This window comes from Narcine bancroftii, chromosome 6 (genome assembly GCF_036971445.1).
Source record: "Narcine bancroftii isolate sNarBan1 chromosome 6, sNarBan1.hap1, whole genome shotgun sequence".
In the NCBI taxonomy this organism is placed as follows: Eukaryota; Metazoa; Chordata; class Chondrichthyes; order Torpediniformes; family Narcinidae; genus Narcine; species Narcine bancroftii.
The window spans coordinates 63,746,109-64,246,741 of NC_091474.1; the positions used below are offsets into that span (position 1 = coordinate 63,746,109).

The 500,633-nt window shown below is 43.3% G+C and overlaps 5 protein-coding genes, 2 long non-coding RNA genes and 2 other non-coding genes across 24 annotated transcripts; 3 read left to right on the top strand and 6 right to left on the bottom strand.

Moving 5' to 3' along the window:
- Positions 1-7,000: 7,000 nt before the first annotated feature.
- On the bottom strand, positions 7,001-9,320 carry LOC138736145 (interferon regulatory factor 2-binding protein 2-A-like). The gene is made up of 2 exons (XM_069885129.1): positions 8,465-9,320; positions 7,001-8,093 (listed from the first exon to the last, which is right to left on the bottom strand). The coding sequence occupies exons 1-2, from the start codon at positions 9,234-9,236 to the stop codon at positions 7,393-7,395; spliced, it is 1,473 nt and encodes a 490-aa protein (XP_069741230.1). The 5' UTR covers positions 9,237-9,320; the 3' UTR covers positions 7,001-7,392.
- A 10,758-nt stretch (positions 9,321-20,078) lies between these two features.
- On the top strand, positions 20,079-30,769 carry LOC138736144 (uncharacterized). Its single transcript, XR_011340110.1, has 2 exons — positions 20,079-24,690; positions 28,973-30,769. It is a non-coding gene; the product is annotated as an uncharacterized lncRNA (long non-coding RNA).
- Positions 30,770-81,692: 50,923 nt separating this feature from the next.
- On the top strand, positions 81,693-85,234 carry LOC138736147 (uncharacterized). The gene is made up of 2 exons (XR_011340111.1): positions 81,693-81,802; positions 84,686-85,234. It is a non-coding gene; the product is annotated as an uncharacterized lncRNA (long non-coding RNA).
- A 22,061-nt stretch (positions 85,235-107,295) lies between these two features.
- LOC138736146 (mitochondrial import receptor subunit TOM20 homolog) lies at positions 107,296-118,162 on the bottom strand. Its single transcript, XM_069885130.1, has 5 exons — positions 117,961-118,162; positions 115,832-115,878; positions 114,398-114,479; positions 110,687-110,829; positions 107,296-107,702 (listed from the first exon to the last, which is right to left on the bottom strand). Exons 1-5 carry the CDS (start codon positions 118,079-118,081, stop codon positions 107,658-107,660), a joined length of 438 nt encoding a protein of 145 aa, XP_069741231.1. The 5' UTR covers positions 118,082-118,162; the 3' UTR covers positions 107,296-107,657.
- On the bottom strand, positions 108,669-108,802 carry LOC138737840 (small nucleolar RNA SNORA14). Its single transcript, XR_011341271.1, has one exon. It is a non-coding gene; the product is annotated as a small nucleolar RNA SNORA14 (small nucleolar RNA).
- On the bottom strand, positions 117,502-117,639 carry LOC138737841 (small nucleolar RNA SNORA14). The gene has a single exon (XR_011341272.1). It is a non-coding gene; the product is annotated as a small nucleolar RNA SNORA14 (small nucleolar RNA).
- A 12,872-nt stretch (positions 118,163-131,034) lies between the features above and the next one.
- On the bottom strand, positions 131,035-151,562 carry rbm34 (RNA binding motif protein 34). The gene is made up of 11 exons (XM_069888058.1): positions 151,360-151,562; positions 149,298-149,463; positions 147,056-147,189; positions 145,496-145,718; positions 144,457-144,516; positions 142,546-142,589; positions 137,075-137,158; positions 136,654-136,717; positions 136,528-136,570; positions 135,129-135,247; positions 131,035-131,657 (listed from the first exon to the last, which is right to left on the bottom strand). The coding sequence occupies exons 1-11, from the start codon at positions 151,560-151,562 to the stop codon at positions 131,391-131,393; spliced, it is 1,407 nt and encodes a 468-aa protein (XP_069744159.1). The 3' UTR covers positions 131,035-131,390.
- A 2,675-nt stretch (positions 151,563-154,237) lies between these two features.
- On the bottom strand, positions 154,238-393,347 carry arid4b (AT-rich interaction domain 4B). 10 transcript variants are annotated; one of them, XM_069885133.1, is made up of 25 exons: positions 393,249-393,347; positions 391,933-391,996; positions 345,439-345,549; positions 284,089-284,154; positions 267,369-267,459; positions 251,342-251,421; positions 251,161-251,252; positions 245,527-245,580; positions 235,783-235,921; positions 231,968-232,047; positions 226,778-226,854; positions 225,219-225,349; positions 221,930-222,002; positions 221,387-221,481; positions 217,286-217,383; positions 212,701-212,950; positions 209,518-209,690; positions 202,900-203,130; positions 199,825-199,909; positions 192,218-192,425; positions 187,256-188,431; positions 167,795-167,905; positions 161,490-161,717; positions 157,857-158,003; positions 154,239-156,251 (listed from the first exon to the last, which is right to left on the bottom strand). In XM_069885133.1, the coding sequence occupies exons 2-25, from the start codon at positions 391,936-391,938 to the stop codon at positions 156,115-156,117; spliced, it is 3,939 nt and encodes a 1,312-aa protein (XP_069741234.1). In that variant the 5' UTR covers positions 391,939-391,996; positions 393,249-393,347; the 3' UTR covers positions 154,239-156,114. The 10 variants fall into 10 exon arrangements, with proteins under 10 accessions (XP_069741236.1, XP_069741240.1, XP_069741234.1 ...); XM_069885132.1 differs by lacking the exon at positions 393,249-393,347 and adding an exon at positions 392,944-393,196; XM_069885134.1 differs by lacking the exon at positions 393,249-393,347 and adding an exon at positions 392,198-392,216.
- ggps1 (geranylgeranyl diphosphate synthase 1) lies at positions 393,308-469,764 on the top strand. 7 transcript variants are annotated; one of them, XM_069885143.1, is made up of 5 exons: positions 393,310-393,548; positions 411,029-411,082; positions 423,566-423,664; positions 429,800-429,870; positions 467,722-469,764. In XM_069885143.1, the coding sequence occupies exons 3-5, from the start codon at positions 423,595-423,597 to the stop codon at positions 468,475-468,477; spliced, it is 897 nt and encodes a 298-aa protein (XP_069741244.1). In that variant the 5' UTR covers positions 393,310-393,548; positions 411,029-411,082; positions 423,566-423,594; the 3' UTR covers positions 468,478-469,764. The 7 variants fall into 7 exon arrangements, with proteins under 7 accessions (XP_069741247.1, XP_069741244.1, XP_069741243.1 ...); XM_069885144.1 differs by lacking the exon at positions 393,310-393,548 and adding an exon at positions 393,753-393,781; XM_069885146.1 differs by lacking the exon at positions 429,800-429,870 and having other exon boundaries at positions 393,308-393,548.
- The last annotated feature ends 30,869 nt before the right edge of the window (positions 469,765-500,633 follow it).

The window sequence follows — 500,633 nt, forward strand, 5'->3', positions numbered from 1 at the left end:
TGGGGATGAGGAGGGCAGTGGGGATGAGGAGGGCAGTGGGGATGAGGATGAGAGGGCAGTGGGGATGAGAGGGCAGTGGGGATGAGAGGGCAGTGGGGATGAGGAGGACAGTGGGGATGAGGAGGGCAGTGGGGATGAGAGGGCAGTGGGGATGAGGAGGGCAGTGGGGATGAGGAGGGCAGTGGGGATGAGGAGGGCAGTGGGGATGAGAGGGCAGTGGGGATGAGGAGGGCAGTGGGGATGAGGAGGGCAGTGGGGATGAGAGGGCAGTGGGGATGAGAGGGCAGTGGGGATGAGGAGGGCAGTGGGGATGAGAGGGCAGTGGGGATGAGGAGGGCAGTGGGGATGAGGAGGGCAGTGGGGATGAGGAGGGCAGTGGGGATGAGGAGGGCAGTGGGGATGAGGAGGGCAGTGGGGATGAGGAGGGCAGTGGGGATGAGGAGGGCAGTGGGGATGAGGAGGGCAGTGGGGATGAGGAGGGCAGTGGGGATGAGGAGGGCAGTGGGGATGAGGAGGGCAGTGGGGATGAGGAGGGCAGTGGGGATGAGGAGGGCAGTGGGGATGAGGATGAGAGGGCAGTGGGGATGAGAGGGCAGTGGGGATGAGGAGGACAGTGGGGATGAGGAGGGCAGTGGGGATGAGAGGGCAGTGGGGATGAGAGGGCAGTGGGGATGAGAGGGCAGTGGGGATGAGGAGGGCAGTGGGGATGAGGAGGGCAGTGGGGATGAGGAGGGCAGTGGGGATGAGAGGGCAGTGGGGATGAGGAGGGCAGTGGGGATGAGGAGGGCAGTGGGGATGAGAGGGCAGTGGGGATGAGAGGGCAGTGGGGATGAGGAGGGCAGTGGGGATGAGAGGGCAGTGGGGATGAGGAGGGCAGTGGGGATGAGGAGGGCAGTGGGGATGAGGAGGGCAGTGGGGATGAGGAGGGCAGTGGGGATGAGGAGGGCAGTGGGGATGAGGAGGGCAGTGGGGATGAGAGGGCAGTGGGGATGAGGAGGGCAGTGGGGATGAGGAGGGCAGTGGGGATGAGGAGGGCAGTGGGGATGAGGAGGGCAGTGGGGATGAGGGGGGAGAGGGGATGATGAGGGAGAAGTGGGGATAGGGAGTAGGAGTTCGGATGGGGAGATAGAGGTGGTAACTCAAAGCCCAGGGAGAGCCCCGAGTTCAAGCGGAGAACGTGTTCCGCGAGCACGAGGGGCGGTAGGATTTTTAGGTCATTTGGGGAAAATAACTGGAGGCAACTTGTTGTGTTTGCCGCGAGTTAGTCTTCGCCGAGGAATGAATGCTCTGCCTGGAAGGGCGGCTGGGCGCCGATTCAAAAATAACTTTCGAGCGCATTGTTTGGAAATGCCACAGGCTTCAAAGGGCGCGACCATGTGACTCTTCCAAGGCTACTCCACGGGCAGATGGAACCCGGATTCATTCCTCTCGTGTATTTTGTACTTTAAAGGCGGAATGCGGCGACTTGTGTGGCCGGGCCAGGTTGGGAGGCGCCGCTCGGTGAATGGAACTGGCGAAGTGGTCCCGCACTCGGACGTCAAATTGTGTGGGTGAACATGCGGGGAAGGGGTTTAAAAAGCCCCTGCTGTGCGTTGGGGTAGCGCCTTCCACCAATGGGCGGCATTTTTAAAAATAAAGTCCGAAAAAAATGCGCAGCCAGATGTGGGAGATGGTGCGGGGTCTGGCCGAGCTGCCAGAGGCCATTCGCCTTGTCGAGCAACCAACTCCTCCCAACACGGCCCGCACACCTTGGCAATCAGCAGCTGGCTTCCAAATTCCTCTCTTTCATGCGGCAACTTGCTCGCTTCCTCATGCTGGGTGAAATAGATGATGGGTGGCTGTCATATACACCTCGCCCCGGGGCACCGACGTTTTGTGTCTCTCGCTTCCCCATTCAAGCTTCAAGGAAGGCATTTGACTCGTAGCAGCTTAAGACAAAGGTGACAACATTGGACCCAAAACAAAATGGGAACCCGATTCCACCCCCCACCCCCCTCCCATTCACTCGACAGCAGGCTCAACATGCCCCCAACCTCAGAAATTCCCCTTATTGGAAAGTTTTCTTGCAAAACAAACCCCAAAAAAAGCCGGCCAGGACTTGCCAGTGTTTTACAATGCAGGCTGGCCTTTCCTCACCTGTAATCACATCTGTCATATTCGCTTTTAAAACTGTAAGTGCCTGTCTGAGTTCTGTAAAATTGCGTTGCATCGATTTTTTTTTTAAGAGCCTTTTCTGGGCGTCCGGCATTGTGGCTTGGAATAAAACACACGCTCCGCGGTTAAACCTGCCCTGCTTTCTGCTGGGGGGGTTGATCATTTCTGCACCCACTTTCCTTCGCACTGGGAATGTTTCCACCTGGCTACACAAACAGAGAGGGTCCGGGGAGGGAGGGGGGAGAGGGAGCCTAAGGCATCCTTCGCCTAAATATCATTTCTATAAATCTATACCCCTCCCCCCCTTCCAAAAAAAGGGAAGGAATAGGGTGTGGGTGGGTTTAACCTCGCGGCTGCTAACTTCAGGGGGATGGCGCGTTGGATTTCAGTGAGACTTTGGGGGCCCGGGGGAGATTCTCAATAAACCAACCGGCGCTTCTTCCACGTTCGTTCCAGATTATCATTATTTTGTGTCCAAAAAGGCTTGGGACTCGAAGGGCCAGGGAAATGTGGAGCGGAATGAAATGGAGAAGGGGGCGGGGGGGGGGAGAGGCAAGGGGCGTAAAGAATGTGAAGGAAAACGTGAGGCGGGGGGGGGGGGGGACCTGTCCGTGAGCTTGGCTGGAATGGGGAAGAACGGCCTCGTGGTAATATTCTTCCTTAAGGGAGAAGTTGCCCCGTCAGTTCCATGAGTATCTTTATTCGCTGGTTGATGACACTGTTGTTTGGCTCCAGGAATATCACATTTGCCATCAGTATTCGGTGACGACAGCGAGCTGCTGGCTGCCACGTTGACGTCACCTCGCCTTTTGAAATGGGAGCAGAGGCTGCAGTGCGCGACTGAGACCCCGCGTTCGGATCAGTCATTGTTCGGGCTTGGTCGCTCAGCCAGCGGGGGCGGGTTTGCCGCCGTCCAAGGCTGTTGACAATTCACCGATCAGACCGCACCGCCCAAGGCTATTCGGTCCGTCGCCTACGTGCTTGCACTAAAGAGTGGGTTTCAAACGTTGTCTTTCCACCCACTTGAAGTGACCCCTGAGCTCTGTTGTGAGGGGGGTGTCTTAAGGTGGGATTTGGGTGGGAAGGGGAGACCCACTGCTCTGGACCCAATGGTTACTGAAATATTTTGCTTGAGAAAAATTGCCATTGGCCCATTTACTAATCACAGAGCACCTATGGCATAGGGGTTACTCAAGGTGGGATGTGAGTGAGAAGAAAACCACTGATCGTTATTACACAGTTTACAGGCTCTTCGGCCCACTTGGTCTGACCTGTCCCCTTTGTGCTTCTTCCTCGTGCAGTGTCTGAGTGGGTTTCAGGCCCAATGCCCCCTTAGGCCAAAATTGAATGCTCCTTCATGCGGCCCAGGAAGGGCTCCGAGCCACAGGGCCGTCATGGCGCGCGTCCTCGTCACGCGCGAGAAAATGGAAGGCCAGCCCGGGGTACGGACTGTGGCTGTAAGTGGTGACCGTGGACACCAGATGGTCCTTAACCCTGCGCCCTTGTTCCTCCTTTATGCTAATCTAGATTTCCAAGCAGGGACACTGGGGTTTCAGCTCAGTCCGTGCAGCCCCGTTTGCCTCCCGTCTAAATCATTCCTTACCCTGTCTAAAAGGCTTTTAAACATTGCAATTGCACCGGCTTCTGCCCACTTCCTCTGGCAGCACCTTCCACACCCCAACACTTTTAACCTATGCCCTCTGGCTTTAGGGTTCTCTCATCCTACCTATGGCCTCCATGTTTACGTTCCCATCTTTGCTCCCTGCGCTCCAGGGAGAAAAGTCCCACTTTCTCCCAACAGTTCAGCACCCCCCACCTCCCTGGGTGACGTGCTGGTGAATGGTTTCACGCTCAAACCCTTTTTCACGCGATATATTCCGGAGTGGTAGTATTTTTTTAGGTAAGGGGCGTAATTGGGCAGTTATAAAATGGTGATGTGGCCTTCCTTGCCGACTTGGTAACGACAATAGTTGATGTAACAATATCCCGGTGGAGCCCACACAGTCTGGGGTCCTTCCCAGACTGAAAGGCCGGAGACCAGTGGGGGAGCCTGTAACACACAAAGGGCATCTCACCCCAGGGTAGTAGTGGCAATCGTGCTAATGGAGTGCGGTACATGACAATATACAGAATCTGAATGCAGACTAAATTGCAATGTGAATACATTCAGCACATGACACTAAGAATGTAAAAAGCCTTTGCAATGTTTTCCTTTATATGTTTATTCTGAATAAAGTTTAACCTTAAAATAAAAAAAAATCCCAGTATTCCTACTCAATGAAATAAATATCTGCTTGTAAACGGTTTGCATACATCATATCAAATTGTTCTTAAAATGCCCCAACTCCTTTCACTGATGCCACACAGACATTTGAAGGGCCTTGTGACAAACTCCCAGTTGTTCTGGATATCAGAAAAATAAAGAGGGTGATAGGATCTTGAATAAACATATATTCCAGTAATGACATGGAGTCTTCCACTGAAATAAGCAACTGCATTAAACATCACAGCTCACTGGTGCAAGAAATACCCTCCCTCCCCCAGGAGGCTGAATTTGCACTGGAAACCTGCAACATCTGTCCCGGCCTTGCTTAAAATGGAGAGACGGGCGTCCCATTGTTCCACTACCATGCCTGGAGGGGGTGGTAAGATCTGTTGTCCCTTCTGGGGGAAGAAGGTCTCTTTGATTTTTTTTGGCCACCGGTTGCAGCGAACGTGAGAGCAACGTGTTCGGGAAGCCACCTTAAACAACAGTCAGTCCCACACAAACAGAGCGGCAGGGACATTACTGTGCGGAAGTGATGAGGAGCAGAAGTGGTGGGACGTTAATATACCGACGCACACATTACAAGTCCCTGCATGGAAAAGCATTGATACATTTAACGGGGGGTGGGGGGGGGACCTCAGCTGCGTTAATGCAATACAACAGTTTATGCTTTAGAATTGGTGTCCTGATATTCAGTATATTCTGAGACAGAAGCTTACAAAACATATTAAGATACTAATAATGATTTAAATTTTAACATTTAATTCAGTTAAACCCAACAAACATTGGATTGGGATTCGCAGTTACTGTGCGGTTGCAATGGATTGAATTTTTTATCTAGAATTGTGGGACAGACGCATTCCCTTTCACCACCGAAATCTCATTGTCATCGCAGAACCCTTCAACTAATGTTAATCCTGGTAGGACTCTAATTAATTCTTTTGGTTCCTCGGAACTGACGCTGTGCGACTGTGTGACAGGGAGGCATGCTAACTCCACATTGTATCAGAACAAAAGGTGACTCAGAGATTCCAAGTGGTGTTATCTCTTAAAACTGCTTTTTAAAAAAATGTTTGAATGATCTCATATCTTCAAATGAGAATCAGGCAGATATTAATGCAAAAACAGGTAGAGTTTAATTTGGCCAAATAAACATTAACTCCAGTTTTTTTTTAAATAAAAATGATCAATTTTCTTCCTATGCGTTCAGAAAAAAATAAAATTAAACCTTTTGTTCAAACTTTAAAAAAAGCAAATTAAATGTACCCCCTGCATCGTTCCTTTTTTTTAAAAAAATGGAGTGCAGCATGTTTGGGTTCATTCCACGATTCTTTTTGCAGGGGAGAGAGACTCCTTCCTACGTTTTAACCTTGCATTTAAACTCCACGTCAACAAAAGATACAATCCTTGAACGTGGAGGTAACTGAATGAAGGGGGTAACAAAATAGGGATGGTTAAAATATTTGGTAACATTCTTCCTATTGCAACAGTTACCGTGTGCTCCTCCCTCGTGTCTCTCGCATTGAAACTTGCAGACGCGGATTATGAATGTACATCTGAGATCAGTCTTTTGTGTCAGGGGAAATCACATGATCTGCCCCATTGCTGATGCTGCAGTTTCCCTCCCCTGAAGTACAGTGATGCAGCAAAACAAAGTGCACCATTCTCACGGCTCCTCAGCCACCCCCATCGTCCTGATTTAAAGGTGGGCGGGGGGGGGGGGGGGGAAATAACACAAATCAATGCTTTATTTTATGCTGGAGGAAAGGTTCACAATAGTCGGGAATGAAAAGCCAGTCGTGTACAAAAGTCGACTTGTGCGTCTATATTGTTGACTGAGATTTTCATTCCTATAGCATCACATCCTCCTTTGTATCCCCATCCTTGTTTGTCAATAATCACCAAAAATATTAACATAAAAGTCCCTCTATTCTGTTTTCTGTCTGGCAAGTGCAAATTGCTCAAAGTCCCTCTCAGCTGGGCTTTGGCACGGCGCTAAATAGGAGCTTTGTTGAAGATTTCTATTGCTTGCCAAAAGCTAAACTGAATTATGCCAGCAAAGCGTAAAGGTTTGGGTGGGGTGGGGGGAGTGAATTTAAAGATTTATCCCACACAATTCTATGTGTGTGTTTTAGAGAGAGAGAGGTGAATTTAAAGATTTATCCCATACAACTCTGTGCCTTTGATTTAGAGAGAAAAAGGGTGAATTTAAAGATTTATTCCACACAAGTCTGTGTTTATGTGCGTTTGAGAGAGAGAGAGAGAGAGCACGAACGAGCGCATGAATCCTGGCCCCTCCTGAGTTGCCATCAGCCTTATCAAAATCAATACTCTTTCCACCTGCTCAAGAATAAGAATAAAAGTCTTGCGACTAAAGTCAAAGTACACGCATGTTCGGTTCACTAAAGCAGAAAGGTCTGCAGTTTTCAAGGTCAAAGAATGGCAGGCCTCCTGTACATGTAGAACTACCTCACGTCCCACTGTACACAGTGACATCACCAGCACCCTCAATGTACATACAGTCCCTCTGCACCACCCGTCTAATCAATCACAAGGAAGAAGTAGTCAGACACTAAAAGGTATTAATAAAATGCCAGAAAACTGTATTTGGCAATTTTAACAAGTGCATACAAGTACAGCTAGAAGCATTCAGGGACTTTTTTTTGCGAAGTGCTCTGAGACCAATGTTAGTCACAGTCTACATTTAACAGTTAATGTCACCAAGAAAATGCCAGTACAGAAAGATTTTGCCAATAAGGTATAATAACGATTTACATCAGAGAGAAAATATAGGGAACGGTCATTATGAGAACATACCTTGATAATCTTCAAAAAATATAGAAAGACAATGTATTGGAAATCAAAATTTTACAGCCATGTTTACTTGTTGAATATATACAATTAATCAGTTTTTTTTGAGGGGGAGGCTTCAAAACAGCGTCTTTTTTTAAAAAAACAAACACACAAAGGAATCATGGGTCTCTCTCCTTTTTTACTTTGACGTCTCCAGCAAGGATGGTGGCGATTTCACCTTGCATGAAGGCCCATGGCACGTTGGAGCCGACCAACGGGCACTTCTCACCGCTGGGGCAATACACCTCACCGGTGGCTCCTTGCTGCTTGATGCTCTCCCGGGAGCAAGGGAAGCAGAACTTGTGCGAAGGCACCGACGGGCACTGCACGAAGTGGGTGTCCTCCAAACGTTCGTGGCAGATTGTACAGCAGAGCGGCACACTGCTGGCCACCGAGGAGTCTGGAATGTTTGGCGGGTGCACCGGCTCCATGCCTGGATGAGGGGTGCCCACCTGCGCCGGCACGTCGCGGTGACCCAGTCGCCTCTGGCTCAACGATGATGGCGACAGGGGGCTGCTGCTGTTGCGGCGGGTGGTCGAGTGCACCTGGCCGGCTTCCTTGGGCGAGTGCACACTGCCCGCGTTGTCCGCCACCAGGATCAGCGCCGCCATGGGCGACTGTCCGTTCTGGCCGGCCTCCGGCGGCGTCGAGTGTGGAGAAGGGGACGGGGCGTACGATACAGGGGTCATCTTCAACCCGTCGGCCGTCAACGACAGCCACGACTGCTGTCCCTCGCCGTTGACCTTATTGCTGAGAGGTGGACCCCCACCTTCCGACTCAGGCTCGGGGGAGGCTTTCCTCTTGCGGCCTCCTCGGGTACCTGATTTTTTTTGGGGGGGGGAGGGGAGAGGGAAAGAGGGGAGGGAGGTCGGGACGTTATATCAAAAAGTTCTCTAACCAACACAGGGATTGCAAGCCGATACAGCCCACACCACTTCCTGCAAGGGGCTCGCTGCTGCTAGCACGGCCACTCAGGACGAAATGGCCTACTAAAGTACCGAACCCACCCGCCCAACCTTGGCTCTGGTTATGGAAACCACAATGCAACCAGCCCGAAAGGGGGGAGGGGGGGAAGCCTCCTTTTGCATGCAATGCACTCTCTGCCAGCCTAGCAGCGCGTTTGCATAGACATTTGCAGAACGGGTGGAAGGGGGAAGCCCGAGGAACGCCACTTTCATTCACATTGCTCACCTGATTTGGCCGATGATGTGGCATCGAAGGCGAGCACCCGGCCGTGCTGCAAGGCGTGCTCCTTCTTGAAGCGGACATCGAAGGGCGGGTGGCCGGGCAGACTCACTGTCTTGGCTTTGGCGGCCCAGTCGTCCGGCCGACTCTTCAGGCCGTCGGGCAGCTCGTCGGCCCGCGGCTTGCCGTCCTTGGCGTCGTGTTCGGCCCGCTTGTTGGCATCGCCGAGCCGCCCGTTGACGCTGTGGGGAGGCGGCGGCGGCGCCAGAGGGTGCGAGCTGCCGTTCACCATGGGCACCAAGTTGGGCGGAGGAGGCGCGCCGTGGGTCCGTCTCGAGTTCGGACTCTGGCGGTTCAACTCGGGTGGCTCGTCGGCTTTCGAGTATCCGTTCAGCGCGTTGCCGTTCTGCCTGGATGGGGGGAATTCGAGGCGAGGAGGAGGCCGGTCAGAAGCCAAGGGGTAACGGTCCAAAGGCTGGGGCGGCCGCGACGAGCAGCCGTCCACCGAGTGCGCCAGCTGAGCCGCCGCCTCCTTGGTCAGCGTGGCTTTGGCCGGCGTCGGAATGGCCCCGGGCGAACGGCCGTCCTGGAACCCGTGTGCCCTCTTCAGCTGGCGGGCGGTGTCGATCACGAATTCGATGCGGTCGGCTCCTTCGTAGTTGACGCACCCTCTGCAGACGGGCTCCGTGAAGTCCCAGATCATCGCCCACGGCATGCGGGGTAAGTCGCACAGGTAGCAAGACTGTCTCCTGGTCGACGCGACCGCCGCGGACGACATGGCGCCCGCTCTGTATTTAGTGTGTGTGTGTGTATCCAAGGGGGGGCTTCTCCAAGTGCGCGCTGGCAAGTGTGTGTCTGGGTGTGTGTCTCACTATCTGTCTAGGGGAGGGGGGGTGGGGGGGGGAAGGTTGTGTGTTTCTCAATGTGCACAGGATTCCCCCGTCTCCGCCCCTTCTGCTGACTTTGCAACAATCTCGGTGCAAAAAAATAAAAATACAAAACAGAATGGAAACAAAGTATCTACATGAAATGGTTACTAACTTGCAACTTCATGGCAGTGCCTGTGCCCAGAGCGCGCGCCCCAGCCTCGCTCGCTCCTTCTTTCTCTTCCCCTCTCTCTCTCGCGCTGCTACTCGCTCACCCCCGGCCTGACGTCACCCGTCAATCACTCCCTCCCCTCCTTCTCCCTACACGGTCGGCTCCTTTGATCAACGCCGGCCGATTCTTCGACAGTCCCTCGGCGCGCACGCGCACTTGCCGCCTCTCTCCCTCTGGTGTGTGTATATGTGTGAAAGCGCGCGGGGCCTCTCGTGACGTACTCAATTGTTCTCGGCCCTCCCCTTCTGCGGATCGAATACACGAGAGGTTGTGGCTGGAGCCGCGCCTGCGCCCTGATCCTCACATATATATTATATAAAATATATACACACACACACAGAGCGTGAATAAGAGTCCCAGGCGCTTGCTGTGCAGATTTGCAGGAAGGCAAATTGTATTACAATCGGTGGGAGGGAGCACAGCCGGCGGAAACGTGAGGTCAAGCAAGGCGGGCACTCTTGCAGAAAACATGCATGTACCCAGCGGGCTTTAAAAGGGGATTCTGAACACTAAAACTTTAATGATTCAACTGCTCTAAAATTAGAAGCCCGCTGCCATGAATGGGATTTTGATGATTTTTTTTAAACAAAAAATGCAGACAAGCAGACTCTTGCACACGAAAGTGGACTCCACCTCCCCCCCCCCCCCCCCCCAATCTGAGTTCGCCCAGACCTTGGCTGCATTGCTCATTACAAAATTGCATTAACCCTTTCCGAGCACTCACTCCAGACAGATCCTTTCCGTGAAACATTATGCGCAATTGCAACTTTAAAAAAAAACAGGCCCATGCATAAGGTATTTTAGCGGGCAAGCTGAGCTTTTGCAACAGCAATAACATTTCGCAAAATCCATTACCAACTCATCTTCCTCCATCTCGGCAGTGCCGTTTTGGATAACGTCAGGGCTTGGAGATTGTGCCCTCTTGTTGATAGTGGAAATGTCACAGGAACCTGCAGCCAAGAAATGGGGCGAGCGTTTAGGTCTCTCGGGAATTTTATTTTGCACCACAAGCGGAGGCGTCTAACAGTGCATTATTTTACCATTAAAAACGAAACTGGAGGTTATTTTTTACCCAAACCTTTGCCGCCTGCATGGAAACCTCTTGCATATTTTTTAATAGTTTCACTTTTGAGTACGTAGGGGATTTAAGGTGCTGTTGTCCAACGTTAATACGCTACACATTTTTTTTTAATTCCTCGGAGTTCACTTGTCAATGGTAGCGTGTTTACAACTTAAAGGTGCTTGTGTCGGCTTCCCTTAGAATGATCTCATTCCAAAATGTGTCATCAAAAGATACTCTAGCAAGGATGGATTGGAGAATTGTACCAGAACGTAGGAAATGCGTTAATTAAAACAAAAATGGCAAGATGTTCTGTTTTTAAAGTTTCTTAAGATTCGTGGTTGAAAATATATTTTTTAAACATGTTAAAATTTAACATTAGGAGACTGGAGTTTTTGATACAAGTTTGCCTGACTGGGCAGTGACGAGCTAAAACGTAATCGCATTTTAAAACTAGTATTTAAAAATATGAATTGAAATAAAGTTTGCAATGTAGCAAAACTGTGTTCTATTTTAATAGACGTCACGTAAACAAATGGCAAAAACTAGTTATAACAAGATGAGGAAAAGACACTTGGATCTAAAAATAAGAGTTTAGATGAACCGAGTGTCTGGTTTATCGGTGAGTTGTAATTGCCTTTATGTACGGGCGGGCAGCAGAGATAAAGCCCATGCGCTTTGTTTTTCCTGCTTCCTCGTCGCCCTGCGAGCGGCTGACGCGAGCAGTGTGAAATGTGCAGCACAACAAGAACTGAGGCCGGTGGGAGGTGCCGCCGTGTGCGTGTGTTGACTGCTTTTATGAAAGAGGTTGTTGGACAGCTCGGTCACGTACTCTTCTCGCTTAAAGAGTCCGCCCCCCCACCCTCGCAAGCTCTCGCTGAGCTCGGCACTGGAGCCAATATCCCAGCGCGCCGGCGCGGCCCCTCTCCTGCCAAGGAAGAGCTCAGCAAGCCTTGGAAACGAGCCAGAATCAAACTGCAGTGTTGAATAACTCAGCAGCCACGACACCATTGCCGTGGCTCACATATTTACATCGATGGCTTTAAAATGCACCCTTCGTTTGCATGCATTTGAATGAAAAGTCTCTAGGAGAAACACGCGCATTTTAAAATCCAGAAGCTTGTTAGCATGCCTGCTCTCAAATCCTTAAAATACCTTTTACGGTGTGTATGGACAAGAACCCTCGCTCATTCCATCATTACCCTCGCCTTTAGTCAAAGAATGAACGAGGGGAAATACATGTCAACACACAGTCCGGAAATGCTGTGGCAAGAAACACTTCTCACAACTGCGTTAAAAATAAATGGGCTTCCAAGACTTTTTCTTTTGGCAGATTGGAAACGGACGGAGAGAGAGGTGGTGGTGGTGGGGGTGGTGGTGGTGGGGGTGGTGGTGGTGGGGGTGGTGGTGGGGGTGGTGGTGGGGGTGGTGGTGGGGGTGGTGGTGGTGGTGGTACCTTTACAGACGTTTGTTTTTAATTTTCATGTGCGGCGAGATAGATTTTCCGCTCAACGTGTTCTCTGTCCCGCGGCCGCAGACAGTGAGCTGGAAAGATGCGTGTTTTTAAACAAATGGTCCAAACTCTCCCCTTTTTGTATTTAAATTCCTACACTTAAATATTAGCTGCCAGGTTCCTATAAGGAGAAAAGACCCCTCGTGGAATGTGGATTTCGACGGGAGAAATGGCAGGCTCATTGTATGCTTTGTTTAAATATCCACTCCAATATGGGCGGGGGGCGAACGGACAGGGGGGAAAAACAACCCGCTTCGGTCTCCAGCATTTGCAGAGTTTGACGTTGCTCCACCAAAATCCAGCGGAGTGAATTTCGAGGTCAGAAGCAACACGTGGTCTGGCGCGGACAGCAGTCTGGAGCATGATAGAGAATCTTTTACAAAGAAACCCTTGTAACCCTTTCAGTTCTGCCTCGTCGAGTGAGGTTTTTAAGGAAGGTTTACAGTATCACCTGCTTCGTTGAAGTATTAAAGCTCTCTGGACAATCCTGCATCGCCTCATCAAACAAAAGGCAAAAGAGGGCCCTCCCTTTCATCAGGAAACTCGATGAACAACTCCCCCCCCCCCCCCACCACCACGTTGGACAATATGTCGACTGAAGAGAAGGATTCGCGTTTCACTCCAAACCAACGTTCAACGTTCACACCCAGCAGCTCCATCTACAGAAGTGCACTTTCAATTAGTCCAGAAAACAAGAGACTGGTGGGCCAAGTTGTAGGAAACTTCCTGTGGCCAGTCAAGTAATTTCTGGGGTGAAATTACATAAATAATGAACAGTCACTGTACACCGCCAGCTAAATAATGAGCTCCCAGTCCACAGATTTGAAACCTTTGCGATTTATTGTCAAGAATACATGCATGACATCAGATACAACCCTGAGATTCTTTTTCCTGTGGGCGAGGCAGAATTACCACTTATTGGTAGTGCCAAAAAAACTGTACTCAAAGTTCAGATGTAAACAAATAAAGAACTGTAAACAGATAACACATATAAACAAACTGTGCAATACAGAGAGAATTTTTTAAAAATCAATAAAGTGCACAAGAGTCCTTAAATGAGTCCCTGATTGAGTTTGTCCTTGAGGACTCGGATGGTGGACAGCTGTTCCTGAACCTGGTGGTGAGAGTCTTGTGGCACCGATACCTCTTTCCTGACGGCAGCAGTGAGAACAACCCTTACATTCAACCCTTCTACAAAGGGACATAGTTCCTAAGTCAGAGGAATGCATCTTACAAAACCATTAAACCTGGAGTCATTCACACCTTGTAGGGTATCAATTTAAGCAATGACGTTGAACAGGAAGCTTGGATTCCAAGGATTGAAAAGACTCCCTGAAGTTGGCTTCTGCTCACATCACTCCATCATCAAGCCTGTCTCCCACACCGAACCCCCTCCCTCAGGATCCGCTACTGAAATCCTCACCCTTCCAGACCACTCACCTGGCTGGCCTCCCTCTCTCTTTACAAATCAGCCCATCCTAATCCCTACAATACAAGTCCTAATGTAGGAGCAACACGGACAAAATGGTGAATGGCCTTTTATCTCTTAAAATTTCTACAAAGGCCAAGCCCCATTCCCTCAGTGCTTCAGTCCGACAGTACCCTGGTTTGAAAGTTTTCAAAGACTTCCATGACACCACTGTAGCCATTTCCAAACCTGTAATCATCCATCATCTCTGTATTAATCTAATTCTATGCTTTTACTTACCTACACAGGTTGCTGGCTGCTGGTGATGTGGTCAAAGGACTCACACACCAGGCTGCGAGCCGGAATCAGAACTGGAATTTGAGAGGATGCTGAAGTTAAGAAGGGTTCCTGAAGGGCCTCGGGCTCTGAAGGCTTCCTGACCACGTTGGAGGTGTGGAGCTGGAGCTCAGGTGCCAATGGATTGAACAGGAGTCTATGTGGCTGCAAAGGCTGTGGGACTCTGGAAGTGAATCTACTCAGTATCTCTGAAATTACTCTCTTTTGCTTCTCTTTCTCTTATTGGGGGCAGTGGGCAATGCTGACAGTGACTCTCTGTTTCAATTAAGTTTATTGACATTTAATTCTGCAAGTACAACCTGACAAAACAGCATTCTCCGGTCCTCGGTGCAAAACATGCAGACACACAACCAGACGTAACACACATACAAACAATACATATGCAGGACAAGTATTCACGTATACAAATACATAAATAAACATTGTTTCATAAAAATTAGAGTCTTGGATGTTTAGTCCTGTTGGTCGTTCATCATTCTCACTACTCGTGAGAAGAAGCTGTTCCCCAGCCTGGTGGTGCTGGCTCTGATACTCCTGCCTGACAGGAGCAGCTGAAAGATGCTGTGTGTGAGGTGGAAGGGATGCTCAATGATTTTACGTGCTCTCTTCAACAATCCTACTAGATCACGTTTTTGGGGAGGAGAGGGAGACTCCAGTGATCCCTTCTGCCGTTCTTATGGTCCTACGGATTGACCTCGATCCACTTCTCTGCCGCCACCATTCTTAAAGATATGGTTGTCTCAACAAATAATCATTCGTCTAATCTAAAAATACATCAACATTTTAATTTCTCCTCAAAGTCCTCAATGATTTTGCGCGCCCTCTTCAGAAAATGATCCCTGTAGATCACGTTGATGGTGGTAGGGAGACTTCAGTGATTCTCTTCACCACCTCTATGGTCCTGTGGATTGACATCCGATCCATTTGCCTGCAGCAACCAGTGCACACTGTGATACAGCCGGCCAGGACGCTCTTGATAGAGCTCCTGTTGAAGGTTGACATAATGGTGGCTGGTAGCTGTGCCCTCTTCAGTCTTCTCAGGAAGTGCAATTGCACTTGTGCCTTCCTGACAAGTGAGGAGATGTTGAGGGTCTGCAGTAGGTGGGCAAAAGTTGAAGATAATCATGTATCCAGTAATACATTTTTAAGGAACCTTGAATCTTACTTACAGGTATAACATGTTGCAGCTTGGAGTATTGTGTACAGTTATGATCTCCACAAACAGTTAGTGTAGAAGGGTGGCATGGTTAGCAGAGCGGGTCGGCACGATTCGTGTAAAGATAAAGTTGGAGGTTCCATTATTGTCATGTAATACTACATTTAAAATGTAACATACATGAAATTCTTTAACTTTGTCTACCATAAGGAAGCAAGAGAGTCACCACTTTGTCCAGCGCCCCTCATATGATGCCCCAGCAAGGAACAAACTCGCGAGCCCTTGTTTACAAGACCAGTGCTCCAACCACTGAGCTATCAGAGAGGGGTGGCACTGTTACAGCACCGGCGATCAAGACCAGGGTTCAAATCCTGTGCTGTCTGAAAGGAGTTTGTATGTTCTCCCCATGTGTGTGTGGTTTTCCCCAGGGGCTCCAGTTTGCACCCACTGTTCGAAATGTACCTGGGGTGTAGGTTAATTGGATGTAAATTGGGCGGCACGGGCTCGTGGGCGAAAGTGCCTGTTACCGTGCTGTACGTCTACATTCTAAAACTACAGGAAAGATGTGGGAGCAATAGAGAGTGCAGACAAAATTCACCAGGCTGTGGATATATGGAGAGATTGGATGGGCCATGCTTATTCTCACTGGGATGTAGGATGTTTGAGGGAAGAATCTTTTCCCCAGGGCAGGGAAGTCTAAAAATTGAAGGCACTGCTTTAAGGTTAGAGGGGAGGAATGTAAAGATCTGAGGGGAAGTTTTCTCCCACAGAGAATGGTGAATATCTGAAACATGCTTTCTGACGAGGAGGCGGAGCCAGATACAATTGCAAAAGGCATTTGGACAGGAAGGGAGCAGAGGGACACAAGCTTAATGTGGGCAAATGGGAATACTATGAATAGGCATGGACGATGTGGGATGTAGGGGCCTGTTTCCGAGCTGCTTGCCTCTACAATTCCATAACTCTCCCATCTTAATCTTTTCCCACCCTCTTTCCTCCTTCAGGGATCCTCTCACTTGTCCACCTGCCACCCTATTTCTCTTCATGCTCAGCATCAGTGTGCTTGGTAATAGTCCTCTGAAGTGCCTTGTTCCTCTTACTATATGATAAGTTGATTCAGCTGCATGCAGTTTGTAGTATGGATTGTGGAGGGTCATGTAACCCCTTTGAATGGAACCTAGTGGGAATGTGGATGGTGGAGGGTCACGTGAACTCTCCTCCTGGAACCCGGTGGGTATGTGGATTGTGGAGAGTCATGTGACCTCTCCGTCTGGAACCTGTTGGGAATGTGAATGGCAGAGGGTTATGTGACCTCTCCATCTGGAACCTGGTGGGTTTGTGGAGAGTCATGTGACCTCTCTGTCTGGAACCTGATTGGAAGTCACCCCACCTGCCAAACAAAGTCAAGCTTTGTCCACAGGTCAGAGCACACCTGGTTATTGGCTCCTTTAATTGCCTCATCATACCTGGGCTGGACTCTCTAGCTGATGACACTATAAAGCCATCTTCCTCTTTCTTTTCTGGGACGAACCCGAGCACCACTCCAGGTTGGGAACCGTGGGCAATACTGGAAGATCGTTGGTAAGGTGTGTGCAGACAAAATTAGGGAGCTGTAGTATTGTGTGCCTAGTGTCCCTAGTTTAGTCAGACAAGAGCTGTGCCTGTCAGGGATATCAAGGGGTGGTGGGTATTGTATGTGGTAACATGATTGTAAAGCCTACTACCTGTGAATGGTTGTGAGTGTATCATTTAATCTGGTGGGTGTGTGTAAGAGTGTGTCTTTTACCCCTGTTACAACTCCCCTACACGTTTAAATAAAACACGACTTTTCAGACTCATTACCCTTGGGACCCTAGGTCTCAACACACATAACACAGTTGCATTGAAAAAATGTTTCAGATTATCTTTGAGAATGATATTGTTGGGGGAAAAGTAACACTTGGGCACTAAACTCACAACCTGACAACAACTAATCCATCATGGATGGTCGACAGACTATCCTGTTTAATTTTGTGCATTGCATTATGGACTCTCTGTGGGGGGTTTTTTGCATTAGTCTTTAGAAGACTGAGGCATGCAATCATTCTAACAGTTTTATACCCGAGTTCCCTGTAATGCCACATAGTTTTTTTTAAACCTGTTAAATGTATGCAAGTAGAAAGGATAGTTTGCCTTAATTGATCAAGGCATTGATGGAACTCTATTCGACCTGCTGAGCTTCTCCAGCATTTGGTGTTTTTACTTCAACCACCGTGACTACAGAATTCTGTGATTTACTTAAAACAAAGCCTCATTCACCCTTTCTGGGTGAATAAAAGACACCATACCACTATCAATCACCAAAAAAAAAGGCCCAAAGCAAATTTACAGATAATTTCTTTGCTTGAATTATCTGCCAACCATTGAAACAATAACTACACTCCAAATGTATATTGACAGTCATAAACACGAGAAGTGTGTCACATCCAGCTTTAATCAGGTGCACAAACCCTCATCCAACCTCATTTTCAACTTGTAGTTTTCAAAACTCAGGCTAGCCGTCTCATACACACCACACGTGCCCTCTCCTCCCATCACCTGTGTGCTGTGCCCTTCTCATTTTCCCCTGCTTCGATAACAGCGCCTCATTTTGAGAAACGTTGGTCCGGTGTTAGCCACTCAGCACTTTCCACTTGGGGAAATTCAGTTTGGCGTTGACTTCTCAAGCTATCCCTTGGGGTTTTGGGTGGGGGGGGGGGTTAAGGGTAACCTTTTGCAGGTGGTGAACAACCCACCAATCACCGACACTTCTAGTGGCATCCCTGGAGAGACTGTAGCTGGAACAACTCTGCTGGAGGAAATCAACGTCAGTGGGAGAGAAAGAATGGTTCATCAGGACTGAGAGTTTGGAGTTTGGAGAAGCTGGGGTGGGAGGGCTAGGACTCGGGCCGGTGGGCAATTGGCGGAGCAGGGAGAGGTGAAGGATGATGGACAGAGGCAGATGCCAGATAGAGGAAGAGAGAAGCAGAGGGGTGAGGTGGAGGAAAATGGGCCATGCAGGGTAGGGCAGGAGATCCTGAGGGTCACTGGGTGATTGTCTGTCCTATGGCGGGTCCCCAAAATAGCAGACCACCTCAATCCTCATTATAAATTTCAATTTTAAGTTAAATGTAGGCATACATGCAGCACGGTAAAAGGCCCATTTTGGCACACGAGTCTGTGCCGCCTAATTGGACCCAATTGTCCTACACCCCGGTATGTGGGAGGAAACATTCTCGGGGAAAGCCCACGCAGATACGGAGAGAACGTACAAACTCCTTACAGATAGCGCGGGATGTGAACACACGCAGAGTTCCTCTTTTGCTTTATTCTTCCACAAGACAGTGAAAGCACCATCTTGTTCTCTGAGCTAACCATTTCCTGCTTTGTTGATGTCACTGCCAGATCCCCATATGCCCTCCTTCCTTACACCAACGTGCAGCATCAGCTTCAGTTTGGGGGAGGGAGGACTGCAGGATGGTATCAGCCTTGTATGAGAGGTCTTCTCGCATCAGTCCTGAAAACTCTCCCTATAATCATTGCTCTCCTTGTAATAGGCTCCTATCCATCTCCAAAACCAGGGCAATCTTGGAAGGCATGTCCATACGTCCAGGAGGGCAGCGAGTCAGGGATGGCGTAGTGGCACAGCTGGGAGAGCTGCTGCCTCACAGCTCCACTGACACGGGATCCCTCCCAACTCTCAGTGTCACCTGTGTGGAATGTGCACCTTCAGACTCAACAGTTTAACTCTTGGGTAAAGCCACAACAACGGAGCTGGTACACAGCCTGTTGGTGACGTGATGAATGGGAAACGAAACCATTGTGTCACCAAGAGATCTCTGTCTGACCCAGACAAGAGCCACTGTTGTTCCTCATCTTGTTGAGACAGGTGGCTATTGTCTAGAATTCCATAAGACCACAAGACGTAGGACATGGAGCAATACAGGCCCTTCGGCCCTCAATGTTGTGCCGACCCATATATTCCCTGGCATCCCCAAAAAGTACTAAACCCTCCCTACCCCATAACTCTCCATTTTTCTTTCTTAAATGAATCATAGGATCAGAAATAGGCCATTCAGCCCATCGAGTTTTCCCTACCATTCGATCATGAGCTGATCCATTTACTCACTCACCCCCACTGCCCGGCCTTTCTCCCATAACCTTCAGTGCCCTGGCTAAACAAGAATCTCTGTCTAAAATACACCCAATGACCTGGCCTCCACAACCCACCTGTGGCAACAAATTCCACAGATTGACCACCCTCTGGCTGAAGCAATTCCTACCCCTCTCATCAAAGTTTACCTTTGATCCTGAAGTTGTCCCCTCTTGTCCTAGACTCTCTCACCATGGGAAACAACCTTCCTACATACACTCTGTCCATGCATTTCAACATTTAAAATGCTTCGATGAGATCCCATCTCAGTCTCCTAAATGCCAAAGAGCCGTCAAACACTCCTCATGCGTTCATCCTTGTGAACCTTCTTTGAACTATCTTGAATATCAGCACATCCTTTCTTAAACGAGGAGCCCCAAACTGCTTATAATACTCTTTGAGGTCTCATTAGTGCCTTATAAAGATCCATCATCACATCCCTGCTCTTATATTCTATTCCTCTCGAAATGAATGCATTTGTCTTCTTCGCCCCTGACTCAGCTTACAAGTTTACCTTCAGAGAGGAGTAAAAACACATGCTGGAGAAACTCAGCAGATCAAACAGCTAAGATGTAGCTGAAATAAAGATAAATCACCATGCAGATGGAGCGAAGGTGCTTAGCGAAGCCATCTCCCAGTCTGCACCCAGTCTCTCTGACGAAGACAAGGCCACAATAGGAGTACCGGATGCTGCAGATGACCCCGTGAATACATAAGCAAGGTGCTGTTTCACTGAAAGGACTGTTTGGGGCCCCAAATGGTGATGGTGGGGTGGGGGGGGGGGGTGGTGTGGGCACAAATGTGGCACTCCTGTGGCCACAGGGGAAGGTACCAAAGAGTGGGGGGGGGGAGAATATCTGCCTATTACCTCCTGCCTGTGGGACTGTGGTCCCTCCCCTGGCCCTCCCCTTACCATTTTGTTCAGGCACTTGTCTCTCTTTGTCAAACCTTGATGAAGGGCTCAAGCCGGATACATCAGGTTATGTACTTTATCTCTGCTATGTAAAGGACACTGTTTGACCTGCTGAGTTTATCCAGCATTGTATTTTTACACTTTTAGCTTACCTTCAGACTATCCTGCACGTGGACTCCCAGGTCCCTTCGCATCTGGGTATTTTCAATTTTCTCCCCATTTAAAAAAATTGTCCGCCCGCTAACTTTTTCTCCAAAGTGCATGACCGTACACTTTCCGACATTATGTTTCATTTGCCACTTCTCTGTCTGTTCTCCTAATCCAAGTCCACAGCCATTCATTCCATCATCCAAATCATTAATAAACAACAGAAAAAGAAACGGCCCCAACTCTGACCCCCCTGGAACACCACCAGCAACTGGCAGCCCATCAGAATATGACCCCTCTATTCCGACTCTCTGCTTCCTGCCAATCTACCCATGCCTGTACGTTATCTTGTTAAGTCGCCTCATGTGTGGCACCTTGAAATCCAATTACACCACATCCACTGCATCTCTTATATCCAGCCAGCTTGTCACCTCCTCAAAGATTTCCAATAGGTTTGTAAAGCAAGGATTTTCCCTTGAGGAATCACGCTGGCTTTGGCCTACCTTGTCATGTGTTTCCAAGTATTCTCATCCTTTAAAATTGCCTCCAACATCTTCCCACCCACTGATGTCCAGCTGACCAGTCTATAATTTCCTTTCTGCTGCCTCTGTCCCTTCTCAATAATGAGGTGGTATTTGCAATTTTCTAGTCTTCTATGTATCAATTCCAGAAAGATCCTCCCACCATCTCTACTGCTACTTCTTTTAGGGCCCGAGGGTGCAACCCATCTGGTCCAAGAGACTTATCCACCGTTGGACCATTCAGCTTTCTGAGCACCTTCTCCCTTGAAATGGTAACTGCACTCACTTCCCTGAAAGTCTCCCCATCCAAAGCAATGCAAATAATATGTCACTGAGTCACCCAGCACAGAAGAGACCCTTCAGCCCAACTTGTCCATGCAGACCTGATTGGCATTCATGGCTAATCCCATTGCCTAGATTTAGCTCATATCCTAAACCCTTTCTATTCTTATATCTGTCCCAATGCCTTTTGAACACTATAATTGTGCCCTGGTTTGTAGTTTCCTCTGACAGGGACTACCTTCAGAGTGCAGAGCCTCTCAAGCTCCTCTTGAATCTCTCCTTCTCACCTTTAAACCGGTGTGCTCAAGTTCCAGAATCACCTACCTTGGGAAAAAGACTGTGAACCTCCACTTGATCCATGCCCCTCACATCTACCTTTGGGAAATAAAATCCCAGCCTAGCCAACTTCTCCCTCTGACTCAGGCCGTCCAATCCCGGCGACATTCTCTTCTGCACCCCATCTGACTAATTTGTGTCCTTCCTACAGATGGGGGACCTTTGCAGATCCAACCTCTTTGCGATTCAAGGATCCATCAATTCCACGCAATGGGAGCTTTCAACTCCCTCCAGTGAATCCTCTCCCTGTGTTAACAGGGATGAAGGAAAGGGTGAGAGGGGTTAGCTTAGGTAGGCAAGTTGGCTGGCATGGACAAGTTGGGCTTTAGGGTCCTTTTGTGTGATTCAATGCAAGTTAATATTTAAACTGATGTAAAAAGCCTTGCTCCTACTACTTCTAATATTCAGACTGGTGTTAAAATTGAATCAATGAGATTATATAACTCCATCATTGATATATCTACCCACAATTATCATGCAGTCTTGATGCATCTGAATAATTTTGTAGGAGAAGGTTAAACCACCCACAAAAGGTATTGACATGCCACGCATGAAGATCCAGGTTATTGATCTGCACTTCAGTGGGAAAATCAATATCCGTCAAGGTCCACTTGTGATTTTCCCTCTGTGGGGAAACCAAAGGAGGGAGACTTGCTTCTTCCAGCAGACTGATTCCTGTGTTTCAGGAAGCTGGAAATGTCCAAGTGACCAAGGATGAGGGGTGACCTGATTCAGGTATTCAAGATGATGAGAGCCATTGATTGCACAGGTGGCCAGAGACTTTTTCCCTGAGGCTGTAATGGCTAACACCAGGGGGCATGATTTTAAGGTGCCTGGGTGTAAGTACGGTGGGGGTAGTGGTGTAAGAAGTACATTTATCACACAGAGAGTAGTGGGTGCATGGAATGCACAGCCAGCAATGGTGGTGGAGGCAGGTACCATGGGATCTTATTACAGACTATTGGACAGGTATATGGAACGGAGGGAAATGGAGGGTTATGCAGTCAGGAAATTCCAGGCAGAGTATAGGTCTGCTCCACATAATGGCCCAAAGGGCATGTACTGTGCTGTAGATTTCTATGTTCTATGGTCTAGGTTGCCACAGCCAGAACTCTTGTGAAGAAAACTTCTCCAACACTTGCCAGGACTGTTCATTAGCAAGATGCAGTGGTTATTTTTGGACAGATCAATTTTCCACATTCAATCATGTGAGGAGGGACAGGGAGCCTGTCTTTGTGATGTGGGTTGAGATGTAAATATCAAATAGGAACCTGAACGAGGTTCCCTGGATCTGAAGAATTGAGTGGGACTTCATACAACCAAGGCCAGACAGTGCCTAGGTTTAACATTGAAGTAAAACATGAAAGACACCGTGCTTGAAGTAAAAACACAGTGCTAGAGAAGCTCAGTTGGTCAAACAATGTCCTTTATGTAGCAAAGGTAAAAATACAGAACCGACGGTTTGGGCTAGAACCCTTCATCAAGTTATGGGAAAAATGTCGGCAGGTGTCAGAACAAAAGAGTGGGGGGTGCGGGGTAGTCGCAAAGGCAGGTGGTGATAGGTCCGCGCCAGCGCTGCCGCTGCTCCCCCTTTTCTTACACCCTTTAAAAACCACGCCCCTTGGCATTAGCCATTACACCCCCGGGGGATAGAGCCTCTGGCCACCCATGTAATCAATGCCTCTCATCATCTTGCAGACCTCTGTCAGGTCACCCTTGGTCACTCCAAGACCCAGTTCACTCAACCAATCCGCACAAGGTGTGCTCTCCAATCCAGGCAGCGCCTTTATGAATCTCCTCTGCACCTTCCTATAACATCCACATTTTTCCCATCGTGAGGTGAGCAGAACCAGCAACTCAGCTATTGTTGAGGTTGCTCCACTGCCAGAACATATCTTTTTGTGCCACTGGTCAATTGTGTATAATTCTTGTTTCTTTTCCTTTTATACTTGAAATCTGTTTTTTTTCCACTTCGTGGCAATTTAATTTTACTTAATTTGCTTTGGTTTGCTTTATATAACTAGGAGGCTGAAGCAGGTAAGACATTCATTGCACCTGTACCTAATGTATTCATGTGTATGACCATAAACCCTTGTGAGAGATGAGTAAAACTAATATGAAAATATGAGAGATGAAGAAAGCTAGTATGGCTATCTTCTTCTTTGGCTTGGCTTCGCAGACGAAGATTTATGGAGGGGTAAATGTCCACGTCAGCTGCAGGCTCGTTTGTGGCTGGGAAGTCCAATGCAGGACAGGCAGACACGGTTGCAGCGGTTGCAGGGGAAAATTGGTTGGTTGGGGTTGGGTGTTGGGTTTTTTCCTCATTTGCTTGTCAGTGAAGTGGGCTCTGCAGTCTTCAAAGGAGGTTGCTGCCCGCCGAACTGTGAGGCGCCAAGATGCACGGTTTGAGGCGATATCAGCCCACTGGAGGTGGTCAATGTGGCAGGCACCAAGAGATTTCTTTAGGCAGTCCTTGTACCTCTTCTTTGGTGCACCTCTGACACGATGGCCAGTGGAGAGCTCGCCATATAACACGATCTTGGGGAGGCGATGGTCCTCCATTCTGGAGACGTGACCTACCCAGCGCAGTTTGGATATATGTGTAACGAATAAAGCCAGTATGAATAGGATAAGGGTAGATAATAGAATGTAGGAAGTTCCGCATATGTAATTAGTAAGCCTTAGACAGAATGAGCAAGTTCTGCATATAAGAGTTAGTAAGCCCTGAGGGTTGAGAAGGTGTGAATAAGGACAAAGGCAGGTTTGTCAATAAGGACAATGACGTGATGGGACACAGACAGGATACCCCCTGGTCCTCCAAGTTCACAGAAACAGCACGTAGGCAGACAGGATTGCCTAATGCCAAACTTATCCAGGAGGCAGAAGAATGTAAGGGGGAGGGTACTTCTTTCTGAAATTGGTATAAAAATTGGGTGAGCCCCAGTGTGTGTGTGTATTCCCAGGGTAATGGGAAAGCACCCAACTTTGCATTGTTGTATAATAAATGTTCTTTGTTCTCAATTTTTGTCTCGAGCAATTTCTGTGAAGGTACTTCTGTTTCTCACAAATGGGGGCTCGTCCGGGATCCCACTCCCTCCACTGACAGAGTGCCCGACGACGAGGGTAGGTGCACCCCGGCTGATTCAGCTGGACTCACGGACGACGGGTGACTGGTCAGTGGATGAAGCGAGTGATATCCGAGAAGAGGCATTGAGAATAAACGACGGGAGGACGTTAAGGAAGTGCGCTAGGAATAGCTACTGGATCCCGGTAAGAGGAATTTTACTTACCTGTTAGTATGGGAGGTGTGAGTAGCAATGGAAATAGTCCTAAGGAGGACGGGACGATCAGATAACTAAGCAAAGTCTGTTAGGATTAATGCTATCTGATTGGGTTGCGGGGAAAACAAACAGACCATGGTCAGGTATTGCTGTCTGGAATGGGTTAAAAACCCAATAAAAGGGAATTCGGTATATTGGCCAAAGTTTGGATCCGATTAGGACTGGATGTGTCAGGCATTGAACATCTGGCTCTATCAAAATCAAAGAGATAATATTGAGAGCAGAGAATATGCAGCCTGCTGGCTCAGTGGATCGGTTGATCAACTGGTTTTGAATGAAAAGGAATGTAAGGACAAGAAGGATGAGGAACCTTTTGTCCCTGAAACACAAGGATTCCCTTCCTCCACCTTATGTTCCTCCTATGCCAGCTCCTATCTTTCCCCTCTCTCCTATGCTCTACCCTTCTTCACCTTCCCCTCTTCCCCCACAGCTAAAGAAAGGAGAAGAAAGTAGGGGTGGTATGATGACCCGTTCACATAGTACTAGATTACCACCTCAATTGACAAGAGAGGGAGGTGACTTTGATTCAGAACAGTGTGAGACCCTCCAGGAGGGAAGGGCAGAACCCTTTGATTCATTTCCCGGAGAGCAGGAACCTAGACATTATAACGGAGAGGATAATCCAGAAATTAACTGGATGAGACCTTTACGGGAAGTTCCCGTGGGAGGGAGTCTCGATTTCGTAAATGTGCCCCTGACTAGTATGGTGCGTAACTTTAAGAGAGAAATGACCTCCCTGATAGAGGATCCTCAGGGATGTGCCGAACAATTAGATCAATTTTTGGGACCAAATATATATACATGGGATGAGTTAACATCGATCTTTAGGGCTCTGTTCACTTTGGATGAACGTGGAATGATTCGCCAGGCAGGGATTAGAGTCTGGGATAGGGAACACCAAGGGGGACCAGAGGCGATACCTGTGGAACTTAAATTCCCCCTGGCAAAACCAAATTGGGATAAGAATACTAATGATGGTCGCACATTAATGGAGGAATATAGGGTTAATCTGATAAAAGGAATCAAGGAATCTGTTCCAAAGGGACAGAATTTTAAGAAAGCATTTGAGGTTCCCCAAGGTCCCGAGGAGACCCCCTCTGTATTTCTGAATAGATTGCATACAGCCATACAGCAATATGGGGGTCTGGATATAGAATCCCCAGCGGGTGAACAATTGGTATTAACGGGCTTCGTTACAAATTCAGCCCCAGACATTAGAAGGAAATTGCAGAAGACTGAGAATTGGCATGAACAGGGAATAACACAGCTTTTACAGATCGCACAAAGGGCATACGTCCAGAGGTCTGAGGATAAACAGAAAGGAAAGGCTAAGATTTTGATGCAGGCAGTCAAGGAAGTCGTGGAGGGACAGCAAGGAAAGGGTAGGGGCTGTGTGCCAGCTCCTGGACATTGGAAGGAGCTCCGGGAGTGGGAGAGTAGAGACCAGAGCAGGGGCAAGGATAGAGGGGAATTCTGGGTTCGACGACCATTCCCAGGACCTCGTGGTAATCCCGGTAGGTATTGGGAAACAGGAGCATTGGTTTGCTACCATTCTAAAAAGGAGGGACATTTTAAGAGAGAATGGCCAATGCGAGCCAGGGAGACGCAATCTTACACACTGATGGAAGCAGATTATGAATAGGGGGGTCACGGTTCTCAGTCAATACACACCACGGGGCTGCACGGAGAACCATTGGTAAATTTAAGCATAGGACCCCACAGTGACAAGATGACCTTTTAGTAGATTCTGGGACAGCCCAGTCTAGTATTTTACAACCACCCGAGGGTGTTAAGATAGAGGGGACAGTGATGATTTCGGGAGTAGGAGGAAGAGATTTTACGGTCCCTGTATTAAGGGATGTAAGAATACAAATGGGAGAGAAGATAGTAACGGAGGACATTCTACTAATTCCCCAAGCTGGAGTTTGTTTGTTAGGACGAGATTTACAGGACCAATTGGCTATCGGCACCAGACCACAGGAATCAGGTATCGGGGTTCAATTGTATGTATTAACCGAGGAGGATCGGGAACTAATAAATCCTGGAGTATGGGCAGAAAGAGGCAATAGAGGAGTGGTAGATATTCCTCCCTTGCAAGTTACTTTAAAAGATCCTGAGCAAGTAATTAGACAAAAGCAGTATCCAATTCCGATGGCTGGCCAAAAGGAGCTGCAGCCAGTAATTGACCAGTTGGTGAAAAATGGTATACTCGAACCTTGTATGTCACCTTTTAATACCCCAATTTTGCCTGTCCAGAAACCAGACAGTGTGGCCACGGAGTACTAACACAAGAGAGGGCAGGCTATAGACAGCCAGTTGCTTTTCTGTCAAAAGTTTTAGACCCTGTTTGTCGTGGTTGGCCAGAATGTGTGCAAGCCATCGCAGCCACTGCTATTTTAGTTGAGGAAGGACGAAAGATTACGTTTGGTGCCCCGATGATAGTTCACACCCCTCATACAGTCCGCAATATTCTCTTACAACGTGTGGAAGGTGGCTTACAGACTCTAGAATTTTAAAATATGAAGCGATCCTCATGGATAGGGATGATTTGACCCTGATTACGAATAAAGAACAGAATCCAGCAGCTTTCTTGGTTTCTCCAAATTCTGACAATACCATAAATGATATAGGGCATGTATGTTTAGAGGTAATTGATTTACAGACCAAAATTAGAGAGGATTTAAGCGATGAGCCTTTACAGGAGGGTGAAAGGTGGTTTATTGATGGATCTTCCTGTTGCATTGATGGCACTCGTTATAGCGGGTATAGTGTAGTGGATGGGAAGGAAGGAGTAGTGATTGAAGCCGGTCACCTTCCCGGTCATTGGTCAGCACAATCTTGTGAATTGTATGCCCTCTGTAGAGCTCTCCAGGGTCTAGAGAACAAGGTGGGCATGATCTACACAGACTCAAAGTACACTTTTGGTGTAGTGCACACCTTTGGGAAGATCTGGAAAGAGTGGGGAATGATAACTGGGAAAGGACAAAAGTTGATCCATGAAAACTTAATTGTCCAATCTCTAGATGCTCTTACATTACCTGAGGAGATAGCTGTAGTTCATGTACAGGGCCATCAAAGTGGTGACAGTCCTGAAGCACAGGGGAACAGACAGGCAGATGCAGCTGCCAAACAGGCTGCGCTCACGGAGAAAATAGGCATGCAGCTGTTACTGCCCACCCCATATGAGGGTCAAAAAGCTCCCATCTTTTCACGGGAAGAGGAGGTTTACATGAAGGACCAGGGAATGCGTCAAACTGCTGATGGGTTGTGGTGGACGGCAGAAGGACGCCAAGTGCTGAACAAAGCCTTGGCTCGGCAAATTATTGATCAGCTCCACCAGCAGACACACTGGGGAACACAGGCACTTGTGGATACTTTTGTACGGTATTTTCATTGCTCAGGAACATACACTGTAGCCAAGCAAAGTACTCGGGGTTGTCCAATCTGTCAGAGAGTAAATAAAAGTTATGCGCCAGGTAATGCCTGGTGGTCATGATATAGCTGTACGCCCGTTTCAACGGATACAAATTGACTTTACGGAATTACCTAAGATAGGGGTTTACAAATACCTCCTGGTGATGGTAGATCATTTCACACGATGGGTTGAGGCTTTCCCGACCCCAAATGATAGTGCCAGCACCATTATCAGGATACTACTGGAGTCTGTGATTCCACGATATGGTATGATTCAAACCATTGACTCGGATCGAGGTACACGTTTTACCTCTCAGGTACTCCAGGGTGTGTGTAAAATACTGGGAATAGATTGGCAGCTATATACCCCATGGCACCCCCAGAGCTCAGGCTGTGTTGAACGAATGAATCAGACCTTGAAAAATCAGCTCATTCGACTTCATGAGGAAACTGGTCTTTCCTGGATTAAATGCTTACCCTTAGCTTTAATCAGGACTCACACAGCCCCTCGTAAGGATCTTGCTGTCTCAGCATATGAGATGTTTGGTCTTCCTTACATGGGATTCCACATTAATACCCCTACCCCTGAGGCTAACGACCAGTACATATCAAAATATTTAAAGGGACTTTCTGCCTCCCTATACAAATTAAAACGAAGGGTTTATTAGCTCAAAACCCACCCCTGAAGTATCCTATTCATTCTATTAAACCTGGTGATTGGGTATATGTAAAAGCATGGCAAGATCACCAACTAAAACCTGTCTGGGATGGCTCCTATTGTGTACTTTTGATTACAGACACTGCCGTGTGAACGAAAGAAAAGGGATGGAGCCACATACAATGAATTAAACGAGCTGTTGATCCACGGACTAACGACATTGATAATCTACCCTCCACCTGGCGTGCGGTCCCTCATCCTTCTGATCTAAAAGTTACACTACGCAGGGAAAAAGTGCTGTAATGCTGTTTTTACGATTTGTTGTTATGTTTACTTGTTGGTTCCCAATTTTTGGGAAATCATCAAATTGCTCATGATGTATTAAGTCCTCCTGGAACAGGGGCAGCAGAGGTGACAATTATTTACATTTAGAATGTAGACAGGGCGCAGGTATAGAGTATAGTAATAATGGGGTATGGTTTAATATAGGATCCCACCATGGACCAGGGGAACAGAACGGCCCTAGGGGAGTAGATTTGATTTGTATTTTGGCCTCTACAGGTATTAAAAAGAGGAGTTTTAAAGAGATAGCACAAAGAAGATGGTGGGACAATGACAGACAGAATGTTAGTCAGGATTGTACATGTAGCAGAGATAGGGTGAATACTTATGCTAATGTTCACAGACAGGCTGCAACTCACAGGTTAAGTGACAAGAAACACCCCTCCCCAACTTGGTCTCGTGTAAATCATCCTTTGGGTCACACAGACATTCGGAATGTTAAGAGCCACCACTGTAAGGGGAGTTCCAGTTGTAAACGACGTAAGCTGCTCCAGAACACCACAGCTGCTTGGCATTTAAATCGTTTAATCAGACTCCAGGCAGCCTTGGAGATCATCACTGAACAGACAGCGATGGCCCTGAATTTAGGGGCTGAAGAAAGACGACAGATACGAGCCACAGTTCAACAAAACCGCCTGGCTCTCGATTACTCGTTGGCTGCTGAAGGCAGCGTTTGTGAAAGACTGGTTAAGGACAATGCTCACAACGGTCAGGCGGATAAAGACACTTCTTCAGGAGTTCGAAAATCTTCCCATGCCCAGGTTCAGACTTGGCAACCTTGGTCCGGTGTGGGATGGACTAGAGTTTTTATTGGTAACTGGAGTCTGATACCCACAGCCCTTATGGCAGCTGGATTCGCTATTCTGGCCATTATGGTGCTCCCCTGACTAAAGACTTGTGTGCAGTATTTAATTCAACGGACCCCTCGTCAGATCACTAGAACCCAAAGGATGTATGTTTCCCAAATTCTGTCTGATGATGGTGAGACTGCAGTTCGTTTACTGACTCGCTGGGAAAAAGACCAAGTTTACAAGTAATACATTCCAGTTGAGAATTCACAAAGCGTAGCTAAAAGAAAAGTGAGGATTGTGAGAGATGAGTAAAACTAATATGAAAATATGAGAGATGAAGAAAGCTAGTATGGATATATGTGTAATGAATAAAGCCAGTATGAATAGGATAAGGGTAGATAATAGAACATAGGAAGTAAAGTTAGTCTGAATAAGATAAGGGTCTTCTAGCCTATATGTAATTAGTAAGCCTTAGCAAGAATTGGCAAGATATAAGAGTTAAGCCCTGAGGGTTGGGAAGGTGTGAATAAGGACAAAGGCAGTTTTATCAATAAGGACAATGACATGATAGGACAGACAGGATATCCCCTGGTTCTCCAAGTTCACAGAAACAGCACGTAGGCAGACAGGATTGCCTAATGCCAAACTCATCTAGGAGGCAGAAGATTGTAAGGGGGAGGGTACTTCTATACTGAAATAAACTGTATAAAAGTTGGGTGAGCCCCAGTGTGTGTGTGTGTATTCCCAGGGTAAGGGGAAAGCACCCAACTTTGCATTGTATAATAAATGTTCTTTGTTCTCAATTTTTGTCTCGAGCAATTTCTGTGAAGGTACTTCTGTTTCTCACACCCTCCTTTGTTATTTCTCATTTAATTGGATTAGATTGAACAATTCTCCCGTCAGCCTTGCCTGGGATCGATTAATAAATTATACCTCCACTCACTGAACTGGGCTGTTGAAGTCAGCCTTCTCCTAGCAGGACAGGAGGCTGCAGTCTGATAAACAAAATGGACTGCAGACTGTTTTCTCACATCTGTTGAAACATAGACTTTGTCTATTAGGTAAAGGACATTGTTTACTGAGTAAACAGACTTTATTGGCGAGAAGATTGCTTGTGCATTGCAAATTCCCCAGAATAGAGTTGCCTTTCCAACACAGTGGTGTCAAGGAAATCTGCTCTTTCCTCCCAATTGAATGATATTTTCCCTTCTACAATATGATTTTGTTTTACAAGAAAGGAGATAAATCTCTAATTTCCTGAAGTCTCCTGGGAAGTCCGGGAGAGATGGAACAACTATCATTTCAATGCACAATTGACTTTACTCACCTTTGAATCTGGCTGGGCCATATTCTTGGACAATCGGGGATGAATATTCAAGTGGGTTTCTGAGCAAAACTTGCATCCTGGGATCAGATTTGGGAAAAGGAACTTGCGCCTTGATGTTAGCGCTCGGTGGCACAGCAGGTAGTGCTGGTGTCTCCCAGCTTCAAAGACCTGGGATCGATGTTGACGTCCAGCACTGCCTGTGCGCAGTTTGCATGCTCTGGCCGTGACTGGGAAGGTTTTCTCCCACATCCCAAAGGCATGCTTTCTGTATCAGCAGCTATTAATTGCCCCTAATGTGAGGGAGGGGTAGAATTTGCAGAGTGTGGGGGGTACATTGAGGGGAATGTGAGAGACTGCAATGGGATTGGTGTAACATTACTCTGGACAATGAAGATTTTGCTTCCTGATCACTTCTGGGATGGTTGGTGTAGAAGTTCGCTGTTACACCACCAGCAATTGGGACCAGGGTTCGAATCCCATGCTGACTTGTAAGAAGTTTGCACGTCTCCCCATGTCTGCGTGGGTTTTCCCCAGGGGCTCCAGTTTCATCCCATCGTTCAAAACATATTGGGGGTGTAGGTTAATGGGGTGTAAATTGGGCGGCACGGACTCGTGGACTGAAATGGCCTGTTACCGAGCTGTGTGTCTACCTTTAATTTAAAATTTTTAAATATTGTATGTATTTTGGGTTGCTGATCACGAAAATCACTGTAGAAATTTATTTTCATGAACCATTTTTTAGATAGAACTTATTTTTGTGATTTCCTGTCATATTTTTAACATGCTTCAAGCAGTAATTTTCTGCATTCGCATCTTCCCTGCTGATCCTGGTGCAGTCAGTGAGGAATGTGGTGAAAGGTTTCACCAGGACATTGCCACCATGGAAAAGCGGTATCGGAGCAACTGGAATCCATTGAAGCTGGCTGACTATTGTTGGATGTTGACACAAGAGGCATCAGATGCCGAGTACAAATGAAAATCAGCAGCAAAACATTTTTAGGTCAGTTGAACTAACGTCATGTGTCAGCGTCGTTGTGCGATTAAACAGGCTCAATTCAATCAAAGTTAATTCATCATCCCCCACTGCCCACATACCATGGCGCCAGTGTATTCTATTCACAGGATGGCCCCCACACATTCACCAGGCCATAGAACATAGACCAACACTGCACAGTATGTTTTTTAAAACATACAAACTTTATTTAAAACTATAAGACTCAAATCACAGACTGAGCTACAACTAAAAACCACCATAACCTGTGGCAAAAAACTGTGAGAAGCAGTAATCACGACCGCCTCTCTATTACACAATATTACACATCAAATTAAAACACGATTTTCATCATCAACCACACCCCAGGGGGCAACTGTTCCCAGAACTCGGCCACTGTCCCCTCGGACCTGCATGCTCTTGCTCCAACACTGCATGAGCCCAGACGTAATGCTGAGAGAGGGGCAGGCAGTCAGTTCACCCCATACCCTCGACCGCCCACCACCTTGACCTGGCCCAACAAGGAGATCTTCCGAGCTCCCGACCTTCCCCCCACCTCTGCACCAATGAACTGTAGGTCAGGAATGTGGGGCTGATGTGCACCCAGAACTTGAAGAGCAGCCCCTTCACCGTCTCCTCCTGGTCGCAGAAGTGACAGACAGCTGGGGTGTCGGTGAATAGACTCAGGACTCACGGCACTGCTTAATGCAGCACTCTCCACCCCAGGTCCTTGAAAGGGAGAGGACTCCTGTGTACAGGGACCTCCACTGGGGAACCCCCCACCTCATCTGTGGACCACCACGACATGTCCGGACAACCGACGAGGGTGAGGAAGTGAAAAATGTGCAGGAGCAGCCCATGCAGGAACCACCTCGACGCATAATGGTACGGCACAGCGAGAATCACAGCAAGGCCACGTGTTGTGCTGGACTGGTTCCCACAAAACCTGTCAGGCTTTGGGTCCGACGAATACCCCTGGCTGATCAGGGCTCAACACAGGACTGCTCCAACCCCTGGAGCCCCTCCTGAAACCCATTGCTGCGGGACAGGGACCAGCCTCATTCTGACCAGTGACTAGGGATGGGCTATAAATGCCGAGCTTGCCTGTAACCCTCGGATGGCAAATTTTAGACGAAGGCCATGCATGCGCTGAGTGTAAATTAAGGCCCTGGTCACATGTATACTCATTGCTCAGAAAGAGGCTATTTGACTTCATACCTATTGCAACTTTAAATGCCACCACTAGGTTCAAAGTGAGCCTCTCCTCCTCTTCCACCCCTCACTCTATCAGACTCCCCTCCCTTTAGTCTGTGAGAATGCTAAACACCCCACTTAATCATTTGCTCCTTGATCACTGGGGTAACTGGAGACAATATCAAGCATTCTGTATGCAGCTCAATTGTTGAACCAAGAGCACAGCCAGTTCTAACCTTGTACCTCGCCCCAACAAAGCAAGCTAAATTACTTCATAGGTGGTTTCAAAACAGGCAATGGTAAATTGTGGCCACGGTCATTTGTTTCCATGGAAACAAAGACACTCAATCATTCTTTTTGGAATCTGTGTTTATTTTTTATATAATAAAGGGACAGATTTTAACAAAAGACCTTGTGTGGGGGGGGGGGGGGGTCTTTTATGATGACAGATCCCTTCATGATAGTCTGTCACTTCAGACCTAAGGAATATCCAGCAACAGTCTACACTCTCATTGGTGATCTTTCCGCAAGCTTCTACCTTCTCATTGGTTGTTTTCTATTTTTGGTTATGTACCTTTCATCTCATGTAAAAACTATTATGCCTTTCCTGCCAATAAATGTCCCAACGACTCAAATGACACTTGCAAAATATCCACAGATTCAAAGCAAGGGAATTTTCAAGTTATGTCAAGTTTATTGTCATCCGATTGTTCAAGTACAACCTGATGAAACATCATCCTCTGGTCCTCAGTACCACACAACCAGACGTAACACAATACATATGCAGGACAAGTATTCATGTATACAAATAAATCAATATTGTTCCGTGAATGTTACAGTCTCGGTTGGTCAGTGTGAGCAGTTCCTTTGGTCGTTCAGCATCCTCACTGCCCGTGGGAAGAAGCTACTCTCCAGCCTGGTGGTGCTGGCTCTGATCCTCCTGTATCTCTTCCCCGACGGGAGCAGCTGAAAGATGCTGTGTGTGGGGTGGAAAGGATGTTCAATAATTTTACGTGCCCTCTTCAGACAACAATCCCGCTAGATCACATTTTTGGTGGGGGAGAGGGAGACTCCAGTGATCCTCTTTGCCATTCTTACGGTCCTATGGATTGACCTCCATCCATTTCTCTGCAGCCACCATTCTTAAAGATATGATCGTCTCAACAAATAATCATTCGTCTAATGTAAAAATACATTGACATTTTAATTTCCCCTCAAAAGTTCCCAATGATAAATTGCAGTGTATGTTATGAATGGGGAAGGTGGAAGCATTACATCCTGTGCTCCCCGGCCAGGAACAGATATCTAGCTGAATTTTTTGAGGAGGTGACTAGGAAGGTTGATGAGGGTAGACTAGTAGATGTAGTACATATGGATTTCAGTAAGGCCTTCGATAAGGTTCCACATGGAAGGTTAGTAAGGAAGGTTCAGGCGCAAGGTATTAATGTTGAGATAGTCACATGGGTTCAGCGGTGGCTAGAAGGTAGATGCCAGGATGGAGACTGGTGATGAGTGGTGTGCCTCAGGGATCGGTGTTGGGTCCCTTGTTTGTCATTTACATTAATGATTTGGATGATGGAGTGGCAAATTGGGTTAGTAAATATGCGGACAATACAAAAATAGAGGGAGTTGTGGATAGTGAAGATGGTTTTCAGGGACTGCAGAAGGATTTGGACTGATTAGAAGAGTGGGCAGGAAGGTGGCGGATGGCATTTAATACCGATAAGTGTGAAGTGCTCCATTTTGGGAAGAATAATCAAAATAGGATGTATGAAGTGAAGGGGAGGGCATTGAGGAATGCAGAGAACAGAGAGATCTTGGAATAATGGTTCATCGTCTTTGAAAGTGTTTTTTCATGTGGATAGAGTGCTGAAGCAGGCTTTGGGTATGCTGGGCTTTATAAATCAAAGCATAGAATATATGAGCTGGGAGGTGATGTTGAGACTGTTCAAGGCATTGGTGAGGCCATATTTGGAATGTTGTGTGCAGTTATTGTCTCCAAATTATAGGAAGGAAATCAATAAGGTAGAGAGGGTGCAGAGAAGATTTACTAAAATGTTGCCTGGATTGCAGTCTCTAGATATGGAGAAAGATTGAGTAGACTGGGTCTTTATTCATTAGAGCGTAGAAAGTTGAGGGGGGATTTGATAGAGGTATTTAAAATTATGTGGTGGATAGGTAGAGCAGATGTGAATAGGCTCTTCCCCTTGAGAGTAGGTGAGATTGGAACGAGGGGTCATAAGTTAAGGGTTGGGGGGGAAAAGTTTAGAAGTAACATGAGAGGGAGCTTCTTCACTCAGAGAGTGGTGGCTGAGTGGAATGACCTTCCGGAAGAGGTGGTTGCAGCAGGGTCAATTTTATCGTTTAAGAGAAGGTTGGATGTGAGGGGATTGGAGAGTTATGGGCAGGGAGCAGATAGGTGGGACTAGAGGAGATCACTTAAATCGGTGGGGACTAGAGGGGGGCGAGATGGCCTGTTTCTGTACTGTAATGGTTATTTGGTTAAATGGTAAGAAGGAGTGTTCTGAAGCATCAGGGAGAGATGTCTGCATAAAGAGAGGAAATACAGTCACTGGAGGTATGCAGGGAAACAGGCCCTTTGGACTGCCGACTCCTCGCTCACCCCTTAAACGCCATTCACGCAGATCCTGCATTAATCCTATTTTATTCAACACAATTTCCCAGCGGGTGGGAGTTGGAGTGAGAGAATGCAAAAGTGGGAACGTTTAAGTAGGTGAGCACTGTGCGGGTAAGTTTCTTTTCTAGCAAAACAGGGGTTGGAATGAGAAAATGGCTCGGAGACAATAAATCCTGATTCTGATTGTAACCTTCTGTAGCTTCCTGCATTCCTGGGCAGTCCAATTACCAAACCAGACTGTGATTCAATCAGTCTGTATACTTTGCACAGTGCCCTGTAGAGGTTTATGAAGTATTTGACAACATGCCAAATCTCCTCAGACTTCTTAGATAGTAGCGTCATTGGTGGGACGTTTTCACTGTTGCCTCGGATACAGATAGGTCAACAAGCAAACTCGTCAGAATACCCCAGAGCTGCTTTGGGGATATCACACACTAACCAGTGTCTGAGAGGTAGATCTCACATTTGGTTTGTGCTTCCCAATGAGAGTTCTCTATAAGTGACACAGCCCATACTAGTTGGCATATTGAGGGCCTAAACTTTTCAACAGCAATGCTCAGACAGTTTTTTATTCTCCATTGTTGAGTGCAGCTTGGGTCTGACCACCCTGGGAAGGGGTCAATATGCAAACACTTAATTAACCAGAAATGGATACCCGCAGCAAAAAGAAGAGCAGATCATCTGCATCCCAGTGAGGGCGGCAAGGAATCCACGGATCAATTTGATCACCAACTCATCCCTTGCATTTGATGACTTGAGCCTCTCATATCCAGATGGAAAACGAAGGACAATCCGGTCATGGAGTTGGATGGTGATTGTTTGCATGTGGTAGAGCAATAAATAGATGAATTTCCTTCTGAAAAAAGTTCCATTCATTCAAAACCTCATCTCTGTTTGCTAACATTAATTCCAGCAAAAAGCATAACACTATCCAAAACAGCACACTTCCTCAGTACTGTCCAATACTGTACACTCCCTCCATATTATCCAACACTGTACACTCCTTCCATACAGTCCAACACAGCAAACTCCATACAGTTCAACACTGTAAACTCTCTCCGTACCGTCCAACACTGTGCACTCTCTCCGTACCATCCAACACTGTGCACTCTCTCCGTACCGTCCAACACTGTACACTCCCTCCGTACCATCCAACACTGTACACTCCCTCTGTACCGTCCAACACTGTATACTCCTTCCATACAGTCCAACACAGCAAACTCCCTCCATACAGTTCAACACTGTAAACTGCCTCCGTACTGTCCAACACTGTAAACTCCCTCCGTACCGTCAAACACTGTGCACTCCCTCTGTACTGTCCAACACTGTGCACTCTCTCTGTACCATCCAACATTGTACACTCCCTCTGTTCCATCCAACACTGTACACTCCTTCCATACAGTCCAGCACAGCAAACTCCCTCCGTACCGTTCAACACTGTAAACTCCCTCCGTACCGTCCAACACTGTGCACTCCCTCCGTACCGTCCAACACTGTACACTCCCTCCGTACCGTCCAACACTGTACACTCCCTCCGTACTGTCCAACACTGTACACTCCCTCCATACCGTCCAACACTGTGCACTCCCTCCATACCGTCCAACACTGTGCACTCCCTCCGTACCGTCCAACACTGTAAACTCCCTCCGTACTGTCCAACACTGTGCACTCCCTCCGTACCGTCCAACACTGAACACTCCCTCCATACTGTCCAACACTGAACACTCCCTCCGTACTGTCCAACACTCCACACTCCCTCACTTCTACACCATTAATGTCACTGGGGATCTGACCTATAATGCCAGGACCATGCCCTTCTCCTGACCATACACCCCCACCCGGCCTGCAATGCTGGTGCTCCTTTTTTTGATATTTCTTTAGACTGGAATTGATTCCTGTGGCTGGCTTGCTTTGTCTTTACGGAGATGAAGTGGTCTGCTGCTCACCGTCCAGCTCTATCACTGTTGCTGCAGCCCCCTGGTTAATGACAAGCTTTACTCTGGCTACTCTCCAAACTCCTTGTTTATGAACGAGTCACAGGCCTTGGAGATGGAGCCACATTCCAGCAAGGAGTTCACAGGATCACTGCGGCTGACAAGCCTGTGATATCATGGCACAACACGCCATTTCTGTTAGGAAGCTGTGTTCAGCTGTATTTGTACAAATGGATATCTGGAACAGCCAAACCCCTCATTTCTGGTCTTCTCTCACTGATCAACTTCAATAAAAAAAGTAAATAGGTATGTTCTCTGATGCAAAGGAGCGCAAAATTAAGAATATAGCAACTGAAGAATTTATTTTCTGAAAGGGGTGGATATTTGAATGAACCTACTAGGCTAGACCTTCTTTCACTCGGTCGTATTAGGTCTTCATCAACCAAGGCATCATGGAGAAGGCCCAATCAAATGGGGTTGGTGTTCAATGCCCCACAAAGCTCTGTTCATGAGCAGGAAGCATCTGCTCCAATACCAAGGTCCATCCTGTATACCTTTCCCTTAAAGTTGGAATCACAGGAATGCTCCACAGGAATATGAAATGATGTGACTGTTTATTGCCATATGCATAATTACAACCGTAATTCTGACTTACTGCAGGCACACTGCTACTTAAGATTCACAAACGACGACAGTATATTTTCGTACAGCCTGAGATTATCTGATCTCGGAAGCTAAGCCGGCTCAGGACTGGTCAGTACTTGGAGGGGAGACTGCCGAGGAAAACCAGGTGCTGTGGGTTTCTGAGAGGGGGGCTGGACAAAGTGTCGAATTCCATGTATTTACATTCTACACGAGGTATTACCTGATAATAATGGAATCTTTACTTTAATGAGAGATAGAGATAATAGCTATAAAAGATAATTAAATATTGACAGTGGCATTTTGCATAAGTGAATTTTTCGTAGCACAGACTGATCTTCTGGTGGTCATAACGTGGTTTATGGTTGGGATTAGAGTATTACGGGGAGGTTCAACAGCCTGAGAGCTGTTAGTAAAAAACTATTCTTGAATCTAGAGGTTTTGCCTCAGGCTTCTGTACCTTCTGCCTGAATAGTAACAGTGAGAGGTGGTTGTGACCAAGGTGATGGGGGGGGGGGGGGGGGTGGTCCCTTATGACATTGTTGCCTCCTTGAGGGAGTGTTATAAAGGATTAGGGCTGCAATATAATACTGCAGGAAAACAGGAGCAGGGGAAGGCCACTCAGCCTCTCCACACTGCCCCACTGCTTGTGGATTTTCTACCCCAGGCCTCAACTCCGATTCCCCATCGCCTTCAATGCCCCCATCTTCCAACAATGTATCCAGTGCCTCTTCAGCACTGCTGGCGCTGGTGCGGGCATTCCCCCCCCAAATTATCTGTAAGGATGGCGGCACTGACGGAACAGAGCGGAGATGCTCCCACAGGGTCCAGCCGCCCAGTCAACTGCCGTCAGCTCAACTCGGCCTTTAACAGCCCGTTGAGGGAGATGACGGTGGTTTTAGTTGAAATCCCGTGAGCGCGGGGTCTGCGCCCAAGATGGCGGCACCTATTCATCGGCAGCAGCCACGAGGGGCTGCAGACTCCGGGGAAGCGGAGGACTGGAGCAGGGCACCAGAGGTCAGGAAAATCACCCACCCCCCCTCCTCTTCTGAGAAGGAGAAATGGAAGAGATGACCTACGGCACTGTGACCATGGAGGTGGACTAGTGAGGGGGCTCAACGGCTGAGGGGCCAGTGCATGTGGTGGGCTGCTGGCGACTGGCTTAAATTAGCCAGAGGGGTACCAGGTATCGGAACCGGATGCAAGGAGGTGCCGAGGGCGCCAAAGGGTCTCTGACCGTGTCGGAGGTTCGGATCTGGAACTCGGGTGGCCATTGGTTTGAACTGGACTCTGTATGGCTGGAGAGGCTGCGGAAGCAAATCTACGGACTCTTGGTGACTCAGGGGGGACTTTTTTTTTGCCCCTCTCTCTAACTATGCCTGACTGTAAGAGGTGCTTAGGCAAATCCTGCCAGTGGTGAATCTGTCTGCCTTGCAGCAGACAAAAAGGAACTTCATCTAATATGTCACTTACTAAGACAATAAATTGAATCTTGAAATGAGTTACTGTGCCCCCAACCCGCAGCAGTAGCATCCATTTGATATAAGCTCATCTGTTATGTTGGAGGGAGGGAGGGAGGGGGAAGTGTGAGGGCGGTGCACAGATGAGGATCATGGCAGGTAGGGCACTCGCCTCCCCCCCCACCCACCTAAGTAAGTTTTCAAATGTTAATTTATGCCACCCACCCCCACAGTTACCCTAATGCCCCCTGATTAAACTTGTTCTGAAGCGTGATCCTGAATCCCGATTCTATCAGTTAGAGAACTCCAGATAACCACCCCCTTATCTTGCATCCGTGTCCCCTCCTGCATGATGCCTCAACCAGGAATTTGAAGTTTCTCACTCCATAGTTGCTGCTGGTTCACCCAAATATTTCCGACATTTCCGTTTTATTTCAGATTTCTGGAATTTTACTTCGAGAGAACCCTCCAATGATGGGAGGCATTGACATGAGCACAAAGGAAGATGGCTATGGTCATTGGAGGACAATCCATCCAGCCCTAGGACATCAGTGCAGTAGCTCCTCCAGCCCAACCATCTTCCATCATCTTCCTTCTTTCATCTGTTCTGTTTGTCACTGGAATCCTTGGTAAACTTCTACGGATATGTGGTGGAAAGTGTGATGACCGGCTGCATCCAGGCCTGGTACGGGTCACCGATACATCTGAGTAAAAGGTAGCGGTTACAGCCCAAGACATCACAGGCAAAACCCTCCCCATCCTCGAGAACATCTGCGGGGAACGTTGCCATTGGGGAGCAGCAGTGGTCATCAAAGATCCACATTGCCCAGGACCTGCTTCGTTCTTGCTGCTGCCATCAGGAAGAGGGTGCAGATGCCACAGGACTCATACCACCAGGTTTAGGAAAAGTTGCTACCCAGAAAAGTTGCTCAACCATCAGAGCCCTAGACAACAGACTCATTCAGAGACTCTCAGTCCATCTCGGGAGACAAGCTTCCCATCAACATATATTACAAACCCATCAACTCCCACACCTACACTTCCTCACACCCTGTCCCCTGCAAGTTTCTATTCCCTTCTCTCAATTGCTCTATCTCCACCGCATCTGTTCCCAAGATGAGGTCTTCCAGTCCAGATCTTCTGAAATGTCTGCCTTCTTCCACAAATGTGGCTTCCCCTCCACCTCTATTAACTTAGCCCTCACCCGCATCTCCTCCATTTCCCACTCATTTGTCCCGGTCCCCTCCGCCCCCAGAAGCAACAAACACCGGTTCCCCCTTGTACGTACCTACCACCCTACCAGCCTCCGCATTGAACACATTATCCTCTGGAATTTCCGGCACTTACTACAGGATCCCACCACCAGACACATCTTCCCCTCCTCCCTCTCTCCCTTCTGTAGGGACTGCTCCCTCGTGACTCCCTCGTGCACTCATCCCTCCCCACCAATCACCCCTCCCCCCACAACAGCACCTTCCCCTGTGGCTGCATGTGCCCACACCTCCTTCCTCACCATGGACCAGGGCCCCAAATAGGCCTTTTCACGTGAAACAACACTTCCCTTGTGTATCTGCATCCAGTGCTCCCTTTGTGGCCTTCTCTAATCAGAGAGACTGGGCACAGACTGGGCGATCACTTCGCTCAGCATCTTTGCTCTGCCCATACCAGAGACAGGGACCAACCATTTCAGTTCTGTGTCCCACTCCCATATTCACACGTCTGTCCATGGCATCATGTATTATCCCAACAAGACCAACCATAAATTGAAGGAACAACACCTGATTTTTCCATCTGGGCTCTCTCCACCCGGATGCCATTAACATCAACTTCTCCGATTTCTGCTAACTTGCTCTCCTTTCCCCATCCCGCCCCTTCCCTTCCCCCCCCTCAGCTCTGCAACCCCTCCCCTCCCTATTCACCCAGTCACCCCTCCTCCCTCTGCTTACTGCTGTTCCCTCCCTCCCTCCCTTCACCTATTTTTCTCTGCCTTTAGGATCACACTCCTCTCCCCCCCCCAACCCTTTTATCCAGATACCTGCTGGCATTTTCCCACACCTTGATGAAGGGCTCAAGCCCAAAACGTCGGTTCTGTATCTTTACCTTTGCTACATAATGGACACAGTTTGACCAACTGAGTCTCTCCAGCTTTGTGTGTTTTTACTTCATTCAGAATCATTTGACTCTTACTTTGCTCATTATTTATTACTGAATATTTTCTGTACTTGCACAGTCAGTTTGTTTACATTTCTTTCTTCTTGAGTAGTTTACAGTTCCCAGTAATTAGAGATTCTGCCTGGCCCACAGGAGGAAGAATCTCAGGGCTGTATGTGATGTCATGTATGTACTCTGACAATAAATCTGATATTTGAATCAGTTAGAAGTGAAGACATTCATTGACGACTGAACAACGCTCTATCCCATTTGTAACTCCTCAGGAAAAGAGGCAGCCCATAGCACAACATTTGGGCATGGGCTGATGAGCCACAAAATGTCAGGCAATGAGTATTTCCCCCTAGCCTTGACATTCTACTTTGACACCAAGCCAGTTTCAAGTTTATTTATCATCAAGATACAGCGTTCTCCGGTCCTCGGTGCAAAAACATGCAAACACACAGCCAGACACAACACATGCAGACAAGCCATACACATGCAGATCAAATATACAAATAAATGCCAACTGTGTTGTTGTGTGATAAATAGTAGAGTCTCAGAGGGTTGTTGTGAGTCGTTCAGCAAGCCCCACATCATCAACCTTCTGGAGATGTTAGTGTTGACTAGACAGCCTGTGACACTATCAGGGCTCCCATAAGTAGGGGATCCTGCACTGAATGGCCCACTCCCAGCACTCCAAGGCACAAGTCAGGAGGGTGATGTCAATGAAGACATCGGTGTAAGGCTTTGCCTCAAGAAGGCAGCCAATATCACCCTTTTCACCGCTACCTTCGGGAAGAAAGTGCAGAAGGTCAGCACCCTCTAGATTTAAGAATAGTTTTTTTTTCCCCCAGCAGTTATTAGTCTCTTGAACCTGCCTGTACTACCCAAACCAGAAACTACTCCGGAACGACCAAAGATTTGCCTGTTCTACTGACATAGCACATTTTTGTGCAATGCAATTTACTTAAAATTTATCGTGATTCATTTATTTATTTCTTTATTTAAATCTAAACTTTAATTTAAAAAAAAAATTTAGACATACAGCTGAGTAACAGGGCCATTTTGGCCACGAGTCTGTGTCTCCCAATTAACCTCCACCCCTGGTACGTTTCGAATGGTGGGAGGAAACTGAAGCCCCCGGGAAAAACCCACACAGATACGGGGAGAACACACAAACTCCTTACAGAGAGCGCAGGATTCGAACCCTGGTCCCAATCGCTGGCGCTGTAAAGGTGTTGCACTAACCGCTAGGCCGACCGTGTTGTTATGTGTTGTGTGTTTTATGGGAAGCTGCAGCAAGTAACATTTTTGTTGCATCTGTGCATTCTACTTCTGATATGACAATGAACACCTGGCACCTGCAAGTTCCCCACCAAATTATACACCTTCCCGATCTGTAAATACATCTCTGATCTTTCATTGTTATTGGGTCTGAACCATGGAATTGCCGCTCCAGCAGCAGCATGGGAATATCTTCACCAGAAGGACTTGAAATGGTTCAAACATGTTTCTCAGGGTAAATTCAGGATGGGCACCAGATGATGGCTTTGCTGCAACACTCAGAATCGACTGCAACAAAAGTCTGCTCCCACCACTTCATACAGAATGAATAGCCACAGGGTGAAAAGGTGATCCAGCCTCACCTCGGGACTAAACTTGTGGTTGAGGAATTGGGGTAAACATTACCTGACCATAAAGGGTTTAGAGCTATTTCTGTTCAATAAAATTATATGGGAAGGTCACCAAAAACACCTCCAAGACAAAATGAACTCAGACCCAAGACTTTAAACACAAGATTCTGGAGACTTGGCATCCAACATTTGGAAGACCGCTATGATAAAGGACTTTTCATGTCATTTGCACAATTAAAGAGGAAATACGACTTGTCCAGTAAGGCCTTCTTCTGCTTTCTTCAGTTAAAATCTTTTCTTAAAACCAACCTGGGCCCTGAAATTACTTTACCTGGACTTATTGAAGTGGAGAAACTGTTTCATCAGGGAAATGTATGCAAATTGATTTCTAGAATGTATTCCTTACTACTGAATGAGGGCCCAAAGCCAGGTTTGCAAAAATGCAGAGCGAGAGGGGAATCAGATTTGAACATAACAATTGATGAATAGCTCTGCTCAGATTTAATCAAGGCAGTTTGTCAGCTACCATTACTGCCCGGTACAGATTAGTTCACTATAATTTCCTCCATCACCAATACTTCACCCCACAGAAATACAACCCTGAGATGTCAGAAGTGTGCTTCATATAGAGGTCGCTCCTTCCTGGCTTTGTACAAAGGTGAGGAGGCCCTTTTGGTACGACCTCTGTGACACCTTGACTAAGATCACACGAGTCACTTTCCCAGTAGATCCCGAGCTTGGTTCACTGGGGAATTTCACAAGTAGATGGCTAACTAATTTCCAATTTAAATTGACAACAATTGCTTTATGTGTGGCCAGGAAATGCATAGCAGTGACACGGAAATCTGACTCCCCTCTCCTCATTGATAGATGGTCTTCGGAAATGAACGGCTGTATTCCTCTTGAAAAGATCGCATATAGACTTAGGAAAGGATACAACACCTTGCTGAGCATTTGGCAGCCTTACCCAGAATATAAAAGCAGTTCACTGATGCCACCATAGGGATGTGATCATTTCTGGTTAGCCAGAAGGCCTCATTAAAGGATACAACACTGTGGTAATACCTTGTCTCTGTGTGTTTCACTGTACACACTGGCAATGGAGTTTTACTTTCTCTTTTCTTTACTTAATTGGGTTTATTTAGGAAGGGCAGGGAAGTGGTGTTTTGTGTTCTGTATAATCATAAAATAAGTTTGAAAATAAAAATATAATAAAAATAAAAGTTAATATAATCTGACACCACAGAACTGAGCAGCTGCCTATGCTTTGAAGGCTCTGAACAATATTTCCCCGTGTCCAGAACCCTGTTTGTTTTCCTTCCGGAGTATTTATGCAATGCATCGGACAAGTTGTTGCTGAATCTGCTTCCGTCACCCTCTCAGCGGAGTGTCAGCCTTGATTAAGTGCACAAGCCTCTGGAGTAGGTTTGAACCCACAACCTTCTGACTCAGAGGCAAGTTTGCTAAATTTAGTCAGGGGTGACGCCACGTCATGCACTGCCAATGCAGAATTCACTCCTTCAGCTGCATATTTGAATTGCCCAGGGAGCGTTTGGATGAGTCAAAGTGTACAAAGCAAATTAATGCGAACTGGAAACTAGAAAGTGGATTTGGATGTTCAGTATCTGATGTTTATCCAAACTCCAAGAGAATTTCAAATTGAGGAATCAACAATAAGAAGGATAAAATCTCTGGTTTAAATCTACCCCAGTCACCAAAATACTGGTTGAGACAGTCCAGGTACAGTCGCACTATCCCAGATAGACACTCAAACATATTTACACAAAACGACACACTCAATCACACACATGTATTTGCACACACTTATAGTTTTTAAACAGACCCACTGTGTAACAGGAAATTTTTGCATAATTCCTGCAATGCCGGCTGTGTAAAAAGTTTGGAACGGAAATGAGTGACTCATTCCCGTTCTGAAATATTCCCTGTGGCAGGCTTAAACAATTTTGTGGACTGCCTGTAGTCCAAACTGAATAGCAGGCGGTCCACAACAATGGGCTGATGAGTAAGTATGATGTACATGATGATGCGTCCAGCTCGCGACATTGCAACGCGGGAGATTAAGGTGACATCTACTTATCAGCAGCAGGCAACCACGATATGTGGATCTAGAGCCATTTTGCTCTTCTGCCTGGGGATTTTTTTTGGACGCAGGTGAATGATGTCCCCGATGCCGTGGACACAGTGACGCTGTGCATCGCACGTACATCATACGTCACGGGCGACGTCAACTCACATTCAGCCTGCCTTACTGCCGTACCTCCAGTACTTGGTTTAAACAAGTGGCGATATCCGTACACAGGTCATTCTGTGTGAATGGCCACTCCAGGCGGAAAGTGTGAAAATTGACCACACAAGAATTACGTTCTTTATGTGTAAAAACCATATCAGATACACACTCACACACAAATGTAGTTAAACACTATCATGTACACATTTACAAATAAATGTGAAATAAAAATTGGGTGGTGTTTATGGGTGAGTTGACTGTGGATAGACAATGGAAAGCATTCACAGATCTAATGGAGAAATTGCAAAAATCGTTTATACCGGTTTGGCATAAAAATAAACCAAAAAAGGTGACTCAACCGTGGATCACAAGGGAAATTAGAGACAGCATTGGGTCCAAAGAGAGAGCATATCAATTGGCCAAAAAAAGTACCGCAACCGAAGACTGGGAACAGTTCAAGATGCAGCAAAGGAGGACAAAGGGATTAATCAAGAGGGTAAAAATAAATTACGAAAATAAGCTTGCGGCAAATATAAAAACCGACTGCAAAAGCTTTTATAAATATGTCAAGAGGAAAAGATTGGTGAAATCCAGAGTAGGTCCTTTGCAGTCGGAATCAGGGGAATATATAATGGGGAATAAGGAAATGGCAGACCAATTAAATTCTTAGTTTAGTTCTGTTTTTACAAGAGAGGATACAAATAACCTCCCAAGGATGTTGGGGAACATAGAGACTAATGCAAGGGAGGAACTGAAAGAAATCAGTATCTCTAAGGACATGGTCTTGGGGAAATTGATGGGATTGAAGGCAGATAAATCCCAAGGGCCTGATAATCTACATCCTAGGGTACTCAAGGAAGTGGCCATTCAGATAGCAGATGCTTTAAGAATTATTTTCCAGAACTCGATAGACTCAGGATCAGTACCCGTGGATTGGAAGGTAGCTAATGTTACCCCACTATTTAAAAAGGGGGTAGAGAAAAAGCGGGGAATTATCGGCCGGTGAGCCTTACATCAGTAGTGGGCAAAATGATGGAATCCATTATTAAGGATGTAATAGCGGAGCATATGACTAGCAGAGAAGGGATCGGATGGAGTCAACATGGATTTACAAAAGGTAAATCGTGCTTGACAAATCTATTGGAATTCTTTGAGATGGTGACAGGTAAAATAGATGGGGGAGAGCCAGTAGATGTGGTGTACCTGGACTTCCAAAAGGCCTTCGATAAGGTCCCGCATAAACGACTGGCTTCCAAAATCAAGGCTCATGGGATTGGGGGCAAAGTATTGATGTGGATTGAGAACTGGCTGGCAGGTAGAAGACAGAGAGTTGGGATAAATGGCTCGTTTTCTGAGTGGCAGGCGGTGACCAGTGGGGTGCCACAGGGATCTGTACTGGGACCCCAGCTGTTCACAATTTACATTAATGATCTGGATGAGGGGATTGGATGTAATATCTCCAAATTTGCAGATGACACTAAGATAGGAGGGGTTGTGTGTACGGAAGAGGGGGTCAGGAAGCTCCAGTGTGATTTGGATAAATTGAGGGACTGGGCAGATACATGGCAAATGCACTACAATCTGGATAAATGTGAGGTTATCCACTTTGGTAATACAAACCGGAGGGCAGATTACTATTTGAATGGCAATAGATTAAGAGATGGGGAAGTGCAGAGAGACCTAGGGGTACTTGTACATCAGTCTCTGAAGGCGAGCATGCAGGTATAGCAGGCGTTTAAAAAGGCAATTGGTATGTTGGCCTTCATATCAAGAGGGTTTGAGTACAGGAACAAGGATACCTTACTGCAGCTGTACAGGGCCTTGGTGAGACCACACCTGGAGTATTGTGTGCAGTTTTGGTCACCTTATCTAAGGAAGGATGTTCTTGCAATGGAGGGAGTGCATAGGCGATTCACCAGGCTGATACCTGGAATGGCAGGAATGACTTATGAGGAAAGATTGCGCAAATTGGGATTGTACTCGCTGGAGTTTAGAAGATTGAGAGGGGATCTCATAGAGACATATAAAATTCTGGCAGGACTGGACAGAGTGGATGCAGATGGGATGTTTCCAATGATGGGAAAATCCAGAACCCGGGGCCATGGTTGGAGGATAATAGGCAAACCATTTAGGACCAAGATGAGGAGGAATTTCTTTACCCAGAGGGTCATGAATCTGTGGAATTCATTGCCACAGAGGGCAGTAGAGGCAGGTTCATTAAATATATTTAAGAGGGAATTAGATATATTTTTTCAGTATAAGGGTATTAAAGGTTACGGAGAGAAGGCGGGGATGGGGTACTGAACTTTAAGATCAGCCATGATCTCGTTGAATGGCGGAGCAGGCTCGAAGGGTTGAATGACCTACTCCTGCTCCTATCTTCTATGTTTCTATGTAATCTAATTTAACTATACATAAACATATACTCACTCATACACAGAGAAATACAAATAAGTGGTTCATTTTGGGAGGAATAACCAAAACAGGACGTATGCAGTGAAGGGGAGGGCATTGAGGAATGCAGAGGAACAGAGGGATCTTGGAATAACGGTTCATTGCTCCTTGAAGGTGGATTCCCGTATAGATAGGCTGATGAAGAAGGCTTTTGGTATGCTGGCCTTTATAACTCATAGCATAGAATATAGGAGCTGGGAGGTGATGTTGAGACTGTTTAAGGCCTTGGTGAATCTAAGTTTGGAATATTCTGTGCAGTTCTGGTCTCCAAATTATAGGAAGGAAATCAATAAGGTAGAGAGGGTGCAAGGAAGGTTTACAAAATTGCTGCCTAGATTGCAGCGTCTAGAATACGGAGAAAGACTGAGTAGACTGGGTCTTTATTAATTGGAATGTAAAAGGTTGAGAGGGAATTTGATAGAGGAATTTAAAATTAAGAAGGGAATAGAGTAGATGTGAATAGGCTCTTTCCCCTGAGGGTAAGGGAGATTGAAACAAGGAGTCATAAGTTAAGGGTTAGGGGCAAAACTTTAGGAGAGATGCTTCTTCCCTCAGAGAGTGGTGGCTGAGTAGAATGAGGTAGTTATGGCAGGGTCAATTCTGTCATTTAAGAGGAGGTTGAATGAGTACATGGATGTGAGGGGGTTGGAGGATTGTGGGCAAGGGAGTGGGTAGGTGGAACTAGTGGAGTTTCACGTAAATCGGTGAGGACTAGAAGGGCCGATATGGCTTGTTTCTGTACTGTAAATTGTTATCTGGTTATATACAGATACACACACCTACTTTCCCAACATACATGTATAGAGAAGGTATTTAAGCTTAGATATAGATTGCACAGATCTATAGATTCCAATACTCACCAGCTACCAGCATTAACATTCAGACAAAACAATCACATCAGATATATGGACACCAGTCAAAAGATACACACTTCTACAAGCACAAAATTGCTGAAGTGAACAACCACACACAAATGCATCAGTGCACACTGCATGGCCAAGAGATGTGAGATGGCTGCAAAGTCTTAAAATGTCTCATAATTGCTGCTGCCTTCCTCTTGGGTGTTATTTATGGTTCCAGACAAGAACATATACTTTTGAGTGGAATTTGTGTCCCGGGATCATTCACTCAACTATGCTTCAGCGGTTCAAAAAAACCTTGAGCGTGAATGAACAGATTTCAGCAGTTGTTGGTCTTGGGGATGAGAGTGAGTTGCAGACACCTCTCCACTGCTGGAGGAGGGTTGGCAATTAAAGTGACCTGTAGACTCACACTCACACTGTTCCAGCTCGCTCTGTAGCAGAGACAAGCTCCGTCTGCAGTTCCTGTGAAATGTTCTCCCTCTGAGACAACAGAACACCAAAAACAAGGATGGAGTCGAGTTAGCAAAATGCTAAGAGTTCTGCTGATTTGGGCAAGTGCGTTGGTTTAAGGAAAAGCAAACAGACTTCACCTTGTTCTCTGCGTGCTGGGAATGGAGAGCGTATTTATCCCAAGTTTCTACTTGCATATCTTCTGTTGGGGATTGAGTTTTTTTAAAATCATAAACACAACCCGCTGAAGGAATTCAGCAGGTCGAGCTGCATCTGTGGAGTGGGAGGGGAATTTTCAATGTTTCCATCGTGACCTGGCATCATTCCTCTCCCTGCACAAATGCCACCTGGCGCTCTGAGTTCAGCATTGCCCTTTTGTTCCAGCTCGCAGCATCGACTGCCATCTGCCATCATACTCTGAAGAAGGGTTTGCTTTGGACCACGGCACCAGGAAGGTGCTGGGATCGTGCTGGACACTCTGACCAATCCGGCAGAAGTGATTCAGACAGATTTCCACATGGACAATGCATACAACGAGGGAAAGACCAACCTCACAGCAGTTCCCCTGACACTCATTCATTGACCATTCTTGGATGACACTTCATCCAGAACCTGGACTTGATCGCATATTTAAGTGCAAAGAATGGATTTCAATTCACTTCTCTTAGTATCTGATGAATTAGGCTTTAACACATGATTCTGTGTCACTTTCTCCATCTCCTGGCTAAAGAACACGGTGACCTAGTTTGAAAAGCCTACTGTTCCTGATTAGCCTTTCAAGGCCTTTGCCCTAAGTGCTCAGTATTCAGTGTAATTCATTGACATAACGTGAACACAGCAATTTCCCACAAACTTCATCAAGTTAACAACTAGATAACCAGGGTTGAATTTGCCAGGGGTCAATCCCCAATGTTCAAAAGGAGGTCAATATGTCCCTGGGTATAGTTTCTCAACAGGAAGGGATGTATGGCATTGCTGCACTCCATAACAACTGGCATGTCCATTTATTGTGCACAGATGTTTTAAACTCACTGTGGTGGAGACAGCAGAGTGGATGCTATGGGAAAGGGTGGGGATCCAATGGGAATGTGGACAGTGGGGGTGAATGGGAAGGGGCGGGGTCCACTGGGAATGTGGACAGTGGGGGTAAATGGGAAGGGGTGGGGTCCAGTGGGAGTGAATGGGAAGGGGTGGGTGGAATGGGAAGGGATGGGTTCTATTGGGGAAGTAGACAGTGGGAGTGAATGGGATGTGGTGCAGTCTATTGGGGGACTGGACAAGGAGAATTTGTTGAACTGTCAGATGAATTTGAAGCAGACTTTGACTGGATTGTTGGCTTGGGATTGGAGGGAACAGGGATTGTGAGGTTACAGCGAGCAGTGGCACTTACCAGCAAATGGCACCAGGGGAGATGAGGTTGCGAAGGTGTAGTACATGTCGAAAGAACCAAAGACTTGTTGATCCAAACCAAGGCTTTTATTAACTAAAAGACTGGAGCATATCACAAGTAGATCGACCAGTCCAGAATGACCTGGTCTGGCGAGGAGCAATCCTTTAAGAGCTGCCAGTAGGTGTAGCTACACTCTCAGCCAATCACAGTCATCCTACACTACCATGTGTACATATGTACATGTACACATTGGTGATAGAATCTGTACTATCACAGAGGGCGAAGAGAAGACAAGCCTTCCCAGGGCTAATTCTGCTTGGGTGCCATGGAGGGAGAGGCAAGTAGCCAAGAGGTGCTGGAAATGGGGAGGGGGTGGGAGACAGGGAGTGGTGGGGTGGAACGTGTGGGGCAACTGAGCAGGAAGACAAGCCAATAGCCTCCAGCACTAAGTGCTGGAGTCTGGCAGATGGCCAGTTCTCCATATCTCATGATGCCACTACCTACTTTCCCCATCCTGAGGAGGATCAACCACCCCTTCCTCTTCTCCCTGCTCTTCTCCACTGCTGTTCACCGTAGTAGGCAGTGGGGTGGGAGGGGGGGGGGGGTACCTCTGGCAAAGGGGAGTTCTGGGAGAAAGAACAGAGCCCCAGAGTTCATGGCTGCAGGAGAAGGAGGGGGCAGGGATGGGGGTGGGACAAGCTCACGTCCAGATGTGCCAGATGCAGAGATGGTGAGAGCCAGGACAAAAGGCCCAGCAGGGAATGGTCTCTCCTGCCAGGGAAGGTTTGCTGCAATGAACAGAGCAGTTCCTTTCAGGATTTCTCAAGACGCGGGGGAGGGCGGGAAGGGGAGAGGGGAATGTTACATAACACATTCTAGAGAATCTAATTTCCCTCCCAGTGGAAACACACGCAGTTTGTCCGGTAGGATTTGAATCGTTGCCAAGGTAGTTTCCTGTGTTGCCCAGTGGCTGTGCATATGTTGTGTTCCATTTAAAAGGCATGTTTTAACCCCTTCTGGTCCAGGTTGCTTGCATTTATTGCTCCTCATCTCCCTCTTACAGAACATAAACATAAGAAATAGGAGCAGGAGGAGGCCATCCGGCCCATCGAGTCTGTACTAATGATAGGCTCATCTCCATCCACCTGCCTTTTCCCATATCCCTTAATGTGTGGAAATCTATCCAACTGGTCTTAAATATATTCACTGAGATCGCCTCCACTGTTTCCATGGGCAGCGAATTCCACAGATTCACCACCCTCTGGGAAAAGTAGTTCCTCCTTATCTCCGTCCTAAATCTACTACCCTGAATCTTGAGCCTATGCCCCCTAGTTCTAGTTCTAGTCTCCCCCACCAATGGAAACAACTTACCTACCTCAATCTTATCTATGCCTTTCATAATTTCATCTGTTTCTATAAGATCCCTGTAAGGCTTACATTGGTCTGGGGGAGGGAGGGAGGGAGAGAGAGAATGGAAACAAAGCCATCGGTCCATGCCAACTACTGGGCAGCCATTTTAACACTAATCTTCCCCAAACTCACTTCATTCTTCCCACGTTCCCCTCAACTCCTACCATGTTTCAACTTCTACCACATTCCACCCCACACCCTGAGGAGCAATTTGCAATGCACAATTAATGAACCTCCGACCAGCCCATCATTGGGATGTGGAAGGAGACCTACACAGTTACAGGGGGAGTATGCCAACTCCACACAGACAGCGCCTGAGGTCAGGATCCAACTTGGGTCTCTGGAGTGGCGAGGCAACAGCTCCATCTGAGGCGCCAACTTGCCACCTAAGTGGTTCATCGAGAGCGACCACAAGGAGGAACTTGCATTTGAATAGCAGCCTTCAGAAGCTCACTATGTCCCAGAGGAATTCACTGTTTAGAGTGGGCAAAGGTCACCCTCTCGTTAAACCTATGAACTGGTGAATCTTGCATCATACCAATACAAGGTAGAGAAGGAGGTGACTACAGCTCAGAACATCAAGCCTTCCCTCCCCTCCACAGAATCCATCGCCATCTCCCGCTGCCAAGGAGCGATTTCACGAAGGACCCATCACACCCCGGACACATCTCCTCTCCCTCCTCCCATCGGAGTGTGTGAAATCGTGTATGAGCAGGTTTCTTCCCCACAGCCATCAGGCTACTGAATGAATCCCACAACAGTGCTGCTGCCCTTGCTTGATCTTTTGATTGATATTTTCTATATTTTAACTCTTCATTCTGTCATTGTGCTCTCACTATTCTACTTTAAATGACTGTATGGTTAGACTGCTTGCAGAAGAACCCTTAAAGTGAACCAGACAATAAACTTAAACCCAAACCACACAATGCAAGTCGTTGACATCGGCAAGGGATGGACTACCCTCGAACTGGACATCCCAATACTGCCATGGAAGACCAAGAAGCTGGTTACATGGACTGGGAATGTTGATCCTGCTGGGGAGTGGGAACCCAAGGTTGTCATATAGCACTGGGCTATTGCCCGCCTCCTCAGGTGGTTAGATCATCCACTTGCCACTGTGCTGGCCCTGAACATACCACAACAGCACGACTAACAGGGCTGGCACATTTGAACACAGCTACACTGCACCCAGAGTGCCCAGGTATGGGGGGAGGTGGGTGGGTGGTATTTGATGGTTCTGGGTCGTCAAACATTGCAGATGAAAGGAGATCTCACCGAAACATGCTGAACATTGAAAGGGCTACATAAAGTGGGCGTGGAGAAAATGCTTCCAGTGGTGGGAGAGTCTAGGACCAGAGGGCATAGCTTCAGAATAAAAAGGACGTCCCTTGAGAACAGAGATGAGGAGGAATTTCTTTAGCTGGGGAGGGGGGTGAATCTGTGGAATTCATTGCGACAGAAGGTTGTGGAGGCCATCACTGGGTAGAATTAAAGCAGAGGTTGATAGGTTCTTGATTAGTAAAGGTCTCAAAGGTTGTGGGGAGAAGACAGGAGAATGGGGGTAAGAGGAAAAATACATCAGCCATGATCAAACAGTGGTGCAGACTCAATGGCCTAATTCCAGTGGTTTAATGGACCATGACCCCAGGAGGTTCAGTCAATCCTGGAGTGTGGCTGCCGAAACCAGGCATGACAGGGCCCAATTCTTGAGTTTCAGCTTTCCATCAAATTGATATCAAAAACGTTCGGTCTTCACACCCGGGATAATTCAGGCCAGGCCATTTCTTCTTGAGCCTGGCTTCCCGACCTGATCCCCCAGGACCTAGTGAGTCACACCACATACATACTGAATATACACACATGCGTGCACACACACACACACACACACACACACACACACACACACACACACACACACACACACACACGCACACACAGACACACACACACACAGACACACACACACACACAAACTTGCACACATACACTCAACACACAGATACACAAACACATGTACGCACACACACACGCACACTCGCTCATGCATACATACACACACACACACACACAAACTTGCACACATACACTCAACACACAGATACACAAACACATGCACGCACACACACACGCATACTCGCACATGAATAGACACACACATCTACATGTGGTCACATGTACAGGCAACACAAAAATATGAACACATATGTAGACATACAAACATGAAGAGAAACATATGCACAGCCATACAAACACAAATATGCACACAAGCATCGTCACACAAATACAGACGCACACAGGCATGCACGCAGAAACACATAAATACATGCAAACACTACACACATTCACACAAATTCATAATCTTGCACACTCACACAGAGTAACATGCCAGCCCCCACAAGCCTCAGACACGTTGTCAATCATGCTCTCAAGTGGAAAAACAAATACATCCACTCTCTCACTACCTTACACTGATGTACCTAATCTCACACACAAATTCAGTCACAGACAGGTTGAAACTGTAACTGGAAGTAGCTCTACAAGGCGCAGACACATCAGTTATTGTTGTCCAAACATGTTCCATTCTCATTCCAGTTCCATACAAACACATCAAATGGCACAGGCATGGGAGATCTTATCAACCTCTCAACAAATGCACCCTGTCGTAAATTTATTTTGCCTGTGCCGTCTGCAGTTTTTTTTTAATTTTAGAAAATAATTCTTGTGGTGCCTGTGTGTTTCTGCTGAAGACTGAAAATGTGAACAGAACCCAGCAGAATGTGGGTGCTTCAGCGAGCGTCTGTGAGCGACCTTGGCAACACACCCCTGGAGTTCACACCATACCTGTTACTGTCACGTTGCGTGATGCAACATGTATAGTATGGCACATTGCTCCATGAGCGTACGCTTGCAGTCTGTGACAGAGTTTTGGGGGGAGGTGGTGGTGGGGTGTCATCCTTCCAAAAGCCCTGAGGGCAAGCCCCACACTGCAGCTCTCCTGAACTGTGCTGGCCACCACCCCTCACCCCAAAGCAAGCCCTGGCCTCTTGAGCATGTGGAAGTCGCCACGGGATTCCCTTGGGAATCTGCCGGTGGAGCCAGGACTCTCCACGGACTCATGGAGTTTTACAGCACAGAAACCGAGCCTTCACCCCCAACTCATCCTTGCCAACCGAGTTGTCTACCTGAGCTAGCCCCATTTGCTTGCATTTGGCCCATATCCTTCTCCACCTTGCTATCCATGTTCCCGTCTAAGTTATCCTTAAATGCTGCTCTTCTAGCCACCTCCACAACTTCCTCTGGCAGTTCATTCCAAATGACCACTGTCTTTGTGCGAAGGAGGTGACCCTTCTGAATCTTTCCCCCCTCACCTTCAACCTATGCCCTCTGGCTTTAGATTCCTCCACCCTGAGACAAAGACTGTGTGGTGAACTGCTGATCTGTTGTATTCCTGATTCACAGGTTCCACCCCAACCTGTGACTGTAACTGTAGCCCCTCCCTCTTGACCTTAAGAAAGCCTCCAGCCCCCTGATCCTTCCCCAGAAAGTCTGGGTCACGGCACAGGATGAGGTCCCGATCCATTGTAAATCAGTGACTCCGTCTCAGCCTCTCGAGTTATTCACTGCACGTCAGACTGTAACTATTCACATTGTCAACGTGCCTCATGATCTTATGTGTCTCTTCTCCCATCGGCCTCAAACACTCCTGAGAGAAGAGACCCAGCCTATCTTCAAACTCGCCAGTCCTAGTAACCTTCTCCTGAATCTTTTCTGCACCCTCTCCAGCCTAATGATCTTTCCTGTAGCTGGGTGACCAGAACTGTGCACAGATTCCGTGTGGTCTCACCAGTGTTATGCTGGGAAAGTGGTGATCAGCCATGGATTACAAGGGCTTCACAGATCACAGGGGTGGGAGCTATATAATTAGAGCTTGTGTTACTGTGTTTTAATTTCTATTCTAAATTAATCAGCTCTTTTTCATTATTCCCATTTTTGGAATAATTTTGCAGTTTTGGTCACCGACTACAGGAAAGATATCAGTAAGATAGAAAGAGTGCAGAGAAGATTTACTAGGATGTTGCCCGGTCTTCAGTATTTGAGTTGCAGGGAAAGGTTAAACAGGTTTATTCCCTGGAGTGTAGAAGAATGAGGGGAGATTTGATCGAGGTATTTAAAATGATGAGGGGGATAGACAAGAGTAAATGTAGATAGGCTTTTAACACTGAGGGTAGATGAGATACAAACCAGAGGCCATGGGTTAAGGGTGAAAGGGGAAAAGTTTAGGGGGAACTTCTTCACACAGAGAGTGGTGGGAATGAGCTGCCAGCTGAAGTGGTGAGTGATTCAAATTTCAGATCTATTGGCAGAGAACATACATGACATCACATACAGCCCTGAGATTCTTTTTCCTATGGGTGTGGCAGGATTACCACTAATTGATAGTACAAATAAATAAGATGTTGGCCTAACTGGCCTATCAAGGAAAGCGGATTGAAAATGTACCAATCAACGCTGAGGGGGCTTTGACCACGCCTTTCAGCTTGAGAATAAAAGCAGGGCTGTGAGCCCAATAAAGCTCAGTGTTCACTACACCCAAACAGGGTTCAAGTCATTCATTCTGGGAACAGTGTGTTCTTTCTGAGCTAACCTGCATTCAGCTATAACCTCTCCTGCGCGATAAGCTCTGTAGAGCCATAACTTGCAGCAGCTAGCTAGACTGTGCACAGTGTGAACATGTAAACAAATTAAGAGCTGTAAACAGATAACAAATGTAAAGAAACTGACTGTATAATACAGAGAAAACAAAAAGAAAAGTGCAGGCTCAATTTTAACATTTAAGAAGAATTTGGACAGGTATATGGATGGGAGGGATATGGAGAGCTATGGACTGGGTGCAGGGCAGTGGGGCTAGGCATAAAAGGCTGAAGGGGCCTGTTTCTGTGCTGTTATATTCTATGGTTCAACAGTTGCTCAGTTTCCTTGAATGTCAAAGACAGTGAAGTACATCTCGGTGACTCTGGTTCCCAATCTGGCAAGGAAATACTCCTGGACTGACTGCTGTCTGGTGGATGTAATGATAGAGCTCATGGTTGCAATGCCTTACTGTTTGATTAGACTTGGCTGGCAGCAGGGTGCTGACACACAGTGTATAGATCTGTAATGGAGACCTGCAGACTCATGGTACTGTTTACAACTTTAATGAACCTTTTCTTTCATCCATGTGTTGCCTAAGAACTCACCCACACGAATACAAGATGAAACATGGTGTCAGAAGTGAGATGAAGGAAAGACTTTAAAGGGTAAAATGTAAAGTCAGCAACTGATCAGTGAAGAGAAGCTAACACAGTGAAAAATGGAAGGATTATATCCACCAGCAAAACTTCAGCTGACAGGTAATGTGGTTGAAAATTGGAACAGATTTAAACAGCATTTTGGATTGTATTTAGTGGCAGTCAGTGCTGACTAGAAAAGTGATAAAGTGAAATTGTCAGTTTTCTTACATGTCATGGGTGATGAAGCCCTGAACGTGTATAATAGCTTCAGATTTGCTGCTGAAGGAAACAAAATGAAATTGGAAAAAATAATAGAACAGTTTGAGGCATACTGCATACCTAAATGGAATGTTTCATTTGAGAGGCACAGATTTTTCACGTGTATACAGAAAGTATTGATCAGTATGTGACTGAATTGAGAAACAGAAACAAAATGTGTGAATTTGGTGGACTAACTGACTCGCTGATAAAAGAGACTTGTGTGTGATATTCCAGATAATTGTCTAATGGAAAGACTGCTAAGAGAGCAAAATCTAGACCTGAAAAAGCCATAGCACTCTGTAGAACTACAAAAACTGTAAAAACGCAGGCAAAAGAGCTGTTCAGCTGCAATGTGGAGGCAGTGAGCAAGAACAGACATCAACCATTTAACAAAATAAAAATGCCAAAGTAGAAAGAGGTGTGGCCAGTGAACAAAAATGAAAGGGACAATCAAAAGCCATGTCGTCGATGCGGTACACAACACCTACCAAAAAAAATGTCCAGCATATGGTAAAACATGCTATATGTGCAACAAAAACAACCATTATGCCTGTTGCTATTGGAAACAAGTGCAACAAAGCAAGATTCATGCAGTTGATGAAAGGGAGATAGAGGAATTCTATGTAGATGTTGTTACTGAAAACAAGAAAGAAAACAGAGGCTGGATGTTGAGATTAAAAGTGAATGACATATACATTTCAGTTAAATTGGATGCTGGAGCACAAATGCATGTAATTTCAGAGACTGATTTTAAAAAGATTAGACCCAGACCAAAAATGAAAAGTGAAGGTGACAGGATATTCAGGTACCGATATACCAGTGCAAGGAGAATGCATGGTCAAAGTTAAATACAAGGACAAAGAGCATATGCTAGCATTCATCGTGGTACCAAAGGATCTACAAGCCATACTAGGCTTAACATCCTGTGAGAAATGAACCTAGTAAAAAGAGTCCTCATGGTGGAAAGCGAGGAAGAAACAGTCTTTGATGTACTCATGAAAGAGTACAATGACCTATTTCAGGGTCTAGGCTGCCTTCTTGGAGAACACACAATCAGAGTGGATAAACGTGTGCCACCGATAATACATCCATGCAGAAAAGTTCCATTTGCACTTCAAAAGCAACTAAAGGCAGAGTTGGACAGGATGGAAAGACTGAACGTGATTCAGAAGATAGATGAGCCAATGGAGTGGGTGAGTTCACTCGTCGTTGTGGACAAAAAGAATGGAAAGCTTAGAATTTGCCTGGATCCAAGAGATCTAAACAGAGCAATAAAGGGAGAACACTTTAAGTTTCTGACGCATGAAGAAATCATGTCACAGTTTGCAAATGCAAAATTTTTCAGCAAGTTAGATGCATCATTAGGATTTTGGCAGTTGAAATTGAATGAAGCAGGTTCAAGACTGTGCATGTTCAATAGTCCATTTGGCAGATACAGATTCCTCAGGTGACCATTCGGAATTGCCTCAGCTCCTGAAGTGTATCATAAAACTGTCCATATGGTCTATGAGCACCTGGACGGAGTTGATACTTCAGTGGATGATATTATAGTATGGGGAACCACGAGAATGGAGCATGAGAGGAGACTAAGGAAAGTGCTGGAAGCAACAAGGAAAGTAACCCTGAAGCTGAATCGAGAGAAATGCCAGCTTGGGGTGACAGAACTAACATTTGTAGGAGATATTATTGGCAGTGAGGGCATCAGACCAGATCCCAGAAAGGTGTCCGCCATTGGGAACATGCCAAGACCACAATGCAAAAAGGACGTACAGAGGTTTAATGAAATGGTCAACTATATGGGTAAATTCATATCCAACCTCTCAGAAAAGACGGCTCCATTGAGGAGACGAACAGAAAAGAACATTGAATGGAGGTGGAATCACGATCATGAAAAGTCATGGAGGGAACTAAAGAAACTGCTCACAGAGGAACCAGTTCTGAGGTTTTACGACTCAGCGAGACATCACATAGTGGGCTCGGTGCAGTTCTTCTGCAAATATATGATGACTGGCAACCCATTGGGTATGCATCACACTCAATGACAGACGCGGAGACGCGATATGCTCAAATTGGAAAGGAGTTGCTCAGCATCACATACACCTGTGAAATCTCTCATCAGTTTGTGTCAGGGCAAGTAATCAGTGGAGAGACTGACCATAAGCCCTTGATTGCATTGTTCCAAAAGCCATTAAATAAATGTCCACTTAAATACAAAGAATGACGATTAGGCTGCAACGCTATACACAATGTGGCGTGCACTCCGGGTAAGGTAATGTAGACAGCGGACACATTGTCTAGAGCTGTTGACATGAGAGAGCTCGCAAACACCAAAATGGATGAAGACGTGAATGCCTTCTTGGACATTATCATAAGTTCACTGCCCACATCAGATGGAGAAATGGAGTTCATAAAGTCAGAGACAAACAAAGATTAAACACTGAGACAAGTGAGAAAAAACATCTTGGATGGATGGCCTAACATGAAGCAGGACTGCTCACCTGACGTTTCAGAGTTCTGGAACTGCAGGGCAGAACTATCAATGGTTGAAAACATCATCTACAAAGGAAGCAAAATCCTTATCCCAAAGAGTCTGAGAAAAGAGATGCTAAAAAGGATCCATGGAGGACATCTCGGAATCAAAAGTGTAAGAAAAGAGCACGAGAGGTGATGTACTGGCCAAGAATCAACAATGATATAACAAATGAAATGTCCAACTGTACAATATGCCGGAAATATCAAGCAAACAATCCTGCAGAACTACTAAAGCCACACCCAGCACCAAACCAGACCTTACTAGAAGGCAGGCGCTGGCCTATTCGAATTCAAGGTAAGGACTATCTTGTAATCACAGACTATTACTCCCTGTATCCAGAGGTGTGTAAACTGAACACTACCACTACAGATGCTGTAATAACAGGCATGAAAGCCATGTTCTGCAGACATGGCGTGGCAAGCGAGGTCTTCATAGACAATGGACCCCAATTTTGCAATTTAAAGTTCTGACAGTTTGCCAAAGAGTGGGACTTTGTACACACCATGTTAAATCCTCATTTTCCACAGTCCAATGTTCTTGTGGAAAAATTGGTTCAAACAGTGAAAAGATTGATGAACAAGGCAAAAGACTGTGGAACAGACTTCTACCAGAGCATGTTAGTATACTGCACAACGCTGCTCGACTATGGTATGTCACCAGCACAACTCCTTATGGGACTTAGGCTAAGATCAAACCTACCCATTCAGGAGAACCTCCTAAAAACAAAAGAGGGGGAGAAAGTGAGGAAGTTCAAAGAACAACAGAAGGAAAAGCCAAAGTATTACTTTGACAGAAGAACAAAGAACCTATTGGAACTCTACACTGGTGACCAAGTATGGCTAAAAGACAAAACAAACTTAAGGGACTCAGAAGGGAACTGTCTTGAGTGAAGTCCAACCAAGATCATACGCCATTCAGACAGACGCAGGTGCAGTTCTGCGAAGAAATCATTGAGATCTTCAAATGGGACCAGCCACGGTAGGATGGAAAGACAGATACTGTTGAACAATCTGAATACACAGCTGAGAAGACACCATCTGAGGCAACAACTCAGATTCAAGGACAATCAATCAGGAGATCGTCAAGACACGTGAATCCTCCTAAGAGACTCATTGAGCAAATTTAAAGACTCCTGTTCTTGAATGAAGTGGTGCTATCTTATTCGCTCTTCAAGTTTTAGTGTATGTAAATGTGAACACACAAAACAAGTTTAAAAAATGTTGACAATGTTGATAATAATGAAAATGTAAAGTTAAAATTGCAGAGTTATAGAAAGAAAACATGTTAGTTAAAAGTAAGCTACTTTTGTTTTCAGAAAGGGAGATGTAATGATTGTGATCATGGTTGCAAGCAACTAGCAAGGCCTTACTGTTTGATTAGACTTGGCTGCCAGCAGGGGCTGACACACAATATGAAAATCTGTTATGGAGACCTTCAGCCCCATGGCCTCGTGGTGCTGTTCATATCAACTTTAAAGTAAAGAACCTTTTCCTTCGTCCATGTGTTGTCTTAAGAACTCACACACAAGAATACAAGATGAAACAGTGGAAGGAACGTTCTCATCCTCTTTCTTAAGTACCAAGTGAATCTGGTTCCCCAGAAACGCTACACATCCCTAACTCTGAAATTGCCGTGTTGAAATAAGCATGTTTTGGACTGAAAAGGCTTCAATTCTCAGTGAGAGCTGGGTAGTGCTCAGCAAAGATTAGTGTCCTGTGGCAGTACTGCAATGAATCGCCCTGCTCCAAGTGGGGGGCATTGGACTGGAGGATTGTGTTCCAAATTCCTACTCTCAAGGCCCCAAACCTCTCTTCTTGACAGATGCTCTCAGGAGGGAGAGATTGCACTGGATGTGGGCTGTTTAATCCCCAGGTTACGCTTTATGGCTAGGAGTAGAGGACCAGATGAAAAGGAGCTTATTTCACCCGGATCCTCAGCCTCCATCCAGTGTGATCTTGGCTTATCTGTGAACCAATGATACCTCCCCCCAGATCTTGGTTCACAGAGCTCCGCCACAGTCCTACGGCATGGAAACAGGCCCATGGTCCCCCGAGCCCCCAGCAACTGTTAACCATGCACTTACTTTAATTCAAAGGCAATCCCACTTTACTCTCCCCACATTCCCATCCACTGCCCTGGGATTCAGCCCCTCGCCTTCGTACTGGCAGTCATTCACGGCAGCCAGTTAATCTCCTGACCCGTTCGTCCTTGGGATGTTGGAAGAAACATTGGGACGAAATGCCTTTGCAGCACCAGCAACTGGGACTGGGGTTCGAATCCCTCGCTGTCTGTAAGGAGTTTGCACATTCTCCTTGAGTCTGCAAAGGTTTTCCCTGGGGAGGGGGCTCCAGTTTCCTCCCACTGTTCGAAATGTATCAGATGTTTAGATTAATTGGGCGCAAATTGGTGGCATGGACTCGTGGGCCAAAATGGCCTGTCACCGTGTGTATGTCTCAAGTTTTAAAAAAATAAAATTTAAATTAAAAACAAACCAGAGCACCCAAGGGAAATCCATGGGAGTGGGGAATTACAGGGAGAATGTGCAAACTCCACACAGACAGCAGCTGAGTTCAGAGTTGAACCCCGGTCACCAGTGCTGTGGTCACCCTACCAGCTGGTCCACTCAGTTAACAAAACCTGTCAATCTCTGAATTAAAAGTAATTTAAAATCATTAAAAACTGACCAAGTGCTGTCCACACATTCCAACCATCCTCTGGGTAATGGTCCTTCAGACCTTCATTGCTAGAAGACCAGCCTCCATTTAGACCTACCTTACATCAGCCTGACCCTCATCTGTCTAACATTTCCCCCCCCCTCCTCACCCCCACCTGTCTGGTTGTCCCATCATCTGTCCAACCTGGCCCCACATCTGCCCATCAAACCCACCATGTGATCATCTCTGCTCTTGTAAGTGCGCCTTACACACACCTGTGTGGCTGCAGCAAGCAAGAATCCCATTGCTTCTGTGCATGGTGCTCCCATGTATGACAGTTAAACCCGCATCATCACCGTACCCCAGCCCTTGAGGCTGCAGCCAATCGAATTCTCTTCATCGAGGCCTGGAGTCCAGCGTAGGGACCCCAATTATCTGCAGAGTATGCACAGGAGGTGAGCTGAAGGAGGTTCCCCTGTGGGAATTTAAAGAAACTGGAGAGCAGGAGGTGTTGGCTCCAAGAAATAGTGAGGCAGGCCAGCAGGTCGTATAGATGACAGGGATTGAGAAGATGGAGGCCAGCCAGACAAATGTGTCCATTTGGGGGGGGTGAAATTGGATGGAAGGGTGGGGAGGGCCAGGAGGTCAGAAGGATGGGTGGAGTGGTCAGATATTCAATGGGCAGATGTGGGTCAGACTGGTGTGGGCTGGGTTGGGGGCCACCACGCAGGTGGGAGTGGGGGGATGGTTAACAGACACAGGTCTGGAGGATGTGCATCACTGAACAGATAAGGTTCGGACACACGGTTACAACATTAAAAGACATTTGAATAGATTCATGGATAGAAAGCACTGGAGAAGGGCATGGACCATGCACAGGCCAATAGGACACTCAGAATGGCAATTGACCAGTTGGCCAAAGTGTCTGCTCTATGTAGTATGACCCCATAATTCAGTGGGGTGTGGGATGGTTGGTCAGATAAAGGAACATGCTGCCAAATGAGAGGACATGGATTCCAGAACAGACATTCCACTGCTATAGTTCGCTCTTCAAAAGAATTCAGTCAGGTTCCCCAGAAACAACCTTTACAAAACTTTCCTCTCTCTGATCACCTGAAAATGTTCTGTGTGTGCAGTTATTCTGTCTTAATTAGAGATTAAAGTAATTTCCTTCTAACAATTTTCTTAAATAGCATTGTGACATGAACAATTTTCCAATCTAGAGGGACGGTTTCCAAACTACAATGACTTTGGAAAATTATAGGTTAAAGCCTCTGAAAAGTTCTGGAGAAGCAAAGTGCGCAGACCTGTGAATGGTCACACTTTAGAGACTGCTCATCACTTGCTTGAGGGTTGGACACCTGCCATTCTGCTCTCCTGCCAGATCCTCGTCAGGCTTTTACCACCTCAGCCGCGGCACTTGCTTGTACCTCTCCCAGTCAGCACACAAGCATTAGATTTGTTTCATTTACATCTCTTTTAGTTTATAATGTTCGTTGCTTCTTTTGCCGCCTACATCAAACAAACCTCTAAACCTCCTGCTGCCAAGAGATATAAAGTCATTCTGCATCAGGTTAAGTTCCTTTCAAACACCTTTCACTGTAATTTTACCCCCTTGCAGATCACAAAGATTAGAGTGGTCAGACTCTGTATCAAGCTGTCTGCTCATGAGCTGCTTTAGAGTTTCCATCACCTCAGAGGGTTTCAACTTGAAAGAGAGCTCATCACACTTCAGTTATTCAACCCTTGCAATCACACAGGAATGGGAGAAGGTCATTCAGCCCCTCAATCCTGTTACATGGGAAGAGAGGGCCATTCAGCCCCTCGATCCTGTTACATGGGAACGGGGGGCATTCGGCCCCTCAATCCTGTTACATGGGAACAGGGGACATTCAGCCCCTTGATCCTGTTACACGGGCACAGAGGGCCATTCAGCCACTCGATCTTGTTACATGGGCACAGAGGGCCATTCAGCCCCTCGATCCTGTTACACAGGAACAGAAGGCCATTCAGCCCCTCGATCTTGTTACATGGGAACGGGGGGGAATCCGGCCCCTTAATCCTGTTACATGGGAACAGAGGGCTATTCAGCCCCTCAATCCTGTTACATGGGAACAGAAGACATTCAGTACCTGGAGCCTGTTGCATGGGAACAGAGGGCCATTCAGCCCCTCCATCCTGTTACATGGGAACAGGGGGCCATTCAGCCCCTCAATCCTGTTACATGGGAACAGAGGGCCATTCAGCCCCTCAATCCTGTTACATGGGAACAGGGGGCCATTCAGCCCCTCAATCCTGTTACATGGGCACAGAGGGCCATTCAGCCCCTCGATCCTGTTACACAGGAACAAAACATCATTCAGCCCCTCAATCCTGTAACACGGGCACAGAGGGCCATTCAGCCCCTCGATTCTGTTACAGGGGAAACAGAAGGCCATTCAGCCCCTCAATCCTGTGACACAGGAACAGAAGACATTCAGTACCTGGAGCCTGTTGCATGGGAACAGAGGGCCATTCAGCCCCTCAATCCTGTTACATGGGCACAGAAGGCCATTCAGCCCCTTGAACTTGTTACATGGGAACAAAAGATCATTCAGCCCCTCAGTCCTGTTACACGGGCACAGAGGGCCATTCAGCCCCTTGATCCTGTTACACGGGAACAGAAGGCCATTCAGCCCCTCGATCCGGTTACATGGGAAAAATAGGCCATTCAGCTCCTCAATCCTGTTACATGGGAACAAAAGGCTATTCAGCCCCTCGATCCTGTTACATGGGAACAGAAGGCCATTCAGCCCCTCAATCCTGTTACATGGGAACAGAAGGCCATTCATTCCCTCATTCCTGTTACACATAAACAAAAGGTCATTCAGCCCCTCGATCCAGTTACACGGCAACAAAAGCCCATTCAGCCCCTCGATCCGGTTACATGGGAAAAATAGGCCATTCAGCTCCTCAATCCTGTTACATGGGAACAAAAGGCTATTCAGCCCCTCGATCCTGTTACATGGGAACAGAAGGCCATTCAGCCCCTCAATCCTGTTACATGGGAACAGAAGGCCATTCATTCCCTCATTCCTGTTACACATAAACAAAAGGTCATTCAGCCCCTCAATCCAGTTACACGGCAACAAAAGCCCATTCAGCCCCTCGATCCGGTTACATGGGAAAAATAGGCCATTCAGCTCCTCAATCCTGTTACATGGGAACAAAAGGCTATTCAGCCCCTCGATCCTGTTACATGGGAACAGAAGGCCATTCAGCCTATCAATCCTGTTGCACCCACACAGGAGGCCATTTCATCCCTCGATCCTGTTACACAGACACAAGGAGGAGGCCATTCGGCCCTTCAATCCTATTACACAGCAGCATGAGGATGTTCAGCCTATCAATCCTGTAAAAGGAACAAGCAGTCATTCAGCCCTTCGATCCTGGTACACAGCAGCAGAACACCTAGTTACTAATGCCTCCCATGGTCAATCAAAACTGCCAATGCTGGATGCTGTGAATACTCGGCTTGGTGGGCAGCATCTGTAGAGAAAGATAAACCAGGCAGTGCCTCAGGTCAGTGCACAGAGTCAACGCTTCAGGTCAGTGACTTTTCATCTGATCCCTTCACGTAACCTGTCACTGTGGTCTTGCTTCAAATGGTAAAGGTCTGCAACGTTAAGACATAGCAGCAGAAATAGGCTATTCAGCCCATCAAGTCTGCCCCACCACTTAATCATGAGCTGATCCATTCTCCCACTCAGTCCCACTCCCCAGCTTTGGCTACGGTAATCAAGAACCATAAATACACCTAATGACTTGGCCTCCACAACCACCTGTGGCAGCAAATTCCACAGATTTAACAGCCTCTGGCTGAAGACATTCTTACTCATCTATATTGTTGCCCTTCAATCCTGCATTTGTCCCCTCTTGTCCTAGACTCTCCCACCATGAGACGCAACCTTCCTATATCAACTCTGTCCATGCCTTTCAACATTCAAAATGTTTCAATGAGATCCCCTCCTCATTCTCCTAACATTCTCCTAAGAGCCTGTCACTCAAAGCTTATATCAGCACTGCTTTATTAAGTCTCCTGCCAGTTTGCCAGCAGAATACCCAGTGTCAACAGTATAAAATGGTATATTTTTAAGTAATATACAGTAAAGCGCCCAGTATCCGACACCTATGGGGATTGTTAGATGCCGGACAAGTGAATTTTCCAGTTGCTTGAGATTGCGTGTTGCGTCATTGGTGAATTAACGGCGTGATGCGCCAATTTTAAACATCCGTACTTTTTACCTATTTATTTATTGCAATTATTTTTGCTGGTTTCTTGAGGCTGACAGATGTTTGAATTCTGGGTAACAGGGGTTTTACTGTACTTGGTTCACGTTTGTTTATTAATTAGAATAAATAGCAATGGCTTGTGCATTCAAAGGCAGATCGTGTTAGGCATTAAAGGTTCAAGTATATCTTCAGCCTGAAATGGAGAAGCCAAACCCCTTCACTCCACCTTCCCAAGCGAGCTCACCTCCCGGCCGACAGCGGGCATCACAAGGCATGGGTGCAAAGTCTCAATCGGAAACGTCAACCTCCACCGATGCTCAGCTTGCTCGGTTCCTTCGGCAGTTTGATATTACAAGGAAGAATTCAATTAAAAAAGAATAGTAGCTTTGACTTCACTGATGGCCAGATGAGGGATTTTGATAAGATGGAAAGACGGCAGAGCCCCAACTCATATGCACCGGCTACAGGATCTTAGGTCTTGCTTGAGTTTGGAGAAAATTAGATCTAATGTTAAAGAGATAAAGTTGAATTTGACATGATATTGGGCCCATTCAAGGACGATGATCATAATATGGGGGCTCTCTGTCTGATGTCCAAGATCCGAGACCCGATTCTTTACAATGTATTTACTGGTGACCTTGTTTAGTGGGAGGGGTGGGGGGGGGGGTCTTCCTTTCTTTTTCTTGAGTTTCTTTCTACAACTAGAAATTGGTTTACTTAGGATCATCGCATCTCAGTATTAGAATAAGAGACATTCTCAAGGATTTTTCACTTTTTTTGAGAATTGTATGACAATTTGACTCATATTGTGCACGTGCTATAGAAAAGCTATATTGTTAATTAATATCTAAACCACACATACATGGAATATTAATAGAAATGTTTTAAAAAGGAAAAGATTTTACAAGGACTTTGTTAGAAGATCATCCCTATCCCTGGAAGCTGCTTGCAACGGAGGAATTGTTTCCATTGACCATGGGTTTGGAGAGACCAGGAGACAGGGCATTCAGATCCAAAGTGCTAAGAATGGTGTGACACCATTTATTTAAGCCAGTCATGTGCTGAGATCAGGAGAGGTGAAGGCAAATTGCAAATTCAATACCTACTGCCCGAAGGGAGGGAGCTGGCTACAAAGGGCACTTTTACAAAGAGCAAAATGGGCTGAAATGCTTCCTTCAATGCACCAGGATTCTAGGGACCCAACACTCTGCGGACAGTGGGATGTAAAAGAGAGGCAAGTGGCAGGGTGTAGCTCATTCTCAGTGTGCAGTTTGAACCAGTGTAGCAGAGTCACGGAGCAGGAGAATTATTCGGCCTTCGCAAGGTTAATTATCACCCAGCAACCACCCTGTGCCTCCTCCTGTCTCCAATGGCCTTGGAACACAGATAAGCCTCTTACTGATAGGATTACGCACTCCCAGTTACACAAGGCATCAGCTGTGACTGTAGACACAACTCTCCCAATTTTAGCCCAAAGCTAATTCATGCTTTCTGAGGACAGGGTTCTTGTGATGCTCCTGGCTCAAAGGTCTCTCATGGTTGGCTGTGGGACACTGGCCCTGGTTACCTGCATTCATGTGTCTTCTCACCTCTCCACCATCAGGGGCCTGTGGTCAACTACGGGCACTCTGCCTGTGATCAACTGGAAAGCTTTGTTAGTGCAGGCCTTGGTCCTCAGCTCCCTTCATCCTATCTCCATGCATCTGCACACCTTCCCCTGTCCCAGGGCTTGAGCCCGACATGCCCCCGTCGACACCCCTGCTGTGTGGCTTCTGAGCGGACCTTCCCACATATGAGGCAGGCAGCGCTGAGGACTTTGAGCTCCTCAAGTAATACTCCACAATTTGCATGTCTTCTTCCTTATCTATGCACACTTGTGGAGTGGGGATAGTGCATTATAAGAATTGTTTGTTTGTACACTTGGATGTTGTTCATTGGATGTGACTGAGCGTTTTGAAGGAATTGGGATCATTCGGCAGGCAAACAGAAAATATCATCGCTATTACAGCACCAGCGACCAGGGTTTGAATCCGGTGCTGTCTGTGAGGAGTTCGTATACTCCCTGTATCTGCGGGGGTTTCCTCCCGATGCTCTGCTTTCTGCCCACCCTTCAAAATTTATGGGGATTATGGATATTGGTGTATTTGGGCAGCATGGCCTTGTGGGCCAGAAGGGCCTGTTACCGTGCTGTAGGTCTAAATTTTTTTTAAATCATAAGGTGTTCGCTCATCATCTGAGTGCAGGGATTCAGCAGTGGTTTGGCTACTGTACTGGATATCCTAGTCACGGTGAGTCTACGCAGCTGCAGGTGGCAAAGGGAAGCAGATCCGCTCTGCCCCTGTCTCACTGCTGCTGATGTCTCTCCATGGAGGCCCAACCTTTCCCTGTGAAACAGATTTCAGGTTTATTGTCAGAGCACATACATCCCTGAGATTCCTTTTTCCTGCAGGCGAGGGAGAATTAAAGTGGGTAGCGCAAAAAAAATTGTACACAGCATAGAACGTGGAAACAAACAAAGAACTGTAAATGAATAACAAATGTAAACAAAATGACTGTGCAATACAGAGAGAACAAAGAAAATCAATAAAGTGCACAAGTCAATGTCCTTAAATGAGTCCCTGATTGAGTTTGTTGCTGAGGAGTCTGATGGTGGAGGGGTAGCAGCTGTTCCTGAACCTTGTGGTGAGAGTCTTGTGGTACCAATACCTCTTTCCTGATAGCAGCAGCGAGAACAGAGCGGGTGCTGGGTGGTGTGGATCCTTGATGATTGCTGCTGCTCTCCGATGGCAGCATTCCCTGTAGATGTTCTCGATAGTGGAGAGGGCTTTGACTGTGATGTTCTGGACTGTGCCCACTACATTTTGGAGGGCTTTACATTCAGGGATATTGGTGTCCCCATACCAGACCGTGATGCAGCCGGTCACCACACCTCTGTAGAAATTTGCCAAGGTTTTCATACCAAACCTCCGCAAACTCCTGAGGAAGTAGAGAGACTGACGTGCTTTCTTCATGATGCCAGTGGTGTGTTGGGTCCAGGAAAGAACCTCCGAGATAGTGACTTCCAAGAACCTAAATTTGCTCACCCTCTCCACCTCTGATCCTCCAATGTCACATGTTGCTAGAACATAGAATGTTACAGGACATACAAGCCTTTCAGCCCTCAATCTTGACCCAACCCATACATTCCTTTAAAAAGTACTAAAAGACCCAGGTGAAATTCCCAGGAAGACAGAACCTCCCAAGCTTTTTACACCATGGTCCAAATTCCCTGTAATTTCCCCTCCCCAACAATTTGGGGCGTTCCCACCCCCAGCGATGATGTAGTGAGTGTCACATTACGCACTCACAGGATGTCCTACTGGAAGTTGGCGGACAAGGCTTTTCCAAAATTCAATAAAACTAATGCCTATATGCTTCAATAAACTGAGTCATTCAATCCACCATCCTATTGCCCAAACACTTCTCCCACATACATCTTTTTCCTTTAACCGCTGGCATTCATTATTACACAGTACCTCCCTACCCCATAACCCTCTATTTTTATTCCATCCATGTGCCTGTCTAAGAGTCACTTAAATGCCCCTAATGTTTCAGCCTGCAAGGCATTGAACACACCCACAACTTTCTGCGTAAAAAAAACTTAACACTGACGTCGCCCCTAATCTTCCCTCCCTGTTATTGTGCTGCATTATGCTGAACATGGCATAATCTGCTGGGCAATGTGCCTGCCTCGTTGAAGAGCTGGCAATGTGTGCGAGCTGTGAGCCGTGGGTAAGACGTTGGTGGTGAGTGAGTGGGGATGATGGAGGTTGGTGGCAGAAGACCACTGGGATTGTTTCATGCAGGATGGTGCAACTGTTGGTATACGACAAACGGAACTGGAGGGTCTCAGCATTGGCGGAGAAAATGGCTAATCAACAATTCAGGTCAGGACCCACATACTGGGGGGGGGGGGGTGGGGGGGCAATATCAGCCCTTGTGACTTTAGTTTCAATCAAGAGTCCCACCCTGGAACCTTGGCTGCCCATTTCTCTCCAGACACTGTCAGACCCATTGAGTCCCTATAGCTTCTCGTTGTTCGATCTGCAGTCCTTGGCCCTCTCCACTAAGACAGGGCATCTGAGAGGACACTAATGTTTCCCACAGGTGTCGAGCTGCACCAAATTCAAAGGCTCACGCCTTGCATCACTGAATTCAAGCCCCATCTTCTCCCACTGCCGAGTGCCAGGATCTTTCTGAGGAAATTCTACCACCCCACCCACCCAGACCTCCAGCCCAGCATGGAAAGGCCAAAAATCCCACTCTCTCCTGCATCTCCTGGTAAGTACCTAATCATCTTCACAACAGCTCCTCAGGACACCCACCTCCCCTTTTAGGAGTGCAGGCACTAACATCCTATGGAACTGGATCTTGCTGGTGCAATAGGCCAATGGACATCAGAACGCTGCCCTCTCCCTGATCAGCAGATACTGGAGTCTACTGGCTGCACCTGAGACAGACTGGAGTGCAGGAAAAATCATTCATCGCAGTCCTCGAGGCTGATTTCAGAGCTGTACCCCCAACTCCTTGAGTTCCTCCACCAGCTTTTGATTCAGAAGTGGCAACAACTGAGGCATGTTAACACAGGCCTTATCATTCAAGTTTGGCCGAATTCTGGCTGATGTTACCATGTGACCCTCTTGCAAAGCCAGCATTATAGGCCCAGTTTAAACTCTCAACAGCAGACTGTAATCATTAACAAGAGTCAAAGGAAAGGAGGCCATATTCTTATCAGCGAAAATCTCATTTATCAGGACAAATAAATCACCCAACAGTTGCAGCAATACAGCTGGCAAAGGTTCAGATCCGAGACCGAGTTTCTGTCAGTGGGTTCAGTCACTAACACACTCTTATTTGATTTATGCAATCAGGCTACAGAGGGTTTTATTGGGCTCCTGGTTGTTAATTAACAGAAGGGTACAGCAGTTCACTTGTCAGTTTTCAGTTGGGGAAAAAGATTTCACCTTGCTGCTGGTTACTTGGTCCACATACTTTGCCAGTTCACCCCCCCCCCACCCCACCACCAGCTGCTGCACAGTTCAGTGAAGAAATCGTCACTGGTTCAATCTCAAACCGACCAAAGGTGAATCTCTGCAGGATGAAGTTCAATGACGTGTCTGCGTTGCTTGCAGAATGATTACATTTCAGCATCAAGTGCATGGGGAGTGTTTCAGAGGTCGGACTCCGAGTGCTCTTGCACACTGCCTTCCATGTCCTTAGACACAACTGTTGCAATGCAGTCTGGTGTTCTCCAGCAACCACTCTCGACCCGGTCCATAGCTGCATTAACACATGGTCCCACTAATAAGCAGTTCCAGCAACACGCGATCCCATTCATACATGGTCCTGTTTGCATACTGTCCCATTAATTCACAATACCATTCACACATAATCCCATTAACCCTCTCTCAATCTCTCTCTGTAACCCCTGCCCCAATCCTCTCTCTCAAGGCCTTTTCACACTGTGGGTGAGCGGTGACCCTTCTCGGACCCAGGTGAAATTCCCAGGAAGGCAGAACCTCCCAAGCTTGGACCCTGTAATTTGCCCTCCCCAACAATTTGGGGTGGTCCCACCCCCAGCGACGATGTAGTGAATGTCACATTACGCACTCACAGGATGTCCTACTGGAAGTCGGATCGCAAAGTAATGGCGGACGAGGCTTTTCCAAAATTCAATAAAACTAATGCCTATATGCTTCAATAAACTGAGTCATTCAATCCACCATCCTATTGCCCAAACACCTCTCCCACATACGTCTTTTTCCTTTAACCGCTGGCATTCATTATTACACAGACCTGCAGTACTCCCCCTCTCTCTGCACTAACAGTTCCCGCTGAAACAACAACACGATGATGCAGCACGCAAGCGCTGATGTGACGATGCTTCCCCGGCTCGGCCATTTTCGGATTCAGACCGGGGAAATTACCTGGGTCCGTGGCTCTACCACTTAGGTTATTTTCCCGAGCCGACATTTTCACCCCGCCAGTTCATGGGAGGGTTCCTGCAAAAATTTCCCAGGAATTTCCCATTTTACACGGCAGTGTGGAAAGGCCTACTGCAACTGCTCCCCCTAACCCTCTCTCTGCAACCCCTGCCCCAACACACCCTCTCTCTCTTACCCCCTCCAGTCTCCTTTCTGTCACCCCTTACAACCTGCTCCCTCTGCATCCTCCTGCACCCCTCCCTCTCGTTCTAACCCCATCCATCCCTAACTTCCTCCCTTTCTGTAACCCCCTTATGTCCTCAACTTAAAATGACTGTAAAATCTCCCTCTCAGCCAAGCTTTACATCATCTCTCCTATTCCTCCGTATCTGGCATCTTTATCTGTTATCTCCTTATCTGTGTCAATATAAACAATTGAAACAGCTTTCAGTTTGCACCACTGCAACTATCTATCTATCCGTTTATCTCTATTAACTTTTTTATTTCTCATGTTGCATTGTCAATTTAATTAATACTTATCGTTTGTTAGTGCCTTTTACATACCTGTACATTCTGCGCACGTTAATAGGGAAGATTGTAAGAGACAGGATTTACATGCATTTGGAAAGGGAAGGAATTCTATTTAAATGATTCGGGATAATCAGCAGGAGTGGGTTTTTTGAAGAGGTGTCCACAGACATTGGAGAGGACAAGGTGGGAAACAGTGTATGGATTTTATCAAGGCAATGGTACGCTGGACTGCAAGGGATCCAGGTATCAGGTGAACTAGACAATTGGATACCGAATTGGCGTGATGGTAGGAAGAGAGACTGTGGTGGTGGAAGGGTGTAACTCAGGTTGTCAGCCTTGATCAGTGGTGTGCCACACAGATCAATCAGAGCAGGGTCCACAGTAGTTGGGTGTAAATTGGGCGGCATGGACTCGTGGGCCAAAATGGCCTGTTACTGTGCTGTATGTCTAAATTTAAATAAATGTAGTTTGTCATGTATTGAGGTGACTATATAGTTAGCATGGTTATTAAGTTGGCAGATGACACCAGAATTGGTGGTAGAGTAGGCAGTGAAGAAGGGTATCTAACATTACAACAAGATAAAGAACACCAAGAAATATCTTTTGGAATTTAACGCAGATAAGTGCGAGGTGTTGTATTTTGGTAGGTTAAACCAGAGTAGAAAACTGACAGTGAAAGGTAGGGCCCTGGAGGGTGCTGAAGAAGAAGGTCTTGGGGATATAGCTACATGATTCCATGCAAATGGTCACATAGGTAGACAGGGTTGTGAAGAATACACTTGGCACACTTCATTAGTTGCAACATTGAGTACAGGAGCAGGGAGGCTGTGGGACAACTGTACAGCTCACTTGGAGGACTGCACATCGTTCTAATCACCCAGCTCTTGGAAAGATCAAATGAAGCTGGAGAGGGTGCAGAAAAGATTCACAAGAATGTTACCAGGACTGGTGGGCTTGAAAGGCTGGATTTTTCTCCCTGGAGCAAAGGAGATTGATGAGGACCTTACAGATAAGATAAATGACCATGGCCTTTCCCAGCGCAAGGGAATCTACAATTGGGGGACAGATTTAAGAAGAGGTAGGAAAGATTTAAAAGAGATCTGAGGGCCACCTTCTTCACACAGAGGGTGGAGAGTATATGGAGCAGGCTGTCAGAGAAAGTTCAAAGCTCAGATTTATTGCCAGAGTACATACATGACATCACATACAACCTTGAGATAGGCAGTTACCTATTGATAACTGTAAATTGTACTTAAGAAAAGATGTGTATACAGAAATAAAAACAAAAGGAATGTAAACAAACTGACTGCAATACAGAAAAAACAATTAGTAATAAAAAATGTGCACAAGTCAGAGTCCTTAAATGAGTCCCTGATTGAGTTTGTCATTTAGGAGTCTGATGGTGGAAGGGTAGCAGCTGTTCCTGAACTTGGTGGTGCCAGTCTTGCATCACCTGTACCTCTTTCCTGATGGCAGCTGTGAGAACAGAGCGTGTGGTGGGTGGTGAGGGTCTTCGATGATTGCTGCTGCCCTCCAACGGCAGCGTTCCCTGAAGATTTTCGTGATAGTGGGGAGGGTTTTGCCTGTGATGTATTGGGGTGCGTCCACTACGAACTTTCCACTCAGGGGTATTGGTGTCCCCATACCGGGCCGCCTATTTGCCAAGGTTTCTGATGTCATACCAAACCTCTACAAACTCCTAAGGAAGTAGGGGCGCCGACGTGCTTTCTTCGGCGGTAGAGGCAAGGACAATTATAACATTTAAACATGTATATGTTCAAATTATTATCATCTGACTGTACGTATACAACCAGACGAAACAGCATAGAGGGATATGGGTCAAACAGAGGCAAATAGGACAAGGTCGGTTGGCCTGGACAAGTTTTGTTTCTGTGCTGTAGAACTCTATGACTCTATGGATATGCCCATAAACTCTCATCATTGATATTTATCATTCAAAATAACATCTTAACACCAGGTTATCTAGTTATCAGGGAAAAATCAAACCTCTGGAGCAACTCAGCGGTCCAATCTTATCTGGTCATTATCTTACCGAAGGAAGGTCTACAGCACCTTTCAGGATGTCCCAGTTGATGAAGTACTTCAGTGGTCAGGGTCATCATTTTGATGTAGAAGCATTGTGTAGGGTTATTAATTACACTCCAGACTTTGAAGGCAAGTTTGATAAGTATCTGTTTGGAAAAGATAAGGATAATTGAGAGGCGCAGATAAGGAGCATTGTCCCAGAGTTGCAGAGACTGAAACTACAGGGCATTAGAGATTTCAGCTGAGAGGGTGAAGATTTAAAGAGGATGTGAGGAGGGTTGGTTTATTTTTAAATTTTAATGCGGCACGGTAACAGGCCCTTCTGACCCATGAGCCTGTACTGCCCAAATACACCCGTGCTCAATTAACACACTGAAATGTCGGCGGAACTCAGCCAGTCTTTCAGCGTCCATTGGAGACAAAGATACTAATCCTGAACATCTTTGGAATGAGCTGGTTCAAGCTTCCAGAGTAAGTGGTAGAGGTGCAAGCAACTTTTAAAAGGCATTTGGACAGGTGCAGGATTTGGAAAGGTTTAGCAGGATATGAGCAGACAAACAGCTCAAATCTGCAACCTGGCACATGGACGAGTTGATCTGAAGGGCCAATTTCCATGCTGTGTATAACAAGCTTGTGCCTCTCCTCTGTCCGGCCACCAGGTAATGTTAGCCTATAAGGAAATGATAATGATAGATCTCCAGCCTCCCCTCTTCCGTCTAAACATTAACTTGACCTCGACTCAACCCCCCCCCCACAACTCCCCGCCCGTAAATTGACCCAAAGTCTTCAAGAAGTTTCAGAAGGACATTTCTGTCAGCAACACCATAGTCCTCGATGAGCTTTTTTTTGTCAATCCCTTTTCCTCTTTCCTGGGAAGTGTGGCTGGCTGAAGGATTGGGTCAGGTTCTCCAGGAACGCAGCACCCTTGCTGTGCTTGACCAAGGCGGAGGGTCAGCTGAGCTGGACTGGGATCCCATCTATCGAAAAGCAGCAATAAAAAAACCACCGATGCTGAAAATCTACAACAGCAGCTGAAAACGGTGGAAATATTCAGCAAGTCAGGCAGCGTCCGTGGGGAGGCAAATGGAGCTAACCACTCTGCCTCACAGATGCTGCCTGACATGCTGAGCAGCAGCATCTATTGTCCAGCTGGGGTGGAGGCCTCATCTCTCAGTGCTGGGTGTCCCCCAAGAAACGTCAAGAGACAGCTGCCAGATCTGATTACACCCATTGTAAAGGCAAAGCGTGGGCTGGAAAGATTATTCATAAAATCCCACCTCCTGTTCCTTTAAAACAGTGACCTTTGACCTTGCACATGGGAGAGGAGGGAGAGAGGTTTGACGTAGAGGCAGTGCGTTCCTGGTAAACAGTCACATGCTGGAGAGAGAAATTTTATCCTCCACACATTGGCTTCAATCAGCTGCTGGAGACTGAGGGAGTGGCTGAAACCAGGGCAGCTGTTGCAAAAACAACTCATTTTTTGTACATAAATTATGGACAGGAAATGCAGGCATGAATGAAGAGATCTTTGATTGTGAGTCTGCAGAATGACACAGCTGAAGAATGTTCATAAACAAAAGCACATTTTCCTATATCCTCTCCAAATCACAAGCAGACACACATGCACACACCCCCACACATCCAGACACACGCGTGCACACACAAACACCCACACATCCAGACACACGCGCACTCACCCTCACACATCCAGACATATGTGTGCACACACAAACACTCACACATCCAGACACACATGCACACACCCCCGCACATCCAGACACACGCGTGCACACACAAACACCCACACATCCAGACACACGCGCACTCACACCCACACAACCAGACACACGCGCGCACACACAAACACCCACACATCCAGACACACGCGCACGCACACCCACACATCCAGACACACGCGCACGCACACCCACACAGCCAGACACAAGCGCGCGCACACAAACACCCACACATCCAGACACACGCGCACTCACACCCACACATCCTGACACACGCGCGCACACACAAACACCCACACACCCAGACACACGCGCACACACAAACATCCACACATCTAGACACACACACGAGCACACAAACACCCACACGTCCAGACACACGCGCGCGCACACTCACTCATCAAGACACACGCGCGCAAACACCCACACATCCAGACACGCGCGCAAACACCCACACGTCCAGACACGCGCGTGCCAGCACCCACACATCCAGACACACGCACGCACACCCCACACATCCAGACACACACGCACAAACACCCACACATCCAGATTTACCCGCGCAAATACCCACACATCCAGACACAAGCGCGCGCACACAAACACCCACACATCCAGACACACGCACGCACACCCCACACATCCAGACACACACACGCAAACACCCACACATCCAGACACACACACGCACATGCAAACACCTACACATCCAGACACACGCACGCACACACAAACATCCACACGTCCAGATACACGCACGCGCACACCCACACATCAAGACACATGCACGCAAACACTCACACATCCAAACACACACGCACCAACACCCATACATCCAGACACACGCACGCACACAACCACACATCCAGACACGCGCGCAAACACCCACACATCCAGACACGCGCAAGCAAACACCCAGACACAAACCCTCCACACATCCAGACACACGCACACACACAAACATCCAGACGCACGCAAACACCCACACATCCAGACACACGGATGCACACACCCACACATCCATACACACCCATTCACACACCTGCACATACAGACACATGCGCACAAACACCCACACATCCAGACACGCGCGCAAACACCCACACATCCAGACACACACACGCACATGCAAAAACCCACACATCCAGACACAGGCACGCACACGCCCACACATCCAGACACACACACGTACACACCCACACATCCAGACACACCCGCGCAAACACTCACACATCCAGACACACGCGCGCAAACACTCACACATCCAGACACACGCGCGCAAACACTCACACATCCAGACACACACGCACACACCCACACAACCAGACACATGCGCACAAACACCCACACATCCAGACACAGGCGTGCCAACACCCACACATCAGACACACGCACGCACCCAACCACACATCCAGACACGCGCGCAAACACCCACACATCCAGACACACACACGCACACTCCCACACATCCAGACACACCCGCGCAAACACCCACACATGCAGACGCACGCACGCACGCAAACACCCACACATCCAGACACACGCACGCACACGCAAACACCCATACATCCAGACACACACACGCACACAAACACCCACACATCTAGACACAGCCACACACACGCCCACACATCCAGACACGCGCACGCAAACACCCACACATCCAGACACACACACGCACACACCCACACATCCAGACACACCCGCGCAAACACCCACACATCCAGACACACGCACGCACACAAACACCCACACATCCAGACACAGGCATGCACACACCCACACATCCAGACACGTGCACGCAAACACCCACACATCCAGACACACGTGCACAAACACCCACACATCCAGACACACACACGCACACACCCACACATCCAGACACACCCGCGCAAACACCCACACATCCAGACACACGCATGCACACACATCCAGACACATGCGCAAACACCCATACATCCAGACACACGCACGCACACAAACACCCACACATCCAGACACAGGCACGCACACGCCCACACATCCAGACACGCGCACGCAAACACCCACACATCCAGACACACGCACGCACACACAAACACCCAGTCGCAAACACCCACACATCCAGACACACACACGCACACACCCACACATCCAGACACACCCGCGCAAACACCCACACATCCAGACACACGCACGCACACAAACACCCACACATCCAGACACAGGCATGCACACACCCACACATCCAGACACGTGCACGCAAACACCCACACATCCAGACACACGTGCACAAACACCCACACATCCAGACACACACACGCACACACCCACACATCCAGACACACCCGCGCAAACACCCACACATCCAGACACACGCATGCACACACATCCAGACACATGCGCAAACACCCATACATCCAGACACACGCACGCACACAAACACCCACACATCCAGACACAGGCACGCACACGCCTACACATCCAGACACGCGCACGCAAACACCCACACATCCAGACACACGCACGCACACACAAACACCCAGTCGCAAACACCCACACATCCAGACACACACATGCACACACATCCAGACACATGCGCGCGCACACAAACTCCCAGATACGTGCAAAAGCCCACACATCCAGACACGCACACGCAAACACCCACGCATCGAGACACATGCGCGTGCACACAAACACCCAGATACGTGCAAAAGCCCACACATCCAGACACGCACACGCAAACACCCAGACACAAACACCCACACATCCAGACACACGCATGCAAACATCCACACATCCAGACACACGCATGCACGCACAAACACCCAGACGCAAACACCCACACATCCAGACACACACACGCACACACATCCAGACACATGCACGCACGCACACACAAACACACGCACGCAAACACACTCACATCCAGACACACGCACGCACACACAAATACCCAGATACGCGTAAATGCCCACACATCCAGACACACGCATGGACACACAAACATCCAGACATACGCATGCACAAACACACACACATCCAGATACACGCACGCACACACAAACACACACACACGCGCATGCAAACACACACATATCCAGACACACGCACACACAAACACCCAGACACGTGTAAACGCAAATGCACATCCACACACACATACCGATAGAGAAACACATTCAAACATAGACACACATACACCAAAACAGAAACACACACCCAACGTCCATGATCTCTTGGAGGGCCCACATATGAGCACCCTCTCACACACAGGCACTCGCCAATGACCATATTTGGACAAATATAGTGGTGGGGGCAGTGGCACAGTGTGGGTAGCAGAGAGGCTCCCAAGCCAGGACCTTATGGGGCATTCACCATCTATGGCAAACCTAATCAGGCCTCGGTTCCAGTGGTGAGGCTCGAACCAACATTTCCATCCAAGAAAAGAGGATTCATGGACAAAATTGAGAGTTCAGATTTATTGTCAGAGTACTTACATGACATCACATACAACCCTGAGATATTATTTTTCCTGCCGGCGTGGCAGTATTACCACTAATGGGTAGTGCAACAAAAAAAACAGTACACAGCATATACACGTAAACAAATAGAGAAATGTAAACAGATAATGAAACTGGCTGTGCAATACTGAGAGAATTTTTAAAATTCAATAAAGTGCACAAGTAAGAGTCTTAAATGAGTCCCTGATTGAGTTTGTTGCTGTTGGTGGAGGGGTAGCAGCTGTTCCTGAACCTGGTGATGCGAGTCTTGTGACACCAATACCTCTTTCCTGACGGCATTAGTGAGTATAGAGCGTGAGCTGGGTGGTGAGGGTCCTGGATGATTGTTGCTGCTCTCTGACGGCAGCGTTCCCCGTAGATGTTCTCGATAGTGGGGGCTGAATAGGAAGCAGCAAACCATTGGCTCTGTGAGACTGGAGTAGGTGAATAGGAGGGGCTGGAGGCTGATGGTGGGGAGAATGTATCTGAGGCAGAGGACGTTAGGAGTGGTTAGGGGTAGAGAGGTGAAGATGGTAGAAATGGTGAGGGGTTAATGGCAGCGGTTCCACTGGTCCAGACCCACACAGAGCAGGGAACGGAGACATAGTGCTTCTAGAGGGTTCAACCACCCATTCTGACTGTCATTAGCTCCATACAGGCTTTAAACAGCCTGTTAAAGGGACTGATGGTGGATTTATTTTAAATTCCGTGACCGTGGGGTCTGCGCCCAAGATTCTGGCGCCTCTGAGCGGCAGCAGCCACAAGGAGTTGGTGCTGTTCTCCGACGACAGTGTTCCCCTTATGTGTCCTCATTAGTGGGCTGTGTCCACTGCCTTTTGGATGGCTTTACACTTAGGGGTATTGGTGTTCCCATACCAGACTGTGATGCAGCCGGTCAGCACACTTCTCACCACACCTCTGTAGAAATTTGCCAGGGTTTCCAATGACATACAAAACCTCCAGAGTTACTCTATCCAGAGACCTGTTAAAAATATGGGGGTGGGGGGGGGGTGGTGTGAGGAGATATGAAGGGACAGGGGGAGGTGCACAGGCTAACAGCCACAGGTGGATGCGGATAGAGGGCAGGAAAGAAAAGCTGGGAATTGATCGGGGGAGGTGAATGCAGAGTTGGAGGGAAGGAGACAGAGGCATAGGGAACAAGAGAGACAGTGGGGTGGGGTTGGGGTCTAACTGAAACTGGATGTCAATGCTGATGCCATCCGGTTGGAGGGGGCCCAGATGGAATATCAGGTGGTGTTCCTCCAGTATGCATGTAGTCTCAGTTGTGCAGTGCTTGACACCATGGGTAGACATGTCAGCATGGTAATGGGGCAGGGAAGGGAAATGGCTTGCTATTGGGAGGTCCCTGCCATTGCAGCAGTCAGAGCAAAGGAGCTTAATGAAGCAATCTCCCAGCCTGCGTTCAGACTCCCTGATGTAGAGAAGGCCAGAACGGGAGCACCAGCAGTGCTGCTTCACTTGGAAGGGCTGTTAGTTCACATGACCACAAACAGACATGTCAGCATGTTCATGTGACCACGGACAGATTGAGATCACCCACAAATTGGAGGAACAACTCAAATTCTGTCTGGGCACCTTCCAACCTGATGGCATTAATATCGACATCCCATTTCTGTTAGCACCCCCCCCCCCCACTCTCTCTAGCCCTAACCCTCTGTCTCCTTTCCCCCAGCTCCGTCTGCATTTACAGAGCTCCCCCCTCCTCCAATCAATTCCTAGCTTTCCTCTACTATCCATGGCCAATTAGGCCTTCAGCCTGCACTCCTCCCCCTACCCCTTCTTTACCCCTGCCCCCAGCCTTTTTATTCAGGTGGGTGCCTACTTGTTACTCACACTTTGATGAAGGGCCCAGGCCCGAATCGCTGGTGACGTACAGTATGTTTGTCTCCTGTGGACACAGCAGGACCGGCTGAGTTTCTCCGGCCTTTTGGTGCATTGATTGCGATCACGACGCCTGCAGACTTCCTTGTTATTGACTAAATACCTCGTGGTCAAAGGAGATCCTCTGCAAAAACCTTTCCATGAGGGATGGGCAGCCATGCAATGGGGGGGGGGGGTGCAGACATTTTTGCGGTCTCTTACTTGAACAGTGACATAATCCAACAGATGCTGGCTGTGGGAACAGGTGTGTTGTCACGAGCTCTTACACTTGGTGTCTTGGGTGAAACAAAAATAAACCTTTAGGAATGAGGAACAAATCACTTCCAATAAATTTTCTCATGGCCATCCCAGTAAATTGCAAAGACAGTCAATCTAATCCAATCAGCTAATGAGGAATCTGTCTGCCTTCCAACTGGGGAAGAATGAAGTGACTGACTGGTGTGCCAAGCCAATGGCCGCAGAGTTGGGGGATGGGGCAGTTGGCAGGAGGAGGTAATATTCTATCAGAGTCATTGGGCTTGGAAGGTGACTACTAGGCTTCATCCAACACAGGTGGGAATAATGAGACACTTAAAGCTGGTAGAATCCTTCTTTATAAATGTGGTGGAACAATGGGTCGGTCTAACCAATGGGGAGGACTGGGGGGCAGATGAAGGTCCCAGGTGATGCAGGCCTCAGCCAGCAGGCAGCATTTATAACCAATCCCTCAGTGACTGGAGAAGGTGTGGATGTCCATTCCCAGTGCTGCTGGGAGAAAGACCCAGACCTCCCCAACTAGTGACAGTGAAGGGACAGCAAATCAAGCAAGGCTTGCCAATGTGTTTAATTGCATGGGGCACTTATCCTGCATCGAAGGCAGATAGAAGTCCACGACTATCGGTCTGGACTCATACATTACGGAAACAGGCCCATCAGGGCCACTGAGTCTGCACCAACCATCAAACCCCCATTCTCTCTTCTCACGTACACCACAAGTCCCTCCCACATTCTCCACACTGGGAACAATTGCCAGCAGTCAATTAGGCAATCTTTGGGATGCAGGAAGAAATGGGAGCATGAGAAACCCATGCAGTTACAGGGAGAACATGCAAACTCCATAGAGACAGACCCCAGGATCAGGATCAAACTGGGCAGGGTCTCGGGTGCTGAGGCAGTAGCAGTACCTGCTGTGCCAGAGTAAGGAAATGATTCAGTCCTTCTTAAGAGAAGCAGGTTATTTTTCTTAGCAACAGTTTGGTGTTTTTGTCATACAGACTGATCACATTCCCCATTATTTTTAACAGGTCTTTGGATGGAGTAACTCTGGAGGTTGTGGAGGTTTGGTATGTCATTGGAAACCCTGGCAAATTTCTACAGAGGTGTGGTGGGAAGTGGGCTGAGCAGCTGCATCACAGTCTGGTACGGGAACACCGATACCCCTGAGTGTAAAGCCCTCCAAAAGGCAGTGGACCCAGCCCAGGGTATCACAGGCAAACCCCTCCCCACTATTGAGAACATCTATGGGGAACGCTGCCATCGAGAACAGCAGCAATCATCAAGGACCCACACCACCCAGCCCACGCTCTGTTCTCGCTGCTGTCACAAGACTCGCACCACCAAGAACAGCTGCTACCCTTCACCAGCAGACTCCTCAACAACAAACTCAATCAGGGACTCGTTTAAGGACTCTCACTTTATTGGGTTTTTCTCCTCTCTGTATTGCACAGTTGATTATATTTGTTTACATGTGTACTATCAATAAGCGTTAATTCTACCTCACAGGGAAAAGAAACTCAGGGTTGTATGTGATGTCATGTATGCACCCTGACAATAAACCTGAAATCTAATTATCAGTCTGAGTTTTGGGTTACCAATAATGTGATTTAACTGATCAACTGAAACACTGCCCAACTCAAGATATGGCAAGACCTCTGAACAGCTAGCCAGCCACAGTTCTCAGGAAGTCAGGAACAGCTAGAATTCTGAAGTTTGCTGATGTTAGCCATGGCCCACGAAATATCACCATGCACCTTTCTGAAATCCTGGGCTTGCCCTGTTGGCCTCTGCCATCCCTGACTGGGGATGAAGCCCTTCCCTAGTCCTGCCTCTTGGGTCCCTAGCCACAACCAAGTTTTGAAATCTTCCTCAAGAACTTAACATGTGGTTAAATTTTGTAAATTTAAATTTAGACATACAGCATGTTAACTGACCTTTTTGGCTCACTAGTCCATGCTGCCCAATTGTACTTGATTGACCTACAACCCCAGTACGTTTTGAATGGTGGGAGGAAACTGGAGACCCCGGGGAAAACCCACGCAGACACAGGGAAAACGTACCAACTCCTTACAGACAGCACAGGATTTGAACCCTGGTCCCGATCACTGGCGGTGTAACAGCGTTGCACTAACCGCTATGCCAACCATGCTGTTAAGTGTCAGCTTTGTCAGGGTCCTGCTCTTCACTATGCAAGGAGCTGGCGGTGGAAGAGCTAAGTGCTCAGATTCCCATGGACAGTCCTGGACTGACTGGCAGGGTGGTAACTGATCAACTGGCAGTCTGGGCCAAGTGTAGGAGCAGGTCCACTCATCTGTCCCAGCTGCAGTCCATACCCTGAAGCAGCTCCAACCAGACTTCAGGTCACAGCTCTGCTTTATGAACTCTGTCACATGATGCCTTTGGTGGGTTATTGCTGCTAGCTTAGGCTTGCCTCCACTGCAAATCAGCAGCCAGGAACCAATGGAGGCTCTTTCATCTGTAGGCCCAACCTTGGCTCCCTCATCGCACCCATGATTAAACTGGAGCAATTTCATTCCCCTGTTCTCATGTCCCCTCCTCCACTCATTTCCCCTGGAACCCAGTTGCGATCTCTTTGTCCTCCAATGTGGATGGTTAATCACCCCACCACTGGCAGCTGTCAACTCCTCCTGGGCCAACTGCACCCCTGGCATCAGCCAAGAGTGCAGAACTTGCAACAAGCCATCAATGTTAGAAGGTCAGGAAATTCCACACTGATGCACGATCTTCCCTGCATGTGGTCGTGGGGAGATTTGTCAGCATCTGCACTCTCCCAGTTGATTATCAGTGTGCTGTATTGTATTGAGGACAAGACAATGTGGAGGGTTCCTTGGTTTGCATTAGGCAATGTATAAGGCAGCACAGTTGGCCTAGTGGATAGCGCAATGCCATTAAAACACCAGCAATTGGGACTGGGGGCTTCAAATCCTGCACTGTAAGAGAGGAGTTTTTACGTTCTCCCTGTGTCTGTGTGGGTTTTCCCCAGGGGCTCTGGTTTCCTCCCACCACTCAAAATGTACTGGGGGTGTAGGTTAACTGGGTTTAAATTGGGCGTTATGGGCTCGTGGGCCGAAATGACCTGTTAATGTGTTGGATGTCTAAATTTTTGAAAAAACATTTCCCTTTGATAGTCCCTTACAAACTCTCATGTCCAGTGCAGATATAAACTTTGAATAGGGTCTTCTAACCTCCCCCCCACCACCCCCTAACCCCTTTGATCCTTCTGCTTTCCAGGCCATGCCTCATAACCCAAGGCTCAGAGATCCCTCCTCCTACCCCAGCTGCTGAGTGATGGGCAAGGCTGCACAAGCCTCCACAGGATGGGCATTTCCGCATCAGTTAGAAGTGTCCGGCAGGTCATCCCCGGGATGGCAATTAATTCTTTGAGCCAAACCATTGTTTTTTTTCCCCATCATGACTTCAGGTCCCATTTGCCTCTTGTCCCAACCTGTAAGCAGCTGGTGTGCTTGCAGTGAGGAACTGGGACAGCCCTTCTCCCCACCCCACCCTCCAACATCCACACTTCCAGGCAGTGCCAGCCAGTGAAAACATCCAACAGAGCAGACCTATCTTGGATAAAGGAATCGCGTGGGCCTCCTGCAGTGAAAGCCAATCACCAAAAGGAAAAATCTTCTTGCCAACTGCATTGACCCGATCACTGAGGGAGCTGATGCAGCGAGGAGGCCTTATGAGTGCAATCAATGGCTGCTTGCACTGGGCAAGCGAGCAATGCTGGCCAATCTCAGTGCCTGAGATGCCAACTGGATGTCAGTGAAATCAGTGTAGATAAATTAATTCCCTGGGGCTACGTGACCTCTGATGGAGTGGTGAACAAGTTGAAATGCGCTGTGGTTATTTGCAAAGATTTTGCCTGCAATGGCAAATCCATTGCAGGCAAAATCTTCGCTAGGATTCTACTAAATAGAATAATACCTAGTGTCGCTGAGAATATTCTCCCAGAATCACAGTGCGGCTTTCGCGCAAACAGAGGAACCACTGACATGGTCTTTGCCCTCAGACAGCTCCAAGAAAAGTGCAGAGAACAAAACAAAGGACTCTACATCACCTTTGTTGACCTCACCAAAGCCTTCGACACCATGAGCAGGAAAGGGCTTTGGCAAATACTAGAGCACATCGGATGTCCCCCAAAGTTCCTCAACATGATTATCCAACTGCACGAAAACCAACAAGGTCGGGTCAGATACAGCAATGAGCTCTCTGAACCCTTCTCCATTAACAATGGCGTGAAGCAAGGCTGTGTTCTCGCACCAACCCTCTTTTCAATCTTCTTCAGCATGATGCTGAACCAAGCCATGAAAGACCCCAACAATGAAGACGCTGTTTACATCCGGTACCGCACGGATGGCAGTCTCTTCAATCTGAGGCGCCTGCAAGCTCACACCAAGACACAAGAGAAACTTGTCCGTGAACTACTCTTTGCAGATGATGCCGCTTTAGTTGCCCATTCAGAGCCAGCTCTTCAGCGCTTGACGTCCTGCTTTGCGGAAACTGCCAAAATGTTTGGCCTGGAAGTCAGCCTGAAGAAAACTGAGGTCCTCCATCAGCCAGCTCCCCACCATGACTACCAGCCCCCCCACATCTCCATCGGGCACACAAAACTCAAAACGGTCAACCAGTTTACCTATCTCGGCTGCACCATTTCATCAGATGCAAGGATCGACAATGAGATAGACAACAGACTCGCCAAGGCAAATAGCGCCTTTGGAAGACTACACAAAAGAGTCTGGAAAAACAACCAACTGAAAAACCTCACAAAGATAAGCGTATACAGAGCCGTTGTCATACCCACACTCCTGTTCGGCTCCGAATCATAGGTCCTCTACCGGCACCACCTACGGCTCCTAGAACGCTTCCACCAGCGTTGTCTCCGCTCCATCCTCAACATCCATTGGAGCGCTCACACCCCTAACGTCGAGGTACTCGAGATGGCAGAGGTCGACAGCATCGAGTCCACGCTGCTGAAGATCCAGCTGCGCTGGATGGGTCACGTCTCCAGAATGGAGGATCATCGCCTTCCCAAGATCGTATTATATGGCGAGCTCTCCACTGGCCACCGTGACAGAGGTGCACCAAAGAAAAGGTACAAGGACTGCCTAAAGAAATCTCTTGGTGCCTGCCACATTGACCACCGCCAGTGGGCTGATAACGCCTCAAACCGTGCATCTTGGCGCCTCACAGTTTGGCGGGCAGCAGCCTCCTTTGAAGAAGACCGCAGAGCCCACCTCACTGACAAAAGGCAAAGGAGGAAAAACCCAACACCCAACCCCAACCAACCAATTTTCCCTTGCAACCGCTGCAATCGTGTCTGCCTGTCCCGCATCGGACTGGTCAGCCACAAACGAGCCTGCAGCTGACGTGGACTTTTTACCCCCTCCATAAATCTTCGTCCGCGAAGCCAAGCCAAAGAAAAGATTTGCAAAGATCTCATGGCAAGGATAAAGTTGATCTCAACTGGGGAGAGCAGCTCAAGCTCGAGTGCGCAGACAAAGGCCACCCTGTAGAATATCCCATATCATGGTGACAAGGGCTCGGATATACTGAGTCCGCAAATCATTAGGGCGTGGTGTCTCTGGCATCTGTGGGTGAAGAGTCCGCAGACGGGCAGGTCTCTGCGTCCTGCCCTGAGGTCCCTGACTCCTCTGTCACCCATACCCACAACTCCTGTTACAGAGTGCTGCCAGAGTGTTACCCTCTGATAGAACATCCACTGGGACAATGTCAGCAGGGAGTCCTCAAAACAGCAGTGAATGGAACAAAGAAGCACAAAGTGCTGCTCGTTCGACCGAGACTTCTCTGTGGTGGTGGTAGTAATGTGGATCTTTAGTTGCACTTTGTTGGGGACCTGTCCCCAGGGTATAGCCAAACCTCCCAAATGGGATTGGGCTGAAGCATTTCATCTAATTTTGCAACTGGAGCAATTCCACCTGTTAGTCATGTCTCGTGGGACCCGATTCATTTTGCATCACTAAAGTGCTGACAAAAAACAGCCTCCAAAATAATTCCTGAACCAATGGGTGCCAGCCAGTAATCAGGGTGGGTGGGTGTGGGTGTAGAAGTGTGTGTTTGTTTGTGTTCAACAAGGTCTGCCCCCTCTGATGGTGGAAGAGATTCCAACAAGCTACTTGAGGCAGTCTTTCTCTGACTCAGATTGACTAGCCTTGTCCCTTACGGCCCTGATTTGTTTCCGTTCTGTTGTTGGACTGGTTGCTGCTTTTGCCCGCATTTGCTTTGAAACATGCTTCAGGGCATGAGAGGCGTGGCTGCCTTCTTTCTTTCATAAGAGTCTTGCCAGCAGATGATTCATCCTGCCCGTCACAAGAAGAGTGAGAGCTGGGAGTTCAAGTGGTTGCAGGAAGAACCAGGCTAATCTTCGGCAGCCAATAGAGCTCGTCTGTGTCAGCACAATGGGCTCATTGATTTCTGCACTGCCTGCAGTCAGACCACATTCCTTCCAGTTTCAGGAGTTGGCTTGAATCCATTGCTCTATCATGGTCAAACCCAATGAAAAAAAAACATCAGAACAGGAGTAGGCAGTTTTGCTCGTCTTGACCATATAGCAGGTCCAAGCAAACCTGCATTGTTGCTGCAATTACCCAGTTAGTGCTGCACTCCCTCGCAACTAAAATTGTCCCGTTTTGATCGATTGTGAGGGGGGGGGGGGGAGTGAGTTGTAACTTCCCTCTACCTTCTGTGTCGAAGTGCTTCCCGCTCTCCCTCTTAATAACCTGGCTCTAAATTGAAGGCCATGTCCCCCTGTTCAAGAGTCTCCTCACTGGAGGAAATGGCTTCTCTGTTGAGGTCCCACCATTAACATGACCCATCCGAATCCCTTTAATTTTCTAAGTTCAAAGTAATTCAGCCTGTACTCGGACATGAATTGGTTCAGGCTCATTTTCAGGTTGGTAGTACGCTCCCTGAGGATGGGCATCCATGCTGTCACACTCAATAATGTTCACAGTCCTCCAACTCTTTTACAACAGCCACTTCATGATATTCCAGTTCTCTTCAAACAAAAGCTGATTTTTATAATCTATCCGCCTGGCAGTTTGGACGATTTCACTCCTCTGATTAAATAGCTTGGATCCACAGCTCCTTGCTTCTTGCCATCTGGAAAATACCTTTTCGATGAATCTGATCACTCAGTCCATGCCACAGGAGAAGCCTTCACACAAATCCTTGCTTCAGAGAGCAGTCCCATCAAAAGGGGGTCTCCGGTCTGGATTCAAATCGAAAGTCGCCCTCTCCCAGTGTGTGTGTGTGTGTGTGTGTGTGTGTGTGTGTGTGTGTGTGTGTGTGTGTGTGTGTGTGTGTGTGTGTGTGTGTGTGTGTGTGTGTGTGTGTGTGTGTAATGACTGAATGCCGTGGAAGCATAAAGAAAGCTTGCAATGAGCCAGTGGTTGCAGTCGGCTCACGTGAAGTGAAGCTTGCCGACCACGAGAGGTATTGGCTCCAATCCCATCTCAAGCCCTCGAGTGATCAATCCACATGTAAACCTGGGGTGAAACACAAGTCTGCGGACACTGTGGTTGAAGTAAAAACACAACACTGGAGAAGCTCAGCAGGTCAAAGTGTCCTTTGTAAACCTGAAATGTTGGTTATGTATCGTTATCTTTGCTATATAAGGACACTGACGTACTAAGTTTCTCCAGCATTTTGTTTTTACCACATGGATACCTGTTGAGGGACCTCCACTACTGAGGTACGTTCTTTCAACTGATATAGAACCCTCGATCTTGTGCCTTAAAAACAACTAAATATATTGAATACTAGATATGTTGAATGAAAGCCCCAGCTGCCCTCAACAATGAACATCAGTGACCATGCAGCATTCCTTTGAATAAGAACATGTCATCCCAACCATCCATCTGTCAAAACTACTGAAACAGGGTGGGATCTCGCTTTTATACCATGCTTCCTAAATAATCCTGCAGCCAAAAATGTGTAAAAAAGAACCTGAGGTGGCTAGAGTTTGTAAAAGTCATTATCTTCTGTCAGGTGTTTTGCACTTGATGACTTCTGCTTCTCCACCCCTCCCTGCTGTTCAATCTATCCTGCACTCTCCTGGGGTTAAAGACTAATCCACAGAAACTTCCTGCAAGCACATCAGGAGATAAATTACTGCAGGCAATAAAAACAGGTTTATTGATTCTAAAAAAAAACATCCAAGAGGAGTAAAAGGTTGACTTGACAACACGGGATCAGGTGATCAGCCTGCAGGAACCCTTGTGGAGTGATACCGAAACGTGCTGGGGAACTCGTGCACCAAAAAGGCTAATCGACGTTTCAGGCCTGGACCTTTCGGTATACCTCCTGAGTTTCTCTAGCACATTTGTGTATTGCACCCAGACTTCCTCAATGAACCCTCACTATACTGGGTTCAGCTCTTGGTTCTGGTTTTGAACATCCTGCTCTTTCTGAATTCCCATGTTGTGCTTTGCATCCTCCCACGAGCCAGTCACCCTCCCATCTCAACCCCACCACACCCTCTACCCCAACCCTTCCCTCCTTCACAGTTATAGGAGCCAAACTCCATTGCATCTCCCAGATGTCCAAACTCTTTGCCAGTCAAGCTGGTCCTCTCTTAAAGGGGCATGCCCTTTGCACAAAAGCAACTGGCAAAAAAGTTTCATCAAGTGTTTACAAAGTGGTGACATTGAATGCAATCAGAACAGGTTGCTGTATAACCCAGTTGCTTGTGGTGGTAGTTTCCCTACTCACCCTGAGTCAATTTTCCTTTGACAGGAGTAGTGTGTTATTAAGAAGTTGCTTACATCAGGGATTTACAGTGAATTCACTTTTTCCACTTACAGATACCACAGGAAACTTTTTGGGGATGACTTTACTTTCTAAACTCATATGTTTTTAATCTGAGGAAGTTCCTAAAACAAAACATGTCAGGGAGCTGAGACACCGCACTCAAAACAAAACCTCTGCTCTGTAGTCACATGCTTTCGGCAAGGTTTGCTGAGTTAAAAAAAAAGAGACTGCTCTGTGTCAAGACCTGGATCCAATCCAATAGAATAAGCCAATGGCAGATTGAAGCCACACAGCCTGCAGCTTGCTCACTCCACTGATTCAAGTTTACTTCTGAACCGATGACTCAGTCTTGTGAGCTTCAAAACCCCCCCCACCGGCCCCACACCCACTCCAAGGCTGAACTACAGCCCCAGTCACGCAAATTTCCTGCCCAGTTCCCCTGCCTGCCCGTCGCAGGTCCACAGCAATGGAGGGAATGCCAATGCCTGGGCAGCCACACTCCCCGCCATCTTATTGCTGAATGGAAAAGAGCTTTTCCCAGACTAGCGATGCGGGAACTGAAACTGTACTCAGAGTTAATGGGGAAGTCACCAAACATCAAAATGAAACCTTCCTCTGCATGACTTTGGCTGCTCAATAATTGTCTCATTCTGAGAGACACCCTGTGCTGATGGATCTTGGCATGCAACACAGCTATTATTATTAGGTCTCAATACTGAAAGCTTTACTCTAGAGTGATCCCTGTTTAACAGGAATGCCACAGCTGCTATCAGAGAGGGTGTGGATTCAAATCCCAAAAACAGACCAACAGTCCCTATGCGGTACTGAGGGACTGTGCTTCTGTGATTTGGGCTCAGTATTAATCACTTTCAGGCAATATAGATGATTTAGAATTCTACTTCTGTTGTTCACCTTGGAAACCTGGACAATATTCATCCCTCCATTAACATTGCTGAAACATCTGGCCATAATCATGAGGCTGCTTGTGGGATCTCACTATGCACCAATTGTCTGCCAAATTTCCTGCACCTCTTTGGAAGCCTCTACACATGCCTGCTCCAGCATATCACCATATTGCAATACCTCTCTTCCTTCCCCTTCTTCATTCTTGCTTCCACCTTCCCCTCATCTCCTTTGCTCAGCCTTTGCTATCTCCTCATTCCCGTCCACAGGCTTGGCCAGTAGCTGGGTAAACAGAGCTGGGGTGTGGGGCGTGGAGCTGCCATCTCCAAATTGGCAAACTGGATCTGTTCCAGGTTTTCGCTCATAACCTCGGGGTGGAGGGGGGAGAATATTTTGCTTGCAGCAAAGACCTTGGTTAGGAAACACACCTGTTTTGCCAGACATATATACGGTATATGGATGTATATATAACTGCAGCCTGTGACTGCTGAGATAATTAAACATCTGTCTGCATGGAAAAAGCTCAAGAATGATCCTTGTAGACAAAAGCTCATCTGAACTTGCGAAAGAGGGACTTTAAACAGACCAGCAGGTGTTTGGTTTTGATCTTCCGCAGGCTTGGGCTTCTGTAAGTTGGAAAGTGCGCAGCTGTAAATGTGCTTACGTTTCACACCTTGAAGTCTACTAAAGCCACGTGTGACAATGTGGTAAACTTAATCAGTGTCTCCAGACGCTACTTTTTTTTTCCGGCCAACGAGGTGGAGGCCAGGCAAGACACATGGAAGGACTTAGAGCAAGTGGTCTATTTTGTAGTGAACAAAGTCTGCACATTCAGCAGCGGCTATATAAATAGCCCACAACTACTGCACAGGGAGTCCATTTAAAGATTGTGCTCTCCACAGCAAACAGTCTATTTAGAGTATCTCTGTCCTCAACATGGGAGCCGACTTAACCATTTCACTGTCACCTTGTGGAGTGCTGATTTGAAAAGTTCATCCACTACAGGCGACACTAATGTCTCCTCACAAAACCAGGGCTTCTTATCCAGTCGGATGCAGTGATTGGAAATTTTGAGTAAATCCCAGATTTCTCCCCTCAGACCTGAAATGCAGCTCATCTGGGCAAATGGATGTTCAGCCTTTCAATGACCAGGTGGTCAGTGTGAACCCTCTCGGAGTCTTCAGTGACTAGGCTGATGGGCTTCTGCCCCTCCTTCCTCCAGAGTGACTCAGTGATGGGGCAAAGAGTGGGGAGGGTGAAGTCTGTCAATTGTGTACGAAGGAACTCCTGCTCCATGGGTTCCCAGGATGCTCAAGAGAGGCAGCTAATGAACGGATCCGACAGGCACTGCATAAAGCTTCTGAAGTGCAGACATAGACAGCACAGAGACAAGCCCTTTGGCCCATTTTATTGTCCCCACCTTCTCTTTAATTCTCCCAGCCCCAGATTCTACCACCTACCCAAACACCGCATTTAACTTCAAAACCGCACGTTTTTTGCAACGTGAGAGAAAACCAGAGGAAAGCCACTCTGAGTGGTGGTGGTAACAGAGATGCCATGTGCCCTGGAGCTTGCCCACCGGTTGGAGGTGGCCTTGGGCATCTGACAGGGGCCGGGATGAAGCTCATGGCTGGGTGCAGTCACTGCGCTGGGGCCCAGAAGCAACAGTTTTGGACTTTGTCAAGTTTATTATGATCTGATTGTACAAGTACAGCCCGACGAAACAGCGTTCTCTGGTCCTCGGTGCAAAACATGTAGGCACACAACCGGACATAAACACACATACAGACAATTAAATAAATATTGTTTTGTCCATATGAGGTTCTTGGATGGTCAGTGTGAGCAGTTCCTCTGGTCGTTCATCATTCTCACTGCCTATGGGAAGAAGCTGTTCCTCAGCCTGGTGGTGCTGGCTCTGATACTCCTGTAACTCTTCCCCGACGGGAGCAACTGAAAGATGCTCTGGGTGGGGTGGAAGGGTTTCTCAATGATTTTGTGCTCCCTCTTTAGTTCAACGATCCCAGTAGATCACATCGATGGGGGGTGGGTGGCAGGGGAGGAGACTCCAGTGACCCTCTCTTCCTCTCTTATAGAACTACAGATTGACCTCCAATCCATTTCTCTGCAGCAACCATACTACACTATGATGCAGCTGGCCAGGGCGCTCTCAATAGAGCTCCTATAGAAGGTTGACATGATGGTGTCGGTAGCGTTGCCTGCTTCAGACTTCTCAGTGCAGTCGCTGTTGCGCCTTCCTGACAAGTGAGGAGACGTTGAGTGTCCACGATAGGTCACTAGTTAAATGAACTCCAAGGAACTTGGAGTTCTCTACTCTCTCTACTGAAGGGTTGTTGATATGTAGGGGAGAGTGGTCGTTCTTGGTCCTCCTGAAGTCCACGATCATCTCCTTCGTCTTGACCACAATGAGACTCAGGTTATTATTCTCGCACTAACTCTCATGAGATTTTCCACCTTTGTAGTGCAACTCATCACGCTTACTGTTGTGTCATCCTGTAATGTTTAACTGTAATAATTTCTGACCAGAACTGGTTGGCGGAGGAATGGTGGGTCAAACCAGGAGTGCCACAGCAGAGTAAGACTATGACTGGCTGAGAGGTGTCTGCACATTAGCACTGTGTTGACATTAGTGAGTGGGTGTACAGGATGGAAGCAAAGACAGGCTGTAGGAGGGCCCAGGAAGGGGTAGTGGTGAGCTGTGGTGCAGGAGTTCCTCTGGCCATTATTGAGCAATGATCAAATCAGGGACATGCAGTCCTCAGGCTGGGAAGTCACTGGAGCACGATGCTGTGGTTACCCTTATTAAGGGGTAGATAGTTTGGAAAGAACGAGTGGGGGAAGAGGTAGATTAGCATAATCATAGTCTCCAGGGTGACGGTACGTTTTCAATATGTTCCAATGGTTGAGAAGGATACACAGAAGCCATCTTGTCCTTGTGGTCAGGATTTAAAATAGTGTTCAGAACACTGACCCTAATTGTGCTCTGGGATATTTTACCCTCAGCGAAGGGAACACTCAGGCACCAATATGGCACTAACCCATATATATATATATATGTAGATAATTTAGACATACAGCGCGATAACAGTACATTTCAGCCCAAGAGCCTGGGCCACCCAATTAACCTACAACCCCCTATACATTTTGAAGGGTGGGTGGAAACCAGAGCATCCAGAAGAAACTCACACAGAATGTACAAACTCCTCACAAACAGCATGGGATTCAAATCCTGGTCCCTGATCGCTAGCACAGTATTGGTGTTGCACTAACTGCTAATGCTAACCGTATGTACAAACATCAGAGATGGGTTTGAGATCCTGACCTCCGACTTGGTCACTGCATGGTTTAATGCTTCTGGAGTTAACCAGACATTCATTTTTTTTAACCTACTTCACCACTCCCACCTCTTCCCATCATCACAGGGAACGACTTCAATATCCATCTTCCTCCAACAGTCTCGGCACCCTGTCATGTCGAGGAAAATCCCTGGACTGGAGGTGGGAATAACAACAAAACCAACTGATCATCTTTGATGATCAACCACTACTTCTGCTCACCCAACTCAAGGACTTTCATTTAGAGACCAGGCCCAAAACTAGAGGTGGCAAGCAATAGAAAAAGGGTACGAGGCTGAGGTTACTGGAATGAGTCCAGGTCATTCAGATGGAAGTTTCCTGCTTAACTGAGTTGGCCCATGCCCTATGGGTGCAAAATTCCATGAGATGTGTGTCCTGCAGATCTGGGAAGAGGAAGAGACTGTTCAGGATCTGTTTGACCATTTAATGAGATCAGACTTGGCTGTGTTTGAAATAGAGTGGCCATTCCAAAAGGAGAACATATTATACACACACACACACACACACACACACACACACACACACACACACAGAGTACCCACTTTCAGGTTGGTCAGAATATCCAAATGTAAAGCAGCCTATTCTACCCCAATGTGGCTGTTGGGTGGCCACCTGAAAGTGGAGAACCTGGCCAGGAGGAGCACTTATCTAACCCTCCTCCTGTAGAATGCCCCGTTGTACCTAAAAGCAGCACCAGGCAAAGTGGCTAGCAGCTTTCAGGTGCCTAGCAGTCCCTACGGCCTGACAGTCCCCCGGTGCAGGACTATGGGGCTGGGGAGGACAGCACAAGGCTGTCAGGCAGCAGGGAGAGGGCTGTCAGGCAGCGGGGAGGGGGGCTATCAGACGGCTGCCCCTGCCCAGACTCAGGAGCCAACATTTGCTCCGCGGCACCTCTCCCCACTGCGGACCTTTCAGGTGGCAGAACACCGCCTTCAGCGCTGCCATCTGAACGTCCCTTCGCAGACACCTGCAGCCACTCTGGAGCACATTCTCCAGGTGATTCCATCTGAAAGCAGTTAGTGTGTATGCATATTATTTTTGCAATGCCATTTAAATCTTATAAAATATATATATTTTTTGAAATACATTATATTTAGTAACCTATGACCATGTCCTCTTTTTGAAATGGCCACTCTAGTTCTAAACTCCATCTGCCACTTCTGACCATCCACCCCCAGCTTTGCAACACCAGCTGAGCCTACCATTACTAAACCTTTACCTCTGTTGTCTTTAATTCTTATCATTCCTCCAGTCTACAACCCACTCCTCCCCCAGCTCTGATCCCTGACTCCCCACCACCCACCTCCACTTTGCCAAAGCCTTGGGTCACCTGCCCTGAACGAACCTGAGGCAGCTTGGTGACGAAATCTTGCGAGGTGCGTTAAGGAAAAACAAATCATTATTCTACCTACTTGTGTTGCTTTGATCACCACATGACTTGCAGCAGTGAGAACCTGACAAGGCTAGAATACCTGCACCACAATGAACAAATAGCAGGTGAAGACTGGGCTCTCCTGTGCATTCCTTCAATAGAAAACATGGAATATGATGGCTTACACAAGAAGTGGAGGGACAACTACACCTTGTGGAGATACCAAGGTATTTCAGCAGCATAAAATACTCTCTTGTCCCATACGGACCAGATTGCTCTTACCTCTGGCCTGGCAACCCAGAGAACATTCCCTCTCCAATGGTGGACTCCCAATGGGGTCCTGAGCTCAGGAACGGGATGCACCTGCTATCTGGATGCAGCTTTATCTTAGCTTGTAAAATGACCCAATTCAGGTGAATGGGCTCATCAGCCTTAGAGAAAGATCAGTGGTTTTGTTATTTTTTTAAAATTTCATGCTTTAATCAATATCTGATACTTTAAAAGTGTCTAATTTTTTTAAAATTTGTAAATACTCAGTACTATTTGAACTGCTAAATGTTTCTGATCCTCAGAACTAGTTCAAAGGCTGAGGAAAGCTGCAAGACCATGAGGGCGTTCTGTGGCAGAGCCTTCGGATCTGCCAACTATGGCCCGGCCACTGCTCGAAGTAGGCCCAGGCCAGCAGGACTCCTGCTTAGGGAGGTAGAGATTAATCCTATCACAATATCCCAGGAAGAATGGCTACCTGTACTACCTGTTGAAAGGACATGAATGCAAAAAATTGACCAGATGTTTAACATCCCAGAAAGTCATGAGAATAAAGGGCTCTGTAAATGTAGAAGGTAGAAAAGAGTGAGTGAGATGAATATTGCTAAATCTTTCCAATAAAATGTCTCTCCTCACCCCTTGTAATTATTCACTGTCTATAGTCATAAAAAGGCTCTGCGTACCTGAATGCTGAAAACAGCTTTTGGATATGCTAAAAGTCTGAAGACTGAGTTATAAAGAAATACAAAGAGAGACTTCAGCTATTTAAACAAATGAGATGTGCCTTAAACTACTTGTTTGTTTCCACATGATCTTTCATGTGGCATGGTTAGCGCAACACCTTTACAGTGTCAACGATTGGGACCAGGGTTCGAATCCCGCGATGTCTATAAGGAGTTTGTACATTCTCCCAGTGCCAACGTGGGTTTTCCCTGGGGGCTCTGGTTTCCTCCCACCATTCGAAATGTACCGGCTCATTGGGTGTAAATTGGGTGGCACAGACTCGTGGGCCAAAATGGCCTGTTACCGTGCAGCATGCCTAAATTTAAATGCATATGTCAAAGTGGACTGAGCTTGATTCAACAACAGGAGAAATTTTGAGGTTTGTCTTTTCTCACCTTCAATGTAACTCCATTGTGAATATGCAATTCAATTTATTCCCACTTTATTGTAACCACCTGGAATGCTCTTTAAAGTTGTGGCTTTATTCAAATTGTATTAAACAACTGACAGGGAAGAGGGGGAAGCAGCTGAAGTCCTGTTTGATTGAGCTGTGGAGAAGGGGATAGTTTTAAAGCATTAGCTTGAAGGGAAAGTTTCTCCAAACAGCATTTTACTTTAAAAGGCCTCTCAGCTGTGAAGCTTTGAGAAACGGGGAACAGTGACCTGGTCAGTTACCAGGCCCACTGAGGCAGATGGTACGGTTGGGAAAGAGACCTGGTCACCAAGGAACAATGTCATCTTCACATCCCTCTACCTCAAAGTGAAGGGATTTCACTAGAGATACCAGCATACTTTTGTTTTGACTATTTACTATACTCTTCATTGTGAAATTCGGTACAGGTCAGCTCAATTACCAGCCCATTATAAACAGAAGGGATACATGGAGATACCAGGCAGGTAGGTAGGCTCCAGGGACAGTATCCTACACCTAAATCTGGATGGCAACACAGATTACCCATTTAACCACCTCCATCACAATCGATGGAGAAGGTTGTTAAGTGTTACCCATGTGTATAGCTCTGAGACAGACAGCCACTGCATCTAATACAACACTTTTCCGCAATGCACGTGTCCCACATAAAATGCTCAACACATGCCTCTGAACTAGGCTTTATATTCATTATCATTTAACTATACATATAAACCCGACAAAACAGTGTTTCTCCAGTGCGCACACAATACACAGCACATGAAATCACATACTTTATACATAAAGATAAAATGTTTTAAAATTTTATAAATATTTTGGGCTGATTTGCTCAGGACACCATTCATCAATCTCACACCCTACAAGAAGCAGCCATTTCCCAGCCTGCAGTCCTGATTTTGATGCACCTGTACCTCGTTTCTGATGGGTGTGGGGCAAAGATCCTGTGGGCTGGATGGAAACGGTCCTCTATAATTCTTTGAGCCACCTGAAGAAACACACAAAGATCAGCATGTACAGAGCTGTTGTCATACCCATGCTCCTGTTCGGCTCCGAATCATGGGTCCTCTACCGGCATCACCTACGGCTCCTAGAACGCTTCCATCAGCGCTGTCTCCGTTCCATCCTCAACATTCATTGGAATAACTTCATCACCAACATCGAAGTACTCGAGCTGGCAGAGTCCGCAAGCATCGAATCCATGCTGCTGAAGACCCAACTGCGCTGGGTGGGTCACGTCTCCAGAATGGAGGACCATCGCCTTCCCAAGATCGTGTTCTACGGCGAGCTCTCCTCTGGCCACCAAGACAGAGGTGCACCAAAGAAGAGGTACAAGGACTGCTTAAAGAAATCTCTTGGTGCCTGCCACATTGACCACCACCAGTGGGCTGATATCGCCTCCAACCGTACATCTTGGTGCCTCACAGTTCGGCGGGCTGCAACCTCCTTTGAAGAAGACCGCAGAGCCCACCTCACTGACAAAAGGCAAAGGAGGAAAAACCCAACACCCAACCCCAACCAACCAATTTTCCCTTGCAACCGCTGCAACCGTGCCTGCCTGTCCCGCATCGGACTTGTCAGTCACCAACGAGCCTGCAGCAGATGTGGACATACCCCTCCAAAAATCTTCGACCATGAAGCCAAGCCAAAGAAAGAAGAAAGAAAAAGAAATTTAATCAATGCTCCCAGTAGATATCATCAATAAAGGAAAGGGGAACCTCAGTGATGTTGTCAGTCATTTCCTCTGTATTGACCCAGTGTGATGCTTTGCAGCTATCATATCACACAATGATGCAGCCTGACAGGTCACTCTCAACTCCTGTATAATGTTGCCAGTAGTAGGCTGTGCCTTCCTAATTCGGAGACATTATGGGTCCAGAATAGATTATCCTTTATATGCATACCAAAGAACTTTGTGCTCTCCACGATGAATCCATTGGCATGTAGAGGAGTGGCCAGCCTTTGCCCTCCTGAAGTCCACAATGACCTTATCTACATTGAGACTGATTGCTGTCCTCACACCAGTTTACCAGCTGCCTAACCTCCTCTCTGTAAGTTGACTCACTGTTGCCGATGAGGCCAACTGCTGTCGTATCATCTGTAAAACTTGATGATTCTGTTTGATTGGAATCTGGCAGAGTAATCGTGAGTCAGTAGCATGAACAGTCGCCAGCTGAGCAAACAGACATGTCAACCAGTGCTCAGAGTGATGGGTCTTGAGATTTTCCTACCAACTTGGACTGACTGCGGTCTTTCAGTCAGCATGTCCAGGATCCAGTTGCAGAGAGGGATGTTGAGTCCTAGTGGGGACAGTTTATCCACCGGCCTCTGAGGTGTGATGAACCAACAAGCTGGCACATTAGACATCATCCTCTAGGTGGGTCAGGATGGAGTGGAAAGTCAAGCCTGTAGCCTCTTCTACGAACTGGTTTGGACGTTAGGCAAATGTCATTGGAAGGTGCGATTTGATGCACTCCATTGCCAGTCACTCAAAGCGCCTCATGATTATAGAGATCAGTGCCACTGGATGGTAGTCATTTAGGCCAGTTACCATTGCTCTCTTGGGCAACAGGATGATGGTAGCCTTGAACCCCGAGGGTACAGTGGACTGTGGCAGTGATATATTGAAGATGTCCGTTATGACCTCAGCACCCGACCAGGTATGAAACCTGCTGCTGTTTGTTTGTGTGATTCACCCTGAAAAGGATGCTCCTCACCTCGGCCACACTATGGAGGGTACCTGTTTTTCAGGGTGAGATGAGGCTTTCGTTGGTGTCATGTTGTTTTGCCCATCAAAGCATGTGTCAAAGGTATTCACGCTGTCAAGAAGGGAGCTATCATTGTCACAAGGTTGATTTATGGTCAGTAGTGGTTTGAATACCCTGACTCATGCACCCATGCTTTGGCTTCCTGATTGCACAGGAGAGTTCGGCCCTTCCTGATCTTAATGCCATCTTGTCACCCAAACTGAAGGCAGCATCACAAGCTCCAGCCACGGTTCCTGATTTGCCCTGGCTGTATAGAGTTTGATCACTGCACGTCCTTGGTGCACTTGCCTCTGCAGCGAGTGACTGAGCTCATATACTCGCCAATGTTGATGGGGTGATTGTAGGTGGTTCACCTCCCCAGATCTGTTCCAGTATGCACTTTCCAAGCAGTCCTGCAGTGTAGCGGCAGCTTCCTCTGGCCAGGACCTGATCTCCCGGAAGGTGTGAGTTAAAACCCAGTTCGAGATTGGAGTGTGGAGCTCTTTGCTGATGCAGCAGTGTAGTGCTACAGAGGTAGCAGGGCATCTAACCGATGCAGATTTAAAGTGACTGATAAGAGCAACCAGAGGCAAATATTTTCACATACATTGCTATGATCTGGAACCTACTGATCCAAGATTTAACGGAAATCAACTTTATCAACCAGCTAAGGTCTTGATTGATGAAGCAGCTTAGAAAAGAGCTGGGGGAAGGGATTAATTGGATACAGTGGACAAAATTTCTGTTGCTTTGCTATTGTGATTTTATAAAGTGAGGGTCCATTTGCTTCCTATGAACATGGTCACCTTCCGACTAGTTTCAAAGTGTAACTAAATGCCCTTGGTCCATCAGTTCCATTCCTTTCAAATATTGATCATATTCTCCTCTGAAGACTGCTTTCACTAACTTTACTTGGACCACAGCAGGGCTCTCTCTTGTGTCCACACTTACCTCCCAACATCAATATTGGAGATTAGAGGAAGGTGGGGGGTGGGGGGTCACTGTGCAAAATATAACTGCTACATTCCCTAAACCAACTGCACTTACTCATTAATGAAGATCCTGATTGGCTGCAAATCCTTCATGGATATCCAGAGGTCATGAAAGATGCTACAAACAGTCCATTTTTTCTCCGTAAAACATATGCTCGAGATAATGAAGGATGAAACAAGTTGTTTGATTCAGCCTTATTGTCAGGGTACATACATGACAACGCATACAACCCCGAGATTCTTTCTCCTGCGGGCACGGCAGGAATACTATAAGTAGTACAAAGAAAAATCTGTTCACAGTGTAAACAATCAAAGAACTGTAAACTTATAACAAATGTTAACAAACTGACTTTGCAAGAGACAGAACAAAATCAATGAAGTGCACAAGAGTCCTTAAATGTGTCCCTAATTGAATTTGTTGTTGAGGAGTCTGATGGTGGAGGGATAGCAGCTGTTCTTTATCCTGGTGGTGTGTCTTGCGGCACCTGTACCTCTTTCCTCATGGTAGCAACAAGAACAATGTGTGCTGGGGGTGTGAGGGTCTTTGATGATTGCTGCTGCTCTCCGACAGCAGCGTTCTCTGTAAATGTACTCAATGTTGGGGAGGGTTTTGCCTGTGGTGTCCTGGGCTATGTCCACTACCTTATGGAGGGCTTTATGCTCAGGGGTATTGGTGTCCCCATACCAGACCACAATGCAACTGGTCAGTGCACTTCCCAACACATCGCTGCAGAAATTTGCCAGGATTTCTGATGTCATACCAAAGCTCCGCAAATTCCTAAGTAGAGGTGCTGACGTGCTTTCTTTACAATGCCATTGATGTGTTGGATCCAGAAAAGATCCTCCGAGATAGTGACTCCCAACAACCTAAATTTGCCCACCCTCTCCACCTCTGATTCCCCAATTATCACTGGATTATAAACCTCTGGCTTTCCTTTCCTGAAGTCCACAATCAGTTCCTTGGTTTTGGTGACACTGAGTGCAAAGTTGTTGTCGGTGCACCATTCAGCAATGTTTTCAATCTCCATCCTGTATACTGACTTATCTCCTTCCTTTATATGACCCACAACTGTGGTATCGTCAGTATATTTGTAGATGGTGTTATTTGTCATACAAAGCCACACAGGCATAGATGTAAAGTGAGTAGAGCGGGGTGGGGTGGGGGGGGGGGGGGGGGAGGGGTGAAGAACACAGCCCTGTGGTACTCCAGTACTGATAGATTGTAGAGTTCTTACCAGACTTCACTGATTGTGGTCTGGAGGTGAGGAAATCCATGATTCAATTACACAGTGGGGTGTTAACTCCCAGGTCCTGGGGTTTGCTGATTAGTTTTGAAGGGATGATGGTGTTAAATGCTGAACTGCAGTCGATAAACAGCATCCTGATGTATCTTTGCTGTCAGATTCCAGATTTATTGTCAGAGTACATACATGACATCACATATAACCCCGAGATTCCTTTCTCCTGTGGACCAGGCAAAATTACCACTAATTGGTAGTGCAAAAAATAAACTAGAGTAAATATGAAAACAAATAAAGAACTGAAAACAGATAACAAATACAAACAAACTGACTGTGCGATACAGAGGACAAAGGAAATCAAAATGAAGTGCACAAGAGTCCTTAGATGAGTCCCTGATTGTTTATGGTTGAAGAGTCTGATGGTGGAGGGGTAGCAGCTGTTCCTGAACCTGGTGGTGCAGGTCTTGTGGCACCAGTACCTCTTTCCTGATGGTAAGTGAGAGCAAGAGAATGTGCTGCTTGGTGTGGATCCTTGATGATGGCTGCTGCCCTCAGATGGCAGTGTTCCTTGTAGATGTTCTCGATAGTGGGGAGGATTTTGCCTGTGATGTCTTGGGCTGTGTCCATTACCATTTTGGAGGGCTTAAGTGTTCAGGGGTATTGGTGTCCCCATACTAGACCGTGATGCAGCTGGTGTGCACACTTTCCACCACATCTCTGTAGAAGTTTTGCAGGGTTTCTGGTGTCATATCAAACCTCCACAAACTTCTGAGGAAGTAGAGGCACTGTCATGCTTTCTTCACGGTGCCATTGGTGTGTTGGGTTGCTGTCCAGGTGTTCCAGGGCTTTGTGTAGTCAGTGAGATGGCATCTGTTCTTATCTTCAAGGTGGTAAAAAAATTTGAAAACCTAAATGGGAAAAACCTTGGCACAAGATTCACTCATCCATTAAATCTATTCACTGTCTGAAAAAGTGTTAAAAGGAATGTTGGAGAGGTGGGGGAAAATGGATAATTTTTATATAAATAAGGTAGTAATTGGTTGGCCAACAGCTCAAAACCAAATAATGCCCTCCATTAGCAAGATGCCATGGAAGTTGCTGAGATGTTCACTGGGTCCCATCCATAGATTGGAGGAAGGTAAAAATATATCCATATTCAAATCTCTTCAACACAGATTTAACTAGAGCCAATACCCTTCCTTACCTTAAAAAAAATCAATTATCAGGAATAAACATCCAAATGATGACAGCAATTACCATGGATTCAAGTAGGGAAGATGTTGAGATGATTGGATGGGATAGAACTTGCAACAGTAATAATGCTGGTGGGTCAGAACCCAAACAGGTACAAGTCACCAACTCATCTTTTGTGCAACAGTAACGACTGTTAAAAAGGGTAACCCAGAAAAAGAGGTTCTATTACCATCAATCTGTCCCCTCATGGAGGGGAAGTTAGAGCCACCTGACTTCTCTTGTAATTGGACAATGAGGTTCAAGGTTAAAACACGCAAGCCTGATCGAACACAGCACTGTTTACATTAGATATCACAGTAAAAGGCCCTTCTGGTGCACAAGTCCACAACCCCCAGTATCCAATTAACCCACAACTCCTGCATGTTTTTGCAGGGTGAGAGGAAACCAAAGCATCTGGAGAAAACCCACAGACACTGGGAGAATGTACTGCACCAGATTCAAATTCAGGACGCTGGTGCTGTAATAGCGGGGCACTAACCGTGCTGCCTAAGTAATCACTGACTCAAGTCTTTGGGAGGAAAAGGGCTGTACACTAGGAAACATTGGTTGAAAGTATTCAAACTAGGGGCTTGAATCTACAGCACAAGTTGCTCGGTTTTATCAGAGGTCTATTATGCCTCAAGGATAATAATTCTCACCTCTGGAATTCTTCTCCATGTTTGGAATGAGATTGTATTGAGGTCCGAGTCCTGGCAAAGCCCAGACTAAGTATCACTGAGTGGGTTATGAGAAGGCATTGTCAACACCACCTTCCTTCACTTTGCTGACAACAAAGTAGAGTGGGCAATAATCAAGCCTTTTAGATTTGTCCTTTTTGTGGACAGAACAGAACAAGACAATTTTCCACAATGCCAGTGTTAAAATGAGTGGAACAGCCGAGATGGGTCAGGCTGGTTCCTGACAACCTTGTTAGTGCCGCAGCTCTCGCCCATCACTGATTATTGTGCAATGCAATTCAAATTGGCTTCTGTGGTGGTGGAAATCTTGGAAGAAAGCAGAAATCAATGATCCACTCATCGCATTTACAAAGGTTTCAGCCTCGTCTTCGGCACCCGTGTGCTGCACCCCATATGGGATGCCCCTGTAGCTGCGGTTCAAGGAAGGAGGCAGACAGAAAGCTAGAAACAAGTCATTTAGCCTAGCATCCTGGAATTCATAGCTGACGCAGCAACAGCAGGACAGTTAGGAAAAGTTTTTTTTTAAATCAAGCAGACCTAATGCCACTTTATAAAAGTATTTAACTCATTTTCAGAGGTTTTAACAAACTAGTGGAATAAATTAGATAAAAGGGGGCTTGCAGATGAATTGTATTTGGATTTCTGGAGTCTTTCAAGAAGAATAAAAGATGACTGCAGAAGAGGAAAGTAAGTGAGGTTTTCCCGCTGCCAGGCAATCAACAACTCGAGGAATGGCAGCGATCAGCTTTGGGGCCAAAACTATTAACAATTTAAATCAATGAAGAATCAGGTCAAGAAATTCTAGGATTTGAAATCAATTCTACAGCTTCACACAAACCTACATTAAATCCTCCCCAACAAAAGGTTCTTCATTTAATAACTTTATTAAAAATCTCTTTAAGATGATCAGCATCCATTTGAAATCAGGCAGCTGTGGAGCTCTGGGTTTGAGAGGTGCAGATGTGCAAGTTTGGACAACCCCAACATTCTGTGCCAGTGCATTTCTGACACAGTAAAACTGAGAAACCTCTTCACCGTCAGCACTATAATTGCACACAAAACCCCTTAAGTTTAGTATCAAAATACATTCGGCACAAGGGCACAATAAATAAAGTGATGCTATAGGATCTTCTAGTGAAGAGGACCAACCCAGAGTCCATTTTATGTTAATATATACAATGAAGGAGAGAGGGGCATGATAGAGGGGATGCATCTATCACAGGTAGCTCACTCCACATCATCTTCAACCAGGTTCTGTGCAGTCACAATCCTCTGCAGAGAAAAAGACAGAAATTAGCAACCACCAGTTTGCCCAAACTGCGCACTGGGTAAATTTTGCATCTCTGCCTTCCCTTCTACTACATGGTCGTATTACCACACTTCCTATACTTTAGCTGACTGTCACTTCCAGCACATTAATTAAAAGCATTTGTGACCAAAGAGCAGCTGAGACTTCACATTCTAACATTTATAGCACTTCTCACACTTCTGCTCACCCAACTTAAATCTTGGAAATGCAGCAGGCGAAAGCAAAACCGCAACACTGCATAATGAGCAGAGAACAAGTGTTTCGTGATTTTGATTGCTGATACTATTTTGGACACCGGGAATAATTCTTCTGCTTTTGAACATAGCATTGTGGGATTGTTTCCACCCAGCCAAGAGGCCTCAGCTTAAAACACTGTTGGAAAGATGTCACCCTTGACAATAGACTTGATTGCACGCTAGAAATGCCTGCACTAATGATGGGTTCAAATCTCTAGAGCAAGACTTGAATCTCCAATCTTCTGCTGCAGAGGCAAGAGCTACGAGTTGCTGAATCTCAACCTGGTTTGGGAAAGGCATTTCACTTCAACTGACAAGTGGCAGCCCAAACAAAATTCTCAACTTTATCACCTTTCTTCTTCCAGCTCAAACAAAGATGCAGCATTACAGCAAGAAAGTGTATTTAACCCTTCCAGTTGGTCACAATAATCCCAGCAGGATATATTGGATAAACCAGTCCCCCCCCCCACTCCTCTGGTCCACACCACCTCTGCAACACTGAGCCCCAACGCCAACTTCCTGCTGGAAAGCTCGGACAGACATCAGAAGCCAGTACAACAGAAGATGAGCTGAATCTTGCATGATGGGGACATTGACAGATAGACACCCCCCCCCCCCATGATGCTGCTAACACTAGCAATAAAAGGAGAAACAATCTTCCTCCAATGAAAGTGTCGAATGGGGCAATGACAAAGCTGTCAGAGACGTGAAATCATGAAGAGCGCAAGCAAAGCTCTGCATTTTGGAATTCTCTGGAGTTTTATTTAGCATTTCTTTTTGCCCTGGATGTTTAGATACAAAAACAACCAAGGGGTTTGAGAATGCAGCCCTCACACCCCAAACCATTTACTTACTTAGTGCAGACATTTAATCAACTAATCACAAACAAATGAGGATCAACAAACCTCGTACCCTGGATCATGAGGGGCACATTAAGTAAAAAATATACCAAAATGCTGGAGGAACTAGGCCGGTCTTTCACTAGTCCATAGGAGACAAAGATATATTGCTGATGTTTTGGGCCCGAGCCCTTCTTCATGAGGGGCAGAGACAAGGGGAATTATTTTTCCATAGTAGGAGAGTCTAAAGCAAGAGGGTATAGGGTGAAGATGTGAGGGGAAAGATTTAAAAGGGAACTGACTTTTTCCACACACATGGAATGAGTGATGGAGATGGGTAGAATTACAATGCTCAAGAACATGTAGATAGGTCTAGGGAGAAGAAAGGATTAGAATAATATGGGCCAAGCGCAGGCAAATGGTACAAGCTCAGATAGGCAGTTTGGTCAGCTTGAAGGGCCTGTGACCCCATGACAAGAAAACTTCAACCGGTGGTGTACTGGAATACAAATCCTGATATTATTCCAGCCTCCTGCTTGCTGCCCAAAACTGTAACACATATTAATCAGCAGTCCTTCAACAAATATTTTCAGCAAAATAGTGTTTTGTCAGAGCAGATGGGGATAAACTTGTCCATTAGTCATAGAAGATGCAAATGTAGAAAACCGACAAAATTAAAACCCTGCAGTTAAAAACAAAATCATTTATGGTGACCTGCAATTCACCGTCTGTCAGGGGAATGACATCATTCGTGGTGGATAGATTAGCTGGCTAACAGGAAATAGTAGGCACAAATGGGCCTTTGGTTGACCAGATGTAATGAGTGGTGTCCCACAGGGATCTGAAACTGTAGCGATTAACAATTTATGTAACTGGAAGCTTTTTATAAGTAATACGAATGGCTTGAAAGGCTGCTGGAAGTACATTATTTAAATTGCAAGCGAGTGCAAAGCTTTGACCAGCAGAATCTGGAGTCCTCATGCAGTTCTTGAAAGGCTAGTGTGTAGTGTAGAAAGTAGAAAGTCTAACAGAGCATTCTGTTTATTGCCAGGAGAATTGAATGCTAAAGTTGGGAAGTCATACTCTAGATATTGATGAGATGACATCCTTACAGTTCCGGTCACCTTATTTAATGAAGGTGCATCGAAAACAGGTCTTAGAAGGTTTACGTAACTTTCAAGCTGGTATCCACTAAAGTTCAAGTGGATGTGCAATCTTCTAATAGGTCTTGATGTGGTGGATGTGGGGAGAATGCTGCCTCCAATAGGAGAATCTAGAACTGCAGGTCATTGTAAAAAAAACTTAAGCTGGATGAGGTGAAATGTTTACACTCCAAGGGTTGACAGCTTTTGAAAGCTGCTTTTGAATATGTTTTAAGGCAGAGATGGATTGCAAGAGAGTGAGTGGGGGGGGGGTGGGGGCGAGGGTTAGTTATCATTAGACTAACCTCAATCTGATTAAATGGCATAGCAGGATTGAAGGGCTAAGTGCTTCTAATACTTCTGTTCATGCTGAACTAACTTTCCAATTGGAAAACTGCAAGGCTATCAGGACAGAACAGAACAGGACAAAGTGAAGAGCCAATTGATTCTATAGATTGCAGCCTATCTCCCAGCATAGCTACTGAAGTTCCTGGTAGCAGGCTTCAAATATGAAGCTGCCATTACAGACAGAATAAAGAGAAAATACATGCTGTACGCTGCTATAAAACATTGGGCCATGGTCAACATTCACAACTGTACACAATTCTACCTCGTCTGCAGGAAAAAGAATCTCAGGGTCGTATGAAATGTCATGTGTGTACTCAGACAAGAAGTCTGAACTTTGACAAGTGCTGGGAATAGGAAGGTAACTATGACCAGTGCCTCTTACCTGACTAATGGTTGGCAGCTTGGTTAGCAGCATCTGAAAGACAGGTGGAGGCAAGGTCTGCTGCAGAACCTGTAAGAGCTGTTGAGGCTGTCCACAAACAGCAATAGCGTTTGTAAGATGGTCCACCCCTTTCTCGTAGTCACCTGTAGAGACAGAAATCACAGCCTTCATTCAGCAGTGGCCCGGCTGGGCCCAACATCAGATAAACATTTACATGTTTCTTTCAATCCTGCTTCCCACCGCCACCCCCCACCCCCCACCACTCCAAACCCCCACACACTTAGCCAACAGAAGGGCTTCCAGCAGCCTGTGTGGAGCAGCTCTGGAAGCACCTCCTTTTTAAAAAAAATATATATATAAAGCTGCAACATTACCTTATGGATCTTGAACTGACAAATGAAGGCAAGCATAAGCCTTAACTACCATATTAAAATGCACAAAAACCTTGAAAGATCTATGGATTTAGACCCCAAGGTCATCATCCATTCCTCTACACTGTTAGAATCCTGCAATTAACCACATACTTCACCTTTAGATTTGACCTTCTAAAATGCATCACTTCACACTTATCCAAATTGAACTTCATCTACCACTTTTCCGCCCAATACTGCATTGTCTAAATCTTCTTGTAACCTACAACTTTCTATATTATCCACCACAGCTCCATCCTTCGTATCATCTGCAAACCCTGACCCACCCCTCTGATTTTTCATCCAGGTCATTTATAACACAAAGCAGGGATCCCAGAACAGATCCCTGTGGATCTCCGCTAGTCACCGACCTCAAGCAGAATACATTCCATCTACTACTACCCTCTGCTTTCTGCAGGCAAGTCACTTCTGAGTCCACACTGCCAACGTTTCACAATTTTCTGAACGAGTCTACCAGAGGACCTTGTCTTTGACTTTACTACCGTGTCCTTTCTGCAGAATGCCTTAAATCCAGTCTTTTTCACTCTATCTTCAGCTACCTGTTCACTCTCAGTGGATCAAATTTTCCATTCCCCTATTTGAAACGAAACATACCTCCTCTCCGTCCATCTCAATATCCATCAAGCTCACGGCCACTTGCCTATGTCTTAAATGAGTAAACTCTGATGAAAGCTAAGGAGGGATGGTTAGTCAAAGAATTTTAGACCACCAGTATCTGGTCTTGCCTCTAGTGTTATGCAGCGAAAACCCCAAACCCAATAGTATCGAACCCTAATGTTATACAGTATCAGACCCACCCCCAGGACAGTACCCCAGTGTTAAGAGTCACAAACCTGTAGCCGTGAATACTATGCCAATTGTACAGCAACAGAACCCAGCCCACCAGTACTGTTGATGTTATACACAGACTGGAACCATCAATCCTATACCCATTATTGTAACAGATGCGAGCCCAACAGTACTGAACCACCATGTTGTACAGCAACAGATCTCAGCCCATCACTATACCCTAAATATAGTAAGACCTCAGTCCACCATCCACCAGTACTATTCTACCCATGTTGCAATAAACAGATGTCAGCCTACCAGCACTGCATGCTGGTGTTATACAGTAACAGCTAGAAACCAGACTTCCAATTTCCGGAACCCAAATATTCGAACAAGCCCAATGTGGTCTCTGGGTCTCAGATCCCTGACTACTGGGTCGAGTATCGCATGTATCATCGGAAGTCAAGTCCCACCCAAATACAGTCATACTATTCCCCCCCCCCCCCCCATACATGTATTTGCTGGTAAACAGAGAACACTACAGCACAATATAGGCCTTCAGCCCTCGATGTTGTTCTGATCCATATATTTTTTTTTTTTTTAAAGTACTAAACTCTCCCTACCCTGTAACCCTCTATTTTTCTTCCATCTATGTGTCTAAGAGTCTCTTAAATGCCCCCAAAGTTTCAGCCTCCACCACCATCCCCAGCAAGGCATTCCAGGCACCCACAACTCTCTGTAAAAAAAAAAACTTATCCCTGATGTCACCAGTAAACTTGCTTCCTGTCACTTTGTACACATGTTCTCTGGTGTTTGCTGATCCTGCCCTGGGAAACTGGTGCTGGCTGTCCACGCTATCTATGCCTCTCATAATCTTGTAGACCTCCATCATCCTTCTACGCTCCAAAGAGAAAAGTCCCAGCTCTGCTAACCTTGCCTCATGAGACTTGTTTCCCAATCGAGACAACATCCTGGTAAATCTCCTCTGTACCCTCTCCAGAGCTTCCACATCCTTCCTACCAGAGATTTATGATTAATGAAGCCCAGCATCCCATAGGCCTTCTTAACTATCCTATCAACCTGTGCAGTGCCTTGAGGGATGTATGGATTTGAACCCCAAGGTCCCTCTGTTCATAAGTAATCCACCATTAACCCTGTTCTCAGCCTTCTGGTTTGTCCTTCCAAAATGCATCACCTCACACTTATCCAGATTGGACTCCATCTGCCACTTTTCTGCTCAACTCTGCATCCTGTCCATATCCTTTTGTAGCCTATGACAATCTTCAGCTCCATCCACAACTCCTCCAACCTTAAGGTCATCTGCAAACTTACTGATCCATCCTTCCAACTCTTCATCACAGTAATTTAAAACTATCACAAAGAGGGATCACAGAACAGATCCCTGCAGTACTCCACTAGTCACCGACCTCCAGGCAGAATACTTTCCTTCCACCACTACTCTCTACTTTCTTCCTCGAAGCCAATTTTAAAAATCCATACAGCTAATTTTCCACTGATGCATTGACTCATGACTTTCTGAATGAGTCTCTTGTGGGGATCATGTCAAATTGCTAAAATCCACGTAGACCTCAAAAAAATTCAATTAGACTCTTGAGATACTACCTTCCCTTCACAAAGCCATCCTTGAGTAGACAGTACTTCTCCAAATGCTCATAGATCCTATCCTTAAGAATCCTCTCTAATAATTTGCACACCACTGACGTATAATTCCCAGGATTCTATTACCTTTTTTTAAACAAGAGGACTACATTTACCATTCTCCAATCCTCTGGCACCTCCCCTGCAGCCAAAGACTCAAAGAGCACAATGCCTCAGCTATCTCCTCTCACTTTCCACAGCAGTCTGGGGTATATCTCATCCAGTCCTGGGGACGTCAATCTTGATGTTTTTAAGAAGATCCAACATTTACACTTCCTTAATCTCCACATGCCTGTTCTATTTCAACCTCACCCTGATCAAGGTCCTTTTGTGAATACTGACACAAAGTATTCATTTAGGACCTCCCTAACCTCCTCAGCCTCCAGACACACATTGCCTCCTTTATCGGCCACACCTCCAATCTCATCATCCTTCTGTTCCTCATAGGCATAGAACAGCTTGGGGTTCTCCTTAATTCTACATGCCAAGGCCTAGCTCTCCCAAGTCCTTTCTTAAGCTCGACCATCCCTTTTAAGTAGTTGGGGGTGCCTTTATGGTTCTCTAAAAGCATTGGTGAGCTTACAGTTGGGGCAACAAGCATGGCGGGGCAAAGTCATTGGGTACATTTAAAGCAGAGGTTGATAATTCCTTTAAGCAGTAAGGGTGTCAATGGTTATAGTAGAAGGCACGAGAATGGGGTAGAGGGAAAAAAATTATCGGCCATAATTTTAATGGTGGAGCAGTTCGATGGGCTAAACAGCCATTTTCTGCACCTCCAGCTTCTGGCCTTTTGAGTGTTATGAGCAAAATGCCATATCTTTTATACAGCAAAAGATATTCCCGATGTACTCACCTTGTGCCAGCAACTCTTCGCCCAGTTGGATCTCTTCTAAGAAAAACTTCTGCACAGCTTCTGCATCTTTCAGATCTGGGAGCTACAGGCAAGAGAGGAAGTAGGCAGATTATTAGAGGCTTGCAAACCTTCAAAGCCAACAGACTGTAGATATTGTGGGGCAGTGCTTGTAAAACTGAAAATCTTCAGAGCTGAGAGTTTGGACCTGGCGCCACTTTGATGGGCAAAGTGGCCAACTCCAAGTACTTGCTATACATAGAATCAGATGGGCACCAAGCACAAATGACCACAGGATTTTACCTGCCTTCCCTTCCAGGACCAACACCAAAAGGTTCAATGAAACATTTGGATCACCAATAGAAGACCACCCTTGGTTCTGAGCATCCTACATGGCAGAAGAGCCTAAGAAACACCAACCGTTTAAACATGGTCCAAACCATTTATTTATGAGACAAGAGTAGTTACTTTACTAAACCAACAATGCCAGAAAGATATAGAAAAAATATGGAAATATCACTCCTGCCAAATTCCTGTCCAAGTCACTCTGACTTCATAGCATATCATCATCCTTTGGTAGTGAAAATCGTGCAACTACACAACCAATGATATTTTGGAAATCCTTTCGATACACATTCTGTTGAGACCCAAAGACAGCTCACCAACATCTTCAGTCAGAAAGGTCATTGATGCTGCCCTTATAGTGACACTCGCACTCGAAGACTAAGCTCCATAGATACACAGCACAGTTACAGACTCTTCCAGCTCAATGAGGCCACGATACCCAGCAGTAATAAAGACCAAATAGCACTTCAATGGCGAGGTCACAAACTTATCTGAGCCTTTGGCTCATTCTGTCCATGGCAATCAGCAGGTGATTATACATTCTCCCCGTGTATGGGTTACTTCTGGGTACTTCCCTTTCATAGATGTATGGGGTTAATTGGTTACATGAGTGAATTGGGGGGGGGGGGGGGGGGTGGTGGGGGTAGATTTATGGCTGGAAGAGTCTGTCACATGCTGTACCTCAAAATTAAATACCATCTACCCTAATCCCACTTACCAGCAGTTGCATAGTAGTTGGATATACCTGAGGAGGGACTCAAGCCTGTAAGGTCAACTACCGATGGCTTTCCATGGACGCTGCATGACCTCCTGCAGTTTTTGTACATTGCACTTGGGCAGAAGCCTTCGTTGCTTTGTTATTTCAAGTGCTTGACTAGATGTTGTGAGTACTGGCAACCCCCCCCCCACCCCCCCACCCTCTCTGGCTCTGAGTTTCAGGTTCAAACAACCTGCCTGAAAACATTTTTCCTTCCATCTCCTTTAAAGCCCATTACCTTTCAGTTTTTGAAACGTGTTACTATCTACCATGAGTACATCTCTTATAATTTGATAAGACCAGTTTATTCCACAGTTCCAAACATTGACACTTACCTGTGAGAGTCCAGCCTTTTGTCTGGCAAGTTTCTGCTTCTTTCTTCCTACAAGGTGCAGAGAGTTGAATATGTAAAATGCTTTATTAACGTAGGCCCACTGCACTGGTTCTCAATGCAAATGCTGCACCTCTGATGAAGCAAAGTGGCAGCACCAGTAATGTGTTACAAGGAACAAAGTCAATGGAGTCAAAACTGTCAAAGATGCTGGAGATATCAAAATAAAACTGCCCGAAATGCTCTGCACGTCAGGCCACATCTATGGGAAGGGAAACAGAGTTAATGTTTCAGGTTAAGGGCCTTTTGTCAGACTTACACTTCTGAGAAAAACCCATTGACCTGATAAATGAAGCTTTTCTTCCCATAGGTATGAGCTGAGCATTTCCAACATTCCCCTTCTATCACTAAAGGAGACATGCACCAAAAAAAACCTAAGCTTGTGCCAACTCTAAAAAGACCACTTCTATTAGACCCACTGCTCCCCGCCCATCCTTCCGCCCCCCCCCCCCCACCCCATGGATACATTCCAAGATTCCACATCCCATGAATGGCCCTCTTCACATCATGTCCCCTGTAAGGATTCCATTGCTTTCTCTCAATTCCTCCATCTCAGCTGCTCCCAGGATGGGGGTCTTCCATCCTATCATCCAAGAAGTCCTCTTTTAATAAACGTGGATTTCCTTCTACCACATTCAACTCGGCGCTCTCCCACATCTCCTCCATTACTTGCACGCCTGCCCCGCCACCCCCCAGACGCAACAAGGACTCACCTACCACCTCACCAGCCTGCACATCCAACACATCACTTCTGCCATTTCCCCATCTACTACATGACCTGACTACCAGACACATCTTCCCATTTCTGCTCCTCCCTTCCCACCAATCACCCCCTTGGTACCTGCCCTAGTGACCCCAAGAAATGCTATACTTGCACCCACACCTCCTCCCTCACCACTGTTTGGGCCCCAAACAGTCGTTCCAAGAAAAGCAACATTTCACTTATGAATCTGCAGGAATCATCTACTGCATCCAGTACAGTACTGCCGTTGTGACCTTCTCTACATCAGAGATTAGACACAGACTGGGAGATCCCTTCACTGTCTGCTGCAACACAAGGGATCAACCCATTTCAATTCCCCACCTTATCCTGTTGTTGATTTGCCTGTCCACAGTCTCATGCACTGAAAGACTGAGAACATCCACAAATTGGAGGAACAACACCTTTATTATGTTGGGAAACCTTCCATCCAGATGGCATTAACAGCAATATCTCCAGCTTCCCTAAACCCATCCCCTTTCCTCTAGCTGTCTCTTTCCTTTTCACCCCTCCTCCAATTCTACAGAGCCACATCCCTCTCTCGATCAATTCTCACCTTTCCCTCCACCATGCCCAACTATGGCCTTTCTTCTCTCCTTCCCCCAGCCTTCAACCTTGAAGAAGGGCACAGGCCCTAAACCCTGGTTCACCTCCTACGGACGCGAAGTGACCTGCGGAGTTCCTCCAGCACTTTTGTGGGTTTTTTTCTCCAACCACAGTACCTGCGGACGTTTGTGTTTCAGCACGGTTCAAGATCAATAGCTTTCTAATTTTTAAAAAACGTTTATCCAACTTCCTTTTGACAGTTATTATTGAGTCTTTGAGGCGATGCAGCATCGCCGTCTTGTACAGGTATGTCAGAGATGTGAAATAGTGAAAAGCCACGGGTGAAGCTTTGCACATTGGGATTCTCTGGAGCTTTCATTTTGCATTCTTTCTTGTCCTGGATGTCGTGACAGAATGAAAAACATCCCGGGGGTTTGTGAATGCAGAACACGGACACACACACAGAGGGAGAGGCGGAGGCTCCCCGCGCCCGACGGGAAGGCGGCCATGTGGCCCATCCACTGCAGTGCCGCTCCAGACCGGTCTCTTCCCCACTCTGCACATGGAGGGCAACGTTCACAGCACGTGCGCTGGGAAAAGGAGGTGGGGGGGGGGGGCGGTCCGGCGTCCGTGAACCCGGAGGGGAGGGAGGGGTCGGCGTGCGTGAATCCGCAGGGAAAGGTGGGGTCGGCGTGCGTGAACCCGCAGGGGAAAGGGGGTTCAGCATGGACGTGCCGGGAGGGACGGGGGCCCGGCCCGGTACTCACGTTCCCGCAGTCGGTGCTTGAAGCCCGGCTCGCTGCGCCGCTTGCGGTCGAAGTAGATGCAGTAGGCGATGAAGAGCGCTCCGCACAGCCCCGCCGCGATGGCGCTCGTCCTCCCCGCCATGGCCCCGGCCACAGGCTCACGCCGCCACCATGACCCTCAGGTTCTCCCCCTTCGCCCTGCACGGCAAAGGACCCTGCGCGTCGGCAGCTAACGCATGACGTCACCCGCCGGCGCAGGTGTCCGCGACGTTGCCTGACACCCACAGCCCTCTCACCCCTCCCCTGCATTGCCACTGTGTAGTTTAGACTTTGCACGACCAATAAGTGGTAAACATGCCTGACCTGCAGCAAAAGGACTTTCAGGGCTGTATGTGATGTCATGCATGTACTCTGACAATAAACCTGAATCTTATTCCAACACCTGAGCCTTCAGGTTGGCCCATTCTGGATCCCAGAAGTGCTACTTCCAGCAGCCCCTTCCCTTCCGTGCTTGCCCCATTAATTCCCCTTTGGGTTTTGCTCACTTCACTGGGCTGTGGCGTAACTTTGAGCCAAAACGCCCTTCTCTCTCAACTGGCATCGGTGGAAAGAGAAGGTAGAGTTGGAAGTCCTGTTTTGCGGCAATCGGCAAACACAGGTTTGGGAGCGTGGGTGCAAACTGCAGCATCTAGAGGAATCTGTCGAATCTAATAGAGTTTTTTGAGGATGTAACCAGTAGAATGGATGGGCTGGGGGGGGGGGGGGGAATCTGGATGTGGGACATCTAGACTTTAGGCATTTGATAAGGATTTGCGCAGAAGACTAGCGTACAAACTTGAAAAACATGGTATGGGAGGTATGGTATTAATGTGGATAGAGGATTGGTTGATGGACAGGAAGCAAAGAGTAGGTATAAATGGGTTCTTTTCGGAATGGCAGCCAGTGACTAGTGGGGCACAGCAGGGATCCGTGCTGGGGCCTCATTTGTTTACAATATATATCAACAATTTAGATGTGGGAAAAGATACCAATATCTCAAAATTTGCAGATGACATGAAGTTGGGTAGCAGGGTTGGCTGTGTTGAGGACTCTAGGAGGGTACAGAGTGATTTGGACAAGTTAGGTGAGTGGGCCAAGACGTGGAAGATGCAATATAATGTGGATAAATGCGAGGTTATCCACTTTGGAGGTAAGAACAGGAAAGAGGACTATTATCTAAATGGTATCTGTTTAGGAAAAGGGGAGATGCAGAGAAACTTGGGCGTTGCTGTGCATCAGTTGTTGAAAGTGGGCGTGCAGGTGCAGCAGGCGGTGAGGAGGGCGAATGGTATGTTGGCGTTCATAGCGAGAGGATTTGAGATCCTGCTGCAGCTGTACAGGGCCTTGGTGAGACCACACCTGGAGTACTGCGTGGAGTTTTGGTCCCCTTATCTGAGGAAGGATATCCTTGCCTTGGAGGGGTTGCAGGGGAGGTTCACTAGGCTGATACCAGATGGAAGGACTTGCATTTGAAGAAAGGTTAGATAGACTAGGCTTAGAAGATTAAGGGGGGGGATCTTATAGAAACATATAAAATTCTTAAGGGATTAGACAGACTAGACACAGGTAGGTTGTTTCCAATGCTGGGAAAAACTAAAACCAGGGTCACAGTATAAGGATAAGGGAGAAGTGTTTTTGGACTGAGATGAGGAAAAAATTCTTCTCTGAGGGTGGTGGATCTGTGGAATTCATTGCCACAGGAAGTAGTTGAGGCCGGTTTCTTGCTAATATTTAAGAGTAGATTAGATTTGGCCCTTGTGGCCAAGGGGATCAAGGGGTATGGGGAGAAGGCAGAAACCGGGTACTGATCAACCATGATCATGTTGATTGGTGGTGTAGGCTTGAAGGGCCAAATGGCATACTCCACCTATATTTCTATTTTTCTAACCCCACAGCTAGGGTGGGTCCACAGCCCCCAATGCTTTAAATCTACAAAGGAGATGGTGGCGTGAAACACAAAAGTTAGCAGGCTCTGTGATCATAGTAAGAGCGCAGAAATGCTGGAGGAACTCAGTAGTCTTACAGCATCCAGAGAAGGTAAAGATATATTACTGATGTTTCAGGCCTGAGCCCTTCTCACCTTGAAGGAGGGCTCAGGCCCAAAACATTGGTGATATATCTTTACCTCTTGTAGGCGCTGCATGAGTTCCTCCGGCATTTCTGTGGTTTAATGAGATGGTGAATCCTCGAGAATAGTTTCACAAGATTCAATTAATGATCATAATAATAAAACATGAAATTCCTTTTTGCCTGCTGCAAGGCAGACAGATTCGCCCCTGGCAGGAATTACCCAGACGCCTCTTACATTTCCTACATTCAGAGAGAAGCAAAAGAAAGTTGTCCACCCCCCATCCCCCCTGAGTCACCGAGCGTCTGTAAATTCGCCTCCAGGGGTTCCGCAGCCACACAGTGTCCACTGGCAACTCAAACTCCAGATCCAAACCTCCGATGCAGCCAGGGACCCTTCAGCGCCCTCGGCATCACCTTACATCCTGGTAACCCTCCAGCCAGTTCAAGCCAGTCTCCAGCAGTCCGCAGCCTGGCACGAGCCTCCCGACGGCAGATTTCACGGATTCCTCGCCTCCAGAAGCCAGCAACCCGATGCAGATCCCCCCTCGCTGGTCCGCCTCCGTGGTCAGTCCTGTGGGTCGTCTCTTCCTCTTCTCCCTCTCAGACAGTGCGTGATTTTCCCATCCTCTGATGCCCTGCTCCAGCCCTCCGCTTCCCCGGAGCCTGCAGCCCCTCATGGCTACTGCCGATTAATAGGCGCCACCATCTTGGGCGCAGACCCTGAGATCATGGGATCTCACCTAAAACCACAAACGGGCCGCTGAAAGCCCATGTGGAGCCGATGGCAGTCAATTGGGCAGCTGGACCCTGCAGGAGCATCTTCGCTCCCCACGGGCCCACACCAGTGGCAAACACTGTCGCTACAGCGGGTCTGTTAGCACCAGCATCTTTAGATCAAGCAGACCATTGGAATCCTTGTGAAGGAAACGTCATCAGCACCTGTAGACACGCACCAAGAGCTGATGCATCCCAAAGAAGTCTTCCAGCCTGAAGTGTCAGCAATTCTTTCTCTCCCACTGATGCTGCTCGACCCAGAGTTCCTCCAGCATATTCCTTGTTGCTCCAGATTCCAGCACTCTCATGCATTTCCATGCCAAGATCTTTCTTGGTTTCTAGCTAGTGGGGCTACCTTTGTCAGATCATCCATACCCAGCTGGAGACATTGCTCTTGAGATGGCTGCAGTGGAGATGGAGCTTTTTGCCAAAGTGCACGTTCGGAATCTCAACCATGAAACTGCAAGTAAAAATAAAGCTGAGAGAGGGCAGCTTTAAGGTCATCCATTCAACCCCCCCCCCCCCACCACATAGGTGGCCACCTATGCACAGATGACGAGGGGAAATGGCCAACATCAGTACCCCTGGTGGGGTGGGGGGGGGGAAGGGTCAACGCCCCTTCAACCTCAATTTCAACAGAGACCCCGTAAAGACCAAGACCATGGGGAGCAAGGAAGCCCCAAGCAACGAAGCCGGAGACCCTTCCCGATGAGCCAGAGTCAATGGAGGAGGGAGCTGCAGAGGGAAAATGGCAGACACTGAAGAAAAGAAAGCCCAAAAATCGCCAGGGAAGAAACTGGCAGCCAACACTGCAAGCAGAGGGAAGAGAAGAGCCAAGGAGCAAACAGAAGCCTCTTGTCGTCTGAGGATGAAGCCAGCTTGAGTGCTCGATGAGGGCAGAGGAAGGGCCAAGATGGAGGGAAGAGAAAGGAGGACAATGGGTTATGTGTACAGCACCCAGAGACCTCCAGCTCCAGGCAACCGGGAGCAGTGTCGAGCCATCATCACCACCCACCCACCCCCCAGCTCCAGGAGACCAGTAGCAGTATAGAGCTATCAACCTGACCGTACCTGAACCTGGAACGCACCCTAACCCTCTTGCGCCAAAGCCTCTAACTCTGCACTCCTACACTGGACCACTCACACACTGGCTGCACCAACAATGGCTGCTCTGCTTTTGCCTGAATCCTTTTATTTGTTCCTGCCAATAAATCACGATTTGATTGATCTGTAAAAGTGCCATGCACCGAGAATGCTCCTTTTTAATCTCCCCAACCTGTGTGGAACTCTCCTCGTGAATCAACTGGTCTACTGAAGTATTTACTGTTGTACGGCGACATAGCATGCAATTTGTGTGCCAGTAGCTCCCATGTTCAGTGCTGAGCAAATGATAATTAGCAACAATGATCAAGAAATAAATGTTGTACTGATCAAGTCTGATCACTTCATTGGTTGAAGATCTTAAGTCCTTCTGAGCCTGCAGACACGAGCTCAGCTTAATAACTCATCAGACAGATGGATGTTCTAAAGGTTCAACTACATCATAACGTACTGCAAACATCAGCCTGACAACCTTAACACGATGTTCCGGAGGAAGGGTCACAGCTTCTATCTGCTGGTTATGTGTAAAGATCACCAAACAATAAGTGTAACAAAGATATACCCCCTTTCTGTATCTTGCAACAAAAGCCCTCGTAAAATTAACACATTGTTTAAACCAGTGGTTCTCCTTTCCACTTACATACCTCTTTAAGTAATCCCTATGCCATCCATCAGTGCTCTGTGAATAGTAAGGGATTGCTTAAGGTGGGATGTGGGTGGGAAGGGAAGAATTGTTACTGAAATATTTTGCTTGAGAAAAATTGTCATTGGCCCATTCCCTTTGGAGTTCTGAAACCATGCACAGAACAAGTCAATGAGGGATGATTAGAACAGTGGTTTTTAAACTTTTTCTTCCCACCCACATCCCACCTTAAGCAATCCCTTACCAATGACAGAGCACTGATGGCATAGGGAAGACTTAAAGTGGGATGTGAGTGAAAAGAAAAAGGTCGAGACCCACTGGTTTAAATGCAAAGATTCCAGACATTGTAAACAGTACACCGTTTGCTAAATCCAAGGTGATACGTCATTTTTTTCCAGACAATGTCAATTAGATACTTAGTAGTCCTGTCAAAGAGTGAAAATCACCTTGTTGACATTTCCAAATCCACCTCCAGGTGGCAGGACCAAGACACTTTCGCAAATCCACTTACTAACTTACTGTGGAAGGTCATCTAGCTGACGTTAAAGTCTTAACTCAACAGCCTCTGCCAAATTTTACACTTCAGAAAGGCACTTTAGGTGGGAAAAAAAGCTTCATCAAGTACTAGCGCTGAAACGGGAGGAGTCACGTGATGGAGTAGTGGCCGGACGGTGAACTCCAGCCCTCTCCAGAAAAGTCGGGAAAAACAAGAGAAAATACAAAGGCACAGAAATACAAGTTAAAGAAAAGTGAGTATAAAGGTGGAAAGAAGATGGAGACAAAAGGAGAAAAATCAAAATCAACAGAAAGAAGAGAGGAAGAGAAGACAACGGAGGAAAAAGGTGAAGGCCTTACCTGTCCGAAGAGGCCCGCTGTGGAGAGAGGAGCCCACTACCTCAGGTCGGTAGAAAAAGAACTACAACAATGGCTCACAGAGCCGAGTAAAAGTGCACAACCGCGCATGAAAAAAAACACACCGACGGGAGGGGGGACCAGCTGGGGAGTCGATCTCCACAGCCGGCAACGACAGCTGCAGAACACCTGCAGCAAGAAGAGACCACAGAAGACAATGGAAACAAGAAAGAAGAAGAGGAAAGGGCAGCAAAAAAACAACAGATGGCCAACCTAGAGGAAGAAGAAGAGGAAGAATACAGTGAAATAGATAAAGGGAAAGGCAAGGTAAAGGATATACTTGCTCTTGTTAGAGGATACATGGAGTCATTTAAAGAATGGCAAACACAGGAATTCAATGATTTAAGAAGAAGAATAAACAACACAGAAAAGAAAATAAATAAAATGGATATGACCTTAACAGAAATGGGGAAAAAAATGGACAAGATGGAAGAACGGGCAATAGCAGCAGAAATGGAGGTAGAAGACTTAAAAAAGAAATTGGAGGAATCTAATAAAAAAACTAAAGAGACACAAGAATTACTAGCTCAAAAAATAGATATAATGGAAAATTATAACAGAAGAAATAACATAAAGATAGTGGGCCTTAAGGAAGATGAAGAAGGCAAGAATATGAGGGAGTTTATAAAAGAATGGATCCCTAAGGCCCTAGGATGTCCAGAACTACAGCAAGAAATGGAAATAGAAAGGGCACATAGAGCATTGGCCCCTAAACCACAACCACAACAAAAACCAAGATCTATTGTAGTAAAATTCCTAAGATATACTACAAGAGAAAAGGTACTGGAGAAGACAATGGAAAAAGTAAGAGAGGGCAACAAACCACTGGAGTATAAAGGGCAAAAAATCTTCATTTATCCAGATATAAGCTTTGAACTCCTAAAGAAGAGAAAAGAGTTCAATACAGCAAAAGCGATTTTATGGAAGAAAGGATATAAATTTACACTGAAGCATCCTGCGGTATTGAAAATATTTATTCCAGGACAACAAAACAGACTATTCTTGGATCCAGAAGAAGCACGAAAATTTGCAGAACAATTACAAAAATAGACTGAGGGATGAAGACGGGTAATGAGAGCAAAAATGATCACGATTGATATGTATGTGGGTAAAGACAAAAATAGACTGAGGGATGAAGACGGGTAAGGAGGGTAAAAATGACCACGATTGATATGTATGCGGGTAAAGAGGTATAAGAGTGAATAGAGACAATGGGCATATGTGAAAGTATCTGTAATTAGAGGAAAACACAGAGAGTATAGACAAGAATTAATAAGGGAAGGTAATGGAATAGAGAGAATAAGGAGGGAATTAAAAGAGTGACCTTTGTGACATATAAAAAGCGAAATCTTTTCTGGGGGGGGCTGGGTGGGGGAAAAGAGCGGTCACTGCAAAATCAGTTGACGCTTGCGAGTGGATTCGCAAATCCAAATGGAGAGGGGAGATGTGGTTGTCCGACAAGGGATAAAGGGCAACTCAGGAGGGGAAGGGGAGATTGGGGATAAAGAAGATAGAAATAGGAGAATAAGGAAAATGTTGGATGTTGTAGGAATGTTGTCTGGTAAAGAGTTGAAAATAAGAAAACAGAAATGGAAAAGGAGGAAAGGTAATGATGGAAAAATGGAAAGAGAAGATAAACAAAATATAAAATGGCTACGCTGAACTATATGACTCTAAATATTAATGGAATACATAACCAAATTAAAAGGAAGAAACTACTAAATTTACTGAAAAAGGAAAAAATAGATATAGCATTTGTCCAAGAAACACACTTAACTGAATTGGAGCACAAGAAATTAAAGAGAGATTGGGTAGGACATGTAACAGCAGCATCGTACAATTCAAAAGCAAGAGGAGTGGCTATATTAATTAGCAAAAATGTGCCATTTAAAATAGAAGAGGAAATAATAGATCCAGCAGGGAGATATGTTATGATAAAATGTCAGATATATTCAGAGCTTTGGAATCTACTTAATATATATTCACCTAACGAAGAAGATCAAAAGTTTATGCAAGATATCTTTTTGAAGGTAGCTAATACGCAAGGGAACATACTAATAGGAGGGGATTTCAATCTGAATTTGGATCCAAATATGGATAAAACGGGGAAAAAAATTAACAGGAAGAACAAAGTAACCAAATTTATAATTAAATCAATGCAAGAAATGAAACTTGTGGACATATGGAGGAAACAAAACCCAAAAGAAAAGGAATACTCATACTACTCGACTAGACATAAAACATACTCAAGGATAGACCTATTCCTGTTATCAGCCCACATTCAAGGGAGAGTTAGGAAAACGGAATATAAAGCTAGACTATTATCGGACCACTCACCCCTGTTATTGGCAATAGAGCTAGAGGACATCCCTCCAAGAATGTATAGATGGAGATTAAACCCCATGCTACTTAAAAGACAGGATTTTAGAGAATTTATTGAAAAACAATTAAAAATGTACTTTGAAGTAAATACGGAATCAGTGGAAGATAAGTTTATACTATGGGACGCAATGAAAGCATTCATTAGAGGGCAAATAATAAGTTATGCAACCAAGATGAAGAAGGACTATAATCAGGAAACAGAGCAGTTGGAAAGGGAAATAATAAACATAGAAAAAAAATTAGCAATAAAGGAAGATACAACCAAAAGAAGAGAATTGGCGGATAAAAAAATAAAATATGAAACATTACAAACATATAAGGTGGAGAAGAATATAATGAAGACAAAACAGAAATATTATGAACTAGGTGAAAAAACACACAAAATCTTAGCATGGCAGCTTAAGACAGAGCAAACTAAGAAAATGGTATTGGCAACAAGGAAAAAAGACAAACAAATTACATATAATCCAAAAGAAATTAAGGAAAACTTCAGAGAATTCTATGAACAATTATACCGAACTGAAAACGAAGGGAAAGAAGGGAAAATAGATGAATTTTTGACTAAAATTGAACTACCAAAACTACAAATAGAGGAACAAAATAAATTAACAGAACCATTTGGAACAGTAGAAATACAAGAGATAATAAAAAATTTACCAAATAATAAGACACCAGGAGAGGATGGACTCCCAATAGAATTCTACAAAACATTTAAAGACCTAATAATACCGCCCCTCCTGGATGTAATCAACCAGATTGATGAGACACAAAACTTACCAGATTCATGTAAAACAGCAATAATTACAGTGATACTAAAACAAGGGAAAGATCCACTCTCACCAGCGTCATATAGATCAATATCTCTGCTAAACACAGATTATAAGATAATAGCTAAACTATTAGCGAACAGATTAGCAGAACAGGTACCGAAAATGGTAAATTTAGACCAAACTGGATTTATCAAAAAAAGACGCACAACAGACAATATTTGTAAATTTATTAACTTAATTCATGCAGTAGAAGGAAATAAAGCACCGGCAGTAGCAGTTGCTTTAGACGCAGAGAAGGCCTTCGACAGAGTAGAATGGAATTACTTGTTCAAAGTATTGCAAAAATTCAGTTTACCGGAGAAGTTTATTAATTGGATTAAAGCATTATATGAGGGACCGTTAGCGAAAGTGACAGTAAATGGACATGTATCAAAGCAATTTAACTTAAGCAGGTCAACGCGGCAGGGATGCCCACTATCACCATTATTGTTTGCGCTAGCTATAGAACCACTAGCAGAATCGATAAGAAGAGATAATAATATAAAAGGAATAAAAATAAAAGACAGGGAATATAAAATTAGTCTGTTTGCGGATGATGTGATAGTGTACTTAACAGAACCAGAACTATCAATAAAAGAACTATATAAGAAATTGAAGGAATATGGAGAAGTGTCGGGATACAAGATAAACGTAAATAAAAGTGAAGCAATGCCTATGAATAACGCGGATTTCTCAAAATTTAAGGAGGAATCCCCATTCAGATGGCAAACGCAGGCAATAAGATACCTAGGTGTGCAAATAAACAAAAATCTAGGCCAATTATATAAACTCAATTACAATCCACTAATGAAAAAATTACAGGACGATTTAGAGCATTGGAAAGAGCTACCACTAACACTGATAGGAAGGATAAACTGTATTAAAATGAACATTTTTCCAAGGATACTATACTTATTTCAGACATTGCCAATACAACTGACAGAAAAATTCTTCAAAGAGTTAAAGAAAATAATAAGGAGATTTTTATGGAGAGGGGGGAAACCGAGGATAGCACTAGATAAATTAACAGAATGGTATAAACAAGGAGGCTTACAATTGCCAAACTTCAAAAATTATTATAGAGCCGCACAATTAAGGTACCTATCAGATTTTTATCAAACAAGGGAAAAACCAGACTGGACGAGACTAGAATTAGATAAAATAGGGGAAAAGATACCTGAACACATATTATATAAATGGGACGAAAAATTGGTACAACATAGAACTTCTCCAGTATTACACCATCTCCTCAATATATGGAAGAAGATTCATGTAGAAAGAAATAAAATAAATTACCAAATACCAAAACTAATATTGACGCAAAATAAGCTACTCCCTTTTACAATAGACAACCTTGCCTTTAGAAAATGGGAAAAAAAAGGGATTAAAAGAATAGAAAATTGTTTTTCAGGAAGTAGATTCTTATCCTTTGAACAAATGAGAGATAAGTACAATATAACTGGAGATACAGCGCTGGCATATTACCAACTGAGATCCTACTTGAAAGATAAATTAGGAAGCAACTTGAGTTTACCAGAGGGAAGTAACCTTGAATATGTGATTACAGATACAATGTTAATCAAAAGATTTATAAAAAATATGTATATTAAACTGCAAGAAAAGGAGAATGAGGAAACAAATGGTAAAACTAAACAAAAATGGGAACAAGATTTAAATATAAAGATAAAAAAGGAAACATGGGAGAAGTTATGCTCTGGAACGATGAGAAATACAATAAATACGAGGCTGCGTATGATACAATATAATTGGTTACACAGACTATACATTACACCGCAAAAGTTAAATAAATGGGACCCAACAGTATCTGATAGATGTTTTCGATGTAAAAAAGAAAGGGGAACAACAATTCATGCAATCTGGACATGTGAGAGAGTAGAAAAATTTTGGGATGATCTCAATCAGATATTAAATAAAATAACAGAAAACAATATACCAAAGAATCCAGAGATCTTTCTCCTAAGTAACATAAAAAATAAAGAATTTGGAATTGACTTGGAAGATGCACAAAAAAGATTTGTCAAGATAGCCCTAGCCGTAGCAAAAAAATGTATTATGTCAACCTGGAAATTGGAAGATAATTTGAAAATACAACAATGGTATATAGAAATGAATAAATGTATTCCATTAGAAAAAATAACATATAGTTTAAGAAATAATATTGAAATATTCGAACAAGTATGGGAGCCTTACATTAAATACAATAGCGAAAACCTACCGGGAACAAACATTACCTAAGTTGATGGAAGGAGAAGAAAAGAAAAGAATGGACTCAGTAGAATTTCTGGTGTATTTTTGTTGAATGACAACATTGTCTAACTGAATTAATGCAACCTAGATTGTCTACCTAAAATGGATGAGGGGGGGGGGGGGGGTGGGGGGGTGGCTTGGGAGGAGGGAGGGGGGAGGGAGAAAAAGTCACTGTAAATGTGTGGAAAAGAAAAAGTGTATATCATGGCTATTGTGATTTATGGTGTGAAAAAAAAAAAAAGTACTAGCGCTGAAACATTGTGCTGCGTGTAACTGGTCTATGATTTGGTGGCCACAAGATGTCTCAGAAACTCTGTGCTTATCCTCTTCTCGCAGCTGCAGTTTTGATGAAGACGTCCCTGCAACTCTTGCTCATTTCTCCACAGGTGCTGCCTGACCCTCTTTTGTCCAGTGTCCAGCTTGTCGTCCTGCCTCTTGCTGGTCAGATTGAAACAGCCAAAGTTTTTCACTTTCCAAAGGCCAATCAATGGTTGAATGTCTGAAGAGCCTTCAAGCAAATATTTGCTATCTCATAGTAAAGCTGGTTACCCTTTACTAAAACAGTGAGGTTTTGTTTAGATGACAATAATTACAATCCAATTTGTTGAGGGTGCTTGTCTGAGGAGAGATTAAACAAACAAACCCAACAAAACTTTCCTTCTCCAACAAATTTTTGAAAGACATGAAACTGGGGGTGAGGGGCAGGAATCACTAGAGTTTGGAAGAATCTTATTGAAATGTACAAGGTAGGTACTGTGACAGAGTATATAAATATGTTTTTGGGAGATAAATTGGGAAAGGTTGTTAGAGTAGGTCACATGCAAATACTTTAAAACAGATCTTACTTAAAATACTGGAGTTCTGCCCCATGCTAGACATATCAACTCTCTAAACCAACAATAACCTTCCTGAGCGGTAACCATTTACCTTTCAAGCACCAAAGCCTGGTGAACTTTACAGATGTTACATTCTGTGCACAGTATAAGAATTGCCTGCAACCAGTGAACTTGGAGGAATGAGATTGGACTGTCAAAGAACTTTTCTGAACTTACACACACAAAGTTTGATCCAGCTTTCATGTTTAAAGATAATTAAAAGCAACTTTTGTTTAAGTAACCATTTGTCTTGGTGAATATCTATTGCTGCTGGGTTTTGGGGTCCTCTGGGCTCATAACAGTACTGAGAGAAGACAAGAGCCTGCAGATGCTGGAATCCGGAGCGAGAAACAAACTAGTGGAGGAACTCAACAGGTCCATGGAGTGGAATAGACAGTTAACGTTTCAGGATAACACCCTTCATCAGGACTTCAACCTTGTGAACCTTTTCTGCACCCTTCCCAGCTGAGTCACATCCCTCCTCCAGTGTGGAGGCCAAGAGCTACTGGACCTTTGGTCTAAGCAACGTTTGGACGTGGTGACCCAATTTTGTACTCGGTGCCACTGCCAAAGGCGGCAGGCTTCACCACCACGTCTACCTGCATCACCACTTTCAATGGAACCTGTACTCGCGCCCCTATGGCTCTCAGCTTACTGAAAGGTGGAGCTGAACAGGGCCCAGATAGGCCACTGCTCCTCCTTTTGTTCATAACTGTACACTTTCTTGTTCAAGCTTGACTACAACAATTAAAATTGTATAAAAGCAGAGAATGGTGAAGTCAATGAATGACTAAAAACAAACTATATACATTTAATCATCTGCCGGTGTTCTGATATCTCTGTGGGTCCTAATGCATTATTTATTCTTCTGGACTAATCAAAACACACAGATAATCTACGTTTGAGAGTTAACCTTAACCCCAGGAACCCAAAAGCATTTCCATCTATGAACTACTTCTTGAAAAAAGTCATAAGGGGGATAGCTAGATAGGGATTTTGTGCAAGAAACCTTCTACACATTTTCCAGTGACTGAAAGCACCGTTCTCATCTAACGGAGTACAATTCCAAAGGACTGGCAAGGTGATGGTTCACATTAGAGTTTCCTGTGCTATTTACATTTTCTATTTTATTTCACAGGGTACAACATTTATCTCCTGCTGTTAATGCTGAGCTGACCATTTGCTGTTGTGTTATCTGGACAAACTTAACTCTACAAGAGGATTAAGGCTGATTCAATTGTCCAATTTTATTTACCAAGAAGTGGGGATAAGAGTGCACAGTGGCAGGGTTAACAGACACGTTAAAGATGTCTTGAATACTTGAGTTGAGCAGATTCAAGGCAACAAAACCAAACAGGCCATGTGAGGAACAAAGGTGCACTGGCAAATTTCTGAGCTCTGTGCAGCCTTCCTTAAATGGCACTGTCCAAGTCTATCCATCTGCTCTTGGCAGAAGAGGAGAGGCTTGTGGAAACAGAGGCTGACATCTTTCCATTCCACTCGGGCCCTGGACCAACCAGTGTTGTCACAGCCTGCAGCTCAGGAACGACTTCAGCTATCCTCAGACAGTGCAACCTATCATCTCTTCAGACTTGCCGACCTTCCTATGGCCTTGCTTCTTCTCTTCTTCTTTACTTGATTTTTCTTCTTGGTTTTTTTCCCCTCCACTGGTGTTACCATCAACCCGGTGAAGTCTTTGACTACTGATTTCTTCCTCTCTGCCTGGCTGTCAGCGGCTGGCTGCTGTGATTCTCGTTCCTTCTTCACTGAGCGGCTCACTCGCACCCTGCGTCCTTTCAGCTCTGAGTCATTTAGCTTAAGGGCCAGTGTTACAGCATCCGTGTTCTGCCGACAGAAACCACAGTGAGTATAAGAGTTGGGATGTTATGGTAAGGCTGTACAAGACATTGTTGGACAAGGTTGGGATGTTATGGTAAGGTTGTACATAACATTGTTGGACAAGGTTGGGATGTTATGGTAAGGTTGTACAAAACATTGTTGGACAAGGTTGGGATGTTATGGTAAGGTTGTACAAAACATTGTTCGACAAGATTGGGATGTTATGGTAAGGTTATATTAAACTTTGGTGAGGCCAAATTTGGAGTAGTTGTGCAATTCTGGTCATCAAACTACAGGAAGGATATCAGTAAGATTGAGCGAGTGCAGAGAAGATTTAACGGGATGTTGAGTGACAGGGAAAGATTGAACAATTTAGGAGTTTATTCTCGGAGCGTAGAAGAATGAGGGGAAATTTGATAGAGGTTTACAAAATTATGAGGGGTATAGACAGAGTAAACGCAAGCTGGCTCTTTCCACTTCGATTAGGAGAGATAAATATGAGAGGACATGACTTCAGGATGAAAGGGGAAAGATTTAGGGGAAACTTCATTCAGAGAGTGGTGGGAGTGTGGAACGAGCTGGCATCTGATGTGGTAAATGCAGGCTTACCCTTAAGTTTTAAGAATAAACGATAGATATATGGATGGGAGAGGTCTGGAGGGTTATAGACTGGGTCAATGGGACTAGTGGAATGATGTTTCGGCACAGACTAAAAGGGCCGAATGGCCTGTTTCCGGCCTGTAGTTTTCTATGGTTCTATGATCAGTGCTATTCTCTGAACCTTTTCCTTTGTTGATCCATCATCTCCTCCTTGCTGACCATTAATACAGGAATGTTCAGTTCCTACTCTATTCCCTCTACACCATGATTGTATAGTGAAGCTTTTTGTGGACTTTAGGAACTGGAGACTAAGGGACCACACACCTGTCTGCATTGACAAAATGGAGGTGCAGGGAGTTAGTACCTTCAAGTTCTTGGGAGCCCACATAACAGAGGACCTCTCCTGGAGCCATCACATCGAGACAACTGGGAAGAGGGCAAAACATGGGCTCTACTTTCTAAGTTGGCACATCACTTGACTAAACATCTGCAGGTATACTGTGGAAAGTCTACGGACTAGTTGCATCACAGTAAAAACACAACGCTGGCGAAACCCAACAGGTCAAACAGCATACTTTATATAGGTTTGGTTTTGAAACCAGGAGGCTGCAGCAAGTAGCAAACCTAGCCAAGTGCATCAAAGGCACTGACCTCCTGTCCACTGAAGACATCTACATGAGCTGTTGACTCAAGAAGGCAGGCAACATTATAAAGGGCCCCCATCACTCTTGTTACAACCTCTTCTCACTGCTACCTTTGGGAAGAAGGCAGAAGCTGGAACTGCAGCATCTTTGAGTTTAAGAACAGTTTTTATACAACCATCAGACTCTTGAACCTTCCCTAACTATAACACTACTCCAGAAATAAAACACTTGATGACAGGCTCAAGCCCAAAACATTGGTGATATATCTTGATCTTTGCTGTACAAAGGACACTTTTTTTTCTGCTGAGTTTCTCCAGCAGTGTGTTCTTACACTTCTCCAGGACCAGTAAAGAATTCTTTCCACTATTGTAACATCACACTTTTTGGCACTAACAAATATTTATCTATCCTTTTATATTTATTATTTTTTTTATCTTGTGGTACTTTCATTTATAATTATTGTTTGTTAGTATATTTTACGTACCCATGTGGCTGCACCAAACATCAAGTTCTCTACCCTGTACATATGTTTACATCGAGGTCAGAAGGATGATATACTAACATGGGTGGCACGGTTAACATAGCAGTCAGTGCAACACTGTTACAGTGCTAGCGACCCAGACCGTGGTTCAAATCCCGCGCTGTCTGTAAGGAGTTTGTTCCCTGTGTCTGCGTGGGTTTTCCCCGAGGGCTCCACTGTACGAAACAAACAGGTGGCTGTATGTTAATTGGGTGTAATTGGGTGGCACGGGCTCATGGGCTGGATGCTGTATGTCTAAATTTAAAAATGGGTTGAGGCCTTGTTTAAGTGACAGAGAGCAAAGGGTAGAGATGAACAGGTCCCCCTGAGGTTGGAAAGCTGAAATTAGTGGCATACAAGAGAGGTCAGCGCTACATTCTAACTGTTCACAACCTATATTAAGGATCTGGCAGAATGCACTGTTTAACGAAAAAGGGTGGTATTCACTCTCCCAGAGAAATGCAGAGGTTCCGTCACTGATGTAAGAACACACTGCTGGAGAAACGCAGCAGGTCCAACAGTGTCCTTTGTATAGCAAAGATCAAGATACAAAACTAACATTTTGGGCTTGGGCCCTTCATCAAGATATGGACAAATGTCGGCAGGTGTCCGAATTAAAAGTTATGGGGGGAGGAGCATAGTAGCAAAGACAGGAGATAATAGGTGGAGAAGGGAGGGAGGGCACAGCAGCAAGCAAGGGGAGGAAGAATGTCTGGGTGAATAGAGAGTGAAGGGAGCTGAGAGGGAGAAGAGAAGGGAGGGGAAAAAGAGAGCAGAAACCGAGAAAGTTGATGTTAATGCCCTCCGGCTGGAGAGTGCCTAGTTGGAAAATTGGGTGTTGTTCCTCCAATTTACAGGTGGTCTTGGTGGGGTAGTACGAGGCCGTGGACAGACACCTGAGTATGGGAGTGGGACACAGAACTGAAATGGTTGGTCACTGCAGACTTCTGTCACTGATTGCATTGTAAACAGAGATCAATAGATTCCTGGATATTAAAGGAATAAAGAGATGTGAGATAGTGCTGAGGATCTTGCTGAATGGTAGGACAGGCTCAAGGGTGTCAGATTGTCTACTCCCGTTTCCCATGTTCAGAAAGCAATGAAAGCTTGGTCATAAATGTCTACTGGGTCAGCAGAACTAATGCTGTGCTAAGGTGGAGTCAGCTTGAAGTACAAGTGCCAGTGACACAGGAGTGAAAATAATTTGTGGCGTGAGGGGATTTAAGCACCTCCCTCACAAAGTCCTTTGCACTCTTCCTAAAGAGAGGCCAGATGAGAGGTACAAATAGGAGAGGTGTAAAAGCAAAGGAGGGAATGTTTAATCAGAAGAAGCTTTTGGGGGAATTGAAGCATTTGGAGGGGAAAGGTTGGGGTGATGAGTTCATGGAGATACTGGAAGGAGAAGAAGCTGAGGGTTTCAAAATGTAAGCTTTAGAAATCCATGACCTGTACTGTTTCCAGGAAACAGAAATCAGGTGTTTACTGGACAACTAGTCCAATGTTGCATCTTTTATATAATCACCAAAACCAGATTGCTGAGGAAAATTTTAAAAGGTCTCTTGATTTAAAAAAAAGAGCAAAATGGAAGGCAAAAAAAATGAACAAAGTAGTAACAGGCAGGGGAATCTAAATCCTTCAGCAAGTAGTACCTGTAGAAGACTGCCTGAGAGGTGGAATTCTCCAATTTTAAGCCACCAAATCTTAATACCTTACCTGAAAAAGCAGATATCCAAATCCTTTCCCCATTCCTGATTCCTGGTCTCTCACTATCCGCACCCCCTTGATTTCTCCACATCCACAGAAGTGATCATGCACGTCGTTTTCTTGTATATCTACGGACAATCACATCATTGCTTCACTCTTCTAGGATTAAAAAAAAACTTTTACAGATGTTTAGATTTTCAGACAGATTGAAGGAGGAGGAGGAGTTGGTAGCTTTGTTGGCAATGGTCTCACAGATTGTCTATAGCAGCAAAGGAAGCTTTTCAGCCCATTGCCCTCAACCAGTCCAGTTGGCCCCTTCCCCTGCTCTCTCCTCATAGCCTTGCAATTGCCTTTTGGATGCATACCCAGCTTTTTAAACCATACAGCTGACTCTTCCTCCTTTACAACCTCTGTCGGTGCTTTCTAGATCCCCTCTTTTGTTCATTTTTGTTCTTCATTTGTAGCTTGTTGATCTTTCCACCAATATGAAGTTTCTCTCTGTCTACACCATATGCTTGAAGATTTTAAATACCTCCATCAGATTCTCTCATAACTCCCATAGAGCCTGCCATCTTCTCCACCCCACCTACACAACTAACATCACTCCTCAGCATAAATTCAGTAAATGGTTTCTGCACCCTTTCTGAATTGCACCATCAAGTGTGGTGGCCAGAACCATGCCCAAGTTAAATAAGAAAAGTTCTGGGTGTTTCTAATATCACAACTTACAAGGAAAAATGAGTTGGGATTTTCATCGCGCTTTCCACAACCTCAGATTTCAGAAGAGCTCACAATTTTTTGTTTGGAAATGCAGATACTGTAATATAGAAACCTGGCAGCCAATATGAGCTCAGCATGGTTCCAGAACACCTCGAGAGGCTTTTATTTAATATCTGATCAGAAAGAGGGCAGCAATTCCTCATGACTGGCACTGGTATGTCCAAGCTCATACCCGAGGTACCAGTTGATGAATGAACGATCGAGTCTATCACCACCATTAATGTGGCAGTCAGTATACCAAATTCACCATCCAACACAGCACTGGATGGTGTTAGAGACACTCATCTCTCTCTAATGCTGACGATCCTTTTCCTTTAAGTTCTCTTTCCAGACAGTATAAATTGGCAAAGCAAGTGGGCAGCACTCTCTGGCCTCAATCAGTGAGTGACAGGTTCAAATCCCACTCTGGAAAATCAGTGAAGCACTCCTTCTGAGCGTGATGCTAAACTAAGGCCACATCTACTCACTCAGGTGCACTCAACAGAGCCCTGCGTCACTCTTTCAAAGAGCGAGTTTGCTCCAAAGCCCTGTCAAAGTTTCTCTTGGTGAAAATAACATTCTGCTCGCTGCATTCCTGTACTGTGAGACAGCAAAATGCTGGGCTTTGTACATTACAGCAGTGCCTTACCGAATGGCAAGTTGCCCAAGAAGACGGATCTCCGATGGTCATGCTGCAAGAGACAAAACATTTGAGACACTAGCTGCAGTCAGAAAAACATAAATGATCAAACTCTACAATTCACTTCTGACTCACAACATTTGACTTGTTTGCCAAGTCCACTCGAAGATGAAACCCAGTTTGCACTTTACTTCCATTCCTTTAAAAAGAACAGAATTTGTTTAGTCTTTTTACGCATAAATTCTGGGGAACACTGTGATAAATGAATCTATAGACCGAGCACAAATTCTAATGAAAACAATGGGGAGAGAAGTCTTAATAGCCGAATGAAAGTTCTAATGCTGGTTATAACTAAAACATGGCTTGTTGTAAATAAATTTCTATAAAAGTTCTGGTTATTAATTATCTATAAACATGGAACAAAGGTTATAAAGGAGGACCATAATTCTCAAAAAAAATTGCCAACTGTTGCACGATTATATTGACTGCAATATGAGCATTTAACACAGTGTAGGGTTCATAAAGGCTGACTAAAAGTTGGAAGTGCTACTCCTACCTTGCTAAGGCTTTGACTGCATCACTCTGCTGCCGAAACACCACATAGGCATTTATGTTATTCCGCTTAGGATGAACCTTCCTCCTGAAAAGGGAGAGAAGAGATAAGTGAGGGTATGACAACAATGACCAGAGTGAGAATTCTGCTACACTACTAAACTTCACACTTGCAGGAAAATTGAGGCAAACTATTTTAAAATGGACGTGCAGATATACTGGCATGTTGAGGTTCAATGTCAACACATTCACAAGTGACCAAATTGTAGCTATATTAGATCATCATTCAGGGGCCTTGCCATTTGGCCTGGGTGATCATGTCTCTCCATCCGTCATGATCTCTGACCCTCTGAATTGTTGTCTCCATCTTAGAGCTGAGACTGTAGTTGAGGTTGAGTTCATGATTGTACAAGGGAAAAACACTGAAGTGGTTTCCCATCGCCTTCTCCAGTTGCAGTGTCCACACTGGGCGGGTAACCCTGGCCACTGATCAGCAGATCCATCTGCCCAGGGTTTTTAGTTTTACAACCATAAATTCCAATTTGTAGAATCTGCTTGTAAATTCCATCCACCAACTGCAATCCATGGCTTCACATGACCCGAATTGGGAGGCTAAATAGGTACAACACCTTGCCCAAGGGTGACCTGTAGGCTATCAGACGGAAGGAGCGGAGCGCCTTACACCTCCTTTAGCTGAGCAATTGTACAGCACTGACACCGGTTTAAATGAGATCACTGGAGGTTTTCAGAGCACTGGCTTTGAAGAATGATTCTTGTCGGGATCGCTGGACGGTAACATCACTAGCAGACAAGAGGAAGTCAGCAGAGGAATTATTAGCAGGTAAAAGGAAGACAGCAGGATGGCTTTCTTGAAAAGCATGTTACTGAACCTACAAGGGAGCACGCTATCTTGGATCTTGTCCTATGCAATGAGACAGGCAAAATTAGCAATCTTGTAGTTAGGGATCCTCTTAGAAAGAGTGATCACAGTATGACTGAGTTTCTCATACAAATGGAGGGTACAATAGTTCGGTATAAAGCAAGTCTGTTATAACTAAACAAGGGAAACTATAAGGGGATGAGAGAGGAGTTGGCCAGGGTAGATTGGGAACGCAGGCAAAATGGAGGACTTTCAAAGAGATTTTTCATGGTGCTCAATAAAAGTATATTCCAGTTAAATGCAACAATCCAGCCTTGGATAACTAATGAGATCAAAGAAGGCATCAAACTGAAAGCTCGTGTGTTCAAAGTCACCAAGAGCAGTGGGCAACTAGAAAATTGAAGCAACAGACTTGAGAAAAATTGCCACCAGCTCATTTCCTTTGGAGTTCTGACACCGGGCACATAACAAGTCAAAGAGGTACAATTAAAACAGTGGTTTTCAAACTTTTTTCTTTCCACCCATATCCCGCCTTAAGCAACCCCTTACTAATCACAGAGCATCGACGGCATAGGGATTACTTAAAGTGGGTTGTGAGTGGAAAGAAAAAGGTTGAGAACCACTGTCCTCTATCCTCCCTGCACTTCCCTGCCCCTCCCCCCACCCTTTAATGTATTGGGATTCCACTCAACAAATTGGTAATGCTGTTAGGGAATTAATTTATAAAGCCACAGAACTGCTAATAACAGGGGAAACTGCCCAGCCAATCGAGTCAATGCTGGCTTTTTATACAACCATCCAGCCAGTTCCATTCTCCCATTCTTCCCCTACAGCCCAACAATTGCTTACACCTCAAGAGCTTTTCCAATTCTATCTTTTAAAAAGCCCCCAATGTTTCTGCAAAAGCCTTTTCTCTCACACTTCTGCCCATCACTCCATCGATATTTCTTAGTCCTTGAACCACCCACTGAGGAACGGACTCCATTTATCACATCTGAAGCCATCCTTCATTTTTCAACTCTCTTTGCTCCATGTGTAGCCCTGTAACTAACATTCCTCGCCTCTGAAACCATTCTAATAAGTTTCCAGTCTTCCCATCAAATCCTTGCAAAAGCACAATGACCAGAAATTAGTGCAATATTCCAGCTGCGGCCCAAGTCTGTTCAGACAAATTCTTCCTGCCTGTGTAATCTGCCTCCATTTATGGATCTCAAATCCTTTATTGACAATTTTCCCTTTATCTCTACTTCCTTGGATATTTTTTTAGCTTCATCCTCTTCCTTGGTAAAGGGTCCATCCATGACACGTACTTCTCCAGCTGTGCTTTCGCCTCACTGTGCACAGATCAATCACTTGGTCAATAAACATCTCCTCTGGCTCCTTTTCACATGAACTGCCAACCCATTATCATGGTCTCTTTTTCTCCGGCTTGTTTTCATCTTCACTTTTTAACTCAGCTTGGTTCCCACTTGAACTATCTACTTGACAGGTAGCTCCAGCTCTGGTTACCTCACTCTGGGAATGTACCCAACCTGTACTTGGGAACATTTCTTAAGGGTTTTATTGCTCTACCACCATGCAAACAATTGCTCCTCACTATACCCCACTATTATTCTCAGCTCAATGATGCAACATTCCTCCTTCTGGCACCAAATCCATTGCCTCCCCCAAAACCAGAGCAGTTAATTCCTCGGTCCTCATTGTCCCAACAATAGCCAGCTCAGTGCAAAGGAGTTGGATAGAGTTACAGGATAGAAACAGGGCCCTTTGGCCCTTCTAGTCTGTGCTAAACCATTTATTTTGGCCTTGTTCCATTGATCTGCAACCAGTCCACAGCCCTCCATCCCTCTCCCATCTATGTACCTGTCCAAATTCTTCTTATATATTAAAATTGAGCCCGCATTCACCACTTCTGCTGGCAGCTCATTCCTCACCCCCACAAATTTCTGTGTGAAGAAGTTCCCCCTCATGTTGCACTTAAACTTTTCCCCTTTCACTCTTACCCCATGTCCTCTGGTTTGTATCTCACCTACCTTCAGCGGAAAAAGCCTATCTGCATTTACTCTCTCTATCCCCCTCATAATTTTAAATACCTCTAACAAATTTCCCCTCATATTTATACATTCCAGGGAATAAAGTCCTAATCTGTTTAACCTTTTCCTGGAACTCAGTTCCTGAAGTCTGGGCAATAACCTAGTAAATCTTCTCTGCATCTTTCTATCTTACTGATATCTTTCCTGTAGTTAGGTGACCAAAACTGCACAAAATACTCCAAATTTGGCTTCACCAATGTCTTATACAACTTGACCATAACATCCCAACTCCTGTACTCAAGACTTTGATTTATGAAGACCAATATGCCAAAAGCTCTCTTCACAACCCTATCCACCTGTGATGCCACTTTCAGGGAATTAAGTATCCTTATTTCCAGATCCCTCTGTTCTATCTCACTTCTCAATGCTCGACCATTTACCATGTCTGTCCTTTCTTGGTTTGTCCTTCCAAATCATACTTGTCTGCATTAAATTCCATCTGCCATTTCTTAGCCCATTTTTCCAGCTGGACTAGATCCCTCTGCAAGCTTTGAAAACCTTCTTCATTGTCCACTACGCCTCCAATCTTAGGGTCACCTGCAAACTTGCTGATCCAATTTACTACGTTATCAGCCAGATCATTGATATAGATTACAGACAACAATGGTCCCAGCACCAATCCCTGAGGCACACCACTAGTCACAGGCCTCCAGTCTGAGAAGCCATCTTCCACCACTACTCTCAGGCTTCTCCCACCCAGCCATTGTGGAATCCAGTTCACTACTTCTCCATGAATAGCCAGCGTCTGAACCTTCCTGACAAACCTCCTGTGCGGGACCTTGTCCAAGGCCTTACTGAGGTAGACGACATCCACGGCCTTTCCTTCGTCCCCTCCAGTTCAGATGCAAACTGTCAAGTCAGGCCCCACCTGGAAGAGAGGCCAATGATCCAGAACCTGAAGCCCTCCCTCCTGAGATGTCTCGGACCCTGCACCAGGGAGGCAACACACCACCCAGAGTACTCCATCTCTTCCACAGAACCTCTTGTCCATCCCCCTAACTATGGAATTCCCCCACCACTGCAGCTCACCTCTTCTCCTCCCTTCCCTTCTTAGCCACAGGACCAGACTCCCTGCCAGAGACCTGATCGCCGTGCCTTGTCCCTTGGAGGTTGTCCTCCTCCAACAGTATCCAAAGTGGTATACTTGTTATTGAGGGGGACAGCCACAGGGGTGCCCTGCACTGACTGTCTGCTCCATTTCCTTCTCCTGTCACCCTCCTCCTGCCTCCTAGGTGGGATAGCGTCCCTGTAACTCCATCATCCCCTCTGCCTCCTGAATGATCCAGAGTTCATCCATCTCCAGCTCCGATTCCTTAATTCGGGTTTGTCAAGAGCTGCAGCTGGATACACTTCTCACAGATGAAGTGGTTAAGGATACTGCCGCCTTCCCTGACAACCCACATTCTGCATTCCCCTGCCTTGGCTGCCATTCCCACTGTCCATGACTAGAACAAAACATATGATATTTAAAAACCTGCCCTTACCCGTGTCTACCTGTGGAAACCTTTTTGTTCTTTGAATAGGGTGACCCTTAAAGACTTCAAGTACTCTTTCTCACCTCTTACCTGTTCTCACCGAAGCCTTCCCACTCTGACAATGGCTGCTCCTTAGAGTTTGAACAAATCCTGTGCAGAAGTTTGCAGAAATCTGGTGCTGAAGGATTTTACTATCAAACGCTACAGCAATAGTTGCAGCTATTCAGGACATGATGTCTACATGGGCTCTCTGCTAAGACTTGCCCACCTCAATGTGTGCATCCACTTGCAGCAAGTAAGTCTCATCCCTGCCCATTCAGAGATACTTGGTAAAAATGCTGCATGGCACCTGCGGGCCTGATAGGATCAAATTCCAAACGGAGCAGAAATCCGGACACCAGATTCTCTAACTTCACTATAAAAACTCCAATTCCATACATGTAAAGAACTAGTCTCAAACCAGTGGATTTGCACAAGAGACGTTTAAACTAAGTGTGTGGGTGGTTTCAACCATTCTTTCCTGTAGTCTAGTTTGGCTGCAGTTTGTAGGGGGACAAATCTAGGTTCATTCCCTTGACTCACATGTACCAACTACGGTACTTGTGGAATGAACAGAGTCCAATTCTGACTCTATGACTTTGGCACAAGTGCAAAGGTATACTTGTTTGTGTATGCACCTGCGATTGTATGTGTGCAGACATGACCCCATACCCATGTCTACTGATGCAGTTGCATCTGTGCCAGAATGTACACAGGTGGGCTGTGTGCTTTTCTGCACACATGCACGCGAGCTGGCCCAGTCAAGATCAGCCAAGGGCATATTATACAGTGCACTAAGCAACAGTGATTACTTGTGAACAATGGTGAAGTGCAAAGGACTGCTAACCCCCTTCCCGAAACACCACTGGGCATCAGTGCACATTATGAAAAGCCCTGGGAGATTAAGGAACGGATGATGTGAGGCTTTAACCCACAAATCAGGGAAGTCTGTCTGTGAATACACTGGGGAACAAACAATGTGACTTACTGGATGGTGGCCAATTTCTTGGAGATGCCGTGCTCCTCAGATGCCTTTAACAGAGAAAACAAAGTGGGGGGGAAAGGATTAGACGAAGCACCTTGAACTCATTCAGTTGGAGGGAGCAGACTGAACTTCAGAACAGAGGCGAACTGGGTATCAAATTTCTGCCTTCAGTACAATTCAATGGAGAACCTCCCCCCGCCCCCCCCCCCACCCCCTACCCCCAATCATCAGCAAAGTGATAGAAACTCTCAAGGGGTACCCACTTTTCGATATGTTTCACCAGGATCACGTGATTCTCGTCCTCATTGCATCCTTGGAAAAGGCCAAGACCAAAGACCTCAGTATCGAAGGTGAAGGCAACTACCCTTGACATTGAGGTATCTCTGGTCAATGGACATCCAGGGACATTCCATGGTTGGAGTCACATCTTACTAGGGTCGGTGCCAAGGGGGGTCATCTGCAGGCATTGCCTCCCAAACGGGATGCTGTGCCCCCCTATACAGTCGTGGCCATCCCTGGCTGTCAGACCTGCCCCACTAGCGTCTAGCTTGACACACGCTAACGACTCTCCACCTGCCCCTGGCCGCCTCACTAGCAGGTGTCAATATAAAGAGCTCCCTCGTGTCCCTCGTCGGAGGGGGTGAATGGCCTTAATGATAGGTGGCGGGTCTGTCCCCACTAGCCCTCCTTCCTCCCCCGGTCGACAGGTTGGTACCCCTGCCAGCACAACCCCCCGCCGTCGACAGGTAGGTCCCTGCCCCCTTCTACTCGCTAGAATATGTTCTGGCGCCAACCCTGCATCACACAGAAGAATTGGTTGTTGATGATCAATCAGCCCCATCGCTGAAGGAGTTCCTCACAGGGGAGGCTCCACGGTTCACATCAATTGTCTACCTTCCATAATATCAGTCAAACAGAGACTGTTGTGAAGTGTTCACTTCCATACACAACACCTCTGCAAGTGACACAGTCCTTGAAGTAGGATCCATTTTTGTGGCATACCTGTCACTAACAAATAACCTTTGATATCATATGGCAGTACCATCACTAGGGCCACACCATCTCTATCCTGGGGGTCACCACTGTCCAGAAACTCAATTGGACTAACCAAATATAGTGTGGGTGTAAGAACCTGGTTTCCTTCAAGACCAAAGGCCTTTCACCATCTGCAGGAATTCTGTAGAGCTACATTGATCAGTGGAGGTCAAGGAACACCCTGGAAGCTTGATTCCATTAGAAAATTTGAAGCAGTTTGAATGACCCCCCCCCCCCCCACCCCCACCCCGAAGTATTAGCCCAAACATCTATTCCCCCCATCACTGTGGCTTGGTGGCCAGAGAGTGCGATTGTAGGAAATTCACTGGGGTTGCTTGTTCAGACGATTCTGACTATATCTCCAAAACTATCATCCCTACCAGCGAGGATAACACAACATCACTGGGTCTAATTCTTGCAAGTCCCTCCAGAACCGCACGATAGGAGTACCTTCATCAAAACTCTAGTTTCATCACCAGGGACTAATCAGGGCTGAGCAGTAAATAATGATCTTGCCAACAACATCTGCAACCCTGAATCCAATCAAATATGGCTCATTGCCTTACCCCTAAGTGCAAATCAGCTTCAGGTTTGCCTATGCTCCTATCCCCCTTGATTGTGAAGCAAGGTATATTTGCAAAGATTGGCAAATGGAAGTGGACAGAATCCCTCCCAATGCCTCATCATTTGGCTGCTCGTGCAGAGAGGGTCCTGAAGTTAAAGCTGGCCATTTTGAAGGAGTCAGATGGAAGAAGTAACCACTCACAAAACATAACCCTTCCCCACAAGCCACCAACTGCTCTCTGGCTGGTGCACCAACAAACAATTCAAACTGGCTCCCATCTTGTTCTTCAAAATATCAAGGCTCAATGAACTTACCACTGAACGCAACCGCACAGATTCTATCGGCCCAAACTCTTTAAATAATGCTGTGATCATCTGTTTAGGAAGATATAAAGAGTCAGATACTGAGAAAACTTGCCCTTCTTTCACTGCAGCAAGGAATAAAGGAAATCTTCAATGGATATGAAGAACATTCATTTTGTTTTTCTTTTACATTCTTAGCAAGCGCAAGAAAAAGATTGTCCTTATGAACCACAATCACAGTGTCTGCAGACTTTACATCATACCTTCCAAGCTGTGAACTACTTACATCCACTGAAATTCAACAATAATCAATAATAATGACCAGAGAATTGCTTTTTAGTGAGGTTGCTGAGTGTAACATAAAACCTAGATGAACATTTTTAAAAATGCAGATACAGGAAACACCCACAAGGTCAGGCAGCATCTGGAAGATGGGGGAGAGAGAGAGAGAGATATGGATAAACAGTTAATGTTTCAGGTCCAGGTCCTTTTATCAGAACAGAAATGAGAAAGCTAGGCCAAGCTGTAAAAACCTCAGAGCTATTAATGAATCGCTGATGACCTGATAGATGCTATAAACTATAAATGAAGAGCTCTGGATCCAAAGACTTTGCCTGTATACCAGCAGTGTCCACAAATTATCATTCTGCTTTGCAGTGTTAGTGCCTGCCTTGTTCTAATCAGGTACCTCATGTGTGAACGATATGCTCTCGTCACAGCTGGGAACAAAAACAGGTTCCAGCCAACCTACAATAATTAGGTGCCTGGACTTCCTGATCTATTCCACCACTGGTAGCCATGTTTACAGTTGGTGGACCCCAAGCTTGAGAAGTCTCCCAATACTTTGCCTCTCTCCTCTCCTCTAAGATTTTTGACCAAGCTCTTGATCACATCTCAATGGCTCCATTGTGAAGTGCTTGTTTGATAAAGCTCCTGTGAAGTATTTTGGAATATATTTTAAATCAGTGATGACCTGCATTTCTCCAAGCCCATCTCACTTCATGTCCAGAGCATCAGGTCATTCAGAGTCAATGAATCAGCCATCTCTCACCTGCTTTGTGTAATCAGAGGGCAAGTTCCCCACAAAGAGAGTCCTCTCATTCTTCATCTTCTCCATCTCAGGGGTCACTTGCTTCCTGAAACGTTTGGCTGCTTTCTTCATTGGTTGTTCCACTGCCAGCCATGATCCATCTTCTGCCTGTTCCTTTACCCACTTCCGCTTCATACAACGAGCCCCTTTGTCCTCCTTATCTCCTGCGCTCAGAGCACTCTCTCTGCAATGAATGCAAAGTGGTGGTTAGGCATGGGGCTAGGAAACTTCTTCTTATCCTTCATGCAGATTTCCCCACAATCTATGGTCCACAGCTCACAGGGCAAGCTACCAAACCAGAGAGAGGGCCAAGTCCAGAATGGGAACCGATTTGGACGAACTTCAAGATGCACCCAAACTTCAACGCAACCTTCAAACTCCAATCCATTCCTTGAGCACGCCCAACAAGGACCCACCCCCCCCCCCCCCCCCCCCCAATACCTCTCAGCACACAGCCCCTCAACTACTCTGGTGAATCCCATGTCCCAGCTCCAGATACATAGTGCAGTTTTTTAAAGCACTACCAATAGCGATCATTCTGCCTGGCCCACAGGAAAAGAGATCTCAGGGTTGTATGTAATGTCAGGTATGTACTCTGACAATAAATCTGAAATCTAATCTAAATCCACCTTCTTTCCTCCCTCTGTTTCAGCTGTTTACCCCGCTTCCCCCTGGAAGCGTGCATCAACCAGCCTGACAGGCAGACTCCAAATTTTGGGTACCAACATTTTTACCCAATTTCTAATCCTTCCAATACAACTTTGTCTGTACCCCAGTTATCCTCCTCTCTGCCAAGGACTTGGGGGGGGGGGGGGGTCCCTTCCTGTTCACAACTGTCCAATCCTCTGATTGGACTGTACGCCCAGAAAGAATCTCACTTTCATTGTCAGAGCTGGCAAGAGTGTCATCGCTGCCAGGGAAGATAAGTCACTCTGTTCTCCAGCACTTGCCAGGGCCCTACCATTTACTGTGCATGGATTCCACAGCTCACTAAGTTAATCAAGATCCTGCTGTAATCTTTGACAAGCTGCCTCACTGCCCACTAAACCACCATCTTTAGTGTCATCCACAAACTTAGCGACATTCTCACCTGGATTGTAATGCATTCGTTATTTCTTTATGGCAGCTTAAGTCTCTCCAGTGTGAAAAAAGATCTTAATTAAAGTCTACAAAGACAGAAAGCATCCAGCAAGTGGGGTCGTCAACTTGAACCACCACCTTGCTTCTCTTTCTGAGTGTATTCACCACTTGCAGCAATTAAGATTTTCAATTACTGTGGATTCATGTTGCCACATCTATATCCTATAGCTCTTTCTTCGGAACACCGGGTCATCCTCAAATCTTCTCCTTTCTATCCTAACAGTTGGAAGCTCACAACTTTACTATTGTACTTGTGAGCCCTTCATTTGCCGATTTTCCTGTGCCTCTATTCATTTCATTACACAACGGCCAGAACATGCCGCAGAGCGTGCTTTGTCAAATTAAGTGCACCGTAACCTTCTTCTGTCAGTGAGCACTCACCGTTGGGCTAGCTTCTGCTCAGCTGCTGTCAGCTCCTTCCTTCGGACAGGTTCCTTCTGCTCCAGGATTTGGTGCCTGGCCTTGTTTCCAATTGCAGGCTTATCATCTGCAATCTTCTGTTCCTTACCACTGACCTAAAAGACACAATCCCAAGTCAATGGATTGTGTTCCTTGGAGTAGAAAGGTTAAACATGGAAATGCTGGGCTTTCTGTGACCTCAGGATATTCCAACGTGATTTACTGGCCACCAAGGACTCTAAAGTGTAGGCACGGATGCCACTTAGATTGTTGGACTGATGAAGTGGAAAGCCTTGCTTTGCACGCTATCCATACAAGTCACTGGAGTTCCTCCCTCCCACTGCCATTGAAGTGATCTACTGGGATTGTTGTCTGAAGAGGGCGGGCAAAGTCAATGAGGACCCCTTCCACCCTGCGCACAGCATTTTTCAGCTGCTCCCATCGGGGAAGAGATACAGGATCAGAGCCAGCACCACCAGGCTGAGGATCAGCTTCTTCCCGTGAGCAGTGAGAATGCTGAACGACCAAAGGAACTGCTCTCACTGACCTTCTGAGACTCTCATTTGCACAAAACAATATTTATTTATTTTTACAGATGGAATACTTGTCCTACATATGTATTGTTTATCTGTATGTGTGTTATGTCTGCGTGATTGGCACCAAGGACCAGAGAACGCTGTTTCATCGGGTTGTACTTGTACAGTCAGATGACAATAAATTTGACCTGACTTTAGGGCGGCACGGTTGGCATAGTGGTTAGCGCAACACTGTTACAGCACCAGTGATTAGGACTGGGACTCAAATCCTGCATTGTCTGTAAGAAGTTTGTACGTTCTCCCTGTGTCTGTGTAGCTTTTCCCTGGGGGCTCCAGTTTCATCCCACCGTTCCGAACGAACCAAGGTTGCAGGTTAATTGGGCAGCACAGACTTGTGGGTTGAAAGAGCCTGTTACCATGCTGTGTCTAAACTTATATTTAAAAAGTCATCCCATACTTAACTGCAGCAGTCAGTCCAATAATTAAACAAAGGTGCATGGCGTGGTGTTTACCATAGTGCAGGGAATGAATGTGTTATAAAGACAAAGTTCAGGATATAGAGAAAAATATAGTTAAAGATAATGTATGGGCATCATCTTTTACCAATGAGAGATCCATTTAGGAATCTGGGGAAAAAAAATATCCTTGGATCTGGAGGTTCAGACATTTTGCACACAGCAAGATCCCTCAGTGCAATGGGCAATACTAACCGAGAGAACAAGTTTTGGCAGCAGTGATACAGAACAAGCAATAGTCTGCACCCTTGCTCTTCAAGGTAGAAACCTGGCATGTTTTATTAGAGTATATGGGCTTCAGTTTAACATTTCATTTGGTGAGGGGAATGTGCCATCAATTATCCAACTCCTCTTCTTGCTCCCAATGAACCTGCAATTTTCCACGTATTTATCCAAAGTTTGAAGTTTGTAAACAGAGTTTCTGAATAGGGTGGCCTCTCACAGAAGAGCTCGACATTTATAACTTGACTACACTGTCCAAGTCAGCCTGCCAACATCCAAGACTGTTTCCAGCTCAAACTGTAGTCTATTTCTCCTTGCCGTACAAGAGGCCATTGGGCCAACCCAGTCTGTGCCAGCTCCTTATCAATCCCATTTGCCTGCTGATTTGACAATAACCTATTCCCTCTCAATTCTCCAACAAGCCACCAACATGGCAACTAACCAAACAAACTATGACCTTGGCATGTGGCCTTTGCCTTGGCTGTACAGTCTACAAACGTACAGATAGCCTGGGGTCCTGACTCCAATGTATAGGATTACATTGTTAAGTTTTGGATTTGTTTTCTCCTGTCTGTGGTGGACTAGATATTTTTGATGCAACTGTTCACCAATCCACTGATTTTTGTTGCACCTTCAGTAATGTGAGTGAAAATCCAATTTTCTGGTCTGAATTCTAATGATAACAGCATGGAAAAGGCACCTTGGCCCATCTAGTGTGTGTTGATCACCAAGTACCCATTTTTAAACTCTCGAACGTTAGCAGTGATCTTTGAATCTGCCCTGTCTGAATTATCACCAGCCTCGGACTGCACTGCCCCTATTAAGTGTGCGATTCTTCTGCCAGCCTGGCTTTGACACATTGGAAGGGCAAGATCTGGGTGACACATTGAGCGAATTTGGACTGGCAAGAGTAGAAACCAGGACCACATATTGCAGAGATTTAGTCCTTACCTTATGCTCCAGGATGGGAGTGAACAACAATTGGCTAGTGGAAACTGAAGGTGTGGGGAAGAGGGTCATCAGTGGCATCGTCTTGTCCTTGGCCGTCTGATGACAGGACAGGCTGTTGGCCACCTGACCCACCACATAGCTTTCTCCGTCACTGTTTGTACTGGCACTGCACAGCAAGAGGAAGAGAAAATAGAATCTGGTGAAGTAAACCTGGGGAGATGGATTGGACAATCATCCATCATAGCATATTTTGTACACTGTTGTTCAGGAGTGCTCTCTCACTACAGGATCTCTTTCCTTCCCACACCCTAGCTCCTTCTCTCGGTCTCTTCCCAGCCTCTCTTAATCCATCCCATCCTGCTGTGCCACAGCTCTGCAAAATTGTTCAATCCAGCATTTTGTCAATTGACTGTTAAAGGTAAATGAATCCATTTCCAACAATTCAAACGGTGCATTTCAGATTCAAATCAAGTTCTGTCGACCCTCTCGCACAGCCTCTCGTCTGATGCTCACCCTTGTCAGCTATCCCTATCTCATTATCTTTCACTCAGGAATTCCAGCACTTCCAGCAGTTATGTTTTCTCATCTCTATCCTACCCTTTACCCTTCACTCTCTCTGTTCCCAGCCTCAGAGTTCCCCTCTCTCTCACCACCAACCCTCGACCGCCAGTCCTCCACCTCAGCTCTCCACATCCAATCTGGCCTCCTTCCTCCAACCTGGTCAGTTTCCAGCTCTTGAGGAGGTGGAGGAATGTGTGGGTGGGGAGAAGCCTGGGTGGCACTGTGGACAAGCTGTAGATGACATAATTTGATTGAGAAGTGAATAAGGAGAGTGAGTGAGAGAGGGAACACGAAGAACAGATTGTGAAACGGCCTAACGCAGCATTTAGACACTCCATTGTATATGGGCAGCAAGGTTGACGGAGAAGTTAGTGCACCAATGATCGGGACTGGGGTTAGAATCCTGTGCTGCCTGTAAGTAGTTTGTATATTCTCTGGGGGCTCCGGTTTCCTCCCTCTTTTTGAGGCATACCAGGGATTGTAGGTGAATTGGGCCCATGCATGCTCGTGAGAGAGGAGGTTGATACATCACTTTGTGCGGATGCAGGGGTAAAGGCGACAGAATGATCCAGGGAGGATAGATGTATCTGGGGGTGGGATCCTGTTGGAGGTGACAGAAATTGTGGTGAATATTATGCTGGGTGCAGAGGCAAAAGGGGTGGTAAGTGAGGTTGAGGGGAATCCTATCTGTTACGTTGGGGAAGGATGAAGCAGGGGCAGACACATAGTAATTGGAGTACATGCAGGTGAGCAGTGCTGGGGAAACCACATCTCAGATGTCCCGAACGAAAAGCCTTATCGTGGGTACAGATGTGGCGGAAGAAAAGTGAGAACGGGGCAGGAGGAGGTGACAGCCAGGTAACTGGGTGCTGCCAGAGGGTCGTTCATTTTCCCATCTCCCTCCCCACCTCCATTTCTCCCGCAAAACACTGAAATGCTGGAGAAACTCAGCAGGTCTCACAGAGTCCATCAGAGGCAAAGATACATTACCAATCTTTCGGGCTTGAGCCCTTCGTCAAAGTAGGGGGAAGAGGGTTAGAGAGAGATGGGGGGGATAGGGATAGAAAGAGATGGGGGATAGGGATAGAAAGAGATGGGGGGGGATAGGGATAGAGAGTGATGGGGGATAGTGATAGAGAGTGATGGGGGATAGTGATAGAGAGTGATGGGGATAGGGTTAGAGAGAGATGGGGGAAAGGACTAGAGAGAGATGGGGAAGGGGATAGAGATGGGGGAAGGGAATAGAGAGAGACGGAGAAAGGATGGGGGGATAGGGATGGAGATGGAGATAGGAATAGAGAGAGATGGGGCGGGGAACGGAAACAATGTCACCTAGGTGGAGGGAGCCCAGATGGAAGATGAGGTGTTCCTTCCTCGTGAATGAGGCATTTCTGCCGCACAAATATGTATTACACTGGGTCCAAGCGCCTGCAGATTCTCTCATCTACCCTTCCCATTTCCCTCCGCTCCTCCCCAATCCCCCCTCTCTCCATTCTGTTACCTTCCTCCGCGTCTTCTCTTCGCCATCCACTCGGCAGCTGCCTGTCCGCTCCAGAAGGGCCCGTTCCGGTCCGTCCCCCACCTCCCCCCGGGCTCGGTGACGACAAGGACGGTTCCGGCTCCCCTGGGATCCTCGATTGCGCCTCCCGTACAGCCCGCGGCAGCGCAAGAGCCTCCTTCCTCCTCACACCTGCCGCTCGTCATCTCCACAGCAGCGATCAACACCGTTTCCTCCCCCCCCCTATTCACTGGGCTTCTCCCCCCCCTCCCTATTCACTGGGCTTCTCCCCCCCCTCCCTATTCACTGGGCTTCTCCCCCCCCCTCCCTATTCACTGGGCTTCTCCCCCCCCCCTCCCTATTCACTGGGCTTCTCCCCCCCCCTCCCTATTCACTGGGCTTCTCCCCCCCCCTCCCTATTCACTGGGCTTCTCCCCCCTATTCACTGGGCTTCTCCCCCCTATTCACTGGGCTTCTCCCCCCTATTCACTGGGCTTCTCCCCCCTATTCACTGGGCTTCTCCCCCCCCCTCCCTATTCACTGGGCTTCTCCCCCCCCCCTCCCTATTCACTGGGCTTCTCCCCCCCCCTCCCTATTCACTGGGCTTCTCCCCCCCCACTAGGCTTCTCCCCCCCCCTCCCTATTCACTGGGCTTCTCCCCCCCCCCTCCCTATTCACTGGCCTTTCCTCCCCTCCCTATTCACTGGGCTTCTCCCCCCCCTCCCTATTCACTGGGCTTCTCCCCCCCCTCCCTATTCACTGGGCTTCTCCCCCCTATTCACTGGGCTTCTCCCCCCCCTCCCTATTCACTGGGCTTCTCCCCCCCCCCTCCCTATTCACTGGGCTTCTCCCCCCCCCTCCCTATTCACTGGGCTTCTCCCCCCCCCTCCCTATTCACTGGGCTTCTCCCCCCCCCTCCCTATTCACTGGCCTTTCCCCCTCCCTATTCACTGGGCTTCTCCCCCCCCTCCCTATTCACTGGGCTTCTCCCCCCCCCTCCCTATTCACTGGGCTTCTCCCCCCCCTCCCTATTCACTGGGCTTCTCCCCCCCCTCCCTATTCACTGGGCTTCTCCCCCCCCCTCCCTATTCACTGGGCTTCTCCCCCCCCTCCCTATTCACTGGGCTTCTCCCCCCCCTCCCTATTCACTGGGCTTCTCCCCCCCCTCCCTATTCACTGGGCTTCTCCCCCCCCCTATTCACTGGGCTCCCCCCCCCCACTATTCACTGGGCTCCCCCCTCTCCACGGGTCTCCACTTTATTTGGATCACTCCATTTCTAACCTCTGAAAATGTGTGCCTGTTCTTTTCTGTAACATGCTCAACGACTTCGTCTTTCCAACAATTCTGGGATCCCTTAGGGATCGATAAGCTTTTACGTTAACATACTATTATTAAAGTTTACCAAGTGCGTCCCTGGTTGAAATTTCTTCTCATCCTGAAATCACTTTTAAGATCCCTTAAGGGATCCACCTCAACATTGTCCATCCCTTTAATTTCTGTACATTTCAATGCACATTTTCCAATATATTGAATTTTGGACGTTGTTGCAAGATTTTGTTATGAATTAAGAAGGCAGTCAAGGTGGAAATCAGGGATGGGGACATTGAAGCGTGGGGATAGGCAGTGCTGGAAACATTCAGTTTTCGGATTCTGAGCAGCACCCTTGGCCTGGTTACAGTGAAGATGAACCAGTAATGAAATGTGTTATGAGAACGAGAGGCAATGGCCTCCGACTTCCCAATGTTAAGGTAGAATAATGAGTCGTCATCAAACATCACGCTAGGTAAACTGCAACATGAGAGACAACAGGATTATATGATGAATCAATGTACAAGGGCAGCAGTTTATTTACAATTTGACAGGCAAGTGCAAAATGAAGAGTCCTGGATAATGGATCAGCATCCCCTCACTTCTCTTGGAGCTCTCTCACAGGGAGAGGAGCAAGATCCTCATCTCCTGACCATGGTTCATCATTGTGCTTCTCAACCAACATCAAATAAAAACCTGATATTAAACATTTTTACTCATGGAATTTTTTGTTGATCTCCTTCTTCCCTCACCCTCGCAGTTTGAATACAGTAGGAATAATGGAAACCCGGTCTCAGCGCAGCTCCAGTGATCCAACTAGGATCATGACCTCCAGAGCTATCCATGTGAAATCTGCATATTATCCATGTAACCATGCAGGGGGTCCCCCAGGTGTTCCTGTTTCCTTCCACATCCCATGGATGAACTTGTAGGTTATTTGGCTACTGTGAAATGCATCTACTCCAGTTAGTGAGAGGAACATCAGATGGGGGTTGGTAGTTAATGGTCATGCGATAGAGAATGGGTTGGAAGGAAATAAATAGGACTGATGCAAATGAGAGGCATGGACTTAATGGGCTGAATGACTTATTTATAAGGAAATATGAGAGCTGTACACGCGGAAAATATGAGAGGTGAGCAGAAAAAAAAGGTTGAAGTGGAACCGAAAAGGTTTGCAAGGAATGAATGGTTATTTATGGGAAGAGAACGAGTTGTGAGTGGGGAATTGATGATGCTCCAGAAGTGATCGATAATTCAGAAGGAAAATTATATTTTCATTTTTCCCCCCATATTCTTTGAACACCCGTTTCATTTTTCAAATTAATCTTTTTTAAAAAGCGGAATTGTTAGAAGTGAGAAAACAGGTGAAACTTCCAGGAGTATGTTCAAATGTAGTTGAGAACCCTCTGACTTGGGAGGTGAGGTATAGCGCTCTTTTCAGAATCTCCATCTGGGCTCATTGTCAGACAGACGTGCGCAGGTTAAACTGTAACTGAAAACGGTAGTTAAACATTCAGCTAAAAACTCAAATTTGGTGTGCTAGAAAGAAAACTTCCACAAACTATGGCATTTTATTTCAAATGGAAGCCTTTAAATCTGCTTACATTTTTTACAATAAATTACATAATTTCCAATCTTTTGGAATCTAATAAATATTATATAACTTTTAATAAGTTCTTTTTAAAGTACATTGAGCTGTCAAACAAAGGTTCTACAGTCATGTACAAGGTCAAAATATTCTGAAACCATTGTCAAAAAATTCTTTTAAAGAGCACAAGCTACACAGACCAAACAAATAGGCTTTTCCTACAAAGATCGTGTTAATTCAGAGGCAAAAAAAATCCAACAGCTACAAACGTAAAACCATCTTGCAGGTCTTGCCAAAAGACACACCACCCCCCGCCCCCCACACTTTTTTGATACCTTTAAAAAAAAGATAAAAAGCAACATGCTAACTTTGAATCAAGATACACCAAAGTTATCATAAAAACAGTGAACAGTCTGTACAGAGACGTGCAGTGTATTAACAACACTGCTTTTTAACTACAATTCCAAGGGTGGGGCCAGAGTGATGGTGGGGAAGGGGTGTTTTAAATATACAAAAGGCATTATAAAAAGTAAAGAATCACTGTTAAGTACATGTGTTGGACAAAGACAAGACTTATTGTTACATACAACAAAATCCAGGCAGAGGGTATTTTTTGTTTATTCCAGGGCATGGCTGTGTATCTTGATTTCAAATCCTTTGACGCCACCTTAATAATCACAGCAGATCCCAAAGAGACCAAATAGGCAGCTGTGACACAGCCTAGACACGTACGAAGACAGGTTTTGGTCTGCTTCGCAAATGATAACGATAACATAAACATTAGAAACCAAGTATTTCATGTCTTCAGGAAAAAAAATCCCCTTTTCATTTACAAGGAAAAAAAAAACACAAAAATATAACTTGTCATCATTTCCCTAGAATAAATATATCTTTTAGGCTGGCAAGTACAATGTTCATTATACACAGTTCTTTTAAAGATTTTTTTTTACAGTTTTTGTTAGCTATTTTCTTTCATTTTTTGACGAAATGTTCTGTATCAAAATTAAAGAAAAAATATCAATGACTTTATATAAAAATGACAAAATAGGTTTCCTCTCCAACTGAACAGGTCAGGGAAAACTCACAGTAACCTTTCCCCTAAATCCAAACCTGTAAACACAAGGCAGTAATCAGGAAGGAATCTCGTATGCATTTTGGTTACACGTTGAAGGCTGATGCCAAAAGCACTATGTTCCACCACTGTCTGCCCACTGTAATCTTTGAATTACCTGTGCTTGTCTTACACAAAATAATGCAAGCAATTTTCTATTTTTGTTGTTTTAAAAACCTTTACAGTAAAATTCATTTAAGAAACAGCAAGCTTGTGCAGTAGAAGTGAATCAAATTAATACCAGAGATAGTCGCATGGCCCGGCTTCAACGGGAGTGGAGGGTTTGGTATGGGGGGAGGGGGTTGGAGCAGAGTCTGATCACACTAATACTGCCATAACTGGTTAAAGTCGGCCCTGCAAAATGCTGTGCCGCGCAGAGTCTTCAAACAAGGAACATTTAGAGGCAAAAGTCCTTCTTGCAACCCCACTCCCACCCACAAAAAAGATAATGGTCAGGCCTGTCCGTTAACAGTAACAAGATTCCCAGGCAGACTGCAAATGGTTATTGCTCCGACAGAACACTTCATTGTACTTCTCCATCTTCATGAAAGTGCACTTAAGTGCTGTTAGTTTTGTTGAGAAAAGCAGTTTTTCCTTGTGGCTACAGTGCTAGTTGAATTGTTTTTCTGGTTTGTAATTTTTTCTTTGTGCCTCTATCCAGCGTCTCTTTTTAAAAAAAAATTAATAAGAAAAAAATAAAAGTAGCCCCGGGAGCCATTTAAGTGCACTGTGCGTCGGGAGGTCCTTTCATCACCTACATTCCACTGAGAGCCCATTCTGCGACGAGTTGGACACGGAAGGGTCGGCCAGTGTTAACATGACAGCTGCCGTGAGAGAGCTGGATGACGGCGAGGAAGAGGAGGACGCCGTCGTTACAGTTGCATTTGCTGCAGGTTAGGCAGAACAAAATCTTCAATATTTTGCTGAGCTAAATTAAACATTAACCTGGAACAAACTTGCTGCATTTATACATGTGCAATACACAAAAGTACATAAAAATTTTTTTAAAACTCAATGCCCCAAGGGACTTGTAGCCAAAGATGTATTTTTAAGACACTAGTGTTGTAAGGCAGCAAAATTGAGGGCCAGATTTATTGCATAAACACCAATGTGGTAAGCCAGGTCACTGGTTTGATGGTAATTGAGAAATAAATATTAGCCATGTTTGCTCTGAAGCCATGAGATCCTGTGGGGTCTGGAGTTCAAGTTGAGGATTCCCAGGGCTACACCCTCCTGCCTGTCTGCCATTTCTGGCGGGCCTGTCCTGCAGATAAGACCTAATGTTTTGGGAAATGTTGAGGGCATATCTGGGAACCTGACTGCAAGGTTTACTTATGGGTGGCTCTGCAGGTTGTTGCTTGAGTTGTCTGTAGGACAGCACCACCCCCCCCCCCCCACCACTTAGAAACGAGACCCCAGATTAATGGGAAGACTTTGTGTGGTTCACTGTACTGGCAATGCCTTTGCTGTGACTGAATTCCATACCAAAGTCAATGCCAGTTCTGTCCTGTTTAACCCTTCCTTGGTCAACCTGTCAATACTGCAGTAATAATTGTGCATGTTTTCACAATGTTGTTTGGAGGACACTGGATCAAACTTCATGGCTTATTATCAAATGGTAGTGGAATTTAGTATCTAGAGATACAGCACACAAACAGGCCCCTTACCCACCCAGTTCACATTATCGATCACTCATTTACACTATTCCCCATTAATCCCATTTTCAGTTAGTCTCCCCAGATTCCCATCAATCCCCCAACCCCAGATGCCACCACTCACCTCCTCAAAAAAAGAAACAGTTTAGATTGGCCAATTAACCTATGTTGGGATGTGGGAGGGAATTGGAGCACGGGGTTGGTGGGGGGTGGGGGGGGGTTTGCAGTCAGCGAAAATGAGCCCGTCTTTCTGCATTGACCGCACCGGAGGGTGGGATTGAAACCCCTGTCTCTGGCACCGCGAGGCAGAGACCCTGCTAGTTTCACCATTAAGGTGCCCCATTTCCTTGGAACCATCTGCTCACTCAGGAAGGGCTGACCACACAAAACATTAGCCATTTTCACACAGAGATCCTGCAATACTGCCATAAAGAAGACCCATCATCAAGCCAGCTTTGCTTCCTTACTCTGAACCAAACAATGCCAGCAATAATGCTGCTCCAGTGTGTCATTTTACACAGCACGCTGGCATTCCAGAAGCAATAGAGGTGTAACACAACAGCGTCGGCGTCTAGTCCGACGGCTTGTCCTTTTATACTGATGTCAATTCGGCGCTGTGACTACCTCCGCTATCGACATAAAGGCAGGACTACAATGACCACCCCCCATTCCATGTTCATAACTTTTACACAGAATGCCATGGTACAATAAAGGCTTGCGCCTTCCAGAGGCTTCGTAAAAGGGGTTTATTTTATGGAAAGACAGGGAATGTCCCAATATGTTTTGCAGGACCAGATAAATTCTCTCCAAAAACATGTTGGGTACAATTGGACTTACTATCGCGGTCCTTCTTTTTCATCCGCTTTCTTCTCCTGTCAATGGAGGCTACCTCTGATTTTAGGGAGAGGTAATGTCGTCTGATCTCCTGCAGCTTCTCTTGAAGAAATGCAATGCGCTCCACACCATTCATGTTCTCAACATCAGCTGAAGGCAGTGGTGTTAAAACAATAAATAACATGCATTAGTATACTAAGGGAAAAGTGGCAAATAACATTCAGACTGGGAAGTACAGTGCCCCCCCCCCCCCGCCCACCTCTCTACGGAGGAGTTACATTCCAAGAAAAATGACCCAGCTGTGCTTTTCCATAACACAAACTCCCCCCCCCCTCCACTTTGAATCGCATCTTTAACTTGAAGCTAGCACTCCTCAGGAAGTTATCTCTGAGTAGTAATGTCTCTGTGGATGCATGGTCCAAGGGCAAAGGAATTCTGATTCTATTTTTGCAAGAAGTGGCTGTTCTTTCAATTTTAGTGGATGATTTATAAACAACTAATCACGTTATGTTTGTATCAATATATTATGTGATTTTAAATTTTAAATTGGATATTTAAAAAAATTAGTTTGATGAAGTATCACTGTACAAGCATCATTAGAAGAGATGGCTGTATCAATTTCCAAAGCCAATCTCTTGTGACCTCCAGCTGCGAACCAGCAATTTGTGATCATTGTCCTTGGAAGACCAGTTCAATTCTCTGTATATGTTTTGTATTTATTTATTCATATAAATTCTGTAAGAGCCAATTTTTATTCCTTGTATCAAATGGTTTTAATATTTGTGAATTCCATAATAGCAAATTTCCTTTACCCAAAATGCTGTAATGTGGGAGTAGACAATAATGTATTGGAGGAAGGCAGCCAAGGCTAGAGAATAAACGATGAGGTGTGAACCAGGAAAAAGAAACAGAGCAAATCTGTTCATTATAGTTACACAAAATCAGAAATTCTGAGACCATTTCCCCCCCCCCCCCCCATCATTGTCCATGCACCAAAGTAACCTGCAGGTTGGGCAGAGCCAGAAGGTTTAAAGGATGATTTGCTTTTCAGCCTGAAACATTCAAGGCAGCAAAGTCCTGTTAGAGTTGTGAGAAAGCTACTAGTATGTAGATCTGGTGGGAAGAGGATGTTGCAGAAATGTAGATTTTTAGCTGAAAGACTAATTAAAACCATATTTACTTTCTTTGGAATAAAAGGAGGCTGAGATTGATTTCATTGAAATATTTAAAATGATAAAGGGTCCAAGTTGGAGTGAATAAGTAGAATCTCAATTTCACAGTTTGTGTCAGTAACCAAGGGTAGACTTAAAATCATAGGCAGAAGTATTGGAGTGGAAGACTGGAACTTTTTCTTTCAGTCACTGGGATTTTTGACTGTTTTTCCATACCTAGAAGGTTTCAGGCCAAGATATAAAAAGTGTAACTAAGTTGGAGAGCTCTTGTTGGCCGATGAGCATGATGGGCTGAATAACCTCCTTCTGTCCTGCAATTTTCTACAGTCCATGGAACTGATTCACATTTCATCTGTGTGCAGTAATCATCTGTTTGAAATATTAGCATACTTCAGCCTGTCATCGGCAGATTTAACGTAATAAATGTTAGAGGATCGTTATCCAACAAAACTTAGCTGAGCCACATCAGATATCTGAACAGACTACTGTGATGGAATATTTGGAGATGTTTTTGGGAGATAAATTGGTAAAATTAGAGTAGGTTACATACATACACAAACTTTAAAACAGATCTTATTTAAAATACTGAAGAATTCATATTCAGTGACTTTACAGAAACTATGGAGAATGGTATGCACATTTCACAAATAGGTGATAATTGAAATGGCATAATGAATGAATGGAGTGTTGTCTTTAAAGCAACAACCAGGAGATACAATGTCTATTGATAGCTCTTTGCAAGGGTTTTGACAGAGAGCACAGAAAAGTCACTCCTGGGTTCTTGTTTCCCTAAAACAACAGATGAACTAAAAGACTGAATCGTATTGTTTGCTGGAGAAGGAGGGGGTTTTGCAAGTGAGAGAGAGAAGGACATGTGGCTGGCAGTATGAATCTCAGAGGGAGAGAGAAACAGAAAAGTTTTAACAAGCCAGGAGAAGCTTGTTGGAACTGAAACAGAAGCTCGAGAGTGGTGGATGGCTGGAAGTGCGATCTGTCTGATGTTTCTCTTGGAATAAGCGAAACAGAAAGGAACTCTGTGCTAGCCTGAAAGAAAAAGGTTATCATCTGGAGAACCCTGATGGGGCAAGTTTCATCAGCAAGACATTGAGGTGGCTAATGGTGGTACCTCTGTTGTGGAAATCCTGGAACAATACATCTCTCTCTGCAAACCTACAAGAACCTTCCTGAGCTGTAAACATTTACCTTTTGACCACTAAACCCTGGTGAACTTTATACATGTTAAATTCTGTGCACAGTATAAGAATTGCCTGCAACCAGAAAACTTGGAAGAATGAGAAGTGAGAATGAACTATGAATCAAAGAACTTGCGCTTAGTATTAGAAAGGGGTTAAGTTGGGTAGTTAAGTTAATAGTGATAAATTAAAATTTGATTCTGTTTTCATGTTTAAAGATAATTAAAAACATCTTTTGTTTAAGTAACCATTTGTCATGGTGAATATATATTGCTGCTGGGTTTTGGGGTCCTTTGGGCTCGTAACACTACCAAATGCTTTTTTGAAGAGGTAGAAGGAAAGGTGAAGTAAAGAAGTTAAGGATAGAATTCCAAAGCTTGAAGCTGGAGTAAACAATGGTGGGTTGGAATCAGAGGGGTACAGAAGGACTGAAGAGAATGCAGAGGGTTGAAGGAAATTCTTGAGATATGGAGGGATGAGGCTTGGGAGGAATTTTAAAAGAAGATGAAAATAAGTTTTATTCAAAGTTTTGTAAGGAAGGAAAGTTACCAACCAAAGGCTTTTCAGTGGATGGCTCAGGAGATGGATAGTGTACATGCTGCTCGTGATGACACATCAATACCCAAGCAAGCTTAGATGCAGAAATCAGTAACACACTGTCTAGTGAGCGTGGCATGGGTATAAGAATGATATGCAGAGTACATTACAGAGGGTATCAGCTTAGATCTCGAAAACAGTGATTACTTCATGATGTATGAGGAAATAGGGAGTTAACAAGGAAGGAAACAAATTCAAATTTTAAAACCAAGTTGAAAGTATGAATTTTATAGAACTAACGATTAACTCTAAAAACAACTGTGTACGAGATAAGCACAGGAAAAGTGCAGAGAAAGATCAAACTGGAACATACTTCCATGAGAAATACAAGGAAATTTCACCCTGAGCATTACAGATTTGAAGAGACACAATTAAAAAGTTGTACAAATTAATGCCACAAGGAGGAGACAGTTGTCTATAGATTTACATTCTACTACCTTATTGCAGCTGATGTGTAGTCTATTCAAAATACAGGGGAATTATTTGGGCATGCCACTGTAGTGGAACAGCCCATCGTGCTAGGACTTGCTATTCTCAGAAGGAAGGAAGAGTTAAAAGCTCTATTTATCTCAATGCAAGCCCCCTCCCAACACCCCCATCAGACCAAGCCTTCCAATTTCTCAATGCAAGAAAAATTTGGTCAGGTTACTTTAGTGCCAAATAACCAAACTCACCCATTTGAATACTCCATTTGTAGGTTCTGGAGGTCCTGCCACTCTGTTCCTGTGTGGTGTCCTTCTCCCCATTCAAAGGAGATTTTCCTGGGGTCAGTACTTTGGTGCCAGACGTGCTTCCAGGCAGAGAATTGATTCCTGGTGGTACTACAGAGGAGCTCTTCTTCACTTGTACAGGTTTTGTAGTGTTTTCACCCGCAGACATCTCTTCGCTATCGCTACTGTTTGCTGCAAATGGAAAACAAATGCATTCATACACTGCTGTTTGTGGCCTCAGAAATTCTCAAACAGCCAAAGAAATATAATTTTTGAAGCATAATGAATCCTGTATTACAGGAAATGTAGCAGGTAATCTGGACACAGTAAATTACTATAAAGTGACCAGAAAAAGCATCAGATGATGTTTTTCTAAATAGATGCTGACAGACCAATAAACATTTGCAACTTGCAATTCCTTGAAATAGTGCCTTTGGATTCTTTGCAAAAACCTGAGAGGGTACCAAGGGTCTGAATGTTAAGATAATTCTTCCTCAAGTGAAAGGCTTCCTCTGGGAATATTAGGCTGGATTATAAACTTGTAACCTGCATGTTACTAAGACAAAGGTACAGATATTAGAAATACACAATCAGGGTGCAGGATCAAGAAGGCATACAGCACCATCCATGTTCTCCTAGTGACATCTGCAGTTCACAGTTCAGAATGTTTCAGAATCAAACCTATCTAGATTGGGTTAGCAGTGACAAGGGAAGTCCACCGCTGGTCACAGTCAGAACAATACAGCACAAACACAGGCCTTTCAGCCCATCGCATTCCCACTAATCTTCTTTCCATCTAAACTAATTGTATCTCCCTACATTAGGACTGTATTGTTCTAATCTTTGCCTCTTCCAAGTGTCTGTGTACCTGCCTCATATCCAGAGTTTCAAAAATTTCACTTGTTTTAAAAAAAAATGTCCTTTAGGTTCCCTTTAAACTGATTCCTCTCACCTTAAGCCCACGCCGTCTTCTTTTTGAAACTTCTATTATGGGGAAAATGTCATTGAATGAGGAGACATTCTGAGCCTCATCTCTTTCCTTAGCTTAAATTTCACTTCAGTTTTACCCATCAGGGATATCCTCCCTCTCTAACCACCCTGCAGCTTCTATTGCCTCCTTCCCAGTTCTGACAAAGGACCTTTTAATTGAAACATTAGCTCTATTTCTCTTCATGGATGCAGCCTGTCCTGCTCAGTATTTCCAGTGTTTTGATTTTATTTCAGATATCCAGCATGTGCAGTTTAAAAAATTGATTAATCCAGATGTTATGTTGAACCTGCAACAAGACACACATTGATCCACAAATGTATTCTTGCCAATTCTGGACATTACAGAAAAAATGTACATGTACTCAAAAAGAATGCAACTGAGATTTGCTAGATTGGTTTCAGGAATAAGAAATTTCAGCCACATTGTTAAATTGGAGAAGACAAGGTTATGCTTGGAGTAAAGAAGGCTTGAGGTTCAATAGAAGTGTGCATAATGAGGAGTTTAGAATAAATAATAGAAAAATATGCTCCTATTGAAGAAGTTACAGATTTAAAGTGACAGTAACCTGGAAGGGTGTGATAATGGTTATCAGTTTATTGTTATACACATGGTTCCACATACGTTGCTACTGCAATGCTTAATTGCTGCAGTTCTACATGTATTCACAAGAAAAAGAAATACAACTCCAATGGTATACATTAAATTAAAAATAAGTAACAAATGCAATAAATATGTAGATAATAAAAATTGACATTATAATAGTGCCTGCAATCCTTGTTTATGATTAGTGTAACAAGGGGAAGTTCAACAACTGTTGGAAGGAAACTGTTCTCGAATCCAGAGGTGCTGAGATTCAGGCTTCTGTACCTTCTGTCCAAAGGTAGCAGGGAGAAGGTTGTGGCCAAGGTGATGGGGGACTTTTATGTTGGCAACAATTCACTGTTTCAACAACCTGTGATGCAGTTAATCAGTATATTTTTCACAGTGCCCCAACAGAAGTTGATAGAGAGTTCAACATGATGTCAAATTTCCTTGGACTTGTAGAATAGAGAAGAGTAAAGCACATTGCAGGCACTTTAGTCCATGTTATGTTGTATAAATCAGAAACAGAATCAGGATTTACTGTCATGAACAAGTCATGAAATTTGGAGTTTTGCGGCAGCATTTTAGTGGAAACATAACCATCTGTATTACTATAAAAAAATAAAACAACAATAATAATAATACACGAAAAGTGAGGTCGTGTCTTTGGTTCATTGATCATTCAGGAATCTGAGGGCAGCGGGGAAGAAGCTGTCCTTGTGCTGCTGAGTGCTTGTCTTTAGGTTTCTGGACCTTTTCCCTGATGGTAGCAGAGTGCAGAGGGCATGGCCTGGGTGGTGAGTGGTCTTTGAGGATAGAGGCTGCTTTTTTTAATACACCGTCTCAATGTAGGTGTCCTCAATGGAATGAAGTCTGGGGCCTGTGATGTCGCAGTCCGAGTTAACAACCCCCTAAAGTTTATTCTTGTCCTGAGAGTTGGCACCTCCATACCAGGCAGTGAGGCAACCAGCCAGAATGCTCTCCATAGTTCACCTGTAGTGGTTTACGAGAGTCTTTGGCGACATACTGAACCTCCTCAGACACCGCATGAAGTATAGCACTGGTGAGCCTTCTATGAGATTGCATCAACGTGGAGGCTCCAGGACAGATCATTGGAGATGTTAACACCGAGAAGTTTGAAGTTCTTGACCCTCTCCATTATTAAGCCCTCGATGAGGACTGGATCATGTCCCCCTGACTCCCTCCTGAAGTCCACAATCGTCTCCTTGGTTTTGCTGACATTGAGCGCAAGGTTGTTACACCATTCAATAAGCTGATCTATCTCCCTCCTGTACACTTTCTACTCCATGATCATTCTCAAAATCAGGTTTATTATCATGAACATACGTCATGAAATTTGTTCTTTTGCGGCAGCCATATAAACATACTCCATGATTAACCTAAACATTCCTTCTGTCACAGTTCATTACCCTCTATTTTTCTGAGAACGCTGGTGTGTCATTTTTCATGGTTGCTTTCATGTGCTGGCTCCAGGAGATGTCTTCTGAAAAATGGACTCCCAGGAACTTGAAGCAACCAATGCCCTCCACCTCCATCCCATCAATGCAAAGAGATATGTGATTCTTTGGGCACACCCTTTCCTAAAATTAACAATAATCTTATTGCTTTTGGTGATGTTGAGAGCAAGATTGTGGCTATGGCACCACCCTACTAGGTTCTCAATCTCCATCCTATATCTGACTCATCATTTCCAGTTACTCAGCCAACCGCAGTAGTGTCGCCAAGGAATTTATAGATTGCATTGGAGTCACAAGTTTTGAGGGAATAGAGCAGGGGACTAAGCACACAGCCTTGGGGTGTCCTTATGCTGATTGTCAGTGAGGAGGAAGTTATGTGGCCAATCCACATTGATAGGGGTCTGCCAATGAGAAAGTAGGGATCCAGTTGCAGAGGGACTGACTCAAGAAGGCAGCCAACATCATAGAAGTCTCAGATCCTTCAGTTTGGTCACAAGTTTTACTGGTTCTGGCTGAGCTGGATCTTCTTGTGGTCCAGGTGGTCTAACGCAGAGTGGAGGGCCAGTGAGGTGGCATCTGGTGTTGTCACAATAGGGGAGCTGAAGTGAGTCCAAGTCCTTCCTGAGACAGAAATTGACGTGCTGCATAATCAACCTATCAAAGCACTTCATCATAGTGAATGTAAATTCTACTCAATCGACAGTCATTAAGGAAGGTACATGTGCTCTTCTTGGACACTAGAATAATGGATGTCCTTCTGTTTCAGGTGGGGACCTCTGAACATTGTAGTGAGAGGTTGATATCTGCAAAACCTCCAGTCTGTAGACTAGCCCAGGTTCTAAAGTCACAGCCAGGTACACCATGTAGGCCACATGCTTTTTGAATATTCACACTCTTGAAAATATGAGGAGAAAAGTTTTAAATGCAGAGAGTGGTTATGATTTTGGATCTTGCTGCCTACATGGGTCAAATGAGACTTTCAATAGAAAAGTGGATGGCCATTTGAGGAAAAGTAATGTGAAGGACCACAGAAAACAAAGGACATAGAGCTGATTGAGTTGCTGGCACAGACTCGATGTACCAAATGGCTTCCTTCTGTGCAATTCTATGATTAGAGGTTAGCCGAATTAACTTGGTCTTCCCTAGCAATCCTGTGGCACAATTAAAGAGATGGAAAGAATGAAAGAGAATGCAGGAACCTCATGTGGAACAGGCAAGGGACTGGCATCAATTGATCAGATTTTTCAAAGAACCAGCGGTGGGGAAAATGACCTTCATGTATGGACTTATAAAACACTTCTAAGATTTAGAAAAAGATTAAATGAATCTGGTCAAAATCTCCTTCTGTCAGGTTAAAAAAAAATACAAATAGCAGAAAGCATATTTACTGAAAGAAAAGATAAGAATATTTGTTTCCAGTGGGTCTTCTTACTTAAGAATGTCCAGCCGACACCATAAATAGTGAAGACAAACAACAGATGCACAGTTTATGCAATATATTCAAATTAAGAATAGACAGATAAATAAATAAATTAAGGCTCTTCACAGAAACAAAATCTGGCAGAAAGCTAAAGAAATTATTTTTATGATCTATTCACAAAATATGCAAATTTATGTAAGGCTACTGTTTATTACATTCTGAAAGGGAATCATGATTGACAAATCTAAAGGAGTTTGAGGATGTAACTGGGGAATAGACAAGAAAAGAAAAACAGTGGATATTCATAAATCTGATTAAGTCCCAAATAAAATAAATTACAGTGTAAAATTTAAAAAGATTGTGTTGGTGTGTGGCATTGGCATGGATTGAAATGTGGTTGACAGACAGGAAGCAGAGAAGGAATAGCCAAGTTTTTTTTCTTCGAGGGACGGGCAGCAACTTGTGGGGTTGCTGCAGGGATCTGTGCTTGGGTCTCAGCTACATGCACTACATCAACCATTGGGGTGAGGGAACAGAATGTAAAACTGGGTGGGCTTAGTAGCTGCAAGGAAAAGACCAAGAGGCATTAAGGCTATTTAGACAGATTGAGCGAGTGGGCAAAAGTTTGTCAAATGCAGTGTAATGTGGATAAATGTGAAATTATCTACTTCAATAGAGTCAGGGGAGTATGGGTTAGTGTAGAGATTAGCACAACACTATTATAGCACCAACGACCCAGTTTCAAATCTGGTTCTGCCACACGTTCACCCCATGTCAGTGGGGGTTTTGTCCAGGTGCTCTGGTTTCCTCCCATATTCCAAAGATGCACGGGGCTAGTTGTTTAATTAGGCACATCAACGGTGTGGACACAAGGGCTGTAAGGATATTCCAAAGATGCACGGGGCTAGTCGTTTAATTGGGCACATGAGCAGTGTGGGCTGGAAGGGCCTGTTACTGTGCTGTATCTCCAAAAATAAACTAATAAACAGATATGTAAATAAATACATAAATAGATAAAAAAGACAGAAGATATATAAATAAATAGGCAGATACATAAATGGACTGATAAGCAAATAATAAATAGACAGAAAAATAAATAAATAGAGATAGAGCAAGGCAGTATATTCTTTAAATTGTATTACATTGATTGGAAAGGGTTGATACACAAAAACTTGGAAGTTCTTGCACACCAGTTACTGAAATCAAACATACAGGTTGCAGCAAAGAGTTAAAGCAGCAAGTGGTTACGTTACCCCTTATAACAAGAGGATTTGAGTACAGAGCATAGATGTCTTGCCCTGTAACGTTCCCAACAGGACAACCAAAAATAGAGTCCGAATTGATTTTGGGCTCATGTTTGAGTTATTTATCATTTTTTCACTGGGAAGTATGAACAGAATTCAGCCTGGGAAGAAGACAAGAGTGTATAAAAAGGAGAAAAGGAAATTATTAAGAATAAATCCAATCTCCCCTATCATAGGTATAAAACGGTCGTTTTCCTCTCCAATGAAACTGCAAAAATTTGAGTCTGAAACGAAATCGGGTGGAGAAAGAAGCAGAGTTAACATTTCAGGTCAATGAAATGACTTGAAACTTATTGACAAAACATTCATTCCCTTTCTCAGCTCACGGATGTTGTCTGAATTGATGAATATTTCCAGCATTCAATGTTGTTTCTCGGTAATTTCCTTCTGGGCTGAGAATAGCCATAGATGGAAGAAAACGTGTATTCTCACCAAGCCCACACGATCGATATAATATTCAACAAACATGAACAATAGTCATCCGATATCCTCACCGGTTCGACTCTTCTTTTTATTGTTGATTCCTGATCGCTTGTGGCTGCGTTTTTGCTTCTTGGTTGAACTTCCTCCCTGAGCATCTTTTGGCCTTTTGTGACCAGAAGCAACTGGAACGAAATGAAAACAAAAGCAAAATTATTCTCTTCATCTAAGGAACTCAAAAGTCAAACCACAATGAGTAAAACAATTCCAACCTTTAATACTTGAAAGAAAATCCTGACCTATAATTTGTCTTCTCTTCCTGTATTTCAACTTGTATAAAAAGGTTTTGCAAATGTTACAGTTTACAAAGTACAATCTGTAGTGCTCTGATCAAATCGCATTAGTCCGATAAACTATCTGCTTTCATATGTCTAACAAGTGTTCAAACATCAGAAAGCTTGACATTTCACAGGAATACTATGTAGAAGATACATTGAATCAGAGGGGGACTAGCTGTATTAGAGACTTTACACAAGAGAGCACCTTAGTCAACAAGAAGCAGTACAATCAAGCTATACGAGTCAGTGAGCTTCGACACATACCTGCTCCATTTCTTCTGTGCAGTTTCATAGAGGTTACTTTCTGCATGAGCTATCCCACTGTACACCAATTTCAACCAACAACTATGAGATTATGCAGAAAGCAGAAAGGAAGGATGAGAGTTTATGAAAGCAAAAAAAAAGTTTGAAATCGGAGAGGGAAAACAGACACTCAAGAGTGGAGAGAGAAACAAAATTGCTGCTTCAGTTCAATAATCTCTCTTCTTAACTAGCAGATGTTGTGAGATTTATGAGCTTTTAAAGAAATCATGGAACTTGAAAAATAGGAATGAACATTGGGTGTTTGACATCCTGTAAATTGGGTGGAGCACAGATCAAGAGGATGGACAATGGGACAAAGGAAACAAAAACCTGGGTACAGAAATTGTAAATGGTTACAACAAGCAATGTAAGAGTGAAGGCAAGCACAGAATTCTGGGAATTCTGCCATGCCAGACTCTTCGTGGAAAACAGCCCAATAGTCATGTGAGTTTCGCCACTCTTCCACATTCTGGGCTTTGGAAAAGGTCAGTACAATCAGTGCACGAATTGCATTTAAGTTCTCATTTTAAAATCACAAAACTTTCACCCACTTCTGCCTGCTTTTTCCCAAACCCAGGCAAGCTTGCTGTTTTGATCCAGTGTGGCAATGAGACGGAACTTGCTTTTATCATATCCTCAGGATGCCCAAAGCGATTTCTATTGACATGTTTTTTCACTGTTGTAATGTAGGAAACACAGCGAAATCCCACACACTGCAAACAAATTGAACGGTCAGATAGTCTGCTTCAGCGATGGTGCTTGAGGGATAAATATTGGCCTGTACGCTGCTCTGTTCATAGTGCTGGGGCTTTTAGTAGCCACCAGAGAGCAGGCAGGGTTCTAATTTAAAACCCCAAACAGAAGGTGCAGCACTCCCTCAGCGTTGGCAATATTCAGCCGCTTCTTGTTGACTGCAATGGGCATTGGGACATCCTGAGGTCAGGAGAGGTGTCACAGAAATGAAAGCCTTTCTTATATTGTTAATCTTATTGTGAAATGTGGATTCCACATTTATCAGAATTAATCCACAGATTTAGTTGCAATGGACCTGATAGTAACAACTGCTGCATGGGAGAGGAATGTAAAAGCCAGTATTCCTGGCATGGTTCTAATAAATAGTTCCTGTGTAACAGACAAGGATTAAGTCAGTAAATCTTTTTGGTCACACAAGAAAACTGGAGTTTCTCCATTCAAACTAGCAATTATGGACTCACAAGCCCGCTTGCTTGTACAACAATTAAACAATGATTTAGAGTATAAATTGACAGGTATTTTATGGTAAATTTTAAGGTGGCATTACTCTCACTTCCTTTTCTATACAGGGTCTCTATGTTCTTAGTATGATTTGTACAGACCACTGTTAGAATGGAAATGAACTGATAAAGTCAGAAGTTAAACAAGAAAGCCTGCAGACACTGTGATTGTAGTTTAATACATAAAGGCACTAGAGAAACTCAGCATTCTTTATGTAGCAAAGATACATAACCAATGTTTCAGGGCTGAGCACAAAGCAGGCAGGTGGCCGGAAAAAAGAGGCCGGGGGGGGGGTAGGGACATGGGGAGGAGCACGGGCCCACGGAAAAATGCCATCTCATTTAAATCATTTGGATCACATGATCCAGGCCAAGACATGTGACACAGTATGGAAGGAGTAGTCTACCAGAGGAGGTGATACTTTTCAAGCAAAATGATAACCCTCCTCAAATGGTTCAAAGATCACATGGCAATGCGTTGAAGAGTGGAAGGATTCTTTCAGATGTTTTTCACCAACATACTGTATGTGGATAAATGAATGCTGGGAGAACATTAGAGAAAATATGATCGATAGGCCATCATATTTGTGCAGTTTTACAATATGCAAAATGGCCATCACAATAGTGAATGGAGAAAAAATAAATATTTTACTGACATTAGTGATTTAGATCAACCTGAGGCAATGATTTGATACTGCAATACAGAGCTGCATTTTTATGTTTTTATGCCAGTACAGGTACTTAATCTTTTATCCAAAATTCTAAAAACCAAAAGCCGAACATTTTTTCCATGGATGTCATCTGCACACCAAAGCTTGCGTTTGGCGCATAAAATTACCCGATGCAACCCACGCTTGAATATCTCGTGTCCGTCGCTAGTGGAACCCCAGCGAATCCTTACTTCATAGGTGCCAGCAGGAAAAAAAAGAACCCAGTGCCTCCAATTCTCTGTAATACAGATGCTCAATTCATTGTAGACCCGATGCCCGTGCAATGCTGCCGCAAACACACCCCGTCCAGTGCCGGCACAACCCCCTCCATCCAGCGCCACCGCTGCCGCAACCCCCCCACCCAGTCCAGAGACCCTTCTAGTTGGCGTGTTGCGCGAATCTGAAATCGGTGCAATCACTTAATATGTCTCTTTTACTATTATTCTATTATCAAAGAAATTCCAAATTCTAAGAGGTGTCTGGTCCCAAGGGTTTTGGATAAAAGATTCTGTAAATACCAATATTGTGGTACAGGTAATCAGTAAAATACCAAGAAAGTGCAGTCCACAAACTGAAAGAAATCTATCCGATGACATTCTTATTTCAAATTTATTTCTTCCTGAGGCTGACATTTATTTCAACTACCACTCAAAAGGGCTTCAGTGATTGCAAAGATGCATGTTCTTAGGGGGGAAAGGGAAGGCACAATAAAACAATTTTTTGCTCTCATTTGGTATGAACATTTGGTATGATCCTCTCCCTTGGTATGAACAGTGACTAATTCTACTGAAATTCATATCTGCAGTAAATCATTGGACTCCTGATGCAAAATACTTCAGAGGCTGGAAACAGTTGGAAATATTCAGTGGATCTGGTAGCATCCAGATACAAAATCAGCATTTGCAGTTGATGACTTTAATTCTTGGTCTCTCTGCACATATGTTGCCTGACCTGCTGAGAATTTCCAGCAATGTTTTATATCAGTCATCTAAACCCCTCTGACCTGACATCAACACAAATAGCCTCTGATGACTGTACTGCTGGTCTACTTGGTCAGTTATGGAGCCTTATAGGGTAAACAGTTGACCAACGTTTGGCCCCAAGATATCGGCGCCAAAAATCGGCAGCAGCCACGAGGCGTTGCAGACTGGCACAGGGCACCAGAAAATGGGGAGACTGCCCCCCCCACCCCATCTGAGAAGGAGAAGCAGAGAAGATAGTGACCAACAGTGGTGGACCAGTGATGGGTTCTACAGCTGATTAACACACACAGGCAGTAGGGTGTTGGCGACAAACCCATGGAGGCTGTGGGCCGCTGGAGACTGCAGTCAAGGGACTCACACCAGGCTGCAGACTGTCTCAAAAGTGGCTGAAGGGGTATCAGGTATCGGAACTGGGATGTGAGAGGGTGCCGAGGGCGCTGAAGGGTTCCTGATCATATCAGAGGTTTGGATCTGAAACTTGGGTTGCTGATGGTTGGACTGGACTCGGTGTGGCTGCATAGACTAAGTCAGCGCTGGAAGCAAATTCATAGACTGTCAGTGACTCTGTGTGTCGGGGGGGGGATGGGGGACTCTCTTTTGCTTCTGTTTGACTGTAAGAGGCACTTCAGGCAATTTCTGCTGATGGCGAATCTGTCTGCCTTACAGCAGACAAAAGCAATTTCATGTAATGACATTGTTTTTAATTACGCGATCATTGTGGTGCACTGTGGTGCAGTAAGCAGACACAAAACACAGAAAAGACTGTACTGTAGGCTTTAATCCACTTAAACTCTGTAGTAGTTTCGGTAGCTCCACGTGTGACTGGCTGGCTCAAGTCTGCATCTAGGTCGGTGATTGACATGTCCATTTAAGGTATACAATCTAGGATACATTAAACCAGTCAGACAATGTTGTCATTCAATAAAAATACACCAGAAATTCATAAAATACATTTTAATTTGTCTTTCAATAAATTCTCTAAAATCCTGCCTTTTAAGTAACATGGGGTTTAATCTCCATCTATACATTCTTGCTGCACCATTTCATCAGATGCAAGGATCGACAATGAGATAGACAACAGACTCGCCAAGGCAAATAGCGCCTTTGGAAGACTACACAAAAGAGTCTGGAAAAACAACCAACTGAAAAACCTCACAAAGATAAGCGTATACAGAGCCGTTGTCATACCCACACTCCTGTTCGGCTCCGAATCATGGGTCCTCTACCGGCACCACCTACGGCTCCTAGAACGCTTCCACAAGCGTTGTCTCCGCTCCATCCTCAACATCCATTGGAGCGCTCACACCCCTAACGTCGAGGTACTCGAGATGGCAGAGGTCGACAGCATCGAGTCCACGCTGCTGAAGATCCAGCTGCGCTGGATGGGTCACGTCTCCAGAATGGAGGACCATCGCCTTCCCAAGATCGTATTATATGGCGAGCTCTCCACTGGCCACCGTGACAGAGGTGCACCAAAGAAAAGGTACAAGGACTGCCTAAAGAAATCTCTTGGTGCCTGCCACATTGACCACCGCCAGTGGGCTGATAACGCCTCAAACCGTGCATCTTGGCGCCTCACAGTTTGGCGGGCAGCAGCCTCCTTTGAAGAAGACCGCAGAGCCCACCTCACTGACAAAAGGCAAAGGAGGAAAAACCCAACACCCAACCCCAACCAACCAATTTTCCCTTGCAACCGCTGCAATCGTGTCTGCCTGTCCCGCATCGGACTGGTCAGCCACAAACGAGCCTGCAGCTGACGTGGACTTTTTACCCCCTCCATAAATCTTCGTCCGCGAAGCCAAGCCAAAGATACATTCTTGGAGGGATGTCCTCTAACTTTATTGTCAATATTAAGGGTGAATGGTCCGATAGTATTCTAGCTTTATATTCTGTTTTTCTTACTCTATCTTGCATACGAGCTGATAACAAAAATAGATCTATTCTTGAGTATGTTTTATGTCTAGCCGAGTAATATGAATATTCCTTTTCCTTTGGGTGTTGTTTCCAAAAGTTGCATTTCTTCCATCGATTTAATTATAAATTTGGTTACTTTGTTCTTTCTGTTAATTTTTTTCCCAGTTTTGTCCATATTTGAATCCAAATTCAGGTTGAAATCCCCTCCTATTAATATGTTCCCTTGCGTATCTGCTATCTTTAAAAAGCTATCTTGCATAAACTTTTGATCTTCTTCGTTAGGTGAATATACATTAAGTAGATTCCAAAACTCCGAATATATCTGACATTTTATCATTACATATCTCCCTGCTGGATCTATTATTTCCTCTTCTATTTTAAATGGCACATTTTTACTAATTAATATAGCTACTCCTCTTGCTTTTGAATTATACGATGCTGCTGTTACGTGTCCTACCCAATCTCTCTTTAATTTCTTGTGCTCCAATTCAGTTAAATGTGTTTCTTGCACAAATGCTATATCAATTTTTTCTTTTTTCAGTAAATTTAGCAGTTTCTTCCTTTTAATTTGGTTATGTATTCCATTAATATTTAAAGTCATATAGTTCAACGTAGCCATTTTATACTTTGTTTATCTTCCCTTTCCGTTTCTCCATCATTACCTTTCCTTCTTATCCATTTCTGTTTTCTTGTTTTGAACCCTTTATAAGACAACATTCCTAAAACATCAAACATTTTCCTTATTCTCCTATTTAAAACTTCTTTAGCCCCAATCTCCCCTTCCCCTCCTGAGTTGTCCTTTATCCCTTGTCGGACAACCACATCTCCCCTCTCCATTTGGATTTGCGAATTCACTCGCAAGCGTCAACTGATTTTGCAGTGACCGTAACTCCTCCTCACCCAGCCCCCCCCAGAAAAGATTTAACTTTTCATATGTAACAAAGGTCACTCTTTTAATTCCTTCCTCATTCCCTCTATTCCATTTCCTTCCCTTATTAATTCTTGTCTATACTCTCTATATTTTTCTCTAATACAGATACATTCATGTATGCACACTATACATATACACACATATACCTCTTTACCCACATACATATAAATCGTGGTCATTTTTACTCTTGTTACACGTCTTCATCTCTCAGTCTATTTTGTAATTGTTCTGCAAATTTTCGTGCTTCCTCTGGATCCGAGAATAGTCTGTTTTGCTGTCCTGGAATAAATATTTTCAATACCGCTGGATGCTTTAGTATAAATTTATACCCTTTCTTCCATAAAGTCGCCTTTGCTGTATTGAACTCCTTTCTCTTCTTCAGGAGTTCAAAACTTACATCTGGATAAATGAAGATTTTTCGCGCTTTGTACTCCAGTGGCTTGTTGTCCTCTCTTACTTTCTCCATTGTTTTCTCCAGTACCTTTTCTCTTGTAGTATATCTTAGGAATTTTACTAAAATAGATCTTGGCTTTTGTTGTGGTTGTGGTTTAAAGGCCAATGCTCTATGTGCCCTTTCTATTTCCATTTCTTGCTGTAGTTCTGGACATCCTAGGATCCTGGGGATCCAATCTTTTAGAAACTCTCTCATATTCTTGCCTTCTTCATCTTCCTTAAGGCCCACTATCTTTATGTTATTTCTTCTCTTATAATTTTCCATTATATCTATTTTCTGAGCTAACAGCTCTTGTGTCTCTTTAACTTTTTTATTAGATTCCTCTAATTTCTTTTTTAAGTCCTCTACCTCCATTTCTACTGCTGCTTCTCGTTCTTCCACCTTGTCCATTCTTTTTCCCATTTCTGATAAGGTCATATCTATTTTATTCATTTTCTCTTCTGTATTGTTTATTCTTCTTCTTAAATCATTAAATTCTTGCACTTGCCATTCTTTAAATGACTCCATGTATTCTTTAATAAGAGAAAGTATATCCTTTGTCTTGCCTTTCCCTTCTTCTTCTATTTCACTGTACTCTTCCTCTTCCTCTTCTTCTTCCTCTGGGTTGGCCATCTGTTGTTTCTTTGTTGTCCTTTTCTTCTCTTCTTTCTTGTTTTCATTGTCTTCTATGTTCTCCTCTTGCTGCAGCTGTTCTGCAGCTGTCATTGCCGGCTGTGGAGATCGACTCCCCAGCTGGTCACCCCTCCCGTCGGTGTGTTTTTTTGCATGCGCGGTTGCGCACTTTTACTCGGCTCAGCGAGCCATTTTTGTAGTCCACTTTCTACCGACCTGAGGGAGCGGGTTTCTCTCTCCACTGCGGGCCTCTTCGAACAGGTAAGGCCTTCTCCTTCTTCTTCCGTTGTCTTCTCTTCCTCTCTTCTTACCGTTGGTTTCGATTTTTCTTTTTTCGTCGCCATCTTCTTTCCACCTTTATACTCACTTTTCTTTAACTTGTATTTCTGTGCCTTTGTATTTTCTCTTGTTTTTCCCGACTTTTCTGGAGAGGGCTGGAGTTCACCGTCCGGCCACTACTCCATCACGTGACTCCCCCATAATAAATGAAATCTTGAAGATGATCTTCAAACAGGAGCAGGTCGTTCAGCATTAGCTGAATCCCTGATTCCTGAGCTTGTGTCTCCAAGCATTCAAATCAGAGTGGGTTTCAATTCAACTCTATTTACATACATACCTTAGTTCTACCGCACAATCCCGACTTTAATTCACAAATGAACTCCTGGCATCAATGTCTGAATGAGAGTGTTTCAGGCTTCCACTTCTTCACCTTTCTCCTGAAGAAACATCTCATCTCATGCTTCTCCTCCTTGAAAGGCCCAGCTCTAAAGATAGGGCTGCATTCCCTTTTATTGCTTCCTTCCCATCACATGACTTAATTTCTCAAACTCATCTATAGAATATCAAACACATCCATTTGTTTGCTGCTTGCAAATTCAGGAACTAAACAGATGCAATAAAGCTGACTACCACAAGGAGGACCCATTTAGAAGTGGGCAGGGACACGAGAAATTAGGCTGGTTTGGATGAGTGTTAAACCAGCTATCCCCTGGCACTCAGTCTATTGCTGACAGAATTTAAAACATCGACATCACATGACAAAACCAGCTTCATACATTCTGAACATGTCTTTAAATTAGTAATTATTATTAGTTCACACCAAAAATGGTGTCAATTCTGCCACCCCCACTACACTTCTCCACAACCCCTCCAACAACACCCCCATATACTTTCCTTGAAAGTAACTTCTACTGGTGTCTGATATTCCCCAATACCAATGTCAGTAACAATTATTCATTTGCCTCCCTACCGTCACCTCTGAGCAGCTATCCTCAGATCAGGAAAAGATAAAACTCGGGAGTCTCTTTCCATGGATACTGGCTGGCCAGTTGAATGTTTCCAACACTTAGTTTTTTATTTCAGATCTACACAATCTGCAGGTTTTTAAAAAAATTTCCATTATTAGGAATAGCAATAGCCTACGTCAACCCTGAACACTGTTTCGACGTTTACTGCATCATTATTACCCACATTCTCCCACCTTTCATTGTCTCAAATCGATTAATATCATATTTAAAATGAGCAGTGAGATTTCTGATCAGATTTCAGATTTATTGTGAGAGAACATACATGACATCACATACAACCCTGAGATTATTTTTTCTGTGGGGCAAGGCAGAGTTACCACTAATTGGTAGTGCAAAAAAAAACTACATAGTGTATACATGTAAACAAATAAAGAACAGTAAACAGATAACGAATGTAAACAAACTGGTATACAGAGAGAATTTTTTTTAAAAATCAATTAAGTGTCCTTAAATGAGCCCCTGATTGAGTTTGTCGTTGAGGAGTCTGATGATGGAGGGGTAGCAGGTGTTCCTGAACCTGGTGGTGCGAGTCTTGTGGCACTGATACCTCTTTCCTGACGGCAGCAGCGAGAACAGAGCATGAGCTGGGTGGTGATGATCCTTGATGAGTTCTGCTGCTCCCCGATGACTGTGTTCCCTGTTGATGTTCTCAACGGTGGGGAGGGTTCTGCCTGTGATCCTTGGCTGTATCCACTACCCTTCAACTGTCGTTAACTAACAATAATTGTAATTTGCAGAAAGTTTTCCAAAATTAACTCCTAAATGTGATCTGGTGCTAAGTTTTAATAACATCGCTGGTCATTCACTTACTCATAATAGAGATAATTTCCCACTGCTTCGGCTTTTGGTTCATCTTAATATCCTAAAAACAGATATACAAATCTAGCTTGTGAACTTGCACTTTAAAATTTGATCCTTACAACTCCTTAAACCTTTCTGCTTATTTTCTATATTTGTTTATGACACTGAAATGATAAAGGTACGTGGGATCCACCCTACCCATGGCCTTGGACCTTCTTTGGAAAGTATTCTGCATAGATCCACAGGAGGCCACCACTAAAATTCATTTGACACATTTACCCCCCATTCAAATTGTTCAACTCTTACTGTCTCTTTCTAAGAGTGGCAAAGTTAGTATAACGATTAGCAATGCTATTACAGGCACTGTCTGTAAGGAGTTTGTACGTTCTCTCAGTGTCTCCATGGGTTTCGTCCCATCCTCCAGCAACACATGTGGTTTGTAGGTCAATTGGTGTATTTGAGGGGCAGAAGAGTCAGTTACACAGTGCTGTAATTTTACATTTCAATCAATACTTCCATCTGCACCACTTCCAGTGCCATAAACAAACTTAGACCCTCAATCCAGGGTCCCATGCCCAAAATCCAGGCCAACAGTGCTCGGGCAATTTTGTCACAAGGTTGAATCATCCAACATCCCATTCTGTTTTGCATTCTCAGGTGGATGCAATGGATTTCAGAGCCACTGTTTTGAAGAGCTATGGGGTGTTCCTCTATATTTATGTATCAACAAACTCCATTATCGAGTTGTTATAGCTGTGGAAGTTTGCTGCAGTTTTTCTCACAACAATGAATACCCCTCAGAAGGTCCTTTTTCTGGCTGAAGCATTTTCAGGCCTGCAATTGTGAAAAGTACTACTTAAGTTCACATTTTCCTTTACCAGTAGGATAACAGCTGGAGCAAATGCCAATCATATTCTCATTAAATGCACAATTGAGCTTTCAACAGGGGCTGGCTTAATAATGAGAATGCCGGTTTCCCTTTTCCTAATTCACAGAAGAAAGATGAGGCAGAATCATTGAGGATCCCCTTCCACCCTGCACACAGCATCTTTCAGTTATTCCCATCGGGGGAGAGATACAGGAGGATCAGAGCCAGCACCACCAGGCTGAGAAACAGCTTCTTCCCACAGGCAGTGAGGATACTGAACAACCAAAGGAGCTGCTCACACTAACCAAACGAGACTCTCAGTAGTACAAAGCAGTATTTATTTATTTATTTATTTTAATAGCTATAATACTTGTCCTGCATATGTATTATTTGTCTAAACGTGTGTTATGTCTGATCGGAGAACACTGTTTCATCAGGTTGTATTTGTAAAATCAGATGACAATAAACTTAAGAATGATGCCTCAAACTCATGAGCTCTGCACAAACAATTTACACAATTCACACCTTGATCATGGGTCAATTCACTCACTCTTTGCAAAGGGTCACTCTTTCTTTGTACAGTATATTGCATTAAATAGAGAGACAGCTTCTATTTTGCACCTTACCCACAGAAACAGAAGGTGGAGAGAGATGCAAAACTGTTGCCGTCTCTATTCTGGAAGTCAAGATCACCTACTGACTGTCCCAAGAGGCTAAATAACCATGGCTGGTTCTAAGAAAACAGCCATGCACCAAGAAAAGGTGAGGCATCTGCCAAAGTGAAGCAGAATGTGGTGTGAGCACAGCGCTCCCCTGAATTGCAGGAAAGAACAAGGTGTTCTTACTGATGCCATCTGTGGGGGTGTTCCAGATCCAATACACAAGTCGCGCAAGCAGACTTCCATTTCAGCTGGAGACTGAAAGTGAGCTCTCTTTGCAGAACCATAATACATCACTCTTGAGAGAAATAGGGGAAAACTTCTCCCAATACAGCCCTGAACCCAATGTTTGCATCAAGCTGTGCATTAATCCTGGGTACACGAACAACAACTGTCACTATGCGTTGGCATCCTCGGTATTCTGAAGGAAGGATGAAGGATATCATGGAATATTCCATTCAGGTGGATCAAGCTGTGCTATCGGTCTCCAGTGGAAAGAGAAGTTGTGTAGAAAATCTCGGACCATGAGCTGATCAGGTTATGGTCTCCATAGTATGACATTATAGGAAAGGGTGATAGTGATCCTGGATGTATGGTTCCCCGAGCATAACTTTCCAAGCTCCAGAGAATTGCTGGTCAGGTGCTGAGAGGGGCTCGTTCCTAATTATTCATGCATACCGACCTTGAACAAGATACAGTAGGTGGTAAGACCATTATCCATCTTCTAGAATACATCTAGGAAAAGGATATAGTTGTCCTCGTCGAGGTTCATCTTGAGTAGCTGCAAAAACCTGGACTGTATTATCTTATGCTCTTCCTGGGACATTCACCCATTGCTGCTGAATCATTTAGTGGAGTGAAAGAAGCCCTTTGGTCAGTCTGAAATTCACAGGTCCTCCTGCATGAGGAGTGGACCACAACTGAACACTGTAGGCTGGCACAATACCAAGGGATGCCAAAGTTCAGAACAGCCAGCCCACGCTCTGCAGCAAGGGTGACAATTAAAGGCCCTCCCGGTATTATTCACCAAGGGATTGTAACCAATGCTAGAATGTATGTTCAAAAAAAAATTGATGGTTTTCCAATTGAATTGTGAGAGAATTCTAGATTCAAGATTCAATTTATTATCATGTAACAAAAAGTGTCATATTACATTAATAAATTGAATCTTGAATCTAGAATTCTCTCACAATTCGATTGGAAAACCATCACCATGCGTTGGCATCCTCGGTATTCTGAAGAAAGGATGAAGGATATCATGGAATATTCCATTCAGGTGGATCAAGCTGTGCTATTGTCTTTTGTCTGCTGTAAGGCAGACAGATTTGCCATTGACAGAAATTGCCTGAAGCACCTCTGACAGTCAGAAAAAGTGAAGCAAAAGAGAGTTCCCCCAGAGTTACCGAGAGTCCGTGAATTTGCCTTCAGTGCTCCTTCAGCCACACAGAGTCTAGTCCAAACCATGGGTAATGCGAACTCCAGATCCAAACCTCTGATACCACTAGGAACCCTTCCACTCCCACAGCACTCTCTCACATCCCGCTGCAATACCTGGTACTCCTTCACCCAGTTTCAAGCCAGTCTCCAGCAGTCCACAGCCTGGTGAGAACCCCTTGACCACATTATCCAGCAATCCGCGGCATCTGTGGGTTCCTCACCTCATGTCATCGGCAGCCCACTAAATGCATGGGTCTTTCAGCTGCAGAACTCCTCACTTGTCCGATGCCATGGTCACCAACCCATGGGTCATCTCCTCGGCTTCTCCTTCTCAGACGTGGGGATGGTGTCTCTGTTTTCTGGTACCCTGTGCCAGTCCTCCACTTCCCTGGAGTCTGCAAACCCTTGTGGCTGCTACCGATCATAGGCACCGCTATCTTGGGCACAGACCCCATGGTCACAAGGTTTTAAATAAAACTATTGTCAGCTCCTTTAATGGGCTGTTCAAAGCCTGGCAGTCGAACTGGGCGTTGAACCCCACGGGAACACTGCATCTCTGCTCCCTGGTCTCCGTGGGTCTGCACCAGAGGCTGTGCTGCTGTTTTAAAAAATATATACATGAATAGAAATAGATGCAAACCACGAGTTTGCCACAGAAATGATGGTCACATTGCAGTTTGCCAGGAAGTTTTTAAATTCTCCAGTATGCTCCATCTTCTTAATGATGTTCCAAACAGTTATTTTGGTAATCCTACAGTTTGGGCAATGTCTCTTACTGTTGTATTCTTGGTTTTCACCTTCATTGGCACAACTCTGGTCCTCATGTTGAAAAATGGCCACTACAGACTCCAAATGTGTTGAAAAGCTTAGCTCTCTAAACCAAGGTAAAGCAAATTCAAGGTTAGAATTCCAGCTGCATTTGGATCACATCACAAATATGAGGCAGAATAGCTCCTGGTAAGCATAACATTTGCAATCTCCTCCATCCTCTATTTCAATGATTCCTTCTTTCAAGCACAAGGTACAGTGATCACCTGGCCTGCATGAAGAACGGTAGTCTTTTCCACTGTACTGGGCCAACATCCCTCTCTTGTCCAACTCCATCAAACATGGGCCAACAAGCCCATAATTCAATTTGTATATTTGATCTGTTGCCCAACATAACATGGTAAATCTGATGAAGAATTTATTACAAGGTGGTCCTTGAGGGAGCAATGAGGTGCTTTGAAAATCCAGCTCGTGCATTCAAATAACAAGCTAGAACTGTAGTAAGTATGGTCCTATATTATGCAAAATGACATTTTGGATATTTGACCTTCCAGTTTTCAATGATAACACAATTTTTTAATCAAGTACCAAAAAAGGGAAATATTTTCAAAATAAAATACTGAACAAAAGGGGTTGCACGGTTAGTGCAATGCTTATACAGCGCCAGCGATTGGGAATGGGGTTTGAATCCTGTGCTATCTGTGAGGAGTTTGTACGATCTCCCCATGTCTATGTGGGTTTTACCCAGGGGCTCTGGTTTCCTCCCACTATGTAAGTTAATTGGGTATAAATTGGGCGGCACAGACTATTGGGCCGAAATGGCCTGTAACCATGCTGTATGTCTAAAAAAAAGTGTGACTGCGCACAATGGCGAACCAACCCCGCGTGTCATGGCCACGAAAGCGGGGCAGCCACATTAAGATGGCACCGTCAGGTTTTGGGAGTGCATCGTAGCCTCGGCCACAGCGTGAGTTTTTCACGCCGGCCCTTAAAGGCACGCGCAAGCATTCGAATAAAATCAGTTGAAAATGAAACTCACCCAGACCTGTTGTTGGCTTTCAATCACAGTAGCTATTGCTACATTGGTGACCCCGACAAGTTTCTGGCCTCTTAATCGTGGACACGGCAGCAGTGAACGCAGTCACTGTAAAACCGCACATGGTTCGGGAGAGTGGAAGTGCAGTTTCACCTGAGGCAGATAACCTCGGACTCAACGATGTTTTACTACGTCGTCAGCGCCCTCGACCAGTAAATGGCTGCCAGAGTGGATGACATGATTCACAACCCACCTGAGGAGGGTAAATACCCTGCGCTCAAACAGCTGCTCCTCAGCATGTTCGGCCTGTTGGGACACCAACACACTGCTAGGCTCATGCACCTGGATAGCTTAGGAGATAGGCCCCCATCCACCCTCATGGACGAGATGTTCGCCCTAGCAGAAGGACACAGACCATACCTTATGTTTGAGCAGGCATTCCTGGAGCAGATGCCAGATGATATCCAGCTTCTGTTGGTTGACAAAGACTTCTCCGACCCACGCAAGGTCGCAGCCCGAGCAGATGTCCTATGATGCACGAAGTGGGAAAACGAGGCCATCATGCGTCAGGTAATGCGCCCCGGGCCCAGCCAACAGCAAACGCGCCCCAAGAGCAAGATGGAGAGTCCGAATAACACCTGGTATTTTTACCACCAGCATTGGGGAGCCCAGGCATGCAAGTGCAGACAACCCTGCTCTTTCCAAGCCAACAGCCTCCTCCACTTGACCGACAAGTTGAGAGGCTGGCAATTTCTGATTGACACCGGCGCCAAGCTAAGCGTCATCCCACCAACTGCCCTGGAGACCCACACCCGACCACAAGGCCTCACATTACAGCCGGCTAACGGCTCTAACATCAGAACTTGCGGCACATGTAACGTGGAGATCCAGCTCAGTAGAGACAAGTTCCATTGGAGGTTCACGCTGGCCTCAGTGGGCACAGCGATCCTCGGGGCTGACTTCCTCCGAGCGCACAGCTTACTGGTCGACTTCAAAGGCAGGTGCCTGGTACACGCCCGCACATTCCAGATGGCCACAAGCGCTTGCGATCAGTGCATAGCCACAGTCAGCGCCCCCAAGGATAAATACGCCCGTGGAGTGATTCCACCGCCACCTCAAATCGACGAATTCCCAGTGATCTTATGGCCACAGATCACCTCCACGGCGTGCTGCACCACATTACAACCCAGGGCCCCCCACTTCACACCAAAGCCAGAAGGCTACCCACTGATAAATTACAGCTGGCCAAGGAGGAGTTCTCCCGCATGCAGGAGTTGGGGATTGTCCGCAGATCCAACAGCCCATTGGCATCCCCACTCCACATGGTCCCCAAAATCTCAGGCGGCTTGCGCCTTTGTGGAGACTTCCACCGCTTGAACAATGCGACTACGCCAGACTGTTACCCCATCCCCCACATCCAGGACTTCACTGCCATCCTGCATGGTGTGAGGGTCTTTTCAAAGGTCAACCTCGTACGGGGTTACCATCAGATTCCAGTAATCCTTGATGTCATCAGCAAGACAGCCATCATCACCCTATTCGGCCTGTTTGAACTCCTGAGAATGCCGTTCGGCCTCAAGAATGTGGCGCAAACATCTGAACTTTGAGTTCATATATCTCAATTACATACTTATCGCAAACCGAGATCATGGTGAGCACAGGGCCCACCATGGAAGGTCAGTGGAGACCTTTTGCGCCCCCTGGAAATCAAATATAGCGCCTTCGACAGGGAACACTTCCAGTACTTCCTGGAAGGCAGGCCATTTATGGTCTTCACAGACCACAAGCCCCTAACCCAAGCCATCGCGATGGCTAAAGACCCCTGGTTAGCGTGCCAGCAAAGGCATCTCTCCTACCTTTCCGAGTTCACTACATCCGAGATTTAGCTGGCAAGGACAATGCCGTGGCGGTTGCATTCTCGCGACCCACGATCCACACATTAGCACCCGGCCTTGACTACACTCGACTATCACAGGCACAAAAGGGGGACAGCGAGACACAAGCATTCCGCACTGCCATCACCAGCCTCCGCCTGGAGGATCTCAAGCTGCCAGATAGCTCTGACACGCTGCTATGTGACGTCTCCACCGGCATACCGCGTCAGGTAGTGCTGCAGCAGTGGAGGCAGCAAGCCTTCAAAATGGTCCACAAACTGGCGCACCCGTCCATCAAAGCCTCGTTGTGCATGGTGGCGGATCAATTCGTGTGGCATGGCCTCAAGAAACAGGTTGCTCAGATGGCGTGCAACTGCACCGGATGCCAGACCTCCAAAGTCCACCGCCAGGTAAAGATCCCGGTGCAGCATTTCGATCCCCCGGTGAAGCATTTTGAGCACATCCACATAAACATTGTGGGCCCCCTGCCAGCGTCCAGTGATGCTCGTTACCTGCTTACGGTGGTTAACTACATGATGAGGTGGCCTGAAGCCATCCCCCTCAAAGACACTTCCACCGAGTCCTGGGCCAGAGCGCTACTCGCCCATTGGATCACGAGGTTCGGAGTTCCAACACACATGACCAGCGACACAGGCGCCCAGTTTACATCTGCCCTCTGGACACAACTTGCAACCCTCCTGGGAATAAAGCTGCACCACGCCACCGCCTGCCAACCCCAGGCAAACGGGCTTGTGGAGTGATTCCACCACCACCTCAAATCTGCCCTCATGGCATGGCTGGTTGGTCCAAACTGGCGGACGAGCTCCCCTGGTATCAGGACAGCCCCCAAGGAAGATCTGCAAGCATCCTCCGCGGAGCTGGTTTACAGTGCACCCCTTTCCCTACCTACTAAGTTCCTCTGCCCAGGCACAGACTCCAACACCTGTACATGGACGCTGCTAATGGACTTGCGGGACAACTTGGCCGCATTGGCACCCCCTCCCCCACCATGGCATCCGGCCAACGTGTATCCCCAAGGACTTGGCCACCATGGACTTTGTGTTTGTGTGACGAGGCCCACGTCCAGCCCCGCTCCAACGTCCCTAGGAAGGCCCCTACAAAGTCCTGAAACAGGCGGGCAAGATATTCACCCTGGACATTGGGGGCAGAGATAAACTGTTTATGCCGGACAGGCTGAAAGCAGCACATTTAGACCCCAGCCAACCAGCGGTTATGGCTCTGCCCAAAAGACGGGGACAGCCACCCAAAGCAGTGAGATACTAAAACCAGTTCTGGGGGGTGGGGTTGTGTGGCAACACACAATGATACGCAGGCGAACCAGCCCCGCATGTCACGGCTGCAATACCGGGGCAGCCATGTTAAGATGGCACCGTCAGGTTTCAGGAATGCATCGTGGCCTCGGCCACAGTGTGTGCTTTTCAGCAGCACGGTGATGTCAATGCCGACGTGGGGTGGGGCTTGCGCCTGCCCTTAAAGGCACGCGTGGGCATTCGGATAAAGTCAGTTGAAACTGAAACTCACCCGACCTGTGGTTTGCTTTCAATCGCGGTTTATCATCAATGTGATGACCAAATTGACCGGTCATGTATGAAAGGAACCATGTGAGCATATGTTGGCAACTCAAGGTCATGCTTAGATGGAAGGGCAAATTGGTCAGCAATGATCTGATGGGCCAAAGGAGCCATGGCTGTGCTGTCCTTACACTATTTTTTCAAGTTGAGAATGAATATGGCTCTCAAGCCATCCATGTTTGGATGAAACTCATACTTCCTCCATTGAGACTGAACTGTGATAGCATAGTGAGAAGTAGATATGTATCACATCCTATCCAAACAAAACTCTTCTTCAGCAGCTTTGATGCCATCTTCACCCAATGATAGCAATTCCACCAAAATGTTATTCAACATCCTCAAACTTCAGGAAACGTGCACGCAGTGCAGCAGACAATCAAGGCTTCCTCAATAGCACTCCCCAAACCTATGATTTCTACCAACAAGAAGGACAAGAACAGAGGGCACATGGAAACACCACCACCAGTAGGTTCCCTATCAGACTGCATGTCATTCTGAATGGGAAGTGAATACTGCTGTTCCTTCATGCGCACTAGAACAAAATCTGGAATTTCCACACGAATCCTGTCACTGAGGTGATTGTTGCGGTTAAAGGCAGCTCACCACCACCTTATCAAGGAAAAGAGTTTAAGGTGCTAAATGCTGTCTCATGGACAATGCCTACATAATTTTTAAGAAAGCATTAAATTCAGTGAAATGTACAGAATGATCCTAATCGAAAAGAAGTGTAAAAATATTCCACAATACTTGGTTAACATCACTGTCATCAAACAATCACAAACTGACTTATTATCCCAGCACTTCACACTCCATTTTCATGACCTGAACATCACTAGGACAAACTCGGGGCAATGAATTCATTTGCTTCCAGTGGTGCCATGAACTACAAACATGGGTGATTTATAAGAGGGTTTTAAGCAGTAAAAGAAGAGGAGCAGGGCTGGCATGGTTAGTGCATTGCTATTTTGGCGCCGTTGACCTCGGTTCGAATCTGGTGCTGTCTGTAAGGAGTTCGCACGTTCTCTGAGTGTCTGCATAGGTTTCTTCTATGTGCTGCAGATTTCTTCCATCCTTTAACAATGTATAAGGTGTTGTAGATTAATTGGTTTACTTGGGGGGGTGGGGGGCGGCATGCGCTGGAAGGGCCTGTTACCGTGTCTTATGGCAAAAAATAAATTGGCATAGGTATACTTGCGCACATGCTCATACTCCCTTGTGCACTCAAGGGCACACACGGTCAGTATACAGAGAAGCTCAGAACTCCTGCTACATCAGTGGTTCTCAACTTTTTCTTTCCACTCACATCCTACTTTAAGTAATCCCTATGCCATCGGTACTCTGTGATTATTAAGGTGGGATGTGGGTGGGAAGGGAAGGTTGGGAACCACTACTCTCAACCCAATTGCTACTAAAATATTTTGCTTGAGAAAAATTGTCATTGGCCCATTTCCTTTGGACTTATGAAATCCTGCACATAACAAGTCAATGAGGTATGATTAAAACAGTGGTTTTCAATCTTTTTCTTTCAACCCACATATCACCTTAAGCAATTCCTTTCTAATCACAGAGCACCTATGGCATAGGGAATAGTTAAAGTGGGATGTGAGTGGAAAGAAAAATGTTGAGAACCACTGGGCTACATTCCTTGCAACAAGCTTGGTGAACAAATACCTTTGTTTTGGAGCAACTCCTTACCTTTCTCCTTATGCTCTGGCTCTGGCTGATTGCTGCTGCTTGAGCTAATGCTGGCATCAAACCCTGTTGGAGAGACATTGCCCTCAGACTGCCCCTCTTGCAGCTCCCCAGTCATACTATCAACCTCATTAGTGCTGTCAGTCTCACTTTTCACGCTCTGGACTTCCTCCTGGCTTGCAACTAGCCTTTGAGGGATCACTGTGTTTGGCGGTGGTCTGGTGGTCTCTGTCACCATCACGGAGACAGGAGACTCGGGGGTGGTGGGTGGTGTATTGAGCACGGAGTTGCTGCCACTGCTGGGCATCTCGCCCTTCTTATCCGGTTTTTCAGTTGGCTTCTCTTCACTCGACTTGACAGGTGAGATAACTAATGCAGCCGTTTCTGCTTCGCCGTGCATCAACCTCTCTTCCTCTTTAGCAGTCTCAGCCAATGACTCAGGCTTTGCCTCTTCCAGGGCCACAGGTGGAGATGATGTGGTCTCAGTATCAGAATCAGAAAAGAGCTCCTTAAGAACTTTTTTAGGCCACTGGATCTGGATGCTTGACCATACATCTTTTCGGTCCTTTATTTTTGTGTTCTGAGCCCTTAATTCAGAATTGTTTAAAAGTTTGACCCTTTTCTCAGGCACTTCTGAAAAACCAGAGTACAGCTGGGTCATGTGCAGAGGTTTCCTCTTTTCCTGCAGTCCATTATGCTTCCTTGCGGAGCCATTTTTTACCTCAGTTCTTTCATCATCTTCATCTGAGCTGCTGTTGGTGCTTGTGCTGTTGAGGGGAGATTCTTTGTCCTTTGACTTCTCACCCTTGTGGTTTGGGGATTCATTTTTAACCCAGTCTTCAGCCCCTCTCTTTCTCCTCCTGGCACGCTTCACATGCGATTTTGTCCGCCTCTCACCCAGTTCTTTCAGCAACGTTAGTTTCGTGGGCTCCTGTCCTTCCTCCTCGTCTCCCTCTTCCTCAGAACATTTGCCTCTGCTCAACCAATCGATGGAGTCTGGCAAGTTTCCCAGCTTGGCGCCGGATGGAGGTGTACTGGGCAGCCTCGTAACAGGAAAGTTCCTCTGGTCCTCAAGGGCTGACTCATTACTTCCCTGAATTGCTGCATGCTCTTCAGGGCCTTTTCTCCAAGTGGCCACCCTGTGGTCATCATCATCACTTTCCTCAGAACTCTCTGAAGCTGTTAATAAAATAAAGTCAAATAAATAAGTCTTAAAAACCAAGAGTCATTCGACTTTTCCTCTAATGAATAGTGGTCTTTAAACCCATTATATGTACCATTATATGTTATATGTACATATTATATGTAACCATGTACCATTACCATGTACCACAGATATGTATCCATGTACCATTATATTACATGTAACCATGCACCATTATGTTATATGTACCATTATATTACATGTAACCATGTACCATTATATGTACCATTATATTATATGTAACCATGTCCCATTATATGTAACCATGTCCCATTATATGTAACCATGTACCATTCACACAGAGGCTCAGATTCAAAATAGTCACAATAAATAGACCATGGGTTTTTAAGGGGTGACATAGTTGGCATCGTGGTCAGCACAGCTCCGTTACACCACTAGGGTTCCAATCTCTGTTAGTTGTTTGTACCTTCTCCCCGTGCCTGCATGGGTTTCCTCTGGGGATCCAGTTTCCTCCCACCCTTCAAAAACGTACCGGGAGTTGTATGTCAATTGGGTGTAAATTGGGCAGCATGGGCTTGTGGGCTGAAAGGGCCTTGTTATCATGCTGCAGGTCTAAATTTAATTTAATTTTTAAAAATATTAAAAGGCAACATTCGAAAGACCACAAACCCAAAAGTTCAGGTTTTCCACATTCAGCATCAGTAAATTGATCGTCACCCAAATATCATCAAAATAATCTTTTGATTCTAGAGTTTCATCAGGCAAATCCTGAAGATCCTTGGTGAAAATCATAAATGCTGGAAACCAGAAGCAAAAATTGAAAATGCTGAAAGCACTCAGCAGGACAAACAACATCTGTGGAGAGAGAAGCGGAGTTAACATTTCCGTTCTAGTGAAGTCTTCAATGTGAAATATCATCTTGGTTTTTCTTTTCACATATGATTGCTCAACTTTTCCAGCCTTTTCTTCCAGTCTTAAGTTTGGGTCTGACTTGCTCTTGCCTATGGTGTGGTGGTGAGCATCATTACATACAGGGAATTGAGACCAAAGCCCTCTATTCGAGCAGGCAAAAAATTTCATTGGTGCAAGTTGAAGCAAACCAGGTGAATTTTCAATTGTTCACATGAGATTACACACTCACTCAAATCAACGAGTCACAGATTAAAATACCAATGATGTTGGTTGGGCTTCGGATGCAGTTGCCTGGCTATTTTTTAGTGAGGACCATTGAAAAATAATTAATTGTAGGACTTTGCAGCATGTTGAGGAAATCATAAAGATGGCATAACTTCCACCACCTAAATGACAGAAGGAGAAGACGAAATGAACTGACCCAGTATGTAAAAGTAGAAGACACAAATTTCTTGTTTATTTTCATTGTGTGATGACATTGTTTAATGTATCATATATGTTGAACGTTGAGTGGGTGGGGAGGGGGGTGAAGGAGGGAGGGAAGGGAGGGGGAAAAGGGGAGAAAATGACACTGTGTATATTCAAGAGGGAAATGTTTGTGTGCATTTTGGTCAGTATGGTTCTTAGTGTGAAAAATAAAAAAAAAAAAAAAAAATAAAAAAAGATGGCACATATATTCAACCCAGTCTTTTCTTTACTGGGTGCACAAGGTGTACCTAAGTATCAGTACACAGATTGTTCTTCACCAAATTAGCAAAGGAACTAAATGTAATGAATGAGAACTTCTCAAAAATATTTTCAAGGAGTAATTTGGGAACAAAGTATCACACAAAGCCATGGAGAAAATTCCTTTAAATTAATTGAATTATTAATTTAAGTTCCTGCTCTTTTTTCCCCTTCCTCTTCTATCTAACATTCCTTCCTATTCTCCTTCTACTAGCAGTACATCTTTCTTGATGTCCCAACCCCAGCATGTCTAACTCCACCCTCCTTCTACCCACACACCCTTCATTCTTCTCATCTCCCTCCTCCTCCTCATGTGGCACAATTCATTTGGAACAAGCATTTGCCATGGGAATATTCCATCCTCTTTCATTCTAAGTATCGAGGTACTCCAGTGGTTGCAGCCTTGTATTGGGTACCATCAATGCTTTCCAAATCTGTGGATTCAAGTCTCTGATAAGCTATTCCTGCTTCTCTTGTTCAGGTTTCAGAAAGTCATGTATAGTGGGTGACAGAAAAGATTTGTATTAACAAACACCTACACAACCTCAGAATGTCCCAGAGGGCTTTCCACCTATAAGGCATCCTTGAAGTTAGACAAGCTGTAGAAAATACAATAGAAAATTGGTGCACAGGAAGATCTCACAAACATGAAGGAAATAAATGACCAAATGCATTGATTGAGTGATGCTGATCAACAGATTGACATTGTCCAGGGAAACCTCTCACTTGCTACTTCAAAATAGTAGAGTATTTGCAATCCATCACCACTGCCTATGGAGTTGCCCAGGCCTTGTTTTAATATCTCTGCCTCTTTCAAGGATGTGTTGCACTCTCTCTCGGCATTGGATGAGCTGGGGTTTCAGAATCAGAATTCATTGTCATAAACAAATTATGAATTTCGGTGTTTTGTGGCAGCATCATATTCTAACCATCTTACATGATTACTATAAAAAAAAAACAGTACATGAAAAGTAAGGCACTGTCTTTGGTTCATTGATCATTCAGGAATCTGATGGCAGCGCGGAAGAAGCTGTCCTTGTGCCATTGAGTGCTCGTCTGTAGGCTCCTGTACCTTTTCCATGGCGGTAGCAGAATGAAGAGGGCATGGTCTGGGTGGTGTGGGTCTTTGAGGATAGAGGCTGCTTTTTTAATACACCGCCGCATGTAGATGTCCTCGATGGAGTGGTCTGGTGCCTGTGATGTCACAGACCAAGATAACAACCCTCTGGAGTTTATTCTTGTCCTGAGTGTTGGCGCCTCCGTACCAGACAGTGATGCAACCAGCCAGAATGCTCTCCACAGTACACTTGTAGAGGTTTATGAGAGTCTTCAGTGATAACGAACCTCCTGAGACACCTCATGAAGTATAGCTGCTGATGAGCCTTCTTTGTGATTGCATAGAAGGTCCAGGTCAGATCCTCAGAGATGTTGACACCCAGAAATTTGAAGTTCTTGACCCTCTCCACTAGTGAGCCCTCAATGAGGACTGGGTCATGTTTCCCTAACTTCCTCCTGAAGTCCACAATCATCACCTTGGTTTTGCTGATGTTGAGCGCAAGGTTGTTGCCGTTACACCATTCAACGAGCTGATCTATCTCCCTCCAGTACACTTCCTCATAGCCATTTTGATTCTGCTGACAATTGTGGTGTCATCGGCACACTTGTAGATGGCATTGGAATTGTGCCTGGCCACACAAGTCGGGTGCTAAGTATGCATCCTTGGGGTGTACCTGTGTTAATAATCAGTGAGGAGGAGACATTGTTTCCAATTCGTACTGACTGAGGTCTTCTGACTTCTGCCAGTCTCCAGAGTGAGACCAAAATTCAAGATCTTCTCATGCGGAAACGAAAGTAAGGAATACAAACCTGAAGGCCATAATCCACACATCGCACAACCATGGCCATTTCATAGTTAATCAGAGTCGAATGTTTAGCAAGGACATCAATCTCAAGTCATTTACATATAACATTCACAGTAAAATTCATAAGAACACTTTATAGATTTTCCAAAGATCAGACAGAAACATATTGTGTTAACATTGTTTGGTAGTGGCTGAGGTAAAGTTTCAGTACATAACTTGTAGTTTTAATCAACAATTCAAGATATTTGATAGGTTTAAAACTGCACAATATTTACGTTCATCTTTTCCAAAAGTTATTACCTTGCACTCCATTGATGATGCAAGAGTTGATTGTAGAAGTGTCCTGTTCACAGACACTCACTCCAGCTCCTATTATTTTGGGGGGCATGTCTGGCGACACAGCATGTGCAGGAGTCTTTGAGAACCGGCGGACACGCACAGACTTGTTGGAAGATTTATCTTCCTTATCTTTTTTATCACTCCTTTCTTTTTCTTTATCCATCTTGCTCTGAAATACAGATGGACATTTAGATTCTCTCTTTTGCCATATTTTTCAAACCACAGCACAATATTTTAAAAATTAGTCTATATGCGGAGTTAGTTTTATGCAAAATTACCTGGATTACAGTTGCCGTAAAATTTAATTCTGAATACCGTACCTCAGGCAAGATACGAGACCAGGAAGAAAATGGTTAAGTTATGAAGACACAATATGTTAGTTGGTACCACTGAGTATGCCCCACAGCCTTATTACAAGGAACAGCTTCTTACTGTAAGCAACGTAAACCCAAAGAAGCTTCATCTGATTTTAATTGCCTCATTAGATCACCATGCCTCACTCTATCAGAAGTATTCCCTTTGACCCATGCATCGCATCCTCAACTTTCTCTGTGACTAGTTTCTCTCTTTCCCAGATCTGATGAAGGATCCCCCGTCCTGAAATATAACCTGTTTTCTCTTTTCACAGATGCTGTTTCCAGCATTTTCTGAATTTACCTCTGCCATTACACCCCCATCCCAATCTTCCCTTGAAATGATCCAGAAATCTAGTCAACTCTTTTGCTCCTTCTCCTCAGACATATCGTCAGATTGATTTCAGTAATCCAGAGAGTGAGATCTTACTCTTTAATTGGCTACTTAGCTCCCCTCGTTCAAGTAACAGCCTTCTTTTCACCCATGTCATTTGAACCAATAGGAACAAAGACTGGACTGGTTATCTTCCTCCTTTAGAATCCCCTGTAACTCCTCTCTTACTAAGGAGGCTGTACAATGTCCTGGATTCAGACCTATATATTCCCCTCACTATTGAATGGCCCACCTGACCGGTTGTTTGCCTCACCTTCCCCCCCCTCCCTACCTCTTGCAAAGCTGAGCCACCCAATGTGCTATGTCCTCTGTGCTGACTGAAGCCCCTAGAGGAACAATCACCCTCACCATGATCCAACTTGCAAAAATCATGAACGATTCCCGTGCAGAATTATGGTCTTATTGGGTTTTTGTTTTGCCATAACGATAAGTAAAGATTCACACCCAACCATGAGTCTGTCAGCATTATGGAACCCAATTTGATTTTAATTAACAATCCCTTCAAATGTAATTGAATCAGGACGTTACACGATTGATACTAAAGGAATAGAAAAGTGAAGAGCTCAATCGAGAGTTCTTGTGCATATTAAATAAACAGGCTTTACTCTTGTAGAAAGTAGCTCCCCACCTGTGCAGCTACCATTCTATAACTTTACAGCTTAGGTATTGTCAACCCAGGACATCTGTAGTGAGTCTAAAGGCTCCTCGTTCATCTCCTAACCATAAATACATGTTCAAAACTGTGTGATACGGAAAAGAACAGAACTACCTCTCAGATCCACCTGAACACATACAGAAAATAAGTTGCTGTTGCTATATTTCTTATCAATTCCATCGAAATTGGCAAAAACCTCTGATGACCATATAACCGTTTACAGCATGGAAACAGGCCATGTCGGCCCTTCAAGTCCGTACCGGTTCACTTGAACAACTCTACTAGCTCCTCCGCAAACTCCTGAGGAAGTAGAGGCTTTCTTCATGATGCCATTGGTGTGTTGGTTCCAGGAAAGATCTTCCGTGATATTTGCAGGACTTTCTGCAGTTTGCAAATTGATTCCCATTTTTCCAGATTATACATTAATAGTATTTAATTGGCAACAAAACACTTGGCCATATCAGGAGATTGTAAAAGGGCATTATACAAATTTAAGCTATAGTGTTACCTACTTCTACAACATGGAAACTTATCCCTGCTGACAAAGTCTCATCTGCCCATATTCCTCTAAACATTTTCGATCCACGTACCTGGCTTTTAAACATTACAATTGTCCCTGCTTCTACCACTACCCCTGGCAGCTTGTTCCATACATCCTCTACCCTCTGTGTGAAAATCGTGCCCCCCGGGTCTCTTTTAAGTCCCCGCCCCCAAAAATTTTAAACTTATGCCCTCTAGTTTTAGATTCATTTGCCCTGTGAAAAAGACTATGATTATTAATCTTTGTTCCTTATGACTTCTACAAGGTTTTCCCTTAGCCTCCTACACTCCAAGGAGAAAAGTCACTGCTTATCCAGCCTCTCGATGTAATTCAAACTTACCTGTTCCAGTGAATTTTTTCTGCAATCTTTCCTTCTTAATAATATATTTTCTACAGCTGGGTGACCAGAATTGTCCACAGTATTCCAAGTGCAGTCTCACCAAAGTCTTGTACGGCTGTATTATGACGATCTTGCTCCTGTAATTAATCCCCTGGCTGATAAGGCCAGGAATGCCAAACGCCTTCTTCATCACGTTGTCTATCTCGCCACTTTCATGTAACCCCATACTTGTACCTCCAAGTACCTCTGTTCAACATTACTTCCCAGACCTTGACCTGTCAAAGTGTAATACCTCACACTTATCCAAGCTAAATTCCATAAGCCGTTCCTTGGCCCACTTTCCCAGTTCATCTACATTCTGTTGTCATCTTAGGCAACTTTCTTCACCAACCAATATGCCACTATTTTGGTGTTATTAGCAAACGTACTAACCACGCTAACTACATTGTCATCCAAGTCAGTGAAATTATCTGTTCAGTCCGCCAGGAATATTTAGATGCTGAGTATTAGTTGAGCAATTGTTCAGTCCATTATCTCCATGATTAACATTGCCATGTCGAAATTTTTTGTTGTAATTCTTTATTTATCGCACTATGAACCATCTTCTTTGGCTTGGCTTCGCGGACGAAGATTTATGGAGGGGGTAAAAAGTCCACGTCAGCTGCAGGCTCGTTTGTGGCTGACAAGTCCGATGCGGGACAGGCAGACACGATTGCAGCGGTTGCAAGGGAAAATTGGTTGGTTGGGGTTGGGTGTTGGGTTTTTCCTCCTTTGCCTTTTGTCAGTGAGGTGGGCTCTGCGGTCTTCTTCAAAGGAGGTTGCTGCCCGCCAAACTGTGAGGCGCCAAGATGCACGGTTTGAGGCGTTATCAGCCCACTGGCGGTGGTCAATGTGGCAGGCACCAAGAGATTTCTTTAGGCAGTCCTTGTACCTCTTCTTTGGTGCACCTCTGTCACGGTGGCCAGTGGAGAGCTCGCCATATAACACGATCTTGGGAAGGCGATGGTCCTCCATTCTGGAGACGTGACCCATCCAGCGCAGCTGGATCTTCAGCAGCGTGGACTCGATGCTGTCGACCTCTGCCATCTCGAGTACTTCGACGTTAGGGGTGTAAGCGCTCCAATGGATGTTGAGGATGGAGCGGAGACAACGCTGGTGGAAGCGTTCTAGGAGCCGTAGGTGGTGCCGGTAGAGGACCCATGATTCGGAGCCGAACAGGAGTGTGGGTATGACAACGGCTCTGTATACGCTTATCTTTGTGAGGTTTTTCAGTTGGTTGTTTTTCCAGACTCTTTTGTGTAGTCTTCCAAAGGCGCTATTTGCCTTGGCGAGTCTGTTGTCTATCTCATTGTCGATCCTTGCATCTGATGAAATGGTGCAGCCGAGATAGGTAAACTGGTTGACCGTTTTGAGTTTTGTGTGCCCGATGGAGATGTGGGGGGGCTGGTAGTCATGGTGGGGAGCTGGCTGATGGAGGACCTCAGTTTTCTTCAGGCTGACTTCCAGGCCAAACATTTTGGCAGTTTCCGCAAAGCAGGACGTCAAGCGCTGAAGAGCTGGCTCTGAATGGGCAACTAAAGTGGCATCGTCTGCAAAGAATAGTTCACGGACAAGTTTCTCTTGTGTCTTGGTGTGAGCTTGCAGGCGCCTCAGATTGAAGAGACTGCCATCCGTGCGGTACCGGATGTAAACAGCGTCTTCATTGTTGGGGTCTTTCATGGCTTGGTTCAGCATCATGCTGAAGAAGATTGAAAAGAGGGTTGGTGCGAGAACACAGCCTTGCTTAACGCCATTGTTAATGGAGAAGGGTTCAGAGAGCTCATTGCTGTATCTGACCCGACCTTGTTGGTTTTCGTGCAGTTGGATAATCATGAACCATATCAACCAATATATTTACAGATGTATCTCTTTAAATATTCACAGTGACATTTTCTCTTTTTTTTCCCCATCCCTCCCTTCCCCCTTCCCACCCCGTCCAAAAACAGTAAATATTGGACATATAAAATACAATAAAACAATATCTTTATACAAAAGGAATACAAACAAAAAAGACCTATCATCTACTTATTCACATTAAATCTGATCGTGTTTATCTTTTTATCATTTTAGGTGGTGGTGGTCCGGGGCCTGCTCTTTCTGTTATGTTCCATATATGGTTCCCAGGTTTTTTTCAAACATTGTAACTTTGTCTTTTAAATTATATGTGATTTTTTTTCCAATGAGGATACACTTAAACTTGGTTATATATTCCATTGATGTTTATAGTCATATAGTCCAACGTGGCCATCTTATATCTTTATTTTTACTTCTTTTCCACCTCTTCACCACCTCCATCCCTTTTTTCCATTACTGTTTTCTTAATCTCAATAAATGACAACGGACTTAAGACATGGAATACCCCAACAATCCCCACATGCAATAACCCTTTAACCCCAAATAAACCTCTCCTCCTTGGATTGCCCCTTGTCCCTTGACGGCAACCACAGCTCCCCTTTCCATTCGGTTTGTGAACTTACTTGCAAACGTCAACCGATTTCGCAGTGACCCTATTCTCCCCCCCCCAGAGAACACTATTTTCCTATACTTATAACAAAGCTCTCTCTCTTTTTTTTCCTCCCTTCTTCACCTTCTCTTATCCATCTTTAAATCTTTATATATACATTATCTTTACTTTATATTTTTACATATTTTTGTATATTTTTTTTGCCGGTTATCCTTCTTGTCACTCCTCCTCCTCTTTTCTCCTGTTCTGCAAATGTTCAGCAAATTCTTGGGCTTTCTTTGGGTCCAAGAACAGTCTATTCCGTTCCCCAGGGATGAATACTTTGAGTACTGCTGGATGTGTTAATATAAAGTTATACCCTTTCTTCCATAAGATTGTTTTCGCCGTGTTGAATTCCTTCCTCTTCTTTAAAAGTTCGAAGTTTATGTCCGAGTAAAAAAATATTTTTTGTCCCTTATATTCCAATGGCTTATTGTCTTCTCTAACCTTCTTTCTTGCCTTCTCCAGTATGTTTTCTCTTGTCATATATCTTAGAAATTTTATCAATATGGATCTCGGTTTTTGATCTGGTGGCGGTTTCGGTACTAGCGCTCTATGCGTCCATTCGATTTCTATTTCTTCTTGTGAATCTGTCATTCCCTGCACCTTCGGGATCTATCCTTTTATAAATTCCTTCATATCTGACCCTTCTTTACCTTCTTTCAGGCCCACTATTTTTATGTTGTTTCGCCTACTGTAGTTTTCCAATACGTCAATATTTTGTGACAATAAATCTTGTGTCTCTTTAATTTTTTTTCCTCTCTTCCAACTTCTCTCTTAAATCATTTATCTCCATTTCCACAGCACCTTCTCATTCTTCCACATTTTCTACTCTTTTCCCTATTTCAGTCATGACCAACTCTAAGCTTTGCATTCTGTCTTCAGCTCTTTTCATTATTCTTTTGATTGAACTAAATTCTAATGATAGCCATTCTTTTAATGACCTCATTTGTTCTTCGAAAAAGACTATCTAAACTTTGTCCTTCTATTTTACCTTCTTTCCTTTGAAATTCTTGATCTTCCTCCTCTTCTTCTGTGTCTGTATCATCTTCTTCCCTTCTCTGTATCTGTGTATCTTCATCCTTCTCTGGTGAGCTGCTTCTGTATCCTTGCTGTGCCTCCAGCTGCTGTGTCTCCTGTTGCTGGGCCTCCTGCTGCAGGTCGACCCACTGCTGGGCCCCCTGCTGCAGGTCGACCCACTGCTGGGCCTCCTACCACAGGTTGTCCCCCTGTCGGTCGCCCCATTGCCGCTCACCCTCTTCCAGCCTTCATTCTCTTTCTCACCACTCTTCTTCTTTCTTGTTTACTTCCCCCAGCCAAACACCCTCGTCTCTCAGCTGGCTGCTCCGCAGCTGAGTCCCCCTCTCGCCGGCGTTTACCTTTTCTTTTTCTTGTGCACCTCTTCTTGATTCTTTTTTGAAGTCCGCCGGTCAGGAGGACACCACTCCTCTGGGTACTCACCAACACCGGAGATCAGCCGCTCCTCTCCATTCTCCACGGTGGCTCTCTGCTCCGACATGCAGGTAAGGCCTTCTTCTTTCTTGTCCAGTGATTTTCCTTCTTCCCTTTTCACTGTTATTCTTACTTTTTCTCTTTTGGGCGCCATCTTTTGTCTCTTCTCTGTTACTTTATCTTTCTCTTCCTGTATTTTATGTTTATTGAGCTCTGTTTTTTCACACTTTTGTTTTCTTTTCTCTGGAGAGGGCTGGTTCCACCCGAACAGCCACTACTCCATCACGTGACTCACCTTTCGTCATGTCCAAGTTGATGTATCATAACAAGCACCTTCAGGGATGACAACTTGCTTGGAATCTATCCTTGGAAATCAGGCATTATTACTGTACTTAATATTCATTTTTATTGGGCTCATACAATCAAAGAAATGTCACGCTAAGTGAAAAGGTTCATTCAGTTTGATGCTAAATGACTGGAAGAAATTAAAATATGGACAATATTATTAGAAACTAAGCCAAACATTAGGAGCTGGAGCAACTCAGCAGGTCTTGACAAAATATCTGACCATTTCTACCCAGGGGTACTGCCCATTTGCTGAGTTCTTCCAGCAGCTTATCATTTGCTCAAGTTTCCAGCACTTGCAGTTTCGTAAAAAAAATTGTGGCTAATTTTGTTTGAAGAGAAATGATGGTCAATGTGGGAGAAAGACACTGAAATTACGAATGAAATGGACAGGCTGGGCAGAAGGCCTGAGGGCACAGTGATGTAGATGTAAGGGAGATGGAATTTGTTTTTTTTAATTAGGCAGGAAGTTGGGAGGCTATCAAAAATGCCATGAGAGTCAAAAATTAAAGCAACAAGTTGAATGACACAGGAAAAAAGGAAGACGAAGCATAAAAACCAATAACTTTGTGGAAAATAAACACCAACATAGATTGGTTTGGTAAACTGAAGACACACAGGAAAATATAGATGTTGGATTCTGAAGCCAAAGAATTTCAGCCCGAAAGATCAACCATTTCTTTTTCTCCCCAATGATGCTGCTGAACCCACTATGTTCCTCCAGCAGGTTGGGTTTAGCCTGGCTTGGCAGATGATTGATTTTCCTATTTCAATTTTTATATTACTTTGAAATCTGGTCCACTGATCTAATTAATTTCAGTAGGGCCAGGATCACGATGTAGGAATACATCATGCTGTTATAGCCATTTTCACAGTTTGAATATATTAGTTGCTTTATTAAGAAAACTTTAAAAAAATGTCAAGTGTCTGGTATTAATAAGTTTACCTTTATTTTCTTTCTGTGTTTAATTTTGGGGACACTTTTGTCTGCAGGCCGTACTATTTTATCTGCCTTGATCCATTCATCATACCTGTAAAACAGAAACAAAGTGAGCTCACATCATGTGTTGGAAGGATCTGCTGAAGATTAGGGCACAAGCAGTACATTCAGCACTGCCAATGTGTGTATGCTTCACCCGTTGCTCCCTGCTGGAAGGGTAGTGTGGTTGATTCACCTGGCAAAGGAAAACGAGCATGATGATCAAGGCAAAGACCAATGAGAAGGCAGAATAGGAGACAAGCATAATTTAACAATGAAAGATGCTTACAGGTTGCAGATAGAAATGGATATTAAAAGTCGCTGACAAGGTGAGAGTGCAATTCGGACAAGGTTGTCACATTCAACAACAACAATATGGGAAATTGAGACAATATCATTCAAAACACCCTTGCCTTCAGGTGGCCTGTGCAAACTTAAAATGTGAGCAATACTTTGCAAAGACTCTTCCAGATCAACTGGCAAAAATAAGCCTGGGCATTGCCTTTTACAAAAGCAGTTGACATGAGCAAGCAGCCTATGCATGGTAATGAGACTGCCAAAGGAAACAAGCCAAGTTTAAGAAACAACCGCAGAGCAAAATTGCCTTTTGGAGGTTTAACAAAATAGCAAAATCATTTAATCCATAGATTTCAAATTTGTTCTAAAATTTTGTTCCATTGAACACATGTGCTTGAATTATAAAGTTAAGCAGATTTTCATTCGCGTACAACAAAACAGTTCCCATCATCTTTTTATTTGGGCAGGAATAAACTGCCTGTTAAGAGATTGGTCGCAAAATCCAGGAGAGCTGTGGTAGGGATGGATTGGGATGCAGTGGAGGGGGGGGGTTTAAACAATGGAATTAGCCATATTCTGTGAAAGTGCTGAAGGTAGATTTTTAAATGTAATCAGAAGAATTGGAAATTTTTCTCCCTCACCTGAACTCTTCCTTTAAATGTTACCTCCACATCTGCCTTTGCTGAACTACCTTTCCTCCACTATTTAGCCACATGGATACAACCCACACTTTCACCCATTCTCCATGCAGCTACATATCACATTTCATGTTATAATTAGAGCAGAGTATTTGCGCAAGAATGCTGGAGAAACTCAGGAGATCATGAAGCATCCATAGGAAGCAAAGGGATATAAGCAATGTTTCGCACCTGAGCCTTTCATCAAGGTATGAAGAAAAAACAGGCAGGCACCTGAATAAAAAAGATGTGTTGAGGAGAGAAGGGAAAGAAAGGACAGGAGGAGACGCACAGGCCAACAGGCACAAGGTAATAGGTAGATATGAGTGGGAGAGCAGCAGAATAAAAAGCTGAGGTGATGGGGGATGGAGTAGTTCACTGAATGAAGGGAACGGGGTGAGGAGCTAGAGGAAAGGACACAGGGAAAGAGAGTAATAAGTGGGAGGGGTCTACTGGAAACAAGAGGCCTGTATTAATGCTATCTGGTTGGAGAGCAATCAAACAGAATATAAGATGTTATTCCTCCAATTTGCGGGTAGCCTTGATTTGGTAGTTCACAAGGCTATATCAGTGTGAAAATGGCATGTGGAATTAAAATGGATAGCCACTGAAAGGTTCCCATTATTCCAGCAGATAGACCAAAGGAGCTCAACGAAACGATCTCCCAGTCTGCGTCCAGTCTCCCTGACAGAGAGGAGGCCAACAGAATGTTTGCACAAGAATCTTTGGCTTGCTTGGGCCTCAACAATTAGTGGTCCCTTCCCTATGCAATACTTCCGAGAAGCAAAGTACTGACTGAGCATAACCATCTCCTATGTAAACATGTGAAACACATGTTCATTCAAAGCTCTGTATTCTAGCATCCTAATTCACATTCATGCATTATTGCTCTTCATAACCTATGTTAGCTCCCGGATATTAATATTTTGATACTTATACAATCTATAGATTGAACTTGTTTTACAATCTAGAAAGCATTCTATGTGCTTTATTTTTCAGTTACAGTTAGGATAAATTAATCACTGGTTCTACCATTCGATTCCATTGGTAAAATAGATTGATGTTCATGGAAGGTTGAATGATTTGCGCCATCCTTTATTGCAGCTATTGAAAACAAGCTAACCCTCGCTGTTTTTAAACTTGAAAAGGCATCCTACCTCTGGTTATCTAACCTAAGATAGAGAGGCCAAAGTTTTGTTAGAGCATTAGTGTCAAGGATACAAATTTTTGATACAACAGACATATCACACTTAGCATTCTGCCCTCCTCTCTTTCCCCAATTTACGAGAATCAAACCTTAAAGAAACAATCTCTCAGGTCTTCCAAATCCAACTCAATGGACATTCGTAGTTTATGTCACTCCACCTTCAGCTGCCTAGGAACACTTTCTTCCACTTTGCCCTCTTTAACTCCTTGACTTTTTTTAAACTGTCCCCCATTACTTTCTTGTGTTTCATGGTTTTGTTCGAGAAGGTTTCCCTGAAATGTTTTAGGATGGTTCCCCCCCACCCCCCCATGTTAAAGATGCTGTTTTGAGTGCACCTTATTATTGGTGAATAAAATGTTTTCAGTATAGGTCAAATGAAGTACTGTAATGCTTTTATTGTGCTTTTTTCTTGCCTCCTTCTTTGAGGAACCGAAACACCCCACTGAAAGCAAGAGCCAAAGCAGCAGAGAGTGAGGGGTGAACAAAACTGAAAAATTAGGTCAATCTCTGTGGTTAATGCACTGATGCTTCAAGTATAGGAAACTAGCATGGAGCAGGGCTGACAATGTATTATATAGGAAGAAGGGAGCGTACCAAAATGCAACCACACCAGCTACTTCAAAGGATGATGAAATATTGCAGCAACAGAAGGAAAAATGCTGGGGAAAGTTCACTAGGGTCTGCAGAGAATCCAAGTCTTCCTGTCAGGTTTAAAGCACAAATGGAAAGTCTACAAGCTAGACAGAAAACATGACTATTAGGAAAGAGAGGGAAGATGAACAACTATATTAATGGAATGATTTAATTTGCATTAATTTCCCCCTTTAACAACTCTGAATGTGGTTTATACTTCTAACTCACCTCACGTTCCAGCCACAGTAGTGCACCAGGTACAGGACCATTCCACCCTCCACGTCACAATCTTTAATGGTGGCTTCATAGAGCTTCTGGTTCCTCCCTCGACCATATCTCACTTGGACTTTCATTCCTGGTGGATAGCACTCAAATTCTTCCTCTTCATCTTCCCTCTCTTCACCATCATCACCAACTTCCTCCTCTTCATCTTCCTCATCCTCTTTACTGCTTTCATCCCTAATCCCAAACAAATGAAAGACATGCATGTTTTTAAAGCAATGTTAACAGCTCCCTTTTGATCAATTAATGTGATGTGGTGATACACTGCAAAATTGTCATTCTACCTTCTCTTTCCTTCTGCAGTAACTTTGCTGTAAAAATGGAACAGAGGGAATATACTGAAAATGTGCCCAAAGTATAAACAACCTTAGACCAACCATGTGCAACTTAAAAATATAATTTTCTGAAGATGGTTTGATGCAGTATTTTGTTTTAGATACACAAGACTGTGTTTTTGAAGCAGAGTAAATAGTTTTCACTGGTGCAGCAAACTATGGGCAAAAGAAAGGTGTGGGATCATTGGAAGATCTGCCACTTCCAAAGCAGATGAGAAGAGGCTGTAAATATCCTTTCTCAACTGTTCATACCACAACAGCTACACAAGAACACGACTGTCACAAATTATTATTGCCACTGTGAGCAAACCTTTCAACACTGCAATAGAATTATAAAATGTGGGAATGTTTAAATCAAAGACAAAAGCTTGAGAATGATATTTAAGCTACTACGGTGAGAGGATCTGAGGTGATAATCCAAATCCTTGCCCATGAGTCCTGCCAATTCCTGACCAAGGTCAAGCAGTTTTGTCCCAAATTTATACCTTTTTTTTCTTGTTTGCCCAATATTCACTTTTTTTTTGGAACAGTAGTTTGGAAAATAATTTGTAGCCTAAATGGGTGAGAAAGTATGTAGCAAATTTTTGCAAAAAGTGAATTTCAATGCTAAATGTTTGACACTCCTTGATCAATAACTTATAGACAAATAATTTCCTTTATATTTTTCTGCATAGTTGTTCTAAGTCCAGATATTATCTCCTAAAGTAATAGTTTCAAAGAAGTATTCTCAATTAATTTTCTCATCGTAAGCAAGCTCAGCAGTTTGCTCCATGAAAGAAAGCATGTTCTGCTTTATTTACTGTCTCTCTTACAGTCCTGCAAACCCTCTCTAATAAACAAGGAATACTGCAGAAATCCAAACACTGTAATAGGCATTCCACGGGGAATTTAAAATGAACTTCTGATTAAAATAATCTTGCATATAATTAGAACAAACCCTTGTTTGCAATTAAATTCACGGACAGTCATGAAGTAAGTATGCTGCCTGAAGCCAAAATAAATTTGATCACAATTTTACTCACAGCTAGCTCAATGCAGTTTGAATAAATATTGCAACAAGTTTTATGCTAAGGTCAAAAAACACCCAAATGATTATTGCCTTTTTGCATTCCATCTCACTCTGCTCTCCAACTCAGTCTGAATGACCAGATAATTATCTATCCCTGCACAGAGCTACATGTCCTCAATTAGAATAGAACCCATTCTAATTTTACAAACTCTTTTGCAGGCTTTAGCTTCTTTGCATCAATTATTCTTCTCGCAGCATTCCCAACACTACTTCCCTGTTGCATATTTCACCCTTCAGACTCTAGATTCATGGACGCCATTAATGAAACATAGTTCTCTATTATTGCACCAGCACTCTGCATTTACATAAATTGCACACCCTGGAATGACTTCTTTCATAAATTGACTGAAATAGAGAGTTGAGCTAAAGACACTAGCCATCACCGTCACCGCCACCTCCCACCCCTAGCCTCACCATCTCCTTTCCCTCTCCCTCAGCACTCCTCTCATGCCTCATCATGTATTCAGTCAGGACTTCATTACATCTCTCCCTCTGCATTTCAGTTCAAGGCTCTTTCCACCTTTACTTTCCTTTTTATCCCAGGAACTCCTCTTTCTCGGTCATCCCTGCAGCCTTCATGCTGCCAAGAATGATTTCAAATGTAGAGCCAAACAAAGCAAAGGACCAGGATATTTTGTCCTCAAGCACTTCCCTGGTGTAATTTTTGATAAAAATACATCTTTCATTTTGCTGTAATGGCTGGCTTATAATGAAATCATTATGCCCAAGAGGTGAATTTTATTTTCTCCATTGGGTCAGGAAATGGAAAGAGGCACAGGCTGCTAAGAGTTAAGAAATCAGGAAGCAGGAAGTATTTGTTGGGCGGAGCTATGGGTATGGGTAAGAGTTAAGAAATCAGGAAGTATTTGTTGGATGGAGCTATGGGTATGCCCCACTTTACAAAACTAGAGTGTTCCTATCAAACCTTTTGGAAGCTGAAATGGTGTAAAACGAAGATCCATTCACTACTATTGGAGGCTATTTACGTAAAAGTGAAAACCCACTCAAATCCTTTCGTAAAAGCGAACATGGCTTTCTTCATAAAACAAATTTCCGTAATTCGAGTATTCGTAAGCGTGGTATAAACCCAACACCCAACCCCAACCCACCAATTTTCCCCTGCAACCGCTGCAATCGTGTCTGCCTGTCCCGCATCGGACTTGTCAGCCACAAACGAGCCTGCAGCTGACGTGGACTTTTTACCCCCTCCATAAATCTTCGTCCGCGAAGCCAAGCCAAAGAAGAAGATATCTGTTTTGGAAGTTTAAATAGTTAAACATATTGAAGCATCAATTATGCTTCCTTCCAATACCTGGTATCTCACTGAGTTTTTATTAAATGATAGAGAAATGAATAAACAGAAGAAATACATAAAAGAAGAAGCCATTTTACATTGAAAAGAGTTGACTTGTACAGACTTAAAGATTAAATATCAGTGTGTGGTAACAATTTGGAAGCCAGTGTACAATGTTGTGGATAAGTGAGGCAAAAGGATTAGTTATGGAAAAGATAGGGAATAGTAAAGAAGGGGTTTTAGAGCTTCTGGAGTATATAAAAGTAGATAAGTCTCCTGGTCCTGACGGGATTTTTCCCAGGACCTTAAGGGAGGTCAGGGAGGAAACAGTGGAGGGTCCGACAGTGATTTTTCAACAGTCACTGGAGGAGGGTGTGGTGTCGCAAGATTGGCGGGTTGCAAACGTGGTTCCACTGTTTAAAAAGGCCTCAAGGTGTAGGCTAAGCAATTATCGGCTAGTAAGTTTGACAGCAAGTGGCGAAAAGACATATTATCTTAGGGATAATATGTATAAATATCTGGAGAGGCAGGGATTGATCAGCGACACCCAACATGGGTTTGTGAGGGGAAAGTCATGTTTGACGAACCTTGTTGAGTTTTTTGAAGAAGTGACTCGAAAGGTTGATGAAGGTAGAGCAGTTGATGTGATCTATTTTGATTACAGGAAGGCTTTCGATAAGGTTCCACATGAAAGGTTAGCGAGGAAGGTTCAGTCACTAGGGATTAATATAAAAATAGTCAGATGGGTTCAAGGTGGCTAGAAGATTGGCACCAGAGAGGCATGGTGGATAACTGCCTGTCAGGATGAAGGCCAGTGACGACCGGTGTGCCTCAGGGCTCATTGTTGGGTCCCTTGTTGTTTGTCATTTGCAATAATGATTTGGATGATGGAGTGGTAAATTGGGTGAATAAATATGCAGACGATACAAAAATAGGAGGAGTTGTGGATAGTGAGGAGGGTTTTAAGGGACTGCAGAAGGATTTGGACTGCTAGGAAAGGTGGGCTGAAAGGTGGCAGATGGAATTTAATGTAGGTAAGTGTGAGGTGCTTCATTTTGGGAGGAATAATGGTTCATTATTCCTTGAATGTGGATTCTCATGTAGATAGGATGGTAAAGAAGGCTTTTGGTATGCTGGCCTTTATAAATCAAAGCATAGAATATAAGAGCTGGGAGGTGATGTTGAGACTGTTTACGGCATTGGTGAGGCCAAGTTTGGAAAATAGTGTGTAGTTCTGGTCTCCAAATTATAGGAAGGATATAAATAAGGTTGAGAGGGTGCAAGGAAGGTTTACTAAAATGCTGCCTGGATTGCAGTATTTAGAATACGGAGAAACATTGAGTAGACTGGGATTTTATTCATTGGAGTGTAAAAGGTTGAGAGGGCATTTGATAGAGTTATTTAAAATTATGAAGGGAATAGATAGAGTAGATGTGAATAGGCTCTTTCCCCTGAGGGTAGAAGAGATTGGAACAAGGGGTTATAAGTTAAGGGTTAGGGGGAAAATCTTTAGAAGTAATATAAGAGGATGCTTCCTCACTCAGAGAGTGGTGGCTGAGTGAAATGACCTTCCGGAAGAGGTGGTTGCAGCAGGGTCAATTCTGTCATTGAAGAGGAAGTTAGAAGTTAGGGAGTTGGAGGGTTATGGGCAGGGAGTGGGTAGGTGGAACTAGTTGGAGTTTCACGTAAATCAGTGTGGACTAGAAGAGCTGAGATGGCCTGTTTCCGTACTGTAATTGTTTTATATGGCAGTGATAGAACAAAATTATTGGCACATACAAATGAAACACTGAAATAATAGTCTTGATTTTTGGAATGGCAAAAATCCTCAGCTAAGATTCATCTTAGACTGCCATGTTTTTGTTTTGGAAAGGAAAAAAATAGAAAATCAAAATCTGAGAGAACAGAAGATGTTGGAAATCCTCAGCAGTTCAGGCAGCATCTGTGAATAGGGAAACAAAAGTAACGTTTCAGTCAATCCACTTTCTTCAGAACTGGAAGAATTTGGAGACAAGGTATGTTTTAAGTGGCAAAGAGGGTTGAGTGTGGTGAACAAAGCAACAGTAAGTGATGGCATGGGGTAGGGTAGTGGGACAGGCAACGACACAGATTGGTGTGAAGTGAGAGGGTGTGAGGAAAACTTCAATAACCAGCAACTGATCTGTCTCGAGATGTAAATATAAATCAGAGGAGAGATCAAAAATCATGCAAGAACAGTGATTTCTCAAAACCCCAAATTGAGGAAAACGCAGTGAAACCACATTTTCCATCCTAGAACTTTTACATAACAATAATTTCTGAATGACCATAGTTGGCGCTCCTCTCAACAGGTCTGTTCCCTTTCCTGCACTTCTCATCAGATTCCTTTTCCTCCCACTTGGAGCAAGGATAAGGTTTCACCCCATCGGATCTACATTCAATGGAGTATTTTCTGTCACGTTCATCCAGATGGCATGACCAAACACCCTTTCACTCCACTCCTGTGACCTTCAGTGTTCTGATGTCACATGCAGAACCCTCCCCTCTATTGAGAACACCTACAGAGAAAGCTGCCGTCGCAGAGCAGCAGCAATCGTCAAGAATCCACGCCACCCAGCACACGTTCTGTTCTCGCTGCTACCATCAGGAAAGAGGTGTAGATGCCACATGACTCACACCATCAGATTCAGGAACAGCTGCTACCCTCCACCAGCAGACTTCTCAACAACAAACTCAATCAGGGACTCATTTAAGGACTCTTACTTGGGCACTTTATTGATTCTTTTTTATTTTCTCCGCACATTATCTGTTTACATTTCTTTGTTTACATGTATAAACTGTGTAGTTTGTTTTGCACTACCAATAAATGGTAATTCTGCCTGGCCCACAGGAAAAAGAATCTCAGGGCTGTATGTGATGTCATGTATGTACTCTATGACAATAAATCTGAAGAGACTGTGACTTCTCAGTTCACTCTCAGATCTCCCCCAACGTCCACGTTTCTCACAGTGTTTCTCCCACAACCAAGAAGAAATTCAAAATTTGCACTTTTACCTCATTCCTTCCCAACATCCGGGCCTAAACAATCCTTCCAAGTGAAACAACTATCCCCTTGTATCTCTTCCAATTCCATATGGTGCTCACAATATAATCTCCTCAACAATGGAAGAACCCAACATATTGGGTGTTCCGGAGCTTCCAGTTCCCAATTTGACTGCTCTGTCTTTTTCTGTGAGTCCAGTGTAAGTGAGGAATAATATCTAGTCTTCAATCCAGGTTTGCTACAGCCTTTGGAGCTCAACCATATAGTTAATAATATCAGATAACCTGCCTTTCTAGTTTATGCCAGAACAATATAGTTGTATCTGAGAGCTGAGGATGCCCGGTGAGTCATGCAGCAATTATATGTGGAAGAAGCCCAGTGAGTCAGATAGCATCTTAATGTGGATTGGCAACCTGGGTCATTGATTCATTGATATGGTGCGTATTTTGAATGTTTTGCATTTTAATTTCATGTTTTCATTTTTATCTTTCAATTGCCTGGCTAATCATCTTTTTCTGATTGAAGAAAGACCCATAGTATAAATAACATAGCAATGTCTTTAAGGCTATCACAAAGGAGGAAAGGTTACGATGAGGGAACCTACACTTTGCTTAATCTTGCTCAGCACACAGTAACATTTTCTTCAGTGCATTAACATACCTTGAAATTCACATCACTTCCCTGAGCATGTTGCACAGGACATATTTAACACATTTAGATGATGACTTCAGATCACAGTTTAGAAGTTAGTTTGCACCAGACCTAATCGTTAGCACAGCTTCACTTATTTAAACTACTGTACTCAGTACTGTAATTTCATTCTTTTTTAACATGGAATACTGACCCGTGTTTTTCTTTATCCATCATTTTTAGAGGTTTTAATTCTTCTGCTTTACACTCAGGATCATCTTTCACATGATAGATTTGATCTGCCTCCCTTTCCTCATTTTCTTCAGTTTTCACTTTGCTGCTCTCTGGTGCCTGTGCCAAGCATTCTGGCAGCTGTCGCTTCCTTGCCTGAAAAAACAGAAAAGCTCAGTTACTATCATGAGGCCCACTCTATTTTCACGTAACCTGGTGAGCTGTGAGAGCGAGGGAACAGAGGGATGATCTGCTCTCAGCTTTCATGTCCAGATGCACTGGTGTGGGGTTGAGCAGCTTTGCTCCAATGTTCATCTTTGCAACACCTCAAACGTGATGGAAGAGACCAAGTATGATCAATGCCAAGTCATCGACTAAATGACAACTTGGTGAAACATGATACAGTACCAGAATAATTAAAGCCACCTGATAAGTATTTCTCATTCCCAGATGGTTTAAAATAGTATTCCAGTTCATCTTTCAGAAGGACTTGCTCTCTTAATCCTTTGATTGAATTTGTTGTGTTCCCACTTAAATGTATACTAGAGGTTCTCAACCTCTTTTCATCCACAAACCATGTTGAGTTACAAACCACCCCTGGATCCTACCCCAACTGGGGGGTGGAGAAGGGGAGAATACTGTGGAATTCTGGTTTTGGTTGGAATTTCTCTTGAGAATAATAATTTTCTTGTCAAATTTACAATCTCGTTTTACATACTACTCGTTTATTACATCTTTGCCTTTACATTCTCAAAGGAGCTGGCTTCTTGGCTTGGAGCTGCAATCTCAGCAGCCAGTGTTAAAGGAGCAAATGACAATATATCCAGCTGTTGTACAAAATGGTTAGTTCTTGAAAGGTTTCTGCAATGGCATGAGGTAGCAGGCAGGAGAATGATTCCTGGGGAGTCACCTGGCACGAACAACATGCTGTCCAAGAGGGCTATGGAGATCCTCCAAAGTACTGCACGGCAGGAGATTGCTAACAAGGTTCTGGAGTGCAGTCTATAAGTGCCTACACCAGTGGTTCTCAACCTTTTTCTTTCCACTCATGTACCCCTTTAAGTAATCCCTAAATAGCCATATTGTACAACAGCTGGGTATATTGTGGTGTGTCCCTAGCCTCTATTCTATTGGCACCCTGTCCGAGGAATTAATTGGGAGTTTACTGGGACAGGGTCCAGAGGAAAAGGAACACTGTTATCTTTTCACTCCTCTATACCCTACTCATATCCTCAGTGTTTTCTAACACTGGTGAGCTGATAAAACCAGTGAAAAAGGGATGGCAGAAAATCATCCATTTCCAATTGAAGGTAGAACACTCTGATCCCTGAGGATTAGTTGTGTTCAGTGGAAAAGGAATTAGTGTCCCAGTTAAGGGTGGCCCAGTGGAAACGACATAGAGCTTGCTATCTTGGAACACCTTTCAGCCACTGGGATGCCAGTGGAAAAGGGGCTCCTTTAACACTGGCTGCTGAGATTGTAGCTCCAAGCCAGCACCTTTGAGAATGTAATGGCAAAGATATTACTGATGTAATAAAGGAGTACTATATAAAATTAGGTTGTAAACAAGAGAACAACAAGAAAATTATTTGAGTTTACGGTCATCTGATTGCACAAGTACAACCCGACAAAACAGCGTTCTCCAGTCCTTGGTGCAAAACATGCAGACACACATACAGACGAATGATACATATGCACATATATAAAAATAAATAAACATTGTATAATAAATAGTAGTCGTGGAGGGATTGTATGAGCAGTTCATTTCAGTCATTCTGCAGTCTCACTGCCCATGGGAAGAAGCTGTTTTTCACCCTGGTGGTTCTGGCTCTGATAATCCTGTATATCTTTCCCGTTGGGAGTACTAAAAGATGCTGTGTGCAGGAGCCCTCCACAATGAACCAAGAAGATCACGCCAGTTGGGGGTGGGGGGGAGACATCAGTGATCCTCTCTGTTGCTCTTCTATTTCTGTGGTTTGACCTCAGATCCAATGCTCAACATCAATCATACGACACTGTGATGCAGCCGGCCAGAGATGTCACTCCTTAAGTGGACTCCGAGGTACTTGGTCCACTCTACTGTCTCCATTAATGAATTATTAACCTGTTGTGAGGTGGTTGTTCCTGGTCCCTCTGAAGTATACAATAATCTCCTTTGTCTTGTCAACATTGAGACTCAGGTTGTTATTCTCGCACCATATCGTGAGATTTTCCACCTTTTCTCTGCAGTGCGACTCGTTGTTACTGATGAGACCGACTACTGTTATGTCATTTGCCAACTTGATGACTGTTGGAGCTGGATCTGGTGATGCAGTCATAGGTCAGTAGCGTGAACAGGAACGGCCTGAGCACACAGCCCTGAGGTGGACCAGTGCTCAGTGTAAGAGTGCTTGACATTTTGCTCCTGACCTGGACAGTATGTGGTCTGTCCATTAGGAAGTCCAGAATCCAGTTATAGAGAGGAGTGTGGAGTCCAGGAAAGACAACTTCTTCACCAGCCTCTGGGGAACGATTGTATTAAAAGCTGAGCTGAAGTTGATGAACAGCCTAGCGTATAAGGTGTCGATCTCCAGGTGGGTCAGGATGGAATGGAGGGACATGGCTATAGCATCATAGGTTATAGGCGAATTGAAATGGGTCCAGTGTCTCTTCTTTGACATGTTTCATCACCAGACGCAGGCCTGAGTGACCTCTTCTCCATGGCACAGACCTCCACCATTCTGAAATGATTCAAGCTTTTCATAAAGAAATTGCGAGGCCACATCCTCTCTGCCGTGGAAATAAGTTCCCTGAACTTACTCAAATAAAATCATTTAATATTTTGAGTACCTGACAAATCTTTCCTTAGCATTCCCTGTTGTAGACAATAAACTCCAGTTTCTCCAACTAAAATGTGCAATCTGCACTTGGACATCCGCAGAAGAGATTGCACTGCAAGTCATACCAAAGTCTGACCTTTTATGTTCTTTCTACAGCTGGCGGCAGTTAACAAAGTGAGAGCAAAGTAATTGGACAACATGCATGTGATATGCTAAAAACAACAGCTAAATGCCATCCTCATCTTTGACACAAGATATTCTAAAGGTTCCAGTTATTTTTATCCTGCACCTCACAACAATCCATAAATGTCAGCCAACAAATTTTATAAAATATTTTCTGTACTTGCCCTTAGGGATTTAGGTTCGTGACCCTTCAAGTCTTCATCCTGCACAACACTTTTGCCTTCATTCTTGTTTTCGCCCACATATTCAGCGACTGGTAATGTAATGGTGGCCACCTTTTCCTCTTTGTGATCGAGGACATCATGACCCTTTTCACATTCTTTCTTCGGTTTTCCTGCTTTGAGGTCTCCTTGCAATGATGTTGAGAATTGAATATTGGCTGACTTGCAATAGTCCTCAAAACCACATAAATACCTGGGGAAAAAAATTACAGCTCTGAATTAATGGCTGGTTCCTTCAACAAGCCAGCATGGGTACAAAAGGCCAAACATTCTCCTTTCTCCACTCTTCAATTCCTCCCCCACCCCTGTTAATGCTTCATATCACGATTGTTTAAAATACTTTGAAGTGATCTAAACTGAAATGAAGACAACATCTATTAAAACTTCTGTATTTCACAGCAAAACCTCATGTCAAAATAGTCCTTTTTGTCCTTTCACATAATGAATTGTGGAGAACAGACGGGGACATTTGGTTCATTGTGGTTGAGTTGGTGCTTTGTATTTATCCAGTTAGTTGCATCTCCACCCCCACCAGTATTTTCCAGATATACAGGCAATCCCCAGGTTACAAACCAGTTCCATGACCTGGGTCTGTCCATAAGCCAAATTTATACCCAAGGCGGAACAGGTACTTACAGTTCTTATTTAGTGCTTGTGAGGTAACATTATATGCATTATACACATGCACAAATTGGCGAACAGCCTGTTGGTAAGTACAAGTTGTTTGTAACCTGGGAACTGCCTGTAACTGGAAAAAAAATCTTTTCCGAGAGCAGCACAGTTAAGGCAATGCCACTACACAGCTGGCAAAGCAGATTCAAATCCAGCACCATCTGTAAGGAGTTTGTACACTCTCCCAGTATCTGTGTGGGTTTTCCTCCGGGTACTTTTGCTTCCTCTCGCCCTCCAAAACATACAGGGGTTGTCAGTTAATTGGTGTATTTGGGGGGGCACAGGCCTGTCTAGAATCGGAGTTACCATGCTACATGTCTAAATTTAAAATATTTATTCAATTTGATGTTGAAAGGTATGAATGAATCTTCCAATTCCTTTTCATAGACTGCATTCCAGATCATCGCAACACGCTGAAAGAAAAATATTGCCCTAATTTCCCTCTGGTTCCATTGCCAATTTTCTTTAACCTGCGTCTCTGGCTACCAACTCTGCTGGCTGCAAAACAATTTCTTCTTAAATGCTAATAATAATTGTTTGCCACTTCAATACACCTGATGCTTATCTAAGGAAATGTTGCTTTTACCATGCTCGTCAGGGTGAAAGGCAAAATAATGCATAATTTCAACCTTGGACAGTAAACGTGACACAAACAACCCATGACGACAAAGATGCAAACACCAAAATATAAACTTATCTCTTATGAATGATCTTGGGACAGTGCACATCAACTTAAGAACTATAATTTTCAATTTAATACAATGTGAAGTTAAATATTTGAACTTAACTATCTCTACTTTCCTCAAGAAAATGATGGAGTTAACTTGAATAGCGAAAGGCACACATTGTCACATGGCTTAGAGATTATTGGCTTTAATGAATGTGAAAGAATATGTTTAATAAATTAGGTGAGAAAATAGATTAGTTGCCTTGTAACAAGGTGGGAATATAATTGCCTTCTAACATGACTGTGCTGTAATGAGATAGTAACCAACGTCACAAAGAATGTAGTAAAAGTAAATACGCCAAGAGTAAGGACACCCTGACATTTCCAAATTGTCTGCAAGGGAACGTGTGGTGTAAAAACAAGAATTGCCAGCTGTGTGAAACTTGTAGGGTCTCATGCAGACCCCTGCCCAAAGGTGTATAAAAGTAAGTGATCACTTTGTATGCTTTGAGTGACGCTCAGTGTAGAGAATGAGTTACTGAACTCTCTTTGTACCCCTCACTCCCGCTAGTATTATCAAGGCTGAATAAAGAAACTGTTGTATGCTTAATTGTTTCTTCTGTTTGTTTTATTACAGTGTAGGCTGACTTTCACATTGGCGAGTCAGCTCAGTTCTCAAGACAATCAGTTTTGAAGATTAAAAAAATAGAATCATGCATTTAGCTTTCTAAGCTTAATTCTGTTATTCAGTTACCACATGGCTCTTAAACTTTGCCATTTTTAGATTTTAGTTCCATAACATTACTCTTAACAACAAAATGTTATCAATCCCAATTTTGAAGTTTTAATGTCTCAACCAAAAGGTGGCACAATGACATAACAGCATTCCCAAGGTGATGGTCTATCACACATGGTGTTCAGTGGATGGGTAGTTTGAGAGGTGATGCACTCCTTCCTCCATTTATGATGGGCTTCCATCTGCCCCAATGAATGCTAGGATCAAGAGGAGTAACAGAGGGAGCTTAGCATGCAAGTTCAATAATCCCAGAAACTGGTAACTTGGGTAAATAAGGTGATGAAGGTGGCACACGGCACATTAGCCTTCATTGGCTGGAGCATAAAATATAGAACTGCATACTAATGGAAAATTCGGCCCATAATGTTGTGATGACCTATATAAATCAAAGTAATCCTTGCCAACCGCATGGCCTGTTACACTTCACTTTTCTGACATCTATGTCTTTTGAATGTCCCAACCTCCTCCACCATCTCCAGCAATGCATTCCAGGCACCCACCACTCTCTGTGTAAAATACTTAACTCTGACAGCTGCCCAAAACTTTCCTCCCCTCTCCTTAAAGAGACACCCTCTGATATTGGCCACTGTCACCCTCTCATAATCTTATACCGCTGTATTGTCACTTCCCATCCTCTGTCGCTCTAAAGAGAAAAGTCCCGGCTCAGTCAACTTTTTGTAAGACTCACTTTCTAATCATGGCAACATCCTGATCAGTCTCCTCTGCTCCATCTGTAAAGCTTCCACATCCTTCTTATATTGAAGTGATCAGAACTGAACACAGTAGTCCTAAGTATGGTCTAACCAGAGTTTTATGGAGCTGCAACATTGCCTCAACTCTTAAACTCAAAACCCCGACTAATGAAAGTCAACCCACCATCAACTTTTTAACTACCCTATCAACTTGTGCAGCAATCTTAAGAGATCTATGGATGTATCCCAAGCCCTTTTGTCTTTCCACACAGCTAAGAATCCTGCCATTAACCACAAACTCTGCCTTCTAGTTTGTTAGGTCTGCTTTGTTCATGAATGAGTGAGACAAACACCAGGCTGAGTCGAAATCAGGGTTCTTTGTTCTTTATTACCGGATTGTAACACTTGCGACCAACCATGTTAGTCGGAGAATGCATTCTGCCGTTATCAGCAAAATGGTGATTTTTTATACCCTAGGATATGCGCTTAGAACATCATCATATCATTACTTGTCCAATGACTAAAACTGTTGCTATCCTTTCCCTGCTAGCTTCCTGCCTCTCAATCCATCAATGTCTCTCTTATCTTGTAAGTACAAGGATGCATTCACATCTTGTTACTGCCCCGTACATTCCCATCTCATGATGTTTTACCTAACAGGAGTACAAGGACACCTCCCCTTCTTGTTACAGCCTTGTACAGGGTAACTCCCTACACATTCCCATCTCATGATGTTTTACCTTACAAGTTCCAGCTTCGAAAGTCCATCACTTCAGACTTTTCCAAATTGAACTCCCACTGTCACTTCTCGCCCCAAAGCTGCATCTTTGTCTCTAACCTATGACAGTCTTCTAGGCGATCTACAAAACCTCCAATCTTCGTGTTGTCTGCAAACGTATTGACTCACCCCTCTATTTCTTCTTCCAATCATTAATTTTTAAAAAAGCACAAAGAGAAGGGGGCCTAGAATACAAAAGTCGTTTAGTTATGGTGTAGCTGCATAAAACAGTGGTGAGGCCACACCCAGAGTACTGCGTGCAGTACCGGTCACAACAATATAGGGTGCTTGTGATTGTACTGAAGAGGAGGATTAACCAGGATGCTTGCTGGGGTACAGTGTTTTAGTAGAGAAGAGAGACTGGAGAACCAGAGTTTGTTTTCTTGGAATGGTGGAGGCTGTGCAGGACAGTTTGAAATATACAAAATTTTAAGGGGTATAGACAGGATAAATTGGAGGCAATTTTTCTTTGTACATGATGTGTATTAGAGGACTTTGCAAGGCCCATGACATCCACATTCCCAAGTATCAGCTGCCCACATGGCCTGTTTCCGTGCTGTTAACAGTTATATGGTTATATGGTTACTGCAACTTAATGACTGAGGCTGAGGTGATCTTGATTCTGCAGACAGCAGGGAACCTCTATAATTGTCACAGCAGATTTGACTGCTTTCTTTAAAAATTATAATGTGAAAGGCATCCAGAGGAACTGTATTTGGAGCCTTACCTGTTAAAAAAATTTGGGATTGAGGTTTGAATTCGCAACCTTGAGACTCCAAGGTGAAAACATGTACAGCCAACACTGTCAATGCATGATAGTTTATCAATTTACACAAATATAAACAAATGTTACACATTATAGCAATATAACGTCTCAATGTTTACATTGCTTATAAAATATACCTAAATAATAATACACTTACTTCCTGTAGGCACACTTGACGTTGTAACCTGCAGCAGAATTCATCACAGGGATTCCCAGGTCCTGATAGACCTGCTTCCAAACAGCACCACTTTCAATCTATGGGGAACAAAGTTGAGGAACACCAAGTATATAATGTTGTTCAAATGTTGTTCGTTCAAGATGTACTCCTGCTCACCTGATACTATACTAAGGAACAAAAATGGGAAATGTTGAAAACACTCAGCAGGTTGGGCCACATCATATGGATCAACCTTCTCCCAGTTTCAAATCAGTTACAGAGCAAGGGAAAAGGTTAGCTACGAAGGTAATACAAGAAAAGAGGGCAAGAAGGATCAAATGCCAAATGGATTATGGACAAAGTATGAGATGATGGCAGTAGTGGGACAGTTTTTAATTATGGGATCTGGAGGAAATATAAATAGTTATGGCTATAAAGCAGTCACTAAAGGCACCTCTGCTCTGGGAATAAAGAGGAATGCAGTACATGGACACCAACAGCCATGGTTCAATACTGATATCCTTTCCTATTTCCTGCCACATCACCTCCACTCCGGACACCAGTCCCTCCTGCTTGTCCACTCATCATGGCCCAGTGCAAATATTCTGTATTACCAGACTTGATGGCCAAGAAAAATGAGATTGCTGTTTATGATCAAAACATGTTGAACTCTACATGGATTTTGGAAGACAGGAAAGTGTATGAAAGATAAAATCTTTGTGCTCAGGTTTGCATGAAATATCAAAGGAATACAGTGGAAGCCAAGAATAAAGTCAGGTATCGAAGGGCTCAGACTTGATATGGTGGTTATACATCTTTGCCTCTTATGAATGCTGCAGGGCCTGCTGAGTTTCTCCATCATTTTTGTGTTTTACCAGCAATCACAGCATCTGTAGACTTTCCTCCTTTACTTCGTAAATAGCACAGTGCTTGTTTCTGTAAGCACGAAGGAGTTTTGTTTCCTCCAATTATTCCCACCTTTGAGATGCTGACTTATGATGCAGGCCTCTTCTTTCCATCCCATTTGTGAGCTAGCACCTTTTCTGAACTGAGATAATGTCTTGCATACATTGTAAACTAAAACTGTATGCACATTTGTGCCTTCCAGATTACCTGTAGCATTTTCATCATATACCCATAACTATAATTAACAATAGTTTGTAGGTCAAGGTTGCAAAGTACTAAAAAAGATTCTTTGCCAGAGAGAGTCACTCACAGAAGGAAAATGATAAGAAAGGTTGTTAAGTCAGACAACAACGGAACATTTCCAAAGGGTTTAATGGAAAATTATAATTTTGAATAAGAAGGCTAGAGTAGGGAGATGTTGGACAGCTGGGAATGAAGGAGAAAGGATTCACAGGGTATGCTGGGACCAGAGAGTTGGATTGATAATGGAGGTGGGGATTTTCCTCCCAGAGAATAGGAGACTGAGAGGTATATAAAATCATTTATAAGGTGAATGGTCGCAGTCTTTTCCACAGGCTAGAGGAGTATTAAGCAAGAGGCCTATAGAGTTGTAAATGGGGGGTATATATAAAAGGGACACGAGTCCACGCAGTAAGTACTAAGTATGTGGAACAAGCTGCTATAAGAAGTGATAGAGATGGGAACAATTATAATCTTCAAAAGACATGTCGAGAGCTACATGGATAGGAAAGGGCTCAGAGGGAAAGGGACCAAAAATAGACAAAGGGACAAGCTTAGGTATCCAATTTGATCACCTTAGTCTGTGCCAGTGTTGTAAAACTCTGACTCTAGGAGATCAATGGAGAGAGTTAGGACTAGGAGATGACAACATGATCAGGTAATTCAGCAGCTCACTTGGCCTTTTAATGGATGTCGGTAGTGCCATCATGCATACTAAACTGATTCTAACAAATGTGAAGGTTGTTGGCTTTTCCTTATCCCAGCTACCTGACATAGTGGCAGAGGCTGTCCTTTTACCTATCCAATCAGGAGAGGGAAGTCTCCATTATTCTCAGCTGATATCATTCTCAAACCTTTGTACAGAACTGCACCTTGCCTCACCAAGCCTCATGCATTTGTGGCTACAGTTTCAGCAGATAAATTAGAACCAACATAATCTCATAACCATTAGACTTTCAAAATTAGTTATCTTGATGAAGGTAGACTGACAGTTGAACCACTTTACTCAAGACAATGGAAATGCGATTCCATTATGCATGCCCTTAATCAATCAAGATGCTTGAGGTAGTTTCTGATATTCCTCCCCCTTCTTCAAAAGATCTTTCACAACTTCAATATGTATAATTTCAATGAACATTGCCCAGAGGAATAGCCAAGACATTGTAGGTATTTAGAAGGAATGAACAAATGCATAGATGTGAGCTTTAAAGAAAAAATATGACCAGATAAGGCGTTCCAGATCCTGGGGCTTAGAAAATGAAAAATATCTAACCAAGGATGGAAGGCAAAATGAACCAATGGAATCACGAATGAAGGGGTACAAAGATGGAGAAATTTGCAAAAATTGGGAGATCAAAGTATGGATTTTAAATATAGAATTTTAAAAAATTTTGGGGACCTGAAATATTGTAGTTTCTTCAAGGACATTGTGGTGATGGATTAGGAGAAACAGGTAGAAGATCAAGTTTTGGAAATTACACTCTTCTGAGGCAAATTAACAGGATTCAGATTTCAGATTTACATTTAGTGACAGAGTATATACATGGGATCACATCCAAGATTCCTTTTTCCTGCAGGCACGGCAGAATTGCCTCTAATTTATAATGCAAAAAAAAAACTGTACATAGCGTAAAACATAAACAAACAAGAACTGTAAACAACCTGACTGCAATGCAGAGAGAACAAAAAGAAAATCAATAAAGTGCAGAAGTGAGAGTGTTTAAATGAGTCTCTGATTGAGTTTGTTGTCGAGGAGTCTGATAGTGGAGGGGAAGCAGCTGTTCCTGAACCTGGTGGTGCGAGTCCTGTGGTACCAAGACCTCTTTCTTGTTTACAGCAGAGAGAACAGAGCTGGGTGGTGAGGGTCTTTGATGATCGCTGCTGCTCTCCGACCGCAGTGCTCCCTGTAGATGTGGTCAATAGTGGGGAGAGTTTTGTCTGTGACGTCCTGGGCTGGTGTTCACTACCTTTTGAAGGGCTTTATGCTCAGGGGTATTGGTGTTTCCGTACCAGACTGTGATACAGCCAGTCAGCACACTTTCTATCAGACCTCTGTAGAAATTTGCCAGAGTATCTGATGTCATACCAAACCTCCACAAACTCCTGAGAATGTAGAGGTGTTGACGTGCTTTGTTCATGATGCCATTAGTGTGTTAAGATAGTGACTCCCAAGAACTTAAATTTGCTCACCCTTTCCATTTTGATCCCCCAATGATGGCTTTCCTTTCCTGAAGAGCAGGCAACAATGTCCAATAATATATACTAAGCTGTTTGTAACATCCACATAGACCACTAGCCTATTTTTGTCAGTTATATGATCCATCCAACTTTAATTTAATAAATTTCACCCAATGTACACTTTTGCAAACAGATAGTCATTCTGATGTGGCAGTGAAATACAGCCAGTGAAAGTTCCAAGTCTCCATTTTCCTTTTTCAATTAGCATGCTACAATTACTGTTAAATTTAAAACATTTACAATGCTTGCCAACTGTGAAATTCCAAAAAGAATTATCAGACACCCAAATCTTTCTGAAGGATATAAACACCTACAGAGAGATCTCCTGAAAGTAAGGCATTCCCTTACTCTCAATGTCAGTTCCCAAAAAGGTGAATTATTTGTTCCAATGACCTCAAACCTGGCACTGGCATCTATCATTATCTGCTAATTAGAACAGCTGCAATATCTCAGACTAAAACTTCCATAAATTGTCTGACTAATAAACTCTTTCAGAAGCAACAAATCCCACAAACAACTGAATCTCTCCAAGCCAGGCAGTGAATGGCTCGTCAGCACGAGTGCAAGCTCAACAAGAACCTTTTTATTCTTTGCCAGGCCATTACAATGAGGCTTCGAAAGAAAATCTACACTTTACTTCCTCTAAAATGTATGCGTTTGCTCCCTTGTTAATGTGTTATTTAAGTAAGTTTTTTTTTTAAAATACTAAATACTCACATTATCAAATCCTCCAAGTTCATGGACAAGTCTATAGAGTTTGAACAAATTCAAATCCCTGTATCCAAGCACAGGACGTTTGTTGATTGGAGTACCTTTAAATAAAGCAAGATGAACAATACAAAATATAGCATTCAATATATTAATAAATATTGACAGAAAGTAAATGCTTGAATCTCACAATTACATGAAGCAATGGCTCATCACAATCAAGGGACAAATGGACAAGAGTACCTATTTCAAGGTGTTAGATCTTAAAAATTCATGTTTAAACTTTAGCCTGTCCTCATAATCAGAGGTGGCTGATAGGTTAACCCTCACTTTAAAAATAAAGGGGCTAAGCAGCAATAATGATTGATAGATTACAGGGATTCAACACCACCCAGACTTAATTACAGACTCTGTAATTAAACTGCAGCCACAACAGAGGTCATATCACTAATCTCATGCATCTGATATTCCGACAATATCGCTCCAATTTGCTGGGAATACATGGGACATGCTTTAAAGTGGGGAAAAAAACCACCAAGGCGATTCCCTCACCTCGATCTTCCATGAACTTGTACAGTTGCTGCAGGAAATTCTCCCTTTCCTCTGGAAAAGGCTCCACCTCTTCCTAAATATTATGTGCAATGGCAGGGAATGGAGAAAAGAGAGAAAAAATAAGAAAACAATTTTAGATTATGAAGCTATAAATTGCCACGAGGAAAAGGTACAACATTTATAAAGGGGTCTTGCTTTTTTTAAGTTTGAAGATGAAAGAATCAAAGAAGGAATATTTAAGATCCACGAGGGACCAAGATGGATGCAGAGTCACTTTGCTCTGGTTGCCAAGTCTAAATGTCTAAAACTGTAGTGTGCAGAACTCAGAAAAAGGGTCAGCCACACAAGTCTGTGATGGAGAACAGTTTTAGTCAGGAGATTTAATTATTTTTCCCAGAGGTTTATCGATGCTCAGTCAGGGAGTATCCACAAAACTGAGACTAACTAACTTGTTTTTCAGACAGTGAGGGGCATGGGGACATAGGGACAGCTGTTTCAAGTTGGTACAGCAGAGTAAAAGTGTATGATGCCCAATTACATTCGTGTGACCAGCTAACCTACCAACCCTGTACATCTTTGGAACGTGGAATGAAACTGGAGCACCTGGACAAAACCCACGTGGCAATGGGGAGAACGTACAGACTCATACACAGTGGGGGATTTGAACCTGGGTCACTGGCGTTGTATTAGCATTGCGCTAACCACTACACTACTGTGGCTACCCTCAAAATGAACAAAGTACTGAACATATTGAATGGTAAAGAGGTACAAAGGTCTACTCAGTCGACTACAGTTACTGTTTTTAATAATGTCTCCAGTGGATACAACAGATCCCCCAATTTTGAGGATGAGCAGTAGATTCATCCCAGAATCATCTGAAAATCATTCTCTGCACGATATCAATAATGGCATTTACAGTGGCTGGCTGTAATTTAACCTGTTGCTACATTTGCTACATGCTAATAAGCAAAGACTTTTGGAAAATCCCCAAGTTGTGTGCGGTGCCATAGAATTCAAATCTTCCTTCAATATTTTCATTTTAAAATTTTTAAAAATTTAGACAGGCCATTTCAGCCCCACAAGCCCATACTCCCCAATTAACCTACACCACTAGTACATTTTGAACGGTGGGAGGAAACCAGAGCCCCCGGGGAAAACCCATGCAGACACAGGGAGAACCTACAATCCCCTTACAGACAGTGTGGGATTCGAACTCCGGCCCCGATCGCTGGTGCTGTAAAGGCGTTACGCTAACTGCTATGCCAACCATCCCGATATGCAACAAAAATAAAAATGCTGAGCGATTTCATTCTTAGGTTGGCAATGTCAACAAATAATGTAGGATATAAATGATAAAAATATTGCATTATTATTAATATTGGAAATGTTCTTAAACCCTTGCACTCTAAATGAGTTCCAATAGGCAAATTGTGCAAGGATACCAGAGGGTGGGCTTGGTGGGGTAAAAAAGCATTACATCCAGGATTTAAAAAAAAATAAAAGCATCTTTCATCATAAAGCTTGAAATCACGGAGAACAGATGATAGGAAAAATGAGTGATACCTTGCAACTTTTAAAATTAGAGTGAAAAAAATGCTCTGAAAATAACAAGGTGTGCTTTCATGTGTTCTGCTTCTTTGCGAAGTAAATCCACTATCTTCAAATTCACAGCCTGCAAATTATCAGGCTCCAAAGGTCTATAAAATACTGTCCTCAGGACTGTTTTACCTTCATCCATCTCACTTTATCACGACCCCATTTACCTTTTCTTCCAATATCGTGAGGAACTCACTCTCCTGGACCAGCTACATTTTTCACCCTGCCTCAACAAGCCATTCCCACAGTCAGTTTACCACCAGTATTAGTCCATTGTTCCACACTTATCTATGCTGGTGTTATTCCTCCTACCTTCCTTTCTATGGTTGCTTTGTCACCATCATACCACCAATCCCACCTCAGGGTAATGGTATGATTCTCCCCACTTCATTCCTGCCTCAGCCTACCACTGTGTTACAGTCCCTGCCCTCTCCTCAATATGATTGTGGATCTGGAATTCAAGCAACCGGCAAAAAAAGGCGGAATAAATAAGTAAATAAGAATTGAAATAAAGAAGAATAAATAAAAAATTACCTGGTAAATAAAAGTTTAAAATAGTAAAAGTAAATATTTTCTGAAGCAACGCACAACCCCAGGGGGAAGATGGGAGCAAACATTCAGCCATCCACAGTTGTTGATTGAACAAAGTTTGAATAATTGTGCCCAGGATGAAGAGCGGACTGATCTCGCTCTGGGCCAACTCTCCCAAATTGTCGCCCTATCCTTGCCGGGTAAGAGTCTTTATCTTTATTAGTATATTAATAAGACTTTATTAGTATATTAATAAGACTTTATTTGTAAACCTGGGGGAGAGGGGGGTTAATTACTCATGGTTAGCGGAATAAATAAGTAAATAAGAATTGAAATAAAGAAGAATAAATAAAAAATTACCCGAAAGCATCGGCCACCGGGGTTCAGATTTAAATTTAAATTTTGCAGGTTATGGGAATTATCTGATTAAAGTGAACTTTACATAATTAAGGACTACAATACTGATTTTTTTTAAAAGTAAATTTACATTTATTTCAAATTGTCTTTTAAATTGTTTACTCTTAGTGCAGGTCCATTAGTTAGGCAATGTAAGAGTGTGTCTCAGGCAATCGGAAAATTTGCATATCTGGCATCTGTAATCCTCGTAGGTGCCGGATACCAGAAATTTACTGTATTACTGTAAACAAACACTAACTGATCATTTCTCTCCAATGGTTGTGCCCTGACTCACCAAGTCCCTCCAACTTCTCAGTAGGATTCCAGCAAATGCAGCAGTTTTGTGTTTTCTGTGGATGCATTACTTCTTTTTTCTTGCTATGAATGAGGCACTCACACCTCCCTCAGTCATGGCTGCATTACTTCTCCTTCCCATCTGTGGCGATGTTATTTCTCCCTCTCATTGAACAGTACCCACCCACCGCAACCTGCCAACTATTCTTGGGTTGCAGGGTTATTCTGCCCCTTTACTCCCCATCCCCAATGTATTGCCTGGATTACTTCACTCCCTGTCCTGTTTCTGTTCTGCAGTTAACTACAAATTCACTGCCAGCAAGCAGTGTGCAAGCCATTGTGAGTCCAGATTAAATTACCCAATTCATTGCCAGTCTGGAAAATGCAGTAGAAATTGAGCTGAATGTCAAAACATGAAATTGAGAAAAGTTATTCGTGTACACCCCTTCCTAGTCCGAAACAAATTACTCACCTCCTCCTCACTGCCTTCCTCTTCCTCATCATGCTCCTCTTCATCACTGCTTGAACTCTCTTCCTTCAACTCAGTCTTCCAATTGTGGGGAATAGTTCCACTCTTTAAGAATTCTAGAGCCTGGTCCAAAGCTGAAAACCCCACCCAAATAATCATGAATATGTTTTGAACATTTTTTTAATGAAAATCAATGAAGGGTGCTGGAGGGGTTTTGGTGGGGAGGCAGGGGGTAGATGGGCACAGTGGTACAGAAAATACAATCAAGATTAAACATTCACTTGAATGTTTTTTCGAATTTTAGGTCAGCTTTCAGCTTACCGAGGTTAGTGCTGGAGACTGAGCAGGCTTTTATCTCAGTAAGCATCAGCACAGAGGACTGCAGGTCAGCATAAGAACGGAACTGGCTGGTCCTGATGAAAGCTTATCAACCTATTATGTTAACACAGTTTTTCTGTCTGCAGGCATTGCCTGATTTCTTGGCTGTTCCAGTAATTTCCAGCAATAGCACTATTCTGTATCTCATGTTTTATTTCCCTTCATTCATCTCTCTCCACTTGCACTTTCCTCAGACAGATCAGCTCCAAGCCTTCACATCTCACTCTCTTCTGACACCAGCACCATCTGCATTATTCACCCCTCTTGGTCTGTATCCTAGATCATCATTCCCTTGGTTGTCTTCGGTCTTCCTCTTCTCTGCAACTTTCTCTCATGCTGACATAAACCCCGTTTATCTCACCTTGTCTGGCCCGAGGATTTCCACATTGGCTCTTGAGTCATTGTTCATGGTAACCAAGACACCCAGCAGGAGCTAATCTCACTCGCCAGGGTTTGATCCATTCCCCTTTAAACCTTTCCTATCCATGTGCCCATATTCCCAGTTTGAAAAAGTTGCCTCTCAGTTCAGCCATATTTTTGTTCTTTTCAAGTACAGAATGACACTTATAATAATCTTTAGTGCACAGTTGGAATTTTGACCAGAAAAATGAAAGGCAGCACATTTTCATGTACCCAAGATAGTTAAGTGGGAATCATTGAAGAGCTCCTTAAAAGAGATCACTTTTTGCACACTCATTAATATGTCTTTGAAAAGCTGCTGAAGCTAAAATTGCAAATGGGAACCACTCAGTCTTTTCACTGTTATTATGTAATAAAATCAGTCGAAGTTTAATTCAGAGGGAGATGCTTTATAAAGCATAAAATATTATCCCACAATGCCACTGCAAAATGGTGTCCTGCCCAAGTATTTCAATAAAACTTGATATTTCAACTCTTAGGCAAAGATATTCAAGATTATGGAGTGGATGAAAATAAGCAGGTCAACCTGGTTGAAGATTTCAGCAGGCTGAACTACCTCAAGTAATTCGATTTCACTGGGAATTCTGCACCTGTTTCCAGCTCATTTCTATTTGCAGCATTAAATGTGACTTTCCTCCCTAACAAATTACTAATGAACTAACCAAACTATATTCCACAGCACTGCAATTTGTAAATATGATCTTGCATCAAAGCATATGGAACTTGCCAAAAGGATTGACACGATAAAGCAAAATTCTTTTTACCTTCCTTCATGGCTGCATCATACTTTGAGGCCATCTCACTGTCAAATTCTGCAATGTCCTTCCTGGGCACAGCCAAACTAGACAACCAATCAGACACAGAATTAAAGTTAGAGAGCAGAAACAAAGATGGAAGTGAGGGGAGTAGGAAGAAAGGGGAGTGCGACATAAATACCCCCATGGACTGAGGAGTTTGCTTCCATGACCCATTTATGCTGATCTTTGAAACTACATTTTAAATGCTTTCTGTATTGGAGGCAACATAAAAACACACCCTCTGTGAATGGTGAATGGGAAAGCCTCCACATGAGCCAACAAGCTCCAGATTATGCCTTGGGATACATCAGCCAAAAGAGGCTGCAAGAACAATGACAAGACAGTATCAGAGAACCATGGACAATAAAGTACAGGGAACCGAAGATCAGAGACAGAATTAATGGCAGACAGATTCAGAAGACTGAAAATCAAAGAGGTTGTCAGATCAAGATCAGTGGCAACATTATCCTGGGTTGAATCAAAGTTCAAATTTATTGTCAGAGTACACAGATGACTTCACATACAATCCTGAGATTCTTTTTCCTGGAATCTGTTGTTTAGGAGTCTGATGGTGGAGGGGTAGCATCTGTTTCTGAATCTGGTGGCACGAGTTTTGTGGCATCACTTTCCTGAAGGCAGCAACAAGAACAGAGCATGTTTTACATGATTGCTGCTGTTCTCTGACCATGTAGATTTTCTCGGTGGTGCAGAGAGAGTTTATTCTGTGATGTACTGAGCTGTGCCCACTACCTTTTGCAGGGCTTTCCACTCAGAAATATTGGTGACCCCCCCATACCAAGTCATGATTTGCACATGTTCCGCTGCAAATCTGTAAACGTTTAACAAGGTTTCTGATGCCACATTGAACGTCCACAAATTCCTGAGGACGTAGAGACGCTGGCGTATTTTCTTCACTGTGACATTAGTATGTTGGGTCCAGGAAAGATCCTCTGAGATAGTGACTCCCAGGAATTTATATTTGCTCATTCTCTCCACCTCCAATGATCACAGGATTGTGCACCTCTGGTTTTCCCCTCCCAAAGTCTACAATCAGCTCCTTGGTTTTAGTGAGATTAGTGCACAGTTGTTGTTAGTACACCATTCAACCAAGTTTTCACTCACCCTCCAATATGCTGACAGCTCACTACTATGCTATTGTCAGCAAATTTGTAGATGGTGTACTGAGCCACAGTCATAGGTGTAAAGCAAGTCGAGCAGGGGCATAGAATGCAGCCCTGTGGTGCTCGAGTATTAAGATTGTGGAGATGTTCTTACCAATCCTCACTGATTATAGTTTGGAGGTGAGAAAATCCAAGATGCAATAACTATTTCTAATATTTAGCTACTTGGAGAACAGGGCTTTCTAATGATTTGAAAATGCTTCATTATTTTTAATAAACATTTTTTAAAAGAAACTTTAAAAAGAATAGTTTAAAAACCATTTCCAGCTTAGACAGGAGGCAAAGATCCTCAGCTTTGCTCCTGTCAATGACGCTCAGGATATTCAGATTTGCAATTCTATGTTAGGCACAATCAGGCTCAGAATATATGGATTTTCAAAAGACATTTGATTAGGTACCTAAACCAAAGCGACAAGTATGGGATTGTGGGTTAGGAAGTGTTTGTGTGAATGGAGGACTGGTGAAAAGGGGTCTTTTGAGGCTGACAGCTGTTGCTCATTATGTGCCAAGATATAAAAGCTACATCCTCAACTATATTCAGTACAACTCCGCTTGTCCGAAATCAGATTCTCCAAAATTCTCATTTACCTGAAATTTTTTTCGGAGCCAAACTGACCTCACAGGTTGGAAAAAAAAACACTCAACGTGAAATTAGAACGACGATTGTCTTAGCTTCATTTAACTCCCTCTCCTCTCTCTTTCCATTTCTTCTTTACCTTCCCCTATCAACTTTCCTCTCCAACTCTCCCTCTCAAACTGCATGCCACTGTCTCACAGCTGCAAGCAGTCAGAAAAATCCCGTGTCCCAGCGTTATCAAGGAGAGCGGCCTCCCAGGCTGGAGCGGGACCTTGAACTCAGTGGCGTTCCCTCCGCCTCCCCCTCCCCTCCTATTCCCTTCCCTCCCTCCTTGACACACTGGAGCTCCTGACACCAAATCTGAACCTTCCCGTGGCCTACTACCGCACACTGGACTCCCCAGTGTGTGTGCGCGTAGGCCTAAGGGAGACAGGACTTGGACGTTAGGAGCTCCAGTGACTGGGAGACAGGAGCCCGCTGACTCGCCAGTGAGCATTCCACCTGCCCGCGGCAGCGATGGGGACATGTCAGGGATTGGCAGTGGCAGCTGGGATGTCTCGGTGATAGGCAGTGGCATTGTGGTCAGCATTTTTTGGGTGAGAATTAAACATTATTTTAATGCTTAAAAAGCCTTCTCTTATTCTTTGTTGTTGTTTAAACATTGATACGAGTGATTTGCTGTTGCTACTGGGCTGTTTTTTAAAAAATTACCAGTTATCCAAAAAAAAACATTTATCTGACATAGGCCCAGTCCCAACCATTTCAATATAATCGGAGTTGTACTGTACTTTACTTCAAATGAAAAGTTGGAATTTTATATATACCTGTATATTTCAGTGTAAAAGTCGAATCATGAAACCCAAAAAGATCTCTAAGAAAAAAATGTGGGCTGACTTATGCTCCGGATATACTTTTGAGACCATAAATTCAGCTCAAAACCCAATCTCCATTGAACGGCGTATAACTCGACCCTTGAAAAACCCCAAAAAAACCCGACTGCAACAGATTTTCATTGAGATTTTTATTGAAAACAACATCAGTTAGCACCCTTCAAAAATCACTTGCTATCATTATCTGAGGCAAAGATGGCAGCAAGCACATCCATACTCTCACTGTTTAAACAGTCATCATACGGATCCTAGTCTGTATCTGATGAGGTGGTTTCAGCTTCGCCATCAGTGACCCACGATAAAGCATCTTAGGTATCCAATTGCACAAGAGACACCGCATTTAAAAAAAAAGATTTTATTACAGTCTCTACTTTAACTTTGTCCCATGCCTTGAGCACGAAGTTACACAGCATATCAAGTGATGCAGCATGCATTGCCCTGTCTTTTGTAAACAACTTTTCTGCACTTGACATTCATTCCTCACGCTTTGAATGGCCTATTCAAGCAGACATCGAGAGGTTGCAGTAGAGACATCAAAACATCCAGGGTAACCGCCATGTATTATATAGTGCTAATCTACTTTTAATGTTCTCATTAAGTGGTTACGTACCATATCCCAGACCAACAAACTCCATTCTTTGCATAAACCACCTGTTCTACACATTGTCTATCCATAGTTTTATACCATCCATCCATCCTTTTTCATGAAAATGTGCAAAAATACCTGCAGGGAATTTCATTTGTTTAATTTTGCATTTGAGGATTTCCATGGGTCTTAACTTTGTCCTGTTGGCCATGCACAATTACACCACGGTAAACCTGGTCCTTTCATGACCTGTACTTCTGGTTTGCTGTTTTAACACCATTCCATTCCACTGTTCTATTGCCTATCATTTCGAAATTCATGGGGGTTTCATCCATGTTTCCGATATTTGCCAATGCAAACTGATGTTCCTGCCAGTTCCATATAATAAAACTGGTGAAGACTTACAACTTTGTGATCAAGATCTTTTGGTAGTTTCTGTGCATTTTTTGTTTTTTTCGCATAATACCAGATTTTTCCTGTTCATGAAACGATTGCACCAGCTTACTGAGGCCACAAAAGCATCACTGAAGACTGGGTGCAACTTTGCCCACTGCAGTGCAAATATTCTTATTTTATTTCGGGTGTCTATGTAGCAATCTTGCCTCTGTTCACGTACCCATTCTGTAACATGATTTTCCAACTTTGGCCAATGAGTGATTCCTTTTCTCAAAGAACATTGCCTTTTTGGTATTTTTCTTAAAGTCTCTTCTTTCTTCCTCTAATCTCTTACCAACTTCGGATATACATCAAATTTTCTTGCAACAGTACAGTTATTCGTTTCTTGGCCATTTCTATCACTTTCAACTTAAAGTTCGCTTCATATTTTCATCGCATGCTGCATTGTGTCATTGGACCCTCACCTCCAGCTAACGCCCAGCAGATCAATCCACGCGATCCATGGGAATTGACATATATGCCAGTCAACGGCCCATCTCAGGTATCATGGCTTTGGGGGTCGACTTATAAGCCGGTCAACGGGTCACCTCAGGCAGCCAGAAAAGTGGGGTTGAATTATATGCTGAATATACCACAAAACCCTTAATATGAGGGTGAAAAAGGGAGGTTGACTTGAATGCCAGTTGACATACATTGAAATATATATGGTATTTTATAGTAAAGAAACAGTAAATATTGTACAGCAGTATCTTGCTGCACTGGTAGATGACGTGCAAGATTTGATTTTCTTGAAGTTCAGTGATGCTTGATGAATCCTATAACTCAAATCTACTTCTATGCTAGTTTTACACATTTTTTTCATTCACAGCATCTCTCAATCACAACAGCTTGCACCAACCACTTGTGATAGAATTACAATGAGTTCCAGAGTAATGAATTCCGTATGTGAATCAGTCTGCAATAGTGGACCTTTATTATTGATTATCATCCCCCTGTCTAGATTTACCAGCTAGAAAAATCAATCAGCATTTACAATATTATTTCCTTATTCTTATTCTTCTAAACACCAGGAAAAATCAACTAATCTTAACCAGTCTCTCCCTTGGTGCCAAAACCATCTCTTCACAGGAATTGATCTAGTAAATTTATGTGTACTGTTGCCAAGGAAATCCTACTCGGCAATGAGGAGAATCAAAGTATACAGGGATCAGGAGGTGCAATCCTGCCTATATTTTTGTGAACTGTGAAGTAATTTCTGAGGGATTTATGACCGACTCCTGCTCTGTTCCTTACTTTATGCACTTAAACATACAAAGGCAACAAAAGCAATGCATAGCTCTGTTTAAAATCAATCATGTGATGGCAGTGGACTTCATTCAGCGTAATTCAGGATGTGCTCTTAGAGTGTGCTGGATAATTATATACCATGTTGAGATTTCAGTCAGACTAGATGTCAGGATTAAACCAGGGTGGCAAGTCTTTTCAGTCAAATTCAGTTTTCTGCAAAATAATGATGAAAGGACTTACAATTTCCCATCCTTGAATGAGCGAACTAAAACACTGTCCTTTTTCACTGTGACTTCATCACTGCAATCTGGAGAAATAACCTTTAGAAACAAAACAAGTAATTTTGTTTTTCAGTTTCACATCGAAGAAAATAAAACAATGTGGCAGAACATCAAAAGATGTTAACTCGTGAGTATAAACAGACTGCGAGGTATGGTTTCTTCCTATATTTTTGTCCTGAAGTGAATTGCCTTCTGGTGTCAACCATTGTTTGATGACAGAAGATTCACAACAACTCTTTGATCTTGCTTTGACAACATATAGTGAATTTCACTCCTGGATTTCAAACTTCCTCAACACTTCAATTATTTGGTTCAATTATGCTGCAGCTGTTGCAGCCAGTTAGAGCTGCTGCCGTTGCAGCTCCAGGGGTTCAGTCCTCACCTTGAATGTTGCCTCTGTAGAGTTGCACATTCTCTCTTCCTCCCTGTGGTATGGTTTCCTGGCTACACAGATATACATCTCTTTACGTAAGTAAACAGCAAGGAGAGGCAAGGGTGAATTGATGGACATGTTTGAGGAAAAAGAGCGGCAAGGTGACAGGAAATTCAGGAGAGGACTTTCCAACACTGATGTTAATGTGACGGCCTTTTACACTTGTAAAAATTACAACTCAAGGAAATGAGTTATTGCGATCCCTGGCGCTCATGGATGTAGCGACTTGATGATTTACCAACACTATTAATATTAAGAAAGCCATGTATTATTTTGTATTTCCTGTATACATTTATGAATAAAGTTTATTTTTGAAATTATAAAAATATTCCATGTCAAGGTTCATCTTGAGCAGCTGCATAACAAAGGACTTTCTGATCTCTGGGTTGTTCCAGGGACACACACACAGAGAAAGGCATCAACTGCAGCCGGAAGATCATCAGCTCAGTAAATGGCCCACTTTGGCTTGTCAGAAATCTGCTGGTCTTCTTGTGCAAGGAGATGTCTGTGAGGGAATGCTGTCAACTGGCAGATTCCAGAGTACGTGCTGAGGAACACATTGAAGTTCAGTGCAGCCACCTCAAATGCTCTGGACTTGGGACTTGCTGCCACTGGACACTGAAGGGACTGGGTCCTGTACAGCAAACTTACAACTAGTTCCTGGATGCTTGTTGTGTGACTGGCCCCAGAGGACTCCAAAACCCAGCAGCAATAGAAATTCACCAAGACAAATGGTTACTTAAACAAAAAGAATTTTCTTTAAACATAAAAACAGGATCAAACTTTATCACTATTAACTTAACCCCCTTCTATTTCTAAGCGTATGTGAATGTAATGTGTGTACAAGTTCAGAAAAGTTATTTGATTCACAGTCCAATCTCAATTCTCACTCCTCCAAGTTCACTGTTATCAGGCAATTCTTATACTATGCACAGAATTTAACATTTATGAATCTTCACCAGGCTTTGGTGCTCAAAAGGTAAATGGTTACCACTCAGGAAGGTTCTTGTTGGTTTTCAGAGAGAGATTTGTTGCTCGTTGGACACACACAAACTGATTCCTTCCGATCAGCCACTTCAGTGCCTTGCCAATAAAACTTGACCCATCAGAGTTTTCCAGATGATAACCTTTTTCTTTCAGGTCACCACAGAATTCCTTTTCTGTTTTCCTTATACAGCCAGCATCTCCTCTTGTATGGAACACATGGCCTTTGAATAGGCTGAACTCAGAACTCACAACCCATCTTCAAAATGGGGTTTCAATCAAGCTTCCAAAAGCCACTGCAGACCACCAGTAATCTCTCTCTCTTTCTGTGTCACACTTAGAGAAAACCCTGCTTGACTCTCTCTGCTTGCAAAACCACACAACCTTCTTAGAACAGCAAACTGCCTTCAGAATGATTGTGGTACCGGACCCAATCTTCTGAGTCCGTTTTTCTGTTGCTTTCCAAAACAATAATCCATTACTCCACAGCATGTCTAATTGACATCTACTTGTGAAGTCCTTCAGCAAAGCAGTTTCCATCGTCTTTACAAAGGCACTGGGAGCCTAGACTGTCTGGCTTGAGCAGAGCTCTGGCATTTTAAATGAGATCTATGTTGTGACCTAACTAAAAAAAAACCCACAATTTATCTTTATCTCCTTTAAAATATATCTAGATACTAAATAAAATATAACATAATCTGTCACAGTTGTAAAGAGGAAACATGAGTGTTCATTAATGAGAATGTATTGACATAATTGAATAATGACATCATCTGGGTTTTATTTCCAATATATATCATTATACCAGTTTACCTATCTCGGCTGCACCATTTCATCAGATGCAAGGATCGACAATGAGATAGACAACAGACTCGCCAAGGCAAACAGCGCCTTTGGAAGACTACACAAAAGAGTCTGGAAAAACAACCAACTGAAAAACCTCACAAAGATAAGCGTATACAGAGCCGTTGTCATACCCACACTCCTGTTCGGCTCCGAATCATGGGTCCTCTACCGGCACCACCTACGGCTCCTAGAACGCTTCCACCAGCGTTGTCTCCGCTCCATCCTCAACATCCATTGGAGCGCTTACATCCCTAACGTCGAAGTACTCGAGATGGCAGAGGTCGACAGCATCGAGTCCACGCTGCTGAAGATCCAGCTGCGCTGGGTGGGTCACGTCTCCAGAATGGAGGACCATCGCCTTCCCAAGATCGTGTTATATGGCGAGCTCTCCTCTGGCCACCGTGACAGAGGTGCACCAAAGAAAAGGTACAAGGACTGCCTAAAGAAATCTCTTGGTGCCTGCCACATTGACCACCGCCAGTGGGCTGATAACGCCTCAAACCGTGCATCTTGGCGCCTCACAGTTTGGCGGGCAGCAACCTCCTTTGAAGAAGACCGCAGAGCCCACCTCACTGACAAAAGGCAAAGGGGGAAAAACCCAACACCCAACCCCAACCAACCAATTTTCCCCTGCAACCGCTGCAATCGTGTCTGCCTGTCCCGCATCGGACTTGTCAGCCACAAACGAGCCTGCAGCTGACGTGGACTTTTTACCCCCTCCATAAATCTTCGTCCGCGAAGCCAAGCCAAAGAAGAATATCATTATAAATAAAAGTATAGAGCTACCCAATTGAAGCAAGGTATCAGATGTATACAGGCTCGACTGTTTAGACCTCCTGCAATTTTCATCTCTTTCCATTTTCTATTCTCTCTAATCTATGTTTTATCCTATTTGTCAAGATGAAATTAATTTAATAGTGCTAACACAATTACTAGTGCACAAACAAAAATGCTGTTGTGAGCTGAGAGCAGCAACCATTAGTGTACATTTAACTTCTAATACTTATGAATCATCTTCAGCCACATGGCCTCATCTTTCTCTTGCTTCTCCCTTTGACTGACACCTGCCAATCAACTACATCTGTCCATCATCCCTACCTAGATCTCCAATCTCCCACTAATCCCTGTCCAACTCCTCCCATCCTGTTCACATGAAAGTGACTATCTCCCCTTTGCAGTCTGAGTGTTGATGAAGGTTCCGGATCGAAATATCAGCTATTCCCTTCCTCCCATTGATGCTGGTTGACTTGCTGAGTTCCTTCAGCAGGTGGTTTGTTGCTCCAGATTCCAGCACCTACAGTCTCCTGTCTATGAAATGGGACAAAAACCACTACAGTGATTTCTTAAAACTGCAATGTTCCGATTAAGTGATTTTCTGGTCACACACATTGAGCAGTAAAGAAAAGTCCAATTTAAGGTAAAGACAAAAAAGGGTTTAATTCTGAGGACTTGTCAATTACACTGGAATCTAATTTACATGCAAGTTTAAGTTTTAAAAATGAATTGCTTACCAGAGCGGGGTATGAGGATGTCTTTCTTTTATCTCCATTAGTACATTCTACACAGACAATTTTGCCAATTAATTCATCACTTAATCGTCTATCTTCATCATCTTCATCACTGGATGAAGATGAATCTTCTTCATCAGGGCTAAAATGAAACCAAACCGTAAATAACATTATTCTGCATAAATATAAATATCAGAGTCTCAAGGCACTTGAAAAAGATAGAAATCACAGAGCAATTCCAGGTTCAGTACAATTTGAAGATAATGTGTGGATGTATACGTTTGGGTCAATGTCAGAAAGCACAAGTATATTATGATACTGGATAAATAATGTGCCCTAAAACAAGGGCCTTCCTTTTTTGAAAAAAAAAGCAAAAGCAATTAAATAATATTGAATAATTTATTAGGTATGTGGTAGGCAGAAGGCAGTTCTTAACACATTCAAGAAAAGGACATCCACATAGTCAAAGTTGGGGATCAGAGAGAGTAAGATGGGGATTTTGTCATTACCTATGGATGAGAAAATAGTCAATCAGATGGAAATTCTACACAATAAGTGGCAGCCACCTTGCGCAGTTCAACCTTTTTAAAATATTTTATTTTTGTTTTTTTTCCCATAAATATACATAGTAAACTCTCCAATATCAAATTGTGTGTGTGTGTGTGTGTTGTGTCCCTTCAAATCTACACACTGTCAGGGCTCACATTTATGTTGATCATCAGGAATTCCATATGGGGAAGTCACTTGTATTTATACTGTAGCAGCATCTATTATTACCTTATTTATTACTGTATTTATAATTATAATTGGCCCCCTTTATGATCCAAACATGGCTACCATATCTTGATAAATATGTTATATTTGTTCTTTGAGTTGTATGTAATTTTTTTTTCCATCGGTATGCAACTATTCATCTCAGCATTTCATTCTGCTGTCTGTAGAGGGGAATTGGATTTCCAAGTAATTGCAATACATTTCTTAGCCACAGCTAAAACTATTTTAGCAAATCAAATTTGGAATTTAGTTAGTTTATTGCTTATTTCAATAAAGTTGTTCTAAAGATAAAGTGCCGGGTCATCCATGAAGGTCACCCCTGTATCCTTGTTAATATTTTAGTAATATCTTGCCAGAAAGGCCTCACCTTCACACACGACCACATAAGCATATAAAAATGTTCCTATTTCTGTGCCACACCTAAAAGTAGGGCTCACGTAAAATATCTGATATTTCAGGTTTTGATTTATGCAACTTCTGTGGTGTGAGATATAATTGGTGTAGAAAATTATATCATACTAATCTGTATCTTGCATTTATAATTGACGTCCAAGGTTGGAACAAGAGTTAAGGGTAAGGGTGCAACACTTTAGGAGAAATATTAGAGGTGGCTTTTTCCACTCAGCGAGTGGTGGCAAAATGGAATGATCTTCCGAATGAGATAGTTGCAGCACGGTCCTTTCTGTCATTTCAGAGAAGATTGGATGTGTACATGGAGGTGAGGGGGTTGTTGGAGGGTTATTGGCAGAGAGCGGGAGGTTTGAGCTGGTGGAATTGTTCTATTGAACCGGTGCGGACTCGAAAGGCCGACATGGCCTGTTTCCGCTCCGTGAATGGTTATATGATTATGATTGTGATAAACACCAACCAAACCAGCATCTTTCCATTATTGTAACACCTAGATCTGACTTCCATCTCTCTCTCTATCTCTGTAAACATTGTTTTGCACTTTTATTCTGGAGAGCATAGTACATCTTAGTTGTAAATTTAGGTGTATTCCCCAGCCAAATTGTTCGGTACATTTCACTAATTTCAAACTTGGTTGTCATCTTTCTCTTAGGAACGATCTTAGTTGAAGAAAACAAAAGAAAGTTCCCTTACCTAATCTGCATTTACTTCTTAATTGTTCAAAAGACATGACAGGTTCCTTCTAAGATTAAAGGAATTAAGGTGTATCAGGAAGAATATCAAATCAATTTGTTTACTGATGATGTTTTGGTTTCTGTATCTGATCCTATAAATTCTTTGTCCCAATTACAGATTGGATTGAAAGAATATGGGGAAGTTTCTGAATATAAAGTATTGGGGGAAAAGTAAGATTATGCCCTTAGCTGTGGATGATTATACAGATTGTAAAATGGCTACGAAATTTAGGTGGCCAGATGTAGGTATTAAATACTTAGGTATTAGAAGTGATATTGATTTGAAAAATTTACATAAATTGAATGACTTGTCTTTGCTTAATAGAACTGTTGCAGATTTAAAGAAGTGGAATAATTTACATATTACTTTAGTTGGTGAATTGTGTTAAAATGAATGTATTTTCTAGAGTTCAATATCTTTTTCAATCAGTCCCTATTTCAATTCCTTCAAATTTTTTTAAGGATTTAAACATGGTGATTAGGAAATTTTTATGGAAAGACAAAATGCCATGGATTTCTTTTGAAAAATTGACTTGGAAGTATGAATTGGGGGGGTTTATATTTTCCTCATTTTAAGAATTATTATAAAGCAGCTCAATCGAGATTTAGCTTAGATAATATTCCAGCTTGGGTTTTTTTAGAATTTAATGCGATAGGGGATGTGAATCCCCATGATTTTATTTATAAATGGAATTCTAAATTGTTGCTGGGAAGTAGGGAATCATCTAAGTTGAAACCTTTGAGCTGTGGAATAATATTGAAAATGAAATTAGTATGAAAGGTTTAATATCTAGGAAAATGCCTCCATGTCAAAATAGGCTTATTCCTTTTTTCAATGGATAACCAATTTTTAAGGATTTGGATAATGATGGATATTAAGAGGATTGAAGAATGTTTTGAGGATTAAAAATTTATAACATTTGAACGAATGAGGAAAAAAAATTAATGTACCTAACAAAACTTTATTTTGTTATTCTCAAAATTTTTTAAAATCTGGCAAAATAGGTCCTACTTTGACATTACCTAATCAAAGTGAATTAGAACTATTGAGTTGTGATACTACTGTAAATAAAATGATTTCAGTAATGTATAATTTAGTTCAAACTAAAGCCTCAAATATTGGGGTCCATAAATCAAGATTAAGATGGGAAGTAAATTTACATACACAAATAAATTAAAAAAAGGACTGAATGGAGTTATGTAAGAACAATACGAGCTAAAATTATAAACGTAAGATATAGGTTAGTCCAATCTAATTTTATACATCAATTATATTTGACTGCACAAAAATTAAAGATTAAACCCTGCCGTATCAGATTTATGTATGAGGTGTAGATCTGAGAATGGAACTTTTTTTGCATTCAGTTTGGCAATGTCCTAAAGTTAGACCATTTTGGTAAGGGGTAGTCATTTTTTTGGAACAAGTCATAGGGGTCAAATTCCCACAAGATCCAATGTTATTTCTAATGAGTAAGCCCAAAATTAAAATTAAATTTCTATCAAACTGAATTTGTGTTAATTACTTTAGCAGTTTATAGGAAATGTATAGCAATATCATGGGAAGCAGCAATAGATCTAGGTATGGAAAGGTGGCAGGCAGAACTTTGTAGTTGCATACCATTGGAGAAGATCACTTGTAATCTGAGAGCTGAATATCATGGCTTTTGGAAAATATAGCACCCATATTTGCAAAATGTTGGTTTGCATGTTGCACCTCTTGGTGTGACCTCCCATATATTTTATAGATCTTCTAGTTTCTTGGCATCCTCCTTTTATTTCTTTTTCTTTTTTTAGGGGTGGGGAGGGGAGGTGGGACGGTGGGGGTGAGATGATAGATACCACATGTATAATTGAATGGAATGTAACTATTATTGTGGTTCAATATTTATTTTAAAAAAATTTTAAAAACATGAGAGATTCCTCCACATAACAATCATCAATATATCTTATTCCTTTGTCATACCATGAATTCAATATTTTGTAACCCAGATTCATAGGCAACACCACATTTTTACATAATGGAGTTCTTAATGATGTACCTGCTTTTTTCCAATACATTCATTTATTTCTTGGCATATTCTAATCATATGTATTAATACAGGGTCATTCCATCTTTTTTATTATTAACTTAACATTCCACTATAAATAAAGTCCTTCACTGTCTCCTCCTCCATTGAATTCAATCTCATTTGGATCCAAGAAGGAGGACTGTCTTCTTAGGTTTCTTAAAATCTGGAAGCCTCAGTCCTCCCAGTTTATAGTCCCATGTTAGCTTTTCCAATGAAATTTTTGGTACTTTGTGATTCTATAGGAATTGCCTTCTGTAATTATTTAATAATTTAAATAAAATTTTTAGATAGTGCATTAGGCAATGATTGAAAAAGATACTGTAATCTTGGCATCGCTTTCATTTTAATACAATTCACTCTTTCCACTAAAGTAATTAGTAGGTCTTTCCATTTCTGTAAATCTTTCCCTATTTATTTCTAAAAGATGAGTTCTGTAAATTATTATCTGTGACTATTCCTAAATATTTGATTCCATCCATCTTCCATTTAAATCTGCTACCTTTTTGATATCTTTCACAATCAAAATTCTTCAATGGCATTATCTTGTCCATATTTATTTTATAACCTGATACTCTTCCATATTTGTCAAATATTGTTTGTAATTTTATGAAGGACTCAGCCAGGTCAGTCACATATAATAGCATACCATCAGCAAATAAGCTGATTTTATGTTCTTCCAGTCCAACATTGAACCCCTTAAGGGGTTCTCCTTATCATCTCCGCCAGTGGCTTGAAAGCTCAGATAAAAAGTGCCAGAGGCAGAGGACACCCCTGGCTACTCGATCTGCTCAAGGGAAAAACCACTGACATCTGATTATTAGTTATAATTTTAGCTTGTGGTTTATTAATTTATAAATTTTCTGCCTATATCAATTTTTTCCAATGTTTTAAATAAGAAAGACCATTCTAAATGATCAAATGCCTTTTCTGCATCAAGGGATATAATTATACTTGAATTCAACTTTGAATTTGGCATATGTATTAAATAGTCTACCTAGACTGAAGAATGTCTTCCTTTGACAAATCCCACCTGGTCTTTATGAATTAAATTTGGTAGATATTGTCCCAATCTATTAGCTGCTGCCTTTGCCAATATTTTATAATCAGCATTAAGGAGTGATATAGGTCTACGTGATGAAGTTTTTTTAATGAGTCTCTACTTTCCTTCAGTAGCACTGTAATTATAGCAGTTGAGAAAGATTTCAGGAGGGTCTGGGTCTCTACCACCTGGTCCAATACATCCATCATAAACTGTCTGTTGAACTCGGGTGGAAACCCATCCTCCCCCAGATATCTGTTTCCTTGTAAAGTACCCAAAATTTTCTCAATTTCTTCTCTTGCGAAAGAAGCATCTAAATAAATTTGTTCTCTATCTTCTAATTTTGGAAGTTCAACATTTGGTAAAAATTTGTCTGTTTCTGATTTATATAGGTTTATATAATATTGTCTAAAATAGTATTTATTTCTTTTTGATTATATGTATAATATAAGCCTCTGTTTTTATTGCATTTATCATTCTAGATGACTCCTCTGCCTTTACCTGCCAAGATAAAAATTTTATGTGCCTGCTATCCTAATTTATAATATTTGTTTGGTTTTTAATATAGTTTTTTCAATTCTATACTTATGTAATGTGTGATATTTCAGTTCTCTGATATTCTTTTTCCAATTTTGTTATGTTTTTTCTCTGAACCATCCAACTTTGTAGCATATTTTCTCACAAATTTTTGTTTAAGAAATAATTTGTCCTCTTAGAGAAGCTTTAAGTGTATCCCATATTAAAAAGCTATTATCAATAGAGGAAAGATTGGTTTCACAAAATAGTTCTATCTGTCTCTTAATAAACTCACAAAAGTCCTTCCTTTACAACAGTGTGGCATTGAGACGCCATCAATACACACTTTCTTGTTTTTTCCATTATTACAATAGTTAAAGTTAATGGTGAATTATCTGATAAATATTCCATTTTTACTACTATACTTTTTAACTGGGCAGACATTAAAAACAAACCAATCCTTGAATATGAATCAAGTACCATTGAGTAGAATAAATAGTCTCTTTCTCTAGGGTTAAGCTGCCTCCATATATCAATCAAATTTAAATCCTTCTTAAATTATAGTGTCATTTTTCCAGCTTTTGCCCTTGTTATTGTTCTGACTGATTTATCCAATATTGGATCTAGACAGAAATTGAAATCTCCTCCCTCTGTTTTTAAAAAAAGATATCCTTAATAAAGGCTTCATCGTCATAAGTTGGTGCATAGGTATTCATAAAAGTCCATGATTCTGCATAAATTTTACAATGTGCTGTTACAAATCTTCCAGCTTGATTAGTCAGTGTCTCTTCTATTATTATTGGTATATTTTTTATACTCCTCTTGCTTTTGAGCCAAATGAAGATGATATTACTTGTCCCATCCATCCTCTTTTTAATTTATCCTGTTTCAATTTGATAAGATGTGTTTCTTGTAGAAAATTATATCTGCCTTTAATTTTTTAGGTCTGCCAAGACCCGCCTCCTCTTCACTGTCCCGTATATCCCATTAACATTAAGACTAATAAATTTTAGCAATCTATCCATGTTGATTTTTTTAAACAAATATATTGTTTAACAATAAAACCTTACCAATTGTTTAAATAATAGCCATCTTTCCCCTTTAAAAAACACATACAATGTCCCTGCCCTGACGGTGACATAAGCAGGAAAACCCGAAAGCTCATGAAAAAAGCCCACGGAATCCTTCGAGGAAGAAGACCCCTATTTTTAGCACCATCTTTTAAGAGACACTCCTCTCCGGGTGCCATTCTCTCCTTTAGAATGGAGTCTCCATCTTGCTACTACTTTTCCCAAGTTTTTACTCTTTACTGAGCTCTCCTTGAACATGCCAATAAAGTTTACTTTGTAACGGTTTTTAAAAATTACAACTTTTACTTAGTCAGTCTTCCTCTTTGGCAGCCTCTGTGCAGGAAGTCTTCCACCTCATTCTTAGTCTTGAAAAATCATCAATAACCTTCTGCTTTTTCAACCACCAGAGTTGCGGGGTATATCATCAAATGAAAAGTTTTATGTATGTAATTGTCTTTTTACATCATCAAATCCCTTCCTTTGCTTAATCAAATCTCAGATAAATAGCACTTTTTCCATGGTCAATCTCGGGCAGACCATTATTTTGCTTAGAGTATTCTTATGCTGCTCCCAGAATTATCCCCCATTCCCAGTAACTCAAAAGTATTACCAGTCACGATCGCTGATCGTCAGCTCTCCAGATCCGAAGGTCTGGTGAGGCCTTTCAATATGTAATTTTTCTCTGAATTTGTCTTCTCCCAGCACTCACAAGATCCATGTTTTGAAGATGCTCACTGGATCTCTTCCCTCAATTCTTTCTTTCTTTCAGTCAGTCTGATAATTCAAACATTATTTTATCTGCTAAAATTCTCCATGTGGTCGACTGTAATGGAAGATTTAAACCGTGTTTTTTACTTTTGCAGCCTTTGCTTCTGCAAGGCTGAGAACCTGCTTGTTTTTTTTAGAATCAGCAGACATAATCTAATTTACACAATGGGGCCCAGGGATGCATATGAATTAGTAGATACACCTAAATTCCACCATGAGGCACAGTGATGCAGTTTTCTTTTGTTGGTCGCAGACTGTCAGGAGACCTTGAAGATAATTAAATCATTTGTTCAAAGAGATAAGCTATGAAGTAAACAACTTTTGGGTAATATAAGCCATGGTCCCACTGCTGAAGTTTGAGAGTCTCCGAGAGGTGGCAAAATTTCTCAGCAAGAAGAACTTCTAGAGTCCAGCTAACATCCTGGTCGAGGGAGGTGGAGAAGCTGCTACCGGTGCCCCGACAACCTACTACATGTGTGCAGTCATTGCCTTGCTTCGGCAGTTGGGACCAGTCCAGGCGTTGATAAGTATAGTTGGGAAGGGCTAGCATATTGTAGTTTGAAATCAGCTTTTGAATTTGTAATAAACATTTGTGTGTCTATTTTCTTTCGATAGCTCAAACACTGTGACCAATCTAAAACTAACAAAATGAGAGGTACAAGTTTACCCAGGACATCGACCTTGTCTGTCCATTTCTTTGCATCTTTTTCCAAAGCTTTTAGCTGATCTTATGTTTTTACCAAGTCTACTTTTGCTTGGTTCATTCTTTCCATTAAGTCCATCAACGATTTCTTTAATTTCAGTCATGTCTCTCATTACATTTTCAAAGCCTACAAATCAGTTGCTCAAGTTTTCCATTTTCTCCAGGATAATATTTAGTTCTTGTCTCGACTCCCCAGCTCTGCCAGGGTCCACCGGTCCCAAGACCACTCTTACATCGCTCCCCTTCGGGCTTTTCCATGAGGTTTCTGACTGAGTAGAAACTTCTTCATTTTTTGTTCTTGGCTGCCTTGGTTTCTTAGTACTTCTTTTGTCCATTTTTTAGTCAAAAGATTCTTAACTTTAAGATTTTAACCTTAAATGGAGACCTCGATCAAAGCACGTCTGTCCACATCCTTTGCATGGCCATGCCCCCCAATTCATGCTTTTTAATCATATGATTTGAAACTATTTCTTGTATCAACTGCCTTCGTTGAATATGCAATGGGAATAGATGAACAGTTGAGAATTGGTCTACTGGTGCCGATAGTGTATATAATGTGTGCAGGAAAGACAGGACTAGTGGAATCAGCACTGAAAGGGGTCATGACAGGATTATACAAAGAAAGATGCATCACTCTCCACTGCTGTGCCAGAAACCTGACATGAACTCTGCTCCCTACACAATGCTGTGCCAAGACAGTGACAAAGATGTACGTTTCCCACTCACTGCTACGCTGGAACTTTGACATGTACCCTTGTGCTCTCCACTCAGTGTTGCCACAGGACCTTGACTGGGGGCTTGGAATGGTGTTCCAAGAGCAACAAAACAGCTAAAGTGATCTCTTCATTATATGGCTCAGTGTAGAACATGTTTACGAGGTAATAGGCAAAGGCTGTGAAGGCTGAGGCATGCAAACTGTCTGAGATGGCTTAGGCAGTGTTGGCACTGGCAACAGACACTCCATGTATTTGTAAAGTGGTTGGATCCTGTGGGCTCATCCATCACTTCCTGTCCTCTCTTTTCTGCCAATATGCAGAAAAGTCTAGTTCTTCCTAGTGGCTTCCATTCACTGCACTCAAGGGCAGCCATTGCACATTCATCCCACACCAAGCCATGACTGTTCAAGTCCCAGAGAATAGCAGTGGTTTGCACTTGATTCCAGCCACAGCATTATGCAACTTTTGTTTTAAAGTACCTACCTGTGAGTGTTTGGATCCCAGGACCAAGAGCACTACAACATTTGTTTGTTGTGGAGTTCAGGAGGGCACCAGTGTCAAAGGGATTAGCACGATTCAGATTTTAGAAATCTGCTGATTCATTGCTGTCAGCCCCAAAAGCCCATCTCTAATTTCAAAAGTGCAGCCTGATACATTCAAATTATATTCCATAGAAACTGTTTTCGAATGAGCACCTTCCCTGTCAAAATAAACTCCTCAAAACATGATTTCTTTAAGCATAGCACAACCACAAATTTTGACCATGTTGCAATTCACCATCGGAATTTGATTCAATTCATTCCAAAAATGAATATATTTGATCCAAAGACTTTTTAACTAAGGTTTGCAAAACACATCAAGCAAATAAAGTACAGCATGAATGTCTTAATGAGAATATCCCTATGTGCTCGAGAACAGTGCACTATTTTCAAGATTAAATTTTCGTTTACCTTTTTAATTGGAGGGGATGCTCACACTTTGAACTGCTACTTTCAGCTTTATATCTGCATTCAATCGTAAAGATGGATCTTTCAGAATTGGATTACACACAAATCATTTCCAAATGACAGAGGTCATTCGAGAGTAAGACAATGAATTTGGGACTTTGGGACTCTCCCATTCCAGAGAGTCACAAAGCCTTACATTTTGAATAGAACAACAGTGAAGTGTAACTATTTATTAAATTAAACTGGGACATAAGAAAACTAATTTTTGGGACCAAAGGATCAAAAATTGGTCTTCAATTTCACCCCAATTTAATACATCAGAAAAAAATGCACTGAAAATTATAATTTTTAACAACAGATGAATTAACAATTTATCATAATCGTGATACAAAAAGGTTTACAGGAAAATGTAATCAGATGGAAATCTCACAAAAATCTTACCATCTCACAAGGATTTCTACCCTTTACTAGCTATGCTCAGAGTATGGAAACAGAAACAAAAACAGATAATGTTGCCAGCACTCAGGTTATAAATAGAACAGCTAAATCAGCATTTCAAGTGGACCCTTCTTCAGAAATGAAAGATGATCTAAATGAACAGCAAAGCCCAACGAAGGGCAGAGCAGAGGGAAAAACATCCACTCGTGCACCACATATGTGGTGCGAGGATGAGACCACAGGAGTCATGCAGAGGAAAAGTGACAGGAATTAAAGGTAGTTAATCACATGGGGGAAGTGGAAGCTATCATAAACGTAAAAGGAAGAACAAAAAATATTTAAGTCTCCACAAGCCAAGAGGCACATTTGAAATGATCAATTAGGCTTCCTGTGGACCACTTCCAGAATTATTAATTTCATTTTCCAAAATCTGTTCATCAAAGTTACCATTACTTTTTTCAAAAAAAACAAACACACTGGACTACACAGTTAAAAATTAAGGAGCTCTTCTCTCATTCAAGTATAGTCTTATTTATAACAATTAGCCCTGGATCCAGTCTCTTAAACCAGACAAGACGTTACACTGCATCTCAAAGCCAACCATTTTCATTAGAGCATTTACATGAAACAGTTTCATGACTGAAAAATGCAAGAGAAGCAAACATTAAGAGATTCTTATACCACTCCTGACTGGTGCTCATGAGGCCCCCTATTAGCAGTTAAATTGTTACAGAGTTGACACAGTGATTCACCTCTTCACTGTGTAACAGGGTATCAGCATGCATAGGAAACTTTTAGCGCATTATGCTCTTTGGGAAATCCTGCCTGCACTGCATATATAGTGGGTAGGTTTATGCTAATACAATCTGCCTGTACACAGCACAAGGTGTAATTACAGTGCAAAGCAGCATAAGCAGAAATCTCAGAATATTTCTGTTCAGCACATAATGGAAGAGATTCCATAGCCTAAAATGACAACCAAAGCAGATGAGAACACAAGGATACTATTTAGAACTTATAACCTGCTCCACCAATCTACCCTTTAATTCAATTTCACTTTATCCATAACGCCACTAATAAAAGACATGGTAATATGTGTGGGTGTAATAGTCAAATTTTGTGGACCAATTATTAGGGTAAAATTTACAAGATCAACTATTACACGCATACTACTTTTGACCGTGGTAAGTACCCGTGTCAGGAACTCGGATGAGTGGGCGGCCAGAACAGGTGGTAAATATGCGTTTGAAGAGTCAGAGGCTAGCCGTACATGGAACATAACAGAGAGGGCTTGCCTCAGACCGCCACCCCCTAAAATGATAACGAAGACAAAATGACTTGATCCAGTGTGTAAAAGTAGATGACACATTTTTCTTGTTTATTTTCATTGTGTGATGAGATTGTGTTGAATGTTTAATGGGTTTGGAGGGGGGTGGGAAGGGGGGAGGTAAGGTAGGGGGGGAAAAAGGGGAGAAAATGCCACTGTGTATATTTAAGAGGGAAATGTTTGTATGTATTTTGATTGATATGGTTCACAGTGTGAAAAAAAAGAAAAAAAGAGTCAGAGGCTCTGACGGGCAGGCGGCCGAGGCAAGGGTCTGAGACCGAGGCGTTAAGAGCTCAAATGGGTAGGATGAAGATCCACGATTGGGTTGACAGGAGTTTGAATGAGTTGGCAGCCAAAGCAAGGGTCTGCAGTCAGGGTGGCAAGAGTTTGGATGGGAAGGCAGCCGAGAGTCCGTGGTTAGGGTGTTGGGAGCTTGGATGGGCTGGTAGATGGAGCGAGAATTCTCAGTTGGGGCGTTGGGAGCTTGGTTGGACAGGCCTCCAGGGATCTGCAGTCAGGGCTTCGGGAGCTCGGATGGGCAGGCAGTCAAGATGAAGGTCCGTGGTTGGGTGTCAGGAACTCAGATGGGCGGGCGAGGTAACGGCCCGCAGTTAGGGTGTTGAAAGCTCAGATGGACAGACAGCTGAGGATCTGCAGTGGGGGCTTTGAGAGTTCGGACGGGTGAGCAGTCAGGGCGAGGATCCATGGTTGGTGCCTTGGAAGCTTGGGTGGGCGGGCAGCCGAGGTAAGGGTCCAGAGGAGCTTAGACAGGCAAGCAGTCAAGCCGAGGGTCTGTGATCGTGGCATTGAGAGCTCAGAGGGCAGGTAGCTGAGACGAGAGACCACAATCGGGGTGTCGGGAGCTTGAAAGGACGAGCAGCCAGAGTCAAAATTAGGGGGGGGGGATGACTTTTACATGTGATATATGGAAAATACCAGATTTTTGAGCCAAAAATAAGGGGTCAACTTTGACACCAGTGGTTCTCAACCTTTTTCTTTCCACTCACATACCACTTTAAGTAATCCCTATGGCATAAGTGCTCTGTGATTAGTAAGGGATTGTTTAAGGTGGGATGTGAGTGGGAAGGGAAGGTTGAGAATCACTGCTCTAGACCCAATTGTTACTGAAATATTTTGCTTGAGAAAAATTGTCATTGGCTCATTTCCTTTGGAGTCATGAAACTGTGCACAGAATGGGGACAATTGAAACAGTGGTTTTCAAACTTTTTTCTTTCCACCCACATACCACCTTAAGCAATCCCTTACTAATCACAGAGCACTTATGCCATAGGAAATACTTAAAGTGGTATGTGAGTGGAAAGAAACAGGTTGAGAACCACAGTATTGACTATTACATGCGTATTTATGGTACTAATTTCAGTTCTGACATTTTCAATGAAACATCAGCTTCGACAACTTTATGGATGTGAGTAGTTTAGTGCTCTAAAATCCCGTCCCTCAGTTATGCTTGTAACCTCTCTTAATAAATTTATTTTGATGGAAAAAAAGTGTGCCTCAATCAATCTAACCATCAGATCTCTGAAACAAGGTGATTAAATCAGATTGTACATGCTATTAAATTGAGCAAGGATAGTATAACTTCATTTGTTTGGTATTTATATGTTAAACAATACTTTAACTCTCTTTTAATCCCAAGAGAAATCAGAAACTGAGGAACTGTTCACACACTGGCAATGGGTAGTGTTGGGAGACAGTGAACCACTGAATGGAAATGTAGCCTGAAATTAAGACAATCCCTGCCCTTAAGTCCTGGCTTGCCAATAGAGTGACCTATATCATCTTGCAAAAGTAGTAAGTCATGCTTGTTCCATCTAACCATGATATAGGATGGACCCAAATATGATTAACAAGATCTGGAGTTCCATGATTAAGTTCAAGATACAAAGATTTCTGACATGCCCTTGTGAGAGGCCTGTAACGAATAGTTAATTGTACATTATTCAAATTAATTACAATTTAAATATGGAATAAAACTCTCAAATGTGAAAATTTATGAGCGTATGTTTGACATTCATTACTACTACTGGGTTCCATTGGAGTGAATCCTTACCACTGTTGCTCTCCTAGGCTGAAGGACAATACAGAGAAAATGGTACCACTATGGCACGTATATGCTGAAGCACAAAAAGCAAATTGTGGAGCTCGTGGACTCTCACATAACTCTTAATAGATGGGGAATAACAGTGTGGAACAAGAATGGTGTGGTTAAAGTATCATCCCCCACCTCAGGGATCAAAGTCCCACTCAGGCAAATGTACTGAACACTTCATCATGGTTGTGGAATATTAATTTCAAGTGAATTAGGTGCCATCCAAGTGGTTGTGACTCTTCAAAGATAAGTGAATAGAACAATTGTCAATGCTTCAGCGCACTAAGTGTAATTCAATGTACTGAGCCACTTCATCAGACAGAAGTCGATGACAAGCCATACAAACTAGAATGAGGACAAGTGACCAAAAGCCCGTGAAATTTAGGGAAGAATCTCAGAGGAAGAAGAGGTTTGTGGAATTAATTCCAGAATGTAGAGTTCAGGCAGCTGAAGGCTGTGATTATCAATGACACAGAAATAAAAATCAGGAAAGGCCGAGTCACTAGGATCAAAGGTGTATAGATATCTCAAGATATTTGTACAATTGGATGAGATTACAGGGAAAGAGAGGTAAGGCCACCATGGAATTTGTACAAGAGAATGAGATCTTTTAACTGGAGTGTTGGGTTATAGCATCAACTGAGTCAAATAAGTAGCTTCACAATGCATCTGGACACTTTATGCCCAATCAATAACTGCCAAGAGATGATGTTGACTGTAACAACTTCAGTACATTCTACATCTAATTCTGTTACACCTCACTCAAATCAACACTGGAATGATGTTTAAAGCTGGTGTTGCTATGGTTAAATTCAATCAGATTGGTGCAATTTCATTCATCCATCCTGGTACTATTATGTTACGAATTTTAAATCTGAATCCAACGTTTGCTAACTGGCCTCATGCTATGCAGTGGGTGGGGATGTAGTGAAGGATGTAGAAGGGGAGAGGATGGGGAGATAACTAGATTAGGACCCATAAATACATTCATATTTATTAATAACAATTTAATATGTATCAAGATTCTGTGTACGCGTATTGTTGTCTGCATGTTTTGTATCTGAATGTGTGTTTGCACTCTTTTGCACCATGGGCCAGAGAACGCTGTTTCGTGAGGTTATACTTATACAATTGGGTGATAAATAAAGTTGATCTTAAGCTAAATATCTCGACACAAATGTCTTTATTAATCAATTCCCATCTGTGTTGATAAAATACAATGTCTTTGTCAACTTGCTATACTGCACTTACTTGATAGCATTCCAATGTTCAAGTGGAGAAATGTACAATTACAGATTTAAGTAGGTAGTTTACAAGCAATTAAACAAATAAGAAGAAAAAAGTTGAAAATTGTGTGGTAATTTTTAATTCTAATATAAGTTTTATGAAAATGCAATAACTGCAGAGCAATATCTTCACATTTTAGTATATCTCGAGGATAGCTAATAATGTAGTAATTTACTACGAAAACTGCCTGGGAACTAAACACACTGGAACAATTCATTTGATTGTATTTCATTGCACAATTTAGAGTGACAAGGGACCTCAAGCAAACAGTTAAAAAAAAGAAGGAATTAAAATCTTCACTACAAGGAATCTCTCTGCCCACCCAGCTTTAACCAGCATAAACCTACAGAAGGTCTCAGAGGGATGCAACTGTAGGGAATTAAAATCTTCACCTAAAAGTGTAGTCATAAAAGGTTAAGATATCTTTACATTTCTTTTTATATTCCTAATCAATGAAGTTGTAGTTATTACTCACGCTGGATTGGACCTTCTCCCTCGATTGGACTTCTTTCCGATAACAGGGGTGCCAAAATGTTCAGGATTAGTAAGAGGCAACTGATCAAGAGTCTAAAACATCAAGCAAAACACAAGTCAACAGATCCACAGCAAACACAGCAATGAATAGACAGCTGGTAATATTTCTTTTCGCCACTAACCTCACTTTCAGCAAAGTGTCTCTCTCCTTTCAGGCAGAGGGAAGTTCGTCTCAACGTTCTCTCATCGCCATCATCAAAAACTGAAATCAGATACACAGCACCAGTCAAGAAATTACTGCATCAACATAATTTATTAACTCCAATGTAGTTGTGGGTGGAACATACAACTTTTCATTGACATCACTAGTTTTAAGCCACACATAGGTGGTTAGAGAAGGCTCTCATGAAAATTCATTGACTTGAGATTGAATTCTCTTTACATAAATGTTATAGACCTTTTCCAACATCCTCTGACTATATTCTGCGATCTCATCTTCTCTTCTTTTGCAATAAACTCTTCATATGGTGCATTCCTCATGTACATGAACCAAGGTTTTGTTCAGCAAGAGCAACATTGTCTTCCCTCTAACTGTCTGATTATGAAAATGAAATGATCAAACAAAATAAAGAGCCATTATTCCATTAAAATGTTTATTTCTTATTTGCATTTGACCAATTTAATGATGAACATCTACATTTCTTTGAGCTGCCATTGATACAAAATTTTTAAACAATTCTCTGATCTGCATCCTTTTTGGTTGAATTGGATGAATTCACAATTGCCCAAATTAAAATCCACCTGAAGAATTATGCAAGTTGACAACACTGAAGCAAATTCTCTGAACCCCCTTTCAGGTGCATCCTCCGCCTTGAGGACGGCTGCAGGATAGGATCCCAGCCTGAAGACTCACCTTTCTGGTGGCAGCCCTAAAAGGCTGCTACAGCCCACCTGAAAGGGCCTATTGATATCCAGAGGAGCCTCGTAGCACATCCGCATCTGATGGAGGTGGAGCAACTGGTGCCGCAGTGCCACCCGTCATAAATATGTGTCATAGCAATGGCTGTCTTCCTTACCCATAATCTCCCATGCAGGTGGAACTGCTCTGTGTTTCCAATAGAGTTCCAGCTGTGTGGGGGTTTATGGGAAGGGAAGACCTCCATTACTATACTGCATTTTGAGTAGCAGAGAGCGGGCCCAGTGCAGGAGCGGTCAGCTGGGATGTGACAGCCTGCACTGGCCACCCCTGCCCAATGTTCACCCGCCAGCCGCCCACCCCCGCCCAACAGACCCCCTCCCCACTGCTCAACAGTCCCTCCACACCCCGCTGCCTGACAGACTCTGCCCTACTGGGGAGGGGAAGTCTGCGTATGTTAAAATAGGGGCAGCTGGCAGGGGACATCGGGGCAGGGGCAGCCGGCGGGGGGGCTGCCGGGCAGCGGGGAGGGGGGCTGCCGGGCAGCGGGGAGGGGGGGCTGCCGGGCAGCGGGGAGGGGGGCTGCCGGGCAGCGGGGAGGGGGGCTGCCGGGCAGCGGGGAGGGGGGCTGCCGGGCAGCGGGGAGGGGGGCTGCCGGGCAGCGGGGAGGGGGGCTGCCGGGCAGCGGGGAGGGGGGCTGCCGGGCAAGCGGGGAGGGGGGCTGCCGGGCAGCGGGGAGGGGGGCTGCCGGGCAGCGGGGAGGGGGGCTGCCGGGCAGCGGGGAGGGGGGCTGCCGGGCAGCGGGGAGGGGGGGCTGCCGGGCAGCGGGGAGGGGGGCTGCCGGGCAGCGGGGAGGGGGGCTGCCGGGCAGCGGGGAGGGGGGCTGCCGGGCAGCGGGGAGGGGGGCTGCCGGGCAGCGGGGAGGGGGGCTGCCGGGCAGCGGGGAGGGGGGCTGCCGGGCAGCGGGGAGGGGGGCTGCCGGGCAGCGGGGAGGGGGGGCTGCCGGGCAGCGGGGAGGGGGGCTGCCGGGCAGCGGGGAGGGGGGGCTGCCGGGCAGCGGGGAGGGGGGCTGCCGGGCAGCGGGGAGGGGGGCTGCCGGGCAGCGGGGAGGGGGGCTGCCGGGCAGCGGGGAGGGGGGCTGCCGGGCAGCGGGGGAGGGGGGGCTGCCGGGCAGCGGGGAGGGGGGCTGCCGGGCAGCGGGGAGGGGGGCTGCCGGCAGCGGGGAGGGGGGCTGCCGGGCAGCGGGGAGGGGGGCTGCCGGGCAGCGGGGAGGGGGGCTGCCGGGCAGCGGGGAGGGGGGCTGCCGGGCAGCGGGGAGGGGGGCTGCCGGGCAGCGGGGAGGGGGGCTGCCGGGCAGCGGGGAGGGGGGCTGCCGGGCAGCGGGGAGGGGGGCTGCCGGGCAGCGGGGAGGGGGGCTGCCGGGCAGCGGGGAGGGGGGCTGCCGGGCAGCGGGGAGGGGGGGCTGCCGGGCAGCGGGGAGGGGGGCTGCCGGGCAGCGGGGAGGGGGGCTGCCGGGCAGCGGGGAGGGGGGGCTGCCGGGCAGCGGGGAGGGGGGCTGCCGGGCAGCGGGGAGGGGGGCTGCCGGGCAGCGGGGAGGGGGGCTGCCGGGCAGCGGGGAGGGGGGCTGCCGGGCAGCGGGGAGGGGGGCTGCCGGGCAGCGGGGAGGGGGGCTGCCGGGCAGCGGGGAGGGGGGCTGCCGGGCAGCGGGGAGGGGGGCTGCCGGGCAGCGGGGAGGGGGGCTGCCGGGCAGCGGGGAGGGGGGCTGCCGGGCAGCGGGGAGGGGGGGCTGCCGGGCAGCGGGGAGGGGGGCTGCCGGGCAGCGGGGAGGGGGGCTGCCGGGCAGCGGGGAGGGGGGGCTGCCGGGCAGCGGGGAGGGGGGGCTGCCGGGCAGCGGGGAGGGGGGGCTGCCGGGCAGCGGGGAGGGGGGGCTGCCGGGCAGCGGGGAGGGGGGGCTGCCGGGCAGCGGGGAGGGGGGCTGCCGGGCAGCGGGGAGGGGGGCTGCCGGGCAGCGGGGAGGGGGGCTGCCGGGCAGCGGGGAGGGGGGGCTGCCGGGCAGCGGGGAGGGGGGGCTGCCGGGCAGCGGGGAGGGGGGGCTGCCGGGCAGCGGGGAGGGGGGCTGCCGGGCAGCGGGGAGGGGGGGCTGCCGGGCAGCGGGGAGGGGGGGCTGCCGGGCAGCGGGGAGGGGGGCTGCCGGGCAGCGGGGAGGGGGGCTGCCGGGCAGCGGGGCTGCCGGGCAGCGGGGAGGGGGGCTGCCGGGCAGCGGGGAGGGGGGGCTGCCGGGCAGCGGGGAGGGGGGCTGCCGGGCAGCGGGGAGGGGGGCTGCCGGGCAGCGGGGAGGGGGGCTGCCGGGCAGCGGGGAGGGGGGCTGCCGGGCAGCGGGGAGGGGGGCTGCCGGGCAGCGGGGAGGGGGGCTGCCGGGCAGCGGGGAGGGGGGGGGCTGCCGGGCAGCGGGGAGGGGGGCTGCCGGGCAGCGGGGAGGGGGGCTGCCGGGCAGCGGGGAGGGGGGGCTGCCGGGCAGCGGGGAGGGGGGCTGCCGGGCAGCGGGGAGGGGGGCTGCCGGGCAGCGGGGAGGGGGGCTGCCGGGCAGCGGGGAGGGGGGCTGCCGGGCAGCGGGGAGGGGGGGCTGCCGGGCAGCGGGGGAGGGGGGGGGCTGCCGGGCAGCGGGGAGGGGGGCTGCCGGGCAGCGGGGGAGGGGGGCTGCCGGGCAGCGGGGAGGGGGGGCTGCCGGGCAGCGGGGAGGGGGGCTGCCGGGCAGCGGGGAGGGGGGCTGCCGGGCAGCGGGGAGGGGGGCTGCCGGGCAGCGGGGAGGGGGGCTGCCGGGCAGCGGGGAGGGGGGCTGCCGGGCAGCGGGGAGGGGGGCTGCCGGGCAGCGGGGAGGGGGGCTGCCGGGCAGCGGGGAGGGGGGGCTGCCGGGCAGCGGGGAGGGGGGCTGCCGGGCAGCGGGGAGGGGGGCTGCCGGGCAGCGGGGAGGGGGGCTGCCGGGCAGCGGGAGGGGGGCTGCCGGGCAGCGGGGAGGGGGGCTGCCGGGCAGCGGGGAGGGGGGCTGCCGGGCAGCGGGGAGTTGGTTCGCCGGCTGAAAGTGTCATCAGCCCGCCCCCAGGCGGCCGCTTCCAGTGGCTGCAGATTCAGGTGCCTCGATGGAGCCCAGCAATCCTTCGATTATCCCTCCCCGAGGAGGGTCGGTATCGGCACCTTGGGTACCTGATCAGCCGCATAGGGGTAGAATATGGGGCTTTAGATTGGGGTATTCTGGCCACCAGAAGGAGCCTTATAATTTTGTGTTTTCCTCCACACTAGTTTATGAGTGATCACAAACTTCCATACTTTGTTTACTCCTGTCCTCTCCAAATTAAAAATAAATAGAAATCACTGCCTGCACCATTCTTTGTGCTCCACATCAGCATTGTCTTAATATTTAACCATATCCCATCCATTATTCTCCATTTCCTTGTGCATAATTCCATCTTATCCATAAATGGGTGTTATAATTGAAGGTTTGTGTGGGTTCCACAGTTTAAGAACCAGACCGAGATTGAGGTACAAAGCACAAGTCTATTCTCAAGAGATGCAGAGGAAACAACGGAATCTAAACACTAAATTAACTTAAACACACAGTTCACAAGGGGATGAATGTGCACTGCGGGTAACGAGGGAAAACCGACAAAACTTAGGAATGACACAAAAACACATACAGTAAACAATTAGATTGAGGTAACCCACTCATTGACCTGTATGGACACAGCTCCAACTAACTGGCCTCGGGACTCACCCCAACCCAATACAGGAGGTGATACTTACAGACCACAAGGAGTCAAGAGAGCGAGCAAAGGAAAGCATGGTCCTTTATAATGCTGGAGGGTCCAGCCCAGATCATTTACAGGAAGCCAATGGCTCGGTGCCAGAAGGGTTAATCCAATTACAACTGCCAATGGCCCAAGGCCAAGTACAGGAAGACTAAAGAGTGCAGTCCAGGTAATTTACATGGATCCAATGGCAAGGTGTGCACTAATGGGTAGGGCAGAACCAAACATTGATTGGCAGCTGGTGTGTCCTCTGACTAGGTAGGGGTCAGTGCTGTTCCATGACAGTCACAACCCTTCCCAATACAATCGATCTACTCACCAATCATGAGACAATTAATAACTCTATGTACATGTCATAAGTAAAAACAAAGAGACGTTTAAAAAAACTAATCAAGAGGGTAAATATATACACTAGTGCCTTCTGAATGCTGGACAAGGCACATAGTCAAATTCAACCACAAAACCTCACCAGCTCTGCCACCCTCGACCAAATAGAGTTGTTGTGTTATCAATGGGGCAGGGTACTGTGGGAGCTGCTCTCCAGTGTCAGAAGGGAGGGTAGAAAAAGGAATTTGCTTGGTCACTGACTCACATGCCTGGTTTCTCCAGCTTAGCTGACAAATGTGAGCACCTTGAGCACCAATGTCTGTGAGCAGACAGTGAGTGCTAGGTTATCCATCAGTTGCCAGAGCCCTCTCTTGGCTTGCGCATCCTGTGCCTTGGCCTCATGCTTGGGCACTCCCTAAGCACAGATCCCAGATGCCTGTCATTGTGCTATCCTGTGGTGAGGCAGGAGGCTGGCCGGCAGGTATACATCCAGGGTGTACCTTAGGGTGCCCGTTTTTCTGGGCTGTTGTTTGATACCAGGATGCCATTCCCACTCATGTTCTCTTTCTATAGGTGCCCCAAGTGCCTGTGTTGGAACCCTGTAATGATAGCCAGGAGGAACCAGGATGTAAAGTTAGCCAATTTAGTGTTTTTAAATAAAGACTCGCACAGCCTCCACCCTAGGAGTTGTTTTTCTGTTAATGGTTGTTCGAGGATAATGCTGTCATTGTGAAACAAAATATATACAAGGTTTCCTACCATGGTCAACTGAAACTGTAACTTTGCAACCAGAGACGGCAATTATGTATGTATAAATTGTATGTTCAGTTACTCTGAGTGTGCTTAGAGACATTATGCATAGTGAAAACTACAGCTAAGGGTGCCATTAAAAAAAATTACAAAGGCTTTTAAGCTAGAATGTCAGTGATAAAGTTTCCATAGCAACAACTGTCCTCTTGCTGAGACTTTTTTTGCATAATACCTGACAAACCATCTTGGTGATCAGTAGACAGTTCAGTGTCACTCTACAGGTGCTCTCAACATCATAAGTAACCATAAGGAAAGTGTTGGCCAACATCCCGGTATCTAAAGGTTTGTAACGAGTGGCGGCACCAGGCAGAGATTTTGTCGAGAAGCGTAGCAGGACTCTGCACGCTTGGATCTTCTGCCAGAGGTTCCATTCGATAACCACCTCACTGGCCGAGATCTGTAATTTAAAAGGAACACCTGTCTGGCAGAGGGCGAGTGGCAGGGCTTGTTCAACAGCTTGCTTTGCTGTCTCAAAAACAACCTGTTGTTCTGGACCCAATAGGAATGTGGCTTTATAATGGGAGACCCTATAGGATGATTTAAAGAGCATGGTAAGGTGGGGTGTGTGCTGCCAGCAATAACTTAGGAGGCCCACAAAGCTCTGGGTGTCTTCTTTATTTCAGGGAATGGAAAAATGACCCCAGAAGCAGGACAATCTAGCACCTTTTTCAATATTAATAAGCCAGCCCCATTTCCTGAGGAGGATTAGCATGTGAAGGGATTCTGAAACAATGGTATAATTGACAATTGACACCTCTGGGAGAGGTTGAATAGGTTGAATATTGCAGCAGATTAAACTGTGACAAAGAGTATAACTGTAGAATGTGTCTTCTCTCTTGTCCGAAGTAACTGCAAATTGCTTGTGAAATGGAGAGGAATGGAAAAGAAAGCATTCATGTTGCAGGCTACAGACAATAGACACTTTCAGGTGGCCAAATCCCCCATTGTGAAGCCACATATTATAATATGAGGCTGTCTGGAAGCCTCTTGAAAGCAAAGGAGGTGAACTTTGTAACCACCTGAAAGCGGCTGCCAAGGAGATGACAGTCAACTGGCGAGTCCCTGACAGCTCCCCTTCCAGCTGCCCCTGTCCCAGCTACAATTTGCCTTGTTAGTATAAAGGGACTGTTCCTTTAAAACATTGATTCCAGGTATATGGAGCCTCAGGTCCCTTGGGCAGGAATGGGCAATGGAACAAATGTGTTGGGGGCCCTGGCCTTCATCCTACAGGAGGGTGAGGTGGGGGGTCTGCCACCCCATGGGTGAGGGTTTCTGCTGGTGCAGATGGGACAGTTTCTGTCTCACCAGGTCTCTGAACTCCACTCTGAACTTGAGGGCAGAAGAGACTGTTTCAAGTGGGGAAGGAGCAGAGACAGGGTTGGCAGGAGCACCCCTAGACTTTATCCCAACGTGGTTGTAGGTTATCCCCTGGCTTTCCACCCCCCCCCACCCCCACAAAACACTTTCCACAGGGCGTAAATGGCAGAGGTCAGGATCCCATCTATGCTGGTATGGTCAACCCCTATACACAGCAGATCCAAGAACAGTTGCCTGCGCGTAAAGCGGGGAGGGAATGTGTTTCCAGTCCTCATTACTGCCCCACCGACCTGCATGTATTCTAGTCCTTCCAGGAGGGTGATGGCATCCCACACATACTTCCCATTAGCCGTTACCATGAGGGCAAGACCACTGACTTTAAAATCGGGGCACACAGTTGTGACCAGGTATCCTGCTGGGGCATGGGTCACCTGCATAGGCTGACCAAGCATGGCAAGCATGGATATCTCCTGTCACAACTGCTGCCTAATCTCAACTTTAATGGCTGGGGAGATGGGGTCAGGTGGGGTGGTGGGTGCGACAGCCTGAGCTGGCTTTGTGGTGTGGGGGTTGGAGGTGCTCCCGGTGACCACCTGTCTTGCCCTGGCCAAGCTTTCCCCTACATAGCTCCTTCCAGCGTGCATACTGGGCAGATGTGGGGACCCCATCAATGCTACTGGGGTCCACCCCCATGCACAGTAGGTCGAAGTAAGGCTGCTTAAGCGGCACAGGGGGGCTCGGGTCCCAGGTCCTGGCCTCTGCCTTGCAGATTAGGGCAGTCACCTCCCGAGGCATATATACTCCAACCCTTCCAGAGGGGTGATGGCATCCTGAACCATCTTCCCGGTAGCGGGCTCCATGAGGGGTAGGATGACTGATTTGAAGTCAGGGTCTATAATGGTTATGAGGTGCCTGAGTGCGGCGGTCACCCTTGTATTTTCAATAAAATTTTGGTCGATGGTCCCCTCCTAAATCCCATTGATCAGGCCCCATTCCCCAATGACCTGGTACCCTCCCCTACTGTGGTCCAGTGTGGCCTCCTGTGGAGGTTCCACTCCAGGCAAGTGGGATACCGAACCCATATGGCTGCGACCATGCGTTCCCAGAAGGATGTCCTGTTCCTGATCCCCTCTGGTGGTGCCTGCAGGACATTGTTGACCGTCTGAGAGTCAGAGAGGTTCCCCAGGGTGCTGGCCTCCTGGTGGGAGAGGGCAGAGTTGGAACCCCCTCCCCACTCATCCCACAGTCTGAGCAGCCACATGGCAAGGTGCTCACCTGGCCGCTGGCGGTGTCAGTCTGCCAGCAGAGTGAGCTCCTTCAGTGAGAAATCCTGAGTTTCGATCATCTCCAAGTGGTTCCGGGCATGACCCCCAGCTACTACCTCCTCCACTTCACTTCCCTCTCTTCTGCAGAGGACGTGGGACTGCGTGGTGACGGGCCAGACTTGAAAGAGCTTGGCATTGGGGGAAATGGGAGGTTGTGATGGGACCCCAGCTCCCCAGGCGTCCCTCCTCTGTCACTGTCCATCCAAATGGCCCCATTCCCCAGCCAAGCATCCGGTGCTCCCCCTGCCAGACCAAGGCTTGAATTTTGATTGTGTCTGGCAACCACCTGCCACGCCTGCTGGAGCTGCACCAGTCGGCAAGCGACCTCTGTGCTTCGGGATTCCAGGTTGCTTGCCCTGCTTTGGGAAGCAGGGAGTACTTCCTACAGCATGGTGCAGCTCCACCCCATGGCTTCCATTTCCTTATCTCTTTGATTAGAGATGATCTGCAGCTTTCCCACCAGATGATTTACAATCCCTACGTGGTGTCATAGCAGTGACGTCAACAGCCAGCAAGCACCCCTCTGACTCCCTTTTGCCTTGGGGAACCCTGACCTCTTAAAAAGGGCTACCACGCAGTGCCCCATTCACTCGCCATGGGGGTCCGGCTGCTCAGATCAGTCCACGGACTTTCCGAAGTCTGCTAGCATGTTGGCCAGACTCGTGAATCCCTCCCTGTCATCAGTCTACCTGGGAATTCTGTCTCTTGGGCCAGTACTGGCTTTCTTTCCCTTCTTCCAGATCATCTCCCTCTTGTCTGTACTTGACCAAAACCCTTGGGACCCTGCTCACAGCGCCAATTGTGATGTGTAGGTTCATGTGGGTCCCACAGGTTAAGAACCAGACCGAGATCGAGGTACAAAGCACAAGTTTATTCTCAAGAGATGCAGAGGAAACAACGGAATCTAAACACTAAATTAACTTAAACACACAGTTCACAAGGTGATGAATGTGCACTGCAGGTAATGAGGGAAAACCGACAAAACTTAGGAATGACACAAAAACACATACAGTAAACAACCAGATCAAGGTAATGCCACGTACCCACTCCCCTTGACCTGTACGGACACAGCACTAACTAAGTGGCCTCAGGACTCATCCCAACCCAATACTCACGGACCACGAGGAGTCAAGAGAGAGAGCAAAGGAAAGCATGGCCCTTTATAATGCTAGAGGGTCCATCCCAGATCATTTACAGGAAGCCAATGGCTCGATGCCAGGAGGGTTAATCCAATTACAACAGCCAATGGCCCAAGGCCAAGTGCAGGCATGTTGAAGAGTGCAGTTCATGTAATTTATATGGTTCCAACAGCAGGGTTTGCACTAATGGATGGAGCTGGAACCAAACCTTGATTGGCAGCTGGTGTGTCCTCTGACTAGGTAGGGGGCAGTGCTGTCACATGACAGCCACAACCCTTCCCAATACAATGGATCCACATCATTACCCTCAAACATTATCTCTGATATCAAGTTCCACATTCACACTGGTCCATGGATAAATATTTATTGGATTTATTTGTCAGATATTGATGAGTCCCCAAGTGTTGATGAACATATTTTCATGACATCTACTCTTTTCAACCCCTCCACTCTGTTTTACAATATCTCTAATAGAATAAATAAATCCCAATAAATTGGAAAATGAAGAAAATAAAAAAGCATTTTACAATTTACAGATCCATATTTTATCAGATGCTTTGTTAATATTCCCCATCAACACATTTTGCTATCTAAAGGGGAGAAAATGCCAATGTGTATATTTAAGAGGGAAATGTTTGTATGTATTTTGATTGATATGGTTCATAGTGTGAAAAATAAAAAAAATTTTTAAAAAAGCACATTTTGCTTTCTGAGTTTTCAGAAACACCAAACTCCTTCTAACCAGAGCTTTGCTCCCAAGGGCAACATTGAATTCAAATGGAGTATGGCAATGGGGACTTGGTGAGTGTACAAGGAGCACCGAAATAGCTTCAGTGAATTTACAAGAAACATGGGAAGAGATTCTCAGTGGTTTCTGGTGAGTGAAGGAGTTACATAGCTCAGTGGGTTTTTATTTCCAGTGCTTGTTTTAAACTCACTCCTTCTAACCAGAGCTTTGCTCCCAAGGGCAACATTGAATTCAAATGGAGTATGGCAATGGGGACTTGGTGAGTGTACAAGGAGCACCGAAATAGCTTCAGTGAATTTACAAGAAACATGGGAAGAGATTCTCAGTGGTTTCTGGTGAGTGAAGGAGTTACATAGCTCAGTGGGTTTTTATTTCCAGTGCTTGTTTTAAACTCACCGAAGACATTTGTCCTGTGATTTTTTAAAAATACACAGGGGCTCCATGAGCCCAGAAACTCACTATGGCCCTTTCTCCTACAATCAGTCAAAACTCAACTTCACATTCACTTGGAAAATGAACAGGACCTCCTTCCCACACTCCCTTGAAATTTACCAAGCTTGGTTTCCTTGAGCTCACTTAACACACTGAAAAATTTATTACACTGCTGTGTTACAACTAACAAGTGAACTAAAAGCCTGTTATGCATAAATAGAACATACATCCAATAGTCTGGAAAATCTGCCAGAACAGCACCAAGTACTCAGGATCCTGGATTGTCAGAGTTTTAATGCATCTTAGAATGAGAATTAGAATCAGAATTTATTGCCATAAACTTGTCATGAAATTCCTTGTCTTGCAGCTGCATTTACAGGTGCATATATTGTGAAATTACATTTTAAGAAGCAAATAAATTAGTGCAAAAGAGAAAGTGATATAGTGTCTGTGGTTCATTGTCCATTTAGAAATCTGATGCGAAGAAGCTGTCTTTGTGCCGCAGTGAGTTAATCTTTAGGCTCCTCTACCTCCTTAGCAGCAGTGTGATAAGGGTATGGCTTGGGTGGTGAGGGTCCTTGAGGAAAGAGGCTGCTTTCTTAAGCCACTGCCTCTTGTAGATATCCTCAATGGAGTGAAGACTGAGGCCGATGATGGCATTGTCCGAACTCACAACTTTCTGCAGTTTTTCTTGTCCTGTGCACTGGCATCTCCAGACCAAACAGTGATGCAACCAGTCAGAATGCTCTACATGGTACACCTATAGAAATGTGTAGGAGTATTTGGCGACATACCAAATCTCCTCAGTATAGCCGCTGGAGAGCCTTTTTCATGATTGCAACAACACAGAAGCCCCAGGACAGATCCTCAGAGATGTTGACACCTAGGAACTTGAAGTTCTTAATCTTTTCCTCTGCTGACCCCCTTGATGAGGACTGGTTTGTGTTCTCCTGATCTCCCCCTCCTGAAGTCCGCAATCACCTCCTTGGTTTTGCTAATGTTGAGTGCAAGGATGTTGTTGTGACACCACTCAACTCAGAGGAGATGTTTCCGATTCATACTGATGGTGGTCTTCCAAAGTGGAAGACAAGTTGCAGAAGGGGATGCAGAGGCCCAGGATTTTGAGCTGTTGGCCAGTACAGAGGGTATGATGGCTTTGAAAGCTGAGGTGCTATCAATGAAAAGTAGCCTGATGAACAAGTTGTTGTTGTCTAGGTGATCCAGAGCTATGGGGAGATCTTGCATCTGCTGTGAAGCGATTGTGTGAAGGGTGAATTAGAGTGGGTCCAGATCTTTACTGAGGTACAAGTTAATTCTGTCCATGTCCAACCTCTCATAGCATTTCATGACAGTAGATGCAAGTGCTACCTGTCATTGAAGCAGCTCACTCTGCTCTTTCTGGATCTATGGATCATTGATGGCCTTTTGAAGTAGGTGGGAACCTCCAACCGCAGCAATGAGAGATTGAAAATGTCCTTGAACAGTCTGACTAATTGGGTGCCACAAATTTTCAGTACCCTACTAGGTTCGCCATCACGGCCTGAGGTCTATTGAAGGAGGTTCTGACATTGGCCTCAGAGACAGACTTAACAGGTTCATCAGCTTCTGCAGAGATTCTCCTTGGTACCACTGAGTTCTCCTTTTCAAAGCGAGCATAAAAGGCATTCAATTCAGTTCATTGGGTAGTGAAGCATCACAGCTATTTATGGTGTTCAGCCTACCTTGTACGATGTAATGGCCTGCAATCCTTGCCATAGCTGCCGAGTATCTAATTCTGACTCCATCTTCCCTCGCAACTTTCTCTTTGCTGCTGTGATGGCATCTGTACATCACACCTGGACTTCCTGTAGAGACCTGGATCTCCACTTGCCTTGCCCTAAGCAGGTTGTGAATTTTTTGATTCATCCACAGCTTTCATGGTATGTGCACATCGACACACACTCATCTGTGCAGGTCTTGATGAAGTCGGTTACAGTCATGCCATATTCATTCAAGTTTAAGAATGAGTCCTTGAATGTGGACCAAAGCAATTCTGCAGGTGCTCCTCCGCCTCCCTCGACCATACGTTCACCGTCTTCACCACTGTTGCTTTATTCCTCAGTCTCTGCTTATATGTCAGGGTACATCCATCTTCAAATATTTATTGACTTTTCCCTGTTTTTGAGCTCACTTTAAAATAATACAGTACAGCTTTTTATATTATTTTTCTTTCTTCCTCCAAAACTCCAAGACTGCATATTTTGGTGCTAAATGTTGTCTATCATCTGTCTACTAATTCTGTCAATCTGCCTCTTTGAAGTTTAGAAATATCATCCTTACTGTTTAGTTCATTTCTCACTTAGTTACACAAGTAAGTTTTGGGGACCAATTTTTTGGGTCAAATTTGGGGGGGTCAACTTTTACTTGGATACAACTTATGACCGTGGTAAGTATCTGCATTGTTTGAGGCGTGGGGAGCTCCAATGCTGGGACAGGGTGGTAAATCCACATTCAGGGCATCGGAAGTTCAGATGGGCGGGCTGCTGGGCCGAGGATCCGCAGTCGGGGGATAGGGAGCTTGGATGGGTGGGTGACTGAGGCAAGGATCTGCAGTTGGGGTGTCAGGAGCTTGGATGGGTGGACAAATGAGCCGAGGATGGCCAAGTTGAGGATCCGCGGTTGGGGTGTCAGAAGCTTGGGCAAGCATGTGGCCAAGGCAAGGATCTCTAGTTGGGGCGTCGGCAGCTCAAATGGGTGGCTTCGATGAGGATCACAGTCAGGCCTCAGGAGCTCAGATGGGCAAGCAGCTGAGGCGAGGGTTCGTGGTTTGGGCATTGGGAGCTCAGGACGGCAGGTGGCTGAGGCAAGGATCCGCTGTTGAGGGATCAGGAGCTCCAATGGGCAGGCAGCTGGGACAAAGATCTGTGGTCGAGGCATTGGAATAATGTATAGGCAGGCGGTCAGGGTGTCAGGAGTTTGGATGGGCAGGCATTCGGGGTGTGGGGAGCTCAGATGGGTAGGTGATCGGGGAAGCATGGATGGGCAGGTGGCCGGAGAGAGGATGCACGGTCAGGGTGTTGGGAGCTCAGATGGGCAGGGGGCAAGGGTGACAATCCACTGTCGGGGTGTCGGGAGCTCAGATAGGCAGTTGACTGGGGCAACGATCCACTGTTGGGGCGTTGGGGGCTCGGATGGATGGGTGTGTGGCCGGGGCAAGAATACAGTTGGGGACTCAGATGGATGGGTGGGCGGCCAGGGCAAGGATCCACAGTCAGGGTGTTGGGAGCTCAGATGGGCAGGGGGCAAGGGCGAGAATCCACTGTCAAGGTGTCAGGAGCTCAGATAGGCAGTTGACTGACGCAAGGATCCATTGTTGGGGCGTTGGGGGCTTGGATGGGTGGGCGGCCAGGGCAAAGATTCATGGTCAGGGTGTACAGAGCTTGGATGAGCAGGTGACCGGGAGCATAGATCGCCAAGCAGCCAGAGGATCCACGGTTGAGGTATTGGGAGCTTGGATGGGCAGACGGCCGGGTGAGGATCCATGGTCAGGGTGTATAGAGCTCAGATGGGCAGGGGACAAGGGCAAGAACCCACTGTCGTAGACAGGCAACTGGGGCAAGAATCCACTGTTGGGGCATCAGGGGCTTGAATGGGCAGGTGATCGGGGTGAGGATCCACAGTGAGGGTGTCGGGAGCTTGGACGGACAGGCAGTTGGCAGCATAGATGGGCAGGCGACTAGAGCGAGGATCCATCGTCGGGGTATTGGGACTCGGATGAGCAGGCGGCTGGGGCGAGGATCCATGGTCAAGGTGTTGGGGGCTCAGATAGGCAGGCAACTAGAGCGAGGATCCACAGTCGGGGGCTCGGATGGGCAGCTGGGGCAAGGATCCTCAGACAGGGCATAGGGAGCTCAAATGGGCAGGTAACTGAGGTGAGGGCTCACAGTCGGGGCACAGGGAGCTTCAGAGGGCAGTCGACCGGGGTGAGGATCCACAGTCAGGGCGTCGGGAGCTTGGATGGGCAGGTAATTGAGGTGAGAGTGCACAGTCGGGGTGTAGGGAGCTCAGTTAGGCAGGTAACTGAAGTGAGGGTTCACAGTCGATCCGGAGGACAGGCAGCTGAGGTGAGGATCCGCAGTTGGGGCATCAGGAGCTTGGATGGGCGAGCATTCGGGGCATCAAGAGCTCGAATGTGGGGCAGTTGGGGCATTGAGAGCTCAGATGGGCGGCGGGTCAGAAGCTGAGATGGGCAGGCAGTCAGGGTGTAGGATGAGCAGGCGGCTGAGGTGAGGGTTGGCAGTCAGTGTGTCAGGAGCTCGGATGGGCGAGCAGTCAGGGCCAAACATAGTAGGGGGGATTGATGCGATATAAAGAAAATGTAATATTTGAACCTAAAAAAAGGGGAGAGTGAACTTTTAACAAGTATATAAGGTATGTCAAATGCAAATTCTGAAATTGAGGCCTGCACCCACATGTCTAAATGATTGCAGTAGATCAAATATAGCAATGGTTGTACTAATGAGACCTGAAAAACACCTATACCTACCGTCCTTTATCCCTCCAGCCTTAAAATAGCAATTTACCACAAGACTGCTTTCATGCTGTGGTGAGACTGTCAACATTTCCATCACATGTGTATGTAATAGCAAATTAAAATTTCTTTATCATGCCCTCACATCTGTATTAATGCCAGAAATAGGAGCCTTTCACTCAGACTTTCAAATCCCAGCTGTAAATAGCCTTCCAAATCACAAAAATACTCACCAAACTGACTTTTACTATTCATCTACCAAATTTAAAACTTGCTAAACTTCATGCAGACCATATTCTTGTCTTTCCTGATACATTTAATACAACCTTCACTCTACAAATCCATAATAAATATTCTTGATTAATCCACAATTTTCTTAATAATGCTCTGTCACAATATTAATTGGCTTCTAGTACCTGGGCTATTCCTTTCACCATTTTAAAACGACATACAAAGTTAGCAGCCTAGAGAGGATTGGAAAACAATGTTCAAAACTTAATACATTTTTCTCAGCAGTCTGTGACACCTGGCAACTTACCTACTTTAAAATATGTCAAAATACCCAATAATTCTTTTCTTAGTATATTTACCCAAACTGATGCCTCACACTTCTCCTTAACTACCTTGCCTACATGGGCTTCATATTTTGTTAATAACCCCATTTTTGGTAATAACAATCAAAGAAATCAAATCAAGTTAAATAAAACTTACCTTAAACAAATCCTGCTCTTCATTATCACTCAATGCCCTTCCGAGTAAAAATTCACTCTGAACCTGGCAATGGTCTCCTATAGTTTTCCCATTATTTGATACTTGTTCCTAAGATTTTACTTTTCCCTATATATCACTGTTAAGATCAGCATAGTTTAAATGTTTTCTTACCTACAGTGTACCAGCTTGCATCAGTCAGCTTATTGATGATTGCTTCTTGGCAAGTTCCATCGGGGTTCTTGACTTCAACAACTGCTCCAACCTACAATGTAAGTCACAACCGATCAGTAACACATCGTCTGTGTCTTACAGCTGTCATTATTGAAAAGATTCACCTGAGGCCTGCTCAGAGTGCATCCTCCTTTTTGAGAAATGCACAGAAGTAGCCTATTTTTTCTCTTGCAGCTGACCTTCATTAAATGAAACAGGGGCCAGATTCACAAACAACGACGTCAATTAACACAGCACCTTTAACAAAGTATTTTTCCAGAGAGTAGCACAGCTCTAGAATGCTCCTTGGCTAGTTAATGATTGCTGACTCTCAGGTGCTGGATGGGTTCCTGAATGGCCAATAATGTCACCAGAAATAAATAAGCAATCTTTGTTGATAATACTGGGCTCATATAAAAAATTGGACTGGTTTGAATCACAAGACAGCAAAATAATTTTTTCTTTTGGGTAGATGAGAAAGTTTCGATAAATGAATTGTAATAGGCTAGTTGGACTAGCTGGTATTTTCTTGTTTTGTGCCTTTAAGTATATAAAGTAAAACAAAATGTACTGACCATTGCCACAGACAATGAGCTAGATATGTGACAAGCATTTGTCTAAGTTCACTGCAATTTTTATACTCTTAATCAGGTCAATTTACTCCAGAAAATTGAGTTTATACCGATTTCTTCCAATAAAAGCAGGGCAATTTATCCCGGAGAATTCAGGGATACAAGCATAATTACAGAAAAATTATCTGAGTAAAATTTATCTGAATCACTTGTGTCAGTGTTGTTATGAAGTTTAATTTACTTAGTAATCACTCAAACATAACTTCCCCAGCTGGGGTTATCACAGTTACCCAATGTAGACAGAAACAAAGATTCTCCAAAAAAATTCACAGGAGATCATTCAACAATTTTGATACTCGACAACTGAGGGAGATATCTGGAAAACTAATCAAAACTTGGTCAAAGAGATGGGTTTTATGAAGCATTGTTACATGAGGGACAACTAAAGGTTTGAATATATTATGAAAGGAATTTCAACCTCAGGTAGATAAAGGCATAGTTGCTACATAAAGGTAACCATGAAAATCAGAGATGCCACTGTTGTTAGAGGGTCTTTGAACTGGAGAAGCTTTGGAGAGAAGGGAAGGCCATAAATGTATTTAAACAAGGATAAGAATTTTGCATGCTAAATTGGACTTAAGGTGAGTCAGGTTTGTGAAAATAGCTGAAATAAGGAAGAAACAAGTTAGAATATGGAAAGGCTTCAGTTTACAGAGGGTGGAAACAGTGGTTGATCAGAAAAGCTTTGAAAGTGTTTACTTGAAAGCATGGATAAGGGAAGAATACATCAAGTTCTGGCTCACCAGCATGGAAAGAGTGTTGCTCTTTACTGGACTGAAATGAGGCAGGGGATGGGAGTAAGCTGTCTGATATAAATGATTTAGCAGATTCAATGCCAAGTGCTTTTTATCCCCAAACAAGACATCCTGTAAAAGGGAATTAAACATGCATACTGTACAGAGGTAATAGTTTAGTAAATGCAAGGGCTGTCTGTTGGCAAAGGTTGTACAGAATTCAGAGCATTTGAAAATATCTTTTGCATTACACAATCTTGTGCTCATTCAATCAAAAGGTTCATAAATCAGCTTGGACAATTGATGCACTGCTTTACAATAAATTAGTCTTTGTTAATTAATGTGTTAGAATCACAGGATACTAGAGCAGGTGACTAATCCTAATGAGCACATGCTTTGCAGTTAATATCTATTATTCCACATTAAAGTAGCTAACTACTGAGCAAGGGTCACTCTTCCCCCAGAAGGCTGAAATAAAATAACATCTGATGCACAGCAAAAGAATAAGTAATGGGAGATCACCTGTTAGCTCCTTGAACCTATTCTACTATTCAAGCTTCAACTTCTACATTCCAACCAAAAATCTTTCAATATTGGCCTTGAATATACTTAATGACCAAGTAATCAGAGCCATCAGGATAGTTTGGGACAATCACAAATTTTCAATCCTCAATGGACTGACATATTCTTCTGAGAATGTGATCTCCTGTTCTCCACTTCCCTACAATCCTACCAGCATCCACATCATCATCCCCCTTTGAAAAGTTTTTATATTCTCGTCTCAAAGGCTAAGCATAGTCAGTCGCTCCTGATACTCGTCCTCACACCCTGTCCCCTGCAAGGTCTCCATCCCCTTCTCTCAATTTCTCAGTCTCCTCCGTATCTGCTCCCAAGAGTCTCTGAAATGTCTGTCTTCTTCCACAAACGTGGCTTCCCCTTCTCCACTATTAACTCAACCCTCACCCACATCTCCTCCATTCCCCGCTCATCTGCTCTAGTCCCCCCCACCCATAGCAACAATAAACACAGAATCCCCTCATCCTCACCTACCACCCCACCAGCCTCCATATCTAATACATTATCTGCCGGAATTTCCACCAGACACATTTTTCCTTCTCCTCCCCTCTCAGACTTTCATAGGGATCACTCGCTCCATAACTCCCTTGTGCACTCTTCCCTCCCCACCCATTGCCCCCCGACTGACACCTTCCACTGTGGTTGTTGGAGATGTAAAACTTGCACCCACAACTCCTCCCTCACCACAGACTGAGGTCCCAAACAGACATTTCACCTGTATCTCCAAAGAACTAATTTACTGCATCTGGTGCACCCTCTGTGGCCTTCTCTACATCGGAGATACTGGTCGCAAATTAGCACCTCTTCTCCGTCTGCAACAAAAGCAACCTCCCTGTAGCCAACCATTTCAATTCTGAGTCACACTCTCAAGCTCACATATCTGTCCATGGCCTTTCACACTACCCCACCTTGACCACCCACAGATTGGAAGGAAAACACCTAATTTTTCATTTGGGCACTCTCCAATCCCAGGCCATGAACAATGAGTTCAATGCATTCCACTAATCAGCTTGCCTTCCCACCACTCCCCCTTTAACTAGTCATTCCAGTTCCTACTTCCACCTCTCCACCTATCATCTCCCCCCTTTTGTTCAGACATCTCTCATGTTCCCCACACCTTTTTTTTTTAATTTTTTTTATTTTTCACACTATAAACCACATTGATCAAGATACATACATTTTTCTTTTCAAATATATACAGTGTCGTTTTCCCCACACCTTGATGAAAGGCTCAAGCCCGAAACATTGGTGATGTATCTTCACTTTTGCTACATAAAGGCACTGTTTGACTTGCTGAGTTTCTCCAGTATTTGTATGTTTTTTCACAACCACGGTGTCAACAGAATCCTGTGCTCCTAATAGTCAGTTCATCCCTTAAGTAGGTGAAGCCACCATATTCTGCAGTTCTACCAATCTGATAACCATCAGCGGGGATGTGAAGAATACAAAACAGATATTCAGGATAGAGTACGTTTCCAATTATTCTACTTGCTCGGGACAGGACGTGTATCAGTTAACTACATTTTTCAGATAACTGAGCAATGGCTTTAAGCAGTCCAGTAGCATCAGCAAAATACTTGTATCTGCCGACACCAATCCCTGAAACCTCTCCCCCACTGTCACCAATCCAGTCTGGAAGCCTAAGGTCTCCACTCCAAACCTAGACACCTCCCCACCACTGTCACCGATCCTACCCGAGAGCCCAAAGTCCCTGCTCCTGCCGCTGCCACCCCCACCCCCCCCCCCAGGTCCAACACTGCCACCCCTCCACTGTCTGACACTGCCACCGCCAACCTCCCTCCCACAAGTCTAACACTACTGAAAAATCAGTGCCCCCCCCCCCACCAAAGTTACCCTAATGTCCTGAAATTAGATTTGTTCCGATGCCGACTCTGGGGAGAACAGAGAATCAAGTACAGTGGAGGATAAAGAAGAAACAGAAAGAGGGAGGGCAGAGAGTTACCTGAAATGAGGACAATTTCCCCATGCCTGACCTGCCGACTTTTAATTTTTTAACATAGACATACAGCACGGTAATGGGCTATATTAGCCCACAAGTTCATGTCGCCCAATTTACACCCCATTAACCTACACCCCAAATATGTTTTGAATGGTGGGAGGAAACTGGAGGCCCCAGACAAAACCCATGCAAACACAGAGAGAACATACAAACTCCTTATAGATGTACGGGACTTGAACCCCAGTCTGGTCCTGATCGCTGGCGCTAAAAAGGTGTTGGACTAACTCATACACCAACCATTCCACCTTCCTGCTGTCACCACATGAGCACGTTCGGTGAAATTTTTTTCAACTTATGATGTCATGTTGCCGTCAAAAATTGCCTCTGTATTTCCTGATCTGGGGACTGAGGGTAGTGGGAAATGGATGGAAAAGAAACAATAAACACTTTCAAGCAGGAAAAACACCTGTCTGTAAAGGCGGAGTTTCTTTGCCCTTACGCCTAAACACATACCTTTCTGATTGCAACGTGGCTAGCTAGTTCTGAGGCACCGATTCCAACTCTTCTCGGGGCAGGATAATCGGCAAAGCGCTGTGCTCCGCCGCTTGACCTGAATATATAGCCACTGCAAGTGGCTGATTAGGGGCGGGCTAATGATGCCGTCAGCCCGCGACCCATCTCCCCACGCACCACTCTCCCTCCATGACCCCCTCAAGGTAGGGGCACCGGGCGGGAGCTGACGGGCAGCAGGAGCCGTCACCAGGGGCCAGTGGGGCAGCAGGAGCAGTCAGTTTGAGCCATTGGGGCAGCATGGGCTGGTGGGGCAGCGGGAGCCATTGGGGCAGCAGGGGCCAGCAGGAGTCATTGGGGTAACAGGAGCCATTGGGCAATGGGGACCGTTGGGGCAGCTGGAGCTGTCAGCAGGAGACATCAGAGCAGCGGGCCCAGTGGGAGCCATTGGGGTAGCGTGAGCCTTCGGGAGCATCTGGTCAATGGGGATCAGCGGGAGCCGGCAGGGTGGCTGAGGCCATCAGGGGCAGCCAGTGCAGGCTGTGACAGCCTCATCAGGCCACTTCAGCCTTCAGCAACTCTGTGGCTCAAAATGCAGATCAATGGCCATCTTCCCTTCCCATAATCCCCCAAGCAGTCGGAACTGTTCTGGGAACCACAGAGCATACCAGCTGCATCGGGGATTATGGGAAGGGAAGACGGCCATTGCTCTGCTGCATTTTTATGACGGGTGGTGCTGCAACACCAATCGTCCCACCTCCATCAGCTCTGGAGGGCGTTATGAGGTGCCTCTTGATATGAATGGGATGCTGGAGCACCCTTTTAGGGCTGCTGTCTGAAAGGTAAGTTTTAAGTTTTAGATCCGCTCTTGTAGCCGGCCTTCAGGTGGAGGCCTAACATGAAATGGCCTACTGAAAATGCAGAAAGAAGTGGTTAAGAAAAAGAAACACTAGGCATCTCTTGCTCAGGATAGTCCAATTTCTCTTTTTATAAAGGTGGTTAGTCAAAAAGTCAAACAATGTTTAAACTCAATCTAGAGTTGCATAAAAAAAAGTGCTGAAGTGTTTCAATTTCAGGGGAAAGAGTAGATTCCAATAACCTTTATAAATATATGTACCCAATTAAATGGCAAAACCATCACTGGTGTGCAAATTGATTGTTGACCCTATCTTCTTCTTTGGCTTGGCTTCGCGGACGAAGATTTATGGAGAGCTAATGTCTACGTCAGCTGCAGGCTCATTTGTGGCTGACAAGTCCGATGCGGGACAGGCAGACACAGTTGCAGCGGTTGCAAGGGAAAATTGGTTGGTTGGGGTTGGGTGTTGGGTTTTTCCTCCTTTGTCTTTTGTCAGTGAGGTGGGCTCTACGGTCTTCTTCAAAGGAGGTTGCTGCCTGCCGAACTGTGAGGCGCCAAGATGCACGGTTTGAGGCGAGATCAGCCCACTGGCAGTGGTCAATGTGGCAGGCACCAAGAGATTTCTTTAGGCAGTCCTTGTACCTCTTCTTTGGTGCACCTTTGTCACGGTGGCCAGTGGAGAGCTTGCCATATAACACGATCTTGGGAAGGCGACCTGGAGACGTGACCTACCCAGCGCAGGTGGATCTTCAGCAGCATGGATTCGATGCTGTCGGCGTGTTTCTAGTTATAACACTACATTATTTTCACTTATACAATGCACACATTCATATAATATGCAGGTATATTCCAGATTCCGACTGACAAAAGCAATTTGCGTTTAAAAGAGACAGGAGACAAAGCACACTATCTGCCACAGTTAATCTTACATAATTAACACCCAATCAACTTGGAGGTTGCCTGTGAAGGCCACCTGTTATTAATATTTCAGTAATATCCTGCCAGAAAGGTGTCACCTTCACACACAACCACGTAGCTTGTAAGAACAGTCCTATTTCTATCCCACACCTAAAATACATTTCTGATATTTCCAATATTGATTTATGCAACTTCTGTGGTGTGAGATATAATTGGTGTAGGAAATTATATTGTACTAATCAGTATCTAGCATTTATAATTGACATCATGCTATCCAAACACCAATTGCAACACCTCCATCTGACTCGCATCTCTCTGTAAACCTGGTTTTGTACTTTCACTCTGGAGAGCACAGTACATCTTAGTTATAAACTTGGGTGTATTTCCCGGCCAAATCATTCGTTCCATTTCACTATTTCAAGTGGACCCTCATCATTCTCTTAGGAATTATCTTAGCTGGGAAAACAAAATAAAGCCCCATTAGCTACTTTGTATTCATTTCTAATTATTTATTTTCTATTTATATCTATTACCTTTTTGATATCTTTCATAATCAAAAATTTTCAATGGCATTATCTCACTCGTCCATATTTATTTTATAACCTGATATTCTTCCATATTTTTCTAAAGTTGTTTGTATTTTATCAAGGATTCAGCTGGGTCAGATACACATAATAGCACATCATCAGCAAATAAGATAATTTTATAGAAACAGAAGATAGGAGCAGGAGTCGGTCATTCGGCCCTTTGAAACCTTTAATGTCCGGATCTCTCCATATATTCTCCGCCAGTAGTTCAATAGCTAGGATAAAAAGTGCCAGAGACAAACACAGGACATTCCAGTCTACTCAATCTATTCAAGGGATAAAAAACACTGACATCTGAATGTTAGTTATAATTTTGGCTTGTGGTTTATGGTAAAGAGTTCTTAACCAGTTAACTTTCTGACTAAACCAAATTTTTTCAATATTTTAAATAAGAAAGATCATTCTAATCAATCAAATGCTTTCTCTGTATCAAAAGAGATAGTTATGTTTGGGCTCAACTTTGATTTTTCCATATGTATTATATATATACGAGATAGACAACAGACTCACCAAGGCAAATAGCGCCTTTGGAAGACTACACAAAAGATTCTGGAAAAACAACCAACTGAAAAACCTCACAAAGATAAGCGTATACAGAGCCGTTGTCATACCCACACTCCTGTTCGGCTCCGAATCATGGGTCCTCTACCGGCATCACCTACGGCTCCTAGAACGCTTCCACCAGCGTTGTCTCCGCTCCATCCTCAACATTCATTGGAGCGCTTTCATCCCTAACGTCGAAGTACTCGAGATGGCAGAGGTCGACAGCATCGAGTCCACGCTGCTGAAGATCCAGCTGCGCTGGGTGGGTCACGTCTCCAGAATGGAGGACCATCGCCTTCCCAAGATCGTGCTATATGGCGAGCTCTCCACTGGCCACCGTGACAGAGGTGCACCAAAGAAAAGGTACAAGGACTCCCTAAAGAAATCTCTTGGTGCCTGCCAATATGGTGGCACTGCAAAAAGAAAGGAACACGTCTGCACCGAACTGAGTGAACCAGTAACTGATTCCTTATTCAAACAGACCACGCTACAAAAGCAATACTGCGAGACCCACCCCCCACCTGCCGCGCTGTCTCATGGGAGTGACATCAGCGCACAGTCTCAAGGGCGGTGCTTGCTCTCACAGTCTGCTCATAAGCCATGGCGCTTCTCCTCAGTGAGGTGTGTGCTGTGGTGATTCCGCTCTTGAGTACGGGGCCGGATCGGACCGCTGTAACACCCACCCCAGAATCGCAAACAATTCTCACAGTTTTTGTTTTAGAGTCCTTAGGAGGATGGCGAAGTTGCCGCAACTGAGGGGCTGGGAAAGGTTTCATGGCATCTAAGTTTCAAACGGTCCATAGTGAACATGTCCTGTCTACTCCTAACGTCCAGAGTAAAAACCATCTCAACCCTCTTAAGCACTTTAAAAGGTTGATCGTAGGGGCATTGTAAAGGGGTTCCTGACGTAAATAAAATCAGCAGTTTTCAAATCTTCTGGGGCATGGCAGGGTGGCGTACCGTGTGTGGTGGTAGGGAGTGGGCGTGGGTTGGGTCTGCTGTCCCTTAAATGCTGCAGGACATCCATGGCATTGAGTTGAGGTTCAGTGGAGCTGAAATGGAAGTCACCTGGTGTCCCATAGACTCTCAGCCAACGGGGTTGGGAGGCCTTCTTTGGGTACTGTGCGGATGCCGAGCAGGACCCGTGGGAGTTCGTCCATCCAGTTTGGGGCCCTGGAGTTGAGCTTTCAGAAATGCTTTCAAGTGGCAGTGAAAGCATTCCACTAGTCCGTTCGCTTGGGGGTGGTAGGCAATCGTGTGGTGTAACTGGCAACCCACAGAATTTTGATAGTGTTGACCACAGGGAGGAGGTGAACTGGGCTCCTCGGTCGGAGGTAATGTGTGAGAGGACGCATGCAAGTCTCTGTGTCACAGGATGGCATAGGGACTGCCTCTGGCCAGCGTGTGAAACGGTCAACCACAGAGAACAGGTACCTCATCCCTTGGGTGAATTGCAGTGGTCCTACCATGTCCACGTGGAAATGGAAGAATCTGTTTTCCATAGGTGGGAAGGATTGTAATGGTGCCTTGGTGTGTCGCAGGATTTTGGCACATTGACATTGTAAGCAGGTCTTCGCCCAAAGAGAGAGACTTCACAGCATAGTCCATGCCATATGAAGCGATCTGAGACGAGGTAGACCGTTGATCTGATGGAGGGGTTCAAAAGTCCATGCACTTGGTCAAACATCTGGAGGGAAGACGGGTCTTGGGCGGCCAGTGGACATCACGCAAAGGAGTAGTGGTCCTCTGTTTCAGGGGTGAACCCCTGTACCTGCAGTCCTGTGATGGCCATGTGATAGGCCTGCATGTCTGCATCGATGGCCTGGTCCCTGCTTAGTTGGGCCATGTTGGAGATTGTGGGCATGAAAGTGCTTCTGCTACTACTTTGGACGTCCCTGCAAAGTGTCAGATGTCTAGTAAATTCCGAGATATAGGAAAGGTGGCGTTGCTGTCTGCTCGACCATGGGTCTGAGATCTTCCCCAGCATTTGCACCAGTGGTTTGTGGTCTGTGTGGGCCAAGAAGGTGGCTTCAGACAGTGCTGTTTTGGTTGTGTTGGAGTGCTTCCGTGGCCCAGGTGAGAGTCTTCTCGCCCCTTTTGAGGAGGTGGGATAGTGGTTGCATGATGGCTACTGCTCCTGGGAGGAAGCGATGGTAAAAGTTCACCATACCTACGAATTCCTGCAGTCCCGTGAGAGAGGTTGGTTTGGGAAAACTGCAGATGGCTTTTACCTTGTCAGGCAGTGGTGTGGCTCCCATGCTGGTGATATGATGTCCCAGGAAATTGATGGTGTCCAAACCAAACTGGCATTTAGATGGGTTGATCGTTAACCCATGAGCCTGAAGATTGGTGAAGAGCTGCTGAAGGTGTTCCTTGTGTGTTCCTGCATTGGGGCTGGCGATGAGAATATTGACTAGATAGATGAATATTCCCTCCAGGTCCTGATTCACCACATCCATAAGGCATTGGAACATCTGGACTGCATTTTTTAGGCCAAAAGGCATACGCAAAAATTTGAAAAGCCTGAGCATGATGACGATGGCAGTCTTTGGGATGTCATTGGGGTGCACTGGGATCTGATGATATCCTTTAACCAAATTGACTTTAGAGAAGATCCGAGTTCCCCAGAATCAAGCAGTGAAATCTTGCATGTGTGGCATTGGATACTAGTCTGGAACTGTATGTCATTTAACCATTGGTAGTCTCCACAAGGGCGCCACCCTCCAGAGTTCTTGTGGACCATATGTAGGGGGGAGGCCCAAGGGCTGTTCGAGCAGCGGACGATACCCAACTCCTCCATGGTTGCAAACTCGGTTTTGGCCAGGAGGAGTTTATCCTGGGTAAATTGTCTTGCCCTCGCGTAAACTGGTGGTCCGATGGTCTCAATGAAGTGCTGCACACTGTGTGCAGGTTCCACGTTGTGGAAATTCAGGGTGAGCAGTGACAGGAAAATGGCCATTAGGTAAGTGTACTCGTTGGAGGCATGGACTCACATCAGCTGGAAATTTTGTTGGTGTACAGTGAAGTGAAAAGCCTGGAAGGTTGCTGCGTTCACTAGGCGGTACCTGGTCAAATCCACCAGCAGTTCGTTGGCCCACAGAAAGTCTGCCCCTAGGAGGGCCTGACCCACAGAGGTGACTGTGCACTCCCATTGCAAAACTGTGTCCTTGGTGTGGATAGTCACCAGTCAAGTTCTGTAGCTGAGGATCTAGAACCATTGGCTGCCTGAAAGGGGAAACCTTGGGGGTTGTTTCTCCACTTGAAGAATGTGGGCAGTATGAGGTTGATCTCGGGACCTACGAGGAAAAGTCACCCAGTCTTCAGGTCCCGTAGATACAGGAAGCCTTTACTATTTGAGTTCCATGGGTGGCTGGTTCACAAAAGAGCTGACTCTTGCTGCTGTGACTGAGTCCAGGGTGCTGACAATGTGCCAGCCAGAATTTAGTGTCTTTAGCCGTTATGCCTTTTAACATGAACTGTGCCTCAGCTAGTTGCAGCCAGCTGCGTGGCTGGTTGGGCTAAAATGGCGGCAAGTGGATGCCCACAGCGTTCACCACCATAGCCAGGGCAGGAGCAGAAATCGTTGCAACTGTACCAGGTTTGTCGCTGAAAAGCTGGTAGAGTCCAAGCTGCTGTGTGCTCGGTAGGTCTCAAACTGCTGAGACCTATGTGGGGTCACCACTGTAGTGCCCACAATACGGTGGCGCTGAGAAAAGAAAGGAACACGTTTGCATCGAGCTGAGTGAAGCAGAAACGGACTCTTTATTCAAACAGATCGCGCTACAAAAGCAATATTGCAAAAAAAACCCTCCCACAGTGGCTCATGGGATTGATGTCAGTGCACAATCTTAGGAGTAGTGCTCACTCATGCAATCCGCTCTTTAACCCTGGCACTTCTCCTCAGTGAGGAGGTGGTCTCTGCACTGTTGAGTGTAAGCTGTGTGCTGTGGCGATTCGGCCCCTTGTGTACGGGGCTGGACTGGACTCCTACCATATGTTACTATATCGGCCTCTGTTTTTATTGCATTTATCCTTCTAGATGACTCCTCTGACTTTACCTGCGAAGATAAGACTTTATGTGCCTGTTCCCCCAATTCATAATATTTTTGTTAAAAGCCCTACAAAAAACAAGGAAGAAGAATCCTTCCCTTTAGCACCATTCTCCCCCTTACACTGGAGTCTCCATCTTGCTAATGCTTTACTTAGGTTTTCTCTTTTTTCTGAGCTCTCCATGAACATGACAATAAAGTTTACTTTCAACAATAAATATACAAGACGATTTTAAAAACATACAACTTTTACTTAGTCCCATTGAAAACATTCTTCACAGCCTTCCTCTTTGGCAGCCTTAGTCTCTTCATAAACTTTGCAGGAAGTCCTCCACATCGTTCTTAGTCTTCAAATATAATCAATTACCTTCTGCTACTTCAACCCCCAGAGTCATGGGTTATATCATCAAATATTTCAAGTTTTTGGTATGTATTTGTCTTTTTACATCGTCAAACCCCTTCCATTGCTTTATCAAATTTTGATAAAAATAGCACTTTTTTTCATGTTCAATCTTGGGCAGACCAATATTTTGCTTAGAGTGTTCATAAGCTGCTCCCAGAATTGTCTCCCATTCCCAGTGACTCAAAAGTCTTACCAGGACCAGTTGTGGCCGCTGATCGCCAGTTCTCTTGGGTCCAATGAGTCTTTTCAATATGCAGTTTTTCTCTGAATTTGTCTTCTCCCAGCACTCATGGGATCCAAGTTTTGAAGTTCACCAGATCTCTTTCCTCAATTCTTTCTTTCAGTCCAATAATTCGGACATTGTTTCATCTGCTAAAATTCTCCATGTGGTTGATCTTGTCCAGCAGACTTTGTTTGTCTGACTCCCATTCCTTTGCATCTTTCTCCAAAACTTTTAGCTTATCCTGTGTTTTTACCAAGTCTACTTCTGCTTGGTTCATTCTTTCCATTAAGTTTCAATGATATCTTTCATTTCAGTCATGTCTCACATTACATTTTCAACACCTGCAAATCGATTGCTGAAGTTTCCCATTTTCTCCAGGATAATGTTTAGTTCTTGTCCCGACTTCCCAGCTCTGCCAGTGTCCACTGGTTGCGAGACCACTTTTGCACTGCTCCCCTTCAGCCTTTTCCTGGATGAGTAGAAACTTCTTCATTTTTTGTTCTTGGCTGCCTCGGTTTCTTAGTAGCTGTTTTATCCATTTTTTTAATTAAAAATTCTTAATTTTAAGTCTTTTTCATACTCTTCACAGAGAGCTCAATCAGAACACATCTGTCTAGATCCTTCAGATGACCATACCCTCTCCTGTCAGCGTTTTTTCAATGCTGCTATTATTGTCCCACGTCTGCTATAAATTGCTGATTTGACATTCCCACGCCTACTATTAATGTGAGCATACTTTAAACATGTAAAAATATTCTCTATAGCACGCACATGCATAACATGCAGTGGGGTGGGAACCTGGTTTGTAAAATATGCATATAACTAGAGAACATGATCATGTTTGATATATATCATATTTGTCTTTCTCTCTTTAATGCTGAATTTTAAAAATCTTTTGTAATATGTATGCCCCTGGAAGGGTTTGGATTTATTGCCTGTTTAATTATACCAACTAATTTTAATTTAGAATTATTTATATTTTTAATGTTTAAAATACAGTAAGTATGAAACATCTAGAAGAAAACAGCACATTAAGAATCATTATATCAAACTAAAATGTAATCTTTAGTCATATTGGAAGGAATCATTTGTTGGATCTGAAAGTAAACACATATTAACTGTTACAGAGTTCTGTGTTGTGTATTGACCTATGTGTTGTGTGGTTTGATGTTAAAAAGTGACAGTTTGCCTTAGAGAGCCACGATGAAGGTGGACTGCTGAGAGTGGGAGACGGACTGAGCATGTGCAGAAAAATTATCTAAAAATTTCTGGACTTGGACGATAAACCACCACTGGGGGTGTTGTGGAGTGGAAGAAGGACCAGACCATGACTCATGGTCAGCTTAGAAAGTTGGGATTTCAAAAAGGATGAACACTCCAAAGGCACCCAGAAGGATCCGGACCAAGCCAGTTGTTCCTCTCTCCAAATAACACAGGAAGACAACTTTGAATTTTGGGCTCTCTCTCTCTCTCTCAAAGATCTTCAAACTGAATTTTGTTTATGATCTTTGCTTCAGTTGAGATTGAAGTTTTGTGAGTTTTGTGTTTATTTTGTGCTTGTTTTTCTGTGGGCTGGTTGGAAATATAACTTAGACTTTAATTACACATGTTATATTTAGGCTAGGGAATTTATTAGTTTTACACTGTTATAAAAATTTGCATAGTAACCAGTGGGCATTGTTATAAAAGGGGGTGATTTTGAATTAAAGTTTGAAGATGAATTTTTTGTTAATAAAGTAATTGTTCATCTTTACCCCTGTGTGATATGCCTTCTTTGTGGTTGCTGGTTTGATCTTGTAACATAACCAACAACCTCTAACAACTGCACAAGCTAGAATAACTAGTTTCACAGCACTTCCGGAATTGCCTTGCAAAGCAGCCACATGCTCTAGGAAAGCCTCTAATGAGACCACAAGCCTCTGTGGAATCTGCTGATCTCATCTAAATCATGGAGATACAGTTGACTTCAATGTTTTATGTAGGAAAAATAAAAACAGATCACTAAATTAAATAAATATTAATTAAAGACAGGATTCAAGTTGATTTTAAAGACCAGCATATCAGAAGTTGGCAGGCAGGATTAGGGTGAACGCAGTAAGGCTGTGCATTAAGGGAGGACAGGTTTGGAAACTCCTGAAATGACATGCATGGACAGCCAGCCAAAAATCTTGTTTTTATGAAATTGTTTCTATGAAATAAGCTCTGTTGAGATATTTCAGGTCAATAAAAGGAAGGTGAAGGAAACATATTCGAACTTCCTACCTTGTCAGTCACCCACTGAACACAAAGCATAAGGATTTCATTTATAAATTCAAATCAGCACAAAGCTGAGTAATTTAATAAATATTATAGATCGGGGGTGCAGTAAATTTGGGTGAAAGAAATATATTCAGCAGAATCAAAAATGGGTTATTCGGTTTGTTGGAAGGGTGATCAAAGCTTAATAAATTATATGTATGAAAGGTAGTCATCATGACATGAAAACAGAAATTGTAAACTCCAAAAACACACATCCCATCTGTTACATGCCAAGTTCAATCTGCAACACAAGACACTAGAGAACATGATCATGTTGATATATATCATTAGTAATGTCTTATTTGTCTTTCTCTTTTTAGTGCTGAATTCTTAAAATCTATTGTAATATCTGAGTGCCCCTGGAAGGCTCTGGATTTATTGCTTGTTTAATTATAGCAACTAATTTTTTTATTTAGAATTATTTATATTTTTAATGTTTAAATAATTTTTTAACAAACTATTTGAACCATTTCTAATCTCAAGTCACAGAACAAGTAATGAAAACCAACACATTTAACTAGTATATCTTATGTAAAGCAACAGCTAAATCACTCAATGGCAGATGAATGGGAATTCTTCCAGACTCGGCTGAGGGTGGCAGAGTTAAGACACATTTGATTTCTTGACTGAAAAAAGTAAGAACTGGCCTTGAGATGATTTGCACATTCAATGAAGATTTTTTTAAACAATATTTATAGAGAGAGAATGGGAAGCTCCCACACTTATCTCTCCCTCTCTAAAATTCTTGAAAGGAATGTTTCCTTTCAAATCTTTCTCCATCAGCATGCTTCCCGCTATCTCAATGAGATCAGGTGTGATTTATATAAAAGAACCTCGAATCAAAGTCACAAATGACATAATCTGCTACTATAACTCAGATAACCCTCATTGCAGTCCTCATCACGACCTTTCTCCTCCAGCCTTCCCCAAATATCCACACCACTGGGAACATACCTACCGATCCAGCAGCTACTCCATCTCACAAAACATCAACATATATATTCAATTCCCTTCAAAGTTCCATCCCAGTCTCTAATACAAACATGTTGCTCTAAGATAAATTTTCCAACATCTCTGGTCTGTTGGAAAACTGGGTCAAAATCTAGTCACATGTTAGCTCCAACTTCCTTCAGGCTAATTATTGGTGGTCTGTCAGTTTATTGTCAGCTGATTGTATAAGTACAACCTGACGAACTAATGTTCTCTGATCCTCAGTGCAAAATATGTAGACATACAACCAGACATAAACACACATACAAACAATATAAGTGAAGGACAAGTACTTCATCTATAAAAATATTGTTTTGTACATGTTGAAGTCTTTCTTCAACTGCATCACTCTCACCTAATCCCTTTCATTACCTGAGTCACCATGACAACTTGGGGAAAATTATTCATCAGGTTTGACCTCAAAATAAATTGATGGCCAAGTTAAACCTCTGGGATTTCAATGAAATCACTCCAATGTTCAAAGAACTCAGCAGGTCTCATATCATGCATAGGAGGTAAAGATACATAACCAACATTTCAGACCTGAACCCTTCTTCAAAGCATCTTTGGACACTACATGACTTGCTTCAGCATTTTTGTATTTTTACAATAACTACAGTGACTGCAGACTTTTGTGTTTCACTCCAATGAGAGGTTGGTTCTATTTGTTGTATACTTACTTGAATGTGTAAACACCATCAAGGCTAGCTCCCCAGTTTCTTTTAACAGGTTAACAGTGTGACCTAACCTGCTAATCATGAATCGCTTTCACCTACTATTGGTGACCTACATCTCAAAAGTTAATTTGATCACTGACAGTGTTCCTGACATCATTAAACCAGAATGTCTGCTTCCCATAGTAAAATCTCTGCAGTCTGAGAACATTTCCTGCTGTGTCAATTTTCGAATTATATACTAATTTCCAGATGCATATTAACATAGTCCAATGTCAAATCAAGACAGAGAGAGAAAAAAAACGGAGAGAGAGAGACAGACAGACAGAGAGAGAGAGAGAGAAAAAACAGAGAGAGAGACAGACAGACAGACAGACAGAGAGAGAGAGAAAAAAGAGAGAGAGAGAGAGAGAGAGAAGGCAGACAGAGAGAGAAAAAACAGAGAGAAGAGAGAGAAAAAACAGAGAGGAGAGAGAGAGAGAGAGAGAGAGAAATGCTTATCAGTTGAAATATTGCATTTTTACTCAGGTAAGTTTCAGAAGCAGTACCACAACTTCTATCTGGTACTTGTTTATCAGCTACATGTTGGATGGGTGGGATGTAGCCAAAAAGTACTATTTCAATGCCAATAAAATCCATTCAACACATCAATATATAGCTTTTCTAAACAATTTAGGCCTTTTATTTTCCTCAGGATTCAAGGAATGTATAAAAATGCTTGTTCATACCTTGAGCGGACCCTTGATATGATCATCTTGCACTTCAACGGTCGATGAATCATGTTTGAAAGTTACCTTTAAAAAAAGAAATCAAACAATGTCAGTACAAATGTGGATCATTTATGTATGCATTTTCGAGTAATTTAAAAAAATTTTCTGGAATCAATTAAAACTGTTGCTTGACTATGTTCTTGATTGCTCACCAAGAACAAAAGTATTTTTTTCTCTATTGAAGTTCAACATTGCATCCTTGACCACAGGTTGCAGGTTTCACAAAGAAATCAATTTCAAAGAACATTTTCAAGCATTTTTTTAAAGAAATTATAATCTAACTATAAAAGTGGCTTCATTTATGTAGTTCAGACTTTTTGATCCAATTAATTTGAAGGGTTTTGGAAGACTGAGGGCAGCAGATGCAATCGAATATCATCAGCTTAAGTTTACCCATTCTATCACATCACGCTGACCACACTTGCAACAATAATTTCTTCGTCACTGAAAAGATAGAATTGTGGATTTCCCATCCCAAGTTCAAAACTTGGAAAGGGAAACAAACATTAACTACCTTGAGTATGGGAGGAGTCACGTGATGGAGTAGTGGCCAGTAGGGTAACTCCAGCCCTCTCCAGAAAAGTTAAAAAAAAGGTAGAGAAAAAACAAAGGCACTAACACAGAAACCATAACAAATTGAAAGTGAAAGTGTGGAGAAAATGGCAGCAAAGAAAGAAAAACCAAAAACAACGGGAAGAAAAGAAGAAGGAAGGACGTCGGAGGAGGAAGGTGAAGGCCTTACCGGTACGAGGACGCCTGCCGTGGAGAGAGAAGCCTGCTCCCTGAGGTCAGTGGAAACCCTGAACTACAAAAATGGCTCACGGAGCCAAAGAAAAGTGCGCAACCGCGCACGCGCGAGGATTTGCGCATGCGCGGTGCGCAAGACAAAAACAACACCGACAGGAGGGGGGACCAGCTGAAGAGTAAAATCTCCACAGCTGAAACAGACAAGTATAACACGACAGCAAGACTCTCAACAGGAAAACATAGAAAATAACAAGAACAAGAGGAAGAGAATAAAAATAGGAAATCAAAGAAACAACAGATGACCAACCCAGAGGAATAAGACCATCACCAAGACACTTTTAATAAAAATAAGAAGAACAAAAATACCCAACAAAATAAAATAAACAACCCAACAAGAAAATCAGAAGAGACAGAGGTAAAAGACACAGATCCTGGACTCAGAAGAAGAGGAGGAAGAACGCAGAGAAATGGAAGATGAAGGGAAGGGCAAGTACATGGATATTTTTTTTAAAGAATATATGGAAACAGTAAAAGAATGGCAGTCACAAGAATTCAGTGAAATAAAAAGAAGAATAAAAAGTACAGAAGAAAAAATGAATAGATTAGAGATGATCATGACAGAAATAGGAAAAAGAGTGGACAAGGTGGAAGAACGAGAAACAGCCATAGAAATGGAGGTAGATGACTTAAAGAAATTAGAAGAATCTGATAAAAAAGTTAAAGAAACACAGGAGCTGTTAGCTCAGAAGATATGTATAATGGAAAACTATAATAGAAGAAACACTATAAAGATAGTGGGCCTTAAGGAAGATGAAAAAGGCAAAAATATGAAAGAATTTATAAAAGAATGGATCCCCAGGGTCCTAGGAAGACCAGAATTACAGGAAGAAATGAAAATAGAAAGGGCACACAGAACATTAGCCCCTAAACCACAACCACAACAAAAACCAAGATCCATTCTAGTAAAATTCCTAAGATATACAACAAGAGAAAATATATTGGAGAAGGCAATGAAAAAAATAAGAGAAGACAAAAAACCACTGGAATACAAGGGTCAAGAAATTTTTTTCTATCCAGATATAAGTTTTGAACTCCTGAAGAAGAAGAAGGAGTTTAATGCAGCAAAAACGACCCTATGGAAAAAAGGTTATAAATTTATGTTAAAATACCCAGCGGTACTTAAAATAGTTATCCCGGGGCAGCAAGGCAAACTATTCTCGGATCCGGAAAAAGCACGAAAATTTGCAGAACAACCACAAAACAGACAGAGAGATGAAGAGATGTAACAAGAACAAAAATGACAACAAACTATATACGTATATAAAAAAAAATAGAGTATAAGTAAGAACTAAGAAGGAAAAGAAAGGGAAGAAAGGAAGTAAGGAGGGAATTAAGAGAGTGACCTTTGTTATATATGAAGATTAAAATATTTTCTGGGGGGGGGGGCTGGGTTGGGAAGAATAACAGTCACTGCGAAATCAGTTGACGCTTGCGAGCGGATTCGCAAATCCAAATGGAGAGGGGAGATGTGGTTGCCCGACAAGGGACAAAGAGCAACTCAGAAAGGGGAGGGACTATTGGGGTTAAAGGAATTTTAGATATGAGAATAGTGGAAATATTTTATGTTTTAGAAATGTTGTTTTATAATGTGTTCAAAACAAAAAGCGAAATGGATAAGAAGGGAAGGTGGTGATGAGGAAATGGAAAGGAAAGATAAACAAAGTATGAAATTACTATGTTGAACTATATGACTTTAAATATTAATGGAATACATAACCAAATCAAAAGGAAGAAACTGTTAAATTTACTGAAAAAAGAAAAAATTGATATAGCATTCGAGCAGGAAATGCGTCTAACTAAAGTGGAACACAATAAATTAAGGAGAGACTGGGTAGGGCACGTAACGGCAGCATCATATAACTCAAAAGCCAGAGGTATAGCTATATTAATCAATAAAAATGTACCAATCAAAATAGAGGACGCAATAATAGATCCAGCAGGGAGATATGTAATGATAAAATGTCAGATATATTCAGAATTTTGGAATTTACTCAATGTATACTCACCTAATGAAGAAGATCAAAAATTTATGCAAGATATCTTTTTGAAGATAGCAGATACGCAAGGGAACATACTAATAGGAGGGGATTTTAACCGTAATTTGGACTCAAACATGGATAAAACTGGAAAAAAACTAACAGAAAGAACAAAGTAACCAAATTTATAATTAAATTGATGCAAGAAATGCAACTTTTGGATATATGGAGGAAACTACACCCAAAGGAAAAGGAATATTCATATTATTCGGGTAGACACAAAATATACTCAAGGATAGACCTATTCCTGTTATCAGCCCACATTCAAGGGAGAGTTAGGAAAACGGAATATAAAGCTAGACTATTATCGGATCACTCACCCCTGTTATTGGCAATAGAGCTAGAGGACATCCCACCAAGAATGTATAGATGGAGATTAAACTCCATGCTACTTAAAAGACAGGATTTTAGAGAATTCATTGAACGACAAATTAAAATGTACTTTGAAATAAATACAGAATCAGTGAAAGATAAGTTTATACTATGGGATGCAATGAAAGCATTCATCAGAGGGCAAATAATAAGTTATGTAACTAAGATGAAAAAGGACTACAATCGGGAAACAGAACAGTTGGAAAGGGAAATAACAAATACAGAAAAAGAATTAGCAATAAAGGAAGATACAACTAAAAGAAGAAAATTGGCAGACAAAAAAGTAAAATATGAAACACTACAAACATATAAGGTGGAGAAGAACATAATGAAGACAAAACAGAAATATTATGAACTAGGAGAAAAAACGCACAAAATTCTAGCATGGCAGCTTAAGACAGAACAAACTGATATTGGCATTAAGGAAAAAGGACAAACAAATTACATATAATCCAACGGAGATCAATGAAAACTTCAGGGAATTCTACGAGCAACTATATCAAACTGAAAACGAAGGGAAAGAAGACAAAATAGATGAATTTCTAACTAAAATTGAACTACGAAATTACAAACAGAGGAGCAAAGTAAATTAATAAAACCATTTGAAATAGAAGAATTACAGGAGATATTAAAAAAAACTACCGAAAAATAAAACAGCAGGAGAGGATGGATTCCCAATAGAATTCTATAAAACATTTAAAGACTTATTAATTCCTCCCCTCCTGGAAGTAATCAACCAGATTGATAAAACACAAAACATACCAGATTCATGCAAAACAGCAATAATTACAGTAATACCAAAGACAGGGAAAGATCCACTAGCACCAGCATCATATAGACCAATATCTCTACTTAACACAGATTATAAGATAATAGCTAAACTATTAGCAAACAGATTGGCCGACTATGTACCAAAAATAGTAAATCTAGACCAAACTGGAGTTATTAAAAAAAGACAAACAACGGACAATATCTGTAAATTTATTAACTTAATTCATGCAGTAGAAGGAAATAAAACTCCAACAGTAGCGGTTGCTTTAGACACAGAGGAGGCCTTTGACAGAGTAGAATGGAATTATTTATTCAAAGTACTACAAAAATTCAGCCTACCAGAGAAATATATTAATTGGATTAAAGCATTATATAAGGGTCCATTGGCAAAAGTGACAGTAAATGGATATATATCAAAACAATTTAACTTAAGCAGATCAATAAGGCAGGGATGTCCACTATCTCCCTCACTGTTCGCGTTAGCTTTTGAACCACTAGCAGAACTGATAAGAACAGAAAATAAAATAAGAGGGATAAAAATAAAAGAGAAGGAATATAAAATCAGTCTATTTGCAGATGACGTTATAATATTTTTAACAGAACCAGAAATATCAATAAAAGAATTACATAGGAAATTGAAGGAATATGGAGAAGTATCGGGGTACAAGATCAACGCAAATAAAAGTGATGCAATGCCAATGAATAATGCGGAGAAAGAATCACCATTTAGATGGCAAACACAAGCAATGCGATACCTAGGTATACAACTAAATAAAAATCTCGGCCATCTATATAAACTAAATTATCATCCATTAATGAAAAAATTACAAGACGACTTAGAGCATTGGAAAGACTTACCACTAACACTGATAGGAAGGATAAACTGTATTAAAATGAACATTTTCCCAAGTATACAATACCTATTTCAGTCATTACCAATTCACTTAACAGAGAAATTCTTCAAGGAGCTAAAGAAAATAATAAGGAAATTCTTATGGAAAGGGGGGAAACCGAGGATAGCACTAGATAAATTAACAGAATGGTACAAACAAGGAGGCTTACAACTACCAAACTTTAAGAATTATTATAGAGCCGCACAATTAAGATACCTATCAGATTTTTATCAAACAAGGGAAAAACCAGATTGGACCAGATTAGAACTAGATAAAATAGGGGAGAAGATACCTGAACATATACTATATAAATGGGATGAAAAATTGGTGGAACGTAGGAATTCACCGTTATTGCATCATCTGCTCAACATTTGGAAGAAGATTCACGTGGAAAGGAATAAAACAAATTACCAATTACCAAAACTAATATTGACGCAAAATCAACTAATCCCTTTCACAATAGATAACCTTTCCTTCAGAGAATGTGAGAGAAAAGGGATCAAAAGAATAGAAAATTGTTTTTCGGGAACTAAATTATTATCCTTTGAACAAATGAAGGATAAATATAATATAACTCACGATACAATGTTTGCATACCACCAACTGAAAACCTACTTGAAGGACAAATTGGGAAACGGTCTGAGGTTACCAGAAGGAAGCAATTTTGAATATGTGATTACAGACACAATGATAATTTAAAAATTTGTAACAAACATGTACATCAAACTGCAAGAAAAGGAGAATGAGGAAACAAACGGTAAACCTAAACAAAAATGGGAACAAGATCTAAACATAAAGATAAAGAATGAAACATGGGAAAAGCTATGCTCCGGAACTATGAGAAATACAATAAACACGAGGTTACGCATGATACAATATAACTGGATACACAGGCTATACATCACACCTCAAAAGTTAAATAAATGGGACCCAACAGTATCAGACAGATGTTTTCGCTATAAAAAGGAAATGGTAACAACAATTCATGCAATTTGGACATGTGAGAAAGTGAAAAAATTTTGGGAAGATCTAAACCAGATATTAAATAAAATCTCAAAAAGTAATATACCGAAAAACCCAGAGATCTTCCTCCTAAGTAATATAAGAAATAAAGAATTTGGACTCGATTTGGATGGAGCACAAAAAAGATTTGTTATGATAGCCCTAGCTGTAGCAAAAAAATGTATTATGTCAACCTGGAAATTAGAAGACAACTTGAGAATACAACAATGGTACATAGAAATGAATAAATGTATTCCAATAGAAAAAATAACATATAATTTAAGAAATAACATCACAATATTCGAACAAATATGGGAGCCATACATGAAATACAATAGAGAAATCCTCCCATGGACCTCCACCACCTAAAATGACAGAAGGAGAAGATAACGAAAGAATGGACTCAGTAAAATTTCTTGTTTATTTTTATTAAGTGACAACATTGTTTAACAGGTTTAATGTATCTTATAGATTGAACTTCAAATAAATGGGAAAGGGGGTGAGGGAGGGAGGGAAGGGAGGGGGGAAAAGGGGGAGAAAATGACACTATTTATATTCAATTAAAAAAATGTCTGTATGTATCTTGGTCAAATGTAGTGTGAAAAATAAAAAAATTTTTAAAAAACTAACTTGAGTATGAATGAGCCGAGAATTTATTCCCCTTCTCTATTCATGAGTGACATCTGTTCACTGCAATTTTTAAAGCATCCTGGGTAATTAATGAACATGGCACTTCAGGTAAAAATGTGTTTTATTAAGGGGGAAAAATGGCCCTAAACTTTCACCATTGTGGCTCAAGTTGTACATCTTTTGTATGTAGAACTCCCAAGCTAGCAATAGCATTGCAGGAACTTTAAATCATGTCATTTAAAGGAACCCTTGATTCTTCTCTGCATCTGGCCTCTCATTCCTATTTTGGCTTTATTTTTGCAAGCCTCTCTTTTAACATATTTCTTACAGGGTACAGCAGTTTGGTGATTAAGTTACAGGACCAGAAGGCAGAGCTCGGAAGCACAATTGGAAATCCACCATAATGGCCTGAATGTGCCTGAGATGGTCTGATCTCAAAACTAAGCAGGCTCTGGAGGGGAGGCGGCCTAGGAACACCAGGTTCCAGTGAGGGGTGCTGGACAAATTGGCGGCTCTCTGTCTGCCTTATGGTAAAAAAGAATTTCATGTACGTTACATTGTAAATGTAGTATTGCATAACAATGATGGGACCTTAACATTTGACTTTAAGCATATAAATTGGTTAAATTTGGTCCAATTTAGCCAGTCCAATGTCTTGCCAATCATCAAATGCAACTCCAAAGCCTGTATTGGAGGCTGGTTTCCTCACATCCAGACCCCAGTCAATGCGGAGTCAGCACACAGGAAAGAGAATTAAAATTTGGCTGAATGATGTATTAACAACAACCTCACACTTAATGTCACCAAAACCAAGGAGCTGAAAACCAGAGGTGTATGATCCAGTGATCATTGGGAGATCAGAGGGTGAGCAAATTTATATTCCTGGGGCTCACTATCTTGGAGATCCTTTCCTGACTTGCTTGTGAAGAAAGCAAGGCAGCCCCTCTATTTGCTCAGGAATTTGCAGAAGTTTGGTACAATATCGAAAACCTCGGCAAACTTCTACAGATGTGCAGTGGAAAGTGTGATGTCCAGCAACATCATGACTTGGAATGGGGGCACGAATACCTCCAAGCAGAAAGCCCTGCAAAAGGTAGTTGACACAGCCCAGGCATCACAGGCAAAACCCTCCCCACTGTTGAGAACATCTACAGCTGTCGGAGAGCAGCAACAATCATCAAAGACCCTCACCCCTCCCAGCACATGGTCTGTTCTCACTGTTGCCATCAGGAAAGAGGTAGAGGTGCCACAAGAATCGCACCACCAGGTTCAGGACAGCTACTACCCCTCCACCACCAGCCTCTTCAACACCAAACTCAATCAGGGACTCATTTAAGGACTATGACTTGTGCACTTCATTGATTTTTTTTCCTCTCTGTATTGCACAGTTGTTTACAGTTCTTTATTTGCTTGCATGTGTACATTATGTATGGTTTTTTTTGCACTAGCAGGTAATTGTGCCTGGCCCACAGGAAAAAGAATCTCAGGGTTATATGTGATGTCATGTGCATACTCTGACGATAAATATGAACCTAGAATGTCAGCATACGCCCTTGATTTGAATAAAAATATGTGTGATAGTACAGATCTATCACCAATGTACATAGTGTATATAGTTACTGTATCTAGACTGTGCTTACAGCGATTGGCTGAGAGCTAAGCCACACCTATTGTCTGGGCCTTAAAGGGTTGTGTCCCTATTCAGGTCGGATCATTCCGGACTGGTCGGCCACCTGTGAAGAGCTCCTGTCTTTTGCTAATAAAAGCCTTGGTTTGGATCAACAAGTCTTTGGTTCTTTCGACGAGCTCTACAATATGCAATTAAAACAACTACCCCATATGTAATAATGAAGCCATAGGATTGTTGTAAATATCTATTGGAGTACTAATATCTTACAGGGAAGGGAATCCCTGCAATTTGCTATTCCAGACCCAAAGTTCCTTCTCAGTTCAGGCCCAATACTTTCTTTGGCTCGGCTTCGCGGACGAAGATTTATGGAGGGGTAAATGTCCACGTCAGCTGCAGGCTCGTTTGTGGCTGACAAGTCCGATGCGGGACAGGCAGACACGGTTGCAGCGGTTGCAGGGGAAAATTGGTTGGTTGGGGTTGGGTGTTGGGTTTTTTCCTCCTTTGTCTTTTGTCAGTGAGGTGGGCTCTGCGATCTTCTTCAAAGGAGGTTGCTGCCCGCCGAACTGTGAGGCGCCAAGATGCACGGTTTGAGGCGATAAACCCACATACAAATTATACCTATTGCATCATTTTATGTAAAATTGTTGCCCACTGTATAACTGGCACAATGGCTTAGAATCATTTTGTGACATTTCAGCCAAAAATCAGAGAAGACTCCAGGATATATATATCTATAAACAGCCAGGCCAAGCTTTTCAAAGAATGAAACTCCAAAACGAGGTAGTCTAGCCAATATATGTTTCTCTTTTTTTCCCCTTAAATGATCCCCAGTTCTGGAAGACACAGACTAGCTGGGTTAATAACACAATCAGAAACTCTATTCTGAACACCACAGGAACATTGAGTTCAGCTTCCCATTCAAATTTGACTCGCATAAAAAGTGACTTGAACTAAAGGGTATTGAAAACAAAAAAGGAAAGTAATAGAATAGGAAAGGAGAAATTGGCAAGTCTCACACAGGAACTGTCATTTGAAATCTATGACCAAGGTCTTACAAGAGTGAACTAAGAAAACACTTTTGCAAGATGGGCAGAAATCTAGAACCGTTCACAATGTCAACTGATGCTCAATCAATGATTGGCTTTAAATTGCAGACTGATGAATTTTTGCTAACCCAACGTATTCAGTGATATGGAACAAAGACAGAGTTAAGGCAAAGATAAACAATGGCCTTAGTGAATGGTGGAATAGATAAGGGGTTCAATAGTTGATATCAGCAAGCATCTTCACAACACACCAATCAACAGAATGAATGTGGCTTATTTATCGACTTCCTAACCTGGGGTTTCAGATAATTATGAAGCTTAAACTACTACACAGTGCAAACAAAATGGGGCTCTAGGATTCTTTATACAGTATGGCTGGCAAATTGTTCCTTCAGTTATGATTACTTTAAACAGCACATAAATATGCATCAGCAAGAGGACTGACTCTGCAGAGGTATTTTAAAGGGGTATCTTACTCAGTTCCCTGTGCACCCCCCCCCCTCTCAAAAGATCCACTCACCAAATTGTTTTCAGTCAGCTCCATAACTTTCTGCATTCCGCCCCAGCACTGCTGTATTTAATGTTGACCTTGGAAATTCAGCAAATCTGAATATCAGGCAGCAAGAACAGATCAAGGACAGTCTCCAACCATTCTATGCTACCGTACAATAATCCTGCAATATTCGGTAGCCATGCACACTGCAATTAGGAACAGACCATAATACTGCAAACTACAGTGACATACCATAGTTCCAATTGTGTGACTCAATAGTTTGGAACTTTACCATTCATTACTGCCAGCCACAACATGTACAACCAGGAAGCCAGAAAGGCTTCCGGAAAACATTGTGTTTCAAGATCATAACACATTACACTACCAATAATTTCACTGGACTCTATGAGGCAATCTGCTCCAGTGTATCTTGTACCACTTACCACTTTACCAACTTTACCACAAAGAGTAGACGATACAAGGAAAGTTATTTAAGTTTTTGTGCTCATGCATACTTCAACAAAGCAATACAAGTACCCAACATGTCCAGAGTTTTTCTTTAATACACAAGTGCACACTTGGCAGAAAGGAAACTCAGAGTTAGAGCAAAAGAAACTTTGATATTAAATTTTAATTTATCAAGGTCAATATTAAATACAATTCTGGCTCATAGGACGTTGTGTTTTTTTTAATACAAGAAAAAAATATGTTCCTTCGTTGTATTAAAACAAATTTGTGGAGAAAATGAAGTGCTATTTAGTTACATAGTCATGAGTGAACGGGAAGTATAGGAGGAGGAGGAAGAGAACATGGCCTGTGGGGTCTCGGTGTGGAGGATGATTATCGAGGTTTTGTCTCCACTCCTCATTGATGCAAACTGCAGGGCAGGATCCAGTAGCAGAGGTGAGTATTGAGGTTTTAGGTTTTGGATTTTGGGGTTGAATTTATCTGGGACAATGGTGCAGTAGTCAATGTGACAAAAAAAGGTAGAGTTGGAATCAAGAAACCAATAAATACATTCCTTCTTTATGTATTAGAAATTTATGCAATGAAGTTTATCACTCCTTCCAAATCCTGATGAAGCCTGAACTCTGGAACATGAATGACTCAAGACCAAGCATGGATAGGTTAGGCCAGACCTGCAAGCCCTGCTCTCTGCTTTGCCCTGAAAATTGGCAAGAAACTCTTAACAATGCTTTTGCTTTTCCTCTTATCTGCATTCCATCTCATACACTCTTGCTTTTTATCTTAAAAGTTGGATGATCTGCCCCTTACTGAAACTACCAAAAGTATCTCAGGCAACTGTGAAGTTGGCAATATGTACATTTTAGACTGTCACTAAAGTTTGAAAAGGATGAACAAATTACTTTCAACTTGCAACAAATGAATACTACATTTATGAAGTTTTACCAAGTATGTAATGCTCACCTAAAATCGATAAAGTTTAACCAGAACAACTTAGAAACAAGGAATCAATGGAAAAAAAATGAAAGCAACTTTTAATGATTTAAAAGTTTCAGAGTATCAAACTTTGCCAAAGCTACAGTTTTATAAGGATTTGAACAAGGCTTAACTCTCAAAGACAGTAAAAACCCATGTATCCAGAATTTAAGCAAGTGGCAGCCTTAAGCAAACGGGAAAAAAATTGAAGGAAATAAATATTAAAAAGAATAAGAATAAAAGAATAGGTAAAATATGCGAGTTAAAAATTATAAATATTTTTTGAAGTAACACATAAACTTTTGGTGAAGATGGGAGCAAACAGATGGCAGGCGCCTCAGATTGAAGAGACTGCCATCCGTGCGGTACCGGATGTAAACAGCGTCTACATTTGTTGAGGTCTTTCATGGCTTCGTTCAGCATCATGCTGAAGAAGATTGAAAAGAGGGTTGGTGCGAGAACACAGCCTTGCTTCACGCCATTGTTAATGGAGAAGGGTTCAGAGAGTTCATTGCTGTATCTGACCCGACCTTGTTGGTTTTCGTGCAGTTGGATAATCATGTTGAGGAACTTTGGGGGGCATCCGATGCGCTCTAGTATTTGCTAAAGCCCTTTCCTCCTCACGGTGTCGAAGACTTTGGTGAGGTCAACAAAGGTGATGTAGAGTCCTTTGTTTTGTTCTCTGCACTTTTCTTGGAGCTGTCTGAGGGCAAAGACCATGTCAGTAGTTCCTCTGTTTGCGCGAAAGCCGCACTGTGATTCTGGGAGAATATTCTCGGCGACACTAGGTATTATTCTATTTAGTAGAATCCTAGCGAAGGTTTTGCCTGCAATGGAGAGCAGCGTGATTCCCCTGTAGTTTGAGCAGTCTGATTTCTCGCCTTTGTTTTTGTACAGGGTGATGATGGTGGCATCACGAAGGTCCTGAGGCAATTTTCCTTGGTCCCAACAAAGCTTGAAAAACTCATGCAGTTTGACATGCAGAGTTTTACCGCCAGCCTTCCAGACCTCTGGGGGGATTTGTACACTAGCAAGGAAGTAAAAAGCTTTTGTCTACCAACTCCAGCACTTTTTTTACTTGCTAACTGTAACTGTGAATATTCATTACCAATCTTTCATATTTATTGTCTCTTTTCATACAATAATTTCATGAGCATAATTGGAGTTTTTATTTTCCAAAGTATCCATTTGGCTGTAAGAATTTTAATGCACATGTACTTATGTGTATGACAATAGACTCATTATCAATACAAGTCATTGGGTGGTGAAGGATATAAGGAATATTGGAAAAAGGCCCGGAAAAGGTAAATTAAATTAAAATTACCTTGTGATAAACAGCAACATTCCAACTTATTCACTGTAACTGCCTACTTTCTCAATCATACACTGGGACATTCAAATCTGAGAGCTCCACGTTTTACTAATAAATATATGAAGAGGTTAAAGCTCATGGATACTGAGATCATGTGATCAAATAAAACTGCCCATTACTCAATATGAATAAGTAGATGGTCATCACCCAAGTGAATGCATGTGTAACATTACCACAGGCTTGGATATTGAGCACATGAATATAAAATATGAGCCAAATAGGCTGAGCCCTTGGTAATTATACCGCATCATCTGGTATATGGTACTAACATTATCATCAGGAGGCTGTAACCTTAGAAGGCATCCAGCCCAGACTGTGTGTACCTTGCCATATCCTTAAAGCCTGCATGGACCAACTGGCCGGAGTTTATGCAGATATTTTTAACTACTTGTGGCTAAATCCTGAGCTTCTCACCATCATGCGGGTGCTCAAGGAGAGCAAGGTGATTTGCCTCAACAATTATCGGCAGGCGGCACTGACATCGGCCATGATGAAGTACTTTGAGAAGTTGATAATAGAGAAAATCAACTCCTATCTCAGCAAAGATCTGGACCCACTTCAATTCACTCATCATCACAACAGGCCATCTCACTGGCCCTACATTCTGGACCACAAGTATACCTACATCTGGTGGATTTTCATAGACTAGAGCTCGATGTTTAAAACCATCATACCAGCAAAAATAATCAAACTCAAGTATTTGGAACTCTATTTGTCCCTTTGCAACTGGATCCTCTATTTCCTCATTGGCAGATCCCAATCAATGTAAACTGGCAACATCACATATGTCCATGCCGACAATCAACACAGGGTACCTCAAGGTTTCACACTTAGTCCTCTGTTCCATTCCATGGACACTCATGACAGGGTTGGTTCCAATGCACCCTTTAAATTCATTGATGACACATTGTGGTTAGCCAAGTAATGGGAAATGATGAGTCAGAATTCAGGTTGGAGATTGAGAACCTGAATGTGGCACCAGAACAATTGTCAGCAAGAACCAGGAGATTTTTGCGGACTTTTGAAAGGAGACGCTGTGGGACAGACATGGAGAGAGTTAGTACCTTCACGTTCTTTGAAGTCCACATCTCGGAAGACTTCTCCTGGAGCCAGCACATTGAGGCAATTGTGGAGGCTGAACTGTAAAACTTCTACTTTTTAAAAAGTCTGAGGAAATTTGGCAAACCTAGCTCAGTCTGTCATGGCACTGACCTTCTGTCTATTGAGATCTTTATGTGAATGCAGCCTCAAGGCGGCAACCAAAATCATAAAGTATGCCCATCACCATAAGATATAGGAGCAGAAATAGGCTATTCAGCTCATTGAGTTTGCCCCACCAGTTAACCATGAGCAGATCCATTTTCTTACTCAGCTGCACTACCCAGCCTTCTCCCCATGACCTTGAATGTCCTGGCTAATTAAGATCCCATCATTTTCTGCCTTAAATACAACTAATAATTGGTCTCCACCACGTTGTGTCTATGATTGGGAAACTCGTCAAGATAGAAAAAATGAACTGGACTTTCAAATTAGCAGATCGGATCAGTAAGTTTAAACCTACTGAAGTAGGGAATGCAAACTGTGAAGCGGATTGTGGGAGATGCGTGGGAGGCCATTGGAAGCATTGCCGCAGAAGGCGGAAGAGTGGAAAACGGGCCTGCATTGGGTTTAGACTGAGAATTAACCCCTTCATTCCCACACTCTGATGATTATAGAAATGTAGCTCGAGGACATCATTCCAGACTCAGTGATCCAGTTGGATGGCCCTTATCTCCTTCAGGACAGACAGAGACATTGCTGCTTCTGGCAAGACTCGGAGAGGGTCTGTGCATTTACATCAATGAGAACTGGTGCACTAATGTCTCTGTTGTGAAGACCTTCTGCTCAGCAGAGATAGGGTACCTCCTGGTGAAATACAGACCCTTCCATCTGCCCAGGCAATTCTCAGCTACACTGATTGGCACAGTCAATGTTCCACCTTCAGCTAATGAGGATGAAGCCATGAAGGAGCTTTATGCGAAGTCCAGACTTCCCCTCCTGATGGTGCCATGATTGTTGCTGGTGATTTCAATCACGCCCACCTGAAAATGGTCTGACCTCAGTTTCAATATCATGTCATCTGCAACACCAGAGGAGAGACTCTGGATCGTGTGTACACCAAAGTCCCTGGTGTGCACAAGGCTGCATCTTTCCCCCATCGTGGATACTCAGATCACATATCTGTCCCCTTAATCCCAGCGTACAGACCATTGGGAAAACAAACTAGGTCAGTTCATAGGGAGATCAGGACATGGCCGGGTGGGGTGGGGGATGAGGGAGGTGAAGGCATGGTAGCGCTGTTTTGAGACCATAGACTGGAGCTGTTTTAGGGAGGTGGCCACCCCACCTACAACACTCGTAAACATGGAGCTAAGTGACTGGCTAAAGCAGCAAGTGTATTGAGGATGTCACTGAGATCAAATGGTTCATGACCGATGATAACCCAACCAGGGCTAACCAGACACCATGGTTGGATGAAGAGGTCTGGGCCCTTCTTAGAGCTTGTGTTGCTGCCTTCAGGACAGCATGTAGGATGCCATTAAGATCAGCTAGGGCGGAACTCTCCCGTACAATCCAGAAGGCAAAAAGCATGGGTACGCACAGAAGATCCACAGACAGTTGTGTGACACAAGGCGCATGTAATGCAGGATTAAGATTATAACAGATCACAAGTCAACCTTGCAAGTTAAGGACAATGACGCCACCCTCCAGACAGACTGAATACCTTCTATGCAGGGTTTGATGACAAGAACAGGATGATGTCAAAGAGAGCTTTGTGTCTCTTTGATGAGTGGGCCCCTTCATAGTTGTGGCCGAGGTGAGGTGAACCGTATCTAAGGTGAACCTGCACAAGGTGGTGGGACCAGACAACATGCCTGTTCAGCTACTGAAGGACTGCGCAGACCAATTGACAGAGGCCTTCAAAAGACATCTTCAACACCTCACTGCAGCAGGCCATCGTTCCCGCAGGGTTCAAGACAGCTACCATGATTCCAGTACCCAAGAGGGTGAAAATAACAGGCCTCAAGTACTACTGCCATGTGACACTGATCATCAGGATGAAATGCTTCGAGTGTCTGGTGATGGAGCTCACCACGCCTTGTTGCTTCCCTCTGACCTGGCCCACCTGGAGAATGACGCCAGGCTGCTGTTCATTCACTTCAACATGGCATTCAATACAATCATTTCTCAGAGGCCGGTGGAGAAGCTATCTTCGCTGGGACTAAACACCCCTCTCTGTAATTGGATCCTGGACTTCCTAAAGGAAAGACCACAGTATGTCCAGATCAGTAGCAGAATATCAAGCACGGTCACACTAAGCACTGGTGCACATTCGGGCTGTGTGCTCAGTCTGCTCCTGTTCATTCTACTGACCCATGATTGCATCACCCAATCTGTCATCAAACTTGCACATGACAATAGGAGCTCGAGTCATCAGCAACAATAATGACTTGCACTACAGAAAAGAGGTGAAAACCCTTATGAGATGGTGTGAGAGTAACAATCGGAGTCTAAATGTGGATAAGACAAAGAACATGATTGTGGACTTCAGGAGGACCAGGAATGACCACCCTCCATTACACATCAACAACTCTATCGTAGAGAGAGTGGAGAGCACCAAGTTCCTTGGAGTTCACTTAACTAGTGATCTATCGTGGACTCTCAATATCTCCTCACTTATCAGGAAGGTGCAACTGCACTTCCTGAGAAGAATGAAGTGGGCAAAGCTACCGGCCACCATTATGTCAATCTTCTGTAGGAGCTCTATCAAGAGTGTTCTGGCCAGCTGCATCACAGTGTGGTACAGCTGCTGCCGAGAAATGGATCGGAGGTCAATCCGCAGGACCAGAAGACCCCCCCCCCCCACCCCACCCCACTCCACTACCCTGCATTGATGTGATTTACCAGGATCGTTGTCTGAAGAGGGTGCGCAAAATCATTGTGGACCCCTTCCAACCTTCACACAGCAATTTTCAGGAGTATCAGGACCACCAAGCTGAGGAACAGCTTCTTGCCACAGGCAGTGAAAATGCTGAACAACCAGAGGAACTGCTCACACTAAGCATCTGAGACTCTCATTTGCACAAAGCAATATTTATTTATTTATTGTTATAGATAAAATACTTGTCCTGTATATGTATTGTTTTTTCTGTATGTGTGTTATGTCTGGCTGTGTGTCTGTATATTTTGCACCAAGGACCAGAGAACACTGTTTCGTCGGGTTGTACTTGTACAATCAGATGACAATAAACTTGAAGTAAATCATGAAAATCTGTAAACACTGCAGTTGAAGTAAAAACACAAAATGCTGGAGAAACTCAGTTGGTCAAACAGTGTCCTTTATGTAGCAAAGGTAAAAATACAGAACTGGCATTTCAGGCTAGAGCCCTTTTTCAAGGTATGAGTGTTGGAAGGCGTCCAAACAAAAGGATTGGGGGGGGGGGGGGGGGGGAGGGGTGGCAAAGGCAGGAGATGATAGGTGGAGAAAGGAGAGAGGGGACAATAAACGACTTTCAGAACCTTTCATTCACCTGGTCTAGGAGACTTATCCACCCTTAGACCATTAAGCTTTCTGAGCATCTTCTTCCTTGAAATAGTAACTGCACTCTCTTCCCTTCCCTGATACCCTTCAACATCTGGCACACTGTGAAGACTGATGTAAAATACTCATTTAGTTCATCTGCCATCTCTTTTTCTCCCTTTATGATCTCTCTAGTGTCATTTTCAAGGGCCCTGTATCTACTTCTCACCTCCATTTTACTCTTTATATACTTACTTGGAAGAAGCTTTTTGCATCCTCTTTGATATTATTTGCTAGCCTACTTTCATACTTCATCTTTTCCCTCTTTATGAGTTTTTTTTTAGTTACCTTCTGCAAGTTTTTAAAAGCTTCCCAATCCACTATCTTCCCACTCATTTTTGCTTCCTCTTTTACTTTTACATTGGATTTAACTTCCACTGACAGCCACAATTGTGATATTTTACCATTCAAATATTTTTTTTTCTTTTTTGGTATTTATCCTGCACTTTCCCCATTTCAAGCAGAAACTCCATCCATTTCTGCACAGCCTTCTTTCCTTTAAATCTACTTCGGCCAGTTACTCTCTCATTCACTGTAATTTCCTTTACACCACTGAAATACTAACATTTCTGACTTCTTGTTAAATCTCAAATTCAACTCACCACTCCCTTATGGTTCCTTTACCCCAGGATCTCTGGTGCATTACATAACACACAACCCAGTACAGCCCAACCCCTGATGGGCTCATCAACAAGTTGCTCCAAAAAGTCATCTCGTTGGAATTCGACAAATTCTCTCTCTTGAGATCCAGTCCCAATTTGGTTTGCAGGTTAAAATCCCCCGTGACTACCATTACATTGCCCTTCTGAAACACCTGTTGGCTTGGTGTAATTTGTTGTTCACATCCTGACTACTGTTTGGAGGCTGTATGGTCACCCCGGTCACAATCTCTGCTACCTTCAGTCTAAAGGTACAGAACCAGAAATCTGACACCTCCACTTTGAAAAACAGTTATTTTCCGATAGCTATCAGGTTCTTGAATCTCCCCATGATTCTATTTATTGCTTAATTAACACAAAATACACATAACTTTAATTGCAGCCCAGAGTTCTGAATGGTGTGTTATCTCCTTATCATTAGGGAAAGGGATAAAAGCTGCCATACTAAGTGTTAGAGAATTCAGAAATTTGAGGGTAGATTCATGCCTTTGAAAGAACAATCTCAGAATGACTCCATGACACACGCCCATCGATGTTAAGTTAAAGAACACAAGAAGATGCAATCAAGGGGATTTGCAGTACACTGCTTCACTATACCTGCAACTGTAACAAGAATCCTGGCTTCATCAGAAGTTGGCATTGTAATCATTGGTAAAACAGGGGAATAATTTCAATTATATTGGTTAAAAAAAAATGGAAGAGCAAACCAAAGCAAAAGGAGCAAATGAGCATAGGCAAGATGACTCACAACTCCAGTTACAGGGTTTGGGTGCTTTGTATGTGGTGTTTGCACATTCTTCAGATTTCAGATTTATTGTCAGAGTACATACATCACAACTCTGAGATTCCTTTTTCCTGCAAGCAAGGCAGAATTACCACTAATAAGTAGTGCAAAAAAATAAACTGTACACAGTGTAAACATGTAAACAAATAAAGAACTGTAAACAAACGGACTCTAAAACACAGAGAAAACAAAAAGAAAATCAATAAAACACACAAGGAAGAGTCCTTAAATGTGTTCCTGATTGAGTTTGTGGTTGAGGAGTCTGATGGTGGAGGGATAGCAGCTGTTCCTGAACCTGGTGGTGCGAGTTTTGTGGCACCTAAACCTCTTTCCTGATGGCAGCAGCGAGACAGAGTGTGTGTTGGGTGATGAGGGTCTTTGATGATTGCTGCTGCTCTCTGACGGCAGTGTTCCCTGTAGATGTACTCAATAATTGGGAGGGTTTTGGTTTTGCCTGTGATGTCCTGGGCCGTGTCCACTACCTTTTGCAGGGCTTTATATGGTCTGGTGTTCCCATACCAGACCATGAAGCAGCCAGTCATGCTTTCTTCATGATGCCATTGGTGTGTTTGGTCCAGGAACGATCCTCTGAGATAGTGACTCCCAAGAAGCTAAATTTGCTCACCCTCTCCACCTCTGAGCCCCCAATGATCACTGGATTGTATACTTCTGGCTTTCCTTTCCTGAAGTCCACAGTTTTGGTGACAGCGAGTGCAAGGTTGTTGTTGGTGTACTATTCAGCCAAGTTTTCAATCTCCCTCCTATATGCTGACTCAGCCCCTTCCTTTCTACAACCCCTGACCGTGGTATCGTCGGCCAATTTGTAGATGGTGTTATTGTCGTACCAAGCCCCACAGTCATAGGTATAAAGTGAGTAGAGGAGGGGGGCTAAGAACTCAGCCCTGTGGAGGTGAAGTTCTTACCAATTTTCACTGATCGTGGTCTGGAGGTGAGGAAATCCATGGTCCAATTACACAGTGGGGTGTTAACTCCCAGGTTTTGGAGTTTGCTGATCAGTTTTGAGGGGATGATGGCATTAAATGACTAAATGTAGTCGATAAAGAACATCCTGTCCAGGTGTTCCAGGGCTTTGTGTAGAGCTAGTCCGCCGTAGACCTGTTGCTACGATAGGCGAACTGGAATGCATCCATGTCACTGCTCAAACAGAAGCTTATCTGCTTCATCACCAGCCTCTCAAAACACTTCATCACTGTTGATACAAGTGCTACTGGTCAATTAAGGGAGGTTACTACACTCTTCTTGGGCACCAAGTATGATTGACGCCTGTTTGAAACAGGAGGGTACCACAACCTGCTGGGGTGAGATATGTAAGGTATCAGTGAATACATTAGTAAGATGGTCAGCACAGATCAGGTACTCCATCCGGGCCTGATGCTTTCCTCAGATTCAGTCTCCTGAAGGCAGCAGGCACATCATCCTCAGATCAGACAGGATGGGATCATCAGGGGACATGGGGGTGCGGAGGGCTGGTTCTTCATTGTTACTGTCATCAAATCAGGGAGAGAAAGCATTAAGTTCCTCTGGGAGAGAAGCTTTGCCGTCCACTACTTTACCGGATTTGGTTTTGTAACAATTTGTGGCATTTAGGACCTGCCACAGCTATTGGGTCTCCCTTGTTGTTTTCATTTTCACCCAGAATCTCCACTTCACCCAGGAGATAGCTTTTTGCAGGTCGTACCTGCTTCTGGTGTACTATCTGAATCTCCAGATTTAAATTCCTGTGATCTGGCTCTCAGCAGGTTCTGGATTTCATTGTTCATCTAGGGCTTCTGGTTGGGGAAAACCCTGAATGATTTGGTGGGGGTCACATCATCCACAGGTGTTTTGTAAAGTGTGTAACAGCCTGTAACCATGTGAATTTATTCTTGATTGTTTCCTTTTTCTTGTACATCCCAAAGTCAAGGCAGAAAGTTAATTGGCTTCTGTAAATTGAGCCCAGTAGAGATGGGTGGCAAGAGAATCAGTGAGGAATTGGTGGAAAGGTTACAAGGAAATAAGAAGGGTCAAGAGAAAGAAGTATTGCAACAGAGTAGGTTTGAAGTACAGGTACACAATCCTTTATCTGGAACCCTTGGGTTCCAAATTTCAGATTTTTCCAGATTTCAGAACAAAATCCAGCTGCCCTAGATTTAAGCCCACCCGAATTGTGCTGCCGTATCCACCCTTTTCCAGTCGCACTGGTGACTCTCTCCCCCCCACCCCCCGTCCACCCAAGTTGCGCTGCTGTCTTTCTCACCCCTGCCCGCCCGAGTCACTCTCCCCCCCCGCCTGAATTGCGCTGCCATCTCCCCCCTCCCCCACCCAACCTAGTCGCGCTGCTCTCTCTCTCTCTCTCCCTCCTCTGTACCAGCACCAGGAAAAAAATGCCCGTTTTTGGAGCTTTCCAGATTTTAGATGTCCGGATAAAGGATTGTGTACCTGTACAAGAGTGTGAATCTCAAAGCTTTACTGCACCAAAGGAGGCTGTTTGACCCACTGTGTCCATTCATTCATGCACCTTAACAAAATTAATAAATTAGGATCTGGAGGTCAAAGGGCAGATGATGCATCAGAGTTGACAGGTGTGCATTTCCAAACAGCTGAATTAATGAGTAGGAACAAAGAATGAAGGAAGATGTCAAACCACTGCATGATGTACAGGAAGCTAGTCAATTGAAATGGAATGTGATAGTGGTAAACAATAGTAGAACAATATGGTAATAATAGGGTTCTCTATTCATGAGGCCATATAGGAATGCAGTAGTTTTGGTCATAGAGACATGGGGCTCCTGTATCCTCCCACCATTCAAAAAAAACGTTCTTCTGAGGGTGTAGGTTAATTGGGTGTAAATTAGGCGGGATGGACTCCTGGGCTGAAATGGCTTTACTGTGTTGTATGTCTAAATTTTTTTTAATTGAAGAAGACATTTCAAGCAAAAATGAGTGGCAAAGATGAATACACAAAATATTCAGAACAAAATTGGCACAATAGCAACAAGTGGTTTTTCTGCAGAGAAATCGGTATGTGGTTACCCAGAAGAGAAGGTAGAATCAGGAAATGGAGACACAATGATGGGACAAATACCACCAGCAAAATAGCTGGCAAAAGTCAAAAACTAAAAAGAATCTAGTAACAATGGTAATACAATGTTATTGAACTGTGGAGAGACTTTAATATTTATAGAAACTGAGAAAATCAAATTGGCAAATGCAGCTTACGGAGTGAGTTCATAAAATGTATCCAGTACTGTTTTCTGGATCAATGATGTATCATGGGATCAACCACAGAACAGTCTATCTTAGATATTCTTTGGTGTGATGAAACAGGGTTAATTAGTAATCTCATAGCAATAGATCCTTCAGGGAAAATGATTACCACAAAAATTTGTGAAAGACAATGCTGCCAGAAAATAGATCTTTGAACTAAAATAAAGCTAATTATGAACATTGATGGATGTAGCGCAATTACATTGGCAAATGAGATGAATTGGTTAGCCAACAGATAAACAGCAATGAGAATTTAAAAGAGACATTTCATATATCTCAACAAATGAAGATTCCATGAAGAATGTGCTCAAGGAAAGTGATCCATCTGTGACTAATCACAGGAGTTAAGGAGGCATTTGAATAGGAGAGTACGAGTAGAATTACGATATTCCTGCACACTCGGGAGTTGTTGGTGGTGGCTGGCCAGTCAGATTTTCCAAAGTACTGGATATTACAAATACACAAGCACACTTTTAATTGACTGTTTTTAGATGATACTATACATTTTCCAGTGAATCTGGTGAGTTTAAGGAGAGCACAGGAAAAGAATCCATGGATTTAAAGGGACTGCAGAAAACAGGATGGAAAGAGAACCAGGTGAGCCACATGCTGAAACATAGTGATCTCCGAACAAGAAGATAGCAGCTTCTAAGGATTTTACTCAAAATAAGAGGCAAGACCGAAGATTTGCTGAGGCTGATTCTGTGGCTGGAGAAACTACTAGAGATCACTGCCCCCAGATGGAAGTCAGGCCTTTAGAGCTACGATGGGAAGAAATTTCAGATCATCATGGGACATAAACTGGAATTCACTGCCTCAGATGCTAAGTCATTGACTATATTCAATCACGACAAGATGTTCAGGGACACAACGACTGAAGGGGGAAATGGACTTCCATGCAGCAGAATCATGCGGCTTGGTCCTGCTCGTGTGCTTGCACCAAGATTCTGGAGTTGTTCTGACTCTCATATGAATTTATGCAATTCAAATCAAACGTGCTTTTAAAAAAAAAAGACACAGAAGACTGCAAATACTGGAATCTGGAGCAAAAAAAAACAATCTGCTGAAGAAACTCAGTCAGTCAATCAGTGGGAGGAGGTGGAGAAGTGGGGAGAAGAATTGTCGACATTTCAGGCCTGATGATTTGTCTTGTTAAAGGATTTCAACCTGAAACACGATAATTCTCCTCTTCTCCCCTCACTCCGCCACCCCCGCCTATTACTTTATTCACTTGCTTTCAAAACCTCAAATTGGCTGCTCTCTTCAAAGAAGCTGCCGAAACAGTTGATATTTGCGGCATTTTGTTTAAAACACAAATATCTGTTGCATTTTTATAACAGGTATCAAGTAAGGACAACCAGTGATTAGAGAAAACCGTGTGTATTTATTGGTAAAGGAAATGTTTTAAGAACAAATTATGAGAATTTGATACAGTGCAATTAAGAAACTTGTCCTTAAAATTAAGTTCTAAATGATTAAAAAACAAATAGAGCAGTTCAAAGAGGAAGCTCAATGAAGTACAAAAGCCAGAGTGAAACACAAAAGTCTGCAGGTGCTGTGATTGTAGTAAAACCAGAAGAAGGGCTCAGGTCCAAAATGTCAGCAATATATCTTTGCTTTTTATGGATGCTGAAAGGACCTGCTTAGTTCCTCCAGTATTTTGATTGAAGTACAAAAGACAGAAGACCTCTGCTGTTTTGGCGAGAGTGATGTGAGCAGTGGTCAGCAGGAAGGTCACATACGGAAATATCTCACTGTCAAAATGTGTTGATGACATTAAATGAATGGGTATGATTAACTGTGATGAGATCAATGCACAATCTGGTGAGATTTGAACAAGTACATTTAGGTACATAAGAGGGCGACGGTAGCTGGACTAAATGACTACCATTCAGAGGCACTGATGACAATCATGAAGTGCTTTGAGCGACTGGTAATAGAGAGCATCAAGGCTACAGGCCGCTAACCTAACAATGTTCTACAGGAGGATAAGTAAAATGGCTGAGATGATCACTGGGGTCTCCCTTCCCACTATTAATGATATTTACAGGGAGTGGTGCTTAAAGAGGGCTCAGAATCAATGAAGACCTTTACTATCCAGCCCACAGTATCTTCACATTACCTTCAAGGAAGAGGTACAGGAGCATAAAAACTATGACCTTCCTGGGAAACAGCTTCTTCCCACAGATGGTGAAACCATTGAAGAAATCCTACAGACCCATAAATTATTTTTATATATATTTATTTTGGATCACAATGTGTAAATGTGTCAGAAGTACAGTGAGTCTGTGTGCGTGCACTACGATCTGGAGATATGCTGCTTCATCGATTGGAAATGTATAATCAGAAGACAAAAATTTGAACTTGACAGATTTCAGTTTTAATCTGCCATGATTTGTCCTGGGAAAGGAAAATGGAACATACAAAATAGAAGAACAAATGGATCTTTTTTAAATGAAGAGAAGCTGAGAATGTTTATGATATCCTTTTCTACTACAAAACAAGTTAATGTTAAAACTTTTCATGGTTCAACAGTGGTTGTCCCGACATGGGAAACCCTATTAGTTACAAAAGAAGATCGTCCATATAGGAACCAATAATGTGGGTAGGAAAGGTGAGGAGGTCCAGCAAGGAGAGTGCAGGGAGTTAGGCACCAGAATGAAGAACAGTGCCTCCAGGATTGTGATCTAGGAAATGCTACCTGTGCTACATGCTGGTGAGGTTAGAAATAGGAGAATGCAGCTTAACATGAGGCTAAAGACATGGTGCAGGAGGGAGGGCTTCAGTTTTCTGGATCATTCGGCTCACTTCCGAGGAAGGTGGGACCTGTTCCAACAGGATAATTTGCATCTGAACTGGAAGGGGACTAATATCCTTGCAGAAAGGTTTGCTGGTGCTGTTCCAGTGAGTTTAAACTAGATTTACAGTGGGATGGGAACCAGAGTGACAGAGTAAATAGAGGAGTAGAGGAGGGAAAAGATGATGTGAAAATTACATGCACCATTAGAAATCAACAGGTTGTATGTGGTGGAAATTTTCTAAAGTGCATCTATTTCAACGCAAAGAAAATTGTAGAAAAGGAAGATGAGCTTTCAGCGTGGATTGGCACATGGAATTATGACATTGTGGCCATTAGTTTTTTTTTGAGTTTTTTTTTGAAACTTTATTTATTAATTTTAACATATAAAGAAAGTCAGTAATTCACATACAAAAAAAATACAAAACGAAGTAATACAAATACAAAGTAACATAATTAATACAATACCAATCTCAAAATCTCCCCCTGACAACTAAAAACTAAGACTAAAAGAAAAGAAACTATTTTTAACCCCTAAACCCTCCCCCTCCCCACCCCCACAATAAAGAGTGAAGAATTAATAGTTAGACATTGTGGCCATTAGTGAAACTTGGCTGCATGAGATGCAGGACTGGCAGCTCAGTGTTCCGGACTTCTATTGCTTTAGCCATGATAGAACAGGAGGGGATGAAAGGGGGAGGAGTGGCATTGTTCACCAGGGAAAATATCATGGCTGTGTTCAGGCAGGACAGACCAGAGGGCTCATCAACTGAGGCTATATGGGTGGAGTTGAGGAATGGGAAAGGTATGACCACACTCATGAGGTTGTATTACAGACCACCCAATAGGCAACAAGAATTGGAGGATCAAATCTGTAGAGATAGCAGACAACTGCAGGAAATATAGGGTGGTGATAGTAGGGGATTTTAATTTTCCACGTATTGATTGGGATTCCTATACTGTAAAGGGGCTTGGAGTTTGTCAAATGTGTTCAGGAAAGTTTTCTAAATCAATATATAGAGCTACCAACTAGAGAGAGTGCAATACTGGATCTCCTTTTAGAGAACAAGATAGGACTGTGACAAAAGTATGTGCGGGGCCCCTTTTGGGTAGATCTAGGCCAAGTCCTGGAGCAAATTATAGGTAAGCAATTCCCACAGGACCCAAAGTTGTTCCTGCTGGGAAACATAATGGACATAAGGCTTACAATGAAGCAGTCCAAATTTCAAACACATTTGTGTTAATCACATTGGCAATGGCCAGGAAGTGCATTGTGGCAACTTGGAAGTCCGACTCTCGTCTTAGTATCGAACGATGGAACAAGGAAATGCAGAGCTGCATTCCCCTGGAAAAAATAACTTAAAACCTGAGAAACAAATACAGCACCTTTCGTAAAATCTGGCAGCCATATATGCACTACATAGGCGCATGACGGTAATTGGTTTCCCCATTCCTTGCTGCGGCTTCCCCTCCCTCGCACTGATACCGATCAAGGAAAGTCAGGAATAAGTATCAGCCCAGAGCCTGCCCTCTGAGCTGCGACAATCCCCAGCCCTTATTTATTATTTATTTTTCTGGTGTTAAAGTTTTGTTGTTGTTGGTTGAAGTTTGAGTGAGTCGTCTTGTTTTATGTGGGTGGGGGAGGAGGGGGGTTGGTAGAGACACTGACTTGTATATATAGTCATAAAGAAAATGAATATATGTATACTTGAATGTGAACTGTCGTTGTTGGCAGGACACTGTATATGGCTGTACAAGCTTGTGTGAAAATATAAATAAAATATTCCCCAAAAAAATTATGTGTAGGGGAACATTTTGGGTCCAGTGATCACAATCCCATTACTTTCATGTTAATTATAGAGAAGGATAGGTTTGGACCTTGGGTAGAGATTCTTAATTAGAGAAAGGCCAATTTTGAGGAAATGAGAAAAGATCTAGATTGTGTGGATTGGGTTGTGGTTTTTTGGCAAGTATGTACAAGGTATTAATAAAAGAAATTATATTAGGGGGGAGCTCCACGGCCTCCATGGACACTCATCAGAAATGCTGACACCACACCCAGCCTCTTGCTTTTTTCTCTTATTTTTCATTCTCTCATTCTTTTCTTTTTTTAAGGGGGTGGGAGAGTGAGGGGGAGAAATGCCACATGTACACAGATTGCTGGGAGTATCTGTGCATTTTGCAGTAGACAGTGATGTTATCTCCTTGTTCATTGATGGAAAATGAAAAATAAAATATTCCAAAAAAAAAAGGACCTCCAACAGTGAAATTTTGAGAGTATAATGCTCCTATCAGGATCAAAGGCAAAGTTAGCAAGCATAGGGAAACTTGGTTTTTGAGGGATATTGGGCATCTGGTTTGGATGAAGAGAGAGGGGTATATCACAGGTATAGGCAATGTGGAGCAAATGAGGTATCTGAGCATAAAAAATGCAAGAAAATCCTCAAGAAAGAATTCAGGAAGGCTTAAAGAAGACATGAGGTTGCCGTAGCAGACAACTTGAAGGAAAATTGGTCTCCTTGAAGGTTGGCTTTGAATAGCCCCAAAAGAGATGGGGGAGAGCTTAGGTTTTTTTTTCTATCAGTAAAATCAACTCAGGAAACAGATGCAGAGATGTGGGAATTAAGGAAAATGAGCAGTGAAGACATGGAACCCATATAGATTAAAGAGATGGAAGTGTTTGCTGTCTTAAAGCAAATAAAGGTGGATAAATCACCAGGGCTTGACAAGATATTCTCTTGGTCCTTCAGGGAGGCTAGAGTAGAAATTACAGGGGCTTTGGCAGAAAATATTTAAAATGTCCTTAGCCTCAAGTATGGTGCCAGAGGATTGGAAGGTAGCTCATGTTGTTCCATGTTTTAAAAACGGCTCCAAATGTTACCCTGGAAGTCTGATGTCAGTAGTAGGTAAATGACCTTATTTGTTCAAGGTTTTGGGAGGATTTAGCGTGGGTCCTGGATTTATCTTTTGGATCAAACTAATTTACCAAATTCCTATTATGGTGTTTATTACTAATAACCATAAATCTCCTGATTTTACATTACATAGGGGTACGTGTCAAGGTTGTCCTCTTAGTCTCTTATTATTCAACCTAGCTTTGGAACCCTTAGCAATTGCTTCAAGAGATTCTACAAATATCCATGGTACCTAGCGAGGGGAGAGAGTACATCAGGTTTCTTAATATGCAGATGATTTGTTGGATATATATCTCTGATCCTTAAAAAAAATCGATTCCTTCTATGTATTTTTGCTTATCCGAATTTGGTAATTTTTTCAGGATATAAATTGAATTTAAAGAAAAGTGAACTTTTTCCTATTAGTGATCAATCACCTTTTAAAGTTGTTAAAAATCAATTTACATATCTCGGTTTAAAAATTATGGAAAAACTTTTAAGGATTTATATAAATATAATTATCTCCCTTTGATTGATTATGCTAAGCAAATGTTATTGAAATTGACATTGTCATTAGTAGGTTGAATTAATGCAATTAAAGTTCTTTTATACATTTCAAGCTATCCTAACTTTCATCCCTAAAGTATTCTTTGACAAATTAGATTCAAAAATATCATCATATATATGGAATATATATGTATGTATGTTGGCTAAACCACTACTAGAGAAAATGAAAAAAATATGCTGGTATGGCATTACCAAATTTCAGGTTTTATTACTGGGCAATTAATATACAAAACATTACAATTTGGACTTGCTATTCTAAGATGCATGATTGCCCTTTGTGGCTGGAATTGGAGAAGAATTCAGTTAGAGGATACTCTTTAACTTCTCTATTAGGTACTTCTTTCCCCTTTGCATTATCTAAAGTACATAAACAAAATTTTAATCCAATTCTCAGATATGCATTAAGGTTTCAATTTTATAAGTCTTTTGATTTAAATAATTTTGTTCTGTCAGTAAAATTTATTTTTTTAAAGACATCATCTGACCACACTTTTGCCCTTTGGAAAGATAAAGGAACAATAACCTTTCTTGATACGTTTGAAGGAAATTGTTTAATGTCAATTGATCAATTAGCTGAAAAGCTCAATTTGAATAAGACACTTCTTCTTAGATATTTCAGATTGGTTTTTATGCCAACTTTTACATTTGCCTTTTCAACTAATTTGATTGAATTTCTTCTTCAATTAAATCCTTCCTGAAAAGAATTGATAGCTAACTTTTATAACAGCTTACTTAATTTACGTCCTATATTCAATGATAAAATTAAAGGTGCTGGGGAACTGGAATTTGAGCAGCTACCTTCTGATGATTTATGGGAAAGAATTTTTCAACTTGGCAATACTACTTCAATTTGTGCCCATCACTATTTGATTCAGTTCAAGGCAGTTCATAGCGCACATATATCCAAGGGCAGATTGGCCTGTATATTTCTTAATACAAGTCCTATTTGTGATAGGTGTAAATCTGAAGAGTCCACTTTGTGACTCCTATGTTTTGGTCCTGGGCAAAGTTAGATAATTTTTGGCAAGGTGATTTTGAAACTTTAGTTAAAGTGTTGGACCTAGATTTACAGCCAAACTTACTCACAGCTATTTTTGGGATCTCTGTATTGGGATCAGGCTTTGCACTTGCTTCAGCCCAAAGGATAGTTCCTTTTCAACATCGATGGCAAGGACAGCTCGAAGACTCAAATGGAAAGACTGCAATCTGCCTACTTTACTTCAATGGCTTTCCTCCATTATGTCATGCTTAGATTTATGAAAAAAATAGGTCAGACATTTGATACTACCTTTAACTTTGAAGAAACCTGGCAACCATTTATTCAATATTTTCTTATAACTCAAACTAATAAATAAACTTGAACCACTTTCAGTTTTGTTTTTTTTCCTCTAATTATGTTGTGTTTACTCAGGAAAGATTTCTTCTCTACTTACTTTGAAATTATTCTAAATTTGATTTTGGGTTTTTTAAACATCAGAGTTGGATGTTTCTGTTTGTTTGTTTTATGCATTAACTCTTTATTTCCATACTCAATCTAACTGTCAATATATGGAAATGTTAAACTAATTTGAAAGTACTTGATTGTTATATTCAAACATGTATATTATTTGATTGTAATATACATGTTTTCTGTATATTATTCTATATTTTTTTTTGTGGAAAATTAATAAAAAGATTAAAAAAGAAAGAAATTATTGGAAGGTGTTCTAAGAGGTCAGAAACACAATTATTTGAATAGCCAGAAGCTGATTTGGGATAGTCAACATGGCTTTGTGTGTGGTAGATCGTGTTTACCTAATCTTACAGTTTTTCAAGGAAGTTACCAGGAAAGATGATGTAGGAAAGGCTGTGAATGTTGTTTACATGGACTTTAATAAGGCCTTTAACAAAGTCCCACATGGGAGGTTAGTCATGAAGGTTCAGACGCAAGGTATTCATGGTGAAGTACAAAACTGGATTCAATTGGCTGGATGGGAGAAGCTAGAGAGCAGTGGTGGATAATTGCTTCTCAGATTGGAGGCCTGTGACTAGTGGTGTGCTTCAGAGATCTGTGGTGAAAAAATAATAATAAAAAGAAAAAGAGAAGAAAAGAGAGGGAGCTTTGTTGTAATGTGAAGATAAAAGTATTTTCTGGAGAGGGTTGGATGGGAGAGAATAACAGTCACTGCGAAATCAGTTGACACTTGCAAGCAGGTTCGCAGTCCAAAAGGAGAGGGGAGTTGTGGTTGCCCGTCAAGGGACGAGGGGCAACTCAGAGAGTTGGGGGGGGGACACTTGGGGTCAAGGGAATTTAGAGTGGGAATGGTTGAAATATTTTATGTTTTAGAAGGGTTGTCATACAGTGCATTCAAAAAAAGAAAACTGAGAAATGAAAATGGGGAAAAGGGGAAAGGTGGTGGTGGGGAAGTGGAAATGAGGTGAAACAGAGTATGAGATGGCCATGTTGACCTATATGACTATAAATATTAACGGAATACATAACCAAATCAAAAGGAAGAGGCTATTAAATTTACTGAAAAAAGAAAAAAATTGATATAGCATTCGAGCAGGAAATGCATCTAACTAAAGTGGAACACAAGAAATTAAGGAGAGACTGGGTAGGGCACGTAATGGAAGCATCATATAACTCAAAAGCCAGAGGTATAGCTATATTAATCAATAAAAATGTACCAATCAAAATAGAGGACGCAATAATAGATCCAGCAGGGAGATATGTAATGATAAAATGTCAGATATATTCAGAACTCTGGAATTTGGTCAATATATATGCACCTAATGAAAAGGATCAAAAATTTATGCAAGATATTTTTTTGAAGATTGTAGATACGCAGGGGAATAGATTGATAGGAGGGGACTTTAACCATAATTTGGATTCAAAGATGGATAAAACTGGACAAAAGACTAGCAGAAAGAACAAAGTAGCCAAGTTTATGGTTAAATCAATGCAGGAAATGCAACTTTTGGACATATGGAGGAGACAACACCCAAAGGAGAAGGAATACTCATATTATTTGAGTAGACATAAAACATACTCAAGGATTGACCTGTTCCTGTTGTCAGCCCATATCCAAGGGAGAGTTAGGAAAACGGAATATAAAGCTAGATTGTTATCTGCGCACTCACCACTATTATTAGCAATAGAACTGGAGGACATCCCACCAAGAACATATAGATGGAGATTAAACTCCATGCTACTTAAAAGACAGGATTTTAGAGAATTTATTGAGCCCCAAATTAAAATGTATTTTGAAATAAATACAGAATCAGTGAAAGACAAATTTATATTATGGAATGCAATGAAATTCTTCAACAGAGGGCAGATAAGTTATGTAACTAAGATGAAAAAGGACTACAGTCGGGAAATAGAACAGCTGGAAAGGGAAATAGTAAGTACAGAAAAAGAACTAGCAACAAGGGAAGATACAACAAAACGAAGAGAATTGGCGGACAAAAACAAAAAGTATGAAACAATACAAACGTATAAAGTGGAGAAGAACATAATGAAAATAAAGCAGAAGTATTACGAGCTAGGAGAAAAAACGCATAAAATACTAACCTGGCAACTTAAAACAGAACAAGCTAAAAGAACGGTATTGGCATCAAGGAAAAAGGACAAACAAATTACATATAACCCAACAGAGATCAATGAAAACATTAAGGAATTCTACGAGCAATTATACCCAACTGAGAACGAAGGGAAAGAAGACAAAATAGATGAGTTTCTAGCTAAAATTGAACTACCGAAATTGCAAAAAGAGGAGCAAAACAAATAGATAAAACCATTTGAAATAAGAGGAGATACGAGATATATTAAAAAAGCTACTGAACAATGAAATGCCTGGGGAGGACAGACTCCCAATAGTATTCTATGAAACACTTAAAGAGTTACTAATTCCTCCTCTCCTGGTAGTAATGAACCAGATAGAAGAAACACAAAACTTGCCAGATTCACATAAAACAGCATTGGTATTATTACAGTAATACCAAAGAAGGGGAAAGATTCACTAACACCAGCATCGTATAGACCAATATCTCTACTTAATTCAGATTATAAGATAACAGCTAAACTATTAGCAAACAGATTAGCCGACTATGTACCAAAAATAGTAAAACTAGATCAAACTGGATTTATTAAGAAAAAACAAACAACGGACAATGTTTGTAAGTTCATTAACTTAATCCATGCAATACAAGGAAATAAGACGCTAACAGTGGCTGTTGCTTTAGATGCAGAGAAAGCCTTTGACAGAGTAGAATGGAATTATTTATTCTAAGTATTACAGAGGTTCAACCTACCAGAGAAATATATTAATTGGATTAAAGCATTATATAAGGGTCCAATGGCGAAGGTGACAGTAAATGGATATATAGTAAACCAATTTAAATTAAGCAGGTCAACTAGGCAGGGATATCCACTATCTCCCTCACTGTTTGCTTTAGCAATAGAACCATTGGCAGAACTGATAGGAACATAAAATAAAATAAAAGGGTTAAAAATAAAAGAGAGGGAATATAAAATAAGTCTATTTGCAGATGACATCATAGTATACTCAACAGAACCAAAATTATCAATAAAAGAATTACATAAGAAATTAAAGGAATATGGAGAAATATCGGGGTACAAGATCAACGCAAATAAAAGTGAAGCGATGCCAATGAATAAATGCAAAATTCATAAAGTTTTAAAAAGAATCACCATTTAAATGGCAAACACAAGCAATCCGGTATCTAGGTATTAGATTAGATAATAATCTAGGCCATCTACACAAATTAAATAATCAGCCATTAATGAAGAAACTACAAAATGACTTAGAACATTGGAAAGATTTACCATTAACACTGATAGGAAGGGTAAATTGCATTATAATGAATATCTTCCCAAGTATACAATACCTATTTCAATCGTTACCAATACACTTAACAGAGAAATTCTTCAATAAACTAAAGAAAATAATAAGGAAATTCTTATGAAAGGGGGGAAACTGAGGATAGCACTATATAAATTAACAGAATGGTACAAACAAAGTGGTTTGCAGCTACCAAACTTTAAAAATTATTATGGAGCATTATTATAGAGCAGCACAATTTAGATATCTATCAGATTTTTATCAAACAAGGGAAATACCAGATTGGACCAGTTTATAGCTCGATAAAATAGGGGAGAAGGTACCTGAACATATACTTTATAAGTGGGATGAAAAACTGGTGCAATATAAAAGTCACCAGTACTGCACCATCTGCTCAACATTTGGAAGAAGATTCACGTAGAAAGGAAAAAAACAAATTACCAACTACCAAAATTACTATTGACACAAAATCAACTAATCCCTTTCACAATAGATAACCTTTCCTTTAGAGAATGGGAGAGAAAAGGGATTAAAAGAATAGAAAATTGTTTTTTGGAAAATAATTTATTATCATTTGAACAAATGAAGTACAAATATGGAATAACTCACGGTACAATGTTTGCATACCACCAACTGAAAACCTACTTATGGGACAAAGTGGGAAGCAGACTGAGGTTACCAGAAGGAAGTAGCTTTGAATATGTGATTACAGACACAATGATAATTAAAAGATTTATAACAAACATGTACATCAAGCTGCAAGAGAAAGAAATTGATGAAATAAGCTGTAAACCCAAACAAAAGTGGGAACAAGATCTAAACATAAAGATAAAAAATGAAAAATGGGAAAAGCTAAGCTCCAGAACTATGAGAAATACAATAAACACAAGGTTACGCATGATACAATATAATTGGTTACACAGGCTATATATCACGCCCCAAAAGTTAAATAAATGGGACCCAACATTATCAGATAAATGTTTTTGCTGTAAAAAGGTAACGGGAACAACAGTACATGAAATTTGGGCAGATGAGAAAGTGGAAAAGTTTTGGGAAGATATAAATCAGGTATTAAATAAAATCACAAAAAGCAACATACCAAAAAAATCAAGAGATCTTTCTTCTTAGTAATATAAGAAGTAAAGAATTAGGCCTCAAACTGGATGAAGCGCAAAAAAGATTTATTATGATAGCCTTAGCTGTAGCAAAAAAATGTATTATGTCAACTTGGAAATCAGAAGAGAGCCTGAGAGTACAGCAATGGTACATAGAAATGAATGAATGTATTCCATTGGAAAAAATAACATATAATTTAAAAAATAAAGTCACATTATTTGAACAAATTTGGGAACCGTACATGGAACATAACAGAGAGGGCCTACGTAAAATGATAGAATGAGACGAAATGAACTGACCCAGTGTGTAACAGTACAGGACACAATTTTCTTGTTTATTTTCATTGTGTGATTGTTTAATGGGTTTATTGTATTGTATATGTTGAACGCTTAATGGGTTTGGAGGGGGGTGGAAGGAGGGAAGGGAGGGGGAAAAAGGGGAGAAAATGACACTGTGTATATTCAAGAGGGAAATATTTGTGTGTATTTTGATTAATATGGTTCATAGTGTGAAAAATAAAAAAATTATATTAAAAAAAGAGATCTGTGATGGAACCATTGTTGTTTGTCATCTAGATCAATGATCTGGATGATAATGTGGTAAATTATATCAGCAAGTTTGCAGATGACACTAAGATTGGAGGTTTGGTGGACAGCGAAGAAGGTTTTCAAATCTTGCAGAGGGATCTGGACCAGCTGGAAAAATGGGCTGAAAAATGGCAGATGGAATTTAATGCAGACAATTGTGAGGTGTTGCATTTTGGAAGGACAAACCAAGAAAGGACATACATGGTGAATGGTAGGGCACTGAGGAGTGAGGTAGAACAGAGGGATCTGGGAATGCAGATACATAATTCCCTGAAAGTGACGTCACAGGTGGATAGGGTTGTAAAGAGAGCTTTAGGAATATTGGCCTTCATAAATCAAAGAATTGAGTTTTGTAGCAAGGATGTTATGGTAAAGTTGTATAAAATATTGTTGAGGCCAAATTTAGAGTATTGTATGCAGTTTTGGACACCTAACTGCAGGAAAGATATCAATAAGATGGAAAGAGTGCAGGATATTTAGTTTACTTGGATGTTGCCTGGACATCAGGAACTGAGTTGCAGGGAAAGGTTAGGTTAGGAGTTTATTCCCTGAAGCATAGAAGATTGAGAGGAGATTTGATGGAAGTATTTAAAAGTACTTAAAGAACTTAAAGAAGTGGACATTCAGATAGCAGATGCTTTAAGAATTATTTTCCAGAACTCGATAGACTCAGGATCAGTACCCATGGATTGGAGGGTAGCTAATGTTACCCCACTATTTAAAAAGGTGGGTAGAGAAAAGGCGGGGAATTATAGGCCGGTGATCCTTACCTCAGTAGAGGGCAAAATGATGGAATCCATTATTAAGGATGTCTTTGTTTTCTTTGGCTTGGCTTCGCGGACGAAGATTTATGGAGGGGGTAAAAAGTCCACGTCAGCTGCAGGCTCGTTTGTGGCTGACAAGTCCGATGCGGGACAGGCAGACACGATTGCAGCGGTTGCAAGGGAAAATTGGTTGGTTGGGGTTGGGTGTTGGGTTTTTCCTCCTTTGCCTTTTGTCAGTGAGGTGGGCTCTGCGGTCTTCTTCAAAGGAGGTTGCTGCCCGCCAAACTGTGAGGCGCCAAGATGCACGGTTTGAGGCGTTATCAGCCCACTGGCGGTGGTCAATGTGGCAGGCACCAAGAGATTTCTTTAGGCAGTCCTTGTACCTTTTCTTTGGTGCACCTCTGTCACGGTGGCCAGTGGAGAGCTCGCCATATAACACGATCTTGGGAAGGCGATGGTCCTCCATTCTGGAGACGTGACCCATCCAGCGCAGCTGGATCTTCAGCAGCGTGGCATATGACTAGCAGAGAAGGGATCGGACAGAGTCAACATGGATTTACAAAAGATAAATCGTGCTTGACAAATCTATTGGAATTCTTTTGAGATGGTGACAGGTAAAATAGATGGGGGAGAGCCAGTAGATGTGGTGTACCTGGACTTCCAAAAGGCCTTCGATAAGGTCCCACATAAACGACTGGCATGCAAAATCAAGGCTCATGGGATTGGGGGCAAGGTATTGATGTGGATTGAGAACTGGCTTGCAGATAGAAGACAGAGAGTTGGGATAAACGGCTCGTTTTCTGAGTGGCAGGCGGTGACCAGTGGGGTGCCTCAGGGATCTGTACTGGGACCCCAGCTGTTCACAATTTACATTAATGATCTAGATGAGGAGATTGGATGTAATATCTCCAAATTTGCAGACGACACTAAGCTAGGAGGGGTTCTGTGCACTGAAGAGGGGGTCAGGAAACTCCAGTGTGATTTGGATAAATTGGGGACTGGGCAGATACGTGGCAAATGCACTACAATGTGGATAAATGTGAGGTTATCCACTTTTGGTAATACAAACCAGAGGGCAGATTACTATTTGAATGGCAATAGATTGGGAAATGGGAAAGTGCAGAGAGACCTAGGGGTTCTTGTGCTCCAGTCACTGAAGGCGAGCATTCAGGTGCAGCAGGTGGTTAAAAAGGCAAATGGTATGTTGGCCTTCATATCAAGAGGGTTTGAGTATAGGAATAAGGATACCTTACTGCAGCTGTACAGAGCCTTGGTGAGACCACACCTGGAGTGTTGTGTGCAGTTTTGGTTGCCTTATCTGAGGAAGGATGTTCTTGCAATGGAGGGAGTGTAAAGGCGATTCACCAGGCTGATATCAGGAATGGCAGGAATAACTTATGAGGAAAGATTGCGCAATTTGGGATTGTACTCGCTGGAGTTTAGAAGATTGAGAGAGGTTCTCGTAGAGACATATAAAATTCTGGCAGGACTGGACAGAATGGATGCGGAAGGGATGTTTCCAATGGTGGGGGGAGTCCAGAACCCGGGGCCATGGTTCGAGAATAATAGGCAAACCATTTAGAACCAAGATGAGGAGGAATTTCTTTACCCAGAAGGGTGGTGGATCTGTGGAATTCATTGCCACAGAGGACAGTAGAGGCAGGTTCATTGAATATATTTAAGAAGGAATTAGATCTATTTCTTCAGTATAAGGGAATTAGGGGTTACGGAGAGAAGGCAGGGACGGGGTACTGAACTTTAAGATCAGCCATGATTTCATTGAATTGTGGAGTAGGCTCGAAGGGCTGAATGACATACCCCTGCTCCTATCTTCCATGTTTCTATGAGGGGGATAGAAGGTAGGTGAGATACAAACCAGAGGGCATGGGTTAAGAGTGAAAGGGGAGGTTTAGGCGGAACGTGAGGGGGAATTTCTTCACACAGTGAGCGGTGGGAGTGTGGAACAAGCTGCCAGCTGAAGTGGTGAATGTGAGCTTAAGATACATGAATGGGAGAGGAATGAGGGGGAGACTATAGACTAGATGCAGGTCAGTGGGACTCGGCAAAAAAAATGATTTGGCACAGACGAGAAGAGCTGAAGGGACTTGTTTCTCTGCTGCAGTTTTCTCTAGTTCTTATATCACATGAATGGGCAATAAGTCTAAAAGCATTCATTCTTTAAAGAATTGTTGAAAACACATTGTAGATCATTTTCACCGTATGTTCCCTGGTGAAAATGCTATCATTAACTTTCAGTGAGAACAAACAATTCTCCAGTATCTTCTATTTTGGTGATCACAAGAGTTGTGGTGTATTCTGTTGAATACAGTAAATACTGATTTCTCGCCTTTGTTTTTGTACAGGGTGATGATGGTGGCAGCACGAAGGTCCTGAGGCAGTTTTCCTTGGTCCCAACAAAGCTTGAAAAACTCATGCAGTTTGACATGCAGAGTTTTGCCGCCAGCCTTCCAGACCTCTGGGGGGATTCCATCCATATCTGCTGCTTTGCCACTTTTCAGTTGTTCGATTGCCTTATATGTCTTATCCTGGGTGAGGACCTCATCCAGCTCTAGCCTTAGGGGCTGTTGAGGGAGCTGGAGCTGCTCTCCATTGCAGGCAAAATCTTCGCTAGGATTCTCCTAAATAGAATAATACCTAGTGTCGCCGAGAATATTCTCCCAGAATCACAGTGCGGCTTACGCGCCAACAGAGGAACTACTGACATGGTCTTTGCCCTCAGACAGCTCCAAGAAAAGTGCAGAGAACAAAACAAAGGACTCTACATCACCTTTGTTGACCTCACCAAAGCCTTCGACACCGTGAGCAGGAAGGGCTTTGGCAAATACTAGAGCGCATCAGATGCCCCCCAAAGTTCCTCAACATGATTATCCAACTGCACGAAAACCAACACGGTCGGGTCAGATACAGCAATGAGCTCTCTGAACCCTTCTCCATTAACAATGGCGTGAAGCAAGGCTGTGTTCTCGCACCAACCCTCTTTTCAATTTTCTTCAGCATGATGCTGAACCAAGCCATGAAAGACCTCAACAATGAAGACGCTGTTTACATCAGGTACCGCATGGATGGCAGTCTCTTCAATCTGAGGCGCCTGCAAGCTCACACCAAGACACAAGAGCAACTTGTCCGTGAACTACTCTTTGCAGACGATGCCGCTTTAGTTGCCCATTCAGAGCCAGCTCTTCAGCGCTTGACGTCCTGTTTTGCGGAAACTGCCAAAATGTTTGGCCTGGAAGTCAGCCTGAAGAAAACGGAGGTCCTCCATCAGCCAGCTCCCCACCATGACTACCAGCCCCCCCACATCTCCATCGGGCACACAAAACTTAAAACGGTCAACCAGTTTACCTATCTCGGCTGCACCATTTCATCAGATGCAAGGATCGACGACGAGATAGACAACAGACTCGCCAAGGCAAATAGCGCCTTTGGAAGACTACACAAAAGAGTCTGGAAAAACAACCAACTGAAAAACCTCACAAAGATAAGCGTATACAGAGCCGTTGTCATACCCACACTCCTGTTTGGGTCCGAATCATGGGTCCTCTACCGGCATCACCTACGGCTCCTAGAACGCTTCCACCAGCGTTGTCTCCGCTCCATCCTCAACATTCATTGGAGCGCTTTCATCCCTAACGTTGAAGTACTCGAGGTGGCAGAGGTCGACAGCATCGAGTCCACGCTGCTGAAGATCCAGCTGCGCTGGGTGGGTCACGTCTCCAGAATGGAGGACCATCGCCTTCCCAAGATCGTGTTATATGGCGAGCTCTCCACTGGCCACCATGACAGAGGTGCACCAAAGAAAAGGTACAAGGACTACCTAAAGAAATCTCTTGGTGCCTGCCACATTGACCACTGCCAGTGGGCTGATATCGCCTTGGCACCTCACAGTTTGGCGGGCAGCAACCTCCTTTGAAGAAAACCGCAGAGCCCACCTCACTGACAAAAGGCAAAGGAGGAAAAACCCAACACCCAACCCCAACCAACCAATTTTCCCCTGATCCGCTGCAACCGTGTCTGCCTGTCCCGCATCGGACTTGTCAGCCACAAACGAGCCTGCAGCTGACGTGGACATTTACCCCCTCCATAAATCTTCGTCCGCGAAGCCAAGCCAAAGAAGACAGTAAATACACAAATACACAGGGCCTGGGGGAGGTGGGGGTTTGAAAGCTTCCTGATTGTCTCAAAGATTGAATCTGGAGCTCGGGCTGCCAATGGTTTGAATGGGAGTCTGTACAGCTGCAGAGACAGCAGGAACACTGGAGGCAAATATGGTTTTTAGACTAAGTGTTGGGAAAAACACAGAAAAAATTAACATTTTACTGCCTGTGTAGTCGTTCACAGTGAGCATCTTTTAGACTGCAACAGTCTTGGTGGTTGGACGTGCAGTAGAGTGCATGACCGTCAATGATTTTTTAATGGAGCGATTTACACTGCAGGCTTCCTCCAAAAAGTTGGAGGGCTCCTGCTTGATAAATCACGGGGCAGGAATTGACTCCAAATACCTGCACATTCCTTTTGAGACTGCCCATGTAGCGGCCAAATTGCTTGATTGTGCCGTTACATGCCTGCTGTCTCAAAACCATAAAAGACTCTTTTGCTTCTCTTCCTCCTATTGTTAGGAACTTTGCCTTACTATAGTATAGAGAGAAGTTGAAGTATATCATGTTTCTCACATTTTTAATGTATTAATACATGACAATAAAAAAGGAACCTTGAACCTTGACAGCAATCAGTGAGCAGAAACTCTGAAACATCTTACTCCCTCTCCTCCAAATTTCTCACAATCACCAAAGCAATGATTCAACCATAAAGATGCTAGAAGAAAGAAGGAAATCAATGAAATAAATTAAGGTACACAAAATACAAATAAAGTAAGAATGTGAAAGCACATGTGGAAGAAATGCACTCAAGATAGAAGTAAAGAGTGGAAGGTTTAAGGAGAGCAAACTTAAGCAGTAAACATCAACAAGAAAATTATTAAACAGCATATTAAAAAGAATGAAGCCATCCCCAAGGCACATGCTGCTTTGGAATGCAGTCACTAACTGAATCAATCCCCAGCACCACACCTGTCACAGTACTACCAGTTGCTCTCCACTTAGTTGTGCCCAATATGCTGAGAATGACCCAATTAAGAGTTACATGTTGATCTTTTTGAACATGCTAATTAAAAGCGTTTGGTGCAAGTTACTTTTTAAAAAAACTATTTAATATTTTCAAAACAAAAACTTTTACAAAATCCATAATATAAAAATTAGAACTACAACTATCTCACCCCCCCCAACAGACCCCACAAGGGAAGCATTAAAGAAAATATTTATCACAGTTTAAGATATTATTAAATTCAGACATTTCAAATAAGGCGACCACATCTTAACAAAAAAGAATCATAATTATCATGCAAATTATATGTTATTTTCTCCATATAAATACAGAACCTCAACTCATTATGCCAACAATTTCCATTTATCTCAACTTCGTCTTTCCAGGAAGTCGCAACACATTTATGCGCTACCGCCAATCCTAAATGCAGAAATGCTGTCTGAAACTTATCTAACCCCAAGCCCATAAATGGAACAATATAACTGAACAAAAAATGTTTGGGATCTAATAAAAATTGAATTTTAAACAAATTTTGAAGAAATCCCTGATTTTTACCAAAATGATTGAACTTTAAACAAAGCCAAACAGAATGTAAAAATGTTCCAACACGTGATCCACATCTAAAACACGACTCTGAATTACTAAATCTATATTTCCTCAATTTCTCAGGGGTTAAATATAACTGATGCAAAAATTATAATTAATCATACTATATCTTAAATTAAACAATTTATTCACACCCTCAAAACACATCATCTCCCAGTCGGCCTGATCAATATCACAAATTAAATAATTTTCCCATTTAATCCTAGATTTATCTACATCTCCAAAATAAAACCCTTATCCGAAAAATGAGAAATCATAAACTCAAATTTCGTTAACTTGGGAATTTTCATTTCTCTTCCAAAATTTTCTTTCACTAACGCTCTAATTCAATAATAAACAAACAAAGAATTCCCTGAAATTCCAAATTTCTCTCTGTTGATTAAATGATAAAAATTTACCCTCTTCAAAACAATCCTGTAATAACTTTATTCCTTTAATCTGCCAATTTCTTAAAAATCTATTATTCCATGTAAAAAGAATTAATTTATTTTGATGTATTGGAGCCTCAACAAATATTTTACTTTTTGAACCTATTAATAAGTTCCTTTTAGTCCAAATCCCTAATAAGTGTTTCAAAACCAGTACATTATATCTTTGTAGTAAAACAGAATTCGATTTAAATACAAATTGATGTGGACAGGGTTCCAGTATACCAGCCAATTCTACCTTGTCCCAACTAGGGAGACACGAAACATCTAACATACGATTAATAAATCTTAATTGAGCTGCTTCATAAGAATTTTGAAAATGGGGTAACTGTAAACCTCCCAAAGCATACTTCCAAGTCAATTTATGCATCTCAACTCTTGCCAATTTTCCCTTCCATAAAAATTCTCGGACTACTTTATTTAAGTCTTGAAAAAAAGATTTCAAAAGAAAACAAGGAATCAATTGAAAAAGATATTGGATTCGTGGAAAGATATTCACCTTAATAAAGTTTACTCAAACCTATTAATGACAAATGTAAACCCTTCCATTTAATCAAATCAGCTTTGATCTATCTCATTAATGGTTCGTAGTTTAAATTATTCAATGACTGAATATTTACATCAACCATTAACCCTAAATATTTAATTTCATCAGTTCAACGAAGTTTAGTAGTTTGGAGCAAGTTATGTGAGAAGGAGAAACTGCAAAGGGGAGATTTAGAGAAATTTGACCTTCTTTTTCCAGTGACTATTTTAATTTCAATGCATGATTCCTATACATTCTTTCTACATTGATGTCTGGCTGCCAGTCATGGACCATCTTAAATGCAATGAAAACAGAATCAATGCAGCAGAGATGTGCTTTCTCAGAAGAATGCCATGCACATCATATACAAACAGGATAACAAACGAAGAAGTTCTACAAAGAACGAAAACAAAATGTACATTACTTGAAGAATCAGTAATCAGCAATCAAAATTATTTGGACACATTATGCAAAGAGAATCATTAGGACATTTAGTTATACCTGGAAAACTGGAAGGAAAAATAAGCAGAGGCAGACAGAGAATGATAATGAGAGATGGAGGAACATCATGGTTAGAAACAGGAGAGGCAACAACTACAATTCGGAGGGTCAGAGATCGTGATGGATGGAGAGACATGATCGCTTACACTGAATGGCAAGGTACCTGAAGCATATGATTATCACCTTTTTGCCATAATAAGATAGATATAAGATAAAGTAGCTGGAACTTTATTTTTTAATTGTCTATTTTTGCAATCAATAATTCATTCCTGGATACAGCAATCAAAAGTTATTACCAATTCAGAAGTGAACTCAACACATTTCAAAAAGATAACGTTTACAGATCTTTTAATCCCATAATCATTTTACTACAGTTCTACACAAACTTCAAAATGGAACACATCAGATTGAACAAAAAGCCACATGCATTATAAGATCATAAGACAGGAGTAGAAATAGGCTATTTAGCCCATTGAGTCTGCCCCGCTATTTAATCATGAGATGATCAAATTTTCTACCCAGCCTTCTCCCAATATCATTTATTGCCCTGGATAATCAATCTCTGCCTTAAATATACCCAATGGCCTATGACAACAAATTCTATGGAATTTGGCTGACGACATTCTTCAACATTTCTGTTCTAAGCGGAAACCCTTTAATCTTGAAGCTCTATCCTCTTGTCCTTGACACTTTCACCATGGGAAACAACCTTCGTACATCTACTGTCTACACCTTTCAACATTCAAAATGTTTCAATGAGATCCCCCTTCATTCTCCTAAATTCCAACAAATGTCAAACACTCCTCAAATGATAACCCTCTCATTCCTGGAATCATCCCTGTGAACATCCTATGAACCCTCTTCAATGTCAGCACAAACTTTCTTAAATGAGGAGCCCAAAACTGCTCACGATACTCCAAGTGGAGTCTAACCAGTGCCTTATAAAGCCTCAACATTCAGACGTGTTTTAATGTCAAGATGCAGCTTTGTGATTCATTAATGGATAGAAAGCTGGCTAACATAACTCACATCAATCAAAAATAAAAAGGAATAAAGAAATAATTTCAGGTGGAAAATTATTAAAAGAGGTATTCCAAAAGGATCAATTTTTTGAACTAGAAGCACAAATTCAGTTTCTAAATTACATCAAATTGGAAAGTGTTGTAGATAAAGGAGAGGATGGCAACATAGAAATGCAACGCCTTTACAGCGCCAGTGATCAGGACTGGGTTTCGAATCCTGCACTGTCTGTAAGGAGTTTGTATGTTCTCCCTGTCTGCATGGGTTCTCCCGGGGGCTCCAGTTTCCTCCCACTGTTCAAAACGTACTGGGGGTTGTAAGTTAATTGGGTGTAATTGGGCAGCAGGGGCTCATGGGCTGAAATGGCCTGTTACTGTGCTGTATGTCTAAATTTTTAAAAATAATTTAGGATGATATAAATAAAATTGAAGATGAGGCTCTGTGATTTGAAAATGAATTTCAATAGAAGTACAAAGTAGTGCATTGATAAGAATTGAAGCAAAGTTACTAACATCTTGGAAAATATGTAATATGGAAAAAGGAAGAGAGAGACTGGGGGAACAGATGTCTTACTAGAGCACCGATTCTAACTAATAATGCAATTAACAAATTACTTGTGTTTAGAGCAAGCAGGATGTGCTAAACATGTATGGCACCTGGGTTAGGTCAAACAGTGAAGTGAGCACCATCTGGCGTCAATATTAATAAAATAAATAGGGTTTCCAAATGTTTAGACATTGTTACATGCCCAGAGGACCCCAAAACCAGGCATCAATAGATATTCATCAAGACAAATGGTCACTTAAACAAAAGTTACTTTTATTTATGTTTAAGCATGAAAACAGGAGCAAACTTCATTACTATTAACTTAACTAACCTAACTTAACCCCCTCTAAGCGCACGTGTATGTAAGCTCAGAAAAGTTCTTTGGTTCACAGTCCAATCTCACTTCTCATTCCTCCAAGTTTACTGGTTGCAGGCAATTCTTATACTGTGCATAGAATTTAACATTTATGAAGTTCACCAGGCTTGAAAGGTAAATGGTTACCGCTCAGGAAGGTTCTTGTCGGTTTTCAGAGAGAGATTTTTGTTGTTCCAGAACACAAACTGATCCCTTTTAATCAGCAACATCAGTGTCTTGCCGAAGTAACTTGCTCCATCAGGGTTTTCCCAGATGATAACGTCTTTCTTTCAGGTCACCACAGAGTTCCTTTTTGTTTCACTTATTTCATTAGGCAGCCAGTCCTCTCCTCTCGTATGGACCACAAGGGCTTTGACCAGGCTGAACTAAGCACTCACAACCCATCTTCAAAATGGGGTTTTTCCACAAGCTTTCCAGCTTGTCCTGATCCAGTCCCAGCTGCTGCTGCTGACTGTGGCACTGCAGAACTGATCTCTCTGAGAAAAAGCCTGTTGACTCTCTCTGCTTGCAAAACCACATGACCCTCTTAGAACAGGAAACAGCACTCCCAGACACCCTGCAGCTCCGAACAACTCCTCTGATCTCTTTCATCTTTTGTTTTTCAAAACAACAATCTATTAGTGAAGTCTCTTGGGCATCCGCCGAAGATTGTGCAAAAGCCCCCAGGAGCTGCCCTGTCTGGCTTGAGCAGAGCTCCTGTATTTTAAATGAGATCTGTTTTGAAGTATTTGTATGTGACCTACACTAAAAAACCCTGCCACAATTTATCTCCAAAACACATATCTATAGACAATACACAAACAAGATAATCTGTCACAACATGTAAATCACTTTTTACAATTTAAAAAAAATTTTTCACACTATGAACGATTTTAATCAAAATACACACAAACATTTCCCTCTTGAATATACACAGTGTCATTTTGTCCCCTTTCCCCCCTCCCTTCCCTACCTCCTTCCCACCCCCCTCCAAACCCATTAAACATTCAGCATATACAATACAATAAAACCATTAAGCAATGTCATCACACAATGAAAATAAACAAGAAGATTGTGTCAACTACTTTTACACACTGGGTCAGTTCATTTCGTCTTCTTCTGGCAACCTCAGTCTGCTTCCCACTTTGTCCTTTAAGTAGGTTTTCAGTTGGTGGTATGCAAACATTGTACCGTGAGTTATTCATATTTGTACTTCATTTGTTCAAATGATAATAAATTATTTCCCACAAAACAATTTTCTATTCTTTTAATCCCTTTTCTCTCCCATTCTCTAAAGGAAAGGTTTTCTATTGTGAAAGGGATTAGTTGATTTTGTGTCAATAGTAATTTTGGTGGTTGGTAATTTGTTTTTTTCCTTTCTACGTGAATCTTCTTCCAAATGTTGAGCAGAAGGTGCAGTACTGGTGAGCTTTTATATTGCACCAATTTTTCATCCCACTTATAAAGTATATGTTCTGGTATCTTCTCCCCTATTTTATCGAGCTCTAAACTGGTCCAATCTGGTATTTCCTTTGTTTGATAAAAATCTGATAGATATCTAAATTGTGCTGCTCAATAATAATGCTCCATAATAATTTTTAAAGTTTGGTAGCTGCAAACCACTTTGTTTGTACCATTCTGTTAATTTATATAGTGCATTCCTCAGTTTCCCCCCTTTCATAAGAATTTCCTTATTATTTTCTTTAGTTCATTGAAGAATTTCTCTGTTAAGGGAATTGGTAACGATTGAAATAGGTATTGTATACTTGGGAAGATATTCATTTTAATGCAATTTATCCTTCCTATCAGTGTTAGTGGTAAATCTTTCCAATGTCCTAAGTCATCTTGTAGTTTCTTCATTAATGGCTGATAATTTAATTTGTGTAGATGGCCTAGATTATTGCCATTTAAATGATGATTATTTTTAAAACTTTGAGTAATCAACATTATTCATTGGCATTGCTTCACTTTTATTTGCGTTTATCTTGTACCTCGATATTTCTCCATATTCCTTCAATTTCTTATGTAGTTCTTTTATTGATAATTCTGGTTCTGTTAAGTATACTATGATGTCATCTGCAAATAGACTTATTTTATATTCCCTCTCTTTTATTTTTAACCCTTTTATTTTATTTTCTGTTCTTATCAGTTCTGCCAATAGTTGTATTGCTAAAGCGAACAGTGAGGGAGATAGTGGATATCCCTGCCTAGTTGACCTGCTTAATTTAAATTGGTTCAATATATATCCATTTACTGTCACCTTCGCCATTGGACCCTTATATAATGCTTTAATCCAATTAATATATTTCTCTGGTAGGTTGAACCTCTATAATACTTTGAATAAATAATTCCATTCTACCCTGTCAAAGGCTTTCTCTGCGTCTAAAGCAACAGCCACTGTTGGTGTCTTATTTCTTTGTACTGCATGGATTAAGTTAATGAACCTACAAACATTGTCCACTGTTCGTCTTTTCTTAATAAATCCAGTTTGATCTAGTTTTACTATTTTTGGTACACAGTCAGCCAATCTGTTTGCTAATAGTTTAGCTATTATCTTATAATCTGAGTTAAAGAAGAGATATTGGTCTATACGATGCTGGTGCTAGTGGATCTTTCCCCGTCTTATGTATTACTGTAATTATTGCTGTTTTACATGAATCTGGTAAGTTTTGTGTTTCTTCTATCTGGTTCATTACTTCCAGGAGAGGAGGAATTAGTAACTCTTTAAATGTTTTACAGAATTCTATTGGGAGTCCGTCCTCCCCAGGCCTTTTATTGTTTGGTTCCTTTTTTCGTTCTCAGTTGGTTATAATTGCTCGTAGAATTCCTTAAAGTTTTCATTGATCTCTGTTGGGTTATATGTAATTTGTTTGTCCTTTTTCCTTGATGCCAATACCATTCTTTTAGCTTGTTCTGTTTTAAGATGCCAAGCTAGTATTTTGTGCATTTTTTTTCCTCCTAGCTCATAATTCTTCTGCTTTATTTTCATTATGTTCTTCTCCACCTTATACGTTTGTAGTGTTTCTCATTTTATTTTTTCGTCCGCTAATTCTCTTCTTTTTGTTATAGCTTCCCTTGTTGCTAGTTCTTTTTCTGTACTTACTATTTCCCTTTCCAGCTGTTCTATTTCCTTTTGTAGTCCTTTTTCATCTTAGTTACATAATTTATTATCTGCCTTCTGATGAAGTCTTTCATTGCATTCCATAATATAAATTTGTCTTTCACTGATTCCGTATTTATTTCAAAATTCATTTTAATATGGCGCTCAATAAATTCTCTAAAATCCTGTCTTTTAAGTAGCATGGAGTTTAATCTCCATCTATATGTTCTTGGTGGGATGTCCTCCAGTTCTATTGCTAATAACAGAGGTGAGCGATCAGATAACAATCTAGCTTTATATTCTGTTTTCCTAACTCTCCCTTGGATATGGGCTGACAACAGGAACAGGTCAATTCTTGTGTATGTTTTATGTCTACTCGAATAATATGAGTATTCCTTCTCCTTTGGGTGTTGTCTCCTCCATATATCCAAAAGTTGCATTTCCTGCATTGATTTAACCATAAACTTGGCTACTTTGTTCTTTCTGCTAGTCTTTTGTCCAGTTTTATCCATCTTTGAATCCAAATTAAGGCTAAAGTCTCCTCCTATCAATATATTCCCCTGCGTATCTACAATCTTAAAAAAAAAATCTTGCATAAATTTTTGATCCTCTTCATTAGGTGTGTATATATATTGACCAAATTTCAGAGTTCTGAATATAACAGACATGTTATCATTACATATCTCCCTGCTGGATGTATTATTTCCTCCTTTATTTTGACTGGTACATTTTTATTGATTAATATAGCTACATCTCTGGGTATGTGAAGCCCTTTTTCAGTCTGATTCTCGGTCAATATTGTTGCCAATCTGTCAATGCCTTGAAATGCTGATACAAGGGTCTATGATTAAGGGATACGTGTTCGGATGGTTCAGGCAAATGTAAGAGATTAGCAGGGGTTGGATTATGGGATCCGAGGATTTGTAAACTTGAAAAGATGATCATGGGGTTGGGGGGGGGGGTGTGGAGCGTGGTGAGGCATGACAGTTGGAAGTCACTTTGAGAGTGAGGAAGGCATTTTGAGGGAGGAATTCTTATCATATGGGATGTGTTGCTAAATATTTACGTACTTACCCTACTACTGACAGAGTTCACAGTGCCGCTGTCTCACTGTGCCAGAGAACTTGATGCAATCCTGACCTCAGGTACTTCTGTGTGGAGTTTGCATATACCAGGTACATCCTTTGACACCATTGGTTTCGCTTGTTGCTTTGGTTTATTCCCACATCCCAAAGACACGAGTACTAGTAAATTAACTGCCCATTGTAAATCATATCTAGTGTGTAGGTGAGTGGTAAAATCTAAAGATAGTTAATGAAAATATTAGAGAATAAAAATGGGATGAATGCAGAATGTCTAAATGTGTGAATGATTATCGGGCAAATTTGGTCGGCTGAAGAGCCTGTTTCTATGCTGTATCTCTCTGAGACTGTGTATAAGAAGTGATGTCAAAGTGCAAACAATTTTTATAGCTGAAAGGGGACTTGCTACATTGCTGTAATGGGCCTTAACGCGAAGATTAAAGGGTTCAGCAGTGAACATGGACTGCAGCAGCAGAAGTAGTAAAGGTGGGGAATAGCAAAGAAATAGTCAGGGAGAGCTAAACACAAGAGAGAAATGTTAATATATTACAATAGGCTTTGATAAAGAGTGGTGGACAGAGGCTTGTATGAACCACCCACATGATTTGTTTCTGTGAAGTAAATACCATGCAATCGCACATCCTTGAAATGTTCGCTGATTATTTTTATTGTTCCTGAAGATGGCCAGCATTTATTGCTCTCTTGTTGGTGGACAACATTTGAGAAAACTTTAGAAAGTTTAATAAAAATGAAGGGCTTTCTATGCTGCTTCAAAGATTCCTTCAATCAAGAGCTGCTTCATCATTCTAGCAGAACAGTGAACCAAATTTCCATCAAATAGAAATCACAAAGACTTGGATTGCTAACATCACCCTGGTCACAATCTGTTCTCCCTGCTACCTTTGGATAACAGGCACAGAAGCCTGAAGACCAACACCTCCAGGTTCAAGAACAGATTCTTTCCAACAGCTCTCAGGCTCTTGAACCTCCCCCCTTTTACACTAATCATGCACTGCACCGACACCACAAAAGGATTGTCTGCACTATTCTAACTACACATTTTTTTCTTACACTGTGATAACTGTGAATATTTATTGCCTATCTTTTGTATTTATTATCTCTTTTTCAATTTAACATGTACAAATTATGTTGCTTTTTGTGCAGTCCCTATTCAGCTGTAGCAAGCAAGAATTTTGGTATACATATGCATTCTACAATGACTACAGCAATAAATTAATTATAATTATCAACCGGATAAGAAAAAAGACTGCAGATGGTGAAATCTGAAGGTAATCACAACCTGCTAGACGATCTTTAAACTCAATGTATTTCATTTTGTCAAGTTTCTTATTTCCAGATATTTCAAACATAAATTCTTTTGGTGCAATCTGATCTCCCATCATCAAGGTAATTTTCCTAATAAACTAACCAGAAACTCATTCTTCATAAGAAAACTTGGGACTGATAAATGGCTTGCTTTCAGCAGTTCTGAAGGTTCTGAGCTGACAAGCAAGGTCAAAGTGACATAAGTTGAACAGGAAGAACTTGGCAGGGCACATAGGTGGGTGGTTTGGTGCTTCTTCAGCTGTTTATATGGAACATCTAAGTGTTCCTGGCAAATGGGCAGTGATAGTGGGGAGTGTTGGATGGGTAGTTTTCTGACTGGATGTCTGCAACAAATGGTGTTCTGCAGGCATCGGTGTTGGGATCATTGCTGTTTGTAACATATTTCTGACTCAGGTGAGAATGTAAATAGCCTCATTAATAAATTTGCAGATGACACAAAAATTGGTGCTCACAAATAGTGAAGAAGGATTTCTGAAGATACATAGATCAACTGGACAGTTGGGAGGATGAGGGGATGACAGAATTTAATCCAGACAAGTGAAGTGATGCACTTTGACAAATCAAATTCTGGTAGGAGATATTGAGTAATTGACCTCATGTGCAAGTGCACAGCTTAATGAAAGTGGCAACACAGATAGATAGAATCTAAAAGAAAGTATTTGGCATATAGCCATATAACCATTTACACCACAGAAACAGGCCAGTTTGGCCCTTATAGTCCGTTCTGAATATCTTCTCCCATCTAGTCCCACTGACACACATTCAGCCCATAACCCTCCATACCTCTCCCGTCCATATACCTAGCCAACTTTTTCTTAAATATTAACATCAATCTGACTTCTACCACAAGTTTATTCCACACCCCCACCACCCTCTGCATGAAGAAATTCCCCCTCATGTTTCCTCTAAACTTCTCCCCTTTTACCCTCAATCCATGCCCTCTTGTTTGAATCTCCCCCACTCTCAGTGGAAAAAGCCTATCCACATTTACTCTATCTCTCCCCCTTATAATTTTGAATACCTCTATCACCCCTTCATCATCTTTGCTCCAGGGAAAAAGTCCCAGCCAGCTCAATCTTTCCCTGTAACTCACCCTGAAACCCCGGCAACATTCTCATAAACCTCCTCTGCACTCTCTCTACACTGTTTATATCTTTCCTGTAATTCAGGCGACCAAAACTGCACACAGTATTCCAAATTTAGCCTCACCAATGCCTTATACAACTTCAACATAACATCCCAACTCCTGTATTGTATTCTCTGATTTATGAAAACCAACATACCAAATGCCTTCTTCACCACCCTATCTACATGTGATGCAACTTTCAGGGAATTATGTACCATGACTCCTAAATTGTCTACCATTGAACATGTATGTCCTATTTTGATTAGCCCTACCAAAATGTAGCACCTCACATTTATCAGTAGTAAACTCCATCTGCCATTTTCAAACCCACTCTTCTAACTGACCTAAATCACCCTGTAAGCTTTGATAATCTTCCTCACTGTTCACAACACTGCCAACATTTGTATCATCTGCAAATTTACCACTCTATCATCTAGATCATTAATATAAACAAACAGCAGTGGACCTAGTACCAATCCCAGAGGCACTCTATTGGTCACTGGCCTCCAATTCGACAAACAATTTTCCACCACTACTCTCTGGCATCTCCCACCCAACCACTGATGAATCCATTTCACTACTTCATCATTAATACCTAATGCTTCCACCTTCCTTACTAACATTTTATTGGGAACCTTGTCAAAAGCCTTACTAAAGTCCAAATAGACAACATCCACAGACTTCCCCTCATCAACCTTTTTAGTAACCGCCTCAAAAACTCTACAAGATTGATTAAACATGATCTGCCCCGTACAAAATCATGCTGACTCCTCCAAATCAATCCCTGTCCTTCCAAATACCAAATACCTTGAAGATCACTTTCCGTTAATTTACCCATCATCGACGTCAGACTTACAGGCCTATAATTACCAGGTTTACTTTTGGATCCTTTTTTGAGCGCGGAACAACATGAGCCACCCTCCCAGTCCTCCAGCACCTCCCCCGTTGCCAGTGACATTTTAAATATATCTGTCAATTATTTGTACACTAACCTCCTCATTAATCCTTATATTATCCATGACTTCCCTACCATATTTCTTCACTTCATCTGGCTCGATATTCTTTTCCTTAGTGAACACTGAAGAAAAAAATCATTTAAAATTTCTCGCTTCTTTTCACGGAGCCCGATTTTATCCCTCAATATTCTTTTACTTTTAATACACCTATAGAAACCCTTTGGATTTATTTTTACTTTGCCTGCCAAAGCAACTTTATATCTCCTTTTCGCCTTTCTAATTTCTTGCTTAAGATTTTTTTTTTACATTCCTTATATTCCTCAAGCAATTCACCTAGTCCCTGCTGTTTATACCTGTTGTACACATCCCTCTTCCTCCAAACCCAGTTCCCAATATCTTTTGAAAACCAAGGCTCCCTATAGTTTCTAGCCTTCACTGGCCGAGGCATTGCATATGAGAGTTAGGATATCATGGTGGACCTGTACAAAACATTGGTTATTGGGAATTGTATACAGATTTGGTCTCCACACTTCAGGAAGGATGTGGTAGCAATGCAGGAAGTGCAGAAGAGATTCACTCTCATGTTGGCTGGAATGGAAGACTAGTTATAAGGGGAGCTTGGACATCACTGTGTATTCTCATTAGAATGTAAGGGATGAACAATGACTCCACAGAGGTGTTCAAAAGATTAGCAGAATAGTTAGGTTAGATAGTCAAAGACGTGTTCCCAGCGCAGGGCAGTTGAGAACTGGAGGGCACAGGTTGAAGATGAGGGAGAGGAAATTAAAGGAGATCTGAGCAGTAAAGTGTTTTCCTTGCTGATCATGATGGGCCAGAAAGACCAATTTCTTTGCTGTATAATTCTATGATTCAATGAATTCTTTGTACCACCTGAATGAGACTTCTCCTTTTTGAGTGGTCATGGGTCTCTGCACTACACCAGTCAGCACTAATGAATAGATTTTGATCAAAAACATTAACTCTGGGTTCAAGGTTTATATTAATAATGTATTAAAAATGTAACAGACATGATAGATAAGATTAGTTTATTGTCATGTAGTAGAATTGAAAATGTGATATTACCCGAAATTTCCTTCAGTCTACTGTAAGGCAGACACACCATCAACAGAGATTTCCCAGCACAGCCAGAGAAAGAGAAGCCAAAAAGACACCAGAGTCAATGAATATCTGTAGATTTGTGTCCAGCACCATAGCCACACTGACTTCAATCCAAACCATCAGCAAGCCGAGCTCCTGATCCAAACCTCCGACATGATCAGGAAGCCTCCAGGCCCATCAGTATCCTCTCGTATGTCAGTTCTGACACCTGGTGCCCCTTCAGCCATTCTCCAGCAGTTCACAACATAGTGCGAGACCTTTGACCGCAGTTCATCAGCAACTCTCAGTCTGCATGGATTCTTTGCCCCGAGTCAACAACAGCCTACCACTTGTGTGTTCTTCAGCCTCAGAGCCCCTTGCTGGTCCGCCACCGTGGTCACTGTCCTGTGGGTGTTCTCCTCTGCATCTCCTTCCCAAATGGGGGGGAGGGGTGTAGTGATCTGCCAATTTTCTGGTGCTTTACGCCAGTTCTTTCCTTCCCCTCATTGCTTCTGACGATCAGGGGCGCCGCCACCTAGGGCCCAGGACCCACGGTCGCAGGATTTTAAAATAAGCCACCATCAGCTCCTTTAACAGGCCATTTAAAGCCTGTACAGAGCCAATGGCAGTCTGACTAGGTGGTTGGATCCTGCAGACGACGCTCTGACTTTGCTCCCTGCTCTCCATGGGTCCACACCAACGGCAGCGCTGCCATTTTTTACTTTAAATTTTGCCTGCCAGAAGGCAGTCAAACAGTCACCATTAGTATTGCCTAGCACCCCTTACAGTACAAGAGAAAGAGAAGTAAAAGAGAGTCCCTTCTGAGGGACTGTGTCTGTGGATTCCCCTCCGGCAGTCTCGCAGCCTCTCCGGTCGCACAGACTCCTGCTTGATTCATCGACAATCCAAGCTCCAGGTCCAAATCTCCAACATGATCTCAGCTCCTGAGGCCCTACTTGCCCTCAGCACCCTAACAAATCCTGGCTGCAATACCTTGTTTCTCATGAGCCATTGTCCAGCAGCCCACAACTTGTGTCGGTCCCCCAATCGTAAGTCACCAAAGGCCCGCAACCAGTGTGTCCCTCAGCCACTGAGCCCCTCACTGGTCTACTGATGTGGTCACCATCCCTTAAGGGTCCTTCAGTTGCTGTGCCCCTCGCTGATCCACCACTGTGGTCACAGTCCTGTAGGGTCATCTCCTTTGCTTATCTATATCAATGGGTGGGATGGGGGTGCCTCATTTTTCATGCCCTATGCTGGTCCGCTGTTCCCCCGGAGTCTGCAACTCCTCATAGCTTCTGCTGAGCTCAGGCACTACCATCTTGGACACTTGAAGCTTGGTTTCTCTTTCTATAGATCCTGATTTCCAGCATTTACAGCTTTTTTTACTTTCATTTGCTCTACACTTGGTGATTCATGTCACATTTTGTCTCAATCACCACTATTCAGCCCAAAATAGTTTCTAGTGAAGAGACATTTTTTACAATGAAGTCAAATGCTGTTGCAAAACACCACTTTTAAGCAAATGTGCGAGTTTGAATTGTTTCCAAAACCATGTTTCCAACTGTTAACTCTTTTTTAATGAATATTTTATTTTCAAAAATTATACAGTGACATTTTAAATATACAATATTATTAAACTTTTTCTCACAAACACAACAAACAAAAACAAAACAGTCTCTCCCTTCCTCCCCTTCTATACATACAGATCTGTTCACCGACAGAGCTTACATATGTTTTAATTATATAAAAGTACAGTTGTGGAAACTACGTTTTTATATTTATAATCTGAAACACATCTCTGAAATTTCGGCTTTTGGTCTGTCTAACCTTGTGGGGTAAGATATATATGGTGTAAAAAAATTATACTGAACCAGTCCATATCTTGCATATATAATTGATGTCACGCTGTCCTTACACCAATCTGACCAGCTTCTTTCTGAAATCACCACACCTAAGCTTGACTCCCATCTTCCTCTTGACCTCTGCAATCCTGGTTTTGCACTTTCGCTTTGCAGAGCATAGTACATTTTTGTTCTAAATTTGGATGTATTCCCCAAGCAAACCATTCATTCACTAATTTCAGGTGGGGTCAACATTGGACCCCATCTTTCTCTTAAGAACGATTGAACCTGGAGAAAAAAGAAGAACGTCCCACTGGCCATTCTGTATTTGTGTCTTAATTATTCAAAGGACATAGGAGTTCCTTCTGTGTTACAGTCCTTAATATATCTTGTACCTTTTGTCATACCTTGAATTTAATATTCGTGATATGACAAAGGTATAAAACAAGAGTTAATGGAGAAGGGTTCAGAGAGCTCATTGCTGTATCTGACCCGACCTTGTTGGTTTTCGTGCAGTTGGATAATCATGTTGAGGAACTTTGGGGGACATCCGATGCGCTCTAGTATTTGCCAAAGCCCTTTCCTGCTCACGGTGTCGAAGGCTTTGGTGAGGTCAACAAAGCTGATGTAGAGTCCTTTGTTTTGTTCTCTGCACTTTTCTTGGAGCTTCACGCCATTAACAATGGCGTGAAGCAAGGCTGTGTTCTCGCACCAACCCTCTTTTCAATCTTCTTCAGCATGATGCTGAACCAAGCCATGAAAGACCCCAACAATGAAGACGCTGTTTACATCCGGTACCGCACGGATGGCAGTCTCTTCAATCTGAGGCGCCTGCAAGCTCACACCAAGACACAAGAGAAACTTGTCCGTGAACTATTCTTTGCAGACGATGCCGCTTTAGTTGCCCATTCAGAGCCAGCTCTTCAGCGCTTGACGTCTTGCTTTGCGGAAACTGCCAAAATGTTTGGCCTGGAAGTCAGCCTGAAGAAAACTGAGGTCCTCCATCAGCCAGCTCCCCACCATGACTACCAGCCCCCCCACATCTCCATCGGGCACACAAAACTCAAAACGGTCAACCAGTTTACCTATCTCGACTGCACCATTTCATCAGATGCAAGGATCGACAATGAGATAGACAACAGACTCGCCAAGGCAAATAGCGCCTTTGGAAGACTACACAAAAGAGTCTGGAAAAACAACCAACTGAAAAACCTCACAAAGATAAGCGTATACAGAGCCGTTGTCATACCCAGACTCCTGTTCGGCTCCGAATCATGGGTCCTCTACCGGCACCACCTACGGCTCCTAGAACGCTTCCATCAGCGTTGTCTCCGCTCCATCCTCAACATCCATTGGAGCGCTTTCATCCCTAACGTCGAAGTACTCGAGGTGGCAGAGGTCGACAGCATCGAGTCCACGCTGCTGAAGATCCAGCTGCGCTGGGTGGGTCACGTCTCCAGAATGGAGGACCATCGCCTTCCCAAGATCGTGTTATATGGCGAGCTCTCCACTGGCCACCGTGACAGAGGTGCACCAAAGAAAAGGTACAAGGACTGCCTAAAGAAATCTCTTGGTGCCTGCCACATTGACCACCGCCAGTGGGCTGATAACGCCTCAAACCGTGCATCTTGGCGCCTCACAGTTTGGCGGGCAGCAACCTCCTTTGAAGAAGACCGCAGAGCCCACCTCACTGACAAAAGGCAAAGGAGGAAAAACCCAACACCCAACCCCAACCAACCAATTTTCCCCTGCAACCGCTGCAACCGTGTCTGCCTGTCCCGCATCGGACTTGTCAGCCACAAACGTGCCTGCAGCTGACGTGGACATTTACCCCCTCCATAAATCTTCGTCTGCGAAGCCAAGCCAAAGAGAAGAGAAAACAAGAGTTGGTTGCCATGTTCGTATTATCTCAGAAACCTCTGATTAGTCACTTCACATTTGATCAATAATATAATTAAGTGGGAAAGCTTCAGAAGCGAGGAAGCAGACAGCACTGAGAGTAGTGTCTGAGAGATGAAAAGTCATAATGCCATTCACTGGATGAGCATATGTTTGAATCAGAGCCCAAAATATGACTTCTCAAATTTAAAGTCTGGACTGCTCAGGGATTGGGTCAGTCCAGATTTTTGGATTTTCCAGATTCTAACGCAGTACTTTTAAAATTCAAATTTAAGGAGAATAAAGATAACAAGTAAATTTTGATAGTTCATCAATGAAACATTTTTTCACGTAAAATACAAAGTACAAAAAAACAAATAAATATTTATTCATTCATTTCCGCGACTCTGTGCATCTGTGGCACTTATCTTCTTCTTTGGCTTGGCTTGGCAGACGAAGATTTATAGAGGGGGTAAATGTCCACGTCAGCTGCAGGCACGTTTGTTGCTGACAAGTCCAATGCGGGACAGGCAGACACGGTTACAGCGGTTGCAGGGGAAAATTGGTTGGTTGGGGTTGGGTGTTGGGTTTTTCCTCCTTTGTCTTTTGTCAGTGAGGTGGGCTCTGCGGTCTTCTTCAAAGGAAGTTGCTGCCCGCCAAACTGTGAGGCGCCAAGATGCACGGTTTGAGGCGATATCAGTCCACTGGCGGTGGTCAATGTGGCAGGCACCAAGAGATTTCTTTAGGCAGTCCTTGTACCTCTTCTTTGGTGCACCTCTGTCACGGTGGCCAGTGGAGAGCTCGCCATATAACACGATCTTGGGAAGGCGATGGTCCTCCATTCTGGAGACGTGGCCCACCCAACGCAGCTGGATCTTCAGCAGCGTGGACTCGATGCTGTCGGCCTCTGCCATCTCGAGTACTTCGATGTTAGGGATGAAGGCGCTCCAATGAATGTTGAGGATGGAGCGGAGACAACGCTGGTGGAAACGTTCTAGGAGCCGTAGGTGTTGCCGGTAGAGGATCCATGATTCGGAGCTGAACAGGAGTGTGGGTATGACAACGGCTCTGTATACGCTTATCTTTGTGAGGATTTTCAGTTGGTTGTTTTTCCAGACTCTTTTGTGTAGTCTTCCAAAGGCACTATTTGCCTTGGCGAGTCTGTTGTCTATCTCGTTGTCGATCCTTGCATCTGATGAAATGGTGCAGCCAAGATAGGTAAACTGGTTGACCGATTTGAGTTTTGTGTGCCTGCTAAATTTTAAAAAGTTTGAGAGTTTTTGAGGTCTGGTTTCTGGCATCCAGAATTTTGGACTTTTACTATACTGAGGTTTTGCACTTTAGAAGGATGGTAAATGGTAGGACACTGAGGAGTGCAACAAAACAAAGGGATCTGGAAATATAGATAGACAATTTCCTGAAAGTGGCAACACGGGTAGATAGAGTCATCAAGAGAGCTTTTGCTACATAGACCTTCATAAATCAAAGTATTGAGAATAGGAGTTGGAATGTTATGGTGAAGTTGTGTAAGGCATTGGCGAGGCTAAATTTGGAGTATTGTGTGCAGTTTTGGTCACATAACTACAGGAAGTATATCAATAATATTGAAAGCATGCAGAGGAGATATACAAGAATGTTGCCGAGACTTGAAGAATTGAGATATAGGGAAACGTTAGGACTTTACTCCCTCGAGCGTAGAGGGATAAGGAAGACAAATTATGATGGGTATTGATAAAGTAAATGCAAGCAAGCTTTTCCCACTGAGGTTGGGTAGATAAAAACTAAAGGACATAGATTAAGGGTGAAAGGGGAAAAGTTTAAAGGGGACATTAGCGTGAATTTCTTTAAGCACAGAGTGGTGGGAGTATGCAATTAGTTGGCAATTGAATTGGTAAATGCAGGCTCAATTTTGACATTAAAAAAAAATTTGGACAGGTACATGGATGGGAGGGGTATGGAGGGAGACAAGAAGACACAAAGGCCCTGCTTCTGTGCTGTAGTATTCTATGGTTCTAAGTATTTCCAATGAGACAATGAGATAGACAACAGACTCGCCAAGGCAAATAGCGCCTTTGGAAGACTACACAAAAGAGTCTGGAAAAACAACCAACTGAAAAACCTCACAAAGATAAGCGTATACAGAGCCGTTGTCATACCCACACTCCTGCTCGGCTCCGAATCATGGGTCCTCTACCGGCACCACCTACGGCTCCTAGAACGCTTCCACCAGCGTTGTCTCCGCTCCATCCTCAACATCCATTGGAGCGCTCACACCCCTAACGTCGAGGTACTCGAGATGGCAGAGGTCGACAGCATCGAGTCCACGCTGCTGAAGATCCAGCTGCGCTGGATGGGTCACGTCTCCAGAATGGAGGACCATCGCCTTCCCAAGATCGTATTATATGGCGAGCTCTCCACTGGCCACCGTGACAGAGGTGCACCAAAGAAAAGGTACAAGGACTGCCTAAAGAAATCTCTTGGTGCCTGCCACATTGACCACCGCCAGTGGGCTGATAACGCCTCAAACCGTGCATCTTGGCGCCTCACAGTTTGGCAGGCAGCAGCCTCCTTTGAAGAAGACCGCAGAGCCCACCTCACTGACAAAAGGCAAAGGAGGAAAAACCCAACACCCAACCCCAACCAACCAATTTTCCCTTGCAACCGCTGCAATCGTGTCTGCCTGTCCCGCATCGGACTGGTCAGCCACAAACGAGCCTGCAGCTGACGTGGACTTTTTACCCCCTCCATAAATCTTCGTCCGCGAAGCCAAGCCAAAGAAAGAAAGAAAAGAAAGAAGTATTTCCACTGATAAATCACCATCTTCTGATGATATTCTCCCTCTACAATGTGATATTATAACAATCTCTCTGTACAAAAAGGTTTTGTGACCCAATGCCATCTTATTTTACTAGGTTCATCATAATTGCTTAACCAAAAGTGAACGAAGAAGCGACCTCAAAAATATAGTTCAGGTTTAAAACCACAACTTGAACATTTGCAGAATTAACGCCATTATTTAGGATAATTAGGTGAGATAATTGCTACAAAACAATGTTTCCAAAAAACATTAACATGTAATTGGTCCTGTCAAAGCAGACGTAGACTTTAAGTCTCATAATTTTTTTTTCCATTATAGAATCAAAAAGCTATACAACACAAAGCATCATAAGTGAATCCAGGCATATTTAGATCAGGTTAATGATATCCCTCAATTAAAAACACGAGGGGGACAGAGAACTTCACATATGCAGCTCCAAAATCAAATTCTCCAAAATCCTCATTTATCTGAAAAAATATTTAAATTTCAGATAAATGAGGATATCCAAAACAAATCAGAAATCCTCATTTATCTCGGAGCCAAACTGACCTCACAGGTTGAAAACAAAATTCACCCGACATGAAATTAGAACGACAATTGTCCTAGTTTTAGGTAACTCCCTCCCCCCCTCTTTTCATTTCTTCTTTACCTACCCCTATTGACTTTTCTCTCCAACTCTCCCTCTCAAACTGTGCGCCACTGCAGTCAGAAGAATCACTTGTCCCGGTGACATCAAAGAGAGCGGTCACCCGGGAGGAGCAGACCTCGGGGTCAGTGGTATTCCCTCCCCTCACCTTCCCTCTCTCCCTCCTCGGCACACTGGAGCTCCCAATGCTGACTCCGAACCCTCCCCTCGGCCTGCTACTGCACACACACACCGGGGAGGTCCGGTGTGCATGTGCGGTAGTAGGCCGAGGGGAGGATTCAGTCAGGCGACAGGAGCTCCAGTGACCAGGGATACAGGAGCCTGCCCACTCGCCAGTGAATGTTTCACTGGCCTGGAAAGCCTCCCTAGGGATCAACAGCAAGGGTGGGGATGTAGTGGGGATCAGTGGCGGCAGTTGGGAGGTCTCGGTGATTGGCAGTGGCGTTGCAGTGTTGTTTTTTTAAACATTGATACAAGTGATTTGCAGTTGCTACTGGGCGGTTTTTAAAAAGTGACCAGTTCTCCCTAAAAAAAAGTTTATCTGACATAGCCCCAGTCCTGACCATTTCGGATAATCAAGAGTTGAACTGTACAATTTTACCTGAGGGATTGAAACTACATTTTATGCCATCAAAATCTTTTTTAACAAATAAACCTAACTAATCCTTAGCCAGAAATCACACGCAAACACAGCTGACAAAATGTCAAAAGGTAATAAGAAATTATCTTCTCTGACATAGCAACACATAATATCACTGATTAGATTCAAAATATTTCAGGGAATTCAGCTTCAATATTGTGCAAAGCTTGACAACTGGGCACCAATATTAATAACACAGAAATATTACACCAGAAAACATAATGAGAAGCAAAAATTTACTACCATAATTCTTTTGTTACCAATGACTTACATACCTTAACCTTGACAAGCCTTTTTGCTGCCTTGATCTTGGCTTCACAGAATGCTCCTCTGTATTTAGCACTCACATCAGTACCAACTGTTAGATAAGGAGGTTCATCGATTGCCTTAAAAATAAACAAAAGCATACTTCAACATCGTTGGTCTGGTTAACTTTAGTTAAGTACTACTAAACCCTTGCACCACACAATACTCAACTTCCACAAGAGGTATTGCTGCTTGTATTGCTGCTTGAAATGTGCTGAGGACATTATCTGAACTTGCTGAAGACAGCAAACAGCAAGCCGTCTACTGAATCTCACGAGTGCTTGCTTCCCATTTGTCTTGATAGAATATTAAGACAACTGAGAGAACTCATGTTCTATTCCCTGCTGGTTAAAGGGGAAACAGTGCCTTACACTGCAACACAATTACACTCTGAACACCAAACAGGTGCAACCTGAGAACTGAAAGTTGAAGGAGTAACAGCCAAAACAATTTAATAATGTGTGGCTTTTTCAGTAAGCTTTCAAATCAAATTGTCTTCATTAGAAGCTTTTAGAAAAGAAGGGATTATCTCAGTTCCTTACTTGATTCAGAACTCCTTTAAAAAATTATGTTACCCACTTCACTCTGCTTGTGATTTCCCAGTGAAAAATATTCATGAACAGATCATAATACAGTATTAGAAGATAAACTACAAGAGCCACAGACATTGAAGATTGTTACTATCTGAACTTTTCCACTTGGTTGCACTTTGGTTAAAAAATAACAGAAGTTCCCAAAATGAAGATGCTCGTTTCATTTTGGTTCAGTTTTTGAATCAACAGATCTATTTGGAATGGGACACACCTCAACTGATGCAGAAGGTCATCCAGATTCAAGAAATAAAAAATGAGAGATTAACACAGTTCAAAATCTGGAAATCAATTATAGTTCATTATATTTTCTTCGTACCACATTATAATTTTAGATACTGGTTTATGAAGAAGTTAGAATAATAATAATGAGGGTTTTGGCTCGAAGCATTGATTATCTTTTGTCTTCCATGGATGATGTCTGATCTGTTGACTTCCTCCAGCATTTTGTGTGTTTCTAGCATCTTTCCTGTTTATCTACTTATCTATTTAATAGATGTGGAATGATCATGACTGATAACTTTCACCCAAGGGGGCTACGTGCCAGTTGTAGTGGCTCAGACACCACTACTTTTAGAATCATCGACTTATTAATTCCATATTTTCCACCTGAATATCTGTTTGGGCTTCAGGAAAGAGGAAATGAAAATGGGGATAAACATATTGTTATTTTTCCAATTAAATGTACAGGACACATGTTAGTGAAAATTCTAGAAAATCTCTTCTTTTAGATCAACATTTGATGAGCAATACAAGTACAAGGATTAGCCATCCAATAATAATTTTAAAATGTAATTGTTTGGGCATTTGTTAATATCAAAAAATTTAAATTTCCATTTATTTCAACCTGTACTGCACCATGTGCAGAGACAGTAGTTCCAACACTCGCTGACAAATGCAGAATCTCTCTTCACTTTTTCTTTGCTGTATCTAAACGTGAACTTTATCCAGGATGTTAATTCTATTCTCATTCAGTTTTTCAGGCTACAGAATGAACCAACCATGTAAATTAGAATAAATAGCAGTATGTTTACCCCCATATCGACTGTTTACATTTAATATTAGGCACAAAAGCAACAGACTGATCAAGGTATAATACACCAGAGAACAAATTTGAGGTCATATATTATACAGATATGGTAATAATTTACAGCAAAAGCACGGTCTCTGCCAATACCACTCAATGCTTATGTCAACTGACAGAGTAACATAATAAAGACAGCTAGAATCTTTAAGCACCAAATTACTTCCTCCATTTACAACTGAAGAAACAGCTCACGCACACACAAATGATAGTCCTTTTGTCAACAGATCGATAATCTTAATGTCTCTGAGATACAAGTTTTCAACAGAATGAATGTAAGTTAATTATCACATACATAACCACAATATAAAGCATTGTGGTGGCACACATTCTCATGGTGAACCGGCCCCACTTGTATCGCCACGTGGTGGGGCAGCCATGGGGAAATGGCATCGTCAGAGGTTTCTCTCCGACTCCACCATCCCTTCCAGTGCCCACCCTGGGCAGCGATTATGACATCACAATGCAGCAGGTGACTGAGCTCCTGCTGCCCTTATAGGGACGTGCTGAATTTGAATAAAAACAGTCATTAATGACCCTCAACATGGTGGCTGTGTTTCCTCCACTGCTCACACTGCCACAGTGGTGACCCCGACGAGCCCAGACGCATTTCTGGACCCCTGAACACCATGGATTCGGCAGAGCTTAACGCTGTCTCCATTAAGCTTCCCGCCCCTTTTGGACTCACCAACCAAGCAAGAACTTGCTTCAGGCAGGCAGAAGCACAGTTTCAACTCCGCAACATCTTTGCAGATGCTACAACGTTTTACCACGTCGTGAGCGCTCTGGACAAAGATACAGCAGCAAGGGCGGACAACATCATCCACCACCCCCCAGCTGGGAACTTTTGGGCTCACCCCCCAGCAATGGGCTTCTACACCTGGATGGGCTTGGAGACCGTAGTCCTTCGGCACTAATGGACGAGATGCTGGCCCTGGTGGAAGACCACAAGCCTTGTTTTCTCTTCCACCTAATATTCCTAGAGCAAATGCCAGAGGACATTCGGCTGGACCTTACGGATGAGGACTTCTCATACCCAAGAAAGGCAGCACCCTGTGCGGACGCCCTCTGGCTCACGAAGAGGGAGATCGAGGTAGCCCTCAACTTGGTGGCACGTCCGGGAACAAGCAGACCGCCGCCCCCAAGACCAAGCCAGAGGAGGGCCAGTCACCCTGGTGCTTCAACCACCAGCGCCGGGGAGAACAAACCTGTAAGTGCCGCTAGCCCTGTGGGTTAATGGCTGCGACAGCTGGCCGCACAAACAGCCTCCTTCATGTGATGGACAGGTCCATTGGGCAATGATTCCTCGTGGACACAGGGGCTGAGCTGAGCACCCTCCCCCCCCACCCCGTCACTGCATTAGCGACTCGCACCAAATCTCGTGGTCCAACCCTGCGGGCTGCCAGACCTACGGCACCCGCAGGGCACAGATCCAGATAGGGAGGGAGAAGTTCCACTGGCGGTTCGTCCTAGCCTCCGCGGGCACTGCTGTCAAAGCAGATGTAGACTCGTGGTCTCCTGGTCAATATGAAGGGCAAGGGGCTGGTCAACGCCCGAACGTTCCACTCCACACGACTGGACACAGCAGATGCCCGAAGGCCCGAATTCACTGCTGTAGCCGTGTGCCAGTGGTGAATTCACCGACATCCTCCACGAGTTCCCCACCATCCTAGAGCCATGTTTCAACGCCACTGTGCCCCAGCATGGGGTCTTCCAACACATGGCCACTCAAGGCCCCCCCCTGCACGCTAGGCCCAGACAGCTGCTACCTGAGAAGCTCCAGCAAGCAAAGGAGGAGTTCTCCAGACTCCAAGAACTCAGAATCGTCCGGTGCTCGGACAGTGCCTGGACATCACCGCTCCATATGGACCCAAAATTGTCTGGGGACTGGAGACCATGTAGGGACTACCAGCGGTTAAACGATGCAACCATCCCCGACAGGTACCCAGTGCCCCACATTCAGGATTTCTCCGCCAGCCTCCAAGGCACACGGATCTTCTCCGAGGTGGACCTCATGCAGGGATGCCATCAAATCCCGGTGCATCCAGAAGTTGTGGGTAAGACGGCCATTATCACCCCTTTCGGCCTCTTCGAGTTCCTGAGTATGCCGTTCGGTCTAAAGAACACGGCCCAAATATTCCAGTGCCTCATGGACGCGGTAGGGAGGGATTTGGACTTTGTGTTCATTTAACTGGACAATATATTAATTGCCAGTCGCAGCCGCAACGAACACAAAGCCCACCTCCACACCCTCTTTGCTGACCTGGCGGATTTCGGCCTCACAGTCAACACAGCCAAATGCCAGATTGGCAAGGAGACCCTCCAGTTCTTGGGGCACACCATATTGGTGGCCGGGGCCGCAGCAGCGCCGAAGAAGGTAGTGTCCATCCGTTTCCCCAAACCCCCCACCCTAAAAGGCCTTCAGGAGTTCGAGGGGATGGTGAGCTGTTACCATTGTTTCATCCCCAGAGCTGCTCGCACCATGCGCCCATTTTTCGCGCTAATGGCCACAAAAGAAAAGACTCTATCCTGGCCGGAAGAGGCGAATAAGGCTTTCGTCACGATGAAGGAGGCCCTAGCCAATGCGACACTACTAGTGCACCCATGGCCAGAGGCGCACACGGCACTCTCCTTGGATGCCTCAGCTACGGCATTAGGGGGGTCCTGGAACAGTGGCTCGAAGGACAGTGGCGCCCGCTGGCCTTTTTCAGCAAGCAGCTGCGCCCACCAGAACTCAAATATAGCGCCTTTGACCAGGAGCTCCTAGCGCTGTACTTGGCCATCCACCACTTTCGCTACTTCCTCAAGGGCAAGCCATTCACAGTCTTCACAGACCACAAGCCCCTCACCCAGGCGCTGGCGATGACCAAGGATCCGTGGCCGCCAGACAACAGCGCCACCTCTCATACATGTCAGAGTTCACAACTGACATCCAACACAGGGCTAGAAAGGACAACGTGGTGGCGGATACACTCTCACGACTTGCCATCAACACTCTCGCCCCCAGCCTAGATTACGCTCAACTGGCCCAGGCCCAGAGGAACAACGCGGAGATGCAAGCCTTTCAGACCGCCATCTCGGGCTTCAAACTCGAAGACGTCCAGTTGCCAGCAGCCTGGACACACTGCTCTGCAGTGTCAACAGATACGCCACATCCGGTAGTCCTGCCGCACTGGAGAGCGAGGGTCTTCAGATTAGTCCATGACCTTGCTCACCTAGCAGTGAGTATGGTCACAGAGCGGTTCATGTGGCATGGACTCAAGAGAGAGGTGGTGGAGCTCGCCAGGAAATGCACCAGGTGCCAGACCTCAAAAGTCCACCGACACACAGAATTTTAACTCGACAGCTTGCAGGTTCCAACACATCCACATCGATTTCGTTGGACCCCTGCCGGTGTCAAGGGAGGCTTGTTACCTCCTCATGGTGGTCGACTGTGCCACAAGATGGCCGGAGGCTAACCCGATGAAGGAAACCTCTGCAGAGATGTGAACTAGGATTCTGGCACATCACCAGCGACAGGTGCGCAGTTCATGTTCGCCCTGTGGACCCAGATGGCGAAGCTCCTGGGGGTGAAGCTCCACAGCATACCACCCACAGACCAATGGGTTGGTGGAGAGGTTCCACAGGCACCTGAAGACATCGCTCATGCCCAGGCTCTCCGGATCAAATTGGGCGGATGAGCTACCCTAGGTCCTCCTCGGGATTAGGACAGCACCCAAGGAGGACCTACAAGCCTCGGCAGCGGAGATGGTGTACAGTGCATCGCTTTCCCTGCCGGGTGAGTTTTTCAGCTCAGACCTCGATTTCAAACCTGCTGGTGGACCTCTGCAGGAGAATAGACTCCCTGGTTCCCCCACCGCCAACACGCCACAGCACCTGGCCAATTCACCTCCCCAAAGAACTCAAAGGCTCAGTTTGTTTTCGTGCGAAGGGGGCCGCAGGGCGCATCGCTACAGCGAATGTACAAGGGGCCGTACAAAGTCTTGCACAGGATCGGAGGAAATTTCACCCTAGACATTGGGGGAAGGGAGGAACGTTTTACGGTGGACCGCCTTGAAGGTGGCCCATCTGGACTCATCATAGCCAGTGCTGATGGCCACGCCTAAGTGCCAAGGCTGGCCACCAAAGCAACAGGATGCGTAGCTGGTTCTGGGGTGGGGGGGTAGGGGGAGTTGTGTGGCGGCGCACACCCTCATGGCAAACAAGCCCCGCTTGTATTGCCACGTGGTGGGGCAGCCATGGGGAAATGGCGTTGTCGGAGGTTTCGCTCCGACTCCACCATCCCTTCCAGTGCCCACCCTGGGCAGCGATTATGATGTCACAATGCACCAGGTAGCTGAGCTCAGGCTGCTCTTATAGGGATGTGCTGAATTTGAATAAAAACTGTCGTTAATGACCCTCAACGTGGTGGCTGTTTTTCCTCCACTGCTCACACTGCCACAGATGCACCTTGCCTCAGCCATACAGGTACTCAAGATATACCAACAACAAAAGTGTAAATTAAAATGACCACAATATACCAAGACAGGAAAGAGGTAGATTAATAAATATTCAGAGTTTCAATTAGTGCAAATCTTTTGATGGCATCAGAGTAGTTTATGGTTGGGGTTTAAGAGCCAGATATCTAAAACCTGTTCTTGATTCTCAACCTAGTGGTGCTTCTGTACCTTCTTCCTGAAGGGAGCAGTAAGAAGCGATTGTAACCAGGATGATTGGGATACTTTATTATTTTGGCTGCCTTCTTGAGACAGTATCTCAAACAATGTCTTCAATGGACAGGAGGCTGGTGCATGTGATGGACTTGGCTCGATTTGACACTTTCTGCATCCTTTTGTGTACCTGAGCATTTGAGTCTCGAAACCAGTCCATGGTAGAACTATTCAGTGTAATTTAGGGTAATGCAAAAAATGATACATGCTATTCGATTACATGCTAAATCTCCTCAGATTTCTCATAAAGTAGAGGAATTGGTGTACCTTTTTCACACTTGCTTCAATGTCCTGACTGTTGGAGAGGTCCTCCAATACACCCAGGAACTTGAAGCACTTAACCTCCCCACTGCCATCCCACCAATGAAGACAGGTGCATAGTCCCTCAGACCTCCCCCTTCCTAAAGTCCATAATAAGCTCAGTCTTGTTACTGTTGAGAGCAATATTGTAGTTCTGACACCACACAACCAGATTCTCAATCTCCATCTTATATTCTGACTCTACTATTCATCGCAATCCACTATTTGATGTATAATGGTGGTATTGACTATGAGTTCATAGATTGCAATTGTGAGTTTAGAGGGAAAAGAATGAGAATCAAAGCACGTAGCCTTTAGGTGACCCTGTGATAATAATTGGCAAGTAGGAGACAATGTTGCAAATTCACACTGTTTGAGATCTGTAGCACTAATTTCTACTGTGATGAAATGCTTCGAGAGGCTGGTCATGGTCAGAATTAACACGTACCTAAGCAAAGATCTGAACCCACTGCAATTCACCTATCGTCACAATCGCTCTACTGCAGATGCAGTATCTCTGGCTCTCCACTCAGCGCTCGATCACCTTGAAAACTGCTCTTCATCGACTATAGCTCGGCCTTAGATACCATTGTTCCCTCAGTGCTGGTCAAGAAGCTGCAAACTTTAGGCCTCTGTATCCCCCCCTCCCCCCTCCTGCAACTGGATCCTTTTTCTATCCGAAGACCACAGTCAGTATGAATTGGAAACAATGTCTCCTCCTCACTGATCATCAACACAGGCGCACCCCAAGGATGCGTGCTTAGCCAACTGCTCTACTCATTATACACCCATGACTATGTGGCCAGGTACATTTCCAAAGCTATCTACAAGTTTTCCAACGACTCCACAGTTGTCAGCAGAATCACAAGTGGCAATGAGGAAATGTACAGGAGGGAGATAGATCAGCTCATTGAATGGTGTAACAATAACAACCTTGCACTCAATGTTAGCAAAACCAAGGAGGTGATTGTGGACTTCAAAAGGAAGTCAGGAAAACGACCCAATACTCATCGCTCAGTCATGGAGAGTGTTAAGAACTTCAAATTCCTGGGTGTCAACATCTCCGAGGATCTGTCCTGGAGCCTCCACGTTGATGCAATCACAAAGAAGGCTCTCCAGCAATTATACTTTGTCTGAGGAGATTCAGTATGTCACAGAAAACTCTCAAAAACATCTACAGATGTACCATGGAGAGCATTCTGGCTGGTTGCATCACTGCCTGGTATGGAGGTGCCAACTCTCAGGACAAGAATAAACTCCAGAGGGTTGTTAACTCAGCCTGTGACATCACAGGCACCAGACTTCACTTCCTCAAGGACATCTACATGAGGCGGTGTCTTAAAACAGCAGCCTGTATCCTCAAAGACTCCCAACACCAAGGCCATGCCCCCTTCACTCTGCTATCATTGGGGAAAAGGTACAGGAGTCTAAAGACGAGCACTCAACCACACAAGGACAGCTGCTTCCCCGCTGCCCTCAGATTCCCGAATAATCAATGAACCAAAGAAATTGCCTTACTTTTCGTGCAATTTTTATTTATTTATAGTAACGTCGGAAGATGGTTATAATATGAATGTTTGGACTATTGATGTTGCCGCAAAACATCGAGTTTCAGGACAAAAAAATTCTGATTCTGATCTGTCAATGAGGAAATTGAGGATCCAGTTGCAGCGGGATAAACAGAACGGCTTAAATTGCTGTCCATGCTTTTTTACTGTAATATCAGAAATTCAAATCATGCATAATTCTATTTAAAGGGTGGTACGGTTAGCATAGCAGTTAGCACAATGCTATGACAACACCAGCAAATCGGATTTGAATCTGGCACTGTCTGTAAGGAGTTTTTACATTTTCCCCATGTCTGCATGGGTTTCCTTTCCTCCAGGAGCTCCGGTTTCCTTCTACCCTTCAAAATGTAGTGGGGTTGTTGGTTAATTGAGGTATTTGGGCAGCATGGGTTCGTGGGCCAGAAGAGCTTATTACCATGCTGTAGGTCTAAATTTAAAGAAAATAACACATCATTTCAGCTTTATGCCAATGACATAGTTTTAAACCAGTCATTATTGCAATAAAGGAAACATGGCAGCCACATTATGGCTGCTCAAACAGCAACTTGATAATGTCCAGATATCCATTTTCCTGATGTTGATTGAGAAGTTATTTTTAGCCAAGATTCAGTGATCATGCAAAATAGTGTTATCAATCTTTTACATTACCCATGAGGACAGATGGAAAAATATCAGCCCTCTTTTCATGGACAAGTTTTTGTTAGTTCAGAGCAGTCCTTGGAGTGAAGACTGCTCTTTCAGTAGAGCAGTGCTGCAGGTATTTTCAGATTTCAGGTTTAGGGTCAGAGTACGTCGATGACATCACATGCAAAACCCATATCAATCTCAGACTTTCAAGTTAATACAATATCAATGGGCAAACAATTTCTGTAATTTGCAAATAGGATAGAAATAACTTGTATAGATGAATTATATGAAGCATTGCAGGAGACATTTCAAGAGCTAGGTAATTACTAGTTGAGGTAATTACACGTCCACATTACACAGTAAAACTAGTGTCAATAGACAGAGCTCTGTAATCACATCTCATCTAGTCTTAAATGGTAACTGTAAATTAAGCAACTAACAGGAGAGGGGATTCACTGGATATCCTCATTCATGAAGGGACTTGTCACGATTTAAGCACTTTCTATTCAGCCTGAAGTTCTAAGTAAATAATCCATTTAATTTTCCTTCTGAGATTCCAACCATAACAGAAGATAGTCTTCAACCAATTTGATTCACTCAAAATAGTTTCAAGCAATGACTGATATAATTGCTTACTGCAAAGCTATGGAACCTAACAACATCCAGCTGTATTATTGTGTTCCAGAACTAGTCATACCACAATTCCAACACTTCCATTAAAGTTACAACACTGGATTGCATCAGTCAATGTATAAAATTAACCAGCTTGGTCTTGCCCACAAAAAAGTAAGAAAAATCAAATTTGTCCAATTAGGTATCAAGGAAAAAACATTCCAGTGGTTGGAGTCATAACTCACATGGAGCTGGTAGATGTCAATCATTCCAGTTCCAGATCATAACAAGAATTTCCCAAAGAATTGACCAGGACTTAACCATCTTTAGTTGTTTCTTCAATTTAAAAAAAATATTTAGACATATAGCACAGTAATAGCCCCTTACAAGCCCATAATCACCCAATATCCTGATCAACTCCCACAAGTTTTGAAGGTTGGGAGGAAATTGGAGCATCCAGAGGAAACGCACACAGACACAGGGAGAATGTACGAACCTTTTTACAGCGTGCCGAAATCAAACTTGGGTCACTGGCGCTGCCAAGGGTGCTAGACTAACTGCTCCACTAACCAAGCCACTGAAGTTGGTGTTTCAACAACCTTTCTTTCACCATAGGTCATAAATGACAATTGCTATATTTCATTCCATCTGAATGTTCCCCTCTAAGTGACACACCATTCTAACCTGAAAATATATTACAGGTCCTTCACTTGTCAACCTGTCTAAATTTTGCCACACTGTTCAAAGGTTCCTTTTATTGAAATGTAATTATACATTAAAAACATAATATACGGGAGGAGTCACGTGATGGAGTAGTGGCCGGACGGTGAACTCCAGCCCTCTCCAGAAAAGTCGGAAAAAATAAAGGAAAACACAAAGGCACAAAAATAAAAATTAAAGTAAAATGAGTATAAAGGTGGAAAGAAGATGGCGACGAAAAAAGAAAAATCGAAACCAACGGTAAGAAGAGAGGAAGAAAAGACAACGGAAGAAGAAGGAGAAGGCCTTACCTGTTCGAAGAGGCCCGCGGTGGAGAGAGAAACCCGCTCCCTCAGGTCGGTAGAAAGTGGACTACAAAAATGGCTCGCTGAGCCGAGTAAAAGTGCGCAACCGCGCATGCAAAAAAATACACCGACGGGAGGGGTGACCAGCTGGGGAGTCGATCTCCACAGCCGGCAATGACAGCTGCAGAACACCTGCAGCAAGAGGAGAACATAGAAGACAACGAAAACAAGAAAGAAGAGAAGAAAAGTACAACAAAGAAACAACAGATGGCCAACCCAGAGGAAGAAGAAGAGGAAGAGGAAGAGTACAGTGAAATAGAAGAAGAAGGGAAAGGCAAGACATAGGATATACTTTCTCTTATTAAAGAATACATGGAGTCATTTAAAGAATGGCAAGCACAAGAATTTAATGATTTAAGAAGAAGAATAAACAATACAGAAGAAAAAGTGAATAAAATAGATATGACCTTATCAGAAATGGGAAAAAGAATGGACAAGGTGGAAGAACGAGAAGCAGCAGTAGAAATGGAGGTAGAGGACTTAAAAAAGAAATTAGAGGAATCTAATAAAAAAGTTAAAGAGACACAAGAGCTGTTAGCTCAGAAAATAGATATAATGGAAAATTATAAGAGAAGAAATAACATAAAGATAGTGGGCCTTAAGGAAGATGAAGAAGGCAAGAATATGAGAGAGTTTCTAAAAGATTGGATCCCCAGGATCCTAGGATGTCCAGAACTACAGCAAGAAATGGAAATAGAAAGGGCACATAGAGCATTGGCCTTTAAACCACAACCACAACAAAAGCCAAGATCTATTTTAGTAAAATTCCTAAGATATACTACAAGAGAAAAGGTACTGGAGAAAACAATGGAGAAAGTAAGAGAGGACAACAAGCCACTGGAGTACAAAGGGCGAAAAATCTTCATTTATCCAGATATAAGTTTTGAACTCCTGAAGAAGAGAAAGGAGTTCAATACAGCAAAGGCGATTTTATGGAAGAAAGGGTATAAATTTATACTAAAGCATCCAGCGGTATTGAAAATATTTATTCCAGGACAGCAAAACAGACTATTCTCGGATCCAGAGGAAGCACGAAAATTTGCAGAACAATTACAAAATAGACTGAGAGATGAAGACGTGTAATGAGAGTACAAAAGACTGCTGAAGATCCAGCTGCGATGGATGGGTCACGTCTCCAGAATGGAGGACCATCGCCTTCCCAAGATCGTGTTATATGGCGAGCTCTCCACTGGCCACCGTGACAGAGGTGCACCAAAGAAAAGGTACAAGGACTGCCTAAAGAAATCTCTTGGTGCCTGCCACATTGACCACCGCCAGTGGGCTGATAACGCCTCAAACCGTGCATCTTGGCGCCTCACAGTTTGGCGGGCAGCAACCTCCTTTGAAGAAGACCGCAGAGCCCACCTCACTGACAAAAGGCTAAGGAGGAAAAACCCAACACCCAACCCCAACCAACCAATTTTCCCCTGCAACCGCTGCAATCGTGTCTGCCTGTCCCGCATCGGACTTGTCAGCCACAAACGAGCCTGCAGCTGACGTGGACTTTTTACCCCCTCCATAAATCTTCGTCCGCGAAGCCAAGCCAAAGAAAAGAAAAAAAAAAGACACATAGTCTTGAACTCCTGAAGAAGAGGAAGGAGTTCAATACAGGGAAAACGATCTTATGGAAAAAAACTATTCTCGGATCCAGAGGAAGCAAGGAAATTTGCAGAACAACTACAAAACAAGCAGAGAGATGAAGACATGTAATAAGAGTAAAAATGACCACGATTTATATGTATGTGGGTAAAGAGGTATATGTGTGTATATGTATAGTGTGCATACATGAATGTATCCGTATTTAGAGGAAAATATAGACAAGAATTAATAAGGGAAGGAAATGGAATAGAGGGAATAAGGAGGGAATTAAAAGAGTGACCTTTGTTACATATGAAAAGTGAAATCTTTTCTGGGGGGGCTGGGTGGGGAGGAGTTACGGTCACTGCAAAATCAGCTGACGCTTGCGAGTGAATTCGCAAATCGAAATGGAGAGGGGAGATGTGGTTGTCCGACAAGGGATAAAGGACAATTCAGGAGGGGAAGGGGAGATTGGGGCTAAAGAAGTTTTAAATAGGAGAATAAGGAAAATGTTTGATGTTTTAGGAATGTTGTCTTATAAAGGGTTCAAAACAAGAAAACAGAAATGGATAAGAAGGAAAGGTAATGATGGTGAAACGGAAAGGGAAGATAAACAAAGTATAAAATGGCTACGTTGAACTATATGACTTTAAATATTAATGGAATACTGTTGGACTCTGGCTTTAATTTATTTACTCTTAATTTAGTCTATGTGTGAGCTGAGTCCAGCGCGTTCGTTGAATGAAGTGATAGGAGAAGGTATTCGGTTCAACAGTCAGTTTATTACACCACACAGCACAGCACAGCACAAGAATAAAACTTATCAGAGCTCTGGGTCAGTCTGTTAGTTCATAGGTCACCTGCCAGTGAGCTACTCCCCGAGACTGACCCCTATTGTCCAGTTGGCACAGTTTATATAGGTCAATCTTATCACACAGAACAAAAGTTGTTTTCCCTGCTAGATCTTTTTGCATAAGGGTTATCACAAGTCATCTCCTGTTTTGCAGATTTCTGGGGTGTAGCCTTCCCATGTTAATCCTCCAGGCCAGACTATCCTGTTGTTTAGATCTGAAATTAATTCATCCCCAGATATTTCTAATCACCATTTGGTCCCTGTCTGGCCAATTTCTGCTGTTCTCTTTAACACCTCCTCGTGCCTTAATCTTCCTCCTAGACTGGTTTTCCATTCCCTTTGATTCTTGCGGGCCATTCTTTGTTCTGATCTGGCATGTGTCTCCTGTGCTACTTCCCACCTCCTTCAGTTGAGCATACCTCCTAAATCGTTTTATGCATATCCTCTCCCTGTATCTTGGGAGCGGCCAATTTCTGTTCAGCCAACTTTGCTCCATGCTGTGACAGCCACTTAGCCACATTCCTCTTTCCCTGACTCATGCAGTACAAATAAACTTATTGATTAATCATTTATTTCATAATGTTTTAACCCCTAGATTCCAACAATACATAACCAAATTAAAAGGAAGAAACTGCTAAATTTACTAAAAAAAGAAAAAATTGAGATAGCATTTGTGCAAGAAACACATTTAACTGAATTGGAGCACAAGAAATTAAAGAGAGATTGGGTAGGACACGTAACAGCAGCATCGTATAATTCAAAAGCGAGAGGAGTAGCTATATTAATTAGTAAAAATGTGCCATTTAAAATAGAAGAGGAAATAATAGATCCAGCAGGGAGATATGTAATAATAAAATGTCAGATATATTCGGAGTTTTGGAATCTACTCAATGTATATTCACCTAATGAAGAAGATCAAAAGTTTATGCAAGATAACTTTTTGAAGATAGCAGATACGCAAGGGAACATATTAATAGGAGGGAATTTCAACCTGAATTTGGATTCAAATATGGACAAAACCGGGAAAAAAATTAACAGAAAGAACAAAGTAACCAAATTTATAATTAAATCGATGGAAGAAATGAAACTTTTGGATATATGGAGGAAACAACCCAAAGGAAAAGGAATATTCATATTACTCGGCTAGACATAAAACATACTCAAGAATAGACCTATTTTTGTTATCAGCTCGTATGCAAGATAGAGTAAGAAAAACAGAATATAAAGCTAGAATACTATCGGACCATTCACCCTTAATATTGACAATAAAGTTAGAGGACATCCCTCCAAGAATGTATAGATGGAGATTAAACCCCATGGACAACAGACTCGCCAAGGCAAATAGCGCCTTTGGAAGACTACACAAAAGAGTCTGGAAAAACAACCAACTGAAAAACCTCACAAAGATAAGCGTATACAGAGCCGTTGTCATACCCACACTCCTGTTCGGCTCCGAATCATGGGTCCTCTACCGGCACCACCTACGGCTCCTAGAACGCTTCCACCAGCGTTGTCTCCGCTCCATGCTCAACATCCATTGGAGCGCTCACACCCCTAACGTCGAGGTACTCGATATGGCAGAGGTCGACAGCATCGAGTCCACGCTGCTGAAGATCCAGCTGCGCTGGATGGGTCACGTCTCCAGAATGGAGGACCATTGCCTTCCCAAGATCGTATTATATGGCGAGCTCTCCACTGGCCACCGTGACAGAGGTGCACCAAAGAAAAGGTACAAGGACTGCCTAAAGAAATCTCTTGGTGCCTGCCACATTGACCACCGCCAGTGGGCTGATAACGCCTCAAACCGTGCATCTTGGCGCCTCACAGTTTGGCGGGCAGCAGCCTCCTTTGAAGAAGACCGCAGAGCCCACCTCACTGACAAAAGGCAAAGGAGGAAAAACCCAACACCCAACCCCAACCAACCAATTTTCCCTTGCAACCGCTGCAATCGTGTCTGCCTGTCCCACATCGGACTGGTCAGCCACAAACGAGCCTGCAGCTGACGTGGACTTTTTACCCCCTCCATAAATCTTCGTCCGCGAAGCCAAGCCAAAGAAAGAACTTAAAAGGCAGGATTTTAGAGAATTTATTGAAAGACGAATTAAAATGTATTTTGAAATAAATACGAAATCAGTGAAAGATAAGTTTATACTATGGGATGCAATAAAAGCATTCATTAGAGGGCAAATAATAAGTTATGTAACCAAGATGAAAAAGGACTATAATCAGGAAACAGAGCAGTTGGAAAGGGAAATAGTAAATATAGAAAAAGAATTAGCAATGAAGGAAGATACAACTAAAAGAGAATTGGCGGATAAAAAAATAAAATATGAAACACTACAAACATATAAGGTGGAGAAGAATATAATGAAGACAAAACAGAAATATTATGAACTAGGTGAAAAAAACGCACAAAATCCTAGCATGGCAGCTTAAGACAGAACAAGCTAAGAAAATGGTATTGGCATCAAGGAAAAAAGACAAACAAATTACATATAATCCAAAAGAAATTAAGGAAAACTTTAGAGAAATCTATGAACAATTATACTGAACTGAAAACGAAGGGAAAGAAGGGAAAATAGATGAATTTCTAACTAAAATTGAACTACCAAAACTACAAATAGAGGAACAAAATAAATTAACAGAGCCATTTGGAATAGTAGAAATACAAGAGATAATAAAAAAATTACCAAATAATAAGACACCAGGAGAGGATGGATTCCCAATAGAATTCTATAAAACATTTAAAGACTTATTAATTCCGCCCCTCCTGGAAGTAATCAACCAGATTGATAAAACACAAAGCTTACCAGATTCATGTAAAACAGCAATAATTACAGTAATACTAAAGCAAGGGAAAGATCCACTCACACCAGCATCAGATAGACCAATATCTTTACTTAACACAGATTATAAGATAATAGCTAAACTATTAGCAAACAGATTAGCAGAGTATGTACCGAAAATGGTAAATCTAGACCAAACTGGATTTATCAAAAAAAGACGCACAACAGACAATATTTGTAAATTTATTAACTTAATTCATGCAGTAGAAGGGAATAAAGCGCCAACAGTAGCAGTTGCTTTAGATGCAGAGAAGGCCTTTGACAGAGTAGAATGGAATTATTTGTTCAAAGTATTGCAAAAATTCAGTTTACCGAAGAAGTATATTAATTGGATTAAAGCATTATATAAGGGACCATTAGCGAAAGTGACAGTAAATGGACATGTATCAAAGCAATTTAACTTAAGCAGGTCAACACGGCAGGGATGCCCACTATCACCTTTATTGTTCGCGTTAGCTATAGAACCACTATCAGAATTGATAAGAACAGAAAATAATATAAAAGGGATAAAAATAAAAGACAAGGAATATAAAATCAGTTTATTTGCGGATGATGTTATAGTATACTTAACAGAACCAGAACTATCAATAAAAGAATTATATAAGAAATTGAAGGAATATGGAGAAGTGTCGGGTTACAAGATCAACGTAAATAAAAGTGAAGCAATGCCTATGAATAATGCGGATTTCTCAAAATTTAAGAAAGAATCACCATTTAGATGGCAAATGCAAGCAATAAGATACCTAGGTGCACAAATAAATAAAAATCTCGGCCAACTATATAAACTCAATTATTATCCACTAATGAAAAAACTATAGGATGATTTAGAGCATTGGAAAGATTTGCCATTAACACTAATAGGAAGGATAAACTGTATTAAAATGAACATTTTTCCAAGGATATTATACCTATTTCAGGCATTGCCAATACAACTGACAGAAAAATTCTTCAAGGAGTTAAAGAAAATAATAAGGAAATTTTTATGGAGAGGGGGGAAACAGAGGATAGCACTAGATAAATTAACAGAATGGTATAAGCAAGGAGGCTTACAACTGCCAAACTTTAAAAATTATTATAGAGCCGCACAATTAAGATACCTATCAGATTTTTATCAAACAAGGGAAAAGCCAGATTGGACCAGATTAGAATTAGATAAAATAGGGGAAAAGATACCTGAACACATATTATATAAATGGGATGAAAAATTGGTACAACATAGAAGTTCTCCAGTATTACATCATCTCCTCAATATTTGGAAGAAGATTCATGTAGAAAGAAATAAAACAAATTATCAATTACCAAAACTAATATTGACACAAAACAAGTTACTCCCTTTTACAATAGATAACCTTTCCTTTAGAGAATGGGAGAAAAAAGGGATTAAAAGAATAGAAAATTGTTTTTCAGGAAATAGATTATTATCCTTTGAACAAATGAAAGATAAATACAATATAACTCAAGATACAGCGCTGGCATATTACCAATTGAGATCCTACTTGAAGGATAAATTAGGAAGCAGTTTGAGTTTGCCAGAGGGAAGTAACTTTGAATATGTGATTACAGATACAATGATAATCAAAAGATTTATAACAAATTATGTATATTAAACTGCAAGAAAAGGAGAATGAGGAAACAAATGGTAAAACTAAACAAAAATAGGAACAAGATTTAAATATAAAGATAAAAAAGGAAACATGGGAGAAGTTATGCTCTGGAACGATGAGAAATACAATAAATACGAGGTTACGTATGATACAATATAACTGGATACACAGGCTATACATTACACCTCAAAAGTTAAATAAATAGGACCCAACAGTATCTGATAGATGTTTTCGATGTAAAAAAGAAATGGGAACAACAATTCATGCAATCTGGACATGTGAGAAAGTAAAAAAATTTTGGGAAGACCTAAATCAGATATTAAATAAAATAACAGAAAACAATATACCAAAGAATCCAGAGATCTTCCTCCTAAGTCACATAAAAAACAAAGAATTTGGAATTGATTTAGAGGATGCACAAAAAAGATTTGTTAAGATAGCTCTAGCCGTAGCAAAAAAATGTATTATGTCAACCTGGAAATTGGAAGATAATTTGAAAATACAACAATGGTATATTGAAATGAATAAATGTATTCCATTAGAAAAAATAACATATAGTTTAAGAAAACCAACAAGGTCGGGTCAGATACAGCAATGAGCTCTCTGAACCCTTCTCCATTAACAATGGCGTGAAGCAAGGCTGTGTTCTCGCACCAACCCTCTTTTCAATCTTCTTCAGCATGATGCTGAACCAAGCCATGAAAGACCCCAACAATGAAGACGCTGTTTACATCCGGTACCGCACGGATGGCAGTCTCTTCAATCTGAGGCGCCTGCAAGCTCACACCAAGACACAAGAGAAACTTGTCCGTGAACTACTCTTTGCAGATGATGCCGCTTTAGTTGCCCATTCAGAGCCAGCTCTTCAGCGCTTGACGTCCTGCTTTGCGGAAACTGCCAAAATGTTTGGCCTGGAAGTCAGCCTGAAGAAAACTGAGGTCCTCCATCAGCCAGCTCCCCACCATGACTACCAGCCCCCCCACATCTCCATCGGGCACACAAAACTCAAAACGGTCAACCAGTTTACCTATCTCGGCTGCACCATTTCATCAGATGCAAGGATCGACAATGAGATAGACAACAGACTCGCCAAGGCAAATAGCGCCTTTGGAAGACTACACAAAAGAGTCTGGAAAAACAACCAACTGAAAAACCTCACAAAGATAAGCGTATAGAGAGCCGTTGTCATACCCACACTCCTGTTCGGCTCCGAATCATGGGTCCTCTACCGGCACCACCTACGGCTCCTAGAACGCTTCCACCAGCGTTGTCTCCGCTCCATCCTCAACATCCATTGGAGCGCTCACACCCCTAACGTCGAGGTACTCGAGATGGCAGAGGTCGACAGCATCGAGTCCACGCTGCTGAAGATCCGGCTGCGCTGGATGGGTCACGTCTCCAGAATGGAGGACCATCGCCTTCCCAAGATCGTATTATATGGCGAGCTCTCCACTGGCCACCGTGACAGAGGTGCACCAAAGAAAAGGTACAAGGACTGCCTAAAGAAATCTCTTGGTGCCTGCCACATTGACCACCGCCAGTGGGCTGATAACGCCTCAAACCGTGCATCTTGGCGCCTCACAGTTTGGCGGGCAGCAGCCTCCTTTGAAGAAGACCGCAGAGCCCACCTCACTGACAAAAGGCAAAGGAGGAAAAACCCAACACCCAACCCCAACCAACCAATTTTCCCTTGCAACCGCTGCAATCGTGTCTGCCTGTCCCGCATCGGACTGGTCAGCCACAAACGAGCCTGCAGCTGACGTGGACTTTTTACCCCCTCCATAAATCTTCGTCCGCGAAGCCAAGCCAAAGAAGAAAAAAATATTGAAATATTCGAACAAATATGGGAGCCTTACATGAAACACAATAGCGAAAACCTACCGGGGACAATCACTACCTAAGTTAACGGAAGGAAAAGGAAATGAAAAGAATGGACTCTGGAATTTCTTGTGTATTTTTATTGAATGACAACATTGTTTGACTGGTTTAATGTATCCTAGATTTTGTACTTTAAATCGACGGGAGGGGGGAGGTAGGGAGGGTGGGATGGGAGGAGGGAGGGGGGGGAGAAAATGGCACTGTATATGTGTGAAAAGGAAAAAGTGTGTATCATGGTTAATGTGATTTATGGTGTGAAAAATAAAAAATTGAAAAGAAAAAAAAACCATAATATACATGATATACATGACCAGTGAACTGAGATTCACTGGGATGACTGGCCCTGCCTCCCAGCTCCACCCCCATTTACCCATATATAACACTGGTTTCCTTCCTAAACCCAGATCCCCTCTGAAGCCTACTAGTAAACCCTACCCACTGTTGAAAGCCAGTAAAAGTCTTTGTACTCCCTCCAGTCATGTGAGAGCTTTTATCTACACTACAATTTTATTAGCTTTTAAAACAAGGATGGAGGTGTTGCTCAAGCCCAGTATGTTGCTAATAGACCCCCAGTGCCCCAATGTGGCTGAGGAGTTCGCATACTGGCTTGACTGCTTCCAGGCCTACCTGAACATGACCAGGGATGTCTTCCACACAGACAAACTCCGGAGGACGGCATTCATCTCCAGATAGGAACAAAGGGATACACAGTCGTCAGAGACTGCCAGATGTACGACTTGCCACGTGAGGCAGGGACTATTCGAGTCAGGAAACAAGGACCTTGCTAGTCATGTCGAGCTGGCCAAATCACTGGAACAGGCCAGGCTTGAAAATGATGATCTTGAAGCCAGTGAACTCGAACTCTCAGGTGAGCACTTCCAAGGACCAGCTGTTCCCACTACGGTTGCCCCTGCTCTAACGGCTGCTGCTTCCTACACCAGGGAGTGGTTTTTCTGTGGAAAAGGTCAGCACCCCAAGTTCATTGCCCCGCTAAAGACTTGGCATGCTCCAGCTGCGGAAAGAAGGAACATTGGGCAAGGATCTGCTACGCAAAGGGAAGTCTGGGAAAATCCATGGCCTGCACCGCTCCTGGATCCGATTTCAGCTCCAAGCCGTCTGTCTCAAACTCACCTTCTGTGCAACCCGCCTCCTTCATAAATGGAGCAAAAGGCTCGGCAGCCATCTTGCTGCAACCTGAATTCAAATTTGGCACCATCATTGTCAGAGGGGAAGGAGGGCAGCCATCTTGCTGTGCCATGACGTCAGCGCCATCTTACCTGCACAGGTCGATTCAGGACGGAGGGGGCCACTCAGGCGAGGAACAATGAATCTCCAGCAAACTGACTTCGCTGGTCCTCAACCAGAACAGACCTCACCAGCTCAGTAACTCTATGATAGCAGTGAAAGTAGTAAATGGACATTCTACCAAGTGCCTAATCGACACGGACTGCACGGAAAGTTTTATAGACTCACAGATTGTACGAAAGTGTAACTTAAAAATGTATCTGCCTAATTATCGAATCTTCCTCATACCTCAGTACCATTCGGCACATGTACAAAAACATTGTATAGTTCATTTATCGTTCAAGGGGGGTAAATTTTGTAAATTTCGTCTGTATATTTTGGATGAATTGTGTACTCTGGTACTGTTGGGTGTGGACTTCCTGTATCACCTTAAAAAAGTGACCTTGGACTTTTCTGGTCTTCTTCTCCCGCTAATGGTTCAGAACGGATGGCCCTCAAAATCAGGACCCACGCAGCCTCTCCACGCTAAACAATGACCCTCCCCCTCTATTCCCAACCTGTCTGCCAACTGTAAGCCCCCATCACCAAGAGCAGGAGGTACAGCATGGCAGACAGGGAGTTCATAAAGACGGAGAATCAGTGCCTGCTGGAGGAGGGGATCATCAAGCCCAGCACCAGCCTGTGGAGAGCACAAGTGGTGGTCATAAAGGGGGAAAACAAGTCCAGGCTAGTAATTGATTATAGCCAAACTATTAACTGATACACAGTCCTGGATGCATACCCCCTCCCTCGCATTTCGGATATGGTGAACAATATGGCACAGTATCGGGTCTATTCAACCATCAACCTGAAAGCTGCCTATCACCAGCTGCCAATCCATTCCAAGGACCACCTGCACACGGAATTTGAGACTAATGGTCGACTCTATCAGTTCCAGAGGGTCCCTTTCGGCATTACCAACAGAGTGTCTATCTTCCAGTGGCAGATGGACAGAATGATGGACGAATATGGGTTGATAGCTACCTTCTCCTATCTCGATAATGTCACCATCTGTGCCCACACCATGGAAGACCATGACGCCAATCTCCAGAGCTTTCTCCATGCGGCGAGAGCCCTCAATCTCCCTTATAATTCCAACAAGCGTGTATTCAGAACCACACAACTGGCTACGTGGTGGAGAATGGTATCATTTGCCCCGATACCGATAGGATGCGCCCCCTCTTAGAGCTCTCCCTCCCTGGGACCACAAAGGCTTTGAGGAGATGCCTGGGGTTTTTCTCATATTACGTACACCCAGTGGGTCCCTCAATACACCGACAAGGTTTGCCCACTCTTAAATGTCACTACTTTCCCCCTCTCGGCTGAAGCCCAGACAGCTTTCATTACCTCTGAAGCCATATTGTGAAAGCCGCTATGCACGCAGTGGACGAGAATATACCTTCCAAATGGAAAGTGACGCTTCAAACATAATTCTGGCCACTACCCTCAATCAGGCAGGTAGGCCGGTTGCCTTTTTTGCCACTGGTATTACAAAGCCATGAGCTCAGGAACTCGTCAGTGGAAAAGAAGGCTCAGGCCATTGTAGAAACCATAAGGCACTGGAGGCAATACCTGGCTGGAATAAGATTTACGCTCCTCACGGACCAGCACTCTGTCGCATTCACGTTCAGCAATGTCAAGAGGGGAAAAATCAAAGATGATAAAATTGCAAGGTGGAGGATCAAATCTCCACCTATAATTATGACATCGCCTTTAATGACCCTCCAGATGCCTTGTCCAGGGGATGCTGGCCAACTGTTGTCCATTTATAATGAGCTTTGCCATCCAGGGTCACCCACATGGCTCATTTGTCAAGTCCCGAAATTTATCCTACTTGATAGAAGACATCAGGGAGATGACCAGGTCATGCTAGGTCTGTGCTGAGTGCAAGCCACACTTTTATCGCTCCTTAAAAGCCCACCTGATCAAGTCATCCAGGCCCTTCAAATGGCTCAGTATCAATTTTAAGGGACCTCTCCCCTCCACGAACGGGAACATCTTCTTTCTCATCGATGAGTACTCCCGCTTCCGTGCTCAGACATGTCCACCTCGTCGGTTATGAAGGCTTCAGACTCCATTTTCACCCAGTTCGGGTATCCCAGCTATATTCATAGCGACCGGGGCTCATCCTTCATGAACAACAAGCTGCATCAGTACCTGCTGGTGAGGGGCATTGTGTCTAGCAGGATTACCAGCTGCAACCCCTGGGGGAACAGGCAGGTTGAAAAAGAGAACGCCATGATCTGGAAGGCTATCAAACTGGCCTTGAAGCAAAAAGGCCTTCCAGACTCACGCTGGCAGGCTGTCCTCCCTATCGCATTCCACTCCATTTGGTCGCTACTCTGTACTGCGACCAATGCTACTCCTCACGAGCTACAGTCCACATTCGACAGAAGGTCGGCATCAAAGACCAGCCTGGCTCACTAGTCCTGGTCTGGTCCTTCTTAAGAAGCATGTGAGGAGAAATAAGACCAAGCCCCTGGTGGAAAGGGTGAAACTGCTTCATGCCAATCCTACGTACGCCTACATGGAGTAGCTGGATTGCAGGGAGGATACCATCTTCATCAGGCACCTGGCACCCGCTGGAACAGAGGGTCCGTTGTCTCAGGTTCCCCACAAGCTACCAAGCTCTTTCTCTCCACCCCCACTCAGGGGATCCGGTTCAGGAGAGTGAACCCCCCTTCATCGTCAAGCCAGAGCCCCTGCCCACTAGTCCTCCATCATAGGAGGGCCAGGATACCCAAGGAGCCCGAGGCCCTCCGGTGCTAAGACAATCCACCAGGATCTCCAAAACTGCCTGAATCTGTAAATAGTGTATGCACTATATATTCTTTTTTTTTTCTGTCTTCTGCCGGCTTCATCCACAGACCCTTAATTCTGCACGAAGGGGTGAATGCAGTGAACTGGAATACACTGGGAGAGTGCTATATTGATAACTGGCCCCGGCTCCTAGCTCCACCCCCATTTACCCATATATAACCCTGGTTTTCTGTCTAAACCCCGAACCCCTCTGAAGCCGACTAGTGAACCCTACCCATGGTTGAAAGCTAATAAAAGCATTTGTTCTTCCTCCAGTCGTGTGAGAGTTTTTATTTACGCTACAACATGAGATACTTCAATTTGAGCATTGCCTGGTACCCTATCAAAAAGAAAAAGGGAAGCAAAAGAGTCCCTTCAGTGTCACTGACTAGATTTGCCTCCAGGCCTCTTGTAGCCACAGAGATTTGAGTTCAAACCATCACCAACCTGAGTTCTAGATCCAAACCTCTGATATGATCAACATGCCTTCAGCATCCGAAGTCCTTCGGGAACCCTTCTTGCCCTCAGCACCCCCTTGAATCCTAGATCTGATACCTGGCCCCATGTGTCAATTCTCCAGCAGCCTGCAACATGGAGTGGGTTCTTTGACTGCAAGTCGCCTCCAGCCTGTGTGAGTCCTTTGACCACAAGTCGCCCACAGCCTGTGTGGGTCTTTCAGCTCTCGAGCCTCTTGCTGGTCCGCTGCCTGTAGGGTCGTCTACTAGGCATTTCCTTCTAAATGAAGGAAAATGGGAGCAGGAGCTGGCCATCTGGCACATCGAGCCTGTTCCACCATTCAATGAAATCATGGTTGATCTGATGACAGACTCATCTTCACCTACCTGCCTTTTCCCCATATCCCTTACATGTAAAAATCTATCCAACCTTGTCTTAAATATATTTACTGAAGTAGCTTCCACTGCTTTAATAGGCTGTGAATTCTACCCTCTGAGAAAAGCAGTTCCTCCTCATTTCTGTCCTAAACCTACTACCCTGAATTATGAGGCCATGTCCCCTAGTTCTAGTTTCTCCAACCAATGAAAACCTACCTACCTCTATCTTTCATTATTTTATGTTTCTATAAGAGCCCCTCTCATTCTTTTAAATTCCAGCAAGTACAGTCCCAGATGACTCAATCTCTTCTCATAGGCTAAATACCTCCTCTCTGGAATCAACCTGGTGAACCTCCTCCCCATGGCCTCCAAAACCAGTACATCCTTCCAAAAGTAAGACCAGAACTGCACACAGTACTCCAGATGCGGCCTCACCTTTACAGTTGCAGAATAACTTCCATCCCTCTAGCAATGAAGGCCAACGTTTCATTTACCTTCTTGATAGCCTGCTACACCTGCAAATCAATCTTTTGTGATTCATTCACAAACACTTCCAAGTCCTTCTGCACGGCAGCAGGCTGCAATCACTTATCATTTAAATGATAATCTGATCTTCCATTTTTTCTTACAAAGTGGATAACCTCACATTTGCCAACATTATATTCCACCTGCCAAACCCTTGCCCACTCATTTATCTGTATCTCTCTGCTGACTCTCCGTATACTCCGCACAATTTGCTTTTCTACTCAATTTAATGTCATCAGCAAACTTAGATACAAGACACCATGTTCCAGATTATTTATATTCAGGTATGCACCGCTTAACATCTGTTCGGGCAACATCCAACCACATAAATGTCCATGGTCCCATAATTATTCAGTTACCGTGAGCAAGTCTGCAGCAATTTAGAAAAAAATGATCACTAGCTATAGGAAATTGTATACTGTATATCCACACTGATCCCAGTGCCCCGCTCTCTCTCTACAGCCCCGTCTCAGTCCCCACACTGATCCGACTGCTCTGTTCTCTCCCCACAGCCCCATGTCGGTTCCCACACTGATCCCACTGCCTTCTCTCTCCCATATCAGTACCCATACTGATCCTTAGTTACAAATAAAAAGTCTACAGGTACACTACAGTATCCCATATAGCTTAAAGTATTTCATATGGTGTTTGCACAATGCCCTCATTGCATAATGCCCAATTTCACAGAATGTATCGTGGATGTTATGTGGTGCATACTTATAGATCATGAACAGTTGCGGACCCAGCACCAGCCCCTGTGGCACCCCACTCCCCACCAATTGCCAACCAGAACAAAAGTACCCCTGCTCTCCCACTCTCTGCTTTCTTTAGGTTAACCAATCCTCTATCCATGTGATTTCATCAGCCCCAACTCCATGCATCCTTATCTTCTGTACAAGTCTTTAATGTGGCACCTTATTGAATGCCTTCTGTAAATCCAAGTAAACAACTTCCATCTGTTCCTCTCTCTCTACTGCACTCGTTATACCCTCAAATAACTCCAGTAAATTTGGCAAACAGGACCTGCCTTTGCTAAATCTATGCTGCATCTGCTCATTTCTGGTGCCCTACGCTGGGCCACTGCTCCCCGGTAATCTGTTACTCCTCGTAGCCTGCAGCCCAGCATTGGCACAGACCTGTGTTGATGCAGGCTTTAAAAAAAAACCATTAACTCCCATAAAAAGCAGTTAAAAACCTGTACAGTGATGAAGGCATTAGGATCTTGAAAAGAAAGACATCAGCAGTGCAAGTTTGTGCTCAATACAACCTGCTCATCAGCAATAAACCTTCAGTTCGTCTGCAACACCCAGACCACACAAAACCACAGCTATAAGCCAAGAGACATTATGGTTTAGCATTTTTTAAAAACCTATTTACACTGGAGACTTTAGAAAGCCATAATTGAATGAACTTTCTATGTTTTCCAATTATACCATCTCAAACATAGATTTGTGACAAATTATCATAAACTAATAAGCATCATATACAAGTTACTTGGAATTGCTGATTAATTTGATTACAATGAGATTTAAAAGTAAATTTACTGAGTTCAACAAATTACTTATTTGCAATAAAAGCTAATCAGATGTCTCTCCCAAAATCTCATTTAAAAATCAGCCAATAATAAAATGCATTGTGATATATCTAGAAAGAGCACTGGAACAGCACAAACATGATTGAAAACAGGATTGAATAGAATTTAGCATGCAGCATCTTCTGAGAGAGATAGAATAGCACAGCCCTCGATGTTGTGGCAACCCATATATTCCTTCCTAAAAAAAAAGTACTAAACCCTCCTTTCCCTGTAACCCTCTATTTTTCTTTCATCCATGTTTCTGTCTAAAACTCTATGAAATTCCCCCAATATTTGAGGGGAGGTAGGGAGGGTGGGATGGGAAGAGGGAGGGGGGGGGGGGGGAAACGACACTGTATATATTTGAAAAGGAAAATGTATGTATCTTGATCAATGTGGTTTATAGTGTGAAAAATAAAAAATTAAAAAAAAAATTCCCCCAATATTTCAGCCTCCACCACATTCCCTAACAAGGTATTCCAAGCACCCACAACTCTCTGTGTAAAAAAATGTACCCCTGATGTCACCCCTAAACTTCCCTCCCTTAACTTTGAACATATGTCCTCCGGTGTTTGCTGATCCTGCTCTGGGAAATAGGTGCTGGCTGTCCATCCTATCAATGCCTCTCATAATTTTGTAGATCTCTATCCTCTCATCCTTCTACTCTCCAAAGAGATAAGACCCAGCTCTGATAACCTTGGCTCATAAAACTTGTTTCCCAATCCAGGCAACATCCTAGTAAATCTCCTCTGTACCCTTTACATAGCTTCCACATTCTTCCTTTCATGAAGTGACCAGAACTGAACACAATACTCTATGCATGGTCTTACCAGAGATTTGTAGAGTTGCAACATGATCCTCTCTACTCCTGAACTCAATCCCCCTATTAATAAAGCCCAGCATCCCAAAGGCCTTCTTAACTATCCTATCAACTTGTGCAGCAATCTTGAGGGATGTATGGATTTGAACCCCAAGGTCCCACTGTTCATCCATACTCTTAAGTAACCGACCATTAACCCTATACTCAGCCTTCTGCTTTGTCCTTTGGAATGCTGGGCTTTATCACTTCACACTTATCCGGATTGAAATCCATCTGCCCAACTCTGCATCCTGTTTATATCCTCTTGTAACCTTCAACAACCTTCAGCTCCATCCACAACTCCTCCAATCTTCATGTCATCCGCAAACTTGCATCCTTCTGCTTCTTCATCCAGGTCACATAAAAATCACAAAGAGCAGGGGTCCCAGAACAGATCCTTGCAGCACTCCACTAGTCACCAACCTCCAGACAAAATACTTTCTTTCCACTACTACTCTCTGCTTTCTTCCTGCAAGCCAATTTTTATGATCCTCACAGCCAACGTTCACTGATCCTGTGCCTCATGACTTTCTGGATGAGTCTCTCGTGGGGGCCTTGTCAAATGCCTTGCTAAAATCCACGTAGACCACATCTACTGCCCTACCCTCATCAATTTCTTTTGTTACCTCTTCAAAAAACTCAATTAGACTCATGAGGAACAACCTTCTCTTCACAAAGCCATGCTGACTAGCCTTGAGAATACTTAGAGATCCTATCCTACTTAGAGATCCTATCCTATCCTTAAGAATCCTCTCCATTACTTTGCACACCACTGTCATAAGACTCACCTTTTTTTAAACAAGGAGACTACATTTGCCATTCTCCAAACCTCTGGCACCTCCCCTGCAGCCAAAGAGGATTCAAAGATCATAGCTACCGCCCCAGCTGTCTCTTCTCTCACTTCTCACAGCAGCATTGGGTATATCACATCCGGCCCTGGAGACTTATCAATTTTATTTTTAAGAAGATTCAACACTTCCACTTCCTTAATCTCCACATTGTCCAATACAAGCTCCTTTTCTCTGGTGAATAGTGACACAAAGTATTCATTTAGGACTCCTCAACCTCCTCTGCCTCCAGGCACATGTGGCCTCCCTTATCCTTTAGTGGCCGCACCTTTATTCTCGTCTTCCTTCTGTTCTTCACATATGCATAAAACGCCTTGGGATTCGCCACAATTCTACAGGCCAAAGTCTTTTCATGCCCCCTCCTAAGTCCTTTCTTCACCTCCTTCCTGGCTACCATAAATTTCTAGTTGCAGCCCTTCCTGTTTCCCGCTTCCTATAGTGGAACCCCATTATAAAACAATGGTTCAGGTCCAAATCGGATCGCGAAAAAAGCAGGGTTGTGCCAAATCAGGGTCACAAAAACAGCATTTTTAAAAAATAAAGAACATGTATAATACCTGCATTTGCAATCATATTTTATTTCTTACAATCATCATTTTATTTCTTAAAAAAAGCAATCGAATGTTCGTTGGCTGAATGCAGCAGGTCACTGGCAGCGAACGAAATGCAAAATACTTCTGAGCTGGAGGAGTTTTATGTGGTCCCCATCCTGGGTCACCAGCTAATGTAGGCCAGCCTCGAGGTACTGTTATGGAGTCCAGAGGACCCCAAAATCCAGTAGCAATAGATATGCACAACACAGGGTTACTTAAACAAAAGTAGATTTTAATTATAATTGAACAAGAAAACAGAATTAAACTTTTAACATTACTTAACCTACTTAATCCACCCTCTAATACTAAGTGCAGGTATGTATAATGTATAAGATTAGAAATGTTCTTTGGATCACAGTCCAATCTCACTGGTTGCAGGCAATTCTTGTACTGTGCACAGAAGTTAGCATTAACAAAGTTCACCAGGCTTTGGTGCTTAACAGGCAAATTGTTGCCACTCAGGAGGGTTCTTGCTGGTTTTCAGAGAGAGATTTCTTTTGTTCCAGGACATCCGCACCCGATTCTTTTCCAATCAGTCTTGCTGACAAAACATTTCCCCTTCAGGGATCTCCAGATGATCCTCTTTCTTTCGGATCACCTTTCACACCGCCAGTCTTCTCCTTTGACCAGACAGCCTTCCAAAAGTTTGCCAGCTTTGTCCCTCTGGAACGAACGGATTTCTGTCTCCTCTCTATCTCTCTGTTTTCACGCCTTCCCTCTTGGAGATCAAAACTGTTCTGAATCTGACTGCAAAAATCACATACTCTCCCAGGCCAGCTGTATCCTGCAACGTTGTTGTTCTTTCTGCAAAAAGCACCCTGCAAAGGTCCTGTAAAAATTCTGTGTTTTGAAATGTGTGTGTACAAGCTGCTCTAGCAATTCCTCCTAAGCCACCTCTAAATACTCGGTCATAGTACTCAATGACTTCAGGCGCCTTTGGGGGTGGGGATGAAGGCTGTTCATTGTCATTCTCCTATGGTTCGAGAACCCATGCTATAGTAACATTATGGATGACCTTAAACTTCTTTAACGTTCATGATTTTCAGATAGTCTTCTAGCATTGTTGATATGTCTACAATTTTACAAATTAATTCATGATTATAATTCTGTTTGACCACGGAGATGATCCCCTAATCTAGGGGCTGGATCTGAGATGTAGTGTTCTTTAGGAGGTAAGAAACTTGGATCTTTCCATTGCGGCTTACTAGATTGGCAGCTGGCGGGTGGGCAGGACAATTGTCAAGCAAAAGAAGAGTTTTGGGTTCTAGCTTTTGGTTACACAAATAAGCACAGACAGCAGGGACAAAAGTTATGAAAAAAACCAATCCTCAAAGATGACACTGGTCATCCAAGCATTGCTGGTATGCATGTACTCAACGGTAACGATTTCATGTTGACATGGTGGAAACACCAGGGTGAGTGAAATTTACCAATCATGAGTGGTTTTAACTTATCTCTTCCATTCTTGTTAAACCCAAACAACAATGTCACACAATCTTTGCATTGTTTGAACCCCTCGCATCGATGGGTATCATTGTTGCTTGACAGTGTGCGTCTGGGATCATCTTGTAGCAGAGATGTTTTGTCACAGTTGTACACTTGTTCTTCGACGCAGCCACCTTCTTCTAAAAGAGTTTTTAAGTTCTGCCAGGTATTCGCTGGTGATGGCACTGTCAGCTGAGCGAATTTATCCAGACACTAACACTTGAGAAATCCCATGATGGCATTTAAACTGATCCAGCCATCTATTGCTGGCTTTGAATTGTGAGGCTTCTCCGTTGATCAGCTGGTCAAACTTCTCAGCTTGAGCTTTGAGAATAGGCCTGGAAATTGGAAGGCATCCTGAGGCCGCTTCAGTCCTCATGCATTTGGGCTTTAGTCCCAAATTTCCTCAACTTTCCAAACAACACACTTAACTTATCTTCCTGAAATTTCCAGCCACGAAATGTTGATTCAGGTATGCCAAGGTTGTATGCAACTTGGGTTTGACTTTTATTCGATCGCATCAAATGCATGAAGCTCATCTTTCACTGAAGAAGATATTTGTTTTCTGACGGTGAGTTCCATTTTGATCTGAAAACAATTTCAATTCCGGAAAGGGGAAAAAAAAGAGGTCCACTGGCTGATCTTGTTATATCCAGGTTCACATTAAATAGGGTTGCATTAAATCAGTTCCACTGTATGCCTGATGTATGCTTCCTCTTTCATCTTGACTAGTTGCATGACCTGTTTCATCACCCTTGGTTTCCTTTTCCGACCATCTTTTCCTTGTCCCAGTGGGACAAACCTATCTTGAATCCTGCACCAGTGGTCCCTAAACTTCCTCCACATTACTTCTGTGCTTTCACCTTAAACATCTGTTTCCAATTTACTTTTGCTAGTTCCTGCCTCATCCCTTCATAATTAGCCCACCAGTTGCACCAGTTTGAATTTGCACAAAACAGATAAAAATCTGCACAAAAGAGGAAAAAAAATTACAATTAATTAGAGAATCCATCCTCAGCAATTTTCCCATATTTTCGAAGGGCAAACCTTTAAAAAAAATTACATTTGCTATTCCCTAAAAGAAGACACAGAAGATGCTATTGTTAAAATGCTAATGACACAAAGCTATGAAATGGAGGCTCACAGATTAAATGAATGGGCAAAAATTTGGAGTATAATATGGAAAGCAGGAACTATAAATTTTAGCAGGTAAACTATAAAACTATATTCTGGAGTTTAGAGATGGCAAAGACTGGTATGCAAGTATTGCAAGTAATCAGAAAAGAAAAATGCTATCATTTATTGCAAAGGAAACAAATAGAAATGCAAGAAGGTTACATTTCATTCATATAAAGCATTGAGAAACAAAGTCTGAACCAACAGCACTGATCTCATTTAGGTAAAATTTTAATGTGTTGAAAGCAATTCAGAGAAGGTTTATATAAGAACATAAAAAATTCTTTGGATTTGCTGAGATTCATTGTGATTAAGGCTGATCTTCCACCTCTGAGCCATTTTCCTCAATATCCTCATGGCAATTAGGTAACAAGATCAAAACAGTACAGAATGTTCCAGATGCAGTCTCACCAAGGCTCAATACAATTGGAACACTTACACCTCCGTATATTTTGGTGTATAAGTCGAGTCGTGAAACCCAAAAAAACTCTAAAAAAATGGGGGTTGATTTATACACGATATACTTTTGAGACCTTAAATTCAGCTCAAAATCTGATCCAGCATATAAGTCAACCCTTGAAAAACAAAAAAAATGACTGCGACAGATTTTCATTGAGATTTTTATTGAAAACAACACAATTAGCCTTCAAAATCACTATCATTGTCTGAAAACAACACATTTAGAGCCCTTCAAAATCACTCTCACTATCATTGTCTCAGGCAAAGATGGCGGCAAGCACATCCATCACTGTTTAAACAGTCATCATACGGGTCCCAGTCTGTATCTGATGAGGCGGCTTCAGCTTCGTCATCAGTGTCCCACAATAAATCATCTTCCGTGCCATCAATTGCACAAGAGATACTGCATTTTTAAATGATTTTAATCAGTCTCTAACTTTGTCCCATGCTTTGAGCACGAAGTTACACAGCATATCAAGTTATGTAGCACGCACTGCCCTGTCTTTTGTAAACAACTTTTCTGCAGTCAACATCCATGTATGCCATTGAATTGCTTGTTCAAGCAGACATCGAGAGGTTGCAGTAGAGCCATCAAACCATCCAGGCTAACTGCCATGTAAGTATTATATAGTGCTAATCTACTTTTAGTGTTCTCAGTTAAGTGGCTACGTAACATATCCCAGACCAGCAAACTCCATTCTTTGCATAAACCACCTGTTCTACACATTGTCTATCCATAGCTTTACACTATCCATCCATCCATCCTTTTTCATGAAATTGTCCAAAAATACCTGCTGGGAATTTCATTTGTTTAATTTTGCGTTTGAGGATTATCATGGGTCTTAACTTTATCCCGTCGGCCATGCACGATAACACCACATTAAACTTGGTCCTTTCGTGGCCTGTACTTCTGGTTTGCAGTTTTAACACTTTTCCATTCCACTGTTCTATTGGCTATCATGTCAAAATTCATAGGGGTTCCATCCATGTTTCTGATATTTGCCAATGCAGACTGGTGTTTCTGCAGGTTGCGTATAATAAACTGGTGAAAACTTACAACTTTGTGATTAAGATCTTTTGGTAGTTTCTGTCATTTTTTGGTTTTTTGGCATAATACCAGATTTTTCCTGTTCAAGAAACGATTGCACCAGCTTACTGTAGCCTCAAAAGCGTCACTGAAGACTGGGTGCGACTTGACCCACTGCAGTACAAATGTTATTTTATTTCGGGTGTCTATGTAGCAATCTTGCCTCTGTTGTTCACGTACCCATTCTGTAATGTGATTTTCCAACTCTGGCCAATTAGTGATTCTTTTTCTCAAAGAACATTGCCTTTTTGGTATTTTTCTTAGTCTCTTCTTTCTTCCTTCAATCTCCTACCCACTTCTCATGCATATTTTCTTGCAACAGCAGTTGTTGGTTCTCTTGGCCATTTCTATCACTTTCAACTTAAAGCTCACTTCATATTTTCATCATGTGCTGCGTTGTGACAATGGACCCTCATGATAGCAATCACCTCCATTTAACATCCAGCAGATAAATTTGCGTGATCTATAGGGGTTGACGTATATGCTGGTCAATGTCCCGTCTTAGGCATCGCAAGCCGGTCAACGGGGCACTTCAGTCAGCCAGAAAATTGCAGAAGACATATGCCAGATATACCATAAAATAAGGCTGAAAAAGGAGGGGGGGGGGATGAACATGCACCAAAATATACAGTATATTCAAATGAATGTGTGTTTATCATCACATAAATAAATAGAAGGTGCAATAAGAAAGTTCATGTTGAGAGCAGCCCTGATGGTCAACCCATACTTACATAGTACAGCAGTAAAAATTACTGAGTGCAGTTCCTTGGAGAGCTCAGTTAGTATTGAACAAAGACAACATTATTTTACTAACGTGATGTTTGTCCACAAATTGATAACAACAGGAAAGAAACTGTCCTTGAATCTTACACTCGTGAATCTTCTTCCCAATGGAAGGAAGGTGAAGAGAATGTGGCTGAGATGGAATGAGTTTTTAAAAAATATTTTGGTTGCTTTTCCAAGGAAGCAGGAAGTGTAGATGGAGTCAATGGAGGAGAGGGATATTTGTGTGATTATCTAAGTGGTTTTCACAACTCTGCAGGGGCTTGCAGATTTGGAAGGTGCAGTTCCCATATCATCACTTTGTGTGGGGACATGAAATTTCTCAGGCTCCTGTGGAAGTAGAGGTACTGGTGCACTTTCTTGTCCATTGTGCCAATATGGGTGGACCAGGACAGATCTTTGGAGACATTTACTCCCAAGAACTTATAGCTGTCTAATATCTCCAACTCAGCACCATTGGTGTGAACAGGGGAGTGAGCTCCACACATCCTCTGGATGTCAATGACCAATTCTTTGATCTTGCTGATGTTCATGGCAAAGTTGTCATCTTGACACTAAGCCACTATTTCCTCTCTTAAACCTATATTCTGATTTGTTGTTGTTTGAGATACTGCCGACAATGATGGTGTCATTGTGAACTTAGAGATGGATTTGGAGTGGTGTTTGGCCACACAATTATGAGTGCACTGGGAGTATAGTGGGAGCTGAGTACACAGCCTTGAGGGACACCAGTGTTGAGGATGATGGCGGAGGAGATGCTGTCACTTATTGTGGCCTGCAGGACGTAAAGTTGTGGATTCAGTTGTGATAGGGTTGTGATAGGGCCACGGTCACAGAGTTTGGAGATGAGTTTATTTGGCACTATTAAGTTGAACGTATAGCTGTAGTCAATGAATATTAGTCTGACATGGGTGTCCTTGATGTCAATATGCTCCAGGCCTGAGTGCAGGAACAAGGAGATGACTTCTGCCATGGACCTGTTGCAGTAGTAGGAAAATTGTATTGAGTTGGCAATGTACAGATGCAATGAAAGTCTTACTTGCTGCAAGTTCACAGTTATTTAAAATAAACCAACACCACATGCATGAAGAGAAAGATGATAAACATAAAAGGATGAGAAAAAACATAAATAATAAACCCTAAATATTCATATTTGTTCAGTAGGGCAAAAAAGTGTTCTCTCAGTAATGCAGACAAAGTTTTAATGATCGTAAAGAAACTGTCCTTGAATCTTACACTCATGAATCTTCTTCCCAATGGAAGGAAGGTGAAGAGAATGTGGCTGAGATGGAATGAGTTTTTAAAAAAGTGTTATGGTGAGGGAAGTCAGGTGATGGAGTAGTGGCTGGTCGGGGAAAACCAGCCCTTCATGGAGAAAGTGAAAAAAGGATTTATAAAAAAATGGATCCCACAAATCTTGGGAGTAGAAGAACTCCAAGAAGAAATAGAAATTGAAAGAGCCCACAGAACATTCGCACCAAAGCCGCAGTCACATCAAAAGCCACGTTCCATTTTAATAAAGTTACTATGATACACAATGAGAGAGAAAATATTGGAGCTGGCAAAGGAAAGAGTGAAGGAAAATAAAGAACCATTGAAATACAATGAGAAAAAAATATTTTTCTATCCGGACATTAGCTTTGAACTCTTAAAGAAACGAAAGTTCAACTTGGCAAAAGTGGTATTATGGAACTGGGTAGGGAAAACAATTAATAAAAAAATTAATTAAAAAAAATAAAATCACCAAATTTATGCTAAAATCAATGCAGGATATGAAACTAATTGATATATGGAGGAAACAACATCCAAAAGAAAGAGAGTATTCATATTATTCAAATAGACATAAAACCTATTCAAGGATAGATATGTTCTTGTTGTTGGTGCAGATTCAGGGGAGAGTTTGAATACAAGGTCTGAATACAAGGCAAGACTTTTATCTGATCACTCACCCTTATTATTAACAATCAAATTAGAGGATATTCCACTGAAAACATATAGATGGAGGCTAAACGCTATATTGTTAAAAAGCCAGAATTTACGGGAATATATTGAACAACAAATTAAAACATATTTGGGAACCGTACATAAAATATGTTAGAAACTGCTGACCTTGGACCGCCATCTCCTAAAGTGATATGAATACAAGCACGATAATACTTAAATATGGAAATGTGGATGATATGACATTCTTTTCTTTTTCTTGTTTTCTTTTGTTTTGTGTGTTTTTATTATTTATTTGTTTTTGAAGGGGGTGGGGAGGGGAAAAGGGATGAAGGGGGAAAGGAAAAGGAAACATCACTGTGTATATCTTAATGATGAACGCTTGTATATATTGTTATTGATATGGTTTGGTGCAATAAACAAAAAATTACAAAAAAAAGTAGTGTTATGGTTAGGTGATATGGGGAGGTTCAAGAGCTTGATAGCTATTGAAAAAAACAAACTGTTTTTGAACCTAGAGGTGCCAGAATTCAGGCTTCAGTACCTTCTGCCTGAAGACAATAGCAAGAAGAGAGCATCAGCAGGGTGATGGGTGTCTTCTATGAAGTTGGCTGCCTTCATGTAGGTCTTTAATGGACAACAGGTCAGTGCCCTTGATGGAACTCACCTATGTCTACCACTTTTACAGCCTTCTTTCAACATTCATAGGCATTTAAGTTTCCCCTTGCAATGAAGAATAAAATGTAATTTACCCACTTAATACTTTTCTGCTCTCATACATTGGCCTTCGGTGATATTAAGTCCCGAGGAACATCATTGCTACCTGATCACTTACCATTCATTTAACAAACACTCCTCTCTTCCATTGCAGGAACTTAAGTAGACGACATCACATGTTTCCACAATTACTTCCATCTCCCTTGCTTTCTCTCATTCACTTAACTTGTCCATATAACCTTGAAATTACATTTTCCTTATATTCTTACCTATGTTCAAAATCCCTCTGAGTTTAGTACTGTCAGCTAACTTGAAAACTTGACATTTGGTCTCTTCAGTCAAATCATTGATGCAGACTGTGAAAAGCTGGGGGGGGAGGGGGGAGAGGGCAGCTCTGATCCCAACAATTGTTTCAAGTCTGTCAACATGAGAATCATTCATTTATTCCCATTCTTTGCTTTTTCTTCAATAACCACTTCTCAATGTATAATACCCAATTCCACATGGACTAACTTTGTTGACCCAAATCTTGCACAGGACCTCATTAAATACCTACTGAAAATCCAATTGTACAACAAACATTTGCTAGGTCCCTCTTATCTATTCTACGAGTCAGATGCTCCCAGAAACAGAGTTCTATCTGAAATGGGGAAGTTGTAATTTAACAAGAGTTGGATGGCTTGTAGCCACCGGGGTTTAGTGAAGTGAGAGTGGACTTCTTTTGATTGTCTTTCTCATCTTGGCATTGATCTGGTGGTACCTCTTAGTATGGCTTTACATGAAAATAAATTATCTGCTCAGCACAATAAAGGATTTGTGAATCTTGGAAAAAGGAAGACCCTGAAGAATCTCAACAGGATGAATGCAGAGAAGTTATTTCCTATTGTGGGAGGTTTTAGAACTTGGTGATCACCATTTAACAATAAAGAATAGACTAAGGTGGTCACGTGCTTTTGCAATTCATTTACTCAAAAGGTAGTAGAAGCAGTCCTTGAATTTTCAAGGCAAAGAGAGACATATCCTTGACGTACAAGGGGGTGAAAGAATACAGCTGGCAGATAGCAATGCAGAGTTAAGGTTACAATCAGATCAGTCACCATCTCATTCAATAGCAGAGCAAGCTTGATCAGCCAAATAACTGATTCCTGTCCTTAATTTATATGTTCAGAGGTCACTTCAATCTCATAGCAAACACTTAAATTTCTTCTCTAAGCATACACAATTTTATCACAAAGGATTGATCATTAAAGTAACTCTCTTCGAAGCTCTTGGATCAATGCACGATCAGCTAATAAAATATTTTATTCCACAAGCCTATTGCTGCAGTAGTCAGTTGTAGCTCAATTATGGTGGACTTGACAACTCAGCCTCTCCACTATTGAGTGCATCTAAGGGGAGTGCTGCTATCAGAGAGCAGCAGTAACCATCAAAGACCCTGACCATGCTCTATACTTGCTACTGGCATCAGGAAGAAGTGTAGGTGCTACAAGAATCACATCACTAGGTTCAGGAACAGCTGCTCCCCTCCACCATCAGACACCTTAACAACAAACTCAATCAGAGACTCATTAAAGGACTCTTACTCGTGCACTTTATTGATTTTCCTTTTTATTCTCTCTGTATTGCACAGTTCTTTGTTTGTTTACATGTTTTACACTATCTATAGTTTTACACTACCAATTAGTGGTGATTCTGCCTCGCCCACAGGATAAAGGAATCTCAGGGTTGTATGTGATGTCATGTATGTACTCTGACAATAAATGTGAAATCTGATTGTCCAGAAGTCCTGATGATTTGACATCAGATTCACTCTTTAACCTGGAACTCGGTCGGATTCCAGACTGTGAGCAGGGTACTTGGTTAGAGCTTGAGTTACCATCTAGAACACCAGGGTCAAAGAACATGGGCAGTTTGTTGGCGAAGCTGTGGTCTGGGCTGCTTGCTAATTTCCTGCTCTCCTTAAGCTCACTGGAAATGTTAATGTACTGTTGTGTAACATGTAAAAGAAAAGTTAAAATAGAAGTGTGGTTGGGTATTAAGGGCAACAACATCAAACAGTCTGGAAAATCTGCTGGTCTGGCACCACCAAATTCCCAAAGGTGCTGGATTACCAAAGCTATACTGTCATAGCACTTTTACCTGAGAGTTAGGAGTTTAAATACCACCACAGAACCTGAACACAAATTCTACTCAAATTTTAGTTCTACATCAAAAACCAATTAAATTGTTGGGTAGGATGTTAGCTACTGCCTGCAACCTAAGGTGGATGTAAAGCCACTTTGCATAGATTATGATTTGCTTTTTCTTGAGTAAGCCACGTGTAAAATGGTTGCTACATTATCTACACTACATATCCTGATGCATTTTTGCAAAGTACTTTGCGGAGCAATAAATTATATAGTTTCTTTGTAGTTTTGTTCTTGTTCATCAAATCCTCTGGAAGTTTATATCAAAATCATATCAAGGAACCTTAATGGATGGTGAAAACCTTCTAGTCTTGTAGGAATGAGACCCATGTGGATCTCAAAGGAAAACTTGAACACTGGTGATAATTCATAGCTTCTTTTGTAGAAAAGTAAAATGTTGCTATTTCTTTCCATTTTACTCAAGGCCGACCAAGAACCAAGATATCATGTCCACGTAAATCAATGCTAGTGATCCCACAACCCACTCGACAAACTGAAGAGGGCATTATTGACAAGAGAATATAAACTGAGCATTATATTAAGAGAATTCTGTACCACAATACCAGCAATATATTTTACTTAAAATACAAGAAATTTGCATACTTTTTATTGAGTACTCACCTGAACACAAAGAATAAAGTCATTAATTAAGTTATTCTTCCCATTCACCTTTGAATAGCATGAGCCTGGCAACCAGAGACAAAGTCTAGATTCTTTAAAGAATTATTTCATTTCCATGACCCCTGACATCCTAATCAACTTTATTGCCAATGTTGTGCCTTTGAAGTGTAGTTTACTGTTACGATCTCGGCAACACAATCATCAATTCCTGCATGCAACAATGAAATACTGACAGTTGGATGATAGTTCCTTGGTGACCAGGGATAGTCCCTGCTGCTCTTCAGAGTGCCATGGGGTATTTGACATCCACCCAAAAACACAGTGGAGACTTTGTTTCAATGTTTCATCCCTCTCCCATTAGCAATTTGGTAGGACCTTGGTTCAGTTATTGGACTTTTCATTGTGAGGCTCAATTCTGAATTCCATATTACCGGCTAGGTTCTTTGAATTCAAGTTATTAAATTAATTTGGAATATATAGCTAATGTTCAGGAGTGGAAATCCTGGACTGATCAAACTATCATTAAACTCATCTGGCTCACTAGTCTTTTTTTAAAGAAAAAAAATGATCCTCCCCTACCCAGGCCCAAGTGTAACTACAGTAAAACACAAAAGTTTGCAGCCGCTGTGTTTGTCGTAAAAACACAGCGAAATGCTGGAAGAACTCAACTGGTCTTTTCAGTGTCCATAGGAGAAAAAGCTATGTGGCATTCTTTATATCGGCGAGATTGGTCACAGATTGGGAGATCGTTTCGCTGAGCACATTCTCTCTGTACACAACAACAGTGATCTCCCAGTAGCCAATCATTTCAATTCCAAGTCACACTCCCAGACTCACATGTCTGCCCATGGCCTTATGTACTGTTCCACTAGACCACCTGCAGATTGGAACAACACCTTATTCTCCGTCTGGGTACTTTCCAGCCAAATAACATTTACATTGACTTTACTGCTTTCTACTAAATCTGCTCACCTTTTCTTTCCCCTCCACTTTTCCTGTCTTTCCCATTCTCCCCTCCATTCCATTACCCACCCAGCATTCCTCTTCCCCCTTATTGTTGCTGTCTCCTCCCTCCTTTCTCCACCTATCATCTCCTGCCTTTGCCATACACCTCCCCCATCTCCTTTGTTCGGACGCCTGTTGGCATTTTTTCATACCTTGATGAAACTATCTTCACCTTTGCTGCATAAAGGACACTGACCTGCTGAGCTTCTCCAGTTTTTTGTCTTTTTACTTCAATCTACAGATTTTCGTGATTTACCAAAGATATATTGCCGACATTTTGGGCCGAATAAGCCAGAAGCAGAAAATCTCAGAATTCAAGCAATGGGGGAGGAATCCAGACCAACAAAAGATGTTAATTGGATATGATAAGGAAGGAAGTAAGAATTTATCATGTTTGTGCTAAAGGATGATAAAGGAGGTTTAACAAAAGCCAAAGAAGTCAATATTAATGCCATCGGGTTGTGTAACTACAAACTAAAACAATATAATTAACCCAATATGACAAGTAAATGGATCTGCAGGTCATATTTCAGAACAAAAATTATTGGCAATGCCAGGTGCATCCATATTTTGTTAAAATTATTTTAAATGTGGCTTTCTGGTCAAACTCAGAGTGAAATTGCAATCAAATAAATCAGAACTAAAAGAAATCGGCTTTGATACAAATTTAATGTCAGTGCAGCCAAAAACATGCCTGTACAATTGACCCACTTAAGTGGAACAATGCATATACAATGCCCTCCATAATATTGGGACAAAGTCATTTTTTTCTTTCTTTGCCCCTGTGCTCCACATTTTTAAATTTGAAATCCATCAATTCACATGTGATTGAAGTGCACATTCCAGATTTTTTTCATGGTTATTTATCTATATTTTGGTTTGACCATGTAGAAATTACATGGTCATAGATTATATATAGTCCCCTCATTTCAGGACATCATAATATTTGGGTCATAGCAAATATAGTTTGTTTATTAAAGTACTCATGTTTAGTACTTCATTGCATATCCCTTGCCTTCAATGACTGCTTGACGTCTGTGATTCATAGATCAGGAGCTGAGTATCTTTTCTGGTGATCCTCTGCCAGCCCTCTACTGTAGCCATCTTTAATTTCTACTTGTTTCTGGGAGTTAAAAAGTTTAAGTTTACTTAAGTGCTTAAGTTTACTCTTTAGCATATGGAAGATATGCTCAATTGGATTTAGATCAGGCGACTGACTTGACCATTCAAGAATTTTCTAGTTTTTAACTTTGAAAAACTCCTTCGTTGCTTTAGCAATATGTTTGGGATCATTGTCTTGCTGTAGGATGAAGCACCTTCCAATGAGTTTGGAGGTATTTGCTTAAACTTGAGCAAATATATACCTCAGAATTCATTTTGAAGATGTGTGTCCCAGTACCTATGGCAGCCATACTTGCCCAGGCCATAACACCCCCACCACGACTTTTCACAGATGAGGTGGTGTGAGAGATGAGTAAAACTAATATGAAAATATGAGAGATGAAGAAAGCTAGTATGGATATATGTGTAAAGAATAAAGCCAGTATGAATAGGATAAAGTGGCAAAGCAGCAGGTATGGATGGAATCCCCCCAGAGGTCTGGAAGGCTGGCGGCAAAACTGCATGCCAAACTGCATGAGTTTTTCAAGCTTTGCTGGGACCAAGGAAAACTGCCTCAGGACCTTCGTGATGCCATCATCATCACCCTGTACAAAAACAAAGGCGAGAAATCAGACTGCTCAAACTACAGGGGAATCACGCTGCTCTCCATTGCAGGTAAAATCTTCGCTAGGATTCTCCTAAATAGAATAATACCTAGTGTCGCTGAAAATGTACTCCCAGAATCACAGTGCGGCTTTCGCGCAGAGGAACTACTGACATGGTCTTTGCCCTCAGACAGCTCCAAGAAAAGTGCAGAGAACAAAACAAAGGACTCTACATCACCTTTGTTGACCTCACCAAAGCCTTCGACACCGTGAGCAGGAAAGGGCTTTGGCAAATACTAGAGCGCCTCGGATGCCCCCCAAAGTTCCTCAACATGGTTATCCAACTGCACGAAAACCAACAAGGTCGGGTCAGATACAGCAATGAACTCTCTGAACCCTTCTCCATAAACAATGGCGTGAAGCAAGGCTGCGTTCTCGCACCAACCCTCTTTTCAATCTTCTTCAGCATGAAAGACCTCAACAATGAAGATGCTGCTTACATCCGGTACCGCACGGCTGGCAGTCTCTTCAATCTGAGGCGCCTGAAAGCTCACACCAAGATACAAGAGCAACTTGTCCATGAACTACTCTTCGCAGACGATGGTGTTTTAGTTGCCCATTCAGAAGCCAGCTCTTCAGCGCTTGACGTCCTGTTTTGCGGAAACTGCCAAAATGTTTGGCCTGGAAGTCAGCCTGAAGAAAACTGAGGTCTTCCATCAGCCAGCTCCCCACCATGACTACCAGCCCCCCCACATCTCCATCGGGCACACAAAACGCAAATCGGTCAACCAGTTTACCTATCTTGGCTGCACCATTTCATCAGATGCAAGGATCGACAACGAGATAGACAAGGCAAATAGTGCCTTTGGAAGACTACACAAAAGAGTCTGGAAAATCAACCAACTGAAAAACCACACAAAGATAAGCGTATACAGAGCCGTTGTCATACCCACACTCCTGTTTGGCTCCGAATCATGGGTCCTCTACTGGCATCACCTACGGCTCCTAGAACGCTTCCACCAGCGTTGTCTCCGCTCCATCCTCAACATTCATTGGAGCGACTTCATCCCTAACATCGAAGTACTCGAGATGGCTGAGGCCGACAGTATCGAATCCACGCTGTTGAAGATCCAACTGCACTGGGTAGGTCACGTCTCCAGAATGGAGGACCATCGCCTCCCCAAGATCATGTAATATGGCGAGCTCTCCACTGGCCATCATGTCAGAGGTGCACCAAAGAAGAGGTACAAGGACTGCCTAAAGAAATCTCTTGGTGCCTGCCACATTGACCACCGCCAGTGGGCTGATACCGCCTCAAACCGTGCATCTTGGCGCCTCACAGTTCGGCGGGCAGCAACCTCCTTTGAAGAAGACTGCAGAGCCCACCTCACTGACAAAAGACTAAGGAGGAAAAACCCAATACCCAACCCCAACCAACCAATTTTCCCCTGCTACTGCTGCAACCGTGTCTGCCTGTCCCGCATCGGACTTGTCAGCCACAAACAAGCCTGCAGCTGACGTGGACATTTACCCCTCCATAAATCTTCGTCCGCGAAGCCAAGCCAAAGAGAGAAGAGATAATAGAATGTAGGAAGTAAAGTTAGTCTGAATAAGTAAGTTAGTAAGTCCTGAGGGTTGGGAAGGTGTGAATAAGGACAAAGGCAGGTGAATAAGGACAATGACATGATGGGTCACAGACAGGATACCCCCTGGTCCTCCAAGTTCACAGAAACAGCACTTAGACAGACAGGATTGCCTAATGCCAAACTTATCCAAGAGGCAGAAGAATGTTAGGGGGGGAGGGTACCTCTACACTGAAATGAACTGTATAAAAGTTGGGTGAGCCCCAGTATGTGTGTGTATTCCCAGGGTAAGGGGAAGCACCCAACTTTGCATTGTTGTATAATAAATGTTCTTTGTTCTCAATTTTTGTCTCAAGCAAATTCTGTGAAGGTACTTCTGTTTCTCACAGTGGTATGCTTTGGACCTTTATACCTCCAAACTTTACTCTCGCCATCACCCTGATACAGGTTAACATTGGACTCATCTGTCCATAAGACATTTTTCTAGAATTCTGCAGGCTCTTTTAAATACTTCTTGGCAAACTGTAATCTGGCCATCCAGTTTCTGTGGCTAACTAGTGGTTTGCATCTTCCAGCGTAGCCTGTTTTCCTGTTCATTAAGTCTTCTGCAGACTATAGTCATTGACACATCGATGCTTGCCTCCTGAAGAGTGTTTTTGATCTGTTGGACAGGTATTTGGGGATTTTTCTTCATTATGATGAGAATTCTTCTGTCATCAGCAATGGAGGTCAACCAGTCCCTTCGCAACTGCATGGCTCTCACCAGTATCTTTCTTCTTAATGATGTTCCAAACTCTTGATTTTTGTAGCCCTAAGATTTGGGCGATGTCTCTTACTGTTTTATTCTTGTTTTTCAGCCTCATAAGGGTTTCTTTGACTTTCATTAGCACAACTCTGGTCCTCATGTTGAAAAATGGCAACTACAGACTCTTATAACCACACCAATGAAGCAATTAAACATACCTGAGTACTCACAAACACCTGTGAAGCCAGATGTCCTAAATATTATGGTGCCCTGAAATGGGGGAACTATGTATAAAAAGTGCTGGTCAATCAAAAATGTACACAAACAGCCTTGAATAAAATATGGAATGTGCACTTTAATAACAAATTTAAAACTGTGGAGCACAAGGCAAATGAAGGAAAAAAGTATCTGTCCCAAACATTATGAACAAGCTGCTAATTCTTGAAAAGCCATGGAACTTGTATGCTTGAACTCTCAACACACTAATGATACTTTTTATTTCAAATCCAAATTGTCTAGAAGCTTAACCATGTTCCCATGGTCATCCTTAAACATGAACAATTTGTCATGAACGGGTAATTCTATTAATTTAAACCTGTTTAAAAACATGTGAAACATGAAGCGCAAGAAATGCACAGCATAACATATCTATATTTTTATTTTTCTCTTTTGGGTATGACACTCAGTGACTCTAAAGGGACACACTTTTGCTTGTCTTTCTCCTACTGCAAGGTGCACTGGGCAATACTAATGGTGACTCCATCTGCCTAAATGAAATTTCATGTAACACTGAATTTTCTGTTTTATTTTTTGACAAAAGAATCTTAATAAGATTAGACAAAACAGTGTTTTATTTTAAATGTAACAGTTGTACTTTGGGCCAAAACACAAAGCAACAAGTATAGCAGAATTGAAATATTCTCAGAGGGTTGTCACGCTGGAGGAGGTCACAAAGAAGGAGAGAAGTATCAAGAGGAGCTTCAAGTATTTCAGCAGGGCGACATTGCCAGAACGGAAGCAAGAGCAAAGATGATGAGTGAATGGGAATTCAGCCAAGCTTAATAAATGTGTGACCAACTGAGTTTTTTTTCTCTCTATCTTGTGATTGATAGGCCAGGATTAACAATAAACAGACCTGTAAAAAGTAACCCATCCAGAACTTAATCAATAGTGATTCATAAAGAGCAATATCTGTACAACGTTATTTTACCATGCAACTTCAAAGTGTTCCATCCACAAACTAAAGTTCTCCAATTGAATACTGTTAATTCTTTAATGTAGAAACTGGAACAACTCAGTTGAATGGAACAATGTCTAACAACATCAACTAGATTTTGGACCAGTGGTGGAATTTAAACATTAAATTTAATAAACCAGAGTACTGCAACTATCAATAGACTGCTTAAATGCACAGTACACTCTGACCTTCAATTACTTTTTTACCCACACTGCTACTTCAAATACCACTCCCCTTGGTCTGCATGCCTCTGCAGGTGTTTCAACCAAGAGCGACTAATTTTTGCTTTAGGAAAACCCAAACAGAAAAACTCGATTCAAGTAATTATATACAAGGTTTGCTTCTTGCCATTTACCTGTGCATTAAGCGCAAAGTGTCTGTTAAATTGAAACCGATGCCTTTCAATCAACATAGCCTGTCAATTGCCCACAATTTCCACAAACCTTCATCAGTTTTGAGGCATACTGTACTTTTGTTTCATTGTAGCCGGTAGAAGTAAACAGACAAAACCACGTCAATAGCTAAGAATTGTGGTTTTTTTTGCAAAGCTTAGACTTTTTAAATTCTGGTCAAATAGCGTGCCGTTAAAGCGCGGTACATGTTCTGTTCACATTCAGACTACTTGATCACATTGTTGGCATGAAATTCTCTGCATCGTTTGAAAACCTTCGCTTTTACTGAGAAAGAAAACCATCTTGTGGGATCGCAAAAATACTATCCAGACGTTGCAGTCGAGTCTCAACACCTAAAACGAGATTTTAAAAAATCCAAACATGTAAAAACTAACGTGGTATACACAGGTTGCGGAAACAATCAGATCATTCCATCATAAATGCCACTGCTTTAGTCGGACTGGCAATTAAAGAATAAAGCGGTCCCTGTTACACCTTCTGGTCAAGCCGTAACGTTGCCGCACTAAATAAGCAGTTTGTATTTGCCGTTGCTTTGTCATGCAGCATACTCGAACTACATCAAACACACATCTGCAGTGGGAAAACCCCAGCGTAACAACACGACATCCAAAATAAAACCTAATTAAACTACAACACCGGTCGATTTTTTTTTAAAGATCAAGACGGAGAAAAATATGCAACGTTTATTTTACCTTCATGTTAATTGGAAATATACCAAATCGGCGTCCGAAACAAGAAAGTCAACTGTCGTTATTCCTACAGAAAAGGAGCACACACACACACAAAAAAATCAATTTGGAAAAAAAGAACTCGACATCTCCTTTCAGGACAGGGACCCCCCCCCCCACCCCCCGCCCCTCACCAGCTCCAACCCCCCACTTTAAGAATGGTAAACGAGCCAATGCCAATACAGGAGAATGGGTCGCAAGTAGCGATGTAATTCCTCACATTATCTACCTCGGCCCCGAACGTATCCACAGCGGCAGAAAGAAAAGATGATGAATGGCGGATGGATTGAAATACATAGGATCAGGAGGGGTTGTAGCGTGCTGCTGAGACCGATGGAGCTGATGCGCTTCACTCTGCACCCCCCCCCCCCCACCCGCCACTCTCTTAGTTATGTCAATGACGCCATTTCAGCCAGATCCCAAAGTTACACACGGACTGCATCAGTGGCAGTGCTCGCAGGGCTGAGGGGACGCAGGGGAGGGTTCGAGACGACTTAAGGGATGGTGCAAGAGGTCGTCCACGGGAAGGGGGGGGGGGGGGGGGGGGGGGGGGAAGAACAGATGCAGGTGAAGGGAGGAGAGAGTCGAATTGCTGGCCACACGTACACAGAGCGGAGCTGGCACGCCATGATCACCATTTAATAACGAAGCGCTGCTGGGAGATTTCCCCACCCCCCCAACCCCAAAACCCCCTCTCGCCCGAGGTCAAGCACTGGTGGACTGGAAAGAGGGCCGGAGCCACTCACTAGGCAGGCCTGTTCTTCCTCCCACTTCCCTGGGCAAGTGCTTCTGAGGGAGGGAGAGGATGAGGGGGGGGGGGTGGTGAGCTGAGCCGATTGACACGGGGACTCCTCGGAGCTACGGCGGCTCCTCATTGTTCATAGCCCCCCCCCCCCCAAGCCAGCCAGTCAGTCCTGGGAAAGAGCGAACGGAACCACCCTGCCCTCGCCCACCGCTCACTTCTCCCCCCCTCACCGAACGTGTGGACTGCAGCAGCGTCGCCTCACAGGCCGGGGCCGCCCGCCTGTTGTCCGACCCGGCTTCTCTTCGGCATCCGAACCGCGATCGAAGGCGAAACGACGACCTGATTCCGAGCCGCACGCAGGGTGGGTGGGAGGAGGGGGGGGGCCGGGACTGACAGGGGGACTGTTAAAGCTCCAGCCAAGGCAACAGAGAGAGGAAAAAAACACACACACTCGACCCCACTCAGCAACAAACAACGCTTCCCATTGGCCCGCCGTCACACGGCAACCACGGCACCAGCGCGCCCATTGGCCCACCTTCTCCATCCGCGATCCGTGCGACGCCAGACCTCGCGGGGAATGGAGTTCTCCCGGCCGTCCACGTCACAGAACCGACGGGCGGGGGAACTACATCTCCCGGTGGACATCGCGCAATACGCGCGCCCCCCCTCAAAACACCCGCATGCGCACTAATCACATCGCCGATCTTTAAAAGAGATGACTGCGCAGCCGCATTGATATTAGGATGGCGTATTTTTTGATGAGTTAAAGTAAGCGGGGAATCGTCGAGGGCGACTCTTCGCCGATGAAGGGCGCCGAGTCCGTGCTTCCTTTCAGGTATCAAGCCGGGGCGCTGCCACTGCCGTTGTTTGTTCGAGATTTCAGGCGACGTTGGGTTGCTCTGTGGCGATTGTAACGCATTATTTTTACAGTCATGGGGGGGGGAAAGAAATAAAATTAAGAAAAAGGGAGGCGAGACCGGAAGTGGGGAGGCCATAACCCGGACGCAGAAGGCCCCATCCTGCTGGCGGCCGGGCAGATTTTATTGCTGCGTCACCCCGCGCCTCACAGTAAGTGTCCGCTGCTCGACTAATGTGTTCCCCAGGCCTCGAGCAAGGCGGCCTTGCGTTGGTGTATCTCCTTCCAGCGGCCTACGTGTTGGAAGGGGGGTGGGGTGGGGTGGGGATGAGGGGGGAGGAGGGCCGTGGAAGCAGTAGGCATCGCAGGATCCAGCAGATAACCATTAGATAATGTTAAGGTGGGCAGTTAGCAGGATAGAGTACTTGCGTTTGGTGTGGGGACGCGTGGGCCCGCTCAGTTATGGCATTGATGTGGGGAGTAGTGCGTTATCTTCACCTGAAGAACGGTAATCTGGGATAGTGGCACCCCCAGCGTTTTGTTATCACCTTCCCCCATTGCAGTGGAGTGGCCAGTCTTGGTTCTATATTGTCGTCTTGTGCAAGGTGATGTGAGCCCACATCTGGATGCTGACAGTACCTTCCACTCCATCCTCCTTCTTTGAGTTGGACTGTCTTTTACTAACCTGCCCCGTCATCACCACTGCCTCTCCTTTCTGTTATTCTTGTCGTTGCATCATCTAAACGCATTCCAGTGTGCATTCCTGCACTGCAATTGAATTAAGATTTGTAAATATTTTTTTTCACTGTTTTCATTACTCCACTTGAATCCCCAGGTGTTGAATTCATTAGAATCACTCGACTATTCCCATTCCCCAGCCTCAATTTCACAATTTGTATTCATGGTTCATCCCTCTGAGTTTTGCTGTGATTACCATTCAAGAACATCATTTTCGCTCCATTCCTTTTGCATATTAATTTTTTTAAATGTGAACACTTACAATGCTTTGCATTCCATTTCTGAAATCTTAATTGCCCTTTTTGCCATGCCACTTTTATGGCTACTGATCTGTTCAAGCACGACGCACCCTTTAACAACCTGCTTCATCCTGGGTTCACTTGTTACTTTGGTCATTGTTTTTAACCATTAAAGGGTGTGCAGATGTCAGCAGGCACAATTTTCTGTTTTGTCTGGCACTGCATCAGGCAATAAATCAAAGCATTATCTGATTCTTCCCATGTCTCCCAAAACTTTCCTATTTCAGGATTAAGTGAGGTGTTTGGCATTTTTCTTATCCTCAATGTCAGATGTTACATATTTAGTTGTCTCATCTTTTTTCCCCACTTTAGTTCACCAATTTGCATCTTTTTACAATTGTTCCTGCCTCTCTGTTCTTTGAGTTTATTCTATTTTGTTCACTGACCCCACTCCCAATAAACAGATATCCTTGGGTTTCTATTCTCTGCTTCATGTCTACATTAAAACTTGCCACTGTCATTCCTGCATTTTACTAGCCTATTTTGTCACAACTTCTATGCATCTTGGCATGTACAGTTTTACTGGATTGCAGTTTTATAATCCTTAAAATGATTTTTTAATTAAAATTGTCTTTGTCTAAATCATAGTATGTTAAATATCTATAATAATGTTAATCTGCAGCAATTTGATGTTTTTGATTAAACTGTCCCTCTCCTCTATTACCCACTTGATGGAACTGAACGTTGCCAAATTTAGTTGTAGCCAGAGAAGCATTGTCCAGATGTTTGCTGCTTTCTAGTTCTGGTGCTAGGATCTATACTTATAACTTTATCATTCCTTCATTTTTAACTTTTCCAACTTGTTGCTCTCTTGCACTGACCTTCATAAGCACATCACCAAACCTCTGTACTTTGCTTTGTGACTCATCAAGTATCCATCCTATTTGCTCGAGTATTCTCAAGATTGTTTGTTCCACCAATTGCTGGTTTGTATGATAGTTAAGGCCTGTGGGATGTTGGGATTCATTAATAGGGGCATTGAGTTCAAGAGCCGAGAGGTCATGTTGCAACTCTACAAATCTCTGGTGAGAATATCTGGGCCCTAAATTCTTGAATTTTCTGATCCTTTTTGTTTTATTAAAAAGGCTTTTGATCTACTCTAATATTTCCATGCTCTCAAATTTTGCAGATTACTTTTGTGTGCAGGGGTTTTGGTTGCCAATACTATAAACTATAAATATGGTGCTATTCTGACATGTTTATATTTCACTGAACAATAATGAGTTTGTTATACCATGTGCATTTGAATTGAAATTGCTGCAGCCATTCATTATTTCTGTCCGTTATAAAATCTGGACAAAGAAACTTATCTGGGCATTAAACAAGTGTACAAGAGTTCAAAACATGACGACCCCCCCCCCCCCCCCCCCCACTTATCCTCCTGCTCTATCTTTTAAATGTTTAACCTAAAAGCAAAATGATAGGGTAAACTATGGAAATGGCTGCTTATGGCTGTCCTGGGTAAACTTGTACCTCTCATTTTGTTCGTTTTAGATTGGTCAGTATTTGAGCTACCGAAAGAAAATAGACACACACCGAGAGCAGTTCAGTTTATACAAGTCTTTATTACAAATTCAAAAGCTGATTTCAAACTACAATATGCTAGCCCTTCCCAACTATACTTATCAACGCCTGGACTGGTCCCAACTGCCGAAGCGAGGCAACGACTGCACACTTGTAGTAGGTTGTCGGGGCGCCGGTTGCAGCTTCTCCACCTCCCCTGACCGGGATGTTGACTGGACTCTAGAAGTTCTTCTTGCTGAGAGATGTTGCCACCTCTCGGAGAGTCTCAAACTCCAGCAGTGGGACCATGGCTTATATTACCCAAAAACTGCCCACCCAAGCACCCACTCCCAGCACAGCAAGAAAGATAAGCGAGCAAGCTAGCATGCTTAGGCTTCTATCGAATAACATAATTTTCAGATTATCACTTTGAATACAATGGTTTATTTTGCATCAAGGCTAAGCCTCTGACAGTCTGTGATCAAAACAAGCAGGAACATTAAATGTTCTTGGTACACAGATGTCCTTTCATCATATAACTGCATCTCTGGCCCCTCGGTGGAATTTAGCTTATGTCTGCTGATTCTAAAAAAACAAGCAGGTTCTCAGCCTTGCAGAAGCAAAGGCTGCAAAAGTAAAAAAACACTGTTTAAATCTTCCATTACAATGGCCAATTCAGTCTTTACCATCTTTTGCTACTTGCTTCCTTTAGGGTTCACTGTCACTATTTTGATGCCAAAATTCCATAAAATATTTTGATCTGATAGAGGTTTGATATCATTTATAGATGAACATTAATTGTGAATATTGATTTGTGGAATGCATCACCCTTTGTCTTGGTGGAACCTTGCCTTTTTGTAGCTCTTTGGTTTTGTACTTATCACTAGATCGCATGTTAATTTCATGTTTCTTAGACAATGTTTAATAAGTTTAATTTATCATTGTCCTTTGAGAATGAGCTGATACTGTTAAATTTGTTTTTCAGCTGCACAAATTGTATCTAAAACCTCTTGGCTTTCATCTCTCCTGTCACTGAATATTTAAAAATTGTTTAGAACCAGCAGGGACTATAAATTTAGAGCTTTGCTTCCAATGCTGAAAAATTGTATCTGCGCAAGAAAATATGTACTTACTGGTAATGTGTTTTCTTGTAAATGTTCAGGCCAAGGGTGGTACGGGTCAATGGACAGATGTAATCCATGCTTGTCATGAAGCTACTCTGGGGTTTCATCAGTAGTTAGAAAGGCAGGGTTGCATCTCAGAGTAACTCACTTCATTAAGTGAAATGTCAAACTTGGAGGATGAGATGAGAAATCTTTCATTCTATAAAACATCAGGTTGCATCTTTCCCTTTTACTTTTGTGACAAAGATAAGTAATCATCTGCTCTATGTAATTATCCATAATCAAAAGCTGTAATTATTCTGTGGGAACAAGTTTGATTTGATTAGGTGGTGTCTACTTTTAGACCTGGTGAATGCAGAATATTTCATACTAATATTCTGTTGAATTTGCTACTCCTAAATGAATGTTGAAATGTATTCCACACTGACTTTGCCAACCCTAATTTGGAGTTCCTGTTCTGATTCTTTTTGATTTTGATTTTTATGAAGAACAGTTTTCAATGTCATTTGCATTTAGTGTATAACCACCTCACTGACAAAAGGCAAAGGAGGAAAAACCCAACACCCAACCCCAACCAACCAATTTTCCCCTGCAGCCGCTGCAACCGTGTCTGCCTGTCCCGCATCGGACTTGTCAGCCACAAACGAGCCTGCAGCTGACGTGGACTTTTACCCCCTCCATAAATCTTCGTCCGCGAAGCCAAGCCAAAGAGAAGAAGAAAGAGATAATCATCCAATTTCAAATATTTGCCTAGATATGAATGTTGATGCATGGGATGCCAAGAAAATTGAATCCTCAGAGGTCCCCTTTCTATTTAATTAATTTTTTGATTAAGTTTCAAAAATATTTTTGATCAATCTGACATTTGAAGTTGCAGTACAATTTAAATAAAGCTTTTGGTATTGGCCTATTTTCCTTCATTACTATACAAATTAATTGTGCTATGATGGTGAATGCCAGCTAGTTTTGGCTGGAGTTTGGAATTCAGACTTTGGCAAAATCAAGTGGACTACAGCTTGCTTCTGAGTTTGATTTGGGTGGTTGCACTACAATCATGACACAAGCACACATGGAAATTCTGTTCTTCGATTTGAACAAAAAAAACATAGTATTGATGGTTTGAGAGCTTGCATCCACTTAAAGTACTTGGAATAAAAAACTAAAATATTTTTGAATTAATACTCTTGTACTGTGCCACCTTCTTAAGAATAGGATCTGTGAGCATTTGGAGAAGTACAGTCAACTCAAGGATAGTCGGCATGGCTTTGTGAAGGAAAGGTCATGCCTCAGAGCCTAATCGAGTTTTTTGAGGAGGTAACAAACTAAATTGAGGGTAGGGAGGTAGATGTGATCTATATGGATGATTTTACTAAGGCATTTGACAAGGACCCCATGAGAGATTTGTTCTGGAAGTCATGAGGGAGGTATCCTTGTAACCTTGGCTGTGTGAATAAAATACAATTGGCTTTCATGTAGAAAGCAGAGTGTGGAAGGAAAGTATTCTGCCTGGAGGCCAGTGACTGCAGGGATTTGTTCTGAGACCCCTTTGCAATTTTTATTAATGACCTAGATGAAGAGGCGAAAGAATGGGTAAATAAGTTTGCAGTGAAGATCTTTCCTGGAACCAACACACCAATGGCATCATGAAGAAAGCCTCTACTTCCTCAGGAGTTTGCGGAGGAGCTAGTGGAGTTGTTCAAGTGAACCGGTACAGACTTGAAGGCCCGACATGGCTTGTTTCTGTGCTGTAAATGGTTATATGGTTACATGATATGAAGGTTAGAGGAGTTGTGGATGGGCTGTTGAAGATTGTTGTAGGTCACAAAAAGATATAGACAGAATACATACTTGGGTGGAAAAGTGACAGATGTAGTTCAATCTGGATAAGTGCTAGGTGATCCATTTTGGAAGGACAAACCAGAAGGCAGAGTACAGGGTTAATGTTTATTTAAGACTGTGGATGAACAGAGGGACCATGGGGTCCAAATCCCTCAAGGTTGCTTCGCAGGTTGATATGATAGCTAAGGCCTGTGGGATGTTGGGATTCATTAATAGGGGCTTTGAGTTCAAGAGCTGAGAGGTCATGTTGCAATTCTACAAATCTCTGGTGAGACCACCTTGGAGTATTCTGTTCATTTCTAGTCACCTCATTACAGGATGTCGAAGCTATGGAGAGGATGCAGAGAAGATATACCAGATGTTGCCTGGATTGGAAAGGTTAGCAGAGCTGGGACTTTTTTGAAGGATGAGAGGAGACTTGATAGTGGTCCACAAGATTATAGGAGGCATAGATATAGTGGACAGTCAGCACCTGGTTCCCAGGGCAGGAATAGCAAATGCCAGAGGACATGAGTACAAAGTGAAGTGAAGGGAGGGGAGTTTAGAGGAGACATCAGGGTAAGTTTTAAAGGGTTGTGGGTGTCTGGAATGCCTTGCCAGGGATGGTGGTGGAGGGACACTTAAGCGACTCTTAGACACATGGCTGGAAGAAAAATAAAGGCCTGAGGTAGGGAGTGTTTAGTATGTTTTTTAAGGCAGAGTACTGAAGGGCCTGAACTCTACTGTTCTGTGCTCTAAAATCCCATTTTTTAATTCAAAAGAAGCAATGTTCATTCCAATTATTCCTTTTATTAATATTCAACATATATAATGTCAAGAATTAAGATTATTCCATAAGTACATAATAAAATGCTGAAATTCTATATTTAAATACTAAAATCTAAAAACTCCTATTGGCCCACCCTCCCCCTAAACTAAAATATAAGATATTTCATAACAGAACAATTACAAGTAATTAATTTAGATTGTGTCAGTTGACATCAAAAACATCATAAAGTTGTTATACTTTTCGGGAAAACTTCACTTTTTAAAAAAAAAAGTTTAAGAATTTACGAAATCAAAAAAAAACAAAGTATAGTCTAAAACTACTCTCTACTACTCTCCTCCTCCCCCTCCCATCTATCCAACCCCTAATAACCCTCTCCCCTATGGAGCTTGTATTAAAAAACACAATAACATCATCATAACAGGTTGTTGTACAGTGTGCCCTCTATTTACATCTTTCAACACATGTAAGGCTTTTACTTAACATCTAAACCCATACCTTCCAAATACAAACTCTACATCTTAATAAAAAAAGAATATTTTGCAAATTATGTTTTTTTCACTAAATAAATACATGATTGAATTTCATTGTGCCATCTTTGTATATTCAATTCGACATCATTTTTCCAAGTTACACTTTATAGCCACTGCCAATCCTAAACTAATAAATGCAATTTGAGATTTCTCCAAACATAAATTTGCCGTAATTGTATTCATGTAAGCATACCCATGGATCCATGAGTGTTACCATGCCATTATGCTTCATTCTTAAATAGCTGGTATTGAGGGCACTAATAGAATGGTTGCTGATGTTATAGCATTGCATAGAGAAAAATCTCTTGCTAAAGCTCTGCAGTGCTGGAAACATGGTGCAAATGTCCTAACATCTCTGCTGCTGTCCTAGGAACTTTTGCTCACATTCTTGCAGTAATTCTCATTACCAGAATCTCATCTTAATACAGCTTGGTGCAGAATCTGCAATTGGGGTGACGTGCAATGACTGTGAGGCTTAGTGTGTGGTACACAAATTGCTCAGATCCATGTGATATCACATTGATAGAAGCTTCTGCATTTGGCTGCATTGTTCATCATAACAGAACAATTCATCTATTATAAACTCAGCACCATTGAGTGTGCTCCCATAGAGAAATCACAGGCCTGGGAGGTATCAATGTCAGAATCTGAGTGCTGTATCTCAGTGTTTTGTGACTGGACTGATTTCCCTAGTTCTTGCAAGTAAGTTCTCTGCTCAGATGTGGGGTGAACCATTACTGTGAGGAATTTAGCTGAGGACAATTTAGTTGCAGGTTCTCAGCTTTGCTTTGTGCCAGGTTTCTGGTAGAATTGTACTCTACATTGAAGTGGACAAAAAATTGCATTAAATTCCTGTTCAGCCCAAACTGTTGACTGTCTCTAAAGTGCAAATAATTTATGTACCTTTAGTACCTAGCATCTTTAGTCAAGTTCCCCAAACATTGTTTTAAGCATTTTGGGGGGGAGGGGGGGCGGAAATAAAGCATGAATGTCAGTTTATATGGATGGGTATGGAAATTGAGGAAAATTTCCAATGCTTTTTGTTTTGTCTGTTATTTTGAGTTGGAACGTTCTGTGGTAATGAGTCAATGGGCCAAATGTGAGTTAGTCAAGACCACCTGTTCTGATATTGCATATGCTTTGGTAAGATGCTGTGTTCATCTGCTTGGCCACATTACTGTCCACTTTTTCCTTAGTAAAATTGTCTGCTTTATATGTTCCCTGCTCATCTACTGAAACGCTCCTCCATCTTTGCCAATTTTCCTCAGCCTTTTCATTTTTCTGCACTTGGGCATTGTCAAACTTGCAATATTGAAATCCGAAGAAATGTGCTTGCAGCACATTTCACTGGATCTTTTATTGCATTGTTTTCAAAGCAAGTCTCTAAGTTGTAAATCATTCAACAAGTTCGTCTGTTGGTAATGAAAGGAAAACCAAGCAATATCACTTGCCATTAAAATTTTATGTCTGAAACATGTTATTGCAACCAAAATGCCCCAGGTTGAATTTTAGTCTTTTGTGTTTCTCACATTCAAATGTAACTGCCTTACACTGCTTAGTTTTGTGTGCCCGATGGAGATGTGGGGGGGCTGGTAGTCACATCTCCATCGGGCACACAAAACTCAAAACGGTCAACCAGTTTACCTATCTTGGCTGCACCATTTCATCAGATGCAAGGATCGACAATGAGATAGACAACAGACTCGCCAAGGCAAATAGCGCCTTTGGAAGACTACACAAAAGAGTCTGGAAAAACAACCAACTGAAAAACCTCACAAAGATGAGCGTATACAGAGCCGTTGTCATACCCACACTCCTGTTCGGCTCCGAATCATGGGTCCTTTACCGGCATCACCTACGGCTCCTAGAACGCTTCCACCAGCGTTGTCTCCGCTCCATCCTCAACATCCATTGGAGCGCTTTCATCCCTAACGTCGAAGTACTCGAGATGGCAGAGGTCGACAGCATCGAGTCCACGCTGCTGAAGATCCAGCTGCGCTGGGTGGGTCACATCTCCAGAATGGAGTACCATCGCCTTCCCAAGATCGTGTTATATGGCGAGCTCTCCACTGGCCACCATGACAGAGGTGCACCAAAGAAAAGGTACAAGGACTGCCTAAAGAAATCTCTTGGTGCCTGCCACATTGACCACCGCCAATGGGCTGATATCGCCTCAAACCGTGCATCTTGGCGCCTCACAGTTTGGCGGGCAGCAACCTCCTTTGAAGAAGACCGCAGAGCCCACCTCACTGACAAAAGGCAAAGGAGGAAAAACCCAACACCCAACCCCAACCAACCAATTTTCCCCTGCAACCGCTGCAACCGTGTCTGCCTGTCCCGCATCGGACTTGTCAGCCACAAACGAGCCTGCAGCTGACGTGGACTTTTACCCCCTCCATAAATCTTCGTCCGCGAAGCCAAGCCAAAGAAAAAAAAAGACACTGCTTAGTAATTTTCTGCATTAACAAGGTGTATGAGTCATCCATGCAACTCAAATATACTCTTCATGAAAGTAAGTTTAAAATAGTCCATGAAATAAGCATGGCAACACTTGGACTTTTGTACATTGCCTTTTTTCCTCAATTCCAAATGCTGGCAACCTCCAAAAACTGGCACTTTTTTGGTAAATGCTTTTTACGCAAGTAATGTTAATTTCCTGCAATTAACACCTCCAGAATGGCTGTGTTCTCACAGGCAGTGCATTTACATTAAATAGGTAGGGTTGTGGAGATTCAGAGGCTTGATGTTTGGGGTGGGGAGGGGTAGGTTCCATGAAACACAACAATTTTAAAGTGTGTAAATATTCTGTTTTGAGAGGGAGACCCCCATTTTCTCCCCCCCCCCATTCCCCGTTTGTGCCCTCTTGCTTTCAGTGGAAAGGTGATTCTCCACTCCACTACCCAGCAGGCTCAGTGCATGATCAATGGCTGTCTTCATTACCTGTAATCCCCCATGCAGCTGGAACTGCTCTGCATATCCCTGGCTCTAGCAAAGTGGTTCCAGCTGTGTACGGGATTATAGGTAATGAAGATGGCCATTCCTCCCTCATTGAGCCATCCTACACTTCTCTGAACAACGCTGGCATTCTGTTTATCTGCTTGTCACTATAGTGAAGACAATTGCCATAGAGTTTTTTTTGCGCAGCTTGTAATCTATATTGTCCATCGCTTCAATTAGGAGCAAAATATGGCATTGCTAAGGAGAGCGCCTTAAATTAGGGGATTATGTGAGCTGGACCACCTGTAGTGTATTAAGGATTTCTATATGTCCAATCTCTGCCTTACTGCTTGCACTCTGATCAACAATACAGAAAAGGCTGTTTAAAAGACCGTTCTACATTTCATGCTCACTAACAGTTACAATTCGTACTTGTTTGAATGAGTTAAGAATCAAAACTGGTCTTCTGATTAATTTTCAGGCAGCATGGTGGCCAGTGGCCTTGCAAACAAAGATGGGGGGAGTGGAGGAGAGAGAGATAGGTGGTGGTTGTGGGGGTGGTGGTAGTACTTTAAGCTTAGAAACAAGACATCAGTCATTAAAAAGGCTCATTCCCTATTGAATTGGCCCTTGTTTAAGAAATTATGTACTCTGACAAACAATAAATCAATGTATTGGATTGAAGGTGGGGTTATCTCCTAAAATGCCCTTGACCCAGAACAATTTAATACCCATGCCTCTGGGCAATAAGGTCCTGGACAGCTGGTGACAAAGGGATCAGGTGTATTGAGGATTGTTACGATCAAGGGCAGCTCGCATCATTCGAGCAGTTGAGGACTAAATATGAGTTATCGAGTAGAATATTCTTCTGCTTTCTGCAATTAAAATCTTTCCTAAGAGACAAACTGGGACCAACAATGACCCTGCCTGACTTATGGAGACTCTAATTTAGAAGAGGATTGTGTGTAAATTTATCTCTAGGATGTATCCCATATTCCAAAGTGAGGGCCCAGTGCCAGGCTTACATCAGTGATGGGAGTCGGACTTTGGCATAACAATTGATGAACAATGGTGGGAAGATTTGCATTTGAATAGTCAGATGGGAATTGTTAATGCCAGACACATGCTGGTGGAATATAATTTCTTGCATCAGTTGTACCTTACCCTGATACAATTACACAAGTCAGAACCATAAATTTTTGAAATGTGCTTTCGGTGCAGTGTGGAGGTTGGAACCTTTGTCCATTCCACCTGGCTGTGTACAAGGGTGAGATCCTGAGAAGTCCTGGGGGACTCTCTGGAAAAAATTACAAAGTGTATTTTCCACAGGATCTGGAGTTGTACCTTCTAGGTAGGACAGTTTAGACTGCCTAAACACCCAATTCAGTTTGTAAAGGTTGCTTTGTCAGTAGCCAGGAAGTGTATAGCAGTTATGTGGAAGTCTGACTCCCAGCTAAATATCATATGATGGAATATGGAAATACAGGGTTGCATTCCCCTGGAGAAAATAATCTTCAATTTGCGGAAGAGATGTGACATATTTGCTCAAGTGGGGCAACTGTATCTGAGGCACAAATGTTCACAGATATAATTCATAGCCCCCTCCTTCCCCAAATAAGAGAGGAAAATAACAGTCCATCCCAGCAGGTAAAGGATTATGAGTATGAAATGGGGAATGTGGCGCAGACGTCTTTTTGCCCCAACCTGTTTTTATTTAACATCTGAGGTCCTCTAGCTGCAAGGAGAATTGTTGTCTTTGTTGGTATTTGTGTGCATTTTGTATTTCTGTATTTTTATACTTGTATAATTTAATGGATGGGGAGGGTGTAAAGAGGGGAAAATAAGGACTCGGTAAATCATATTACATGGAAAGAGGATGCAAATTAAGTACTTAGCTATTGGGCAGCTAGGTTAAAAGTTCAACAATTACCAAAAATTTTTCTCCTAAACCAACATCCCTTGACATGCTGTCCACAAGTAAAACATACAAAATTCCCACAGAAATGGGAGCTCCGAGAGTATTCTCGGATCAAATCAAAGGTTAATTTTATTGTCAAAATAGAATCATTGCTTCAAATATTTGATGCTCTGGCGGAAGCAACCAATAAACTTTAAATGCAAAAATAAATTTTCTGTATGTACTTCAAAAGCACATATGTTATATACACAATTTATAAGTTGTTCAGATGCTGGCTGCCTGGTCATCTATTCAAGTGCTGACATCACCAGAATAACTTGGTTGGCCATTTTCCTGTTCAACATCACTTTTCCAAGTAACAGCTATACATTTTCTAGCTGCTGCCAATCCTAAACATATCAATGCAATTTGAGGTTTCTCCAATCTCAAACCTGTCGTAATTGTATTTGTATATCCCAATAGACGTACCCATGGGTCAACATATAGATCTATTTTGAATAAATCTCGCAAAAATTTAATTACTTTTTCCCAGAAGGGCTTAACCTTTGTACATTCCCAGACTGAATGTAAGAAAGTACCAATCTGTTCACCATACCGAAAACATAAGTCTGACAGACTAAATCCATATTTTTTCAATTTTTCAGGAGTTAAATATAACTGATGCAAAAAATTATAATTAACCAAACTATATCGTACATTAATTGACTTTGTTACAATCAAGGCACTTCAGACCACTCCTCTACGGATATAGGAATAGATAAGTCCTCCCATTTATCTTTTGTTTTAAATACATCTTTTCCTGTAATAACATACATTTCTGAGACAAATCTCTTTTTCCCCTGATCAGCCATTAATCTCTCAAATTTCATTTGACCGGGTGATACTAACTCTCTACCAAAACATTCAAACAATAAATCTCGTACTTGATAATAAACAAATAAAGTATTTTGTTATATCCCAAAATTCTGAGTCTATTAAAAGAAATTCTTCTTCAAGACAATCCTCCACTAATATCACTCCTTTTGATTCCCATTCCTTCAAATGAAGATTATTCATAGAAAATTAAATTATCTGATTTTGATATAATGGTGTCGTAACTGAAATTTTATCTTTCCATCATATAAGTTGATTCCATTTTTTCTATACCCCCATCAAATGTTTCAATACTGGAAATTTATACTGCTGTAGAAGCAATGGATTCCATTTATATATAAAGTGATGTATTTTTCTTTCCTGAGTTTGGTCCATCTCCACCTTCACCCACACTGGAGGTTGATCAGTATCAAACAATCTATTAATAAACTTTAATTGTGCTGCTTCATAATAATTTGAAAATGTGGTTGTTAAAGACCTCCTAAATCATACCTCCATGTCAACTTTTGCATGGAAACTCTAGTCCACTTACCTTTCCATAAAAACAAACGAACTGCTTTATTTTATTTCTTAAAGAATTTTCCTGGTACAGCACCTGGAATGGATTGAAATAAACACTGAATAAGAAGATATATATATTCATTTTAATACAATTTACTCGTCCAATAAGTGTTAAGGGTAACTCCTTCCAACTATATTTAAATCAAATTTAATCTTGTTTAATAAAGGCATATGATTTAAGCTGTATAAATGTTGATATTCTTTATCCAGTATTACACCTAAATACTTAATTTTATTAGACCATTTAAATTTCTTAAGCTGTATACAATCTGCCTAGTCTTCATCTGATATTGGTAATATTTCACTTTTATCCCAATTTACTTTATAACCCGAAATTACTCCGTATCGTTTCCACAAATTTTTGTAATGATTCTAAAGAATTTTGAGGATGGAACAAATATATCAACACATTGTCTGCTAACAGATTAATTTCATACTCTTCTACTAATTGTAATTCCCTTAATATTAATTTCTTGCCTAATTGCTTGGGCCAAAGGTTCTAAAACTAATGCAAATAAGGCTGGTTACAGCGGACAGCCCTGTCTAGTTGATCTGAACAAATTAAATACTGGCGAAATCTGTTCATTCATCACCACCTGAGCAGAAGGATTAGTATATGCCTTAACCCAACCTGCAAAGAGTGGTCCAAATTTAAATCTTTCTAACACCTTAATATATAAAGTTCCACTCCACGTGATCGAAGGCCTTTTCTGGGTGTAGCACTAGTATAATTGGTTGGTTGAGTTGCTGTCTTGAATTAATTTAGTAATATTATCAACTGAATACGTATTCTTGATAAATACTGCTTGATCCACATGTACTAATTTCAGTAAGAAATTAGCCAATCTGTTTGCTAATACCTTTGCTACAATCTTGTAATCTACATTCAATAAAGATATTGGTCTATATGAAGCTACTTTTAATGGGTCTCATTCTTTCTTTGGTATAACTGTTCTTAATGCCCTTGAAAATGACCCTGGAAATAAACTTGTATCAGAAGTATAAGTTTCCATAGTTTCAATTTAGACAACTGTATCTTATTGTCCTCTGTTGAATTTTCCTGAAATTTCTTCTTTAATAGTGCAATTTCTTTTTCTAAATTCATCTGCCACTAGTGATTTTGACCACATCTGGTTAATAGAGTGGGGGAGGGGAAACCACTTAAGACGTTTTTTTTTGTTGGGGGGGTTTATTTTTATTTTTCATATATTGGGAGTTTTATTTGATTAATATAATTTTATATATTGGTAGTTTTAGGGTTTTTTTAAGGAGTTTATATTTTGTGTAAGGGTTATGTTGGGTGCCATTTTGAAGGGAACAATGAGTAATTTGAACTTTGCGGCATTTAATGTTAAAGGGGTTAATCATCTGATAAAAAGGAAACGTTGCATTATATCAAGAAGAAGAAGATGCATTTTTACAAGAGACTTTTCTGACTGAGAAAGTTGAAATGGGATTGGGCAGGTGATAGCATCTTTTAATTCTAGCTCGGAGTAGCAATTTTGATACATTAAAAAGTCCTTTTGGAGTCCTTTTCTGCTAATGCAGGTAGAGTTTTGAAGGGTAACTAAAATATTTTCAGAAGCTTGGACTTTGATGAACTTGTATGCACTGAATGAAGATGATATAGAATTTGTTACTGATATATTTGAATGAATCAAATAAGAATATTCTAGTAGGAGGGGACTTTAACTGTTGTTTGGATCCACTGTTGGATAAATCTTCGAAAATTGTGAAGAAAACTAACATGGCAAAGAATAATTGAGTTGATGGGGGAGTTTAGTGGAAATATGGAGACAGATGAATCCGACCGAAAAAGATTTTTCATTTTATTCTGGGCGTCGTGATTAATTTTCAAGAATAGATTTTTTTTGGTATCAGCACATTTGGAGGGTAGAATTGGACAGGCTGAATACAAGAGTAGGATTTTGTCTGATCATTCATTATTGTTAATTTCATATGGTCCTGCTGAAGTGGCAGAAATTAGAGATTTAATTAAATTTTTTTAAACCCTGAATTTATTAAGTTTGTAAGAGATCAAATTTGTTTCTTTTTAGAAACAAATGAAGGTTCAGTTCAGAGTAAGTTTACTTTATGGGAAACTTTAAAAGCATATCTGTGGGGCCAGATTATCAGTTATACAGCAAATATGAAGAAGCAATACATGGCAGAAAGTCAGAATTTAGAAAAAGAAAGTGCTTTAACTCCAGTTACCTCTTAGCAAGGTCTTTGTTGGTTTCAGAGAGCTATTTGTTGGACACACAAATTGATCTCCTTCAATCATCAACTGAAGTGTCTTATTGAAGAAACTTGCCCTCTCTTGGGTTTTTCCAAAAAAAAACCTCTTCCAGGTTACCACCAAGGCTTCTTTTACCCCCCTATTCCAGCCATAACCTCTGCAATTGACTACAGAGATTTAAAATAGGCTGAACTCAGAACTCATCATGAAAATGGGGTCTTGTAACAGGTCTGCCAACTTGTAGCCTTCGCCACAAATTGCTGCAGAATACTCTCCCAAAAAAATGGACGTTTACTGTTTGCAAAACCATGCGGCCTCTCTTAGGACAACCAGCTTCAAGCAGAATAGCAGCAAAAGATTTCCCAGTATTGACCCTGGACACTGTTCAAACATGCTGGTCCATTAACATCTACTTGTGAAACATTCACAAGCACTTCCCATTCTTTTTTAAAGGCAACTGGAAACCATCTACCCTTGCATGGCAAATGAGATGTTTGTTTGAAATATGACCTAACATCTAAACCTCACAATCTTAACCTTTTAAAGATGTATTTTATCATGATTTTATTAACATTCTGTAACAGTATGTAAAAATGTTTTTCCAGCCTCTTAAGACTTGTGTTAACCTTCCTTAAAATGAGAATGAGAATATAAAATCTGAGTACCAGTGTGTTTTTGGTGGGGGGGAGGGGGAAAGAAGAGGTGGTGATGATGCTCCGGCAATCAGCAATACTACGCTGTTTTTGTTTTTATTTGTTTAATTTACTTGTATATTCTTTGAAGGGGTTGAAGGGTTGGGAGAGGGAGGGAAGGGGAGGAGTTATAACAAATGAAAATTTAAATTTAAACACTTGTTGTATAATTAATTATATGTATTGAAGTTTTTTAATACAATATTCAAATTAAAAAAAAAACACAGTGAAGCTGCTCAATGAAGCGATCTATATCCCAGTCTCTCCAATGTAGAAGAGGCCACAACAGGAGCACTGGATCCAGGAGATAATCCCTGCAGATTCACAAGTGTTGGTTCCCTTGGAAGGGCTATTTGGGGTTCTGATTAGTGATGAGGGAGGAGGTGTGGTTCCAGTTTAGCAATTCCTCCAGTCACAAGGGTAGGTAGCAAGGGGATGAGTGGTTAAGGGAGTTACAATGGAAACCATCCCTGCAGAAGGCAGAGAGGGGAAAATGGGTTTGGTGGTGGGATTAAGTAGGTGGCAGAAATTGTGGGGGTTGATACATTGGGTGGATTTTTTTTTAAGGAGTTTATATTTTGTGTAAGGATTATGCTGCATTTAAACACAGCAAAACAATTTTTGAATGCAAAAATAGATGCCTGATTCAGATGCTATACAAAGAATAACTGACAGGAGCAAATTCTGAAAGGGGGCATATACAAGCTGCTAGTAGGTCAAATGACAGTATCAAGTTCTGAAGCTGTTAAAAAGCTGTTACAGGTCTAGCAGGTTGGAGTACCCTTAGAGAACTGAAACCAAAATACCAACTTCCAATGTAATTTTAGTTGCGCAAGCACAGAACAAAAATAGAAAAGATGGAGAGAATAAATGTGGTGATTAGAAAGTGATGGTTAAAATTTAGGCACTGAAAGCCAGGCCTTTCAGTGAATTGCCATTTCATCACACAATCTGATCTTTTGCCTTTTGTTCTTCAAGCTACTCCAACCACATTTAATGGAAAGTTCAGAATTAGTATCCCAATTTCTACACCAATTCAATGCAACCTATTTACATCTTTCCAGCCATTTCTTCCGCTTCATACTGCTTACCGTAGAAAATGTTCTTAACTACACAAGGAGTGTTGTCACATTTCATTCAGCACTTGCAATTTCTTAATTAAAAACAGCTGCTTAAAATTATTGTACTTTGTACCAAACAGCCAGCAGTTCCTGGCATGAAATGTTAACATACTGGCCATTGTATTAACATTCTGTTTTTGTAGACACCCATAAATGGATTTTAAGGTCACATTTGGACAAACCTGGTCAAAATTCTTGTTACTGTGATTAGCTAATTGAGTAAAAGATGACCTGATTTCCAAAAGGCATAAAGTTAAAGATGATATTTATTTAATATGTTTAGCAAGATTACTTTTTTATTTTCTATCTTTTACAGTTTCAAAATAACAAAAGAAAAGGGCCTGTAGCAAATGTTTGGGCACCCTGCACGGTCAGTACTTAGTAATACCGCCTTTGGCAAGTATCACAGATTGTAAACACTTTTTGTAGCCAGCTAAGAATTTTTCAATTCTTGTTTGGAGCATGATTGATCCACCCCCATGCTTAACAGTTGGAGAGGAGTTCTCCATGAAATTGTGCACCTCCAAGCATACCTTTGCTCATGGTGGCCATCAAGTTCTATCTTAACTTCTTTCCACAGGCCTTGTTTCCAAAGTGCATCAGGCTTGTTTAGATATTGTTTTGCATACATTTTGCAGTGAGGACGCAGGAAAAGTTTTATTCTGGTGACTCTTCCATGAAGGTCATCCAGTGCAACGGCAATATCTGAAATCAGATTCTCCGAAATCCTCATTTATCTGAAATTTTTTAAAATTTTGGATAAATGAGGATATCCAAAACAAATCAGAAATCATCTTATCCAAAAATTTTTCAGAGTTGAACTGATCTCGCAGGTGGAAAAAAAGTACTAAAAAAAATTAGAATAATTGTCCTCATTTCAGATAACTCCCTCTCTTTCCATTTCTTCTTTCCCTTCCCCTATTGACTTTTCTCTCCAACTCTCTCTTTCTCTCTCTCTCAAGCTGTGTGCCACTGTCTCGCAGCTGAAAGCAGTTGGAAGAATCCCTCGTCCCGGCGTTATCAAGGAGAGTGGCCTCCGGCGACAGCGGGACCTCTGCTCAGTGGCATTTCCTTTCCCCTTCCCTTCCTCCCTCAGTACACAGGACTCTCTGGTGTGTGGTAGGCCAAGGGGAGAAATTGGGAATTGGAACTTGGACATCAGGAACTCTTTGACTGGGGAGGCAGGAGCCTGCTGACTTTCCAGTGAGTGTTCCCCTGGCCCAGGAAGCCTCCACAGGGATCAGTGGCAGCAATAGGAATGTGTCAGGGATTGGCGGGTGGCAGTTGAGAGGTCTCGGATTGGCGGCATTGCAGCCAGCATTTTTGGTGAGAATTTAACATTTCAATGCTTAAAAATCTTTCACTTGTTTAAACATTGATGTAAGTGATTTGCTGTTGCTACTGGGCTGTTTTCTTGTAAATGATAAGTTATCAAAAAAATTATCTGACTTGAGCCCTGTCCCATCCATTTTGGCTAATTGGAGTTGTACTATATTTGTGCACCACCACTCCAGAGTCTGCTAAATGATCCTGATGGTCTTTTTCAGTCAAACAGAGGTTTTGATTTGCCTTTTCAGCAATTTTACAAGCAGTTCTCTTCAAAGGTTTTCTTGGTCTTCCAGGCCTTGACCTCCACTGTTCCTGTTCACTGCCATTTCTTTTATAATTTTTAAATTTAAGTTAATTGTAATGTGTCACATTGAGATGGAGGTCTGAAATTAGTGGTTCCTAATAGCCTTTATGTATGGTCCCAAATTTGTTCAAATAAAGCATATTTGTCTCTTAGGTTGTAGGTAATTTTTTCTAATGGAATACACTTGTTTATTTTTATGAACCATTTCTATGTATTTTAAAAGGGTTTCCATTTTCCAAGTTATCATTATGCATTTTTTTTTGCTGCTAGTGCGATCATAATGAATAGTTTTTGAACTCTGTTTCATTTTAGACCTAGTTCTTTATCTTTTGTTTACAGGAAGATTTTTTGGGTCTTTTTGTAATTCTATTTAATATTGTTTAAATCCTCCCAAAAGGTTTTCACTTTTGTACATGTCCACATTGCATGTACTATTGTACCAATTTCTTGTTTACAACAGAAGCATTTGTCCAATAGTGTTGAATTCCATTCTTTTAATTTTTGAGGTGTATATAATCTATGGAGCCAATTGTATTGTAAGTATGATACTATTTATTGTATTGGTCATGGTACCTGCACATAGTTTCATCCAAGTTTCATTCTTTGTCTATTTAAGTCTTTTCCCATCATTGTTTTGGTTTATATATTCATCATTTTTCTTGTTTTTGTAATTTACTATAAACGCTTGTGATAATTTTTTTTAACTATTAGTGTCTGTGATTAAATTATGAGCCAAAAGAATCCCAAAATCCAGCAGCAATAGATATTCACCAAGACAAATGGATACTGAAACAAAAGTTGCTTTTAATGATCTTTAAACATGAAAATAGAATCACACTTTAACTTATCTCTATTGACTTACTTAACCCCATTCTAATTCAAAGCAAATGTGTATGTAATGTGTGTATAAGTTTAGAAAAGTTCTTTGGTTCACAGTCCAATCTCACTTCTCACTCCTAAGTTCACTGGTTGCAGGCAATTCTTATACTGTGCACAGAATTTAACATTTATAAAGTTCATCAGGCTTTGGTACATGAAAGGTAAATAAATGGTTACTTCTCAGGAAGGTTCTTCTCTGTTTTGTGAGAGATTTATTGTACGATGACATCCACAACTGATTCCTTTTCAATCAGCCACTCCAGTGTCTTGCTGACAAAACTTGCCCCTTCAGGGTTCTCCAGATGCTAACTGTCACATTTGTGGCCCGAAATGTGAAGTTAATAATACATCGAACACAAGTTTTATCAGGTAAACTTCTCAGTGTCTTTATTTTCCAGTTTGCAAAGTGGTCCTTACCTCCACACTTTCTGCAAACTTTGCCTTTGGCCGGGCAATATGGGTCTTTTCCAAAGTGACCTCGGTTTCCACATCTATAACACTGCACGTCCTGTGTCGACGTGTATCTTGGCTGGTTATGGCGATGTGAGAGCCTCTTAATTTGCTGGCTTGAGTTGTCTTTCAGGGTCATGGTATGAAATTGGCCTTCAACAGCCTCTAATGCAGCAGCAATGGTTAAAGCATCGGTGAGTTCCAACTCACTCCCTCTTTCCAGTAGACGTCGTCTGAGTTTATCTGATCTGCAGTGCTGTACGACTTGATCCAATAATTGGTTGTCCAAATCAGCTGGCATGTAATTGCATCCAACAGCTAGCTGGCGTAGTCTCGTCACGTACTGAGCAATTGTCTGGCCATCTTCTTGTCTCGTTCTCCGAAACAAATGGCGTTGAAATGTAGCATTCGGTGTCACTACATAGTGTGCATTTAATGCATCTGCCGCTTTCCAGTACTCATTCTTTCTTCCAGTATTCAAAAGTGTCTTAAATGTTTCCCGAACTGTGGGACCAGCAGTGAAAAGAAGTAACGCCCTTTGCGCTTTTTGTTCAACTGTACCGGTATCTAGAAATAGGCCACGACTGTCGGCGTAGGATTCAAATTCTTCCAGCCATGCCTTTCACTTCACACTTACAGCGCTTGCATCACCCGTTGGGTCAAAATGAGCAATTCCACTATGCGTTAGAAAGTTACCGTCTGCCCCAGCCATGAGGAAATATTCCAGCCCCAAAAGTACTGAGTCACAGAGAAAATTCTTATCACCTTGAAGTTGTCTGTAATCCTCTGTAATCTTCTTTAGTCTTTAATTTTCTTCAAGCTTCTTTCATCCTCGTCGCCAATGTCACATTTGTGGCCCGAAATGTGAAGTTAATAATACATCGAACACAAGTTTTATCAGGTAAACTTCTCAGTGTCTTTATTTTCCAGTTTCCTTTGTTCTCCTGCTTGTGCTCTTATCTCTCTCTCTCATACCACGTGACTTCCGGTACATCTCATACATATTCATTATCATGACACTAACCTCTTTCTTTCAGGTCACCACAGAGTTCCTTTTTGTTTTACTTATTCCAAGTGAAACATTAGACAGCCAGTCCTCTCTTCTTGCATGAACCACAAAGGCTTTGACCAGGCCATCTTTCAAATGTGCTTGCCAGCTTGTCCTGTTCCAGTCCCAGCTACTTCTGCTGGCTTGCTCTCTCTCTCTCTCTCTCTGATCTATTTTAAAGTGTTTGTAGGTAACCTACTTTAACAAACCTTTCCCAATTTATCTTCCAAAAACATATCTATATACTCTGTCACAAAATATTCAAAGGAAGTACTCTTAAGTAACCTTAGACCTTAGACTAGCTCCCAGATTCTCTTTTAAATGTTTTCAATTGATAATACAAAAATATTGTACCATGTGATATTCCATATTTAACTTTTAACTTTTCAAATGTCAATACATTATTTCCTTAAAAGCAATCTTTTATTCTTTTAATTCCTTTTCTTGCCCATTCCTTGAAGAATAAATTATCTATTGTAAAAAGAATTCATGGGTTTTGCATTAGTAACATTTTTGGTATTTGATAACTTATCATCCTTGGTTCTAGATGTATTCTCCATATTTTTAATATGATGTAGTATTGGTAGGTTCTTATGTTGCACCAGTTTTTCATTCCACTTATAGAGTAAGTGCTCAGGAAAATTTTCCTTTAATTTTAACCAGTTTTTCTCCTGCCTGGTAAGTTTGTTAAAAATCTTAATTGTGCTTCCTTTTAATAGTTTTTGAAATTTGGTAACTGCAATCCCCCTTGTTTTATATATTCATGTTAGTTTATCCAAAGCTACTCTTGGTTTTTTTTCCTTTCCATAGGAACTTTCTTATTAAATTCAATTTTTTAAAGAATTCCCCTGTCAAGGGAATTTGTAACATTTGGAATAAGTACTGTATTCATGGGAATACATTCATTTTGATGCAGTTTAGTCTCCCAATTAAAGTTAGTGGTAGTTCTTTCCACTTCTAAATCCTTATTTTCCTTATTAATGGCTGATAATTTCATTTATACAAATGATTTAAATTACCTATTCTGATATCAAAGTAACATATGGCCTGTGATTGCCATTTCAAGAGAGATTCCCTTTTACATTCCATATAGTCAACTTTATGCATCTGCGTCACCTCACTTTTATCGATATTAACCTTGTATCCTGATATTGCCCTGTATTCTTTCAATTTTGTGTATAACCTGTTTATCTGGCATGTTAAGTATTCTATAATATCATCTGAAAATAAGCTAATTTTAAATTCTTCCTCTTTTATTTTTATTCTCTTTATCATGGAGTCTTATCAGTTCTGCCAATGGTTCTATAGCTAAAGCAAACAAAGGTGATAGTGGGCATCCCTGTCTTGTTGTTCTACTCAATTTAAAGTAATCTGAAACATCCATTTGTTATCACTTTGGCCATAGGGCCATTGTATAGTGCCCTGATCCAATTAATGAATTTTCCAGTAATTTAAATTTCTGTAGTAATCGATTAATAATTATAAATCCACTAATAGTTTTGCAATTAGTCTGTATTTAGTCGAGATATTGGTCTATATGAAGCCTGTGACAGTGGGTCTTCCTGTTTCTGGAATTAATGAGATTACAGCCATTTTGTAAGAGTTGGGCAGATTCTGGGTCTCCCACTTGTTTCATTACCTCTAAGTGGGGTGAAATTGGTAGATTATTGAATATCTTATTAAAAAAATTTGTGGGAAATCCATGTTTGCCTGGTGCTTTATTATTTGGTAACGTCATTAGTGTATCCTATTAGTGGTTGTTGGGAGTTTTAGCAATTTATTTTGTTCTTCCAATTGTAGTTGAGGTAATTCACTATTTGACAAGAATTTGTTTATTGTGACACACTTCCTAAGGATTTAGATTTGTCATAGTAGCTTATAAAATTTCTTAAAATCATTGATCTCCTGTGGTTTATATGGAATCTGCTTATCCCCCTTGTTGGTATAATAGTCTTTGCTGCTTCCTCTGCTTTTAATTGCCAAGCCAGAATTTTGTGGGTTTTCTCTCCCAATTCATAATATCTTTGTTTTCATAATTTTTAAATAAGATCTATACTTGGTATGTGTGTAATGTGTCCTATTTTAATTTTTCTCTATCAATTCTCTCTTTTTTCCATATCCTCTCTTTTCATTAAATCTTTCTCTATGATTACTATCTTTCTCCAACAGTTCTCTTTCCCAGCAGTATTCTTTTTAATTTTGATTGTATAACTAATTATTTCTCCTCTAATAAAGGCTTTCTTTGCATCCCATAATATAAATGTCTGCTACAGAATTTGTATTTGTCTCAAAATATATTTTGATTTGTTGCTTTGTACACTTCCGAAAGGTTTGTTTTTTTAACATGGGATTCAGCCTCCATTTATACCTTTTCGGCAGAATATCCTCCAGAGCATTTGCCAACAATAATGGCGAATGGTCTGATAAAAGTCTTGCCTAATATTTAGTCTTTCGGACTCTCCCTTGAATTTGGGCTGACAATAAAAACATCAATCCTAGAATAAGTTTTATACCTGTTAGAGTAATATGAGTAATCTCTTTCTTTTGGATGTTGTTTTCTCCATATAGCAATTCTTTTCATATCTTGCATTGAACTTGCTGTAAATTTGGCTGCTTTATTTTGTAGTGTTCTTCCTGGTTTTATCTATTGGTTAAAATAAGTCTATTCTACCCCCCCCCCCCCACCTCCCCAGTAAGATATGTCCTTGTATATTTGCTATCTTTTTTTAAAAAAAAGTCCTCCATAAATTTCTGATAATCTTCATTAAGTACATAAATATTTAACAAATTCAAAGACTGAATACATCTGGCATACCATAATTACATATCCACTCACTGGGGTTATAATTACTTTCTCTATTTTAATTGGTAAATTTTTATTAGCTAGGATAGCTACTCCCTGGCTTTTGAATTGTGTGATGATGCTACTACATGACCTACCCAGTCTCCAGTTTGAGATGTTCTGCCTCTTGTGTTTCCCTATTTAGAAGTCAGTATTTTTTTTCCTTTTAATTTGGTTGTGAATTCCATTAATATTAATTGTCATATATTTCTATGTATTCATCCTATCAACCCATTTTGACCTCTTGAACCCCTCTAAACCCACACTTTTGAATGTTCTTATTCTTTACGCACTGACACAATTAATAAGAAAATAACAAAAATTATCAAAAGACTAGAGTTGTAGAAAACAGAAAATCCCTCCCTTAATGAGTTGCCTTTGCTACTTTGCATGATAACAATGCCCTTTACTTCATGGGTTGCAGTATATACTGCAATTGTCAACTGATTTTGTAGTAGACTATCCCTCCCCCAGAGAAATCACAATATATATTTCTAAAAAAATAAAACAAAGCTTTTTTAATATAATCCAACTCTTAACTTCAAAACCTATTTTTGTACTTTATTAACTAACAGTCCTTTTGTTATTTTCCTTGCTCCTCGTCTTGTTGCTTACTTGCCAATTGTTCCGCAAAGTGATGGGTTTCTCCCGGATCCGAAAACTGTCTATTTTGCCAACTGGGAATGAATATCTTCAAAACTGCAGGATGACATAGTACATAATTGTAACTTTTCCACCGTAGTAAAGTTTTTGTTAAGTTGAACTCCTTGCACCTCTTTAAAAGATTGAAGCTTGTATCTGGGTAGAAGAAAAAAAAATTTCATTGTATTCCAGTGGTCTGTTTTCTTTTACTCTTCTAACAGCCAGCTCCAATATGTTCTCCCTTATTGTGTATTGCATTAGTTTTACCAGTATGGAATGTGGTTTCTGCTGTGGTTGTGGTTTTGGTGCCAATGCCCTATGGGCTCTTTTACTTTCTATCTCCTCTGGGAGTTCTCCCAAAATCTGCGGGATCCATTGTTTTAAAATCCTTTTATATCTGAGGCTTCTTCACCTTCTTTTAGGCCCACTGTTTTTGTATTATTACATCTACAAAAATTCTCTAAAATGTATTTTCTGGGCCAATAAGTCATGTGGCTTGATCTTCGTCCCTATCTTCCAGTTTTTCTCAATTCATTCACCTTCATTTCCACACCTGTCACTGTCTTCCACCACTTTTTTTCATTTGTCATTATATTCTCCATTCTGTGGATCTTTGAATCTATCTCTTATAGTCTTATAGCTTTAAATTCAAATATTGTTTCCATTAAAGTTTTATTTCTTTATCAAAGTACTCTTTATCCACCATCTGGATTTGTTTTTTTTCTGTAGTTCTTTATCTTCTTCTAGCACTTTTTTGCTCCATGTCTTCGCTCAATAATGAGCCCGTTTCTGTCGCTGCCTCTCCCGCAGCTTTCCCGTTGTGTTAGTAGCAGCCTGCTGCTGGCGTCTGCTCTCTTCTTTGTCTTTTTTAGAATGTGAACAGTGCATGCGCGCTGGCATTTTTTCTGGTTCCATGACATGAGCCATTGTTAGTCCACCTTGAGATGTTGCCCCCGAGCTGTCTACTTACCGGCTTCGCTGCTCGGCCCCTCCTCTTCAGGAGTGCTCGCAGATTCCAGTAAGTCCTTGGGCTTCTTCAGATGCATTCTCTGCTAAGAATGTGCCTGAAGTAGAGGAAGCGACCCTTTGAATTGTCGTTCAGGAGGCAGCGCTAAAAATGCAGCACTGGCCACCTGAAGGGTCAGCTGCATGGGATGCGTCTCTGAGCACACTCCGCCTCCTGTCCCTTCGGGCTTTTGTCAGGTTTGGGATGGTTGGGTGTCAGAGTTGGGACAGCTGGAGTGGGCTATCAGCGCGGGGATGTCCCTACACTGATCCTGCTGCCCCCGCTCTCCCAACAGCCTGATATCAGTCCCCACACTGTGGGGCGTGCAGGGGTTGGGCGGGTGGCCCGTGTCGTCCATTCCAACCACTAATGCCCACGCCAGTCGCCCCACAGTGTACTGATTATCGGGCTGTTGGGAGAGAGCGGGGCAGTGGGATCAGTGTGGGGACGTCCCCGCACTGACGGCCCATGCTGGCTGCCCATGCTGGCTGCCCCTGCCCTGATGTCCCGGGCAGGGGCAGCTGGGTGGGAGCTGTCAGGCGCTGCCAGTTGACTGTCATCCCTTTAGCAGCCGCTTTCAGGCCATAATATGCGGCTTTATAAGCGGGGAATTTGGCCACCTGAAAGTGCCTCTTTGTTGTTGGATGATTTCTTTGTTTCTTCATTACTTGTCATTGTAGACTTTTCTTTCTTCAAAGCCATCTTCAGCTTTTTCTTGTACCATTTATTTAACGACTTTTTTTATTTCAAAGCTTTGCTTTTTTGTCACTAACTTTGTGGAGGGCTGGTTTTACCTGACCAGCCACTGCTCCATCACGTGACTCACTGCCATTTATTACATTGCGAACTGAGGAAACAGCCACATGAAAAATCTTTATCTTGTAGCCTTTTCCTGATTTATGGGCATCACTTAATCTAATTTTCAGTGTGCTAGGCAGTTGCTTAGAGGAGACCATGGATGCTGATTGCAGGACAAGGTTTAAAGAGACAGGGATTTTATAAAGCTTTGAAATTTGCATCACCTTTCCTAACAAGCTTACAAGCCCTAACAAGCTAACATCTGAGGCCTTGCTAAAAGTTATGAGAGCTCAGATCTCTTGGGCTCCTTTTTTCACTCAAATTGTACAAAACAAAAATAATACACTAATCTTGCTTTAAATGTTGAAAAGAATGTCATGTTTAACTTTGACTTTTGGAGATTAATTCATATTCTACTCACTTAACTATTCACAGTAACAAATTTCGACCTGGGTGCCCAAATGTTTGCATTCCACTGTAAATGTTGGCAGAGGACTTTGGCTTACAAATATCTTTTTAAGACCTGAGTCTATGACATGCAGAGGTGTTCACTGTACCCTCATTTTGCCACTTTACAAAATGTTATATCTTCCCCCTCAGCAGTCAGCAATTGGTTGGCTAGTCCTACAGTATGGAACAGGTACATTCATGCATAAGAAACTGCCCATATCCTGAGCACTTCCCCTCCATATTTCCAAATGACTTTTCAACATTGTATTGTACCCATTTCCAAAGCTGTATGTGCCCCCTTGTTCCAGACAGAGACCACCCTCTGAGTAGAAAAAGTTGCCCTCCAGTGGGTCACTGTTTACTCTCATCCCTCTCACCTTAACCAAATACTTCCTGGTTCAAGAATAGTCTAGCTGAGGAATTTGAGCACTGCTTTATCCATGCTCATCATGCCCCTCAGCCTCCTATGCTCTAGGGAATAAAGACCCAACCCCTCTCATTGGCCTCTTCAGCAACATCCTGATGAATATACACTGCACCCTTTCTAACTGACTGATTCTTCCTTTGGGTGACTAGAAATGAGAATAGTACTCCCAAGAGTTGTCTCACCAATTCCTTGTGCAGCTATATCATGAGGTCCTAACCTTTTTTTATACCATATCATGCCTATTGAAGTAGATGGTGCCAAATGTTGCCTTAACCCTGTCTATCCGAGTTGCCACTTTCCTGAAACTATACATTTGCACACCAGTTTCTCAGCTCTGTAACATTCTCCAGAGCACTGCCATTCACTATGCATGTTCTACCCTGGTTTGACTTGCCCAAGTGCTGTACCTCACATTAGTCAAGTTATAACAAGATCTAGGCCAAGGATATCCTTCCTCACTGTCCATTACACAACTTAACCAGTTTTGTCATCTACAAATTTACTGCGATATTAACTATATTTCCATCAAAATCACTCATGTTGGTGGTCCTTGAATTACTTCTGTACCTCTTTGCCCTATCTAACCTAAAGGTTCCATTATTGTCAAATAATACTATATTCAGAATGTAACAAATGAAATTCTTTAACTTTTGTCTACCAGAAGGCAAAGAGTTGCCACTTTGTTCAATGCCCCTCACAGAAACCGACAGCACCTGGTGTTCCTAGGCAGTCTCCCTTCTAAGTTCTGACCAGACCTGAGTCTGTTTAGACAATATTAGGAGTATTCAAGCTATTAGGCTTTCTGGCTTTTATATACTAATCATGAACTATATAGCACAAAAGACTGCCTGCACCTTTGCAAATTTCTTTTAGACCAAGATTACTGAATATTTATTATCCATCTTGTGTATTTGTCTTTCAGATGTGATGCATTCACTATTGTACTTTTTTTTTTACATACCTGTTAGGCTGCAGCAAGTAAGATTTTCGGTGCATTTGTACAATCTGTATGTCAATAATACGTGTATTTTGTGCTCATTCTCTGAAACTGTTAAGTTCTTAATGTTCTCAAAAAAAAAACAGTAGTCCAGAACTGACTCTTGGCAGTGCCTACCATATTCTAATCTGAAAAAAATGCCTATTCACTACACTTTTACTTGTACTCCAGTTCCATGGGTGGGAGTTTATCAAGCACATCATTAAATTTTGGTAGATGTTCATGGTACTTCCTGTCCTTTGCTATATAAAGAACACTATTTGACCTGCTGTGCTGCTCCAACATTTTGTTTTTACTTGAATAAAATTGGATATTTCAACCTGATTATATAATATGATACATGATATTTCCTACAGACTTTACAGGCAGGTCTTAAATGTTAGGATAATGCAAAGGTGTTTCGTGTAAACTTGGTTCTGGATTTGTTTACAAATCTGGTCCTTCAGTATTTTTTTGCTAGGTAGGGAGATCTTGACACTTGCCTGGCTGAAATTTGTCTGAAATGCTAAAATCAACCCTTATTAAATGGCACAACTGTGGGTGACTTGTGAATATCCAAACAATATAATGCAATGTTAGCAAGCAGTTGCAAAATCCCCCACAAACTTGCCATTCCTGGAATTGCCAGATGATCAACTTGTGGGTTATAAACTGAACAGCATTTGTCAACTTGGTCTATTGGGAAATAATAATGAAGCCAGGAGGCATGTTGTCCTGATTTCACAGTTCCTTCAAAATGCTACCAGCAATAGATCTGTGGATGGGAGAAGTGGGCCTCAACTTCCCCCAACACCAGCATATTATGTTTGCAGGTAATTTGCTGGTGTGAGCCACGTGATAAATTAGTGCAGGGTTTTAAATCAAAATCTGATTACCACTTAAATGCAACTAAATTTATCATTTTGATAGAAAAGCTGACTTGTAGCCAAGCAGTTTTTAATTATCATGCAAAAAACAGGGAGCAGAGCTTAGAAGTGGGGTATCCTTGCCATTGAGTCCCTACCTTCAAGGAAGAGAGATAGGAGCATAAAAAACAGAACTGCCAGGCTGTAAAAAGCTTTTTCCCCTACAGGCAATGAGATTGTTAAACAGTCAGAAATCTGTAAATTATTTTGTATGTTTAGAATGCTATGTATATATGTTGTTTGAGTGTAGTATGTACTTAACTGTTTGTGCACTATGGTCCAGATGCACTGTTTGGTCAGGATGGAAATGTGCAATCAGATGGCAGTAAACCTGAACTTGACATCCTGGAAGACTGCTAAACTGGAATAGCGAGCATTTTGTCCCAAAATTTTAATTTATTAGCATTTGGTTATCGTACTGGGGTTTCTCAGCTTCCAGCTCCTTTATCAAGAAAGTCTTTTTCCTTGTCATTAGTTAGCATTAAAGCTGCTAAATAGCAATCATATTCTTTTCACCAAATATCTCAAATTACATAATTTCTTCTGGACACTAAAGTTGAATATAAAAATAATTTTCTCAGTTTTACTGTTCATTCATGCAATGTGTGGGAGTGGTAAGAATATTCTACTTAAATTATATTTAATAGCTATAAACATGAAATAAACCACACTTATCTGAAGGAATGCTGTGCAATTCTAAATCTTAATGCTTTAAAACTAATGCATTTCCTTCAAATATTAATGGCAGCTTTGTTTACAAATGTTTTATTTTGCAGATTAGCAGTCGACCCTATAATTGAGAACTATGGAGAATAAAAAAGGATCTTCTGAACAGATGCTGCTGGAGCCTTACCATTATGTGCTTCAGTTACCAGGTAAGGCTTTTGTGTTGTGTGTCAAACACCTTGGAGCAGCCAGCTGTTAGATTTTTGAAGTCATTTGTTGTGGGATTGGAGAGTTCAAGATTTTCATCAACACTTAAATGCAGTGATGCTTCATATCATTCCTGAAATTCAAAGTTTGTAATTGACTATTACTCACACCCTGTTTTAAGCAGTGACTGGCATTGTGGGCCATTGTGACAAAATGGCACACCCAAGAAGTCAGACTGGTTTATTGCACTGGCCACTCTGCTTACATTCACTCCTTGCTGCTGACAAGTGACGTCACAACAGCGCCGGCCTTGGATTGGTTGACGTTCCTGCTATTTGCTTGTTTACTGCCGTGCAGGTTGCCACCTGGGATGAAGGTCACTGGCCTCTGTGCGGTCGCTGTTTTCGTCAGCCATCTTGTGCGCTGGGTCATGTCCCGTTGAGCGACCTGCTACACGACCCCCCAAACCAGCAATTGGGGCGCTGTTTCCCGCTTTCGGTGGCCTACCTCTGTGTCGCAGGGGCTGAGTGGAGACCGTTTGGCTAATGTTCAGATGTTCTGGCTTGAGATGATTGATGGTGAAAGTCTCTTCCTTACTGCTGATATCCAGCACATGTTGACCTGTTTTCTGACTACTTTATATGGCCCTTTGTGCAGCCATATAAAGGTGCAGAAGTGTTTGGTGTGCCCCCTCTAAAGGAAAACGTACTCTCAGGTCTCTAAATTTTTGGGGACTTGGCCTGACTCTGCGGCAGAGGCTGCGGAAGGGCTGGAATATCCAGTCTTTCCTGCAGCTTCGTCAATGAGGCTTTTGGCTCCTCTTGGTCCTTGGCGGCAGCCAAGAACTTTCCTGATATCACCAAGGGTGTACCATACACCATCTCAGCTGCTGAGGCATTGAATTCTTTTGGTGCGGTGCGAATCCCCAGGAAGACCCAGGGTAGCCCATCTGCCTAGTTTGGCCCCTTGAGCTAAGCCACCAAGACCTGTGGAACTGCTCCACCAACCCCTCGGCACTAGTGTCAATGAGGAACTGCCTTCCTGACCGTTCCACAGGTGGAGGAGGCTGTCACATTGATCACATGCTGCAACCATTAACAACGGTTGGCTGTGCAGTTTCCCTGAAACATGCAGGGTGGGTGACATCGACAGGCCCCCGCACCCAATCGTTCGTGAAAGTAACTACTGTTGGGTTGGCGAATCTACTTGCCGCTCCATTTGCTCTGGCCTTGTTGCCGGCTGTGTGCAGGGCCTAGTGGCCTGCTCCACCGAGGCACCATTTTCTTTCTTTGCTCTCTAGAGCACGTCTGCCTGGGCTGTGATTTTCCTGGGGCTGCTGAAGTCTTCATTGGCGAGCAAAAGTTGAATATCCTTGGGCAGCTGCTCCAGGAAATCTGCTCGAAGAGTTGAGGCCTGTGTCCCTCAGCAAGGGTGACCATTTTGTTCGAGGGTGGATGGGGCCCTGTCCGCTAAACTGTCTATATACAGCAATCCGGCGGCACACGTGCTATGAGAGGCCGAGGGTGTGGGTTGATAGTTCCTGGATGGCGTCTATTTGCTTTGCTCCGGAGGCTGCAGTAGGAAGTCGACAATCCTTGCTGCCATGTCCTGGTCGAGAGGGCTCACCACATTGTAGTAATGTGTGTCGTTGGAGGTGATCTGTCAAAGGTGGAACTGGACCTCAGCCTGTTAGAACCACACATGTGGCTGCAATGCCCAGAACGTTGGCAGCTTCAATGAGGCCACATGGTCCATCTTTGGATCCAACTAGCAGTTGGACCTGCTGGGGTCCAATGTAGCATGTGCCGCTACATTGGAAAGAATGCCATACGCCCAAGAAGTCCAAGACTGATTTATTGCACTCTCATCTCTACATATTCTCTCCCCATTGCTGATGACCGGAGTAATGTCACAACAACGCTGACCTCTGATATGTCAGCATTCCTGCAGATGCTCATTGTTTCCCACCATTCAGATTGTTACCTGGGATGAAACTTGTTGTCCCCCGCATGGTCTGCATGGTTGCCTTGTTCATAGGCCATTTTGTGTGCCGGGTCACATCACGGTTAGCATGCTGCTACACTGTATGGCTTACTTATTAATTAGAGCCCTGTTTCCTAAAACTGGAATCTGGATATTATACTTTGCCTTTTGTGTCAGTGAGTACACTAAAATATCTATTTTGTCTAGTTTTATTATCATATTTTACAGGTTTTGTCTTAAAGGAAAAAGGAATTTGAGATTTTTAATTTTGACAGTCCCCAAAGTAGGGATTTTGAAAAATTAAGAATTAAGTTGCAGCCAATGTTCCTGCTGTGTTGCCCTTGTGCATCTTTGAGCCTGAAAAACACCCACAAAATTAACTGATGGGTATAATTTTAGCTCTTAATGGCTTTTGTTTTGCCTTCTTTAGTACAACAATGTATAGTTAGTTCCAATGTAATGGTCATGTGTGGGAGAAATGATCTAAGATCAGTTGTTGCAACATTAGGCATTCCAGAATTTAGCATTTCCTGAAGAATAATGGGACAATTTCCTTGGGAAAACCAATAGTAAAAGAGTTCAAACCTCAGTCAGTGGCAATTTAAAATAAATTTAATAAAAATGATGGAACTGAAAATAAAGAAATCTTTTGGTTGTTGTTAAATCTTACCTAATTCGTATTCTTTGGGGAAAGAAACATTTGCCCTTGCCTGGTTGGAATTTTTGAATCTGCTCAAAAATGCTGGAGAAACTCAGCAAGACATGTAATGTGTTTATGCAGCCAAGATAAAAGGTACATATCCAACTTTTCTGTTCTCCCCTCCACCCTCCCCACCCCAATTTATTCAGGTGCTTGCCTGCTGTTTGCTCAAACTTTGAAGGGCTCAGGCTTTATCTTGGTTACATAAGGAACCCTGCATGACTTACTGAGTTTTGCCAGCATTTTGGTGGAAGTCAGTGTCTGCAGATTTTCATGTTTAACTTGTTTTTTCTGATTCCATTTGAGAATTTGTCAAATACAAAAGTATAATGTACATAATGCAATGAAAGACTTGAGTACTGCAACTTTCCAGTTACTTAAAACCATCACAAATTGAGTGTAATTAAGGTTCTACAAAAAAAAGGAAGAGAAAATAATCACTGTCCAACTGCAAAAAAAAAATGCTGTCAGAATTGCAGACAAATCTTTGGTTATAGTAGTATGTGGCTCAGGTGATTTACAGAGGTTCATGAGCGTAGGTAGTTGGAAATAAATGGCTCTTGAACCTAGAGGTACTCTAGGTTTCTGTACCTTCTCCCTGAAGATGGGGACGTGTGACCAGACTGATGGGGAAATCCTTTGTTCGAAGCCACCTTGAGGTGGTACCTCACAAATAGGCAGGAGATCGGTAGCATGGATGAATTTGGCTGTTTTTGCAGAAGTGTTCATAGAAATGTACAGCACAGTACCAGTCCTTTAACCTACAATTTTATACTGACTGAATAATGCACTCTTAGCTGTCTAGAATTTCTACTACTAAACATCCATTTTTCACAATTTTAGATAGACCCAATTGTACATGCCTCCGCCACTGTTGCTGGTATGGAAAAACATGCCTCTTGCATCCCCCTACTTGTTCCCAAGCACCTTAAAACTATTCTCTCTGTCAGCCATGGGGAAATATCCTTTGCCATTCATATAGTCAGTGCTTCTCATCCTCCATCATTCCGAGGAGAAAAGACCAAGTTCACAACCTATTCTTGTAAGGCATGCTCTCCCATCTAGTCAGCATCCTTGTAAATCTCCTCTGCATGCTCTCTGTAGCATCCACATCTTTCCTGTAATTAAGTGATCAAAACAGAACCCATTATTCCAATTTGGGTCTAGCTGAAGTCTTGCATACCTGCAACATCACCTCGCAACTCTTGAACTCAATCTCATGGTGAATGAAGGCCAACACATGCCTTAACAGCACTATCCACCTATGCAACAGCTTGTAGTGTCCAATGGACACAGTCCCTGAGATCACTCAGTCTTCCCATTAATGCTATATTCTGCCTTTAATTTTGACCTGCCAGAATGAACCACCATGCTTTCTAGGTTAAACTCCATCTGCTGTTTCTCAGCCCAGCTTCCTTTGTAACCTCTGGCAGCCCTCCACACTGTTCATAGCACCATCTACTTTTGTTCTGTCTGAAAACCTACTAACCTGCTGTTTCACTTGATCATCAATGCCCTTTATAAAATTTACAAAATGGGGAGGGTTTCTAAAACAGATCCATGCAGAATGTGAACCATCAAAAACTGCCTTTTCTGGGCAAGCAAGTTCTCATCCACAAAATAAGGCCTCCTTAGATTCTATGCCTCCTTACTCTCTGAGCCTTGCATGGGAACCTACTACAATCCATATACACTACATCCATATTCTCCCTTCAATGATGTGAATCTGTAACATTCTCAGAATTCAATCAGGCTTGTGAGACACGACCTTCCGCTGACAAATCCATGCTGACCATCCCTGATCAGATTACTCCTTACAAATGCTTGAAATCTTGTGTTTCAGCATCTTCAACAGCTTGTCCAAAACTGAAGTAAGGCTGGGTATTTGTTTCCAAACTATTCTGAGAAATATCCAGTCAGTATAATTTCCATAGGATACCAGAGGACATTTGATAGAGTATTTGACGTGCCAATTCTTCTCAACCTCTTCAAAGTAGGCACATTGGTGTGCCTTCTTTACAGTTGGGTTGATGCGCTGGCCTCAGGTGACATCCTCTGGAATGTAGATAGCCAGGAACTATCCCATCGTTGAACATGGGTGTCTGGTACATCAGTTTCTCCTTAGTCCGCAATAAGCTCCTTGGTCTTCCTGACATTGACAACAGGAATGTTCTGGCACTATACAACCAGATTCTTGATTGCCACCCAATAATCTTTACTCAACATTACTTGTTGGGCAGTATTATCAGAGAATTTGTAGATTATATTGGAGACAAATTTGGTGATGTGGTCATGAGTACAGTGGAAATAGGCCTTGAGGTAGAGCCTGTGGGCAAAGAGAAAGGCCATTGATTGGGGACTGCTCATGAAGTAAAGGATCCAGTTGCAAAGAGAGGATTGGAATCAAATCCTTGAGTTGCGTTTAGTTTGATTGTTATTAGATGGTGTTGACTGCAGCATTTAATGAATGTAGGTGCTTTTGTGGTCCAACAGTGGAGTGCCAGTGAAAGGACATTCGCTATTAATCTTTTGTGGCACTAGGCAAATTTAAGTGAGTCCAGGTCCTTCCTAAGACAGGAAATAGGCCATTAGCACCATCTCGGTACTTTGAGGGATTGTGGGGAAATCAGCATGACTAAAAAAAATTGGTTCAAAGACCATCAGCATCGAGAAAACGACCAGTAGCCAAAAAAAACATTGGGCTTTGTAAGAGACTTGAATGTCAGGCATATGACGTTGCCTACAGTGCCTTGTATCATTATTGGGTGGCAATCAAGAATCTGGTTGTATAGTGCCAGAACATTCCTGTTGAAAATGTCAGGAAGACCAAGGAGCTTATTGCAGACTAAGGAGAAACTGATGTACCAGACACCCATGTTCAACGATGGGATAGTTCCTGGCTATCTACATTCCAGAGGATGTCACCTGAGGCCAGCGCATCAACCCAACTGTAAATATTGTTATATCATATTTGACAGCATATGAGGCCCTCCATTTCAGCAGGGAATATTAAGAATTTTTAAAATTTTCTGTGTACATGTTTCAACATATTTATGGATAAGCAGATTTACAGGTACCATGTTTTATTTGGCATTGTTTCAATGAGAGCGAACATTAGGATGAACAAGTGTACCTTCTATGTCCAGGATAGTGGCAGTGGCAGCATTTGGGGGGGGGGGGGGTGGGTGTTGAGGGTTGTGGCAGCAGTGCTCACTGGGGGGGGCTTTCAAGTGGCACCTGGAGGATCCCTCCCTCCCTCCCTGATACAGGGCCAGGTGGCAAAACCAGGGTCTCCAAAATATCTGCTTTGCATAAAAGTCCTGGGAAGGGGGGTTGGATTTGGAGCTTTTTTAGGAAAAATACAGTAATTGGAATTGGCAACTGTACAAGAAATAGTAATTGCATTTAAGACTTGTGTAAGATGTCCATTATAATGTCTATTCCTTTCAATAAGGAAAACAAGTGAGGACCAAGCTTTCGCAGGCCTTCAACCATTGGTTGAATGTCCCTGAAGAAAAGTTGCAGGTAAGAGTTCATTTGTATTGCATGGCTTGCAAAACTTTCTGAAATGTAATAGCATTTCATAAATTAGATAAATAGATAGAGGTACTTAAAATGATGAAAGGAATAGATAGACTAGACATAAACACTCTTTCCCCTGAGAGCAGGGAAGGTTGGAATAAGAGTTGAGGGTAAGGGGGCAACACTTTAGGAGAAATATTAGAGGTGGCTTTTTCTACTCAGCGAGTAGTGGCAGAATGGAATGATCTTCCAAATGAGATAGTTGCAGCACGGTCCTTTGTCATTTCAGAGAAGGTTGGATGTGTACATGGAGGTGAGGGGGTTGTTGGAGGGTTATTGGCAGAGAGCGAGAGGTTTGAGCTGGTGGAATTGTTCTATTGAACCGGTGCGGATTCGAAAGGCCGACATGGCCTGTTTCCGCTCCGTGAATGGTTATATGATTATGTGATTAAAATAAGAAAACTGAAGGAAATTCTTTCTGTGCAACTGAAATCAATTAGTATCAACCCATGTTACATGAGACTTGATGAAAAATTATGGTTGTGCTGCTAGCTGTCCAGTTTTTTGTTTAATCACTGCTGTGATTATGACCCATCTGCTTCATTTGCAGTGGCTAAGATAACAGGTTGGCATAGTTAGAATCAAGTGTACGTAGCTTAGTTTTTGATTTGGTGGAGACTGGAACATGTATAGTTTGAGCTTGAATGTGTTTAAGTTGGAGTGAATTTGTAAAATCAAATAATAGGTTGTCAAGTTGGGATTGGACATATTTGGGTCCTGGTGTTTCATCAGAATTCTTATTGAAGATGAATGAGGTTTTCACAATGACAATTCTATTCAATCTTGCTACTGTCGCAGTCATGCACTTACCTTAGTTGGGAGTAGTGCTGGTTGCCATTGGTGTCTTAATTTGGGGCAGCGCGTGAAGTGTAGAAGCGCGTATGAGCGGGTTGAAATGGGAGGGGGTGGCTGTGAACACTGGATCACAGTCTTGAGATCACCTGTGTGGCAGAGAGCCAATGAAAAGATCGATGAGGGGGGGTTTGGCTGGACGGTGTTTGGTTGGATTAAGAAAATTGACTCCATTTTGTACTGAAAATGAGGTGTGCTCTTTGCATGTATAATGTGTAACATATAGCTGCTACACTACACTACTTTGAATATCCATAGATTCTGATACTACTCTGTTGTGTGTAATTAAATTGTTGATAAAATATTTGTTATTTAAATGGCATGGTGGCAAGGATACATTTATTGTTGAACTCTTAACGGCCCTTAAATAATAACCACATTGCTGTGGATCTTGAATCACATGAAGACTGGATAGTAGTCTGGTGACCTTTTAACAATCCAGTAATTTCATTATAGCTGTTATTGTCAAGTTTATTTCATCTGATGAAAGTGTTCTCCTGTCCTCTGTGCAAAACATGCAGACACGTGTATTATCGGTGTTTGTTTTTTGTAAATATAGTTTTGTGAAACAAGTCTCCGGTGGTTAATGTGAGCAGTTCCCTTGGTTGTTCAGCATTCTCAATGCCCATGGGAAGAAGCTATTCCTCAGCCTGGTGGTGCTACCTTTGTTCAAGCGTCTCTTCCCTGATGGGAGCAGCTAAAAGATGCTGTGTAGGGTGGAAGGGGTCCCCAATGATTTTGCGTGCCCTCTTCAGACACCAATCTTTGTAGATCACTTCGATTGGAGGAGGACAACTCCAATGATCATCTCTGCCACTTTTATGATCCCGTGGATTGAACTCTGCTCCATTTTTCTGCAGCAACCTTATCACACTGATGCAGCTGGCCAGGACTCTCTCGACATGCTCGTGGCTGGTAGCTGTGTCCGTTTCAGTCTTCTCAGAAAATGGTCACTTTTGCGCCTTCCTGAGGAGATGTCATTTGTCCAAGATCGGCCACTAGTTAAGTAGACTCCAAGGAACAAGGTGCTCGCCATTCTTTCTACTGCAGTTGATGTGGAGGGTGATTGCTCCTGGTACTCTGGAAGTCCATGATCGTCTCCTTCATCCTATCCACATTGAAATTTGGGTTGTTATTCTCACACCATATCATGACATTTTCCACCTCTTCTCTGCAGTGCAACTTGTTGTCGTTGCTGATGACACCAGATACTTGTGTCATGGTGCAAACTTGATGACACTGTTGGAGGTGGATCTGGCAATGCAGTCGTGGATCAGTAGCATTAACGGGTGGGCTGGGTACTCAGCCTGAAGGATGCCTGTGCTCAGTGTAATGGTGCTCTATATTCTGCTACCAACCTGGACAGATGTGGTCTTTCCATTAGGAAGTCCAGAATCCTGTAACAGAGGGATGTTGAGTCCTAGCAAGGACAGCTTCTCCACCAACCTCTGGGAAATGATTGTATTAAACACCAAGCTGAAGTCTATGAACAGCAGCCTGGCGTATGAGGTGTCATTCTCTAGTTGGGCCAGGACAGAGTGAAGTCTGAAAATGTTATCTGTGGAACAGTTTCTTCTTGGCGAATTGACTTGAGACCAGCACCTCTGGGAGATGTGCTTTGATGCGTTCCATTGTCAAGCATTTCATAATAGTGGTCAATGCCACAGGGCAGTAATCATTGAGACCTGTGACACCCTCGTGGATACTGGGATGATGGTGGCTGTCTTGAACCATGCAAAGTTCGTGGCATTCTACTGAGTTGTTTGTAAATTGGGAGCTTTCAACCCGTAGACTGCCTGTATTTACTTAAATTTAAACTCCACTATTGTGGCCAGTTTGTATTCTTGTTCACTCAAAAATGTCAAATCTAGTAAACATCAGAAGAAAGTTAGTACTGTTCTAAGCACTAGTAATTTTATCTGCAATGAAGATATCTACTTTTCATGTTTTGAATAGTTTTCCTTTCCCTCTCCTACTGTAGAGTTGACTGGTTGGCAGCTTGAAAGTAATTACTGTGTATACAGTACTCATGTAAAAGTCAAATTTTCGAGTTATCTTTTCATGTTAAATTTATGGTGTCGTCTGACATGGATACTACTGTAGAATGGCAGAAATTCATGAGAGAATCCAAAATGCTACATCAGTAGTCCAAGTGATCTCCAAACAAATAAAGAACAAAAACACAATGAATTAAAGTAATAATAGTCTGCACATTAAAATACAAGTCTTACCAAGTAATAAAAACCAGAAAAGTCAAATATGAAAGTTCTGCAATCATTTTTTAAACTTTATTTATTCATTCAAAAAACAAATAGTACATAACATATACAACAATTAACCATAAACATGAACGTTATTTTTTTAAATATACAGAAAAAAGAAAAGAACCCCCCCCCCACCTACAGCCAACTCTCCTAAGGAGAGCCATAAAGAAAGAAAGAAAAAGGAAAAAAATTAAAGAAAATTTAAATATACATTAAAAAAACTATAATTATCACACGAAACTTTTTCCATTATTAAACAATATCTCATTTCATTATGCCATCTATTAATATCAGTCATATTTGTATCTTTCCACGTACTAGCAATACATTTTTTCGCTACAGATAAAGCTAAATATACAAAAGCAAGCTGAAACTTATCTAATCCCAAGCCTTTCAGAGGTTGCAAACTACCCAATAAAAATACTGTCGGATCTAAAAGTATTTTAATCTTATACAGGTATTCTAAAAACAATTGAATTTTCTTCCAAAAAGATTGTATATGTATACATGACCAAACAGCATGAAAAAATGTTCCAACAGAATTACCACATCCAAAACACAAATCTGATTCATGAAAACCATATTTTTTTTAAAATTTTCAGGTGTTAAATATAATTGATGTAAAAAATTATAATCATTGCATAATGTGCATTTATCAATCCAGTTACATTATCATAACAGATATCTAACCAATCATCCTCGGAAAAAATAAAACCAGTATCCGCTTCCCACTTACTTTTAGATCTATCCCACCCTTTTTATCCATACCATCCTGTAATATTTGATACATGGATGAAATATAACCCTTCATAAGAAGTCTCAAATTTAGTCATTTCAGGTAAATTCATATCTCTACCAAATGTACATTTTACCAAAGATCAAATTTGATAATAGAGAAACAGAGTTCTTATCAATACCAAAACTGTCCTTCATCTGATTACAAGATAAAAATTTACCCTCTTTAAAACAATCTCCCAAATTTATCACACCTTTAAATCTCCAATGCAATAAACTTCGATTATGTATTGAAAAAGAAATAAGTTGATTATTATACAACGGAGTTGAAGCCGATAATTCACCCCTAGAGCCTATCATTTTATTTTTCTTTATCCATAACTTCATTAGATGTTTTAGTATAGGCACATTATACTGCTGTAACAAATTTATATTCCATCTAAACAAAAATTGATGTATTTCAAATTCAGAAATATTTGCCATCTCAATTTTGGCCCAACTAGGAGGCCGTACCAAATCCATCAATGAACTAATAAATTTAAGTTGGGCTGCTTCATAATAATTTTGAAAATATGGTAAACGTAATCCCCCTAACTCATATTTCCAAGTTAATTTATTCAAAGCTACTCTTGAAAATTTACCTCTGCATAAAAACTCCTTAACCATTTAATTCAAATCTCAAAAAAAATTATCAAGTAAATACAGAATAGATTGAAACAAATATTGCATATGCGGAAAAATATTCATCTTAATTGTATTTATCCTACCCAATAAATTAATAGGTAAATCTTTCCATTTAATCAAATCAGTTTTGATTTTTTTATTAACGGAACATAATTTAATTTATATAAAGATTGATAATTAACATTCAAAATTATACCCAAATATTTAATTCGATCAGTCCATTTCAAATTAATAATCTTATAAACTGAATAATCTCCTTCACTTACCGGTAATATTTCACTTTTTTCCCCAATTAACTTTATATCCAGAAAGACATCCATATTGTATTAAACACTCCTTCAAGTGCAAAAGTGACTGAGCTGGGTTTGTTAAATACACCAATACATCAACAAATAAATTAATTTTATACTCCTCGTCTAAAACTTTCATACCTTGTATCTGTGTATTTTGTCTTATCAGCTGTGCTAAAGGTTCAATCACTAACGCAAACAAAGCTGGTGATGAAGGACAACCTTGACGAGTTGATCGAGTCAATTTAAACTGTTCCGAAATCAAACCATTCGTCAATACTCTAGCTACCGGTTTACTATATAGAGCCTTAATCCAACCAATAAAGAAAGGACCAAACTTAAATTTCTCCAAAACTTTAAACAAAAAATTCCACTCAACTCTATCAAATGCTTTTTCTGCATTTAAAGATATCACCATTGGGTGATCTGAAGATTGTCGAAATCTATTAATCAAACTAATCACGTGCAGAATATTATCCGAAACATATCTATTCTTGATGAAACCAGTTTGATCCATATGAATCAACATGGGTAAAAATTTAGCCAATCTATTTGCTAATATTTTAGCTATTTTATAATCTACATTTAACAATGAAATTGGTCTATATGAAGATACTTTCAAAGGAACTCTATCTTTTTTTGGGATTACTGTAATTAAAGCACTAGAACGAGACTCGGGTAATTCATAATGTTCTCCAACTTGACGTAATACATCCCCAAACACTGTCGATAAATCATCAAAAAATTTTATAAAATTCAACCGAAAATCCATCATCACCAGGCGATTTACCGTTCGGCATTTCCATCATAGCCATTTTAATTTCCGAATCAGTAAATGGTTCTTCTAACTCCTGTATATCTGCATCCTCTAATATCGGTAAATTCAACTGTGATTTTTTTTTAAAAATCAATTGATCCAGTTTCTTTTCCTTCAGATGTATATAACTTTTTAAAAATAAAATAAACAAAATTCATCATTAATCTCACGAGGTTTATAAGTAATAAGAGAATTTCGTCTAACAGCATTAATAGTCCTCGAAATCTGTTCTTTCTTTAATTGCCATGCCAATACCTTAAGTGCTTTCTCTCCCCAATCATAATACTGTTGTTTAGTCCTATTAATCACACATTCAAATTGATAAGATTGCAAAGTATTATTCCAATTTCAACCTTGATAATTCTATTTTCTGATCTTCTGTAGCATCTTTCTGGAATTCCTTTTCTAACTCATCAATCTGTTTCTCTAATTCAAGACTCTGATTTAATCGATTCTTTTTTATTTTAGATGTATAACTAATTATTTGTCCTCTCAAATAAGCTTTCATAGCATCCTATAATACAAACTTACTTTGAACAGAATTAGAATTTTCTTTAAAAATAATTAGTTTTTTCAAAAAATCAATAAATTCCATATTTTTTAACAACATTGTATTAAACCTCCAACAATATGCCTCTTGAATTTTCTCAGAAGTTGCATATGTAAAATATAACAAAGAATGATCTGAAATCACCCTACTTTTATATTCCGCTTGTTGTATTTTCCCTTGTAAATGTGCCGATACTAAAAAGAAGTCAATCCTTGAAAACGATTCATGTCTAGATGAATAAAAGGAAAAATCTTTCTCTGTCAGATTAAGACGTCTCCAAATATCTACTAAATTAAGATCTTTCATCAACGCTTGAACCTGAACTGCCATCTTAGATTTCTTAACTTTCTTCGGAGATCTATCTAATAAAGGTTCCAAAACACAATTAAAATCACCACCAACTAAAATATTATCATTAGCCTGACCCAAACATAAAAATGCATCTGAAATAAATATTTCATCATCTGCATTTGGGGCATAAATATTAAGTCCAAAATTCACTAAAAATCTTACAATTCAATTTAAGAATACATCCTGCCTTTTCCTCCATTGATTATAATTCAAAAGATAAATTTTAATGTATCAAAATTGCTACGCCTTTAGCCTAGAATTAAATGAAGAAGAATATACATGCCCAACCCAGTCCCTCTTTAATTTCATGCTTTCTATCACATTCAAATGTTTTTCTTGTAAAAAAGCATCAATTTTCATTTTCTTAATATACACCAAGACTCGCTTACGCTTGATCGGACTGTTTAAACCTCGAACATTAAAAGTAGCAAACCTCAACTTCTACTTATCTACTATTATTACTAAATACCAATAATATCTTTATATGAAAACTCAAATCAACATATATAGGCCCTCCAATAGGAGAAAAAAAATCACAAATTAAAAGCTAACTAAAATGAAAATTAAAAAAAATAAAGAAAAAAAAAGAATCTCCCCCCCCCAAAAAAAAAACTACCAAAAGGTAGTAATCCCTAAACAAAAATTGGGAGTGGGTCACCCACCAGTGGCTGATGGCTAGTAAAGAACTTAGAGCAAATCTCTCCCTCCCCAGCCAAACATTGAATAACATCAAAATATCATAACAAAAAAATAGAGTAAGAATAAGAAAATTCTTCTGTTCATCCAAGAGATTCCAATCTTGGAGATCCCATTTCAGAAGAAGTTGGACTCTTTCCATTCCCGTTTTTTCCATTTCTGCCATTTCTTCCGTTTCCAGAACAACCAGATTTTTCTTCAGGAGACAATGGTGGACTATGTCTTTGTCCTCTTATATCTGGCAATGAATCAGCAAAAATCATTGCTTCACGATCATTCTCAAAAAACCGAAATTGATAGTCTCCATAAAACACCTTCAACACTGCCAGGTAGCGAAAAGTAGACTTATAACCATTACGCCACAAAACTTCTTTAACTGGATTATATCGACATTGATGTTGAATGACCTCTTGACTCAAATCAGGATTTTAAAAAAACTCTGCTATTCTGAATCAATAATAGAATTTGTCGTTGTCTCGCATTTTGCACTGCTAGTTAAAATATTGCTTCTCTGTCCAAATAATTCAAACATCGAATTATTACCGTCTTGGTGGTTGACCAGCTAAGGGTGTTCTTCTTAAAGCTCTATGGGCTCTTTCCAGTACCAAGCCTCCAGAAAAAAATTCTTGCCCTAATACTTGTGGGATTCAGTCTTTAAAAAAAACAGGATCTTTCTGGCAAAGCAACGATTTTCACATTATTCCTTCTACTTTGATTCTCCAAGTAGTCTATTTTCCTCTCTAACTCCTTGTGTTCTCCCAATTCTGACTAATTTTTCAACTTTCAACACATTTTCTGTGTTAGAAGCAACTTGTTGTTTACAGTCCAAAAAAGCAGTCTCAATTTTTTTAAATTCTTCATAAGATGCATCCACACGTGCTTTAACTTTATTCAGTTCTGAACTTATACTAGCAATCATTTGGACCATCTCATTCATTAAAGGTTGAATGACTGCATTTAATTGCATATACTGTAAATCAGAAAAGCTCAGCCCTGCTTTCTCTGATGTAGTGGCAGAACCAGGTAACTGCAGCTCCTGCTGCAACTCAACAAAAGGCATTTTAGAAGTTTTACTGCAGGTCTGGACTCCCAGCGACGGCACCCCAACTTCCTCAGGGGGTCGCCGCTGTTCTCCCCCGCATCTCGCTTTTCCACAAAACCACGAAGGAAAGCGATATCTTCAGGTTGAAATGCTTCCTGATGCATTTCCCACAATGGAGTCGTCTTCCTGCATGCTCCCTCCGTTAAAATCGAAAGACTTTCCAAATCTGGATCCACTTCTTGGGAACACGCACCTTCTTCCAGAGAACAGGTAATTCCAGCATCATCCTTCACTTGGTGAGTAGTAGACATTTTTTTTCAGCTCCCACAAGGAGTCTGAGGTTTAGACACTGAAGAAATTAAACCTGAAGCTGTATCAAGTCGTCTAGGCCCCAAATTGTCAGCACTTCGAAAATGTAACTTCTTCTGCACTTGAGGTTTAATCTTTTTACTATTAATGGCCATAATAGATCCTTAATACTTTAAACTAAAATTTAAAAAGTTTAAACTTGAAAACAAAGGGTTTAAAAAAATGGGTACTTAAAAGTCTGGCCAGAGGTTGAGATTACACGTCTAGACTCGACACCATCTTGCCACACCACCACCCCCCCCCCCAGTTCTGCAATCATTGATTGAAATTTAAAACAAGGGGTTGGAATGGGGAAAAAAGAGGAAGCTCAAAGGAGGAGATGGAGGTTGAATAGGGATAGGAAAGCATGAGGACTGGTCATGGGGGTGATGAGCCTGTGGGAGTCAGCAGCAGAGGCATCCAAGATGTCAGCCTCCCAGAAATGGGTGGGAACTGGCAAGGGAATCTGTATGGATGCTGGAGTGGAGTGGTTGAGCCCAAGATTGGTAGCTGTGTCACCAGAGCTGTAGGGGGCTCTGGTTTCTGGGTAGTTGGGGCTAAGGCATGAGTTTGCAACTGAGGTGTTAGCATCTCTGACCTGAGGGGGATTCGAGGGACAAGGTTAGAGACTAGCATAGACTTGAGGTCAAAAATAGGGTTTGACTTTTGCATTGACTTTTACACAAGCATATGTGGCAAGTATACAAAATATAACAGTTATATTGATCGTGGCTCAAGACTGCAGGATCGTGGCTCAAGACTGCAGGATCGTGGCTCAAGACTGCAGGATCGTGGCTCAAGACTGCAGGATCGTGGCTCAAGACTGCAGGATCGTGGCTCAAGACTGCAGGATCGTGGCTCAAGACTGCAGGATCGTGGCTCAAGACTGCAGGATCGTGGCTCAAGACTGCAGGATCGTGGCTCAAGACTGCAGGATCGTGGCTCAAGACTGCAGGATCGTGGCTCAAGACTGCAGGATCGTGGCTCAAGACTGCAGGATCGTGGCTCAAGACTGCAGGATCGTGGCTCAAGACTGCAGGATCGTGGCTCAAGACTGCAGGATCGTGGCTCAAGACTGCAGGATCGTGGCTCAAGACTGCAGGATCGTGGCTCAAGACTGCAGGATCGTGGCTCAAGACTGCAGGATCGTGGCTCAAGACTGCAGGATCGTGGCTCAAGACTGCAGGATCGTGGCTCAAGACTGCAGGATCGTGGCTCAAGACTGCAGGATCGTGGCTCAAGACTGCAGGATCGTGGCTCAAGACTGCAGGATCGTGGCTCAAGACTGCAGGATCGTGGCTCAAGACTGCAGGATCGTGGCTCAAGACTGCAGGATCGTGGCTCAAGACTGCAGGATCGTGGCTCAAGACTGCAGGATCGTGGCTCAAGACTGCAGGATCGTGGCTCAAGACTGCAGGATCGTGGCTCAAGACTGCAGGATCGTGGCTCAAGACTGCAGGATCGTGGCTCAAGACTGCAGGATCGTGGCTCAAGACTGCAGGATCGTGGCTCAAGACTGCAGGATCGTGGCTCAAGACTGCAGGATCGTGGCTCAAGACTGCAGGATCGTGGCTCAAGACCAGGTACCAGGTATTAGAACTGGAACATGAGATGGTGCTGGAAGCTTCCTGATCATGTCTGAGATTTGCACCTGGAGCTTGAATTGCTAATGGTTTGGACTGAAGGCTGATGGCTGCAGAGGCTGCAGGAGCACTGCAGGTGAAGCCATGAACACTCAGCGACTCTGGGATTGGACTCTTTTGCTTCTCTTTCTGGTTGTAAGGAGCATCGGCCAATTTTTACTGATTACGAATTTTTATCTGCCTTGCTATAGACAAAGGGAAATTTTGTGTAGTATCACATTTTCTGTTTTATTACTTGACAATAAGATTATCTTGATTCTTGAAAATAAAGCATTATTGGGACATATCAAGCTGCATTGGCTTGAAATGCATTTTCTTTTCAATCTTTTTGTTGGTTTTGAGAAAATAATACCATATATAGGTATGATACAAAGTTCAGGTAAAAGTAAATTAAAATTACCGAGTAAAAGACAACAGTAAATGAGATGTATATGATCCATGTTTTCAATTTTAAAAAAACTCAATTTCTAACACCAACCAACCTATCATCTGAGCACTTAAAGCAAATGTCAACTATCAATTTCAATACTAATAGTTCAAAAAATAAAGAAAAAAATTAATAAAAAGCAAAAATAATTGATCCATAAATTTTGAAAACAATTTTAAAAAGACCCCAAAAAGGAAAAAAAAATTAATTCTCATTTTAGTTGTTGAATATCTAATTTTCTTATAGAGGGATGCTATCAAATCCAATAACCACTGTGTCTGCATGGGAGGGACATCATCTTTCTACTGCAGCAAAATAAGCCTTCGAGCAATCAGGGAAACAAAAGCAATTATATGGGATTGAGATGAAGTCAAAATTAAGTCCATTTGTTCCAAAAATAGCAATCTCTCTCTGAGCCCTCTTATTGCTATCAAGAAATAAAGATAGTGTAGTAAATGCCTCTTTCCAGTAGTTACGAAGCCAGAACATATAATATGCTATCAAGAAATAAAGATAGTGTAGTAAATGCCTCTTTCCAGTCTTTACAAAGCCAGAACATATATAAAGAACCTTACTGAGTTGTACACTTCTCACATTTAGAGGATATATTGGAGTAAAATTTAGTTCATTAAACTTTGGAATAGTGGGCCCTATGGACCACTTTAAATTATAATAAGGAATGTCTAGCACAGAAAGTGGATGAATGTACATTTTTCAATGATCCCATGCATGTTTAACAATTGTTTTTAAATTTTTCCAAAATATAGTATCTCATCTCTTTTAAAAATTGTTTTTAACATATTTACACTTTCTTTTAGTATAATTCACTTCTCAGATACAAACACTGCCAACTTGCTTACAATTTCCTTCCCTCCCCAAAACTTTGAAAATTAAACAATAGCTAAAGCAATTAAAGTGACAAACAGAAAAATGGTTAAAAAGAAAAGAATTCAGCATAATCAACTTCCACTCCTTGAGGTGCTTCACTGGTGTTGTCTTTATGTATTTTGTTAGCTTTTTAGAACTGTGGGCTGTTGCTACTAGCTAATGAATACAGCTCTGGATCCAGCAGGGTCTGTTCCCGAAATCCTAGTTAATATATTAATTTCAACCAAAAGGGTCTCCCCTTCACAGGTCCTTGTGGAGTATATAAAGGTACCAATTTCTAACCCACACCTGAAGTACATTTCTGATATCTGATTTACCTTTGTAATTTTTGTGGTGAGAGATGTAATTGGTGTAAGAAGTTATATTGAATCAATCTTAGTCTGGTAAATCTGTAAATCTGACCAACACTCTTCATCGATCACTGTTCCCAAGTCCAACTCCCGCCTCTCCCTTGATCTTTGCATGCCCAGTTTTGGGCTCTCATTTTGAAGAACAAAGTACATTCTGGATATAAATTTGGGAGCGCCTCCCAGTTGATAAGTCCTCAATAGTTCGGATCCCCTTTCGGTGCCAAATACCCACAATTTTGTTACCTAAATTCGTAGGCATTAGCTCATTATGCATTAAGGGAGCTTTTGGCAATATTACAATTTCTTCACCTATACAATCATTAATTTTCTTCCAGATTTTTATCAGATGTTTTAGGATGGAGTTATGTTCTTTCATTTATTAATTTGGTATTTGTTTTGTAAAACTTTTTACAGGAAACAATTGTTGAAAGTAATGTTCACAAACTTGATGTTAGATAAAGAACTATTGCTAAATCTTAAAAGTAGTTCATAGAGGGCTGAAAGCAGTCCTTTCTGATGAGGTCTATAATTGTATACTTCCCAGATAAATCTGTAAATAAATGTTGAGATTATTTAAACTTGGCAGATAATTGCTCAAGAGGTAAAATTTTGGTCTATATACAAGTCCAAGAAAGACTGAATACCTAACCTAGACCATTGAGTATATCCAATGTCTTAAACTGAGGGTTTAAAAAAAAGAATTGGACTTGTTAATTAAAAAATCTGATAATCAAAATGCTTTCTAAATTGGAACCAAATACTTAAAGCATGCCTAACTACCAAATTCAGTTAGTTTGGAGAGCAAAAAAGGCAAATGTATTTTAAGGAGAAAATTCTAGTGTTGGCATATAGCAATTTTTCCAAAAATAAACTTTATTTACAAATTATTTACAAAATTATTGTCCTTTCATATGGTGTCATATCCATATTTATATCACTACAATGTTACATTTGTTCTATTGTTTTCTATTTAGCACCATTGCCACCACTGTGACATTGTTACTCCCCCTCTATTGTTTGATGGATTTCCCTCTGTTTCAGTGTCTGAATGCCTGACGACAGAAGGACATTAGTCTATGGTATTTTGCCACAGTGCCTTTGCATAGGCTGCACCAAGCCTCATTGCATTCCTTAGCACATACTCCCGCAGCCTTGAGTGTGTCAATAGCATTACCTCATCAATATGTTGGTGTGCTGGATGACTAGGTTTTGGGTAGTCCAGAGGGCATCTTTCACTGAGTTGATCTTCCAGCTGCCCTGGATGTCTATCTCTGCAAGCATCCCTGGGAATAGCTCATAAATGGGAGAGCCCTCTGTCATGCTGCTATAAGGAATGAACCGTGACAAGGACTTTTGCAAATCTGCATTTTGCTAAATTTGTTCAACTTGTTGGGTATACAGCAAGTTTCTGATTATCCAAAAACCAATTAACTGAAAATCTCAGTTCTCTGAATTTTTTGGCGGCAATGTGACATTACAAGTTGAAAAGCTAGTTCACCTGATGTGCTCAGGTGGGGCTCCAGTGCCAATTTGGTAACAGCAGAGCTCAGAACCAACTGGGAAGACAGCTGCTGGATGCCAGCTTAGAAGCAGGCTGGAGTCTCAAGCCATTGGTGAGTAACTGGAGGAAGTCGGCGCATCAGGCAGTACATGGGGAGATGATCCTAGTTTCAGGTAACTCACTCCCTCCCTCCCCTCTTTCCATTTCTTCTTTGCGTTCCTCTGTACTTGGTTCCAGAGTTGGTGTCGGACCAAATCTAATCGAGAGTCATTTGGGTAGCTGCAGAGGGGGCACTGAATTTTTTGGCAATGCTGGTCCAGGGGAGGTGGCAGATGGCAATGCAGGACTGGGGCAAGTAGTGGCCACATCAGACCAGGTGGGTGGGGGTACAATAACTCATTTTGGGGCCATGGCCCACAAATTGCCCCATGATGCTGAGCCTGCTTGGTTCTCTGCTGTCCTGGCATCCTCAAGGAGAGGGGCCTCCCGGGCAGGATTGGCAGTGGTGGTGGGGAGGTGTCCAGGATTAGCAATGGCCAATATAAGTATTCTAATGCTACTGAGCTGCTTAAAGCCAATATTCAGTTATCTGAAAAATGCAGATAACTGAAAAAATGTATGGTCCCAAGCATTTCAGATAATCGGAAACTTACTGTAAAGTATTTTTTTTAATGAAAAATAAACTTTATTCACAATTTTTTACAAAAAGAACCTTTCAAAGCCTCCCCCCACCTTTAGTTTTGTATCTTTACATTTCCATCACTATGCATTGTTACATTAATTTCTACTTGCATCATTGCCGCCACTGTGATAGACTTTGCTTTGGTCTCTGCTGCTCGAGGCCAGTAATGGGAGGATTCTAGACTTGTACTTGCCCTCTTTCCCTGCCCACACAGTGCTCTCAGCTTGGCTGCACCAAGCCACTGTGCATTCCATATCATGTACTCCTACAGTGTGAAATATGCTAGTTAGCAGCATTCCCACACCATCTCAGCGTGCAAAAAGACCAACCGGTTTTGGGCAGACCAAAGTGCACCTTTCATAAAATTGGTGGTCTTCCAGTTCTGGATGTCTGTCTGTGACCCCCTGGGATCAGCCCTTTGTCACACAGCTACTGTAGATGAACAGTGACCTTGCAACCTTCTCCACAAACTGTTCGAATCTACATTCTGTAAAAAGGTGGATGACTTTTTCCATTCCACTCCAGTCATCTCTGGGAACAATGTGTTGTGGGTGATGCTCCAGACTGATCTAACCAGGAGGGCTTCTCTCACCACCAGCCAGGCAAAGTCCTGGTGCATGTTAGCACTGGTGGTGAAGCATTCTGCCAGATGACCAGGAGAGCCTGCTCCATGAACTCCATCCACCATGTCCATGGAGTCCTAGACTCTGGCTGCAATATCTTTTCTACAAAGGATAGGTGGTAATTGTTATATGATTATATGGTTATATGGCATAGTTCAATCAACTGGGATATTATGCAACCAGGCCAGGCCCATCCTTCACAACACAATGGAGAGATAGAGCCTTGACACTTAGCAGCACTTTGGTTCCACACACAGCCTGATGCAGCCACACATGAATGTGGTCATCACCACATGCAGCAGTGAGAACATCTTGTACCTGATGACCAGGTTCATTCCTGTTACTGAGAGGAAGCACCACGCCAAGAGACCCAAGTTCTCTTAGGCCTTTGCGATCTGCTCCAACAAATTTTGTTGCGTGCCTTGGGCACTCCAAAACAGATCCCCCAATACCTTCAGGTAGTCAGATTTGATTGTGAAGTGGATGGTGGACTGGTTAGACCAGTTACTGAAGAACATTGTCCTACTCTTCTGGTTTACCCCGATGCAAAATTAAAATGGCCACAGATGCTGATCAGTCTGTGGACCAATCATGTGTCTGAACCAAGGACAGTGATGTCATCATCATTGTATTTGGCCTGAGTGTCTCCCCTGCCTGGCAATGTCAATCCTGTTATGCTCAAGTTTGCAGATGATACTAAGGTAAGTGGAGGAGGCTGGGAGGTTGCAGAAGGACTTAGATTACGGGAATAGGCAGAGAACTGGTAAATGAAATATGTTAAAATGTACAGTCATGTACTTTGGTAGAAAAAAATAAGCAGACTATTTTTCAAATGGGAAGAAAATTGAAAATACCCAGATGCAAAGGGACTCAGGAATCCTCCTTCAGGATAGCCTGAAGGTAAACTTGTTGAGTTGGTGGTGAAAAAGGCAAATGCAATGCTGGCATTCATTTCAAGAGGAATAGAATATAAGAACAGGGATGTAATGTTGAGGCTTTATCAGGCACTGGTGACTGTTCACTTGGAGTATTTTTGGCTCCTTATTTAATAAAGGATGTGCTGATTGAGTGTTCAGAGGAAGTTCACAAGGATGATTACAGGAAAGAAAGGTTTATGAGCATTGTTTGACAGCTGTTGGCCTGTACTTGTTAGTACTCAACGAAACATTTTGAATGTTGAAAGGCATGGACAGAGTAGATATAGGCATGTTGTTGCTCACAGTGGGATAGTCTAGGACGAAGGCACAACTTGAGGATTGAAAGATGTCCACTATTTAGAACAGAGGAATTTCTTCAGCCAGAGGGTGGTAAATCTGTGAAATTTGTTGCCAAAGGCAGTTGTGGAGGCAAGGTCATGGGAGAGATTGATAGGTTCTTGATTAAGCAGGGCATCAAAGGATTTGAGGAGAAGGCTGGGCTGAGTGAGAAAATGGATCTGCTTTTGATTAAATGGCAGGGCAGACTTGATGGGCTGAAAAGCCTACTTCTGCTCCTTTGTCTAATGGATTAATGTAAATTAAATTTATTAATTGCTTTGGTATTCTTTGTGGTGTAATGGTCGGTGTTTTTAGCAATTCTCTCAACTTTGGAAATTCCCTTTTCTTCATTCAAAATTGTAGTATGTTGCCCTCAATTCACAACAGCTGTCTTCAGGGAATGAAATACAAGCACTGGGAGCCATCTCCACTATTGAAGTGTGACTGATTATATTCCTCAAATCTGTTTTCCTACCAGTTTCTTGTATTCAAATATTAATTGACCTCTGTATTTTAACATATACAATCATTGAGTTGGATAATTTGAAATATTCATAATACTGTAAGTAAGGCCACTTTTGTTCATTACTTTCCCAAGTGACCAACCCTTAAGACTATTGGTCTTTGAGAAGAACCCCCTTCTGTTGTGTGAATTTTGCAAATGAGCTGTTAGAGGTGAAAATGCACAGATTTCCTGAAAACCCTTGTTCCTTCTCTCAATGTCTTTCTCTACCTCTTGAAAGGCTCCTGAAACCAAAATATTTGACCAAGAGGCTTGTCTGTTGGTTCTGCTGTGAAGTACCTTGGGACTCTGTTGCAAGAAGAATTCTTGTGCATAGAAAGTTTCCCAATCTACTGTCCTGGTTTGTGCATTAAAAAGATGCTGTTTATTTTTATTATTTCCCTGTTACATTAAATGCTACATTTGTCATGATTAATCTCATTCCCTGCTGTGGGTTTGTGATTTAAAAAAAAAATATATATTTTGTGTGGATCTAAAATGGCACTGGAATGTGATGTCAAAAGCTGGCTAGTTGTGAATTTCCTATTCACTGCTGCGTGTACTGTGCGGAACTCCAGTTGATAATTCTGTTTCCAGACTGCTGAGTTGAAGTGAATTAATACCACACTGACAAGTTCATGAAAAGAATACAAGTCCCCTTGGTCATTTTCTCTCTTGCCCATTCAGCTTCCTGCTGCTGAGCTTTTCCAATACAACTACCTGAGTCACCTGACTCCAATTGCAAAGTATAGCCTTCAGATAAAATCCCTCTTGGTCTGCTCCAATAGCCCTCTCCAAGATTGCAAGAGCACTAAGTGTGGGTGCAAGTGAGCAATAACGAGAAAAGGGTAGCATTACAGAAAAATATAAAGTCCCTTTAGGTGTTGAAATATTGTGCATAATGAGCTAGCCAGTGAACTTTTCTCCCAGACCTTGTTTTGACAGGATGTTATCCCTGTCAGAAGTAGTAGTAGCGTTATTGCTTACTGGCACAATATTTTCGTTCCTGGTCGTCGATGTAACTAAAAACTCATCCTCTAAGTGAGAAACTTTAAGACGGTCGATACTCAAACTCCCTCTTGTCTTGGTATATCGAGAATTAAATACTTGAGAGATCTGCATATCACCTTGTCATAAGGGCGAATCCATGTTCATCAACCATATGACCCAGGAAAGTGAGTAACCATATTCTAAACTGGCTCTTGGCTGGGTTGACAACTAAGTTTCTCACTTAGAGGATGAGTACTTACATGCTCAAAAAGACAGGGATGAATCTAGTGTTTGTCATCTGTAGAACTGGCTACTAGCAGGTCATCTATGTAACATAGATAAAAGGAAAACCACAAACCACATTATTCATTGGCCTCTGAAATGTCTGTGCCTCATTTTGTAAACCAAACAGCATACGTACCCATCCAAAGTCCAAAAGGAGTCGTGACAGCTGTCTTGTGTACGTTAGCAGGTTCCACTGGGATTTGATGGGGAAAATGTGTCAACCACTAGGAGATTATGAAAAATCCTGGAGATGCAGGATGGCGTACTGATCAGTCACTGTACGGACATTCAGGGTATGGTTGTCTCCACATGGGTGCCAATCTTCTGGTGTCTTCTTGGGAGCCACGTGGAGGGGAGATGACCAGTTGCTGCTGGACTGTCAAATGATTCCCAGTTCCAGCATATGATCAAATTCAGCCTTAACAATCTGCTGATGATCGGGGGTGAGTTGCTGAGGCAGGGCTGAAACAGGGTGTCTACGTGTTTGGATATGGTGGGTGACAGTGTTTGACCTTGGTATGCTTTTAAACTGGGAGAAGAATCTCTGGATACTCTTCAAGAAGGGTGTCAAAATGTGTAGTCAATGTTGTCATAATGGATGGACTAATGTGTATTGCTGACCATCCCCTGAATTGTGAGGTTGGTAATTGAGTCAATAAGCTTGTGATGTTTGACATCCACCAGCAGTCCACACTTGCATAAGAAATTGGCTCCAATGATTAAAAACACACCTGAAAACACCCTGCAGACCAAGATTAAGTGAGCCTTGTCTCCACAAATCCAGTGATACCAGCATTTGATGCTGGTGTGCGATGGTGTTTAGCTGCAGCTGTGACTTTGCCCCCGACATGAACAATGCTACCCTTTCGGCTTGTCACTGCAGCCCCAATCCGTTGTGATGCGGCAGGTGAGCACCTGAATTTTGGGTGTGAGTTAACCAACACTATGCTGCAAGTCTATCATTTCCAATTGCTGTATGGAAGGATGCTCAGGTGCATTGTCTGTTTGCACCGACCAGGCTGGCATAGCCACTTCTAAGATTTGGTTAGTGATTTTAGCGAGTTTGTTGTTGACAGCCTCTAATGTTGACACCAAGATTAGACTACCTTTATCAGGCAGGTCCTATAAAAATAACTTTTTGGGATGTTGTCCTCCAGCTTGCTGTCTCCTAACATTGCTGAAGAAGCTGTGACGGCTCTTCAGAGATGAGAAGGTAATGTAAACGTTGTTGTTCTGAAGCACTAATGTGCCTGATCAATTGTTTTAAGCTTGTTATAATGGTCTTTGACTGGTGGAGAAATTAAGTTGCATACTTGTGCCACCTCTGGTTGCAAAAAGCCAATCACATATGCAAAACATGTCTCCTGTGATATTATTTTCCGGGTAGAAAATTATGCCTTCCTCTGCACAAACCATAATGCTGGGTCAGTGGGCCAAAATGGTGGTAGCTTCAAGATGACCACTGCCATGAGCAGTACAGCTGCGATCAACTGACTCACCCCCTTTGTCTCTACATTATCCATGGATGAAAATAGACATCTCCCATGTAGATGGTAGAATAATAAATGTATGTGAAACAGCAGATCATGTCAGGGTCACCAATGTAGGTTAAAAAAAACTAGTTGGTTGTGAATTTCCTACTCGCTGCTGCATGTAAAATGGAACTCTGGTCGATAGTTCTGTCTCCAGATGGCTGAGTTGAAGTGAATTAATACCACCCTGTGTCACAAGTTCATGAAAACAAAAATACATTTCCTGGATCACTTGAAGCTGCCCAATCAGCTGCTTGCTGATCTGAGCTTTTCAAATCCAACTGCCTGAGTCACCTGACTCCAATTCTCAGGTGCAGCCTTAAGATAAAATCCCTGAAGTCTGCTACAATGTCATTATGCATGTGCCTGTTTGGCATGTGCCACAGCTTTTCACCAATTTGTAAGACTCGTCCTGCCTTGCACAAAGCTAGACTGACCCTCATCTGACCATGCCTTTCCAAATGTGTGTCTCTTCCATTATTTTTCCTACCCCTTGATGTCTATAAATTTTCTGGATTACTTCTACTTGTTGAAACAAACCTACAACACTGGCTACTTGCCATTTTTCTGGGACCTCATCTGTTGATGAAGATGCACAGATCTTTAAGCCCCCTGTAAAATTGTCACTTGCCTCTTTCAAGTACTTAAGAAATATTCCATCAAGCCTTGTGGACTAATCCACTTAATTCTTCTCAAATGACCAGGTACGACCTCTTGATCTCAAAATGTACAATAACAATACTTGGTGAATACTGATGCAAAGTACACATTTAGTCCCTTGCCCAAGTTGACTCCAAGCATAAATTTTATTCTTTTGACTGGGAGTTGTGCTTTGCTTTCCCTTATCAGCTTGTTTTTCATATGTATATTTTCTGCATTTTAAAATGTTCTATTCCAGGGCCAAGCCTGATTTTTTTTTTTTAAACTTCCCAAGCCTTGCGCATGTTTATTTCTATTTGAGTAATTTCATTATCTGGGTTTTCACCTTTTCATCCCTGTCCTTCCTCTTTCACTGGACTTTGTTGAGCATCTTTCCTGCATTAGCAGAACTCTTCCAGTGACAACCCATTTCCATTCCTCGGCAATTTAACTTTGGTTTCCATTAGACCCCCATTCCCCATCTATTTCACTATACCTCGTTTCCTCCAGCTCTGCATTCACAGAACCTCAGCCACCCCCTCCTCTGATTAATTCTCCCCTTTCCTATCTTGCTCTTACTCACCTGTCACTTCCGATGGCCTCTTCTCCTTGACCGACCGCTTCCGATGGCCTCTTCTCCTTGACCGACCGCTTCCGATGGCCTCTTCTCCTTGACCGACCGCTTCCGATGGCCTCTTCTCCTTGACCGACCGCTTCCGATGGCCTCTTCTCCTTGACCGACCGCTTCCGATGGCCTCCTCCTTGACCGACCGCTTCCGATGGCCTCTTCTCCTTGACCGACCGCTTCCGATGGCCTCTTCTCCTTGACCGACCGCTTCCGATGGCCTCTTCTCCTTGACCGACCGCTTCCGATGGCCTCTTCTCCTTGACCGACCGCTTCCGATGGCCTCTTCTCCTTGACCGACCGCTTCCGATGGCCTCTTCTCCTTGACCGACCGCTTCCGATGGCCTCTTCTCCTTGACCGACCGCTTCCGATGGCCTCTTCTCCTTGACCGACCGCTTCCGATGGCCTCTTCTCCTTGACCGACCGCTTCCGATGGCCTCTTCTCCTTGACCGACCGCTTCCGATGGCCTCTTCTCCTTGACCGACCGCTTCCGATGGCCTCTTCTCCTTGACCGACCGCTTCCGATGGCCTCTTCTCCTTGACCGACCGCTTCCGATGGCCTCTTCTCCTTGACCGACCGCTTCCGATGGCCTCTTCTCCTTGACCGACCGCTTCCGATGGCCTCTTCTCCTTGACCGACCGCTTCCGATGGCCTCTTCTCCTTGACCGACCGCTTCCGATGGCCTCTTCTCCTTGACCGACCGCTTCCGATGGCCTCTTCTCCTTGACCGACCGCTTCCGATGGCCTCTTCTCCTTGACCGACCGCTTCCGATGGCCTCTTCTCCTTGACCGACCGCTTCCGATGGCCTCTTCTCCTTGACCGACCGCTTCCGATGGCCTCTTCTCCTTGACCGACCGCTTCCGATGGCCTCTTCTCCTTGACCGACCGCTTCCGATGGCCTCTTCTCCTTGACCGACCGCTTCCGATGGCCTCTTCTCCTTGACCGACCGCTTCCGATGGCCTCTTCTCCTTTGCCGACCGCTTCCGATGGCCTCTTCTCCTTGACCGACCGCTTCCGATGGCCTCTTCTCCTTGACCGACCGCTTCCGATGGCCTCTTCTCCTTGACCGACCGCTTCCGATGGCCTCTTCTCCTTGACCGACCGCTTCCGATGGCCTCTTCTCCTTGACCGACCGCTTCCGATGGCCTCTTCTCCTTGACCGACCGCTTCCGATGGCCTCTTCTCCTTGACCGACCGCTTCCGATGGCCTCTTCTCCTTGACCGACCGCTTCCGATGGCCTCTTCTCCTTGACCGACCGCTTCCGATGGCCTCTCCTTGACCGACCGCTTCCGATGGCCTCTTCTCCTTGACCGACCGCTTCCGATGGCCTCTTCTCCTTGACCGACCGCTTCCGATGGCCTCTTCTCCTTGACCGACCGCTTCCGATGGCCTCTTCTCCTTGACCGACCGCTTCCGATGGCCTCTTCTCCTTGACCGACCGCTTCCGATGGCCTCTTCTCCTTGACCGACCGCTTCCGATGGCCTCTTCTCCTTGACCGACCGCTTCCGATGGCCTCTTCTCCTTGACCGACCGCTTCCGATGGCCTCTTCTCCTTGACCGACCGCTTCCGATGGCCTCTTCTCCTTGACCGACCGCTTCCGATGGCCTCTTCTCCTTGACCGACCGCTTCCGATGGCCTCTTCTCCTTGACCGACCGCTTCCGATGGCCTCTTCTCCTTGACCGACCGCTTCCGATGGCCTCTTCTCCTTGACCGACCGCTTCCGATGGCCTCTTCTCCTTGACCGACCGCTTCCGATGGCCGCTTCTCCTTGACCGACCGCTTCCGATGGCCGCTTCTCCTTGACCGACCGCTTCCGATGGCCTCTTCTCCTTGACCGACCGCTTCCGATGGCCTCTTCTCCTTGACCGACCGCTTCCGATGGCCTCTTCTCCTTGACCGACCGCTTCCGATGGCCTCTTCTCCTTGACCGACCGCTTCCGATGGCCTCTTCTCCTTGACCGACCGCTTCCGATGGCCTCTTCTCCTTGACCGACCGCTTCCGATGGCCTCTTCTCCTTGACCGACCGCTTCCGATGGCCTCTTCTCCTTGACCGACCGCTTCCGATGGCCTCTTCTCCTTGACCGACCGCTTCCGATGGCCTCTTCTCCTTGACCGACCGCTTCCGATGGCCTCTTCTCCTTGACCGACCGCTTCCGATGGCCTCTTCTCCTTGACCGACCGCTTCCGATGGCCTCTTCTCCTTGACCGACCGCTTCCGATGGCCTCTCCTTGACCGACCGCTTCCGATGGCCTCTCCTTGACCGACCGCTTCCGATGGCCGCCTCTCCTTGACCGACCGCTTCCGATGGCCTCTTCTCCTTGACCGACCGCTTCCGATGGCCTCTTCTCCTTGACCGACCGCTTCCGATGGCCTCTTCTCCTTGACCGACCGCTTCCGATGGCCTCTTCTCCTTGACCGACCGCTTCCGATGGCCTCTTCTCCTTGACCGACCGCTTCCGATGGCCTCTTCTCCTTGACCGACCGCTTCCGATGGCCTCTTCTCCTTGACCGACCGCTTCCGATGGCCTCTTCTCCTTGACCGACCGCTTCCGATGGCCTCTTCTCCTTGACCGACCGCTTCCGATGGCCTCTTCTCCTTGACCGACCGCTTCCGATGGCCTCTTCTCCTTGACCGACCGCTTCCGATGGCCTCTTCTCCTTGACCGACCGCTTCCGATGGCCTCTTCTCCTTGACCGACCGCTTCCGATGGCCTCTTCTCCTTGACCGACCGCTTCCGATGGCCTCTTCTCCTTGACCGACCGCTTCCGATGGCCTCTTCTCCTTGACCGACCGCTTCCGATGGCCTCTTCTCCTTGACCGACCGCTTCCGATGGCCTCTTCTCCTTGACCGACCGCTTCCGATGGCCTCTTCTCCTTGACCGACCGCTTCCGATGGCCTCTTCTCCTTGACCGACCGCTTCCGATGGCCTCTTCTCCTTGACCGACCGCTTCCGATGGCCTCTTCTCCTTGACCGACCTGATCATTCAGGCACTTGCTGCTTTTTGTTCATACCAGGCCCAGAACAGTCATTGTATATCTTTACCTCCTATGGATACTGCAGGACCTGCTGAGTTCCTCTGGCATTTGTTTTTTACTACGATCACAGCATCTGCAGACTAGTGTTTTTCTGCAAAGATTCACGATCGATTCCTGAGAAGATTGTCTTTAGGAGATAATTTTAAGAATTCTGAAAGATTTGATGGGACAGATGCTGTGGATGTTTTCCGCACTGGAGAAATCTGAAGATGTGGAGAATAAAATTCATGATAAAGCATCATCCATTTTAAGCTATGATGAAGGGGAATTTCTTGGGACTGAGGATTCTTTTGGTGTTTCCAGAAATAGTAGATGCTTTTTCCAGAATAACCTTCAAAGCTCGATGATATTTGGACCTAACAAAATGCGTGTTATGGATATCCTTTATTTGATTCAAAGGTTTCAAGGGCTACATGACCTCCAGTCAATTTTTCTTTGTACATGGATTCTGTTTCCAGCCTTTTCACTCTTTTGTAACCCAAGCAAATTGGGCTTGCCTGATTCAATCAAATATTTCTCCCTCTGCTTTTTCCACTTTCAGCAATGTATTCAGTCCGACCGTTTGGAGCCTGTTTGCACCTTGGAAAAATAAGTTAGCAACTGAAGTGCAATGTATGCACACTTGAACATTTGTGAGCAGCCAGGAGGTCAAGAGAATTCCAGAGTGATGAATCCAAGCAGTTGAACATAACGTTGCTGGATGCAGAGCAATTGAAAGTTTGGAATACCTGGGAGGGGAGAAATGGAAGACTGTTGAATTATTGGCTAGAGGAGAAGGTACCCGAGTGCATTGAAACCAACATGAGCAAAGTTTCAAAAATCTCAAAGCACAAGTGCATCAGTAGCGGTCGGTCAAGGAGAACAAGCCATCAGACAACAGGTGAGTAAGAGCAAGATAGGAAAGGGGAGAATTAATCAGAGGAGGGGGTGGCTGAGGTTCTGTGAATTATTCCAAGGTTCATGGATAAACAGGATTTTAAAAACCCTTGAGCAATGACTTACAACTCCTTTCCAACTTGCGCACACTTGTTTTCTGCCTGTTTTGTACTTTAATGTTCACATTCACTGGTAATGCCATTGTTCTCATTTAACTCATCAGTTATATGATCTGCTAAATCTTGTCCCAGTACAGTTCTTGTGAAGTGCATTCCAACAATATCCCACCCTTAATTGATGTGGGCAACCTCCAGTTTATCCTGCTGGATAAATTAGCATTAAGATTGCTGATAGCAAGTTGCCCCTTGTCTGTGAAAGGAAATGTGGCAAACTGATATTACACCAGCAACAATAAGCTACTGAGCTGATATTAACCTAGAGTATGAAGAAAATTGGAGGATTATGCAGGAATGGGTTGGGAGGATCTGGGTTACAACAAGGACTTTGATTTGGATCATCTGCAATGGCAAATCCTGGAATATTAAAACACAGCTATCTTATTCGATTTGGTTGTACTAATATGGTTACCGTGAATGAAGATGACCTTTAAGTGCCATCTAAAGGCCAGAATGTACAATTACACTTGTAGCTACAAGTAGCGTGCAACTCCGATTGTCTGAAATGGTCGGGACCAGGTCTATGCCAGATAAACTGTTTTCCATAACTAGTTATTTTTTTAAAAACAGCCGAGTAGCAATAGCAAATCACTTGTATTAATCTTTAAGCAACAACAAACAGAGGAAGGGTTTTTAAGTATTAAAATTTGAATACTCACCCAAAAAAATTGACTACAATCATCGAGACCTCCCAGCTGCTGCAGATCCCTGACACACCTCTGCTGCTGAGGCTTCCTGGGCCGGCGGGATACTCACCGGCGTCGGTGGGCTCTCGTCTCCCGGTCACTGGAGCTCCTGAGGCCTGACTCTGTAGCCTCCCCAGGACTACCAACCACACCCACAGTAGTAGGCTGAGAGGTGGGTTTGGAGTTGGTGTCAGAATGGAAAGAGGGGAGGGAGTTACCTGAAATGAGGACAATTGTCCTAATTTCTCGTCAGGTGAATTTTTTTCAACCTGAGGGCAGTTCGGCCCCCAAAAAAAGGATAAATTAGGATTTCTGAATTGTTTGATATCCTCATTCGTCCAAAATTTAAAAACTTTTGCATAAATGAGGATTTTGGATAATCGGAGTTGTACTAGACAAGTTTTTTAATAAGTCATCTATTACCATTCTACAGACTCCCACAGTTGAATGCACTTTCACCCTGCCTCTTGCAAGGACTCCATTGTTCCAATGTATTTGCTCTGAAATTTTACACTGCAATCGGAGGCTTTCCTTCCTGAAACCTGGCTCACTTAGTAATTGATGGCTCTTGCCTGAATCTCGTGTATTTTCTTTTGCCCTCACCCTTTGACCTCTGAGCAGTTGCATCTCTACCTTGTTGGTCTTTGGAAGTTGCAGAAATTGTGAAGAAGAATACAATGAATGATATTCCACCTTCTCCCTTATCACCATTTGAAAGGGAATGTTTCTGTCACAACCTCACCCTTCCCCTTCACTGGCTATTTCCCTTGTATCTTTCCCATGTTATTACATGAGATGCAAAAATGTATCCTTTCACCATCTCCCAACCACCTTCCAGATGAAGCTGTCATTCACTTATATTTTATCTAATCTAGTCCACTGTATCTAGAATTCTGTGTTGTGATCTCTGCATTGGAGAAAGCAAATACAAGACTTGGTGACTGCTTACCAGAGTTCAACCCACAGGGCACACATCCCCACCCCCACCAAGCTTTGTTGCTTGCTACTTGAAATCTCAATTGCACCCTCATTTGAACATTAGTATGGTGAACAGTTATAACAGCGCACCACTTTATTTAAAGACATTGCTTATTTCTAGGTTCTGAATTCTGCAACTTCCTCTGCCTGTATGAGAATGGTATGGTCTGTTTTCATTACCAGAGCCTAACCTGCCAGGCCTTTTACCAATTTTAACACCAGGATGAGAATAACTTGGTCAGCAATTACTTTTATTTTGCACCTTAGGCTGCTCAAAGCTTTATGCTCTGTCGCCAGCAAGCTGTTGATATTTGAATCTACTTTGATTCCATGAGAGGGAGATTCTCTTGCATTCTTCAGAATCAGGTTTATTGTCATGAAATTTGGTGTTTTGTGGAAACATAGTGCAAACATACATATTACCATCTTCTGCCATTACCGATATATATATATATATATATATATATATATATATATATATATATATAAAAAACCATAACAGTGCACAAAAAGTAAGGCAGTGTCTTTGGTTCATTGATTATTCTAGAATCTGATGGCATCTTTTCAGGCTATGTCAGGGTTCTGTTCCAGAGAACTCAAAGCCAATTTTCTTAGTTTGAAGTCAGTTTTCTACTACTAAAGTTATTCTACATACAATTGCCACAGTTCATTCTGGTGAATATCCACCAAATCATCATGTATATGATATCCTGTCATTCTCTATACTGTACATTTTACTATATACCAAGCTTTTTCTATCTTGGTGAATCTGATTATACCTGTTCCATAGTTTTGTGTATCTATTGATTTTATGAAAAATTGGATGATCATTATGGGGTGAAAAAAAGTTTAATTGTATATGAAACAGCTTGGGTTTTTTCCCCATGCTCACTCCCCTCCCAGCCTGCAGGAAAAGGTGTCACGAAAGTTATTGGGAAACTTTTCAAAAGAAATCTGTTTTAGTGCAAAAAAAATGACGATTCGATGTATGAAAGGCATGCATTTTGATTTAATACCCTCGTACAATTATTGCTGTTAATACTGTACTTTGCATGTTTTCTGCCTAACTAAATGCCAAGCTTGGTTCAGCATCATGCTGAAGATTGAAAAGAGGGTTGGTGCGAGAACACAGCCTTGCTTCACGTCATTGTTAATGGAGAAGACCTCAACAATGAAGACGCTGTTTACATCCGGTACCGCACGGATGGCAGTCTCTTCAATCTGAGGCGCCTGCAAGCTCACACCAAGACACAAGAGAAACTTGTCCGTGAACTACTCTTTGCAGACGATGACGCTTTAGTTGCCCATTCAGAGCCAGCTCTTCAGCACTTGACGTCCTGTTTTGCGGAAACTGCCAAAATGTTTGGCCTGGAAGTCAGCCTGAAGAAAACTGATGTCCTCCGTCAGCCAGTTCCCCACCATGACTACCAGCCCCCCCACATCTCCATCGGGCACACAAAACTCAAAACGGTCAACCAGTTTACCTACCTCGGCTGCACCATTTCATCAGATGCAAGGATCGACAATGAGATAGACAACAGACTCGCCAAGGCAAATAGCGCCTTTGGAAGACTACACAAGAGTCTGGAAAAACAACCAACTGAAAAACCTCACAAAGATAAGCGTATACAGAGCCGTTGTCATACCCACACTCCTGTTCGGCTCCGAATCATGGGTCCTCTACCGGCATCACCTACGGCTCCTAGAACGCTTCCACCAGCGTTGTCTCCGCTCCATCCTCAACATTCATTGGAGCTCTTTCATCCCTATCGTCGAAGTACTCGAGATGGCAGAGGTCGACAGCATCGAGTCCACGCTGCTGAAGATCCAGCTGCGCTGGGTGGGTCACGTCTCTAGAATGGAGGACCATCGCCTTCCCAAGATCGTGTTATATGGCGAGCTCTCCACTGGCCACCGTGACAGAGGTGCACCAAAGAAAAGGTACAAGGACTGCCTAAAGAAATCTCTTGGTGCCTGCTACATTGACCACTGCCAGTGGGCTGATATCGCCTCAAACCGTGCATCTTGGTGCCTCACAGTTTGGCGGGCAGCAACCTCCTTTGAAGAAGACCGCAGAGCCCACCTCACTGACAAAAGGCAAAGGAGGAAAAACCAAACACCCAACCCCAACCAACCAATTTTCCCCTGCAACCGTGTCTGCCTGTCCTGCATCGGACTTGTCAGCCACAAACGAGCCTGCAGCTGACGTGAACATTTACCCCCTCCATAAATCTTCGTCCGCGAAGCCAAGCCAAAGAGAAGAAATGCCAAGCAATGACAGCGATGGAGTAGTCTTTGAAATGACCAAAAAGGGAACATTGGGGCAAATGGATTTTGTTGACGAGTAAATGTTGAAGAATGGAGCTGAATAAGTTATTGATGAGTTTTTGGAAACTTCGGTGGGTAGTTCATTTTAAAATAGTAATGCTGAAGATGATCAAGGCTTGGGGAATACTATTTTTATCTTGGACTGAGTGTTTCAGGGTTAAATTTATGATACAATTGTATAAATTTATGCATGTACAACACTCTGGAGTATTAAGACCAGTGCTGTTCACACCTTTTTAAAAGATTTGTGGGTTTTGGAGGAAGAATGGTAGAAATTTCAAGTACTTGTGTGCCTATTATTAGATTAAGAATAGGAACAGAATTAAAGTTGTATTCCCTAGAATTGGGAATGCTAAAGGAACTATTTTTCAGTTTTTTAAATGTTAAAGTGGTCATATGATGACCTATTTTTCAAAGGGCACTATTTAAAACAAGATTTAGTTACTGGTCTTGGGAATCGAGCTGAAATTTGAAGAAATGTGCTATGGACTTTTACAAAGGCAATTAATCAGTGAATTAATTAAGCAGAGATTTTGAGAGGAAAGGATGTGTGTATGTGTATAAATATATACAAAAATATATCAACCATTATCTGGTTGAAAAGTGGAACAGGTGAGACTGGGTCACTTTTTTTCTTCCAAAGTTTGGTTCCTGACCACCACCTCCCACCATAGCAGTAAATATTGGGATTGCATTTTCTAGCAACCACTGGAAAATTGGCAAACCAGACATGGAATGGAACTCTGGTAACTAATCTATAGCCAAGTTAACACTTGCATCCCACTAAATTGGCTCTTCAGTATTGTTAGGTCTGCTTTGTTCATGAATGAGTGAGTCAAACACCAGACTGAGTCGAAATCAAGGTTCTTTGTTCTTTATTGCCGGATTGTAACACTTGCAACTAACAGTGTTAGTTGGAGAAGGCGCATTCTGCTGTTATCAGCAAGTGGTGTTTTTTATATACCTTAGGATATGTACTTAGTAAATTATCATACCATGACATTGTCCAATGAATAAACTGTTGCTATCCTTCTCTGCTAGTTTCCTGCACATCAATTTGTCATCCCCACTCTTATCTTGAGAGTACAAGGTCACAACTGCATCTTGTTACGGCCCAGCACTGGGTGACTCCTTCTACATTCCCAGCTCATGATGTTTTTAACCTAACAGTATCCTGGGATAGGAATAGAGGTTTGGCTTTTCATACTTGAGCACTCCTAACCGTGCTTTCACACTTGCAAGGAGCCATCCCTGGGATTAGGACAGTACTACCTTCAACTGGTGACATCATGACTCATCGAGTGATGGTGAACCTGTCCTAAATTTTGATCAATGTAATATGATCTTGAATTTGAACAAAATTAATTATGCTCAATTATAACATAATTAAGCTTTATATGCAGCACAGTATGAGCTCTTCAGCTCCTGTTGTTGTGCCTATATAAACCTTTATAAGGGTCCACGGTAAAGTGCTAGCAATAAATAGACAATTTTTAAACAGGGTGGGAAAGTTGGCAGCGCTTTAGCACTTGATTTATATAGCATGGGGAAAGTTGGTAGCATTGTCGTGTACAATTTATAAATGCCATGGTGGGGGAGCGATGGCAGACCTGCCCTCCCAGAATTCCATGCGGCAGAGAAAGGGCTGTGTGACCGGCTGCAACAATGGAGCATTTATGGAGGGGTTTCTCTGCTGCACAGCATTCTGGGAAGTAAGGTCTGCCATTGCTTTTTCTCACTCTTTATAAATTGTGCACTATACCGCTATCAACTTTCCCACACTGTTTAAAAATTGTCTGTTATTTCAGTTTATTTCCTCTCCTGCTGCAACTTTCCCACAGCAATTACCTTAATTTTAATCTATTCTTCCTTCAGGTTCCTGCACTCACACAGGGTAATTTCAATCCCACAATGTAATTACCCATTTCACACTTGCCTGATTGCAGTATTTTTATGGTGAAAGCTTTGTACAGACATCTACACCTGAGCACATTTGTGTTGGGAGACAATATAAACACATGATATGGAGGTTTGATGTATATTAATTTAATTTTCCCTGCTCATGGGAATAGGAAAATGGGAGTTGCTAATGGAATCTGGAGGTCTGTGTTAATGCCATATGGTTGGAGAGTGCACTAGGAAATATTGATCCTCCAATTTGCAGATGGTCTCAGTTGGGCAGAGCATGAGACCATTGGACATGTTGACCATGGGAATGGGGCAGGTAAGTGAATTGGGTTCCCACTGGGAGGCAGAGCAAGGTGCACAACTGTGCAATCTCCTAGTGTGTTCAGTCTGTCCAACGTTGAAGTGACCACTGTCTGCAATAAATGAAGCTTGCAGATTCATAGCTATTGCTTTGCTTGGAAGAACTGTTTGGGACCCAAAATGGTGGTGAGGGAGGTGTGGGCACTTTTTATGTAGTCACATGGGTTTCTTTCTCAACAGCAGATCCAACAGGTTCCTCTCCACCATCCTCTGGCTAGCAGAGCTTGTTCTTTCCTCAATAACTTTTGACTCGTCCCACTTTTTCCTAAGTCAATGTGGTAGCCAGATGGGCCCACGCTGTGTCTGCCTTTTTGTTGGTATGTGGAGCAATCCATGCTGCAAGCCTACACAGGTACTGCTGCTCACCCAATTTGTCCTCTGCTTTGTTAATGACTGCATTGGTGCTGCATCATATTCCCACAAGGAGTTCATTAACTTTATCCACTTTGCTATCAACTTCCACCTCAACCTCAAATTCACTTGGTCCATCTATCGCAACACTCTCTTGATCTCTGTCTCCATCTTGGGAGACAAAAAAATTTTGACATTTTCTACAACCCATAAACTCGTATAATTACCTCCATGACATCTCTTTACACCCTATCCCTTGAAAGGATTCTATTCTTTTCTTATAATTCCTCCTTCTTCGTTGCATCTCCCAGGCAAGGACTTCTGTGTGAGATCATCCGAGGTATCCTCCTTCAAAAAACATGGCTTCCCCTCTACCACCATCTGCCCTCGCCTGTATATCCTTTGTTACCCATGCATCTGCCTTGACCTCTTCTCCCCCCAGTCTGAACAAAGAGAAGATTCCCCCTACTGCCTCAGCATGCAATGTATTTGGCACCTAAAATACTGTACTTGCACCATCTCCTCCCTCACCACCATTCAGGCCCCAAATAGTCTTTCCAAGTGAAGCAACACTTTACATGTGAATCTGCAGGGGTCATCTTCAGCATCTGGTGCTCCCATTGAGGTTTCCTCTACATCAGAGAGACTGGACTCAAACTGGGAGATGACTTCGTTGAGCACCTTTGTTTGGTCTTCTGTAATAGATCTCTCAGTGGCAACCCATTTCAATTCCCTATCCCATTCCACCTTCCCATCTTTCTATATCCTTTTCTCTAACTCTGCTTTCAGAGCTAACCGCTGTGTAGATCAATTCCCAGCTTTCCTGGCCTATCTTGTCCACCTGTGACCTTCATTGTTGGCCTGTGCTACTCCCTCTGCTCCTTCCTTCCCCCAACCTATTATTTAGGTACCTGTCCTATTTTATAAAACCTTGAAGGGCTAAGGCCCAAAACATCGGTTATCTATCTTTACCTCCTATGGACGCTGCAGGACCTGCTGAGTTTCTGCAGCACTTTTGTGTATTAATTGCAATCATGGTGTCTACAGACTTTGTTTCACTGCAGTTTTTTTGTTGTGCGTCTTGGTTAAAAATGATAACTCTTCAATTTTGCTCTGGTTTACAGAACCTGTCATAAAACAAAACTTGATAGATTTTTATTGTGTATTATATAAATGTTTCAACAATCTGAACGTTGAGTGGGTGGGGAGGGGGGAGAAAATGACACTGTATATTCAAGAGGGAAATGTTTGTGTATTTTGGTCAGTATGGTTCATAGTGTGAAAAATAAAAATAAAAAATTTTTAAAACATGTTTCAACAATCTGCACTTTTGTTTCGACATTAACAAAATTTAGATACAAATAGGACATTCAATGAATGAAGTGCATTCAGAATGTTCTAATACTACAGGAATCTGAAATGAAAACTCTTTATTGAAAACCAGGGCAATGGGGAAAATTGCTGAACCCAGCAACCTGAGTAAACCAATTCTTCAGTGAAATCGAGATCTCCTGCAAGGCTTTGCTTCAGATTTGCCGGTCATGCCATTCGTGAATGTTGCTGGTCATCATAGAGTTGTCCAACAATGAATACCTATATTTTGATCAACATGTGTCAGCTTTATATACTGATGCAGGATGAAACTATATTCAAAAGGTTTTCAGAAAATAGGAATTTAAAAAAAAATACAAAAACAAGTTCAAAACTTTTTCAAAATCAGGAAAATTACTATTTATGGACTTGTCAGCCACAAACGAGCCTGTAGCTGACGTGGACATTTACCCCTCCATAAATCTTCGTCCGCGAAGCCAAGCCAAAGAGAGAGATTAAAGAAGTAAGTGGAAAATGAAGGATGTAACAAGGTGGCTGCAGAAATATCTTGAGCAGCGATTCTCACTCAACCTGTGGTCCATGAATTGTTGTAGGTGGACTGCTGCAAAGACTAATATTACTAATGAAGCACACAACCTATTGTAGAAACTTGGCTGATTGCGCATCAGTCGGTAAACAAACTCCACTTTGCGGGCTGGAACACTCATTGAGACTAATTTGAGCAAGGTTTTAAATTTGAGGACAAAAATTCTCATTTTTCAACTGAAACAACTTGGGAAAGGGGTATGTTTTGCTGGCCTTCCCACTGGTGGTCCATGGGTGATTGTGGGTGGTCCACAGATAAAGGAATGCTTGATTTGGTGTATTCAGGAGTGGGGGGAAGGGTAGATGTTGAGAATTGCTACTCTTAAACATTTGCACAAACAAAATTGCCTGAGAAAACTCTGCACTTTGGGGTCAAAATTCTGTAAATTACCACTGGAATAGGAAGCAGAGGAAGGCTTAATTAGAGTTTGAAAGGAAATCATGTTTGTAACCCCCATTGCATTTGTGTTGTAATTAATTTTGAAACGACAGAATGAGTGAGACTAATGGAATTGCTGTTGCAAAGATTGACGTTCTGAATAGCCTCCAATCATGCCACCTGTCAGATTCTGATGAAACTTCAATTGGCCACATGGCAATTTTCTCTCTCCCTGTTAAATCTTGTGATTAAAATAAAGCCTTCCATGATGAGCAGTGCATTTGTGCTGGACCTTTTGAGCATTTCCTGCTGGTGTCGAAGCTCAGAACTGAATGAATAACATGACCTCTTGACATGTCATTCATGTAAGTGATCCCAGGAGTCTAATGCCATTCGGCCTTGAAAGTAGCAAGAATGAAAGCAAAATGCCGGTGTCAGATGACGTCATCTCACGCTGGCGATTGACTGCCTCAACCCCTAGTACAATCCCAGATGTCTGCCGGGGGAGGGGGAGAGAGGAAATAAATAGCAATAAACAACATTAAATAGCAATATTGGACAACTTTTAAACAGCATGGAAAATTGGTAGCGCTACAGTGCACAATTTATAAAGAGCATGGGGGGGGAGCAATGGTGGACGCAACTTCCCAGAATGCTGTGCAGCAGGGAACCCCTCTATGAATGCTACATATATGCAGCCAGGCATACAGAAATCCACCATCGCTTTTTTCCATGGTATTTATAAATTGTATGTGATAGTGTGCCCGCGCTGTAGAAAAATTGTGCTTATAAAGATTTATATAGGTCGACAACAATAGGGGCTGAAGGGCTCATACTGTACTGTATATAAAGCTTAATTATGTTATAATTATGATTAATCTTGCTCAAATATTAGATCTTAATACATGATCAAGATTTAGGGCAGGTCCACTGTCACTTGTTGCGTCATGACGTCACCAGTAGAAGGTAGAACAACCCTAACCCTGGGGATGGGTCCTTGCAAGTGTGAAAGCGTTCAGAGTCCCAGTTAGGAGTGATCAAGGGTGCAAAGCCAAACCCCCATTCCTATCCTGGGACACTGAGCAGCCAATTTAGTGGGATGCAAGTGTGAAAGGGCTTTAGATTGCCTGCCATATTATTGAGATTTGGGGTGCAGAATGGAATGTTGATGCAAAGCAACGTTTTGAGCCCTGCTGCATCACAAATGACCATGCTGCTGCCAACTTGGGAATGAGTACAATTTCCAGTGTGGGCTGAGTTTATATCTTTAGGAAGTAGGGTTATGTTAACAATTTTTTCAGATTTCCACAAAAATATTGCAATGAAGCACATGAATGCTTTGAATTTGAGCAAAATAGCATCCATGAAGATTTTTTTAGTCCCTAGTTGTCTTTATTGAATAAGCTTCAAGTAATGGTCACAACATAATTGTGTTTCCGATGAACGTTTACCTGGGCACTGGGTATTTTTTTGAAGTGGCCTCTGAATTGCAAAGGGGATGTGTTCCTGGAAACTGTACATAATCCAATTTTTTAATTAAGTGGAAAAGACCAAACATTTTGTGGAAGAGCTTCACCCTATGATGGGAGAGCAAGCAGGTATGGGGAAAAGCAGCTGTCAATCTGGGAGTGAGTGGTTCTGCTCAGTGCTCTCAGCTCAACTCGTTCCAAGCCCCCAGCAGCTTGTTCATAAGTGTAGATGTCTACAACTTGTGTGATTCTAATCTCGAGGGCCTGTATCCAGTTTTCACCTTTTGCATTTCCAATTTTGGGTTGGAACATCAGTTGCAGATCATTTAAAAGGCTCAATTATTAGAATATTGTAAGCATATTTCTGTCTTGGGTCACCATTTATTTTCTACTATATTCTCACCAGACTCTTGGTAATTCTAAGCTGGAACTAATATGAAATTGGATCTAAATTAGTTGATTGGAGTTAACATTGACCCAGTACTGATTCATCACCATTTGGAACTCTGCTTGCTCTAATATTGAAGAAAGAAGTAAATATTTCAAGATGCTACCACAACTTTGGTTAAAAGTGGGTTGGCTATTTGTGACTGAAATCTTTTTCCCTATTCCTGATAATTTTTTCCTTTAAAATGTTCTCACTGGGGAAGATTTCAAATTTGACTTTCAATTCACCACAAACTCCTGAACATTTTTGTAAAGTCATTGTTTAGATGGTCAGTAACTTGTCAAGATCTTAGTTTACAAGAACAAAAATTACAAACAAGAACAGGCAATCTGACCTGTTGAACGTGCTCCACTATTGATCTGGTTGTGGTCTCAGCTCCACCTACCTGCCTTTTTCCCCATAACCCTTAATTCCTTTACTATGCGAAAAATCTATTAGTCATAAATATATTTAGTGAAGCAGTCTTAGACAGAGTTCCTCCCCATCACTGTCCTGAATCTTGAGGCTAGTTCTAATTTCACTTAACAGTGGAATCAACTTTTCTTTCTCACCTATCTATCCTTTTCATAATTTTGTTTCTAAATCCATCAAGTATAGACCCAGGTGACAACCTTACTTCAGAGGCTAACCCCCGTCATCTCCAAAATAACCCAGTGAACTTCTTGCACTGCCTCTAAAGCCTGTATGCCTTTTCTGAAGTAAGGAAACCAGAATTGTATAGAGTACTCTCCAAGTGCAGCCTCATCTGTACCCTGTATGGTTGTAGCAGAATCTGTTCTTAAATTCAATCTCCCTAGCAATGAAAAGGTCATTATTAATTTGCTTTCTTGATTACTTGTTGCAACTTCAAACTGACTTTTGTGATTCATGTACAAGCACAAGTCCCTCTGCACAACAGCATGCTGCAATCTTTCACCTTTTGAATAAGCTGACTTTCCATTTTTCCTTCCTAAGTGGACGACTTCGCATTAACCAACTTTTCCCATCCTTTGAACCAATTTTTAATCTCTGCAGACACTGCATTCTCTGCACAATTTACTTTCCACTTAATTTTGTATTCTTGTGATACACTTAGTCCCTTCTTCCGAAATGTTACTGTATAATATGAATACTTTGGAAAGAGAAGACTAGGTCCTGAACTTCAGTGTAGCTTTTTACCAGTGGGGCTGTGGAGAAACTAAAAAGTGTTTTGGTGAGTTTTTGACGAAAGGGGTAGAGGAATCGAATCGTGTAGCAAAACTTCAATATTCCAGCATCTTCAGGATATTGTGCGTGCCAGTCTGGTGCACTTTCTGGATTATTGTATTTTACTTGTATTGAACATGAGATGTATTGCAAAGTAATATTTTACAATGAGCGCAGAGGATGGAAAACAAGTCAGATGCCAAACCATAACTATTTCAGAACAATTGGACATTAAATGGAGTTGGGCTGTAGATCTGGGAAGCGCTTGGAAAGGAGGAGGAGGAAGATGTGCACGGAAAGTGAAATATTAGATTCCAAGTCTAAGGTGGATATCAAGCTGACATTTGGTTATTGGAATAGCATTCTGAAAAATCAAAAATATAGGGGTGTTTCATTGGTAAATGAGCAGCAGATGCACTGATGATGTGGATGTTGTGTGGTTGGAAACGCCAAGGCTGTTTGTGCATCCAACACTGCTCAGTGGATTTGGGTGGATAAGCCACTATGTAGATGCTTTGGTTTCACTCATTTTTTTAAACAGGAAGAAATTCCAGTCCATCCAAACAGTCTGATACACTGTGGAAGTAGACTAGGCTGTCAACAGTGCAGACAGCCGTTTGCACCTGTGGTCATGACAAGTGAATGAATTGGAAAGTTGGTAGTTCAAGAACTTAGAATGGAAAGGGGTGTCTAAATGTGGGGCATATGCAAAATTATATTTATTGCTTGTTTGAAACATTAGGCAACTATTTATGAATGGGAGGATATTGTATGGTTGTTAGTTTGGGGGTTGGAATTGAAGAAAATGGTGCAGTGTAGCACAGTACAAGAGAAACAAAAGATTTTGGGGAAACAGGGCATGAAAAAGTCTATGGGAATAAAGGATCCACTTGGGAACAGGGTTGGAAATAATGAGCAACTACTGGTTAAAAGTAGAGGTGAAGATGAGTTTCGGGAGACAGTTGGTAACAGGTTAATCTTTCACCTCTGATGTGATCCATTAAACTGTTTGTAATTAATATTTCTAATTGTGTCAGAGATGGGTGGCTGTTTTTTGTTCTTTCTACAGACTAAAATGTTGAATTTTACTTTTCAATTTTATTTTGCTTCAGGTCATCATTGAAGTTACTGAAATGTTGCATAGTGCTAGCTTGCTGATCGATGATATTGAGGACAATTCGAAGCTGCGTCGAGGCTTTCCTGTGGCACACAGCATCTATGGTGTTCCATCTGTCATAAACTCTGCCAACTACGTCTACTTTCTGAGTCTGGAGAAGGTGTTGTCCCTTGGTCATCCAGAAGCAATTCAACTCTTCACCCAACAGCTACTGGAATTGCATCGTGGCCAGGGCCTGGATATCCATTGGAGAGACACTTACACCTGCCCCACAATAGAAGATTACAAGGCTATGGTGCTCCAGAAAACTGGAGGACTCTTTGGCTTGGCTGTTGGACTCATGCAGTTGTTCTCTGAAAAGAAACTAGATCTAAAGCCTCTTCTTGACTCGTTAGGACTCTTGTTCCAAATTCGTGATGATTACGCAAACCTGATCAGCAAGGATTACAGCGATAACAAAGGGTTTTGTGAAGATCTAACAGAGGGCAAATTTTCATTCCCAGTTATTCACGCCATCTGGTCGCATCCAGAAAGTACTCAGGTGCAGAATATTTTGCGCCAAAGAACTGAAAATGTAGATGTAAAGAAATACTGTGTAAACTATATCTCAAAAGTGGGTTCTTTTGATTACACCAGACAGGCACTCAAAGACTTGGAAGCAGAAGCGCTCAAAATTATTGGGCAGCTTGGAGGTAACCCAAAATTAACAGCTTTAATAGAACAACTTGGCAAAGTATATAAAGAGAGTTGAAAGAACTCTTGTCCTTTTCTCCTTTGCTTACTCTTCATTTTGTCCCTCCCCCTTGTCAATGTAGGCACACTCTCATTTAGTCCCTTTTATTCATGAGCATCCTCTTAGTCTCTTGTACTCGCATGAATGCTCTTGCAATTTTCTTCTCCATCACTTGTGTGCTAAACTTGCAGTTAAGTTGATAAGATGTAGTATCTTCTGTAACATCGTACAATACAGCACAGTACAGGCTCTTCGACCCTTGATGTTGTGCCAACCCATATTCCTTTTTTGAATATTTTGATTTTTCCAAACTCTGGAAGTTCCAATAATTCAGTGTAAGAATCACATTCATCAATTACATTTACATTTCTACAACAAAATAACTAAAAATACAATAACCATAAAGAAACTTAGACAAATAATGCTTATTTAACATAAAAAAACATGGCGCTGTTGACTAAGGACAAATAACAATTTAAGAAAAAAAAACTAAAAACACATTAACCACAGGTGCTCAAGGCCCATCCTCTAGGTCTCTTACATTCATCTTGACTTAGCCTGATTGGAATGGATTCCATTCACCCCTGAAGGACGGGGGGAGGGGGTGCGCACAGGCAGCAAAGCACAGAGAACAGCACCTATATCCTTATTCCTATGTAGTAATGCAGGTAGGGTTGTCAGATTTTAAGAAAAGTTTCATTTTTTCCTTAGATTATGTAACTTTCTCCAAGGGAACACAGCTCTGTATTTCCATATTCCAATGCTCAGTGCCCATTTGAGTCTGACTTCCAGGTAACCTCTGCACTTCCTGCCCACCACCAGTGCGATCAATACAAATTGGATTTGAAATTTGGACAGCTTCATTGTAAGTCTTGTGTCCATGGTATTTCCAAACAGGAATAACTCGAGGTCCTGTGGAAACTCTTTACCTATGATTTTCTCTAGGGCTTGGCCTTGCTCTACCCAAAAGGGCCTCAGCTTGGAGCATAACCATGTTGTGTGCTCAAAAGTTCCTGTCTCTATGCTGCACCTGAAACATTGGTCTGAAATTTCTGGTTTATCTTCAATTTCTGTGGTGAGAGATATAAGCTGGTGAAGGAAATTGTACTGCACCCGATTACGTCATGAGTAAATTATTGTGGTTATGCTATCATGACACAGATCTGACCAGCCCTGTTCATCTATCGTAACACCTAGGGTCCAACTCCAATCACTGCCTCGATCTATGAAGCCCCTGTTTCAGGCCCTCCACTTGGAACAGAGAAGACATTGCCAAAATAAACTTTTTTGTGTTTCCTCTTCGAATCAGTCTCAATGTTACTGCACTTCGGTAGGGCCATGGTTGAACCCAATTTGTCCCTCAAGAAATATTTTAACTGAAAGTAGCAAAAGAGTGTCCTATTTGACAAATCATAATTAATTATTGGCTACTCAAATGTCATGAGCATGAGCTATGAGCTGCCCCTGTTCATAACAGTCCTTGATAAACCTGATTTCCCCCTTTGGCACCAGGTGTCCAGGATCTTGTTGTCAATTATATTAAATTACTCTGAGTTGGGGGACTTTTGGAGACAACCCCACCTTCTGGCCAATACATTGGTTAATTTTGTTCCACACTTATAGCATGTTTTAGCAAGGGGTTGTCCTTGAACAACAATTTGGCATTCTGTAGCAGCTGCTAATGGCAGCTCTACTGAAATTAAGCATGTCCACACAACACAAGGGCAAACCAGTAACTGCCTTTATTTGAACTTCTTGTGCTGCTTTTTGGGGACGACCCACTTCCTGTCTGGGGCATGCTGGTCTATGGGAGTGACATCAGCGCGTTGAGTCACTGCCCAGCAACATGCAACTACGAAATGGTGACATCTCCCAGGCAGCGTCATCTTGTACCAACCAACTGGAGCTATGATTCGTCCCGTCTAACTGTGCAGTTGCTCAGCCTGTTACACCACCCGTCCAGAATCATTGCCACCCTTTGAACAAGTCACATTACTGTCTTTAGGCAGGTGGCCTCTGTCTGAGCTGGGGCAGACTGGCCAATGAACTACCTATTAACATACAAATGAACTACCTGGAGGTGGTCAATAGTAAAAACGTCCTGCTGCCTGCCAACGTCCAGGGTGAAAACAACACTCGCGCTGTAACACCTTGAATGGGCCTTTGTAGGGGTATTGAAGAGGTATTCCTTGCTGTCCTCTGCAAATGAAAACAAAGTCAGTAGATCTGCAGGGATGTGACAGAGTGGAGAGCTGTGTTGGGAAGGTGGCTATCACTCTGGGATACCCTCTGCCTCCCCGCACCATCGTAGGGCTGACCTCTGCTTTCGTCGGTTCTCCCATCTGTCCAGGTGCTCCCCTTGCTCCGGGTCGTTCCTCTATCGCCTCTTGGCCGCCATTCAGACCTTGCGCCCATTCATCGCTTCCCCTGGGCTCTTCCTCCGATGCTAACTGCCAAATGCCCATCAATCCTGCTGCTCACAAGGACCTTAAGACCTGCCCAACTCCTGCGTTTGAAGGCCTCCTCCGACATCCCCGACTCTTCCTGCGGTTCCACCAACTGTTCCTCTTGCTGGTTGGTTCCCAACTCCCTTTTTGGCCATTCCAAGAGAGGAGAATCATCCCCATGCCTTGGCTTCGATTCACCTCCACCTTACTTTTTATTCTGTTCTTCATGTTGCAGGGAAGGGTCTCTTTCAAGCTCTGGCCTTGGGCCACCTCCGCCATTTTGACTGCCATGAGGCAGGCTGGCTCGATTACCTTTTTCCTCAGCTGCTCCCTTTAATGTTTGCTTGTTTTTTCTTTGTCATTTCCTTTTCCTTGTGTCGTCTTCTGTCCTGTTTTTTTGGTAGGTTTTTGATTTTTTTTTGGTCTTCTCAATCTAGGAGCTCTGGGTTCGCTGCTCACTCCTCAGCTCCCAACACATGACACCCACCCCAATATTCCTTTTTTAAAAAGTACTAAGCCCTCCCTACCCTGTTATCCTCTATTTTTCTTTGATCTATGTCCCTGTCTGAGAGTCTCTTAAATGTTTGCCTTCACTGCCATTTTAAAATACTTATCCCACTGTCTCCCTAAACTTCTCTCCCTTTGTACATGTGTCCTCTGATTGCTGATCCTGCCCTGGGAAACAGGTGCTGGCTGTCTACTCTATCTATGCTTCTCATAACCTAAGAGAAAAGTCCCAGCTCTGCTAACCTTGCCTCAAGACTTGTTTCCCAATCGAGGCAAATCTCCTCTTCACCCTCTCCATAGTTTCCACACCCTTTTGAGGTGACCAGAACTGAACACAATTCTGTAAGTGTGGTCTTGCTAGAGAATTATAGTTGCAACATGACCTCGCTACTGAACTCAATGCCTCTTGTAATGAAGCCTAGTATTCCATAGACCTTCTTAACTATCCTTTCATCCTGTGCATATGTATGGATTTAAACCCCAAGGTTCCTCTGTTCATCCACACTCTTAAGTAACAGACTTACTCAGTTGGTTTGTCCTTCCAAAATGCATCACCTCACATTTATCTGGATTGAAATCCATTGCCACTTTTCTGCCTAACTGCATCTTGTCTATAATCCTCCTGTAACCTTCAGCTCCATCCACAATTACTCCAATCTTTGTAAACTTACTGACCCATCCTTCTGTCTCTTTATCCAAGTCTAAATACTTTCCTTCCACTACTATTCTGCTTTCTTCCCACAAGCTAATTTTTTTAATCCACACAGACAAGGTTCCACTGATCCTGTGCCTTTTGAATTTCTGGATGAATCTCATGGGGGACCTTGTGAAATGCCTTGCTAAAATCAATATAGATCACATCTACTGCCCTCCCCCTCATCAATTTGTTACCTCCTTAAAAAACTAAATTCGGCTGGTGAGGTATGACCTTCCAATAATGAAGCCATGCTGAATATCTTTGAGTAGACTGTACATCTCCAAATGCTCATAAATGCTATCCTTAAGAATTATCTTCATTAGTTTGCTGATGTAAGACTCACTGGTCTCGAATTCCCAGGATTCTCCCTATTACCTTTTTTGAAACAAGGGGACTACATTTGCCATTCACCAATCCTCCAGCACCTCCCCCTGCAGCCAGAGGATTCGAAGATCATCGCTACTGCCCTAGCTATCTCTTCTCTACTTCCCACAGCATCCTGGGGGTATATTGCGTCTGGCCCTGGGGACATCAATCTTAATGTTTTTAAGAAGATCCAATACTTTCTTAATCTCCACATGTCCAACACAGGCTTGTTCACTTTTGACCTCACAGTGATCAAAGTCCTTTTATAACCATATAACCATTTACGGAGCGGAAATAGGCCATGTTGGCCTCGAGTCCGCACTGGTTCACTGATTCTCTTGTGAAAATTGATGCAAAGTATTCATTTAGATCTTCCAGGCACATGTTGCCTCCTTTATCCTTCAGCGACCCCACCTTCATTCTCGTCATCCTTTTGTTCTTCACATACACTTGGGATTCTCCTTGATTCTACAGACCAAGGCCTTCTCATATCCCCTTCGATTTCTAAGTCCTTAAGCATCTTCCTGTCTCCCATATACTTCTCATGAGCCCTTCCTGTTCCCTGCTTCCTATATCTGACATGTTCTTCTTTCCTCTCTACTAGTTGCCTGACCTGTTTCGTCAGCCACAGTTCCCTTTTCCTACCAGGTTTTCCTTGTCCCAGTGGAACAATTAGATCCTGAACCCTCCACAAGTGGTCTCTAAACTTCCTCCACATTACTTCTGTGCTTTCACCCTTAAACATCTTTTTCTTGCTAGTTCCTGCTTCAGCCCTTCATAATTAGCCCTTCTCCATTTAAACAATTTCCCATTTTGACTGTTTATCTTTTTCTATAGCTATGTTGAAGCTAAGGGAGTTGTGGTCATTCTCACCAAAATGCTCCCCATCGAAGGGTCGACCACCTGACCAGGTTCATTCCCCAGAACCTGAATGGCCTCTCCTCTTGTTGACTGGTCCACCAAAATGTTGTCTTCCTTCCACAAACATGGCTTCCCCTATCAACTCAGCTATCAACTATCTACTTTCAACATCAACTCAGTCATCACCTGCATTTCCTGCTCATCTGCCCTGGCCCCCCTCTTCCCCCAGATACGACGAACACAGAATCCCCTCACCCTCATCTACCACTCCACCAGCCTCCGCATTCAACACATTATCTGACGAAATTTCCATTACTTACTAAAAGATCCCACCACCAGGCACATTTTTACTTCTCCCCTCTCTGCTTGCCTTCAGAACTGTTCACTCATGCACTCATCCCTCCCCACCCATCACTTTTCCTTGTGGCTGCAGGGGGTGCAACATTTGTGCCCACACCTCCTACCTCACCTCTGTCTGGGGCACTAAACAGGCCTTTCAAGTGAAGCAACTCTTCACAAATATCTATAGGACTGATCTACTGCATCCTGTGTTCCCTTTGCGGCATCTCTATCAATCACAAATGGGAATTTGCTTCACCGAGCACCTCCCAGTAGCCAAAAATTTTAATTCTGAGACATACTCGCATGTCTGTCCACCCTGACCACCTGCAGATTGGAGGAACAACACCTTATTCTCCCTCTGGGCAGTCTCCAGCCAGATGGCATTAATAGCAACTTCTCTGGTTTCTGCTGACCTGCTAGCCCTTGTTTCCCCTTTACCTTTCTGGTTCTCCCGTGTCCCTTCCCCCTCCACCCACCCAGCCATCCCTCTTCCCCCTGATTGCTGCTCTCCCCTCCCCTCATGCTTACATTCTTCCATACCTTGATGAAGGGCACAAGACCAAAATGTCAGTTAAGTATTTTTACTGCTGAACTTTGGGAATCCACGGTATCTACAGACGTCAGGAATCCTTGAACACTCCTGAAAAATTCAGCCCCATTAGGTTCCAGTCGATATTTAATGAAATCACCCATAACTACAACCCTATATTTTCCTAGGACTATTTTGGAGGCCTACAGACTACTCCCTGCACAGTGACAGCTCCCTCCCTGTTTCTGACTTCCACCCACACCAACTCAGTGGACACTGCCTCTACAGCATCCTCCCTTTCTGTAGCTGTGATACTATCCCTGACCTGTAATACTACTCTTCTCCCCACATCTACTGCCCTGGCGTCAGTCAATCTTGCCCTTCCTCCAGCCAAGTTTTAGTAACGGCCACAACATTGAGCATGGATCAGTTCATGGAACTACAATGTTCATCCCCTTTATTGCTAATATTCCTAGTGTTGAAATACACACACTTCAACCCCTCTAACTGGCTACCTTTGTTTTGTCCCCTCCCTCACCTACTCAGATCATTCTTTTGTCCTTCTATCCTAATCTCTGTATACATTCTGATTTCACCCTGCCAAACTCGTTTAAATCCTCCCCATCAGCTCTAACAAACCTGCCTACCAAGATATTGGTCCCCTCCAGTTCAGGTGCAGTCTGACCTTTTTGTACCAGTCAGACCTTCCCCAGAAGAGATCCCAATGATCCAGAAATCTGAACCCCTGCCTCCCGCACCAACTCCTCAGCCACACATTCATCTGCCACAACTTCCTGTTCCTACCCTCTGGTGCATGGCACAGATAGTATTCCTGAGATTATTACCCTTGAAATCCTGCCTTTAGGCTTTCCTAAATCTCTATATTCCCTCTTCAGGACCTCATCCCTACTTCTGTTATTGGTCCCCACGTGGACCATAACAGCTGGCTGCTCGCCCACCCCTCCAGAATGTTATGAAATTGATGAGAGACATCCTTGATCATGGCACCTGAGAGGCAATATCTGGAATCTTGTTCACCAAACCTATTATTTGTTCTATCAAATGAGTCCCCAAATACCATAGGTCTCTTATTCCCCCTTCCCTTCTGAGCTGAGGAACAATCCGGAGACCTGCCCAACTCAACAGTATCCAAAACAGTATACTTATTAAGGGGAACAGCCACAGGGGTGCTCTGCACTGTCTGTCTCTCCTAACAGTCACCCACTTGCCTGTTTTCTGCCTTTTATGGGTTACAGTCTCCCTGCAGCCCTTCTATAACTATCTCTGCCTCCCGAATGATCCAGAGTTCATCCAACTTCCTAATGCAGTCTCCCAGGAGCTGCGGCTGGATGCACCTCATACATTTGTAGTCATCCGGAACAATTGTACTGTCCCAGATTTCCCACATCCTGCGCTCAGAGTTCCACTGCCTGAGCTGCCTTCTCCACTAAACCTTCCTACCTTAAAGTTAAAGACCTTACCACCTTGAAATTAAGCTAGTCCTCAGCCTCTGTTTGTTGAAGCCTCATGAGCCAAAGTCCCTTCGATGCACTTCTACACTGGGCCACTCATTCACGTTATAAGTTGTCAATAGAAAATGTCAGAACATACTCTTGCCATCCATTTCGCAGAACAAAAAAAAACCTAGTTAAACAAGCGAGCAGAGAAAACTGGTTATCGTGGTTAGTATCCCCACCTGGCAAGTGGGAGACTGGGGTTCAATTCCCCAATGAGGAGCTAGAGAGCTTGAAAATTGAACCTGAATATGGCGGAGAAGGAAAGGAGCCCTCACAGCGAGAAACATCAGTAAGTACTGAAGCTGTTTTGTGAAACTTATCTGTGTGATTTGTAGAGATGCTGGAACCCAGAGAACACCGCTTCCTGCCGGCTGAAGAAGTTGCAGAAATCTATAAGTCAAGTCACTTTTATTTATTGTTCGTACCATACTCTTGCAGAAAAAAATGAGATAGGGTTTCTCCAGGACCACGGAGCACATTAACAGGAACATAAGTCAGAATGGAGCATTAAATATGAGATCCCATCTGTGCACATGCAGCCAATCTTTGAACCTCAAAAAAGATGACCACTGGTATAATTCTGTCGAGAGCATTTTATTGTGAGGTGTACATGCAACACTACAAACTACCTTAATGTTCAAAGTAATTAAGGGAGGGCATATTATCTCACCACTCTCATTACTCAAATAATAATCATGAAACTTCGAACCGGTAAGTTCTTGTTTAATGCTCCATTATTTTTTGTAATGCTCATTGCTTTGCAAATATGAGATTTCAAAGCTCAGTGGTCTGTTTTTCACATGGTCCAAAAGACCATAGGATAGATCCAATAAGAGGCACAATTCAATCGGCAGCCTGCAAAATTGCTGAGTGAAATTTTTCCCCTCTATCCTCAGAGATTTATTGTAAAAACCTGTTAAATGTTTTTTCATTTGACCATCCCACCTGACAGATGACATCCCAATGAGGACTTCAGCTCTACTAGCAGTAGACATAGCTGCCGTTCTGGTTGAGTGAGCCCCAAACCAAGAGGTATCCACTCCAGCTAATCTCATGGTCCTCTTTAGCCATCTGGCCAAGGTCTGAGAGGATTCCCACTGATATGGTTTCCTGTAAATATTGCAAGTATATTCAATATATTGTCTCCGATGCCACACCGCACAATCTTTCATCCTCTTGATGAGTGTACAATTTAAACTTTTCCCACACTGCCAGGTTTATTATGTTTCAACAACCCATGAACATGAAATTCAACAAAATCATTTTCCCAAATGATATAGTCCTCGTGTAGACAAGTTAAAGTCTGTATTCTTTGGGCCAAAGTCAAGGCCACAAGCAGGAGCAATTTCTGAGATAAGTCACATAAGTCCAAAGTACACTGGCGATAAATGTTGCAACAAATCCAACACAACTTTAACATCCCAGATGGCGTGATAATGTGGTGTAGGTAGATGAAAGTGAAATACTCCCCGCAGAATCTTGAAATCAGGGGATGATTCCCGACAGAGGGTTCAGTGCCTTGTAGTCAGGAAAGCCAACAATGCATTCATAGCTCTATAACTGGCTACGTGGACGTAAAACAAATCAGTGAGGAAATGCAATACATCTGAAACTGAAACATAATTAATGTTTAAACTCATTAAAACAAAATAGTTGCCATTTGTTAACTTAAGTGGTGTATTACTTCTGAGTTAATTTTCTCCATGAAACAAATTGCGTCCACCATTTTTGACAGCAATCCTTTTACACTGAACTTTTCACACCAATCCTGAGAGATCAAGAGGGTGGGGAAGGAGAGATACTGGTTGAACTAGCAGGTCCTTGCTCCTTCTCAACAGTAAAGGCCGTTTTAGCAGCATCCAATTCAGCAATGAACCAGGACTGGGAAGGCTAATTTGGCACCACCAGGAGTCCAGTGGCCCCGTCCTCCTGAACTTTGTGCAGACATTTAGCTACTAATGAGAAGGGAGGTTGGAAAAGCATAGAAATTCATTTCTGTCCAATCAATCATAAAGGCATCAATGGCTTCTGCCTGGGGGATCTGGCAACCAGGATACATATCTCGGTACTGGAGCATTTAAACGAGATGCAAACAGATCGATTTCTGGCAGCCCAAAATTTTGTACTATCAGATTAAAACTCTCCCCCAACATCCATTCGGTTCTATCATTGAATTTTCTAGACATCAAATCCGCCTGATAGTTCAGGCAAATACGCGGATGTAATCCAGATATTCCTTCCGATACACCAACTCCACATCTGTATTGCGAACCATTTACATGATGGGGACTTCAAACCTTCCATTTTATTCAGGTATACTACTGCTAAGGTGTTGTCTAACCTCATCTGCACAGAAGGACTTCAGTGCCAACTGAGCTACCAACATTTCTAGGAAGTTAATGCCAGATGCTGATGCCAGTCTAATCTCTTGAATAGTCCATCTGCCACTGGTAGAGATAGTTAAGTCTGTGGCACCCCATCCTTCACTAGCATCTGCTCAGATTTCCATATTAAACTTTCTAATCTCTATCGAGGCATAAGCCTCCGATACATTTGTTGTCCACCACACAAGTTCTGCTTTAGTCTCTTGCAATAAGCTCATAGGTATATCAAAATGACCCCTGGCGGCCTTTAGGGCTTGTACTTTATCTCTTTCCAGGAATCTATATTTTAGCATGACGTAGTGAATGGCTGGGAAAACAGCCACCAATTTCCCAATCACTTTTGCTACTTTCCGTATAGAGGGACATGATTCTGCAATCAAAGCGCGACAAGCCTGAAGAGTTTCCACCTTTTTATCTTCTGGCAGGGTTCCATATTTAAGAGGAACCCGAGGAATTTAATTTCTCTGGTTGGGCTGAGGACTGATTTAGTAGTGGTGTTCACTGCTCTCTGTGTTTCGTCCATGGACCTGCCAATCACAATGGTGTAATCCAAGTAACCCATCATCATATGCCCCTCCTTTCTGAGTCGGGAGAAAACCGGTTTTGGCAGTTTTGTAAATATTCTGGGCACCAAACTAAGTCCATTAGGTGTTCCTTATATTGCCACAATTTGCCCTTCCAAATAAACCAGGTACTTTCTAGAGAGTGGGTGTATAGATACTGAATAATAAGCATCTAGTAAATTGATGGATGTCATAAAATAGCCCTTACATAATAAAGGCATAAAGGAGTGAATCGTGTCCATTTTAAAATGTTGATACAAGACAGACTCATTTAGGTCAGAGAAATCTAAGATCACTCTTGTTCCCCTTAGATCTTGTGAATGTTTCAGACAAACTCGTTCTCTTCCCGGCAGCAGCGTTCCATTACATTTTTGCCATGATCTCTTTATGTGTAGCTTCCATGAGCTGGGGTCTGCGTATATAATTGTATAAGCCCTTTCTCCTAACTGGAGGAAATTTCTGTGGGTCAAACTCAATTTGATACCCAGACACTGTGCCATACATTATCATCAGTAGTAAGATTACACCATTGGCTAAAGAACATTGTTAATCGTCTGCCCACAATCTTATCATCGTAATTAGAAAATGCACTCTTTGTCTCTAGGTGGTGCTCATTTTTTTGGTGCGCTTGGCTGGCGTGGCTGTGCAATCTGGCTCGACCTCTGTGAAGAGCTTTGGGTGGGAAAATTCTGCTGCTGCTGTCTCCACAGAGGGCATTGCCCTAAAGAATACCTGCGTGGTGGTGCCACCTGAGAAGGATCTTCTCTTAAAGTCCCCTGTGTACCTGTGATAGGGATGAAACATAGTTGTTGCTCTTGCCTGTACTATCGAGCCTCTGACCACTCCAGCTGCTGCCTTCTGCTGCTCATTCAGGTCCTTCATCTGTTTACTCAGTGTAGAGCACGTTAAAAGAACCAAAGACTTGTTGATCCAAACTAAAGTTTTTATTAACTAAAAGACTGGAGCATATAATATGTAGGTTGACCAGTCCAGAATGACCTGGTCTGGCTAGGAGCAATCCTTTAAGACCTGCCAGTAGGTGTGGCTACACTCTCAGCCAATCACAGTCATCCTACAGTACAATCTGTACATATACACATTGGTGATAGAATCTGTACTATCACACTCAGATTATAATCAAAGAGAAATTTAGTGACAGGATTAGCAGGTTTGCATAAATGAACATACTGAACATTTAGATCAGGCTTTATCAGCTCCTTCCAGATGGCATTAAGTTTGTAATTGGCATGAGAGAGCAACCACATTGCATCTTGTGTCTCTGTTATATCTGATGACTGGGCAAATACAGTGATACCTTCAACCAGAGAACCCTGTAATCTTTGCAGCTTCATATCCTTGGCTCTCATGACGACGTTCAAGTTGTCCCAAATTGTGGGATTTACTTTTGGTACATCCAGCTGAGGGCAATTGGCTGGGCAGGGGTATTTTTTAATCGAGTCCTCTAGCACCGTCTCTTCGAAGACATTAGATACCAAGTAAGATATTGACCCCGCAATTTCTTAATTGAGAAGTTGCCTAATGCCCCTCAGTACTGCAAATTTTGCTGCGATAGATGGAATTTTTCTCTCATCCCGACCAATGGGAGAAGTATATTGGGGGTTAGGGGACTCGATTTCTATGTCTGGCCCCTCGGGCTCTACCTCGTCCCATTTATATTGGAAATAAGATTCCTCCCCTGCTCAGAAGGTGCTTGGGGTTTACTGACGATTGCTGATATCAGGCCTTCCAACTTGTCCAGACTTAGCAAGATCTTCTCTCCGGCAGGCTTTTGTGTTGGACCCCAATCGAGCAAGTGCCCGTGGATCAGAGGCACCTACATTGCCTTTTTTCAGACTTTTTGTACAGCTGGAGGTCATCCTCGCCTGCCGAGCAGGCGGATTAACTATGCCCAGCGAGCGGGTCGTAGAGTGGCCAGGCCTTGTCTTACTAAGTGAAGGCACCTCCTCTTCACTGCCGCTAGAACTGAGGAGACATTCTCTCATTGAGCTTGCCTCCTGAAGTGCCATTTCTATATCACTGCCAGACACGTCAGACCCCAACTTCAATGAAGCTATGTCAAGAGCAGCCAGACTTGGGCCCCACCATCCACAAGGGTGGGCCGCTATCACCTAATCCCACCCCAAATGGAGGTAGATTGGCTTATTTTGACCCAACCCCCAACAGAAGTGGGTCAGCATTGCTGCTTCTCAGAGGTTTGACTGCTCCCTGCAGGCCCACTGGTTCTTCAGTGCTTTGGTTGCACTGTAGGAGCTCTGTGAACTCAAGGCTTTTTTGCTGCGCTCCTCCCCCACCTCAGGGCCTGGGAATCTCCCACTGGCTGCCCTGGATCGCTTTTTGCACACCTCCTTCGAGGGAGAGCCTTCCCGGGGTTCACACTTGGCCTCCATATGTTGGTCGCATCGTCTTAAACACGATTTACTGACTTTTCTTGACCTTGTGTCAGTGCTCAAAATGGCGCCAGTGCTGTGTGCTGTACGTCAAACAGATGAATTGGCTGCATCACTGCTCGCAATACCCCATCTCTGTGTCCCCATCACATTGGGGCTGGATATCCAGTGCCAGCTGAAGGGTGTGTTGATTCAGTTTGACAGCCCCCAACCACCCCCCTCATTGTCAGTAATAAGCAATTCCAGGAGGCCCCTCCCCTCCCCCCCCCCGCCGAAGAGGCCCAATCACTCGCCCGAATGCCGGGCTGGGATCCCAGCCTGTGGACTGGCCACCTGCTGGGTCCCTCCATCTCCACTGTTCCAAAACCTCACCCCAGACTGCAAACCTGGGGCCACTAAGAGCAGGTGATACAGCCTCTAGGACAGGGAATTAATTGTTGGAGGTAGACCCCAGGGCCGGTGCTTCTCCAGAAGCATGTTAGAACCCAAAGGCTCGAGGAAGTTCACCTCCTGCATGAGAACACCCAGTATGTGCTGGTAAGGTACCTGGACAGACGGGACAATACAGTGTCCATCCAGGACCTGGCACAAATGGGGGGCCCTGGCATGGGAGGTGAACCTGATACCCCCAGGCAGCAACCAGTCGGCCCCAGGGATCACCCCGACGGGTGAAGTAGTGATCCCACCTCCCCAGAGTGTTCGCCCCCCCCCTACTGTTATAAACAAATTCCCCATAATAATAAAGTGATCCTTCCCCTGCTCTGACGATGACATATACGTAGAGCCCCAAAAACCTGTGGAATCTCTCGAGGAAAAAGAACCCCTCCCTTTAGGCCCATCTTTTTTTGATACACCTCTCCAGGTGCCATTCTTGACCTTAGACCGGAGTCTCCACCCTGCTACCACTTTGACCAGATTTGTTTTCCTTTTACTGAGCTCTCCGTGAACATTTCTATGCCCTTTACCTTTAAACAGCAAATACAAAAATAAAAAATACAGCTTTTACTTAATTCCATTCTAAATATTTTCACAATCTTCTCCCTCAGCAACCTGTATCTTTCTTACAAACCGCAGAAAGTTTAAACCTCGTTCTTGGCCTTGAAGAATCGCCAGTCCCCTCCCGTTAATTCGACCCTCAAGGTCGCAGGATATATCACTTTTTATATCACTATTTCAAGTTTTTAGCATGTAGTTGCCTTTTCAGATCAAGTTCTTTGTTGAATCAAGGTTGAAAAAATAGTACCTTTTCATGATCAAGGTCGTTGGGGCCATTATTCTACTTAGAGAAATCATATGCTGCTCCCAGAATTGTCTCCTGTTCTCAGTAACTTAAAAATCTCACCAGAACTGGCCTTGGTCTCTGATCTCCGGCTCTTCTGGGTCCGAGTGCTCGGTGAGCTCTCTCGATACGCAATTTTTCTCCAAACTTGTCTTCTCCCAACACTTGTGGGATCAATTTTGGGGGAAAAAAAAAGTTCAACTTCCCCTGTGCCATACTTGCCTGTGCACACTTACCTTCAATACTCTCAAGGCTGTCCGAGATACTCTCCTCGACACACAGCTGAGATTCCATTAAACATCCACCGCAGAAACCTCGACAAGCCTTGTGGTTTGACACTACTCTTGCTTCTTTTGATTTGGCCTGTATCCTTGTGCAATTCTTAATTCTGTACGTGTATTGAAGGATGAAGTTTCATCTTTGCAATGCATCTTAGCCCTGCAACTCTCCCCTTCTGTGGTCTTTCATTGTTTTGGGTACCTTTTTCCAGGCAAATTCATTCGATGCTGGCAAATCTGGACAGAGTGACTGAGCTTTTCATTGTTTTAAACATGCAACATCCAGTTAATGTTCCATGTTCCTTGATTAGATTAATGATTATGGTCGACTGAAGTGGAAAGACAAATCTTGAATAATTCCAGCACCATTGTCAAGATATAAGCACAATACATGCCCTCGACTCGCGCTGTTGTGCTGACCTTCTGTATCTAAATCTCATCCTTCCCTACCTTACACTAATAATCTTTTATTTTTCTTGCAGCCATGTGCCTATCCAAGTCAGCTGTGCTCAACTCGCTTTCGGTTATACCATGCATCCCCCCCCCCCCCCCCCCACCACAGGACTCTATCAAAGTTTTCAGGTCCCCTTCCCCGTGAAGCAGTTAAATTTTGGTTACTTCAGTATTTCTCTCCTCTTGACTACATAAAGAACATAAAAAATATTTATGTTGCATGAGGTGAAAGGAAAACAAGGCTTTTACCTAAATGTACTGTTGGGGCCCCATGTTGAGAATGGCTGATCAAAGTCTTTGAAAAGTCCCTATTGTGCTGGCCTGCCCCCCATCCCCCAGCAATAAATTCCAGGCACCCACCACTCTGTTGTTTTTTAGAAATGCCTCTGATATCTCCACTCACCTTAAATAATAGTTGTACTCTTGTATCGCAAAGGTTGTGGGTGTCCACCCTCTCATTTCCCCTCTTTTATGGAATGAGATGACCAGTTATTCCAAGTGTGGTCTGACTTCAGTTTTACAGAGTTGCAACATTATGTCATGGCTCAAATCCTATTACTATTGAAGGCCTGCACACCATGTGTCTTCTTAACCAACTTGTCAACTTGCACAGCAAGATCTATGGCCCTGGGCCATAGTGTTCTTCCACACTAAGAATTCTGCCATTAACCACATACTTGACTGGATTGAATTCCATAAGGTCAAGTTTCCATTATTGTCACGTGATTCTACATTTAGAATTATCTACTGTAAGGAAGACCGAGAGTCGCCATTTTGTCCAGCAGCACCCGGCATAGAAATGAGCTCGCAACCCCGGTTTACAAGACCAGCGCTCTAACCACTGGGCTATCGGAGCCTCCCATCTGCTACTTCTCTGCCCCATGATATCCTGTCTTATCTGTTGTAACCTATGACAACTTTCTACACTGTACCTTTGTATCATCTGCAAATGTATTGACCCACCCTTCCACTCTATGTCCAAGTCATTGATAAAAATCAAAGCAGGACTCTCAGAGCAGATTCCTGCGGAACTCCGCTCATCACTGACCTCCAGCGAAGTATTCCATCTATCATCACCACCTGCTGGCAAGGTTCCATGGATCCTATATCGCATGACTCTCCAAATGACCCAACAGTGGGGGACCTTGTCAAGTGCTTTACCAAAATCTATACACACCAAATCCGCTGCTTTATCTTAATCAATTTCCTGTGTCACCTCCTCAAAATAAATTAATTGGGCTTGTGAGGCATAACTTGCTTCAAAGTTAAGCTGACTATCCCTGAGAAGACTGGATCTCTAAATGCTCGTACATCCTGTAATACTTTCTCATTCCAACTGCTGCCAAAAATGAGAAGTGAGTAAGGCCTTGAATCTGTTTTTAATGAAATAACTTCTGGCATTGAAGCAATGTTCTGCTTTCATCCTCTTCATTTCTTGTCGATTTGACATGAAGTCAGTTCAAATGTGAAAAATCATTGCTAATTCCTACACTGAAGCAGATTGTGCAGAAGTTGCACAATTCATTCAGACCAGAATAGGGTTGTGGTTAATTCTCTTGTGCATGGGATGGATATTGAAGTCAATCACTTAACACAAGGAACAAATAATAGGACCTCTTCATTACAGTATGTGACATGTTCAGCATTATTACACTCTGAAGGTGCTAATACAACTTAAATCTGCTTGTAGCAAGGAACAATGAGATGAAATCTTTGAGTTTACAGCTTATACATAATTTGTCTTTAAATTGTAGACATGCAGAGGAGTCATGTGATGGAGTAGTGGCCAGTAGGAGAATACCAGCCCTCTCCAGAAAAGAAGAAATAAAGTGAAGAAAATGCAAACCTCAAGAAACACAAATCACAACAAATAAAAGATAAAGGTGAGGAGAAAAGAAAGAAAATGGCACCTAAGAAGGAAAAACCAAAAACAACGGGGAAAAAAAGAAGGAAAGACGCCAGAAGAGAAAGGAGAAGGCCTTACCTGCATGAAAAGACAGGGACCCGACGTGGACAGAGGAGCCCACTCCCCGAAGTTAGTGGAGACCCCGCAGGGTGGCGACATCCCGACCGCGGGACTGCAAAAATGACTCATTGAGCTAAACAGAAGTGCGTAATGCGCACAACAAGGAAAAGGAAAACACTCTCGGGAGGGGGGCCCAGCTGTGGAGTGAACTTACACAGCGCGACCAGCTGAGAGATGCCCAATAGCAGGGCTCTCAGCTGGAAGAAGAGGAAAGCAATAGGAAAGGGGGTGATAAAGAAGAAAAACAGCAACAGGAAGCCCAACAGATAACTAGCCCAGAAGAAGAGGACCAACAAGAAGCCATGAAAAAAAACACCCAACAAACTGAGGCAAGCAGCTCAACAAGAAAGTCAGAAGAGACACAGATACAAGGAAGAGAAGTAGAAGACACAGGTGCAGACACAGAAGAAGAAGAAGACCAAGCTCTCCACAGAGGAATAGAAGGTAAAATAGAAGGACAGTATATAGATTTTTTAAAAATTCAAGAACAAATGAAAGCATTAAAAGAATGGTTGACACTAGAATTTAGTGAAATGAAAAGAAAAATGAAAAGTTCAAAGAAAAAGTGAGTAGAATAGAGCTGGTCATGACAGAAAAACGGAAAAGATTAGAAAATGTGGAAGAAAAAGAAATGGCTGTAGAAATGGAAGTGAATGACAAGAAGAAAATTGGAAAAAAGTGACAAAAAAGTTAGAGTCACAGGAGTTGTTAGCTCAGAAGATGGATATAATGGAAAACTAGAGTAGGTGAAACAACATAAAGATAGTGGGCCTAAAGGAAGATGAAGAAGGCACAGATATAAAATAATTTATAAAAGAATGGATCCCAAAGGTCCTGGGAATGCCAGAAATACAGGAAGGAATGGAAATAGAAAGGGCACACAGAACACTAGCCCCAAAACCACAGACACAACAAAAACCAAGATCTGTTTTAGTAAAATTTCTGAGATATACGGCAAGAGAAAATATATTGGAGAGGGCAAGGAATAAAATTAGAGAAAACAAAACACCATTGGAGTACAAGGGACAAATTTTTTTTTTACCCAGACATAAATTTTGAACTCCTAAAGAAGAGGAAGGAGTTTAACACGGCAAAATCGATCCTAAGGAAAAAAGGCTATAAATTTATGTTAAGATATCCAGTGGTGCTTAAAATAGTTATCCCGGGGGTGCTTAAAATAGTTATCCCGGGGGAGCAAAACAGACTGTTTTCGGATCCGGAGAAAGCACAAGAATTTGCGGAACGCCTGCAGGACAGAAAGAGAGTTGAAAAGATGTAACAAGAATGAAGAATGACGACAAACTACATATAAAGATGTAAAAATAATGTATAAGTAAGAACTAAAGAAGGGAAAGAAAAGGAAAGTAAGGTAGAGGGGGAAAAAAAGAGAAGAAAAGAGGGTGAGCTTTGTTTTAATGTGAAGATAAAAGTCTTTTCTGGAGGGGGTTGGGTGGGAGAGAATAACTGTCAATGTGAAATCAGTTGACACTTGCAAGCGGGTTCGCAATCCGAATGGAGAGGGGAGTTGTGATTGCCTGGCAAGGGACAAGGGGCAACTCAGAGAGGGGGGGGACACTTGGGGTTAAAGGAATTTTAGATGTGGGAGTGGTTGAAGTATTTTATGTTTTAGAAGTGTTGTCATACATTGAGTTCAAAAAAGGAAAACTGAGAGATGAAAATGGGGAAAAGGGGAAAGGTGGGAGTGGTTGAAGTATTTTATGTTTTAGAAGTGTCATACGTTGAGTTCAAAAAAGGAAAACTGAGAGATGAAAATGGGGAAAAGGGGAAAGGTGGTGTTGAGGAAGTGGAAATGAGGTGTAAACAGAGTATGAGATGGCCATGTTGAACTATATGACTATAAATATTAATGGAAATTAAATCAAAAGGAAGAGGCTATTAAATTGACTGAAAAAGAAAAAAATTGATATAGCATTCGTGCAGGAAACGCATCTAACTGAAGTGGAACATAATAAATTATGGAGAGACTGGGTAGGGCACGTAACGGCAGCATCATCTAATTCAAAAGCCAGAGGTGTAGCTATATTAATCAATAAAAATATACCAATCAAAATAGAGGAGGAAATAATAGATCCAGCAGGGAGATATGTAATGATAAATTGTCAGATACATTCAGAATTCTGGAATTTGGTCAATATATATGCACCTAACGAGGAGAATAAAAAGTTTATGCAGGATTTTTTTTGAAGATTGCAGACACACAAGGAAATATATTGATAGGAGGGGATTTTAACCTTAATTTGGATCCAATGTTGTATAAAACTGCACATAAGACAAGCAAAAAGAATAAAGTAGCCAAATTTATGGTTAAGTCAATGCAGGAAATGCAACTTTTGGATATATGGAGGGGGCAACACCCAAAGGAGAAGGAATACTCATATTATTCGAATAGGCATAAAACCTACTCAAGGATTGATATGTTTTTGCTGTCGGCCCATATCCAAGGGAGAGTTAGGAAATATAATATAAAGTTAGATTGTAATCTGATCATTCACCCCATTATTAGCAAAAGAACTGGAGGACATCTCACCAAGAACATATAGATGGAGATTAAACTCCATGCTATTTAAAAGACAGGAATTTAGAGAATTTATTGAGCGTCAAATTAAAATACACTTTGAAATAAATACGGAATCAGTGAAAGACAAATTTATATTATGGGATGCAATGAAAGTCTTCATTAGAGGGCAGATAATAAGTTATGTAACTAAGATGAAAAAGGACTACAATCGGGAAATAGAACAGCTGGAAAGGGAAATAGTAAGTACAGAAAAAGAACTAGCAACAAGGGAAGATACAAAAAAAAAGAAGAGAATTGGCGGACAAAAACATAAAGTATGAAACATTACAAACGTATAAGGTGGAGAAGAATAATCAAAATAAAGCAGAAGTATTATGAGCTAGGAGAAAAAACGCACAAAATACTAGTTTGGCAACTTAAAACAGAACAAGCTAAAAGAACTGTATTGGCATCAAGGAAAAAGGACAAACAAATTACATATAACCCAACAGAGATCAATGAAAACTATAAGGAATTCTACGAGCAATTATACCGAACTGAGAACGAAGAGAAAGAAAACAAAATAGATGAGTTTTTAGCTAAATTTGAACTACCAAAATTGCAAGAAGAGGAGCAAAACAAATTGATAAAACCATTTTAAATAGAGGAAATACAGGATATATTAAAAAAGCTACCGAACAATAAAACGCCTGGAGAAGATGGACTCCCAATAGAATTCTATTAAACATTTAAGTAGTTATTAATTCCTCCTCTCCTGGAAGTAATGAACTAGGTAGAAGAATCACAAAACTTGCCAGATTCATGTAAGGAAGCAATAATTACAGTAATACATAAGACGGGGAAAGATTCATTAACATCAGTATCATATACACCAATATCCCTACTTAACTCAGATTATAAGATAATAGTGAAATTATTAGCAAACAGACTGGCCGACTGTGTACCAAAAAAATAGTAAAACAAGATCAAACTGGATTTATTAAGAAAAGACGAACAACGGACAATATCTGTAAGTTCATTAACTTAATCCATGCGGTACAAAGAAATAAGATACCAACAGTGGCTGTTGCTTCAGACACAGAGAAGCCTTTGACAGGGTAGAATGGAATTATTTATTCAAAGTATTACAGAGGTTCAACCTACCAGAGAAATATATTAATTGGATTAAAGCATTATATAAGGGACCATTGGCAAAGGTGACAGTAAATGGATATATATCAAACCAATTTAAATTAAGTAGGTCAACTAGGCAGGGATGTCCACTATCTCCCTCACTGTTTGCTTTAGCAATAGAACCATTGGCAGAACTGTTAAGACAGAAAATAAAATAAAAGGGATAAAAATAAAGGAGAAATATAAAATCAGTTTATTTGCAGATGACATCATCATATACTTAACAGAACCAGAAATATCAATAAAAGAACTACATAAGAAATTGAAGGAATATGGAGAAATATCAGGGTACAAGATCAACACAAATAAAAGTGAAGTGATGCCAATGAATAATGTGGATTTCACAAAGTTTAAGAAAGAATCACCATTTAAATGGCAAACACAAGCAATCCGATACCTAGGCATTAGATTAGATAATTTAGGCAACAAATACAAATTAAATTATCAGCCATTAATGAAGAAATTACAAGATGACTTAGAACATTGGAAAGAATTGCCACTAACGTTGATAGGGAGGGGAAATTGCATTAAAATGAATATCTTCCCAAGGATACTATACCTATTTCAATCGTTACCAATTCCCTTAACAGAGAAATTCTTCAATGAACTAAAGAGAATAATAAGGAAATGCTTATGGAAAGGGGGGGGGGGAAACCGAGGATAGCGCTAGATAAATTAACAAAATGGTACAAACAAGGTGGTTTGCAGCTACCAAACTTTAAAAATTATTATAGAATGGCACAATTAAGATATCTATCAGATTTTTATCAAACAAGGGAAAAACCAGATTGGACCAAGATAGAGCTAGATAAAATAGGGGAGAAGGTACCGGAACATATACTTTATAAGTCGGATGAAAAATTGGTGCAATATAGAAGTTCACCAGTACTGCACCATTTACTCAACATATGGAAGAAGGTTCACTTAGAAAGGAAAAAAACAAATGACCAACTACCAAAATTATTATTGATGCAAAATCAGCTAATCCCTTTTACAATAGATAACCTTTCCTTTAGAGAATGGGAGAGAAAAGGAATTAAAAGAATAGGGATCAAAAGAATAGAAAATTGTTTTTTGGGAAACAATTTATTATCAATTGTACAAATGAAGTACAAATATGGAATAACTCATGGTACAATGTTTGCATACCATCAACTGAAAGCTTATTTAAAGGATAAATTGGGAAGCAGACTGAGATTACCAGAAGGAAGCAACTTTAAATATGTGATTACAGAAACAACGATAATAAAAAGATTTATAACGAACATGTACATCAGGCTGCAAGAGAAAGAAAATGATGAAATAAGCTATAAACCCAAACAAAAGTGGGAATAAGATTTAAACATAAAGATAATAAATGAAATATGAGAAAAGTTATGCACTGGAACTATGAAAAATATAATAAACACGAGGTTACACATGATACAATATAATTGGTTACACAGGCAATATCATGCCCCAAAAGTTAAATAAATAGGATCCAGCATTATCAGATAGATGTTTTCGCTGTAAGAAGGAAATGAGATCAACATGCAATCTGGGCATGTGAGAAAGTGAAAATGTTTTGGGAAGATCTAAATCAGGTATTAAATAAAATTGCAAAAAGCAACATACCAAAAAATCCAGAGATCTTTCTTCTAAGTAATATAAGAAGTAAAGAATTAGGCCTCAAACTGGATGAAGCACAAAAAAGATTTATTATGAGCGCCTTAGCTGTAGCAAAAAAATGTATAATGTCAACTTGGAAATCAGAAGAGAGCTTGAGCGTACAGCAATGGTACATGGAAATGAATAAATGTATTCCATTGGAAAAAAATAACATATAATTAAAAAAATAAAGTCACATTATTTGAACAAATTTGGGAACTGTACATGGAACATAACAGAGAGGGCCTACCGCAGACCTCCACCCCCTAAAATGACAGAATGAGAAGACGAAATGAACTGACCCAGTCTGTAAAAGTAGATGACACAATTTTCTTGTTTATTTTCATTGTGTGATGACATTGTTTAATGGGTTTAATGTATTGTATATGTTGAACGTTTAGTGGGTAGGGAGGGGTGTGGGAAAGAGGGAGGGAAGGGAGGGGGGGAAAAAAGGGGAAATAATGCCACTGTGTATATTCAAAAGGGAAATGTTTGTATGTATTTTGATTAATATGGTTCATAGTGTGAAAAAATTTTTTTTTAAAAAAATTGTAGACATTCAGCAGGCCATTTCAGCCCACGAGCCCACAATTTACACCTAATTAACCTACATCCTGGTACGTTTTGAAAGGTGGGAGGAAACCGGAGCCCCGGGGAAAACCCATACAGACACAGGGAGAACATTCAAACTCCTTACAGACAGCGTGAGATTCGAACCCTGGTCCTGATCGCTGGCTCTTTAAGGGCGTTGTGATGACCCCACCTAATTTAATACCTCAAAATCTCAGTTATTTTTTTAAATGTCATTTGTGACAATGAACTGCCAGCAGCTGACCTCTTATTTAAAGTGGACCTCTAGCAAGCACTACTCTGCCCCACTAATACACCCACCCCAGCCAATATTCAGTACTCCCTCATGTGCCCCTATCTGGAACATTACCCTTTGGATGAGTACCCTGACATAAAGTGTGACACCACCTTGCATGCATTTCATAGGGGGAAAAACTGCCCTGCTAAAATGTGGCATCCACTCCTTAACACCCCCATACTAAAATGCAACTCACTCACTAAAGCCCGCAGCGAGGATCTGGCAGTACAACATTGCATAATGACCATTCACTCTGCATTGCTCCTCCGATAACACAGTATTCCTTCAGCTCTGGCTTCGGTCGAGAGAGGAAAGGAGGTGGTCTTGATAAGAGGACGCACCTTGTCGGTGTAGTGTGGAATCCATTGGGCATAATACGAGAAAAGACCCAGGCAGCGTTTGAGCGCTTTCTGGGTATGGGGGGGGGGGTAAGTCCATTAGGGGACACATGCGGTCAGGATCTGGCATGACTATCCCGTTCTCCACCACGCAACCTAGAATAGTGAGTCATGTGGTCCAGAAGACACACTTGTCCAAATTGTAAGTCAGGTTCAGCCAACGCCAGTTTGAAGAAATTTGTCTAGGTTGGCATCGTGGTCCTGCGTGTCGTGGCCGCAGATGGTGATATTGTCAAGATACGGGAAGGTAGCGGTTAGCCCGTTCTGGTCCACCATCCGGTCCATTTCCCGCTGGAAGACCGCGACACCATTCGTGACCCCGAATGGTACCCTGAGAAATTGATATAGCCGCCCATTCACTTCAAAGGCCATGAATGGTCAGTCCTCACAGCGGATCGGGAGCTGGTGGTAGGCCGAACGTAGGTCAATGGTGGAGAATATGCGGTATTGGGCGATCTGGTTCACCACATCCGTGATGCGTGGCAGGGGGTACGCATCCAGGAGCATGAAGTGGTTAATGGTCTGGCTATAGTTGACCACCATCCGTAGTTTTTCCCCGTTCTTGACAACCACCACCTGGGCTCTCCAGGGGCTTGAACTGGGTTCGATGATGCCCTCATCCAGCAATCTATGCACCTCAATCCTAATGAATTGCCTGTTTTCGTAACTATATTGCCAACTTTTGGTGGCCACAGGCTTCCAGCCAGGGGTGAAGTTTGTGAAGAGTGCTGGCGGGGCAATCCGGAGTGTGGAAAGGCCGCAGGATTGGCCCCGGGGCACAGGTTGCTCGGGTGCTTTGGGGGTGGGGCGATGGCAGACTGAGAGGGGGGCGTGGGGTCCCCCAAAGTGTAGGGACACTGTTCGGAACTGACACTGAAAGTCTAATCCCAGCAACACTGGGGCGCACAATTAGGGAAGGACGAATAATTTGAAGTGGGTGACCGTTACGCCCTGTACTTCCAGCGTGGCGATGCAATACCCTTTATCCCAGTCAAGTGCGACCTCGTCACTAATGAGATCCTCTGGGTAGTGGGGATAATGTCAAGTCCCCAACGGAGGGCCAGATCTGGCTGGATAAAGCTGTCAGTTGACCCAGAGTCAAATAAGCAATTGGTGTAGTGTCCATGCACTTTAATCAGTTCCATTGCTCTGGTGAGGGGATGAGAGCATTGTTGGTTTAGTGTTATTGAAGCAGTTGACAGGGGAGTTTCGCGTGATGACGTCACGCAACGGGATGACGTCACGCAACGGGATGAAGTCACACAACGGGATGACGTCACGCAACGGGATGACGTAGTCAACGCTGGAGGAGCAGGTTGGAGGAACTTCCGGAAGTGCTGTTGTGGCGGCGTCGGCGGATGAAAGGTAAGTAATGGGGTTTGTAGTTGCTCGCGGTTGGCAGTGGGTAGGTCGTCGGTCGCGGCGGGCGGGCCCCGGCAGTCGTCAGCGATGGACGCTAGGATGAGTACCTGATTGGCCGCGGGAGCAGCAGCGGTAGCATTGGCCCCGGGGGTGCCTGTGGCGGCGGCAGCAGCGGCGGTAGCGTCGGCCTCGGGGGTGGCTGTGGCGGCGGCAGCAGCAGTGGTTGCCACAGTCGGGACCGAGGCCGGGTTGAGTGTTCCGCACGGGGTCGAGAGGCGGGCCAACACCATGGTTGCGAGAGTGGGCTGCCCCTTCCGGGTTCGGCGTCTCCGTGACGTCAGGCGTTGCCGTGCAGGGGAGCCCTTGCTCTCATTGGACGAGAGCTCTGGGGAAGAAGAGTTTGAATGGGATAGTGGCGATTGGGCTTCACACGAGGCACTGTGTTTGCCGGCGGCCATTTTAGACCTACAGACTGCAGCAAAGTGGCCCTTTTTAAGGCACTTCTTGCACCTAGCTTTTCTTGCACTGGGACCTGCTGTGCTTGTCCCTCCCGCAGAAATAACATTTTGGGTTCGCAGGGGGCAGTGTAGCAGCAGCTGACAGGCCGTCAGTATCTCAGGGGGGTGGTAGGATAGAAGGGCACTCTACTCACATCAGAACGAAGGGTCCAGTCCCTAGAGAACTCGTTGGACTTTAAGGCTGCATCCTCCATTGTGATTGCAATCCGGGTCACGTCCTCTAGTTTTTCTACCCCTTGCTCGAGCAAGCGCAGCCTCACTTCATTCGATCGGAGCCTGGCCACATAGGCATCCCGGACGAGATCGTTTGTGATCTCGACAGCAGTTTTGTCCACACAGTTACAGTCCTTGCCCAACGCCTTTACTACTTGTAAATATGCACTGCTGGACTCGCCGGGCTGTTGCTTCCTCGACGCAAGCACGAGCCAGGCATGAACTCTGTTCATCGGTTGATCATACAGTTCTTTCAGTACCTTTATGGCTGCGGTGTAAGTGGTCTCATCCTGGATGTTCTCGTAGACTCTCAAGGACACCATAGACAGCAATGATGTTAGACGCTGGTTATCACCCTCCACCTCAATGAATCTCAGGAAGTTTTCAAAGTTCAGCAGCCAGAAGTTAAAGGCTTTGAAGGCTGTAGCTGACTGTGGGTCGATATCAAGTTTTTCTGGCCGAGTTAAATGCTCCATCCCTTTAAAAAAAAAATTATTTTTGCTAATAAAATTGTAGAGCTCGTCGAAAGAATCAAAGACTTGTTGATCCAAACCAAGGCTTTTATTAGCAAAAGACAGGAGCTCTTCACAGATGGCCGACCAGTCCGGAATGATCTGACCTGGCTAGGGTCACAACCCTTTAAGGCCCAGACAATAGGCGTGGCTTAGCTCTCAGCCAATCGCTGTAAGCACGGTCTAGATACAGTAACTATATACACTATGTACATTGGTGATAGATCTGTACTATCACACACGGTTAGCGCAATGCCGTTACAGTGCCAGCGATTGGGATTGGGGTTTGAATCCCGCACTGTCTGTAAGAGTTTGTATATTCTCCCTGTGTCTGTGTGGGCTTTCCCTGCGGGGTGGGGGGGGGGGGTCTGGTTTCCTCCCACCCTTCAAAACGTACCAGGGGTGTAGGTTAATTGGGTGTAAATTGTGGGCTCATGAAATGGCCTGTTACTGTGCTGTACGTCTAAATTTAACATTTAAATGGAAGCAACTATCTCAGCACTGGAATCTAAAGAGGGCAAATGTGTAGAAAACAAGATGTAATTCCACTTTTGACTTTCTTGGAATGGGAGTTTTGGGCCTGGTTCACACAGCCACAGACTCTCATATACAGTGTTAATTCAAAGGTACCAGGTTGTAGTAAATTTTAAACAGCTCATTGGGCATGACCTAGCTATTGGGAGTGTCTTTTTATTGGAGGATTGTAATGGTATGGATTGTATATGCTAATTGCCTCAGGCTGGCCCGCCCCCTGATGACACTCTTACCTGGACTCCTCCCCTGGGACCCAGGCCTTAAAGGTTGGGCCACCTTTCCCTTCCCAGCACTTCCCTAGTCTGGAACTGGGCCAGCTCAAGTCTTTTGTGCAATAAAGCCTATTGTTCCCCTCAAGTCTTTGTCATTGCAATTATTGGGGCAACTGATAGTGCAGTTGAGGAAAACTGTTTAAAAGGAGAAGCTTTGTATGTTTACTGGTGGTGAAGCTCAATCCATTCATTGACAGGAAGCCACTGAAGTGGGTTCAAGTTCAATGTCTGAGACATTTGGACAGGTACGTACACAGGAAGGGTTCAGAAGGTTACTTCTCAAATCCAGACCAATGGGATGAGGTCAAAATGCCAGTTTGGAAGCCAGTGCTACTCAAGAAACTTGCCCAACTGTACATCCACAACTTGGAGTTGTTCCCGACTGGAGCAAGTGAATGAGCAAGGACACTAGTGAATTCTACAGGATCGTGGGGGAGTTCGAGGGTGAGACATTTGAGTTCAGTAAGAGTACACCCAGCCAGATGGCATTAACATCAACTTCTCCGGTTTCTGGCTCCCTTCTTTCCTCCAGTTCTCCACCCTCATCCCTCTCCATTCACAGAGCCATCCTCTCCTCTCCTCCACCAATTACCTCCTGCCTATGGGACTGTGCTCCTCCCCCCAGCCTTTTGTTCAGCCACCTGCCAACATCAAGGGCTCGAGCTCAAAACGTTGGTGATGTGTCTTTATCTGAGATGGAGGAAGAACCGTGACTCAGCAGCACCAAACCCAGAACAGAATTTCCCTCACAGCCGCTGCGGCCGGGCACGTCTGACATCTGCCCTTCGTTGGCCTCGACAGCCACTAACGAGGCTGCAGTAGACATGGACAACCCCCTTCCTAAATCTTCATTCGCAAAGCCAAGCCATGGTAAAGTACACTGTTTGACCAGTTTAGTTTCTCCAGCATTTTGTTTTTACTTCAGTATGTGGATCACAGGTCTGAGAAAAAGGGTGATTAATGGAGTGCAGAAATAAAACTGCCCTGCATTAAATGAATCCTTTCTGCTGAAGTGGTTTCTCCTTCTTGTTCCAAAATAGCCACAAAGAATTTAAATTTTTAAAATTTAGACATACAGCATGGCAGCAGGCCAGTTCAACCCTCGAGGCCGTGTCGCCCAATTTTAGACCCAATTCACCTACACCCCCAGTACATTTCGCACGGTGCAAGGAAACCGGAGCCCGCCAGGGAAAACCCACGCAGACACAGGGAGAATGTACAAGCTCCTTACAGACAGCGCGGGATTCGAACCCCAATCCCGATCGCTGGTGCTGGAACAGCGTAAACTAACCACTTCTCAAAAGGAAACCAGCACCATATTAGAACGATTAAGGGAAAATGCATTGAAGGGGGAACTGCCTGTGGGGAGCTGAGAGCAGAGGGAAAGCAGACACTCGTGCGGGTGAAAGGGTAGATGTTGTGCTGTAGACTATATGAATCTTGGATTTTCTTTCACTCCTGCCAATACCTTTGCTGTGTTACATTCCCTCTGTTCTTTGCCTGATCCATTAATGCCTTGTGGAGAGCATATTTTCTTTCTGCTTTCTGTAAGGTAAAACATCATGAGATGGGAATGAGTAGGGAGTTACCCGGTACAGGGCTGTAACAAGAAGGGGAGGTGTCCTTGTACTCCTGTTAGGTAAAACATCATGAGATGGGAATGTACAGGGCTGTAACAAGATGTGAATGCATCCTTGTACTTACAAGATAAGAGAGACATTGATGGATTGAGAGGCAGGAAGCTAGCAGGGAAAGGATAGCAACAGTTTTAGTCATTGGACAAGTAATGATATGATGATGTTCTAAGCACATATCCAAGGGTATAAAAAATCACCATTTTGCTGATAACGGCAGAATGCATTCTCCGACTAACATGGTTGGTCGCAAGTGTTACAATCCGGTAATAAAGAACAAAGAACCCTGATTTCGACTCAGTCTGGTGTTTGTCTCACTCATTCATGAACAAAGCAGACCTAACAATTTGGTGACCCCGACGTGATGGGTGAGTGAACACTGGACGACGGTTTCTGTTTTTTCTGACAATCATCTCAGCCGGCTGATAAAAAGGTCCAGAGAAGCCTGTTTTAACAAAATTCTCTTTTTTTTTAAAAATCTTTATGATTGTCAGTAAGAACTGGAGATCGGACAAATTAGACGACCACAATTGAAGGTCGCATGCCAGGATTGTAACACGTAAGTGATTACAGACAAGATAAAAGTCCTTAAGGTGTTTGAATGACATTTATTAAGTGCTTCGCAAGAAACTACTAGAGTTTAAAAGTCTTTATTGTGTCGTTGCAAAGTCCAATAGAGTGAGAAGGTGGTCTATAAACAATTGAGGACCTGAGTTTTCTGCCCTAAACTGGTTATTAAGAGGAGAAATCTCCCACGTGAAGGTTGGGCTTTGAAAGAAAACAAAGGTTCAGGCTTATTGGCCTCAATTGTATCTGAGAGACTGACTTATAAATGTCCGGTAGGTATGATAATGTCTGTACACTTGAGAAGTTAAGAATTTATTTCCCCAATTCGCCGTGGTGGAATACCACAGCAGACACTAGAGACCTTGAGACAACAAAAAAGTACTCAGGGACGCCTGCCTGGTGAACAAGAACGACGACAGAAGGCTGCGACAGCTGTGTCCGGATCAGGTAGGAGATATTAATGAAAAAGTTGACAAACTCCTAAGAGACACCCAGTTTATTCGAAATACTTTTGATAAGTTAAATGAGGGTATTCCCAACATCACCAAGGAGATAAAGTTACGTAAATTCATAGATTGGTACAGGGAAACAGGACAAAAGTATAGCCCAAATATTTGGTTTTCTAGTTGTAATTTAACTTTCAGACCCCTTTGGGAAAACAGAGAGTGGAAAACGAGCAATCAGAGTATACAGGACAGTCTGAAGTCAATTGGGGGACGGTAAATGGAGAAAAAATTGAATTTATGGTTGACACAGGGGCAGCAGTTACGACAGTGATTAAAAAACCCCCAGGGAGCACATTTTCGGGCAAAACATTATCTACAATAGGATTCTCCGGGATAAAGGAAACACAGCCCTATACAGATAACATCGACATGACATTTGGACGACAAAGGGTTAAAACGCCTGTCCTGGTTGTGCCAAGTTGCCCCATTAATTTATTAGCAAGGGACATTCTTACCAAACTAGGAATAACCATACAATGTTCTGAGAAGGGCCTTCGGTTAACATACCCAGGGGATACAATAAGAAGGGGAGGACAGTTTATAGTAATGACCCCATCTAACGCTTCAGAAGACTCTGTGGAGGTTAGTATTTTCTGGAGTCGGCTACTGTATGATGAACCAGGCCCAGGGCTGATTAAACAGTTTTTTGAGTGGAGGGCCAGTATTCCTCGGTATGGGGATTACCATTATCCACTAGATCCTATGCATGTTACATTAAACTACACCATCCACCCGGACCAGGAATATGAGGAGAGGTGGGACTCTCTAAAAGAAGGGAAGACAGAAACGATACATTGTCCATTTATCTTTGTAGGTAAGGAGGGAATAGCTGCTATGGTTGTCATGACAGAAGAACAAATGGAGTGGTTCTGCTTAGGAGTAGAAAGTGTGCCTCATGTGACCTTGGGTATTGCCAAAGATCATCACGCTCGACAGCTGGGTCCGATGGTAAAGGAAGGAGGGTGGTAACTTTCCTAGGAAGACTCGTGGGTAAAAACGGTACGGCCATGTCTGAGGCACATAGAGAAAAGATACTAGGGTATCGAAAACCTACTACAGTACAGGTCATGCTTCCCCGGGCTCTGAGCCTAATTAAGGTGGCGGGCCATTCCCCAGATAACACAAAGGAAGGGAAGGGAAACACGGCGGCTGACAGGGCAGCCAAACAGGTTACTGGTTATCATGAACATATACAGGGGATGATTTTGAGGTCCCATAACAAAAAAAATGAATCTGAAACTAAGGAGACTTGTAGCAGATTGAATGACTACACAGATGAGAAGGGAGAGGGACCCCCACCGAATATTGAGCACCTAATAGAAATACAGGAAAAAGCTAGCCCAAGTGAGAAAGAGGAATGGATGAAACGCGGTGCCACTCGACAGGAGATCAGCTATGAAAATCAGACAGTACATGTTTGGCGCTCCCCTATAGGTACGATAGTTGCCCCTCGTCAATTACTCCCACTATTATTTGAAGAAGCACATGGACCGACTCACATTAGCGCCACCAAAACTTATAATACGCTTAAACAACATTGGTGGAATCCCCACTTACGCGAGCACATTGACAACTTTAGAGCTGAATGTTCTATCTGCAACGGGCATAACCAAAGGATCACCTTACCCCACCCGCTTTTACGATTTCCAGTACCGACAGCCCCGTGGAAAGAGATCTATATTGACTATACAGATATGGGTACTGACCTTAGGACAAAGGAGGGTTACCGATATCTTTTAGTGGCAGTAGATAGGTTCTCACGATGGGTGGAGGCTATTCCAACAAAGAAAGAAGATGCGGATAGTGTAATAGGCTGGCTAACGCGAGAGTTAATACCCCGCTATGGAGTCCCCAGCAGGATATGCTCTGATAATGGGTCTCACTTTAAGAATGAGCTGATCCGACAGGTTGAAGAATACCTAGGGATCAAACATCGTTTTGGTAGTGTCTATAGGCCTGAGAGCCAGGGGTTAGTAGAAAGGGCAAACAGAACGATAAAATCTAAATTAGGGAAAGTTTTAGGGGGGACCAGGTTGAATTGGGTTGAGGCATTGCCATTAGTACTGATGTCTATGCGACAAGAGAAGGCCAAAGATACCTTCCTGTCACCGCATGAGATTCTAACGGGTCGACCCATGCCCGGTCCAAAGACTGATCCAGCATGGGTTAAGTTGTGGGAAGAAAGGGAAGTGGAACTAGATCATTATATGCAGATGCTGGGTAATATGGTTGCTTTAGTTTCACAACAGGTGGCGAATGCTAGTAAGGAGAACCCGGACACCGAAGGAGTTCCAGTAAAGGAGGGAGACCTGGTGTATATCCGTAAACCAGGTAAAGTACATTGGACTGAATTTAGGTGGTCTGGACCATACACTGTTACCGCCGTAACAGATAGGTCGGTAAGAATTGACAAACCAGGGGATCATAATTGGCATAATTTTGCCTACTGTTCCAAGGCAAAACAGCACGTAGCCAGCCTTGATAGAATTGATGAGACTCATGCAGATGATACCGGGGGCCCTATGGGCAGTACTACTAATGGGATGCCGGATAAGTCAGCAGAATAGCTCGGATTCTTGCGGGGCCAAAGTTATTCTAAAGGTAGACAAAGACAGGGATAACACCTTCCAGTTCGATCTATGCAGTATAATAGCGTGTGGTAAGAATGAGGCGTCCTGGAGAGGATATGATATTTACATGTGTGCCTTTAAAATAGGATATCCTAAATGGGGTCTACATGTCTGTCCGTCTTGGGGTGAGGTTTGGTGGTGGAC

What these genes read in the sequence shown, in the direction of transcription:
- rbm34 (XM_069888058.1), bottom strand. Translation starts at nt 151,562, where the DNA reads ATGACGAGCGGCAGGTGTGAGGAGGAAGGAGGCTCTTGCGCTGCCGCG. An exon ending in CTCCCATCCTGGAGCATAAG is followed by an intron (nt 147,190 to 149,297) that starts GTAAGGACTAAA and finishes TGTGTCTTTTAG; the next exon opens with GTCAGTGGTAAGGAACAGAA. An exon ending in GAGCAGAAGCTAGCCCAACG is followed by an intron (nt 145,719 to 147,055) that starts GTGAGTGCTCAC and finishes CATTCATTGCAG; the next exon opens with AGAGAGTGCTCTGAGCGCAG.
- arid4b (XM_069885133.1), bottom strand. An exon ending in GGGAGAAGGTCCAATCCAGC is followed by an intron (nt 245,581 to 251,160) that starts GTGAGTAATAAC and finishes GATTGAATGCAG; the next exon opens with ATATAAAGCTGAAAGTAGCA. An exon ending in TCATTCAAGGATGGGAAATT is followed by an intron (nt 226,855 to 231,967) that starts GTAAGTCCTTTC and finishes TTGGTTGTCTAG; the next exon opens with TTTGGCTGTGCCCAGGAAGG.
- LOC138736145 (XM_069885129.1), bottom strand. Translation starts at nt 9,236, where the DNA reads ATGTCGTCCGCGGCGGTCGCGTCGACCAGGAGACAGTCTTGCTACCTG. An exon ending in CACATCATCGGCCAAATCAG is followed by an intron (nt 8,094 to 8,464) that starts GTGAGCAATGTG and finishes AAAAAAAATCAG; the next exon opens with GTACCCGAGGAGGCCGCAAG.
- ggps1 (XM_069885143.1), top strand. Translation starts at nt 423,595, where the DNA reads ATGGAGAATAAAAAAGGATCTTCTGAACAGATGCTGCTGGAGCCTTAC. An exon ending in TTATGTGCTTCAGTTACCAG is followed by an intron (nt 423,665 to 429,799) that starts GTAAGGCTTTTG and finishes CCTTTCAATAAG; the next exon opens with GAAAACAAGTGAGGACCAAG. An exon ending in TCCCTGAAGAAAAGTTGCAG is followed by an intron (nt 429,871 to 467,721) that starts GTAAGAGTTCAT and finishes ATTTTGCTTCAG; the next exon opens with GTCATCATTGAAGTTACTGA.
- LOC138736146 (XM_069885130.1), bottom strand. Translation starts at nt 118,081, where the DNA reads ATGGCGGGGAGGACGAGCGCCATCGCGGCGGGGCTGTGCGGAGCGCTC. An exon ending in AAAAGGCTGGACTCTCACAG is followed by an intron (nt 114,480 to 115,831) that starts GTAAGTGTCAAT and finishes TCTTGCCTGTAG; the next exon opens with CTCCCAGATCTGAAAGATGC. An exon ending in CGAAGAGTTGCTGGCACAAG is followed by an intron (nt 110,830 to 114,397) that starts GTGAGTACATCG and finishes CTGTCTCTACAG; the next exon opens with GTGACTACGAGAAAGGGGTG.